Source organism: Manis pentadactyla, chromosome 8 (assembly GCF_030020395.1).
Source record: "Manis pentadactyla isolate mManPen7 chromosome 8, mManPen7.hap1, whole genome shotgun sequence".
In the NCBI taxonomy this organism is placed as follows: Eukaryota; Metazoa; Chordata; class Mammalia; order Pholidota; family Manidae; genus Manis; species Manis pentadactyla.
Window position 1 is genome coordinate 14114900 of NC_080026.1, and position 576716 is coordinate 14691615.

Sequence of the window (576716 nt, forward strand, 5' to 3'; positions counted from 1 at the left end):
TCATAGCTCATTCAGAAGAACACTTCCATGTAGTGCTTTTCAAAAATTTATTTTCTAGAATTGCTTACATTTAACTTTGTTGTCAAATTTAAATAGACTTGTGATATAACTACAGAGAATTTTGTGCTAAAATATTTTGTTTGAGAAACGCACTTGTTGGTTTGCAGATAGGCCCCCACACGGAGGTGAGGGAGAGACTGGAGAAAGCGGCTGGTCGCTCCAGATGGGCAGGTGGCAGGGAGGGAACTTACCAGGCTTGTCTTGGGCAGCCACAAGATGAGTAGATCTCCATATCCATTTGCTAGAATCTTAAAAGTTTACATATAGGGAAAGGTGAACAGAACCCACAGCCCAAGCACAGGGAAGGGAGGGAGGAGCCCCTGATTGCCCAGGTCCCCACGAGGGTCAGTCAGTGGTCATGTCCTCTCAGTGCCCGCCTCCCCCACCGCTCTCAGCAGATGTTCTGTACAGTTTGAAATACATTAATCGGATTTTTCTCAATTTAGGGGGACTGGGAATCATAACTTTGACTCTAGGTTATAAAATTGTCTTAGATGATGTCATCACATATTTCTCAGGTGCCTTTGGAAGTTGTGTTAATGATTATTTTTTTATGGGGGTAAATTTTACATATGGTGAAATGCAAAGATCATGTGCGGATATTTTGACAAGCTTTGATAAGTGTATGTACCTGTGTTAAGAGCTGCTCCAGTTAAGATACAGCACCTTTCCATCACCTCCAGAAGTTCTCAGGCAGGCAGTACCCACCTCTGGAGGAGACAATGGTTCTGATTTCTGTCACCATGGATGAGTTTTCCTGGTCTTGAAATAGAATCATCTGTTATGGTGAGTACCTCTGGCTCATTTTTTTTTATTGCTAATATGCCATTACATGAATATATTACTATTCATTTATCCATTCTCCTGTTGGAGGTCTGGGTGGTTTCCAGTTCTGGGCTATTCAGAATAATGCTGTTATAAACAATTTTTAAAAATCTGGTAAATGAACAGCAATGGCCAAGTTCACAAATATTTTTTCCTTATAATCTGGTTTGGTCATGGAAATAAAACTATCATCCAGTGGATTTCGATATGCATTCCTCCACAAGTATCTTATCATATCAAAGATACGAGGCCCCAAAGTTAAGAGGGTCACCTAGTAGCAGATTTTGTTTTAATGGACATATGTTCATAGACATGGGCTCACAAGGTTCCTTCAAGGGGAGTTCTCAGCCCAGTCTAAATGATTACATACATCAGAATGACCAGGACCAAGTTTCTTGAAGTGAGGTTCATTTAACACCAGTGGTGGTAGACAATGAATTTTGGTGGTACAAGGACACTTAATTGTTCATTTTTAAGGTTACCTTTCATTTATGGCAAGTGATGGTGTTCCTTTGGAATAGTAACAGTTTCCTTTGGCAAATTTAAGACAAGGGAAAAATTTCAGTAAATAATAGCTCTGGTGGAACTCAAACCACTGAATTTTATAAACACTGCATTGTAGTTAAGAGAGATTGTGGTATTCACTTGCCTTGCTACTGAGCACTGTGTCATCTTTAGCAAGTTACCATCCAAGTTTGCTTCAGGATCCATAAAATGGGATGTCAGTGCAGATTTCATACACTCACTGAGAGATAAATGATGATGTATGTGACACTTATAGCACATAGTGCTCGATAAAGTGAGCTATTGGTATTTCACTGCAAGAATCAGTCATCATGCACACATATTGGCCAGTGATGGATTCCTGGATTCATTAGCGGGTCTGTGAGGTCATCATTTCTGATACTCACGCAACTTCCATGGGCTTCAAAGGACATACTTTAAACAAGGGTGCATAGGCAAATGATACATACTTCGTGAAAGAGAAAAACCTCATCTCTGACATTCCAAGTTTAAAATCTCAATTATAGTACTCCAAATCTCTACCACTCCTCCAGGCCAACTCCACCCCCCACACTCGCAGGCACTGAATTTTCAGGGCAGGTAGGTAGTGATGGGAAGGGTGTGTGGGTTAAGTGGCTCTTACCTTGAGTGCCCATTACAGTCACCCAGGGAACTTTGCAGGAATCCTGATGCCTGGGCCCCAGCTCCTGTGGTTTTGATCGGTCAGATGGGCCCTCCTAGTGTGCTGGGCAGACCTGAGGGCTGGGTCCTGCATGCCACTCAGGGACGTTAGGGCAGCACTAACAAGTCAGCTTGGTTTGTGCAGAGCTTGCTCACTCCTGCACGGTGGAGGGAGAGTGGGCTCCACGTTTTGATCAGTGATGCAGTACCTTTTCCCTGGTCACAAGGGGGAGCCTTACTGGGCATCTTATCTTCTGCCCAGTTGTCACCCACCGGACTCTGTGGCCCCAATAGGAGGTATGACTGGAGGCCTAAGTGAGGACTTCTTTGCAACCCAAATTTGGATTTTCTGAAATGCTGCCTCTCAGAATCAGGAACCTGGGTCCACTAAGTTACCCCAAAGACTAAGGAGGTCACAAAAAGCAAGCCAGGTGCTGTCAGGCAATCCTCCGGTATTCCTGACTTCCTGAGGGCCTTGAACTCTGACACAGAAACATCAGGTTCAGGGAAGTCAGCGATTCAACGCTCAGAGGGCAAGCAGACATCTCACATGTCCTGCTGTGGGTTCCTCAGGGAAAGCTGGGCCCTGCTGGTGGGAGTGGCTAGGAGGTCATTTCAGAACCGGCCCACCGGCAGACTTGGGGATGTTCCTTCTCATACTTGGGTTTCCACTTCACTTAGGATCCTTCTCTGGTGCTGTGGTCCATTCGGCCAGGGGATAAAGAGCACTTTGCCCTTGGGTCTTTTCCATATACTCACAAATGTAAGTACTTGTTTTAGTAAGATTTATATCATGTTTGCAGGATATACTGGGCTAAGTCAGCACCTCTGGGGCTGACTCGCCATGTGGGCTGTTTCCTGTGGAAGATCCAGGGCTGTAACTGCAAGACTTGGGAAGGCCTCTGACTTGGGGCCTCCTGAGGCTGGTGCCTCTCGTCTCCAGATGGAGAAACGCTTGTAAGTAATGCTGCTTGGCATTATCAGGACCCCTGCCTACCGTGTATGTGGGGCTTCCCCCACCCTGCTGCTCACCCAGGAATCACTGTTGCTCATGGAATTAGCAAAATAATTACCTAGAATTTGTTTTGGTTTACCCAGTAAGTTGTTCTTACATAGTTCTTGAGTTCTTAAAAAAGATGCCAAAAGGAACCTTTGACAATAAGGGCCAGGCTGCCAGATGTAATTTCTCTTACATACATACAGCATTCTGGAAAAAAACAAAACCTGGTAAAATGGCAATGTGCACTAGATTCAAAACAGATCCCAAGAAATAAAAATAAAAATACTGTAAGATAAAGAGAAGGACGTTCATAGCCTCAATTTTTTGGTATGGTCCATCTCACAAAGTGTATTAACTGTATAAAACTAGTGAAAGTCCAAAATAGTTGGAAATATTTAAATTGTTTCCAATAAGCAATTAGATTCAGATTAGTTAAATCTGCTTTTCTGTGATTGCACATAAAAAAAAATTAAAAAAAAGAACAGGGAACAAATTTCCAAGGATGAAATTTCCACATTTATTTTTCATGTGCATAGAAAATGGCAGTGAAGTGTCCTATGAAAGAGGCATGGAACAGGCATGGCGCTGCTGAACCAGACTGGGCTTTGTGCTTCAGAGATACACTATTCATTTTGGGGGACGGGGGGAAAGGATGTTGTAATTTGTTTTTAATTGCTAACATTTCCTTGGGTTTCCCATTTGTTTGCTGTCGGTTTTTTCAAATCTCTTTTCAAATGACACACTGCATTACAAATGATGGCACTTAACCAATGTGGCATTTCCATATTTACACCAACAAAAGAAATTTACAAGACATAATAGCATACAACCTTGACATTTAGTTATAGCAATAAAACATGAAGGGCATCCATTTTATTATTTTTCTGTACAAACTATCAGAACATAACTTTATTCACATTAAAAAAATCATCTTTAATTTGATTTGACCTACACATCCCCATCTCATTTCACCCATTTCTCAAACCTCTCATCACATCACCCACACCGTCACCAGACTATAGAATCTACAATTAGATCTAACACCTAAATAGAGCTTAGAAAGTCCTCTCTCCCAAAGGATTCCTCACTTCCCTGACAATTCCTCAAAAAAGAAAAAAAAATGCTCTTCACTCATTCCTTCCATTTCACTTTCACATTTCATCAACAAATCAGCAAGATGGACTTCTCATCTCAATCCAAACAAGGTTAGAAATAAAGAGTTCTTCTACCGAGCATCTTGATGCTACACCCATGAGTCTGGGGACCCTGGGTACTGTTCTGCTCTGTAAGAAGGTCGTTTAGTGGAATAAAAGTCTACATAATTTGTGGTTGATTTCAGTCCATACTGTGTTGAATAATCAGTAGAAGCTGGAAAGTGAACTCGGTCATCAAAATAAGGATCTTCATAGCTATGAGGAGACTGCAAATACAATCTGTATGCGTCAAAGTTCTTTCTGTTGGAGTCATCTTGACTATAATACAGCTGTTGATGCTGTTGATAGAATGAAAAAGCAAATAAATCAGAGCAATTTTTGGAAATGCATGTTTAAGGAAAACTAGTGTGGGCTTGTTTGTATTTTTAAAGCAATAGTCAATTATTTATGGACTTGCAGCTCAAAGTTGTTTCTGGTGTACTTTCACTAGTGGACTGTAAGGACTTTACAGGTGGCCTGGCAGAGTTTGCTCAAGTCCTGTCCTAAGGCCTCCCAAAGTCAGCGCCACAGGAGGACCCCTGATAGCCTCTAGCTACCCCTCTCCTTACTAGAGGCCCGGTGCTAGGCTCTGCCGTGGACTTGCCTGCCACCTGGGCATGGCCTGCGAAAGGACGGCCTTGATGTTCGCTCTGGCACAGGGGAACCATTATGAGCACACGAATTCGGTTGGAAGTTGGATTTTTGGGCTTTGCGTAGTTGTACAACTGAAGAATCATGTTTTTAAACATTCACCTCAGAGATGAAGGTTGAGTCCATCCCTCAATTTTAAAAGAAATATGTAGTTTGGTGAACAAGAGTTATGCTTTGGAAACCCTGATGTACTGTTAAACTAGAAAGTAATCTAGGCAGGAAGGTAGTAACATGAGAAGAGACACATGAGCAAATGTAATTCTAAAGATGTCCCCAAGCCAGAGCTACTAAGCCCATCTGTAAGGAAGGAGGGGACGCACACACAGGCGCCCACACAGGGCACCCTGCCCCACTCCCTCTTGTGTTCTCTTATCTCTGACCTCATATTAATTTCTTCAAATATGTTTGGAGAAAAACCTTCACATCAAGGTTAAGTCTGCTTTCCTCCTGATCATACGCCCCGCCCTCCATTAGTAACATGCAACAAATTGGCCACATAGGTATCAGCATCATGTTCTGGAACAAAATGCGTTCTAACATTCTATCAGAGAGAAGTTCTTTTTAAGTTAGAGTTAAGGGTCTTGACGCTATTTTTCTTGATTAAAACACTATACTAGAATTATGAGTGATTTCAGAAGTCCTTTTCCTTCCACTTACTGGAAAAAGGTGGTGAAATGGAGGGAGGTCTTAGAGCGTCCTTACCCAAAGGACAGGATACAGGCTTGTATGGGAAACCCCAGTTATTCATGTGTTACTGGTATGTAAGGGGAGAGATCAGATGACCTGGGTGGACATGGCATCAGGGGGGACTGAAATGAACTGGAGGCCCCCACTGAAGCAGATGGTGGGATGTCACAACCATCAGTCCCCACCCTGACAGGGAGTGGGCCCCACCCAGCAGGGCTGACCGAGCCCACTCTGACTGCTGACACTAACAGCGATCTGGCCGTGGACTCAGTGTCTTCACATCGCAGAGGCTTGGATGTGGGGGGGGGGTCTTGAAGATGGAGAATAAGGTGTACAACAAAGAACTACAGGACAGGAAGATCAAGTGCGGTGACCAACTTTCCCTACCCAGAGAATGGAAGAGGTTTTAGAGGTTAACAGAAAAAAAGGTGGGAAAAGGAAATTCCTGGGCAAAGCACATGAGATAAACACTTCTCAGTTGGTTCCCATCAGCGGCCTGATGGTCTCAGCACCACTGGTCTGCATGTTCAAGCACATGAGGCTACTGAGGGGGTGATGTGCGTGAGCCCCCGAGGGGCCGAGAGCCCCAGCACGAGCTCCTTGGGGCCTGCAGTGCCGGCCCAGCTCTGGCAAGTCACCCCGCATGGCCCCCTTACTGGGTTCAACCCTGCTAATCGGCCTTCTGTAAAAATGATATTGCAAATTCACCTGTAGCCGTCTATTTTGTTCTCTTGCTGGTGAGGAATAGGAACTGATGTAAATTGGTGAAGGTTTGCTGGAGCCTGTAAGAAAATATTTTATGAAATTAAAACTAGTGCTCATTATTCCAGTCCGTTAGGCTGTGTGGGCGCCCTGACCTAGGGCTGGTGCCGACCCTGACCGGGCCTGCCTTCCGCGGGGCCAGCAGACCCCCGACAGTCAGAGCCTGGGTTCCCGGGACTAGCCTGGCTGCTGCTCACCCAGGGCTGGGAGGGGCTAATGAATATGGCAAAAATGGGCCATGTGTATGCTTCACCAAAGAGCAATGCCATTGCATAGCTGACCCAGAAGGGTTCCTTCTCAATCTCTCATCACTGTGGGGAGCTATTCACACCTGTAAAGATTTCCCTGGCTGGCTCCGAACAGGAGCACTGGGTCAGCGGGAGAAGGGAAACACCCTGGAGTGAGCTCTGTGCCTTCAGAACAGCTTTGGTTCAACATCCCAGGACCTGGAGAGCAGACCCGGACTGTCCTAAGCAGCCTAGCCACATGGAGGCCGTCTGGTGTCTCCCGTATTTAAGTGTGTTTAAAACAAGAACCTGGTAAATCATATAGTTGTCTTCAAGAGTCCACAGCAGACTCCCAGTGATGTCACTGGTTACCCTTCTATTATTGTTAAGGCTAGCAAAGAGTTTTAATCTTTCTTAATGAGGAAAATGAAACATACTCGTGGCAAATTAGTTTATTGAAGCAAGCAAAGGAGATACAGAAGGGTGTGCATGCTAAGGAGGCGATCTTCCAAATAAAGCAGAGGCGATCTTTAAAATAAGGCAGGCTGCTACAAATCTCAAGCAACCATGCCCTTTAGTTTGTGCATTTCTTTGCAAAGAGCTTGGTGTTTGAAATGTAGCATCTGCAATTGTCTGAGCTATTAATTGCCATAGTAACAACAGTCGATTAGTAAACAGTTTTGAGAAATCACAATTTCAAAGACAACAGCACAACTAAGACTGCTCCCCCAGCAGTTAAGTTGCCACCAGCTTTTCTTTCGTTCTTTTTTATAAATAGGTTTTTTTTTGAGAAAGGAGTACTCTTTTTTAGCAGCTCAGTCACATCGCCTTATTTGAAACCGCTAGAGTAGTTACAATTTGCAAGATAGTTGAGAATGGGGACAATATGAAGTCTTGGTAACCCTTCGGGCTGGCATCCTTTAAATAAATTCTATGCACAGCTTTGTGAATGGGACAGAAAAAGATTAATACTATGCAGCATTACTTTTGTTATTTCTTAAAAAATAATCATTCTGAGGAGAATCACATTATAATTTTGTTATTCATTCAAACTCTTTTCTGCAGAAATGTCAATGAAATTGATCTCCATTCTCAGGTTTGAATTTGAGACGAGCCAGCCTAGGAGATGTGGCCCTGCAAAGCGTCACAGAGCTCAGGGTTCGGACACATGGACGCACAGGGAGACAGTTCACGAGCAGGGCGGGAGGAATGAACTGCACCGCTGGGGAGCCAGAAATCAGTTCTCATTTGGATAGCGCTTTTTTTAGTTGTGGTCACTAGACCACTACCTTAGCTTGTTTTCATTAAAACAAGTGGAGAAGGCATTGGCCCCCACAGTAGGAAACAGAGAGAAGGGAACACTTGCTGCTGGGGGACCATCTCAGCGCAGGCACTGGCTACCTCCCAGGCCCCTGGCCGAGTGCCTGGGGACCCGGCTTCTGGGGATACTCTACGGCACACCCAAGCGGCGTCTTACCAGGGTATAGGCCTTTATGTGCGGCATCCCCTTGGCTACTGTAATACTGCACAGGAGGCTGGGTCCTATCGTATTCAGAGCGAGCGTCTCTGATTCCTAACAGTGCTGGTGAGGAAGAGGTGCTGCCGACTGAAGGGAGGGACACAAGGAGGAGAGAGACAGAGGAGAATGAAGAGAAATCAGGCTGTCAGTGTCTCTGGAAAACTCTCTCTGGAAAAACCAAGGTCAGTCATTACAAATGCCACACAGCTGGCATTAAAAGTCAGCTCTTAGGGGTGTGTGATCTGAAGACCGGAAGGGGAGCTGGCAGGGGGACCTGCGAGAATCAGCCCAGGCCATTCCTGCGCTCCCGGCGGGCTGCCCGGGGACAGAGGCCCCGTGCGGGAACCGGGCAGCTTTCCCCAGCAATGGGCCCAGGACTCGATTAGGCCTTGGAAACCGAGTAATTTGGTGGCCATGCAAGAGTTACATTTGCTATTTTATGATCTCAGTCCAGTTGTTTCTAAAAAAAGCCACGTATTATCCTTTATGTATCTGGCTCTTCAGCAAACAGGTGTTTTAGGGCATGTTTGGATTTCAAATTATTTCAAAAATATCGGCATCTCTAAATGCATTTGATGAAGAGTGCCCAGCCCGTACAATTTCTAATTCTTTTTGTGGTGATCAGCTGTTGGGGAAGTCATGGAAACTCAGTAAGCCTGGCTCATCAAGAGCCTCACAAAGGCCCAGAGGATTTTCTAACCCCAGTCTGAGCCAAACATTTAATAATATTGTATCTTTCCATGGATCGCCTTTGGGGCACCTTGGCACAGACAGAAAACACCGCACATCTTTTTTTCTCTTTGTCTCACTCAAAAATCATCTTGCTTGAACTGAAGTCTGTTATAAATAAAAGTGGCTGCCTACTCACTTGGTCTGCTTGAGAACAGCAGCGCCCAGCCCTGCCGCCAGTGGTTTCACACGCACGGATGCATTCGGGGGAGATGACACTGAAATACTTTCCCTCGAGTCACGTTGCCGACACAGGGCTGCCCCATGTTAAATAAGGGTGAGCGTGCCTGGGCGGGGGCAGTGTGCCCGTGCCACAAACCTTGCTCACTTTCCAGAAGGGAGGAGGACAAGGAACATGCCTGCCTGCCTCTCACAGTTACATCAGCGAGGCATCCACAAAAGTGCCCTGCTGTCCGCTGCCACACTAGGGCCACAGGGCAGATGCTCGGCCCTTAGAATGATGGGAGAAGCAAGTGTGATTTAGCATCCTACCTCTGACACAGAATCCAAAAGGTGCCTACGAACTTGGACAGGGCTCGTCAACACTGCCGTGTGTATTTAAGAGGTCCTCAAAACAAGTTCATTGCTTAGTAACTCTGTCCTAATCTGTCTGAAATTAGTCTTTGGCCTGTACATATGCCTTTTGTTAAGCAGCCAAATATCTTGCTTTCCCGGCACCCTATTCCTGAGTCCCTGAGCATTCTGAGCACTTTTATGTAAGACAGCTTCTAGCTACACCTGGGAGCTCAGAGAGGATGTCAGAAAGCAAGCATAGGTCTCTTTGAAGAAAACAACTCATATTTTTAAAACTGAGATATAAATATAAGCCATGTGCAGTAGGCGCAGATAATTTTTAAAAATCTTGGTACAAGTGGAGATACCCAATTATGTGGCAAGAACCATAGTCATTTATTAGTCTTTTTGGCCACCCCTGTCCACATGAGAAATCAGGCTGCCAGTGGTAGCACAGCTGAATAAAACAGATAATATTTATATGTCAGAATGGGAGATTTAAAGCCAAAAAAAACCTTTTACTTTTCCTGTTTTATTTTGTAAAGAATTAAATTCATAGGGACTGACTCAGTTTGTTAGTACTATTCTGCCCTTACATGTAGAAAAATTTAGTCTGAGTCTCAAAATGGTCTTTCTACCAAATTAACTACCACCAATAAGTAGGTAGCATTGCTGCCAAGATTCCCACTTATATATCAAAGGGAATTCCTGTAAACCCATTAACAGGGCCTGTTCCTATTAGTCCTGGAGGCTGGGGGTCTGGAATGCAGCCAGGGGTGAAGCTTTAACTAGTGATGAGGGGAATGCAGGGGGAGATCATGGCTCTCCCAGGCTGCGTGTGTAAAGGTTGTGTCTAAAGGCTCCTGTTTCTAAGAGTTCTCATCAAGAAAACTAAAAAATCACTTTGGAGGAGATTCCACATGTCTGGCCAGTGTGCAGGCAGGGCCGCTGTTTCCAGGCACCACCCTGTGGCTCTCTAAGTGGGCTCCTCACTGGCCCACCTGTCAAAAGCCTGTCAAAAGCAGATTTCCAGGCCCCTTCTCAAACCTACTGAGGCAAAATCTTGGGGGTGGGGATGGGACGGTGGGCCCCAGGATACTTGTATGCATTGCAGTTGGTAAACTTGCATAATGTTTTAAAATGGGAGGAGAAAAATGGGCTTGTTGTTTACAACAGCATGTAATTCCCAAAAAGACTCTTAGCTTGGAGCAAATACATGTCTCCTGTGTTTGCAGGTGACAGGCTTAAATCATCTACGTTCAGTCTTTTCTGGTTGGGAAACAATGTTCTGCTACAGAAATATCCTCGCAGAGGAGCGGAGTTCACCCACTGACCTGACTGCATGATGGGTGACATCTGTTGGTTGGTGGTAGACAAGGAAGGATGTGACTTGAATCGGTCTCGCTCCAACGTCGACACAGGTGTAATAAAATGGTTCTGATTCCAGCCATCCTGCGGAGTTAAAAAGAGAAAGAGAAACCTCTCAAAATGAATAATGACATTTTATTACAATAAATGATTACAAATGCGTGCTCTGATGACTGCTAATTATGCCAGAGCTATTCTTGTAAGTTACCTTTTTATAAATGCTCCGGAGGTCCCGATATTGCCATAATGTATTCAAGACCTGGGCTGCTGCCTTCACCACTTTCAGAGATGATCTAGGGAGAGAGCGGGGATGGCAATGAATGCGGGCGGCTCAGCCTCAGGCTCCACTTGAAGAGGTTCAGGCTGCAAACCGGTGCCCACGAGGCCGTCTCCCCCGGGACCAGAGGGCATGGGCGCCGCTGCTAGAAAACACCATCAAGCGATCGGCTGTACCTCCATGTTGGTCAAGTTGAGGGCTGGCCAGGATCCCAAGGACCACAGCGAGACTCTCAGGCTGGCGAGAAGCCGTGGTCAGGACGAGCCCGTAACCTCCTAAGCTGAGGACCTCCTCCTGTGCCTGCCCTGGGGCTGACCTGGTTGAAGTTTTGGGATTAATGCGACCACGACCACACATCCTGAGTGCCTGAGGACTGTCCCACTTAAGTTAATGTAAGTGTCCTCTCACCCCCCCCAATTTTAGGCCTTTATATAAATGCCTTCATTGCTGTCTTATAATCTATACCTCTATGTGAACAACTATACATATGGGCTCTAATGTGTGATTTGAAAATATGGTCAGTTATTAATTTCCCTCTCTCAAGGCTCTGTGTGTCACTGCATTTGCCTCCTCCACCAGTGGCTTTGCCGGTAAGGGAAGTGGAAGTGCAACTTCCTGCCTCAGCCAAGGCCTTCAGATGGCCACGCAGGGGCGGGTCAGGGCTTGGGGAGGGAGCCGTAGGGATAACTGAATACCTCTCTCTTTGGAATTCATTGTAACATTGAAAACTTGACTGCAAATGTATATACAACCAGACTGAAAAATCTGCTCTCCCCTGCTCCTTATCTTCCCAATTAAACTCTTGGGATGCGAGTGAAGCTGTAAGCACTCCGCGGCCCCTCACAACAGAATAGGGGCGCCTGATGCCCAGGGCTGCGCTCTGTTCCTGGAGGCGGGGCATTTCCGCTTCCATTTCTCACCGAAGACTTACTCCTCTCGGTGATCTCCGTGAGCCCAGGGCAGAACCAGGGAAAACCAACCCCTCAAAGCCTTTCTAAATTTGGTGTTTTCAAAATGGACCACAGAGCAAGGAGACACCGTAAAGAAACGCACAGAGCGTGCGTGGGAGTGTCAGACTCCCACGCCAGCTCGCAGGGTCTGCGCACCTCACAGCCACCCCGTTCTCAGCCAGCTCCTGACCCTGCTGACATGCTGGTCTCCCTGTCGTGGGTGCTGGGCAGCTGGGGTGGAGGCCTGCAGAGCCCACGCGGGCACCAAGGACTGCTCTGCTCTAACACTGGACAAAGCAGCAGCATGCCAGGTATACATTTTGATACGAATGCCGAGGCTGGGTATTTTGAGAGAGAAATTCTGTGAGCAGAAACCTGACTCCTGAGAAAGGGAAGGTGTCTGTGCTCGCCTTCTCAGCACAACTCCCTGAAAGAATCACATATTCTGGTCTCTAATTTGTCTCAACCCCTCTTCAGCCTATGACCTCAGTGTTTCTCAGCTGGGCAAGTCTCAACCCTGTCCAGTGTGCCTGAGAAGGAGCCCCTGACACGGGCTCACCTTCCTTCGCTTGGCTTCTGAGACACCACCACCTTCTCATGTTCTTCTGAATGTTCTGGCTACTCTTCCTTGGGCTCCTTTGCTGGCCCCTCATCCCCTGGACCTCTGAGCATGAGGGACATCAGCCCTCAAGCCTCTGCTTCTCCATCTACATTTGCTTCCTTATTGATCTCAGTCCATTTCACTTTTCTAACTATGCCATTTATGCACCGATGACTCCCACATTTCTATTTCTAGCCTGGATCTATCTCTATTCGGAGCCCAGCTCACATAGAATATACGGCTGGCCAGATGCTCCATGTGGACGTCTGGTGGACATATGCAGCGTGACATGTCCGAGACAAACGCCGGGTCTTCCCTGGGAAACCTGCGCTCCCGCAGCTCCCCCGTGTTAAGCGGCAATTCCGTCCTGCGGTCTCTTCTGCCAAAGACCATGGATGGAGTCGGTCGCCCTTGACGCTTTCCTCCTCTCACACTGCTCACCTGGTCCTTGAGCAAACTCTTAACACTACCCGTCACCCATGTCAGGACTGACTGCTTCTCGTCCCCAGACGGTGGCCACCATTAGTATCTACTTGGTGGGTGCTGGTGTTCATCCTTTTAAGGGAAGTAAGCCCGCGTCCTTCCTCTGCTGAACACTCTCTGGTGGCTCCCGATTTTACCCAGAGTAGAAGTCTAAGTCCTTAAACTGATCCACAGGGTTTGCAGCTTCCGGCGACCTTTCCCGCTCCCCCTCGCGTCCTAACTCGTTCTGTTCCAGCCCCAGGCTCCCCGCGTCCATCACACACGAGGCGCCTCTGTCTCAGGGCCCTTCCACTCGTCCCCTCTGCCGCACTGTCCTGCCCGCCCTCCTCCAGGGCTGCGCTCAGAAGGCACTCTCGCCTTGGGGTCCCCCCGACCACCCCGTCTGAGGCTGCGACAGCCCCCCTCACGCCGGCGTGCCCCACCACCTCCCCTGACTTGGCCATCCCACTGGCTAAGGCTGCTCCTCGCCAGGGAACGTGAGCTGCCTGACGCTAGGGCTGCGTGGGATCTGCTCACGCCGCAGCGCACGGCGCGCGGCCACTAAGCACCTGGTGAATGGATCCTAAGGAGGCGTAAGCGCACGTTTAGGGGATGAGTTGAGTTGTTCCAGGACTTTCAGAATCTTGTTTTGGAAAAAAGATTACACTGGGTAATAACTTAATATACACAGATTTTGGCACTGGTTCAGCATTTTTCCAGCTGCTTCTTACGCCTTTCACAAATGAAGGCCGCCTGACAAAATTTTAGGAGCACAAAAAGTGATTATGGTTACCTCTGGAGAGGGGGCGTTCGTGAAAGGGGGCCTTCGTTTTATCTGCTACATTGCATCCCTTTGAAATGAAAAGAAGTGTGTGTATTTATGACTAATGAGATACAAAGATACACAAGAAGGAAAGGATGGAACAGTAATATGGTTAAGTTGATAGATGTGATTTCTGGGGGAATATGCTTGCTACATCATTCTTATATTTTAGAAATTCCTTCAGAAGTATAAACTAAATGATCAGATAGGAAATAGTTGTAGCACTGCCACTCAGCCAATTAGTAAATATTTACTGAGCACCTAGCATGGGCCAGGCTTTGTTGTAGACGGAGAGGATAAGGTAGAGAAGGCCCGGCTAGCGGGGCATCAGCTGCAGAGAAAGCGGTTAAGTAGCCTACTGGGGGAAATCAGGGCTATGAAGGACAACAGACCAAGGGACGGGTGGAGAGAGGGGGGAGAGGTGCCATTTTACTCAGATCAGGTGGCTGTTGTGTTTCCAAGGTGCCAAGCCACCCTACTTCCCACTTCCTGGAAGGATTCTCTGATCTGATACTGAGGCAACTTTATTGTCACTGCTATAGCTCTGGGACAAAAAACCTTCTGTTTTTGTTGTCAGTCCTCTAACCCCTCCTTCCCCTGCTTCATCAGGTAGGTGTCACCCAGAAGCGAAGGGGCGTGTCTGACCCATGCCCGGGCCGGTCCTGAGGCTGGGCAGCAGGCCCTGATGCAGAGATCACTGCTTTCAGTACCTTCTGGGCAGCCGGTGGAGGAACTCAGTCCCAGGACTGAGCATTTGAGATGCTCCTGAGTAACAAGAGGCCCTGGGGCCTGGAGCAGGACCAAAGTGAAGGAGATATGGTACCCCCAGATTTTCCTCATCAGGGCATCTCTGGTTCCTCCGGGAGCCAGAGCAATCCAGTGCGGCTTTACAGACAGAAATGAATGTAGAGGTGTTATAATAAAGTAAAAACAAGAAAAGGGGCCAGATGAGCACAAACGGCTCTCCCAGCAAAACAGGTTTTAACTGCTGGTGACTGCTAAGTGTTTTGGTGTGTGAACAATGCAGAAATAAACCCCCTCCCATAGGGAACATTTTTGATAAAGGCCCTTATCACAGGATGTCTCTGGAAACCAGGGCCTCTGGCTCACGTCTCCTTGCAGCCGACTTGCCTGTCTCCTCTGCCCTTGGTTATGTTCACCAGCTTTTCTATCCCCCCTGAGTCGGCCAGGGCCTTGGCATTCTCCATGTTTTTGCTCGTGACCTCATGCAGAGCACAGCAGATGGCCGCCATGGTCTCATCGGACAGCACGCTGGGGCCAGTGCCCCCGGGAAGCCGGTTGACCAGGTCTCGCATGGCGTATTTACCTGCCAAATGCAAAAGATTTCATTCTACTTTCAGAAGGTGCTGTGTTTTTGTTATAGTTATTGGAAGATGCTGACAGTGCATAGTTTCTTAAAAATTAAACCTCAAAGACACAATCACAGGAAAAAAAGCCCACAGCAAAGAAAATGACAGATGTTATAACTGTAAGGGGAAAGCTAACATTGACTGCAACACCATTTGAAGAAATGATAGGTTTATAAAACATCACTGCAAAATACTGAAAGGAAATGTAAATCGATGTATAAAATTAGGTAAACTAATCAAGTTGCTTTAGTTCAACCACTTTCATTAACAGTGAGAAATAAAGGAATTATGATAAATTTTATTCATGATGTAATTCCTAAGCATCAAAAATACCTTGACTTCCTCTTCAAGCTTTAAAACAATTTACCTTTGAATAAGTTTTCAAGCTGGGCCATGTAAGGCTGCCAAACTTGTTTCATTAAAATTTTCTGGATCTTAATATGTGAACAGGGTACAGTTACACATTTTTATCAAGTTGTGGTGATTTATCAGCTGGTCTGACATCAACAGTGATAACAACATGTTTCATTTAAAGAAGACTCAAGTACAACTATGGTATTAGAATTATGGGCACATTATCTCCCAGGAATAGCACAACAATAATAAAGTTCTTGATGGGACAAGGCTGGGGAGGCCCCCAGCTATTGAAGCATTTCTTTAGAGTTACTCAATTTCCCCTACTCCTCTCCAAAAAGATTATCTCTAGCTTTTTCAATTTCAATTACCAACTGACAAACTGGAATAATTGCACTACAAACAAAAGAAATTAACTTAAGCTCAAGTAAATATTTTCTTAGTCTTTTTTTCTTATGCTAATAATGGAGTGTGGGTACTAAAGGGGTTTTTATCAAAGACCTATTTATACACACTGGTATGCAGCAGAAGACAGGCCCTGACTACACACTGCATAATTTACGGCATTTCAAAGGGAAGGCTGGCTTACTCACAGAGGACATTGTTATGAAGAGGGGAAAACAGTGATGACATTGTAAGTTGGAAGATAAATGTGGTGTTTAAGAACCGGTGGGAGTCAGCACTGGTGATCGTGAATACTCATGAATGGCCAAGGTCTACGCCATGTGATTCGTCATGTTGCTAAGGCACCCCTTCAAACTGCCCTCCCGGGGCCTGGGGTGAGGCAGCCTGCCCGGCTGGTGCGGGAGCCCAGTGGTCCCCGGAGCCTGCAGCTCCAGACAGCCGGGCTGCTCGGACTCGGCTGAGTGTTCAGTAACTTTTGCGAAGTGACAAAACTTTGTTTCCTTGTGAGAAATGGTTATGCAGAGGAAGCCCACGCTAGTGCTGGCGATGGGTGGGAGGAGAGAGTGCTGGGGCAGGAAGGGATGGTCCTTAGGAACAGCAGGGCTGGGTAAATTAGAGTCAAATACTGAATCTGGGAGAGGCTCAGACCTCATAGGAAGGAAGGGCTCTTCACAGGGAAACAAGAAAAACTGATTCATAAAACAGTTCACGACTGTTCCAGCTGAGTAAAAAATCCTCATAGGTGGAGAGAAAAAATGCTTCTGACAGTTTAAAAGGGGGTTTGGACATTTATGGAAAACACAGGGATGCACTGAGAGAAGGCTGCAGTGAATACCCATTCTTTCTCCCAGGGGGCTTGGCCTCGGTGGTGTCAGCCCCGGGGCCCCCCGCCCCTCCCGCCCCTGGTGGTGTGGGCCCGCACCCTCTGCACTCCGCCTGTCTCTTCCCGGTTGTGGAACGACAGGTCAGAAGAAGTGCATTGTCAACTCTACTTTTCAGCAGTAAGAACTACCAAACTATGTGCTTGTTATAATTGTAACAAAAATAACTTAAGAAATATCTCTTTAGAAGACAAGTACTGACTCTGTGGCATCTTATTACACTGATGGACAGTGACTTCAATGGGGTGTGGGGGGCACTTGATAATATGGGTGAATGTAGTAACCACAATGTTTTTCATGTGAAACCTTCATAAGTGTGTATATCAATGATTCTTTAATAAAAAAATAAAAACAAGACATTAAAAAAAAAAATCTCTTTAGGGACCTGAAGGATTTCTCTCAATTAGGCATGGAAATTAGGAGTCTCAGCCAATCTATTGGAATCGGGCACTAGCTGGACTGCGTGAACAGGGCTTGGAAGGAGCTCCTTACCTCTGGGGCAAAGCAACAGTGTGTTAAGAGCAGGTCAAGCCGGGCAATAGTTGGGAATAGCGCTTCTGCCAGGCACTGTGTGAGGGGCTTCCGTGTACACTGCCACAGTGAGTCCTCACAGCAACTCAAGGCAAACGTTACTGCCCTTGTTCTCCACGTCCCCCGCCTCGTGCCCCCGGCTCCCTCCGCAGCTCTCACCCACATCTGTCACCAGCTGTGGCACCGGCGTGCAGACAGGCGCTTCATCGGGAGCCGCTTCACCCTCTCATTTCATGCTCACAGCAAGCCCACCTGAGGACAGCTGGAAGGAAGCTCCCTTTCAGGGGTGGGGCCAAGGAGGGGTTTTCAACTTAGATGAAGGAATTGAGGCCAGTAGGCTCAGTACAGGACACCCCAGGCTACACAGCCAGTGAGAAGCAGGCCCAGGTCTGACCTGAGGTCTACTGTACCCCAGACTCTGCCTGAGATGTGGAAGCACCCTGGAGACAAGCGAGCTAAGCTGCCTGGTGGGCAAACCTGAAGAGGCACGCACTGTCAGGTTCACGCAGGGGCTGCCCCTACATCTGGACGGACCCGGGGTCTGCACCCCACGCGCCTCACTGGCCTTACCGTAGTCCTGACCCTGCCCTGGGGTGGAAGTGGCCTTGGGACAGTGGCTCTCCCTTAGGGTGAGCATTTTCCCAGATCTGTAAGGGAAAAGCTACAAATCACTCATATGATTTCCTTTTTTATTTAGAACATGATAGTGTTGGTGAATTAGCAGTTACCAGTTTCAAAGATTAGAAAGGGAGAACTAAGAAATTTTTTATTGTTCAAGACATGAATCTCTCTTGGGAAAGAGAGATACCAAATTTATCAAGCAGTGTTGTCATGTTGCAGTGTTTCTGACTGAAATGGCTAGCGTCTCTGAAACTTTACCTCCCTTGATCAGTGTTTAATTCATGAGCTTGCCTGCTGCTGAAAGGGAATGGTCACAAAGGGTGGACAGCGTGAAGGGCACCCAAATACACCAAGAAGCCAGGAAACTAGGAGTCAGCTGCTGAGCATCTTAGATGTCGTATACTTATAAATCCAAAGAAGAGTTTTATACATGTAGTTATTCTCTCTTTATAGCTCACCTTGTCACCAGAACCTACCTATGAGCTCCTTGTTGCGAACATCCAGTGCCATATTCCTCAAGGCAGTTGCCACAGAAGAAACGACTCTATCATTATCCATTCTCAGAAGTTCTACAAGGATAGGGAGCCCCTTTTCTTTGCGGACGGCTGCGCGAATGTATGCTGCAAACTAATAAGCAAAACAAGACAATAAGTAATATAAAACCAAGTTCAACTCTCAGATGATGAACTAATAGATTAAGTGTTTTGTTTGCAATTGGAGATTAAATCTGTGGTGTCAGTAAAGAGAAAACCATAGTTGGGGATAAAGATAGGCTAGGATGACTTATTTAAAAAGAAATCCCAAAGCCTGCGAATCTCAAACTACCATCTGCTAGATATTTTTGTGCAGAAAAGAGAAGGCAGTGATTGCTTTCTACCTCACATATACAAGCATGACTAAGGATGGATCTGGGTCTTCTCTGCCTTTAGCCCCATGCCAGGTCCAGAGGCTATAAATAGGAGGGCAGAGACAGTAACTGATCAGTGACATTAAAGGAGAGCCTGTCTCCATCAAGCTATTTTTTTTCCCTATATTCTCTGCAACCCTCGAGTTCAGAAACCTTTCAAAGAGATTGCTGGAAAAATCCCTTGCCTCAGAAGAAAAAGGTTTCTCCAAAACATCAAGCATAATTCATATACACTGATGCAAAAGTAAGTATGTTTGTGTGTAAAAAGTATTCTCATTCAAGATTAGCTAGCTTTCTCTTCTTTTTTAAATCCACAGTTAAGAAATTCTCTTGTGATCATGAGGAAAGTTTATACAGAGAGTCATCGTGTGCACTATGTGAATTGGAAATGAATGTTAAGTTATCAGGGAAACAACCACAAAAATAAAAAAATGTAACATTCAAAAATGGGTCTTTCTTCTTGTTTTGGGCTTTCATTGACACTTTTACCAATGCAAATTATCTTTCAAAATTTGGATTAATTGAGAAATGTCATTCATAAAACATCTAATAATTTCCTGCTGTAGTCAAGACATGAGGACAAAGATCTGTCAGCCTTTGTTTTATTTTGAACATTAAAATATGTGACTGACCATTTAGTTTCTTGAATACACAGCAGAACAGATTATTTTAATAATACAAGAAAGAGGGAAAGATGCATTTCAAAGATCCTATTACCTTCTACATATGAGATGAATACTCCTATTTTCCAAATCAAATTAAATCTACAGGAGGGACATGAAATCCATGAGTTTCCATAGGGTAAAGCACTCAGGCAGCTTTCTCAGCTCCTCCCTCTGTACCTGCTGGACAGAACTAAGGTCCGTCTCCTCTGCACACCAACCAGCTCGGCCCAGCCCTGAGTGCCTCCCTCCTGGGGTGCTACAGTCGTCACTGCTCCCCAAGCTGCTTCTGGCTGGGTAACATCTGCAGGCCCTGTCATTCTGTTTTCTTAAGGAAGGTCTGATATTTTGGTTTACTATTTTAGAGAATTTTGAAATCACTTCAATATATAATGTTTATATTTTAAATGATCTGGCCATCTATCTAACTTACATTCACGAAATGATCCCAGAACCGAAATTCTACACAACTCATATCTCATACTATTCTAATTATCGCCCTTTTTATTATCGTCAAATGATCCTTGGGTCACAAGAAGGTGAACACTGGGTCACCAAAATAAATTTTCTTTATGAATACTTATGTGCCAGGCACTATCCTAGGTCTTCCACATTATTTATTTCATTTAGTCCTCAAAGCACCTCATGAGTCAGGCATTATCTCCACTTTACAGTGAAGAAACTGAGGAGAGAATAAGGTCCTTGGCTACTAATTAGAGGTGCCAGGATTCAAAGTGAAGGGGTCTGGTCCAGAGGCAGCACTTAGAAGCTAAGCTATTATTAATTAGCACCTGAGTTAAGAACAATGGCCAGACAACCACACTGGCTTCGGGCGAGGCCCTGCTTATATGTGTATATTCATTACAGCAGCTGGCTGCACGAAACAAACATACCTAGGCCTAGCCATGCTCTTCTCTCTTGTGGTAACACAGTGGCCCACAGTTTCTTATTTTGGAAGATGGCGGAAATAGCCAAAAGCAAGTATTATAATAATTACTAAGATACACTGTCAGGGAATTTCTAGAGTTCGAAACATTTGTGACAATGAGAAGGATTCTCTGGGATGTTGCTGGACAACTTTTATAAAGTTGTGAGAACTTGCTCATAGTGGTAACAGTAGGAAAGCACCTTCAGGTGCATAGAGAAGTCATGCACTTCACGGGGAGGCGGGAACGTTCACCGCACATTGGCTCTGCAAGCGTCCGAGAGAGGAACCGTGGCCCAGCTCCCCCTTCCCTGCGGCGCCACCCACCCTCACCTCGAACTCAGGCCCTCGGCATCTCTCACTGGCTCCCGGGGGAATTCCAGCCTCTACTTCCTTGTTCTTCAAATTCCCCTTCTGCATGGCTGCAGAAGGGATCCAGCAGCGTCCCCATCTGCCGGTCTGTGTCCCTTGTCTGCTTGAACCCTTTCAGTGGCCCCTCTGGTCTGCCGTCAGGTTCCGGCTCCTGAGGCTCGGCCGCTCCCAGCCCTGCCCTTGAGGCCCCAGCCCACGGTCTCTGCCCACACTGAGCTCTCCCCACCTCAGGGCCCTTCTCCTCGCGCCCCTTTATCTGGATCACTCCCTGTCCACCCCCAACCTCAGACTCTGCTGGCTTAACCCTGCTCTTTCTTAAAGATTCCATTTGGGCAGTACCTCCCTCCAGACACCTTCCCCCCTTCCCCTCTCCTGCCAGGCTGGGTTGGATGTCCTTTCTCAGGACCCCACAGCACACATATCCTGGAGGCCGCCCTGCACTGCCTTCATCTGCCCATCCTCCCTGCTGGCCGTCCGTCTCCCCCGCGGAGGGCCATACTTACTCATCACCGCATACCAAGAGCCAACGGCTAGCTCCTCCTTTTTTCCTCCCACCCCTTCCCAAACTCTATACCACCATGTCTCTTTCACCGCCACTGCTGATGTGACTCGCGGATGGAAAGAAGTGTGGCCAAGCGGAAGACGCCCCACCTTCCAGTTTCCAGCAGACAGGTTCTGGAGAGATCCTGCAGAACCTTCCAAGGTGGCTGGGTTGGAACTTTCTGCTAGAAGAGTCAGATACGGCTTTACCACTGACGGGTGCCACAGCATCTCCACCCCTTTGGGGGACTTTGACAGTCCCGGGATAGGACCAACTCCATCCCACTACAAGACAAAGAGCACACAGTAAGCGGACGCCCCATGAACACAAGCTCCAACACTTGAAAACTTCCCTCTGCTGGATTCAGCTCTGGCTTTGTAGAAAAACTACATCCTGAGAAAACTTTTTTCTTCCCAGATATGTGATTTCTTATTCCCAGAAAAATGAAACTTTACAGTTTCATGTCAAATTAAATGCTAACTTGATCCTCTTGCGGCGTCCTCTTTTTCTTTTTCTTTTTCTTCCCCCAGCAGCTTGGCTCCGAGTCTTTGCTGGGAGACTCTTTTCCTAGTAAGTCATCCAATTCGTTCAGGCCCAGCAGCCGGGCCTGGGGGACCTCCAGTTCCAGCCGATAGGACAGGTTCCTCAGGGTGCACACGCAGTTCTCCACGGTCTGCAACCCAACACGGCGTGTAATTAAAACCATCGTAGCACATTAGTGCAAAGTGCCTCTGTACTGAACGAACACCAGTGACATTAGACCCATGTAGAGTATGAAAGGGCTGTTTACTTATGGAGCCTGAAACAACCTAAAGAATTATGATTCTAGAATTTCTGTGGGATACCTAAATGACCAGAGTGCAGAGCCATGCTCAGTACATCTAAGGATCTGAGTTCGTGCTGATGAAAATGTGCAAAGCTCTGGGTAGAAAATGCCCAGTGTTTCTGCTCTCAGGCTGCTGCTGTGGCAGAAATGCACCCAGGTTGCCAGAGCCTCACTCCTTCTGACCACTGGAATCTTCACCATGGCAATGGGGGCAATCGGCACCCCTGGGGACAGCCACCCCCAAGCCCCATCTTTGTCTACCCCCCTCCCTTTGCAGAAAGTTCTGTGAGCTCTTCCTCTGTTGATGTTTTGCCTTCTGTACATGATCTTTTGCTCCTTCAAGTCTATGTACCACACCTCTGATTGGGAAGCCAACTGTCACTTCATCAAGAGCATCTAAAACCCAGCTCAGGTTTTGCCCACCAAGCTCCCTTCCAGCTTTCTTATTCCTCTCAACTTTGTCTGCACATCTTTGGTTCAAGGAGGTTCAAATAAAAACTTGCCTGTCACCTCCTCTACCTTCTCCCTGAGCCTACCATTCACTCTTCTCTCTCTCAGACCCATACTTATGACCCCAGACCTACTTATGGCCTCTCCTTGTCCACCAAGCACCCAGGCCTCCTCGGAACTCCTTGGCACATTCAGGCCCTTCTTCCTATTTCTTCCCACCTTCCTCAGCCCCTGCTCCTGGGGCAGATTCTGGAGGGCTGTGAGGCTGGACAATGACGAGCGAAATGCCCTGTGCCAGGCAGGTTACAGAAAATGGAGGGCTCATTCTGGAAAGAGACTGACCAGCAGGGCAACAGATGGAGGGGGTGAAAGGCTAAGGCTAGGGGTGCAGAGCAGGGTGTCCAAAGTTGTGCTGGGATGGGGGTGGTGGACTACACTGGGGCAAGAAGAGCGGAGAGGTGGAGGGTCACAGTCCCTCGACCAGGAACTTTCATTCAGTTGATACTTAAATCCAGATGGATCTGTCTAGCAGTGGCAGGTACAGAACTGGAGCGGCAATCACCTTGACAGTGAGCCCAGGAGAGACACCGAGAGGGTCAGGACCCTGTTCCCCTGTGCTAGGTCCTTTGCCACAAAGAACCACTCAGTTTTCATGGTTCTAAGTTTATTTTCTTAAATTGTCATGCCCCTGTTAACCTGTAATTTTTAGAGACTCTCCCTTTAATCTGGAGTGCAGCTTAATAGGGAAGAGAGGTGCAAGACTCCAGAAAGAACCATAGCATGCAACAGCTGCAGTCACCTGTCACTGCGCCCCTTGCTCGGCCAGGCAGGCACTGACCTTGCTGTCGTAATCAGATGTGTTCACACATGTGTGGATCACGTACAGCAGCGAGTCCACCAGACCCTCACAGGACCGCATTTGCTTCCGTGCTTCCTCCCCTGCAGAGCTGAGGTTCCTAAATGGGCAGAGACAAAGGGTAGCTGCTGAGATACTCACTGAGTAACTCACTCATTAATTAGCCAGGGAGCCTCACCTTAATGATCTGAGAGAACAAAGGATGGCAGCCTTATCACATTTTGTGGCTTGCAGTTTAATGCTGCAAGAGCTCCCGAAAGCGGCGAGCTCCCCACTGTTACGTAACCAGAAGGGAGCAGGAGCATTCGACTTTGTATCTCTCTCGTGACATACCGCTTTCTCACCTCCTAAAAATATTATCTGGGGCCTATCCTCCTCAGTTTCCTCATATGCAAAAAGGAGAATAATAGTAACTGCCTCCTAAGGTCCTGTGAGGAACAGATGAGTTGTTACGTATAAACCACCCAGGAACAAGCCCGCCACACGGAAGGCACCGGATTTGTTAGCCATGGTTGTTATTTTCAGACATTCTTTACCCTCCTGCTTGGGCCACAGGCCCATGCACTCCCTGTCACCTGTTAGGATGTTTTGTATGCAGTAGGTGGTCATAAATGCTTCCTGAATGAACAGAGGAAACATTTCATTTCTTGTATAAACATTCAAGTTAAATATGGACATTTGCTTATGTTACAATTTTCTCACCTTTTCAATTATAAAAGCTCTGGAAATTGTTTTAGGTCTCATCCATGGTGACATTTTTGTTCACCTTCATGAATTCACCTGATGCCAAATTTTAACATCTATTTTATGTCTCATTAACAAGGGTTCTGGGCTAACTCTGAGATTTTGTAAAACTTAGTCTAGATGAAGGGGATTTGGAATGATTTTTCTTTTCATCTGTGTTTCTCTGGAGCCAGAGAGACTGTCCCCTGTGCCGCCTCTCAGCAGCTGCCCTCCTCCGTTCCTCCGGGAGCTGCTGGGACGCCTCCCGCCTCCCGTCTCGCTGCCTTTCCTCCCCAGCCTCTCTGCCTGTGGCTCCCGCCGGGGTGCCCACGGCTGCGTTGGTACCTTCTTGCCTTTGCGTTTCCACCCTCCTGGGCGGCCTCCTCTTCCATCTTGGCTTTACAGTCTATGGGCCCATGACTCCCAAGCGCCCCTCCTTAGCCTGTCCCCTCTCTGCAACCCCAGACCCACTTATCCAACTGCTCTCCTGACCTTACCACACGGGCAGCTAGTCAGACATCTCAGAACAGACATGCCCCACACTCGCGGTGCTCACCACTCCATCCTTTCTTCTCCCAATCTCATCAACAGTGCCTCTGTGCCCCCAGCTGATGCAGCCAAAGATCTAGATGTCCTCCTTATCTCCTTCCTTTTCCTTGCCCCTTATATCCAATCCACGAGCACCCCGTGTCACTCTCCCTCCACAGAGCACCCGTCTGCCCCCGTCTCCAGTGCCTGCTCTAGGCCACTGTCACGTCTGCCCGGATCACTTCAATGGCCGCATCTTCCCGTCTCGCCATTGCCCATATTCAGTCTTCCACATCAGGCCAGGAACAGTCTAATCACTCCCATGATTTAAACGCTCTGACAGTTTCCGATGGCTCTTGGAATAAGGTGCAAACTCCTTCTGATTTAAAAAATCTAGTACTGCTCTGTGCCTTGCCCGTTAAGCTCCTTCCTGCCCCTGAGCTTTTTTATACTACCTACTCCCTCTGCCTAGAGTGTGTGTCCTACTGACCCCTCACCCTCAAATGAGTACCTCCCTGTGCTATTTCAGATCTAGGCTTAACTTTCACCTCCTATGAGAGACCACCTACCCATCAAAACAATCACCTATTAACTGTCACATCACCTTATTTTTTTTAATGGCAACTATTATAATTTTCTTGTTTGCTTATCTGTCTTCCTCAATAGAATGTGGTTCTTCCAGTGCAGGGACCGAGTCTGTCTGGTTCATCACTGATTTCCCACGGAAGGCAGTCACCAAATTTTTACAGCCCTGAGCCAGTGGGGGCACCTAAGCGTCTCTGGCCTCTGTGCCCTCCAGAAGCCTGGCAGGCTGACTGAGGAGTGATCACAGCCTCCGTGGATCTGGGTGCAGGGGAAGGATGAGACGCTGCTTCACAAATCTTCAGTAGGTGACATGACTGCCCTCCAATGCAGGCACCTGAGTTAGAGAGTTGGTCTGTTTTCTAGGATGCTGACTCGTCACCCCTGCAGGCCTCCCCACACACTCCTGCCCAGGGTGCTGGCAGTCATCTGTCACTCATCTGTCACCACTGTGGACGGTTCCCAGCAGCAGCCCAGGCCCCTCCCTTTCTTTTCTTTCAAGTTCTCTGCTGCAGAGATGCTTAGACATCTTGGCTTAAATGTTAAATAGCCCTGGCTGGGTGTCAGATGCTACACTAAGCACTTCATACAGGCTGATTCCTCACAACTCTGAGATATGTTATTATCTTTATTCTAAAGAAGAGGAAACTGAGGCACAGTGGGACAGAAAGCCAGGATGTCCAAGCCCACCCTTGGGGTCACCCTCTGTCCCAAGGCTTCTGTTTCAAGTTCCCAGGGCACTGTAAGCCTGGGAAACTGGGTAGAAATTGGGCTGATGAGAATCAATGACAAATAATGAGCAATATTATGCATACTTAAAAGAGGCTTTATGGCTTTTACATGCTACAGATAATGACCAAAAATAGTATTTGGGCTCATTTTCATTTATTTATAAAACTCAAACCTGATGACTGTTAAACCACACACCTTTCTGTATCCTTTTAAAAGCAAAAAGGTTTTAACCATCACATTTTGAGTTTAAACAAAAACCAGAAACCAGGCTGCAAACACATTAGCAATCAGAATGTAATAATCAGAAAAATGCTGTTAAAGTGGAAAATACCGGAATTTGGGCAGTAATTTCAGAGTGAAAGGCCCTTTTTTTACTAATTCATGGAACAGTCATTTGTAAGATAATGTCTTTCAGGCTATTAGTCTATGCTCATGATGTTTTCCTCATAGGGTAACACAGTCCAGTGGCATAAATTGTGAAACAAACTTGGAATCTTAGGTAGCTGTTAATAAAGTAAATTCTCATAAAATCAACTTCCCTATGACACATATTATTTCAACACAGAATTGGAAAAAAGAAATAATTTACCTCAAGCAACCTGTCGTATTACGCAGAACGAGTGAAGTCTGAAATTTAATTTTATGATCATCATCAAATGAAGCATTATTCCACCCAGAATGTGGAACAATCACAGTGTTCGTTAAGGTCGAGAGAGCATCTCGAATGATTGTCATCTTTACAGCATCACATGAAGATAAATTCCAAAGAACTCCTAAAAAATGAGATTTCAAAAATCAAATCAATTAGAGATCCTGCAGTTTTAGGGATGAAATAAACGTATCAGTCTTAACTGATGTGAATTCAGTCTGTTCCGAACCTAATCTATGGCCTGACTTTGCAACTAGGCTGGGAACGGACCTGTAATGAATGTTGAGTAAACATATGTGGAGCTTCTTGCAGTATACCGCAAAGCAGTGATAGTCCTTCCCTTAAGTTTTAGAGCCTGTGTATCTATCGGGCAAGATGACTGTGGCTTCTGCAAAGCAAATTAGAGCTACTCTGTAAGGGTGAGGAGTGCAGTCTGACCAAGGGTCATAAATGTAGTGATCCTGTGATTGTAGTAGACCTGTTGTTTGAAGCACTGTCCCTTACGGTCAATGTTCTGTGACAAACCATTTTTGGAACTTAGTACTTGGAAAAAAATTCTTTTTCCCAAGACTGACATGTTTCTCGCCATCATCCTTTTCTTACTGTTGCTATTGGGAAGCTCAAGCTCACCGACTACGCCTACAGTGACTTTCCTGGCACAGCCGGTGCTGACATTTGCTTCGCCTCCCTTATTTAGATAAGGTTGGGACATTTCTATTTCCGTGTTAAGAGTTTTATTATCATGTGTAAATTACTGCTGTTTCTTTTGGATATAGGTGAGTAATTATGTCTAACAATAAATTGAGTCACCTACATCTTAATTCCTATCAAGATTGCTAGGACAACAGACATTAAATGTAGCTTATTAGAGTGTCATTTAACTTGTAAACGTATTAGAGGGTATTTGTTCTGTGTCAACTGTGAGGTGGGTTAAATTATTGTTACAGAAAAAATATTTTTTAATACTTCCTCTTTCAGAGATAGAGTCAATTCAAGATAATACCTACTCCAGTGTCATTCTCACATCAAGGCATTTCCTAAGTTAGAGGGAAGGAGGTCGGGGGGAGAAGGTGCAGCTGCTTTTCTCTGTACTGAGGGTCTTTAGAGCCCGGTCCTCCTGAGGCAGCCTTGGCAAGTTGCCCAAAAGTCTGTACAGTGCTTCTAGAATTATCAAGACATAAAAGTGCTGAGGCCCTGTGGGGGAGGAGCTGACGAGATCAGGCCCTGGCCATGGGACTGTGTCAGGCTCGCTGACCCTACAGACCAAGGGTGCCGGCCCACAGTCCAGATGGAGACCGGCTGCCCCAGTGTATGGTGACTCTGGAGCCAGCCTGGGGACGGCCTGCTCTGCCTCTCGGGGCCTGGTGAAACCACAGGGCCCTTTATAGAGGAGGGAGGCATGAAAGAGCTGACGGGAGCTTTTATTCTTTTTGGAGAAAGAAGAGCTGCAAGAAAAGAGGTAGAACTGAAGAGAGTAAAACAATCCCGACTAGAAGCAAGTGAGGACCATCCTTTCCCTGCGTGTCTTCCCACGCCCCATCCAAGCTGCAGGCGGAACGGTTGGCCATGTGACTGAGGCTTGGGCTCTTCCCAGAAACTGTTCTTTCTGCCCCGTGCCTGTTCCTCTTCTCTTTTGCTTGGCTTTGACTTCTGGACCTTGCTGATTGGGTCTCCTCTGTTCCCCAAGGGTTTTTACCCCTTCTTTGCTCCTACCCTTTGGGGTGGCATAGACCACCATGGACCTGCTGGGGCATAAGGCAGCCACAGGAGCAGCATGTGGCCCAGAGGCCATTGGTGGGGAAGGGTCCTTTCCTAATCTCCCGATGATACATGATTCATGATGCCATTGCAGCAAATCCCCTTTCTGTCAAAGCTTTTCAAATTCTTACTCCAGAAAATGCAACACATGGGATAGAGTTGTTTTTTTTCCAATAAGGTATGTTCAACTTTACAGGATAAATGCATTCCAGTAAATTTACTGTGAGGTAAAAAGTTTCATGGAAGGTAAAGCCTATCATATTGTAGGCTATAGGTATAAAATTAGATGTATCTCTACAGGAAATTAAACTGTGTGAGTCACAAACTTCAGGTGAAAACGTGACTAAGAAGAGTGGTTCTTTAGTACATTGGATTTTGGAATTGATGCCTGGAAGTTCTCTGATTGTTGGCAGAAAAGCTTGTTTTTCATTGCTCCTGCCTCCCTTTCTGGCAAATTCTAAGACGTACTTCTGGAAGAGGATGTTTCCCAGATTTGCACATGCCCCTGATTTTCTGTGCAGGTACTAGAATTTTGTCCTGTTCTTTCCTTTTCTCACCAGGCATTTGTAAGGACCAGTGGAGTTGTACATCAGTCTATTTCACTATTAGCCATTATATCTTCATGGGATTGGACAACATGAATCTTCATAAATCAATATAAACAATAGTAACATGACCATTAACTGTAGTTTTACTCTATGCCGGCCACTGTGTGCCTCACAGGTAATACTCTGAAGAATCAAGCTGCACAAAATGGATTAACTTTCCATTTAATCATTTTGTAGGCTTGAAATCCTACAAGAATCTATAGTTCTACAATTTAAAGGATGATGAGCATTTGTATTTCTAAATTTTAAGTTAAATTTCATTAGGCAAGTATAATGAGGAACAAAAATTCCATCATATCATCTTGCTTTAATATTCCTGCTACCCATAGGCAGGGCACATGATAAGTGCTCAAAAATATTTGTTGATGGATTCAATTTAATAATCTGTAGGTGTTTTCGAATTTCCCTTTTACTTTTTGCCTTTCAGACACAGCTCCTAACTAGTAACTCTATTTCATGTCTTTTCTTCAACTGAATATTGTGGAGTGTCTTGAAGTCTGTAACTGAGGGGAGAGGGTCAGAACAATTTATCAGCAGTTCTGCCTGCTTTTCATGTGAAGACCAAGGCATATGGCTGTTGAAACCACTCCCTTAGCTATGGGGACAGGAGAATCCCGTAGCTGCCTCGTCTCCAGAACCAGAAGATAAGAGTTACACCAACATACCAGAATCCCCATCCTTCCAACTGCAAGACAGCAAGACCAGTGTTGCACAATTATAAAATGTTAAAGTGTTTATGTATATGTAACCCTTCAGTAGACAAGCTGACTATGCTATCTTTTGGTCAACTGAGATGACTTATCATAAAACCAGTATACTATAGAAATTCAGGCTCTCATTTCTGCAACTTCAAAAGTGTTCCGAAAAATTCTTGACCAGAAAAAAAGAAAGATTCTGTTCTTGCTGAGTCTGTGGCATTCAGGGGACACTCACAAAGGCAGCTTTATCATCCTGAACTATGAGTTTTATTTTCCCTCTAATCTTTCACTTACCATGTAACACAAAGAGCTAGGATATCTGGTGTAGATTTAACTAGCCATTTTGAACATCAAAGGAAGTCTCAAAACACTGTTTTTTCTTCCCCACTTTTCTATTTCAAAAATAGGGTTATGGAAAGCCCAGACAACCAGTTTCGATCAACCAATTTTGGATGAAGAAGGTTCAATTAAACTTAAAAGCCTTAGCTATGGAATGATTAATCTGGCTTTTGTACTCAAAGTAAAAAGCACCATTCTTAAGACTAGCTAATAATACCTGTGTGCACTCTACCTCACTAAAGTAGTAATAAAACAATGTTCTCCCCACTTAGTCTGTCCAGAGCTTCATTTAATGGGTCAGGAAGAATGTTGTTCAAGTAATAAGTAATGAACAGAAAACAGACCAACTCCCAAATGTAGCAAGAATGATGGGAAAATAGAGATCTGTAGGATTAGCATTTTCCATCAACATGATAAACCTCCAGCTCTGACATCTTAATGCAAAATTTGTTTCAAACTATTTAGTAGTACACTCCGTTACCTTATGGTTTCTAAAGATAAAGTTAAAAATAAACTATAGTTTGGTTTAGATAGCTTGAGGTTTTTATTTAATTTAAAGTGATTAGCTATTTGTTGTGAGGACTAAGAATATACACATACTGACTAGTTTTGAAAACATTAGGGGATTTCATGCATATTATTATAGAAAAAAACTGCTTTTTCTCTACCACAGGACAAAGTACACATAATTATGAGTAACTAATAATCATCATGAAACATTGCCATGAAAGATGTAAGTTCACTTTCCCTGCAATGAACAAATAAAGTAATTAAAATACCACTTCACATAAATCCTATGTTATAGAAATTTGGAAGACCTTGTGCTTAAAAACTAGCTTTATAGCCATTCTAATGGCCAAATCACTTAGAAACGGAGTTTACTGATTAATTAAAATAAAATAAAGCACTATCTGAAAAACGTATTTCTTAAAGGACATTAAAAAACCAACCAAGTATTTGGAAAACGCTATTTCTCTTATAGCATAAGTACATAACAGCCTACACAACTGTTTTTCTTTGTGATATGAAAGAATTCTAAACCCATTATTTTTTATATAGCAACTTACGTTGTTTCTTAATTATAAAAAAAAACCCCACAAGTGTTCATGGACATTGCAAAAGGCAATAAAATAACCAGAAGAACTAGTGCCCTCCAAATAGCACCACAGGACTTGCCCTTCATTTTTCTCCATGAGTGAGCTTCGTTTTCAGGCCTGTTCTGGGCATTCCTGTCTCAGTCATACGCTCTTTCACCAGAAGTCCATGAGGTAAGAAAAACTTCCCAGCCTCAGGGGTATGGAGGGCATCAAGTCAGACAACAAATGATGAATCCCCACATTACCGGCACAGAGCCAGTCATGACAAGTCACTCTCATGACGGCGTCAGCTCCCAGGGTCGGGAACTCTGCCTGGTGTATGTGTTCATCCCGTCCTGGCAATTCTGCATCTACAGCCTCCTTGGGCACATCTATGGATATCAGATACACTCACCCTGCAAGCACTCTTGACAAATGGGGGGACAAATACCAGGCTGACAACGAAAACACAAAAACATCCAGGCTGCGGACTGCACAGGAAGGTCCTGGGGTGTGTGCATCTTGCAGACTCAGAGTCTGGGGCTAACAAGGCAGGAATGTGGGCCTCTGAATCCACAGCCAGTGCCAGCTCCTAGCATATGCCTCCCTGGCTATTCTGTAGACAGTCTCTGTATGAAACATGCAGGATCCGGCAAAAACACTTCTCCACGTCTTCTCAGTGCAGCTGCCCCAGAAGCTCTCTCCTAACCTCTGAGGGTTTTTTTTTAATGAACCCCTGTGGATTTTTGTTGGGAAGAGAATAATGTCAAGACATTGCAGCTACTACATCCTGTCAAATGCGGCCTCCTACATCCCTGTCCACTAAAGCTATGTAGCTCATGTAAATGTCACTGATACCCAAGCACAGTGCAGACCTGCACTGTCCAATACAGCAGCCGTCAGCCACTGCGGCGACAGAGCACCCAAAACGTGGCTAGTCCAGACTGAGATGTACAGGAAGTATCAAACACACACTGGATCACAAAGACCTGGTACAAAAAAAATGAATGTGAAACACCTCGTTAGTGATTTTTATATTGCTTATAAATTATTTTGGAACTACTGGATTAAATAAACTACATCATTAAAATAAAAATTCCTTTTTCCTTTTTAGTATGACTGCCAGGAAGTTCAGAATTACATGTGTCCTGCCTTATACATTATTGAAAAGTGCTGGTAGAGACACTTTGACACTTTGGGCCAGACTCTAAGGGGGACATGTGAGTCCTCTGCTCTCGGGAGACCGTGTCACAAATAGTTTCAACACAAGCCGGTGGGGACGAAGCATCCCAGAGAGAATCTGCCTGCGGCCGCAGAGCTCAAAGGAACAAGTCGACCTGACTCCCAAACCCACCCTCGCTCGCAGGCACCACGCTGCCTACCCCAGGCAGGACTGGAGACTATCACATCTGAGCTGGTGTGTGCAGGCAGAGGTTCCAGGTGGCCCAGAGCCCTGGGGGAGGAGCAGGGAAGGCAGGCGGCCCAGGCTAGGGCTGGCCTAGCAGGCGGGGCTGCAGGTGGGGAAGGTGTGAGCCCAGGACTGCAGTGATGTGGATGGAGCCACCAGGAGGGCCCAGCACCGGTGGCCCAGGCCGCGGTTCAGGGGGCATGTGATGAGGACCTCAAGGAGTCAGGAGTGGACAGGAAGGCGAGGAGAAAGGGGAGTGCTTGTGATGAGGATCTGCAGCCTGCCCCAAGGTGAGGGCGATGTCGAAGATGAGCCAGCAGCCTGACACATGCATGAGAATATGGAGCTGAAACAGAAAGGGGGCAATGAAGGGGCTGGTGAGATGGCAGAGATGCAACAAAGAATGCCTGCTATTTGTGGCTTCAGGCAAATCACTCTAGCTTCCCCCAGGACTGGGATTATGAACAAATTTTGAAACTGAAATGGAATTGAAATAATGGGAAAGCAATTACTGTAAGAGCAGGACAAAAGTACTGTCCTCAATCTGGATAAACTCTGAGGAAACGAGTCCCGGTGGTGTGTGAACATCCTGGGGCCTCCCAAGAGGCAGGGCCTCCTGACTTGCCCGGGGACCCCGGGGGCAGGTGAACCCGAAGCTCTGGTGCCGGCATGGTACCGGGCACAGCGCATGGCTTTGCCCTTCCTGTCCCGGCTGGCCGGCCTGCTGCACTCCTGTCTCGCTGGCACAGCTCCCCTCCTGGGCGGTGGGCAGCCCACCCACCCCGAGGGCTGGGGCCTGCAGGGGGCCTCAGCCTTGCTCGCCTGGCTGCTTTGAGACTCTCTGCACACCGTGAACGCCTCCTGTGTCGGGCATGGGAGCGCTCACTGCGGCCCAGCTGGTCCCAGGGGTGGCCACCTCGGACTTCAGCAGCAGTACAGAGTGCAGGCTTACGCTTTCTGGGAAGGAGCTGCCCAGGAGGGGGCTGCGTGGCACAGTGCCCTGGACTAGCAGCAGAGGCTGCACACAGTGGGGCCCCAGCCTACACGTTCAATCTGAAGGGGATCTCTCCTGCTGTTTACATTTTTCTCCAGCCAAAGGACATGAGTGACAGACCTTTTAGAGTCTTTAAAGACCATGAGGGTTAAGCTTGTGTTTCTGTGATTTTTCAGGTACAGAAATGGATCAGAGCTTCTTTGAAAAGATCTATGAATGCTAGAGATCTATCTATAGACTCACATTTGCATTTCAACATATTCTTTATTCTAGGTAATTTTCCAACTTCATGGTTAAGTTGAGAGGATTAATGACATAACGTAGTCATACAGTCCTACATACCCTGGAAAGGCATTTCTCTGAAAATAAAGCTGCTTGCAATTCAAAAATGCTGACTGAGAACTGACTGTAAGGCATGTCAAGGATGGTTTTTTCTGCTAAGGGGAGTTTACAAAAAAGGTCACATGAAGGGAACTCCTCCTGAGATAATCTCTGTGACGTAGAGGCGGCAGCAAGGCCGCACAGCCTCTGACACAGAATCAGGTCACTCACGCTGTTCATGGAGATTTACCTGAGAAGAGGTCACTCAAGTTGTATGTTCCACAGCTGACTTTTATGCGTTCCAGGAATGAGCTTATTCATTTGCGACCGTACTGAATCTCCGACTCTGCTGTTGGGTACCAGCAGAAGCAGCTCAGACACCAGAGTGGCCCAGTCCTAAGCCATGGGAAATCACAGAAACAGCAAAGTACTTGGGGGACCTAGGGGAGAGGGGAGTCTCTTGGGCATCTTCTTTTCAGATTTTCACCATATGCCTACGTCTTTCTCAAATTCACTGGCTATCTAGTTTACTGAGGGACTGTGTCATTTCGGGGCCTCTCTTGGGCTGAGAAATCCCACTCTGACCAGTGGCTGACCGCCTGAATTCTGTAGGGTACTGAGCCTTCCCATTTGACTGCCTCATTCTGCTTCGCATTCAGAAGCCTACACACAAAATAGAAGGTCATATTCCACTTACAAGGCTGAATCTTTTCATATTCAGCCTATAAATCTTGAAATATTCATAGGACAAAGCACACACTTCAGGTGTTCTAAGCACCCTGAAGCTTTATAATTATACCTGATCATTAGTTTGATGTGACCATGCTAGTAGTGAAGTTCAAAAATATTTCTCCCTACTCTCAGGTGAATTTCAGAGAGTAAAGGAGATATTGTGGGATCTTTTTTTCTTTCCCTTTTTAGGTGGTAATTTGAAAGAATAAGGGAAATGAAACTTGAAAATGGGCACTGACACTCCCCGATTTTGTGCCTGTCCAGCACTTCTCAGTGGCCTGGGATGGGCAAGGGTGGGCAGACGCAGAGGCCGGGAAGGCAAAGCTCCAGCCTAGTGTCAGGAACCCACCCTCAGGACCCAATCTCTCTGGATCTATTTCTCATTTGTAGTATGGGTGGAAGGGAACAATAGAATATTTCTTTAGGGACCTTTCCAGTTTGAAGTTCTGTGATTCTGAATTAAGAGTTGTCTCATTTCTAATAAATCATTGTTGTCTTGTTACTGATTAACCTTATTTTTAAAATTATTTTATTTCTTATTACTATTTTTTATGGCTGGAAATGTTCATTAAGTAAGACAGCACACATTTCTGTTGATATTATTTTTAAAATGGGCCAAGTGGTAAAGAGCCTACTGACCTGGGCTGGGAGTTGGGAGGGGATGTTTCTGGAGTCCTGAAACTACCCGCACAGCTCTAACAGCCCTCCCTGGTGGCCCACGGAAAGCAGGACAGGATGCAACAACTCCTCTCTGAACAAGTGATGGTCTGAAGGCATATTAATTAGGCCAAGGGAATATGTTTGGTAAATTATTTCATCTTGTAAGGCCACATATCAGTCTAAAAGGCTGAATACATGTCCACTAAGCTCAGCCTCTTTACAGAATGTCCTGCTGTTTGCTCACTTTAGCCTGGCCTATCTATCCTTCCTTAGCACAAGACTATTACTTTCTTACTAATTTGTTGTCTAATTAGGAGTACGGAGCTAATGATCAGGGAGGGAATATGCCTGATTTTATGTGCTGCATAGTGTCTGGAATCCATGCTGGCATTCACAATTTTTAAAATAAACAGTGTGGAAATATTTTATTTAGCCATATGGATGAATAATCACTGCTAAATTGGAAGGAATGTGAATATATAGCAGTCATTTAAACCAAGTCTATTATTACTCAAGAACAAAGGCAACTTTTTACACCAGTGGTAATGGGGGTGATAGAAGTTTTGGGACATCTGGTACATTAAAAGGTAGGCCTCCAGATTTTGGGCAATATCTTCAATTTCTATAGTTTTAAAAAATGATGCTTTCATGATGCTCAATAACTTGAAACTCGTATTTCCTAGCTTAGAAACACTATTTAATTATCTTGAACAAATGAGTTCAACATATCTTTTCTACTGACAAGATGTTCCCACTTTCCATCCGTTGGACTGTGGCTTTTAAGACAATCATTTTATAACCCAGTCGGGAACAACCATACTTCATCCAGCTTTCAAGTTTAAGCACAATAAAGGCAAAAAGTATCTTTGTAGTGAAAAAAGCTCTCCCTAAGCAAGCACATTTACCAGTAACTTCTAAAAGAAAAGCTCATTAGGTTTTAACCTGGAAAATGTTCAACACAATGCAGAAAACACCAGAATCATGTTATATATTAGAGAACTATTTTAATAAACAGTGACAGCCATACTGTCTTGGGAAAATACACCTAACAAAAAGTATTTTTCCCTGCAAATGAAGATGTGGCCAAGACCTTGGGTAGTTATTACATTTAAAGCAAGGCAAGGCAACTTTTTAAAATAATAGTTAAAATTACCTCACTTAATTTCATTAAAAATGCAAAACTGAAACAAAGGGGAGTAGAAAAATGGCTTTGGATTAATAACTAGGTTGAATTACTTAATATTAAGAATAACAGAGTACCTAGTTTCAAGGGGATAGTAATTTCTTCCAATAAAACAATATTTTGAACAGAGCAGTTCATTGTGCTTTCACATTTCATGATCCTAAGTTGACTATAATTTCCACTGAAGAACTCTTAGGCCATACCTACAGAGGCCAAGCACCGTGCAAGGGTGGCCAGGGCCACAGTACTTTGTGGGGATAGCGGCAAACACTGAATTTGGGAGGATAACATTCTATTTTCAAAAGGGGACCTTATAAGATATGGGTAGCTGATAGGGAATGCTGGGTGGCGTGGTCACATACCCTCCTCCTGCTCATGTTTGAGCAGATATGCTTTAATGAGAACAAATCTGATTGGGACACACTTTTCTGGTCAGGAAGGTCTGAGAGGCTGGACTCAGGGCTAACTGGTCTTCTCATGTAAGGCAATTCCCAGGCAAATGGAACTGCTGAGGGCTTATCCTCCTTGCTTTCTCAAGTCACACTTAATGGCTTTTTGTTGCTTTCTGGATAGCCCTGCTGCTCTGTCTTAACTCCACAAAGTAATGAGTTCCCTGCCCTGTGGGTTCAGACACATTGTGCAGGGCTACTTGGTGTGGAAGCCGACCAGGGGATCCATGCGCCGGGTGGCTGACTGGGCAAAATGAATTCTGAGGACCCCTTCAACTCTGTGATTCTATGATTTAAAGACAGCTTGTGAGTATTTGACCTGAGGAAGAGTTAAGAGCTCAAAGATCTCTTATATTGTCATACTTTAAAACATCAAGGATCAGTCATTCTTAAAATATTACTGAACATCATTTAAAGTTGGTACCATTAAATTTTGGAACTGAGAAATGTGAATAAAAAACTTTTGTTCCCATAAATCTTGGCCTACAAGTATATGTCTATGTGCAATAAATACATGTACAATTATGCTAGATTTATATTATGACTTGGTAGTTTCATATTAGCTAAATAATGTTTATATAAAAATCAAACCTAGGTTGACATTTAGCATTCTGGAACTGGAAACTCATTTCTGAAATCCTCTGGCCCAACTTCTTTATATACGTCAATTGAGTGAAGTGTTTACACACTGGGCACTCTCATCCCAAAGCTAAATGAAGAGAACATTTCACAAGCAGTCAGTCCACATATCAGTATAAATTAAAAAGGGTAACAGTATAAAGTTCTAAAGCAATTCTTAATTTGCCCCCATCATATGAGTATGGCCAAAAAGTACCCCTTAAAGCCTACAAGCTACTGGTAAGTGTTTCCAAAGAAGAAATATGAGAGGTTAGTGCTAGTTTGACACTTGCGGTGATGACAATCTATTGGGGAAGCGGCTCTTTTTGAAACAGGAAACATCTTCCTTTCCAGGTTAGGGTCCATGTCTTTACACATCTTGTGTTTTCAGCAACTAGTGCTGTACCAACAGAGAATTAACCAAATATGGAGGAAATCATCTAAATTAGCTCCCACATCCAGAGTAAATGAGTGCATGGGTGTGAGGTCTGGCGCTACTTGAAATAAATCTGATTTATTCTCAAATGAAAAAGAAATCACCCAAATTTCCTCCACTCTGTTTCTTGTTTATTGCTTAATCTTAACAAATTTCTTGAGCTCAGCTCAGGAAATGTACTGTAACAGTTTCTCCCAAGGATCAAACTTTGGGGAAAAAAATTCAGCAAAGATCTATTCTTCCTGTGACAATTATGACAGAAGGGAAAAAGCTTCAAGCTGCACATGAAGGATGTAAGGACCAAGTCATGAAAAATCTGCCTCGTTCATTAGAAGGAAACCCAGTCTGAGTAGAATCTGTGCTTCTCAATCAGGTTGTCCCTGGATCACTGCTGAACCCTCAGGGGGCTCACACACATCACTGTGCAGCCTGTGGGCCGCCCAGGTGTGTCACTGGGAGAAGAGAGCTGGACGCTAGCTTCGTACCAAGTTCAAAGTGATGGGAAACATCAAACAAGGAAAGAATACTGCAAATAACCCTGTCTCCTCTATGCTTCCCTAATAGGGAGCTGACGGTAAATTTTTGGGTGTAATCATAATGACTGTGTTGACTTGTAGAACCGTTAAGCGCACATTCTTTTTTTAAAATTCTACTTAGCTTGTTCTCATTTTCAACTTATACATACATGCAATACATATGTATGTAAGTGTAAATTTATTTTTTGGTGTGAGAGGGTTTGATGCCTCAAAAGCATTTTAGAAAGAGGGAGTACATACTAAAAAGTCAATACGTAATTTAGATGTGTTAAAAGCATTAATATTCAAACTTCATTCAGGCAGGCAGTTTATTCCAGACTGAAGATGACATATAGAGTGTATTTTACTTTTGGCATAGATATTTTGTACCAAAGAGTACAGGATGCTGTATTTCAACATTAATGTCTTCCAAGAAAGTTGATTCCCCTTAATATTAGAGTCCTGATTGTTTGCTACATTCCCAAGAGTTACAAAATTACATCTGACAGATCCTACAGCTCTGATTTTAGTGGAAGCTAGTGGAGAAGGGGATTAATTTCAAAAAAAGTTGTTCAAAGTTTCTAAATTAAGTGTTTCAAGCATGAAAAAGAGGATAGCAAATATAAAACAAATACCCATGTATTCATATTAATATTTTGGCTTACTTGTTTCAGATTTCTTTCTTTTTAAAGAAACAGCTGGATTACACCCCCCAGGGCTGCTTTCTCCTCTTGCATCTCCTAGAAGCTACCACTATCCTGAATCTACATTCTGTCATTCCAATTACAATTTTAACTTTATTGAGTGTGCATATATCAAAAAATGATTTAGAGCCTTAACCTGCACATTTAACAATTTTATACCAATAGTATCATGCTGTATTTCTCATTCTGCAAACATTCCAGAGATTTATCTACATTGCTATTGACAGTGCTAATACGCTTGTTTTCACCCTTGTATGTGGTTTAGCTGTGAACATATTACCATTTGTTTAACCATTTTTCTAACAATGAATACTCAACATTTTCTCCTAATTCTCTATTATAAATAATGCTGCCATTAATTTGCCCCCTTGCAGAATTGTTTTCTCATTCCAACCTCAAGCACTCTGGAACCCAGGTGACGGTGCATGACATCTGGTCTCTCAAAGCAACGCCTGGCTCCTCTTGGTGTCTCAGCCTCATGCGGGCCCAACATGCCCTGACCGTGCAACATTCTTGGCGTTCCCTCTTCTCCACTGCCCAACCCTTCTTTCTACGACTGATACAGTTCAGGCTGTTAACTCTAGACTAGTGGCCTCCTAGACCTCTCGGATGCCAGGCTCACCTAGTTCAGTGCAGTCCTCCACTGCGCTGCCCGCTGGAAGAATGCATTCCAAAGCCCAAACTGGCCTCGCCATGCCTCATCATCACTCCTGCTGCATGTGGGATACAGATTCCTTATAAAACTTCTCCAAGCCAGGCCTGCAATTCTCTCTGGCCTTGTCTCCTTTCAGCATCCCCCCACCGGCTGGAAGCTCTGACCCCATACCCCGTGCTGGCTCTGAGCCTCTGCTTCCAACAGGAAGTGTCCCCCATATTTGCCCAGCCAATGCCTCTTCACCCTTCAGGACAACTTTGGTTTCACACTGACTGGGGAATTTCCTTACCCATCCTCTGCGCTCCCAAAGCAACCTCTACTGAGTCCCTTACCACTGACATACACAGAGCCACTGTGTTCCTTCTGAGTTGGACAGCCACTTGAGGGCAGGGACTGAGTTTTATTCATCTTTACAGCTTCAGTACCTAGGAAAGCATCTGAGATACTAACAGGCATTCAGACACGGCCTGGACTGAAGTGGAAGGCAGCCAACCCATTAAGTATATGTTATTTTCATGATAAAGGAAAGCCAGTTGATTTAATACAGATAGATTTAGCATGGAATACATAACAAAAAATGATGTATTCAGTCCTCTAGGAACAAGACATCTGTTAGTGATACTTATGCATTAATAAGCATAATAACTGATACTAGCGGAGGTGACCCTGTAGTCCTATGAGTGCCTTTTGAATCATTAAATTATACTTAGCCTTGGTCGGAGTTGTAAGTACCAGAGCATCATCTCCTACCTAGAACCTCCAACTCCTTCACAATGCCACCATACAAGGACACAGTCTAGATGGTTTTCAACATTCCCTCCAGCACAAGATCACCTTCATCACCCACCTGTAACAAGCTCCCTTACTTCTGCATCAGTAGATTTTCTCAACAGTCGTAACAAGGCAGGTATTCCACCAACATTCTTCATTGCTATTTTATTTTCATCTGTAGACTTGCCAAAGACAAGGTTTCGCAGGGCACCACAAGCATTCTTCTGAACTTCCAGAACTCTGTGGTCTAAAAGGTCAACCAGATGTTTGATGCCCCCTAACCTACACACCTAGAACGAAAGACATTAAGTATCAGGCCTCAGTGACATGGCATTAATCAAGGGCCAAACAAAAGTCTCTAATGGTAAGATAGCGAAAAACAGGACAACTGCAGAACATTTCAAAAGGCTGCCTTTTCTAAATAACACATGTTTTATAAACTTTAAGGGCACTCTCCCAGATGAAGCTATTTTGCCTGGGTTCATGGCTTAAGAAAGGGGAGACCTAGGTGGATTAAAGTCCATATGCGGGTAGCAAGTTCTACTCCAAGCCTCTGAACACTCACACAGATTACGCTTGCACTCCGGGTACAACGGACATCTACACAAACACAACAATGCTGTGTGTAGTAGGGTCAGAGATAACACAGGAAAGGATTTTTGATGGAAATTATTTGGTTTCTAGAATTGGTTCTCTGGACTGCTCCCCCTGCATTTCTTCTATTTGTCAATTTACTAGCACATCATTTGAATATTACTGGGCTTTATTACATCCACCTTTAGGTCTGTAGCTGGTATGTTACCTTACATTTTAAATCGATGAAAAACACTTGTGTTCTATATGACACTGCAGGGGGAAAAAGACCTGAAATGTCAAAAGAATCTGTATGTTATAGGACACTAGCCAATAACCAATAACACTGTGTTCCTATAAATGACAAAAATCTTAAAAGTCTTACGTAAAATACTCATATATATTCAGTATTAGCAACAGTTATATATCCTTATCTTTACTTAATTGTGCGTTGGCACCAATCTTGACCAGAAACCTCATAAAATACATGGGTTCCCTAGTTTCATAAACTGTAATTTTTATCTAATAGATTTTTGGAAAATAATTCTAAAATGTAGGTTAAATTGATTTTTTCTTTATGTTTCAAAAAGAAACAAATGAGTGGACACAGGAGTTGAAGATGCTAAAAGCGCTCTGGGCAAATGACCCACTGTACTTACTCCTGAGCAGTAGTGAAAGGCCTAGCTAAGCAGTTAGAGGCCAGCTGGTATCAAAATACCCCTCTGCACGGGTCTCTGCATTGCACCTGGTAATTTCTGAAGGACCCAGCAAAGGATGCAAATGGCAAGGCTCCGCCTCCCCCAGGGCGTCCCAGGCACAGGGCCCCGCACCTCCGTCTTCACTTTGTTGTCCCCGAAGCACAGGTGCTGCAGGTAGGCCGCGGCGTTCGCCTGAACGGACGGGAACTGGTGCTGGAGCATGTGAATGACCTCGGGCAGCTCGGGGTCGCGCCAGGCAAACTCCCTACACGAGAGAAGCAGGGCTTCAGAAAGGGGAGGCCCGTGTTTGAACAACACACTGAACGGAGCATTCATCCTAAGATGCTCAGCTGTGACCAAAACGGGAAGTAAGTTACAAATACCTTAAAATATATGTATGTAAATAATTTCTTCCCTTGATGAACATATGTGAAGGCCCAGATGCTTATGATCTTACACAAACTATGATGCATAGAAAGAGATTCAGGGAAACAAAGGAAGTTCTTAATATGGGTGACTTTTCCATTCTTGTTTTCCTCCTCTTCATTCTAATTTTATGCCTTTCTACCTATGGAAGAAATCTGCAGGTGCGGGGCTCAAGTAAACAAGTGCATTTCGGTGAGGTGAGAAGTCACAGGAGGGAGGAAGACAGGCTGGTGAGAACAGATCTGACGTTAGCCTCAATATCACAAATGTCGGGAGCCTGAGGAATTTTAAGAAACTCAGTTATGGTTGCTCTTAATTATAAGACAGAAATGTGGAAAATCTTAATAAAAAAAAATATTTTGTCAGTAATCCTATATCCAAAGAAAATCACTGTTGACATTTCCTGCTGGCCTTTGTTACTATAAATGTGTGCTGATGTGCACGTATGGGCACAGAATTTTTTTCCCAAAAAACTGTATTATTATTAAATAGCACTTGGTATTTCGTGAGTATTATTCTGTGCCAGGCACTATACTAGGCATCTTACACATATTAATTCATTTGTCCTTAGAGTGACCTCACAGATTTGGAGGTTGAGGCAGAGAGGCCCAAAGTCCCCTGGCTAGTCAGCAGCAGAGCAACGTCTGGACTTAGGCAGTCTCTCTCCAGAGCCTGAGCCCTCAGCCACTCGGCTAGCCGACTTCTTGCATAATGAGTATACAATTATACTAAGCATATATACTTTTATACTTTGCTTTTCCAGGTACCATCACATTGTCCGGATTTTCTGATGTCAATTGACTGACCCACCATTTGGAATCCTTGTTAAATGTGAATTTATGCTTGTATCATGTAAGGCCAGCTTCTTACAAATGTTCACAATGCAACAGATTTGCAGACTTTGATTACAGGATGAAGTGAACTGTTAATCAAAAAATGAATTAATACTCAATTAACCTTAAAAAAATCTTTAAATTAATAACCCAGTGATACTTCTATTGTCCAGTTTTTAAAAGGTCTAGAGTCTCCCTTGGTCTGGGAAGGCTCCATGAATTAACTTGCTTGTCCACTACAAAGGACCAGGTCATTCCATTCCTGCACACACACATGTCCAAACTTTCCACTCAAACAAACAGCGAATCCTTACCATGCTGCAGGTGCCTAGCAGATGCTGGAGATACAAACAGTGAGTAATACATAGTACAGGTCATGTATGCCAAACTACAAAGGTTAGTCTTAATGTCAGTAACAGGAGTTATTATTTATTGAGTTTACCTGCATCAGGGGGCATTTGCACACATTATTTCATTTACTCTGTTGCCCCACAAGGCAGGCACTATTAAATAAATTTGATACAGGAACCTGGGATTAGTAATTAGAGAAACCTAGGTGTTCTATAAGGAACAGAAAGCTAATGGAGGTTCTGAAGCAGAAGGGTGAGATTACGTGACATGGTCACAGTTATTAGGAAGACAACTCCTGTTGTGAAGGAGAGAATATACTAGAATTAGAAAAAAAGGTGGTAAGGAGATAGTCCACTCTCAACACATTTGATCAAAACAAAATAGAACCATCCTTGATTTCTCTCTTTCCCTTATCCTCCTTATCCAATCCATCAGCAAGCTCTGTCAACCATCTCCAGAATATTTAATATAAACTAAACCCATCCATTCTCTCCACCTTCCCTGGACCACTAACAGCCTCCTAAAACTCTCTCTGCCTTAAGTATCACCCCTGATCCCATCCACTCTTTGCATGGCAGTCAGATGATCTCCTGAAAACTGAAGTCAAGGGTGAGGTGGAGAATTCTAGCAGTGGGGACAGACTGGATGATGACATCAATAATACACATTAAGAGTACCACAAGAGAGAGGCAGGTAACACAGCAGAGCAAGCACAGAACTGGAGCTAGATCGCCTATGTTAAAGTCTCAGGTCCTTCATTTACTATGTGATTTTGAAGTCATTTAATTATTTGGAGATTCAGTTTCCCCATCTGTGAAAAAGGAGCAATAAAACGACTGTTTCTACCTCCTTCTTAGGTTGGCTGTGAGGATTAAATTGTGATGATATATTTTAAAGTATTTTATATTCTTTGAATTATGATATACAGATGTTTTATTAATATTCATCATCCCTGAAAAATGAACTATTATAAATAGAGGCATTCTCTGTAAAAAATACATTTCCTTTTATGCACTGAAACTCTGCTGAAAATCTGTCTGAAGCCTGTTATGTAAATCTATGCTGTAATTAAGAGTGCAGGGCACTGGAGAGGAGATTCCACAAGTCTGTAGGACTGCCCCCAAGTCCTTAGTTAAGTGCTGGAATGTGATTTCATCTTTCCCTGACCACTCACAATCATTACAAATACACATTTTCATCCTCTTTAAATGGCACGGAGATAGTCAAGAATTCCCGGCATCCTTGGGTACCACGAGGACCAGACACACAAAGGGTGGGCTCTAGCTGGAGATGGGCAGTGAGGCTTGGCTGGCATCAACTCCAGCCTTGACTTTCAGCAGAAATTTATGCTGGGAAGGTCGCCATCCATTCCTGGGCAGGCCAGATGACACCAATGCCTACCAGGATTTGCTTCATTAAAACCTAAACCCAGACTTCTGTTTTCAGCCATGATGGAGTAACTGATACCGGACTTTGTTTTCCTTTCTATGAAGAACGGACTAACTGTATGAGGAAACTAACTGTTTTCAGGCCCTGGACAGCAGGTAACATGAGAATTTAATCCTTGAGAAAAGGGAACTACCCTAAGAGCCCCATATCCACCTGGTTTTCTGCCTCAGGGCACTTTCTGGACCATGGCACAGGAAGCTGAGCCCATGAAGAAGCAACGCAATGATGGACTTAGTGGGCTGAGAGGGAGAGTAGAACTTGGGGTTGCCAAAGTGGTCAGAATTTGTGGGGCAGGGTATTGGAGAGGAGGGAGTGATGCAGAGGAGATTCTACAAGGCTGTAGGACTACTCACAAGTCCTTAGTTGAGTACTAGGCTGTGCATATGCAGGGCACATATAGTGGAGTGGCTGTGCAGAACTGAGAGCTCAGCATATGCCAGGGGATGCTGGACTTCTAGCCCAGCCAGAGTGCAGACCTTAATAACAACTAACTCAAAATTTTGTCTGTACAAAGGCCATGTTTAGGAGCAAGAACTATGCCACAGAATAAGGGCCATATGCTAGGAGTAAGACAAATTGGAAATATACCCATATTAACACAGAACAAAACTAGTCTTGACAGAATCAAAAGCATCTGTTAGTAATTTAGTTGCCTGTGACAAAACTTGGAACCTAACAGGAGACAACATAATTCAGTATATAAAAGGTAGTATATAACAACGGTTAGCATATAATTTTAAATAGCTAGGCATAAGAAGAGTGACTTGCAAAGAGAGAAATTAAAAACAAAGAAACAAACAACAGAAACAGACCCAGAGAAAACACAGATATTGGAATTATGAGAGGAGGACTTGGAATGGTTTTTATAAATGTGCTCACTGACGAAAAGGAAAAGATGTAGGTAAGGAGTACACCAATGGGAATGCTATCAGAAACATGGAAACTATAAAAGTACCAAATTCAAGTATCTGAAATTAAAAAAAATTCACTGGGTGAGCAAAACAGATTGGACACTGTACAAGAAAGGACAGTAAATCTGAAGACAGCTCAATAAAAAATATGCACTCTGAAGAATAGAGAAAGAAGATTTTAATACAAGAACAGTGCTTTAGTAAGCTGTGAGATAATGCCAAGTTATCCCAGGAGAGAAGAGTGAGTTTATGGCAGAAAAAAAATATTTAAAGACACAATGGTTGAAAATGTCCCAGTTTTGGTAAAAATCATCAAGCAACACTCAAAGAATCTCAGTGAATCCCATGCCGGCTACATGTAAAGAAAACTATACCTAGGCCTGTCAAAGTAAACTGCTGAATGTCAAAAATAAAGAGAAAAATCTGAAAGGCATCCAGAGAGAAGATACACAATCAGAAGAATGATACAAATGGTATCTGATTACTCATAAGAAACAACGGAGGTCTGAAGACAATGAATACCATCTTTTAAAGTACTGAAAGAAAAAAAATCTGTACCTGTCAGTCCTGAATTTTATATCTAGCAAAAATATCCTTTAAAAAATGAGTGAAATCAAAACATTTTCTGAAAAAGCCGAGAGAATTTTTGCCAGCAGACATGCAACACAGGAGAGGCTAAAAGAAATTTTCAGGCTGAAAAGAGATGAGTCAAGGTGGAAAGTTGAATTTATAGGAAGATTGTATGAGAACTATAAATAGTAAACATGTAGGTATATATAAAGACCATCTTTTAGAATTCTCAATTTCTTTAAAGTACAATTCACTATACAGTAAAAAATAATACTATATTATGGGTTTTATTATGTATGTAGAAGTGAAATATTTAAAAATAACTAAAGGTCAAAGGGACAATAAACAGAATCACTCTGTTGAACATCACAAATTAGGTAGGACCTGCTCAAAAGGAACACTATGAATGCTGCCATTCTTAAGTCACTGTCACTTTCCACAGAAAGTATTGTGTTACTACTTTTAGGTGCATGATTTACACTATTTATAAATTTTGCTTCCAAACTAGATATTTAAAAAGCCTCAAAGATTTCTTTTTATCTAGAAAATATTAGTAACTTCTTTACTCTGATAGGGAATTTTTCAGGCTAATTATAATGTGGCATTAATGATAAAGAAAGGAGGTTGAAAAGTGAATAAAATATTAAAGCTGCCATTTTCAAAACTAAAAATTAAATGTTAGTTGTGAATTTTTTATTTTGGTTTGAATAGTCAAACTTCAAATTCATCTAGATTCCAGATGCAGCTAGAATAAACACACCTATTATTATAAGATAATCATCTTACAAAATGCATTATCAGTAAAGTCTCACATAATCAAAGCTAGCCATAACAGTTTTATGCATTAGACTATGAAACTATTATCCTATGAATAGCTGAAGTGTATTATATGAAATCCTTGTTTATATAGTGAACCGACTCATATCAGAGGTCAAAACTGAAGTCTTCAGGGATATGTATTAAACTCAAAAGCTCTAATCACACTTCAGTGCCTTTCTGGAGAAGCTGTTCTTTTCTCTGCAGGTTCAGCTGAGGTATGGTCTACATTACGTACAATTCAAAACCCTTTTGAGAATTTCTGCATCTACTGGTATATCCTAGTCTTTTGTCATTTTGAGAATTTAAGAAAATGAAATCATGTAAAAGTATTTCTGACTTAAATATACTGAATATACTATTAGAAAAATTATTTTTTTAAATCCTTAAAATCACAAAAAGGTGGCAAACAGCAGTAGCAGAACCAAATGTGTGTGTGTGTGTGTGTGTGTGTGTGTGTGTGTGTGTGTGTGTGTGTGTATATATATATATACGTACTCTGTAGGAATTTTAGGCAAAAGAGTAAATTGGTGGAGTGGTTTTAGTGAAACAGTGGGCTTCCCATTCAACTCTAAACAACTTCAGTTGTTTTTAATGGCCAAAACCTCACTCATGCTTTTAATTCACATTCACTAGAATGAGTTATTAAGTTGCTAAAAATGAATTCATAATTATAACAATTTTCCAGTGAACCAACTACGTGTGGGTGAAGAATGAATGAAATCTTGTTAATAAATGCCTTAAAGTAACACTCAAGCTGCTTAAAATTTAGTAATAATTTCACTCAAATTAAAATTCTTTTAGTTTCTTAATATTAATTAAGATATTTCTAAATATTTTAAGTGGTTTTAATTAAAGGTGAGGCCACTTTTTCAGAATCAAACCAGCACTAAATGACTCATACTTAATGAAACATGTTTTCTACATGGCCAAATAAAATTAAAAGAAGGAAGCATCTACTATTTGCCAAATGTTTTCTGCTTATGAAATAGAAGAATTCCTTGTAAATGAATTTCTCCTAAACAGTGGAAAGCTTTTCAAAGGACCTAGTTTAATTTAATAAAAGCACAACATGGCATTGACCAATACAATAAAAAAAATGTGCACAACACTGGTATTTCCTAGTTTAAAGCAACCATATGCACTTTCTGAAGCATAAATCTGAAAATTCAGCCAGGATAAAGGAAAAGGGGTAAAATTATCCTTTAAATATTTTTGTGTATTACAGACTAAGAGGCTATCCCAGGTAGCTGCCCTGGTGAAGTAATTCAATGATGAATTCTGCAGATATTCAGATGTATTTGTGCATTCTCTAACTTACTACTGCAGCACTGAAAGAAGGAATCTGTCTTTAAAATGAAATTAACCTTAATGACCTACAGTGTGGGGGAAAACAACTGTAAAGATTAGAGATAAGGAGTTACTGATATTATAATAGACTGAGCAACCTGAAAAATATTCAGAAAGAAGGAACTGGCTGTCTCATGTGGCACTGTAGCATTCCGGAGACTCATAACCGGTACTTGCCTGGGGTCTTTCTGAATGCTGTCTATTGATGGGGACCTCGTGGTGCCATCGTCAGCCGGTGCTGCGTGCTGTAGCCTGTTGTAATTGCACTCCTGGACTCGGTATTGTATTGGCCTGTAGGGCTCTGCATAGCTAGCTGTTGTGTTCAGAGCATAATTATTTCTTTGGTATGTAAGGGTACTTCGTTGGCTGGATGTCCTTTGCAGATTTCCAACACCAACTACAAAGTCAACATTTTAAAAGAGAGTAGTTTGTTCTCCATGAAGTAGTATTTTTCAAAGTAAAAACATTTTTAACTTTAAGAAGGATTACAGTTTTTAACAATTACATAAATTGCTTACTTGTATATTTTACCAATCTCGGTCACTGGTGCTAAAAAAGGCACTTATGTTTTTAATATACACAATGTTTATGTCAATTTTATTGGCAGGAAAAGCAATAAAACTATATAAATTTGCTTACATAATAGGTCTTAATATGTTTATTAAGATTCAGTAACAAAATGGCAAGAGAAACATAGGAAAAGAAACTAGTGGCAAAATTTCATTATTTCATTTTTAATAATAAAAAATAACAAGATATTTATTCAAATTTGTATATAACTGAAACCACCAAACTTTGAACTCAGGTTACTTATTTTGATGTACATTTTATTTATAGATATATTTTTTTAATATCTACAAACATGTATTTATGTATGTACATATATGTGTATTTATGATACACATTTTATTTATTTTTATTTATAGACCTGTGGATTCTGATACCATTAGAAAATTCACTTCACAGGAAAGAAGACTGACATTTCAAATTCTTCTATAGCTACTTCCTTAAATTATTTCAAGGTGCTTATGTACAATAGTATAACATACTGTATTTAACATTTCTGTCCTGATGATTGCATTAGTTATCTCTAACAACTGTATACACATTCTTCCTTCAATTCAAAGACTTTAACATTATTTATTTCTTAATCCTATTAAAGAAATTTCTCAATTTAAGGAACATAACAAGTGAACTAGTTCTGCACTAACATTTATTTAAAATTGGTACATTCTATTGGAAGAAAAATCATATGGGGGAGCAAACTGTCAGTTTTTGGCAAAGAACCAATTCAAATACAGTCTTCTCTCTCCTGGAGTTTTGGGAGGTGTGCCTCCTAGAGCTATGCCTGGGGGTAATCACTGCTACCTGGAGTTCATTTGTGGACATGTTAATAAATCTGTGGTACTTTTATTTTTGTTGTTTAAAGAAGGGGCCTTTTGAGACTCTTGTGAGCCAGACATACAGCACAATCTGGCAGCTCACAAGACCACAGGCTGCAGCTTTTCTGCTCTCTCGGCCACTACAGAGTGCCGTAAGTGTGAGGGTTGGGGTGCATAGACGTGATGTTACTGCATTCTGTCCCAGATTGAATCTATCATAAGCAACACTTATTTCACAGTCTGCATATAAGCATTCAAAGGAAACCCAGTATCTAGAAAAGAGTAGTATCAAATACATTTGGGGTACATACTAGCTAAATCAAAGATAGCCAAGTAACTCATGTAGAGATCTTCAATTTTCAAAAATTACAAAGAAATATAACAAAGCCTTTCTTTTCTGTATCTGATATGCTTTTAAGTGGAAGGGAATCAGATTTATAGCTCTACAAACTTATTTGTGAATTAACAGTACAATCACTATGTTCATTGATTAGACTGAAATAAGGTAAAAATATATCACCTAAAAATAGGTACAAATGAACTTCTGTTCTACTGTTTATTGATCTGCTGTCACAGCTGCTTATCTGATAGCCAAATGGGCAACATGAGTTCATTCTAACAGGGGAGCCAATGTCAATAAAATCTTTCTACTCCTGGGCCTGTGAAATTGGGAAACCAGCTAAACAGCGCTGACGCCCACCTGAGCCTGGGTGATACAATGCTGTCTGCGATCCTTGGAGTTCCACGTTACCATGGTTTGGGCTGCGGTACACTGGGCTGTAGTAGGTCCTTCCCTCATATATAGGAGTGATGTGCAAGTCAGGAGACACAGCTGAGCGAAGGTCCTGTCCAAGCTGGCTGTGCTGACTAGCATAGGAACTCCGTAAGCCTAGAGGCCGGAAAATCACATCAAGAGACTGAGAGAAAATTGTGGCGAGGTTGAAAACCCTAATGCAGCTCTTAACCAGTAAGATCAACCATTAAGTCTAAACACTGAACCTACTGAGTTGTACAAAAGATGGATGCCAGATAGGAAAAGGACATACATACATTTTTAGAGCAAAACCTTCTCTTGTTGGCAAGATAAAATTAAAGTTTCTAAGAAAAATAATCGGAAATTATTAAATGGTTTGATACTCTGAAATTGATTCCCCAACGGCAAGCTATTTTATCAGAGTGACCAAAAAGAGAATGCCCTCTTCTGCTATTCTACAATTTTCATTGTTAGAGACATACAAACAGTGGTCATGATGTTCTCTTTCCCTGCCCTGCAGAACTACCCCATCCTACCGAGTGGACAATCAGCTCTTTGAGGGCACGGCCCACCATGTCCCACACCTCTTTAATCCCAACATCTAAGACAATGCCCGTACAAACAGTAAAGGCTGGGGTTCAAGAACTGTTTCTGAAATATGTCTCTCAACTAATTCATCATTTTTACAAGACAACATGAAATTTTATGTTACAAAATATGAAATACTATCAGTGAGCTAATAATGTTTACAGGTATTAAAAGTACTCTTCTTCTATCTGTTATTACTCAATTTTCTCTTTTCCTTTTTTTTTAAACAGACAGTTGTTTTTACAGAAACATGAGTATCAGATTCTTGTTTACTTTCTTTCTAGTATAAAGGAAAAGTATAAAGTCAGTACATTAATATTAAATCATTTGAAATCTTTCATTCAAGTCACTAATAACTAATGTTTACACATGGGGATCATGGTAAAAAAATAGATTTCAAACTCCCCAATTTTATTTTCTTAAAAAGTGAGTTAGTATATTCTGTGTTATGATGTTTAGGAATTTGTGATTTGTCATTGTTAGGAAGTGAATCTTGTCACTTGGTAAGAATACCAACGAGGGTTACATTCCAAATATGAGCAAGAGAAGCACAAACATATCTGAAGTCAGTCAGCACATATTTGCTCTTAAAAAGATTGCAAATAATTAAGGCAGTAACTAATGACAAAAAAGTAGGATCATTCACATCCTGTTAGCTCAGTTAATCATATTGCAACTAAAAGCAAACAAGCCTGAATGTGAGCGATAATTTTATGTTGCTTTGTGAGGAGTGGCAAGGAAGTTACTACATAAAGCTTCTAAAATGAATGATTATTACCTACCCTGGACAGCAATGTGACACTAAATGTACCAAAGCAGGTTTTAGCTACTGGGTTCCTCACTTGCTAAAATGAAGATCACAGGTTTAAACAATCTTGTAATTGAGAGATTATTGAAAAAACCTCTTCATTTCAAAATTGAGGAAACTGAGAGCACAAAAGGAAATGTGATTCCTGCCCTTCAGAGAGCTACTTCCTGGTAGGGCTGAGAGGAAACCCCAGGTCAGTGTTCTGTCATTGCACACCCAGCACTGGATACGGCTGTCCCTCAAGGATCTGTGGGAAGTGGTGAGAGGCTTTTAACTGGGCAGAGCCCTCCACAAATAGAAACTTAAAGAGCAAGGTTAGCCCATCAAGGCTCATTGGAAGCTGATGTAACTCTAGATAAAGACGATTATTATGACTGTTCCTGTAAAGTTCTCATTTAAGGATTTCAGCTTTTCATTCACTGGCAGATTTCTCCTTCTTAGCAGAGTATAAGCTCCATTTCTTATGGAGTCCATGAATATCCTGAACAAAAGTGCAGGCACTCAATTTGTTAATGGTGATATAAAGCAGGCAGGTAACTGAACCTAGTCTTTGGTAATCTTATCAATACCAGGTGCTATTTTAACACCCAGGAGAGCCAACAACACTCTTGATTCATAGTGAGATGCTGAAATCACCCACACTTGGGCACAGGCAAGCCAAACAATTTTGGGTGCTTCTGAGGTCTGCTGAGTTTCTCCGGCCCCACCATCCCACGGTGATGTGAAATAGCAACACAGCATTCTGTGTCATAACAGTATGTTGTATTCTCACTGTGCAAGGATCTGGCTGGATTCTTCACTGGAATCCAGGCAACCTTAAAACTTTTGTAATCAGTTAATCTAATTTCATGGGAAAGGTAACCAAATCAGCTTACATCTTAGAACTATAAAAAGTATCCAGTAAATATTTACTTGCTATAGGATTATCAGTGAGATGAAATTAGTATATGTGACAGACTATAATGGGAAATAACTTTCTTGATATTAGAAATCTTTTAATTTGTGAAAAAGTTACTGTTACTCTTTTTGTTTACCTGCTCATGCAAGAAAACAAACAAAATTCAGTCTTGCAGATTAACATTTAAAAAACTGCAAAATTACATAGCCTCTACAGCTTAAGTAAAATTATTATTTGTAGAAAGCCCACTATAACTTAGTATCTATTAAACTGGAATATAAGTAATTATGCTTTTATAATTTATATTATAAATAATTTCCCCCACAGATCGTTTTAATAACCTTACCTCCCCCTCCGAATAATGAAAAACACTATTATTTATTAATATATCCACAATATCATTTATCTAACCAATAGTTTCTTTTTGCAATTTCACAAACATGCATTAGTTCACCTATTACAGTGATATATTCCCAGCAATTTAAAACCTTTATATTTAAGACATTGGAAACAAATATAAATTTCTTCCAAATATGGATTTTTTTGTATTCTCAAAACTTTTCTTGACATGTTATGATTACACCGAAGTGAACATTTTAGGGTGACATATTTTTGTGTTATAGTAAGTAATTACATGTACTGTATCATTTAAATTAGGATCACCAAATATCCAAGTGTCTGTCTGAATCTATTACAAAATATTGCTTCAAGCTTATCAATTAGCAGGTCATTAATCCTTTGAAATCAAGCACCATAGCAAATATAATGACACCACTTTCTGAAGAGGAATAAAAGAAAGAAATTCACAGATTAGGATCTACATACAGAGTAAGTGGACAGGTAGTTGATGGGAAACAAAGCTTCTCTACAACATTTTTAAAGAAACCCTTTGCTTCTTTTGAACACTGTAGTATTCAAGGAAACAAACAAACAAAATCTGTGACAGCCTAGGTATAATTATTTTTTTGAAACAAAAAGTCCAATTTCACCTGCACTGCCAGAGAAGCAGGTTTTCTAAGCTGAAGGGGACCATCCCTCTCAGGGTTAAGCATGGAGACCATAATTCATGTGCTCCCTTCCTTCCTAGGTTTCCACTTCACCTACTGCAAACACAGATCTCTGCACAGCTATTCCATACGTACACAGAGGGGAATACAGAAATCCTCAGAACTATTTATCTTTTAAGTTTCCTTGGGAGACAGAATTTCATAAATGATTCCTACCTCAATTTGCCGCACACTTTTCAGGAGCATGCCCGAAAATATCTAAGCCAAGTACATTCCTCTGATGGTTGAATGAAAAAGAGGTCGTTTCTCCAGTAGAAATTTCTTTGAGCTCAAAATCAAGTTCAACATTAATTCATGCAATATTATTCAATTAGAAAATCTCAAAAAGGCCTTATCTTTCCCAGAAGTCATAAGGAAAGGATAATTATATTACTATACAGAAGTACTAAAAAACTTCTGTAAGTAAGAAATACCAAAAACAAAACCAAAAGACAAATTCCAAAATGGGAAAAATACTTCACTTGAGATATATATTACAAGAGGTGAATTTATTTCAAGTACAAAAATCTTTCACAAATTATGAAGATATATTAAAGACCTGAACTTGGGGTTTGCAAATAAGAAATAAAATGGCTGATAAATGTGAAATCTTCAACATCTGTCACAACTCAATAAAGGACATTTAAAACAATGAGGTGCAGCTTTCTACTTACCACTGGGAAAGGTGAAACACAACACTCTGACAGTATGCAGTGCTAGAGAAGATGTAGGAGAACAGGCACAACTCAAGCTACTGGTGGAAATATAGATCTGTGCAACCTTCCGAGAGGACAATTTGACGGTAATTTTTTCATTTTTTTTTAAGAACAAATACACACTACTTTGATCCTGCAATTCTACTTCAAGAAATGGGTTCCACAGTTATCTTAGCATGTATGTGCAAATATGCAGATAAAACAATATACATGCATAGTTGTCTCTAATAGCTAAAATGAAAAACAACCTAAATGTCCATTAACAGGGAATTATAACACATCTATAAAAATGGAGTCCTAGGTATCTATTGAGAGAATGAATTGGGACTGTAAGACATATTAAAAAAAAGATTTATATGATAGAATCCCATAAGTATAAAAGAAGATACAATGTGTACAATTTGTATGTAATATATACAATTATATATGTAAACAAACATTCTGGAAGATACATAAACTGGTGAGTACAACTGGGTGAGTAAAAAAGAGCCTGAGACTTTTACTTCTCATTTCATACTTTCTTGTATAGGTTTAATCATTTTTACTATTATATATTACTTAAAAAATATAATTCAAAACACTAAAGATAAATTTCATTTTAATAAAAAAAAAACCCAATATCCATAAATTATGTGGGAAATCCTCAGTGACAACAGACTGAAAGAAATGGCTGTAATACCTGGGACCTGGCTGGTGTGTTCCTGATTTAATCCAAGAGGCATTTGAAGGTAATTCTTAAGAGCTTTTGTGCATTTCCCACTGGGATGCTAAAATTAAGGCAGCAGGTAAGAATATCCAGATTCTTCTAGTCTACACTATTAAAGCATTTCTTTAAAAAATTTAAATATTTAGACAGATATTCTGATACTATCTTTTAACATGACTCAGGGTCTGGGTGTGGGTAAGCCTGGCTGGTGAAAAATCTCTCATTAAAAAAAAAAGCCAACAGCTTAGAATTCCAACCAATTCTTCTACAGTGCAAAAAAGTACCTTTTATACCTTAATATTATGAGGGGGAAAATGTATTCATTTCAAAAGAGTTCTAGTGATACAAACATAAAGATATATATATAATTTCATGCATTAGGAATTACAGAGCTGAAAGTCATGTCAGCCTAAAGGGTGTAGTGTACATTTGGAGACAAAAACATGAATGCACTTTTTCCACATTATGCTGCTGTTTCATCCATGACCACACGAAGACTTCCGAATCCCTGGGTGTTACACGTCGTTGCCAGCTTGTACTCACCTGTCAGGCTGTCTGGCCGAGGTGGAACCATCCTCTCATAAATATCATACTGCTGTTGTCCGAATTGTTCCAAGTCATGAACAGTCCTCTGCAGGGGAGGTCCCAGATGCTGTGGTACGGCAGCCATCCCTGAGCGTTTGGGGGACGAGGACCCCACCTGGCCTTGGGATGGGGAAGCTACTCGAGTCTGTGCATCTGTTAGCGTCAGCGGGGACCCCACTCTGGCGGTGGTTTGGTACTGAGGGGATGGTCCGTTGGGATTGGTGGTCTGCCGGGAGGTGACTGACCCGATCCGACGCACAGCTGTCGGGGAGGAGGGTCTCTGCGTGGAGTAGGGCGAGGCTGCGCGCTGAGCAGGTAACGTGGTGGACACGTAGGCGCTGGGGTTCAGCGGTCGGGAGTCGGTCACTGATGGAGAGCCAAATCCACTACCCAGAGAAGGTCTCAGTGACCCCCTTGAAGGAGACACGCCTGTGCTGATAACATAAGAAGGAGACTGTGCTCTAGATGGAACTGAACTAACTCTTCTCATGGCCCGATTGGCTACTGACGGCTGATGAAAGGGGGGAGAAAAGAGAATGGGTTTATCCAGGGTTTTGCGTCCACTGTCATTACATTAAAAAAAAAAATGCACATAGCTCACTACAGAACGTGAATTCACTATTCAAAAAGACTAAGTTGCCCCGCCTTTTTGTGCTTTATAGCTGGATCTTAATTTTTCCTTCTTATGTTCTACATTTTTTTTTTGAGGTGGTTTAATCTCCACCTTTCCCCTGACAGAATACTAAAACCAACTGGTAAAGAGAAAACTGAAGACATTTAATACTTTATCTTTACATCTTTATGCTCTCACCTATGTATTTCTCACAACACATAAAATACTGTATCGCAAGTGTGAAGAGTACCGAGGCAATGTACTTATCTCGCTCCCTGTGAGTCAAAGTTTGACCGAGATGGTGTTTTTGTATGAAATATCAAAATTGTTTTGAATACATCAACCTAATATATCTAGAGGGCAATCAATAATGTTTAGTCTTTATGGGCTGGTCTCTTTAAACAAAAGGAATATGTCCTTTCAATGTGGAATGAATTAATGTTGGGATAGGGCCTGGGGTCTGACACTCTATGATTTACTCTCAAGGGATAGCTTGGTTGCACAGATGCTCTAGCCAAATTTCTCTCTTCTTTTAGCTCAAGTGTGGCTTCTAATGACCTCAGCCATTTCTTTCTACCTTCTTTGATTTATGTGCTCTTATCTTTAGCTGGTGGTTTTAAAGAGATGCAAATAAGGGTGCCCCCAAATCTGTCCCAGTAAGAGGAATGCTCAAAGTCTCTGGCTTAGCCAGATGGAAAGGACCACATGGGAAATGAAGAATATTCCTGCCATGGCTGGTCCTTCTATGAATCTATAAACTCCTGTGAACACTGGGTTTCAGAACTCCTTCTTGATGCTGTGCAACAGTGAAGAATGGTGGCTGGACTCGGGCACAGGACTGAGGGGAACAGGCGTGGGAAACAGACACGTAGGCACTGGGTTCCAAGCCCAGGACGGGTTGCTCTGTCTCTCTTAGTGATTGTTAGAATACAGCTGTCATCAGTAGCCTTTCACTTTGACTTGGGGCAATAAGCGAAGAAACAGTGATAAGATAAAGACTTTATAAACTCTTAGATGTCATAAGAAGATGTGTGCTTTATCTCCAGCTGTCTTAAGCAACTGGGATGCTGAAACACCTGCTCTGAGACCTCTGCTCACATTCATCAATTCTGGGAAGGCAAGAGCCACGGAGAGATGATCTGGGGAGGAAAGGGGATTGTAAATAAACAGCAAACAAAAAAAAGAGGGGGTTGAAAAATTAGTAGACAGCTGGAAAATTTAAATCTGTGCTTGGGTTTACTAATAATGCAAAAATAAGTACAGAAAATCCCCCATATGAGCTGTGAACTACCAAAATGAGATGACACTTGGCCCAGATAGCTAGAAAAGGGGTTGCCCAGACTACATACAGATTTTAAGTTTTAGAGACTCCCTCACAACCTAATTCTTCAGCTCTAGGAACAAAATTAACTGACTGTAAATTAAAAAAAAAAAAGCATGACCACTTTTAGGGAAAAAAGACAAATTCCACAGTTAAGATACTTATTATTCAAAAGTGTAATTTCAGACTAGCTGACACAGAAATTCACCTAAGTTGAAAAATTCTTGTAAGTAAGCATTTAGTCTGGTTTCTCAAACCTGTTCTTCAAAACAGCCCTCACAGCATAGGAGTAAATGTATAATTTGAGGACTAGGGGTGTAGCTTAGAGTAGCTTGCTACAGGCACAAGGTTTCCTTTTTTAGCTTAAAAATTCATGCACTATATTTGTGTTTGTTTTAATATAGAAATGTTTCTCATTACTTAAAAACTTCCCCTAAATTGCTGAGTTGAAGTGTCAAAGCTGTCTTGTGTTTCTCCTTTAGCATTTGGGGCCTGGGCCCCCTGCTGTCTTGCAGGCTTCCTGTGTGGCATGATAAGATTAGCATTTGCCTAACTATTCTGATCATCTTGCCATTTTTTGGCTCCAGAGAAACACTGGGACACTTGGACAGGCGGTCCTCCTCATTGGTTACTGCCACTCAGGACTCCTCAACTGCTTCCATTTATTGTGGCATATGCTGGTGGACTTGTGAATTAAGTGGCAATAAGTGAAAAGTTAAGGAGCTTTAATAAATACATACATGTGCACTACTATTATTATTTTTGACTATCAAGTTAGAAAACCCTAACTTAAAAGAATGGTTATGCTTCTATACAATAACTTTTTATAGGCAGTCATACCTATAATTCTAGCAAAGGAGAGAAACATATTTTCAGGGAACAATTCCAATAATGAAAGCAAAAACTCTGGTTAGACAGGGGCAATCCCATTTTCTGCAGGTGTGAGAACAGAGCTCTGCCTTCTAGAACTCTTTCTAGCATATTTAGCTTTAGTATTTTTAGGAACTCACAACCCCTGAGAGACTACAACATTCCACCCAGTTCTCTCACACAATGCCTGGGCTCCTCCCCTCATGCCAAACTTGCTGCTTCCAGAAAAATTACTCTCTTGCCAGGGATTTACCAGAATTATCCACAGGAGCTAATTAACAGAAACTAATATACCTTTAGGTTTCATGTTTAAAAACTGCTACCATCATAGACTTGTTTAGTGTAAAATGATCTTGCCACCTCATTCATTCTATATATTGAAAATTGTATGTATTGGTTTTACTCTTAATACAGAATACTTAGATATTCAATTAGGAGGCTATTTCTTTAGAAGGATCTTAATGTGTTTGGCTTACCTGAACCAGTGTTTGCCCTTCAGCTCTTGAATTCCTCACCAAATGGTTATTAGCTGGTCCTATGAGTGAATGCTGTGGTCTATTATCTGTTTTACTCAAGTTCTGGCTGTTGTGGAAACTCCCTGCTTCCTGATATCCACTGTCGGAATAAGAATTCATCTGTGTTGAACTTCTTGAGTTACCAAATGATCCTGCAGGAATAAAACCAGCAGGAAAATGTCTTTATTTTACATATCTGATGCTCATTTTCAAAAAGAAAATATTAAAAGCAAGTCCAGTACTTAAAAGATAATACAACAGACCCTCACTTTCATGGAGAGATGTCTGTTCTGGTGAATAGAGGGTTCCTTGTTCTGGCTCTGTCCTGATGAGATAGCTGTTGGGATGGACAGCGTCAGAAACTCTAGATTTGTTTACACCAGTATTTGGCACATCTGTAAGAAGATAAATTTAATCAGTTAAATCTAATGACAATATTACATAAAGACTTGCTAAAAAAAAGGTTCAGATATTTGTCAGTGACATTTTATAATCTATAGGTTAATACAGGCTGTTTCCACCTTCACCTATACATCATTTTGACTTTTCTATATGAAAGTATTCTATATACTCAGCTTATTAATATATTTTGCTAAAGTTCATGAAAGTTGTTCATTGTGCTTGCACCCCACCTTAACTTCTACACTATATGAAGTTAAAGGCTGAAAACTGACCTTGTTCCCCTCTGGAAAATTCACCTCTCCTAAGACTTCTTCTAAGAGGATTAAGAGGCCCTAAGATCAGTGGACAAGTATTTTTAAAAAAGATCATCCATATCTCAAAGTATTGAAATGAAAACTTGCATGGTGTTCATACTACGAGCTCGGTGAGGAAACCTCTGAAGGTTGACAATTTCCTGTCGTCTAAAATCAATGGGACTTTACACAGAGTTTTCCGAGTTGCAAACAATGGAAATTTTAATTTCTTATCATTTGCTTATTTCATTCTTTTAGTTTTCTCCAAATGAATACAGAGGCGCCTAACCTGGTCGTTGTTTCCTCTAACCAAACCTGTCTCTCCCTTTACCTCGTTTTACTTTCAACTGTCCATCTTGAACTTAAAAAAATAAAAAACACTTTATCTCATCCTTCCCCATTCCAAGTTGTTTTTTATGCTGTAAATTTAGGTGTAGATCATACCTGTTTCCTAATTCCCTTCAAATACGTCTTTTCTCTAGTATCTTCAACATATATTTGTCCATGTTCTTACTAACTTCACAAGTCTTTATTCCCTCATGTTGCTGACAAACATTGTTTTAGGAATGCTGCTTCACTCTCACGTCAAAAACTTAAATTAGGTCTGAGCGACATTCTTAGTTCAACACACAATCCCAGGGATTTCAATGCCTTCACTCATGTTTCCCTTCTGTTCTGTCTTCCTTCACCTATCTGTTAAGGCCTTATATAGGCCAGACCCTAGGGGTGCAGCCATGAGAAGATACGGTGTGTGCGTGCATGTGGGCGTGTGTCTGGGTAAAGGAGCTCAGGAAAAACTTGCTAAAGGAAGTACACACCTAAGCAGTGTCCACTTACCACAGGGGGCCAGCTCATCCCTTATTTATAGCACTTACAATGATCTCTCTGACTAGAATACAAGCTCACCATCAACAGGAGCTTTCGTCTGATGTGTTCACTGTTGTGTTCTCAGAGTCTAGGACAGGTGCATGGCACTTAGTAGGTGCTCAGTAAATATTTGTTGAGCAAATTCCCAGTAAGAATAGCAGCTTCTCTTTACTGAGTGCTGATTATAGCCTGGCATCGTGCTGGTGCTTTACTTTACTGCGCTCAATAAAGCTTGCCTAGGTAAAGCATAGTAAAACTTTTAGGCATTGCTGATCAAGCGATCCGGAAAGTGAATACAAGGTTTACAGGAGAACTGGGAATGCTCCTGCATTCTCAACCTTTAAATTGATGTCAAATTCAATCCAAGGTTTTGCTTCTTAGCCTCTAGACAGATTCGATGACATTCTTAATATAGGTTTTTAACAACCTGTCTCCTGATTTATCATTTGACAGTAATACTTCTGGAGTTCTGCAAAGGTTCAGAATTCTAAAGTTCGGAATTTCAGTAAAGCTTACAGATTGTATATGGTTTCCCTGGTACATGTTGAAACATGATCTAAGTCTCTATCAGGCTGGTAATACTGGAGAGCAATGTGCTTCATTTTTACATCTTTTTTACAAGTTTCCAGAGTTCTAAACATTCTCACACAACAACTCTTGAAGGAGTTTCATTAAGGACTGAGTGAAATACATAGTTTTCTTAGGCTAGAAGAATTTTTTTATGGGGCATTGGAGGGTTGGAAATAGCTATACAAGAGTTGGCCTGAGATCAGCAGCAGTCCACCTTTATTTCACCCAGGAATGGAACTCTGGAAAATCAAACATGAAACAGTAACAAACTATAGCTAAGGAAGCACCACTGTGGTAGCTTCAAAGCTTCTCATACATGGCAAGACATACTATTTTTAAAAAGAAGGCATTTAGGTAGTTCTTTGCTTCAGTTTTAGCGTAAGATAAAACCTGGGATGCCAACACATCAAAGCTTTTGTCTTGGAAACACTAGGTGGCATGCAGTGCCAGGATCTGAAAAACTATCACCATGGAAACCAAAACCCATTAGAGTTCAGTGTATGTCTTTTTTTTTTTTTTAAACTATTAGGAGTTATTATTTAAATAGGTAAAAAGAAAGAGGCACTCTAAAAATCTGTACTTCAGCAACTTTATCTCTTCACCCAGTGGAACATTTTCTCACAAACCATGTGACAAGCAATTGTGCTCATTTAAGCTCTTCCTGAAGCAAAGCTATTTAATATAAATAATCTTAAACAGAGCAAACACAAATTGTGAGACACATGATTCCATACTGGTCACCCTAATAATAAAACTTGACAGAATTAGTGTGTCAAAATACAAAAACAAAACAAAATTACCCCCAAAATATAACCATGTACATTCAAAATGTTATTATCCATTTTTCACATTTTTAAATGCACTGCCTCAGAGAACAGAAGACAAAAAATGACACTGAGATGGTAACTAGAACACTAAAATACTAAATTGCCGTGTCTGAACATCTAAATAACTGGGTTTAAAGAAAAGGGTATAGAATTTGTGCTCTATCTAAGTAAATATAAACGTTAAAGTTTAAAAAAGTTGACCAATGACATTTTTTTAATATGAATATATAAAAAAAAATTCTAATGTATGAGTAAGGTCTTCAGTCATTTGTCTACTTCTGGGTAGAGCCTAGTGATAATGTATAGCTGCAAAGACAAAAAGATACTGACATCTTTTCTGAGTCATTGTAAGGAATTTAACTTATTTTTAAGTTTTACTATTATTTGCTGTTTCTCTGAAAACTTGTAATTTACAAATTACAAGTACCCACACACACACATTTACACACACAGCCACCATATCTCAGTTAAACAGAAGACCCATTTCCTAATTACTGCATAAAGTATTCCTTATTATAGTATGGTAAGACTCATAATATTAATTATGCATTATTTATGCATATTACTTTAAAATTAATGTCTTTTAAAAAGATCTATCATGGGGACTGGAAGAAGACACTAGTCAAATATACCAGAGAAATGACAGAGACTTGTAGGACAGGGTTAATCACATCAAGGTCAATGCTGCAACCTATGATTAAGTAGTTGGCAAGTTGTGCTTTAGCACAACCAGAACATGAAGTTGAGAGACACTTTTATGAATAAAAATGGCAAACAAAATGTGAATGCTACTTCTTCCGACTTTGTACTGAAAATGTGTTACTTTAAAAAAAAAGTCATAAACATGTTTTCTGGGACACCAGGAAGATACTATGGGGCATTTTGAAACATCAAATTAGTATCTTCCATAAAAATTCCTATTTGAAAATATAGAACTTGAATAAGCTTCAAGGTAGAATGAAACAATCTCCATTTATATTTAAGACTGGGAGACTATGGGAAGCATGGTCCTTACCAGTAACATTTCATCTGAGTGCCCCAATATTACACACACACAAAACAGGCAATTAATTAGAAAAAAGAAAAGGCGGCTGCTAAAAAAATCTTAGTAGGCAATAATGTGGAGAGTGATGGAAATGTGGTATATTATCCACCCCATTAAACTCATAGTAAAAGATGAAATAAAAAGTGAATTATTTTACCTTTTCTGTGATGTATCTCCCAAATAAATACCAAGAGTGCATAAAAATATGCTCAGTAAAAAGTCTAAGGCCTTTCTAAAGAATGTGAAATTATTAAAATTCCTTTGTTCATCAGTGTGCCTTACTATTTATGCTCTATGGAATGATGGAGGTCTGTACAGTGTGTAAAATCACCATGGTAACAGGAACCTAGAGATCAGGAAGATTTTTAGAATACAACCCTGTAACTAATCTTTCACAGTCCAGCCTGCTGTAACTCTATGCTAGATTCTCCCTGTTTGTTACTGTCTGAGTTGCTGTGGTGTTTAGGGGTTTGTCTTTGTCTAAAAGGTAGTGTACTGTGAGTTCCAGGAATACTCTTGGGATGGTAAACAGCACATAGCGTTAAGGCAGACGATATTCTCTTGGAATTGAATATGTCAATTTCTTCCAACTCTGGCCTGTGAGTCAAGTTAGGCCATCATACTCAGAAGGGCAAACACTGTGAAAAATATGAGTAGAAAACTTTGTCTTATAGGGACTCAACTTCCTGTTTGGCCAGGGGACTTTTGTTTCTTCTAAGACTGTAGGCTTAGGAGGGCGTCTACTTTCCATTGAGCTGCAGAAATAGTCCAGTGCCTTCAATGGCTAAGTATAACTCTAGGCCAAATTTTAGAAGAGGACCTGGATGATGACCCCAAAAAGACTTCTTTTCACTAACTTCCCTGATGAACAAGGTTCATTTCTATAGCAGGTAACCTTATTACAGGAAGGAACGAGATCATCAGGAAATACCATTTCAGAGTGAAAATGTAAGTAGTTACGAAAACATGAACCATAAGAACATTCCTTGGTCCAAAGAAGATATAGATGGATGTTGACTGATAATTTTACAAATAGTACAGATACTTGGAGTTTTTTTACTCAAAAACAAACTACTATAGACATATAATATCCTGTAAAATTTGGATTTTAATGGAAGTAAAGATGAGACTGGGCAGAAGACCATGTTTCTTGGAACTATTTCTAGTCTGGTTCTCCTGAGGGTATCTAGGTTCTTGGATCACATGCATACTTACACCATCTTTTAAATATTAAAAAGATAATGACTTTAAATTTTTACTCATCTAGAAAATGTAGTAAGAAAAGTCTTGGGAAATAGAAACCATTAATGAAGTATCTTCTATTCACTTTAAACTTTGCCCTAAACATCAACTAGTCTCTCTTGAAATCCATTATAACAGCTATCTGCCTGGATTCCATTTTGTAGTTTAAGCAAACTGAGTATCTGCATTAAGTGTCCACTTAACTTTATTTCTACAGTGACAAATCTGAAAAGCATTTTAGTTTTGTACATCACCAGAAAGATCTCTCGTTCACAGATATTTAAAAATTCCTGAAATCTCTTCCTGAACACAAGATGGTTAAAAAGAATTTTTAGAAAAAAAAATAGGGATTTCTGCAAATAGTCACATTAAAATGAATATTTATTAAGTATTTTTCAGTCTGGGTACTAATTAAAATACAGGTGTTATATTTACCACAAAAAATTTATACTCTAAATCTGTAAAAAGAAAACTAGGAAAACAAGAAGGAGTTTAGAAATATAAAGATGAAAATATATGGATCACACATGTAACATTCCAACACTGAGTTTAACAGGTAGATGTTCAAAAAAGGCTATAGGGCTCTTGCTTCCCATAGAGAAAGCTGAAAAAAGAATAAAGAATTCGCTGTGATGTATGAAGTCAGTGGTCTACGGAAAAGAAGTGCTCAAAAATCACTCTAAAATGTTTTTTCAAAGAGGCACTTTATTTCTTTTAGGGAAAAAATGTTACCAAATACAGAACTGGGACTACTTAGATAGTGGGCGAGATTAGACAGAGTCTCTCTGTTAAAAAACAAACAAAAATACTCCCAGAAACTTGTAGGGGATGATATCCATCACCAAAGGCAATGAATGGGTCTTCTGAAACTAGGTTTTTCCATACTCTCCTCCTGGATCATCATTTTTCTGTAATTATTATCAATATAAAGCTAAAAGCAGAGTTGTGAATGAAGTGTGGAGTCAGATGCTTCCCAAAGCAGCAACGAAGAGCTGAGGGAGTGGCTCTGTGCGTCGAGGAGGCGGCGATGGAAGGGAGCAGGTTTCAGACTTGACAATTTCTATTTTATTTTAGGTAGTTAATGGAATATTTTCTCACATATCACTAAAAGCATGAGAAAACTTAAATATTTATTTGACATGTTTGTATTAAACATAAAAATGGTAAAGGCTAACACTGGATATGTGATTTTCATACAAAGTACTAACTCACTATATGTAAGCCTTTGGGGGAGGTGGTGACATAGTACGTGTAAGCAGCTTAGGAACATTCGCACACGTGTTTGCTAAGCAAAACGCTAACATTCTTGCTTGGGGGTTGCCGCCCATGCACAAACCATGCCCAGTGTTTCACTGTGAGCACCTGTGCCACAGACATCTTCACTGAAGACATTTTCACCTCATTAACTGATTGGCTGTACGGCAACATTGCTGATAAAGAAATAACTGATCGACAATTTGGTTTAACAGGCTGTTGGATTTATCAACTGGTTGGCAGTTGGGTTTCAATTCTCCATTGATGTATTACTCCCATTTTTATATTACGTAAAGTTTAGCCCTCATAATGGCCTATAAAGTGGTGCAGAGTTTTGAACCCACATTTTACCATAAGACACTAGAGAAATCTATCAACAGACATGTGACAATGCTCCAAGAACACACTACAGTGGAGAAAGCTTTCACACTGCAAAACAAAGCTCAGTTACAAATACGCATCCCTGGGTTCGGAAACTGAGACCTCTCTTAAGAATTTTAGCAAAAACAGAAAAAGTGCAATGCTGAACAAGGAGATGAATCAACAAGGAAAACAGATGCGTAATACTGTGAATGAAAGACTTTGAAGACAAAGTGGTTGGGCACAATCCACAAAATAAAATCAGTTATTTGTATAGTATTGCCATAAATCTATACATTTTGAATGTATTCAAATATTTTGATATTTTACAATAAATTTTTTAAAATTTTGTTAATCATTTTTCATGTTTTGGGATGTCCTTTTAAATGAACATTCCTGTTATTTTTTTGTGATTTTATTTTTTAAAGAAAAACTGCCTCATAGCCTATTAGTTACAGTCTGAAAACATGGCAAAGATGCTTATGGAGAAACTGCCTAGAACCTGCATCCACATATTGATAAACACAGAGTTCTAAATGAGCAGAAAGGCTGACGTCCAGCACATTACAGGTTCTTTTGCTCAATAAGGATTCATTAAACAAAATCCCAACTATGTGTAAACGCCAATAACATCCACTGGCTGAGAAACTCATGTCATCTATCTCACAGTTAGTTTCATTTATGCTAGGGCTAACCTTTGGAGAATGGCTTTAACATATGTCACTCTGATGTACTATTTTAACCCCAATATTCAAACTCTTTGTTTAGATAATTTATATTAAATTTTTTTTAGTCTTCAGACATATATAAAAGTGGAGAGAACAGCATAATTAACCACTACCCAGATTTAATAATTACAGCATTATGCCATACTTTCTACGCTCCATTATCTTTTTCCTTTCTTCTGCTACAACAGGAATTTAATTGTACAAAAGGAATTTTACAACAGATCCCTTATATCAGATCACTTAAACTCTAAACACTTTTATACGTAGCTCCATAAAATAAGGACTTCACAAAACTATAATTATTCCTAAAGCCATATAATGAGTTCATATTCAAATTTTTCTGATGCCTGACAAATGTCCTTCTTCAGTTGGCCTGTACTAGTCAGGCTGAAATAAAATTCAGTGATTGTGTTTGACTGATTATGATCGTTACCTAAGTCCTTCAAATGTAAAAGGGGGCTCCCCATCCCCCCATTTTCATTTTCTTGGCTCACCAAGGGAACCACAGCAATAAACTCAATAGGATGCTCCACATGCATGGGTTTCTCATGGTGCCTTTTATATACCCTCTAATATTTCTTGTAAGCAGAAAGAGCTGAAAGCTTTCTGGTCAAATTTTTATGATTAGAATACCATATGGATGGCGTTGTGTACTTCACATCATGTCATATCATACCTTTCACAGTTGGTAAGATCAATCAGCCAATTCAAGTGGTGGCAGCCTACCTTTCGATCTTCAAGTTCACCATCAACCTTCTCCTAATATAGTGGTTCTCAGCCTGGTTGTGCACTGCGACCACGACCATCTGGGGTGGGCGCAGATTTAGAAACTACATAGCTGACTGAGTCCCGCGCCCAGAGAGACTGATTCAATCAGCCTTAAACTGTGGTCCGAATATTAGGATTTTTAAAAACTTCCACAGTGATTCTAATGTGCAGCTGGATTGAGAATATAGAGGATTTTGTGTGCACTGACGGTCTTTGCTTCAATCATTTCATGAGGGGATGCAAATGGGTGATTTTTCTAACTTTATTGTTCCTTCTACATTTCTCAGCAGGGAACTCTTGGTGTATTTTAGAAATTTTTTAACTAATAATGGATAGGGTTATTTGGTTATCCTGAAATACAATCTGTACAGGATAGGCAGAATAAACTTCTAATTCTTATCTTTAATTTTTAGTAATTAAATTAATTATGAGTAAGGCTGTGCTTCTCAAACCGCAGAGTGGAATCACCTGGGGATCTATGCAGACTATTGATGCCTGGTTCAGGCCCCAGACTTTTAGATTTAATTGTGTATGTGGAGGCTTGGGCACCAGGATTTTAAGTATCACAGTTCTAATGTGCTGCAAAGAAAGTCTGGGAACCCCTGGAGTGAGGTGTTCATACCAGAATTACCTCCAAAAAGTGGGGGTTTTGCTTGTTTTGGTAGTGGTGGTGGTTGTTACATTTTTTGTTGACAGATCCTTTAAAGCCAGTTCCTTTTTGGTATGAAAAAAAGAAGAAAAGCTGACAGAAAACACAACTGTATTACTGAACTCCAAGATAAGGTTGATCTCCAATTTCCATAAGAAATACTCAAATAATAGAATGGTCAGTGATTATGTTGAAGTCTCCATGCAATGTTCTTATTTAATGAATATGTAATAATTACTTCTTTAAATGATTTTCTCTGTTTCATCTGCCCATACAGCTTACGATACAGGGACACTTGAAACATTTTTTAAAGCTTAATAACTTATTAAATTTTTAAATATTCATGAAGATGTATGTATACTCTCATACTCTGGCGACATAGTAAGCACAGATAGGCATAACCACTGATGTAAGAGGAATATATATTTGAAGAGACCCAATGAGACCCTGAAAGTTGGAATGAAGGTTATTTTAAAGTAAAGATATTTGAGATTCAACAGATGCAGGAAGAAGAAATAAAACTTGTTGGCACTTCCCTTACTTCACTAAAGGTAGAAATTTCTGGGAGTGAGGCTGCCATGGATTCCTTCTGGGGGTTTTACGGCATGAAGGAAAAATGGAGACAACTACTTGCACCTGAATGAACAAACATTACCACAAACTCTCTTACATCCCTCTTTTTCCCTTTGAAACCCATTTTGTTCTTCCCATAGAAGCCTTTTCTGCCTGCTTCCTCTCCCCTATTAAGTTAAGATGTAAGATCCTGACTCTAGCTAGCTACTCCTTTTTTGAGCTCCTATGCATGTGAATACTTTGGAGGTTTTGTCCCTTCTATTTACTGTGTCTTAAATTCACAGGCTCTAGTCACTGAACCTAAGAGGATGGAGGAAAAGTCTCCCCCTACTCCCACTTATTGTTAAGCATTTTTGGTAGGTAATTTGACGCTATTTACTAAAATCACAATGTGTCCACCCTTGCCCCGGTAGTTCCACATAAAAAATGTAATCGACAGAGACACTCAGACATATGTACATAGAAAACTTTTACCACCATCAAAGTAAAAAATTGGAAAAAAACAAAATGTTCTCTAATAAGGGACTTGTTACATAAATATTCTAAACCATGTAACTCGGCCATTAAGAAGGAAGCAGGTCTTCATATCTTGGCAGAAACACATGCACTGCTTTACTATTTGTTAAGGAAAAACCCTAGATCATAGAACAATATATAATATAGCCTCATTATATTAAAAACAAATACAAATGTGTGTGGATATTTCCACACACATACCATTTTGGTGTGTTTTATTCCAGATTTTCTTCTATACACTGTGTGTGGGTGTGTGTGGGAGGGCAATGCCCACAGTATGGGGAGATGTGGAAATGAAGGAAATTTTTTACCTTTTACTCCGTTCTTCTAGACTTAGTTTTTTTAAGAAATAAAGAGCACGCCTACTTTTGTAATAAGTCATTAAAAAGTTAGGAGGACCTTTACAGTGGTGCTAGGAGCTACAGCTCTGCAGAGGTGGTAAGGGGACAATCTCTGAGTCTGAGGCTAAAAAAGGCCTGAAATAATAAGGGAGGAAGAACTTGGGATTCTAAGGCTGGTTTTAACAGGAATTGTTATTCCTCTTGGTATTTAGACGAGAAACAGGGGGTAATATGTGACAAAACTTCGTCATCTCTACAATTTATAGCCATAATAAATCCTAACATCCCAAATCCTCAATAAAATACTTTACACATGATTGCTCATCTAATATTATATTTATGAACGTGTATAATGTAACTTCCTATTGTCTCTCTTTTATAAATTCAGCACATTTCTGAGGCATAAAATGTTTCTGTTTAAGTTCCCATCTTATCTCATAATGTGCGATGCTTTTCTGTTTTGTAAATTACTTGCTTCAGATGGAGGAAAAAGGAACGATAAATTGACTTAGGGTGCATCTCTCATTTATCTTTTATCTTCAGTATACATGCCTTTTTTTTTTTAAACCCACTCCAGTGGAGGAAACTTGTGTCCATACATTTTAGAAACAAAATTTAAATGTATAAGCAAAATGCAAAACCGAACTGCTACCAAGTCTTAAACTCAGTAGTATGTATTAACTGCTGTTGGTATATACCTGCAGTGATGATTTAAATGGACAGTATGTTAAAATCACAGCACCTCAGTTTGTAGACTGTCATCACTGAATGTGGTGCTGTGAAGTTAAATAATCTTACCAGTTTAAAATTTCTATTTTACCAATCTTTCTCTTTCCGTTTTCTATTTATTGTCAAACACCAAATATCCTAACTGTGTGGAATCATTAATATTTTCTCTCCTACTCACTACTTGTTGTAAAAGACCCAACCAAGCTTATTAACACCTTAATGCCTTCTGAGTAAACCAGAAATTTCCCCCACTTTAATGCTCCTGTGACCTTTGCTAACTCATTGCTTTAAGAGAGACTCCAATCTTTTGGTCTTTTAAATTTCTTAGCCATGAGTAGTAATTTCCAATTGAACACTTAACATACATTATTATCTACTGCTGCAACTATTTCTCGAACACTTCCTTCAAGTGAAGGGGAGTCTGAATCTCTGGCCTGGTGGGGACAGACGGTGCTCTCTCTCTAGCTCTTCAGGACGTTCCTTGTCCTACTCTGCAGGGAAGTGGGGAGGGAAGGACAGATTCCCAGGCTGATGTGGCTCTTCTCCCCTCACTTTACATGTAAGTACTAAAACTGGCAACTGCCTAGACTATAGCAATTTTTTTCTTTCCTGGAAGAGAAAAACTGTGAAATTGTGACTTGTGGCAAAATTCACTTTACAGGATGTGGCTGGAGGATTTAATTAACAACCAATGATCAGTTTGACAAAATGACTCAATTCATGGCTTCAAGAGCTTCCTGGTAGGTAGCATACACTGTGTATGGTATTTTTATGACTGAATTGGTGTGCTTTTTCTCAAATGAGAGGTTAAGTCCAAGGTTATTGTCTTTAAAAGATATTCTGCATAGTACCTTCCTCATGAAGTACAACTACATGTGCTCATATATGCAGTCTCACTTTCCTCAGGCCGTCACCTATTACTCTTAACGTGTTTTCTGTGATTCTAATATTTATTTTTCCATTTTATTATATGTGTTCTTAAAAGCTACCTTAAATTTTGGTGGAAAATAAGAAATCATACAAATACATAAATTGCTGAGATGAAGACATGAGCAATGGAAAAATGGCGCACTTTTAATAAAAGAGGAAACAGAAAGGAACATAAAGACAGCAACCCCTCTCCACTCCTCTGTAGCAGAAAACACATAAAATACAGGCAAAATTGCAAGGTTACAAGAAATGCAAAGCTAAGGAAAAGACAAAGCCAGAACAGAAAGTGATAATCTCTCCTCTTCATAAAACACAAAGGAATGTATGTTTTATGTTTTTAGAGACTAGATATGTAATGTTGATGCGGGTAAGCTAGAAAATACAGAACAATGAAGAGAGAAGGTAACAGAAAGGCAAGCAAGATAAGTGTAAAACACTAATGTTTTAGAACAACTTTATTAATTCTAGGAGAACCTTGAGTCTCCTTTCCAACTAGCCTGGGGACATCAAAATGTTTTGCGAGATGGAAGGTTCTTCCCCAAGCTTCGGCCAGTTAGCTCTTGAGCATCCTTCAAATTTGAGAAGCTTTGGCTTTTTGCTTTCAAACAGCCTACTATCCCTGGCACAGGTTAAAAACCAACCAACGAGAAAAAAGTAAGCCAGCTGATTCTCCTGAACACAAGTCTTAAAGAAATGGAAAGCCAGAGCTCCTCCTTAGAAAATGACTCTGTAAGGCAGCTATTTAAAAACGAAATTCAGCAGCTGGTCTGTTTCTGGCATTTCAAGAGAATGCAACATCCTGAAAACACCTGAGTCGGCAGCTCCCAGGTAGGGATCAAATCACTGCCCTGCTAACAATTCACCTTATTGTTAAAAAGCTTTTAAAGAACCAAGCTTTTCAAGTCAAATTTGTAATATTTTAAAAAAAAAGTTGCAAGTAAATGTTCAAGATATTAAAGAATACTGAGGAAGAGTAACAGATCTTTAATCCAAAATCCTTTTATGCAATCCTCTCTTATTTAGGAGACCAAGAAAATTAAATAAATGTGTTATTTTTGTCTGACCTAGCCAAAGACAAAGTAGACTGAAGAGCTTTTATGTATTTTTTACATTTAAGCCACCCCTGCCTCATTCTAAAGAAGTGCTAAATTCTAAAATGAGATGATTTTCACACTACATTCAGTATCTGCACACAAAATAAGTAAAAACAAGACAACAGACTTCACAGTAAAAGTAATGGTCCTTTTAACCCATTGTTTACTTACAATCAAGCTTCTAAAGGGCATCTATGATTACGTAGAAAAAGAACCATGAAACAAATTGGATTTTACTTTTACTCATATAATCAACATTTCAATTTTCTGCATTATAACTTATTGCCATGGTTATAACTTGACTGTCTTAAGTATGGCTGAAAAGTAGGCAGATTTAAGAAACCATACAAGTAACATTAATATAGTTAAATAATAGAAAGTGGAGTGAATACCTGTTGTGACTGCTGTATTTGAAGGTTAATGTCCTTTCCTTCCAAGGTCTGCATGTGAATGTGGGTTAAGAGCACACTCTGACAAAGGGCAGGCATGCTGCACAGTTTTAGGTATAAATTATGAATGTAGCTGTGGTGAGGACAGATGAATTACTGGAGCTGTATTTGTCTAATACTATGGTATTTGGGGGAGCTCCTTGGACTGTGTGTATATAATGAATGTGATGTGATTATTTCATCTATCTATGTTAAATGCATTTGTACTTTTTGACGATGGTGGTCAAATGAATAAAAGTACCAGAGGGGTCGGAGGTAGAAAGGATGCCAAGGAACTGATATTTCATTCTCTATTATGTTTCTTCATAATCTAAGCTCATTCTCTCTATATGTAAATCAACACAGTTATACACTGTGCCTGCCTGGACTGTGGTAGTTAAAAATCTGTGACTGCCCACTGCAGCTCAGTTCAGCCAGGGCAGACTGGTGTGCTTTATTTGGGAGACAGCCTGCACAGAGGTGCCAGGATGTTTCTCCAGCTATACATGAGGCAGCATTTCTGGCATGGCGCTCTCTCTTCCGTGGTTCCAGCCAATGCTGGAAACCTCCCCGGTCCCACCTCCCACCGGTGCTCAAAAGCCCCCTTGCCCTTGGCCCCTGCAGCCCTAGAAATGATGGTAGCCTCCCGGTATGGTTAATCTCTTGGGTGCTTCATCATGCTGTTTAATTCTCCCAAACCTTCCAACTGACCCTTATCTTAAGCATTACTTCCCTGTATCAAATCCCTCCTATTGAACTACGTGGTGTGGGCTCAGTTCTCCTGACTGGACCCTGACTGATGCGCCAGTAACCTTGGGCTACAAAGACCTCTCACCTATCAAACACTAACCCTCCTATACAAAGTGCAACATATAAGATTTAAAATATTTTGTACATAGTTAGAGAGATAAACAATGATACTAATGAGGGAATATGAGAGGATCAACCTTCTATGCCTAATGGGAGAGAGAATTAATACAATCTTTTCAGGAAAGCAACTTGATTACACATATCAAGAGCCTTAAAACTTTTTATACTTTAAATACTTTTCCTCCTAAATATCTAGCCCAAGGTAAATTAAAAGTGCAGATGTTATTTTATATATAGGAATATTTACCACAATGTTATTTATAACGGTGAAAAATTAGAAACAATTTGAATGCCAAAAAATAGTGATATGGGTAAATATGGTATATAGTTAACAGTTTTCCTTTATAGCATTTTCTCCCAATTTTTTTTTTCGTAACCACCCTGCACTTCTTTATTCTTTTTTTTGTTAAGGTATCATTGATATACAATCTTATGAAGGTTTCACATGAGCAACATTGTGGTTACTACATTCACCCATATTATCAAGTCTCCCTACCCACACCCCATTGCAGTCACTGTCCGTCAGAATAGTAAGATGTTAGAGAGTCACTACGTGTCTTCTCCATGCTCTAACTCCATGACCTACTAATATTATGTATGCTAATCATAATGCCCCTTAATTCCCTTCTCCTTCTCTCCTACCCCCTTCCCTTTGGTAACCACTAGTTCCTTATTGGAGTCTGTGAGTCTGCTGCTGTTTTTGCTTTTTCATTATACTCCACAAATGAGTGAAATCATTTGGTATTTGTCTTCCTCCGCCTGGCTTATTTCAGTGAGCATAGCCCTCTGGCTCCATCCATGTTGTTGCAAATGGTAGGATTTGTTTTCTTCTTATGGCTGAATAATATTCCATTGTGTATATGTACCACTTCTTCTTTATCCATTCATCTACTGATGGGCACTTAGGTTACTACCATATCTTGGCTATTGTAAACAGTGCTGCAATAAACACAGGCATTTCCCACCAATTTTAAGTGCACAGTTATATATATCTCCTCTGGACCTGAAACACTTAAGAGTGCAAGAATATTGACAACTATGGGCTGGACAAGTTTAAGGCACTCAAGAAATATTTCTGCAATAAATTAACAATGCATATTAAAGATGAACTTAACAGAAGAGTTTTATGTTGAATGGTAAACTTTTGCCATAGCCAAGTACCAAATGCACTACTGTGTGCTTAGTGTTTTTCTTTAGAACTTTTACATTGCTTTTTAACAGTTCCAGCTTTGCTCTTTCTTCTGAAGAATGTTTAATTCAGGTGACTTTATGTTCAAAGGATTTTCAGTGGCTCCCATGGCCTGCGGGAGAGTCCAAAGTCCCTGGTGCTCACAGAGCACTATAATCTGACCCAGTGTGGCTGTCTAGCCTTTGCTTATCTTACCATCACCCAAACAAGTTGTAAATGTTCCCCGTGATACTTCTGTTATCTCTTCTGCTGCCCAATGACAACACTGTCTCTACCCATCAAGTCCTGGGCTCCAGGCCCATCTTCTCTGCAAAGCTATCTCAGAAGTAGGTTGTCCACTTTTACATTTCCCACATAATACTTACTCAGCAGTTAACTACCTATTATTTCAGAGCGTGTCTTTCCTTATAAAAACTGCTATTTGAAGTATTATTGTTAAGTAGCTTTTTACATGTCTCTGCCTAATATATGGTTTGAGTAAATACTACATTTCTTGGGAATAGCTTCTTTATGGAACAGTAGAGTACCTTGTATGTACTATAAATCCTCATATGAAGTTCAGGTAAACTTAGGTAACAGGCCTTTGGTGATTCGAGTTTTCCTCAACTCAAGCCTTATTTAAAAATTGCCAAAGTATTAAGATATCAAGGCCTATTCTAGAATTTATACATTGTTGACATTGTCCTTTATATGATAAGCTCCATGGGTACATGTGTGTGTTGTGCCCATCACTGTCTGACCAGCAATGTGCACAGCACAAGGTGCATGACGTGGGCCCTCAATAAACACTTAATGAATCTGAGTGTGAACACATCAAATGTTTATGAAAGTGGCAGACATTCTCCTTAACACAATTCATCCTTTACCTGAGGTGAATTTGGGGTAAAAAGATAAAGAGATTACATTAGAAGCTTCTGGAACATAATAGAAGCCACCAGATACTCTATATCTGGATACATAAAGAAGTGAACATTTCAGGCAACTCTACTCTTTGAGTGTGAACACCACTGTGAAATCAAAGATCTTGATTTATGTAAATGATTAGCCAACTTTCCCAGATTACATAATAACTTTTGTGAGGGCATCCATGAGTATGATAGAAAATTCTCAGAAAGTGTGTTTAAATTAAAAACGTTCATATCCAGCACTTTAACTTTCTTTATAGATGACATATACAAATCGACTCAACCATGTTAAAAAAATTAAGCATATTAAAAACTATGTCAAAGCAAGGTAGCTCAATATTGTCCCTATTAAAGGCTATTTCACCAAGAGATAGTAAATTGAGAAAGCAGGCTAGGAAACTGCTATTTCTTGGCAAGCAAAACACAAGATTTTTTGTTTGATAAAAACTCATACCTGTTGATCTCCAAGGAAATGACTTCTCAGTTGAGCTGGAGAAAAAGGAAAAAAATTGGAACACTTACATCATCATAAAACTTGACTGTTGACCTGTTTTGCATAAAAACATTTAATTTTCACATTTAATTATATAAAAGTATAAAAACCTCAAGCAAAATTTAAAATTACTCTTCTAAATAAGTGAGTTTTTAGATGGCATTTAACTTTCTACATCAATTTGGGACAAAACTATTTCTTCTTGGAAATTAAGGCAAATTATAAAGTGACATAAGATTCTTCTTGGATAAGTCAAATAAAACAGCACAACTACATATATGATATTCAGTTATTTATATGATGTATTATAGTGATTTTGTGATAATAAATATGAAAACTACATATACACTGAAACAACACACACCCTACACAGTGTATACAACATAGACATTAAAAAGAACCAAAAAGGCTCTTAAGAACTTCATTTATTTTACTCATTTTCAAAAGAAGCCATAGATACTCAATAGACACAAAAGTTAATGGGGTCAGTTTGAATCAAATGTTACTTTGTAAGATGTAAAAATAAGATTTAAATAAACCTTCATATAAAAAATATAAGGTTTTATAAACTATGATAAATTTTAGCTGTATATTTTTCTTGGTTTACTGAGTACAAGTTCAGAACATTAGTGTACCAAAAACGCATCTGCGCCTAAACTTCAAATTATAAAATAATTTAGTCACAGGGATAGAAGCATAGCATAGGGACTATAACCCATAATATCGTAGTATGTTTGTATGGTGACAGATGGCAACTGCACTTATCATGGTGAGCATTTAGTAATGTGGTAGTTGATGCATCACTTAGTTGTTCATCAGAAACTGATACTGTACATACACTACATTTCAATAATACAAAAAAAAAAGGCCCAACAGAACAAAAGAAAAACATATATGCCTCCCTGCTTCCCCCACCTGAACCCCAAGCAAAATCAAACAAAAACAAAACAAAACAAAATCCCCCCCAAAAACCCGCAGAAAAGCATGGTGCTAAAATCACATATATTGCCTCCTTTGAATTATTTACAACAACCTTACGAATATGTATACTGTTAACTTTCTTTTACAGATAAAGAAAGTGGCCAGCGTCTTGTGCTAGTAACTTGGGGAGCTGGGATTCACACCCAAAGCCAGGGCTTCTTACCAGTGTGCTGTATGGTAGACAGCTTGTGATCCCATTTCTGCATTAAACACATAGACATACAATGTGCCTAAAAAGAAGTCCAGAAAAATAAAAACCAAAGGGCTAGCAGTTATTTTTGTGGGGTACCAACCAAAAGGATTTTTTTCTTTTCAACATTTGTCCTTCATTTTAAAATTACAAAAAAAAAACACATATTGAAGTAATTTCGAGGTGTTTATTACATTTAAGGAAATGGTGTGTGATTTTGGGCTTAAGGAAACAAACTGTAAAATAAAAGACTTGGAACAGGGGGGAACAATCCTTTCAGTGCTATAGTTCTAAGATTTTAAGTTCTTGTGAACCCCTTGGTATTTCCCCAAGTCATTAACTGGTTAATGAAACTCTTGCTAGCTAAACATTCTAGATTCAGTAAGAACTCCCTGAGCTCCAATTTTGTGTGTAATTTGCCTTTTCTTCATCAAAGCCACAGCAGTTCATATTCCAGGACCCGGAACTAGCTGCAAGCAGGGGGGCGTGCTCCCAATGAATGGAGTCAATCAGTTAACGTAAATCTTCAGCACTTTATCTGACGCACTCCTGATTTCAAAAGGGACTAATGGGAAAGAAAAAAGATGAAAATTCGGTCAAATGTGAGTCAGGGAACATTTGTCTTGCTCCTGAAGGTAGGCTAGCACATCCTTGTGACTCCAAAAGTTTTTCCATATGCTGAGTTTCACCTTCTTTGTAATCTCTTTCTGTCATAGTGCTACATTAACTACTGTTCTCTACATTAGTTTTCTAAGCACTGAGGCTATTATCCAACTGTGATCTTATCAAAATGCTCCTATTTTTTGCCAGTATTAAAACACATGATAGATTAAACTGCCATCCAAGAAAGAAACGGTTAGTATACCTCAAGTTTCTTGGGAATATCATTAAAGTCTATTATTTTCTGAGGTAATTTATATAAACTGTAATTGTGAGAAACACACTCACTGGTCCAAATTCAATTAAGTGGACACGGAAACAAAGAGAACAGCGGAGCGAGGCTTTAATGACGGTCTTGCAAGATCGGGTGTGTCTGGTCAGCGGGCACACCTGGGGGAGATTGGTACCAGTAATTTATCTCCTAGTGCGAGAGTCCCTCCCCTGGTTCCTCATTGGCTGAGTGTCACAGGGTTCACATTCTTTCCCTGACGTCGCCTAAGCCAGTTGATCTTTCCCTTACATTTGTCTCAATCTTACTGGTAGGTTTAAAAAACTCAAACAAGTATCGCCAGGCCCTTATCCATTCCCACCCGACTCAGCCCGAGCAGCTTCCGCCACGTGGCCTTTCGTTAATGCCTTACTGTTAAAAATGTTTTAAACCTCCTGGTGGGAATAAATCACATTTAGGTTTTATGCTGTTTCCAAACAGTAATGAAATACCTTCATAAGATTTTTCATTCTCGAAATGACAGATCATACAATATAATTCATGTTAATTGCTCAAACTGGGCAAGGCTTGTGGCTGTTTTGCTCACCTCTTTATCTCAAGTGCCTGGCATACTGGATGACACAGAGCAGATGCTTAATATATAAGGCTGCAACGCAAAGTGTGAAAGAGTAATACTAAGTTCTTCATTGTTCTGAAGGATCAGGTATATATAAATTATCAGTTACTACTTTGCTCAAGCAGGTCCATTTATTATCCCCCACTCTAGGAAGGGAATTCCAGGAGCCTCATTGTGTACCAATCAGGCAAAGAGCATTTTTGCTGCTCAAAAGGCCTTTTCAATAGCACAATAGGCATTCCTAGGTGAAGGCAATGGGAAGCCTCTGTTAGTATTATTATTTTCCTACTCTATTTGAGGTAAAAGATAAAAATCATTAGGAAAATACACTGAGGTTAGGATTAAAAGTAAGCAAAAAGTTCTGTGGTATTTTGAAGACTATATATTCAGCCTGATTACCTTCCCACTAAGCCAACAATTCTGTGTTATTACTAGTCATTATATGTTATTCAGAACAGTCTATTTCCTTTCGAACTGTTCACTTCAAATGAGTCTCAAATTGTTCACTATTCAGATTCAGGGATCGGACAATAAATAGTGCAACAGTTTGAAATGCTCAAATTTTAAGTCATTGAATGTAACCTGCGTTTATTAGAACAATGAGAGGCAGATCCATGTTGAAGCATAGGCTTATTTCCTCCTCCTTCCCTCTCTTTTTCCAACTATCTATTCCTAGAAACACTTATCCAACTTTTACTGAATGTCTACAATGTGTCTGCAGGCACTGTGCCCACAAGTGACGCCGTCCCATTCCCTTCCACCTCTCATCTGATGATGCCAAGTAGCTTGTGTTCTAAGAGCTTTCGCTGGAAAGAAAAGCGTATTTTCAAATACAAGAACTGACTCATCCACGATAACTTTGTTTCAGTGGGAAGATGCACTCACAATTTCCAATAACTTAATTATCAACAACTTTTGAGAATGAAATCCATTCATAAGTTTGGGATTGTTTGGTCTGACGGTGGACAACAATTAAAAGCAAGTTTATTAGTAAATTAATTTTAATGCAATTCATTTTAATGTGAATAATATTAGTTTTATCTTAAGGAAGACACCCTGCCTTCATTATATCACATGAAAATATGTAGTAAATCACTGTAAAATTGTATACACTTGTGAAATTATTTTTTCATTTATGCCAGTTTCACAGACATAAATGGAGGCAAAAATATCTTTGTTGGCGATTTATGGCTGTGCAATGTCTTTCAAACCCTCCTTATTTGGTGTTTTCCCATGAATCAGCAAACCAGCCTGCTCATGCTCTGCAGCCAGAGGGCTGGTCAACCACCCAGGGTGTCCAAGAAGCCACATGAGGGAGTGGCCAGGGCACAGTGGGAACCTCTGCAGTGGGCCTGGGTGTGGCATGAGGGAGTGGCCAGGGCACAGTGGGGACCTCTGCAGTGGGCCCGGGGGTGGCATGAGGGAGTGGCCAGGGCAGTGGGGACCTCTGCAGTGGGCCCGGGGGTGGCATGAGGGAGTGGTCAGGGCAGTGGGGACCTCTGCAGTGGGCCCGGGGTGGCATGAGGGAGTGGCCAGGGCACAGTGGGGACCTCTGCAGTGGGCCTGGGGGTGGCATGAGGGAGTGGCCAGGGCACAGTGGGGACCTCTGCAGTGGGCCCGGCGGTGGCCAGTGGCAACAAGCACTGATCTTGGATATGCTGACTCAGAATCCGGCTCTCTGGCCTTCCTCGAGATTCCGTAAGTTGACATCCAAAAGCTTTTAATGATATCCTTTTCTGCTTATACAAGCCAGAGAGGATTCTATTTGCAACCATAAGTCCTGACAGATGTTAGCATACAATTAAGTATTATGATCGAAACACATCTAACCAGACCCTCTGAAAGAGTCAAAACCTCACTCCTTAACTCTAGACCTGTATTTCCAAGCGCCAGCTTCGTATTCGACACATTGAAACTCTTTGCCCCCACGACGAACTGCATTAAATCATTACCACCTAGTCACTCAAGCTGAAGAACATGGAGGCATTTTACTGTCCCCCCCACCCAACCACCGTGGCCCCACTGAGTAAGCTCCACGGGTCTGCCTTGTCCAAGGTGAACCTCCAGAGCCTAGTATCTGGCACATGGCAGTCACTCAAAACACACCTTTATCATTCATCCCTACTACCACAGACACGGCAGGCCGTCACCCTCCAGGCCTTTGGCTTTCAGCAGCGCTCCTGACCTGCCTTCCCGGCTTTGGCATCTCATCCTTTCAGGCTCTTCCCTGCTGCTGCTACAGTGCTTTTTTCAAACACTCCAATCTGACATCATTCTCCTGATGCTAATGCACCACAGATCCATAGAGGGTAAGATGCAAACATTTTAGTATGGCACAGATTCAGACATCTTAGTTTGACACAGAAGGCCCCCCACCACCTGGTTCCTTCTGGTTTACCCTTTCCTACACAAGCCTACATCTAGGGACTTCTAATTACTTGCAGTTCCCCCCACATACCAAGCTGTTTCACACTTCTAGTGCTATTTTTGGAATAGAGCATGTAGGAACACAGTCTGGAAACTCTTCCAGAATTACACAAATTCCAGAATGGCATATGCAGGTACCAGGCAGCAATATGTATGTTACACACCCATGAAATTGAGCACTCTAATAAAGTTTACCTTCACTCTGTATCATTTAATAACAGGGATGTTTTTGAAAAATGGTCTACTTAAGTAAGTCTGTATCCAATTTCCTCCTGATTCTACTGTCTAACGTGAACCAGCCTGCTTTGGTGCAGACCAGTAACCTCAACAGTACGGGAGGGAGCAGAGGAGATTTTGATGGAGCCACATGGTAATCATGTCATTTCCCTCACCTTCTTCTTGGTCTAGTGGGACTCCTTCTATCACTACTGCATGAAGGCTACTGTTATTAACTCTCCTGTGAGACATACTGAATCGGGACAGAACCCAAGAGTTATCTCTGTTGAAACCCAAGAGTTATCTCTGGTCTTGGCCTAAGATTAGAATGTGGTCAAACTGTAAAATGTCCTACTTTGTTCTATTAAAAAAATCACTGTGTTAAGAAATTTTATACACATACATGTACATATACGTGTATATATAGAACTCTCAATAGTTCAAACAATCAAGCACAGCCAATAATGAATTGAATTGCACTTGGCATTAATAGGGAGGAATCACTGGAATGAATTATCCTAGAAGCTCTGATTTGTGAATAGAGCTGGACATGTCCCACTGTCTAGACTACATGCCCTCTACAGGGTTCTCCCAGTGACTGTCCATCATTCTCTGAGAAATAGCTCGATTAAAGCTGATCATTCCCTCCTTTGTGTCAAGAATGTGCCCAACAATTCTTCTCAATTTTTGGACTTTTCATATGTTTTTAATTGCAGTATTTACCTGGCTTTTCCACTACCAAATGATGGCTTTCTTGAGGGTAAATATTGTGTCTTAATTCCATTGGCATCTAATCAGCATTGGATGGGATGCTAAATAAATGACAATTGATCTTAACTCTTTGGGTTGTTCTTTTTAAAGGTTAATCCAATGTAATTTTAGAAATTGCTTCAATCATTTTATAAAGGAGTCTAATTCCCCCTTGTTTTTGACTCTTTCTACATCTTTTAGAAAAGATGTTTATTGTACATATAATATGAATCCATTCAACAAATACTTGATTATCACGAAATGCCAGACATTGTATAAGGTGGGATATAGCTGTGAAAAGAGACAAAAGTCCTTGCCTACCGCGGCTTCCAATTTGTCTTATAATTATTCATTACAGTGCCTGTGTGACTTCTCCAGGGAATCACATATCCCTCAGAGGCAAGAATGTGTCAAGAGGTTTTGAAAGGCTAATCTTAAAGCCAGAAACCTCTAAAAGAGGACTCTGATGGGTCCAGCAGTGTTGTAACTGAAGAAGCGTTCACATTATCTGTAACAACCCAAAGTGTGGAACATTTATCTTTCAAAACAAAAAGAAGCCCTGGGCCTCCTTCTACTCATCTATTAAGAGAAGGTTAATCCTGGGATTGCTAGGGTAGGAATTTGAATATGAAGGCTCTGGCAGGAGAGGTATTCAGCAATACGAAATGTGTTACCACATTCTAGAGTTTGCCCCAATTCCCACAGCTCAAAAAATTGTAAAGGGTTGAGGAAACAAGCCAGTTTGGAGACCACCAATATAATACTGTAGACATGCAAGTAAACCTGACATTTCTTCCCTTTGCATTACAACAATCTTTTTATATGGCTGCTTAAGTCACCCCAATTTAGTAGCATTACATGATCTACTTATTTCACTATTACAACGTATTCTTTCATGACATTTTAACAATGATTGTTAGGGGATCTTCCTTTACTGACAGAGGTAACTAACAGGTGAACACTCACTGATGCTATCTATGTTCATTAATCTTACTATAAATATTTTCAAATGCATTTTTATATTGCTGGCCTCACATTTTACTGTTGAATTTCCTATTTAGTTTTACTATTTTGAGCTCTGACTGTAAATTCAGATTCTATACCTAAGTTCTGTATTTCTTCTGCATGTTAACTCGAGTTCAATAACTACCACATTAACAGATGCAATCTTAGTAGTCTGAGTAATTTCCAAACTGCTTTTCTCTCTTTCTCTACCAATGCATTACTGTTTCATTTTCAATTTGTGGTTTGCTTATTTTAAAAATTACCTTTCAACTTTTCCACTTGGTATTGGTGGGCTTTATTATTCTACTAATTGAGGTTATTCCATTAGCAAATGCATAGGTTTTCAGTATTTTAAATCCATTGTGAAAACTTCTGGCAACTCTCTATTGGTTTGTACAAAGGTATGTTTTCCTACACATATATATATAGTGATAACAATATTACACACAGAGTAATAGTATTTAACTCCATTCAGGTTCCTGGACCTGACTGTAATGTGTGTAAGTATGTGGGAGGGGGATCTTCCCACACTAACACCAAGCAATTCTTGAACACCTACAGGGTGTTGGAGAACTCGATTCTGATTCTAATTGACTAGAGACAGCACCAGATTCCCCAGGTTAAGGGCTCCGTCCTACAAGATGGCCCTCCACCCCCGACTCCAGACGTGGGTCACAAGCCCCAGGCAGTTTCCTGTGCTTCTGACCTACTGGCTATAATTTGGAAGTTCCCACAATCTCCCCCTTACGTTCGATTAATTTGCCGGAGTGACTCACAGAACTCAGGAAAACACTAATGTTTACCAGTTTAATAAAGGATACAAGTTAACAGGTGGAGGAAGAGAGACATAGGGCCTGGTCCCAAATAAAGGAGCTTCGACCCTCACGGAGCTTGGGGCCTGGGCTTTGTGGCACATGGAGGTGTTTTGGCTTCCCAAGCATAGTGAGAAGCAGGACCCTCCAGAGCAGAAAGCGATTAGCTCTTCTCAGGGGTTTTTGTGGGGCTTCATTACATAGTCATGTAATGACTATGGGGAAGAATAATTGTACTATATAGTTTAATTTTGTCCTACTGCTCTAGTTTCTCCTGCATTACAACCGAGACAGTAAGTATCTTGTTAATGTAAAGGATTAATTTCCTAGGTAATACTTATCTGATTAAAAGTGAGAGGTGAAGTCCTTGTTCCCCAGACATAGGAAAGACAAAACGAGTTAGTTATAACCTAACAGTTACCTACTGGTAGGTGGTGCGAGTTCTTGGAACATCAGAGGATCGTGTACAGCATTAGAGAGCCCTGGATTCCATCTCGGTCTTCTGGACAGTTGCTCAGTTTCTCTTAATGCATTTGTAAAACATTTTACTGACTAAATTATTGGTCATTGGCTGATTCAACCTCCAGCCTTAAATCTCTCATCAACATGACAAGACACGCATTTCACTTTCAGGCCTCTGCAGTGTCTTTAGGAACTGTGGGTGAAGACCAAATACACCTGGGAAAAATGTATTTCTTATGACTCCTTATATGGCAGATTGTTAAAATTTCCTTTGTAATCCACTGCTCTAATATTTATGTCTACTTTTTAATTGGTTCCAAAGTCCATTTCTCAGTTGAAAAAGAGAAAATTGGTTTGTTTAATTTTTAATCTTTTTGACAATGAATTAATATTGTAACTGCTGAACACCTTGTTCTCCTCTTGGCACCACAAACAGCTTTGTAAATTAACTGCTTCAGAATCTTCTTAGATATGGACACTGGGCTCCTAGTTCCTAGGCGACTCCGTATTTCCTACTGTGCACCTAGGATTTCCTCCCCCAGGGAACTGGTAAAATTACTAATGATCCTCAAGTTCTGGTCTCTATTTAGAGTATTATGAGGCAAATTTAAAACAAACTTTCTGAGTTTGGTTAAGTAATCCATTCTATTGAACACTTAAATTTCTGTATCTTAATTATACTTATATCTTCAATTGTGATATGGACATAACATAATATACCTCCTCTTTTCTATTTCTATCTAGTATTGCTTTGACTTTCCTTTTAATTAGTACATTTACAATATTGCTCAGTTTCTCTTAATGCATTTGTAAAACATTCTACTAGTTTCCTGCGAGTTCTTAGGTAGGTCGAGCTAATTCTGTGCTTTAGATTTCTTGACAGCTCTTGAAATTATGCTGGAGAATATCACTTTTTTAACATAAAGGTTGTGGAGGTTCCAGGTCTTAAAAGCATTCATCACGTAAGCAGCTCAAATTTCTCCACCTTGACCCTCAAGAGGAATGTCCTCAAGCTCCTTTTATTCTCTTAATTGGCACGGTGAGAAGTGAAGTCCAGAAGACCGAGATGGAATCCAGGGCTCTCTAATGCTGTACACCATCTTCTGATGTTCCAAGAACTCGTACCACCTACCAAAAGGTAGCTGTTAGGTTATAACTAACTCGTTTTGTCTTTCCTATGTCTGGGGAACAAGGACTTCACCTCTCACTTTTAATCAGATAAGTATTACCTAGGAAATTAATCCTTTACATTAACAAGATACTTACTATCTCGCTTGTAATGCAGGAGAAACTAGAGCAGTAGGACAAAATTAAACACTATAGTACACTTATTCTTCCCAAGACAGGTGTGAATAGCTCTTCATTCTTCCCCTAGGCTATCCTGGTACATCAAAGACAGGAAGGCCAATATGTAGAACAGATAAGGAAGATGAACTGCTTTGTCTGGATGAAGGAGAGGAGGGGAGTCGGAAGGCAAACGGCTATCCCTCCCCACATCAGAAATCATTTGCCTACAGACATTAATGATATCCTAGCAGTAATACTCAGAAAGCAATCCTTCTTGGTATTTAAGTAGTTTTGAGAGCCTCTTCCAAATTTACTTACTGTTTAATCACAGCCAATCTCAACAAAAAATACAAAAACTCATCCTCCAAATTCATGCTTTTTCCAGGACTGAGGTGCCTTTCTCTGTTCCCTGTATTATGGTATCAGACTCTGGCCAATTCTCTGCTGGGCTGGAGACTGATCTCTTCTTCCTAAGAAAGGACCACTTGATCTCAGCAGTTAGGAAAAGTGAGACATGCTCATGATTGTAGTTTATTATTATTACTATGCGTTATGGTTTTAAATCACCCCTGAAAATGGTACATGCCTTCAATTTGAACCTAAACAAGGCACAGCAAAGAGACAGGGCAAAGGATCATCTGTTTTCATAATGATTCACATGACTTGAGGGTGATACTAAGGTTAGAGAAAAGAAAAGGCACTTGAATTAAAAATCATGGGGGACACAGCTGCTCCTGACCATCAGCAACAGGACACGAGGCTTGAGTCTCTCTGTCACTAGTGATGGTGAATTCGTGCCGGTCCATCCATGCACTCAAAACCCAATTACCTGTGTGACCAACAGAAGCAGAAAACGAGAGCGCTGTAGGAAGGCAGGCCTGGTACTCTCTGGAACCTGGGAAAGGTCTGAGGCTTTCAGTCTGACCCAGAGATTTCCTCTCGGTGACACTTTACCTGAAAAAACTTCGAATGTGCTTTTGCAATTTTAGTCTTTAACAAATCAAGAGCAACAGGGACAGCAAAGTATGGTACAAAACTACACTCTTAGATTCCATTGGCCACTAACAAGTTTAGAGTAAAATGTATAACCAGACACTGTGGTGATCATTTTTAGTCTCCTTTCTGACTCTATTTTGTTCTCACTCTTTTTCTCAATTCTTCATTCCACTTTTCCCTCATGCTACTCTACTTTATTCTTGGACTCTCACAACATCTGCCTAAAATGAATTCCAGGAAAAGGTAAGATATAAATAAATAGTATTATGACGAGTTTCCTAAAGATAAAATTATGTAATTGATACATAGCAAAAATGCTAAAAGAACAGGAAATACTAGAATATCCCTTTTAACAATTCAAGTAACTGTCACAGGTGGACACATTTTAGAAATTGTTAAATATTCTCTGACAAAACATTTTGTGTTAGTGCTTTGAGTCTATGAATAAAAGATCCAGGAGACCATATGGACGGGGAAGATCAAAAAGGATGTAGTACTAGACAAAAACGAGACAAACATTCCCTCTGGTATCCCCATAAATTATACAGGAAGCATGATTTCTGTGGAAGCCCATCCCACAACAGGTGTTCCAACCAGGAAAAGTAGAACTCCAATAGAAGGGTTTTCTAACATTTCTGTTGACATTTGAAAGAGTGAAAGCAACTGAGATGGAAATAGTAAAATGGCTAAACATAACACCAGATTCCCTTTCCTAAGCATTCTGCCATAACTTAGGCTGCTATTTCTGCAAAGGATAAGTAAACCTTGGGATAGATGGGCTACTATGAATCATGTGTCCGTGCTCTAAAAAGTGTTATTGTTCTCTCATTTTTATTCTTCCAAAGCCTTTAAGAGGTGAAGAAAGATAAAGGGAAAACCTTTTTAAATTTTAAAATAAAAAAGAAACAGCACACATATACATATTCTCTTTAAAGGTGTATTCACAATTCCAGTCTTATATTTTTAAATAAAGCTGAACCTGGTAAGAAGCAGGGAAAGGGTCTGTTTTTTCTAATTACTCTACATGAAACAGAGCAGAGTTCATATAGGACTAAGCCATAAAGCTCTTAGTAAGAGATGTGCTGGCTGGCATCTAAAACCCTTAAAATTTGTCCTTATACATAGCTTTGTTTATGATGCATACAATTTCATTTTGTACATTATTCAGGATTAGAAATGCTTTGAAAAGTTTATGTAAAAATTTACTCAAAAGGAATTTTAAGATATCATAAGCCTAAGTTTTTAATTAAACATGTACTCCCCTGATTATCCTGTTCAGACATTCAAAAACAAATGAGTTATTCACATATAATTCCTTGATACTCACATAAAAGCACTATCAAATTTGGTGTGCGTCTAAAGAATGATACTCAGTTTCTGTCCATTGACTAGCCAGAGTTAAGGATTTATTCTTAAATTTTTATGAACAGTACGGTTTCTTAAATTTCTGAGAAAACTTTTACTTCAATTATGAGTATAAAAAGAAAGAACATGATATGTTTCTTTAATTTCTTTTTGGAAAAAATTATACTTCTCACTGTAACAGCATTTTCAGCTCTTGATTCATGGACAAGCACCATAAATAGCTGTTTTAGTGCTGAAGGAGGAATGAATTCACATATGGGATAGAGTATAGACCCAGGATCATCAATAAATGGCCTGGAAAAAGAATGGTCATGGAAGAATACAGTCAACATTTGGCGGAACATATGCTCTGCATTTCTCTGTAGTAAGTTGTACGGAAGCTAGGTAAGTGGTTTTAGGATGCTTTAAACTTCTGAAAGTTCTCATGGACTTTTGAGAAATATGAGTGAAAAGACGAACAACAGTTTAAAACATATCAGAAGTGGTTGACCAGCTTTAATCTTCTTTCCCTCCTTTACTCTCTATCCCATTCATTGCCAGAATGAGCCAATGCTATTCATGGAAAGGGCATTATGAAATACATGGAGCACACTGTGTAGATTCACAATTTATTCAACTTAAGTGGTTTTCAAATAAAATAAAGAGAGCATCCATCACTCAGATTTTGAGAAATGTAATCATCTTAACTTTATAAAAGTGAAACAAATTTTAACCATAATTTCAGTCAGAAAATTGAGTCAAATCATGTAACATTTAAAAAACTTTTTGTTGGGCAACATTTCACACACAGAGGTGTATATATAAAAGAAAACAGTATAATGAACCCCTGTCTCTGTTACCCAGCTCCAATAAAAAAGGGAACGTGTGGTCAGTTATTTCATTTACACCTTTACCCAGTATTTTCTCTGCATCACTAGATTATTTTGAAGCAAGTCTCAGACATGGTATCACTTCAGTAATAAATACTTTAGGTGTATCTCCAAGCACAGATGCCTAGAGAAGGCCAAAACTATAATATTATCACACCTAAAAAATTAACAGTAAAATTCTTCATATCAACTAGTATCTATCTAGTCAGTATTCAAATTCCCTGCTTCAAGGTTTAAAAATAGATGTATTTTTTGAATCAAGACCAAGACAAGGTCCACATATTTGTATTTGGTTGAGTGTTTCTAAAATCTCTTTTGATGCTTAGTTATATCCCCCCTCCTTTTTTCTTGTTTGAAATCATTTTATTTGCCCTGCAGAATTCTGACAAACTAGATCTAATGCATCTAACCAATGCATCAGCACAGTGTCATTTAACATGTTCCTTTCTCTCCGTATGTCCTACAAACGGGTATTTGTATCTAGATGGTTGAGCAATTCTGGGGCAAGAATATGTCACAGGTGATGGACATATACTTCCTATTGCATCTTATCAGGAGGGCATAATTTCTGACTATCTCCCACTTTGGAATATTAACACAGATCAGTGGTTCAGGTGCTATCAGCTGATCCACACACTGTGAAGTTTCCCATCATCTTTTCAGATAATTATTTTAGCAGCTATTGATGATCACTGATCTAGATACACGATTTTGATAGTGGTTGCAAAATTCACCCAAGATTTTAACTCCTCAAATTATTCTTAATGTACTCCTCTGGTCAATAACACAACTTCTACCTTTGTATTTATGTTCATAAGGAATACAATACAATACTATTTCACTTTCTATTTACAAGTAGGTTTTCACTGAAAAGCATTCTGCTATTACTGCTAAGAAAATAGATAACGATCTGTGTTTTGTACTTCCTAAGCACCAGTTCTTGTATCATGGTTGATAATTTTACTCGCATTTTCCCTGTGGTTCAAAGAGCCCCACTATTGATAATGTAACTATAGCTGGGGTACATCCACCTTTCATTGACTTATTCTGAAATAGAAACTACATATCACAGATCCCAGAATAACTGTTATTTGTTCTTTTCCAATAAAAAAAAGGTTAGAAAAAGTAAACACACACATACACCCTAAAGCCAATTATTCCTTGGGTTATTATAAGCAGTCTATTCTGGCAAACCAAATATTGTATTTGAACTGGTTAAAATGTATAATTTTTAATATATGAATTTTTTAGCTGTGATAATCTGCAGCCTACAGGTTTTTCTCCTCTTCAGTTTTAGAGTATTTTTCCCTTTATTTAATTGTGGAGTAACACAACAGCAGAGTAGAAAATCTATGCAACCAACAGATTAGATTGATTTGTTATTAAATAGATTGTGAAGCCTCGGGGAGGACAGCTATAATAACAATGCGCTCCCTACAAAGTCTGGCAAATTTGTCAGATGTTGTTAGTTTTTTTCCCTTGGCAGACATGCCATGTTCATTTTTCTGGCAAGCTGATTACCTGCTGAAAATGCACTAATGGATGGCTCTCACTTTTAAGTGGATAATCATATTTTCTATTTCTTTTTCCATACCTCACTGGCTTAGAGCTGCGTATGATAGAGTTCTCTGGAAGGTTAAGGAAACATCTTACCACACAAATCAGTCTTGCTACTCTGTGTCCTTAATCTGCCAGATGGAGATAAGAATGCAAATGTGCCACCAACCTTCTTTATTTCCTCATGGAAATTAAGGTGATTAAATGAAGGACTGGTAAACTTTTCTCTCTAAGGTAATGAACTGCAGAAAGTACATTTTCAAGACTGTTTTTTTAGAATCTTTGAATTTATATGTACAATACTTCTTGTAATATGTTTATGGTCAACCAAGAATATAATACATAGCCACTCAAGTTTCCATAAAGGAGAGACAAAATAATGGTGGTGGAGATGGGGCTAGGGGCTGGTGTTTTATAATTGTCTTTGCACAATGAACATGATTCTAGACAGACTGTATCTACTTGGGGTGGCAGAGTGGAGGTAAGTAGGGTACTTAAGTCTTCTTAAACCACTTACTGACACCCCAGTGGAAAAACCAATAGAATAACACTATCTTTAGGGGAAAATAGCATCCTAATGTTAAATTTAGGTGTACAATAATAATTAAAACCAAATCGAATGAAAACACAAAAATACCAAACCTTATTGAACAATAAGAAGATAATGGGCACAAAACATCTACTAGCCCAAGCGTCTGTTATTCAATAGGTGTAATGCTTATTGTTCTCTTTCTTAAAATACAAGAAAGTATTTTCACCCAAGGACATGAGAATCAAAGACAAGGTAAAACTTCCTGGAACCAAGCCAAGACAGACAATGTAATCTGATTAACACAGTGCATTTCACAAAATAAAGATAATAAAATATAGTCATATATTTTATGCTGCTACTAAGGCACTTGGTCATATTGTTAGTTATGCACAATGGTCTCTTCTGCTGGACTGGAAATTTCCAGGTTTTGGTATCTTTGTGTCCCTATGATAAAGCGAAGGCATACATATTTATTAAGTGAATTTAGAGAAGACATAAACATTTGCAGAAAAAAACAAATGCAGAGTCACTAAAGGAAACGTGGAAATAGAAAGTAATGTCAGTATCATCTGTTTGGGTTTCACCTACTCTAAGTTGCAAATTTGGATAATTTGGTATCTATTATTATAAGTCATATGTAGAGTTTGTTTCTTCTCCATACTTGTCATAATACAAAATAAGGTCTGTATTCTAAGTAGATTAACATGGTGAAATTTGTCTGTGATGTACTAAGACCTGTATTATTTTAAGATACACATCCCAGAGTTATTTCAGCTTCAAAAAACTAATGATAGAACCAAAACGAGTAAGATATTACTCATTAGAACAATAGGCAAAGAAAATAGAAGAAACCCAGTAGGATCATAAGAATATGAAGACACCCAACCCTGCTAGTCTTTAAGAAAATGCAAAGTAAAATGATGTTAACGTTAGATTGGTAAAATTCAAAGAGCCTGTCAAATATTAAATGTTGGGGGAAAAAAAAAAGGAGAGAGACGCTGGAAGTTTCCACACCCTGCTTGAGAGGGTACAATTGTTTAGCTACTTCAGAAACCAACTCAGCAAGATCTAGAGAAATGGAAAGTGTGCCATAATTATGAGCCAAATATTCCAATTCTATTTATTCCAGAATTTTAAATATGTAAACCAGGAGATATACCAAAAATGTTCACTGGTGTATTACTTATACTATTGAAAAATGGAACTTACGTTTCTTCAATAGGGAAATGGCCAGTTTAATATACTATGAAATAAATACGTAACAGCAGTAAAAAAAGTGAATCTACATAATAACATGGATAGATCCCAAATACTGAGTAGGAAAATCAAGGTGCACAATGAAACTGAGACTACCCCTGTTGTGTAGGTTAAAAAAGCAACACAAAATACTGGCCCAGAGTGTATATGATGAATGTATATAATATGAAAGTATACAGTAAATCGGAAGATTATTTACTACTGATTAGCTATTGGGGGAATAGGGCAAAGGGGGGTTGAACTTCATGTTAATATTTTTTTAACAACAACAAAAAAGAAGCCAGTACGATGAATTATCAAGTTTTTAATTCTGTGATGTGAGTAACTGAGTTTTATGTTATTCTCTATACTTATTATTTTTAACATTTCTCAAGATAAAGAGAAAAATGTACAGATAAAACTAAAAGTGATAGCAATAAAGAAATATATGATTAAGGTTGTTGTTAATTCCTATACAGCAGTAAAGTTTTTCAGGGAGCATCCTGAGGTATACTATATGGCCTATTTATCTTACTTTATAATTTTATCATATATATATATATATATATATGATTTAAAAACCTAATGACCAAGAGTGGGGGCTAGTAATTTTTTTGTATTGATTCAATAATTCATAACTGCTACATATTTTAAGAATAGTAATTATAGGACATGAACTATGAAAAATTACAGAAAATGGAATAATGTTATTTTAATTAAAATAGCTATTTAAAATTTAATTAGATAATGGCATGGTACATATATTTTAGATACATGGGCCTCTGAATTTTAAAAGTATTTTCCTCTTCATTAATTAGGAAAATTAACACAGCCAAGTTGCCTCCATATTTAGACAAATGTATTAAAATAGTCTTAAAATAATCTGAAACTTTATAACTATAAACTTGATCTCTTTTTGTAGTTCATTCTAACCATATCATCCACTTAACATTTTTAAATACTCAGTGTAAGAAATAGGTAATTCATTTTGAAATATTTATTCACTCGATTAAAACATGTTGTTATATAATGTTTTAAGTCCAAAAAAGATTCTATTACTTATGAAAATATCTTGGCTCAAAATCCAAATTCTGCATGGTCACATTCTTAAGGTTAAAATAGGTTAGCTTAATGGAATACTGGTTAAATTGCCTTGGGCTCACATGCCCGACAGACATTTATATAAGTTTACTTTAAATGGGTTAGAGATAGTTGCTGCTTAGATTTGTGGTCCCAGATGAAATTGGCTTGTGATTGGAATGACAATGAGAAGTAGTAATTAAAATGCCTTTTGGAACTGTGCTTGAGCAAACTGCTCCAGATAAATGACTTCTGTAGAGCTGCAGGTCAGCTACAGACTCATTTGTGTCTTTCAGATGTGGTGCTCTTTACTGTGTTCACAACAGGAGTTGCATCATAAAAATGGAGTGTTACTAAATCTGCTCATAAAAGCATCCATGTAATAAATATTCATTGCAGAAATCCCCAAGAGAATTTTTGATTATTATATTCAAGTATCAAATAGCGTGTTCTTCATTCAGTCTGAATTAGAAATGAATCAGAGAGCTTTTATTTGTCTGACCATTAAGACAGTCACTAGTGACCAAATACAACAGTAAAAAAGGGAATCTGGTGAACTATATTCTGTGAGTATCACAGGACTTCCGAACAGCTTTACCTACTAGGCACTTTAACAGTAACTCTACAGAGACAATGAGCTCAGCAGTATACACTTTACCACTTTACCGGAAGGGGAAGCAAAGGAGAAAGGAGAAGGCAGCCCTTGTGAGGCAAGGAGGAGGCCGGGTGGAGAGGCTTAAGGGAATCTCAACCCCTTCCTGTACCTTCCCCCGACCCCTAAACGAAAAATGCCTGTAGTAAACCTTTGCGATATCCTCTCTTAGAACCTGAGACAGAGTAGCATTATCTACAATAGCCAAAAAGTAGAAACAACCCAAATGTCTGTTAGCTGGTAAGTAAACAGACAAAATATGGTATATCTATCAATACAATGGAATATTATTAGAAATAAAAAGGGATAAAGTACTGGCATGTGCTACAACGCTAATGAGCCTTAGAAGGTGGCAGTCACAAAGGGCCATATATTGCATGAAACCATATAAAGCAAATGTCCAGAATAGGCAAATCCACACAGAAGGAAAGTAGATTAGTACTTCCCAAGGGCTGTGGGGATGGAAGATTGGGGAAGAAGTGCTAATAGATTTCTTTTTGGGGTGATGAAAATGTTCTAAAAATAAATAGTGGTGATAGTTAAACAACTCTGTGAATATACTAAAAATACTGACATGCACACTTTGAAGTGTGAATTTTATGGTATGTGAACTGTATCTCAATAAAACTACTATTTAAAGAACTCAGGTTTTGGCTGGTGAGCGCACTGAAGGTCACAGGGACAGAAATTTATCAGGCATCTTCCTGAGGTGGTACATTAAATAGGTAATAAACTGTCAAGGCACAAACATTCAGTCTTTTCAAAGACTCTTCATTAAAAAAAAATGTATCATTTGAGGAAGTTTTATTTCACAAAGACTTTAAAATATTCGCTGAAGAAAAGACTTGAACCATGAAAAAGCCTTTTCTGCTACTGTCAGCCCTAAAACGTTTTTAGAATTTCTAATAGAATCAATGGAAGCCTGATGGGCACTAGCAGATGACCCTATAGAGTATAACAAAAAAATGTGAATGGCAGTGGGAATCAAATCTTTTCATTAAAAAATAACACAGTTCTTTTCTTAAGTGGTGATAAGACTATTTGTCAAGATTGTATGACCTTTTTGAAACTGTAAAGAATTCTATTTTCACAGGGCTTTAAACTAACTGAAAGGGAGAGATAATCCCAGCAAGACTGTGAAGTTATTTAATTTCAATATTGCCACCCACATTTCCCCTCATTCAGCCAACACGGACAGGATTTTTCTGAGTTTAGAGTAACTTCCTAACACCAGCACCAGCCAGTTAAAGGATGGACAATGTGAAGGGACCAACTGCTTCTAAGCGGGGTAATCAAATTTTAAAACAATGTACAAGAGTTAAAATGAAAATTTAAAACTGTGCTGAAGTTGCTTGACTGTCCATGTTTTCTACAATTATTAAAAGGTCCACCTTTAAGTATCTCTTTTTCACTTCAATATAAATGCAAATTTACTGCTTCATCTTAATAAGCAGATAAGCTTTGATTTACAAGATAAAATATGTGGAACCAATGTATGTGCCCCAAATGAATAAACTTTCTCTTTCACCACCTGTAACTTTCTTAGAAGTAGACAACTTTGTTTCCCAGTTTCTGGGCAATGGTAAGATTCCAAGTCTGTGATCAGGAATAGTTTTGAAATTCTGCACAATAAAATCTCGGAGTTAGTTTCCTGAATTCTGAAATGGACATATTTTCATTTACTGGTTCTTCAATTTGAACTCTATTTTCTTTTTTTCCCACAAGTTTGTTAGCTAATAAGCTGACCCACTAGTGCCATTTCTCTGCGTGCATGGAATGCACCCCAGCCCACACTTTGTACACTCGAAGGCTAAGTTTGTCTTGCACTATTTCCCTGGTCACGTCTTCCACCCAGAATGCAGCTTGCCTCCCGAAGGCTGTTGGGATCTCTAACTGCTGTCCAATTACATCCCTAGGCTGCTGCTGTTCTCTTGGGGGTTTCTTAGGCTCTTTGTTCTCTTGGGGGTTTCTTAGGCAAGTGGGAACCACTCAAAGTTAGGCCTGGTACGTTAAAGTGGACTTTAGAAACAAGATAAAAAGTTAGCCAGGGGGTAGTACCTAAAACCTAAAGAAAAAAGAATTGAAGAGAATGAAATGTAGCAAACATTTTAAAGTGGCTGCCTCTTTTATGGGGGTTAATGTCAATTGTGGTAGTTATCTATATGCCCAAACTGTCAAAAATTATACAGCTGTATACTACATAGGGTGAATTTTGCTGTAAGTAAATTACAATTCAATAAACCTGACTTAAAAATAAAGTGGTTATCTCTGAATGGTAGAATCATGGATTTTTCTCTTTATACTTCCTTGAACTTTACAACTTGTCTAAAAGTGAGCCCTATTTAACTTCAGTCAGGAAAAGACAAAACCAAAACAAACACCCTCACCCACACAAACAGTAAGAATACTGCTTTGCCCACCCCTGCACACTTTTGTGATCCCGGGAATGTAGGTGAGGGGAAATCCCAGGGTAAGGAGTTGGCCCCTCACTGTGGGCTACGGGGTCTCTTTACCCTCATCCAGTGAAATTTCAGCTAGACTACTGTTGCAAGCGATATTCCACTGATGCTGTTGTAAGGAGAGAGAGAATAAATCCCATGCTGATCAAAATTTTGATTTGAAGGTGGCTGCTTACCCCATGGGAGGCAAGAAGTTTAAAGGGCATATTTCGGTCAGAGGTGCCTGTGCTTTGAGATTCTCCTGAGATGAGCTGTACATCTTAGAAACAAGATAAAAAGTTAGCCAGGGGGTATTTCTGTTCAGTATCACTGGAGGGGACCTTTCTGTTGCTAAGCCGAGCACACCGTGCCCCTGCAGAGTGACCTGCAACATGGGACATCTCACGTCTTGGCACCCATTGCCTCTAACGGCTGCCACAGGGAGAAACAGTCATCAAGGCACACTGCCTGCTTGGAGGACCTAAAATCGATCCACCCATCTATCTGTGCTAAATATCATCCGTGAGCCAAACTACAGTGTCAGAATTGGTGTCATGGAGAATTACTTTTGCTCAGGTGCTACTCCATCCATTTATATTTCATTTAGCAATAGGAGGAAGAGCCTTATGAGCCTGACTTTGCGATTTAAAGAGAAACTAGGGGGTATGCTGTCTGCCCCATCAGATAGTGTCTCTCAGGGGAGACTCACAGGAGGAAGCACACAAGTCTCAGCCCCAGAGCAGTAGATCCTTCTGAGCAACCTGAACTGGTTTTATCTTACAGACACTTGGAGTCATGTTTCAATGATGCTCCAAATACTTTTGGAATGAAGTGAAGTATTAAATACATAGATAACGATAGTATACACAATACAAACACAGAAAAGCTGTAATTTCAGTGAAGTGATGATTCCACAGCCTATCTTCAATGAGGTGAAATATTAAATGCACAGATAACTATAGTATACTCAAAACAAAGGCAGAAAAGTGGTATCTTCTCTATTAACTGATACCATGGCCCACTATAAATAAGATGAAATATTAAATATGTAAAGAACTATACTGTGCTCAGTACAAATGGAGAAGTTACAACTTCTTTATTTACTATTTCTCTAGTCTACCATTAAGGTGAAATATTAAATACATAGATAAATAAATATTAAATGCATAGGTAAATACAGTATATTTGGCACAAATGCAGAAAGGCTGTAAATTTTCTATTAGCTAATCCCATAGCTCACCTTCAGGGCTTTTCAGAATTGCAATGATTATTTTAGGTCTGATATATTATCACTGGATACAAGCACCATCAATTCCAGATTAAGGATCATTATATATTGATAATGCTTGTGTTGTTAATGCTTTATTACACTAAATAAAACAAATGAGAAATCGTATCAGAGATGGGATTTTTATTATCTTGTTTAGAGCTAGACTTCCAAAAAGGCATGAACAGAAAAAGCAGCAATCATTTTAATCATTAAGATTTCTAAATGATTTTTTAATGTTTTTTTTTCTTTAAGTTCTTAACCAAGCATATTACAAGAAAACTGCCAGTGGTAACTGTGCAGTTCACTTTTCTGATGCTTCCTAAATAAGGACAAGCAGAGGCGCAGCTCCTTCACCTATAAAATGGGAGCAGCTCAAGACATGGGCTAGAAATTATGCAGGAACCAAACCACTCGGTTTTAGAGCCACTCCTTCGGGAGGGGGCTCCACAGTCTATTGTTTAGAACAATATGAGTCACTTATTAAATAGGACTTCATACTGCTGCTGTAATTTTTCCATAGGGTGAGACCAATAATAGCAAACACTTTGGACAACTGAAAAAGTAACTAAAAATATGCCTTTAATTTCCCTTTATGCTATTTATGTCATCTGAGGAGTAGGAAAAGTAAGAAAATCTTACAGATCACCTTACCAACTCTGATGTCAACTCTGATACCAACTCTGACATAGGAGCTAAGTCAAACAATATGAAAGATAGCTAGTTAACAAATCCCCCATTTTGCTAACTAAACTCACTTCATGTAAGAATGCCCTGAATCCAAAGGAAGTTTCCTGGCTGTAATCCCATTTTCCATTTCTTCTGGGCAAATGAAAAATAGCTGATGGGAAGAAGGGCTTGGGTCCAACAGCAAATTTCTATTTTCTGTATCTTTAGATTCTGGTTCTGAGACAGTTGGTGAGGACTGAAGACAGAGGGAAATCTCTTAAGTGACACAAAAAAAACTTAGGTATGCGCCCTTTACTAACACTGTTTCCTAATGGGCTCCTTGCCAAGGTGTAAACCTGGTGGTCACCGAGTAGAGTGACTGTGTCAACAGTCTTAAGGGCCACTGGAAAGCACACTGAAAGCTGTGAAGAGGGCAGATAAGAGAGGGCATAGAGAGAAACCCAAAGATGCCAAGTAGGTAACCTAATGGCAAAGCACCCTTACTTGATGAGCTTAAAATACACTGGGCTTCATTCATTAAGGTTCATTATTCATTCAACCAACATTTGGCTGGGGACCTGCCTGCTGAGTAACAGGCACTGTGCCAGGGCTGTGGGGTTGGGTGGACCTAACCACTTCATAGGAGAGCTAATACAGGCATAGAGGAACAGTTACAAGGGTTCCGATGAAGAGCGATGACTTCCCCAGAGAAACATGGGAAAGGCTGTAAGGAAGGGTTAGCATTTAGCTGTGGGCATCAAGAGTACATGAGAATCCAGTGAGATGTAAGACAGTCAAAGTGGACCTATGATCATTCCAACCAGAGTTCACTGAATGAAGAAAGCTGTCTTACTCATAACCCGTAAGACTCCACAATAGGCTCCTGTGCTGCTGCCTGGCCTCTCTTCATTCTCACCTATGAACTACATATGACCACGGCAAGTGCTTCCAACGACGTTCCACAGGTCTCCGTCTCCTTTATAGACGTAATGAAGGTGAAGCTTACCATCACCCTGATTCCCAGTTTCCTACGATCCAATGCCAGTGGTACCTTTCGCACCTGTAAGCCACTAGGTCCTATCAGGACGTGTCCTAGACACTATGAGCCTCTTGGTGTTCCAACACAACCTCAGGGTGGAATCACACATACCTCTGTGCTGACCCTTCTCTGGTCAGCCTGGTTCCCATTTCTGCAGGACCCATTCATTCACCCAACATTCACTGACTGAGCCCCCAGCGACACGCCAGGTACCATGCGGGGCACTGAGATTCAGTCACAGAGCACCAAAATCTACAGTAAGAATTACTCACAGTATGTCTAACAGATTTTTAACAAACCTATGGAATTAACTCATTCAACTATATCCACTTAAAATTATTTAATATTTTAAAACTTAAAGTACAGAAAGTAATCCAATGGCCATGCACGCATCAACCACCCCTTTGTTTAACAGATGTTAGTATTTTGTCATGTTTGCTCCAGATGGCAATCTAAATAAATGTCACAGATTCAGCTAGAGTGCCTCCTCTCCCTTTCCTCCCTAGACATACCATTATCTTAAAATGGTGTCATTCCAAAATATTTTTTATACTTTTATTATACATGCATACATCTATTAGCAATATAAAATATTATTTAAATGCTCTACAATACTGTTACATATATTTAAAAAGTGTTCATAATGATATCCTTTTATATCTATTTCTTTTGGAACATTTGGTTTTCACTTAGCAGTCTGTTTGGCAAAGATGCCCACATTTGATACATGTAGATTTAGTTATTTCATTTTAACTTCTCTTGAGTTTAGTTATCCAGTTTATTTATCATTTTCACTCTGATGGATAATCATGTTCTTTCTAATATTTGACTTTCACAAATAATGATAATGAGTATCCTTGCACTATTTGCTTGTGCAAACCCAGCAGACTTTATCTAGTGAAAATTCTCACTTACTGTAGAGCTTTTCCAACTTGAGTTTTATCTGATTGCGAGCTCATCTTTAGTGACATTAGTTTCCAAGCTCAGGATTCCTGAACAATGTGGAGAGTTAACATTTGGGCTTCAGAACTCACAAGTGGTGCAAGTCTGGGGTTTGCCATGAGTACAGCCCTTTGATGGTCATGGCTTAATGCAGCAATCTTAAGTTCAAATGTACCACCCTGGGCACACACAGGCCTCATTCTTTGGTGCCTGTAAGCGTATTAAACCCAAGACTCTAGTGCTTTTTCAGGGGTTTAACTGTCCCAAGACCTCCTGCAGAGGGAGCTAACATTCCCCCAGCTCTGGCTTTCAGTTCCCTTTCTATTTCTAGTACCTGGGAAATTTCCTTTCTCTTTTGTCATTTCTCTAGATATTGACTTGTATTGTTGACATAACAAGTATTTGTAGGAGCTTATCATGAGGACTTCTATGCTAGTTTAGTTAGCTAAACTGCCAAAAAAAGGTACTAACTGAATTCTTCAAATGTTGAATCAATTTTTCTATTAGTGTACAATTATATATTGTTTATCTAATTTTAAAATTTAATTTAAAATTACACATTTTATATCTGATGGTTCATTCTTTTTGGAAATATACAATACTGTATTAGTTTGTGAATTGTTTTTGATGCTAAAGACACAGATAATTTTTAAAAAATACTAAATAGAATTAAAAGTAATTTTTGACAGTTTTATCTTCCTTGATAAATTATTTCATTGAGTATTACAAAGCCAGAGTTAGAAATTCCTTATTTACAGTTTTACACCTTGCTTATAATTTCTCTTCCTATAAAAAACCCCCTGGATTATTTTAAAAACAATCACATAATTTGACATTTGTGTTTTAAAAGTTGTATTGATCTTATTGTCTATTTCATTCCTACTGAACGTTATCAATATGCATAACTGCTAAAGGTTACAGATGAGAAAATTCATGAGAACATAACTTACCAGCCTAATATTTTTAAATTCATAGCAATAATTAGCTAGAAAAGAAACTACAGACAGCATTCTATTCACTAAGGATTACTTTGCCTATGAGAAACAGAAGATATTGAGAAGTAGAACAATTATGATGTTAGAAATAACTGAGAGACAAGTTATTGTGGGCACACACTTAATTAGGAGTAAACAAGCCAAGCTTAAAATGCCAGCAACATAAGTATTTTATGGTAAGCTTTACTGGAATATGTAATTACTAGGAAGGAAGCCACTGATAGGATAAGCAGTGATTTCACCATTTGGAGCTTACAACAGTAATTTTTAGAGTAATGATGTTTTTAAACAGCATAAGAGACTAAATATAAAATAAGAATTGTGATTAAATGTGTTTTTTTTCCCAGTAACATACTGGTTTTGAATTTACTGTATCTGAGTACACTAAGTAATTCATACAGTAATTATTTTGTAGTTTTACAGAGCCCTAGAAAACTCGAGGTAAAGTGAAAATTTTAAAAAGTGAAGTAAATGTCATCATTTAGAAACATTTTTTAGTTGAACAAAAAAAATCAACGCCAGGTTTCAAAGGCAATAAACCTCACCAAGTAATTAGCAATTAATTGTGAAAACCATTCACTAACTATGTCTGCATACGAGAAATCAAATTTCTAAAGGTAGCACAGTAGCTTTTGCTAAAGAATCTTACCAGTGCCATATAACACACACGTCAGGCACAGGACTGATGGATAATCAATACCGCAAGAGGCTTCTCAAAATTAGAATACATTGACATTTTCAGTATCAAATTCAGGCAGGCAAGTTACCAGTGGCAACGCTAACAGAATCATTTGCAGCATCCAGGACAAACTAAGAGGCATGGAGTTTGAAGCCATGCAGAGAGAGCCATCCGCCTGTACCTGGTGCTGGCGATGCTGGGGGATTCTGCTCCAAGCCTACATCTTTCCAGCTGACTGGCAACAATCTGCCTCTCCACTTCCAGTTCTCGGGTGAGTCGTTGAAACTGAAGCTCCTGTGATTCAAGGAAATAAAAGGCATATAAGACGCCAAGGTTTGCTGCTCAGGCAGACATATGAATTCATGCACATCACAGGAAACATAGGAACGTACCATAACATAACACTATCATGTGGCTTTGTGGAATTAAAGTTTTGGATAGAACTTGGGGCCTAAATAACCTGCCCATTTGCAGCTTTATCAAACTTAAAGGCACTAGAATATCAGCCTTTGTTTGGCACTAGAAACATGCAGATCTCTGCTTTTTTCTGGTTTTTTGCTCTAATGGAGGTGTTTAAACAGCATTTCTGCTACACAGTATTGTGTTAACCACAGGTCTGCAGAGTCCTTACCTGGTATGTCTAAGTCAGAGGGACACCAAACAATCTAAGCTTTTCATCCTCAATTCTCACAATTAGAACTTTATCATACTTGATCTAAAACCTGTTAACTGTTTAGGGAAAAAAAAAAAACACCATTCCAATACCAGAGAAAAAGTCTTGCTTTATTTACCTGTAATATAAGCACCCCAATTTTACTATTGTCACAAACACATTCATGTGTCACTGTGTGAAGGGGAGGAAACAAACCTCTGAGCCATAATTTAGACTTTGAAATTGTGTATAAAACTGGAAGGATTGTCTAAAACATTTATATTTTTCATTCTATGTGGCATTACGAAGGCAAGCAAGTTCTATTACAGGATGAGATGCTTTAACTTTATTTGTACTTATTGCTACCTTGACAGGATTTTCATAAGGAGAAAGTATGCCATGCTATAAAACATCTATAAATCAAATCAAGTATACTCCAACAGCTTCAAGCCACACACAACATCTCCAATGCCTCCAGCTCCCCTGGGCCATGCAATCTCCTTGTAAGTCTAATCAAAGCAAACACTGACTTGTAAGTAGTTTGACTCAACCACTGCTGGTTTGAAATACCAGGCATATGAACCCTAAATCTAGAAACTTATCAGAAATAAGACAGCCTTAAATATTATTTTTGACAGTATGTAAATATTTTTTGTCATGGAAAAGTAAAAACAATTTAATTTAAGGTCTATTAACTCCTTGTGGAATCAGGCACATGTACCATTACTTAACAGCACTGGTTTTGCAAATTCTACCAGCTGCTCTTAGAACAATTTTTAAGAAGTAGTCCCTGAACTCCTTATTGTTTTCCGATATTGAAAATTCTTTTCTAATGAGCTAAAGTGGTGTGGACATTAGGGCAGGGGCTGAATGAGTAACAGTGGCTCAATAATGCTGCACAACATGATTATAATGGGAGGGCAAGCGGGACATTGCCTACCTCTGCTTGGTAATTCCTAGACCACTGGTTCTTAATAAATGTTCAGCAAAAAGACTGGATAGATAACAGTTGTGCAACATTCAGTATCAGGTTGAGATAATTGATTTTAAGGCCAAACAGTATTATGTTTACCTCACACTTAAGTCTTTTTTTGTCCTTAAGGTGAATTATATTTTTTGTGATATACTTTATTCTTTCACTTATTTTACTCTATTGTTTATTATATACCTCTTTTCCCAGAAGACTGGCTACTCGTATCCAGCTGGGCCAGGAAAGGACTGTCCATGACTCCCTGAATATTGCCTGAGCCATCACATTACCTCTGTGCTCAGAGTTCAGTGGAGTGTTTTCTTCATTTTAGGATGGCCAAAAGTTACCAGGGTAGAATTAAGATATGTTTCCAACCAGAACATTAAAAAAAACACTCCATTCATAGAGAAAAAATCAATTTATGATATTTGTATCATGTTTGTTGCTGTCTATGACCTTTTGAGCATCTTTTTAAAGGCAGTGGTTGGGAAATTTCCTGTCTGAAGGCACAAGTTGGAACTTGCTGTCCCGTAATTCCTTTCCTCAAAAGCAGAGACAGGGGACTTTGGTTCTGCCAAGAAGATGCCAGACTGTGACTCAGGTGCTGAAACCAAGACTGTGTCATCAGAAAACATGAAGCTCATTTTGTTTCTCTTCTGCCTTCTTGAGGCACTCCCTGCAATAGGTCTTCAGGTCAAGTTCTTAACATGGAAATGTTCTCACATGTGCTTGTGCTTGGTGGCAGCATCAGTAGGTTCTTTATCTGACCAATTTTGTGGCAAAGATTCATACTCTGTTCGTGGCAGCTTATTCTCCAGGCTTGTTTGCCAGTCCTTGCAAAAAATATGAGAATTCACTAATACCCACTTTATAGATGCCTTTTTCTGCATAATTAGACATGTCAATCTCTGTTTCCTGCAAATACAAAGCTTGACTGACACACCTATGGAAACAATTTACTGTTGGTGAGTTGCTAGGACAGCTATGTATCCATGATGTAGCTACATTTTTTATTTACAAGTTGGGTCATTCCTTTAGCATTCTTATGGACCGAGAAAAGTCCACATTATATCCCTACTGGCCATGGAGCCCATAATATTGAATATCACTGGCTACTTTTATCAAAACCATTCTACCCATTATTTACTCACAGTTTGCACAAGTAGGAAGTCATTAAAAACCCAAAAGCAGAGTATCAGGAATCTCCAAAGTATAGAATTTGTAAAGGTTACCTAATACCTGTGAATATTTACAAGTAAAATATATGTATGCTTTACTGCAAAATTATTATTACCCCTAGAATATAAATTAAGCACTGTTACATGAACAGCACTGAGATGGATGAGTAGGATATAAATATTTGACAATTCTGTCTCTACTGGCTTCTTAGACTGACTGATGAGGAAGTCGGTGTTACATAGTCACATGAAAACACATCTAATGATTTCCAAAATAACACTCATTAAGATGATTATGCAGAGATACCATCTATACATTTGAACATTTTCTCCTTTATCCTCTAAACTTAGATTGTGAAGGCTATTCCTTCTATCACTATCCAAAACAGGGCATCTGAATTACAAGGGGACCTCATAATTGTTCTTCTTCAGGAAAAGTAAGGAAAATAATGTTAAAAGAACTTGCCAGTGACTCAGTATATGATAGTTTCTTAAGTTCTGACAAAGACCATGAACAAACTTAAAAAGTCACGGCCACTAATTCATCACAGAAGTGGAGTCAGTTCATATGTGTTTGAATGCTTTTCTTCATGTTTATCTCATCTCTTTCAGGTAAATACATTGATAAATCTTCTGAGAGTCAAGGCAATAGAAGAACACGAAGCTTCACTTTCATGACCTCGTACGGCCTTCGAGAGCAGACAGAACTGCACTGCCCTGGCTGTCCGCTATGTCGGGGGCGGGGGTGGGGTGGGGTGGGCGGGGAGGGGCCTCGGCTGCAAATAAGTCTTGCCCAAGGACACAGCTTTCTGGGCAGTGTGCATCCAGCCTCTGATTGAAGTAGGAATACAAAGCCAGGCCCGGATTGCTCTAGAGCTCCCTGTGCACTTGGCCAGTCTACGTGGTGCTTGGACTTCTCCCCTGGCCTTGCACTGCCCAATCCTCCTTTTCCTTCCCCTCTCCGCCCCACATGTTGACCTGCAGTGAACACTCTGTCTGCAAAACTCCGTCTCAATGAGAGCCCAACCTGAGGCAGTGCTGTTTTTGGCTTCCTTTTATATCATGATAGAAATTTCCTCATTCTTAATTTTTAAATATTGTGAGACACTTCAAATGTACAGAGAAACACAGACAATAACAAAATGTGCTTTGGAGAACTTATGCCAGTTACCACATTTGCTTCAGGTTTTTTGAGAAATAAAACATTATAGATACAATACAATCTCCTGGTTTCTCTCTCCTGAATTCTATTCCTCTCTCTTCCTCCCTCCCCAGAAGAAACCATTATCCTGAATTTGGTGTTTTATTAGTCACATGAGTATTTTATATTACTACTACTCCATATTCACACACCCATAAATGATATACAGTACTGCTTTGCATGTTCATACAATTTATATCAGTGGCATACTGCACACAGTTTTCTGAAGATTGCTTTTACTTTGATTTTGAGATTTATCAATATTGGTATGTGTAGATCTAGTTCATTTATTTTCACTGTTCTATAGTATTCTATTGTGTGACTACAGCACAATGTATTTATATGTTCTCATCATGAATCTTTGGGATGGTTCCAATTTTGAGCAACTATAAGCATACTGCAACATAAGCATCCTTGTATAAATCATCTTGTGCTCATGTGCCAGACTTCTTCAGAGACTTGGAAGTGGAATTGCTGGGTTAAGATTATGCATATCTTCAACTTTACTTGATAATGATTGTCAAATTCCTTTCCAAAGTAGTTGTCCCAATTTACATTAGTCAGCATTGTATGAGAGTCCCACTTACTCCACATTCTCACTGACATCGATTGCATTGCTTAAATCTGCTCCCCTTTTAAAATATGATGGACATGGGATGCCACCCTGCACTTGTTTTCTTTTGTATTTCCTTGATTCACCATGTTTCCAAATGTTTACTGATTATTTAAGTTTCTGAATCTCAGGTATCATAAACTCTTTGGGGGAGACTTCTCCCCTACTGCCAGCAACCAGGCTTGTCCTTTCCTGTGGCACAGGTTTCTCAGCACCCTTACACTAATGGGGTGGCTTGGTAAAGGCTTAGCTTTAGGCAACGGTGTTCCCATGGACTCCCCACCTTGGGCAGCCCTCAAATGTAGGTAGCATGTAGCTCTCAAATGGCATAAGGTGCAAGCCAAGATTACTGCTTACTTCGAGTAAGATGCTAACTTTCATTTCAGTTTTGGTTTTTATTGAATTCTTTATTTTCTTTCCAGCTTAGCCTTGCTTTTAAAAAGACAATTCAAATATTTTGTTTAGCATACTTCTTTCAGAGGAACGACTGGTTAGGGTATTGAATATGCCAGAAATGGGAGTATCAACGGCTTTTTCTTATTTTTTTCTCTTAATTTCTCTAAGTTATATTTAAGGGGAATTTCTCGGTACTCCTTTCAATTCAGTTTCTCTTTGTGTTCTGTTAAGGGTTTATCTCACCTATCATACTTTTTTTTCTATGACAGTATTCCCATTTCTGAGACTTGAGTTGGTTCTCTTTCACATCCACCTGTTCCTGCTGCTTACTGAGAGTGAAATCTCTTTCTCACTTTCTACTGAGGTCTACCTCTACTTAAACTTCCAGGTACCTGTGTCCTAAGTCAGGCCTTAAGTAGTGATGCAGTGTTCCTTTCAAACAGGAATATCACAGATACTGTAGAGCTGGTCTCCAGGCTGCTGTCTCCTTCCTCCAGCTTCCAAAAGCCCCAGAAAGCCTTCAGCATTCGGTACTTCTACTCGCATTTCCTTTCATAGGCAGGAAGAGCTGCACCTCAGAACTTAGCTCAGGGACTCTGGGGTCGGCACTCTTCACCCTCCTGCTGCCTCCGCGTCTCTCTGACCCCACGTTCCATCCTCCCTGATGGCCAGGACTGATGTATCTCCTGACCTTTTCCAACTGTGCCCTGGGGAAGCCTCATCCCAGTTTGCAATTTTCTCTCTTTATAAACTCCTTATCTTTTACCATGAATATTCTCTATTTCTGTGTTACTAAGAAGACTCCACCTATAGCTTTTAATTGAAATGTAGTTCTTTCTTAAAATACTTCATTTTCTCACAACTGTCTCTGCTGAAGACTATGCATTCTTGTAGACTCAGACTCCAAGAAGGAACTAGTGGTTACCAAAGGGGAGGGTTGGGGAAGGGCAGGTGGGGAGGGAGGGAGAAGGGGACTGAGGGGGTATTACATTTAGTACACACGGTGTGGGGGGTCATGGGGAGAACAGTGTAGCGCAGAGAAGGGACATAGTGGATCTGTGGCAACTTGCTGCACTGATGGACAGTGACTGCAGTGGGGTATGGGTGGGGACTTGATAATATGGGTAAATGTAGTAACCACATTGTTTTTCCATGTGAAACCTTCATAAGTGTGTAGATCAGTCACACCTTAATAAAAAAAAAAGACTATGCATTCTTCACACCCCATACCTGAGGTGCCCAAAGAAGGGAGTTGGCAGTCACCTGGCTCTTCATTACTTCTAGTTTTTAGTGTAGAGCTGTTTTTAGTATTCCTCACTGTCCTCATGTCAGTGGGATTTGTAGTGATATTCCCTCGTACATTCTTGATACTAGTAAGTTGTGTTTCTTTTTTCCCTAACTGGTAAAGACCATTATTCTTCCAAATATATGCAAAAGCTCACTGTGCTCTGAGGCTTGTGCCATCTGACTACAGTTGCCCACTTGCATCACTACCATTTATTTACTTCAAGTTATTCTGATTCACCAGTTTAGGAGTAGGTACAGTAGCTATTACCACAATGATGATGATAATTAAGAAACAGCAGTGGGCAGTCATATCAGGCCATTAGCGATGACACCGTCAGCTTCCTGTTCCCACAGTCACAGTAATCGCCAGTTCTCGCCCAGGCTTAGTGGAGGGAGTGCCCCCTTCTTGTCTAAGGCTGGGCCCTCCAGGATCATAATTCTCCCTCCTGAAGCTCCTCTCACTTCAATGCTCAAATCTTTCTCTTCAGAAAACATATTTTATGATCCCAGGACTCCTCAAACTATTTCCTTCCCCTTTCATCTATTCTATCTTTCACCAAATATTTTTCTTTCAAATTGACTCCTTTTTAAGATATAGTATCACCCCAAGTATTAAAATAATTGAAACCCTAATTTCTAATGCTTTTATAGTTTTCCTAATAATTTTTAAAACACAGTAATTTTTAAAGATGTTCATCTGTTTACTAAAAATCATTTCACACCAGGAGTACATGTCTAACACACCAGGCAGGGGTCAACATGCATTTCCATGCCTATAAATCTTAGCAGGAAGGTACTGAGTACTGGTTGTAGGGAAAGAAGAAGACCAACAAGGCCATCATGTGATGCATTCAGTGGTTAAGTGAGAAAGCATTTTTATTTCAATCACTGTTGCTTAAAAATCTTCCAAAAAATAGCTTATTTTCTTGCCTTAGAATGCTGAATTTGATACCACCAAAAGATCAATTATCACTGAATAATATGTTAGATTTTAAAGTAGAGGATTGTGCAGGATATGGCCTCTTCTCAGGACATACTGTAACATTTTTTTCTCTCATCCACATTCAAAAGATGAGTAAATTATGATCATGATCATACCTTTGAGGCTCTTAAACCAGGCCTAGGGAACTTTATTTTTCTGAAATTTTTTTTATTAAAGTGTCATTGATAAACAATCTTACGTTGGTTTCAAATATACAACACAATGGTTCAACTGTTACCCATATTATTAATCCTCAACCAGTCTAGTGCAGTTACTACCTATCAATGTAGTAAGATGTTACAGAATCATTGACTATATTCTCCACGCTGTACTACCATCCCCGGGACCAACCTGCATTGTGACGGAGAATTACTGTGCCCCTTCATTCCCTTCACCCTCCCCTCCCGCATGGTAACCACTAGTCCCTTCTTGGTGTCTGTGAGTCTACTGCTATTTTGTTCCTTCTGTTTTGCTTTGTTTTTATACTCCACAAGTTAAGTGAAATCATATGGTATTGTCTTTCTCTGGGCCTAGGAAACTTTTAAAAAATTAACATTCAAGATCTAATAGGAAATCCACAAAAACATTCCAAATACCCTTGTTAGGTTGGTACTAAAACCTAAGCAACCATATTTTCAAAGGGTTCTTGAACTTCTCAGTGCTAAGATTCTGCCTGACTTTCTATCATTTGACAAAATACCTGACAAGTCATTGTTAGGCCCACTTGTCTCCCCTAAATCATACTTAGTTAATTATACATGTGCTAGGCATAGGATGTCAATCCCCTTTGTACTGGTTAGTTCCTTTCGTTAAAAGGAAAGCCAAAATCAAAAAGGTCTAATATTGGCTCTCTCAATCAAAGTATGTTCTGAAAATACCAGTGTCCCCCTCCCTGCCCCACAAATACGCCCTTTAGAGGAAGGGGTTCTGAGTCATGTAGGTTTGGGAAATGCTGTCTGGAAGATTCTAAATCTTGGAGATACACACTGACACTAATATATTAAAGTTTTGAGAAGTCCACCAGTAGGAAGTCAGCTTACCTTGGTGTAACTTAGCAATTCTTTGATTTAGTGAACCTAAGCACACTTTTTGTTTTCAAGGAACAACTGTTAATTATCTCAAGAAACAGTATTGTCTTACAGAATACAGCTCAGACAGTATTAAAAAAATCAAGCTCATTTAGTGTATTCAGGGATGGTTGAATTACCCTGTATCCTACATGAAAAATATGTTGCAAACATTGGAAAAAAAATTTTAATACTTTGTCCAGACTGAATATTTACAAAGAGTAGGGCACCACAAAAGGTTAACCTTCAAGTGGAAACTGCTGGCCTCACCCTCTGAAGACACGAAGGGTGCACAATATTAGGGCACCCCTCCTGGATAAGTTGACCTATGCTATGCCCACTGCATCTTACATTTAGATCTTGTTTAAGATAAAAGGAAAACACGAGACACAACTACCAGTCTGATTTTTTATTATACTAGCTAGCATTCTAACAGGAAATGAACATTAGATTATTGTTTTATCCTACTGCCAAGCCACACAGGATTACACCAGATTCGAGCTTTGGTATCTATCATTCAGTTTTAATGAAGCAGAGAGAAAAACAGCAAAGCTTACCAGATGCTCTAAATTTACATTCTAAAGCTCGGGCCCTTATCTGCAATTTTGGCACCAAAGTTCTTCACTAGGAAATCGAAATAAAGAACAGAGGTTTATATTAAGACACCCAAGGAAAGCTTCTTACATAGGATCAGATACAGATAAGAGAACCAGGGTAAACAGGTAGAAGCCCAAGCTTTTCCCACAGTACTACTGGCGGCTTTCACAAACTGTCTACTCAGTGGTACCTCACTGCCATTGGATTTTCAGTCTCTCAGGGGGCAATCTCTGACCATCCGCTAAACAAATTCACTATCCCCCCAAGACTCAAACGCAAACCTGACACTTTCAATGAGTACCAGAAAGATGAGTCATGGCCCCCATCCAGCCATTCCTCCCCCGTGCCTCCTGTGTTTTCCATTTCTCCACCGCAGTGGTTCTCAAAGTGTGGGCCCTCAACCAGCAGCACCGGCATCAACATTATTTGGAAAATCCTTTGAATCAGAAGGGGTGGTGTGCTTGACCAAGTCCTCTGAGATTCTCACACACACAAAAGATCAAGAACCACTGTCCTGATGGACTTATGAACCACTATCCTCTGTTACTGAGGCTCTAACTACAAGTGTTTTCATCTTTTCAGCACTTCTTCCCTTTCTTTTATTACCCATTCCTCGCACATTAAATGGTTTCTCAAATCCTGTCCAACACTGGTTGAATCCACTCCACTCCCTTCCTCGCCATTCTTAGCCTGACTCGGGCTCACATTAACTTCAAACTATTGCAATAACCCCTCACTAAGTCTCCCCACCACGGTGATGAGGGCCTTTGCCTCTGCTTTTCACATTTCTTCCAGGTGTACCTGTCAAAGGACACTAATCATCAATAATCTCTCTCCTTTACTGGGGGCTTCCTGGACTCCTGGCTCTCTACATGTTTTATGTACATCGCTTTATTAACTCCCCACTCGACCTGCAAGGCAGTCAGGTGACCTCATTCCATAGAGGGCTGACTGGCCTAAAGTCACGCAAAACCAGGATCTGAAGCGACATCATCCTGACTCCTAATCCCACGGTGTCCAGCAGTGCGCAGCAGACCCTTCCCACCCCACCCCAAAATCAACAACTTACTAACGCAACTCAGCCCCATGGCAGGGTGGCCCCCCAAATGCCTTTTGTGACCTCCTGCCACTGCCCTTCATGCATCTAGACTGAACTGTTCATGGCTTCCTACACACACCACGCAAAGCTTGTTCTCGTGCTGTTCCATCCTCCTGTGGTACCACCCTACAATGAACACTGAAGTCCCTTATCCAGTCCCTGGATAAAGTGCTCGCCCATTAATGTGCTCAACTGACTGGGCTGGATTCTTCTTAAAGAAGAGTGGGATCTGTATTTCACTCATCTCAGCTCCCTGTAGAAACAAAACAACGAAATCCTGCTAATACACTCAGGGTTAATTTTATACAGTGTATCATACTCAGTATAATTGATTGCATAGATTTTTTTAAACCTACTGACTCCTGAGTATTTTTATACAAGGATACTTAATGTAATATAGTCGATCCTTTTTAAGAGTCTTAAAGCATTTCAAATGTAACGATCACTATATTCTTAGAGGGTAGGTAAGGAAAATTAGAACTATCAATGGTACAAAAGACTGTTCTATGTTTATTTAAAGTCATCGGGAGATGTGGAGGCTGAGCTGGGACTACAATTTGTGTTCCCCAAAATTTTGTTGGTTGCTTTTTAAAAAAAAACCAGTTCTATCAGGAATTTCATCTTATTCATGGTGACCTGGGCAAATAAGGTTTTTTTTTTTTTTTTTAAAAATAATGTGTGCATAATTGCAGTGACATGGTGGATTACTGCTATTGATATAACTTCCTCCATGCCACTGCCCCACGCACTTGCCCCTCCCTTGCCGACTGCTTCTACCTGTTTCCATGCACAAATTCTCTGATTGCTCAGGCATATCTTGCCTCGCAGAAAATCAGGAGTTTCCCTGCAATGGTATTGGCATTTTTTAAAACCTGCCCATCAGTCTACTGACATTTTAAGCTGAACTAACATAACATATACATATGCGTTATGTGCTGGATATGTGTTGGAATGTGTGTGTGTGTGTGTGTGTGTGTGTGTAAATATAAACAAGTCTAGTTAAGCCTTCTAATAGTTGAGGTTTTACTAATTAATGTTTAAAATTCCTCATATTTGGAGAATTCCCAGTAGTCAAATAAATATTGAGGAAAAGAGCTACGACATGGAAAATAGATGCCTGGAGCCAGTGGTGGTGGCAGCTGCCAATGATAAATGTTGCTGCCATTTTTCCAACAAGGTAGTTATTTGGTAGAACTGATGCCAAAAACACAAGGAGATTTTTCTTTAAATACAATGTCTTGAAATTTGATAATGCATTACTTTAAAATTCATTAAGAAATTATGAAAAACAATAATGACTTAACATTAACAATTTATTTGGTTTTCTAGTACATAAATATTTCAAAATTAGTAAGACCAATGATGCACATCACCTAATGTTAGATGCTTATTTGGGAGTTAATTGACTGCACAGATGATAATAATGCATATAAATCATTATTTGCCAAAATGGAAAACTGAGAATAAATGACCAGTCTTCTACTTCCTCTAAGTGGGTTAGTTATTGAAAACAGAGAAAAAAATAAAAAATGATAATAGAAACAAAAACAAGGATAAATTTAATCTTTCTTCAGTAGGTTTAACAAATAGTACCAGCAAGTAAGGGCTAATTTAAAAAATGATTAATTTAAGGTTTGGTTAGTAACCTAATGAAATGTAATGGGGAAAGAAAAAAAAATACAATGTAGTGCAGGTAGATCTTTTCCTGTGATAATACTTTTTAGTCACTAGGCTCACTTCTACACTTGTTCATTCCTTCCACTATGTAGGTCTTTTAAGGCTAAAATGTGTGTATTGCTAAAATGGCTAAATGTGGAGGGGCTTAGTGAAATTAGAATGCCCATTTATTAGTTGTGCCTGGACAATTAAATGGTTCTTTGTGAAGGCTTGTTATCCAGCTTAAGAGGTATAGGAAATACTCAATATTTTTTATCATCTTAATTTAAATTTTATACTTTATCCATATGACTTCACTAACATTGTTCCTTTCTAAACCTCCAGAAACAGTCTTGGCATTTTTGAGAAATGTATTATGCTAACCGCAGGACATATATAACCTACAAGGAACACTAAACGCCTTGGCTCAGAACAGGGCATGTCGAGCTATACGGGCTGAGTGCAACCTCAGCGTGTCTGCATCCAGACTCACGCCCATTCCAGTCTGCACGTCCGCAAGTGTGCTGCTCCTTGTGGTTCCACATTCAGTGCCCCTCTGTGTTTCTCTGACTCTCCTGCTTTCTCTCCTAATATCCAGCTCCTTCTACTGGTTAGCTATATATAAAAGCAATTTTAATTTACTTTGTTACCCTTATTTAATAGCTGCTTTTTACTTGTGTTAGGTCTATATGGCTCTTAGGAGAAAAAAAAGGAAAAGAATTCTTAAAAAAAGAAGTGCCAGATTTGAATATGTTATTTTTATTGATCCAAGTAATTTACTTACATGAAAGGGTCTCTAAATTACCAGATTTAGGATTCTTTTTCTCTTGTATACAATATATTCAAGAAGAAATATATCTGCTTACATTTGGGACAGGGATAATTTGCTATCAAATATCTTACTGTCTCATTTTTGTTAAGTCATAATACTAATAATAGTAGCAGGTACTACTGAATGAACATCAACTGTTGGTTAATACTCCACATATATTTTCACTTATCCTTACAAAAGTAAAGGCCATTACTGAGTTGAGCAATCTTAGCATGGGAGAGGCAAAATAAATGACTTGCTTAAGCTCACATAATTAATCAGTGAAGAGCCGGGCATGGAATTCTAAATTCTTGCTCCTCCATTATAGGAAGCTGAAAAAATTAAGCTTGTCTTTTTCTATTCCTGAAGGTTATATTTAGAACCATAACAGACTTCACTGCTTCAAAACTTTCTTTCCAAATCAAATAAAGCCCTGGAATGTAATAAGAATTAAACAGCCAGATGCTAGTATATGTGGGAGCTCACTAATTATGACAAAGGTAGAATTTCATTCAATGGGAAAAGAACTGCTGGTATAATTAGAGAAAACAAATCTCGATTACCACCTCAAATCATACACAGATATGCACATCACACACCCACATACAAATTCTCTAACTGATGTAGAAAAAAATCCCCAGATATATAAAAAGATGACCTATGAGAATATTTTTATAACCCTAGGATGATAAAGACCTCTAACCTTAAAGACGACATGAAATCCCAAAATCAAGAGGGAAAAAACACAGCCATATTTAACTACATAAAAAAATAAAACTTAGTATGCCAAAAGATGATACAAAGTCAAGTGACAAAAATAAAAAGAGAAAAATAAATATTTGTAACATAGGCATTTAAAATCTCACATAAGCAAATTTTACAAAAACATAGCAAGATGAAATGTAAATGCTAATTATAATATCAGAAAAAAAAGTGCTCAATTTCATTCATAAAGTGAAAGAGAAAGTAACAATGTCTTTCACCATCCTACAAACATTTAAAAAGTGGTAACATTCAGGACTGGGGAGGAGCCAGGAAAAAGGGCACTTGCACATATTATTCCTGTTAGTGTGAATTGTTATAACTCTTTGGGATAACAACGTGGTAACTTTTATTAAAATTAAAAATACATATTAAAAAATGCAATTCTACTTTTGGATATCTACAGAAATAAAAGCAACTGTATATATGAAGTATTAATTGTATTGTTAGAAACACTTTGTTTACCTACATGTTAATATTTTAACTAACTGTGGAATCTCTATACTACATGTAAGGACATGTGAAAACTATTACGTAGTTACTAAAAATAATGAGTTGGATCTTTATCTGTTGCCTCAGAACGACCATTATACAGTTTAGTGAAAAAGCCAGTTGAAGAGCTGAATAAAACAGCAAAACAAGAAAATAAGAAAACTCCATATGAGTTTGAGCATAGAGAAAACTGATAGGAACATTGCAGATCAGTACGATTTGTTACCTAGGGAGGACGGGATCAAGAAAGCATCAAAAAATTATTGACATTGTTTCACTTCTTACAACTAGCATATGACTTCATTAATTAAAATCTAATTATGAAAACTAAGGAGAAAGAAAAAAATAAAAGGGCTTAAAGAAATAAAGAAATGTTTGAATACTACCAGGATAGATCCTGCTTATGAAGCCATCCAATTCCTGGAAAATGGTATTCTGATGGAGAGGAAAACTGTATTTTTGTTTTTTTGAAGCTATTAAAGAACGCTAAGGGATTTGATAATATTCTAATGACCTGTAAGGGCCCATTCTAACATGAGTAACAGCCTTCATCAGATTTAAATGAGCACAGCATTGGTAAGGGGGTGGAGAAAAGGCGCTATGGAAATGTAAACTGATGCAAACTCTTGGGAGGGCAATTTAATAGCATCTAAAAAAAAGAAAAAAAATGCACCTACACATTGGCCCGTCAGTTCTACAGTTATGACTTTGTGTATCCTTCAAAAGTACACAAAACCAACTAATCTAAATTGTAAACAATCTAACATCCATCAATGAGGAAGTGGTTAAATATACTATATATACCTACATAATAGGATTCCAGGCAATTGCTAGAAAGGATCAAAGTAACTCAAATGCATTGATGGGAATAATTTCAAAGAGCAATTATTCAGGAAAATAAAGCCAGGCAGTTACTTTAAAAAAGACTTATGTAACTTATATATGCTGGACAATGTAGAAGATTTTCTTCTTGATGTATACTCAAGAAACTTAAATTCGGGTCAAGTTCTAATGGTTGAGAAAGGGAATGCTATATTTGTAGGGTGATTTTATACTTTCTTGGTGAATATTTAATTTCTTTTACCTTGGCATTAATTTCTGTTATTAATTTTTATAAATAAAAGAGTAAGGGTTGTTCATATAAAACCATACTAAGATACTAATTTTTACTACTAATTGAATGCGCCAATTCTGACTTATTTAAAGAGAATGTTTTAAGAATCAGTTTTTGTGAAGGACATGAAATACATGACAGCACTAAAAAAATACCTTATTTGAAAATATATGCTGTATAGCAAACTAATATAATGGATTACACTACACATATTTCTCTTGAAACTTTGCTGGACTTTTTAATAAAAGAATTGCTATTCTTAGGTGCTTCTCAGCTTGCTCTATAGTTTTATTTACTTTCTTCTATAAACTGCTAATAAGGAAGAAAAAAGCAACTTATACTCAGTGTAATCATAAAACCAAATCTACATATTCTTTCTTAAAAATTCTATACATCAACATACTTTTTGGAAATAAAATATGGAAGAGATGCTATACTTGACCTCAAGTTTTAAACTGTTAGCACTGAATCACTTACTGTATACCAGATGTTAAAATTTCATTTGATAAACTAACAATATTAGTGGTTTGAAAGGGTAGTCATTTTATTATATAATTTTGAACAGTATTTGTAGTATTTTTTTTATTGTGGTAAAATATACATAACATGAAATTTACCATTTTAATATTTTAAAGTGTATAGTACAGTGGCATTAAGCACATTCACACTGTTGCCCAACCGTTGCCACCATCATCTCTAGAACTTCTTCATATTCTCAAATTGAAATGCCATACTCATATTTTATTAAATTATAATTCTTAATTCTTCCCTTCATTTAGCCTGTGACAACTACCATTTTATTTTCTGTTTCCATGAATTTGAGTACTCTAGGTACCACCCATAAGTGGAGTCATACAATATTTGTCCTTTGTGACTGGCCTATTTCACTTTGCACGTTTTCAGGGTTCATTTATGCCATCCCCTGTGTCAGAATTTCCTTCCTATTTAAGGCTGAATGATATTCCATTTTATGTATAAACCACATTTTGTTTATATACTCATCCACTGATGTGTACTTCAGTTGTTTTTGTATATATATTTAAAAAACCCAAAATTCTGGACTAAATTTAAGCCAAATTCTGAAAAAACCATCTTGAAATTCACATTTCTAATTTCTTTTCTACTGGCTTCTAGTCCTGTCAATACACTATTAACTTTCACAAAATTCAGTAGTGGAAGGCCTTAACTACATGGTTGAAATTAGTATTATGGCTTTCCTTGCTGTAATTTAAAAGACTGACTTGATTATACATTTATTCATTTGTTTAAACCTGAGTACCTACTATGGGCCAGGCACTGGGGTGGGCAGAGAGGAAGAGCTAGAGAAAGAGGGGAGGAGAGAGAGAGGCAGTGAGCCAGAGAAAGAGCACATGAGCTTCACAATCAGACTCGGGAAGTGTGTGCGGGCGGCAGGAACAGAGAGGACTTATCTGACGTGAAGTTTCTCCTCAAGAGAGTGGGGAATTGAATTAAAACATTCAAAGTGAAATGTCAAAATAAACCCACATTTTAAGATGCCAAACAAAATCAGGTACCTAGAAAGTCTGTGAACGTGCAAAGCTTCGTGGTGTTGATGGGAGTTTGGCATCCCAGTCCATGGCTGCCTGGTGCAGCAAGGCAAACCCCATCTGCCTCATGAGCTGTCGGGACCGTCAAAAGCCCTGCGGTGTGTGACAGCTTTGAGGAACTTTCAAGTTCCATAAAAAACTTCTCATCACAGATTTTGGTTGGCAAACTTTTCTACAAAGGTCTGGATAATACTATTTTAGGCTTGGTGGATGGTAAGATCCACTTTTGCCCTGGTAATGTTGAAAGTGGTCATAGTCAGTAACATGAAGGAACGAGCATGGTTGTGTTTTAAAATAAAATAAAACATTTCATTTATGGACACAGAAATTTTAATTTCATCTAATTCTCAGATGTCATGAAATATTCTTCTGAATATTTTTAACCATTAAAAAATGTAAAACCTTCTTAGCTTGCAGGCTATAAACAAAGAAACAAACAAGCAAAAACAGGTGGAAGGCCATAATTGGCTTGCGGACTTGTGTTTGCCAACCCAGGCCCTAGGGTCTGGAAGCTTCCAAGCTTCTTTAAAGGCATACAATTTGAGGTACAACAGAACAAAGACAGAAGGATTATAGGAGGTGGGGTCCAACCTGGATTTGAATCTAGGTTCTGTCATTTACTAGCTGTTTCATATCGGACAAGTCACTTTTTAACACTTGTAAACCCCAGGTTATATCATCTGTAAAATGGGGTAAGATACACATCACAGAGGAGTTGGTGTGAGAATATGAACAAGATGTTAATGCTGGGTAAACTGTCGAGCTGTTTTGAAAGAATTAGGTGCTATAAAGTACTTTATATATGAAAATAAAAAGTACTATGTTCTCCCCTGAGGTTCACTTGCCAAAAATTTTGCGATATATTTTTAATTACTAAGTAGAAGGAAAAAACACAGTATACCCTTGAACAACACAAGTTTGAACTGTGAAGGTCTACTTACATGTGCAGTTTTTTTCAATAAATATATTGGAAAATGTTTTGGAGATGTGAAAACTTGAGACATTTCTTTTTTTCTAGCTTACTTTATTACAAGATTATAGTATATAATACATACAACATACAAAATATGTGTTAATTGACTATGTTATGAGTAAGGCTTCTGGTCAACATTTAGGCTATTAGTAGTTAAATCTCCTGGTAGTCAAAAGTTATTTGTGGATTTCCGACTGTGTTGGTGGCCGGTGCCCCAAGTCCCATGCTGTTCAAGGGCCACTGTCACTTAGACCATGGAATGACGTCCTGGATTCCATTTTTACTAAGCTCTTTGGTTTATATAACAAATAACATTGTACAGTGTTATTTTATCACTCAATGAATGGTTTACTTCTTTCATCTTCTGATCATATTCTGTTCTCAGTAGCTCCACTTTATCATTTTTTGTTCTCTCCTCTTAATCCTCATATAAAGAGGACCCATTTGTTTTTTATTATCAAATGTACGTCACAGTGGTTCAACACTCCGCCTCTCTCACACATTCCCCTCCCCTTGGTAACCACTAGTCACTTCTCAGTGTCTATGAGTCTAGTACTGTTTTGTGTTTTGCTTTTTTTAATATTCCACAAATCATTTGGTATTTGTCTTTCTTCACGTGGCTTATTTCACCGAGCATAATACCCTCTAGATCCATCCATGTTGTTGCGAATGGCAGGATTTCTTTTCTTTTTATGGCCGAATAATATTCTATCATGTATATGTACCACATCTTCTTTATCCAGTCATCTATTGATGGACACTTAGGTTCCTTCCATATCTTGGCTATTGCAAGCAGTGTGGTGATAAACATAGGAGCGCATATATCTTTTGAACCATGGATTTTATTTTCTTCGGGTAAATTCCTAGGAGTAAAGTTGCTGGGTCAAATGGTGTTTCTACTTTTAGTTTTTTGAGGAACCTCCATACTGCTTTCCACAGCAGTTGCACCAATTTACATTCCCACCAACAGTGCAGGAGGGTTCCCCTTTCTCCGCATCCTCACCAGCATTTGTTTTTCTTGTCTTTTGGTTAGTGGCCATTCTAACTGGTATGAGTTGATATCTCATTATGATTTTAATTTGCATTTCCCTGATGATTAGTGATGTGCAACATATTTTCATGTGCCTGTTGGAAGAGGACCCAATTTATATATGAAATCATAAGAAGAAAACAGTGGCTGAAGCACCACTCATAACAAATGAGTAAGAGAAGAGTGGTTGCTTCTTGCCACTATTATATGCTCCATTTTTTTCTATTTATTAACTTTCAAAAAAGTTATCTCAGTAAGTTTAAGGACTCTCATGACCCTCACAAAATTAAAGTGCATGATTTTCCTTATATAGCCAGCTTGAAGATATCAAAGAATCAATGCCAAGGAACAGTATAGGGATGGTGGAGAAATACATTAAGTTCTTTAATATTCAGTTACTGAGTTAAGGCAATGTAGTCTTCACTCAGTATATCTCATCATTGTGATCTATTAAGATATTTCTTAACTAGACTTGATGTGATTATTTCACAGTATATACACACATTGAGTCATGTTGTACATCTGAAACTACTGTTATACATTAATTATATTAATTAAAGAAATTCCTTCCTTTCGGCTATTTTAAGAAAATACTGAAGAATAACTATTTTCCTCTTGTTTCCTGGAGATATTTGGCCAGTAATTTTCATGCCAACAAAGTTACATCCCCAGTTGCCAGACATGAAGTGATAGAGCTGGATTCTTTAACTGTCTTTTCTCCTAAAAGCAGGAAGTAGATGCGGTGAGAAGCCACCTCTGAACAGAATGCCTGATGCCAATAGTCAGCAGAGCATCCGGTTCAGTTAGTGTTCCTGTCCAGGGTCAGATGCTCAGGTAAGCAGAGGCCAGCATGCTGGCCTATACCTGCCTCAGAGGTGCCATCAGCCTTAGTGCCTGGGACCTGCCTGCCTGCATACGTGTGCGAGCAAGGGTGAGAAGACTGGGTCCCTCTGGAAAGAGAGGATAGCAGTTTGCCACCTTCTGAATCTATCAGCCATTTGACTAAGGGCTTTAGAAAGGATCACCGCAGGGCAGGCTATGGCTACCCCTCACTCTCCTTGAATCTAAACCTAAATTATCACTTTAGTTTCACATCTGTGAATTTATTTCTTAAAATAAACATTTATAATTGAAACCAAGCATTTTAATAGTATTGTGTAATGAATGTAAAGAATATCAAATAGTAGATAAGAATACACCATTTGGCAAATCTGTACTTTCTCAGCAGCACACACTAAGTTGGTTTACATGGCAAATACTTAGCTCCATATAATTGAAGAACAGCAATATTTTCATTGCAAAGGCTGCAGAGTCGATGACTCTAGTCTGAGCAGCCTTGCACTCTAGGACAGAGTATAGAAGGGCTTAGATATTTTCTGGCTCACTATCCCATCTCATTCACAAGACTAAAAAATTTTTTATAACAGAATACATCAAATTTAACCATTCTCTAATATTTCCTCCTTTGTGTTTAATTCCTTTAAGGAATTACAATACTAGTATTGTTTGTTAATATTTAGTAGGTGCTTACTATGAGCCAGATACTGTTCTAATGCTTCCCATGCATACCGTAAATGCTGAGTACAACCAAAACCCAGTGAATGACTTCTATGTGCTAAGCACATCTTATTTAATTTCTACAACCATTCCACAAGGTATGTATTATTGTTCCAGTTCTGAGATGTAGACCATGAGTACCTAAGGTCATGCAACTGGTAAATGGCAAAGCAAGGATATGAAGGGCTAAGGTGTGACCCAGAGTTGGTGCTCTTTGTCACTGTCTTTCAGGCTCATGCCATAACCTACAAAGTGCGGCAATGAAATTGATTTCGAGGTAGAAAGAAGAAGATAATAATCTCTTAAAAATAATACAAGCATAGGTAAGTAATCCATCAAAGGTCTCACTGCCTGGCTTGTTATTTTACTCTGATGTGATCATCTCCTTCAATTTAATAACTGTTGACTCATAAGCCTTTCTTTCACATTATCTACATTAAGATGGCACTACTAAATAGTAGCCTGATGGGTCTCAAACAACTAACACAGTTTCTAAAGGTCCAGGGGCACAGCTGTGGATGGAGAGAATCTGGTTTGCAATTTTTAGAGATTACCTTTTCCAAGGTTTCCCATCTAATAAACAGTACCTTCTATGACATCCAGCTCACTTGACAGTGAGACAGTAATGCCTTCAGTGGATATTAAGACTCTTGGGACCACAAATAAGCACTCATAAATGCAAGAAGAAAAAGAAGGAAAAGTCACATTGCTTCATTTATCTGTGTGGATGTCTCCACTCTGAATTTTCTATGAGGATTTCTGTTTTTAAGCTCATTATTGTCAATATATCTGATTGAGAAAGAAGCTAAACAAGTCCCAGGTGAGACTGCACCATAGCAACAGGCTTGCCATGAATTCTTTGGGGAGCAGAATTTCACAGAAGTATCTGATTGCCTATTCACACTCTTGATTACAACACACCGAGCTGTTAAACAAAATTGTATGCCATTAGTGTACTGCAGGAGCATTAAAAAAATACACTGCCCTACGTGAAGATATTTTTCACACATTCGTTCACACTAAGATGTGTGTAATTGTGTGTAGCCCATTTCCCCTTTATTTAGAAAACAAGAGAGACATCTTTAAACTATTTTAGAGCTGGCCTTTATCATTCATTGACCTTTATCACAAGTAAACACTGAATACTTATTCTGGTTCGTACATATTTGCTTAATCCTCCATTATGGTTATGACAGCATATAATAAAAGTAATGTTCTTGGTGAGGAGTATTAAAGTAACTTGAGTTAGAGAGTGACCAAAGTAAATAGAAAAAACCTCAGGCTCACAGTAAATTATACTTGGACATGGCCTATTGTGCAGTCGGGATAGTATATTGATAACAAACAAAAAATAGGTGACAGAGAAAAAAAAGTAGTTTATGTCTGTGGATTATCACAAACTGTCAGCCCCCCTAAAAATTATGTCATGACCAAAAGTAAGACTAGGGAAGGGTATACAGATGGCACAGGCAAAATCCATCAAACCATCAGAAAAGCAACTCAAAGCAAATCCAGAGAAGTGTGAATTATTACCATCTATCTTCATGTCCAAACACAATGCATTTAAACAAATTTTCCCACATTGGCTGTAAATGGGGCTAGAGACAGAGTGAAGCATTTTACAAATATTCAAATGAAAGGACAGAGGAGCATTCATGAGGAGTTATTTTTATACAACCAATTCTGTTATTTATGCTACTAGAGATACCCAATGGTGTGGATCTAATCCAAATTATTTACATTTGGTTTTGTAATGCATGGTATGATGTTTCTGTAGCAGATTTGCTTTTCCAATTATATTTTGCTCTAATATTAAAATCCATTTACATGTCCTTAATATACACCTGCTGTATGGAAAGGTCATGTCCCCAAAGCCTGCTGGCCAGGAGGACAGCTGGTTCACAATTTCAAGTATACCACACAGGCTCCCTAGAAGAAAGAATTGACTGAATAATCTCAAACCTTAATTATTTTATAAACACTTAAAGTTTACATAAGATTGGTATAAAGCCACTTATTTCCTTTCTTCCATTTTTGCTGATGTTATATTTGGCCTTATTTTTGGAAGATTTGGAAGCTATCTGAACTATGCAGAACAAAATTAGAAATTATCCTTTCACTAAATAAACAAGTACTTTAATTTTACATGGTTTTTAAGAGACCATTTTCTTAGAACCTATTCATACAATTATAATATTCAGGACCATTTATTTCAAGCAAGTAAATAGAAAATCATCATCACACAGTAGAAACGTGCAGTGTCTGTTTTTACCACCTAGCATCCTACCTACCTTTCTTCTAGAAGGGCCATTCTGATTTTCTTGTGGGAGATGTACCTTCCCTATCCTCAGACCATGTGAGTTTAGTATATAAAGAGAAGGGCTGTCAATGTATAGAGATAGTGACAAGTCCAATGGATAGGAATTTTTAATGACTTATTATTTCTGCATCAGTACCAAGGAAGTGAACTAAAGGACATGGGATTTTAGTCTAAGAATATAATGTTTAAAAGAAAAGGTCACTGAGAAGAGAATGCCAAAGGGAACTGGATGAGCTGTCTGTCCAGTTGGATACTGAAGTTACCTACAGCCTCATGGACGAGTGAGTTGGAGAAGTGGCCATGAACTAGGAGCTGAGTTTTCAATGAATGGGGCTGAGTAAACAGAAGCCTGTTGAAACACAGCAGTGAAGAGAAGGGGCAAGTGGGCAGTCATGTGTCCCTTGGTGTGACAGATCTCACACCCAGTGTATAGGTAGTCACAGTCTGGCATAGTTCCTGATCTACAACGTGGCCAGGTAATGTCTGCAGATTACTGGACTTTGGGGCCAAAAGAAAGCCCATCTCTTACTATTCCTACATGGCAGCCCCAGCCAGGAACTCCTTTCTGTCTCCAAGTTTCACTCACTATAACCAGGTAAAGCCTGCAGAGATTACCAAATGCATCACAACTAGAAGGCAGTGAGAAATCAAGGCAGGCAGAACTGAAGGAAGGGCATTCCATGCAAAGAGAGGGCCATGTGCAAAGTCCATGAAATGCGTCTGGCATGGGCTCACTGAGGAGACCTGTGTGGCTGAAGCAGTGAATGAGGAAGAGAGAAGAAAGACCAAGGCCGAGAGAAGCCGTGGGTCTGATCATGGAGAACTTCGGAGGCTCTTACAAGGGCACTGGCTTCTATCCTAAGAGTGGGAATTACTGGAAGATATGGGCAGAATGCCCAAATTTGACTTGCCTTCTAACAGCATCCCTCTGTTGAGACTAGACTATAAGCAGAATAGGTTAGAAGCAGGAAGAACAGCCAGGAGGCTTCTGTGAGTCCAGGCTAACATTGGACAAGGTGGTGTTTGGACTGTGGAGTGGCTGGATGGTGGAGTTAGACAGTAGCTGGATTCTGGACATATTTTGATGACAGAAGCCCATGCATCTTCTTTTAATTTAAGGAACTTTCCTACTTCAGAATAAAGGCAGCAGCAGGAAAAGTGAGGAAAAGAATACTCATTCTTTGGGTTTTAGCTTCCAAGCCATCTCTTTGAAAAAGGCCTTATCTGAACATTCATTTAAAGTAGGTGCACCTTGGTAGTCTCCTGTAACATTTATTCTTTTCCTTTACAGAACTTCTCAATATCAAATTCATATATAAAATATACTTCTTTTGAGTTTATTTGTTTAATGTATGCCTTCCCCCAACAGATTATAAGCCCAACATTGTCACCAACTATGAAGAGAGAGCTGGGAAGGAACCATCATTAAATCAGATAATGGGTTAGATTCTAATCACCAGAATTACAGAATCTGAGGTGCAAGCACTTATAAGTGCCCATGAGGGTAGGGACTATACTTTAAAAAATTTTTCTTCATCGTTGTGTTCTTTCTAATATTCTACTAAGCACATGGTTTACTTATCAATGTATTTTTAGCTTGAAAATGTTGTCTACATTGCATTTAACTACATTAATTTTAAGTCTTAACAACTTAAGTCCACATCTGATTAAGACAGTTAAGACAATTTCAATGTCTTAAAATTCTTCTTTTGTCATATATATCTGAAGTCCTCATAGGATAAATACAAGTCAAGGTGACATTGTTAACAATCCTACCCATAGAGGAAAAACAGGCAGTGAATTCCCACAAAAATGAATAAGGACTGTCAGATAAAACAATACATATGTTTCAAATCAATATGTTTCAGGCATCAGATTTTAAAAATCAATAAAGTAGATAAATTATTAAGTTCTTTATTGGCAAAAAGAAAATAATATATGCAAAAGTAGAATCAAGTATTCCTCAAAATGTTTTATGACTCCTAGCAATAACCTAGGATAAATCAAACTGAAATGGAAACTAAAGCAAACATTTAATTAAGGGCTAAATGTAAAATAATGTCATTGTATTAGTTTGTGTCTGCTGTAACAAATTACCATAAACTTTTCCAAGGTTAAGGCAAACTAGGCTTTTTCCAGCATGTGCCTCAAAAGTTTTCCAATCTCTATCCACTATCCAGTTCCAAAGCCACTTCCACATTTTTAGGTATTTGTTACATCAGCAACCCACCCCTGGGACCAAAACCTTTGGTCCAGCGCCCTGCTCCTGCTATAACAAATCACCACCAGTCTGGTGGCTTAAGAACAATAGATTTATATTCTCTTTGGGATTATATTCTCACAACTCCCAAAAATTTGAAATTAGTTTCCTGTGCTTGAACTCAAGGTTGTAAGCTGGGCTACACTCATTCTGGAGGGAAGAATGTGTTCTTTGCCTTTTACAGCTTCTGCCATACCATGACTTTGGTCTCCACCTTCACACTGCCTTCTTTTCTTTACATGTGTCAAATTCCCCTCTGCCTCTCTTTTATATGGACATCTGTGAAGGCATTTAGAGCTGGCCTGGATAATCCAGGATAATCTCCCCCTCTCAAGGCCCTTAATTTAATTATATCCATGGAGATCTCTTTTTCAAATAAAGTAACATTTACAAGCTCCAGGTATTAGAACCTCCTATCTTTGGAGAGGGGAGCATTATTCTGCCCACCACAATCACAGTATAGAAGCACAAGAAATTAATTTACTACAAGTCTGTTTACAGATACGATGTCTATAAAATATTAAAATTGGATTTGGCTCTTTCGAAGTGACCATTTGTTACTGAACATAGCAATAAAAAGCTGCAAAATTATTTTAAAGCTATTATGTTAATGTGAAATACTTATTCTGATTTTTCCATTTACAGATAAGTGTAATTAACTTTTGCAAACATAATTTAAAAGTGAGGTTGATAGCACAGCTAAGTAGAGTAAGCACTGGTAAATTAGCAAATATAAATACTTGGAAAGACTTAAATTTTTTTTTTCTGCAGGATGTCAAAAGATTTTAAGAACAGACATGCCTTTATTTTAGGAAACTACTTTTCAGGAAAATCCTTCTTTCCCTTAGGAGCTAGGGTAAATAAGTGGCTGACAACTTTTTTTTTTTTAAACTTATATTCAGTTTACACTTTCCCTCTTTGGGATAAAGAAGGGCCAAGGGTGAGCAAATACCAGCTGGGAGAAGACTGGCTGAGACGCTTTTAGTAGAGCAGCAGGCAGCTAAGTCCCTGCCAATTTGATCAGTTACCCTGGAAGGCTTCACAGCCAAAAAAACTGGCTCCCCCACTTCCATTAGCTGTTGCAGGCAACAAGGGAGGATATAGAAAAACACTGATAGTGCTAAACAAATTAGTGACTTTTCTCTAACCCAGGAGCAAACAATTTAGGGCTCTCTGTCTTGAGCTGTAATGGTCAAATAAAACCTGTCCTTGTTAATAGCTTTAATTGCTTTGGTAAAGTTGACCCAAAGGCCACAGGCCTGGTGGGAATTTTAATGGTAAGAAAGGAAATTCTTTTCCATTTAAGCCTGGCAGGCAAACCAGAATTACATGACAGAATGATCATTAATAGTGAGAAGAATAGATGACACTTATAATTGTATTTATAAAATGTTGTTCTAAAAAACAGTGACTCACACAGGTCACTTGGAATATATATTTGCATTTTTGATGCCAAAAAAAGCATAAATAAGCAGCAAAACAACGTAATCTGTTTCCTCTATTATTCACACCTTTAAAAGGCCAGGTTGCTTAGCCTGTGAATTTCTGGTAGGGAACCCCATTCATTTTCCAGAAGCTTTCTCTTAAAGTACTCATTTTGCAAATCTAATCTAACAAAGTGATACTAAAATGTTGAATACCTAAAATGTAAATGCCCAGTCCTGCATCCACAGCTATAGAACTTAAGTGGTAAGAGAAGTTCCGAACGCTGTTTATCACTGGCACACAGAGTGCCAGGAATTCTCAGACAGACCCGACAAGTCTGTCAAATTGAAAAGGTTTTATGTTGATAAGATTCCAAACTACCACCCTTGCAGACAGTGCAGCCAAAGCGGAGGACGAGAGATCACCCATCATGGAGTCACAAACACGGTGGCAAAGTGCTTGCTGCGTCACGCTGCTCATCCAAAGACTCACAGCCACCTTTTGCAAAATCCTTTCAAGAACATTTTCTGGGGTGACAGAAATGTCCTATATCTTGAGTGTGGTCACACGACTGCATTCATTTATCAAAATTCATAGAACTACTCATGGAATATTGTTACTACATGTAAATATAATGGAATTATAATATACTCATGGAATACATGTTATTATATGTAAATTATACCTCCACACACTTGCCTTAAAAACATTAACACACTTTTCCATATTTTCTTTTTATTAAGCTATGATATTTTAACCTACACGTGCCTTTCTAATAATTCTGGCAGTGCTACTATAGATTCACTCACTAGTCCACCTCAACACACTTTACAAATAAGACTTCTATGTTTCAGGCAACATTTCTCCAAGTTAGCATATTGTCTGATTTTACTTCTTGGCAGTGGAACTTTTTTTTTCTCAGATGTCAATAAATGTAACTTTGTTTGGAGCAGAGCCACAAAAGTGGCCTCAGAGAATGAGGTTTTCACCTTTCATGTGTGTTTTGACCCCTCTAGTATTTTCTTCTGTAAGATGTTGGGATAGCGTTATTACCATTAGTTACAGTGATTTGAGATAAAATACTACTTACATTAGGTTGAATCATTTTCAAGCCCTTTTTAAAACCACAACCATATATAGAAGGCACAATGTAAATACTTGCACAACTTAGATGTTTTGTTTCTATAAATTCATACAATTTTCTAAAGCAATGATTGAAATAAAAGCATCTTCAAAGTAAGCATTTGTATCTTCAATAAAATTATTATAATTAAATCAAAACAATTTAAAATTGTTAATGCATGCAAAATATGCATTGGAATATTAATAACCCTTTCCAACATGAAGGTCACCATTGCCAACATGAAGGATTGAAATACTGACTTATGTCGTTACATCAGTCTCTCCCATCTCCCTATCCTTATTAATACATAATAAGCGAGAAAAGTTACCTGTATTCAAGCCAAAATTTGTCTATTTAAAAAATGAATTTTCCAGGAGGATAAAACATGGTTCTACCCATAAAAAGCTTAAAGGTGTTTTAGCTAGTCTTTGGTGATTCTGTCAACATCTTAAATGCCAGGCTTCCCGTGGAGGGGAGATGATGATTGGCCTTCATTTTAGGAACAGGGAGTTTGCAAATGCCGACTGCAGAATCTTATGAGCACTAGGTCACTGAAAGCACTGATGTTTGCAGGTAAGTTCACCAAGGAAATGGATCAAGTGTTGGTGGTGACCAATATATCCCAGGAGACATGGAGGTCTTGCAGCATGCTACAGGCGTAGCTGCCAATTAGCCCTAACAAATCCTATGCAGTTCTGTATGGACCTCTTTGCAGCATCTTTGTTTCTTCTAAGAGCCCCATCTGGGAACTAAGAAAGTCATAGTGTTTAAAACTTTAAAACAGGTATTTGTACAGAGAGGCAAACAATTAGGCAAATGACCTAGCTAGATAACATCAAAGGTGTCTATGTTGTCAAAGTATAGAAATACACTAGTCAAGATGTGTTGAGATAGTATAGTGCATAGTATAGTCTAAAAGCAACCAAAGTTTTTGCTCCATCTTGGAAATCATGGTCCAGAGATAATCATTAGGACATTTTATACACAGAAAGGACCAGAGGGAAGAAAACTTATACCTAAATTCTAGCTTATTCAAATTCATCTATGTACGTTAAACTGAGGGGGTGGGAAGAAAGTGGGAACGACACATGTTGATTTGTCCCATGACTATTAGTTTTAATTTAGATCACCTGATTTAGATGGCCTGTGCCAGATCTTTCCACTGCAAAGCCACCTTTCTCTTTGTAATTAATAGTATCTTGAGGGGAGATACTTTGAGACTACATAAATGCCCTGTTTCTCATCATACTTATCCATTGGCTTTGTAACAGACATTGGTGATTCTTGCCTGACAATTATTATTATGGTGATTGTCAAACGTGGGCTTTCCCCTGCTATTCATGCAATCATTTTAGTATTAATTTTTCACAAGCAGCATATGAAATAATTGTGAGGAAGGCAATCTATCACCCACACCCTCAAATAATTCTGATGTGGTTTTTACAATTTGAGAGTAAGGAAGGCTGGCACAACTCCACTAAGACCCTGACCAGAAGGAAGCAGTCCCATCTGCCAACATACCAGGCCTGCTCTGTATGCATTACGCACCAACTGGTTGCCAGTATTCCACAGGAAAGTTGGAGGTAAGTGAACAGGGTGGGGTGGGGTTCATTTTCTTCTCTCTTCAAGGATACATCTACGTCTAGTTATAAGAGGTGTTGTACGTAAGAACACAATGAGGCATCCCTGGATTAACCACATCTGTTGATTCGAAGAAGCCCACAAAACCAAATGCATGAACTTGCCTTACAAGAGGGCAAAGGTAAGTCAATGAGTTATAAGGGTTAAAAAAAAAAAAAGGATGAAATACAGATGACTTCCGAAGGATGATTGGCACCTAATTACTGGTAGGCCCAGCATGTCCTAGAGTGCTGAGTGGCAGAAGGTAAGGGCAGAAGTCTAAATCTGGGGGTGTCATGGGGGGGCATATGCCACCAAAGCACTCATCCCTTTCAGGGATGCAGGTGCACACCACCACAAATTTTCTCCAAAACTCTGAAGAATATTGCAATAACATTTTAAAGGATTAAAAAGAAGAATACACTGACTCAATTTTATTTTTGAGATATGAAATATAACATGATCCTTCCCTGTAAAAGGACCCTCCGGTAATACTGAAGACTTAACATTTATGGAGTTGTATAACCTACAGCAATTTCTTCAGCATTAACACAGAGAAATCAAATGCAAGTATTAAATTTTTTCACAGGTTAGAGCTTTACTTATCCACCATTTCTGTTTCTTCATAAGCAAATAGGAATATAACTGTTTCAATCTTCAAATACTCCTGAAGCGTAAGATGTTATTTCCATAATCCTGGTCCTCAAACAGCCGAGTCAGGCTTGGTTTTTCAAAAACTACTAACACAGGCTTCCTTACATTATTTCAATAAAATCATTTGCTAAATGAAGTACTCCACAGAGAGTTAATCGTTGGAATCCCTGTGTGCCATCCAAAAGACATTATCTGTAATTCCAGCAGGGGCGAATTACAGTGAACACATTCCTTTCCAATAGAAAAATAAAGGTTAGAATGAGCAAATTTAAATAAAAAATTTAAATCAACAGATTCACCAGCCTCAGCTAGACTTGAACTCTGGCCCTTGAGCCTCTCTGGTTGAACTCCAGGGAGCTTTGTTCTTCTACTCCCAGCCTATTATGTCACCTTGCTTCTATCTTTCCTTCAGGTATTTGTTCAATAATATTTATTGGGTGTCAGTCCTGACCTGTATACTCGAGATAAAAAAGTTTCTACCAAGGAATCTGTGCTTTATTGAAGCTCAGGCTAATTTAAGCCAAGTTTAAAAAACGTTATTTTTTACTTTAAAGTGAACCTTGTTGAGGTGTAACTTACATACAATAAAGCACCCCCATATGATGGGTTTTACTAAGAGTATACAACAGTAAACCACAACTCTAATCAGATTTAGAGTCTTCCTGTCACTCTCCAAAAACTGCCTTAACTATCTGCAGTACCACCCCTTTCCCTACTCCTTGGTAATCAGATTTGCTTTCTTTTGTTACAGATGAATTTGCCTGTTCTAAAATTTTATATGAATGTAAGAATGCAGTATGTACTCTATTATGTCTCACTTTTTTAACTCAGCATATTTTTGAGATTCATCCATGTTGTATGTATCAGTGATATCTTTGATCTCGTTGAGCAGTATGAACATAATGTAATTTACTTATTCATTCACCTACTAATAGACAAGTAAGTAGTTTTAAATTTGGGGGTACTGTAAATAATGGTGCTACAAACATTCTTTCACAACATTTTGTATAGACATTTATTTCATTCATTCACTGGATATACCCATGAGAACTGCATATGGTTGACTTTATAAGAAATTGCCAAGCTGTTTACCAACATGGTTGTATCCATCTTATACTTGTACCAGCAAAAAAATATATATAAAAACTACCGTAAGCAGTTCACACACAAAAAAGGGCAATAGATCAAATACAGCTGTAGTTTGCTCTCACTTTAAAGTTTTCTACATACAAAAATCACATCTTCTATGAAAAAAAAAGACACTTTTCCTTTTCCTCTACAAATTGTTGCCTTTTATTTCTTTTTCTTGCCTTATTGCACTAGCTAAAATCCTAGAGGAAAAGCATTAGTCTTTCATCATTAAATATAATTATTAGCTTTAGGTTTTTCTATAGATATCCATTTTCTTAATTTGCTGAAAGACTGCATTATGAATGGGTATTGTGTTTTATTAAATGCATGAGTTTTCTCTTTCTTTTAATGTGTATTTTTCAAATACTAAGCCAACCTTGCATTCTTGCAATAAACCACACTTGGTCATGACAAGTCAACTTTTTATATACTGTTGGATTGTACTTGGTAATATTTTGTCAAGTATTTTTGCATTTATATTAATGAGAGATTGGTTTGTAGATTTTTTCTAATGTCTCTACTGTTTTGATATAAGGGTGTTAATATGTGTACTATTTAAAGTTAAGATGTATTTCAGGGTTTTCTTTCCTCTATTCTGCTTTTCCTCTTTAAAATACACAAAGGAATACAAAGTTTCATTTCACAAGTAGTTCTCTTGATAAAATTCTTGCAACATACTTGCTTATATAAGTTACTACCCTGATTTAATACTTACCATTTAATAATGAGTTCAAAGTTCAACTGGACTGGTCAGATTCCAAAGGTCATTCTCTGAACTGCCAAACAATACCACCCCTATCTTAACACTAACTGGAAATGCTAAGAAGTGAAGAGCCTTTTCTAAAAATCACTCAAGTGACCATTAAAACAACAACAACAAAAAAAAACCCTTTGACTTACTCTTGCCTTGTACTTTGTGATTCCAACTCATCTCTTACTTTTAATGTCTGAACCTTGGAATTTCAGCCATTTCTGCATGTGTCCCAGGCTTACTTTTGTACTGTCTCTCTATTGATAATCATACCCCACTGCTTTGTGTTCATCGTCTGTGTCCACCTCAATGCTCCCCATGCTGTGTTTCTATGCCTGTCTTCTATCCATCCCTTAGGCTTCACTGCCTAAGAGGGAATCTTTTGTCCAAAGTGAAATTAGGTTGAATTTGACACCTATCATTAGGCTGCCTACTACTTCATTTTGTGGCTCATGCCTATGCTGCTATTTGTCCCAACAAAATTTTCACTTTCCTTTCCTGGATACTGGACTCATTGAACTCCCAAATATCCTGTGACTCCTCAGAAAAGGATGAGTCCAAAAGCATCAGGTTACAGATGCAGTGCCTCCTGTGGCTGCCATCTAACCATCTTTCCCTAAACATGTCCTGGGTGCAGGTTTCCCTGGATGCAGTAATAAGAGAGACAGTTTTCATAATCTTTCAGGGAGAGTAAAGCAAAAATCAGAAGAAAAAAGTGAACAAAATGAAACTGCATGAAAAAAATAAATTAGGGAAAGAACTGTATAAGCAATCTAAAAGGACTAATATTTGCAATTTTTTCTTATCATTTTAAGACCATTTAGAGTGCATCACATTGAATTCTCTACTTAAGCGAAATTCAGTTCAAATAAATCCCAGAAGAGTGATATGAATTCAGTATATATTTAAATAATCTGACAGTCTAATGCAGAGAGTTTGATGAGTAGTACCAATGTCAAGGGGGATTCCAGGTATAAATGGTTGAAGAAATATCAACTTAACCAGAATTTACAGGTCATTTTTTCAAGATTAAATCCAGCAAGAATAATCCAGTATCTACGTCAACCAAAAATATGCTTCTAAGTTTGAAATACTATCAAGGGTACTGCATATAAATCTTTCCTGGTTAATCATATGAGAAACTATGTGCAGGAGAAATTGAGTCCTGGGAATTACATGAAAAAAGCAATAATTCTTGGCATTTATGTAGAGATTTTATCTTCAAAAGAATTTTTATAAACATTAATTAAATCATGCAATGTACCTGTGAAATTTCATCAACAGTTTACACACAGGAAAAACTACAGTACATGGTTTGAATCAAACACGACCTTAGGTGATAAATATGCATGCATACACACACACACACACACACACACACACATACATTTATGAACAGCTATAATTGTTCATGGATATGATAAGAACTACTGGAAGCAGTTTTCAATAACTGAAGATTATGAATTCAATGCAGGTATTATTAGGAAAATTCTAACTTCTGCATCTGGTTAGACCTCATAATAGTTGTGCTCTGCTACTAGAGAAAGCATTAAGACCATGAGATTTTATTAATGCTCTGCAGTGTGTAAGAAGGGTGCTTGCCCACCATCAGTTCACAATTTAACATAACAGACTTACCAATACCTCAAATTTTTAAAACTCTTTCCACCCCCTTTCTTTTAACGAACAATGGGAAAAATTGCTGCTGGTGGGGTTGTAGGAAAAGCAAAAAGGACAAAGCTATGGAAGCAGGAAGAGGAAACAGCTGCTAAAGTAAGGGAATGGAAGGCAGCAAGGAGGCCAAGAGGCCTGGTGAGGAAGCCAGGCCCACAGACGCAGAAGCCATGAGAGACTCCCGACTGAGAAAAGAGCTGATCAGAAGTGGTTCTTATCAGTCTTGTGCCCAGTAGCTCCCAAATAAATGTGGAAGTTGGACCTGCTCTCTTTCATGCTTTGGACTCAAGACCACAAGTGCTGGCTATCTGGGTGCCCAAAGGCACAGTGCATTCATTTGCACAGGAAGGAACCAGATCGAGGCCTCTGAGGACGGAAGGCTGTGGGTGGAACAGCAGAGTGTTATTAATTAAGCTTCAGTTTCCTGAAATGCCCCTTCACTGCTACCTCGTTTCCACCTACGGGTAAAGAGGGCTTTCTCCAGACAAGGTCTCTCTTGTCCGAAGTCTCAAGGGACGATGAATGTGAACTTGTCCAATGGTTGGTTATATATGGGTAACAGATGTGTATATACTGAGTCAGATGGGTGATCAGGTGGCATGTGCTGGCTTCTGGTGACATGTTCATTTCCAGACTACATTCACTAGTCAGTGCAAAAGGAATCACTGAATTCTTCATTACTCCATCTATCTTCTTTGTATAAGCAGCCTACATACCAACGGAATGAATGAACAATGAATACAGTAAAACCAGGAATTTTTCTACGGAGGTGAGGGTGGGGTGTGTGAATAAAGTGAATATTTATGGCAGGAGAACCAAGTTTAGATTTCTAACTTGAAATTGTTTGAGGCCTAAATGAATCCTTATTTTCTTATGCACAATGCTATATACTATTTCCTAAATGGGAGTAACTTTATTCTCATTTTACTGACTATAAGGGTAGCATAACAATACTTTACAACAATAATTTTTACAACTTAGATACTTTCTAAGTACTTTTATTCTCGTAAGTCTTGCAATGCCCTCATGCAGTAGGCAGTCAATGAATTACTCTTACGCCCATCAGACGACAGACAGATTGAGGCTTGGAAACACTGCACGGCTGGCCTCGAGTAGCACAGCTAGGAAGTGGTTTTGCTCCAACTGAGCATGGCTCTCCTGCACCCCGACCCCGGCAAGAGGCTCTGCGACTGGTGGCAGAAGCAGGGGGAGGGGGAGCCAAGGGGGATGATTCCTGCCAACTGCTCATGGATTGTGTGGTCATGACAGCTGCCCGGCTCATCTCCACCTCAGCTGCCTCATGTGGAAAATGAGGCGATCCTCCCAGCGCCTCGGTCACAGCGACGGGGAACTAAATGGGGCCCACACTCGCATCGCCTGCAGTTCCTGGCCCACAGTAAGCGCTCCGTGAACACTCACCCTATCGCCAAAAATTCTGTCTGGCCTTTCTGGTGAGGACAGCTAGATGGGTAGACTGGTTTAGTCTCTCCGATCTCTTCTCCCTAGTTATGACCTTTTAATGCGTTCCTTTTAAAAACTGGCTACCTGGATCCTCTGTACTATTCAAGATTTTTTCATTTCTCCATTATCTTTGAGTAAAGCTGTTCATACGATGAAAATTTCTGGATATCCAAAGCTTATCTTTCAAATGCCAATTTGTTTGCTAATTTCAAATACTCCTAAGGTAGCACACTTTTTCCTGACTTGTTAAGCAGAGTATGTAGAGCGCACTCACGCCTGCCTTTATAGCAGAGAGCATCCCCGAGAACACGCTCACAGCCGCAGGAAGGCAGCACTAAGCTCTGGGCCTGCCTTTCGGTTGCTGTCTCCTTCCCTGACTTAGGACTGTCAGCAGGCGCTCCCGCTGCTCGTGCTCTAAGTTTGATCTCCATTCTTTTTCGCTCCACGCCCACTGGTCCCTTTCCTTGCCTTGCCCCTTTCATCCTGTAGTCAAATTTGCATATCTAAAACATATTCTACAAAAAATACAAAGGTAACCACATTATGCATTTTAAACTAGAGTGAATAAGGTTGAGAGTAAGGGTCTACAGAGCAAAATATAGGATCTTTGTAGTTATTCAGCGACATTTTTGTTGTAATTTTTAGTATGCTTCTAAGGGCTGAGATTGCCAATAGCCTGACTCCCAAACACGTGGGCATGCATATGGGTGTGCATGCATGTGCACACACTATAAGTGAGTATATTGGGAATTTGGGGGGTAGTTACTATTCAAAATATTTTAAGTATTTTATTATATAATTTTGAGCATACAGATTTAAAAATGCGAAATTTTTTAAATTTAAGAAGTTAAATATGATTTAGTCAACAAATATTTGTGTACTGTACTTGGCCCATGCCAGATACTATTCTATGTATTGAGAATAAAAAGTTGATTAAGGTAGATCTTTCCTGCTCTCATGGATTAAAATGTCTGAATCAGAAAACTTGTTTTCCTAAGGGCAATGGTTGAGATTAAACTTTAAAAACTACTCATTTCCAATTATAAATTGTAAAGGAAAATGTTTTCAAGTAATAGGGGAAATGTCTGTGTTCAATATGCTTACAAATGTAACTTGAGATTCTGAGTTCTCTGGAGAGAAATCTGATTATTAAAAAAATACCAAATTAAAGACCCTGGGGTAGTACATCAATTTTTCCAAATGTAAGAACAGAGAAGTAAAGAAAAAGAAACAAAACATTTAGGATCTCAGAGCAATATTAACTATGCATACTAGGCATATTTAGCAATTTCCACTACAATTTTTCGAGACGGTAATAGCATAAAAAGTTCAATATGAGGATTTTCTTTTAAATTTAGTTTCCATTACTATTTTATAAGATGGAAATAGCATGAAATGTTCAATTTAAGGATTAACAAAAATACCAGCAATATTTACAGAATTTCAAAAACTGGCACTTTAAGGCTTAAAGGCGAGATGAAGAAGCATGTTAAAATAGAAGCTTATTGACAGCACAAGGAAATCAACTTTTATTCTGTTCTCCACAGCACTTCTTTGTTATAAATGTTAAACAGAGAAACAGACCCATCTTCCAAGAAATATAAAAATCAATTCAACGTATTGATTCTGATTTTGGTCCTTCCTGGACAAGCACGGAATATCCACACCAGCTCAGCCCCGCTTAACACTAATCAAAGGAGGGTACAGCAAAGCAGGTACAGAGAGCAGAGGAGCAACAAGACCCAGGAACCAGGGCACCCACCCTCTTCCCAAGCAAGACTGGCAGAAACTGCTGCTGCTAATAACCATCCACACTGATCTCATGGTTGCTCGGCTGCAGCCTGCATTCCCAGCGGCCAGGGCAGCTTGCTGTGAGGGGCAAGCCTCTTCCCATGCTCTCCGAAAGGAATGTGTATGCTCTGCTAGTTCTCTACCTGCTGGAGCTAACAAGAGCTGGCAGCCACCTCAGAGCCAGAGACGGCAACCAGTGGCAAAGCTGTCTTGGCTAGTTCTCAACCATTACTCTCTCTGGAATGTTTTGTGAGAGAGCAGTGTATTTCTATCTTGGTTAAGCTCTCTATGTTGATGTCTCATTGTTACAGCAGCTGAACCTGAAGCCCAGTTAACACATATTTATGACAGAGCTGATTGGTTTAGGGCCTAGCTGTCTCAACTCCTATTCTGAAGCAAGTAGATTCCAAACATCTTTATTTGGTTGTAAACATCTTCATTGGATCATGCCTCAGGAGGGCGGGGTCACATCCTCTATTTCTGTCTAATAGGGCAGGCAGAAAGAGGGGGGGGCGCAGAAAAATGAGTTAAAATGCAAGCTGTAGGCTTTAGAGTCAGGCAGCCCTCTGGAATTGAATCCTTTGTCAATCCCTGGATTCTAACCTGATAGGTGAACTGAAGCAAGTCCACTCATCCAATAATATTGACTGACTGCCTATTAGGCACCACATCACATTCTAGCAAAAAAGGCTTCTGCTATAGATTATGGTGTTTACAATCTGGTACTTAATTTCACAAACTCTCTAAGGCTCAACTTCCTCATCTGTAAAATGGGGATAATAACAGCAACGGACTTACAGGACTGCTGTGAGGATTACGTGAGGTGATACGCACAAAGTATTTAGTGTCATGCATGTTCGTACTCAGTAAGTAGTAATGAAAATTAAGAACTGCCAATAATTTGGGCTTGGTATCCAGACATTTACTAAATGCCACAGCATCAGAACACTATTCTTTAGCACCCTGTAGAAAAAGCAAGTCAGGGATTGCTGTGTCCAATCAGAGTTTGGTATTCATTTTCTTTGTAAAATCTTCTCTTATCTCTGTCATCTGTTTGATAGGAATTGTGGACATGTCTTACAAACAAGGGCTTATTGAACACAATACGTTAAAGAGCTCATGAAGCCTAACAAAAAATGAAAAGTATTGAAGACTTTCAAGAAATAATTCCTCTTTGTGAACCTTTTTAAGTCAATGAATGAGTTCTTTTCAATATGATGGCTTGGGAATCTTCTTTAAGGGGTTCAAAACAGAACACGAGCCATAACTCTCTAAGGTGGTTTCAGTACCCGGAGCATACCGACTGCTTTGGTGTATCATCCTGCCCTGTGAATCAGGACCTGCTGCTCCCACCCAGCCACATCTACAGTCTCAAAACAATTAATGCATTCTCAGATCTATAGGGAGCCTTCAGAATAATCACACTAAATTATTTCAGACTGCAGAGTGTCCAAATGCATTTCCAGGTTAGGAGGAGTCTTAAGGCATATTCTAACAGGAAAAAAGGGGATTTTTCTCAACTCACCAGAAAAACCTTGGAAGACTGGGAGTTAAAGATTTCTGGTAGATGAAGATGGTAAATATATTTAATGCTCTGCAGGGACTAAAGAGCAACAGGGTAAACAATATACTGGGTGGATGGTTTCATTTTGCAATAGCAATTTCAGGGACAATTAGATTTGAATGCCATTATTTATCACTAGAAACCCCCCAAAAGAGAAAACTCAATATTCATGAAACACCTGAAATAGCTCTGCTTCTAAATAGGAAATTGACCATCTCATAAGTACCAAGGTCTTTATCAGCATTTTAAATATATGACCTACAACCTACACATCGCTACTGTAATTTCATAGAGGAGGAAACCGGCAGCGAGAAGTGAAGGGGCTTGCCCAAAGAAATGAAGTCATTTCAGGGAGTCTTGAATCCAGGCTGCCTTGACATCAATGCTTGTATTCTTCCCACCATACGAAGATGAACTACTTAAGTCTGTAGAAGAGTGAGTGAAACTCTCTAAGAGTTCATTGATGGTGAGTCAGGATTATGAGATTATTACTATAAATAAGGAGGGCAACACTGAAAAAAGTCACTGTGGTGCAGTGATGTCCTCAGGACAAACTCAAGCTCCTGGAGCTCCACGGCCTCTCCTAGAGGGTCCCAGGGGCCGGCGGGCTGGCTGTGAGGATACCCTGGCTGATGGGCTGCTTATGATCAGCCTGCCCAGTAGCATCCTCCAGGGCATCCAGTTGAAGGGAATGGAGAGAACTGGTTTCTTGGCTCTGGTGTCCATTTGACATTTTTCTGAACCATCAAGGTGCTTGTTCGTACTGGTGAACATGGTCTCTTTGAAATGTTTAAAAGTCTACTTAGGGCAGTAAAAATATTAGCTAAAACAGCCACAGAAGAGCAAACTGGATCTTGTGCTTTGCAATATTTTGTGACCAGTGTCTATTCTATTGTGCATTTCTATTTTGCCTAGTATGAAGGACTTTGAAGCTCGAAGGCTATTTTTCGGATACAAGAACTGTATTAGAAATGGCTCCATTCCCCCCCCACCCCAACCCATAGTTCTAGTTATAAAATAAGACAGTCCTAATTACTACATGTACCTTCTTCTGTGTAGGAATATATCATAAGGGAACATCGAGAGGATACTGACGTGAGCGCTGCCAAGTCAAATAAATCGGCCGGAGTGATTACAATTGCCTTTGGATTACATCCAGGATGGAAAGCAAGAAGAGATTAGGGTGTGCCCCACTGCAGCAGAGACGAATTCTCAACTTCTTTGTAAAAGCACCAGTATTTCTTCAGGCTTAGACATGACTCACTAAGACTACACTTTCAATGAAATATTGCTGGAAGCATTTAAAAGCTAGAAAATACAATCATGTCAGTACAGATGCCTCCTCCATTAAAGATACATGACATCATTTAAAGATGTAGTCAGTCAGCTGTCACTAGGCTGCTGGGCTGAAGGGGCTGATGTCTGCACAGGCAGAAAATGCCAAAGTGTCTTGAGGTCCTAGTCAAGGCACAAGGACAGCCATGTCACTTTAGAAACAAACATAAATTCTTTAAACAAACCTCTTTTGACTATTTACTTTATTTTGTGCATAACTGATTTTTCCAATAGCAAGGAAAAAATGATTAGGGCTAAGTTATACACATGTGATGAGGAAACAACATTTTTTACTTCGGATATCCCTCTTCGGTATTTTTGCGGGGGGGCGGGGGCTTCTTACTCTATCCCTTCACCTCTCCTAAGTAATTAATGTAAGTTTGATGTGCACTAATACATCTATGTTTTCTTTCCTATTTTTCATGAACATGCAAGCATTTTCAACAAATATATAAATCTGCAAGTACTGAGAGTACTACCAGTACTGGGAGCTGATTAGTACCAGACACAATTCTAAGCTCTGAAATTTAGTGGAAAGCATCCTTAGAGTTTATATCCTGGAGTTGAGGCAATCCCAAAAATGTTTTTTTTGTTTTGTACAGTTCTCTGCCATCTTCCTCCTCTTATTTAATGACTGTAGAATTCCCTTCAAAGCAACAGGTAAAAGATACTTTTGAGGAATTCTTAATGAGATTTCTGAACATACTTCGTAAAGATTCAAAGAGTTGGATTTGCAGAATTATTCTAAGATGACACAACCCATATCTCCATGGGTCCAAACAGACACCGACCCTCCCATCAGCTTCATCAGTGTGATGAAGGACATAAAGGACCACAGTCGTGCAACCTCTGCCTTGTCTTGTCACTGGAACTCCTTCCAGGGCCAAGTCTTAGCTTGGGCCCTTGCCTTTGTGTGTCCTCAGTGTGGATCCAAGTCCTTCTTACGTGGCCTTGGGCTAGAACATGCTGCTTCCACAACTTTTCTAAATGTCACCTCAATAATAATAACTATAGTGAATGCTTATTACTTAATATTTTAGTAAGATTGGAACCATTATCCTCATCTTACAAATGAGCAACCAGGACCTCCAGCCAAGGTAACTGGCTTAATGTCACATGGCAAAGCCAGGGGTAGAAATGGGGTGGGGGGGAGGGGTAGAATCGGGGGCTCCTGCTCTTAACCACTGCACCATGAAATGCTTCTGCACCTGAAGATTGCTAGTCATGCTCAACTTTCCATTTCACCATGATTTATCTGACAAGTTTTCCACATGTTGCAACCTATGTAAACTTTTGTTTCCTTCTCTGTCAAGCTTAGTCTATGGTAACTTTTTATTATTACTGTTATGAAGGCTCCCCTCCCCTGCCAAGTTATATTATTTTGTGGCTTTAGAATTTTTATTAAGCATTGCATGCTTTTTGTTAAGAAATTTGGAAAATACGAGAGGAAAAGCATCTGAAGATACCTACTCAACATTTTGGAGTGTCTCCTGTTTTATGAATAAGTGCACATATATGTGTGTGTGTATACAGAAATAATGTATCTATAGCAAAATTAAATACATATGGTTAGATGCCTTATCTTTTCATTTCTAATGTGAAATTCCCCCACATCATTAAAAATTCATTAAAGATGTTAGTTTTTAAATGGCTGTGTTAAGTCCATCATATACATGTACTATTACATAATCATTCAACTTGTATTGGTCAGCCAAGTTGTTGCCTATTTTTAGATATTAGAAACATCACTATGTCAGGTTAACATCTGTGTTCACATTTAATATTTCTTTAGAATGAATCCCTAGAATTGGAATTACTGGACCAAAGATACAACCATTTTTAAGGCCTATATTATAGATCATTAAAGTCCTTCCCAAATGGTTGTACCAATTACTCTCACCAGTAATGCATAAAATTGCCAACACCAGTACCTTTATATTATTTTAGCTTTAACTTTTGACAATATGATAGGCAGATATATCCCCATTATTTTAATTTGTTATTTCAGTGATTACTAGTGAGGTAAGAACCTTATTTCATAGGCACATTGGTCATGTATATTCTTTCTTTTTTCAATTGTCTGTTAACATCAAATACATCCTTTTTATTAGGTAGTTGTTTTTCCTTCCTCATTTGTAATTACTCTGCACAAACAGCAGTCCTTTTATTCACTCATCCAATAGGCACCTGCTAAACTCTTGTTGTTTATATCATCCTGGACTAAGGACAACAATTCATACCCTAGGTAGTCCAGAACACCTTTGGGAATTTCCTTACAAAACTTTTTCTAAGTGAATATATATCTTATCACAACTAAGATCATATTACTAACACTGATATTTTCAACACAATTAAAACAATACTCACTAGTCAAAGAGAGATAACATGTACAGGAATTTGTTCCCTACTCAAACCACACAGTTTTTTTTTTTGTCTTTGCAAATTCAATAAGCTAACAGATCATGATTCAAGTAATTCAGCCCAGGTTTACAGGTTCCAAAACAGCATGTGTACTGGGACAGTGAAAAAATGCCACTAAATTCCTAATGAAACTGCATTGACTAGGCATTCTCCTTGTGGAGTGTCTGAAATACGTAAGCATTTTAAATACTATTACCTAAAGTGAATCAGAATAGTGAAAATAGTACCAAGACAGTTACCAAACAGAGCAATACATCCCTCTGAAATACCTGAAGACCATAAGAAGCAGGAAAACACAGGAGAACTGCAAAATCTAATTTTTTAAAAATTAATGTACATGTACATTAATTAAAGAATTAATTATACATGTAATACAAGCATGTAATACATTCTTGATTCCTGGTTTGGAACTCTAATCCAGTAAGACAAGATGTACTAGTTGTTTCATACCTTGAATTTCTCATTCTTGAATCTTAAATTTGATTACTCTCTGAAGGGAACAGATCTTCAATTATCAAAAAAAATACTAAGGTTCAAAGGTGAACATGTTTTATGAGCTGCTGAATATCTGCGGATTTTTTTTAATCCTTCACACATTATAGACAATTTAGCTGGGCATAAAACTCTTGGATCACAAGCAGATTCCCTTCAACGGTCCATAAACATTTTGCTCTATGATCTTCTGGTATCTGTTTCACCAAAGCTAGATGTCAATCTGGTTTTATCTTTTGCAGCGAACCACTTCTTTTATCTGGGTTCTTGTACATTTTTTTTTCACCTTTACCTTTGTAAGTATAAAATTTTGTTATTTATTCCTACACAGGTCTCTTTTCCATAGGTGATGTCTGGAATGTGATAACCCCTTCAAATCTGTATACTGAGGACTGTATTTTCTGCTTAGGAAAAGTTCCCACCCACCCGACCCCGCCCCAGTTTTGTTTCTGTTTAGCTGCTCTAAAATCTTCCTCGAGAATATCCACAATGCTGTGTTAGATTTATTTTCTATAGCCTCCATGTCTAGAGACATTTATCATACCTTTCTTGCTCTTTTCTCCCATATTCCAAGATAACTTCTCAAATAATCTTGTCACCATCAATGATTCAATTTTCTTCTGTATCCATTCTTCTTGTCGAATCCACTGTAGATTTTAATTGTTTAGTAAGCATATCTATAACTACCTGGATATGAATCCCAGATTTCCTACTTATTAACTGTGTAAGTTTGAGCAAGTTACCCAACTTTCTTGAGTTTCAGTTTCCCCATCGGTAAACAGGGGTAATAATAAATGTTTGCATAGTTCAGAGCCTTTAGTTATAAGCAACAGAAAACACCCTGGCTAATTTAAGGATTTAAAACAACTCACTGAAACAGTTTGCCTGTAAGCTTAAGATTATCTATTGCCCTACCACGTCTATTAAGGTGGGCAAATGCATGGAACAATGAAATTTAGATTAGATGTTCAGTGGCCCAAAAAACCTGATTTCCACAGCATTTAACTCATAAGGTTGTGGTGACTATAGGAGATCCTCCATGTAAAGCACTTAGCACAATAATAATAATGGTACATAGTAGTAATAAATGTTAGCTATTATTCTAATAGATATCTATTCCACAGAGTTCATTGATTCTTATATCTTACTGACAATGACAAAATCTTTTCTCAACTTTTCAGTTGTTTCCTGTAGCAGTAGTGGTGGGGTGGTGGTGGTGGTGGTGGCAGTAGGGAGAGAACAGCAATCTGATTGTATCAAAAAATGGCAGGCCCAGTAAAGCAATACAGGGGTCTTTGTCTTCACAAAGCAGACTTGGCATAGATGATCCACTGACCATTCTTCTCAATCCTGTTCTACAAGCCTTATAGTAAACTCTGTTCCAACTCGGACAATAGGATATCTTCTTGGTTTTTAACAGGAAATCAAAAGAAGTTTTATGAAGGATTAGGACTTTTTTAAAAAACCAACCAAATAAAATAATTTTACATCAATAAAATACATTTTCCCTATTCTGCAGTGTGGGTCAAATAAGCCAAATATAACAGCATTCTGTTCAGTACCAATAACTATACAAATATAAGTTTCATAATCTTACCTACAGTCCATCAAATTCTCTAAACAATCAGCTTAGAATAATGCCAGCAGCAGCAATTACTAAGATATATTTTCTCCCAAAGTAATTTAATAGGAACTCACTTTTTTATTATACTCTGCTAATTGAAATAAAAGAAAAATCAAGATCCTGCTGTTAACAGCTTACATTATAGAAAAAAGCAATATTCACCTTATTAAAAACAAATGAGAAAACGGTGCATGGGGAAACTCTGGTACGTTTCCTCCTTCCAACACCTACAAGTTTTAAAAGCAAGAAACAGGAAGTGACTAAAGTCATGAATGAAAAAAGGAGGTGCAAATTTACCCTGCACTTGGCGAGGGCAGACTAGTTTAAAAAAAAAAAAAAGACAGTTTATTAAAACATTTTGCAAAGGGAAGAAGTGAAGTTTATGTCAATTTTATGATGGAAATAAATTGCTAAAGGAATAACAGAATGTAGAAATGCTAAATATGGATGAAATAGTAGGAATTCATTCTGCTGAAAACAGCTTATTAGAAAGCCACATGCAATGGCTAAGGCCCTTCATCCTGATTTAGGCTTTAGAAATGACTTTAGGTAAACCTGCAAGTCAGGGATATGCCTATTAGGATAGATGATACCACATGATGAATACTTCCCTGACATCAGGCTGCTCTATAGAAATTTTTATGCAAAAGCCTACAAATTAAAACTTAAATTGTCTATACTTTGAGATGTTTTGAACTCCAGTTTTTAAAGAAAAACTAAATTTTTTTTCAAGAGCCAAAATATTTCAATTCTAAGAAAATTATCTTCCAATTTATGATGGCCATTTTTCTTATCTGAAATATAATTTATATAGAATTTAATTGTATACCATGTATTTGCCTTCAAGTATCAATAATGTGTCCTTTCAATTTGCTTGCAGACTATTTCTATTATGTGCAACCCTTATATTATTAAGGTTTGAGTGCATAACAACTAAAGATTCTGTAAACTAAGACGGATTTGTCTTTGAACTACTTGAAAAGAACGTTACATTTTAAGTGACTTTTCTTAGCTACATCCAAAACAAAACAGTCATAACCAAAATATTTTACTGAGGTATGAGCAGATCTGATCATTTTGGAAACAATACTTTTAAAATATAAGCAGTGCAGTAAGACCAAATGGACCCATTTCTATAAAAGTAACAAAATTGGCAATTTAGAATTGGTAACACTTAAACATGAAGATAGACTGTTTAGTTCTAGCTATGGAGTAACTTTAGGATTACACCTGAAGGGAAAAGTATGTTTTTGCAATATTTTTCTCTCCAGAAGTGATTCTAAAAAGAAAAATGATCATATGGCACAGTGAATTCACTGCTGAATGATCCTGTCACCCATTAAATCTTACCAGCTCAGCAGTTTCTCTTCTCAAATTTAATAGCATAAAGTTTGCATGTACAGGGGAAAAATTATTCCATATATTCATAACTTAACTCTGAACAGGAATTGTGAGCTGAGTTATTCAAATGAAAAGGAAATTATCATTTTAAACATGCAAGTCAGGGTTGGCTTTAAGTGTTAATAAAGGAAAAATATTCTATTACTTTCAAATGTAAACGGAAGGTAATGCTAATTGAATGGTAAAAATTAAAGTTAAAAATGCCTAAGCTAACAAATTTACATACAACTGACATAGCACAACACGTATCTGTACCCTGCTTAAGTAAGAAAGGAGGCAACATTATATAAGTTCTTGGATTTCTGTGGTCCCATTGATGAATATTCATACTGTGCCAATCACTGCACATAAAAGTATATAATATGGTTTGTGCCTGTGCATTCTTCTGAGGGTAGAAACTGTATGAAACAGATCATCTTTATATATCTCCTGACCATCCCTCCCCACCCTATCCTGGAAAAAGTGCTTTGCTCACAGGTTTTTTTATTTAGTTGAAGCAAGCCTAAGCTAACTACAGGGGGATAGTGAGCACTTTCACATTCTTAATTCATTGACCCAGTAAATATTTTGGGACATTTAATATGTATTCCATGTCTGCATATGTGATCTAGTTACATGTGAAAAGCCAGATGGAGCCTGTTCAAATTCCTGGGATTTAAGAGCTCTTCAAAACCCCAACTAAACCCAAACCTAAACCCAAACCCAAACCGAAACACCCTATAGTATCAAGACACCTAACAGAAGTCTCCAACGGAGTCAAATAGAAAACATATTGAGTTATTGAGAACGTACTCCTGGGACACGTAAGATTGAGAAACTTTGCTAAAGGTCCAGCTGATCATTCATTAGGCTATCACAAAATGTAGACACTTTTTTAAAGCTTACTTGGTGATGTCTTTATGTTGCTGAGGACAGCTTATTTATTTATTTATTTTGGAACACTCAAATACTGAATAAACTTATTGCACACACCCTGCTGTATCCTTTAACCAGAGATATTAAAAGTGGGGGATGTGCTCCATCATTAAACAGAGGGAAGAGAAATGTAACATTACAGACCATGGCACATGCAACTTAAGAGGGCTTTATCCCCTGAGAACAAGCCATCAGGGTTCGGAATTCTTGGACCCAAGCCAAATACTGTCACAAGAACTCTACCACTTGACTTCATTTTGAACCTCATTTCTATAATATTAAGAGGTAAAGCTCTACAATTTGATGATCCCACAGAAATCACTAAGAAAACATCCAACCTTACCTTGTGTTTGCAGTTCAGGCACTGAAGACTTCCTTATATGTTACAATTGCCAGAATAATCCAGCTACCAGTAGGAAAAACTACTAAGTTACTAATAGGAAAACTGAAGTTTTAGGTCTTTATACTTACAATACAGTCCTTTTCACTAAGCTACAAACTATGCTTGTTTGGAGCTGAAATAAAAATTGTGTGGTTGAGGTGTGTCAGCAAGACTATTTCATTGTAAATAAACTTAGGGGCCAAGTAAAAGGAAGCTGCAAAGGCAGGTGCCCAGCAGTTGAGCTGTTTCATTTCAGAGGAATAAAGTAAATAATTGTACTGGAATTTGTTCAGTTCTGGGCACTCTGCCATACAGGAAGGGTGTGTAATCACAGAAGCTAACACAGCCATGTAAAAATGAAGTAATATCAATAGGACACAGTTGGGCTCCAAATTTTCTTATTTTATCTTCAAAAATTAAGGATCTCTAATGACTCTCATTCCACTTTTTGATATTTAAATATCACTTAAGTTAACATGGATACACTGAAGGTAGGATTGTAATTTTCAGAAAAGTCAGGAAATATTACCTTCAAAGGTACTGTTCTCTTTGAGAGTCTCAAGTGAAGAACATTGCAATTTTCACTCATCAAAGATAAAAGAGGTACACACAGCATCTAATTTAGGACTTCACTAGAGTAAGAGGAGTATACACAAAATAGGCATTTCTACTAAGTCTATTCTTTGATTACCATTTCACGCTATCTGGACTGGATTCCACTGTAAATCTGGATTCCGAACTTCTTAAATCAAAAACCAAACATAAGAGAATGTGGTTTGTGGGAGAAAAATGGAAGTCAGACCACCTGAGTATAGCCAGGTTCAAATAGAGATCTCAATAACCCAAGTCACTTGATGAAAGATGAAAGAGTACAATAAATATTTTGTGCATGAATTTATGGAATGCAAATCAGCTTGTATCCTAAATAGAGCTATGAAATACGCTTGTTTACTCTATTTGTGATTGGCCATATGGTCTTTTAAAGAGTGTTTCTATAATCCAGGATCACATCCTATCAATTATAAGACTACAACATACTTTCCCAATTGATGATAATAGCCTGCACATGGCCCCTGGCTCACTGCTCCCTTGTGCCTGTGAAGTTGGCATGCTGACACAGCTCATGTAACTGCACGGAGTGGCAGCAAAGGTCTGGATGCAAACCAGAGACTTACCAAATTTCACTTCCTCTGCATCCAAAGGTGTGGTGTCCACTTCAAGTATGAGTCAATCATTTTAGACTAAGGTTGTCATAGGAGGAGCCAGGGCCCTTTGAGGGTACCACTCAAGGCTGTATTTTTCTGTATCTTATTACATGTGTAAGATATTAAGCCAGGCACTAGACCATTCTTGAATTTGCCAGATATCTGAAAATTATCAGGATACAAAAAGTTCCATGTTTCCAATATCTGTATTCATCTTGGACTCCTGGACTGTCATTAGGAGTTGAACAGTAGAACCTGCTAAGTGATCCTGATTACAGCCAACTGGTGGCTTAAGTTCAACAGACATTTCCTGTAATTTCAGATTTGAGTTCAAGGATCACACTATTATTCCCATGGAATGACTTTTTATTTCTCTTAAATCATGATCCTTAACTAAAAACATTTATTATTTAGTGGTGACCTGTATCACCCGGTATACATGATGCTGGTGGATATTTTGTGACACCACCAAGGTAACCACATCCTTTCATTTCCTATACACATTTTTCAGCTAAATTGGACAGGTGTTTGATGCAATTTATAGTGCTTGCATCATTATTTGACCTTCAATATGAAGTGAAATTTTAATTTGCTCCACACAGAGATTAGATTAATTCCTAGAACAATATGGATATATGCAATTTGAATTGTTTTAAGGACAAGAATATACAGCAGAGTAACTAGTCTCTAGGTGCTGTCTGTGAGATTCTCTTGGTTAGTAATGTTCCTGTGAATGTGGTTACAGACCCTATTAGCTTCACAAAACAGCCAGGTGCTGACAGAGTTAATCTGACAGCCAGTGTTTTTCACCTATTCCCTTCTTGAGCATAATTTATTGTAGGTCTACCATATTCAAGGGGCTAGGGGAGGAGCAGCCTATAACATGTGTGTGAAAGTGTATGAAACATGACTGTCATTAAGTGTCTGATTATATCATCCAAAGGAGCATGCAGCAAGAGTGAGAGCAGCAGTATAAAATGCTAAAGGAGGTGAGGAGAGAGATCTGACTTCAGGTTGGGGTGAACATGGCTTCATGAAGGACACTGCAGAGAAGTAGGTTCCTTCTTTCCAGCTGGCAAAAAGCGAGGAGTTTTTCTATAACTGCACAGATATGCACCTTTGTGACTGACATCAATGTGAAAGGTTATCTTATCACTTTACAAGAAAAAGGAGAATGTGAATCTTAGCATTTTGGCAAGGAATAAAAAAACAGCTCTGGCTTCTGTATCGTGAGGAAAAGTGTGGCCCAGTACAGGAAGATTCCATTGTTTTCAGGACACCCTAAGTCCAATTTCAGATATTAACAGACCTATGATTTGTTAGGAAGACTCCTTTCATGGATTCTCATTACTTACTTCTCTACGAATTACCATGAATTGTCCAGCAGGAGTACATGTGAAGTGTTTTAGTCACTCAGATATACTTTTTTTTCAAGAAGAACCCAGACTTTTTCTCTCAAAATTCAGGTGCATGTTAAAAGATATTACTTTCCAATTTTTTAACCAAATACCTTGACACTATGTTTGGGATTGCACTTATCAGTGTGTTAATAAAACTTATTTTCATATGCTCAATTTCTTATACATGTAAATCTGTCCTAATTTGTAAGGCCAGTATGATAAAGTTTTGAAAATTTAATGCCATGTAGAAGTAAAATACTGTGACAGCATAAAATGGCTCAATATTCAAATTTTTTTTTGTCTTCATGGCCATGTTGACAAGAAAGCTCACAAAATTCCCAACATACAATGTCAAAAAGAAGGTTCATCAAAGAACCTTCCTAAGAAGATCCTTTTATTCTTATATAGAAATGATGACTATAACAGTAATATTAGTCCTTTTTATGAGCACTTACTAAGGGCTAGGCACTGTTGTAAGCATTTTACATGATAATTTAATGTCCTCAATAACTATTATTATCCTCATTTTACAGATAAGAAGCTGAGGCACAGAGAGGTTAATAAATCCTCCTAAGATCACACAGTAAGTACTGGAGGCAGGATTGAAACCTAGGCCATCTACCCAGTTATAGATGTACCCTAATGGAACATCCTTTCTGAGATACAGCTGCCACCAAGCAAGGTCTATTCTTTGAGATCAGAGGAGCTGATATCATCACCCATGGAGGTGAACACTGGACAGTAGTGAAACTTTAAAAAACTATCTATCATCTATCTATCTATCTATCTATTTATCTATCTATCTATCTAATCTCCCATCCCAGAATATTGCTGTAATAACCATTCCATTTAAGTCTAACATGACTAAGAATGTCATATTCTGACTAGTATTTCTAAATTCAAATGTATAAGGTGATAGTAATTAGCTTTCTTATTCCTATCTAACTTTTCTGTGTTCTCCATCACTGGACAGATGATAGGGAGTGACATATTTCAGCAAAGTCCTAAGAAATTTTTACTCCAACTATAGAGAAATCAGAGCACCTTGCCTGGTGCCACAAAAATCCTACAGGAGCAAGAGTTAGCAATTTAAAGACAGGTGAGTATCTTGGGGCAAGAGATAAATATGGTTTCTTGGGTTGAATGATTGAAATCCTGAGTACTGAGCATTGCCAAACGATTTTAAAAGAAATTAAGAATGAAAACTGCAAATGTATATTAATGGACTCAAATTCTTAGAATAGGAACAGAAGCAAAGAGTAGAGTATATCCTCCCACTAACTTGGGAGATACAACTCTAACAACAAATATCTGCATATTTTTGATTACCTTAAGAAATCTGAACTCTTCTTGATACCTCCCACAAAATTTTCATTCAGAACTCTATTTATTGCCAAAAGATAAAATTCTGAAGCCATCTGAAGCCATCAAGGAATTCCAGTGCCAAAATCCTGATACATTTCCAATTTTCTTGAATGTGCAAGGTATTGGCCTCTAGGTACTGAACACAGTTTCTTGTTTTAAGTCAGTCTGGGCATTTTAATGAAGTCATTGTCATGTTTCACTAAAATGCAGTATAAGCTAAGAACCCCAAATAAGTAAGAGCCTTCTTATTTTACAGCTCCTTCGGTCAATTCTTGGCAACTATGAAGCATATATGAAGAATCCTTTTCTCCTTCCTAAAGGTGAGAGAAGCTTATATATATAGTCTACAGTTTGGTGGAAAATGAAAACAGTATTTATGACAATTTTCATGTGTTTGTTCAAATTCTTAGTTATTAAAAACTTCACATTTCAAGGAGGATTAGAAAATATTTTGACATCATGCTACTAGAATAAGTTATGAAATCATTTCTCTTGAAAACACAGCTCTGATGTCAGACATATAACTCTGGGGTACTCTTTCATACCACACACCTAACTTTAAGTTACAGCAAACAGTAATACATAACAAAGTATTAAATTTTCTTTTACTTTGTCATCATTAGTCATTTGATCTGCTGATACTGATTTTTTAAAGAATATTCTATCAAATATACATCTAAATTTACATCTCTTGAAAGAAAAAGACCCAGTGGTTTAATATTTTTAAAAATTTAGTATTAGGATTATTCCCAGAGAATAACCCTCACAGAAGGCATGTATTTTTTGTTTTGATTTTGAGGAAGGGGGAAGAAAAGAAAACTATCCCCACAGCTTTAAATTTACATTCACCTTATTAAGCTTTTAAATCTTAAGAAACGAATTCAGGAATTCCAATTTCTCTAAGCACAACAGTAAGGTCTAATTTAGAAGGTTACTTGGGTTTGAAGGATAAATAGTATTAAGTGCCTTAAAAAATCAGCGTCAACATAACATTGAGGCAAACTAGCACAGATTGACAAGTTTTAGAACACTAGCTCACAAAATGAATATACTTTTGATTCAGACAAACACAACAAATATAGCCTTTATCCAAAAAGTCACAGAGACAACCCTATACAATACCTACGTTAAAATGTTCACCATATCTAGGATGCTACAGGTCAAGTTGCTCGAGTCCCAACAGAAAGTCAGCAATGTGAAATATGCTTGACAAAGCTTTGCGTGCATGCACACAGTCTGCACTGTGGGAGACAGAGACACCGATCACCATCGATATTGTCCTTACTTGCAGACGCACAAGTATCCTGCATGTTCCGATTCTGACTGGCACCTGGAGCGGCTCTACATGCCAGTCATCCCAATGTACTCAGGGATGTAAACACCTTATAATTAGAAAACGTGAAGGTGTCAAGGACGTTAGACAAATTTAAAAGACATCCAAAGATTAATTTTTAAAGGCATTGAAGAAATAATTAATTGCAAATTCTAATAAAAGGATGTACCTGCTCCTTCACGGAAGCTAGAATAGTGGTGGCTGTGGTCTCGGGTTCCATGCCTGGGCCAGTGGAGACAGCTTCCTGGTGGGTCTGTGGTTGCCCCTCCTCCACCAGTGAGGCCTGCTCAGGAGCTGGCATTCCTCCTGCAATCAAGCAGGCAAAGGGTTAACACTTCACAGGGGCTGGCGATTTGCAGGTGGCTCCTAGGAAGTACTACAGACTTCTGCGTACAATGATCACAATTCCTTACAGCTATCTGATGTTTAAAAGGCAACATCTAGGGCGAAAAGTGTAACTAGTACTACCAGATACTAAAAGAAAAAGAATAAAGTGATAATGATAATAATAAATACTCAGAAAATAGTTAAACACCACCATAGTGAAAAATGATATATGAAAGGGTTGGGAGGAAAGCTCTTAATTAAAAAATATGCTAAGGACAATAAAGTTGTTAGAAGTCTGTTAAATAGCTGAATTTTCTCATCAGATAACCAATAAGTATAAATGATTATCTTACCAAACCAATAATAATAAACACTCTCAATTGCTGTAAGGGTCAGTTTTCAAACAAGTACACGCACAAGTACATCCACCTATGTGCAAATGCTTATTGGTCAGAAAAGAGGCTTATGCAACAGAAATAAAGGGTGTTTAAAACTTAAGGCTTGAAAATCAACAAAAGCCTATTGTGTTTTTTAAAAATGCAGGGCATTAGTAACTAGGAACGAGGATATCCTTGGTGGAGAACTCCAGCTAGTTTGGTTTCCTCAGGGGAATCTAGTTATCCAAAGATGACAATGGCTGCTGGTGTGGAAAAGAGAATCTATTTTTTAGGCCCATAGCCTGTGACAGAAGAATGCCTTGGCAGGAGATGGAGTGCCTCTCCTAAGGTATCACACACTGAGAGTGGTTTATTTGTCATGAGACTTACTGACCTGATACGGACTTCTTTACAAATTTGAAAAAGATCGGGAAGAGATGCCCAACTAAAACGCTGTAAATATTTTATAACCTGTTTACATTTCAGTCCTTCTGTCTCCTTGAGAGCACAGCCTATAATACCATGGGACTAACCTAGTGTCAAGCATATATAATAGGTACTTGTTTAATGTTTGCTGAATAAATGAATATATGAATGAAGGACTAACCATCTTTCTTCATTCCAGTCATTAGGCAGATCTCATCAAGTGCCGTGATGCTCATGAGACCTTACCTATTGAGTGTGTTACTGTGTATATTTGTATACAGACATCTGAGATCATAGATACTGTTCTTGACATTCTTCATAGTTTTCTCCTAAAAATTACTCTACTATTATATTTGAGTTTCTTATCAACTTTCACAATGTTCAGTTCTGTAGTATGATCTGGGAATTTTTTTCTCTATCCCCTCAAATTTTAGTATCAGCTTGCTGTTTATTTCCAAAATCATCACCTGTAAGACAGGGGATGATGGCAGACCACCCAAGCCTCCCTCCCATCTTATTCCCATACTCCCCTGACTTTCACGCCAGTGAAATGGGTTTAGGCTCCAGGTTTCTGCAAGTGGTTGCTGTATTCCTGCCATATTAATACACAGAAATGGACAATGGGTCTGATGGGTTTGTGCGTTTTCCCAATGCCAGCTCTAGCTGGTGAATTCTCTACCTGCCATTTCCATGGTGCCAGTGCTCAGGTGGACCCTCATCTATAAAGAGGATCTCCTCAAATATAAAGAGGAGGAGGATCAGTGGGTCTAATGTGCCCTTGGAATAATTACAACCTCCTTGAGCCCCTCTTTCCTCACTTCTGAAAATAGGCTTACTAATTCTTTATATAACACAATGGAATGATTTTACAGCAATCATTATTTTTTAGTACATGTGATGTGCTAAGAAATAAACATTTAAAATATCAACTGGATCAAATAACGTGCCTCTGTATTCACCAAGTGCTCATTGAAGATATGAGGTCTATGAAGAAAAAATGCCACACATAAAGATGTTATATTAGTAATTAAGGCAAGTAAAGACATGAAAGTATGCTATACCATTGAAAAACTACACATCTTAAAATAAGCAGATGGCCACAAAGAACAAAAATGTTACTATGCAACAGTGAAACAAATAACACCAAGAATCAAAAATTTTAAATGTCAAGAATATAATATCATGAAATACCAATGTGTAAGAAAAAGGGAAGCAAAAATTCAGGGAACAAAGAATGTAAGAAAAGGAGACAACAGAAACGTCACTGGGACCGTAATATTTTATTTTACGACAAATAGAAGGGGCCTCACTGAATTGAATTACTATATCATGTCACTGTGTATATACTAAATTTCACAGTACGGACTTTGATGACTGTCTAGGGGCAATGACATCAGATGGGCACCGTCTGAATGCCACTTTGCCCATGTAACGTGCAGGGCGATCAGGGGACTCAGGCCTCAGGCAGAATCACTGCCCATCAGGGGCTCCTCATCTCGCTGAAGCAGCAAAATGTGAATCAGATCAAGGCAAAGTGAAGCAGGACAGATGTGATGAATAAATAACACTAAAGCTGACAGGCAGAGGTTGTGAAGAGCTTATATATTTGTAAAAGAAACTACTCCTCAGCAGGACAGGAGCTTTTCATAAGCGGCGATGACATTTTATTTTCTGATTCCTTCAAGATGAACAGACAATGCAGGCAATCACTTGGGGGCTGAAGACTCATGACCACAGGACCCAGGCCTAAGTGGGAATGAGACACTTCCCTGCCCGCCATCTGCATGACAGTACCCACATACCACCACCACCACGAGGCTGTCCTAATACAGGAATGCCACCTTCCTGGCAGGTTATAAACCTATGAAGGTTTTCTGTCCATTTTCTTATAGTCCTTTTAACAATTTAAGGAGTTATAGGAATCCCACCAGAACTAGAGCCACAGGATGGTATGATTACTTCTTCCCAACAGCAAAGGAAACAAGCAAAGAGACTGAGAAAGGAGGCCTCGGGCTGCCCTTAATGACCTCACCTTTGCCTGATGTGGGCAACCGTATTCCACAGACGCGAGAAAACCTAGGAATAGGTTTCTGAACCATTTGGGGAGGCTCTCCGGAGAATCACAGAGAATGGAAGAGGTGCCAGAAAACCGAAAGCAGGAAAATGCCATGGCTGTTTTTGGAAAGAGGAAACACTCTCTTCATGTCACAAACTAGGGAGCTAGACATAAATCTTAGGTGAGATTCTTAAAAGGATTTTATCCAAGAGATGATGTGTGAGAACCAGAAAGGGGCACACCAAAGAACAGGCATGTTCAGCTGGTCTAATCTTTGTCTTTGGCAGCGTAACCATGGAGATGCAGTGTGCCCAGACACCAGTGAGGCAAGTGTGATGTTAGATGTTCCCATGATATTGTAATCAGCGTGAAAATGCGGCTGGCACAAGGGCAACTGCTGACTCTCATGATCTCTAAATTGCTGAACAAAACATGCCATCCTATGGAGGTTACTAATGAAATGCCAGAGAGCTCTCACTGTGACCCAGTCCTAACCAAAAACATTAGCCATAATGTAAGGGACATACAAGGCATGCTCAAATTCTTCTGTGACTAAGAATACTGAATTTACCAGGTGATAAGATGAAAATATGAAAAACACTGCTACACTGCAGTAATCAGCTGCCTTTAAGAGAGAGAAACAAATTGGGATAAATGTAGGGTCATGAATTTAAGTCAGCTCAGCAGCACACTGGGGAAAATATTTAGATACTTCAGGTTCAAGAACACAATGAAAGAACCATACAAATGAGACAAGGCTGCCCCAAACAAGATGATCTTATGCTATATTGATATCCTTATGTAAGATGAAATCAACAGGGGGACAAGTGAGTGTATGCCTTTCCTTCAGGCTCTCTGGGACATATCCACCCCCAGTTATTGGTAACACATTTAACAGGAATGGACACAGATGAGTAGGATGGGGAAGGGATTCCGCCATTATTTCTGGACACAGGAAGGGCATGAAATGAATGACAGCACCTGCTCCTTATGAGCTCAAACCTTAATGGGTGACACAGGAAGAACAACGAATGGAACAAGAAGAGAAAATTTGACCTGAGGAAGAGATGAACTACAGATAACCAGATGTCTATAAACCTCTGAAGGTCTGCCATGAACTGGCAAGGTGAGATTTTTTTAGGTTTTGTTCCCAAGAGCTCAACCAAAAACTAAGGGTTTTGTAATAAGACTATTAGCCTATATTATTACTGTCTTTATACTTTGAATCAAATTTGGCTAAGGTATGGTACTTTCAAACTGAATTAAAATCTGAAGCCACAAGAGCAAGCTCAGGAGGGTCTTTCCTTTTGGACAGTGAACTGACTGGAATTTCAAGAACTGATTGCCTCTAAAGGTGGCACATTCCTCCTCATGAGAGGTCTTTAATCACAGCTCAGATGATCAAACTGCAGGGATGGTATAAAAGGGTCCTGCACTGGATATGTATTAGAAATAGGAAACAAAGCTCTCAGTCTTGAGGCTGACACTAAGATAAGACAACTGCTACATTCTGAGTTGATGTGAGTGTTCCTCAGGAGTTTTCAGAGTGCTGTCTATCACACCACACACCTCTCTGTAAAAAGGCACCTGAACACATGATGGATACTGGAAATCATAGTGCTGCTTCTCTCTCTACTTAGCTGTACAAAGCTAAGAGATGATTTTGTGTCCAGCTCTTACAAGTGTGTGTTCATTTTATCCCAGCCTTCACTTACTCAATTTCCTCTTTGCCCAGTCTTTTTTTTTTTTTTTTTTTTTATCACTCTGTTGAACTACATTCTTTTGAGCCTTGTAAAAGCACTTTTTGGAAAGCTATGTATTTTCACTATAATCTTTATTGAAGACAAAGAAGTTTTATGAGAAACTGTTAGTATAAATGTGTGTATATTTCAATCTTACAGTGAAATATCAATTAACAGGAAAATTTTCTGCTCAAGGCTGCAGACACTCTAGTGTGACTGTTCAGTCTTGGGGCTTTGGATGTAACATATGCAGACATGGACATAAGATCAACTAGATACTAGATTTTCTTCTCTTTACTCATTTCTACCTCCTTACTGACAATTTTTGGTCAAAGTATATTAAGTATGTTTTGTTTTATTTAATCCAATGAAATAAATTGGGTTCTACATTTTTCTTTCCTCTTTGCATTAGTAATCTGGAGTATAGAACACACATCCCATGACTACTTTGTACACTCAGAAAACATCATGATGATGGATGACAACTATTTCAAAGCTGATAAGATAAACAATGATGCCTAAGAACAAATTAAGAAAAATAATACAGGACAAAAAAAAGCACAAATATTTAAATTTGATTCAAAACAAGTATTAATAATATAGGATAATAAGAGTTTGTTAGATAAGCATTAGAAGAACAAAATAGTCTATGAGTAAAATCAGCAAAGTATTCTATAGAGCAAAGCCAAGTTACTTTGCTTTACTTGTAATGAAACTGAAGCAGATATTATAGAAGAAAAGAATGAAGTACTGGGAAATTAGGAATATGCCTCAGAAGTTAAACACCTTCAGGACCATATGGAATCTCTTCTAGAATTCCAAAAGGAATACTAGATAAACTTTCACAGTTGTAATTTTAAAATATCCCAGAAATAAGAAGCATTACCAAAAGCTGCAACTGTTTAGGAAGCCTAGAGAGTCAGTTATAGGCTAAAGTTCTAATCACTTCATCCAAAAAATTTACATTTCTTGGCAAGAATTTGTTTAGAAGGGAGCTACATGTCAAACACCATAGTAATTCTAGAGAATAAACTATGCATAGCAGTTAAGTGTTTGACTTAATAAATTTATTTTTATAATCAGAAGATCACTACAAGATAACCTGATATAAAAATAAAACATGAATAGGCCTTTTGGAAAAAAGGAAATATAGATGGCTAATAATGAGAACTTCAACCTCATCAGTAATTAGAAAAATAAGAATTCATACTAGAATGAGTTATCAATTAATAACCACCAGAATAGCAAAACATTTATCAATATCAGATTTTGGTAAGGATGTAGAACAATGGTACACATCACAGGTTGCTGATGAGTGTGTAAATGGGAACCATAATTCTGGAAAACATTTTGGCATTTATCTAGTTGAACTGTGCATATATTCCATAGCCCAGTAATTCCATTACTGATAATACAGAGACATTCTTGCACATGAACACCTGGAGAAACATGTAAATATGGTCATGGCACTCTGTGAAATCCATGAACGGCAAACAACCCACATGACAATTAATCGTGGAAGGGATAAAATATATTGTGGTATCTTCATGAACATAACTCACTTGTAGCAATAAAACGAATGATAGCTCTATTCAACAAGAAGGACTCTCACAAGCATAACATTGAATAAAAGAATCAACTCACAAAAGAATGAAAGCAGTAAAATCCCATTTATGTAAAGTTTAAAAAATAAGATAAAACTGTATTTATTGTGGATGCCCATGATCTCAGAGGGGTGCGTGAAGGACTTTTGGGATGCTGGAATGGCATGAGCAGTTGTTACTGAATGCATTTGCTTTTTAATGTTTTTTTAATTGAATAAACATTTTATGCACTCATCTATAATTATTTTTCATGAAAGGGAAAGATATTAATACAGCAGGACAAACTGATTTGATAAATTCTTATTAGATGTGATTTATAAAATGAAATAATTTAAAGCATTTATAAATAGAATAGTATGGTGCTCAATAGCTTAAATACTAAAGGTAATCCATTTTTAGAGAACTGAACTACCTCTGGTTATAAAACTACACTAAATGTAAGTTTATGGCTTATAAAATGCCTTGAAGAAATTCATTTCAATAAAAAGGGGCTTACATTGCATTAGAAATGCTTTCAACCCACTGTGCCATTTAATAATGAGCTCTGAAAACACAACAAATGGTTAATACATAAAATCAGGGTCAGCACTGCTCACACCTTGAGGCAGCCATTCCCGTGTGCTCCATGTGATGGCATTCCCTGAGGTGATGCAGCATGCTAACAAGGTCCCTGCAACAATATGTAAACAACAAAAAACTGTTAATTAAAAATTAAAAATCCTATGTTGGATAAATACAGATTGCACTTTGGTATTTTCAACCTTTCAAAAAAAACCCCACCTTATTTGTTATGAGCAGCAAAGAAGGAAAAACAGAAATGTCTTTTTGGAAAGTGCTACAGGTTCACATTTCTTTCCCTAGGGTTTGGGACCCTTTATTGCATACAGATGAAGGGAAAGGAGGAGAGCCTAGAATATTAAAGGGTGTAAAAAAGATAGCATGGGGATAATCAATCAATATGGTAAGAATGCAATTAAAACTGAGGAGTGATGCCTGGATCAAGGCGCAAGATGAGCATATACTGCCGCTCTTTTCAAACTCACACCACCATGAAATAACAGAAAAGGCTCTTTTTTTTTCTTTCTTAAGATAAGAAAACTAGTTAGTCTAGTAATTTTAAAAATGCCATTAGTGTGCCGATCAGTCAGAAAAATAATGGTTGCAGACAGACCTCTGGCAAAAGAACCAGAGGAAGCCTTGACACCAAAGAGAAAAGGGCCTGCTCTGGAGCTTGCAGCAGTTGGTGGGGAAGCTGCAGGCTCCGCGTCACGGATGCCAGACTCCAGGCACTTGGTCTGGGTCAAGATCAGATGACCAAGTGGAGAGAAAGTGCAGCCAAGCGGTCAGCGCCTTTCCTGTACTTGCTGGAGCAGTTGCCTCAGGCAAAGCCGTGATCTAGCAGACAGAACAGGGTCTCCGCCAGCTACTGATGACCAAAAGGAAGCAAATTCCATAAACAGAAAAAGCAAAATGGAATAGGTAGAATTAATATCCTTCGTGTTTAAATTGAAAACTATGTGCACGAAAGAAACAGCCAGAGACCTTGAAAAAAAAAAGTTACAGGATAAAAATAAAAGTCTCCATCAATGGAATGAACAGCAGTGTTTTTTTTTTTTAAGGGTATCATAAGAGGGCTCTAAATAATTCTCTCAGGAACTAAAAAAAAGGAAAACGGGATGAAGAAGATAAAAGAGGTCTGGAGACAAGACCCAGGAGTGTTTATTTACTAACAGTACTAAGAAAGAAAAAATGAGAATAAATACCAAGAGATAAACAATGAAAACTTCTCAGGGCTGAAAACTAATGATTTGAAATGAGCCAGTAAGTGAAGAAAATGAATGAAACAAATAAATTATATCTAGACCCAAATCCATTGAAATGTCTAGGTTCCCAGAATAAAGAAAATATAATAAATGTTACTATGGAGGAAAAATAAACTGCTCTCAAAAGAATGAGAATCAGTTTCATATCAGACCTCTTATCAACTATAGTAGACATAGCAATGATTTCCAATACTGACCAAAAATTATGATTCAAATACAAAGGCAAAATAAGGGCATTTTGGGATATACCAGGACTCAAGAGAGTATGGCTTCAGCTATCTTTAAAGGAAGCTCTGCGGCCAAGTAACAAACACGATCGAGGAAGGACTCTGACACAGGAACAGTGCCATGCAAATAATTCAGGAAATTTAAGATTAGGTGTAAATAAACTCCAGATGATATCAACAGGAGAGGGACGAGGAGCTGAAGAAAGGACAGCTACACTAATGTTCTGATTCAGTTTAGCGGGGAGAAACACGTGCGGAGGAACCCCAGGTGACTGGGCTTTTGCTGCTTGTCCGGGAAGAGGAGAGCCCGCTGCTCACCCCTTCAGCATGGGGCTCCCCGGCCGCGTGCGACTCACACAATGTGGCAGATGAGATCTTGTGTAACATCTGAGGCTAAAACTTAAAAGGTTTTGCAGTGTCATCATTCGGACCTGTGAGATCACTGTGCTGTCAAAGAGCTCGGGATTAAAGATGCCACGGAGACAGAGACCCAGAGATCCCTGCCACTGCAGCCAAGACCTCAGAACATGTGAGGCGACTGTCATAGAAAGTCCTGCCCTGACCAAGCTGCCAGCCGACCGCAGCCACCTAGTGAGCCCAGGCACGACCAGCAGAAGCGCCTCCTTGCCAACCTAGAATGTGACAAATTTTAAAATCATTGCTTGGGATGAGATTTAGGATGACTTGTTACACAATATATAATAATACTCATACAACCATTAAGACAGGAAATGAGGATAAGGAAAAAAAATTAACTTACATTATTTTTAAGTATCATAAGATTAAAAAACTAATTTTAAATGCTGAATTACCTCATAAAGATATAATTTATTTACTGCATTATTGCTCTTCCCACTTGCTTTGTACCTCCCTATAAACTAGGTATTATTGAAAGTATAAAGATGAATAAAACCCTGACCTCCAATCCAATTTACAGTCTAAAAGCAAAGACAAGACAAACAACCACAATAAAATGCAGCTGGAGATAAAAGAGGCACTAAGAGTTCAAATAAAGAAGACAGGTACTCAAAGAAAGGTTTTCAATTGGCATGTTTAACTGGGGGACACTATTCCAGGTGAAGGAGAAGGACCCAGGTGGGGGAAGCCCACCTATATTGTATTAATTAATTTTAGTAAGCTTTTATATTTAAAAATTTGCTTTAATAAATAGATTTCTCAGAAACTTCTCTGGACTGTTTTGTACCATTCACAGTTAAGTATATAGTGAGCCATATCAAACCTCAAGCTGTTTAAAGAAAAGATTTGTTTTTATCATTAGTTTTTCATATCAAATGAAACAAAGCATTAACAAAGATGAAAGACTAATGAAATCACTGGCACAACACATGGGGATTTAGAAATATGGTAATTTATAAGTGAATTACTAGAGGCAATAACAATGAAGTAAAATTGTTTAATTAAGAACTTGGGCATTAAGAAATGTTTATAAGGTCTATTAAAAATATAAAGTATACAATCTAGTAACAACCTGCTATCATATGCAGTGGTTGTCTTTTTAATTCATGATTTAATTTTTCTTTTTATACTTATTACCAAAGTGATTTTTCAGTGTCTTGGGATTTACAGGCTGTCTAATGGATAATAATCTACAAGTTCTGAATTAGATTTCTATTTAAGCTATAAATTAATTCATAATTTGAACGATTCAATTTAAAATTCTCAGAGTTTGCTCCATGGGCTATTTTTAGTATGTCAAAAACAAAAACTAACCTATGGTTAGTAAGTCTGGGAAATACCGCAGAGCAAGCTTCCTCTTGAAGATTCCTGAAACCCTTGTTATTTAAAATGTGGTCTGTGGACCAGCCATCCTGGCAGCACTTCAGAGGTTGAAGAAACGTGGAATTTCAGACCCTGCACCACAGCTACTCAATCAAAATCTCCAATCGGATCTTGATCTTATGTACCACCCCCAGTGTTTTGTACACTCCTTGAAGTCGAGAAGCAGTGGTGTAGAGCATTTTAAAAACCTTGAGAAATCCTAAAGTAAATGAACCCGTTTAATCTCATCGAACTTGATTATCTCACACTTATTTGGCCCCCACTCTTTTTTGAGGGCCACCTACTAACGACATTCTGAGGACCATACTTTGGGAAGTCCTACAATTTGGTAATCATTATTATTAAGGAGCAAATGCAGCTGGAAAGAGGTTATTATTCCATTCTTTACAATTAAAATTCGGCTCTCTTCAGCTTTTCCAATGATGTCAAGGCTATTAAGAGAAAAACATTAAGTACTTTTAAGAAAATGATACAGGAAAAACTTATGCTCTTCTTAATAAAAATTCCTGCCAACAAAATTGTGTTTTGGTTGTAAGTTGGTGTGCATAAAGTGAAGGTTCCTGTGGGCAGGATTCTCACCTGGCCCTGGTTGGCTAGCCCACTACACATGTGTGGGCAACATCTCATTGACTCTATATAAAGAGCTCCACCCAGTGTGCTCTGGGCTACACAGTGGCACAGCTGCTGGAGACCAGAAATGAGACTGGAGTGGTGGCAGCACTGAGGACAGAGACTGAGATGGCTGCGGGGGTAGAGAGGCCCAGAGGCAGAGACCGGCTTGCTGCGTGCAGACTCGCTCTGAGTGGATGGGATTCTAGTGAGTGACTTGCCACTGTGGGAATAAAGTTAGGTATAACCCTTTCACCCCAAGAACATTCCATTGTCATTTCTTTGGTCTCATTGAAGCCACAGTGAACTTGCCCGGGGCTGAAACCCATTGCCAAGACAGTTGGGTATCAATTTATTGGAAAACTTAACTTGTAAATGAAGGAATAAATGATTTTCCAGAAAAAGAACCCAGCCTGCTCCAGGCCAGTGAGAATTTTAATTCTATTTTTTTATGCTTGTCTCATGAAGAACATTCATGTAGAAGTAGATGAGGTGTATGGTACATATTGTTACTTTGGTTGGGGAAATCAACTCCTCATCTGGGGTATATAATGATTTGCCTAAAACATGTCCTGGTTAGGACAGATGTGAATCTATAAGGTACTTTACTGGAAGCACATGTGAAAAAGGAAAGCTGACAGTTGTGAACTGGAGTATCATGAAAAACACTGGTTTTATATATATGCTTTAAATCACTTTTAATAATGCTAATTTAAGCAATGATGCATTGATCTCCAATTCTGTAAGTAGCTCTTTAGAGTAAAAAAGAAAACTCTAGATTTTAAAAGGCATAAAAATACAGTACAGAACATTAACAACTGCAATAACAATCCTGTCCTTCTGTCCCTGTCTTCAACAAGTCAAAGTTAGAGAAATGATGGTCATCTTTCAGTTTCTTATTCAGTTTAGATTCTGTATGTTTAATACAATATTTTGTTCCCATTTTCCCACTTAACATCTCCAAAAAGCTACACACACACCACACACACACACACACACACACACACACACACACACCATCAGCACCCCCACCCCCTTCAACTATTACAAAGCTCCTGAAGTTTTGTTGGTTACAGAGGACCATGCTGTAATTTCCTGCTCACTGTCTCTATTCGGCAACCAGACACTCTAGGTTCAGTGAAAGCAGGAACTGTTTTCTTCTGGATCACCACTGTATTCTCCGCACCAATAAAAGTACCTGAAACATAGTAGGGGTTCAACAGAGTTTGTTCAGTGGAAGAATGAAACAAACTGAGGGAAAGAATGACAATGTATCTGTGGTTTGCACTGAAACAACATTTAAACGTCAGGGAGTGTTCGGTTTCAGAACCATCCAAATGTTGAAGGAGCTCACAGTGCAGCAGGCAAGAAAGGAATAAACAGTGTGGCAAATGCAACGGTAAAGATGCGTAAAGCATACCACAGCCAGGACGGTCCTCGGGAAAGGTGAGAGTTCCTACAGAGACAGACAGGTATAAAAGAGCACAACGTATTGTGCTCAGAGGATGCCCCAACTTTTCAAACATGAGATGGGAGGAGTCAAGAGGGAGAAAATTCTGGAGATGAGAAAATGAAGAAAGCATGAGGACAGGAAAAAGAGATGGATTGTGTAATACGATGGTGAAAATTGAGGCACTGCAAGAGTCCAGTTGAGTCCAGTACCACTGGCCCGTGAAGGTGGGAACATGGCCGGGAGTTAGAGAACCCTGATGGGGAGGAGGGGAGACGGTCCAGGCTGGGGGACGTCGGCCAGGAATAGTGCTGAAGTGCTTGAACGGCCCAGTGAAGAGCCTGAGAGCAACTGTTAAGGAAAAGAACAAATTCACTTAATAAGACCTCAGAAAGAACACATCATGGAAAACCTGTAAGAGAAAACAATTCCTCTTTTCTCCTTCACATGCCGAGTCCCTAAGAATACAGCACTGACCACAGTCCTAGGAAAGCTGCTTCAAAACCCTCACAGGGTGCATCCAGATGCAACAGGATCTGCTCTGCAGACCCCACAGAAAGAGAACACAGGGCTTCCGCAGAAATTTTTTGTTTCCAAAAAATTCCATTTTAGAAAAAACTCAAAACAATAAGACTAAATGTGGTTAGAAATAAACTAAGAATCAGTAAATGTATTTCTCCTAAAGAACTTTATAAAATAATCAAGAAAAAGACTAACATCCAGACTAGAATCACACTGTGGTTACGATCCATTATGTGTAAGTACCATCAGAATTGGAGAAGGAACGAACAGTCAGTAAGAAGCAGGAAAGGACAACTTAGATTCTGGTCCTGTCTCAGGAAGTCAAAAAGTGAGATCTTCTCTGCAAGATCTCTTATTATCAGGGACAGATAATGGTCCTTAAATGAAACCTCTCTAGAAACTTTATCTTTACCTTTGATAGGATTCTAGGTTCAGCACTGTGACAGTTCCTTATGTACCCTGATGCTGGCAGGAAGAAGCCTGTTGGGCAAACACGGACGTTCTGGTAATTATGACTTATTAAATTAGCCCTCTCACCCTAGATCTGAGCACTGCAATACTGAGGAGGCTCAGGATGCTGTGACTGCAGGGCTCTGTGATGTGGTTTTGGGGAGGCCTTGTCTCTACACTAGTTGCTAACAATCTCTTATGGGATAACAATCTAGCTGAGCAGTCACTCATTCTAATTCAGAATTTTAAAAGGATTAACACAAACTCTACATAAATAAAAAGTCACTCACCATGAGCAACACACACCTATCCGTCACTCTAGGACAGAATGAAAACAGCCACAGAGAGCTGCCAATAGAGGTTTTACATGCCAACCATCGCACAAACCTGTACCACGGCTCCATGCTTGCTGTGTTTGCTCACTGCGCTGCCGCCATATACGTGGTGACTACACTCTCTTCTTTCCATATCCACTAGTTTAAACAACTTTTGCAGAACCATGCCTTAATTCGGGGATATCTCTTGTGTTTAAGAATCTGTTTAAAAATTATGCTGTAAAAAACCAGAGCATCTCATTATCTAAAGTGTACCATTTCAAAACCAAGAACCAGAATAAGATAGCTCAGTATTCTGCACATAATATCCAGAAAGCACTGTATCTCTATTTTGTGCTTTTTAAAATGAAGTCCTCACTAAAATTCACAGTAATTCATGTGTTTCTAGTCTGGTTACCCCAAAGCACAGATACCTATAAATACATATATAGTAATATAGAATTGTCTTCAAATTTGCAGTGAGCAATGAGAAATATGTCTCTTTAGACAAGGTGTATCATATTAAAAAAAATTAAGATATAATTCACACCATCTAATTTCTATTTGCTTTAATACCACCCATTTTTATGACTAAATAAGCTTTAGTCAGAATTTTTTTTTGAAGACCCAATGGGACTGATTCAGAATGGATATTTATTATGAAGCTTGTATTTACGTTATGTTCCTATTTAATGTGTAAAAATTAACTGGCATACCACAGTCAGGGGAAAGGTAAATAAATGTTTCTGCATGAAAGCTTGAACAGAAAGAAAACTGTGTAACAGAAATGTTTCACTGTGCAAATGTCTTCCTAACTGGTCTTGGTGTGTCTGTCTGTCCCTCTCATAAAAATAATTGTCACTGCTTTCTGGAAGGAAATTCAGTCAGGTGACATAGTTAACTGAGCAAATGTTATTCATCTGATAAATAATACATTGTTTTTCAAAGTTACAGCAAATTCTCCAATTTACTCATTTCTTCCAAAGGTGAGAGTATTTGTTTTGAAGTACTGTAAGTTTTAGCATTCAAGTAAAATTGTGCATTACCAAATTAACCAAAGAGTACACTTTTGATCTACATAATACAGTTTGCATGGAAAACAAAAACCATCACCCTAAAGGGTTTGAGAGAGGTTCTGTGAGGACTGGTAACACAACAGAGGGCTCTAACATGGGGTTTACGGATCTTGCATGGTCCCTCTCCCCTACATTTCTCTCAGGGCTCCTCCCTCAACTCACCCAGGCTCACACTTTTCCCTGACCATTCTGTGCTCTTCTGAAACAAGAGGAATTGAGCTGCTCCTTGAAGAATGAAGGATGAGGAATGGCAGGAGAGCAGTGGAGGTAGCCTGTTACTGCACTAGATCACTAAAGAAACCAGAAGCCAGAGTCAGGTGGAGATCTGGAAGGCAAGGGGCCTGTGTTTGCCTGTCCCCAAGCTGCAGGCATTCTTGCCAACAGCAATTGCCTCTCAACATGGCCCTTGAGTACGGTGCTATTTCCAGGCCTTCCATCAGCTGCTTGAAGTTGGGGACCTGCAATCAGTCCCCTTCCCTGCCCCAAGCTGCAGCCCTGCACCTCCTATCATTCCCACCTCTACAATTAGGCATAAAACCAAGCCCACCAAGCCCAACGGCCTCCTACATCACCAAACCACTTCTTCCTTCTACTCATACATACTCTGTAAGGGCCTCATCCTTAAGAAGGCCTTCCTCAGTGTGTTTGGAATTGCCTTTTTTTTTGAGGGGGAAGGGGGAAGGATGACTCCTTTTAGTTCAGCTAATCTAGTTGAAGTCTTAACAACACAAAATACTCATTTTTACCCCCTTGTGTCTGCTCTTTAAAAAATTTCCTCATCTATTTAGACTTAGACTTATTGAAACCAGGATACACATCTTATAGGTCTGTATTTTCTTTGGTGTCTAACACATGTGCTGGGACATTTCATACTATGCCTGCTGACAGAACTGGTTTTGCTGGAGCTGAAAACAGAAACTGGCCCTATACTGCTGCCCTTACTGAAAACTGAGTAATACATTAGATGGCTCCTGTTCAAAGGCACAAAGCCACTGAATAAGCTGCTTCCCCAAAGAAGTCTTTTGTTCCACAGTTGGCACTAAAAATGTCAGAAAGAATCAGTTTTCATTTTCAATCTTCCTAATTAGGTAACTTGTTTCTTCATAGGTGAAGGTTTTGACATTCTTAAAGGAAGAACTTAGGAAAATAACCACAAGTCAGAGAAGTAACATTCCATTAGCAGGAGATAATACAACTTACGTCACAATGTGGTCAGGCTGGTATTTCTAAATTCTCAGCTACAGATCTAGTGTACAACGGAAGTGTATTCTTAACGAGATCTTAGTAAGTCAGAGCTATGATTCCCACAATAATCTAGAAAGTTGTTATCAAAGTCTTGATTATCTCTCAATATATTGAAATGTCACCTGTTCAGATTAAATGGTCAGGAAAATGAAGAGTAGATTATTCCACGTTTTAAAGATGTTTTTTTACTGCTGCTAATAAAAATATAGGTATCTGTGCACTGACTTAATGGATCGATCAAAAGCAGCACTTACTGATTCTAAAACAGCATGGTGGAATACCTCAAACATGAACTGTTTCTATCAATTTTGTTACTTTAAAAAATTTTGCTTACTTCTTCATTTATTCAGTATGCAAAGATAACCATCAAACTGCACTAATTACAAATTCAGAATCTGAATTAATGTGACATAACCAAATCACAAAAAAATTAGTATTTTGAGTTTAAATATTATCTCTAGATATATTTTGTGTCATTTTAATTTGGGGGATGTGGAGGAGACTTGCCTCTATTAATCTGAAGATCATTAAGTGTGATTTGAAGTTCACTGACAGGTTGAAAGGGTATGGTCACATTTCTCTTAAATACTGCAGAGAACCTACCTGATGCCCTCTGAAACGTGGGGCATTCACCACCGAAGTATGGCATTACGGAGTATAAATAAGTAATGACTGATAAATATTTAGAACTCTGGCAGAGCAAATAAATAGAACACGTTAGATGACTTTCCACAGCCACCCAGAATCTCTCTACAATTAAGGTAACAGTGTGAGTACAATGTCCAATCAGCCTAAGGATTATAAAGGCTGTGTCAAAAGTACCATCTGTCCACATCGAAGTACGTAACCTCATAACTCATAAGAATTACAGCAGCATATATAATTTTAAATATCAGAGGTATCATGAAAGATAAGACATTTAATTTAACATTTGTAAAGATGGAGCAAGCTGCCGCCCTGATGGGGTAAGGAGACACTGAGGAGGCAATCTGCTCGTTTCAAAGCCTAACAATTCTCTCCTCTTTGAGTCACTACTACACCTCTGAAAGCAGCTGGATCTCTCAGTATCAATTTTCCACCTATATATCAATTAAATACTATTAAAAACCACATGCAAAAATATCAGTGGGAATTAAGAATTGCCTAGGTCATACAGGGGTTTCTAACTTCTCCCTGGAGCCTTCATTTCTGTTTTCAAGGATGTATATGAAATGTCTAAGGGTGGGAACAATGGCTGTACCCACAGGAGAAAGGCAGCAGCCACCCTGTTGTAGAGAAGCTCACCACGGGGAACACTGTGCTTACATTACCCTGCAGCCAACTGGCAACACAGATTTAGAGAGCTTTCCCTCGTAGTAGTCCACATTCAAGTTCTATGGCCCCCAAGGACCCCAACACCACTCTCCTATCAATTGCTTAATACAAATATTGCCTGTGCTCTTCTGATATCTGTGAGAGAAACAATAGTTTGCACAGCACAAGAACATCAACGTTTACTTCAGTAATCTGATGGGCAAGAAAGAACTGAAAATACTAAACTAACCAAAGAATCCAAGAGTCTGTTCCTCTGTCAAGGCCCCAAATTCCTTACTCAAAGAAAGTAGTTTTTCAAATGGAGCAAGTTAAACAGGGATTGGAGCTGGGAACGTGTCAGATGAAACCCATCTGACAGACTTAGGTGGGAGAGACTCATGTTGCCATAACTGAGTCCCAGCTTCACAGTACGCTGTTGCTCCTCACCACTGTGATATCTAAACCAGCTGGCTTCCAATTTACTTTCGACTAACAGCTGCCACGAGCAGCTACTGAAATTACATCACAGCGAAGCCACTCCATTCACAGCATAAAGTTCATCTTCATATCTTCACAGTGGTCAGCCACATAGAAAGAAATGCTGAGAAACATACAGGTTTCTCTCCTTGAATTCATGTATGCTGGTTCAGGATGTGATACCAATCATTTATGGATCAGTATGTCTGCACCCCTGCAAAATATATGGATGATAAATGTACAGAATATGAAAACACTCAAGTGATGGGCATGTCCCCTCAGTAAAAGCAAAAGGAAGAACAAAACAGTCTATGGTTGGATGGAACAGGCTTTCTGCTGCCCCAGGCAATCACTTACCCGTATGCCACCCTGACTTTCTGTAACTCCATGCTGTTGCTCGTGAGGGAAAAGCTGGGGCAGTAACTCACAAGACTGTCCTTTACAGTGAGCACAACAACCCTGAAGAATGGCCACAAACTAACTACGGTGCTTTTAGAAAACACTTAGCAGTTCTTTTATTAAGCACTTCTGATTTATCATTCCTAGTCAAAAATAAAATATTCTAACCAGAAGTTGGCTGGCCCGTCCACCCTAAAAGTATACAAGATGAAATTACATCTACAGGAACTTCTTGGCAACATTTCACAGAAGCATTTTAGTCAGAAGGAATAGGGAAAAGTTCTCCTCTCACAGTCCTTTCCTATTCTCTTCACGGTTTTACAATATTCTGATTCATAAGGTTTTAAGACATAAGAATAAATCTTGAAGAGATGACTATGTCAGTCCTTGATCATATTTCAGAACTAATCACAAAACAAACAGTATTAAATACAGTAGACACTCTATCACTAAGGAAGCCCTTGTACCAAACAAGAGTAGTCAAGAGGCACTTCTGTCTAGAAAACACATGTATCTAGATATTTTTGCGGCTAAATTATGTGGTGGCAGCATATACTTGAGGACTAATAAAAACAAGAGCTTCACAGAACTCTAGAAATGAGAACTCTGAAGACCATTTAGTTGAGTGGTTTTCCAAATTCCTTATCTTGGCCTTTTTTAACTAAATAAACTCAATAATAACACCAATATATAAAAAAGTAAAAGCAGGAGCTACTCCCTCCTGGCCCTTCTTCATCTCCTCCAGCAGAAACACAGCAGCTTCCCTGAGGGAGGAAGATCATTTAACTTCAAGAGCTGCACCACGCAGACAGGGCTGGCGGCTCTGCGGACGCAACCTGCCCATAGCCTTGCTAATGGGCCTGCTGGCTCTTCAGGGCAGAGTTCTTTCCACCCTGGCATGCAACCAAAGCAGCACGATCCTAAAAGAAACACGCATTCGCTGTCAGCCAACTCAAAAGTACTTTCTTCCTACTAAACAGCCACTTTAAAATGTATATTTCACAGTATAGGTTTGAGAAAAAAAAGTTCGGATTTACTATTTTCCAAATGTTTTACTTAATGTTTCACAATGAGGACTGTGCACACTGAGTAGAAGGAAGTGCCTCTTGATATGTCAGGTCTTCCCCACAGGAGTTCAGGCTGGCAGAGAGGGGGCCACAGCCACCTTTGGTGCCCCCTTGCCCTGCGCCTGTACGAACCGGTACTCGCCCTCTCCCTGCGCTTGCTGCCCCAGGACCTGGCATGCTCCCTTTCCAGCTCTGTGTCCCTTGCCTCCTACTGCTGAGTCACTTACCTGAGAGTCCTTTTCGACCTTGACCCCCTGACACCGGCCAACCCCTTACAGTCCCCTGTGGCCCTCATTCCTTTTCCGCTCACCCGCTCTGCTTTCTTTTCCATCTTGACACCTACCACTGCCCTATCAGTCTGTCTCACCCCTCTCATCTCAAACAGAAGCTACATGAGTACAGTAGAGACACCGTTCACCTCATTCATCGAAAGCACCAGCTAGCAGCATGGTACAGGAGGGAAGACCTGGGCCTCAGGAAGCCCTGGTCACAGGACTAGAGTCCAATTTTCTGATTGTTGACTCCTGAGCTCCAGGAATTCCTAGGTTTGTCTGTGGTTTTCCTGGTAGGTCTGCTTGTGGGTTGGGGGTGGAGGGAAGACTCTTTAGGCTTGGCTGATCACTTCTAGACTAACCACTAAAAATACGGTTCTGGAGCCCTGAGCTCAGTCTCAATTTTCATGTTTCTGCGCCATCAACAAAGTGTCCTTCCAGACAGTCAACCTGAGCATGGCTACAGCTGAATTCATCATCTTCCTAAACCCAGGTGGTTTTACAGTACCTTTTTTTTTTTTATCAGTATCTTGTTACTCAAAATAGTTATCTAATTCAGTCTTACAATATCCTCATGAGGTGAACAGAAGCAGTATAGAAATATTTCACAAGCTAGAGTTTGTGAAATCATGGCATCAGAACCAGGAGAGAAGTGGAACTTACTCTTAGTATCTACCTGCAAACACTACTCTGCTTTTCTGTCCATTTTCCCATGTGGAAGCCGCATCTGTGTGAACACAAATACGGTCAGGTAGCTTAGTGATCTACAGCCACTCAGTTTGGTATAATCAGCAAGACAGTCATCAAAAACCAAGTTAAAAGAGCACTGGAATTACCAGAAAATGTAATGCAATGTATTCAATATTCTGGGAACTATCATAATAAACCTGGTTAAGATGCAATAATAAAGAACTGGAAATTCCTGTCAATTTTCAAGAGTATAAAAATAGTATCTAACTTGCTGTACACTTATATTCTATATTACCTAATAAAGTCTTAAAAATATGTACATTTAGAAGACTGTAAGGCCACTTGGAATAATGAACCCAAATAATCTCCAAAGGAACTTTTTTAAAGCTAATATTACTTATTCTAATAAATAACTAAGTAGTACTAACAAGTAAGAAAAAAGTGAAGGCTTAATTTTATGTTTAACTTGTCTTCCGCTCTTGCTAGAATGGCTAAATTACCAGGGAGATAACTCAGAAATACCAGCATGAGAAGCAGAGATAGTAAAGACAGTAGTCAATAAACCAGATAACTCTCAGATATTGAAAACAGGATCAAATTTTCAAGAAGTAATTCCATTATTTTGGGGGAAAATGGGCTGCTTGTACATTCATTTGCTCATTTCAGCATTTCCTGAGCATCCACTATGTATCAGGCATTGGGTCATACTTTATGGAAACCTATTTATATTGAGTTTCTAATACTGATGCAAAGCTAGTAGTATAAAAGTCTTTTCAATGTTCCACTCAGCACCTCTCACATTATTAAAGAAAACTAGCAAATGTATATTTGGTCATTTATCAAGTAATACCAGTCATACTGTCAGCACTACATACATTCAAATCAACATAATGCAATATCCTGAGAACAGCAAGAAAGAGAATATGGCTAAAAAGCAACTTAAATATAACTTGTGAACCATAAAATCTATGGGACACTTTTCTTACCTTTTATGTTCTCTCGTACAATGAGTTTGAGAACTCATGATATTTGAAAATCATAACAGATCATTCCTAATCTAGACTTACTAGATTATTAATTTACTAGAATTCAGTGATTCTAAAAGTGTAATTTAGTAGAATCAGCACCATCCCAGACCTACTTCATCAAACACTCCGGGAGTGCAGCACCGCGATCTGTTTTTAGCAGTCCTTCTGGGTGATGCTGATACATGCTTAAGGCTGAGAACCATCCCCAAACAACAAATCAGGGGTAATATAAAAAAAAAAAAAACAGAGGGAAATGCATTTGGGTTTATATTTTAGAAAATTTTATAATCAAAACACTAAAAATAATAATTTCTTAACTATAGAAATACTGCTATATTTAAAAACTACCAATAATTAACTCAAAAGTAAATGAGGGGTATAGACTTTGCCCAGCTGCTAAAATTTCCAGTTAAAAAAATAAGAGGTGTTTAAAATATTTGGAATGTCCAAAATTTTAATGTAAAACTTCAGGGACAAATGTTAAGATTTCATTTTTGAAAGAACAATTAAAAAAATTACAAGTGTATCCTCACTAAAAAATATGATTTTCTAAAATATTAATTTATATGGGAGAATATCTTTTCATTTTACAAAAATATTCTTTATAAAATTACTTATGGGATTTACTTTTAGTAGCAAGTTCCCTTGTCAGCCATTGAACTATTTGTTTATAAGTCATCACAGTATTTTTGAATCCTAGAAGGAAGAATCAAGGGAATCTGCGGCTAAAGTGTTAGAGTCAACTACCAATTACATTAAATATAAAACAAATCAAAGATAAAGTATCACTGAAATTCCTTTTGACGTATCTTCTACATGAGTTGACATGCTTCTATGAAATATCAGAAGCATAGCAAGTATATAGTTAACAACTTGAATACTCCTTATATCATCTGACAAATGTCACTTCCAGGAGCATTTCCAATTGCTTCACATGTGTTATGGCTCAGTTTTAATTAGGCTGAAGAATTCCTATGAAGGGAGGTTCTAACTGGATTTCTGCAGAACAGATGTGGATAGCAAAGCCAGGAGAGGTGTAAGATAGGCCTCAAGACTTCAACACTTCTCACCAAGAATTCTCACAGCATTCTTAAATATATAAATAGAAGACCACAGAGCAGAAAGGCTCAAAGATTTGTGCCAAAACTTTATTTTAAAAGAGGGAGAGCTTACTATTATTTCCTTGCATGAATGTCTACTTTTATTCTTATGAACACCATCTCTAACACACTATAGAGGTTGTACCATACATGACCAAACATTCTGTATTACCATTAGCATGTGAGTTAACACAACTCTGTGATCACCTTTTGTGTCTTAGTGCACCTGGGTATTTCTCTAAAGGGTAGTGGTGCCTTGCAAGTGTTGTGTTTGACATGAGACTAGCCGGCTGAGGGGCTGGAGAGAAGTCTGGTGGTGGCAGCTGTGCTAGAAGTGACTGCAGTGACCCACGTGGAAGATGTGCCGCAGACTGAAGCATGCTGAAGGGAGGGGTGATGAGGAGACATTTCAACTGCAGACCAGATGGGACTTGGCGACAGGTAAGACGTCAGGGAAAGAGCAGACGCAAGAACTGAAGGTGAGGCATTCTGCCATGGAATTTTAAGGCTCAAAGGGACTTAACACACAATTCAAACTAAGGTTTCCAGCTCAGGGCACTAGCTTCTCTGAGAGATTTTTGGGAACCTCCTACACTAGGTATAGGAAGATATAAATCTCAGTAGAAAGTTGAACCAGAGTTCTTATGGACCCTACAAAGGCAGAGATTTGGGTTCTAATGGATCCGGGAACCACTAATATGTCTACTACCTTGTTTCCAAGAATCATCTTCAAGATCAGTGCTAAGCTGACATCATCAGCCAACCTGGAGTATCCCCATTCCTAAAATATGGCTGCTCTTATGTACTCGCTAACATCTTGATGTTTCACTAGCAGTCTTCTAAATCCATGTGGATGGTCAACTCTTCACCATGAGTGCAGTAAAGCAAAGTCAAATAAATGGCTTCCATTTCACTCTACTTTCCTTTGCTAGGAACTTTCATCCCTGGGAGAACCTCAGTGAGACCGTAAGTTAGCCTTTTTGGTGCAAATACTGTCCAGACCTGCCCAATGCCAACCACCATTGCTCTGAAGTACGTATTTGGGAAAGCCCCTGAGTGATTACAGATGATCCTGTAGTCTTAAAAATACTAAGGTCTGAAAAGTTAAGAGGGAAGATCAAGGTCACAACCTGCTTCAGGCAAGAAAATCTTACCTAACCGAACTTGTACACAGTGAGGCTGCACATTGTGGAGTGGACAGCATGAAAATAAATCAAAACCAACACACTTTATAGAGAGATTGAAAATAACCATTGTACCTTTCACAAAGTTCTAAAACTGAGTTCTGCTCTCATTGAAGTGTTTAAATCTGCTCTTCAACAAAACACAACATCATACGGTGAGACAGGAGTGGCAAAGTCCTGGTGCATAGCCAGTTGACTGGCACTGAAGCCACGCTCACTCCAAGTGAGTTCAGTTAGCCGGACCTGTGCTGTGGATGGGTCCCGGCAGAGCAGGCAAGCAGCTGCCACATGAGAACCTCAAGCAGGGTGGCAGTGTGGGGCAGGGAGCGAGAAGTCTGTGAAGATGGACTAAAGCACACCTCTGAGTAATGTGGCATCTGTGGAATGCTGAGAAACAGAAGCACATAAACCACCCTGGCGTGTAGCAATTAGAAATAAAATGGTTCATTTTAAGTGACATCAGTGAATACCCAGAAAGGCCAAAAAGGCAGAGTTACAAGACAACAGTAAATGTTGGTTTTTTTTTTTTGTTCTTTCATTAAGTGAGGGGTTATCATTGGTGATGTGAGCAGTTTTGGTAACACATCTCAGAAGTCAAATAGCCCAGCTGAGGCTGCAGTCCAGAAGGCAATGGGGCCTGGTGCAGCCACGCAGGGAAGCCTGCCCCAGGGAGTGGTGTTTCCAGATTGCTGCTGGGCCAGGATCCTTCCTTGGAGAGTTTCGAAGATGCTTGTGGTCCTTGCCAAGTCTAATCTAAAGCCCATCTGTGCCCAGGTCTAGCAGCCATGCTAAATTTTCCTAGGTTTCTGTGGTCTCAGTTAAAGCAGTAGCTCTACAAGATGGCTCTTGGTTGGAGGCAGCCTCAAGCAGCAGAGTGAAAGCAGGGAGGCTGGGCATTAAGATTCTAGGCCTGTCAGGGCCCTCTGGTACCCATGCTGCCCAGAACAGGGCTGCTCACCGGAATGACTACATAGCTCCATATGTAGGTGCAACTGTCATAGCTGCTCATAATACACTTTTTCACTACTCCATGCCCTCTCCCAGACACCTACCTCTCTCCAAATTCCTTTCCCTCTAATATTAGAGTCTAAAATGTTCTCTTTTATAAGAAATCTTTTCTAATTACCAGAGAAGAAGGGAAATCACTACTTACAGTAGTCAACCTTTACAACTTTACCAACAAACTCCCATGGTTAAAAATATAAAAAATGCATTTGTCTTATCTTACTAGATTGTCTTACAGATTTATACTGCCAAGTATGAAAAAGTAGGGATATCTCCACATTCTACCTCTGCTATAAGAAGTCTATCTTTCCCTGCTTAATATATAGACAATAATGTTACCAAAAAATCCTTATATATTTGGTTAAAACACAAAGGAATATAAACTTTTATTATAACTGGTCAAGGATTTCCTTTCTTAACATTACTTCCTGCACAATTTTATAAATATTAACTAATATCAATGGCATTTGTAGAGAACAGACCACAGATAAATGGGAAACCTACAAATCAAGATCTCTGGATCCATTTATTGATCTATGTGGGGGGCACCATTCCTGGTACCCTGGAGAATAGAACAGTGAATCAGCAGCTAATTCATACCTCAAAGAAATCAAGTTCAGAAGTAAAAAATTAGACGTATGGCTATAAAAACATTGTCAAAAGGTATCTGAGATAATTACAAATAAAGCAGGAAGTGGTGTGCATATGCACATGTTGTGCAGGGGGACAGAGGGTGCTAAAGGTTAGGAACACCTTTGTGGAGGAAATACTTTTAGCAGGCTCTTAAAGGATGCAAAGCTCTTTACAGTGAGTAAAAAAGGGAATAAGATTCGTGGCAGAGTGAAGCGCATGGTCGAAAAGATTGGGCAACATACTGTCAGATGTGTAGAGAGCTGAAATCACTCCAGTTTGGTCACTCTGAGTGAAGACTCAAAGGCAGGGGGACAGCCCTAAATTCTGGGAAGTGCAAGGATGGCTGGTCTTTCAGATGAGGCCAAGACTTTTGACCCTGCCTGATGGACATCAGGGCTCCAGTGGAAATATCTGAGCATGAGAGTGACATCGTCACCGTCACATTTCAGGAAGACCACTTTAGCTACCACAGGAGGCTGACTGGAAAGACGAGGAAAAGAAGGTCTGGTTGGGAGTGTATCACAACAGTTCAGGCAGGAGAGAAAAACAGAAGTGGGAATTGTGCTGAGCCTTTAGGTTTGAGAACTAGTAGAGAAATAAGTCAATCAAACAAATAATAAAACTTGATAACTGACTGGACATGGGGCCATGAGGAGACAGATCAAGGATGAGCTATGGGTTTATGTCTGGTACCATTAATAAAACTAGAGAAAACAAGAGGAAGGGCCAGTGATGCGAGTTCAGTTCAGACCTGGTAGGTCACTCTGAGTGAAGACGGCCAGCAGAAGAATAGAAATGAACCGCTTCTGGAATGACAACTTCATCAGCTACAGGCTGCTGTTGTCTGGCCCAGGCTTAAGCCCCAGAGTGGCCAACACAAGAGCAGCTGCACATCCAGGGGGGCCCTGGGCTGACAACACAGGCTCAGCCTCACGCACGCTGTCGTGGACTTCGTGGCTGAAGTAAGCCATGCACTCTTCTTGGACGTACATCCATGGAAAAAGTGGAGGCCATTACTATCTGCAGGCTTGTATTTTTCCAGAGCATTGCTGCTAAGCTAAATAAGGACTGCATTTTCTGTTGCTCACGGAAACAAAGCATCTATATAAACAGGGAAGACTTTTGTGCCTTTTCTTTATAGAACCCAGGTTTTAATAAGGATGGGTTATCTTTATTTTTTACTATTATGCATGTTTACCATAGAACAAAAACATATTTGTAAGGCAAAAAATGAAGATTTCTGCATGCTTAATAATAGACCGTGACTGGTATAATCAACAAGGTTGTCACCGCTGGCAGTTTTCGGGGTGACTGTTCTTCTCTACAGAAGCAAGTGGGCTGACGGGGCCTTCTTGCCTGCCACCGTGCTGCGGGTGCGAGCACTGGGCCGCAGTTAGGATGTTCCAACTTCTGGCAGTCGGGAAAGAAATGACGGGAGTGTGAAAAATAGACTAATTAGGAAACAAACATGCAAGACTAGACTTCCCTGATTATTCATGAATGTAAAATGTAAGACAGACAAATTTACCTTATAGATTGTCCTTAAGATTGCCAACAACTTACTACTGAGGATGATTTTCATGACTACTTTAGCATGAGTATAATAATTAAGAACTTTCTAACATTTCTGTGAGATTACCATCTCATTTTCTGAAACATGTTACTGTGCATAATAACAGAATCAGAAATTGCAAATTCAAATCTGGAGAGGTGAGACTGATCCACTCATGTATACTGCTCTCTGAATTACAACTCTCTATGCTCTTTGTGCTCCAATATCCTTCATTTTATTCAACAAAAAAAATGGGCAAGGGCACTTTTTTTTACTTGGTCCAAGTATGACCAAATTTTTCTTCCCAGAAATATCTGAGCTCATTTCTAACCAAGTGGATGAAGAAGTAGGAAGACAGGGGCATGATTTCGGACACCTGCTTGAAGGCAGGCCACTGAGCTTTCAAACTGTACTAGGGTCAGTGGTGCTCTGCCACTCACACAAATACAAATCTCCTTCAGGCCAGTGGACACATGCCTGATTATTCTTTAGGATTATCAGAACACTGACTTCTGCTATTCTAGCTTAAATGCAGGCACATGTTAAATGATATCCAGCCAAAATGGAGTGGTGTTACAGATTCTCCAGAGCTAGAGACACAACTGGGTCACAAGGAACTAACTTCCCCCAAGAACAAGCTAGGAAACTGAGCAAGATGGGTCAATGGCGTGCTTCACTGACAGAAGGTACGGGATAGGGCAAGCCGCTCAGCAGGAAGGGTTCTGAGCCTGCTCTGGTTCAGGGTGGGCGCCCCAGTGGAACAATGCCCACCTGGGTTGGTGACTGGGCACTCTCAGGCAATGTACACATCTACAGTGCTTATGTAAAAAGGACCCCTTTTTTAATAAAAAAAAAAGTTCCATGGGTCATTTAGTCGTATGCTTTTAAAATTAAGCTTCACAAACTAGCCTTCCCCCCGATTAACCTCCATAATAAGTGACTCAAACATGTAGAGACGTTAAAGTAACTGCTCTTTTGGATCCTGGAGAGCACGCCTACGGCAGCCTTCCAAGCGGAGTGTCCCACTGTTCTTACTGCACAGGCTTCCACACCCGCTTTGGATTCAGGAGCACTGAAGTGATGCACTAGCCCCATGGGCTCAATCCCTGGGTGAGGCAGGGACCTCTGCTCTGTGGCCAGGGCTGTGAAGCCATCATCACCTGCTGTGCTGCAGAAAGTCATGCCTGGTCAGGAGAGGTGGGGCATCGAGATCCCCCCAAATCTCCCACCTCTAGAGAAAAAAATACTCACAACCCTCCCACTGCTGGCACAGGGGAAATAGCATTATCTGAACAAAAGGAGCAAGAGTTACATAAGAGCAAGGCAGAGTGGAATAAATTCTAGAACAGCCTATGACTGTTTTCCTTACCAATTTTTCTCCACAATTTAACATTGCAGAATCCCCAAATACTAGAAGCACCACCTTGGGGAAGATGGCTGTAGGGCCAACATCAGCACAGTAACTAGATTCCCTGTGACACTTGCCACTCCAGGAATGCTGAAAAGAAAAATGAAGCCTGAGAAACAAATTTACTTTTCACAATGTAATTAACATTTTTTGGAACAACATGAAAAACTGGTACCATGGTAAAATTCTGAAACAAAGTACTAAAATACAGAGCCCATCAGGAGAATGTACTGAAGACTAAAAATGTTTTTATATCTGAATAGTTTTTTTTGCCCATTCAAAATACCTTATGACTTCTAATTTCATATTCACATTCATATAAAAATGTGTGAAAAGATGTACATTCTGAATTCCCCCCACTTTTGCCCATCTTTACGTGGGCTTAAGGCAGTCATCCATTCATCATTTTCATTTTTTTATTTAGTCAGGAGCTAAGACTTGTTTTTTCCACCCTTCCCCATAATCCCTTCCTCTTTCTCTTTTTACCACACATAAGTTTTATAATACTTATAACATATTTGAGCTCTACCCACGCTTCCGTTTTGTTGATTTGTTTTTTGGGATTTTTGACTGAGTAGGCTATGTTTACAGATTTTTAATGTTGACACAGTATCTGAAATAAGATCTCGTCTCCATCTCATCTTTGAAAAGTTAATGCTATCATAGCAACATCAGCAGCCATCTGTTGAATAACTGCCAATGAGTCAGATAGTGCTGAGTACTTTACAAACATTATATCACTTTATCTTCAAGGCAAAACTCAGTTACACATTATCCCTGTTTCACTGCTGAGAATACAGATGCCAGAGAAGTTAAATAACTTGCCTAAGGTCACACACCTAACAAGTGACACATTCTGGATTTAAGCCCAGTTCTACCTGACTGCTAAGCTCTTCACCACCACCCTATCAGTTCCAGGAAAACTGGGAGACCATCTTCTAAAGCCATACTTTAAAGAATTGGAAGACCTTTTTTTTAAAACAGATAACTTCTCCACATAATGTAGCAGGGGGTGGAGGGGCACAGGGAAAGCAGTATAACAGAGAACACAGGTAGTGATTCTATAGCATCTTACTACGCTGATGGACTTGATAACGGGGGGAGTCTAGTAACCATAATGTTGCTCATGGAATTGTATATTAATGATATAAAAGAAAAAACACTATTAGAAGTACTGAGGTGGTGTGGTGGGGGTGGGAGGGTGGTGAGAGGGAGGGGGTGGATGGAAGAGTTTTCACTGTGTACCTTTTTATAGCATTTTAATTTTTGAACTATGTGACTATATTGCCTATTGAAAACAATTAAATCACATCAAATTTTAAGTGTTTAAAAATAAACAAGTGATAAAATAAAAAAAAAAGAGAAGAGATAACTTCTCTTCAATCAGTATTTATTTTCCCTGTATGATTTATATCTAGCACCAGGAAAGCAAAAGCAAAGGAATAAAGATGAGTAGGAGAGCAAGCAAGAGAAAGGAACTTGGAGCTGTAAACTGGACCAAGAGCCAAGGGAAAAGGAAGGATGCTCAAAAATGTGTGAATGCAAATAAATGTAGCCCAACACAAAACAGCAAGTTGGCATATCCCTGAGGCCCTTTAAAAAATGTATGCTTAAACTAATATCCACTTACGATAATGAAAGGTTAAAAAATACATACATCCACTTTTTTTTTTTAACATATGACTATCCCTAAAGGCTACACAGAAATCTACTGTATGATGTATTAATATAGTTTTCAATACTGTAAACAACTCAGCAGAAAACAATCTGTCTACTTGAGTGATTGCTGCCTTACAGTATACTAGAAGCCATGGGCCAAATGTACTTTTGGGATTTTTTTAAGGCTATTGCTGCCTTGTGCCACCTTCCTCTCCAGCACTGACCTCATCTGCAGGAGGGCCGACCATTCTTCCCAGTCTCCGTTAGTCTGAAAGGTACCATATAGTCTTAATAGTTTTATTCTATTACTTAAAAAGCATAACTTAAAAAAAAAAGAATGGCTACTTATTTCACCTTGAGTTAAAAAATACCAAAACCTAGAGGTAGGAATTATCCTGACCTCATTGAGAAGGAAATAGTTTCAAAGCAGTTAAAATATTTGCCCAGATTTAGAAGACAAGCAAATAGGAAAACAAACTTTTATTTGGTTTTCAAAAACCATAACTGTTTACTTACAAATTAAAAGAAGTGTTAAATGTATTTTACCTAAAATGAGAATACACAGTACCTCAAAAAAGTCTTTGCAGCTGGGGTTAGAAAGGTCATACTTAAAAATCTAAATAAAAGATAATGAAATAATGAAAGCAATCTACTATCATATTTTAAAGTGTTTTTACTATCTGTGATTGCCTGGTTCAAATATTTTATTCCAAAACAAATCATCCTTAATGTTATTAATCATCACTTCAGACATATCAGGTTCATAATTTGCTCACCTACTTTCAAATAACTAAGGTATATTTTAAGTTACTTATTCATAGTATTGAAAATAACTTTCTAGTTCACAGTATATTTTTGGCATAGTTGATATTTCAACTGAACTTCAGGTAAGACTGTATAAAGGTCACATTTTGTTTTTACTACTAAGTCTTTTAAACAGAATTCATTTCCCACTCCACAATTTAAAGAAACAATTTTAGTGCTGAGGTAAAATGATTTTCAGAATGCACATAATGAAAATATATAACCTCTTGTCCTAGAGTGCTAAAAACAGAGCAAAATGCCTAAAGTAGCATAATAGATGAGTATCTTGAGTTGAAGTATAATGAGAAATATGCTAAGTGCAAACAGCTTTTCTCTCTTCATCAGTGAATCATTTAAAGTTCCTAAATTTTAAAGAAAATGATCCAATTTTTATAATGGCAAGAATCTGCCTACTTCCTGAGTCTGAAAATGTCAGTCTCATTTTAAATGAATCTTGCACCCCTGGATTCCATTCCCTTCTTCCCAAAAGACCAAAAATGTTAGCAGTGCAATCAATAATCACACAGGAGATTAAAAGATTTAGAGAAAGGAACTACATGGGGCAGAGAGAAGGGAAGGAAGAGGGGCCGACGGTCAGACCTAGACTAGGGCTCCTGAAACATCAGGGAGCAGTGTGTTGGCAAGTACGTAGGTGTGCAGATCGGAACCACTGTCACCACAAGCGCTTGACACGTACAGGCACTAGAGACTTCCTGAGACCTTCTCAAGGCCCTAAATTTGCTAATAACATCACTGAGTCACCAACTTTACCTCCTGATGTGCAGGAGTGTCAGGGATTCACTCACTGCCCGGCTGAGGGCTCTTCAGGTGCTGTGACCCTGAAGCAGGCACAGAGAGCAGCCAGTCTGGAGCGCCATGACAGAAGGCTGGGAACACAATAAAACTCACTATCTGCGAGACTGACCATCACACAGAAAACGCTACAATGGGGCTGAAGCAGGGTGTGGGAAGATACAGCTACAGGGCCAAACAAAATTAAGGAAATGGAAAGATGAGACACATATTTCCAATGGAGGGTAAATAGCTGTACAAAAAGAAAGAAGACTACTTGGCTCATGGGTGAATGATACTTACATAGTCAAAATAATGCAAACAATGGATAGTGATCTAGATTTCTTAAACTATGATTTATCAGTTTAGGAAAATGGAAACAGGAAAGGAATGTAAGGTAGAAATTTTCATTTATATAATGAAAAGTAAATAGATGTCAAATACTAATGATTCAAGAAATAGTATAACCACATTATTTAGAAGTAAGAGATAAGTATCAGAAAAATCTAAAATAATTGAAAGTGTATGCCTCTGGGAAAAAGAGTGAGGAAAAGAGATTAACAACATTTAGTATATGCCTTTCAGTATTGTTTGACTTTAACCATATGCATATTAATGTAAAATAATTTTTAAAAGTTGAAACAGTAACCAACATTTAAAAAGTTTGGTAAAATAAAAAAAATTTTTAGATAGGGAGGAAATAAAGGAATGTATAAGGACTGCACATATGGCATGATTCCATTTTTCAAAAAGAACAAAAACCGAAATGGTATTTTTAAGTGGTGAGATTTGGGATAGTCTTTTTTATTTTTTTTATTTTTTTATTCCCTATTTTCTACTAAACAGGTATAACACTTTATAAGAAAAAAAGGTTAACTTAAAAAAATAAGCAGGAGGAAAGTGGTCAGCCAGAAATGGAACTTAAGACATAGGCATCAGAAAGATAAAAGGACACACAGAAAAAATAGTATCCTACTAGGCAAGGAAGACAAGAAACTTCCCCAAGGAATGAGAAGTCAATGGGGCCAGGTCCTGCTGGGCAAGCTGAGGTACATGGTAGGAGAGCAAGGGGACCTTCCTGAGCACGGCCTGAGCAGGGGAGCGTGGGGCTGAGCAGGGCCGCAGGGGGCGGGGCAGAGGACAGTGGCGAGGAACAGGAGACAGCACCCGATACCCACGGTGAAAGGTAACATGCTGGGAGCCCAGGCCAGCCTTCAGGAGGTAAAGGCAAGCTTCTGGCCTTGTTAAAGTCTAGGGAGAGAGATGTTTGCAGAGAAGAAGCCAGTCGAGAGGAAGTAACTGCAGGTAAGGGAAAAAGATGACTTCCCAGTTAAAAAAAAAAAAAAAAGGAAAAGACAATTTAACTTTGCATAAATCAATTTTTTTAGCTTTCAATTTTTACGAACCTTTGTTCCTACTGAGTATCTGATTATATTCTGCAATTTGGTACAATGAAAACAAAGTAGCCATGATGACTCTGGCCATTCTTTATAGATTTTGACAAAATCTGAATCCTAATGGTTAAAAGAGAAGAATAGTATATTACTATCATGTTACTCAAAAGTTACCATTATTCACAAGAACACTTACTTTAAAATAATTACTCTATAATGCTAATCAAGTTGATTAACAGGGCTGGAATGCCTGAAAACATTTTCAAAATAAATGGAGTTTTAAAATTACAGTTACGTTTTAAAGCCAAAGGTAAGGTCTTAAATTTTACTTAGTAAGTACTTAGGGAAAAAGCAAGAGGCAGAACAGTATGTTTGGTATGACCGTTATAATTTTGGAAGTGTTGAAGAGTTGGTACTTCTAACGTAGGCTGCGTATTATAATTTCCTAGAGAGCTATTAAGAATACCAATGTCTGGGTCCCACCCCCAGTGATTCTGGTTTATTTGGTCTGGAACACGGCCTGGATATTGGGATTTCTGACATCACTCTCTGGCCCATCACTATGCAATGATTCTTGTATAAAGGAGAAAGATATGAGAGGTTCACAATTTTTTGTTTCTTACTTTGCACATTTCTGTATTGTCTGACTTCTGAAATAGTGCAAATGTGCTATCCTTATATTTTAAATACAATTTCTATGAAAAATTATCAAAAGGAATAATACTTCTTTCTAGACTTTAAAATGATTTAGGTAGAGAAAATACTTTTTGAATTATGTCACAATGCTCACTTTTCTGTTAGAGGGTATATTTAGAGAACATCAAATTCTGTGCACTTGGAGTATGAAGGTAAGAGGCAGTGCGGGCACATCTGAGCAGGAGGAAAGGTTTTAGACAGATCTTGAGGGGCTTCCTATGCCCCCAGAACACCCAACTCAAGTGTTCGAACTTCGCTCAATAGGCAACTTCAGCCACTTGATGACTTTTAATCAGGGCAATGACATGATGTGGACTCCTGATGAAAGAAAGCCAAACTGTGAAAAGTCTAACTATATACATGAAAGAGGAAAATGTTCGAGGACATCTTTGAAAGCAGTAGCCTACAAATCATAAGGCAAAAAAAAAATTTTTTTAATAGCACATTTAAGAGTTTCTTTTCTATGGATACAGTTCATAGGCAGATGAGAGATCACAAAATTTTTGCAATACCCTGATAATGGACTAATTAATATCCGCAATATTAGAAGGTCCCTAAAATCAACATAAGATGGGAACCTCAACAGAAAAATGGGCAAAAGGTATAAAGAAGAAATTCACATAAGAGGATATCCAAAAAGGATAACAAACGAAGAGATGATGTTCACAAGTAGTTATAAAATACCTCATTCTTATTTAGTATTTCTCTATCTGATAGATGGGGCAGACATTAGAAAGCTGTGCCATGCCACGTGTTGGTTGGGTGTGGGGATTTATACATAGATGCTGCCATTCCTGGGATCGTTAGGCAGAGTGTATGCAAATGAAATGTACTCAGAATTAATGACCAACAATTCTAATCCTAGGCATAGTTCCCAAAGAAATTATCACAAAGGTCCCAAGGGACATGCAGCCCACTTTGTGTATATCATGAAATACCCAACTACAACTGGAACCAACAAGCTAATATTCACACAGGACCCTGAACAAATCTTTAAACTGCTGCATGAAAATATTAACTGAATGAGAAAATTACTATTTTTCTAACAACTGACCTAGTACAAACTGCACATTATATAAGGGTACACACAAACAAAAAGAAACATACCAAGCACATTAGCATAAATGCCTGTGGTAGTGGGGGAGTATATATAGAGGATGGTGATAACAAGGAGCTAACACACCACTGGCATGGCTCAGACCAATGATAACAGTGTCACCAACAGAGATGTATGAACAACTCAACGCTCACTGAAGTCCAACTAAAATTCTTCTACAAAATAAAGGTTCGCAATGGGAATGACATAGAGAGAACAAGTGAGGAGAACAAATGGAGGCAATCCCACCAGTCTTGCAGGCTGCTCACTGCTGAGAAGCCAGACTCAGGCCCTCCTCCAGCCAGAGCACATGCAATGTTGGAAACCATTCCCTGCATCGACTCCGAAGGAGCACTGCTATTTATAGTTCTTCCTCCAGAAAAATGCCTCCATATCCCAACTTGCTGTTTCCCATTTCCAAACTCCAACCATCTACGACAAAACAGTTATCACCATTGAAAGCCCAACAGCAATTTTTAAAAACAGCCACTAAAAGTGGAATGTTATTTTTTTAACTCTATGAAAAAAAAACATAAACTTATGCATATTTTAGCCCCCTCAAAGTATACTAGTAAATATGTTTTTCCTTGTACATATTGCCTTTTCTTTCCCTCTGAAGATATTTTAAAAATTTGATTTGGTATGTTATGTCTGTTATCAAAGAGGTACCAGAGGCCTAGCAGGAAAGAAAGGTACCAAACTAAGATCCTTAAAGCCCCTTGCACAGCATGTTCACACTGGCACTTGCCAGCCTGCCAGCACAGCAACTGCTCATAAACTCAATTCACAGATTTGGGCTACAAGCATCCCCATTTCACCCTTCAAAAATCCAAGGTAGATGCCATCTGGTATTAAAGATTTGCATGCCCTTAAATTGACTGAAACCAGTTTAAGTAAATCCACCTGTTTGGTCTTGTATCTTTAATGTGTCTACTTGAAAACACAATTTGGGAATAAGATTTCCCCAAAGATTTATCCTTAATAATGACCAACAGCTAAAGAAAAATGATTCATAGCGTTAGTTGTTTCCTCAAAGGAGATGTAGGGCTGTGAGCCAGACCTGAGGAAGCCAGACCCCCAACACCTTCATGTACACCTACTGTATCTTATTCAAGTTTTGCTGGACATAATTATATTTTCAAACATATATACCTTAGTCTTATTTGATAAACACAGCTCTAAAAATTATTTCCGCTAATTCCAACTGGCAATCAAATTTCATAAGCAAGCCACATGAACAACAAAGGGCTTTAAATGCAATGAGGATTTAGTTTCTGATAATCTGACACTGAAAAGGAAGGGCTAATAAACCCTGGACCTGAATGGGACACAGACAGGCTACCTGCACTACATTAAGGGGTCAGGGGAACCCCACATCAATACTTTGAGTGCATTTGATACCAGGAACATTTTAGAGTTTAAAAGATAGTTTCGAGCATGCCATACCAACTCCACAGGAGGAACAAAATGCATGCAGTATAAAGAAAGGGACACATATAATTTTCCCCTGGCAAGTAATTCTTAGTTTCAAAAACTTCTTTGTCAGGACAAACTCAAAAAGATAGTTTAAGATAGTGTGACCATGTTAAAATTGCCTTCCTAACTGTAAAAAGTTTAACTTCAGGAAGTTACTGTAAACAATAACTCAAAAGAGTGAAGCCCATATTAGCTAACATCCAGTGTAATACCAGATTTAACATGGTACACAAATGTTATACCTACAACATAGGGTTTTAAAGGAAAAAATTCACTTTACCTGGATGGGCTTTTGTTCTTGTTTTAAATGAAACCTCCTTATCAAAAAGCAAAGCACTATATGTCTGGAAGTAGAGAACGTGAATCCAAGTGATTTGTCGAAATCCTCAAGTTTAACTCGGTACACTGTAGATATGAGAAAATAATGACTCAGAGAGATGTAATGACTTCTCCAAGACCACTTAGGTGGTCAACAGACAGGAAGACAAACCTCGGTTTGAAGGCACAGCTCCTCTCTGTTTCCAGACGCCTTTGGATAGCTCTTTTTAAATGGCTACAATCCTCTTCTTTTCCCTGACTTGGGCAAATTCAAAGTTCTGTCACCAAAAAAGCTATCAAGAATCATGACATTAATAACACTGCTGCTCTTGGAGGTGACATTCTATCATCCCAAGGAATATTCTGTTCATTAGAAGTGAATAATACATTCAGACCATACTTCAGGGGAAGGGATGACACAAAAGCATGAGTCCTAGGAGGTGGGGACATTGGAGGCTACCTTAAAAGCTGTCCACCATTGACTATCATATACTGGACCCCTGGGTGTAAGTGAGACAGTGAATATCTGAGCTAAGACGGGGCTGGGGAGGATTCCTTCTTTGTAAATGCTTCCTCACGTTATCTGGATGTGGTGGGACAGTATAAGTGATACAGAAAAAAATAGAAGGAACAAGCACATGGTGTATATGCCATCTCAGCAAGGCCCCGTCTCTGGGAAAGCCTCAGTAAGCAGAGTAGGAACGGATGTCTCCAGGTCACCACTGAAGGAAATGAAGAAAGTACTGAGGAGAAGGCAAAGGAATTCTAGCAGGGATAATGTGTGCCAGTGAATGCCAAAGAAGAGGATGCCCCTTGCACATAGTAGGTGCAACAAGCATTTGTTATATTAAGCTTTTACACATTTTTAAAGTTTAAGCCATATCTGCATCTTACACCTCTTCCCTCAAAAATATTTTTATAATTTGGTTCCACGAGAATGCCAAATTTGATTTGCAATGCATGTGCACAGAGATCTACTATAGGATCACACAATCAGTAGAAATAATTTAAATAATTAAACTAATAATTTCTAATCATTTAGCCAGAAATAATTTAGTAGTGACCTACTAATAACTTAGTAGGTTAGAAAGACTTTGTATTTTAATTTTGCAAGTTAAAATAATTTGTAATTATTATGACATAATTTTATGGAATTTATTAGTGATAATTCACTACTAATTTATTTAGTGAAATTATTAATAACTTTATTATTAATTGGTTATTAGCGGTAACCAACTATTAATGGCTAGTGATAATTTAAATTAAATAATTCATCATTTTAGTGATAAATTTGTGGGATAGAGGGAAAAAATTGAAAAAGTGGAGAGTCTACTTAGAAAATGATCTGATCCTATGGAATGAATTCTGAAGTGAAATCCTTAACTGAAGAAACAAATCAACATTTTCATTTATGATTAAACACATCTCAGGAGTTTTCTATTTAATTTATTTTACACATAGTATTTAATCACCATATTTATTCCCCCCCCCCAAAAAAAAAGAGCTTCTCTTACAAGAGACAAACATCTGCCAAATCTCTGCTTTTCATTCATTCATTCATTCAAATCATTGAGTTCCTATGAGCCAAGAGCGTGCTTGGCAGTAGTTTAGTACAATGTCCTTACTCAGCAATCAAAATGGTATAAAAGAAAAATGTGTGGAAGAGTCTTTGCGGAAACTATTCTAACATTCAGGTTTTTTCAGCAAAAGTCTATCAAAATTTAACTTGAGCAAGTATGTAACATTATACTCAAACAGACCAAAACTCTCAGCTTATGGGTACTTCCTACACATGACACTGCCCACACTGATGCAGAGTGGCAGAGTGGTCATATAGAGGCCTTTTCTTTCTACATCAGAAAACTAACTTTTGATTCTGATTCTATTACTTACTAGTTGCAATATCCTAGGCAAGGCATAAATTTTTCTCAGTCTGTTTCTTGGCATAAAACAGACATAATGATATTATTACATACTCCCAAAGACTACGGTGACAACTAGTGAATGAGAAAATACACAAAACTATTATTATACTGTTTATACATATGCACTTTCAAAAGCCAGTTAAAAACCATCCTCCTTATGGCCTTAGAGCTCCACTATGTTACTTGGAATTGTTTTTAACTATCATACAAAGCTGACAGGCAGATGCTGAAATCAGTACTATGGGTTGAATCACTGTGTGATAAACTCCATGCTCTGGCCACTTACTTTTCTGTGTTCTCTACACCACCCTTGTTTATAGTTACACCTCACATAAGGATGTTGATGTAACATCACATAAGAAATATAACACAGAACTGGAAACAGGTTCATGACTGTGAAGTTATATACAAATTACATGGAAGACACTTTTCTTTGTGTTTAAGATGTTACCGTGATTCTGACAATAACCATTCTTTGCAGGCATCACTATGGCTAAACTGACAAGTGCCCAAATAGCCTTATTCAGCCTACAAAGAATGTCATTGGACTTACGTTATTTTCTTGTTCATGATCCAGCCTCAAGCTGGTAGTGCTCAAGTGGGACCATACCAAGCAAAACAGAACAACTTTGAATCACTGTTACTGACAACGGTGTATTGCAGGTGATACAGAAAGGTACACCTTTCAAGTATGTTTCTAGAGTGCTTCCCAAATTCAGTTTGTCACATAGCAGGCCACTAATTAATTATGCTTTATTTAATCAACTCTCCGCCTATGGTTTGTTTAGCTGAGAAGGGCTGGATTTGGAGTATGGGCCATTTTGTTCTACAGCCCACTTGACCCTTCACACCTCTTAGTAAGCTGAAACACTGCACACAAAGCTGGATGAGGTCTATAAGTCTTATGGATCTCAGTCATTCAAAACTTTGTCCTTTAAGTCTTCAGCTTCACCTAAAACTCAGTTCTACACTGTCACTAAACTACTAACTATCAAAAACCCATTACATTTGATAAAATGGAAGATGTCATATTTTGTTTCAATTTCTTGACTTCACCATGATTTACTACTTTAATAATAACCTCAAAGGAAAAAAATATTCTACTTTTTATGACACAATATTATCTCCATATAACTCAATATAATAAAAATTTTCTTTTATCATAATCATATCTATATATACTCAAATATCAAGAAACCAGTTAAATTATAGCCTATCACAAAAGAATATAGAAATTGAGCTGCCAAGTATCTTCAAAATAATTTTACTATGATTACAAACTAAATGTCATCAAGTACAATTCTCCTTACCAAATTCTATTTCTGTAATTCTTTAAGTTTGAATGCCACTATTAAAGATTACATAGATTCAGTTAAAAATTAAAAATTCAATGTAGCCCAAATCAGAGTGTGCATTTTCTTTTTATAACAAAATAGGAATGCTGCTTAAAAGTCGTAAATAAATTAACAATTTACTATGAACATAACCTTAATTAGATTACATATGCCAATGTGTTTTAATTACTGCCATTATGGGTGCGTGTTACTGAAGATAAGCTAAATAATACTTATTCTCATATTCATGATCAAAATAAAACTACAAAAACAAATCTTTGGCCGTTATGAAGTTATACATTTTTGGATTAGAATCTAACAGGTTTTATAGAAATTTCAATATCATTCCCTGATCTTACAGATGATAATAAACTAAAGGATTAAATATTTTTGCTTATAAAAGGGCCTGGTCTCATGTTCAAGCTCGGTGATGGATCACATCAAATCACTTTCATTTATTCATTCAATAAACAATACATGTACTACCTAGTACTTGCCAAGTGCTTGTAATAAGCATTAAAAACACAAGGGTGAAGAGGGAAGGGACACAGTTCCTCTCTCACAGAACTAATAGTCTTATGGGGGAGAGGGACTTTAAATAATTCTATAAATAAAGGTTAAATTATCAACAGCAGTATTATGGGTTACACTGAGAACCTAACTCAGGCAGCATAGTCAGTGGTTATGAGCACAGGATCTGGGATTAAGTGGCCTGGACTGAAATTCCTGCCCTATTACTTCCGAGCTACATATTCCTAAATGACATATTTCCCTGTTGTATGTTTCTCTGTTTTCTTCTGTAAAATGGAGTTAATAATACCTGGCTTGTAGAGCTGCCATGACAATTAAATTAATTCACATAAAATGCTTAGAATAGTTCCTGCCATATAATAAGCACTTAATAAACAATGACTATTATTTTTAAAGAAGCTGGAAATCTGGACTTGTACACAGACCAGGCTGCCAATTTGGAACCTCTGGTTACAGAGGAAATAGGGCCACACAGACCTTGTAGGTCATGGTCAGGCTATCGGTCTTTATCACAGAGCAACGGGAACTCATGTAAGTATGGAAGTGACTAATCAAGTGGCACTTATTTTTCTTTATTAAAGATCTGATGCTTTGGGACAACTGAGTGAGGTCCACTGAGGTCAGACATGAGTAAGCTAGATCAGATGGTTTACAGTTACAATATCTTAGTATCTTCTGACAGCTTGCAGAACTTTTCCCACTGCGCTACTCCCTTCTAACAAGGCCATGTGGGGCTGTGCTAGTCCCCCACTTATTAGCAGTTTTCAATGTCTGCAGAACCAGGCAATTTTGTTTATCACACTTATCTGTAAGTACATTTCAAAGAAGAGGTTCATAGCTAATAACCCACCTGTAAGAAAGTCCATTGTAAAGGTCAATTATCACCATCTTTATCACAGGAAATACACAAAGGCCTCATTAGGTAAGGTCCTCTTTGAGAAAGCCAGGTACTGCATAGCCATCCATGGGCCAGGCAGTTTAGTCATTAAAAGTTCAGACTGCAAATGTAGGGGGAAAAAAATCTTCCTGAGAACAACATGCATATTAAGAAATGCTAACTTTGAGCCATAACCATCTCTTAATACATTTGCCAAATAGGGCTGCAATGGATACTTCGAAAAGCAGAACCTAAGTGCTTCAGTTCTCAAAGGCAAGGATAACAGATGCAGAGTTAACTCAGAATCAAAAGGCCTTGAAAAATATGCAACTCATGCTCTAATTATGCTGACTTTTTACTGTTCCTATACACAAAATAGACTCACCAGTCAGGCTGGCAATAGATGATAAAATAAAACTCAAACCAGCTGACAATGAATTTTACTGGCAGTTTCAAAAATACTTTGTATAACATGGATGAAAACCAACATTTTTCAGATTATCTATTAATTTCTCTATCTCCTAATTTACCTGCATTCACTCTTAGAGTAGAATATAATTCCAAATTCATTTGGTTTAATAAGATGTTAATAAATTCAAGAGTTAAAAACAGTAATTAATACAAATTATGCCCAACAGTATTTTTTTCTAACATTAAGTACTACCAATAAACATACAAAAAATCACCCCTCCAGAAAGTAGGTTCCTGAACACCATCTCATTGCACAAAGCATTACTTTCTTTCCAACCTGCCATATTGGCGGTCTCTACAACGTTATATTACTTTTTTTTTGTCATTAATGTCTAACTAGATTTAACTAATGTCATGAAATTTGTATGAGATGATCAGGGACCATGTACTGCAAGTCGAAGGTACAAACCTCAACAATATAAGGACCAAATGAGAGGACAATGATAAAACAAAAACACATGATAGGAAGAGCAAACTGTAAGACAGAAAGGCAAATGCAGAGAAAGAATCAAGAATTCCCATAACTCACTAAAAATTGGGGAGCTTTTCAGAAAAACATATTAAAGACTATAGGACAAGTAACCGAGGATAAAAATAACTTCTCAAAGGACACCATCAATAGAACAAAAAGGCATCCTACACTATGGGAGAATATATTCATAAATGACAGATCTGATAAAGGGTTGACATCCAAAATATATAAAGAGCTCATGCACCTCAACAAACAAAAAGCAAATAATCCAATTAAAAAATGGGCAGAGGCGGCTAAATATACAGTTCTCCAAAGAAGAAATTCAGATGGCCAACAGACACATGAAAAAATGCTCCACATCTGTAGTCAACAGAGAAATGCAAATTAAAACCACACTGAGATATCACCTCACACCAGTAGGGATCGCCACTACCCAAAAGACAAACAACAACAAACGTTGGCAAGGTTGTGGAGAAAGGGGAACCCTCCTACACTGCTGGTGGGAATGTAAATTAGTTCAACCATTGTGGAAAGCAGTATGGAGGTTCCTCAAAAAGCTCAAAATAGAAATACCATTTGACGCAGGAATTCCACTTCTGGGAATTTACCCTAAGAACATAGCAGCCCAGTTTGAAAAAGACAGATGCACCCCTATGTTTATTGCAGCACTATTTACAATAGCCAAGAAATGGAAGCAACCTAAGTGTCCATCAGTAGATGAATGGATAAAGAAGATGTGGTACATATACAGAATAGAATATTATTCAGCCATAAGAAGAAAACAAATCCTACCATTTGCAACAACATGGATGGAGCTAGAGAGTATTATGCTCAGTGAAATAAGCCAGGCAGAGAAAGACAAGTACCAAATGATTTCACTCATATGTGGATTATAAGAACAAAGAAAAACTGAAGGAACAAAACAGCAGCACAATCACAGAACCCAAGAATGGACGAACAGTTACCAAAGGGAAAGGGACTGGGAAGGATGGATGGGAAGGGAGGGATAAGGTGGGGGGGAAAGAAAGAGGGCATTATGATTAGCATGTATAATGTGTGGGGGCATGGGGAGGGCTGTGCAACACAGAGAAGTAGTGATTTTACAGCATCTTACTACGCTGATGGACAATCACTGTAATGGGGGTTGTGGGGGGGACTTGGTGAAGGGGGGAACCTAGTAAACTTAATGTTCCTCATGCAATTGTAGATTAATGATACCAAAATAAAATATAAATAAATAAATAAATAAATAACTCCTCGTGTGAATTGTCAAACAACTAAAAAACCCCAGTCATAGGTCCCTAACCCTTGTCTCAAGTTTTCAAATGACACCAACTTCCCCAGTTGATTTTTTTCTAAGGACACGATAGTGAGCAGACAGCTGTTCACTGATGTCTTAGAGACAGATCATATGATGACTTCTGATGTCTAGATTTCAGGACCTAGCCAAGAATATTTACTACTTTCACACTTGATGGGGAAAAGCTATTTTAAATAACCCATTGGTCTGTACACAGTCTAAGAGCCCCTGTAACCTGAACCTTTAGGTGTCGGTTCTCTCCCTTCACACTGTTCTCTGTAAGTGCAGTTTCAAGGAACTTCGAGAAAGGTCACAAGTTATTAAGAGAGGTCAATCTCACCCATTTGGGGAAAAATCAGGACAAAAATTTTTATACTGCAAATGACTTTAGAGATTTAAGGAGATTTTACAAATATCAAAGACACATGAAATGTGCAGGAGTGCAGGGCAATGTTAACGGGAATAGCATGGACATGGGTCCTGCCATCCAATACTATGAACTATACTTTCTTTACAGTTTCTATTTCAAGTTATAAGGTGTTCACTCAGACCAAAAAAAAAAAAAAATTAAATCCCAGTGATGTTTTCCTTAGAGGCAGAAACTTCAGAATAAAATATAGACCAGCACTGTCCAACTGAACTTTCTGTGATGAAAATGCTGTATATTTGTGCTGTCCTCTAGGCACTAGCCATTTGTAACTACTGAGTACTAGAAATTGGCTAGTGTGACTAAGGAACTGAGTTTTTATTTTGATTAATTTTAATTTAAGCTTACATAGCCAACTGTGGCTAGTGGATATGTATTAGATAGCACAGATAATTAAGGCATGACAGACCAGTTAACAGATCTGCAAACTTTATCAATATGACTCTGAGTACAATATAGTAAAATATCACTAACATTAACAGTAATGTCTTAAAATCTGACACTGATGCTATAAACTAATTTGGCACCTTTTCAATAATACATATGGGTGGGTAATGTTCATTTGTATGACCAGTTTTGCTGGTTTTATGTTATGTGGCACTCCATTCTCTACATGTACTTTACTCAAACATTATCATTCATTCCTACAAAATTTTATTTCCCTACAAGTAATCATAGTACTTATAATAAAGCCACTTGAAATAACTAAAAAATGGGCAAAAGATCTGAAAAGACATTTTCCCAGAGAAGATATACAATGGCCAATAAACACAGGAAAATATACTCAAATGCCTTTAGTCACTGGGGAAAAAACTACAATGAGTTATCACTTACACCCCCATTAGGAAAGCTGTTAATTCAAGACAAACAGTACTAAGTGTTGGTGAGAACGCAGAGGATTGTAACACTCACACTTTGCTGCTGGGAAAGTAAAACAGTGCAGCTGCTTTGGACTCAGTCTGTCAGAATCTCGAACAGTTAAACACAGAGTTATCATATGGCCTAGCAATTTCACTCCTAGGAATATACTCAGAAGAAATGAAAACATCATTTATACAAAACACTCGTGAATGTTAATCACCAAAAAAAGAAAACAATCCAAATGCCCATTAGCTGATGAATAGATAAGCAAATTGTGGTAGATCCCTAGAATAGAATACAATTCAGTCATAAACAGGAATGAACTACTGATTCATGCCAAAACATGGATGAATCTTGAAATCACTATGCTTAATAAAAGAGGTCTGACACAGAAGTCCACATATGGTATGATTATATTTATACTGAATGTCCAAAAACAGGGAAATCTATAGAGAAAGTAAATTAGTCATTTCCAGGGGCTGGGGGGGAGAGGGAAATAGGGAATAATTGCTTAAGAGGTATAGGATTTATTTGAGGGGTGAGAAAAAATTCTGGAATTAGACATTGATGATATATGTACTTTCTCAAAATACAAAAAACCACTGACTGTACACTTTAAAAGGTGAATTTTATGGTATGTGAATTTCTTCTCAATTATAAAAAGCACTTCAATTTTTGGTTTTAAAATTTGCTTAATTTCCAGTTTATAATTTTAAAAGATACCTTGGGGGGTGTTTTTTTTCTTATCTAAAGAAATATTGCCAATGTAATCTGTGGTTTTATATGAGATAATCTCAAAGATTCTATATAAAAGCAAATTTTGGAGGTTGCTAGTTACTTAAAATTAGAAGAAAGGAAATATTCAACAGAAATCAATAAACTCTCTGAGCTGGCCTCAGCTGCAGAAAAGGTCAGGTATACCCTCCTGATCTAGAGACACAGGGTAAGTCTAAATGTGGCTCTCCATGTGAAGCAGTAGCAATTCTGGCTGAAGTATGAGAAGAAACACCTGAGTCCCTCTCTCTGCCATCTTCCTCAGCTCACCAAGAAGAGGTCTGAGAGACAGAGATGTAAGCCGCATGGGCAGCCCTGGTTGACCTACAGGTGAGGCCGAACTGTGGAGCAAAGTTATACAGAAGCCCTGGATTTCAACTTATGCCAAGTAAATGTGAGAAATGGGCTAAAATTTCTCTCTTTGAAGATACAAAGAGAAATTGGGCAAAAAATAAGGCAATTAAGAAGAGGGAAGTACAAAATTTGCATAAACCTGGAAGACAAATTGTAAACGCTTTAGAAATACATTTCTATTTCATGACTTGGAAAAAGGACCACTTGTCTGGGTAATAAATAAATAATAAATAACTCAAAGAGTAATACTTATATTCTTCCAGTCTTATAAATACTGATAAACTCTTATTCAAAACTGTCATCAATGACAGAAGAGAATTGCCACCTGTTGTGGGTTAATGAAGTGTTTTTCCCTTAACACAGTTGCTATTAGCTGAATACTTTGCCAAACTGATAAATATATCAAGATTCTCATTTTAAGTACACAAATATTGAATTGCCTATGGAAGTTTAAATAGGAATATAAGAGAAAAATAAAATTTAAAAATTATGCTACATTTAAAAATTAGCTAGTATTTAACATCTAAAGCATTGGAGACCTGAAAAGACTGAGAAAAATAATGCTGCGGTAGTAACTCCTACTAATAGCAAAAGAAAAATCAAAACCGCCTGACGATGCAGGCTTGGCAGCCCAGCCTAGAAAAGGAATGGGAATGAGCTGCTTCTATCACAACACTTGGTGGAGAGAAATCAGTAACTCTAATACCCAGGAAAAAGTGACAGGAAATCTTACAACCATAACAAAGATTTCCAGCATCTAAAAGCTCCTATTTATAAAAGAAGACACACATAGTAAAAATGAAAACACAATGAAAAGGATAAGCACCAACCTCAGAAACCTTAAGCAAATTTGGCAAAACAAGATTTCTTAAATTTGAATGATAGATTTGTGGATGTTCATGATGTTATTCTCTGTGCTTTCCCGTATTTGAAACATTCCATAAAAAACCTTAAAGAAAAAGTCTCATTATCATTAGTGATCACCAGTTTCATTTACCCTAAAAATCAAAATAGTTTTTAATGGAAGTATCGACATATAACATATTAGTTTCAAATGTACAACATAATGATACAATATGTATATATTATGAAATGATCACAGTAACTTTAGTTAACATCCATCACCATAATCACAATTGTTTTTTCTTGTGATGAGAACTTTTAAGATCTACACTCTTAGCAACTTTCAAACAGGCAATACAGTATTACTATTACCACAGTGCTAACTATTACATCCCTTGACATTTATTTTATAATTGGGAACTTGTCCCTGTTGACTTCTTCATCCATTACATTTCAAATTATGTTTTTGTACAGCTACCAAAATATTATGTAGATAATTCATAATTTGTGCTTTGCCATGCTGATACAGGTTTAAGCCATTACTAATAACTTAGGATTCAACTGAAAATATTTACAAAGCTGTTAAATAAATTTTAAAAAAAGAGGTAATGCCATGGTAGAGCAGTAGCCAATAGGCAGATGACTCATGTTTGTATTTACCTTGTTTAGTACAATACTTAGTACACTTCTAAAATGTATGAATATATTTTAGTACAAATAATTTAAAGGTCACATACACTGTCGGCATAGTCCAAAGTGTTTATTAAATTTTGAGAGTCAAAATCATACACAGCAAGTCATCTTGTGAGCATGACTATGCTGAGCATCTCATCTTACAATATTCTAACTCACTGAATTGGAGAAAAAATCATCTAACAAATGTGATTAAGGTTTATAAGTAATCTTTTTGAATGCCTCCCCAGTTAAAAAAAAACACCTCAAAGTAACCTAAATAATGATTATGCCTTTATAATCTGGTATAAAGCTAAAATCCTCTTTATTCAACAACTTCACATCTTTTAGCTGTCATGAGGTTGAACTTCAGACCCCTTCAAAAACAATACTGCTAACTTAAGATCTCTAACCTTTATCAGTCTATTTAGAACACTTAAAAATGTTTTTAGCCTGAACCAGAAATTTTTCTCTAGAATGCAGCTGAGAGAATAAACTTTGTCCCTGGCTTATCAGTTACATATATGAAGCATACTATAGTTATCAACTTATTTATTGGCATATCTCAGAAGCTGGTCCCTACAGCTTAGCTGGCATGGGGCTTTAGCCATTTTTTTATATCAGGAAAATGTTACGAGGAAATTTAACCTCAGCTTCATCCCAGTTGATGAGTATGATAGCAGAATTTCAGGGGACCCAGCCATGAGACTGATACTTCACTTTTCTTTACAGGGTCCATCCCTTGCTGCTCAGCTAGCAGAGAAATCATGCTGTAATTAATACTTCATTGATAACAAGAGCTGATACTTCTGCTGCACTGAATTAGTTCACTCACTTTGGCGTGGTTTTCTTCCAGTTCCTTATTTGTAAGAAACACACCTCCAGCTGAGTTGGCCTAGATCATTCCGTTTCTAAATTTTTTTCGGGGAAGGGAGGAGATTAAAGACCTGAATTTTCTTCTAAATTAGCTAATGAGAAACATGGTACCTCGCCCAGCATGCTGCTGTGCAATCACACTGGACCTGCAGTTTTGAGAGATTCCTGTGGCCTTGAAACAGTTGGGTCCACTGGCTACAGCTGTCTACAATTTTTCTTCCTCCTCTTGGTATACATGATGGAGGCAGATCGTAGGTTAAAAGCTTACGGAAGGCACCGAGCTCCCACGTGTGTCTTCCTTATCAGGCACAGCACTGTGCATGTAGACATCTACGTGCCTGAAGCAGGTTCTGACCAAACCAAGAGGTCAGTGTCAGACTCAATACCTAAAGATCTGGCCATTGCCAGTGCTTCTAAATCTCAGACCCCTAACCAGCACTTCAGATTTCTGGAATTACCGATGATGGTTTTACTTCTTTACTTTGATTTAATTACTAATGGCTATCAACTGGTTCTACCCTGAACGTTTCTGATCACCAACAAACTCAGGATAGGAACAAGTCTGGTACTTATGAAGGGCTTTACACAATGAATACATCATATGACAAAGTGCCCCACAACAACACAAATTTGGATAATGTGAATTCATATGTAAAAAATTTGTATATGACCAAATTTGCACCCAAACTCCTGGAACCTGTGGTCAGCTGGCTTCGTAGGCACACTGACTTTGGTGAGTTTATTAACCCTGCAGTGATCTGACTTCACATTTCACAGGTCTGAATTTTTTATATCACACTAATACTGTCAGAGCAGGGTTTGATTGTGCCACCTAAGAGATTATTTTTAAATTGGCTAGCCAGGTGGCATGGACCTCCCTTCACCCCCAAATTTAATTCTTAATATTAAATAAGATGACCATAAAACATGATACTTGAAGTAACAAACGAACTATACTATGTTAATAGAAGACAAATCCTGACGCCAATTTCTTTAGCATATCACTCACTGCCACCACACCAATTTATCCTATCCTATCCTTAGGACCTAAGATTTTGTTTGATACGATCTTTAGTTTAGCTTCTTTTATTCACTTGTCAACATCACAATGCATCACCAGACCAGAGCTTCAAGTACTACGGCAGGCTATTTGACGTGAAGCGGAACGATTTTTCTGAGTTAGTCCACTTCATCAAGGAAGTAAGTCAAAGGATAGATAGGAGGTACCATTTGAACATTTTGGTGACATAGTGAGAATGAATGATTCAGGGATCAACTACTCCATTCATCGTACACGAAACATTTGAATCACTCATAAAAACTATGTATCTTGCATTTAGCTTTTAGAAAAGGTACATTTTGAATATATAAAATAGTGTGATGCCATTTTTTTCAAAGACATTTGAATGCCAAATCTGGGGCTACATCTGGATTCCATAATACTTGTGTATGTGGTTGTTTATTTAGTACTTCCTAAAATTTAAAAGCATAAAGTAGCAGTTACTCTACAAAGATAAAAAAGAACTCAAACAACCTAAAACTTAAAATCAAAATTTACCTATGAAATTAACCTGAAAACAAAATTAATCCAAGAAATGACTGAAAGAGAAGTTAACTCTCAATAAGATCAAATATCCTTTACATCCTGGCTAATAATTTTGGGATATTAACTTGGTGTCTTATTTAGGCTTCAGGCCAAAACAGGTCTCACTGTTTTTCAGCTTGAAGACTCAGACCTGCCTTGGAGACTGGATGACAAAAGGGCATCAGTAACACAGACTCCAAAGGTGCTGCACACCTGCCACTGTTTCCTGCCACTCACCCTGAAGTCAAGGCTCCCAAATAACTCCTCCACAGTGGCCTAAACAAGGGGACCACTGGCACAGCAAACTGACTACCTGAAGAAGTGAAGCAGAGACACAGCCTGCAGAGGGCAATCCAGCATCCATCAAGGGAAGGACTCTGAGAAACAGGGAGGCCCAGCCTGCACAGCCTGTTCCCACAGCGGACGACCAGGCTGTGGTTACACATGAACACAGCCAGCCGGGAAAGCACTTTCACCTCCCGATCCAGGCATGCGTATGACCCGAGTGACCAACTCTCCAGACTCAGGGTCTTGGCCAATAAAAGGAAGGCACTGCATAGGGTGATTTCCAACATCTTTCTTTTTAGTCTGAAAATCTTTGATTCTATAAGCATTAACTTTATCAACAGTGTTATCCTTAACTAAGTGTGATCACAGTATCTGTGGCTGAGCTTTGAAAAGGCATAAATCTGAAAAGGAATATGATTATTTACACCAAAATGCCATCAGTAGTAACCTCTAGATGTAGGTAAATACAGGTTGGTTTTACTTTTTCTTTTGTGCTTCTCTGCATTTAAAGTGTTTCTACAAAATTATAAATGGATTATATTTATAATTAGTTAAAAACTTAAGTGAATATTCCTATATATAAAAATAGAAATTCTCTAATCCAAGACTAACACTACTTTACTTCAATTAAAACTTCGTAAGATGAGCCCCCCATTTCAAAAGTGCTGGAAAGGGATTGCAAATGTGAAACCACAGCAAATTTCTGCTGTGCATGAGGATGATGGTGTGAACCTAACATGTGTAAACCTGAAATCATATCTTTAAAGTCCATTTCTTGAGATAAGATCACATATGTAGCTCTAATGCTCCAGTGATATCTGACTGCATCTAAAAAGATTCAGCTAGAAGTCTTAAGCTAAAAAGAAGTGGAAAAAAGAAAAAGTGAAGTTTCTTTTCCTTTATTGCAATATATCCTAACCCCATGGGGGTGGGGAGAAACAAAGAGCCATTTGGAAATCGGGGGAAGGTTATAACTACCCTTAAAAAAAAAAAACCTGCACACACTCAAGTCTCCTTCATTTTGTAGACTGTTTCTAATATATAGAACTACTTCAAATGTCTGTATATGTATGTGGATTGCAACTGTCTGTCTTGAGTTGGAATTCCCTAGAATCAGAGCCCAAAACAAGGATTTCAATGTAAATAACTGACTTGAGAGGTGGACAAGTGGGGCAGGCCAGGGAAGGAACGCAGTACAGGGTGCGTGAGCGAGCAGCATCCTGCTGTGTGTCACAGACCCATCTCACCCTGCTGGCAACTTCTGGGAGCCCGCAGAGGGCAAGCTCAGCGGCATCTAAACGAAGGAGACTGCTCCAGCTCCAGTTAGTTAGCAGTTGAGGACTACGAGGGCCCCCAGGGGTCATGACCTCCGGGTACTTCTGACCTCACCCAACACTGGTGGCAGAGCAAGCCTGCAGGCTGAAAACCCCAGTGGCCTGCAGTGGGAAGCTGCTGGGTCAGAAGACGAGGCACTGACGGGAGTGCCACGGGGCGTGCATAGGGCAGACAGAATACGCTGCCACCATTAACTACAATAAGAAAAATGCCCTTGCTTGGATTAAAATACTACAGTTACTGCGCCCCACTCTGTGCCAGGCACTATGATAGGCACTGAAAATTAAAAGGAATGAAGTCAGTTTCACGACTTCACTTAGACTTTTAGTGGGGAGATAGCTCCCAGACAGGATATCAAAAAAATAAAAACTCTAATAAAAGGATTGAAAAAGTTGAGCCAGGCGTTCTTGGCATTTCAAGCGGGACGATTAGCTTTCTCAAAGTAGCTGTTATATGTGACGTGATTTCAAGGAGAAAGGAAGAAAGCAGAGACCTCACCCTGACGACAGCTACAAAACAGCACACAATCTGCCAATTCGCAGTTTTCTCCAGCCCACCAGAGAGCTAAGACCTCACGATGAACAACTAACTTACCTCGGCAAAGAGAGGCAGCACCCCGGATGGACGTGTTCACCCAGTGCAGATGCTGCTGAATGCTGGTAAGACACAACCCGGAATTTTTAGCAAATGGTAAAGGCTGAATGTGGGCAAGCAAGAGACTATCAAACCTAGGGGGCCCCAGACAGGAGGTGAATTCACACTCAGGTTCTTCTACCGGACCTCCCCAGGTGCTAACATCGAGAACCAGCCAGAGCCCTGAAACTGCCTGCCCCTGGGTGCAAGCCTGGGGGGTCCGGGAGCGGCGCCTGCAGGAAACACGAAATCCCACCTGAGCCCTCTGATTCCAGCTCTACTGTGGGACAAAAACATTAAATTGCTGAAAGGCAAAAACCCTGTCCTCCTTAGAATATGGGTGAAAGGCCACTGCAGCTGGGAATGTCTGTCAGTATAGCTAGGTCACCCTATTTTATGAGCTGTCTCACTTAAAAACAGCTTGCATGTTATAATCGTATTTTCAAGACCCTCATCCCACTCCTCAGCCAGGCTTCTGGCCTACAGCCCCTCTCATCAAACACTAGGAAGCCATCCAGGGTACAGGAATCTTTCAGGGTCTTGGAGGTACAGGAGAGAAAATTATGGCCCAAGAGGCGGCACTGATGGCAGAAAACCTTTAAAGATGAAGACCTGAGCAGGGTCATGGATGGAGGGAGGGAAGTCCAAGAACAGGATTAGGAATAATCCGGGAGTAAGGAGGATGAATTTTCTTCTGAATGTTACATCAATGTAGTTGCTTACACATGCAGGTTTAATTTTTGTTTAAAATAAGGTAAAATCCTACATCAATAGATTCCTGGGTTAAATTTAGTATCAGGTTTAATTTTTATGGTCAAGAACAATTAAATTGTCTGCTCGAATTTTCTGGATCATGAGAGCTATTCATGCTGAAACGTCTAACATTTTGTTCATTGTCAAAAAAAAAGCCTTCAAGTGCTGACACGAAGAACTGTGCATTATTCCAAATTGTGCACATCACTGCGGGAACAGAAGCTCATCACACATACGAGAGGAGACGCACTGGAAGTAAGACTCATCTCTTCTTTAGTTGATTTGACATAAGCAGAGCATCCAATACAGGTATCAATGAGTGCCTGTTTTAATATTTTTCCAGGTCTTATTCATAGTTACAAAATCAGGAATAATTTCCCTCTTCTATTAACTGCCATTTATTGAACTAAGCATTATTTCAAAGAAGCACTAGTCATTGAAAGGTAATTCCATTTTACACACCACATTAAATTTAACAAAAGCATTTAAATGCTCCTGATTATTGAAAAATTAAACATGCTGAAATTATTCAGTCTCATTCTCCAGATAGCCAAAACTTCAACATATCTTATCAAATGGTTTCTAAAAGACAGAGTGAAAATGTATTCTTCCTTAGCTCTTTCTCTGCTCTAAAAGCTTTAAAAAGCTTTGCTCAAAACTAAAAATTAGAATGATTCCAAAAAAGGTGAATGAAAAAGTATCTTCAGACTATCTAGTTCTAATGTCTTTACAATCAAATTGAGTCAGACAGAGACCAGGAAGGAACCTGTACACTAGTGACGGCCTATACTTTCCCAATGCAGAGGGTCAATTTCCTAGTTTCTTAAAAGCAGTGGAAAAGTTAAGACCATGGCTGTAGCATAGATTCCTGTTATCTATTAAATACTAAAATAATTAATTGCACACCAGCATATTTTCTTGCTTTGAAGCTAAGTTATGGAAATTTTTAAATCAGATGAAATTTCTGTGTCTTAGAGCAGCAGTAAGTAAAAAAATAAGGGAAGGGGAAAGACTCTGCTTTAAGTTTCCCATGATTATGAAGCAAGGTGATACTCCAGATACTGAATGAATTATATTTCACATGTGGAGTGGCTTTACTCTATATACCCAAATTTCTGTGTTCCAGGTAGTTCTACATTTTAATTTTTGAAACAAAACTACAACTCAAAGATGTTCAGCACAACTGGTGTTCTTCTTTTATCCCTAAAATCATGGAGAAGTTCTAAATCAAGCTTCTTGAGGACAAGCAGTCTGCTTTTCCTTTCTTTGCTGCCCCTCCAGGTCTCCGCACACAGGTGGAATGGATGAGCATAAAAAGCTCTGGCCAACTTGAAGCTGAGGCACAAATGAAGACAATGAAGCCTTCCTGTAATCGGTAATGACATGGCTGGGGTCTCTGGGGCTCAACTGCTAGTATAACCTCACTTCTAAGAACTAATATCCTCAGAGCAGGACATAAACAAAGGAGTCAGGCCTTTTCTGCATCATTTCCACATCCCTCCCTACACCTAGCACTGGGATTCAGAAAAAGGTTACTGACTAGAATTCACTGAATTACACTGAAAATTTCAAAAGACAAGTCCAAAAGAGATTTTGTTAACTTGATGAGATTTTAAGACAGAAGTATCACATATTTGCATACATCAAATGCTTTCCATAAGTCATTAATCAAATATTTACTAACACCTGAATAACAACTTCTTTGTTTCAGTATGAAATACTGAACCACAAACTGAACATAGAACATATTTTAATACTTTTTATGAGTTACTCTTTTTATTCCTATGATTCTCTTACTTGCTTGCAAAATGAAGGGAACATATCACCTATTTTACAGACTTATTAGAAGGATTAAATGAATGTTAATATAAATGCTTTGGAAACTGTAAAGATGTTATCTTGCTTTTTATTCTAAAAGCATCTATAATTTTATCATTTTATTCATAACTGGTTCCAACTACTCTCTATACCAATTCCAACAGAATTTCCTGCAGTGGCAGAAATGTTCTGCATCTGCCTATTACTGTAGCCACTTGCCATAAGTGATATTTAGCACTTAAAATGTGGCTAGTGAGGAACACAAGTTGAATTTTTAATTTTAAAATTTAAATAGCCCATGTGGTCAGTGGCTACCATAGTGGACATTACAATTCTGTAGCTTCAGAAACATACAATCACTTCATCATTAAAACAAAACTTTTCAGAGATAGATTTGGTTTTCTCAGTTTTCACTCTTTAATATGGGACAGTAGTACAAAAAAATAAAAGACAATAACTTAGGAAAGCAAAACCCCACTTCATACAGCTTATTTGGCAAATGCGGTCTTTAAAAACAAACCAACAAAACTTCTTTTTTGATGTAGCTAACTTGGCAGCTGAGGTCTCCAAAATACCTAAATGGAGTAGACCAAAGACTAGCACATACTAGGTGCTTCACAAATAAGTATTAATGAAAGGACAACTAAGAGACTGCCTTTATGTGTATACCTCAGTATGCCTAAATTAGATGTTGACCTCACCTTCCAACATCCCCAACAGACAACCTTAAGTTAAAATGTGTCACTTGGGAAAGCAAAGAACAAGGCAAGGACCCTTTCTTCAAGCAACTTGGAGGAAAGACACTGGAACAAAGTTAACCTGTAGAAATGAACAGTCCAATACAATAGAAAAACCACCATGGGGAGTTTATCATTACAAGCAGACATGTGAAGGAGAGATGACTGCCAGCCAGAGTGCGCAAGTTACACACACAAGAAGGGATTTGCCTAGGTCTTGGAAGACTGCAAAGATTTAAATGTAGAGTGCAGGGAGGTCTCAGAGAACAGGAAGTAGAGACTAGTTTGCTGATGGCAAAGGTTCCGGAAGGGCAGTAATTGATTGTAAAGGGCCTTACATGGTAGTCAGGCTAAGAGTTTGAAGCGATCCTGCAGGGCAAACAATGGGAGCCATTGCAGGTTAGAGAAGGACCAATAAGGTTATAAACAAAGTATTTACTTATTCATTCACCCAAAGCAGGCATCTGGTGCTTCAGACTGCTAGGTGAAGAGTTACAATGATGGCTGTGACCCAGTCCCTACCTGGGATGGACTCACAACATAGCCAGGAACACAGACACAGAAATAATTCAAACACAATGTGACACATGTTCATAGCAGAGCTACATGTGAAGCATTAAGAAGCACAGGTAGGGAGTTTTTCTCTACAGAGAAGGGCCAAGGAAAAGGAAGGCTTTGCTAAGGAAGGGTCACTGAATTAGACCTTGAAGAAAAAAAACCATGGGCTCAAAAAGCATACTAAGGGCATACTAGTTACCTACAGAAAAGCCTTCAGGAAATATACAAATTGTTAGGAAAATCATATTTTCCTGAAATTAAAGACATGCTGAGGTTATGTCATTCAAATATAGAGAAAGGATCAAATCCTTAAAAGCACAGTGTTAAAGAAGAATGTTACTATATAAGCTATATTTTAGGATTGATTGTAGTAATCAATTGTCTTCTCAACTATGATTTCAGAAGACTATGAAAGCTAAAAGTATTGATAAAATATTAGAATAAAAAATAAGCAATACAGAATAACATATAAAACTAAATGATCTGGTGGTATTTTAAAGTATGAAAAGAAACACACTGAATATTCAACATAGAGAGAACATTTAAAAAATCAGATTATCAATAGTGAAGGCCAGACACAATTTCTCTAGCAGAAATTGTATACAATTATGCAAAAAGCGGGTGGAAAATGAGAGAACTGTGCTTTAGAAAATGTCTTCTCTTCTAGGAAAGAAAGGAAGAGTCCTTGCCTTTAAAGGTATCAGGTATGTTTGTTGGCTTCCACAAACATACTGGATCAATTCCAATCATGTACAAGGATACAGCGTCACTTTACTTCCCCAGTTTGCCTGTTAGCACGGTACACAATAAACATTTTTTGCAAGAATATTATCCATGGTTGTTTACATATGAATGTGAAATTCTGACAGAGCTAACATTAACAATTACATTTTAAAATGCAGTATTGTTACTGGAATTTAAATATGCCTGTTGTCCAAAACAAAATGAAAGTTAACAGAGACAAGCAAACAGTGAAGTCAAGCAACAAAGCAACTCCATGATTTCCACTTAAAATCAATGATAGGGTTTTGTTAAAAATAAGGTAAACTCACAGGAGGTTGTATTTGTAAAACAGTAACAAAAGATAAAAGACTTGATTTCCTAGACAAGTTTTTGTAACTTAACAGAGCTATACATCTAACTTTAAATTACCAAGGCTTCATGTAATTCAGTGTATATAATAAAAAGAAAGCTTTAAAAATTATAATTTTAACCCAGCAGTTGCATTTCTGGGCATTTCCCCCAGAGAAACGTAAACTTATGATAACAAAAATCTGTACACAGACATTTATAGCAGTTCTATTTGTAAGTGGAAAATTACTATAAATTGAAAATAACCCAGATGTCATTCTACAGGTGAATGGTTTAAACAAACTGTGGCATATCCCTATTAATGTATTACCACTCAGCAATTAAACAGAAAAGAATATTGATACATGTTTAACAACCAGGATTAACCTCTAAAGAATTATGCTGAGTGAAAAAAAGAAAACTCCAAAATTACATACTATAATTCCATTTACATAACATTCTTAAAATGACAAAATTATAGAAATGGAGGACAATTAGTGGTTCCTAGGGATTAAGGAGGGGGTAAGGGTGGGAGAGAAGTGGGGGTGTGGCTGTAAAAGAGCACCACGAAGGAGGCCTGCAGTGATGGAATGTTCTGTAAATTGATCATATCAGTATCAATATCCTGGTGGTGATACTGTAGTTCTGCAAGATGTCACCAATGGCGGAAGCTGGATAAAGGGTACTAGATCTCTGTATTATTTATTTGTTAAAACTGCATGTGAATTCATAAATATCTCACAATTAAAAGTTTAATTTTTTTAAAGTGTAAGTTGCTCAAATTTGATCACAGTGATGATGTGAGGTTGGGGGAGGGACCACCAAAATGTTAAAGAGGATTTCTAACTACACTGTGAAAGCAAAGAAAGGTTTGCTGCTCCATCAGGTCAAAACAAGTCCTGAAATTTCCTGGTTTGTTACTTTTAATGTTTACGTAAATACCTGTATCATACATTTGAGTAACATTTTTCCTTTGAAAAACATCATGTGCTTAAGTTACATTTACTTTTGAATTCGGTTCATCAACTGAGAATACCAAAAAAAAGTATGACTAAATTCACAAAGAGCAAGGACACAAAAAGTTTCCTCAATGTCGTACTGCCCACGCCTGACCAAGCAGGTCTTGGTGCTTGACGACTGCATATAAATAGTTTCAGAAAGAGCACTATGTAAACTTATCTCACCATAGTTACAATCCAGGCAGTTAAGGTTAAAATGAATATGAATCAATTTGTTTAAAATCTTCTAATTAATGTTTTTTGTAAGGAACTTGATATGAATTACTTATCTAGCAAGCTGTATTACAAAGGTAATTTTTAAAATAAGGCAAAAGCAGTTTTTCCATGGAAAAATGCATGATAAGTAATTATGGGGGTCTAAAACCAAAGTGTTTACAAAAGGAAAGAGGGCTAGTATGAGTCAGAGAGAAGTTTATCCAAAAGTAGTAGGTGAAGGTAATCCAAGATTAGAATTCAAAACTCATTCATTCACTTAAGGTATCTAGAAAGACTAGGGGCCAAGAGTAAGTTTTACAAAACAAAGTCCTTGCTATTGAGTAGCTCAGGGATGGAGAATCATAGCAACACAAAACCAATACACTTCAGATACATCTTAGGATGGTGGTTTATGGATTTGTTTCTATGGAAAATTGTATTCAGAGCTCCAAGCAAGTCATTCACAAACAATATTCTGGAAGACTGACACCTTCAATATTTTGTCCAAAGATTTCCGACTGACATATATTTTCATCTGCCAACAGTCTGAGTTATACATTTAACAGCTGAGTTTTTATCATAGGTCTCAAAATGAGAGCAGCTCTTGTGCAAGTCCAGTTGGGTTTTCTGATTTCTTTTTCTGTGCTTCTTAAACACGGACTGTGATGCTTATTCAGTCATTGACAAATTGACAATAAATGGAAAATTCCCATCAGTGCATCAGTCTGTGACTCAAGGTAAGATTCAATGAGACAATTTATTCTAGCAGATGTCACAAGAGAGTTTCAAAACATTTTTGTTTATTTATAACAATGGAAGTGAGTATTTTCAATAATAGTTAGGTTTGGATTTATAAAGGCACATAAATTGAAAAGAAGAATAAAGAAAAACACAAAATACAATAAACCAAAGTACTGCTGTATGGAAATGAAAATAAGAACCTACTTAAAATGGTAAAATCGTGAGGCATAAATTACAGTTCTTCATAAATAATACATTTTCATGGTGATCAGTTATTTTACTTAGGCTATGTGATAAAGTATTCCAAGAAATAAAACTAAAACGATCAAGTTCATGATTAAAACCTTTTCTGAAATCACTATCTCATTATTGGTAGGGAGCACTTCGCAGATGCAGGTTTTCTCCAAAAGAAGTCACTGACAGTAGCAAACACAGCAGCTATCTATCTAGATTCTGGTAATGGATCAAGTGGTGCACACTTAAAAAGGTTTAACTAAAATCTAGTTAATACAAAGTAATTTTATAGCTCATCCTTAACACTTACAGAACAATTTTGCATGTTTATTTATATACCAGTTTTCTAGGACAATTTTTTTCCAGTTCACGTGTCTATCTTTCTCAACTAGATTGTAAAATTAATCATAAAGATGGAGACTCTCAAGAGAGAATCCAACATGGACTGTTAAACTCCCTGGGGGGTATTGTTTTTGGCCATGAGTCAGAGCACAGAGTCTGATACAGAGCAGGAGACTAATTAATGTTGACTGAATGGAACTAATATGAATTGTTTTAAAGAAGAGGTATCCAAAATTTAACACAATACTGACAAACATTAGGACTCCAGTAAATTAGCCCTATCTGGGCTCAGTTCCCTCACTTGGACCCCTGATGAGTACTCAATAAGAAATTAATTTGAACTAGATTAGTCCTTCTTTCCCATTCAATCCAGGGAACAGGTATCAGAAAATATGATGCCCTTCACTGCAAAATGGTTGTTACTGGTCTCCATTTTACAAATGAGTGTCAGAATTCTTGTGAAGGTATGGAAACTGCAGAGCCTGTTCAAGTGTTTACTTCAATCATGTCACTGAGAGTTCACTTAATATTGCATACATGAGTAGTATAATTGATTCTTTTTTTATTTGAAAATAATGTATTTATTGCATTAGCAAAAGGAAACAGCCAGTCTCAATGTTTTAAAACTACTACTTATGGATGTATGCATAAGTAAATTCTACAGAGATTGTTTCTTCCACTGTGTGGAGGGACAGCAGAATCCAGGAGAAACTCTTTTCACTGGATATTTTAACTGCTTTTTTTTTTAAGCCACAAATCCAAGTAAATATCATCCTGTTGAAATCCACAATTTCTGAACACTGGTAGGTTGTCTATATAGAAATAGTAGAGTTCAATGAAAAGTACCTATATTCTATTATGAGATATTGACCAGTAAGTTCCTAGGAATATAAAGTATTCATGGAAAAGCAACAAGTTTTCAGAAGAACAAACTCCGTCTCAGCAGTTTAACTTCTTTAAGGACAAATCAACCTTTGAGGACAAATCAAACCAAAGGAAATGATACATGGGGTCTTTCTCATTTTAACAAGACTAGTCTGCTCTACCCACCACCTAAATTCCCCTTCTGTTTCTACTCAATTCCTTGAAAATTCAGTCTCATTCAGGGGTTAAGCCTCAAATGTTCACAGCAGACTGGCTTTTAACAAATGAATCTAAACTGGCAGGCACTAACTCAGTCAGTATGGAGGCGAATGTTTGTCTGGCTACAACACTTAGTTTTAGGAGCTAAGTAATTCAGATACACAACTTCAATTTTCTCCCCTCATCCCAGAGGGTAAACTGTAATAAATTCTTGAGAAGACAGTCTGCATTCTTGCTGACAAAAAATGTAATAGAATGAGAACGCTTCAAGTTCTAAAAGTACTAGAATGGACTCCATAGTGCATCTAGTCCAACTCCCTCATTTTATAGATGAGAAGAACTGGAACCCAGTGGAGTTGAATGACTCGCTCACGGGACACCCTCCTGCTTAGCAGCACAGCCACATAGCCAAGGCTAGAACTGCAAACACTTGATATCCACTAAACCACCGTCTGTTAGGTGACAGCAGGTGTCTTCCAAACTTCTAGTCTTCGCTTTGACGGTTTCCTGCCAATTTCAAGTGTGATTAATTTGGGACAGAAAAGGCAATTTAAGGATTTAATTTACAAGCTGCATTTTTGTCCATAAATTATTAATACTTTCTTCATGCACTGACTAGCAAAGACATGGTATAAAACATCTACTACCTGGAATTACCAGTGCAACAGTTACACACGTATTTAGGCATGCTTCACATTTTGTGTTTCCACTCTGGCTCCCACAATATAGAAGTTTTTATTTTTTAAACATAACAGTTTATTAAGATGTGTTTACCCAAACCTCCTACACATGATGGTTAGTGGTATTTACATGCCTCTAAGTAGTGCCTATCTCAAGAAGCTATAACTTGCTTATTTTAAACAGGCCTTTATTTATTTTTCCGGATTCTCTTTCTTACAGCTTTTGAATACTACCACGCTCATAATAATGATGTTTCCTTAGTAGTTTATTTCTTCCCTGGAAAATCCTGTTTAGATTTATAATCATATTAACTAAGATCACAGAAAGCAAGCCAATTACTTGCATATAGTAGATGCTACAGAAAGCATCATTAAGTACCACAATGTAAGAATAAAAATAGCGGCTTAAATTTATTAAGTGCTGGCCTGGGGCCAGACCCTGTTACAATTAACCTCTATCAAGTCATGTAGCCCTCAGAACAACCACACAAGGTGGATACACCGATCACTCTGTTTTGCAGATGAGCAAAATGATATCCAGAGATTATAAATACCAAGTTACACACCTACAAACAGAAGCGACAGAACTGAACTATGACAGCCTGGCTGCTGACCACGACACTTTATTACCTTAACGACATGTTTTCAGGGGCTTCCCTCAATGTGAAGTTGAAATGCAAACTACTTTCCCTGGCCTAAAACTACATGATGAATCTTGGATGGGGAGATGAGGTAGACAGCTAAGACCCTGAAAACATCATATACTTTAATCCCAACTCCTCACATCCCAAAATGATACTGTTTAGAGCAATTTTTTTTTTTTTTAACAGATGAACATGAAGGAGATTCAAAAGTCTCAAAGGGAACTTAACTTCCCTGTTACTCTGATTTGGGGTAGGAGAGGGACCAGGATGAATCATTTATATGAATGCTGAGGGAACCTTTTTTTTCTTAAAAAAAAGGCAATGAGAATTTTGGGAACCTTGAGCTGCAATGTAAGAATCCAAACCCTGCATTTTGAAAAGGAGAAAGCTATCACCCGCATGCCAAATGGCCTGCTGAGGTCATAAGGCTTAGTGGCAGATCTCCTCATTTCTGACTTATGGTACTTTTCATCTCCCTCTCATGTTTGCAATTTAAGAGAGAACTTAGAGTTGACCAGAATTTCAGACACCATCTACCCATTATTTAAAAAACCTATATGTAAATGGATTGTGGGTATCTATGAAAAACTGTATTCCAACTTTCAAGACAGGCTCCCAAAGCCTGCACAGTTCTTTGAAAGCCCCCTTTCCAGCTACACATTTCACCTAACTTTCAATCATGAAATCATTTTTATGACAAAACCTGGTATTTACTCTAAATTCAACCTGGAATGCTAGGAATCAACTTCTATGTTCTATGAAGGTGGCCTCTGAAAAGGGGTTTTCTCTGCCTCTCTAAGCAGATGGATGCACGAGTGTGTGTGGGTGTGTGTGATTGGGGGACAGAAGGCAGGAGAGGGGATCCAGATTAGAAAAAAGCAGGATAAACACCTTGGATATTTTCAACTCACTAAATTTATATTTAATACAGACAATAACTGTAGAAGTCAAACATGTCTTGGCTATTGAAGAGAGGGTTACTGGTTCCCATGACCCTTCCCTCCCCACCCTTCATTTGTGAGTTCTGGACTTTGTGAGGGCTGCATGATATAGTACCTGCCTAAAGGGACTGGCATCTACCCAATCAACAGGCATTATTCAATTCAAGAAAAATGCTTCATGACTTAAAAATAATTCAGATGCTTCCGTATTAAAAACTTACAATATAATCTAATGACATTTGATCAAAGGGTATCATTATGTATGAACATAATAAACTATAATATTATCATGCTATGAATAATAAAATGATGGGCAATGTAGCCAACATTTGTTAGTGTATCAAATAAAAGTAGATCTAAATTATGAAAAGATAAAACAACTTAGACCAATGACAAACGGAATGTTTGTAGCACTTCAGTTGAATTGAAGAGCACCATCATGTAATATCCCCAATTTAGTTATGGAAACATAGCCCCCAAAAGATGAAGATAATTCCAGAGTCATTAAAATGACAATGTGAGCAACATCTGAATGTTATACAACTTCTCAACTGAAACAACAAGCACATGAATTATTGCTCTTTTGTGACTTAGGGTCTGATCCCCTTAGCCTAAAACAGGCCTGTTTTTTCTTACTGCTAGGCATCAAATTGATCTGCAGGTTGCTATCATCACTTACTGGCAGTAGATGAAGCCTTATATCCAGGTATGCTTAAAGTTTTACTACTCACCCCACCCCCACCCCCGCCACCCCTAGCCCCCGCCATCCCTAGCCCCCACCATCTGTCTGTAGTTACAGTTTGGGCATGAAATGGTTACTTAATTTTCCAGACATATCCAGTCCACTGGTGTTATGTATTAGATTTTTCTTCCGCCTTCAGCACAGGAAAGACACTACAAAACCACTTAACACATTTAAGGAGTAATTATCTCCCAGTACACTGAAGGCGTGAAGGCAACTTCCCAAAGTGACATACAATTCCATGGATGTTTATGCCCTAAAATAACCTTTACTTCATCTTCCAGTTCAGAATGAAGGTATGATATCTATTTTAGAATTAAACAAATTAGGGATTTACCTCTTGAGTGAATTACAAAAAACAAGATTATAAAGCACTCTCAAAATACTTTAATATTTCAAAGCAGTAAGATGAGGGACTGGACTTCACAAATGACTGGCATCATTTACGGTATGAAAATTCTCTATTTAAATCAACAAGAAAATAATTCAGTTTTAAAATTGGCAATAACTGGATTTTCTAAAAGTCAGTGAATTAAAAAATTTTAAAGGTACTTTTCCAATTATTATAGAAAAGACAGAAAATTGCAATTCTGATTTCATACACACTTAATCCAAATACTCAAGGTCATACAATTGCTGAAGCTTTTTAAAACTGAGATTGGTTGTAGTTTCTTTAAATTCGAATTATATCAGAACTACTCACAGAATTAGATTTGGTTGAAGCTTATTAATGCAGCAATAACATTTTTTTTCTTGGATGAATGCCAGCTGCTACTTTTTGCTTACATTCTCTTTTGCTTTTCATCACTACTTGGCTCTCCTATCTCCCCCCAAAAACAGGATAGGTAAGAATTAAGATACCTGGACACTTGGTTCCCGACTTTGGAATCTTCAGTATAACATATAAAACATGAAATGCAGAACCTTCTCCTTACATAATGGGGGTTGGAGAGAGAATGTACTTTGGTCAAAACACAGTTTATGGTATTTTTGACTGTGAAAGATTACCAGTTTTAAAACTTTCTTCAAATATATGTATCAAATATATTTCTAACTGAAAGCCTACCTGTACTTAAAGCAGGTAAAACTATTTGCATACCCAATCATGTATATATATTTTCTATATACTTGAAAGGGGTTATTTGAATTTCTAATGTAGCAGAGAAACTAGATATGTTTTTGCTTTCTAATTTTCACATCAAATCAAATAAGCAAGTGTTAAGCTCTGCTGTAATATGATATTGTTATATAATAAGTTTCCTCCTGGCATCTACAAACATTTCCCAATAACCTACACAGTGTTACTAACTCTAATTTACAGTTAAATCTCTAAATTAGAAGGTCCATTGATTATGGATATAGGTGAAAAACAATGTAGCAGCCAAAAGACAACCTTTCCCAATGCAAAGCTTTTTCTTTTTTTTTCCTTTCCTTTTCCGTTTTTCTTTTCTGTTGAGTCCTTAGCTAAAAGGCTCTCATACTCTTCAATGCCTTTATCCACACAAAGTAGGTGCTGGGAGACAGCTGGACATCAACTATCTTCCTGAATCTGACACAAATAACCAAGTGTAGAGAGGCTTATAGTATACTCAACCTCCAAAGAAAACTGTCAAATAAAAGCATACATAGTATGCTTTTCAACATCCAGAAACACTTATTTTGGACACCAGTTGTTCTCATTTGCATGTTCCCATTTTCAGTAACTGTTTCACAGGGACCAGAAATGAAGATACCTCTACAGCAATATACTGCATTCAAAAAATGAAACAGTTTTCTACTTTCCTTTTTAAAAAAGAAGAATCTAAGTCCAATTCTAGAAAAGCAATTTCTGTCTAAAATGTGCTTTTCTGCATTAAGGAAAATAAAATTTGATCAAAAATTTGTATCAGTCATTATTGATTTTATACATAACTACTATTCTTTAAAAGTTGTAGGACTGTATTTTTTTTCAAACTCAGTAACAAAAAGAGAAAGAACTGAGACCTCAACTAATAAATTGCATCTTGAAGTATACATGATTTGTGTTGTCCCTGTTACTTCCATTGGTAACTGGCACGCCCCGAATTTAACTGTACCAGACAGTTCTATCTGCCCCATCGCTGACCAAACACTGCCTCTCTGTTTCTATTCACTATTATAAGAGGTCTAAACACAGTCCAGTATGACGAGCAAAAATTACAATTCTTATGACAGCAAAGTGATGCATTCAAGTTGTCTCTTGCAGTACACTCCCATCCAAACATGAGAATTAACAGACATTTTTGAAGAGCTAAAATATGTTGGCTGCAAGCTAATTACACTAAGAACCTTCGACACCCTTTCCTGCAGGTTCTCAGACAACCCTCGTAAGAACCAAGCACTATTAAAACCTTGCAAAGCAAACTTCCCAAGAACCTTGTGCAACGATCAATAACCTTGGCTACACCGCCATCGGCTCCAAATTCACGGTCCCGGAGACCAATGCAGCAAAACCCAGTAGAAAAGCTAGCTAAAGCTCAACAGAACTGCCGCGCTTCCCTTCAGCCGCCCTCTCTGCCGCATGGAGAGAGGCAAGGGGAGGAGAGGGAGGCTCACCCGGCTCCGAAGATGCTCCGGTGACCTCTGGCTGCTGGGAGAGAACTGGGCCGGGTAGGCGCTAGTGCAGCCGCGGCCGGCCGTGTGGACTATGCCCCTGGTGCATTCCTCGCATTCCTGCACAATCTGTCGCCGGCCGAGGAGCCCGCGGCGCGCGTCCCCCCCGGACAGGCACACCTGCCTATTGCTGCGCCCCAAGCTGCCACGGCCGCCACGGCGCCTCCACTGCCAGCGCTCGCTGTTTGTCGCACTCAGCCAACACGCAGCCAAATCCCGGCCCCGCCGCTCATCCCCTTGCTTCCCCGAGAAAGGGGAAAAAGGGAGAGGGCCGGGCAGCCCCAACGACTGGGAGGGACACCCGATCCGTCAGAGGGTGCCGCAGCTCCGCTTCAACTCCTGGCAGGGAAAGAAGGAAGCGGCGGCGCAGGAGGGCAGCCGGGGAAGCTCGGGGCTGGGGAACGAGGAGGGGTGGAGCGTGAGGATACGCTGCGAGGAGAAAGGGGCGCACTGGACAGAGGAGGGTGGGCAGGACCAGCAGGAGCGCAGGACTCAGAGGGCAAACGCGAGACCCTGCAAGCAACAGGGGCACGGGGGGAAGGGGTTGGGGCCAGAACGCTGGACCTGGGGCTGGAGGGACGGAAGGCAGCCCCGAGGGCTGGGAAGGCGGGCGCCCCAGGTTGTTGGGGGCGCGGGGCGGCTTGCCAGGAGGGCAGGAACTGAGACTCCCTCCCAGAAGGGCTCCGCATGGCGCTCAAGTTAGGGGCTGGGGCTCTGGACCCGAAAAAGGCCAACGTGGGGAGGGTCGTGCACGGCGTGCGGGGAGACCGGGGAGAGTAATCGCCGGGAAAAGCAAATGGAGGGTGAAACTTGCGCGCCTGCTGGGGGGAGGGGAGCAGGCAGGCGAGTGCGGGCAGGAACACGAGGCGGGGCAGGAAAGCCGAGGCGGCCGCGAGGCGGTGGGGACTGAGTAACGGGAGGGAGGCGCTCGCCCCTCCTGCGCCCCTCGCCGGCGGGTCCCGACCGGGGCGCAAGGGGGCGAAGGCCTGGGGTCTCGTGGGCAGGAGTCTCCGCGCCCTTCCGCGAGCCCGCACACTTACTTTCCAGGTTAGGCAGCGGCTGTCGTCGCTCCGTGGATCAGGGACAGCGGCGCGGAGGGGTCGCCGCTGCGGCACCCGAAAAAATTAAAAAAGTGCCGCGGCAAAGCGGCTGCCTGCCCCTCCCTCCCCCACCCGCCCCCTTCCCCGACGCGGCTCTTCCACCACCCCCGGCGGCGGCGGTGGCCAACTTGCCCCTCTACCCAGTGCCCATGGTGCCGCCTCCGCGGCCGGCGTCGTCGAGGACTCAGCCCCGGAGCCCCCTCTACTGCCCAGAGGCCGCCGCCGCCGCCGCCGCCCGCCAGCAGCCAGTCAGCCTGCCCGGCCAGCCCAGGGCTCCCGGGAACGTCAGCACGCCGCCGTCTCCGGACCTGCTCCTCGCCAACGCCATTGGTCGGAAGGGGCAGACTGGTCCTCCCATTGGCCTGGCCCTCATATTGAACAGGCCAATGGGAACAGCGATATCAGGTCGCCATAGAGACCGATGCTGTTCAGAGCGAGAGGGCCTGAAGAAGGTGCCGAGTGAGGATGAAGGTATCTGGTTTTGGGCGCTGGAGGGGGTTGGGGAAAGAAGTACGGTGATGCTCCAGAGCACTGATTGAAATCTGGGGCAGCTTTTGCTTTGTCTTCCTGTTAACCCCAGCTGTGCAGGGTGGGGTTTATCCCTAACCTCAAAGGCAACATCAGCTGAGTCCCTATACGAATCCCTGAACGCCTAGGAGTGGGCGTTCCACTTTTCCTGCTTCTAGGAAGCCCCTGAGGCTGTGCCCTTTGACCTTTGACGTGTATGCCTCTACTGCTTCTCCAGGTGAGTTTACACCCCATCCTTTAATTTTGCTGCTTCTTCCCGGCGTCACTGATCCACCTGAATTCTACTTGTTCTTCACAACCACACCCCCTTCCCTGGAATGGATCTTGCCTCACTATTTTGTATCTGAAAGTTACAGCCTTACGGAAGGAGGCTCAGGGATTACCTTTGGATGATATTTTGATAAGGAAACAGGCTGAGGTATATAGTATAATCAATGTCATTGGGTCAAAACAAGATTTTGTGCTCCCTGCTACCCAAAGAAAACCTCTAATCTCTTCATTGAGTAATATTTATTAAACATCCACCTGTGTGTGCATTATGCACCATGAGCCTGACAGGTGCATGCCCCTGCCCCTAAGAGTTTATGGTGGGGAAACAGCTGATGGAGTCAGTCCTTCATACCTTCTCATTTCACAAGACAGTAAAGGAAATATATTACAGCTGATGGATTTTGTCTTGGGATTTCCCAGTTTATCTCTAAAAGTACAAAGGAAATGACTGAGGCATGGAATCGGTACACACAAAAATCTTGAGCTTTAATAACAAGTCCCTTGCTTTCATTTAAAGTCACTTTGTATGTTTCACAAAATCCCAATTGTTTTTTGTAAGTAATGTTCATATTTACATACTGGCTATCAGTGAGACTTAATAAAAATATTAGGTTTTTAAGCATTATATTACTCTATAGCCACTGATACTATGAGGTTCCTACTTTTGGTGATTCTGCCATTTTTATACTAATCCCTTTAGTAAGAAGACGATGTTTATGTTACTGCCCTTCAAGTTGGAGGGAACATATTGTGTGAAAAGGCTGATAGGATTTTGGAAATTACAAATATTTTGTTGAGAGAAACAAATTAATGTGTGTGCAAGCTACATATGTCTAACTACTGTCCTGAATTTTAAGTTGGGTAATATGTTTTGCAATTGGTTTTTACCGTAATTGCAGATAACAAAAGTAGATGAGACTTGTTAATATGGTCCCTTGATTAGCAAACAGCTCTTACATTTTGTAGTAAAATTTGAACAATCCTATGCAGGGTTAAACTGTGGAACAAAACAGCTGAACATGTGTGTTCCCCCTAAATATTTCCAGAGTTGCGAAGTAAACGGGCCATGGAGTGCTGTCTCAAGGCTTGCCATCATGGAAATTAGCTCATGATGCTTTTGATTTCTGGCTTTCGTGTGTTATGTGTGTGTTTGTAGAATAGAAAAAGTAAATACAAATTTTTATAAGTAAAATTCATTTTTAATGTATTAGGAAGATACCAATGATTTGGTTTTCAAAAATTTTAGTAATACTGAATGAGTGAAAGATGTGTCTAGTGGGAAGAAAACATTGCTCTTTCCTTTTTTCTTGCCTCCTGCATAAAAAGAAGAAAAGAACAAATTTTTTGTATGCAATCTTTTCCTTTCATATTTTTCTTGAGTCATGTTTGATGAGTATTTTGATATTGTTATTTCATGTTTGTAATGGTTAAAATGTTACAAAAATCACTGCGAATATAGTCCCCTCAAATGTTGTCATTTAACATCTTATTGTTGTAATTCTTCTACTCAGTTGAAAGGTTTCTTTTGAATTTGCTCCTGTACTATCAAGCATTGTGGATAAGGTTAAGAAATCACTTTGTTCCACTAAAAGTTTATGCTATCGAGATGTCTTCGGGCCCTCACTGATTTTCTAAATTCCTTTCCTCATCAGGAAGGTGATTATCCAGGACATTTATCCAGGGCACTTCTCCCAAACCTGCCCTATATCTGCTTTCCACCAGCCTCCACTAGGTCTTCTTCCAGTTCTGCATATGATCTTGCACCGAACTTGACTGAGGCATCCACCTCAATCCACCATCTACTTAACTTTCCTAAATCTTAGCCTCAGTTTTTACACTTCATCACTTCCTTCAGTTCTGGCTGAGAAAGGGTGCTACCCTTCTATTCTAAGCGCATACTTCACTTGGGCTCCTTAATGTGGGCCATCATCCCTCCTCAGGATTTTCCTCTGTTGATCATAATTTTTCTCTTAGACCATGTATTACATCCTCTCCTCCAAAATTTTTTTCCTACACCTTACAAATATCTGACCTATTGTAAAACCACCTTCCTTATAGCTCACCTCCATCTCCATCTGTTGACTGTTCTTTTCACCGAAAAACAGTCTGAAGGGAATTTCTTGAAACTTCCATTTTTACACCTCTATTTCTGGCCCTTGAATACAACCGAAATGATTCTGAAGATTGAGCTCTTTCTCTTCAAAATGCTAACTCATTTTGCCAATACAGTTCTCTCTTACAAAAGTGCCCTTTACTTGCTAATTGCTGTGCCTCAATTCCAGATTTCCAGTGAAGGGTAAAATTGTCTCTCACCCTGAGGGTCGATAGAAATGCAAATGACCTATTTGAGAAGAAGAAGCATTTAATCTGCTAACCAGACCACCTTGGTAGGTATAATTGCTAGGAAGGAGAGGTGGAAAGAGAGGCCTCTGCTCTGGCTGACAGACATTTAGGTCAGGGTTAGAAAGACTGAAGAGGTTTGGTGAGCACCAACCTCAAGAAGAAAAGTAAACAGCAGAAAGGGAACTTTTCAATTATCATCTCAGAGAGAAGTCAACATGAACCTTTCATGATTATGGAAATTTGTGTCTTTCCAATGTTTGTTGTTTTTATATTTACCCATAATGATTAGTAACAAGTTCATGAAAAAGAACAGCAGAGGCAACAAGGAAAACAGGTGAGCAGAGACAGGCCCTTTTTCTGTTCCTCCATGCCTATGGAGATGGTGGGGCAGTGAAAATAGAACTCCAAAAGTTCACCAATTGTGTTTTTGTATTTGTCTTTAAAAAAATGATGAAACAGAGGCAAATAAGGGAAAGAAATCAGCAGAATAAACTAGTCCTGCGAAGGATTGCTAGAACTTCATAATAGTTCTGATAAGGATTTCAGTATTGACTGTGTCCCATCTCCAGACTGTTCTCTGAATATGCAAATTTTCCTGTGCTCTTAGAGGCCCAATGCAGAGTCACCTGTGCAGACATTTCTGAAAATTTCCAACCCTTGTAGAGTGTAGTTTTCTGCCTTAGTATTTTATTGTGGCATTTAACACTGTACATCGTGGTGTAGTTATTTGTGTATGAGCCTTCTCTCTCAGAAGATAGGATTCATGTGAAATCATGTCTATATCCTCCACAGTGCCTTGGAATACTGAAGTGCCTCTCACACTAAGAAAAGTCAACATTCAATCATCCTTTTGTTTTTTCTTAGTCCTTGGAAGAATTGGACTTAAAGCGATGAAAAGTTGGAATCAGTAGTGTTGGGAGCTAGTTAGGAAGAGGTGGGATTAGAGGGTTAGTGTGCAAAAGTGAGGTAACACATGGCAGAGCAGAGTATAGGTTTGTGCGATGTAGCCTCCTAAGAGAGAAAAGCCTCAGATCTTAATGACACCAGGACTGATGTCTGTCCTTCTATGATGACGAGACCTATGTGAGAAGGACTGGCTGCATGTGCTTAGGCATGAAGTTATATTCAGAGCTAAGGGTATAAAATATATATTGGGGAAATCAGTTAAAACTCAGCTTTGTTAAGCAAGTTAAATAAGAGTTACCTACATTTTTTTCCGTCTGAAGTATCCAGGTTGCTTTGTTTTCTGGAACTCAGTGGAATCATGAGAATTTAACTTCATAAAAGCAGAAAGGCTTCAGACATCTGGTAAGTGTAATAGACACACTTCCAAATACCTAAATCCACAGCCCTTGAAGTAAAAACCCTGCATACGTCATGACGATGTATGTGGCTATGGTATCAATTCCAGTGGGAACTTGATTCAAATGTAGCCAGTCCCCTGGCAGACCATTGACCATGATCTGGAGCAGTACCAATCAGATTCTTCTCCTGGGAATCTGGATTTGAGAAAACAAATGAGCCAGAGAGAGCAGCTGCCTTGATCCTGATGTTTTCTGGGTTCCTAGTCTCCTCATGAAGCCAGAATATACTTAATTTCTTACTGTTCCGTGAGGTTTCTGTTTCTTATAATTACCCCTAACATTCTTTTCCTGGTTTGCTTTGAGTGATTCTTTGTTTCTATTATGCAAATATTTTACAATAAAACAAAACCTATATCATAGTCATGTTATTGGACTATGAAGAGTAACTAAAATTTCTAACAAATAAAGAATAGAAAGTGAATGCTCAGTCTAGTTCTAAATGTTGCCAATTTTAGTTGAGTTAGGTAGTTTTATTTGTGTCGTGCCTACTCTTCACCTTTCCTAACCTCACAGCTTCATTTTCCTCAAGTTCAGTTCTCCTCCTGTGAAGTTGGGAGCTAGGGAAGAACTCTGAGAAAATGAGCAATATAATTGCCCTTTCTATATAGAACCATTTTGCCACGCCACTGAAAAAGGAAGAAAATATCAGAGTTTGTATTTATTTTATATATTTATACTAATTATAAGTAGGCTAAAAAGTAAAAAGAGAAGAAAAATTATCCAAGACATCAGTAGCCCCACAACTCAGAGGAAACAGATTCTGAAGTCTAAGTATTAGAAATTTAAAAAACCTCTCAAGGAAAACCAGACTCAGTCCAAAATTGCTACAATATTTTATCTAAATGTTCAGTTTTCAATAAAAAATTTTGAGACATGCAGAAAAAAAACCCAGGAGGGCATGACCCAAATTCAGGAAAACAATTTTCCAATAGACATGGTATGTAGGACCATTTATTAGATTTAGTAGACAACTAATCTAAAACAGCTACTGTAAATATATTAGAAAACTTAAAGGAAATGACTCAACAAATAGAGACTCTCAATGCAGAAATAGAAACTATGAAAAAGAAACAAATGGAAATTCTAGACCAACAGAAACTATGCAGTCAGACGAGCAGAAAGAAAAGACAGGATTGAAGAAAAATGAGACAGAACTTCAGAATTTTATGGGATATTTGGAAGTACAAGAAGGATAGGAGAAATAGAAAGGCATCTAAAACATATCTGAAGAAGCAATGACCTAAAACTTAGTCTGACTATAAATCATAAATTGCTGAACGACAGAGATGAGAAAATTTTGAAGCAACAAAAGAATAATAACTCATCATGTACAAGGGAACCACAATAAAATTAGCAGATGAATTCTTATCAGAAACAAAGGGAACCAGAGAAATGGAAGGACAAATTCAAAGTGCTGAAAGAAAAAAACCTGTCAATCAGGAATTCTATATCATGCAAAACTATCAGTCAAAAATGAAGGTGATGGTCCCCATAAATGAACCTAATTTGGAAATGTGCTGCCTATTAACAGGATCCATATGGCTGCCAGCTTGAGTGAAAACCCAAGCAAAAGAATGCTGTCAGACAGATGCAGGGTGCATGGCAAGCCAACAATCTCCATTTGTAAAGTAACCCTTGACATAGTCCAACCCTGGAACATCAAATGATTACCACACTAAAGTGCTATTTAAAATACTAGATTTGAAATTCTTTCCCTAAAATTAATTCTTGGAAAATATGACCTCATTATTCTCATAATTCCAGAATTATCTGTCTGCTTCATCAAGGTGCCAATAAGCTGAATAGAGCAGTGAGAAAAAATAAATCACATGCAAGAGCTCTCTCCATATCCTGTCCTCTGACCATTGGCATCTAGCCCTTTGCATTCCTGGGCCCCTGTTAACTTTACCCATTAGGTCATCTAGCTGTCATCACAGGGCTTCCACATGGCTGATTATAGCTTCCGTGCATCTGTGGGATTGGATGGGGGGGAACAAATCAATAGTACCTGCTAGTCATCACCTTGTCAGGAACCGGAAGTCAAGAACTGCCATATTTTTCTGTAGTTTAGTAGATTTTTAAAAGAAAAAAATGATGAAGATAGACACAGAAAAAAGCAAATGACACTATCCAACACCCATTCATGATAAAAATGCTCAACAAACTAGCAATAGAAGGGAAATTCCTCAATGTGGTAAAGTGTACCATGAAAAACCTGCAGCTATCATCACATTTGTGGTAAAAGACAATGCTTTCCTGCTCATATTAAGAATAAATCATATCCACTCTCATCTCTTTGATTCAACATTATACTAGAGGTAATAAGGAAAGAAAAATAAAAGCATATAGATTGGAAAAAGAAATTAAAGCTATCTTTATTCACAGGTGACATGATCCTATATATAGAAACTCTTACAGAATATGCAAAAAAGAAAAAGTAATACTAGAAGTAATAAATGAATTCAGCAAGGTTGCAATGTATGAGACTAATATATAATACTCAGTTGTATTTTATGCTGAGAACTAGCAGTTTGAAAATGAACTTAAGAAAATAATTCCATTCATAATAACATGAAAAAGAATATACTTAGGAATAATTTTAGAAAAGAAGACATATAATCTATAGATTCAGTGTAATCCCTAATAAAATTCCAGCAAGCAATTTTGTAGAAATAGGCAAGCCAATCTTACATGGACATGCACAGGAACAAGAATACCAAAAACAACAAAGGAGGGATAACAATATTCAATTTCAAAACTTACTATGAAGTTACAATAATAAAATATAGTATTAACATAATAATAGCCATTTAGGTCAATGAAATCAAGTAGAAGGTACAGAAATAAGTTCTTACATTTGTGGTCAATGCATTTTCAACAAAGATGCTGAAGTAGTTTAGTGGGGAAAAGCAGTTCAGTGGATTTAGACCCCCATTTGTTAAACATTAAAGAAACACTTTGCAAGGGAAACCGATTGACATCAGGGAAGTCAGATATTTACTAGAGAAAATGATTAAACTACAGCCTTTGTAAAGCAGTTTTATAATATGATTGAAAATGTCTTTTTCAAGTAATGCTGCTGGGAAAATTGGACATCCATATGCAAAATAATGAACTTAACTCTTACCTCATACCATACAGAAAAATTAACTCAATATACATCATAGACCTAAGAACTAAAATTGTAAGATTTCTGTAAGAACTATTAGCTCTGTAAGAACTAAAATTGTAAGATTTTTGGAAGAAAACATAGTACATAATTTCGGTGACTTTGCTTTAGGGAAAGATTTCTTAGAAATGATGCCACATCATGATCCAGAAAGGAAGAAATTGATAAATTAGAACTAATACAGAAAAAAAGATTTGTCCTTCAAGAAGACATTAGTTAAGAAAATGAAAAGTTAAGCCACAGTCTGGGAAAGAATATTTGCTAGTCATAGTCTGATAAAGGAACTTACTATAAAAGAACCTCTAAATATCAAAAGTAAGAAGGCAAGCAACCCAATTTAAAAAAACATGCAATATATTTGAATAGACATTTTACCAAAAATTATGTAAATGATTAGTAATCACTTGAAAAGATGCTCAATGTGATTAATCATTAGGGAAATACATGTTAAAACCACAATGCAATGTAACTGAAAGCTACTACAATGGGTGTAAGGTAAAAAATTAATAGTGTAAGGTAAAAAATTAATAGTGAAATAGCTGGAACTCTCATAAATTGCTGATCGGTATACCCTCTTTGGAAAACCACTTGACAGTTTCCTAAAAAATATAAATATAAACGTACCATATGACCCAGCAATTCTACTTCTAAAAATCCACTTGAGAGATATAAGAACATATGTCCATACAAAGATTTTTATTTGAATAATAGCAGTATTATTCATAAAGGAGAGAACTGAAAATAATTCAAATGTCCATCAACTAATGATTATATAAAGCATGGCACAATGGAGTACTATTCAACAATAAAAATAATGAACTAATGCTACAATGTGGATAAACCTACAACATATTAAGCCAAGAGGAAAAAAGCTAGCCACAAAAGGCCACATGTTGTATAATACCATTTATGCAGCACTTCCAGAAAAGATAGGGACAGAGAGCAGATCAGTGATTACCTTGGGCTGGAATGGGAAGATTCAATACAAATGATTATGGGAGAACATTTTCAGGTGATGGAAACGTTCTAGAACTGAATAGTAGTGACAGTTGCACAATTGTACATTCATTAAAAATAATTTCATTGTATACTTATAATGTATGCACCTTTAGAGACTGTAAATTAGATCCTGATAAAGCTATTTATTATGAGTAGTTAAAAATGATGTAAATACATTATCTTAAAACTCTCATATCAACACTTAATAAATTTGGAAACAATTTTCTAATATGATTGAAAACCTTCAAAATCGCAGTTCAGTGGATTTAGACCCCATTTGTTAAACATTAAAGAAAAAAACACTATGCAAGGAAAACTGATTGACATCAGGAAAACAGATATTTACTAGAGAAAAAGATTAAACTACAACCTTTGTATAACTGGTGGATGGAATTGAAATTTGAGTATCACAGTTGAGTACCTGAGGCCAATTTTGCACGTCTTCCATGTCTTTTTGTGGTATAGCAATTATAGACATTATAACCAAGAATGGGAATAAACTGACCTTTGATTTTGAATCCTTGTGTGATAAAGTATTAAAGCAAGATTTTCAAATAATGCAACATTTTTCCTTTATATAGCTCTCACTATAATTTATTAAAATTATCACTACTATATATGGCAATACAATGTATTTTTTATTATACTTATGAATTTTTCTATATTTGCATTTTATAATGTATATAATTTTAGCATAATATACTTAAAGAATTTATAATAATTTTAGGAGCATATGCTCAAAAATGCTTAGGAATAGAGGTGTGATAGAGAATGTTTGGAGACTTTAGTTTTAGTAGAATTATCTTTGGACAAAGTGTACATTCTTTCCCTCTTGTTATGATTTGTTTGGTTTTGTGTTCTTTTAGTTTCTTCTGTCTACCCCAGGTAGTAGAAAGATGACTTTGGAAAACTACATACTAAACTTACTCTTTTGCTGTTTTCTTTGTTTTGAAGATATTTAGATCATCTACCTCCAGTCACATTTGAATCTCTAACATGATCAGGGACACTGATCATTATTGTGATTCAACTTGAGAGGCATCAATGGAGTCTCAAATGGTATTAAGAAGACTAGTTTTTTGACACATCTAAATGATTTGGAAGTGAGACATAAATAACAAAAATACAATAGAAATAAAGCCAAGGGAATTACTATAAAGTAGTGAATTTGAGAAAAGAAAGATGTCCACCTACATAGAATTAATACATTTTTATAGTAAAAAGAAAACCTGATTTCAAAATCCTAGGCCTTCAATGATTTACTGTTTGACCTTGGAAAAGCCACTTATTTTTCTACTGCCTCTGCTCCACATGGATGAAAATGAGACAATATATTTCTCCATTCTTACCACATTAATTATTTGCTTCTAAACTTAAAAAATGTAATATATGTGAACTTTTGAACTTTTAATATGAGAATGCTATTGTACCAGTACCTGACCATGAACACAGGGGTCTTTGGCATCTAAGAGTTTATCTCAGGAAAAGCCTCCTCATTTCCACTTTACATCAACCTTTTCCTTTTGCTTGCTTCCTTCTATTTGTTAACATTAGGTAAAAACTTCTGACTTAACTAACACAGTCTGAAAGACCATAAATGACATAGTCATCATTTTATCAACTCCTCCCTTTTTTGAAGCCTCTATAAACAATTTTCTTGTAGGCTTATGTTAGGTAGTATATCCTAATCTCATAGGTCAAGTACTTTTTTTAAATTAAGGAATCATTGATATACAATCTTACGAAGATTTCACATGAGCAACATTGTGGTTACTATATTCCCCCTATTATCAAGTCTCCACCACATACCCCATTACAGTCACTGTCCACCAGCATAGTAAGATACTATAGAGTCACTACTTGTCTTCTCTATGCAATACTGCCTTCCCCATGCCCCCCCATATTATGTATGCTAATCATAATACCCCTTAATTCCCTTCTCCCTCCCTTCCCACCCACCCTCTGCATCCCCTTTCCCTTTGGTAACCACTAGTCCATTCTTGGAGTCTGTGCATCTGCTGCTGTTTGTTCCTTCAGTTTTTGCTTTGTTCATATACTCCACAAATGAGTAAAATCTTTTGGTACTCATCTTTCTCCACCTGGCTTATTTCACTGAGCATAGTATCCTCTAGCTCCATCCATGTTGTGGCAAATGGTAGGATTTGTTTTCTTCTTATGGCTGAATAATATTCCATTGTGTATATGTACCATGTCTTCTTTATCCATTCATCTACTGATGGACACTTAGGTTGCTTCCAATTCTTGGCTATTGTAAATAGTGCTGCAATAAACTTTAGAGTGCATATGTCTTTTTGAATCAGGGATCTTATTTTCTTCAGGTAAAATCCTAGCAGTGGAATTCCTGTATCAGAAGGTATTTCTATTTTTAGTTTTTTGAGGAACCTCCATACTGCTTTCCATAATGGTTGAACTGATTTACATTCCCACCAGCAGTGTAGGAGGGTTCCCCTTTCTTTGTATCCTTGCCAGCATTTGTTGTTGCTTGTCTTTTGAATGTTGGCCATCCTAACTGGCGTGAGGTGATATCTCATTATGGTTTAAATTTGCATTTCTCTGTTGATTAGCGATGTGGAGCATCTTTTCATGTGCCTGTTGGCCATCTGAATTTCTTCTTTGGATAAGTGTTTGTTCTTATCCTCCATCCATTTTTTAATCAGGTTACTTGCTCTTTGCATGTTGAGGCATGTGAGCTTTTTATATATTTTGGATGTTAACCCCTTACCAGATATGTTGTTTATGAATATATTGTCCTATACTATAGAATGCCTTTTTGTTCTGATGGTGTTCTTTGCTGTACAGAAGCTTTTTAGTTTGATGTAGTCCCATTTGTTCATTTTTGCTTTTGTTTCCCTTGCCCGTGGTGATGTGTTCAGGAAAAAGTTGCTCATGTTAATGTTCAGGAGATTTTTGTCTATGTTTTCTTCTAAGAGTTTTCTGGTTTCATGACTTACATTTGGGTCTTTGATCCATTTTGAGTATACTTTTATGTTTGGAGTAATCTATGTTTGGAGACAGTAATCTAGTTTCATTCTCTTACATGTAGCTGTCCAGTTTTGCCAACACCAGGTGTTGAAGAGGCTGTCATTTCTCCATTGTATATCTGGACTCTCTATTATATTCCATTGTTCTAGGAGTCTGTTCTTCTGCCAGTTCCATATTGTCTTGATTACTGTGGCTTTGTAGTAGAGCTTGAAGTTGGGGAGCATAATCCCTCCCACTTTACTCTTCCTTCTCAGCATTGCTTTGGCTTTTCGGGGTCTTTTGTTGTCTCATATGAATGTTAGAACTATTTGTTCTAGTTCATTGAAAAATGCTGCTGGTATTTTGATAGGGATTGCATTGAATCTGTAGATTGCTTTAGGCCAGCTGGCCATTTTGACAATATTAATTCTTCCTACCCATGAACATGGGTTGTATTTCCATTTATTGGTGTCTTTCTTAATTTCTCTCGTGAGTGTCTTGTAGTTTTCAGAGTATAGGTCTTTCAACTCTTTGGTTAGGCTTATTCCTAGGTACTTTATTCTTTTAGATGCAGTTTTAAATGGAATTGTTTTCCTGATTTCTCTTTCTGCTAGTTCATTGTTAGTATATAGGAATGTAACAGATTTCTGTGTATTAATTTTGTATCCTGCCACTTTGCTGAATTCAGATATTAGATCTAGTAGTTTTGGAGTGAATTTTTTAGGGTTTTCTATGTACAATATCATGTCATCTGCCAACAGTGACAGTTTAACTTCTTCCTTGCCAGTCTAGATGCCTTTTATTTCTTTGAACTGTCTGATTGCCATGGCTAGGACCTGCAGTACTATGTTGAATTGAAGTGGGAAGAGTGGACATCCTTGTCTTGTTCCCCATCTTAGAGGAAAAGCTTTCAGTTTTTTGCTGTTAAGTATGATGTTGGCTGTGGGTTTGTCATATATGGCCTTTATTATGTTGATGTACTTGCCCTCTATACCCATTTTGTTGAGAGTTTTTATCATGAATGGATGTTGGATCTTGTCAAATGCTTTTTCATCACCTATGGAGATGATCACATGATTTTTGTCCTTCTTTTTATTGATGTGGTGGATGATGTTGATGGGTTTTTGAATATTGTACCATCCTTGCACCCTTGGGATAAATACCACTTGATCACTATGTATGATGTTTTTGATCTATTTTTGAATTTGGTTTGCTAATATTTTGCTGAATATTTTTGCATCTATGTTCATCAGGGATATTGGTCTGTAATTTTCTTTTTTTGTGGTATCTACCTGGTTTTGCTATTTGAGTGATACTGTCTTCATAGAATGATGAGTTTGGAAGTATTCCCTCCTCTTCTACTTTTTGGAAAACTTTAAGGAAGATGGGTATTAGGTCTTCTCTGAATGGCTGATAATTTTCAGCAGTGAAGCCATCTATCTGGTCTGGGAGTTTTGTGCTTGGGTAGTTTTTTGATTACCAATTCAATTTCCTTGCTGGTAATTGGTCTGTTCAGATTTTCTGTTTCTTCCTGGGTCAGTCTTGGAAGGTTATGTTTTTCTAGAAAGTTATCTTTTTCTTCCAGATTATCCAATGTGTTAACATAACTTTTTCATAGTATGCTCTAATAATTCTTTGTATTTCTGTGTGTCCATAGTGATTTTTCCTTTCTCATTTCTGATTCTGTTTATGTGTGTACACTCTGTTTTGTTCTTGCTATGTCTAGCTAGGGGTTTATCTATTTTGCTTATTTTCTCAAAGAAGAAATAGCTCTTGGTTTCATTAATTTTTTCTATTGTTTTATACTTCTCAATTTTATTTATTTCTTCTCTGATCTTAATTATGTCTCTCCTTCTACTGACTTTGGGTCTCATTTGTTCTTCTTTTTCTATTTTCATTAATTGTGAATTTAGACTGTTCATTTGGGATTGTTCTTCTTTCTTAAGATAGACCTGTATTGCTATATACTTTCCTCTTAGAACTGCCTTTGCTGCATCCCAAGGAAGTTGGGGTGTTGAGCTGTTTTCATTTGTCTCCATATAGTGCTTGATCTCTGTTTTAATTTGGTCATTGATCCATTGATTATTTAGAAGCATGTTTTTAAGCCTCCATGTGTTTGTGGGCCTTTTTGTTTTCTTTGCACAATCTATTTCTAGTTTCATACCTTTGTGATCTTAGAAACTGTTTGGTACAATTTCAATCTTTCTGTATTTTCTGAGGCTCTTTTTGTGGCCTGGTATGTGATCTATTCTGGAAAATGTTCATGTGCACTTGAGAAGAATGTGTATCCTGTTGCTTTTGGGTGTAGAGTTCTGTAAATGTCTGTTAGGTCCATCTGTTCTAATGTGTTGTTCAGTGCCTCTGTCTCCTTAGTTATTTTCTGATGGTTGATCTGTCTTTTGGAGTGAGTGGTGTGTTGAAGTGTCCTAAAATGAATGCATTGCATTCTATTTTCCCCTTTAATTCTGTTAGTATTTGTTGCACATATTTGGGTGCTTCTACATTGGGTGCATGAATATTTATAATGGTTATATCCTCTTGTTGAACTGACCCCTTTATCATTTTATAATGTCCTCCTTTGTCTCTTGTTACTTTCTTTGTTTTGAAATCTATTTTATCTGATACAAGTACTGCATCACCTGCTTTTTTTTCTCCCTATTGTTTCCATGAAATATCTTTTTCCACCCCTTCACTTTTAGTCTGTGTATATCTTTGGGTTTGAAGTGAGTCTCTTGTAGTTTGCATATAGATGGGTCTTGCTTTTTTCCCCATTCTATAACTCTAGGTCTTTTGATTGGTGCATTCAGTCCATTTACATTTAGGGTGATTATTGATAGATATGAAGTACACTTAAATTTAATATATTAAGCTAATGTTTATTTCAGTTATCAATTTTCTAAAATTGGAGAATTTCAGAACTGTAAACAATATTAGAGATTACAAACCAGCATTAAAACTGGCTGTATAATAATGCCCACCTAACATGAAAAGATGCTCCACATTGCTAATTATCAGGGAAATGCAAATTAAAACCACAATGAGATATCACCTACACCAGTTAGAATGGCCAACATCAAAAAGACTAGGAACAACAAATGCTGGTGACGATACGGATAAAGGGGAACCCTCCTACACTGCTGGTGGGAATGTAAACCAGTTCAACCATTGTGGAAAGCAATATGGAGGTTCCTCAAAAATCTAAAAATAGAAATACCATTGACCCAGGAATTCCACTCCTAGGGATTTACCCAAAAGAAAACAACTTCTCAGATTCAAAAACATATGCACCCCTATGTTTATTGCAGCATTATTTACAATAGCCAAGATACGGAAGCAACCTAAGTGTCCATCAGTAGATGAATGGATAAAGAAGAGGTGGTACATATACACAATGGAATACTATTAAGTCATAAGAAAGAAACAAATCCTACCATTTGCAACAACATGGATGTAGCTACAGGGTATTATGCTCAGTGAAATAAGTCAGACAGAGAAAGACAAATACCAAATGATTTCCCTCATTGTGGAGTATTGCAATGAAGCAATAGTGAAGGAACAAAACAGCAGCCAACTCAGACTCCAAGAAGGGACTAGTGGTTACTAAAGGGGAGGGGTGAGGGAGGGTGGGTGGGGAGAGAGGGAGAAGGGGATTGTGGGTTATCATTAGTGCACATGGTGTGTGTGGAGTCCCGGGACACACACAGAGAAGACAAATAGTGACTCTGTGGCATCTTGCAACACTGATGGACAGTGACTGCAATGGGGCATGGGGGGACTCAATAATAAGGGTGAATGTAGTAAACACACTGTTTTACTTGTGAAACCTTCGTAAGATTGTATATCAATGATACCTTAATAAAAAAAATAGAAATTCTCAGCCTAAGACTCTTTCCATCCAACCTTATCAATTTATCTAATAAAGAAGACATTAAAATGATTTAGACATTGCTCTGTGTTTGCTATATATTTGTGTATGAACTAAATTTTCCACAAATGAAATAATTTCAGTTAAAAAAAATTTTATAGGATAAGATATTAGAAGAAAAATGTTTGCAGTTATACCAAGAATTCGTTTCCCTACCATTGTAAATGTCTACTTTATTTACACTGCTCTCCTATAATACTATTTAACTATTGAGAAGATAATAACTTCAGGCATTTTGTATTTAATCTTCAATATGTATACACTGTAATTCTTTTTTATGTTCTTGAAATTTAGTCAAAACCTTTTGTCCACTACTTCCATGTTTTAAAAGTTGACAAATTATGACCCAAGAACAAAACCCCCGGGCCAGATGGATTTACCTCGGAATTTTATCAGACATACAGAGAAGACATAACACCCAATCTCCTTAAAGTTTTCCAAAAAATAGAAGAGGAGGGAATACTCCCAAACTCATTCTATGAAGCCAACATGACCCTAATACCAAAACCAGGCAAAGACCCCACCAAAAACGAAAACTACAGACCAATATCCCTGATGAATGTAGATGCAAAAATACTCAACAAAATATTAGCAAACCGAATTCAAAAATACATCAAGAGGATCATACACAATGACCAAGTGGGATTCATCCCAGGGATGCAAGGATGGTACAACATTCGAAAATCCATCAACATCATCCACCACATCAACAAAAAGAAGGACAAACACCACATGATCATCTCCATAGATGCTGAAAAAGCATTTGACAATATTCAACATCCATTCATGATAAAAACTCTTAGCAAAATGGGCATAGAGGGCAAGTACCTCAACATAATAAAGGCCGTATATGATAAACCCACAGCTAACATCATACTGAACAGTGAGAGGCTGAAAGCTTTTCCTCTGAGATCGGGAACAAGACAGGGATGCCCACTCTCCCCACTGTTATTCAACATGGTACTGGAGGTCCTAGCCATGGCAATCAGACAAAACAAAGAAATACAAGGAATCCAGATTGGTAAAGAAGAAGTCAAACTATTTGCAGATGACATGATATTGTACATAAAAAACCCTAAAGACTCCACTCCGAAACTACTAGAGCTAATATTGGAATTCAGCAAAGTTGCAGGATACAAAATTAACACACAGAAATCTGTAGCTTTCCTATACACTAACAATGAACTAATAGAAAGAGAAATAAGGAAAACAATTCCATTCACAATAGCATCAAAAAGAATAAAATACCTAGGAATAAACCTAACCAAGGAAGTGAAAGACCTATACCCTGAAAACTACAAGACACTCTTAAGACAAATTAAAGAGGTCACTAACAAATGGAAACTCATCCCATGCTCCTGGCTAGGAAGAATTAATATCATCAAAATGGCCATCCTGCCCAAAGCAATATACAGATTTGATGCAATCCCTATCAAATTACCAACAGCATCCTTCAATAAACTGGAACAAATAGTTCAAAAATTCATATGGAACCATCAAAGACCCCAAATAGCCAACACAATCCTGAGAAGGAAGAATAAAGTGGGGGGATCTCGCTCCCCAACTTCAAGCTCTACTGCAAAGCCACAGTAATCAAGACAGTTTGGTACTGGCACAAGAACAGAGCCACAGACCAGTGGAACAGAATAGAGACTCCAGACATTAACCCAAACATATATGGCCAATTAATATTTGATAAAGGAGCCATGGACATACAATGGGTAAATGACAGTCTCTTCAACAGATGGTGCTTGCAAAACTGGACAGCTACATGTAAGAGAATGAAACTGGATCACTGTCTAACCCCATACACAAAAGTAAACTCCAAATGGATCAAAGATCTGAATGTAAGTCATGAAACCATAAAACTCTTAGAAAAAAACATAGGCAAAAATCTCATGGACATAAACATGAGTGACTTCTTCATGAACATATCTTCCTGGGCAAGGGAAACAAAGGCAAAAATGAACAAGTGGGACTATATCAAGCTAAAAAGCTTCTGTACAGCAAAGGACACCATCAATAGAACAAAAAGGTATCCTACAGTATGGGAGAATATATTCATAAATGACAGATCCGATAAAGGATTGACATCCAAAATATATAAAGAGTTCACATGCCTCAACAAAAAAAAGCAAATAATCCAATTAAAAAATGGGCAGAGGAGCTGAATAGACAGTTCTCTAAAGAAGAAATTCAGATGGCCAACAGACACATGAAAAGATGCTCCACATCGCTTGTCATCAGAGAAATGCAAATTAAAACCACAATGAGATATCACCTCACACCAGTAAGGATCGCCATCATCGAAAAGACAAACACAACAAATGTTGGCGAGGTTGTGGAGAAAGGGGAACCCTCCTACACTGCTGGTGGGAATGTAAACTAATTCAACCATTGTGAAAAGCAGTATGGAGGTTCCTTAGAATGCTCAAAATAGAAATACCATTTGACCCAGGAATTCCACTTCTAGGAATTTACCCTAAGAATGCAGCACTCCAGTTTGAAAAAGACAGATGCACCCCTATGTTTATCACTGCACTGTTTACAATAGCCAAGAAATGGAAGCAACCTAAGTGTCCATCAGTAGATGAATGGATAAAGAAGATGTGGTACATATACACAATGGAATATTATGCAGCCAGAAGAAAAAACCAGATCGTACCATTCGCAACAACATGGATGGAGCTAGAGGATATTATGCTCAGTGAAATAAGCCAAGCAGAGAAGGACAAGTACCAAATGATTTCACTCATATGTGGAGTATAAGAACAAAGGAAAACTGAAGGAACAAAACAGCAGCAGAATCGCAGAACCCAAGAATGGACTAACAGTTACCAAAGGGAAAGGGACTGGGGAGGATGGGTGGGAAGGGAGGGACAAGGGCGGGGAAAAAGAAAGGGGGCATTACGATTAGCATGTACAGTGTGTGGGGGACACGGGGAGGTCTGTGCAACACAGAGAAGACAAGTAGTGATTTTACAGCATCTTACTACGCAGATGGACAGTGACTGTGAAGGGGTATGTGGGGTGACTTAGTGAAGGGGGGAGCCTAATAAACATAATGTTCTCTCTGTAATTGTAGATTAATGATACCAAAATTTAAAAAATTAAAAAAATTATTTAAAAAAAAGTTGACAAATTATGTTTGATATAGTTGATGGGAGAGCACCGAGCTCACAGTCAAGAGGTCTGGCTGCGTTCTAGCCTTGCCTATGTTCCCTGCTTCTTTGTGTCTTGGACAAAACATTTAGTTTCTCTAGCCCTGTGTTTACTGATCTGTAAAATGTGTCACACTAAAATCTTTTCTGGGCTTAGGTTAATTCATGTGTAAAATGAAATACTGTATGATCTCATTCTAAATCTTGGCTATGTTTACTTCTGAAAGAAATTTATCAAAAATGTTTATCACTTTGTGATAGTCCTCAAGTTTATTTCCGCCACTCTCTTTGTTTTCATTTTTCCATAAGCTATCTTTTAATAGACTTATTTCTTTTTCTTTGTGCTAGACCTGCCTCTCCCTTTTACTCCCTCTTATATCTTGCCTTCCTTTTTCTTCATCTACGACCTTACTCTTACTTTGAAAAGGGAGCAACTGTTTACTAAAATAGTATTACACAGGTCTACTTCTGTGTGTTGTTGAGGAGCACCATCTGGGAGTTGTCTCCCTTCCCTGGGGTGGATAGAACAGTTTGGTGCCTGGGCTCTGGAGCCACACTGCCCAGGTATACATCTGTATGGTCTCTGCCATACAGACACCCTGGTCCCTGTATGATCTTTGACCTCAGTTTCCTATTCTGCAAAATAGGAAGAACAGTGCTACCCAAAGGTGAGGGTGAAAAGAATGAAACAGATAAAGCTGTTAGGATAGTGGCTCGTCATAGAAGTTGCTCAATAAATATTGGCGATTATTGCCTCGCACAACATAGACACTCATAAAAATGGTAATCCTTTAGTATAGGCTGGAAGCAAAAAGGATAAAGCTGAGGTGGGGGAATAGTTCTGGGTGAGTGGAATGGTGTGTTACAGTTTAGGGCCTTTTGCAACAACACTATTCCCTGGCCTTTCTTTTTCCATCCTCCAGGGATATAAATGTCGGGAAAAAACATGATGAATAGCAAGACTAGTAGAATTTGTGGGTGATGTGATTTTCAGGAAATTTTTAGGAATGGCTACCTAGGACAACTTTTTCTCCAAGGAAATTATCTGTTTAGAACGTGGTATTTTTTGTTTTCTGCCATCATTCTGAACTGGTGTGCTATAATTATTATACTCTAAGGCATTAAAGAAAAAAGCCTAGGAATTGTCCTTAGGGCAGGTCTATTTGAGAACCAGCACTGGAAAAAACTGTTCTCAGCAAAGAATGTTAATTGATGAAAACATTTCTTTGCTAACAATCTAAGGGATACAATCTGTTCTTAGCTTTTTCAAAGCACAAAATAGATTTAGCTTCTCATGAACAAAAGCCATTTATTTATGTTCAACACTACCTTTTACAAGTCTTTGTTTTTGATAATGGGGCTTTTTTTTTTTCTCTCTATCAGAGCAGGTTTTTAAAATGTAACAGCTCTTTTAATGAGGAAAAGGCAGCCAAATCTAATAGCAAGATTCTGATTTGGGGGCAAATGCTTCTATTTCAATATTTAACTATATGAGTTTTTGAAGAGAAGGAGTGCTTACTATTTTGATTAAGATATCTCATTATACCTAATATTCTGTGTTGCAAGCATAATAAATATGACACATGAAAAGTTAAGCACAAGAAAATATTTTGATAAGCTAAAACTGTATAGTATTTAGAATATTATAATGCTGTACATACCTGATAAACATGGAAGATATTGAATCTGGATAAATCAATGATTTTTTTACTTTTTTTTACACTCTTCTAGGATGGAAAGAAAACATAACTAAACAATATTAATAAAAGGTTAATTAGTACATGTTATTTTCCAATCATAAGTATTGTGTTTGAAATTCAAAAAGAAATATACCAAGAAAGGTCAAAATTAAATTCTCAAGCCATAGGATGTCACATGGCAAATAATTTGCTTTTTAATAAAACATCTTCAGCATATTTTTATTTCGAGTACTAACATAAGAGAAAAAGCCATATATTGCATAATTATGTAAGCCATCAATATACAACTCAATAAAAAACAATCTAATTAAAAAATGGACAAGGGAACTGAATAGACATTCTTCCAAACACATACAAATAACTAGTTAACTGGTACATGAATCACTAGTTATCAGGGAAATGCAAATCAAAACTACAATGAACTATCACCTCACACCTGTTACGGTGGCTGTCATCAAAATGACAAGAAATAACAAGTGTTGTTGCAGATATAGAGAAAAGGGAACCCTTGTGCACTGTTGGTGGGAAGGTAAATTGGTGTAGTCATTATAGGAAACAGCATGGAGGTTCCTGAAGAAATTAAAAATAGAATTACCATATGATCCAGCAATTCCACTTCTGGGTATATACCTGAAGGAAACAAAATCACTATCTTGAAAAGATATCTCTACCTGCCATGTGCAGCATTATTTATAATAGTCAAGACATAGAAACAACATAAGTGTTGGTGAATGGATGAAGAAGTTGTGGTATTAATATACACTGGAAATATTCAGCCATAAAAAAAGAAAGAAATCTTGCCATTTGTGACTGCATGGATATATGCTAAGTGAACATATACTGGGGACATACCCTAAGTGATCAGCAGAGAAAGACAAATACTCTATGATCTCACTCATGTATCTAACCTGCAGTCATAGGCACAGATTGGTGGTTTCAGTAAAACAGGTGAAGGTGGTCAGAAGGTACAAGCTTCCAGTTACAAGATAGGTAAGTCCTAGGAATATAATATTACTCCTACTAATAAAAAGAAACTACAATTATATGTAAAAATAAAAAGAAATCAATAAACCTTTCAGGATATATAAGGCAACTAAATTTTGTGCTTATTTTGCGACCTTTTAATAAGACATTTCTGCTTTTAGAATGGAGCGATATTTGGTTTAGAGATGTTACGGTTAATATAATTAGTTATGAGAATCTCAATTTTGCTTCTTATGTATTGTGCATTTAGTTAGGTTTGGTGAATTGACAGCTCTTAGAAATGAAAATCCCATTTTTACCAAGATCCACAGGAAGAAATGTTGAAAATCTCTCTAGATTTGTCCAAATTTAGGACTCTGTACTAATCCGTCACCTCAGGATTATACTATAATTCAGATTCTGTTTCAAGTTCTTTTTCCATGAAATCATTGGTCTGTTTGCTTAGGTAGCATATAAGAGGTCATCCTCATTGTGAAGTGTGTTACATTTACTTTTTAATAGAGTATTGAATATCCATCAGATGAAAATAACTCGGGTATGAACAGCCTGGATTATTTGTAGTCATTTTGATTTGCGTGGTAATAGCTAACACATAGGACTTACTGTGTGTCTGACACAGTTATAAGCACTTCATATGTATATTTAATTTCATCTCTATAAGAACAATATGAGATAGGTATACTATAATTATCCTTATATAGTAAATTATGGCACAGATAAATTACTTAACTTGTCCAAAATTACTCAGCTACTAGATGGCAGAGCTGGGATTTGAATCCAGGTATTCTGGTTCTAAGTCATCCATTATAAGCACTGTTGTTACCTGACAGATTTAGAACCGAGTTTCCCATTTCCAGCTTATCAAGTTTCCTGATGGATCTTTATCTTTTTTTCCTGTTTCATACCTACTCTTCTCTGTCTTTCAGTATTGGACATTAGGATAGAGGTAAGGTGTATTATTTTTAAATCAACTTTATTGAGGCATGATTTACATAAAACAAAAAGTACCTATTTTAGGAGTACAGGTTGATGAGTACTGACATATCAGTCACTCACATAAGCAGCAACAAAATCATTTCCATCACTTCAAAAATTTCCCTCATTACTCCTTGCCAGACAACTATTAATCTGCTTTTTGTCAGTATAGATTAGAATTATTTTGCATAAATGGGATTATACATGTAGTCTTTTATGTCTTATTTCTTTCATCATTTTTTTGTGTGTGCATCACTAATTCATTCTCTTTTTTGCTTTCCATTATATGTATGTACTACAATTTGTTTATTCATCTGCCTCTTGATAGACAGTTGAGCTTGTTCAGTTTTTTGGTTATTAAGAGTACGGTGCTATGAACATTTATGTATAATTCTTTGTGGAGACATATCTTTTGTGTCTCTTGGAATTGCTAGGTGCTCTGGTAGGTTTATATTTAACTATTTAAGAAATTGCCACAGTTTTCCAAAGTAGCTATACCATCTTATACTCTCACCAGCAATATATCAAGTTTCAGTTGCTCCTTGTTAACACTTGTCATTTTCAGTATTTTAAATTTTAGCCATTCTAATGTGTGTGTAGTGGTATTTTATTGTGGTTTAAATTTACATTTCCCTGATAATTAAAGTTGTTAAATATCTTTTCTTGTGCTTATCAGGCATCTGTATATCATCTATTGTGAAGTCTCTGTTCAAGTAATTTGCCTTTTTTAGTTAGGTTGTTGGTCTTACTATTGAGGTATAAGTTCTTTATATATTCTGGATACAATTTCTTTGTCAGATACATGAATCACAGATATTTTCTCCTAGTATTTTGTTTGGAATTTAAGTCTCTGAACTGTCTTTTGAAGAACAAATGTTTTCATTTTTATTAAATGTACTGTATCATTTTTTTTCTTTAATGGTTTGTGCTTTGATGTCTTATCTGAGCAATCTTTTCCTACTCCGAAGAGATGGAGATTTTTCTCCACTGTTTTCTTCTAGAAGGTTATAATTCTACCTGTTATGTTAATTTTTATGTATGATATAAGGCAAGATTCGACTTTCTTCTTTTTTCCAATAGACGTCATCACCATTTGTTTAAAAGACCATCCTTCCCTCTTTGAATTGTCATCATACATTTTTCAAAATCAACTGAACATAAAATCTGAGAAATCATTTACACCCACTATGGCTGTCGTTTTTTTTTTTTTAAACCCAAACAACAAACAAACCAGAAAATAAAAGTGTTGACATAGAGGTGGAGAATTAGAACCCTTGTGCATTACTGTGGGAATTGAATAAAATCATGTAGCTGCTGTGGAGAACAGTATGTCAGTTTTCTCAAAAAATTAAAAATAGATTTACTGTGTGATCCAGCAATTGCACTTCTGGGCATATACATAAAAGAATTGAAAGCAGTGACTCAAACAGATATATGTACACCCATATTCACAGCAGCATTATTCATAATAGCCAAAGGGGGAAGCAACCCAAGTGTCCATTCATGGATGAATGGAGAAACAAAACGTGGTCTATACGGTGGACTTTTATTCAGCCATGAGAGGAGAGGAAATTCTGACATATGAAACTTGAAAACATTATTCTAAGGGAAATAAGCCAATCACAAAAGTAAAAATACTGTATGATTCCACTTATGTGAGGTACCTGGATTAATCAAATCCGGAGACAGGAAGTAGAATAGACAGATTTCTAAGTGCTTGGGGGAGAGGGCAATGGAGAGTTAGTGTTTCATGGGTGTGGTGCTACAGTCTGGGAAGATGAAAAAATCACGGAGATGGCTGGTGGTGGTTGCAAAACAATGTGAATGTACTTAATGCCACCACGAACTGTACACTTTAAAATGGTTAAAGTGGTAAATTTTATGTTATGTATGTTTTACCACAATTTGAAAAATCAATTTTTCTGTGCTCTCCTGTTTCATTAATTTATGCCTATCCTTGCACTAATACCACAATGTCTTGATAATTGAACCTTTTATAGTAAGTCTTGAAATGAGATAGTGTAAGTTCTCCAACTTTGTTCATTTTCAAAATTATTTGGCTATTCAATGTATTTTTTACTTTCTGAATATATTTTAAAATCAGCTTGTCAATTTTGATTTTTAAATAGTCAACTGGCAGGTTTATTAGGGTGGCATTGACTGTTTACATAATTATCCAGAAAGCAGACATCATCAAATTTTTGATCTATGAATATGGTATATCTCTCTTTTTATTTATATCTTCTTATGACTCAGGAATATTTTACAGGTTTTAATGTACAGGTCTTGAATGCCTATTATTATGTACTCTCAAGTATTTCATAGTTTTAATGCTATTGTAAATGGAATTTTTTTTCATTTTCTAGTTTTTCATTGCCAGCATGTAGAAATATAATTGAATGTTGTATATTGTTCTTATAGCCTGTGACTTTGCTAAACTTACATATTAGTTTCAGTAGCTTTTTTCTTTTTCTTTCTTGGTATATTCCTTAGTATTTTCTATAGGCACAGTATATTTTCTTTGAATAAAGACAGAATTAATTCTTCTTTATAATGTCTCTGCATTTTATTTCCTTTTCTTTTCCTTATTTGTACTAGCTAAGATCATAGAACTGTGTTGCCTTAGGAATTGTAAATGGACATCATTGCCTTGTCTCTGATTGTGACGGAAAGCATTCTTTTACTCTTCAGTATGATACTAATTGTAAGTTTCTTATAAATGCCCTTTATTAGGTAAAGAAGTTCCTTTGTATCAAAGTTTTTTGAAAGTTTCAATCATGAGATGATTTTAGATTTAGTCAAATGCTATTTCTGCATCCTAAGATGATCAAATGGTTTTTCTGCTTCATCTTTTAATATCCTTAATTTAATTGATATTCTAATGTTAAACCAATACTACATTCCTAGGATAAACACTACTCGGTCAAGTGTACTTTTATTTATATATATTTTTGGATTCAATATGCTATTAGGAGTTTTCTGTTTCCGTTCATGAGTGATATTGGTCTTTAGTTTTCTTTTTTCCTGCAATATCTTTTTTGGTTCTGGTATCAGGGTAATGCTAACCTTATAAAAAGATTTTGGAAATGTTCCCTTTCTCTTAATGGCAAAAGGAGTTTGTTAAGGATTGGCATTATTTATTTCTTAAAAGATGGATAGAATTTACTAGTGAAACTGTCTGGGTCTGAAATTTTGTCTTTCAGAAGATTTTTTAAACAGTTAATGTAATTATTTAATAGGTATAAGGCTATTCTTATTCTTCAGTAATTTTTGATAATTTGTGTCATTTGGAAATGTGTACATTCCATCTGTGGTGTTATATTCCTTGGCATAAAATTGTTTATATTTCCTTACCATTTCAATATGTATATGGTCCATAGCAATGGCCCTTCTTTCATTCCTGGTATTGATAATTTGTATCTTTTTCTTGTTTTTTGATCAGTGTATCTAGATATTTATGGCTTTTACTGAGCTTTTCAAAATTCTAACTTCTGGTATCATTTATTTTCTTTCTTTGCCTATTTTCTATTTTCGAAGTTGACAGCTTATAGCCTGTGGGCCAAATCCTGCCCACTGTCCATTTTTCTAAGTAAAGTTTTATTTTAACATAACTGCACTTATCCATTTACCTATTGTCTGTGGCTGCCTTCATATTTACAGTAACAGAGTTAAGTAGTTGCAATAGAGACACTAGGTCTGCAAACTCTACAACATTGACTATCTGGCCTTTAATAGAACAAGTTTGCCATCCCATTCTATTTATTTGTTTCTTTTATTTCTTTTTATTTTTCCTTTATTTTGGATTTAATTTGCTCATTTTTCTTTTCTAACTTCTTAAAGTAAAAGCTTATATAATTGACTTTTGGCCTGTCTTTTTTTTTTCTTCCTAATAAAGGAAGTTCAAACAATCACTTTTCTACTGAGCATTGTTTTAACAATATTCCCAAATTTGGATATACTGTATTTTGATTTTATTCAGTTCAAAATATTTCCTATTTTCCCTTGTAATTTCTACTTTGACCCATTTTTTTTTAATGTTCACGACCCAAACATTTATCAGCAGATGAATATATAAACAAATTGTGGTATATGCATGCTATTGAATATTAGGAAAACAAGGAAGGAATTATTGATAAGCACAACATAGATGAAAACCAGTATAATTATCCTGAATGAAAGAGCTACACACAAAATGCATACTGTAATACCGTATTTATATAAATCTCTAGAAAATGTAAACTAATCTATAGTGACAGAAAGAAGCTCTCTAATTTCTTGGGGATAGAAATGCAGAGAGGGATAGAAGGGAATGATGACAAAGGACAGAAAAGTTTTGGGGGTCATTCAGTGTCTTGATTATGTGTAGTGACAGTTCCATGGATATTTACATATATCAAGACTAATTGATTTATATACTTTAAATACATGCAATATTTGCATATCAACTATATTTGTTAAGAGTATGTTAATTTTCAAATATAGGGGGATTTTCCCAGTTGTTTATGTTATTGAATTCTAATTTAGTTCTGCTCAGTTTCATTCTATTCAGAGAACATATTCTATGATTTAAAGCCCTATACATTTCTGAGTTTTGTTTGAAGACCCAGAATATAGTCTACCTTGGTTAATATTCCATTTACACTTGTAATAAACATATCCTGCTACTGTTGGAGTGTTCTATGGATATAAATTATACCAAGTTGGTTGATAGCATTGTTGAAATCTTATATATCTTTCCTGATTTTTCCATCTACTTTCTACAATTACTGGGAAAGTTTTGAACTCTCTGGCTATTATTGTGGATTTACTTATTTATTCTTTCAATTATTCCTGTTTTTGTTTCATGTTCTATTAACCTCTGTTACTGGGTGCAAACATTTTTAGAGTTATTGTCTCATCTTGATGAGTCAACCCTTTTATCATGAAAATCTCCTCTAATCCCTCATCAAGACTGACCAGTAATATTATTCCAATATCAGTAATTGTTTCAACATCTTCCTTATCAGTCACTCCAGATTTTTTGTATTTACTTTTACATGGTATAGCTTTTGCCATCCTTGTATTTTTAATATTTTTTGGCCCATATTTTTTAAATGTATTATTTTGGACAGCATGAAGTTGGCCTTTTTTTAATAGCCAGTTTGACAGTCTCTGCCTTTTAATTATAGTATTTAGATAATTTATTTTTAATATATTTACCAATATGGTTGGATTTAAGTTTGCTATTTTGCTTTTTTTTTCATTTGTACTGTCTTTTTTTTTGTTCATTTTCTTTGCCTTTTTCTGCTTTTTGGATTGAGTAGCTTTTAAGTGTTCTTTTATTTCTACTATGAGATTGTTATGATTTTTAAGTAGTTTCTCTAGGATTCATAGCTTAACTCATCCATTCTATCTTAATAATATTTTATCAGTTTATCCATTATACATGACCCTTACCACACAATATTTTCATTTCCTTCCTCCTGTCATTTGCCATTGTTATCATTTCATTTTTATCTATATGTGATGTAAACACCACTATATATATATTCCATCTGGAATTATTTTTTTCCTCTTGGAGAACTTTATTTAACATTTCTTATGGTGCAGGTCTCCTGCCAACAAAGTCTTTTAATTTTTGTTTGTCTGAAAAATTCTTTGTTTTGCCTTCATTCTTGAAAGATAATTTCACTGAGTATGTAGAATTCTAGGTTGACGGGTTTTTCATTTTTGTTTTTGTTTTTTTTATTTAGCACTTTACAATCTTGTGTCTTTTTCTTTTGACTTGCATAGATTCTGACAAGAAGTCTGTGATCATTCTTATCTTTGTTCCTCTGTATATTGTCTTTTTTCCCTTTTGGCTGTTTTTGAGATTTTCTTTTCTGACTGGTTTTCAGTAATTCGATTGTTGTATGCCTTTGTGTGGTTTTAATTAAAGCTTGTCATGCTAGGTTTAGTGTTGGAATTCTTGAATCTGTAGTTTTATTATTTTCTTCAAATTTGGAAACATTTGACTCTTATTTCTCAGTATTTCTTTCTGTTCCTCAGTCACTTTCTTCTGGAATTCCACTTACATGTCTGTTAGTCTTCCTGGTATCTAACAAACCACTGGGTTCTGTTGATTTACTTTTTTATTTTGGTGTTTTTTCCCCTCTGTGCTTCGTTTATGATAATTTCTATTGTTATATCTTCAAGTTTAGTGATTTTTTTTCTTCAGCAGTGCCTAATCTGCTGTTAATTCCATCCAGTGGAATCATTTCACACTGTATTTTTTATATCTAGAAATTCCATTTGGTCCTTTATCTCTTTCTGTCCTCTTGTGTCTATATTTTCTTTTAAACTCTTAGGCATATTTATGGCATTTATCAGAGCTTTTTTTCAAGTCTTTTAATACTATCATCTATCTCTGTCATCTATCATCTATCTTTCTAACATCTCTGTTGTTTCTGTATCTGTTTTTGTATCATTACTGATTTTTATCCTGTTTATTGGTAAACTTTTTTCTGTGTCTTGGTATTTCTAGTGCTTTTTGAGTGGATACTGGGCACTGTGAATGTTATATTGTTGAGTGATTTTGTGTCTTACCTTAAATTAGTTTTGGGTCTTGTTTGGAAGGTAGTTATGACTTGTGGATCAGGTCAGGGCATGTTTGAAGCTTTGGTAGGGTAGGTGCTGAGTAGCTTGTACACTAAACAAAATTTTAGTCTCCCTAAGGCATAACCTCCTGGGGTCTCCACTGAATGACCAGGGTGATCAACAAGAACTTTTCACTCTGGCAGGTCAGAAGTCGAACATCTCCTATCCCTGTGTGAACTTTAGTAACTGCTTGTCTTATATCTTCCTATTCATTGTTTGCTTAGACTTGGACTGTTTTCTCCTGTGCACACGATGCTTAGCATTCGGCAAAGACTCAAGAGTAAGCATGTGCAGATTTATGGAGCTGATTTTCTGCATAACTACCTCCTTTTGCAACTCTGCATCACTTCTAGGTGTGTTAGTTTCCCTGACTGCTGTTCTCTGACACCTAAAGCCAACTAATTCATGAGCAGCCTCCTCCTGTTGCATGATCTAGAATACACCTCTAGGCTGACAGCCAGAGAAGTCAGGAGCTACTACTTTCTCCCTTCTCAGTGATCACAGAAATGTTCTGACTGTTTTCCAGTGTGTGAAATCATGGGTTTCATATATTTTGTCCAGTTTTCTAGTTGTTTACCATGGAAGGATAAGCCTGGTCATTGATACGCTGTCATAGCTAATAGCAGAAATCTGGTGTTTGTTCTTCTTAATATTGTTACTACTATTGTAATCCCTCAGAAAACCCTTTTGACAGTTTGCGCACGCGCGCGTGTATGTGTGTGTGTGTGTGTCATTTGCATATGCATTGGATTTTGTTGGCTTCTTCTTTCTTAAAAGATTCTTATCCACTGGTTTCTGGAATATGTACTAGTTGAGTTTCATTCTTCCTCTCTTGCCATTTCTTTTAAGACTCCTTTTCAGGCTCATCATTCTCTACCTAGGCATACATCTTGGAATTTTTCAAGGCTTAGTTATAGATTCCTTTTTCTTTTATCTCATATTCTTTCTCTGGGAAACCTCACCTATAACAACATTAAAGATTTCCAAAGACCTTTGAATCTATCCCCAGCCTAGACCTCTTTACATATTCTAGATCCTCCTGTCTACTTGGATGTCTCTAAGGCAACTCGAAGTCAAGTTAATAAAATTGTGGTCTTCTCACCTACCCTGACCCCTGATCCCAAAGTTGGCCCTCTTCCAGTGTTTCATTCTTCAGTGGATTATAACTCCACTCTGTCCAGTTGTGCTTATCAGAAACCAGGGTGAGGTCTTAGTTTCTTGTCCTTTATTCCTTTGTCATTCCCAGCTTGCCTCTTTGTGTATTGTCTCCATCAGCAGTTTTACCTTTAAAAATGTTTTTGACTCCATCCATTGCCAGAGAACTGGCCTATGCTAAAGATCACCTTTCCTGGGACCTACCATAACAGTCTCTTACCTGGTCTTTATATATCCCCTCTGATCATCCACCCAAATCCGTTCACAATACCTTAGCCTAAAGTGACCTTCCAAAATGCAGATCTAAGCATGTCACCTGCTTCCTTAAATCTCCTCAATGGGTTTTCATTGATTTTAAGATAAAGACCCTAATCCTAAACAAGGCCAAAACAGTTCTATATTTTTTGGCCCTTGCCTACCTCTTCTTCTTTTTGTACCATAATACCCCTCACTCTGTTTTCCAGCCATACTGGATTTCTTTCAGTTCTTAGAAGACATCACCTCCTTTTTTGCTGTAGGATCTCAGCATAAGCAAATACCTTTGTTTGGAAAGTCCTTTCCCACCTTCAAGTCACATCCTTCTCCAGGTTAATTTTTATTTATAGATTGTAGCTCATGTTACCTTTTCAAAAACGCCTTGCTTTTCCTTTAAACATGTACTTTGTGTATTAACTGTATAAAACTAATTATGTCACTGCTACTTTGTCCTCAGTGGAAATAAGGTTCATGTCTTCAGCACTAGGCACTACATAAATATTGCTGAATGAATGAATGAGTCAATAATTGCCTTTTTAGTTTTATAGAATCATAAGCAGCAAAGATCCTAAATGAAGTTTTGTTGACCACTTTATGAATTACTGCCTGATGTACATCATTTCTTATATTCTGAATGACATTTTACTTTTCACCTTTAAAAATGAGGGTCATATTTCTTTGAAAATAATAGCATAAAAGAATTTAATTTCAAGTTGACTTTCATTACTAGGACAAATTCATGTATTTTTAAATATGGTAAAAAAATTTACCTCTTGGATGCCGTTTGCCTTTTGTCCTTCAGGGGAAAAAAAAGTGGCCTACTTTCAAAATATTTTAGTAAGTTCTCAACTGTACAGATTGTGTATTTTCACAAAGGAGGTGATAAAAATTCCTGATTTCTAGTGAGGAAAATGGGCTTACAAATGTAGTGCTGACACCTCTCTCCTCTCACATACGTGCTCCTGAGAACCACAGCCTGACATTGCCAAGGCATTTTCACCATCCAGCTTAGCTACCTTTTATTACCTCATACCACGTTCAGTGCTTTAAAGTATCATGAATTTTCAAAACAAGTATTAATAATAATAATGTAAAACATGCATTTCTAATCTTATTTTACAAATTGAAAATTGAGGCCCAAAGAAATTAAGTGAACTGATTGAAGCCATAGTTAGGGCCAGAGCTAAGATTTATGAAGCTCCCAAACCTTTCTGTTACTTCTTCCTAAGCCAATTCCTGATTCATTCATGGGAAATTGAAAGGTGGCTTCAAATTTGTTCCTTCAACTTTATGCATTCAAATTCAGTTAAAGAATTATCTTGTCAAAAAAAAAAAAAGTTTTCTTTAAACTTCTATGGTCATTCTTAATATAAACTTTCTGTAGAAATTAAATTTTTATAGAACTTTTTCTTGAGTTTATTATTAGGCATTGTGATTTTCAATTCTTTGGCAAAAAATAGAATTATTTTGATACTTGCTTGTTTCCAGATATTAAAAGCTAAGTAATTTAAGCCTTTTTGCTCAGTTAGTTAGAACATGACCTTGGTATTGATCAGCATACAATTCTATTGACCTGCCACAGAAAAACCCAGCCCAAAGCTAAAACTAATGCTCCTGCTGGTTGCACTTGTGTTGTCATCTTCTCTGTCAAAACAAAACACAGAGCCAAGTTTATATTCTGCTTCTATGTGACCCTTATAAAAAATTGAATAGGAAATGATTTTTATAATTCCTTTCACCACTCTTGTAAATGTTAAAGCATATGTTTTCTCTTAGGATGCATTTATTCATTTGCTAACTCATTTATTCATGTAACAAACATTTATTGAGTGATTCCTACATACCAGGCATCATTCTAGGGAATATAATGACAAATAAGACAGACAACATGTTTGTCCTGTAAAGATTCTATTCTAGTGGGGAGAAATGGACCACCAAACAATGAAATAGTGATAACTCTGATAAGAAAATATATAGGGTATTCAGATAAAGAGGTTTGGGGGTGGTGAGCAATTATTTTGAACAGGATGGACACATTAAAGTCTTTTGGTAGAGGTGACATTTGAACCAAGATCTGAACTTTGAGAAAGAACCAGCCATTTGAAAAGCTGCAAAACTACTTTCCAATCAGTTGCAACAGACCTAGAGGCAGGAATGAGCTCAAGAGGTACCAGGAACAGAAAGAAAGTATTGCTAGAACATAATTTGTAAGGCTGGAAAGGAAGGCAATGGCCAGATCTTGAGGATTTCAAATAAACTGGAAGTTACCATCTGTTTCTTCTGAAATAACATTATTAATATTATGTTTGCCTTAGAATTAAATTTGTCTTCCCAGCACTATTTATTAATTATGCAACAGAAGGAAACATAACTATTGTAAAATTTCAAGGATTGAAAGTTTCCTTAGAAACTACCTAGTCTAACCCCATCATTTTAAAGAGAAGGCAACTTTAGCCCAGAAAGTTTAAGTGACTTGTAGGAGGGAACTCAGCAATCCCTGAAAGGCTAGAATTTGTGTTCAGGCTTCAGTATTGCCTATATTCAGTACTGCTCTTTCCAGAAACCACCTCTCTAGAAAACATTGATAAAGATGTTTTTATTTATGATATTTCTATGGCTCTCCCATTTTCTATTAGATTAAAAAAAAAATAAGTTACTGTAATTTAGCCAGTATGTAGGTATAGATTTAAATTGATTAGGTTGATTTAGATTTGGAATGTAAATTGTTTCTTAAATCATTGACCAAATTCTTATGACTGTAAGAACAGAGTAATGCAGATGTTGGCTTAGCATCTATCTTTCATTTGACTCTCATTGTACCATCTGCATTGTACCATCTTAACTTGGTATTCTTATATTCCCAGGGATCCACAAATGGGCTTCAAGTTTCTACTAACATTTGATAAGGTATATACAACATTTCACATGTCTGGAAGTATTATTTCAGGTCCTCTAAGAAACAGACATCAAGTCAGGATTAGACGAGCTTAATTTATAGGGAAATACCTGTGGAGGATAAAGGAAAGGGAGCAGGAATACATAGCAATGAGTCCACAGTGTAGGTCTGACATCTGTGAAGGGAGAAGGGGAAGGAAAGATTGGGTAGAAAGTCTTAAACTGCAGTACAGTTCCAAGAAAGCTTCAGCCAGGCTGGTGTAGAGTTTCCCAGGCAAAAGTTGCTCACTGGCCACATCTTGTGTTGGGCAGAAAGGCACTGGCACTAGTACACCTGCCATGTTCAGTTCTCAGCTCCCAGTAACCCCACGGGAAGTGTGGTTCTGCTGTGAACACTGTCATGGGTCCAGGGGGGCAACAGCTGGGGCTGTTCATCGAATGTGCTCCTGGCAGTAGTTCTCTGGGAAAAGATGTGAGGGTGCATTTCTAGGCCACACACTATGCTTATGTGTATTCTTTGGGGACAGTACCTGTGGCTTTTGTCACATTTGTAATGTGTTTGGGTCCCCCTCAAGATTTCAGGACCACTGACTGTTTGGCACCTAAGTGGTTAAAATGTGGCCCTCAGAACCTAAACATATACTACATTTATTACCAAAAGTCAATAAACAGTTATTCACCAAATCATTGACAATTGTGTTGTTATTTCCAGTATTCATTCATGAGTGGCAGAGACATTCACACTTTTCATATTTATATTTATTACATGAAAGCAAGTAGTGTCAGAATACTGATGGCAGGCTTATGTGGAAGGGTGTGAATGTGGTTATTTTTTTCTTAGGAGAAGCAATAAAGATTCAGAGCATGGATGAAGGAGCCAGAATTCTTAGCTTAATAAAATGTGATTCTTCCACTGATTAGCTGTTGACCATGGGTAAATTACTTTACTTCTCTGTGTTCAAATTCCTAACTTTTAACATGGACATAAGAATAAGGGCCTCTCTCCTTGGAGAAGATTCAGTAAGGTGATCTCCAGGAAGTTCCTCGCCCAGTGCCTGGCATGCGCTGTCCCTATGGGGACGGGCTCCTGGGCACTGAGCGCTACGGTACACGCCACTTGAGCAGATTCAGCAATCTAAAATGTGAGTTTATGGAGTGAATGAATGGATGAAGTTCTGATCCTTTAAGCAGCAGAAGGATGCTTTGAAGAATGAGCTCTTCTAACACATTTGAAAATTATGCAGAGAAAAAGTAGTGCCTGCCCCTGGGTTGGTAGTATTTGAGGAAGAGGAACTATTGTATTTTTTTTTCTTTGTGCTTATCGTATTTCTTATTTAAAAAACAATTATACATTTCAATTTTTGAAAAAAAAATGTTTTTAAAAACATTCGATTTTATGCCCAATTCTTTAACACATCTGCTTTTGAAAGCAAGCTAGAGTTATAAAGATGATTTTGCCTAGCAGTGGATTATTCTGTAATATAATATTGCTATTACTGCTGTTATTACACAAATGTTTTAAAAGCTTTCAGACTTGCTGTGTAGAGCGTGACCTTTCCTGATGAGTCAGTTTCTGTTTGGGTGGTGCTGCCTGTTGCCTCTCCTCATTTAACAGCCTCTTTGATTTCTCTCAGCCTGTTTTTTACTGTAATTTTTAAATTCCTTACCTCCTTGGTATATCTGCTTTTTACTATTTCCTGGTCTAAACATTTTTAGTAAGGGAGATAAAAGGTTAAATAAGCATTCAGAAATTATTTAGTCCAGTGGTTGGTAAACTACACCCCAGGGCCAAATCTGGTCAGCAGCTTGTCTGTGCAAATAAAGTTTTATTGGAATCATGCTTTTTAGATTATATATTGTCTATGGCTGCTTTCATGCTACTCAGTGGAACTGAATAGTTACAACAGAGACTGTATGGTCTGCAAAGCACTAACATATTTATTATCTGATCTCTTAACAGAAAATGTTTGCCAACCTCTGATTTGGTTTACCCAAAATTTTAAAAAGCAGGAGAAAATAAATTTCTAGAGAAGGATAGCTTCTTGAGGGTAAGAATTGTGTCTTAGTCATCACTTTGTAGTAGCTAGCCTAGAGCCAGGCTTATAGTAGATAGTAAACAAATATTTGTGGAATTGAATTGAGTACACCAATTAAAAAAATTAAATACTTAAAACTAAAAGAAATTTCTTCCCCAGTATGTTTTTATTAAAGTCAGCACTGTAGAGTCAACTAACTATGCTAGTCCATTAGAATGACGATTATAAATAATCTCCCTGGCATGATTTGTAATACATTAGAAAAACATTCCTTTGTGAACAAGAGCTATTAGTTTAATGGAATAATATGTTTAAGAAAGAATACTTGACCTCCTGCTGCTTCTTCTAACTTTTTGCTTTTTATGCTAAGATTCCTTTAATAATTTCTTAATACTTGGGGTAGAATAATTCATTAGTTCCTAGACTTAGATGCATGGAACTCTCCAAGTATATTCAGTAAATGCATTGTAGTACCAAGTTTGGAAAAATTGGATAGAAAAACCTTTGTGTCTGATTACTGATGAATTATAAAATTAATACTTTTTCTGTGGCTATAAAGGTAAAAATGTTCTATACTTTTAATTTATTAATCACTTCTATTCAAAATTTCACAAAGAAAGGAACCTAACTTTAAAAAGAGGATACTTTTTAGAAATTAGGGCATGTGTTTCTGGTTTTGCTCTTGTCAGTCCATTCATTTTTGTGTGATGAACAAAGACTTAATTAATAACTTGGGCAAATTTTCATAAATGCTTCCTACTAACAAGAACCATCTGAGACACTTCCTTGAAAAGAATTCTATGGGTAAGAGATGAATAGGTGGAGCACAGAAGATTTTGGGGGTAGTGAAAATTTGATGTTGTAATGGTGGTTACATGTCTTTATATGTTTGTCCAAACCCATAGAATGTGTACCAATAGTGAACTGTAACATAAACTATGAACTTGGGTGATTATGATCTATCAGTATAGTTTCATCAGTTGTAACATATGTACCACTCTGGTTGGGGATGTTGATAATGATGGAAATTTGTATATTGCATGTTTGGGAGCAGGGGGTGTATGGGAAATCTCTGTACCCTGCCTCTTAATTTGCTGTGAACCTAATACTGCTCTAAAAAAATAAAATCTTTAAAAAATAGTAATAAAAAATTCCTAGACTTTTCCCTTCTGAATTTTGACTCAATATTTGTGGTTTGGGCTCAGGACTCTTCTTTTTTAAATATAAGCACCTCAAGTGATTCAGTCAGCAGAGAAGTTTAGGAAATGCTACTTTAAGGAATACCTTCACATTTTCTTGATCATATGTGAATTCATTTGAATGGACTTGAAAAGCTTATCCGGACCTGTAATATACACCCACCAATGATGAGACCATTTTAATATTTACATATATAATTTAATATTTGCACTTAAAATAGACTAAATATTAGATAATTTTATGAATTACTTAGAGTGAGGTTTTTTGATATTTCAGTCACTGACTCTCCTTCAATATTTTAAGCTTATTTGGGTCACAGATTCCCTCTGAGAAGTTGATGAAATCTGTGTAATCTCTCCCCAGGAAAATTGACACAAAAATTTTTTGCATATAATTACGAGATTTCTACTAACCTTGATGACACATAATAATGCACTCCAACTATGGACCAGTTTAAGATCTATTCTTCAGTTGGGGGCCCACCTTATTTTTAATTTTGTTCTCTGTCTAGGTGTCTTCATCCTTAATTTTTTTTTTCTATCAGATGTCATACAGTCAAAAATGTAATACTCTGTCGGTATCCTAATTGTATGTATCCTTCTTTTCAGGCATATAGGCATATCCCTCTTTTCAGTAAATAGGGCATATACTGTCATTTGACTTCTTTTGCTTAATGTGATTTAAAAAAAACTCATGTATTTTGATACAACTGTGGATTTGGGGGTGTTATTTATGGAAATAGCAGGAAGTTGACAGTTTTTGTTGGTGGAATAATAGAGAGACAAATACCCTGAGACTGGATGACTCTTGGTAGAAATGGGATTGAAGAAAAAAGTGCCTGAGGGTGTAGCTGAGGTGAGTAGAAGCCAGAGATGAAAAACGTAGGGCAGACCGGGGTCAAAGCAGCGATTTCACAGGAAGCTGGCAGCATAGGCCCTTGATTCCTCCCTAGTTTTAGAAATGGGAATTCAGTGAGAGATGCAAGCAGCTTGGATGGCAGATGGCTTCAGAGAGAACTTTTTCAACCCAAATTTGAGCATTGTATCAAAAATTCAGGCAGAAAAAATCTTGTTTTCTTCAAGGTCTTAGAGATGAGGTCAGAGGGGGGGCAAGTGAGAGATAAATATATTGAGTGGGAAAGAGGGGAATGGGAGAGAGAGAAATAAGTGAGAAATATAGAGAGACAGAAAAGTTCAGGAAAGGAACCACACTTGTAGGAAGCTAGAAAAAAACTGGGTTCATTGATTATGCTGGGGATGTAATCTGCCTATGTGGCTATAATCTCAAGAGTGTGTACTTTAAAATGCTTCTTGAAAGTGTATATTGTAGTGTTTTATGCCTCACTGTGAGAAGAGTGTCAGACAGTACAAAAGGGCTGGTCTCTCCCCTGTAAGTCAGATTATCGCTCAGAGCTCACACTAGCCCATAGGATACTTCTGTGTGTGTTAGAAACACCAGGACATGTGGTTTAGCAAGCAGAGTGCTGTCAAGACTTCAGCCCTCATTTCTCTCTATTTCCAGACCTGCTTGTACAGTGAACTCTGCCCAACCCTATGCGTCAACCCTGTTACAACAAATTAAATTTCTGCTTCGGCTTCAGGCAGAAGAGAGGATAAGGAGTACCTTCGGATCAGTGGAAAGACTTTTCAGGTCTTTTACAAGCCAGGGCTTCTATAATTGTGATTTGTTTTTAGGATTCGAACTATCCAAGTGAATTTGCATCTGGGTAGCAAGGTCACACACAGTGTGGGTAGGTTTCCGGGAGATGGACATGGAGAGATCAAGGAGGAAGGAGGTGCTGGTCCAGCCAGCCACATCACGTAGAACCACTCTGGCAATCAACAGAGGCAGATGTTGTGGCCAGATTGCTGTCACATCCATAAACTAGTTATAATTTTTATGTTTTCACAAATAATAATAGAAATAATTTCACAGGCCACCATATTTATATGTGGTATATGTAAATATACACACACGATTCATATACATGTATTTCATTTATACATATGAATCCTAGCTATTTTTCCATATGACTGAACTATTACAATATCTAACAAATGTACTATCCAATAAATGCAATTATTATGAATAATTTCTGTTGGTCTACTACAACAACATAAAATATGTAAATAAGGAAGTCATTAACTTGCCTTGGGAATTGTTAAAACATGATTCAGTCTGACCAAACAGTTCTTTAATGTTTAACGCTAATTAACTAAACATTTAACACATTTTTTCATTTAAGTGATAAAGTTGAAAATATTTTACACATACTTCTAATATTTTCTTCAGCTTTTCTCCCGTTTCTATCTTCTTTTGCAAATTCAGTGAATATCTGAGTAATAGGATATTGATGGATTGTGTTTCTGTCTTTATTTGCATCATTTTGGATTATACTTAATTAAGACTGGACCATTTTCTTCACACTTAGACTTACTAATTATAATTTATCCTGACTAATAACATCTATAGTTGTTAAGAGGTAGGGAGGTACATTATTTTACTTTGTGTTTAAATTCCATTTAATTGTTTGTAGATTGAAGACAGTCTCTTTAGAACATTTTACTTCATTAAAACAGGTGATTTTGAAGATTTTTTTAAACATAAAATCCTTGATATGGTTCAAAAATTAAAATGATGTCAGAATGTATATAAGGTATCTTACCACCACGCTATCCTTCTTGTCCCTGTTCCTCCTGCTCTGTATGTAACCATTAGTAGTTTCTTGTTAATCTTCTGTGTTACTTAATGAAAATAGAAGAAAACACAAGTATGTATGCTTGCTTTTCTCCCTTTTTTCAAAAACAGGCAAAATTTATAAATTCTCATCATTATGCCCTTTTAATCTTGTCACTGATTCATTTGTCAGTTAATTTACCTCTTCTCTGCAAAGAGAATTAATGAAAACATCTATATACACATTCATAAGATCTCCATAAAGTTATTGAAATAAACAGGATGATTTAAAATAAACATTCATTAATTGCACTCCTACAAGTTTCAGAATGGATAGGCTAATTTTCTGAAAGCGCAGTGCTTGAATGAAGGATGTCAGAGAGGAAGCCCGGTCCTCTCTAGGGACTGGAATATTCTGTTGCACCGTCCAGGTTGCTGCCTTCCTGGTTTGATGATTTGGATAACTACTGTGCTGTTTCTCCCATAATTTTAAAATCAGTTTATATTCTAGCATAAAAGCTATGTTAAAAACACCACATGGGAAAGCATGTATAGATCTAAAAAATGATTTAGGATGTTTTATGATAAACGAAAATCTAAAAAACATTAATTTCAAAGTCTTGTAGAAGTGATGTAAAAATGTTTGATCTGTGTAAGTTCAGAATTCTGAAAAAATTTTGATGCTAACGGTCATCTCTGGTATGATCATATCATCAACTGATTACAAAGCTGGAAATGAAACTTGTAGGAGTGCACTATGTTCATTCATGGGTAGCTAGGCATCCTCATTTACTACTCTGATTTTGTAGTTCATGTTGCTTATCATGAACGTCATGCTCCTAGTTCCTGGTAGTCCGTGCTCTCAGCCTGTACTGCACCATATCGCTAATAGAGCTCCCTTTCAACCTGAAAAGTGTCCTGGGTTGGACGAAAAACTATGGTCACTGAGATTTCTCAATGTTAGTGATGGCTGACCTTTAACAGGCATTTGCTCTGAACGGGGTATGTGCTAAATTCTTTACATATATGATTTTATTTAAAACTGCATATAGGATAACTTCCATTAGGCAACTACTATTATAATACCTGTAATGAAAAGACAATAGAGGCTAAGAGGTTAAATAATTCCCCAAGGTCATGGAACTAGTGGCTGAGGAACTAGAACTTGATTTCAGGCCTTTTAGATCCACACAATAACATTTATTCTTAAGGCTGTGGTATTAGCACTGGTCTGTGGCCACCACTGCCCAAGTCGGTTTGGCAGCAGTTTAAGGAGCTGGGACCACTGAGTTTCTATTGATTGCCCTAAATGTATTCAGTCCATTCATCAGATAAATGAATAAGCTAGTTCTTTTATTTTATTTTTTTAAAAATAAATGCCAAGACAAAACAATGATTTTTTTTTGAGACAGGACCAATAATCTTGGCAGTGTGTGTTACAAAGGCTTTTTAAATTTTGGGCTAGATGCCATTTTAATTGCTTAGTTTGATGGGTGCATTAGGGACAGTGGTTCACTGTTTCACTTTGGAAAAGCTGCTCTCTGTCAGGTTTGTGAACAGCCTTTTTGTTTAGTTCACATAAAGGTCAGTAGCTCTAAAAATACACACTTTAATGGGTGATGTAAGAGATATTTTATATGTGTCGCAGGTGCTTTCCCTCAGTGGTTGAAATGAATACCTCTGTGTCTTCTGGAGCGAAGGTGTATGTATATGTGGTATGTGAATGTGTGCGTGTGTGTGTGTGTGCACACGCACATGCACATCTTGTTTGAAAGCCCTGTCTTTTAAGCTTACACGCTGGATTCTTAAATCCCTATCTTATCTCCTGTGACTCTCTTATGTATCACTGGATTTGATAGGCATTTTTTCTACATAGCTTCAAAATGCAGACTTTGGATCAGAAAAAAAGATCTGTGGTGAGTTTTGTTTGATTAAAAAAAATTGAATCAATTGGTTTGGTTCAGTTTGGCAGCCTTACAGTAACTTCAGCTTCTGTATCTTCAAACCTATCTCAGGTTTCTTCACCTAAGAGACTATTTCTTTCCTTTTGTTACTTTTCTTAGCTTGATGAAGTGTTCAGATTTGTTCATTTCAAAACAGACCATTTAAAAATGAAGAAACCAGATTGTTTAGTTCACTGGACTAGGAGCCTTAGAGACATGTTCTATTCTCAGCTTTGCCCAACTCTCTTAAAGCAAAATCACATGACCTGCAAAAAAAAAAAAAGATATTACTCTAGTTTGAGACAGTACATTTTACTTTTTAATCAGTGTTGAAAGCATAGTATTAACTGGAAAGTCCTTGGCAAAGTTCTACTATCTAAACAGGCAAGTTCCAAATCCTGGCAGACAATATTCCTTTGAGTTAACATTTTTCTTCAACTTTTTAAAGTCTCTTCTTGACTGTAATCCTTCATTCCCACTGCAATAACAAAAGATTGATCTATCCATTGGGAGGATGAAGATATCTTGGCCAAAGTTACTATGAATCCCTTATGGAATTGCTGCCACATTATAATCCCAACTCCAGTGGTCTGGGGGCTGGTGTGGTGGTAGGGAAATGGGGTTACTCTGATTTGTAGCTGAGACTGCTGGTGACCCCAGGGAAGCTGATCTCTTTAGCTATGCTGGGCCAGGCTTTGACATCTTTTCCTCGACCTTCTTCTTCTGTATTCAACCAAAGCATATCTGCATTAAATAAAAAACTTCCTTAAATAAGTAATAAGTAAGGAAAACTGTAAAAGAAGAAACAGACCATGGCAAGAAACTGCATGGCAAACAAAATGTAATTTCTGAAGATGGTGTGGTGAGCAGAGCAAAGTAATTGATTTCAGAAGAATTAAGCTTGAACAGTCTTCACCACTTACTGGTTTTGTGCCTTTAAGCAATTGACTTAATCTCTTCTCTACTATTCATCTGTAAAATAGGAAGATAGTACTTTATATAGCTAGCCTGGGATCAAATGATGTCCTTGAAAGAACTTCAAAAAGAGGGCACTAATTGTGTCGGTGAAAGTCCTGCCCTGAGGCCGTCAGGTACCTATGTGTCCAACCTACTTGTTTTTCTCTGGTTTGTGGAAGCCGTAGGGAGAAGTAATTTCGGATTCTGTGGTGTCACACAAGGTCGAATCCCCACTGTCTGCATGCTCTCCTTTCTCTCCTAGACCTGTCTTTGGCTCTCTAGCCGAAGTCTGGGCTTGTCTGCTCTGGCCAGTTTGCACTCCGTTTCCCCTTTGCAGCCAATCTGCCCTAATTCTCCCCCTTCTCCTCCCTTGCTCCGCCCCATTACCTCATTCCCAAAGAGAAAGGCTTGTGTTCCCTGGGTCATACCAGCTTGAGGTTCTCCCTTCCTCTCTGAAGTTTTCTAGCTTCCTGTCCACAGAGGTCGTATCTCCTCCTTACTCTGGGTGTATCTGTTGGGTTGTCTTATTTGAAACACTTCCTACTGGGATTTTGTGACAGATTCTGGCCTTCTTCACCTGGACCTGAGTCTGTCCTACCAGTGTCTCTCTACCACGGAGATGGAAAGCTCTCTCACTTCATTCTGCTGCCCATCTTGCGCTCACGCACAGCGGCAGAAAGAAACTGCTCTTTCCCACTTTGAAAGGCTACATGTTCCCTAGAGCTTTGCAAATGAATTTCAGTTTCCAGCTTGAGGAGCAGAAATGAGAATGAGGAAAGCCCATAAGTGGTTTTAGCTCTCTCAGATAACAGTTACTATCCTTCTCAACTAACTCAACTACGCAGCAGTGGCTGTGGTAGCCGTGGTGGTGCTGGTACTAGCAGTCACTGTGATCGCAGCAGCAGCACCGTCGCCCTCGTCGTCTGTACCGTGGTCGTCTTCGTAGTAGTTCACATTTATTGCCCCCCTTTACAGCCAGATTTGATGAGAAACTCTTTACATACATTATTATCATTTACCCCTCATAACAGCCCTGTGAGATGAGCCGGTTACTATTTCTCTTACAGAATTGAAGAAACTGATACTCTAGGTCTTACACAAACCAGAGAAAAACCTGGAGAATCAGAATTTAACTCCAGGTCGTATGACTTCAGAACCTGAATGTACTGCTGTGTATTGTGGACATTAACTGCTCTTACGGCAGAGGCCATAACTCGAATGCCCGTAGGAGCCAGGCCAGAAATGAGATCAGTAGAGAGAGCCCAGAGTTAGCAAGGCCACAGTGCAAGCTGGATGACAGATGGCGACTGACATTCCTCAGCATAAGCATATAAGGCCTGATGGGGACTGTGGCGTATGGGAGAATATACGTTCTACCTGGAGAAGCTGGCTGCTGCATACCTAGCAGTTGTTTTCATGAGAAACAAGCTTTTGAAATATGAATATTTTAAAATGTGTTGGAAATATGGTTTTTATGTCATATATTCTGATTATTAAATGTTGACAACTAACTCAAAACAACTAAACACTGACGGTTAAAATAGTTATGTCTGGGGACAGAATTGGCTTGGTTTGTGACCTCTCTTGGGAAAAATTTTGTGCCATTCTAACCATTGCAATGAATGATGACATGGTACAGTGAGAGATGTATTGCTCCCCTTGGCCAGGAGTTGTGCTGCCTTTGCCACTCCGCCCACTAGTGCTTAACAGAAGATGGGAAAGTCTCAGTTTATTAAATGTTGTCTAACCCAAAAGAAATAACATAACTAACAATAACTCCTATTCATGGGTACCTACTGTGTACCAAGCACTACATATACGCTATTTCATTTTTTTAAATCACCAAAGCAACCCTGTTTAACAGGTGAAAGAAGTCTGAGTGCTTAAGTAACAAAAGCAGTATCTTGCCAAAGGCATTCCTCTGCTAAGAGCCTTTATGGGTTTGAACCCACATGTGCTTATTCCAGAGCCCTTGTCTTGCTCTAACTACTGAGCTCTCCTACCTTTACAGTGTAACATTGCAGAGAGATTAGCATTATGCTGGAACTCAAGTAGGCGGGAACAGCTTTTCATGTTGTGATTTTCGGTTTCAGTGGGGAATATTTCCTCAAATCACACTACCTATCTCTGCGCACTACCAGAAATTCCTCCGTTTCACTTTATCACCCAGCCTGAAACTAGCCTTCAGAGATGGTTCACGTTAACAAGCATACTCCTGAGAAGGTCCCTGTTAAAGCACCCGTTCCTTCATTCACATGTGAACATGAAGTGAAGCAGATTGTAGCCTTCAAACAGCTAGCTGAGATCATAGGAATATTTTCTAAGAACAACAGGGAAGAAGGGGCCATTCTGAAGTCTGGGTCACTGGTTGGAGGGAATGGACTGTGGGACTTGGGATGGGCCCGTGGTGTCATGGCAGGCCTCGGAGCAGGAAAGTAGACACACAAATGGGTTAGCTACCTTACTTTTTTGCCCACAGTTGTCCCCTCAAACAGGTGAGGCCATATTTTTGCTTGATAATTTGTATCCTGTTTTATTTATAGTACAAAAATGCAGCATTTTTGCATTGAATAGATTTTGAACATCTTACATCCAAAATAGAAATATAATTAAAAAGTTAATGTTTTTATTGTTGTCATTGTTCAGATTAAGGGGCAGCCCCAATGAATAATGAAAGGCAGAACAAAGCTGAAGAAATAATCACGAAATGGCTGTTTGAATGTGATCGGATTATGATGGACTTTTAATGTATTGTTTGAATTTTTTCATGACTCATTTTCAAAGGAGAACAAACAAATTTTGTTATTGAAGCACAGTGAATGCAAAAATTCTTAGTCGTCATGGTGTGGTAAGAACAAAGTGGGCAAGTTTTACTCCTATGAAATAAAATCAGAAATTACCTCAAGGAGAGGGGCCCCAGTGAGGGTTCAGGGTGCATGAAAGTGGGGAGAGGAGAGGCTGACCCTCCAAGTGCTCATTGGTCTTTCTCTCCTTCCCACTCCTGAAGCCCCAAGGACTGTGGGGTTATCTCAGATTTCTTTTATCCTGCTGCAGACAGAGTAAGAAGAGTCGCAAGAATTTAGGGCAAGTCAGTGCTAAGAGTTTCCTGACATCTGCTAAACCTTAGTACTGACTGTTACTTATTAGAAGCTTGACCAAAGCGTGCCTTTAATGTGGAGTGTGCCAATCCTTGTAGAATTTACTCTTGCTTCCTTACAACATGAATTCTTTCTCTTCCAACTTTTTGGCAATCCCAGAATAGTTCTGTTTTCTTCCCCCTTTCTTTCATTTTGGAGACCAGTTATGAAAAATTTTCATTCTTTCATTGTGCTTCAGATGCAACTTGGGCCGTCCAACTCAGTTCCCTGGTTATTTGTCAGTGGTAACTGTTGCTTTGCCTAAGCTGAGGTATGTTGTCTTTCTGCAACAGTTTGGACTTTCAGGAATAGAAGAGTATTTTTTTCCTAGCTCTATTGAGGCGTGACTGATAAAACTGTAAAAGTTTTAAGATGTACAATGTGCTGACTTGATAGAAGAATACTATTTGAATGTATGCACATACTAACAGACAATAGCTAAGCTTCACTTTTTGTAAATAAACTCAAAACTGGAAGACAATGATTGTGGGTGGGACAATGTTCAATGATACGGCCTCAACTATTTGAACACACAGACCTCTCAGGGTCAGTCTCCAGAGTCCCTTAGAGGTTTTGGAGAGTAAGAGGGTTACAGAGAAGAGTATCAGAGGGTAGGAATTCAGAAAGCGCTTTGGCCATTAAAGGCAAAATGGTCATTGTATTTTTTTAATTAAATCTGTTATGTAATTATTCCACTTGTCTACCCCACAAATATCTGGTACTAAGAAAGGCTTTTATAGGTAACTGCTCTACTCTTGATGATATTCTTGGAGATAAGAACCATTTATTTAGTTTCCAAGAAAGCTACTCTACAGTAGTTTCATTTAATATGACATGTGCCTCAATGATTTCTCCTTAAAAATCTATCCACCTCTGTGATCCGCTTTCTTGTCAGCTCATCTGTTGGATTTTGACTGCCCTTTTCTCGATCGAAGCCGTGAGTGTTCTGGGTGCCAGCAGGTCCCCATCAATCCTCTTTTCACCTGTTGTTTCTCTGTCTATACCTAAGGCTGCCCACTTGTCCCCCTAACCTATAGCCACCCGATTTGCTTGCTTGTGTTCTTCCAAACATGTCCTGCTCTTGTGTCCCCTAGACCTAAATAGCTATGTCCTCTAAAGCCACCTCTCTCCCTGTACATGATGATAGCTCCCTATTATTTTTTAAGACCAATTTCCCATGAAAGACTAATTCTCACATTGCCTGCCCTACCTTTCTCCCTCAGCCTTTTGACTCAAGGAAAATGAGCTGTCTGCCTTTTGTGCTCCAGTATCTCTGATGTCAGGATCCCTGTCTCCCCTCCACAGACCAGTGTTCTAGGTGGAGTGCAGGCCGATCCTATGCAAGAAGATGCAGGAAGGCGTGTTGGATCTCCTATTTATATTTATTTCAAATCTCAGGAAATAAGGCTTTCTAATCCATTGTGGTACCTTCACTCAGTCCCCCCATTATACTGTTTGCTGTCACTCATTTGCTCATATTCAGCATATTGTGAAATGTTATCATTACTTTACTCGGTTTTTGAGAGGATTTACAGATTATGTTAACTTTTTTTTTAAGACAAGTGCCTTAAGTGTATTCCTACAAGAATCTCTGGATTCTCGGTTATACTTGTAATGTAGGTATAGCAAATGACCAGAAAAAGCCAGTGCTGACTTCTGTATCCCAGTGCGAGGGCTTCCTGAGCAGCAGGCTGGCATGTGGTTGTGTGCAGTAAAATGTAGCGCCTGCCCTGAGGCCCATTATAGGTAAACACAACAGCAATCTGATTGCATTTGATAAAAAATTTAAAATGATTAAGATTGTTTACAATATAGATTTACATCAGCTATCACTGCCTAGGAACAAAGTCCTAAGGGTTTATTTTGCCCTGAGATATTAGATGAAAGGAATGCAATAACAGTAATAATATATAATATTTATAAGAATTTACAGATAGTAAATACCCATTATTGAAAGAACATACAAAAACTTTATCTGGAGTATGTAATAAAAATGTTTAGAGGCCACTATCATGAATGTACACACCTAGCACTTAGAGCCTTTGGAGGACAGAAACTGTGTCTAATTCTTTGTAGCTCAGCTCCTAGCACAGCGACTGGGGCATAATATATGTTCAGTAAATATTGAGTGAGTAAATAAATCGATGGAAGACCAACACAGGAAGGCGGATGCTCTGTAGAGAAACCCGAGACTGTTTCTCTTTTAAGCTGGTACCTGGGGCAACCTCAAACCCGGTGAGAAACCAGGAAGAAAGCATCAGATGACTTGATGCAGGAAGTGGGTTCACGTTGATTACATGTGGTGAAATTATGACCCTGCAATATGAATAGTTTGGTGAGGTCATCACTTTCTGTTCCATGGAGAAGGAGAGACTGCCAGTTAAAGAGAGGAATTTGGGATCACTCACTATGTGATTTATCCTAAAACTGCTCCCCTTCCCCCACTCCATCTCCTTGCTCAAATCCTCAAACAGGCCTTATCCTCTCTTATTTTGCACTTGTGCCTCTGTTACTGTAGAAACTTTGAGGAACCTTGAAATGCTCACCTGAATTCCTGAATGATTTTCAGGATCTCTAATGTGGTCGCAGTCCCAGTGGTATTTTCTAATTAATGATTACAACTTTACTTATATAACCCTGCAAATCCAGGCCTCGTCCTTCAAAGGAATGGCAAAAACCTTTCAAACTCATGTCATGATACTGCACCAAAAAAATCTCACCTTAGGACTCAATTGTTTTACTATTTAAGGGTTAGTTATCCTTGGGAGTTCTGTGTTTCTAATAGTGGGATCCTTTAATCATTTCTATTCATAAATAATAAGGAAATCAATATGGGCTAGCAATTAACTTGTATTTTCAGAAGTAAAGAAAGAAACCATTTTCCCAATATTAAAGTAGCAAAACAATTTCAATACCTAGTAGTATCAAATAAAGCCTCATTACTTTGGAAACAAATGTTTAATGTATATATGTCATCTTGATTAAAAGTCCTATAAGATTTTATAGTAGTTATAAGCTGACCTAATATGTCTTAGAACTAGTAATGTAGGCACTGCACAAATAATATTGATCTCTTAATTACATGGTCATGATAAAGATTGAATATTCATTTTGAGCACTAATATTTTTCATTGCATTATTACACAAGAGTAGCAACCATCAATAACAAAGAGAGCTTGTTTCCTGTAATTCTCACCCTAAGCACACTGGGTCTTTGGGCAGTAAGTACCATGAGGGCAGGAAACATGTCTCTTTCATGCCCTGTTGTAGCCTGCTTGCCTACAGTGCCTTACACATAATAGGAATCCAATAAATATGTGTTGAATGAATGAATGAATGAATGAATGAATGAAGTATGTGTAAGTTCATCCCTACACCAGCCACATATTATAACTTTGCCACAAAGACAAATCTCAAATGATAGCTGTTATTTAGGATAGTGGCTTTCAATTTCTGATCTGGGGGGAGGGCTTGTTGCTTTATGGAGAAGCTGAGGGGTTCTGCAAACAGCTAATTACTTTCTGCCAAGTCTTTCACGTTGCCTGAGTGTATTTGTCAGGATTAAGAAGCTAGCTTAAGCAAAAGAAAAAAGGCTATTGGTTCAGGAATACCAACGAAAGTGAAACAAACGAAGCCAAGGAAATGGCAGGATTCAGCCTGCGCCTCAGAAAACTTCACCATCTCCATCCCTCAGCACGTTGGCTTCAGACACGCTTGCTGCAGATCAGGTTTTTTAGTGGGAAACATGGTTTATGGCAGCTGCTCAGCTTTGTTTCTTACAAGTTTAGTCATTGGATAGACTGACTTCAAGCTTTCTTTGGCCTTAAATTTAAAATCTTGGGAGAAGGAATTTTATTTACAAAAGAATTTGGCTATTGAAAAGGGTTTGGGAATTTTTTGCTCTGAGCAATTACTTTGCAATCCCATCAACTTTTTCCTTGCTTTCCTGGTTTTATCTCCATCTGCTTTTCCTCAGCATCCCTTCCGCCGTCATTCTGAACTTGGATCTCCCTGCCTGGTCTTTCCCTGGTGATTTGGCCCCTAGATTTCTCTTGTGCCTGATAAGCCTTTTAGTCCTCGTATCCTCTTGCTTTGAGTGGAGATCCCTTGCGTAGGGAATTGCTCTTCCAGCTTTCTGTCTGGGAGGAATTGAGCCATGTAATGTACAAGTTTTAGAGTATATAAACCATAGCTACATTAAATCTTCCTCATGCTTTTAGAAGGTTTTCACTTAAGGACAAAAGGATTATTTTACATCCACTGTACACTCACATGTAAATATGATAGAGATTCTTAAAATAACTTCTTTTGTAAAGTGGGGCACCTTTAATCGTCAGGCAACTAGAATCTTCTCTAAAACAAGTGCTAGGAAATGACCTTGATTAGTAAAAAGTTACATATATATTGAAGCATGAGAATGATCAACTCAGTCCTTCCTTTCTGTTTCTGGGCAGTCAATTAAGGCCCCTTCTCCACCAGCTATAGCAGAGCCTGAGTCGGTTTGATGATGACATTATTTCACTAAGAGCAAAGGAGGTACCAATTTCAGAGCAGGACATTCTGTCTTCACTATAATTTATAAACTTTTGTGCTGAATTTAGAAGATGTGAGAAATTTGTCCTGGAAATACATTTTAAATTTTGAGAAAGTAATTACTAATTAAGTCAGAGAGCAGGATGAATCTAAATAGGTAAGGTAGTGGTCCTACAGAGCATTCTTCACTTAGCTCTCTGGTGAAATTATTTTAAAATGAGGAAAAAATGAAGTTTTACTTTAATTAGTTGATGAAGATGTGGTTAACTGCTTTTGAGAGAGTAATGATCTAGCTCTTAAGAGAATGTGGATTGAAAGCTTTACTTGTTCTAGGATAGGCTCAATTAACTTTATCATAATTTCATATTCTATAGTCGATTAGCATGAATTCTATCCATATCAAGTTTCTCCTCTTTTTTGTCCTAGGTTGTTCTTATTTAGAGTAACTGAAGGAAGACTTGCCTGTTTAAACTAAAATCAACTTCATTAAAGGACTATTTAGTCTTTGTTTATATTATCTCAAGCTGCAGAGAGAGTAAAAATATATTATTATGTTATAAGGGTTTATTCTCACCCTGGAGATCACCAATAAATGGTAGGAGATTTATAAGTACTCTATGAGAATTTAAATATTTTATGCTTTTATTTCAAATACAATCTTTAAGGAAGAATATAAGTATATAGTCTTAAATCCTTTTATATAATTTTGGTGCCTATTTTTTTTTTTGCTTATGGATTTATGATGACATTAGTGCCAAATGATTACCTAAATTTGAGCCTATCTTTTAATATATTGTTTCTCAAATCAGGGTTTATAAACCACAGAGTATGGTGGACACATTTTCAGGCATCTATGAGTACCCTTGTAATAACATTAGTAAATGATATTTTATGATAACTTTTGATGCCATGTGCTCTTCTAAGAAATATTTACATATTTTTTGCCATAATCCTTATAAATCTAGGATGTACCACTGTTAGACCCATTTCACAGATGGGAAAGCTGAAGCATATAAAAGTTCAGGAACTTGCCAAGTGCCTCACAGCCTGGGTTTTGAACCTAATATTCTAGCTCCAGAGTTCACACTCAAGTGGTATTTCCCTTCCTGGTAGGCATAATGGGTACTGTTCCCTTCCTGTGCCATTGGTTACCCATATATGTGATCATTAAGAAGTAATGACTGTCCATAATTTAGTGAATTTAGATTCAATTTCTTAGAATAAAAAGACTTCGGAAAATGTTGGCTAGTCCCTATCTTAAGAGTCTGACTACTTATAGAATAAATTAATTTATGTATATTAACTATGTTCAGAGTTGTCAATAGAAAAACTGCTAAATTATAGTAGCAACGAAGTAAAGAATTTCTGTCAGGGTACATTATCTGTTTGGGAAGAAGACAGTGTTAGTGTTTCCTTACCCAGTTCCCTCCTCTTTCTCTCCTCCTCTACTGACAGTCAGTCCTAGAGTCATTAGTGGGACAGAACAAGGCTGATGTCTACGGTGGAAGTGGGAGGACACCATGGTGGCCCAGGTCATGGCACTGGAGCTCAATAGGGGGATGAGGAGGTATTTTTCGTAGGGCTGACCTGTGCTGGTATCTGAGGCCAATCAGGATAAACACTGCTTCTATGTAGAGGGTGGCCTGATGTGGAGACAGAATTCAAGTGAAGTACAAGGGTAGCACCTTGGAACGGGGGTGACCCAGTACAGTATGTGAGATCCCAAGCAGGGTGGGAAAAGTATACGGAGGGATAGCCTGGCATTGGGTTTTGAAACTCAACTGAAAGAGGAGGCATGTCCATTCAGTGGTGCAGAAGGCAGCATGGGGGTTCAGAGTGAGGAAGGAGTCCATTTGGAAGGGTATAGCCTGCCATGGAATCCTGGAGCTTATATGGTAGTGGTAGGGGCACTGGCTGTGAGTTGTTGGAACCCAAGTGGGGTAAGGAAGGCATTTGTGTAGTAGAAGGGTGGTATCAGAAATGGGAGATTGGTTATACATGGGGAACTGATCATATAAAAGATATAAAGGGTAATGGGGGCTGATTTTCTCATCTTGAGATCAGGAGTTACAAATCTAGTAAGGGAGAAAACTAGAGTGAACTTTATACTGTTGTATTGCAGTTGGAGATATCACTGTGTATAGGTACTCTCTGTCTCTCTCTCTCTCTCAGTCTATCTTTAAGAAATAAATGCAGGTGTGTGTGTTTCCTAGCTTTGTCCATAGGGAGGATCAAGGAACAGTGACATCCCAATTGCCATGAGCCCATCTAGTATCCAGATCTTGACTTCTAAATACCATCCTCCAAGGAATCAGAGCTACTTGGAAAAATAGCTGATTCCAGGACTTTGACAAGCAAAGCACAAGATAAGATTGGAAAAATATATTATTCCTGAAGACAAGGAAGTACTCAAAGAATGGTTTCAAAAGGACCCAGAACTCTTCATTTTTATTTCAATACGTATATTTCAATATCCCTTTTTGTTCCCTGCAAGGACACTTGTTATATAGCTCAGATATAACATTGGGTTTGAAGTGATTATCAGAAATAGATTGGAAAAAACTAGAATGGTACTGGGACATATTGTTAGGGCTAGAGATGGTTGCAATTAAAGGTGAATGAAGGTGAGTTGAATAGTCCTGAGAATACAAAGGGAAGTAGAATATGTGGGAAGGAATCAGGGAAGGATAGGGTGGGAGAGTCTTTGAAAAAGAAATGGACAATTGATGACTTCAGGGGCCTGGGCATTAACTTTTATCAAGAATTGTGTCAGAGAATAGCAAGAGATAGAAGAAACTCTTCTGAGTTTTTGGACCAATTGAAAGATGCTAGTTCTAAAAATTATGGAGTTTGGAATATGTCTCTTTGGGTTGAAATTGTTTTAGCTTGAACTTGTGGTGATATGTGAATCCCCCAGTTAAAACTGCATCTGTTAATTTGAAAGTTAAAGTCTGAGAAGCTGAAGATGAAAAAAGCTTAAGAGAAAAAAATTAATCTGTGCTGTAATCACATTGCATACAGCTAATTTGCTTTCATGTATAGGGAAGCAGTGATGTGTACTGTAGTAGCTTATAAACTAGGCTAATCATCAACATTTCTTGGGAGCTTTTAAATATATATATATTAAAAAATATATATATATATATATATGTATGTATTCTCGGAAATCACCTGGGATCACTGGTATAGTGAAAGAGTGAAGCCTATTTACACCACTCAAAACCTATTTATACCATTTCCTAAATTTGCATCCTTGAACAGCTTATTTAATCTCTGAGCCTCAGTTTTCTCACCATAAAATGGGACTAATGGTGACTTTTTTATAGTGTTATAGAGTACAGTATAGGTGCTCTTTCAATAAGTGTTAACTTCTGTTTCCCCTCCCCTCAATTAATATGTATTTTTTACTTGGAATGCCTCCCATTATGCTCATTATAGCTAAAACCAAATAAAAATCATACTCTAAAATTTCAGCTGAGAGTGTAATTTAACCAATTTAGTATAAAGGGAGGTTATACCTTAGGAATGAGAAGCCAACCACACGTTCACACTTTAAGGCCTCGGGTGAGGCAGCAACATGGAAAACCAGGGGAGATGATGTAAAGCATTCCTGTTCAGGATGCCCTTGCTGATTTGGCAAATGGGCATGACCACACAGATGGTGTCAGGAACATTCCCTCCCTTTACAAGTAACTGCATCTTGCCAAAAGGCTACCTCACCCTCTAGGAAAGATGCTGGAGCTCCCTGAGGAGTTGCCAGAAACCTTGTTGGACCTACAGCAATGTGAGGAGGCTGAGACCTACCTTGCCAAGCCATAGAAGCTTAACTATAACACAGCTCAAGAGAGAGAATGAAAAGCAGGAATCCATTTGCTGTTCGAACTAAAATTGGATTAGATTACATAGGCAATTTTGAGCCTATAATTCCTTCACTTGTAACATGCGTATGACCCCTTCTTATTCAGTATTTCTCATACCATGTATTTTTATTTGTTTTTTGTTTGTTTGTTTTCAAAGCTACATAGTATTCCATTGAACAGCTATTCCTTAGTGTTTAACCAAATCCCCAATGGGAGACTTTTTATTTCCTTTAAATTATTTAATATTATAAATATGCTATAATTAATGTCTTCTTTCACACATCTTTGTGTAATACTTCTGATGTCCTTAGTATGAATTCCCAAAGTGGAAATACTAGGCTTTCAATACACTTTGCCAAACTGATCACAAGAAGCTTCTAGAAACTTGTATTTCTTTGTACATTGAAATTACACTACACCCTTGTCATTACTGTGTCATTGCTATTTTAAGAATTTCTGTTAGATAATAATAACGGGAACTGCTGTACTTATAGTACTTATAATGTGCCAGGCACTGTTCTAGCACTTTACATATGTAGTAGGCAGAATTCTAAACCCACCTAATACTCTCTGCCCCCTAGTGTGGTATTATATATTGTATAATCCCCAGGAATATGAATATGAGCAGATATTATTCCCATGACTATTATCTTATATAGCACAGGGATTTTTTGCATTGAAAAATTGCAGATATACAATCTTATATTGGCAGTACAGTGGTTTAACAGTAACCCATATAACTAAACCTTCACCCCCACTAGTGCAGTTACTATCTGTCAACATAGGAAGATGTTATAGAATCATTGACTGTATTCTCCATGCTGTACTATTATCCCTGTGACCAATTTATATTATGATTGAGAATTTTTGTGCCCCTTTATCCCCCTCACCCTCCCTACCCATGGTTGCTATCAGTCACTTCTCAATATTTCTGAGTCTACTGCTATTTTGTTCATTTTATTTTGTTTTGTTTTTATATTCTACAAATAAGTAAACTCATATGGTATTTGTCTTTCTCCTTTTGGTTTATTTTACTTAGCATAATACTCTCTAGGTCCATCCATCTTGTTGCAAATGGCAAGATTTCTTTCTTTTTGGCTGAATAATATTCCATTGTGTTTATGTACCATATTTCTTTATCTGTTCATCTATTGATGGACACTTAGTTTGCTTCCATAACTTGGGTATTATAAATAATGTGGTGATAAACATAGGGGTGCATGTATCTTTTCATATCAGGGATTTTTTTTTCTTTGGGCAAATTCCTAGGAGTGAAATTACTGGGTCATATGGTATTCGTATTTTTAGTTTTTAAGGAACTTAAATACTGCTTCCACAGTGGCTGTACCAATTTACATTCCCACCAACAGTGTTGGAGGGCTCCCTTTCTCCACATCCTCACCAACACTTGTTATTTCTTGTCTTTTGAATAGTGGCCATTCTAATTGGTGTGAGGTAATACCTCACTATGGTTTTGGTTTACATTTCCGATATTTAGAAATGTGCAACATCTTTTCATATGCCTGTTGGCCATCTATATTTCTTCTTAGGAAAAGTGCCTCTTCAGGTCCTTTACCTATTTTTTAATTCGGTTATTTATTTTTTTGGTGTTGAGGTTTATAGGTTCCTTGTATATTTTGCATGTTAACCCCTTATCAAGTAAATATTTAAGAATATATTCTCCCATAATGTAGGTTTCCTTTTTGTTCTGCTGCTGATGTCCTCTGCTGCACAGAAGCTTTTTAGTTTGATATAGTCCCACTTGTTAATTTTTTATTTTGTTTCCCTTGCCCAAGGAGCTGTGTCCAGGAAAACATTGCTCATGCTATGTTCAAGAGATTTTTGCCTGTATTTTTTTCTAAGAGTTTTATGTTTCATGTCTTACATTTAGGCCTTTGATCCATTTCGAGTTTACTTTTGTATGTGGTGTTAGACAGTAATCCAGTTTCATTCTCTTGCAGGTAGCTGTCCAATTTTCCTAGCACCAATTATTGAAAAGACTGTCTTTTCCCCATTGTATATTCATGGCTCCTTTATCGTATAGTAATTAACCGTATATGTATGGGTTTATATCTGGGCTCTCTGTTCTGTTCCATTGATCTATGGGTCTGTTCTTGTGCCAGTACCATACTGTTTGATTACTGTAGTTTTGTACTATAGCTTAAAGTCAGGGAGCATAATCCCCCTAGCTTTGTTCTTCTTTCTCAAGATTGCTTTGGCTATTTGGGGTCTTTTGTGGTTCCATGTGAATTTTAGGATTATTTTCTCTAGTTCATTGAAAAATGCTATTGGTATTTTGCTAGGGATAGCATTGAATCTGTAAATTGTTTTGGATGGGACGGCCATTTTGACAATATTAATTCCTTCTATCCATGAGCACAGGGTAGACTTCCATTTATTTTTGACTTCTGAAAAAGAGATTTTGCAGAAGTAATTAAGGTCCCAGTCAGTTGGTCTTGTGAAAGGGAGATTACTTAGTGGGCTTGATCTTATCTCATGAGCACATTAAATCTGAGTTTCAAGGTTAGAGACAGAGGAAGTCAAATAAATTCAAAGCATGTATGAGATCTAACATGAGAATGATTATCCCCGGTGGTCTTGAAGATGGAGTGAGCCACATGGCAAGGACTGCAAGCAACTTCTTGTTTGAGAGTGACCCCTGGATGATAACAAGCAAAGAAATGGGAACCTCAGTCCTATAGCTGCAAGTAACTGAAGTCAGCCAACAATAAAAATGAGCTTGAAAGTGTATTTTCCCCAGAACCTCTGTAGAAAAATTGATAATTTGATTTTAGCCTTTTGATACTCTGAGCAAAGAATCCAGACTTCTGACCTACAGAACTGTGAGTGAATAAATGGGTGTTGGTTTTTAAAAAATGTCATACACAGAAGCCAACATGAAGAGGCCAAATTGGGGATAATTTGAGCATCAAGATATATAATTTTAATAACAGATTATAATCCATTGAATAAAATGAATCTATATGTAGACAAGCAAATATATAAATTAAATGTTAAATGAGGAATGGTACATTTAATGGCATTTCCAAGTAACCCTCCACAAAATATTTACTAATTACAAATGGAAAAATAAGTACCGTGGTGAAACTTGGCAAACATGCTACCTTAATGAAGTGTTCAAAGTGAACATCATGAGTAATGGACAAATGAAAATAAGGTGATAGGATGCAATGAGAGAAATAAATCACTTCTGTGATATTCCTGCCAAGGGTGCATAACCTGAATCTAATCATGAGGAAACATCAGACAAACCCAAATTGAGGGGCATTCTGCAAAATAACTGGCCTATTACCTTTAAAAGTATCAAGATCTTGAAAATCACAAGAAAGACTGAATAACAATTTCAGACTGAAGGAGACTGAAGACATGACAACTAAGTGCAATGTTTGATTCTGACCTGGAGTTTTTTGCTGTAAACACCAATTGGAACAACTGGCAAAACTTGGATGGGGTCTGAGGATTAGATCAGAGTTAATCTCTTGTTGTTGATAGTTGTAGAGATGTAGGAGAATATTCTTGTCTGTAGGAGAGACACCAGAAAGTATTCAGAAGTGATGGGGAATCAGGGAAGCAACTTCCCCTGAAATGGAAACTTCCAACAGAAAAATTAATTTATAGTATACTTTAGCTTTTCTGTGAGTCTGTGATTGTTTTAAATTTTAAAAAATTTCTTCAAATCAATCCTTTGCAAATCCTTGATAATCATTTGTTAAATATTCATATGCACACATGTATGTATACAGACCTATAAAATTAGAATTATTCCTATTTTGTATCTAAGATTTTTATATTTATATGTAATCTTTATTTCAGTCTCTGCAATATTAATTTTATAGTAACTTTTCTACATGTAAAATATATGTATAATCATGTGAAATGTTCAGATTTGATTTTAAAATTAGTTGAGCACCTCTCATCGAGTTTGTCAAGTCTGTCACCATGTCAAATTAACCTCAGTTAGACATTGTAAAAGATGTCTTGGAACAGTTGAGTTATTGCATACTTCAAAGGAGAACCATGTATATAACCGTTTCCCTTCCACACAACCAGGAGCATCATTTTCTTGACCTAAGAAGGCACTGGTATTTTTGAATATTTTACTACCCACTCCACTTCACAGCCCTATCACCAAAAATAAAAATCAAAGAGTAAATTTATGAAGATGCCACAATTCATTTATTCAACCACTGATAGATATTTGGGTAGTTTCTAATTTGGGCTACTAGGAATAGTGCTGCTACGAACATTCTTATACCTATCTGCTGGTGCATATATACACACATTTCTGTTGAGTGCAGGTAGGAGCAGATTGGCCGGGTATGGTAGGTGAACTGCCAATGAATTTTCTAAAGCAATTGTATAATTTACACTTCCACTTGCCTTGTATGACTGTTCTGGTTGCTCTACCTTCTTACCAACACCTTGATATTTTCTCTATTTTTCACTTTAGCTACCTGAGTGTTTATAGAGGTATTGCATCTTGGTTTAAAATTGGATTTTCCTAATGAATAAAGTTAAACACTTTTAATGTTTATCAGCCATTTGAGTATCCTTTTTTTGTGGAGTATCTATTTAGGTCTTCTGCTCCATATTCTATTGGGTTCTCTATCTTTTCCTTTTTAATTTCTAGGCACTTAAAATATATATATATACATATGTGTGTGTGTGTGTGTGTGTGTGTGTGTATTCCCAACTTACTACATTTTCCATTTATGATTAACATTTTTTGTAAACCATTTAAGAAATCTCTGCCAACTCCAGGGTCATGAATATATTTGCCTACATTTTCTTCTAAAAGTTTCATTTTTTTATCTTTCACATTTAAATCTTTAATACATCTGGAATTGATTTTTGTGAACATTGGGAGTTGAGGGGATGTTCAAGATTCATTTCTCCATATGGACATCCAACTGACCCAGGACCATTTATTGAAAACTGTTCTTTGTACACTGCACTGCAATGTGACTCACCTCTGTCATAAATCAGGTGATCACATACGTATAGATCTATTTCTTGACCCTCCGTACTGATCATTAACCTGTTTTTCCATCCTTGTGTCAATAATACACTGTCTAATTAGTATAGTTTTATAATGGATCTTGATATATGATCCTGTAAATCCTCCAGCTTTGTTTTCTTCTCCAAGATTCCCTTGGTTACTCTTTGTCCTTTGCATTTCTATACACATTTTTTAATCAGCTTGCAACTTGCACACCCACACAAAATCTTCTAGGATTTCTATTGAGATTGTATAAATCAGTTTGGAGAAGCTAACATTTTTGCAATAGTAAATCTTTTCCACCACTTAAGTATTTGCTGAGCATCTCACAGTTTATAAGTGGTAGAGTTTGAATTCAGTCTTCCATAGCCTTACTCCAAAGCCCAACACTACTCTTGTGTTAAAGTGTACCTTAGTTTTATGGATGTGCTATTTTAATTTAAATATTATTTTAAAGGAATATTTTGTTGGTTTGATATAATTTTTCTGTAGGACTATCTTTTTTAAGCCTCCCATTGCATGGATATCTCATGCATCTCATCTCATATCTGATTGCTGCTGACAAGCAGTAGTCATATGTTAATGCTATTTCATGTATTATTGACCATTGTATTTTGAACCAAAGTATTTTGATGGCATTTTTAAAGCCAAGTGGAAAATCCTGTGCAGCCAAATCCTTACTCTTTATCCTTGTGTTACATGATAATTGGTTCTTCTCACTGCCCTCTACCTCCTACCCCACATACACACTCCTAGGCAGAAAGGAGAACTCTTCCTTCCCCTTTTTTCTAATGGAGAAAACTTATTTTCTTCTGTCTCCCACAGCTTTCATTGTATATTGTTGAGATTGTCCGTACATGGACTTTCAAATCCTTGTTCAGAGAATATGGATCTCCGTGGAAGGAGAACATGATATAAAGGATAGTGGAGAATTTCCTTTTCCTTTTCTGTGTGAAGGAGTCGGTTGAAACAAAAACTGAAACAGGAAAACAGTTGGACTTCTCTCTCTATCTTCCCAGCTCAGCCCCTCCCTCACATTCACACGCTCCCATCCTCATCTGCAGAGTGGAGCTGCCCCTTCTTAGTCAGCACCTCCTGCGACTGGGAATTCCACCCAGACCCGCCTTAGGGCCCACCTCTGATGCTTCAAAACTGCCTGCTCTTCCTCCTCTGCAGTAAAACATCTAACCACCTCAGCACATCTGACCCAAATTGTGGAGTTTGCCTTTATAGGGTGTAGAAGGCCTTCTTTTTTGACCTAAACTTGAGGGAAATGGAAAGAGGAAATAGAAAGTGAGCACAATTTTCTTCTTGTTTCCTCTGATTTTCTTCCTATTGATTCTTTCTATTCCTCCCTCTAAACTTTATCTTAACCCCTTTTATGTTTCCCTTAGTTTCTTCAAGTCTTCACCTAGACATTTTTTCCTTAACTGGCAGTAACACAAAAAATATATTAATGTTTCTTACCTATTATAATTATTTCATTTGCTCAAAATGTACTAGTGCTTCTGTGTTCTAAGCAGTCATTTAACAGAATTTTATAATTTTTGTTAAGAATGGTGGATTACTATTTTTATTAAAAATTTAAAAACCAACTTTTACGTAGCATTTTAAAAGAAAATTCCTCCTTGCATAATTGATCCTTTGTGGAAAACTGTTTATTCTAGAATATTAAAAACCCACAGATACATTCTTCTATGTTATTTTTTTATGGTTGAATTACATTTCTGAGGGTTTTTTTCCTTTTCCCTTTCAGAACCACCTACACATCTTTTTACCTATCCTTTTAGCAATGTTGCAACTACAAATGAAACTATTGGCATTTGAAAATAAGAGATTTCATTAGATGTAATTGTCTCTTGCTTCTGTTAAAGGACATCGACAGTAATATTTTCTATTATTTTAACCTCTGCCTGTATTGATGGATACTTTTCTAGAAGAATTTTTATACTTCTTTATATGGAAAGGCATCACAATCCCCTGGGTGCTTCATATTTATCCCATTCTGTATCCATTGGGAATTTTCCTTGGCTGGAAGTTACAGAACCTGATTGCAGAAGCTTGGGGATTTATTTTTCTCGTAACAGCAAGTCCAGAGAGAGGTAGTCCGTGGCAGTTACAGCAGATTCTTGATAGTATCCATGTCCGAGGCTCCCTTTGGTTCTTTTCTTTGTAATACTGTCTATTCATTAATACTCACTACATAGTCAGAGTTAGCTTGTCCATGTCTAGTTTCACATCCACTTTCCAGGAAAGGAGAAAGAAGAAAGGACAGGGAAGAGGGGCCAGTGCCTACTTGAAAAAGCAAGTCTTGTCTGCAAAGTTTCCAGCAGACCTCTGCTTGTATTTCATGGGCTGGAATTGTGTCACATGGTCATGCAGATCCTCAGGTGTATAAAGGAAGGCCAATATTTTAATCCTGAGCAAAATTAGTTTCCTCTAGGAATGAGAAAAGGGAGAATATATATTGGTACCTAGCTATGTCTGCCGCAGTTTTAAACCTCATATGATATAATTTTCTGAACAGTAACAGTGAAAAACACATCAAAATTCCATTTAATTGTTGAACTCTATAGCCTTGCTTGTGACCTTGATGTTAACAGTTTTATTCTACTGAACAAGCTTGTAATCAAAAGAAAGAGCAATGCATTTGTGACTGTTAATCAAGATAAAAATGCTGTATTTTGAATAATTTTGTTAAATATCAGAAGAAATTTCTTGTACAAGACAACAAATTTGTATAAAAAATGATTTAAGTACATTTAAAAATTAAAGATAAAGTTAATTATATATTTCAGGCTGGACTTCATAGGGTTATTGCAATTTGGTAGGATCAAGGTAACCCAGAAATGGCCCAAGCATGGCAGGTTCGGAAATTGGTATGATTGTGTGATCAGGTTGTGGGGCTCTCACTGACGGAACCTACTGGATAATCACTTGTAAACTCGAATGTAATTATATTATTTCTACAATAGATAATATAATTATTTAGAGATAAGACCTTTGGGGGTAATGTTTGCTACTCTTAATTATATAAATATACATATATACATTCTCTTTGTAAAAAAGCAAAGATTCATTACAAATAAAGCTCAAGTCCCTCTTTGAAACTAACCTCCAGTTGCAGTATCCTCTCCGTTCAGTCTATTTGTACCTCCTTTAGACTTTTTTCCTTTGGTGCGGGAGAGAGAGAAAGAGAAAGAATAATGTGCATTGTATTTTATTTTGTCTGTGCCTGTTTAGATAATGGCATCATATGGTATGTGTCATGGTGCAGCTTGCTTTTTTCACTCAATAATATATGTTGGAGATAAGACCACATAATCTGTGTCTACTATGCAAAGAATGTCCTTCTTATCCTCAAGCTCCTGGTGAAGTAAGATGGTATAGATATCCCTAGATTACTAATAAAAAGAGACATTGCCTAGGTTTCTGCATGTGGACTGGCAGCTGAGTAGCTGGTCAGGGAGCACCTTCAGCTCTGGTTAACATGAACTTAGAGTCCATGCTGCCACTCACCACAGAAGCATGGGGGTGTGGCTTCTTCCTTATTTCTTGACATACACCTCAGTCTACTGCCCATTTTGCAGTGGAGTTTGTTCCTGGTAGTAATTTTCATCTTATGCAGACAAGCCTATATTTTAAAATGTTGGCAAAGAAGAGGTAAAAGGTATGTGTTTCCCTCTAATACTACCATGCCTTAGGGACAGGGCTATGATCTGCGATGCAATCACTTAATGCTTTTTTGGCAGATGTATACTGACTGTCTAATATCTGTCAGGCATTATTTTAGGCACTCTGGAGAAACACGATCAGCTAAAGTCCTTGCTTTTGCGGAATGTACATTCTAGTTGTAGAAGTGAACAATAAGCAACTAAACAAACTTATAAGTGAATAGTATAATGCTACAAAGTGAGAAGTGCTATGAAGGAAATTAATTCTCTTGAGGAGATAAAGAGTAATTGAGGGTGGAGGGGCTACTTCGGATGTGATGGTCAGGGAAGGTCTCTCTGCAGAGCCTGAATAATTCCATATCCCTTGGTCTCATATATGACAGATGTTCAATAAGCATCGAATACACGAATAACTGCATCAGCAGGGATATATACAAAGTACAACAGTAGCCCACAACAGGAGAAAAAGCATCTCTATCTGGATTAGGAGCTCTAGTAGGATGCTTGAAATAAAACTGAAAAATAAGTAGAATTTGGCCAGAGAGGCAAGTGTAGGGAATGGCATTAAGTAACAACATGTGCGATGGCAGGGAGGTGTGAAAGAGCATTGTCTGTTTCCTGTTGCTGAATGACAAATTATACAAATTTAATGGCTTAAAGAACACAAATTTATTGTTTTATAATCCTGGAGGTCAGATGTCCATAACAGGTCTCATTGGGTTAAAATCAAGTGTTGGCCGGATGACATAATTTCAGGACCTAAGAGAGAATTCATTTCTTTGCCTTTTGCAGCTTCTAGAAGTTGCCTGCATTTCTTAGGTCTGACCCCAGTCCTCCAGCTTAAAAGCCAGCAAGGTAGCATCTTTGAATCTTTCTCTCTCTGAACTCTGCTTCTCTCATCACATCTCCTTTGACTATGACCCTCTAGATGTCATTTTATAAGAACCCTTGTGATTAGAGCGGGCCCACCTGGGTAACCCTGGGCAATCTCCATAATCAGTTGATTACGGCAGCCCTATTTTTTCTTTGCTAAGTAAATTAACTTCTTCATAAGTTCTGAGGATTAAGATGTGGACACTTTGGGGAGCCATTATTCTGCCTAAACATTGTGCATTCAGGAATTTGCAAATGGTTTGGGAATTCCAGAATGTAGTGTGCGGATGGGGTAATGTGTATAGAAGGAGCTAAATGGCAAGAGCTGTTTAAAGGTCCTTGTTAACTATGCACAGTTTGAACTTTGTCTTGGAAAGTGATAGGAATCCATTTGGTTAATCAGAGATATTTGAGTTTTTGAGACCTCACTCATTCAGGCTCTCTGTGATGGTAGCTGGCACCAACAGAACACATAAAAGGATATTGCGATAATCTACACAAAAGACTGGTGACGGGGATTGTACGATACCCCTCTACTGATGGAGAAATTAGGGGTAAAAGGGGCCAGAAGGAAGCAGACAAGCCTCTTCAGGTTTGGGTATGTGGATGAGAAAGTGAATTCCCAGATCATGTCAGAAGAAGGTTGTTAATATCTTGAGTTCAAGCATGTCCAGAATAGCAAGTCAAGTTAAAGACAAGTGATAAGTCTTTTCACAAGAGGATTGCTTTTACTACTCTTCTTTCATGGGTCCCTCATTTGGAGAGAAAACTAGGGACAAACTAGTATTTCTTCATAAGTAGTTAGTTAATTTCCCCAACTTGTTTTACCAAAAGTTGAAACTGTCAGTCATGGCTTCTGGTCAGAATTTCTGAGGCTATTAATGTGAGCTGTGTGAATTCATCTATCCCTCCCCACAATGTCTAGAAAGTTATAATTCCTTTCTTTAATACTATGTACTGCTTAAACAGGGTGCATATGCATTTTCTTTTGGGCTTTTAAAGTGATTAAAACACCTTTGAGGCAGTAGCAGGAGTAAAGGCATTAGGGGTTCCATTGAAGTTACCTGCACTCTCTGTGGAACTCTGAAGTCTCTCAGAAACTTCTAGGTTCCCTTCCTGGGTTCTTTTCTTTGTACTTGATTCTACTCCCCAGACTTTTATTGGAAAATCATATTGAATAACTAGGTTTATATTTGAATCATTGTTATTAGTGAGTTAGATTTAGACTCACCTCTTCAAGCAATTATGGACATAAAAATAGGAAATTTCATAAAGGTTGACTATGTGTAGAATTTGCTTCATACACAAATTTATATGAATTGTAAAAAAGTCAGAGATTATCTGTTTTTCCTTTGTCTGATATGGATTTGTTTTGTAGTAAAAGAGCAGAATTAAAAAAAAATTTCTTAGATTTTTGTACTTGGATTTACATATCATAAATGATGAAATATCTATATATATACTTATATATGTATATACACACACATATATATGTGAGACATTTAGCAGCCATTAAAAATATGCATATACTATGCATCTATGGTTGCAAAATAGAATGTTACAAAAAGATAATCAAGTTATTAAAGAAAAAACAACTTACAGAACATAATGTACATACGTCATGATTGCATTTGTATACAAATTGGGCTGGAAATTTTAATTTTTACCTTATAATTTTCTATACACTTTGATATTATTTAATTAGTACTTTTATCATTGAAAGAATAGTTTAAATAGTTTAATATATTGACTTATTTCCCATAGAGCATTAAAATATCATAATGTATGAATATTTTAATGTTAACATTTTCAAGTTCTATAAAATTCTACAAATGTATTTAATATATCCTGTCTTTTAAAGAAAAAAATATTAGTAAGAAATAACTCAGTTCAGTATTAGTGTGGAAAATTACACTTGTATATACAAATTCACATCTTAAAGGATTATTTGTGTCATGAAATCTAGTTTCTTTTTTAAATGGTAAAATATGAAAACTGTAGTATCATTTCCTCCAATATATAGTGAAATAACTATTGTCACTGCTTAGTATTTTTAAGTTTTTATTCCCTATGTTGTGCTTTTATCTCTATTTTATAGTTTGAAGGCTGAACCTCTTTATCCCCTTCTCCCACTTCACCTACACCCCTCAGCCCTCTCCGCCATAGCAATCACCATGTGGTTTCTTCTTATAAAAAAAGAGAAATATACAAATTGTGCTCAAGTAAAAAGAAGAAAGAAAGATCAACTATAATCCTACTACCCAAATATTGCCAACATTAAATATATGGTAAACAGAATTACAGTCATTTTTCTACAACTTTTATTTCCCACAATAAACTTCTGTAGTTTTGTAGAGTATGAGTCCTACTAACTCTTTGTATAGTTTATTCCTATATATTTTGTTTTTATTTGTTTTGTTTTGGTTGCTCTTTTGAGTGAAATCTTTTCCCATTATGTTGAATTACTAGGTATTTATTATGTAACTGAGCACTTTATTTAACTATTTTTATTAGCTTTAGTAGTTTATTTTTGGTTCCATTACTTTTTCCAGTACAGTACTTTTTGCCTTATGCTAACTACAATGTACAATATTTCAAATTGTAAGCAATATGCACCATCCAGCTTATAATTTAAAAGAGAATTCTGCATATTGGAAAAACACTGCTTAAGCTAGACTCTGGCAGTGGTATTTGAACTAATGCTTAAAATGTCATGAAATTTTTCATATGAAAAAGTTATAATTTGATGCTACATCCAAGATATTTTTTCAGATTGGTATTGTTCTCACACTGTTTGGTCTAGCAAAATCCCCATCATCTTTGAAAACTGGGGTGATTGGCTAATCTACATATCTACACAGTTAAGCAGTTTAGAATGAACAAACTATCCATATGTTGTACAATTTTAAACCTAAGTACAACTGACACTTTCTTCCTTGGTGTATTAAAAGAGATTTTCTTAGGAAAGAGAAGAATATAAATTTCATTGTAAAAAGATTGCCTCATTATATAAATGATCTCTTTCTATTTTTTCCTCATTTCCAGAGAAGTCCTAATCATTCACCTGCCTGTAGAGACTAGCTGAGATTGTGTATGTTTTTTTAAAGTGTATATTCTCTATCAACTCTGTAAAAATTAACTTTGTATGAACTTTATATTGTGTTTTTTCAACCTTCTAGCTAGTGAAGCTATTATTACATTTTATATAAAAATGTTCTTCCTACACTAGAAGAAATTTCTCATAAAATATGAGTTAAAAATATTTTTAGTAATTGACTAGATCTAAAAGGTTTAACATTTTGATAACACTCATAAGCAATTTCTAAGATTACATATAAACTGCTTAACTGTGTAGATATGTAGATTAGCCAATCACCCCAGTTTTCAAAGAAACATGTTCACATATAATGAGAACATGCAATAATTCCTAAAACTAAGTGTTCTTAAATTATTTAATGTGGAAAATTCTGTTCTAGTAGCCATTACTCAACCAAAAGCATTTTAACTACAGACTGAAGTAGCCACTTTGAATTTTTCACTAGTAAGCATAAAATCAAAATGGCCTAGATATCATGTACTTCTTTGAGCATCAGGGAATTTGTGTTTTAATACAGTTTCGTGATCCCTTATCTGAAATCTGTGGGGCCAGATATATTTTGAATTTTTCAGATTTTTTAAATGTGATACAGAGCATATGCCTGTATTATTTAAAACTGGTCATGCCTGGAGAAAACCCTATAATTAACACGATGCTTTTGCACAAATGTATGAATGTTCACACTGAGTTGGATAAACTTCAGTTTGGACCAAGTTTGTCACCAAATGATTTCAGCTCAAGTTGGATTTGGCCACCATATTAATTAGGAAATAAACCTTCATTTTCACGGATTTTTGTGTTATGAATATGAGATTTTGGACATGAAGTTCTTTGTGATCCTGGTCATTTTTCTTGGCCACAATCATCTCAAATGTTAAACTGAGAAGGTAGACTAAGTAAATGATAATGTGAATTTTTCAGATTTTATGTCTAAATGTCTATTTAATATTCTGATATAAGAAACACTACAAACTAAATCAGTTTTATATGATCTCGGTTTAATAATTGCTTAGTTCAGAGGCCCTCAACATTCTCGAAAGGAGAGTAGTAATTATTTATGATTTATACATAAATTGTAAAGAATTTAGATCAAGAAATGTTTCCACTTGGTCTTCTGTACAGCTGGAGCCGAACTAAGTTTCAAGCTTACAAAGACAGATTAGTTTTTGTTTGCAAATTTGATTACCAGAATGTGTTGTAGTGTAAGATTCTTATAATTAAAATGTGAGCTATGTAGAAATGGCAAGAACCATTGTATGGGTTTCATGATTTCCCTCTGAAAACCAGGAGGGATAAGTTAGCAGGATTAGACCAGCGTAACCGAAAGGGGACCCGCAAAACCCTATTTTGTTTCACAGCCTCAATCTTGCCATCTATCCTAAGAAAAATGAGTCCTAAAGCCAACAGGGTGGGGCTCCCCATTGAGGGAAGACTGAAGCTAGTCAATTGGAGAACTAGTGGGGTCTCTCCTGGGTGGAGATGGCAACCTGGGACAGTTCAGTTACAGGAGGGAGAATGAAATGAAAGCTAGAGATGCGATGGAATATTCCAGAGCTCACAAACTGGTACTAAATGAAGTCAAAATGTGTTTGCGAGACTTTGCTTTCTCTGTCTTGTACCCATGTTAATAAAAAGAAAAAATGTATTTGATTATCTTTGGACATGAGATGCTCTTTAATTTTCCATGTTTTCTGACATTTCCTATGGTTGTGTACCTTGTCACTTTTCTCTTTTAACTTACCTGATGACTTCTGAGGGCATTTCAAGGAGCCATTCCTGTCTGTAGCTACGCTACCAAAGCAGATTTTAAAACATTGGAAGGTTAGCGTTGGGAGAGGGAAGCTATAGTATGGACTGAGGAATTGTTATTGACGTTCTGAGAAACTATGAGACATCCAGTTACTACCGTGCTACTTTTTATTCATTTCCTCAAATACTTTATTGGCATTTGCTATTTTGTGCTAGGCACTGGGGATGCAATCAGAAATAAGATAGTAGGGGAACATGTGTCTGTGGAGGGAGACAGACATCAAATCAGTAAACATGCAAATATGAAGACTGATACAAATTGTCACAGAAAAGGAAAAAATGGGGTGAGAGAGAAACAGGGAGTTCTCTCCCTCATTTAGATGGAGAAGTCAGGTTAGGTCTCTCTGAAGAGGTGCCATGTTGGTCAAGCTGAAGGCTGAGTAGGAACCAACCAGGTAAAAAGAAGAAGGAAATGTCTTTGAGGCAGAAAGCACCAGCTGGGAAGGCCTTGAGGTACAATGCACTTGATTTGAAAAATAGGTGTGTCTGGAGGGTGTGGATGAGCTGAGGGTGAAAAGATGACCAAAGGCAAGGCCGTGCAGGGCATTATCGGTTATTTTTAAAAAGTTGCAATACTTTTAAAGGGTAATAGGCAACCATTGAAGGGATTCAAGCCAAGTCAGATTACAGTTTTTAAGAGGTTACTTGGGTTGATGTGTGGAGAATGGACTGTAAGGGTACAAAGTGGTGGTGGCTTGAGGCACTGCCGGTAGACAGACTGGATATGCAGACTCTTCCAGAAAGAAGAATCTAAGATAGGATGTGGGTGAGAGTAGAAAGCAGACAATAGGAAGTCGACATTAATAAAGGCTTGAAACAAGAATGCCTTAACCAGATACCCTATAGAAATTACACACTGGAGTGTATCCCTATCCCTAAAGCTGGTGGCAGCCACCATGGTTCTTGGTAATCTGGCAGAGTTTCCAAAAGTCATGGACTTGTACCACTTTCTCTTCCATTTAAGAAAATTTTTAGCTTCCTGCAAAAGCCACCAGACAGTTCAACCTAGTGGACACGAGACAAAAATTTATGAAAAATGGGTACTGATGAGGAACCACTTGATTAGTTTGTCATCTTGGAGGTGCCCCAAAAAGATGTCAGGTCAGTTCAGGGCTGTCACACGTAGGTTTCTTGGGAAGCAGACATGAGGCAGAGTCACTAAATATTTTTTGGGGATCCAGACCCATGAAAGGAGGGAGGAAGCAGGATGGGGCAGATGGAAATGTGAAATTTAAGTGTAGGTCCAATAAAGTCTGGATCAACCATGCAGGGAGCTCTCAAGCAAATATGAGCCATAATGAGCCCAACTCTGGGTCTTCATATCCCTGCCCTGTTCAGTCACCGGGTGTAGACAGCCATTGAGGCTGAAGGAGGTGATAGGGGGGATCGAGTGCCTTCTAGAAGTGGATGGCGCATTCCCGGGTCCACCACCAAGTGCGTATTGCTTAATAGAAGTAGTGAGTCATGTGGCTAGCTGCTTTATTCTTTAATTTATATAGTTTCTTTCCTCCCAGGAAATCAAGATAAAACATACATAACTTTTAAATCACAAAATATTTACCAGTCACTGTGATAATCCAAGAGAGGAGGGGGTTTAAGAGGTAAGAAATTGGGAAGAGAGACCAAGAACAGGAAAGACACAGAGGGAAAAAAACCAATGGAAGAAAGCATCTAGGAGCAAGAAGTGGATTTTAATAAAATACAAAGAGTTATGGCACCCAGTCCTAGGTCTTATTTTAAAGAACACTAGAACTCACGTATCATTAAAAATGTTTTAAACTAACATTGTGTTGTGTAATTTTAGCTGTCTCTTGTTTTCTTGACAGATATGGAAAACATGAATAAAAGAGACTGGCCACTCATGACACTTCAGAAAAATGATAGCTCAGGTATTTTTTCTAGTTCTAAGTCTGTACTATGATTTATGGTAGATTATGCATGATATAAAATTGAAATGTTGATTTTCAAAATTTTAATAACGGGAAGTTCAGTTTTTGGTCACATTGAAGGTTTCTCTAGTCCCCTCACAGTGCGTGTTTTAATCTTCCTCAGTGGTGGTCAGGGCAACCATGCCTTCCTTCATTGTGTTTATCCTTAAATCATTTGGAGCCTTCTTATAGTCATGTGATTAATGATATACTTAATAAATCTTAATTACTTTACATGGCACAGATTGTTCACATAATTGAGGCAAAAGTACATTTTTTGCTGAATTTCTCAGGTTATACATTATGCTACTTGGCCTTAGAGTAGCTTCTACCTATGTTTTACTTTACCAAAATAGTTAATACTATACTAATCTAGGATATTTTATGTATTTGGATGGAGAATGCCTACTCAAACATTTTATATCATTTTAATCTTATTTAGCCTATTATAGTTTAGCCTATTATATTCTAGAGAGTTTCAAATATACAATGAATGTTACAATTTGCTTAAAAGTCTTGTATTTACTTAAAAATATTTAAAAATGAGACCTGCAGTCAATATATTGTCATAACTATACTTTGACTTACAATAATAATATTATTTCTTTGTCGTTTTCTATTTTTATGAAAAACAGATAAGCTGATATTCTGTATGAAAAATGGAGTGAGAAGCACCAAGTATAAACCAGTAGACTATCTACAATTGCATGCATTAACTGAAGCAAAAAAATTAGCTTCTGCTTCTATAGAGAAAAAGGTTAGAAGTGTATGTATGTATGTTTTCTAGTTTTGGAAAATTGAATTGCTAGGAAGCAAAATAACATTTGCAATGAAAACATGAAAATAAATAACATTCTAAATAGTTTTTAGAATCTTCCAATGACTCATAATAGTGAATAGTACCTACCGAACACTCTTGGACACTGTGCTACGTAGTTTACATACATTAATCATTTAATGTTCATAACAACCCAATCAGGTATGAATTCAGCTTTATTTTTAGAAAGATAGCCATTTCATTAGCTTTCAACAATTTCTAACTTAATTTGGGAAAATAGTTGCTAGTAAGTTCTAGCCATGAGTTATCATCTGATTTAAGTCTCCTCCTGGAACACCATGCATATATGCCCTCAAGTTCCTCTGCTTTCTAGAATTCCCTTTCTTGCCTTGATCTAAGAAAAGGTGAAGTCGGACTAGATTTGGAATGGGTTTATGGGCAAGTAATTGTACACAGTATTTTAGGACCACATATAACTTAGGATTGTTCATGCAATATGTTTCTCTCTTGTGCAAATAATGGAGCACATTATAAAGAGCATTTTTCTTGCTTAGTCACATTAAAAATCTGGTATGGCAAAGCAACATGTTTAATAATTTACAATTTTTATTTGTATTTAATGTTTTTGGGTTATATTAGTTTTACATGTTTTTTTATTGTTAATATCTTTTTAAAAAGATAACTGTTATGATTTCAAAGCATATTTGATACCCTTTTCTAGAGAAATTACCATGTATCTATGAGACTGTTTAAAAAGTAGGGCATTATTTGTTGGATTCAGATATAACCTTGATTTATTGTTATCAGGACATTCAAAGAATTTTATGGGAAAATCGCTTATACAACTATCATCCTAACAAAACCATTTTCATATTTCTGGCTTCTATTCTGACCCATTATCTATGTACCACATATATACATACATACATGTAAAAAAATAAATACATACTTACTTATTTTGTTTCCTCCTGTGATAAACATACACATGAAATTCTATATTCTTTTTCCCCTAACATTTTGCCACATAGTCTTTATAATATGTAATTATTATATGATATTTAATTACTCCAATAAATATATATTTATTGTGTGCCTTAAAGATAACAATGGAGAACAAAATAAAGCTCCTACTCATGGAGTATACTGTTTGCAGGAGATGGGGAGAAGGGAAGTCAGTGTTTATCAAATAAACCCTGAAATAAAATTATATTAAGTATAAACTCCAATTAAAATGTGCTGTCTGGTGTGTGATAACAGGACTAATCCTAATTGGGTGGGAAGGGTTTTCTGAGGAAGTGACATTGGAATTCGGGTATCAAGGTCAGTAAGAATTAACTAAGCAAAAACAGGATTGACAAGTACTCCAACTAGAAAATGATGCGTGTCCTATCACATCCTGATTTTTGGATATTTGGATGGTATCTAATTTTATGATACTGGAAACCATGCTTCAGGAAATGTTTTCATGTATAGATACTTTTCATGTTCTATAAGTCCACATCCCCATAAGATAAGTTCCTGTGATTGAGATGTCTGAGCCAAAAAGTATGAATGTTTTTAAGTTCTTCCCCCAAATATGTTTCTAATGAAGATGCCACCGTAAACATTTTCTCTACACCCTTGTCAGTATTAGAATGTATGCATATATATTCATATATATATATATATATACATACATACACACACACATATGCATTCCTAATATTATCTATGTATCTATTTGTCCAGCCAGCCATCATGCACCAAAAAAAAAAAATTTAGGCTCAATGTGGAATGATTATTAAAATCAGTATTTGGTCAAAGTGAATTTCTTTGATGATAGAATCACTATCAAAGAATAAGCCTATTTAAAAATCTTAATTATGAATGTAGTTTTTATAGTTTGACATTAATTTCAGGGACAATAATTTGTCAGCACTGTTGGATGCTAGATTGCTTCTCTGCTCACTGTGTTATATGTTTGTGAAGTTAAACAGATGATCACCTTCAATGAACATTTTAAATAATAACATTTTTTCATAAAACATAATTCAGGAAGGACCTTTTTAGTTACATATCTTCTAGAAATAACTTTGTACCTGGAATTTATAGTTTGGCAAATCTTAAAAACATTCCTATCTTCAACTACTGAAAATGGTTCAGTCTCTAGCAACCATTTTGACCAGTTTTTGCTTCTGTTTTTAGTCTCCATGGTTCATAACAATAAAGAATTGTCCTTTTAAAGAATTTTTGTGATATCTGTTGTCTTGACTTTTGATTAGTGAGAACAAAATGTGTCCTGGATGCCTCATCATTTTCTAACACCTTCTTCTTTTCTTTATACAGTTTTCATTTTTTTGTTGTATCTGGATTAAGGAAGATATATTAGGAATGTAGTTGCACATGATTTTTTGATTCTTCCCATCTCATTTAGTTTACAAGTAGCAAGTTGACATTTTGCTTTTAATTTATTCTTATAAAATGTGAAAATTTTTCAAAGAGGACTTTTTCTTGATAGATTCATGGCTTAAGTAGAGTTAGTAACTGGAAATTAAATACAATTCATAAAGTTTAATTTGTTTAATGTTATGAATACGAATATGCCAAATAGTCTACACCAACTGGAATTGTGATTATAACACCATCTATTTTGTTCTTTCTTACATTATAATTTAATTTTTTATAAAATATGTATTGGTTCAAGAAGAATATTTTATTCTTCCTAATGTTGCATAGTTAACACATTCTCTCTTAATATTTGTATTAATTATCAGTCTATTTCACTATTTGTTTTACCAATTAAATGTACTTTCTTTGTGCACATAAAATTAGCAGTTTTAACAATCATTGCTAATTACTCTAACACTTTACTCTGGCAATAGTAAATATTAACATACGTAAACTGAATGATAGAATGCTAACATTTGAGGCACACAAGGACATTTTTGCTTCAAGTTACATCTAGAATACTTAGCTATATTTGAAAAGAAATGAACAATAAGTTCAGAAGACTTGTCTGATTTGTATAACTAATATTTTAATGCTGATTAGATGTGATGATCATCTATATATTTACTGTGTCACTGATCTTGCATGAATTCTGGGACGCCAGATAAGACACTGATGTGGGCATTGGGTCTTCTAGTCTTTCAAAAGCTGAGATTAAACCTGAAGCCAAATAGATTGGGCTGGAAACTGAGGCCAATTTTTGGTACATTGTATGCTAACTGTCCATTCCCAATTTATATATAAAAGAGGTCTTTATAATTTTTTTTAAAATTTCTTTCCTTAGTAAGAATGAATAGTTCTTCCTGCCCAATTCAAGTATGCAATCTACTAATTCTTCTTTTAAATGTTATGTTATGGAAAATTATAAGCATTAGTAAAATTAGAGTGGATGGTACCATTGATCTCCACGTAACATTACTCAGCTTCAATTATTACTAAATCTTGGCCATTATTTCCTCTATATTCTCACCCACAGTTTACCCCTGTGCCATATTATTTTGAAGCAAATCTGAGAGATCATAGTATTTCACATAACTTTTCAGCATGTGTCTCTAAAAGATTAAAGCTAAAAAAAAAAGCTCCCAAACCCTACAGTGTCCTTAGCACTAAAATGTTAATGATTTCTTAGTAATTTCAAATATCTAGTCAGTATTAAATTTCCCTGATTGTCTCCAAATTTTTTTCTTAATGTTTATTCAAATAAATAAGATCCATATATTGCAACTGATTTTTACTCTTTAGATTTCCTCCTTCATTCTTTCATATTTTTGTAATTTATTTTTTGAAGAAATTATATTGTCTTTTATAGTTTCTTACAGTCTGGATTTTGTTGATTACATCCTGGTGGTGTCATTTAATGTTTTTCTCCTGTATTTTCAGTAAATTGGTAGTTATGTCTAATATATATTCAAATCTAAATTGACCAATTTAGTTTAGGAAGAACACTGATGAAATTTTTGTGTTCCAGTCTCTTTCTATTACACATAGTGAATAGCTTTGTTCATGTATCTTTTTATACTTTTTCCAGTATAGTTATCAAATAGATTTTTACAATTAAGATTACTAGGTCAAAGAGTAAATCCATATGAAATTTTGCTATATGTCTCTAAATTCCCTTCTTTATGGGGCTGCATTGTTTTATTCCCACTAGCAACATATGAGAGAACATTTCCCCAGAGCCACACAAGATGTTTTTTTAAACATTTGAGTTTTTGCCAGTCTGATAGATAAGAAATTACATCTTAGTGTAGTTGTTTTCTTTTTATTTGTATTGACATTTCTGCATTGAGGTATAACTTGCATGTAGTAAAGTGCATAAATCTTAAGTGCACATCTCAGTGAATTTTGACAAATACATACACACATGTAAGTAACACTTAAATTGTCCACTAGTTATTGTTTATATCTAAAGATGGATCATCTGGCCCAAAAGGCTTTCATGGCATTTCAAGATGCCTATTTAGAGTTTTGTTATCTTGGATCATCATAATAAACCACATAGGAAACCTCTAGTTTCTGATTCTTTCATGAATTTGTTATTTTTGTTATTTTTAATTAATTAGCATTCTGCTTAAATCACCCTCCACCTTAAATACTGATTTCATACGGCTTTTGCCAGCAAAATGAACTGGAATCACCTAGAAATCTCTCTATTGATAAAGGTACAACTTTAAGTCTTTTTGTTCTTTTAAGACTTCATTTTTGGCCTGAGGATAGAAGTGGAGTCAATGAACGAATTTACAAAAAATCAGGATGTTCTGCAAAATATTGGAAGTGTCTAGTGAAAAATAGTAGTTTTATTTTGACTTTTATTGTCTACTTAATTGGTCTTTCCCTGGCCCCAAAGCAGCAGCATTGATTTCTTTAAGCTATAAAAGTATGAGTTTTAATTTTTTTGTATAACATGGACCAAATATGTCAAAGAAATCTAATTTTTAAAGTCATGTCTGTTGCAACAAACTATAGAGGCTATAGATGGCAAAGAGGTAGAATGAGTTTTAGACATTTAAAGCAAACAGTAGAGTCAGATTTTAGAAGCACTATGTACTTTTATTTTTTCAGTAGGTAAAAATACATTGCTGAATGTTTTCCTGCAGTTTCCTGTTCTTATTTAAATGTACTTTGTTCCTAGATTTCATAATTGTAGCACTCTTAAGGCCTTCTGAGGAAAAGATATGACTTTGACTTTGTGGTTTTTTAAACTAATGTCTGGGTTGTTTTGTTTTCTTATACCCCTAATTTTGAATCAGTAACTAGAACAGCAGAAAGATACACTCAAGGTTAAAGTAATCAGTGAATGACAGCTAGAAATAGTATGCATTATAAAGAGTCTTTTTAGGACTTGTCTTCTGAAGATTTTATATATTCAGCATTGATCTGTTAAAGCTTTCAAGCTACTAAAAGTAGAGAAAATATAAAATTTATTTCATCAAGTTTCTGACTTGAGAGTAATACTTTTGTAGATGTTTCAAGGTATGAATATGGAATACACGAGTTGAGTTCAGCATACACATGGCTATCAGTCAGTCTAACCAGGAAACAGTCGCTACTCCTGGACTTGGAGTGGAGGGGTCTTTAATGTAGGAAAGGGTTTCACACGGGATAGATCTGAGAAGCCAAACAGAGTTGGGAAACAACCCAGGGATTAACAACAGCAGGAATCATTGCTGTGCCTAGGTCGGAGGGACTTAAAAGCAAGGCTTTTCACATCCCATGGGCTGAGGTTGCACAGAGATGTAGAACTAGCAAGGGAAGTCGGAGCAATGGAGAAGATACAGATTCTCCTGGAGACCTGCCCGAGGATGGAGAAGGCAGGATGGATAATCCTTTGGCTTCTCCTTTCCTCCCTCTTTTCAGTCTCCTACTGTCAGTGTCTCTCTTTGGCTGAACCCAACTGGAAGCCAGCTGATAGCGATGTCTGAGAAACCCAGGCTGCTCTGGGATATGGAGCAGGTCAGGGAGATGGCCAAGAATGGATCTTAAGGCAACAGGCCCAGACCTGACACAACTTGTCAACAGCAACCCACAGCAGTAATAATGTGCTACATTTTTTAAAAGTCAAAATGTAAAATGAGTTGAAAATTTGGATCTCAATGTTACATTATTTTCACTCTTTCTTTGTTAAGTACCTTCAAATAAATATTTGCCTAAAATTGAAAAACTTTAGTTACAAATTTTTACTTATAAAAATTTATTTACCAAGTTGAAAGGTTAAAATTGCATGTTCAAGGTTGTTATTTCTAGTAGGTGCTGAAGCTGGAACTAAAGCCAGGCATCTAATAACTTACCAATGACACTTTCCCATCCTATGCTGAAAAATAGGATAAAAACCAATTCAAATGCCTAGGTTCAATGTGACTTTGATGTTTATGAGCTTGATGATCTTGACCAAGTCTTATAACCTCTCTGAACTTGTGTCGTCATCTGTAAAATGGGGATAATGATGTTCATGATGCCTGGCAGGGAAGATGTATCAAAAAGGTGAGAGAACATATGGAAAGTTCTTGAAAAATTTTCTGGGACTGCATGAATTAAAGTTTTATTTATTGTATGTGTGGATTATTGCACCTTTATTTTCACAAATACTTTCAAAATAGTTTTTAATTTGATCAGTACTCCAAACCATTTTCTCTTCACCTCCCTACTTTTTGTTTAACATAGCACTGATATTAAAGTAGATTCTATGTTAGAAGGTGCACTAATAGGGTTGAAAAAGAGTTAAGTGTTTAACTTAGAGAGTACAGATTAAACATTTACATTGTGGAAAACGCTTAAAAAACATTGAAATTGCTCCTCTTTGTTCCTTTAAATCTAGATCAGAAAAGCAGTGCAGACTTCAAAGATATCTAAGGAACAAACACTAATAAAACAACACAAGCAAGTGTGGTGGCAAGAACACCAAAGGCTAAATGAAGTCAGGTAAGAATTGAGGGAAATCTCAGCCAGAACACAGAGGAATTACTAAGAGTTGTGCTTATCTAGTTAGATATTCTATAACTTTCCATGTTAATTAAACCATTGTAATCAAAATTTAAAGTTACACTTTGAATGCGAGTCAGATCAAAATCCTTTCATTTCCTCAGTTTAATTTGGAATCCAGTGAATATATTAATATAGCTTTTGCTTTCCTTAGGAAAAAAAGATAATCTTCTATATCTGCTAATCACTCTTCTGCACTCCCATTTGTATTTGCAATTTCTTATACTTAGCACGTTGGATTATAATTTTTTTTGCATGTTTGTTTTCTCTATAATGTGGTAAACAAGGGCAAACATCCCATCATACCCATCTTTTCATTGTAGGATACATAGGAGGAGATATATACATGCTTCCAGTGAGTGAATGAATCAAGGAACTACGGGTTTCAAGTTATTCAGTGATTTCTAGATGTAGCTGTGTCATGACTAACTTATTCACTTTGGATTTGGGACTTTTGTCATTATTTCCAGCAGTCACTTCAAGATGGATTAAAACAGAATAATGATTCTATACTTGATCTTAATTGTAATCTTTGAAAAGTACTTTTCTTCTCAAAGGTCAAGGCAAAAAAAAGAAGACAGATGTGTTTCCCCTCCATTTGAGGCACATACTAGTTTTAATGGTGGTGGTATTTATAAAGTATGCTTTTTAAAATGGATGTTTTTAAGCAAATGTTTTATATGAAGATAGATAATTTTTGTGGTCTTATTCTAAGTCAAATTTCCAAATACCATTAGTTTTACTTCTGATATAGGTGCTTTTCATATTAATAATTTATTATTCTATTAAGAGGTCCTTACCTGTGAAGTAAAAAGCTCATGATTGGAAATGGTTTACATCATTGTGTAACTTAAAACATAGGAAAACAAAATTACATAGGCTATCATTAGGTTGTTGCTATAAAAACAAACCAGACCTGTCTTATCCCTCAAAAAGTCACCTTTTGTGGAGAAAACACTTGAGCCCATTAGAATTTTTTTTAATTCATATAACTTGAAACATGATAAAAAGGATAGCATCAGGAAGTTTTAATGAGGGTGTTTAATGAGGGTGTTCACCGTTGCAAGCTCAAATTATAGGAAGAGACTGGTGAACGGTTTTTATCTTGTCTGTCCCACACCTTTCTTAATGTATGTATTAGGTGGCTCTTGAGCTAGATAGACGAGGCATCTACACATCATTACTGAAAATAACTTTTAGTTGATCAGGAATACACAAAGATGATAGAAGGAAGGCGCATTCAAGTAATAACATTGATGTCCTGAAACTTGTAAGGGCTGAAAATTGGGCAGAAAGAAGAATTCCAAGATAATTCTCTGTGTTATTTTAGAAAGTAGGCTAATTTCAAAATGTGTTCAGTGAAATTTAAAAAAAATAATAATAATAAAGAGGAAAGCTAGAGAAATGGCTAGATTTGTGGAGAATTTAGGGACCACCAGAAAATCAGGAGTTTAAGCTCTATCAGTGTTTCTCAGCCTTTAAAAATCGACATTCCTTTTAACAAAAGATTGAAAGTACTGTTTGAGAGTCTCAGGCCTGCAGAAGCTAGGGCCTATAATGATGTCTAACTATTGGGTAATTTAGTCTGTGCCAGGTCATATGTTAAGTACCACATATGCTTCATTTCATTCAGTGCTTACAATGACCTTACAGAATAGGTATCATTGCTCTCCCCTTTTCACAGATGACAAACTTGAGGTTCACAGTATTAAAGCTATTTGCAGAAGGTAATTCATCTAGTTTATGTGAAGATGGTATTAGAGCACTTGCCCTTAACTCCTGTGCTCCATGAACTTGGAGTTGAGCAGCTTTTTCTTTTTTTTTACAGAGTTCTATTCATATCACCTAAGATCTAATTGGTCTAGCCTTGCTGGAAATGAAAGAGTTGCCAAACTTTAATTCTTTTAAATCTATATTAAGGACACTAGACATGTAAAATTTCTAAATATAAAATTATGCTTTATAATTTAAAATAGTAAAATGCAATATTTGGAAAGGTAATCAATTTTAACTATAATTCATTTATAAAATTATATTTAGTATTTAATATGCTTTCTCAAACAATACCCCATGAAGAGCTTGATACACATTCCTGGGGCACTTGCTCCCTTGTTTCAGAATGACTGGTTTAGAGGTTAAGGAGAAAGTTATTTCTATTGGCCATATGGTAAAGAATTACAAATTTTAATAGGAATACTAAAATACTAAATACCTTTTGAATATTAGGATACTAAATACTTTTTGAATACTAAAACTTGGAGGGTTTATTTGTATACCTTACTATTTTACTATAATTCCTACAAGGAATGTTTTTATAACCAAATCTCTGTTAGAAATATTTGTAGTCTCTTGTTTATAATTTTAGTTTTACAGTACTATTTTAAAAGTATCACCTTTATACAGAGGATAGCATGGGGTTTTGCCAACAATCAAATGTTGTCTAGAAATGCATCTTTAAAGGTGAAATTGAGACCCCAGTATTCACACCATGTGTGTGACTCAGGGCGCCAGAAAACTCTCTCTGAGCCCAGCTCCTCAGCTCATACCTTAGCCAATGGCTGTGAGACTTCCTTGTCTGACCTTTGTGGTATGCTCACCTGGGACAAGCTCTTTTAAGAGTGAGAAGCAGATCAAATAGCTGAGTCTAAGTTACCAGTGGCCTGAGTGCTGAGTGAGGGTGCCCGCTGTCTGAGTGCTGAGTGAGGGTGCCCGCCATCTGAGCTGCTGAGTGAGGGTGCCCACTGTCTGAGTGCTGAGTGAGGGTGCCCATTATCTGAGCTGCTGAGTGAGGGTGCCCGCCGTCTGAGTGCTGAGTGAGGGTGCCCGCCGTCTGAGTGCTGAGTGAGGGTGCCCGCTGTCTGAGTGCTGAGTGAGGGTGCCCATTATCTGAGCTGCTGAGTGAGGGTGCCCGCCGTCTGAGTGCTGAGTGAGGGCGCCCGCCGTCTGAGTGCTGAGTGAGGGTGCCCGCCGTCTGAGTGCTGAGTGAGGGCGCCCGCCGTCTGAGTGCTGAGTGAGGGTGCCCGCCGTCTGAGTGCTGAGTGAGGGCGCCCGCCGTCTGAGTGCTGAGTGAGGGTGCCCGCTGTCTAGTGCTGAGTGAGGGCGCCCGTCATCTGAGTGCTGAGTGAGGGTGCCCGCCGTCTGAGTGCTGAGTGAGGGCGCCCGCCGTCTGAGTGCTGAGTGAGGGTGCCCGCTGTCTAGTGCTGAGTGAGGGCGCCCGCCGTCTGAGTGCTGAGTGAGGGCGCCCGCCGTCTGAGTGCTGAGTGAGGGCACCCTTTGAGCTGCTGAGCTCCTTCCTTGTTGGAGGGATGCAGCTTTGGCCTTCAGCCTTCTCTGGTGCCCTAATTTTCGGTGGCCCTCCTGGCTGTCGGTTCCGTTTGTGGAACTTTACCATGATCTCTTGCTCTGCTTTAGGCGTGCAAAGCGGTCCATGTCCCTTTGCTTGTTGTTTGCCTAAACGGCTTCTGACTCTACCACTCCCTTGCACCCTGTGTTTCACTTGTTCTGCCCAAATTGGTACCTAAGTAGTTACCCTGGAAATTTCAACAAGCTCTGGGTAGATTTTGATGTTCTGAGGGGACTGATTCTACACCGAAAACTTTGGCACCATTCTGAAAGGGTGAGGATTTGTACTGAAAGTAGACTCCTGCGAGCTCAGAAACACACTTCACAAGCTGGTTGGTCTTGCAGACGGTCAGCACTGCAGCTGAGCATATCTAGGAAGTAGGTTAATGTATCACTGAGGCAAATGGTCACACAAAAACTCAGGAGATTTTTGTGTTGTGCCATCATATGCAGTGGTACCAGGGACAAGCCAAATAGCTTTAGGAGGTACTCAGATTGGCAGGTTTGGACCCAGGAACCCCCTTGAGATGTGGAGGAGGCTGTATGCGCTGCAGAGTTCCAGCCTGGTGAGCGTCCAGGACCTAGTCCCGCATGATGAACAGGTGCCGTTCTTTTCACCAGTTACTATTTTTAATGCTCTTGAGTCCACTGCAATTTGTATCTATTGTTCCTAAATCATATTCTACAAAACAGAAGTATTCTTCAAGATAGTCCAATGAGAATAATGAATTTCATGCCCTATAAATTGGGAAAATATATTTCATCATCTCTTTGGGGAAACTAAATGCCCTTTAACATAATCAAGTTTCTGAAAACTCCTATACTATAGAAACTTGTCTGATTTTGTTTATTTCACCATTTCCTATTTTTCCCAGCATCACATTGACATTATAGAACACAATTTAAGGAAATAGTAGCCTGCATTCAGAAGTTAGTCCCAAATCCTTGTAGTTTTTCAGGACATAAAATGCCTCATGATGTTGTTGTACAATCAGGACAATTAGAGAAATGGGCTGGTCTTGTCTTAAGGTCAGTCTGTAAGCCAGGATGGAGCAGGCTGATCTCCTGTATGAGCAAAACCACTTCTCTTGTTGGTTTGTATTTCTGCTAAGGTTTCCCAGGTGCTGAAAATACAAGAGAGCTGATCTACATGGTTTTATAAGTGCTACGTTTTTGTTTGAACAAACTCATTATGGAATAACTTCTGGTTTTACTCCGCTATTATATACCCATCCTCCTTGTAACAGTTTCAAATGTGATCTCAGAAATCTAGTTTTCTGGCAATAACTATATACTAGCAAAATAGACAGTAAAGTCTCATCTTTTATACAATACAAACAAAACCTCTGTTCCATGTAAGTGAATTGGCTTGGAAGATGATGGCACATATATAAAATAGAATATTATGTAGCCATTAAAATAAATGATAGTTATGAACATTTAGAAATATCTTTAAAATATTATTTTTTAAAAACCCAATAGAAAATGGTAGCTATGACATAGTAACAACTATTTAAAATATGTATGCATTGCAGACAAGGGCTAGAAGCTTATATGCAAAAATGAAAGTCATCATTGTATTCGTGTTAAAATTGTTATTTTTTTCTTATTTTACACCATTTTTAATATTGCATTTTAATAATCGTAATAAAAAGAGACTTTTATTATTTCATTAATCTGCCATAAGCAAGGGATTTGTTACAGTATTTTTGGATGTCCATTTAGAGCTGGTTATGGTTTCAGTCTAAAAAATGACTATATCTCATAGTAAAAGATCATTAAGATTTGTTACTTTTATTCATGTCTAAAGATAAAATGTACTTTTATTCCCATTTCCCTAGTTCAGGACCTCATCATCTCTTAACTTCCAAAATAAACTCCTTGTTGGCCCAGGTTTACCTGATCCCCTCTTCATTTTCCATTTTTATTGATCGCCTCTCCTTCTAGCCCATCCTACATCTTCCTGCCTTGGGAATTTTCCTGAAACACAGATCTGCTGAGCAGGCCAGGGCAACTTGACATCCCGCAGGGGCTTTGCAATGCCCTGAGTGGTCTCCACGTGAGGCAGTGCTGGGATGTGCTACGTACTTGCCTTTGCTCATGCTGTTACTTCGGCCTGAGTGTTCACTGCCTCTTCTTTCTGTCTCAGGGTCTGGCAAGTACCCAATCCATGGTAGGAATTTAGTGTATGATCTGAATAAACAAGCAGGGAAATGAAACCGCATTAGGTTACATTTCTATTACTAGTTATTTTTCAATCCTAGATGTTTATGATTATAAAAAACTGATGGAGGTGATGTCTATTTCAGATGTAAAATGGAATCAGAAATAAAATCCCTTCTCAGTGAAGAGAACATTGGAAGTGAATGTCTTCCTCACCTTATGAATTTTGGTGAGTTTCTCTTGGTACTGTATTTAGAGGGGAGTTTTGTTTTGAAGATGAAAGTGGGCCACTTGCTTCATGTCCTTTTAATATTAACTGGTGTTTGTTTTCTTCTAAAGGAATCCAAAAATAAATCTGCACTCACATGACTTGTTCTTGAAGAAACTTAAAATAGTAATGTGTTACCTTGATTTAATTTTGTTTCACCATAGAACAAGAGTTATCAGAACAATGGGGCACATATCTTAAAAATGTGATAAATCCTATCCAGCAATTGAGAGCAGATCTAAAATACAGACAGTATCACATTTCACAGCATTCACACTCACATGTTGAGTTTAACTCAGTGCAAGTACTGGAAGAGGTCAGTATATTATTTTTATTTTAAGTAATGTCATCTCTCATTTTTGTTGCAACTGGAACAGTTTGAGATAAGAAACAAATATATGTGCCTTGTGTACTTAAATGGAAGACATAGCACATTTTGTCTATTCAATATCCTAAGCATATCCCTGAATCTGTCAAAGCATGCTCATTTCTCACCTGGCATGTTACAGTGGCCTCATAAGTGGTCTCCCTGCTTTCTTGTCGCCCCTCTTCCCAGTGCATTCTGGGATACCACCTTCAGTTCGGGTGGATCAAGTCACCCCTCCTGGCAAGTCCCCTCAGGGAGCCCACTGGCCTATAATCCCTTGCTCTCCATCCAGCCCCTCTCTGCTTCTTCAGTCTCATCTCCCACTGGACACGGCCCCTCTGCTCCTAGACCTTGTCACACCGACACAGGCAGCCCCTTCCTGTCTCAGGGCCTTTACCCTGGCTCTTTCCTCTGTTCCACTGTTGGCACTTTCCGTCACTTAAGTCTTAGGCTGGCTGGTCACCCACATGAGAGAAGCTGCAGTCATTCCCTGTTACCTCACTCTGTGTTTACATCACTTAACCTCCTCCTGACACTTCCTTATCTACTTTTTATTAGTTTATTGACTACCTCCCCTTACTAGAGCATAAGATCCATGATCATAGTTGTACTAGATGAAGGCTTTTAGGTGATTTTTTTTTTACTCTACTTTTCAATATTCTGTACTGTTGTTATATTGCTTTCATAAGTAATAATTTTTTAAAAACATTAAAAATCCCATGCCCAGCTGGGGATTAGAGGCAAGGATACAAGGGAAAGAAGTAGTGACTGAAGCAGAGACGATATGGTAAGCTCCTTGCCTTAACACAAACAAAATCCAAATGTGGGTGCCAAGTGGCTATGACACCACCGTACTTCCTAAACCCATCCTGTGGCTGTGTGTCTGGAGCCCCCTCTGATAAGCACTGCCTGGCTGTGGCATCTTTTGGCCCCTCTTCCAGAGGTCCTCAAAGGGACTTTCTCTTATCTACATTTTATAGGTTGACTTTGTGAAGAAACAATTGAAAGCTATCTTTGAAAGACTTAGCCTGGAGCAACAGAAATTAGAAAATAGTATTTCAGACTGGAGTATGAAAGTAAGTGTGCTGCAGGTTGCAATTTGTTTATCAATTTGTCATTTATGTTGTTATGTTTTATTTAAAACAAATACATAATTTTTTTTCAGATACTAGATCATTCTTCAGAAGAAAGGAGTAACCTGCTTAGTGAACTGCCCATAGAATTAGAAACTTTGGAATGCCCATACCTCGATTTGAAATCTTCAGTCCTTAATGAGTTCTGCAACTTTACAGAGAAATATCAAAAGAAACTTCAAGATTTTGATTTGCAGTTAGAAGACATATACAGGTAATAAGATAAAACTACTTGAATTATATAGGTTTTTACCACTAAATTTTTGTCTTCATTGGGGATTATCATGCTTCCGATTTACTTTTTTCAGTTACTGTGTGATTGGAATCAGTAAGTGTTTAGGTTGACTATTTGTTGAATGAGGGTTTTTTTCCTCTAAAATAATTTCCCTGAAATAATGGTTTTAAGGATTTTTATGAAGTTGAAACATGATAAAAAATATTCTTCTCCTTGAGCTCATTACTGTGCTGGTGAGAAATACTTTTCAAGCATGATTTTTCAGTAACTATGAATTTTCATTTTAAGATGTGAAGTTCCTTTTCAGTAGAAATTTACAAATCAGTGCTAATAATTTATTACAATAGAAAATGTACCCATGGAATTATGTTACTTGTAATTCTGTGTGATTTTGCCCTTTGGTGAACACAAAATATATTCGGTAAATTTTTTTTAATGTTAAATTTTTTAAGAAAATGTACTTTTGGTTATATCCCAAAAGTGACAATCCTTTTCTGAATAACAAATATAATATTAACTGACTTAGAATTCAGTTTGGCACAGTCATCTTCTCTAGCATGAATTCTGTATTACAATGCACTTAATGAGCAAACCCAGAAATATCACTGTGGGTCAGATCAATAGTTTACCTCATGTGCTGTTCTGTATATTAAGTTTCTGGGGAACATTTTGTAGGAAAACATGCTTTTTATTCTATTATATTGAGCTCAAGATTTTCTCCAAAGAATATAGATTTAAAAAGAAAACAATTGAGGGATGCATAGTAAATTAAAGAGAACTAAGGGCTCTTACTTTGAAATGGAAGAACATAAATATGACAAATATTTATATTTCTTACATTTCTTGATGAATTACCTGTAAATGAAACTCCTTTATATGATATTACTAATGTTAAGAAAAAAAGAAAGAAAGAACAACAGCAAGGAAAACCTTAAATCCTACCAAGTAAGAGTTCTTTGTTTCAGTGGCTTCTTGATCCAAACTCTTTAGTTATGGTTTCTATTTGTCTTTCCATACACTTGGAGAGGCTCCTAGGTGACATCTGAGTCTTCCCTGACTGAAAGCGGCTTTCTTACATCTCTAGGGGGATGGTCACATGTTCCTCCTGGGCAGACACCATTTGGTCTAAGAGCTCCTTCTCTCCCTGCCTCTCTGCCTTCCTTTTGTCCTTCCTACCTTGCAATAAAGTTGAGAAGAAAATTAATAATATATCATTTATATGTGTTGATTGAATAACTAATTACACTTTAACTGAAACTCAGTCATAGTGCAGTGTTAAGTCAACCACACACTTAGTTTAAGTCTCTAATAGGAAAATAAACATCCTGTCTCGCCTCCCCATCCCAACCTTGTTAAAGAGATTTTAGAACTAACCAAGTAAGAGGGAGAGTTTTTTTGGTTGGGGGAGGAGGTGGGGTAAATGTGGAGGGCTGTGCATTATAATCAGACTGACTGTGGCTGTGAAGAAGGGTAAAGCTGTCCTTTTAAAGCAGGTTGGCGGTCCCATGATCTTCCCCTCCAGATGACATCTCATCCTCCCTGGGCAAGCTGGCTGAGACTGGTGTTTCTACATTAGCAGCTCCTAAACATGGAGTTTGCCTTAGCAGCCTATAATGCCTCCCTTCCACTAAGACCTATCCTTCATAGCCCATGTTCTTACCTTCCTTTTAATCTGAACTCAATTTCTGCTCTTCCTTTGTGCAACCCTGTAGCACTCAGAAAAAGTTGAGATTCACAGCTCCATTGTCATTGCTGATGACTGAGCAGAGAATTACATGACTATATATCACATGAAAAAGATTTCAACAAGAGGGAAGAAACACTGAGGAAAAAACAGCTTAGGAAGGCTTGATGGAGGAAGTAAAATTCACTAGGGAGTTTGAAGAATGGGTAGGATGAGAATAAGGCAGAAAGGGGGTAAAGCGGACAGTCTGAGAAGGGATATAAATGGAGAGTGTAAACCCCTTGAAGACAAGGTAATTTATTAAATATTTATATCCTTAGTACCTATCACATCCTGGCACCTACCAGCCTTTAAATAAATGATTGTTCAACTGAGTTGAATTAAAGGTGAAAACATGAAGGTGAGAGTGGAAGGCATGCTGTGGGAGCACTAGGAATCGGCTTGGGAGGAATATAGGCTCATAAATTCTAATTGAATAGTTTGCTTGCCACATATAATTATCCAGAGTAAATTTTACATAATTAATGATACGTTTTACTTGATGAATATATTGGGTAATCCTTAATATAAGTGGTCTCTGCTAAATGCCTTGGGAGGGGTTTCAACAGACTACATTAGAATATGTCTTTGCCTCTGAGAATGCTTGAAATATTTTGGGGAAGCAACATATATACATGTGTCCTGACTGGATGAAAATTACATGCAAGTGTCAACTGAAAAGGCTATTTTATAAAAAAGCTGCTGGTGAATGATGAAGCATCAATAAACCAGAATGAGGTTTCAGGAGTAGTTTCATTGAGGAGAAATAGAATACGTGGGCTATTTTGAGTATATACTGAGGTGGTGGGCCTCAGCAACCTGTCGCTGGTGGTAACAAGGCATGTAAATGTGCTCTGACAGCTAGCACAATGAATTCTAAGTTCACCTGTAATATTAATTGGACTTTCAATTTGCCAGTATCTGCCTTTATTTTAATATAACCATTTCCCCTTTTAGTTCTAGATATTAGGTCTTGTGAGAATTCACATAGATCGGTACATGTATGCACACCTGTACAAGTGAGTGTGTGCATATTTTAAATAAATGTGTACTGCTATAGCATAAAAAGGTGAGCTATCTGGGAGACATCCTTAAATTATGAGCTGTTTTCATTGGGCTAAAGGCAGTGGGCACCACAGCTCATCCCAACGTGTATGTTAATTCCCCGTATTTTGTGGCAGCTTGCTGATTTGGGTCAGAATGACTCCATCTCCAGATCCAAAGGGAGACCCTGGTTGGGAACGGGTAGCAAGTGGTAACGTCACTGTCCCAGGCCACAGTGACTGGCTCAGGGGCGTCCAAATCGGTGCAAAGCTCAGAACTTTTGTTGGATACTTGTGAGGGGTCGTGCCTTTGCTTCTCTGTGGATGTACCAGGAAGTACATAGCAGAGGTTGCCGCCGGCAGCCATTGTGTGAATGAAGGAGACAGCGCCCAAGGTAAGGAAAGAGTCCAGCTAATCAGGGGGAAAGTGACCTGGTGCCCTGTTTGAACTGTGTGGGCAGCCAACTTCACCGCTGAATTTTCAAGGGCATTCAGTCCACATTAATGTCTTAAGCCAGTGTGAGTTTGGTTTTTAGTTGCTTGCAATTAAAAACATCCCAAGCTTTATACAATAGTTAATTTGATTTCAAAATATCCATGACTCATGAAATTAATCTGTCAGTTTAATACAACTGCAATTGAAGAATTGTTAAAAATTATTCCAAAAGTTATTCGGAAGATTAAGCTTGTAAAATCAGCCAAAAATTAAAAATGAATAACTCTGTGTGTGGGGGGGTGGGGGGTGGGGGGTGGGGGGAGGAGATGAAACTTGCAGAGCAAAATATAAACATATATTCATATGTATGTGGAATATGTTGCTGATCACTGGACCAAAATAGAAGTGCAGAAACAAAATTATAATAATGTAATTTGTTATTAAGGGGAAATTTCAAAACTGTGGATGAAAGATTGGCTTATTTATAAGAGAGAACTAAATAAAAGGCAATTGGAAAACAAAGTTAGGTCTCTTCCTTATTCCATATGACTCAATAAACCCCAGGTGCATTAAAATGTGAAGAAGAGAAGAGTCATAAATTAGATGAAAATAAAAGCAAATGTTAACTAATCTTGGAGTGGGGAAGGGCTTTTAAAATATGTTACCTGCAGTGAAAATCATAAATAAAAAGTTTAAATAAATGCAATAACATAAACGTTAAAATAATTTAACTGGATGGTTTTTCAGGCAAGTTAAATCTCTAAAGAATTGATAGAGACTTGCAGTTTACAGAACAAAGCGAAAGGAGCTTAGAATTTGCCACTTGGCTCTGACAAGTAAAAAGCTGAGCAAACTGAAAAATCAACAGCTCTTCTTAGATACATCAGATAAGTAAGATCACAGGGTAAGCTGGTGCCCCCCAAATTGGAGATACAGGTGATAACAGAGAATCACAACTTACCTGAGAAGAAACCTCAGTGGACGCCAGTGTTGAAGTAGGAAAACTGGACCATACTTGACAAATTGCTGGAAGCTCAATGTGGACAACTTTGAGTTAGAAACTCTATGTAACCTTAGTCACAGAGGACATCTCACACTTCTGTGAATTTTACCTCCAGAAGTTCTACCAGGTACTCACAGGTAATGTCTGAAGAAAAAGTCCTCCTCCTCTAGAGAGAGGGAAGGGAACCATTTTGAAGTATTCCAGAGTATTCTATTCTTAATAAGGGCTGACCTCAGGAGAAACTATTTTATTAGGTCCTAAATGGCTGGTGTTTCATCAGGCTGGTGTTTCATCAGAGCCTAGCTTACATGAGGTCAGGAAAATACCCAACTCCAGCCCTCTCCACCCACCCTGTCTCACATAAGGGGGAAAGAAAACTGAGGATTGGTGAAATTTTTCCCTGTTCAGGCGCAGAGGCTACCACAGACTGAGATCACCTAGTAGTCATAGGGCTATAGATGCCTCTCCTCCCCCACCAACTTCCCCCTACATTACTAAAGGCCTCCTTAACCCAGTTCCTTTTACCCAACACATGCCTACCTTTGAACAACAACAAAAATTACAAGACATACTAGAAGGCAAAAAACAACAATTTGAAGAGACTGAGCAAGCATCAAAGCCATAGTCAGTTATGGCAGGAATGTTGGAATTACCAGACCAGGAATTTTTTAAAATTATTAATATGCTAAGGGCTTTAGTGAAAAAATTAGATAACATGTAAGAACAGATGGATAATGGTAGTAAAGGGTAGGAATTCTAAGAAATAAACAAAAAGAAAAGTTAGAGGTCAAACACACTCTACCAGAAATAAAGAATGCCTTCTGTGGGTCTATCAGTAGACTGAATGAGGGAAGAGCCTCTGTGCCTTGAGTATATGACAATGGAAACTTCCAAAACTGAAAAACAAAGAGAAAAAACAAAACAAAATAATATCAAGAACTATGGGACAACTACAAAAGGTGTGACATATGTATAATAGGAAGACAAGAAGGGGGAAAGTAGAACAATAAATACATGAAGTAACAGAGACTTAAAATTTAAGCAAATTAATGTCAGACAGCAAACCACAGATCAAGTAAGCTCAGAGAACACAAGAAAGATAAATACAAAAAAAAAATACATCTAGGCAAACACATTCAGGCTTCAGCAACTGCACTCTTTGGTATTTACCCAAAGAAGTTGAAAACATATGTCCACAAAAAAACCTGCACATGAATGTTTATAGGAGCTTTAATTAATTACTACCAAAAATTAGAAGCAACCAAGGTGTCCTTCACTAAGTGTACAGACAAATAAACTGGTATATTCACACAGTGCAATATTATTCAACATTAAATAAATGAGCTCTCAAGCCCTGAAAAGCCAAGGAAGAAATTTAAATACAAATTATAAAACAGAAGAGCTAATCTGAAAAGGCTACATACTGTATGAGTTCAATTCTGTAACATTCTGGAAAAAGCAAAACTACGAAGACGGTAAAAAGATCATTGGTTGTCAGGGGTTAGAGGAGGTAGGGGTGGACAGGCAGAGCACAGGTGACTTGGAGGATGGTGTAACTGTCTGTATGATGCTATATTGGTGGATAGATGTCATGTATTTGTCCAAACCCATAGAATTTACAACACCAAGAGCGAATATAATGTAACTGTGTAATTTGGATGATGACATGTCAGTGTAGGTTCACTGATTGTAACAAATGCACCCCTCTGGGGTGGAATGTTGATAGTGCTGGGAAGTTACACATGTGTGGGGACATATGGGAACTCTGTACTTTCTGCCCAAATTTGTTGTGCACCTAAGACTACTCTAACCAATAAAGTTTGATAATTAAAAAAATAAATTAAAAAGAATAAATAATTTCATTGCTATTTAACTGTTCCAGAGTATAGAAAGAGGAAATCTTCTAAGTTATGTTTATGAAGCAGGCATAGCAGTGATAGAAAAACTTGAAAAATATTGCACAGAAATGAAAACTATAGCCCATTTTCACTTATCCCTATTGCTACAAAAGTCCTGAATGAAATATTTGCAATGAGGAGCCATCACATCCCATTACAATAATGAAACTGAGGAGATTCACTGTGGCTTATCTTCATGCATGCTAAAATGCCATCAGAATTTTCAGCATCTATTCTTTAAAAATATACGAATGTTAAACCTAACAGATGAATACTTTTTACAATTATGAAGTATAAAGAACCTTCAAAAATTACTGGGAAAACAATATAAGCACTTTTATAAGTGACAAGCATCGCAACCACCATTATTTCATGTAATTCTGTAAATACTAGACAACAAAATTAGGCAAAGGACAGGTATTATAATTATAAAACATAGAAAGAAATAGGTAAAATTTTCCTGCAGATAATGCGCTTTAATTTGGAAAATCCAAGGCATTCCCAGAAAAATCTGTACAAGTAATAAGATAATTTAGTGAGATTGGTGGGTATAAAAATATAAATAGAACCAAACTTACATTTACTCACACAGAACAGTCTCCACAGGGTAGGGTGCATACATTTAAGCAAAGAAAACAACATACAGTATGCATTGTGAAAAAAAAAGAGAGTAACAGAAGAATAGTTGGAAGACTGGGGGTTGAGCAACCAGGAAGATGGAGTGCATTACCGTCAGCTGAGATGGGGAAGACTAGCCAAGCAAGGTTTGGCTGTGGGGAAGATCAGGTCTTCATGTTTAAAGTGCTGTGTTGGAGAGGTTATTGGATATCCAAGTACAGATTTTCCGAAGGCAGTCAGTTATGTGAGTTTGGAGTTCAGGAGAGAGGTCTGAGCTGGAGATGCCTGTGAGATGACAGCATGAACTGGGTGGGACGCACCAAAAGAGAGAGCGCGGAGACAAAGAAGACAAAAGACTGATCCGTAGGGTGTGCGGCAGTGAGAAGAGGGCCAACTCACAGAAAGGCACTGAGGAAAGGTCTGGGGAATACAGAGAAAACCAAGAGAGTGTGCTGTCCTGGAAGGCAAGTGAAGGGGGAGTGGTCAGCTGTGGGAGCCGAGGAGGGGTGGCCCTCTGAAGAAAGGCTGCTAAGTCAGGTCAAATAGGACTGATAATAGACTGTGGGCTCTAAATGGAAGTCATTGGTGACCATTTTATTGAAGACGTGGGGACAGATGCCCAATTAGGTTGACTCTGAGTAAATGGGAGGAGAGAATTCAAACAGTGAGTTACAGACAGCTCTTTGAAGTTATTTTGCAAGGGGGAAGCAAGAAAGCAGGGCCAGACTTTTCTTGTTTCGTTGTTATTGTTCTGTTTTGTCATAAAATAGGAGAAATATCAGTATGTTTGATGCTGATGAGAACAATCCAGTAATGACATTTAGAACACAAGTGGAGGAATAAGTACGGATGATTATGTGCTAGAGTAACAGGTGGGGTGCAGAGCATAGGACGCACATGCTGCCGGGTGAAGAGATGCAGCGGGGACAGGATCCGTGGAACCCCAGGTGGTGATTCTAGATGCAAATGACAGATTTACAGAAACCTCTCTACTTACCAAAGCAAAGCAAATTTTAGGAACACTCAGATTTTCACCTATAAAATGGTAGAACATAAAAGAGATTTATCCAAGGTTAAAAATATAAAATAAATGGACATTTTTATTCATGATTGGTAAATGAACATTTCTGGAAGGTAACTGACAATGTCATAAAAAAATCTTTATAAATGTAAATAATCTTTGTTTCTTTAGAAATAATCTTAAAGGAAATAATTATAGAAGTGAAATAAATAGTTGGCTCCAGGGGCGGTTCAATATCAGTATGTACTTCTTTAGTGACAGCAAACTCTTCAAAATGACTGAGTAGCCAGCAAGGTTTGTCTAATATGGATTCACTTTTCTTCTTTCCCACTGTAAGTGCTACATTTATATCTATACAGCCACAGAAAAAAAGACTAGAAGGTTATCCACCCAAATAAACAGTAACAATAGTTATCCCCAGGGGTTAATTACAAATTATGTTGGTATAGGTGCTCTATTTTGTAAAGCAAAATACAGATTTTTAAAAATCTAACTTAAAATGTGAAAAGGGTAAAGAGGAGACCATTGGTACTTAATGAGTACCTATTACCTGACATGACAAGTACATGTCATTTTAATCCTCAATACACCCTATTGAAAAAGCTCTATTTTACATATGAAGAAACTGCAGCTCAGTGGAAAGTGAGCAATTTCCCCAGTTTCTGAGCTACTAGGTAGCTGAGTAAGAATGAATGCGTTTCTTCTGCCTGTCTGAATAAACAGCTTTTTCCCTTATACCACAGCACTTCAAGCATTTACGTGTGCCAGTATGTTGGTCAGTTGGGTTGACTAATAGATTAGTGTTGTTTAATAGATGTATGATACGAGCCAGATATAAAATTTAAAATTTTTAAGTAGCCATAGTAAAAAATGTTTAAAGATAAAATTTATTTGATTAATGTTTTATTTAACTCAGTAGTTCTAAAATATAATTTCAATGTATAATAAATATTTTAAAATTATTAATGAGATATATTAGTTTTTTCATACAAAATCTTTGAAATCTGGTCTGCATTTGACGCTAACAGCTCATCTTGGTTTAGACTAGCCACATTTCCAGTGCTGAACAGCCACACGGCTACTATCTTGGCCAGCACAGCTCTATGAGATGTTCTCTTTTACCAAAATGTTCTTAAAAAAAATATGACTTCAATTGAACCTATTTCTTTATTCATGAGTTTGGGAAGCTACTGAGATTCTATTTGGGCAGTGTTTCATTAGTAACATGAGGACAAGTTTAATTGTTTGTTTTAGACTCAGATGAGATTGTGGCTCTAATTTCCTAACATTTGGATGAATTAATCATATAGATTAGACGTAATTGTCTCATGCTCCATTTAGCTATGATCTTAAGCAAATAAGTGGCAAAAGCTATTGATAAAAAGTAATTTTTACTTTATTGTTTGATAGAGATATTAAATTTTAAATGTTGATTCACAATTATCCTATTTCATGAGCTCTGAATCTGAATGCTGTTTAAAATCCACAGTGTATCCCTCTGTATGTACATTGCCAAAACCCATAGTTTCATATTTTTCATCTAAATTATTTCAATTTACCCTACTTATTAGCAACTTTCAAGATAACTATATAGTAGCCTATGGATTTTTCCTTATATATATTTTTTTCTTAATACAGAAATAATTACATTTATCAGAGAAAAGTTTTTAAAAATTGAGGCAAACAAAAAGAAGAAACTAAAAGTTAACCTAAGTTCTGAACACTCAGGATATGTTCCAGTAACATTTTATATATTTCAAATGCATGTTGTTTATAAAAATGAAATAATACTTCTACACATATCCATTGTTCTTCCTATTCATGAATGAGACCCAATATTATTCATGTTTTCAATAAATATTTATGAAACGTCTTCTATGTTTTAGGTCAGTGTATTAAACAGTCTCTTACAACATTCTTTGTAATACATGCATAGTATTACAATTCATGGTTGTACCATATAAATTTAACCCATTTCCTTGTTTTGAACAGTTATTTATTACATATTTTGATATTTGCTTAAAAACCTTCAAACAAACAACTTTGTTGCTAAATTTGAGTAATCCCATGATTTTTCCCTCAAAACAAATTGTTAGAATTGGACTTGCTGAATCAAAGACCATGAAAAATCCTAGAATATTGCCATATTGCCTTCCAGAAAAATAGAAACAATTTATACTTTCACCAACAGAATTTCTGTCACCTGGTTCATCTTTTGGACTTGCTGATCAGGGCATTGAGTACTGCTGTCATGTGTGAATTTCCCCAGTGTGCTGTTTCATATTCCCTTTCTCTTTCTTTGTCAATATTTATCTGTATAGCATAGCTCTGTCACTCTCCTTATGTGAAAGTGTTGGCAACAGAATTGGCAAAAAGATGAAAAAGATAACCCTTAAAAAAGATGGGTTGCATAAAAGCCAGCATTAGAAGCCAGCACTCAAGGAACAGTGAGTGGTCTCCTGTAATTTTCATCAAAAAGCATTTGAAGAAATAAATGCTTACATGTGTGGCTATTGCTTGATGAATATAAGATAGAAGAAAGAGAGGGAAAAGAGAATATAAAGTAGCTGACATTTGCTTACCTGATGAAGTCACAAAGGAAAACACTGGAGCCTTAACTACCAGGTGGCATTTTTCTCTGAGAATATGGTCTTGAAACTTTTGGGACGTTTCAGTGACTGGGGACGTCCAGTCTCAGGTTCTATATTTCTGGTCTAGCTCATTGTAGGTCGAGGGTGGTTTATAAGGTGAAAAGTAGTGAGAAGCAGGAGCATAATTTTTTGAATGTGATGTGTATTGTCACTTAGTCACCCTGGTTGCATGAATCTCTCAAGCACCATCCTAGGACGCTGCAGTTCCCGTTTCCTCCTGGCATATTCCTGTGTGGATTGTCCAACCTGACTCAGGAATGCAGATTTTTGGGGGGAAGGAAATGGCTGTAGACTATGATTTTATATTTTGTCATGTATATTGAATAGTTTTCTCTTAAACACATCATTGAAAATACTTAATTACTTTATGACTCTTGAACTGAAAGCCACGTTTGGTGACTGCTCAATTTTAACACCTATTTTGTACGTCAACTCAATTGTTTATAACAGGTTTTTCCTACTCCTGATACCTTGAAGTCCAACTTTGGGTAAATATAATCCTTTGAGGAAACCACATCATTAGAACAGGCTATGGAAAAATCAGGAATGTAAGGCATTAAAATCACCACACTCACAGGTTCATGTTTATTTGCCATATTAGTGTCTATAAAAGAGTATAAAGTTGAACATTGCTAGTGCCTAAAAATAGCAAACTGAGAAAGAACCATCACTGTGCTAATCCATTCTTGTAATTTTTTTAATGGTTACTGGTAGTTGGTTTGAGGTGATATTATAGCATTATTATGTGGCATTTAAATTTTAGAAGCTCTCATGATGGTTAATTAAATTTTTCCTCATGTCACCCCAAAGAAGTAGGCCAGTTTTATTAATCTTACTTTTGAAACTGGAAAATCGAGTCATAGTATCTATGTAGAGTAACTTTATTCACTTCAACTTTATTGAAGTTAAAAATGTTCTTGTTCCCCCAAAGTGAAGAATGAAATGGTAACAAGAAAACAGATTTGGGCTTAATAGAAGAATTTTAAAAAATGAGAGCAAATAATGTGTTTATACATGGACTTCTCTTTACTGATTTTGTTCATTTGTGTTTGGGCTGGTTTTGTTTAGTTTTTCCTTTTCTCTTTCTTGTCTTAAAAGTGGCCCTTTCTGCTGAATACTTGTCTGTTCCCAGTCAGTTGAGGACTGTTGTAGATGCTGATCTCTGACTACATTGTGTCTGCATCTCTTTATTTTTTTTATTATTTTTTAAATTGAAGTATAGTTGATCTATAATACTATGTTGGTTTCAAGTATGCAACATAGTGCTTTGACAGTTATCTACATTATTACATGCTCACCCCAAGCATTACTGACTACATTTTCCATACTGTACTTTCATCCCTGTGACTAATTTATACTGTGATTGACACTTAGTGCTTCTTTATCCCCTTCACCTATTACATCCTCCCCAACCCCTCTGCATAGTAACCAACAGTCACTTCTATTAGTCTATTTTTGTGTTTTTTTTCATTTGTTTTGTTTTGTTTTTAGATTCCATATATAAGTGAAATCATTTTGTTGCTGGGCAGCTGCACCTGGTGAGGTCTCTCCCTGTGCACCAGGTGAAACCTCAACCTGGAAGGGGGAGGGTTCTTGACTCTGAAAGAGAAAGAATTCTCAAGCTGGTTGGACGAGTGTAGGTAAGGAAGGAATTCATTAAAGTGAGACCAGCAGGGAATGGCAGCTGCTTTGCAGGCAGCAGACAGCAAGAAAGAGCAGAGGGAGGAAAGGGAAACTCATTGAACTCCTGCTCGGCATAGGGCAAATCCCTTGCCAACTCCTAAAGCCAGGGTCACCTGGCATCCGGTGTCTGCTTGAATCTGCACATCGCGGAAACTAAGCCCCTCCCACCCCAGGATTTGGGGATGCTGCAGAGCACTGGAAGGAGTGAGATTATATTCTGAGAACTTCCCAAAGGCAAAGAAAGGGGATTTTCAGGCAGGCTACTAAAGAGCATGATCATACCGCTGCAGTCCTGTCTGGGTCACCCAGGTGATGGGAACTTGTAAGCCCAAAATCAAATATCTCAGTAGCCCCTCCTTACTTGTCTGAAGTAGGACAGAGAGTAAAGACTTGTGTGTAAGTGTAGAAAATGGAATGAAATAAAGTAACAGACACTTAACTGCTGGAAGAGTGCAGAGACAAAATGCAGTAGCAGTAAGAGGTTTTTATTTAAGGCAAAAAGTACACACTTGAAGAAAGAGGGGTGTGGGCAGCCTCAGAGAAGAGACATACTTAAGATTTTGTGGTTTGGGGTTTTATAGGGCCTTTTGGTAGGGGTCAATATAAGGCATGATGTATACAAGTGATTCATAATTCCTTTGAAGTTTTGTCTTCAAAATAGGGTTATTTAGGTGACTGTGTTGACCCAGATCTTGGCATTCTTTGTCCACATAGGTTCATTTACACTTCAGAGGTCTATCTCCTGTCCTGGTTACAAAGTTACTAAATTGAGTAGGGGACTGGAAGAAGAGGAAGAAAAGCCTATAGACTAAGTTAAAGAATAAGATGGGCCTTTTTTACAGGCTAAGCAGATTTTATAATATATATGGCTTGACCCTTGTTCCGTTTTCCTGCCCTCCCTCAATATGGTATTTGTCTTTCTCTGCCTGGCTTATTTCACTTAGCAAAATACCCTCTAGGTCCATTCATGTCGTTGTAAATGGCAAGAGTTCTTTCTTTTTTATGGCTTTCTTTCCATTGTGTATATGTACCACATCTTCTTTATCCATTCATCTGTTGATAGACACTTTTGTCAGCATCTCTTTAATCTCTACATACTTCATAGTACTTTCCTTCCAAAACATTATTAGGATGTTAGATCAAGAAAAGTCCCTTCTCTTTCATTCAGTTATCTATCATATAAGATATCTTTGGCTGTAAGTAAAAGAATCCTAACCCAAGTCAAAGTAACTTAAATAATGTGATTTCTTAACTTATTTCTTATCAAGTACAAAGGTAGAGAAGTCCAAGCACAGTGAGGTCTGCTTTTCTGCATTCTCCTGCCCTGCCTTTAGCTTAGACGACTTCCTGCCAGAAAACTGAAGCAGTTGCACACCACAACACTCAGAAGCGCAGAGATACTGTTTCTTCTTTGTGACTCACTTTAAGAGCTAGGAAACTTTTTTTTGTAATTAGTTTTATTTTGGTATCATTAATCTACAATTACATGAAGGACATTATGTTTACTAGGCTCCCCCTTCACCAAGTCCCCCCCACAACCCCATTCACAGTCACTGTCCATCAACATAGTATGATGCTGTAAAATCACTACTTGTCTTCTCTGTGTTGCGCAGCCCTCCCCGTGCCCCCCCCCACTATACATGCTAATCGTAATGCCCCCTTTTCTTTTTTCCCACCCTTATCCCTCCCTTCCCACCCATCCTCCCCAGTCCCTTTCCCTTTGGTAACTGTTAGTCCATTCTTGGGTTCTGTGCTTCTGCTGCTGTTTTGTTCCTTCAGTTTTCTTTTGTTCTTATACTCCACATATGAGTGAAATCATTTGGTACTTGTCTTTCTCTGCCTGGCTTATTTCACTGAGCATAATACCCTCTAGCTCCATCCATGTTGTTGCAAATGGTAGGATCTGTTTTTTTCTTATGAGCTAGGAAACTTTTGCCCCACAAGACTTCTCCTCACATTTCATTGGCCAGAATTGGGTCTATTGTCCATGTTTATACCAAACACTGGCCAGAAGAACAGGAAGCTAGGTGAAAGGACACTTGTGAATGGCTTTAGACCAATCAAGATTTACTCCCAGGGTTGGAGATAGGGCTCACATTTCCTGAAGTGTGGAGGAAGGTGGATCTTGAATATAATCAGGATCCTAGTGGGCAGGAGCAGGACTAGGAGGCCTGTCTGCTATAATTACCTTTCCTTACTCTTCTTATGATAAATAGGCCTATTTAAAATCTATCATAGAGTGTGGTTGAGCCACTACATTTTACTTTTAACAGGCTATTTTGACTTGATCAAATTCGCTCAAAACTTTCTGTAGCAATTACATTGCCTCTTTAAACTAGTGGTTGATGTAGGGACAAAGGAGTCTTGCTACCATCCAAGCTACTCTACCTCCAAAATACACACATCCTACGTTAAAAATTGAGCTTTCTAATACCAACTACTCTGAAAAACGGCAGCAAAAAGGAAAACAAAAAACTCAACTAAGTAAAAATAGTGGGCTTGCTATGATAATAGCAAGTATCTTCCAAATAAATCATTTAGCCTTCTTTTCTGATCAGATTCCTACCCCTAAACCCTCCCATAAGACATTCTGGAGCCGTACCCTTCAAAGCCCTTCCTTATTTTCGTGTTCTTGTCACTCCTCAGAGAGTGTGGTTTTGGATGATACAAGTTCTGGCTTTACCCCATGGCCCTTTGTTGCTGATTTTTCAATTCAGTGGATTCTGATCATGCTCCTGAGAGCCCACTTCATTCTGGCTGTCAGCTCCCACTTGAATAGCCAGACTGCGCTGAGCCGAGGGACCCTGGAGGTGAGAACTGCCAGGTGGGCGTGGATGTCCTGGGAAGACAATGTTCATTCCCACACAGAACCCAAGGAGCAGGTTCTCTTGGTTAGGAATGAGTCTGAGGTGAGGGAGTCTATAAACTAGGCTGAAAGTCAGAGAGGAGGGCATTTGGACAGGGGGCCTGGAGTGGGGTGCTGGGTGGGTGGGCAGCCATTTCGGGAAGCAGACTGATTAGATTGGTGTTCGGATGGGCCTGATGTGGAAAGATAACAGTGAAAAGTGAAGTCGAGTTGTATTTACTAGAGGGTCAGACCCAATGCAGCCACACAAGCAGATCGTGTCAGAGCTGGGATGAGCTCACTGGAGTCCTGCTTCTTAGTGGAGGAGCACTAGGTGTCCCCTGGCACTATTACACTTGAAGAGGTAGGAGTTTTTCTTTAGGCCAGATTCTCCATGGCCACTTGCCAAGCTCCAGGCAGTTGTCGGATGCTGATAACTGCAGCAGTTAGCTCCAGGAGGCACTGATCACCATTTTGCTGGAAAACACCCTTCACTCTGGAGAAAATATAAAACAATTTTCAGCCATTTTGTAAATACAAAATGTTTAGTTTCATAGACTTGTTTCTGCTATTAAAGTACCTGTTACCCTCATGCATCTTATTTGCCAAGTTCCCCCCAGACTCCCCAAGTGTATTTTGATATATCATGGCACCAGAACCCTAGGGAAGTGCTTTAAACAGGACCATGAGGAAAACTGGTATCTCAGTTAATTGTGAGTCAGTTTAGGATTTGGGAAATAATTCAGACAGGTAGACAACCGGCCTTGGTCTGGTTGGATTTCCACAGCCCTGTCATCCTTTTCTGAAGTACCTGTTTTGTCTGGCATCCTGGGAAATCATGATGAAGTGATATTAGTGGGCTTCAGTGTTTGGAGGCGGGGGATGGTGGGTGGTGACTGAATGGTGAATATCTCCAATTTCACTTCTCCAGGCCGAAATTTCCTACAGTGTTAGTTAGATATGCCCAATAAACCTGGAAATGGTAAAATCTTGGTGTGCTCCTGTACGGATGAAAATGATGAAACATTTTAAGTTAGAAAATTTTAAATGGACAAAAGGAATAAATATTGCAGAGACCTGCCAAAGATCTTTTGTCTAAAGACATATTTAAAATCATAAAAGTTTAAAATAACTTAAAAGTCTTCTTTAATTTAAAAAAAAATTATGGTCATTTTTCAAATTCTGAAAGTTGATACATGATCAGAATATATTTCAGTATCTGTGTGATTTAGCTGGTTCTGTCATCAAAATCACCAACAGAGCAGCCAAATTAAACAATAACTTCGGAAAGAAAAAGCCAACCTTTATTATTTTATACAGCTAGGCTGTTTTATGTAGATTTTTCTGTACAATGAAAAGCTGAAGGTTTGATTAGGAAAGATAAATGTCCAGATTTGAATTTAGAAATACCCGTATATACTAAATTTTTTTTTTGAGGATTTGTTATTTTATTTTAGAGGCTAAGTAGGAAATGGCTACTTTGTTATTGTGAAGATGCCATTATGTTTGAATATTCCTCCTAGATTTTTATGATCCAGAAGACTCAGTGTGTATATATATATATATATATATATATATATATGTATGTGTGTGTGTGTGTGTGTGTATAGGGGTTTTCTCCCTGACAAAATCCTCATGGAGATGTATGAGTGTGCCATTTGTATTGCTGATGAGAATATTTGACTTAAGATTTAAGCCTATGGCTCTGGAAACTTCTATAAACACTCTAAAAATAGTAACATTGTAAATGTTTATATATCACTTATTTTAAGCATTTCTTTCATTTTTATTCTACATATACTGCAATTTGCGTAATTGTGGTAACTGGAAAAAGCTGTTGAGATGTGAGGTTTCTAAAATCAATAAGAAGAGCAAAATGGATGTGATCATTGTTCCAGGCATACTTGGTTTGAAATATCTGGTTTTAATGTTATACTATCATTTCATATGTATAAGTGGTTTTAATGTCACTAAAATGCCATCTAATTAATACATTCACACAATGGGTAAATTGCACTGCATGCCACAAATTCTCCTGCTGCTATATTTACTTACAGTAATGTGCACTGCTTAATGTGTACTTTTATTTGAAAAGCATTTTGTAAATGTTTGCTATTTGTACTTTCTCTTTGAGGATAGCCACAATCTTGCACCACCATTCAGTATGAGAGATCATCAAAGCAATTAGCTTAGAAGTATTCCACTTACCAAAGGATTTGAACTATTTTTGAAAAATATGGGAAAGATTGCCTATGTCGGGTTCTGTAGAAGCAAAGCAGAGGCAAAGATTATAAGAACAGGTGATTTGTTGGGCAATGCTTTCAAGAGAATGTTGATAAGGGATGCAGGATAAGGAGGAGAGACACTCTGCAAGGAGGAGATCTCAGTGGAAAGGGGCTGCTGCAGTTTGCTCTCATAGTGAAACTCTAGAGCATGAATGGTATCCCAGAGTTGGTCCCATCTTGAGGCAAGTAGACTGGCCTTCTGTGCCCCAGTGGCAGCCAATCATTAGTTACAGTTGGCCATCAAAAGTGGTGGGAGAGTAGCCTTTTGGATGAGACAGTTGCCATTTGGCAGAAGGCAATTCTCCAGAAAAGGAAGGTGCATTGTGGATGATCAGCTTCTTGGTGAAGGGAATTCTAGCTAATGAAGGATGTCTAGCATGGCACCAACATCGGTTCTATAGATGAGTGGCTATACAAAAAACAAAAAACCTTACTCGACCTGAATTATGTCACTTCCTCTTCCCCAGCACATCTCCAGAACACACTTTGTTTGTAATTAAAGGTGAAAATTCAAGCCATATTCAAGGTGTTTTGGTTATAGAAATGGTTTAAAAGCAATAATGAGGACATGGAGTTTAGGTCTATTCTTTTTTTTGATGCTTGCATTGTAGTATGAAAGAATCTGTGTGGCTAAATCTTCTATTAAAATGCACGTATGTTATCATGAATGAAAATGAATTCTTTGAGAGAGGACCTGAGATATTGTCCATGAAGACTTGAGAGTGTTTTAAATGCCAAATACACTCAGGCAAGACTTTCTCTAGGCTTAATACCCCTATTTTAAATTCTTTATTTGCAGAAGCCTCTGACTGCCTATATATGCGTAACTGATTCAGACAAAACTGAAACATTCAGCGTGTTCACTGAATGAACTGATCTCAAATTCTTTCTCTGCATTAGATTATTCTGTTATAAGGAAGAACTGTAGAGTATGCTTCTTCCTGGTAGAACACCTCCAACCCTCTTTTTCTTCCCATTATAGAGCTGTTAGAGAAGGTTATCTTCTTTGAAAAAGAATTTTTCTCTTGCTACTTATCAGAATAACAAAATGCTTTACAGGAACTAGGTAACCTTGTATGAGGACAATGGAATTCCCATTACTATCACTGATTTAAAGGGGATTTTTATGCTGTTTTAAATTGTCAAATACTTTCAAGGGCATAGAAGACATGAAAAATTGTTTGAATTGCACAATTAACTTTAAAGTAGAAGACTATTGATATAGTAGAAATAAACAATAGCAAGTCTCCATCTTGGCTCAAAGAAATATTTGTTGCTAATAATATTCCCTCTGATTGCATCTGTATTTGATTATTCCAATTTATTAAAAAGGAATAATAATATGCAAATAAACTCATAATAAAAAGACATTAATTCAGTTTAGAGATCAAACTGATATTGCAAACTTTTCCCTCTGCATAGGGCTTTGCTAAAACTTTATATAGAACACAAGCCAAGCCAATTCTGAGTGTTCTGAAATGAAAAGGGCATTTTGGAGCATGATGGACATGTTAGTGGGAAGATGACTTGAAGGAATACTGTTGACAAAGGATTTCGTTAGTGTTCTGAAATTTAATGCCACTGGTTATCTTTTCACTAGCAATCTCTACTGTTATTCCCACAAAGCAAGAAGTTGAGAGGGCAAAGGAAAAGATAATTTTAGATTTGGTTCTAAAGTCAAACCTTAAGTAAGTGCTTTCCTCAAACCTTAATTTCCTTTGTGTACTTGTTCATTTAACTGTCTACATTTGTATTTTCCTCCAGTCTAGAAATAGGAACTTTGTTGAATCTACATAATTCCTTTTAATCTGTATGCTTAATAATTTATTTGACAATATTTTTTAATTCATTGGTTATGATTTAAAAAATATTATTATAGGCAAGATAGAATAAATATTTTTAAAATGTTATGTCTCACTGTCAAATTTCTTCATATTATGCCTGGAACTCATTAGAATAAATATTTAAAAAATATTATGTCTCCTGTCAAACTTCTTCAAATTATGCCTGCAACTCATGGCAAGGCCAAATAAAGGATTGAAAGAACCCATTGTAGAATTTTCTATAGCAGACATTTGATTTGTCTAATTTATTTTTAAAAACCAGACTTCTTTTTATGTATTCATTATTATTTTGCTAATAGCTTGAACAGTTTGAAGTCTCTCAAAATCCATGGTTGTTTAACAATATGTTGTGACATCTTTGTTGCTTCCAGAAACTTCCAGTTAAGTGAAGAAGACCACTGGATTTACCAGGTTGTTTTGGATCAGTATCCTGGAGATCTCTGTGGCAGAAGGAGTTTGTATTTGGACATGTTGCAAAGATACTTTCCTCACAAATCTAGGCATGAATTGGTGAGTGCTAGATCCTATATATACTGGCACATTCAATTGTTAGTGGTCAATAATTGCTAAACAAAATATATATTCTTAAAAATTGTTTTTTTCCTGCACTCTAGAAAATGATAGGATTATAGGTTGAAAGTCTGTTATTTTTTTCAAGTCTGTATGGTCCATAAGAAAGTGGAGGAGCGCTCTGGCAAGAATTATTCTTAGGTGCTTACTTACCCCCAAATCTCTCCTTCGGCTACCTGGGTTGCTTGTGTCTGACCTGTGGGTATCTGTACATTCACTTGCCCAAGCTCAGGGGTTCTGCCACCTCTGGGCCTTGCCTGGAACTGGGTGTCTGTTTCTCTATCCATAGAGTCTCCCGCACCTCAGTCCTCCTAGTCACAAGGAAGCCAGCATTCGCCTTGAGGACTGGTGGTTGCTTATGCCATCCCCGTCCTGACAGCTCTGCTTGGTCTCCCTATTTGGGTCTGAAACACAAATGCCCCAAATTCAGAAGTCAGAGTCATAACTGGAATTTCCCTGAGAAGGGCCTGGGGAATTATTTTTTCATCCTTCAGTCAACATGACCACAAAGACAAGGAAACAGAAGTCACCATGCCACCACCACTTAATTTCATGAGTACTTACTTTAAACATGTATGTAAACAGACATGCATAGACTCTTAACTTTTAAATGAGTCATGCTATAAAATATTATCACGTACTCTGCATTTTGTAATTGCTTTGAGTTAGATAAGCGAGTAACAACAATACTGACATGTGCATAAAATTTACCTTATGTCAGTCATGTATAAACTCCTGTAACACAGATAACAGTGGATGAGAAAAGCACTATTTCTATCCTTATTTTACAAGTGGAGAAATGGAGGCAATGGCCAACAGCTAGAATGACTATCTCCTATTCTTTCCCATCCACCTCCCCAACAATTATTTGCTTTAATTCTGATCTTTATTTTATAGCAGATGCATGTTATGTAAAAAATATGTCATATAATAACTCTAGATTTTAAAGTCTTAATTTATTAAATTAGTTCTTTCTTTTTATTCCCTGTTGATTTTCTTCTGTGAACAGCTGTCATGTATTACTTTGTAGATTTTTTGTATTTGCCTACTATGAACATGATAAAGATTTTTACATTTACTTTTTTTTTATTGAAGCAGTGTTATTACATAATCTTATATGGTTTCAAATGCAGAACACAGTGGTGAACAGTTACCCATATTATTAAATCCTCACCCCCACTAGTGCAGTAACTACCTGTCAACATAGGATGATGTTACAGAATCATTGGCTATATTCTTCATGCTGTACTACCATCCCCATGACTGACATATTATAATTGAGAATTTTTGTGACTTTTTATCTCCCTCACCCTCTCCCCTCCCATTAACCCCTCCCTCATGTTAACCACCAGTCTCTCCTTGGTGTCTATGAATCTACTGCTATTTTGTTCATTTTGTTTTTATATCCTACAAATAAGTGAAATCGTGTGCTATTTGTCTTTCTCCTCCTGGCTTATTTCACTGAAAATAATACCCTCTAGATCCATTCATGTTTTTGCAAATGGCAGGATTTCTTTCTTTTTCATGGCCAAATAATATTCCATTGTGTATATATACCACATCTTCTTTATCCATTCATCTATTGATGGGTTCTTAGGTTGCTTCCATATCTTGACTATTGTTAAGTAATGGCAGTAAACATAGGGGTACATCTATCTTTGTGTATCAGGGATTTTGTTTTCTTTGGATAAATTCCAAGAAGTTGGGTTATTGAGTCATGGCATTTCTATTTTTAGTTTTTTGAAGAACCTCCATACTACTTTCCACAGTGGCTGTACCAGTTTACATTCCCACCTTGGAGGGTTCCCTTTCTCTACATCCTCACCAACACTTGTTATTTCTTATCTTTTGGATAGTGACCATTCTAACTGGTATGAGGTAATATCTTGTTATGGTTTTGATTTGTATTTCCTTGATTATTAGTGATGTGGAGCATCTTTTCATGCGCCTGTTGACCATCTGTATTTCTTCTTTGGAAAAATCTCTGTTCAGGTCCTCTGCCTATTTTTTAATTGGGTTATTTACTTTTTGGCCATTGATTCATATAAGTCCTTTATTTTGCATGTTAACCCCTTATCAGAAAAATCATTTTGGAATATATTCCCCCATACAGTAGGTTGCCTTTTTGTTCTTCTGATAGTGTCCTTTGTGGTAGAGTGTTTTTAGTTTGATCTAATCCCACTTGTTCATTTTTTATTTTGTTTCCCTTGCCTAAGGAGATACGTTAGAGAAGAGATTCTCATACTTATGTTCAAGAGATTTTTGCCTATGTTTTCTAAGAGTTTTATGTTTCATGTTTTACATTTAGGTCTTTGATCCATTTCAAGTTTATTTTTGTGTATGGAGTTAGACAGGATTCCAGTTTCATTCTCTTGCAGGTAGCTGTCCAGTTTTCCTAGCACCAGTTATTGAAGAGACTGTCTTCATTATATATTCATGGCTCCCTTATCATATATTAATTGACCATATATGTTTTGGTTCATATCTGAACTCTCCGTTCTGTTCCCTTCATTATGATTCTGTTCTTGTGTCAATCCATATTGTTTTGATTACTGTAGCTTTGTAGTATAGCTCAAAGTCAGGGAGGTAATACCTCAGGCTTTGTTCTTCTTTCTCAGGATTGTTTTGGCTATTTGGGTCTTTTATGGTTCCATATGAATTTTAGGATTATTTGCTCTAGTTTATTGAGAAATTCTGTTGATATTTTGACTGGGCTTGTATTGAATCTGTAAATTGCTTTGGGCAAAATGGCCATTTTGACAATTCCTCTTATCCACAAGCATGGGATAGATTTCCATTTATTGGTGTCTTTAATTTCTCTCATCAGTGTCTCATAGTTTTCAGAGTTCATGTCTTTCATTCCTTGGTTAAGTTTGTTCCTAGGTATTTTATTCATTTTGATGCAGTTGTAAATTGAATTGTTTTCCTGATTTCTTTTTCTGCTAGTTTGTTGTTAGTATATAGGAATGCAATGAATTTCTGTGTGTTAATTTTGTATCCTGAAACTTTGCTGAATCCAGTTACTAGTTTTAATAGTTTTCTAGCAGAGTCTTTAGGATTTTCTATACATAATAATATATCATCTGCAAATAGTGACATTTAACTTCTTCCTTACCAATTTGGATGCTTTTTATCTCTGTATCTTATCTGATTGCCATGGCTAGGACATCCACTACTATGTTGCATAAAGTGGTGAGAGTGGACATCTTTTGTCTTGTTCCTGATCTTAGAGAGAAAGTTTTCAGCTTTCACATTAAGTATGACGTTAGCTGTGTATTTGTTGTATGTGGCCTTTATTATGTTGAGTTATGTACCCTCTATGCCCATTTTACTGACAGTTTTTATCATGAATGGACGTTGAATTTTGTCAAATGCATTTTCAGCCCCTATTGAAATGATTGTGTGGTTTTCATCCTTCTTTTTGTTCATGTGGGTATGACATTGATTGATGTATGAATATTATACCATCCTTTCATCCCTGGAATAAATTCCACTTAGTGGTGATGAATGATCCTTTTTGTGTATTTTTAATTTGGTTTGCTAATATTTTGTTGAGGATTTTTACATTTATGTTTATTAGCAATATTGGTCTAAATTTTTTTTGTAGTGTCTTTGGTTTTTATATTAATTTACTTCTTATATTAGGACAATTAATATGCATTTCTTCATGTATATGCTTCCTTTCTTAATGTTTGACAGTCTTTAAGTATAATTTTGGCTTTTTGTAACAAAGCTAAGTTTATAGAACAGATTTTCTAGTAGCTGATATTTGGTCTAAGTGAAGCCATAGCCTATTTCATCATGTACCTAATGAACCATACCTAAATTCTTATTTTAGGTGGGACCAGCCTTATCTTGCCTGCTAACTTTTTTTCTCCCACTTGGCGTTAAATAATGTATCAAATTCAAAGACTCATCTATACCAGCAAGATAAAAAATTATCTAGGTCGGTGACTCTCAACTTCAGGAGACACACCTGTATGTGAGGAGCACTTCAGAATCACCTGTGGAGGCTTTTCAAGCTACCAGGCTGTCTCGGTTCCTGTTGTGAAATCTCCCATAGTTGGGTTTCACTGCCAATGGGAACAATTGGTACTGATGTGAGAATGTCATGTCCCACAGGAGTGTGGGATGGGAAAAGCTAATGTCATTGCTATAATAATTTCATGTTTAGACATCTTAACATCTGAATGTTTTAGTAATCAAGTGTGAACTGAGTTCTTAGGATTTTTGTAGCAATTTCTTATGTTTATTTAGCATGTAGCTAACTGAAGCACTTGAAGTAATTATTAAAATACCAAAACTGATTTAATAATGGAATATTTTCAAAATTATATATAGGGGAAATAATTCTTTCTGCCTGTAGATTCAGTGTCATGTAGAAGTAGAACTTGTTTTGTGGCTGTTTAGTCTGACTCCATCCTATACAGGAAACTAAGGACTTATAAATGTTAAATGATTGGTCCTCAGTCACCAGTTAGCTGCAGGGTCAGAATTCTGGGACTGGTGCCTGGTCCTGGTTGTTGCATTTACTATTAAGATGCTTGTCCCCAATTTTTCAAAATCATTGGTTATAATTCATTTGATTAATTTTCATAACAATTAGACAAAGCACAGACTCACTTTCATAATAAATGTTTACCATCTGTTTTCTTTAGGTTGAACATGAGAAACATTGTGACCAGTATCACTTTGCTAGGGAGCAGAGAAGGATCCTGATATTGAATTGGAATAAGAATAGGAGAGACTTCATACAGAAGGCTGTGCTGACAATCGCTGAGGCCTGTGCAGCTCATGAAATGGAGGGCATGTTGGCTAAAGACAGGAAAAAGCAGCAGCAGTTGTGTGCTGCTCTAAAAGCCAAGGTGAGATGTTTTGGGTAGGGTGTTTCAGTATTTGCACAGGTATTCATTTAAGAATCTACTTTTCCTTTTGTTCATACATACCCTAAAATTCAATTTCTCTAAAACAAGCTTATTTTGAACAGACATTTAGTTCAAACCATATGAAATTGTAATTCTTTTAGTTAAAAAAAAGTCAACAACGACCAATTTCATATGGGTCTGCCTGAAGTTGCTGTAATAGGGGGATAACATGGCTGTTCTGATTGAGAGATATCCAACCCCAAGAATAAATGCCACATGCCAGGTTGAGGAGCTGGATGAAGTACAGATGTAATTATGGAGTAAATGTCTGGTGCTGGCTCAAAGATGCTTGGACCTCTCATTCACATAAAAGATGTAAAAAAAAAAAAAAACTCGGGTTATGAATAGGATAGAGCATTTGTGAAGAGGTGTGTTGGGGAGAGTGTAATGGGCTATTTCTGAGCCTGCAGCAAGGCCAGAGGGAGAGGAGATGGGTTCTCCTGCTCGGCAGACCCAGTGAGTGGCCTCCGGGAGTGTACGCAGGGTTAGTAGGTTATCCCCGTGGTTGGAGGCTTGAGGACTGGAGTCCGATGCACACAGGGAAATACAGAGGAGCTGACTCAGTGGGCAGAATTGATGACAAGAGTGGTGCTGTGCTGGGAGTAGCTGCGCCCCTCTGACTGGTCATGGGTGGAGTACTGGAGGCGCCATGTGTATATGGCCTCCCAGGAGTGTTGGCAGGGCCTTTGAAAAGAAGCGGTATTGAGGTACAGCATACATGCAGTAGAGTGCACAAATCTTGGTTTATTGACAAGTAACATGGTAGGAGGGTGATGGTGCAACAAGAAATTTGTTCTCTTGATAGAAAAAAATACTGATATTTGTTATATTGTAGCAATTAAGAACATATGAAAACACATGTCTCTACTTTAAAAGATTAGAGGAAAAGTGCCTGTTCTGCATTTTCTAAAGAAAAAAGGGATTCCTTCTGACATTGCAGACCTAAAGGGAATAGAAGCTACATCAAGCCTGATATGCCACAGGCTACTGAGCTAATTCATATTTTTTCTCTTTATGTGGCTGATAAGAAACACACAAGGGTCAGGGGCCATGGCAAGTCTTTATATACTTATAGTCTGTTTATATTCACTTTGCACACATTGTCATTCGCCCTTGAGCTATGCTGTAGGTGATACTTCCTTTTTATTGTATTGCACTGAGGTAAAAATGCATGCAGTAAAGCATGCAGAACATGTGTGCTATTGAATAAAGTTTTGGTTGTCCCATGGAAATATCCCCAAAATCAAGATACAGAATATTTCCTGCAGCTCAGAAGGCACCTTCATGACTCTTCTCAGTATATACTAGCCCCACTCATAACCACTATTCTGAATTCATCACCATAAATTATTTTGCTTATTCATGAATTTCATGTAAATGAAATAATGCAGCATATATACTCCTTGCACTTCTTTTGCTCATTGTATCTGTGAATTTATCCTTGTTGCATGTTGCAATTACTTACTGTTCTTTATTGCTGCATAGTAGTTCATTGTATTCATATACCACAATTTATTTTATATGTTCTGTTAATGGAAATTCGAATTGATTCCAGGTCTTTGCTATTACGATGATGGTGCTTTGAACATTCCTGAACATGTCTTACAGTGGACATAGGCACTCATTTCTATTGGATAACTATTTGGGAGCAGAATTGCTGAATCATAAGGCTCTGGTGTGTTTAGCTTTAGTAAATACTGCCAAATAGTTTTCTAAAGTGTTTACCTAGATTTGCAACCAGTTTCAGTTGTTCCATATCCTTACCAACATCGGTATTCCCGAGCCTAATCTTTAATTTTAGCAAATTTGGTGGTGGTAGTAGTGGTACCTCATTATGGTTTTCATTTGCGTTTAGAATAAAGATGTTAAGCAGCTTTACGTATGCATATTGGCCATTTGGATATCCTCTTTTGTGAAATGTCCACTTGAGTCTTTGCCTACTTTTCTGTTAACAGGCTTGTCTTTTCTTCTTATTCACTTGTATGTTCTTTACATCTTCTGTATGTGAGTTTTATTTTTATTCTGTGTGAGTTGCCACTTAGCTCTCTTAATGGTGTCTTGATGAACAAAACTTCTTAATTTTAATGAAATTCTGTTTAAAAAATTTTTTACATGTCTTTGAGATTATGTAATCTTAATTTTAATGAAAATCTGTTAAAAAATTTTTTTAAATGTCTTTGAGATTATTACAGTAGTCACCTGTTTTAGCATATAGTTCTATGATTTTATTTATTTGTTTGTTTTGTTATCATTAATCTACAATTACATGAAGAATATTATGTTAACGAGGATCCCCCCTTCACCAAGTCCCCCACACACACCCCATTACAGTCACTGTCCTTCAGTGTAGTAAGATGCTGTAGAATCACTACTTGTCTTCTCTGTGTTGCACAGCCCTCCCCATGCCCCCCCTACATGCTAATCGTAATACCCCCTTTCCTTTTCCCCCTTATCCCTCCCTTCCCACCCATCCTCCCCAGTCCCTTTCCCTTTGGTAACTGTTAGTCCATTCTTGGGTTCTGTGATTCTGCTGCTCTTTTGTTCCTTCAGTTTTTTCTTTTGTTCTTATACTCCACATACGAGTGAAATCATTTGGTACTTGTCTTTCTCCGCCTGGCTTATTTCACTGAGCATAATACCCTCTAGCTCCATCCATGTTGTTGTGAATGGTAGGATTTGTTTTCTTCTTGTGGCTGAATAATATTCCATTGTGTATATGTACCACATCTTCTTTATCCATTCATCTACTGATGGACACTTAGGTTGCTTCCATTTCTTGGCTATTGTAAATAGTGCTGCAATAAACATAGGGGTGCATCTGTCTTTTTCAAACTGGGCTGCTGCATTCTTAGGGTAAATTCCTAGAAGTGGGATTCCTGGGTCAAATGGTATTTCTATTTTGAACATTTTGAGGAACCTCCATACTGCTTTCCACAATGGTTGAACTAATTTACATTCCCACCAGCAGTGTAGGAGGGTTCCTCTTTCTCTACAACCTCACCAACATTTGTTGTTATTTGTCTTTTGGATGGTGGCAATCCTTACCGGTGTGAGGTGATATCTCATTGTGGTTTTAATTTGCATTTCTCTGATGATTAGCGATGTGGAGCATCTTTTCATGTGTATGTTGGCCATCTGAATTTCTTCTTTAGAGAACTGTCTATTCAGCTCTTCTGCCCATTTTCTAATTGGATTATTTGCTTTTTGTTTTGTTGAGGTGCATGAGCTCTTTATACATTTTGGATGTCAAGCCTTTATCGGATCTGTCATTTATGAATATATTCTCCCATACTGTAGGATGTCTTTTGTTCTACTGATGGTGTCCTTTGATGTACAGAAGCTTTTCAGCTTGATAATAGTCCCACTTGTTCATTTTTGCTTTTGTTTCCCTTGCCCGGGGAGATATGTTCATGAAGAAGTCGCTCATGTTTATGTCCAAGAGATTTTTGCCTGTGTTTTTTTCTAAGAGTTTTATGGTTTCATGACTTACATTCAGGTCTTTGATCCATTTTGAATTTACTTTTGTGTATGGGGTTAGACAGTGATCCAGTTTCATTCTCTTACATGTAGCTGTCCAGTTTTGCCAGCACCATCTGTTGAAGAGACTGTCATTTCGCCATTGTATGTCCATGGCTCCTTTGTTGTATATTAATTGACCATATAGGTTTGGGTTAATGTCTGGAGTCTCTAATCTGTTCCATTGGTCTGTGGCTCTGTGCTTGTGCCAGTACCAAATTGCCTTGATTACTGTAGCTCTGTAGTAGAGCTTGAAGTTGAGGAGCGAGAGTCCCCCCACTTTATTCTTCCTTCTCAAGACTGCTTTGGCTATTCGGGGTCTTTGGTGTTTCCATATGAATTTTTGAACTATTTGTTCCAGTTCGTTGAAGAATGTTGTTGGTAATTTGATAGGGATTGCATCAAATCTGTATATCGCTTTGGGTAGGATGGCCATTTAGTTCTATGAATTTTGATGAATGCATGATATGTAACCACCACAACCAAGATACAGAACTGTTCTATACCCCTCAAAAATCCTTCATGCTCCATTGTAGCCAGCCCCTTCGCTACCTCCAAACTTTGGCAACTACTGATCTCTATCCCTGCAGTTTTGCCTTTTCTAGAGTGTCATGTAAGTATAACCACACAGTATGTAGCCTTTTGAGTCTGGCTTTTTTCGCTTAGCATACTGCATTTGAGATCCAGCCATGTTGTTTAAGTATCAATAGTTTGTTCCTCTTTAGTGCTGAGCAGTATTCCACTATGGGCATTTGCTACAGTTTATCCATTTATCAGTTGTTTCCAATTTTTGGCAATTAGTGTTATTTTGCTTATGGTGGGGGGTGGGCTTTAGGCTTTCCCCGTGTGCCTGTGCCTCAGAGGGAGACTCACCACCCTCGTTCCTTCCCCTGCAGTAGATTCTTACTGGACACTTGATAGCCTGTTAGGGGAATTCTGCTTTGTGGTCCAGCCTCAGTCTCAGGCAGGGTCTCTGTGCCTGTGTCCAGGGGCTGGTACCTACTCAGCGATCCTGTTGTCCTCCCCGTGGCGGACAAACTCAGACAAGAACCTTGGTGAGCCTCACTGGGAGAGAGCTTCCTGCCCCTTCCCAAGGAGAGGAGGGTGTCTTTGTTCCCTTTGCTCCCTTGCTCCAGCTCTAAGCAGTCCTCACTTGTGTCCTGGGGGGTCTGCAAATCCTTACCCCTCCCCACCCCAGTGGCTTTTGTTCTATAGGGCCATTGCTCCTCTCTGCAGCCCGCACTGCCACAGGCAGCTTTCTCTGCTCATAATCCTGACCCATTATACATTATGAGCATTTGTTGAGGTTTGAGGAGAAAACCAATATGTGTGTTGGGAGAGAGGGGCAGATTTCCCTTGTATTTCTAGCTTCCAGGGGGTCTATACTCTCATACTCTTTCATATCAGCAAACTGTTAAAATACAACTGTCAATTCATTATGGAGTATTAGCTGAACTCTTCTGACCCCCTTCTATGGTAGGCTTGCCTATCCTCAGTGCTCTGCCTCAGGTTGCTTCTCTTCTCGGCAGCATCTGTCTTTCTTTAAATCTCAGGATAGTTTATTGCCCTGTGACCTCTGCTCTCTGAGGATTTCAAAAAAATTTTAGTGTTGTAAGCTATTGAGTTTTCTGTTGTAGTTAAAGTGGAAGTGACATTCTTTCTAGCTTTCTACATTCTAAATAAAAGCTGGAAGATCCTAATGAAATACTATTTATCAATCTTTTATGTGCCCTGTTTAAGAAATCATTGGCTAGTGGTGTGAGATCATTTTCAAATGTATCCTGCCTGAGATCTTTCTGTCCAAAAGACTCCTGCCAGAGATGAGAGGACCCCAGAAACAGTGGGATAGAACAGCAATAAACGGGAACTTGTTAAGTGGAAGAGAAGTAGCTAGTCAAAGGAAAATGTATGTGGTCCACATCAGGGGAATTTTTCCAGGAACAACCCAGCTAGCAATCAAGGCAACAGAACTGGTAAAAGGGCAACAGTAATCATTAACCACTGGCCAAGCTAACGTGGGACAGCATCCGTTACCCGTCTAATGAGAACTCTGCTGTCTTCTCCCTTACCTCTCTTCCCCTTTTCCCTCCTACCCATGGACTCTAATAGTCTAAGCATCTAGGGAATGAAAGGAGATGTCGTCCTCTGAATAAAGAGGAAAGAATTAATCTCTTGAAAATGGACAATTTAATTTTGAATCAAGACTGTATTTTGCAACTTAAAGTGACTGTGGGAACCTCTGTAACTCAAGGGTGGGCCATGGGTTCTGCTCAGTTTCCATTTAGTGACAGGAGAAACATCTGAATGTGGAACAAAAATAATGGTGTGTTTTGATTGTTTCCCACACATCATGCTGTTCAGTGGATCGGGCATGCTCTACGGAGTGCCGCCTCCCTCTCCGGCATTCAAATAGAAGCTTTATAGGCATTTCCTGATAGTAGCCTCAATGACAAATCTAAGTTAAGACATGCAGGGGTTGCTGTACAGCACCCACCCATGAAAATCAGGGGCTTGCTTCCTGGGGGCACAGCAATATGGTCCCCTCTGAGACCCATGGCCACAAGATGATGAACTAGTATCTTTGTACATTTGGAGATGAAGCCTCTAAACAGTAAATGTGAGCAGAGAATGGAGAAATTGGAATGTAAAGTAAATTAGGGTAAATGGATACTTCCCTGAGAGATGTGTTATCATTGGAGTTTGTGGCCTGATCATGGGCAGGGATCGTGCAATAAATTGCAGCTAGGACCAAAAATATATCAAATGAAAAGGGGTAACCCTAGCGATTCTATAGTCATTTGAAATATTAAATTATACTTATGATTTTTTTTTAACTGGGAAGGAGACTTGGAGATTCATCCCTATCTTTCATTTCACAAACTAGTCTGAAAGCTGCAGTCCTGAAAGGTAAACTGACTTGCCTAAGGATCATGCCACTCTTTTGGCTTGAAATTCAATGTTGCCCTGGCCCTACACAACTTTGCATAAAAGAATCTTACAAAATAATACAAGATATTTATTCTACTGTGGGTCCCAATGTGCTACAAAATAGACCTACAGAATGTGAAAAATATTACTTCATTGGATCGTAAATTTGACCTTTTTAAAAGTAACATGCTAGCTACAGTAAACATTAATTAAACATTTAACCGTAATTTTTGTTCTCAGCCTTAGAATTTAAAAGGGCTTTGGGGGATGATTTAGATGCTCTGTGTCTTTTGAGAAAAGTATTATCGGAATTTTGAAATAATGAGTTCTCTCTCTGTCTCCCTGTTTTATTTTGGTTTTCTGTCAGTAACAGTTGCTGTAGCAAGTAGAGGCTTCTGGCCTCTCACCAGAGGGGTGAGAGGAAAGTAGGGAGGTGGAGCTCTCATTCTCCTGCTCTGACAAAACCTGCTCTTTGAGCTCCTAAATTTTCCCAGACTACCAGCTGCTCCCCATCGTCCAGCTTAGACTCTGTAATCTGTCACTTGGTTTCTTAGCATCCTTGACTGTCTGTGGTGTGGCCAGGCAACCTCAGTCCCAGGTCTGTCTCACACTTGACTCTCCGCATCCATGCTGGGAGGTCAAGTGCTGCTGAGGAAATGTAGCTTCGTCTCAACTCTCAGTGCCACAGCTGAGGCCTTAGTCTTATCCTTTGTTCACCAATTCTCCCCATTCCTCTTGTGATGTTTCAGAGGGTCACTAGTCCTTAGGAGGCCCTTAGCTAAAGCCTCACCTGTACCTCCCCCACAGACTCCCGGGGTACAACCCACCTTCTACTTTGTCAGTAAAATGAAGTCAAGGAGGTAGGTGTGTGATTGCTGACAGCTTCCTCCTGCAACCTATGTCTCCCTGGGTCCTGCTAGTCCCTGGCTTTCCTCCTGACGCAGGACGTAATGCCATCTGCATGTGCATGTCCAGGTCCTTACCCCTAATGTTTGTGACTCTGACCCATCTCACCGTTTTAGAAACTAGGTTCTACTGATTATCCCCTTTCCTTAATTTTTTTTCTCTCTCACTCTATGGAGTATTTCTCTCCACCAATAAATATGGTAAGTGTTTCTTATCCAAATCAAACCTTCTCTTGACTCTAAGTCATCGTCTAGCTCCTGGGCAGTCCCTATTCTCTACCCTTGCATTTGAAATAAACCTTTTAAAAGAATAATCTGTATTATTTTCTCCAGGATTTCTGACCTCTGCACCCCACTAAAATCCTCTCTTCTCCCTAATGTCACCAGTGGTCTCCACAGTACCTAATCCAGTCAGTGTTCCAGTGGACCTTTCTCCTTCGTTTCTCACTGTTGGCCACTCACTCTTTGACATTCTTCACTCCTTCAGCTTCTAAGAAATTATTCTTTTCTACTTTGCCATATCTTAAAAGTGATTTTTAGTTGGCCATAGAAGTGATTTTAGTGTCATTGTCTGCCACTCTTAAAACCGTAGTATCTTCCAGGTTTCTATTCTTGCTTTTTCTTGCTCTTCTATTTCATTAGCTCCCAACCCCCTTTATGATTTTACCTACCTTTGTATACTAATTACTCTCATCAAACTTTTTTCCTAACTCTGAACAGCCCTCTCTTGAACCTGATTTATCCAGCTACTTACTGGCTGTATCGATTTAGAAACCTACAGATGCCTCAAACTTAGTGTCCAAAATAGAATTCTTTGGTTTCCCCTAGTCACTTTGCACTTCATTCTTGAAACTTAGCTGCTGCTTCTCCCTCACTCCCCTAGCCGTTTACCAGCTTTGGAAAAATTTTATCTCTTAATTATCTACCCCTTCCTGTCTATCACTGGGCCCTGGCCGTTGTTTCTGAATCGTTGCAGCAGCCCTCGAATGGCTGTGCTTCACATCTGGCCCTTGTGACATCTTCCCACCAACTGCAGGCAGAATGCTCTCCCTACAGTGCAGTCTGGGTCATGCCATCTCCCTTGATGACAACCCCTCGCAGACACCCTTTGCTTATAATCATGGCCACACTTCCTGGCATGGCTTTCTATGTCCTCAATAACATGGACCCCAGCCTCTTGTCTTGACATACTCCACCTCATACTTCACAATTAGAAATACCAAACTCCTTCTAATCCATTCGCCCTCTACCTTTGTAGACTGTACTGTACTGTAAGACATTTTGTTTCCTCACTCTGTGCCTTTGCTTTTGCTATCGTTGGTTTTGCCTGGAATGCCTGTCTACCTTCGTTTGTCTGGCTAAGTCTACTTAGTTTCTATCTTCAACTCAAAGGCCTGCTGCCAGAAGACGTCCTTGAGTCCCCAGCTAGATTCAATGCACTTGTGGTTCTGCAGCCCCTTGTATGTAACCCTGACTTGCCAGTGATTATGGCACACTGAAAAATCTATGTCTTCTATACAAGTACGTGCAGGAACCCCATCTTATTGATCTTGGCATAATGAACACCCAGGATGAGCCCCCTTCTGCTCACCCTGCAACTTTAACAGATTTTTCAGAGCTTTGAACATAGTAGGTGCTCAATAATTTTTGTTGAAGTGAAGTATATAATAAGCCTTAGGCATTCTTCCCCCTTATTCTCATCTCCTGCTATAGTACTTTTTTCACTACTTCTTTCTAGCTTATTTATGAGGAACCTTGCTGTAAGCAAGTTGTGGATGTGCAAAGTCATTAAGAAGTGAAGCACAAGTGTTAAATGTCAATGTTGAGTATGCTGAGATGTCAAGAGTGGTTTTACAAACAAAATCTGATAACCTATGAAACGTGTATTTCAGGCATGAACAAAGTTACCAGGCCTTAGTTTTCTTCACTGCTTCATCTAGTTTTGTGCTCCTTGTCCCCATCTCTCATATGACCTGATCAAGAAGCCATAGAAGTCGGGGAAATCAGATAGTGATGGGTTAGAAGATATTTTATTGAATAAATGTCATTTGAATGCCTTTTCCACAATTTGATAGTTTCTCATAGTATCAACTCCTTCCATAATCTCCATTCTCCACAGATTTCAGCCTCCTTTGCTATTGGAGAACAGACTTAGACTTAGGTTTTACAAATCAGTTGGTAAATGATACTTTAATTCAAAATAGAGTTTTTTGGGCTCCAATTCCAGTGAGAATTACAGATATGGTAAACAACTATAAAAAATGAACAAAATATTTTTTTTTAAAAACTGCAGGCATTGGATAACCAGTACATAGATAAGATTCTTGAAGTAAGAAAAGTTTTGAAGGTGAGCCCTGTATTCACTCCAAATTCCTTCCTGATGTTATTTTTCAATATAAAGTAGAGATAAATATAACCCAAGCAGAAAATTATGATCTTGACAGGTGAAGGAAGCAGAGATTGGAGTTTGGGCTACAAAGGCAGGTGGGATTTGGGGGATAGGGTACCAACGATGAAGGAACAGCAGGGTAAGAGCCTCCAAAATGCACACAGAAGTACCTCATGGGTCCTTTGCTGACCTGCAAGCTCTGAGTGCACAGAGTGGTCACCAGAAGGCCAAGAAAGAACAACTACTGGAAGGCTGGGCACTGAATACAGATTGCAGAGGCCACACAGTTTTGGAGAGGTATAGGTACTGGAGTTCTAGCCCAGCCAAAATGGAAAAATATTAGTGAACACTCCAGATGCTCAGTGAAACTTCAGAAGGGTCATGCCTTAGAGGCATAGGATGCACTATAGAATTATGGACAAAACTGAAACAGGCTTACCCTAAAAAAGGTAGAAATAAAACATCAGTAAAGTCCAGGAGATTTTCTGGAAACTTAACTGCTTTTGAGACTAAAGATTCAACACTGTTTAGAGAAAAATAATGTAACCTAGAGCATCTATGATGAACTCATAATGCCCAGCACATAATAAAAATTACCAAACATTCAAAGAAACAGGAAAAAGTGACTGATAATCAAGGAATAAAACAGACTCAGAAATAATCTAGGTGGTGTAGTTAAAAGAGAAGAACTGCAAAATAATTATGATTAATACATTAAAGAAAATGGAAAAGATGGACAAAATGGATAAAAATATGGAATATTTCAGTATAGAATTACAATATATAAAAAAGAATCAAGTGGACATTCCAGAAATGTAAAATATAATATGTGAAATTAAGAACTTACTGGATGAGCGTTAAGAGCAGACTAAACAAAATAGAAGACAGAATTAGTGGACTTGAAGACAGGTCAATAGAAAAAATTCAAATAAAGCATATAAAGAGGAAAAATAAAATGAAATGCAGAATAAAGAGCATATGAGAGATATAAGGCACAGTAAAAAGTTTTAATGTATATATAATTAAAGTCCCAGAAAAAAGAGAGATTGAGATAGAGGCAATATTGAAGAAATAATATCTAAGAATGTTATATGTCATATTTGATGAATGATGTCAATCTATATTTTCAAGAAGCTCAAAAAACGCCAAGATGGATAAATACAAAGAAAATAATACTGAGACACATGATATTCAAACTACGAAATGGCAAGTAGAGAGAAACAGAGTTATGTGAAAAGACAGTTTAGGGATGGAGTTCTATTTTGCAAAGGCAGCACGTTTAGGGCCAGTGGTGATTGTAGCAGTTTCCCAATTTTGCCAGAGACCAATTTTATTGGACTGGCTCTGTGATATGTAGTTCTCGATATTGTTCCTGGAAGCTTAGTCTAGAGCTTGCTTCTCTGACCCTTCCAAAGACTGTGAACTTTCTGAGATCCTATAATTAATACTTTCTTTCTTAAACTAACTAGAGTGGATTTTGTTATACACTACTAATAACTCTGACAGATGATATTTGGGTCCTGCCATACTACGAATACTATCTTGCCTGATGCTGACTGCTGGTTAAAATGAGCAGCAGTCAGAATCAATAATGACTCATCATTTAGTTGGTCAAAGCTAGATTTGATCCTGTAGGTACACAGAATCCTGTTAGGATCATCTTAAAGGGAGAGGCGATCACAAAAGCTTACCCATAAGTCACATGGCTGAGCAGGGAAAGAACGCTTTCACGACATGAAAACCATCTCTTAATGTCCGTAGTTGTTATTTACTTCTTTTGATCATGCTGGTATCATCTCAGAGGTTCTGGTAATGGGAGATACAGCAAGTTTCTTCTTGCATTAACTATCCTACATTATATTCTTCCTTGATCAGCAAAGATAGCATAATTGGAAAAGCTTAGATGTCTAGTTTGCCACAGGCACCAGCAAGGGTTCAGGAGTTCCCACCAATTTTGGGCATTTGTTCATGATGTCTTATCGTGGTCAGCTGTGCCATAGACTATCAGCATAATGAGTGTTATTGATGAATCCCTTGCCTTGCTGGCCTACCTATAGTCTCTGTAGTTGGGGACATTCAAAGAGAAGTTCTCTGTGGTTAACCGTAGCTATGATATTGGCAGAATCAAGGGAGCTCTGAGGAAGCATAGGCATCAATACTAGAGTGATTTTTGGTCACAGAGGCAGATGGTATTTCCTCTGTACAGCTATATTATACTATCTATGGCTCTTGGCAAGTAGCTAATTGAAATTCCACAGGGCTTGGGGATTTGATGAATCTGTGTATTAGTTCCAAGTCAAATATTCTAAGTGGCCCTACTCTGAAAATGTCTTTGCTTTACAAAGCGTATTTCTCTGCATTGGGTCTATTTTATAAAGTCTAAACTAGGCTCTTTTTTAAAAAATGTTCTTTTTAATGAGAGCCTTTTCTTTCAGTGGCAAGTCCTAATAGCATCTCACAGATGTTTTGCAAATGAGGATACCTGGTGTGACATGTATATTTGTATTTTACAGTGACTTTATGCAGTATAACTTCAGGCAACCATAATCTCAGGGACTGAATAATTTAAGAGAGGAAGCCACTACTTGGAGTTGGAAAGCCAATATTATTTTTAATTCTTATTAAAAGTAAATATATATCTCCTAAAAATTTTTTAAGTGTGTCTCATTTAACAGAATAGAGAATCCAGAAATAGACCCACACATCTATGGTCAGTTGGTTTTCAACAAAAATTCAAATACAATATGAACATATGATGTGGGAAACATTGAATATCCAGATACAGAAATAAATGAATCTTGATGTATACCTCATGCCCTATACAAAATTTAAATGGATCATTAACCTAAATATAAAACTGAAAACTGCAAAACATAGGGAAAGAACATAGGAGGTAATCTTTATGACCTTGGGTTGGGCAAAGATTGCTTAAACACAATACTAAATGCATTCTCCCTTAAAGAAAAAAAAATGATATATTGGACTTACTCAAAATTAACAACTTCTGTTCATTGAAAGATAACAGTGAAGACAATAAAAAGGCAGCCATCCTACTGAGAGAATATTTGCAAATCATATTTTGATGAAGGACTTGTGTCAGAATTTGCCAAGGATTCTCAAAACTTAATGAACAAACAATCCAATTAAAAAAAAAACAAAATATTTGAATAGTCTGTATATTTTTCACAAAAGAAGATATATGGCAAATAAGACATAAAAAGATGCTCAATATCATTAGTCTTTAGAGAAATGCAAATTAAAACCACAGTGGGTATCAATATACACCTATTAGGAAGTCTAAATAAAAAATCTGACCATGCCAAATATTGACAAAGATGTAGAACAAGTTGAATTTTCATACTTTGCTGGTGAGAATGCAAGATGATACAGTCACTTTGTAAGACATTTTTGCAGTTCCTTATACTATTAAACATACACTTACCACATGACTGAGCAATCCCACTCCTAGATGTTCACACATTTAAGTGTAAACCTATGTTCACCCCAAAACCTGTAAATGAACATGTATAGCAGCTTTATCCGTAGTTGCTAAAATAGGAAGCAGTGAAAATGCCCTCAACCAGGGGAGGGATAAATCAACTATGATAGTTTCTCATAAAATGGAATAAATTACTTTTTACTTACCAATAAAAAGTAATGAAATACTGGTAACTGTGATGACAGGGACAAATCTCAGAGACATTATGGTAAGTGAAAAACGCCATACCAAAAGGCTACATGTTATGATTTCATTTATGTAATCTTTTTGCTAAGACAAAATTATAGAAACTGGGGAATGATGGACTTTCCCAGTCAGTAGAAGGAAGGGAGGGAGAAGGCCACACCACTGCCCTTTATGTTTATTTTCCAGAAATTGCACACTCTGGTCCCAGTCAGACTTCCAGGAACCAGCACTTACTCATACCTGCCGTACCTGGCTGCAAGCTGAACAGTACAGTAATCTATTTTAGGTGATTGATGTCCAGCCAAAATAAAGAAGTCATTGCTATGAGAGAAGAGGAGAATAAGTAACAGAGATAACTAGCAAACACTATAGCTATGATTACCAGCAAGGAATTTGGGGGTGCCTGCTTCCCTAAGACTCCACCTCTGCTTCCGGCATTCTCACAAGGGGTCTCAGTGGTCTGTTACCTGTAAGGACAAACACAGGTCACTTTGAGCTGCCTAGTTCTCTTGGAGGGCTGCTAAGTCTATGGTATTTTTTTAGGGAAAACTTCCGGAAAAAAAGATCTGCTTAAGGAGCAACCATAGTCCTTAGCTTCTTTCAGTCCCCATTGGTGCCATCTCCTCTTCTTCCTCTTCCTTTTCTACCTGCTACGTGATGACCAAATGTTTGTGGAATAAGTAAATGAAACTTTGCTCTGAAACTCATATGTTAAAATAAAATGTCAAATTGCTGTGTTTGTAGTCCAGAAATGGCTGAATGTAAGCACTTTCATAAGGCACGATCTAGTATTTAGGTAAGTATAAGGTGTGTTGGCTCCTTTAACATTATATATAACAGTATATTAACAGTGCGAAACTCTCTGATTTTACATGTAATGCAATAGGTAATGTTCTCCTTCCTCCCCACCCCACATTGTTCTCCTTGTACTCACCTCCTATACCACATTTATTACATCTGATGTAATTGTTTGTCTATTGCTGAACTCTCAAGATATGAAGGGAAGGGCACATTTTTTATTTATCTTTGTATCACTAATGCCTAATCCCCATTATAATCCATAATAGTTGGGATCATCAATAAATACCATTATGAATTTCATATGATCTTGAATAAGTTGTATGCTGACTTTAATTTTTAAAAAGTGCTGTAAGAAGAATCTTATATACCCATTTATGTTCTCTGATAATCTACTTGTGTTTCAAATTGTTCACATCTGGCTTTGATGATCTTTATGGTTTAAAAAATAATTTGCATTTTTCATGGTGTTAACTCATCTGAGTCTGTTTGAGGCAGTCCCCACAGTTTTCATAACACAAGCTCATTCTAGTTTCTATATTAACTTTTCTCCAACTAGAAGCTCAGAGGACAGATCTAGTTTGCTCTTTTACCCTGGCACTGTGTGATTAGGGAAACTTTAGGCAGTGAATAACGGGATAATTGAGTAGAAAGATTCTAGTCCTGATTCCTTGCTTTTAGCTCCAGGTAGCACAGGAGACCTTTTGTCAAAAGAATTTCAAGTGTAGGATTTACAGGTTACAAATGGACAGGTGAGGTCATCTTTTTAATGTGTGGTGTATTTTCATAGAACTCTCTGGGCAATAACAGAGAAATTCAATATATTGGTTATTGAAGGAAATCTCTGTTTTGGTATGTATGGTATTTAATTTCATCTCTACCTAGTGGAGCATTTAGTACTCTGACCACAGTGGCCACTTGGTGCTTGCTACCAGGCTGATTCTAAGCCAGGAATTCCCATGAGAGTGTTTTTACTGCAGACTTAATTTGGAGGAAATCCCTATTTTGTAAATGTCTAAAATAATGTGTATCAAGTTTCTCCTATAATGTCTCATTGTAACAAATTCATATTGGGTTAAGGTGGCTTGCTGGAAGTGCTTTTTTGTGGGTGAGAGAGATAGACTAATAAAGGGATAAAGTTGAACAAAAAATGAGAAAAATGATGTTGGTGCCTGAGGCATTTATAATAAAGAGAATCAAATTTCTGGGCATGAAAAAGGACCATGAAAGACATGTTAAAAGTGATTCTTCTGGGCTCTGTGCCTGTTTCTTTATTTTCGCAAAAGATGGAATTTGTAAAAGACGTATGTTGAATGCCGGTGTATTTGAAAGTGACACAACTTGCTTGTTACTCATTGACTTAGTGACTATTACTTTTCCTTGTATATAGCATAACTCATTCGTTCACTTAGTCACCAAGTATTTTTTGAGCACCTGACTTGGGCTTGGCAGTGTGACTGGCCCCAGGCCTACAGAAATGAATGAGACACCCTGCAGGATCTCAGATTCCAGATGAAGAGACAGGCAGATAAGCATACAATTACTATGGAGTGGGGTAAGTGCCGCGAGCAAGCGACGTGTGACAGTTGTGAGCACATGAGGAGGGAACATGGCTGACAGGAGAAGGCAGCAGCAATAACCTCTGGGAGACGGAACCATTGGAACTAAATCCTAAAGGGTGGTTCGGGAAATGAGAAGTAGGAGGACATTTCAGATGTGAAGATGGATGAGTTGGTCTCCCACTTACCAGATACAACGTGTCCGGGTACAAAAGCAGGCTGGTTTCCTCCTCGTCACCCATGGGCCGGAGGGTAAGGAGGGGCTAGGGAGGTGGGTGTGTGGCTAGATCTTGTAGGGCTTGTGTTCAGTGTCAGGAGCTGGAGTTTTAGTGTGTGTGATGAGGAGCCGTCTAAGGGTTTTAATAGAAGGAAGACACGTCTTAAGAAGATCATCCGTCTGATAGCTGAGGAGAAGGTGATTTTATGGGGATGGAGCCAGAAGAGGGGAGGGATGTCAGGCATCTACTGTCATAGTCTTGGTGACAGATAACTGATCTAAACTAGAATGGTGGCGATAGAGATGGAGAGGAAGGGGAGGAGAGGTATTTAGAAAGTTAAATGGACCAATGGGTGGGGAAGAAGAAAGAATCAAAAGATCCCGGGTTTCTAGTTTTCCTTACTGGATAGATGGGTTTGTTCATTCATTCTTCTGTTCATTCATTCATTCAACACACATTTAGTGAGTGCTGATTAAATGCTGGCATTCTTCTAAGTACTAGGGAGTCAAACATGAAAAAGATCCCTAAATCCCAATGCTATGGTGCTTACATTCTAATGGAAGTCGGGATGCCTGACAACATGAACAGGTAAAACATGCAGTGGAAGGGAGTGATGAGTTACTAGTGAGAAAAATACGAGGCACAGGACGGAGGCAAAGGGGGTGGGTGGGAAAAGGCGGAGTTGAAAATTGAGATAGACTATTTATAGAAGGCCTTAAGGGGATGACAGTTGCGTAAAAACCTGGAAGAGATGAGAGAGCAAGCCATGTATCTGGGGGAAATGCGACAGGCAAATCCAGGCCAAGGGAACAGCAAGTGCAAAGGCCTGGAGCAGCGTGGTTGGAGTGAGCAAGGAATGACGGGATTGACTTGGACAGCTCCATGGGTTCCCTCTGACCACTGGTTTGAGAATAGACTAAAGGGGCAAGGGAAGAGGCTGGCAGACCCCTTGACCCCTTGCACTTAGCCAGGCTAGAGAGAATGCTGTGGAACGCTTACATATGACAAGCTGCGCGGCCTGGCAGAGCATGCCCTGCGCCCAGCCCCAGCCACTAGCATGTGTCTTCCCAGCTTGCTCTGGTGTCCCTGGCCCGTGCCCCCCCAGCCCGCGGCCGTGCCCCAGCCCCCCTCCTCTGCGACTCCCCTCAACGTCCCTCTGCATTTTCCATGTCCTCCCAGGTGTGCCCCCCACCATGTCATCTTTCTTTGCCCTCTCCTCCCCTGGACTTCTGCCCCACCAAGGCCCCACCCGGTGCTTCTCTCAGCCTCCTTACTTCAGCCTCTACCCACAGTGTTCCCCTGGGGCTCTAGCCTTACTCAGCCCCTCGCTGCAGCTCCACCCACACCTACCCCCAACCCCTCACCTTCACTAGAGTATAACCAGATTTTGGCAATAATTGATTCTGGGTTTTAACACTGGATTTAATCTGAACAATACAAATTAGTTTTGTCTGCCTTTGAAGTTTTGTGACTGGTATCAAATAGCATTTTAATGTATCATGGGTGCCCTCTTTTCCTCAGTGTTTTGCTGTTGTGTGTGATGTTAGTATACCCAGCTTATTGATTTATTTTGCTATCGATGACACTCGGGTTATCAATGACAAGCTAGAGTTTTTAGGAACTATGTTGCTATTAACACATGTTCCCAGAGACCACATTTCTGTGGGGTCTATACCTAGGAGTGGATTGTTGGGTTGCAGGGTATGTGTATTCACAACTTTGCAGGGTGCTACACACTTTGTCCCAAATTTATCGTTACACCAGCCATGCATACAAGCCATGCATAAAAAATTTCATTTTAACCAATCTGGTGGATGTGAAGTGGTCTTTCATTGTGGTTTTCATTTGCAGTTCTCTGATTTCTAGTGAGGTTGAGAGCCTTTTAGCATATTTAATGGCTTTTTGGCTGGCTTCTTTGTAAAATTGCCTGCTCAAATCTTTGGTCTGTTTTTATTATCAGTTTATACTAGTTCATTAAATATTCCGGATATAAGCTATTTGTGGGTTATATGTGTTTCAGATATATTTTCCCAATCTATATCTCCCATTTTCATTCTCTTAGTCATACCTTTCCATCAAGAGAAGTTTTTCAATTTTAAGTAATGAATTTATCCATCTTTCTCTTTCATAGTTAATGCTTTTGAATTTTGTGTAAGAAATTTTATACACCCAAAGTCATAAATATATTTTCCTTTTAACCTTCTAAAGGCTTTATTATTATACCTCTGATACTTAGGTCTGTCATCTTCCTGGGATTGTGTTTCTCTTAGTGCTGTGAGGAAAATGTCCAATCTTACTTTTTATTAGAAAGATCTGTTGTTCCCAGTACCTTTTATTATATGGTCTCTCCTTCCCCACTTCTTTGTAGTTCCATCTTTGTCAGACGCCAAGTGTCTGTAAACATGTGGATCTGTTTTTGGGCCCTGTATTCTGTTTCATTTGTCTACATATAATGCATAGGTCAATACTATCCTGCTTAGTTACACTGCTTTATACATAAGCCTTGATTTATGATAGAATAAGTCCTCATACTTCATACTTCTTTCTCATGAATGTCTTAGTAATTCTAGAATCTTTGCATTGCTATATATATTTTACAAACAGTTTGTCAAGTTCTAAAAAAGTATCCTGTTGAGGATTGTTTAAGATTATAATGAATATACGGATAAACTTGGAAAGAGTGGAGAACTTTACAAAATAAGGAGCATGTTGTATGTTTTAATTTACCCAAGTTGTCTTTAATTTTAATTTCACTCATAAAGTTTTATTGTTTCTTTGCAGAGATATACATCTTTAAGTAGATTTATTTCTAAGTTCTCGGTGTTTTTGATGCTACTGAAAACGGTATCTTTAAAAAAAATTGTAGGTCCTCCAATATATTATGGAATAGATGTTTTGGCAAGGGCCGTTTTTGTCTTGAGCTTGATCTCAAAGGGAAAACTTTTCATATTAAGGAAATTCTTCTTTATTCTTAGTTTGCTAGAAGTATATATATGTATGTGTATGTATATGTATATATATTTGAATTTATTATTAATTTTTTTGTTTCTATGTTGATCTTTTCCATATTTTCCATTTTATATTCTATTCTTTTTTCTGGATAGTTTCTTCTGACCTGTCTTTTGGGTTATCAGTTCTCTCTTCAGCTATTTCTTAATTTATTTTCTTAATTTAATTTAAATTTCTTAACTTAATTTCTTACATTTCTTATTTCTATCTTGTTAGCTCCTAAGAAGTTATTATTACTATTTTTTTAAAGTTTTGGCTTTTTTTTTTTTAGTTATTCAGCAGAAAGCTGGGTCTGAAATACCTAATGAAAAATTACTGCTTTTATTTTCAAATGCATTTAACGATGTTTTTAAAAAGTGAGTCAATATAAAGAAAAATATTCATAGCCACAGTTATCTGTGGACCTGGCTTATGAGGGGACATGCCAGTGACTGAAGTTTACCAAATACTCATGGAGCAGATAGGACCAGAGGTGCCAGGCAGACCGACTTGGTCTCACCCAGATCACTGATGAGTTTGCTACCCTTCAGCTGGTTACTTGGCTCCTCTAAACCTCTGTTGCCTCATTTATAAAGCAGAGAATGAAAGACCTCTCTGTGCTGCAGTGAGTATTAAATGAGGTCACATGTATGTATCACATAATGTAGTCCCTGGAATTTAGTAAACATTTCCTGTTAGTCCTTATATTCCTTATTTGTGAGTTGGAGAGAAAAATGGTAATAGTATATTTAAATCAATCACCATTCTCTTTAATTACGATAAAATATTAGCCGAGTTTGGAACATTTCTTGGTATGTGTGAACTCTGAAGTATCTAGAATGATCATCATTACTTCAAAGAAGTGTATGATGCTTTAGAGTAGCTCCCCAAACCCTCAAAAGGACTCTGTGCCTGAAATAGTCAACCATGCTGTGAACAGCTGTTGAGGTTATGCACTGCCCAGCTTTAATCTCTGCAGATGTCATTATCCCCTTAAGTCATGCTCTGCACTCACCTTGCACAGCTCCAAGCAGCAGTCCTGGAAAGATTCTTCAGTAATGACAGAGCCTTAACACATTTGTAATATTAATGTGTAAACCATAATTGGGCTTAAAAAAATTATCTTTTGTGATTAGTCCTAACAATTTTTGCTTCTGAAGAGAATTGCTTGAATTCTAGTTCCTGCCCTGGCACTATCTATGCAGTTTTGGACAAATCACTTAATATTCTCATGCCTCAATTTCGCTGTTGTCAAAGATGAGAATTGGATGAAATTATCTCCAGCTCTAAAGTTCTAGGATTTGCATGTAAAATGAAATTTTAGTATCTTTGTAGTGGATTTTCATCTTTGAGTGAATTTCTAGCATTGGCTGGATAGTTTGGAATTGGTTTTTATAAACTGATAATTAGCACAAAGCCTCGTACTTTTTCCATTTGTCATATTAACAGTGCATACATATTCTAGAACAAATGTCTGGCATTTAAAATAATGAGACTCAGTCTGACCTAAGAGAACTTTGTTCAAAGTATGTTCCAGCACCATAATTATCTGTGGATAACTAACCACTTTGGATGCCTACTTAGTTAACAGTATTTCATGTGGCTGAAAAACATCCTCATCAGTGATAATGGAAATGCCATTTTGTGTGTCTGAATGGAGTTTCCTCTCACCTAATGTAATACTTCATGTTCAATCTTAAAGTGGGCTCAGTGGCACAATTAGGCAGTTCTTAAAGCAAATCCGGTGGTGAACTTCTAGTGCTTCATCCTAGACTGATAAAACTCAAAAAACTCATGTTCTATACATAATTTACAACTAAGTATCACTATTTTGCATGTTAATTCTTTTATTTAACCAAATCAATTTACTTTCTTGGAGAAATTAGGCATTCTTTTCTTAAATAAAAAAAAAGAAAGAAAGAAAGCCTGCCAGACATCTATAGTTACAATGATAATTGTTTGATTTTTAAAGTGAATAGATGTTCAGACCATAAACTCTTTTTTACTGATAAGTACTGCTGGTGATGTACATGGGTGATTCTGTCTGGAACTTCCATTGTGGGAAAAATGCTCCCCATACTATATACCTTTTCAGAATCCATGACTACTTACACTTTTCTGAAGTAATAATTTCTCCAGAGATTTTTTTTCCAATTTAAAATTTCCTATCAAGAATCCCTTACAAAATACTTTGAATAAATATAACCAACTGCAACTCTGACTTCCAGCTGTCACGAAGGGTCCCCAAAGAATATGCTTTGATTAGAAAACTAGATTGACAGGGATTTGAGAAAAAAGGAGACTCCAAAAAGCCACAGAACTGTTAGGCCCTTTTGTTCAAATAAATTCCCTAGTATGAAGCCATTGAGAAGTGTTAATATCAAAAAGTTCTTTCTTTTTTTTTTGAGAAAAGAAAAACCTAATTACTACCTAGACACGAATGCCATGGCTCCCACTCAGGCATACAGATTGTCTGAATGGAAACCTATTATTTATTGTCGAAATCTAAACAATATAACAACCACAATTTAGTGATCTTCCTTAATTTTTCAAAATGCTTCGACTTATATTTTTCCTTCATCAAAGTGATCTTATGAGAGAGACAAATTATTATCCCTGAGCACAGATAAGGACATTGAGTCACAGAAAATTGGCCTGTCGTGAGTGACATATTTGGCATTTGATTTGGGATTAGAATTCACTCTGCAGATTCTTAGGGATGTCATTTCTCAAAGACTACAGGACCTCTTGCAGGGACATAGAAATAAAAGGGTTTTTGCTTTGCAGGCACCAGGAGCTGGCTGACAAGGAGAGCCCTGTAAGCACTGCCGACTTAGTGGTTGGGAAGTAGGGGTGGCAGATTCTTCCCGAAGTCTAAGAAGGGGTTAGTGTATCCTCTGTTAATCCCTAGAAATACTTTGAGGACCCTTTACAGTGGGCAGAACTCCCATGGGGGAGGGTGTAAGCAGGAGGAGGCAGTCAAATTTGTATACAAATGTTAATGTGACTTCATTTGCATCACAGGTTGCAGAAGTCTGGGGATATTGGAAATATAGTGTTATTTACTACTGATAATCATCAAATTCTTCTTTCCTTTGTTCTCCATATATCGCGCCTGTCACTGTGATACATACTTTTTACCATCTTCACCTCCTTTTAGTTTGATATCTTCTATATCAAGTCTGTATGACTCCCACCAAAATAATTCTTCCTGATCTTTATAAAATGCTCATTTAGGAGTCTGCCTATCTAGAATCATAGTATGTGGTGTAGAAAGCAAATCTGTCCTGGACCCATTGTTCAGAGCCAGCTATTTGCTTCTGACATTTTCCAGCCTCTTCCAAAGTCATGATCTCCAATCAGAAGAAAAATTAACCACCTTTTGTCTCCAAGGCTTTAATTTCTGAGACAAGTTTTTAAGGTCCAAGAGATTCTGGAGTTCATTGTTCCATTGTATTCCAGTGTGAGGGAGCAGAAACGTGGAGGTCAGTGTGCTTGATTCTAGGCAAGCTCTCCTGGAACCTTGACTCCAGGAAGACTGATTCCACATACCTGACTTGCATTCAGCCATGCGGTCGTCTGCAGCACGCATCACGCAGCTCTTCGAGCACAGCTCTCCCTCTCCTTGCTGGGGCCGGGCTTCTGCAGCTTCATCAGGAGGCGCTGAGTCCCCTCCGCCTGGGGGGACTTGCATGCCTGCCGGATAGTTATGGCATTACAAAGTTTCCTCTTTTTCTTACCTATGTCAAAGATAAGAATTGCCAAAGAATTTGCAGTAGTTGTGCTCTTTTTCTTTTTGACTTTCGTTCAAGGATACTTTATTCCCTCCATCCAGGAACTATATACTTCACCCTCTGTAAACCAGAGGAGTAAAGAGAAGTTACCAAAGCCTCCTCCTCCATCACGGAGACCAACTTGCCTTTAGGGTGCGTGTATTTATCTCTACCTCAAGCACATGCTCCTCTGCTTATCCTGAGATTATTCCAGTACCAGCCTTAAGTCTGAAGTCGAGGGACAGCTCTTTGTGCTTCCCCGGAAATTCCCCCTGCAAGTCTTCTTATGAAAGCTCCTCGGAATGCTGTATTTGAGCTTGTCGGGTAATTTTCTCGTCTTCTCAGAGCTCCCTTATAATTGATGCTGACATGAACCCGCTGACCTCAGCCTAGTCTCTTAAAGTTGATTAGGAAGAGGGGAAATGGAAAAGAAGAATCAAATTTAAAAAAAAAGGATGAATGTATATAACTTGATTTACTATAAGGAGGCAAAGAGGGTCTAAGATGCCTGAAATTTCCAACATGAAATGTTTAGAGGAATAGAGATAAGAGAAGAGCAATTTATTTTTGTGACAGAATCACTAAGTTTGGTTTTAAGGAATGTTCTTTGAATGATAGTTATACCTCTAAATAAAAAGTCATCAGTTTAATCTGATTTCAGTATGATAAAATAGATACAGTGCAAGCTACTCATATACTGGTGAATTATTATCTGAGAGACTTAGAAGAGTATACACATAAAACCCTCAAAGTAGCTTATTAGCTCTAAAAATCTGCATCATTAATTCTGTTAGTTGGTGAAAATGAAAGTAATGATGATTTTGCTGGAACAGAGGATAGATCAGTTTCAGGAAGGCAATATGTTGTAAAGGTTTACAATGCTTGATTATTGTAAATACTAAGCAACTATTTGTATAATTTTCTCTTATACATTTTTATCTGAAACCACATCGAACCAAATTGCTTATTTTTCCCAGGAGTTTTTGTTCCAGCATCCATCTATGGATCCTAACAAACTGTGAATGAAATTCAGGAGCCATCCTCCAGTGGAGTACACTCTGTGGCTTCTGCCTGCCAGTACGTCAGCTTTTACCTTTTGTAATGAAATGAAAACAGTAGCGATACTTTCTGTAATAGGAAAAGAACTCAGGAAGAGCGCTCAGAGACATTATCAGCACATACATGTAATGTATACGTGCCAGAAAAATCAGTGCCAAAGAGAGTTGAGTTGTACTTGTATTAGCATCAGGAGAATTGAGAAATCTATCCTTATGAACAGACTAGCTTTTCCCTGCTTGCTAACAAAAGGTGCTTTTGTATGGACAACCAGAAAAGTGGTTGTCAAAAGTGATAAGAGTAACACAAAACTTTTCAAGGTCCAAAGTTTATCTGTGAGTTTTTCTCTATACTGCCATTTCTTGGATTTAAGCTTTATCTGAGCCACTTGAGTGTAGCTATAGTGGCCAGAGTTATCAAGATAAAGAACTCTTCCTCACATAAAATTAAGTAACCCTTTTCTTTCCTATTTGCTTGTGTCCCAAATGACACAAGGATCACTGTGACTCATGTCATCTCTCCACACCTGGTGTGAGCCCTTGTACAGAGTAACACGTGCCTTCTGTAGGAGACCATGCCTAGGCAAGCCACCTCAGTTGCTTTTCATATTACTCCCATGAGGCTCTGTCACAAAATGTACATGTAAAATGAAACAATGCAAATTCGAAAATTACTTTAGTGAAGAAAATGTTAAATATTAATGTTTAGCAAGATGACATTAACATTTTGTTTTCCATAAATCTAGAATATTATTTTCACATATCTCCTTAGGATTCTAACTGAAGAGACATATATTAAAAATCCAACAGTTTAGTCGTGTAACTTTGTAATCTTGTAGCTCATGCTTGAAAACATTTCTAAAAATAGTACTTACCAATAAGAAAAAAGTGTGGTCTTGTGTCCTTTACAGAGAGTATCAGCATAGATTCTGCTTTGTTCTGTTATTTACTTTTCTTTTGAAGTATTTTCCAAAGGCGAGTTAGCCTGGATATACCCTAAAGCAGAACCCAAGACAAGAGGTTGTGGCAGGTGTTTTATGCTGGAAAGTGACCACCTCAAGGAAGAAAAGTAGGGATTTGAGTCAAACAAGGAAGGAGGGAAAGCCATCCCAGGATGTGTAATTTTGCTATCACCACTATGGGCAGCACGGTGTTCAGTCTGTGTTCATCCCCAGTGGGTATTCTGTATTAACCATGGGGAAAATGCCTTAGAACTGTTCTTCCAAGAGATGTATTCACCAACTTCCATCCCCCGTTGGTCAAGTGTTCCTCATTAGAGTGTAAATTTTCTTGCATTTCTAGGTTTATAGATGCATCAGGATGAGAAGGTTTTTGCAACTATTCCACGTGTAGAGTGGGGACGAGAAGCTGTAGGGAAGAAAGTGAGAGATACATGAAATAAGTGACTTAAACTTGAGTTGCTTTCAGGTCCTACCTGTGAACAGCTGGTTGCCACAGCAACAGCTGCAGTTCAATGCTGGCCAAGAGGGTGTAGGGTGGGACACAGAAATGTCTGATACATCAGCTAGTAAAGAAGAGGGAAGAAAAATGACTTAGAAGAGGTCAGGCAAATTGAGACCACAATATAATACTGTTATATTTCTGCTAGAATGGTTTCAACCACTCCTCCACATCAAAAAAAAACCCACCACAACAACAAAGAACAAAAAACCTAACTTCCAAAAACCTGACATCAAGTCCTGGTGAAGATGTGAAGCAACTAGAACTCTCATGTATTGTTGGTGGAAATGCACAATGGTACAGCCATTTTGGAAAAACAGCTTGTCAATTTCTTATAAAGTCAAACAGACACTATATGGCTCACTAATCCTACTGGGTATTTTTCCAAGAGTAATGAAAACTTAAGTTTATACAAAAACCTGCAGCAAATGTTTATAGCAGCTTAATTGTAATCACTAGAAAGTGTAAACAACCTAAATGTTCTGTGACTAGTGAGTGGGCAACGGAATACTCAGCAATACAAAGAAATCAACTTTTGATACGTGCATATGTGGATGAATGTCAAGTGCATTATGATAAATGAAGAAGCCAAACCTAAAAGAATGCATGGTATATAATTACTTTTATATAAATTCTGGAAAAGGCAAAACTTAGGGCCAGAAGACAGGGCTGAAACCACTGCATAATGAGTAATGAGTAAAGGTCCAACAGCCTGGGAGAAAACAGTTATAATCATGTTTCAGTTAAAGCTGAAGTTGTTTTATTTGTATGAAAGCAAAGTTAAATTCTTTCAGACATCAGTGAAGATCTCTATTTTCCTATTGTTAATACTTTGTTATAAACTGGGGAAAATGACACAGTCACTTATGCCCTATTTAGTTGTAATACTATTATGAGTCCATTAGTAGGCAATGGGATGATAATAGATATAAAATTCTTAATAAGTCCTTGTCCTAAAAAAAGCACCATGGTCTGATAGGAGAGGTAACATTAAAATAATTTCAATTTAGTGCAATTAATTCTATAATAAGTATATGTCCTAGATATGGTGGTGACAAAATAATTGTCTTATTGTGCCTGGCTTTACAGAGGGAGAGATACTTGAGCTGAGTCTAGAAAGGTGAATAACAATTTGCTATTAAAACAAGAGGTGGGTTGTGGTAGCAGGGTGTTCCAGAAGCAGGAAAGACTGTTCTGAGCTATGGGGGTAAACTAGCATGGCATGTTTGAGGAAGTGCATGTAGTTTACTAGGGGTGCAGTGTGGTGTGATTGCAGGGAGCATGAAGAAAGGAATATTTTTTGACAGCTAATGGGGCATTTGATACGTCACGCTAAGAGTTGGAATTTTATCTAGTGAATGAGAGGTTGAAAACTGAGAGCCTAAATATTAAAGTAGGGCTCTATGTGTTTGTTTTTAAAGATGTGGGTCTATTTTCAATATTAAAATTTTGGAAAATGTGCATACAAATCCAGATTTCTAGCTTCACTTGAAAAATTGCAACATCTGGTGATGCAAGGCCTGTGTTTATATGTGGCAACAACTGGTTGGAGTCAAAAGCAACTGCCTCCCTTAGGTACTTTTAGGAGCATGTGCCTATCCATCCAGTACAGTCCCAACTGCTACCTGTTGTCTCAACACTCAGTCCCCTTTACTTACTTTTGATACTGCCTGGCCCCAGCGGATTTTTGAACATGTGCCTTTGCAGGAGGAAGTGGGAAGCCATTGAAAGCTTGAGGTAGTGAAGTAACATGATCAAACTTCTCATTATGAAAGGATTAGTCAGGCATGATGTGGAAGATGGAGTGACATGGAATAAATGTGAAAGTGGGAGCCCAATTAAATAATTCTCACAGTCTAGGGAAGAGATGATGAAAGTTTAACTGAACTAAGCTTTGGGGCTGGAGTTGAGATAAAGGAGTTTAGACGTGTTATGAAGGATTTAGTGCCAGGATGTGAAGAGTATTGGAGAGAAAGGAGTCAGAGTGGCTCTTGGCTTGGGCAACTGGGTGCTTTAGGGAATACAATATCCTGAGGGAAGGACAGTGGTTCTGGTTTTGAATGTGTTGCTTTTAGAGGTTTGTGGGTTACGCAACAGGCATATATCCAACAGGCAGTTGGCTATGGATTTGGGCCCTGTGAACACATTCATGGTACTAGAGGTCCAATAGGTTGAGTGAAAAGGAATGAACCAAAAAGGACACCCTTGGAACACCAGAGAGTGTTCACAGGAGATTGGTCCAGCGACTGATGAAGACACGCGGTCTGTGTTATTAATTCTGGCATGTTACTAACTCTTTAAAATATGCTTTTATTCGGCTGTAAGTTAGAGAAGTTTTCTTATTAATTTCAGAGAATGAATCTTAAATTCAATGCCAATGACAATGTTATTCAAGGATTAGAGCCTCTCCTTATGTGATCCATGGAATATGCATAACATAGAGGAATCACGTACAAGAAACCTGGAATGCCATAACTCATCTGAATCCTATGAAAAGACAAAGTACTTTTAAATGTATAAAAAATCTCCAAGACATTTTCACATTGTGATGTATAGAATTACCAGTCTGTTACATTAGCTCTGTTGTGACAGACAGGATCTTTTGTCTAGCTGGGAGTAATTATCTGTAAGCAGGAAACTTGCAGTAGAACGTAGACTTGAAAGACTAAATTCTAAATTCTAAATCTCCTAACACAAGTGGCAATTAGATTCACACCATCATGCTTTATATGTTATATTTAATATATTTTTATGGATTAGGACAGAGTTGTCTCCTAGACTGAGTATATAGAATTTTATGTAAGGGGTCATAGCTATTCCTATTTGAGAAACATATGCAGAATAAGTAATTAAAAGACTGGGGAAGATAGGAGAAACTGTAACTGAGCTTCAGTGGGGTTGTCATTTAGAAGTAAAACTGGTTGAATATTGAACAGAAAACAAATGAATGCAAAATAATGCACATTATTCTAGGGTTTATTCTACTCAGAACATTCATTTCAGAGGTTTACTAAGATTTCATAGAAAAGAATAAGATTTTCCATTTCCTTGAACATATTGTAACATCAGTATAGCATCCTGCTCTGTTTTAGAATCTATTTCAATAAAGTTCAAGGCGATGGAATTTATAATCTTGTGAATCTCTGAGAACTGGTGTGTTTAACTCACAGTAGCATTTTGGGGGATAGCCTTGGTGAGACTCCTGTGCATGGACATAATAGCTCCTTAATTTTGCATTTTACCTTTTGTCTTTCCCGCCTTTTTTCCTATTGCTTTCCTTTTTTTTTCTAAGAAGATATGCCTTCTTTTTTCCAATATGTTCAGACTGTTCTTTCTGCCAGGAAGGCATTCAGGCAATACGCATATATCAACACACACTATATCTACTTTGAAATATTTATTGCTAAATAACATCCCAAGTGAAGGGTGTTCTGCTGATGATAATGGAAGTCACTTTCTTTTATGATTTTTCCCAGTTAATCTTTCTGTGATCTCCACTTGACTTCTCTTCTTGGCCCCCATATAGGTAAGGTATAATGAGTTTGTGTGAAGAGATTAAAAGTACTGTCAAGTTCTTTAAGTTATCTGTTGTTGATTATGTGCTATATCTAGAAAGAGCTGAGCTGATGGAAAGAAAGTATTTTCATAGAAGGCTCCCTGTTTGGGTCCTATGAGTTAGGAAATCCACAAATTGTAATCATTTTTACTATACTCTGTAATCGTTTTCCTTAATTTTTGTTCTCAGCAGTGGTCTCCGTTTCATAGCTCCAAAATTGTCTTATTCTTAAAAAAAAAGTGTCCCAGTAGTTACTGATCTATGAACATTTTTCTTTTTTTTTTTTTTTTTTAAATAATTATTTTTTATTGAAGGGTAGTTGACGCACAGTATTACATTACATTAGTTTCAAGTGTACAACACAGTGGTAGAACATTTATATACATAATTCTAGGTTCCAGCTATCACCCTACCAAGCTGTTACAATATCTTGACTATATTCCTTATGCTATACATTACATCCCAGTTACTTATTTATTTTACCATTGGAAGTCTGTCTTTTTTTTTTTTTTTTTTTGTGAGGGCATCTCTCATATTTATTGATCAAATGGTTGTTAACGACAATAAAATTCTGTATAGGGGAGTCAGTGCTCAATGCACAATCATTAATCCACCCCAAGCCTAATTTTCGTCAGTCTCCAATCTTCTGAGGCATAACAAACAAGTTCTTACATGGAGAACAAATTCTTACATAATGAATAAGTTACATAGTGAACAGTACAAGGGCAGTCATCACAGAAACTTTCGGTTTTGCTCATGCATTATGAACTATAAACAGTCAGTTCAAATATGAATACTCATTTGGTTTTTATACTTGATTTATATGTGGATACCACATTTCTCTCTTTATTATTATTATTTTTAATAAAATGCTGAAGTGGTAGGTAGATACAAGATAAAGGTAGAAAACATAGTTTAGTGTTGTAAGAGAGCAAATGTAGATGATCAGCTGTGTGCCTGTAGACTATGTGTTAATCCAAGCTAGACCAGGGCAATAAAACATCCACGTATGCAGAAGATTTCTCTCAGAAGAGGGGGGGTGAGGTTCTAAGCCTCACCTCTGTTGATCCCCAATTTCTCACCTGATGGCCCCCCTGTGACTGTGCCTGTCTTAGGTTGTTCCTCCCTTGAGGAATCTTACCCATCTCTGGCTAACCAGTCATCTTCCGGGGCCATACAGGGAAATGTGAAGTTGGTAAGTGAGAGGGAAGCCTTATTGTTTGAAAAGGTTAGCTTTTTACTTCTTTGCATATTTATGCCCTGTGGCTTCTATGCCCAGCATTTGTCTTGAGGTATCTTTACCACTTGGAGGAGTTATGATACTCGGTAAATTTGATATGAGGCACGAATTCTATTTAAGGGTTGTAATTAGGAAGGAAGAAGAAAAGCTATAGAAGTAGCAGGCGGAAGAAAACATGGGAAGATTGATTATTTCTTTGACATATCTTCCTGTAGAGTAACTTCAGCATATATAGGTTTTAAGCTACTACTTAAATTGTGCACACACATTAACATAATAGGAGTATAGTTACATAACCAAAGCATATCTGTAATTACCAGCCATCTCCAGTGAAACCAAGAAAACCATTAAGGCACCTTAGGCATTTGTGAAAACTTATCTATGATATGGTGGATATTGTCCAACTGAACTTGAACAGTCTGAGAGAAATCAGACAAATTAAAACAACCCATTCCTGGGGAATGTTCACATTCCTTATGTTCTTTTAACAGTAAATAGTCTGTAGTTGTAAGAGTTTGGAGCGCTACAATTTGCACTTCTCCAAATTCTTGGTTGAGTTCCAACAGTATAGATCCAGTCAAATTTGTTGTTTTACTGTATGCACAGGCCAGCTTAGATATCTCCTTCCTTATTCCCATGGCAAGTCCAGGAACTGGTGGGATGAGTGCATCTACAGCTGTAGCAGTGCGTGGATCTTTGTTGGGGTTTTTTGATGATCATCTTCTGGCATGAGTCTTCCCGAGAGTGCAGATGTTGGAAGTTCTTTTTCATATCGTATCTTAGTTCATTTTCGGGGTAGCCCAATTAGGCTTTGATCCTCTGTATAAACACAAACAGACCCTTTGCCTACACTTTTATATGCCCTTTATACCCTTGTGTAGAACTTGTTGGAGGTTACCACACAGGAACTGCCCTTTTTTTTTTTTTTTTTTTGCTTTGTTTTTGGTATCACTAATCTACACTTACATGACGAATATTATGTTTACTAGGCTCTCCCCTATACCAGGTCTCCCCTATAAACCCCTTTACAGTCACTGTCCATCAGCATAGCAAAATGTTGTAGAATCACTACTTGCCTTCACTGTGTTGTACAGCCCTCCCTTTTCTCCTACCCCCCCATGCATGTTAATCTTAATACCCCCCCTACTTCTCCCCCCCTTATCCCTCCCTACCCACCCATCCTCCCCAGTCCCTTTCCCTTTGGTACCTGTTAGTCCATTCTTGAGTTCTGTGATTCTGCTGCTGTTTTGTTCCTTCAGTTTTTCCTTTGTTCTTATATTCCACAGATAAGTGAAATCATTTGGTATTTCTCTTTCTCCGCTTGGCTTGTTTCACTGAGCATAATACCCTCCAGCTCCATCCATGTCTGCAAATGATTGGATTTGCCCTTTTCTTATGGCTGAGTAGTATTCCATTGTGTATATGTACCACATCTTCTTTATCCATTCATCTATTGATGGACATTTAGGTTGCTTCCAATTCTTGGCTATTGTAAATAGTGCTGCAATAAACATAGGGGCGCATCTGTCTTTCTCAAACTTGATTGCTGCGTTCTTAGGGTAAATTCCTAGGAGTGCAATTCCTGGGTCAAATGGTAAGTCTGTTTTGAGCATTTTGATATACCTCCATACTGCTTTCCACAATGGTTAAACTAACTTACATTCCCACCAGCAGTGTAGGAGGGTTCCCCTTTCTCCACAGCCTCGCCAACATTTGTTGTTGTTTGTCTTTTGGATGGCAGCCATCCTTACTGGTGTGAGGTGATACATCATTGTAGTTTTAATTTGCATTTCTCTGATAATTAGCGATGTGGAGCATCTTTTCATGTGTCTGTTGGCCATCTGTATTTCTTTTTTGGAGAACTGTCTGTTCATTTCCTCTGCCCATTTTTTAATTGGGTTATTTGTTTTTTGTTTGTTGAGGCGTGTGAGCTCCTTATATATTCTGGACGTCAAGCCTTTATCGGATGTGTCATTTTCAAATATATTCTCCCATACTGTAGGGATCCTTCTTGTTCTATTGATGGTGTCTTTTGCTGTACAGAAGCTTTTCAGCTTAATATAGTCCCACTTACTCATTTTTGCTGTTGTTTTCCTTGCCCGGGGAGATATGTTCAAGAAGAGGTCACTCATGTTTATGTCTAAGAGGTTTTCGCCTATGTTTTCTTCCAAGAGTTTAATGGTTTCATGGCTTACATTCAGGTCTTTGATCCATTTTGAGTTTACTTTTGTATATGGGGTTAGACAATGGTCCAGTTTCATTCTCCTACATGTAGCTGTCCAGTTTTGCCAGCACCACCTGTTGAAGAGACTGTCATTTCGCCATTGTATGTCCATGGCTCCTTTATCAAATATTAATTGGCCATATATGTCTGGGCTAATGTCTGGATTCTCTAGTCTGTTCCATTGGTCTGTGGCTCTGCTCTTGTGCCAGTACCAAATTGTCTTGATTACTATGGCTTTATAGTAGAGCTTGAAGTTGGGGAGTGAGATCCCCCCTACTTTATTCTTCTTTCTCAGGATTGCTTTGGCTATTCGGGGTCTTTGGTGTTTCCATATGAATTTTTGAATTATTTGTTCCAGTTCATTGAAGAATGTTGCTGGTAGTTTCATAGGGATTGCATCAAATCTGTATATTGCTTTGGGCAGGATGGCCATTTTAATGATATTAATTCTTCCTAGCCACGAGCATGGGATGAGTTTCCATCTGTTAGTGTCCCCTTTAATTTCTCTTAAGAGTGACTTGTAGTTTTCAGAGTATAAGTCTTTCACTTCTTTGGTTAGGTTTTTTCCTAGGTATTTTATTTTTTTGGATGCAATTGTGAATGGAGTTGTTTTCCTGATTTCTCTTTCTGTTGGTTCATTGTTAGTATATAGGAAAGCCACAGATTTCTGTGTGTTGATTTTGTATCCTGCAACTTTGCTGTATTCCGATATCAGTTCTAGTAGTTTTGGGGTGGAGTCCTTAGGGTTTTTTATGTACAGTATCATGTCATCTGCAAATAGTGACAGTTTAACTTCTTCTTTACCAATCTGGATTCCTTGTATTTCTTTATTTTGTCTGATTGCCGTGGCTAGGACCTCCAGTACTATGTTAAATAACAGTGGAGAGAGTGGGCATCCCTGTCTAGTTCCCGATCTCAGCGGAAATGCTTTCAGCTTCTCGCTGTTCAATATAATGTTGGCTGTGGGTTTATCATAGATGGCCTTTATTATGTTGAGGTACTTGCCCTCTATTCCCATTTTGCTGAGAGTTTTTAACATGAATGGATGTTGAACTTTGTCAAATGCTTTTTCAGCATCTATGGAGATGATCATGTGGTTTTTGTCTTTCTTTTTGTTGATGTGGTGGATGATGTTGATGGACTTTCGAATGTTGTACCATCCTTGCATCCCTGGGATGAATCCCACTTGGTCATGGTGTATGATCCTTTTGATGTATTTTTGAATTCGGTTTGCTAATATTTTGTTGAGTATTTTTGCATCTACGTTCATCAGGGATATTGGTCTGTAGTTTTCTTTTTTGGTGGGGTCTTTGCCTGGTTTTGGTATTAGGGTGATGTTAGCTTCATAGAATGAGTTTGGGAGTATCCCCTCCTCCTCTATTTTTTGGAAAACTTTAAGGAGAATGGGTATTATGTCTTCCCTGTATGTCTGATAAAATTCCGAGGTAAATCCATCTGGCCCGGGGGTTTTGTTCTTTGGTAGTTTTTGGATTACCGCTTCAATTTCGTTGCTGGTAATTGGTCTGTTTAGATTTTCTGTTTCTTCCTGGGTCAATCTTAGAAGGTTATATTTTTCTAGGAAGTTGTCCATTTCTCCAAGGTTTCCCAGCTTGTTAGCATATAGGTTTTCATAGTATTCTCCAATAATTCTTTGCATTTTCGTGGGGTCCGTCGTGATTTTTCCTTTCTCGTTTCTGATACTGTTGATTTGTGTTGACTCTCTTTTCTTCTTAATAAGTCTGGCTAGAGGCTTATCTATTTTGTTTATTTTCTCGAAGAACCAGCTCTTGGTTTCATTGATTTTTGCTATTGTTTTATTCTTCTCAATTTTATTTATTTCTTCTCTGATCTTTATTATGTCCCTCCTTCTGCTGACCTTAGGCCTCATCTGTTCTTCTTTTTCCAATTTCAATAATTGTGACATTAGACCATTCATTTGGGATTGCTCTTCCTTTTTTAAATATGCTTGGATTGCTATATACTTTCCTCTGAAGACTGCTTTTGCTGTGTCCCACAGAAGTTGGGGCTCAGTGTTGTTGTTGTCCTTTGTTTCCATATATTGCTGGATCTCCATTTTGATTTGGTCATTGATCCATTGATTATTTAGGAGTGTGTCATTAAGCCTCCATGTGTTTTTGAGCCTCTTTGCTTTCTTTGTACAGTTTATTTCTAGTTTTATGCCTTTGTGGTCTGAAAAGTTGGTTGGTAGGATTTCAATCTTTTGGAATTTTCTGAGGCTCTTTTTGTGGCCTAGTATGTGGTCTATTCTGGAGAATGTTCCATGTGCACTTGAGAAGAATGTATATCCCGCTGCTTTTGGATGTAGAGTTCTATAGATGTCTATTAGGTCCATCTGCCCTACTGTGTTGTTCAGTGCTTCCGTGTCCTTACTTATTTTCTGCCCAGTGGATCTATCCTTTGGGGTGAGTGGTGTGTTGAAGTCTCCTAGAATGAATGCATTGCAGTCTATATCCCCCTTTAGTTCTGTTAGTATTTGTTTCACATATGCTGGTGCTCCTGTGTTGGGTGCATATATATTCAGAATGGTTATATCCTCTTGTTGGACTGAGCCCTTTATCATTATGTAGTGTCCTTCTTTATCTCTTGTTACTTTCTTTGTTTTGAAGTCTATTTTGTCTGATATTAGTACTGCAACCCCTGCTTTCTTCTCACTGTTGTTTGCTTGAAATATGTTTTTCCATCCCTTGACTTTTAGTCTGTACATGTCTTTGGGTTTGAGGTGAGTTTCTTGTAAGCAGCATATAGATGGATCTTGCTTTTTTATCCATTCTGTTACTCTGTGTCTTTTGATTGGTGCATTCAACCCATTAACATTTAGGGTGACTATTGAAAGATATGTACTTATTGCCATTGCAGGCTTTAAATTCGTGGTTACCAAAGGTTCAAGGTTAGCCTCTTTAGTATCTTACTGCCTAACTTAGCTCGCTTATTGAGCTGTTATATACACTGTCTGGAGATTCTTTTCTTCTCTCCCTTCTTGTTCCTCCTCCTCGATTCTTCATATGTTGGGTGTTTTGTGCTGTGCTCTTTCTAGGAGTGCTCCCATCTAGAGCAGTCCCTGTAAGATGTTCTGTAGAGGTGGTTTGTGGGAAGCAAATTCCCTCAGCTTTTGTTTGTCTGGGAATTGTTTAATCCCACCGTCATATTTGAATGATAGTCGTGCTGGATACAGTATCCTTGGTTCAAGGCCCTTCTGTTTCATTGTATTAAAGATATCATGCCATTCTCTTCTGGCCTGTAGGGTTTCTGTTGAGAAATCTGACGTTAGCCTGATGGGTTTCCCTTTATAGGTGACCTTTTTCTCTCTAGCTGCCTTTAACACTCTTTCCTTGTCCTTGATCTTTGCCATTTTAATTATTATGTGTCTTGGTGTTGCCCTTCTTGGATCCTTTCTGTTGGGGGTTCTGTGTATTTCCGTGGTCTGTTCGATTACTTCCTCCCCCAGTGTGGGGAAGTTTTCAGCAATTATTTCTTCTAAGATACTTTCCATCTCTTTTCCTCTCTCTTCTTCTTCTGGTACCCGTATAATACGGATATTGTTCCTTTTGGATTGGTCACACAGTTCTCTTAATATTGTTTCATTCCTGGAGATCCTTTTGTCTCTCTCTATGTCAGCTTCCATGCGTTCCTGTTCTCTGATTTCAATTCCATCAATGGCCTCTTGCATTCTATCCATTCTGCTTATAAACCCTTCCAGAGTTTGTTTCATTTCTGCGATCTCCTTTCTGGCATCTGTGATCTCCTTCTGGACTTCATCCCATTTCTCTTGTGTATTTCTCTGCATCTCTGTCAGCATGTTTATGATTCTTATTTTGAATTCTTTTTCAGGGAGACTGGTTAGGTCTGTCTCCTTCTCTGGTGTTGTCTCTGTGATCTTTGTCTGCCTATAGCTTTGCCTTTTCATGGTGATAGGAATAGTCTGCAGAACTGGGACGAGTGACGGCTGGAAGGACTTCCTTTCTTGTTGGTTTGTGGCCCTCCTCTCCTGGGAGAACAGCGACCTCTAGTGGCTTGTGCTGCGCAGCTGCACGCAGACAGGGTTTCTGCTTCCTGCCCGGCTGCTATGGAGTTAATCTCCGCTGTTGCTGTGGGCGTGGCCTGGCTCGGGCAGCTACTCCAAAATGGTGGAGTCGCGTTGGAGCAGGAGCTGCTGGGAGGCTATTTATCTCTGTAAGGGGCCTGCCTGCTCCCTGCAGCCCAGGGGTTAGGGTGCCCAGAGATCCCCGGATTCCCTACCTCTGGATTAAGTGACCCGCCCTGCCCCTTTAAGACTTCCAAAAAGCACCCGCCAAAACAAAACAACGCCCACCAAAAAAAAAAGAAAAAAAAATTTTTTTAATTAAAAAAAAAAAGTTTTTAATTAAAAAAATGGTGGTCGTTCGTTTTTCTTTATTCTCCGGTGCCAGCCTCAGGCCTCTGCTCACTGGTCGGTCTTTCTGCCCTGTTTCACTAGTATTGGGGTCCCTATCCCTTTAAGACTTCCAAAAAGCGCTCGCCAAAACAAAACAGCAAAAAAGAAAAAAAAAATGGTCACGCACTTTTCTTATGTCCTCCGACACCCGGCCTCCAGTGCCCGCTCACTGTTCTTGCTGCCCTGTTTTCCCAGTATCGAGCGCCCTGCACTCTGGCCCGGATGGCTGGGGCTGGGTGTTCGGCAGCCCTGGGCTCCGTCTCCCTCCCGCTCTGCCTGCTCTTCTCCCGCCGGGAGCTGGGGGGAGGGGCGCTCGGCTCCCGCGGGGCCGGGGCTTGTATCTTACTCCCTTCGCGAGGCGCTGGGTTCTCTCAGGTGCGGATGTGGTCTGGATATTGTCGTGTGTCCTCTGGTCTTTATTCTAGGAAGGGTTGTCTTTGTTATATTTTCATAGATATATGTTGTTTTGGGAGGAGATTTCCGCTGCTCTACTCACGCCGCCATCTTCCGCCCCTCTTTATGAACATTTTTCTTAAAGTTCTGTTCATTAAAATAGTAATTCTAAGGGCAATATGAGAGCTTTGAGTTGTGTGGTTATGCTAGTATAAGCTTGTGAAGTTAAGAATAGTTTACTAATGCTTATTTACATATACAATATATATCTTCCACTTTTGCCCTCTAGACATCATACCACCCTAAATACAGGAAAGGATTCTAGATAACTCCTCTTTGTAATCTATTACACTTGTATTAATTAAGCAAATGCCTTGTTAGGCAAATCGGCTACGTATTTTACTTGTATTTTATTTTTAACCATAGCCCAAGATAAAAGGCTCAGAATTGCCGAATCAAAAATAGAGTCATTTCTGGGCTTGATAGCTTTATGGAAAATCTCTGTTACTGAAATTAAACTTAGGGCTCAGCAGAACATTCTCTCAACTTTCTTACAGGATGTTTGTAAGATAACAGATATCTTTAATAAGGAGTTTTATAAAGCACTTTCTATGAGTTTAGCATTGTAGTGGACTTTATGGATTACAAAAATTGCATAAACCTTGACCTTGGAATACAAGAAAAATATAATCCAGTTGGGAAGTGGGATATGCATAAGAAATGGTTAATATGCAAAAAATTTTTCTTCTTTTCTTCTTAAAATTGTGATATAATTGACATATAATATTGTATTCACTTTAGGTGTGCAGCATAATGATTTGAAATATATATATATATTGTGCAAAATGATTATCACACTAAGTTTAGCTGATCCATCACCATATATAATTACTATTTTTTTCTTATGAGAACTTTTAAGATTTACTATCTTTACAACTTTCAAATATACAATACAGTAATGTTAACTATAGTTACCATGCTGTACAATACATCCCCAGGACCTATGTGTCTTATAGTTGGAAGTTTGTGCCTTTTGACTCCCTTCACCCATTTAGCCCACTCCCCACCCCTCCATGTCTGTTCTTTTTATCTATGAATTCATTTTTTGTTTTTTGTTTTAGATTCTACATATAAGTGAGATCAAACAGTATTTGTCTTTCACTGTCTGACATTTCACTTAGTATGATGTCCTCAGGCATATCCATGTTTTCACAAATGGCAGAATTTCCTTTTCTTTTTTATAACCAAATAATATTCCATTGTTTATATATGTGACACGTTTTCTTCATCCATTCATTCATTCATGGACACTTATGTTATTTCCATGTCTTGACTATTATAAATGATACAGCAGTGAAGAAGGGGGGGTGCAGCATATTTTTGAATTAGTAATTTCACTTCCTTTGGTAAATACCCAGAATTACTAGATCACATGATAGTTCTAATTTACTCTTTTATACTGTTTTCCATAGTGGTAACACCAACTTACATTCCCACCAATAGTGCACAGGGTTCCCTTTTCTCCATATCTCACTGACACTGGTAATTTATTTTCTTTTTGATGACAGCCATTCTAACAGGTGTAAAACAGTATTTCATTGGGTTTTGAGTTGCATTTCCCTGATGATTAGTGATGTTGAACATCTTTTCAGAAACCTGTTGACCATTTGTATTTCTTGTTTGGAAAAGTGTCTATTCATATTCTTTGCCCATTTTAAAATCGAATTGTTTGATTTTTTTGGTGTTGGTTGTATAAATTCTTTATGTACCTTGGATATTAACACCTTATTGGGTATACGCTTTGCAAATATTTTCTGCCATTTGGTTGGTTGCCTTATCACTTTATTGATGGTTTCCTTTGCTATGCAGAAGCTTTTTAGTTTGATGTAGCCTCACTTGCTTATTTTTGCTTTTGTTGACTTTACTTTTGTGTCGAATCTAAAAAAATAATCACCAAGGCCAATGTCAAGAAGCTTACCCACTATTTTTTGTCCTAGGAGTTTTATGGTTTCGTAAACAAAACCTTTTTATCTAAAATAATAAAGTGCTCATTATGTTTATTATATAGTTAATGAACATTTACTGTGCACCAGGCACTGAGGCAGTTTCTGTGGAGATACAAAGGAGAATAAGTCAGTACCCTCTATCCACTGGGGGAGACAGATACACACATACAGAGAGAAGCCTAACCTTCCTCAAGACTTCCATTCATAGAGTGTATATCCTAAAGGAGAGTCTCAGTGTATTCTGAACGATCTGTTCTCTTACATTCTAAATCCTTCTTTCTTATGAATAGTTCATACCTAAGATCAGATCCTACCAGCTGTGTGAAACCTTAATAATTTTAGCCTATTTGTTGATAAAAGGCCAGAAGGGGAGAGGGGAAAAGGGGACAGGTAGAAGGAAGTATTGCACATATAAGGAATTGGTCAGCCTAAAGTTTCCTTTGAAATTATGGAATCCCAGAAGTGAGATGCTGTATGGTAGTCATCTGAACCCAAGGTTTAGAGACTAAACAAGTATATGATTGCTAATCTGAGTTTTAGACGCTTATTATTTACCCAAGAAATACTCATTGAACACCTACTTTGGGTGAAGCACGATTCCAGGTGTGGGGTTAGAACAGTGAATAAGGCCAAGTCCCTGCTATCATGGAGCTTAAGTCTAGTGAGAAACAGACAAGAAAAAAATTAATCAATTGATTAATAATATATATATTTTTTCCTGTTATATTGAGAAACAGTTGACATACAACATTGTACAAGTTTGAGGTGTACAGCATGATGGTTTGATTTACATATATTGTGAAATGATTACCATGATAGATTTAGTTAACATACTCTCATATAGATAAAATGAAAAGAAAAGAAAAAAAATGTTCTTCTTGTGATGACAACTTTTAGAATAATAATATAATTTTATAGAGTGATAAGTGAAATGAAAATAAAACAAGATAGATTAAAGAGTGATTAAAGGGTGGCACTTATTTTAGACACTGTTCATGGATACAGGTGAGAGATGGCATAGACAAATGTTGATTGAAACTATTAGGAATGACCTTGAAGGACAGAGGGAGAGCTTTTAGGGGGAGGCATAGACCAGAGAAAAGCATGGGCATGTAGGGGTTAAAAGCGGAGGAAGAGGCAGAGGAGGAAGAGGAAGGGCTGCCTTTTTTACTCTGGGGAGTAACAGGAAATAAGATCATATGTGTGGGTGGATGTTTACTGCCCTCGTCTAGCTCGGATTAACACATAGTCTACAGGCACATACCTGATCATCTACATTTGCTCTCTTACAACACTAAACTCTGTTTTCTACCTTTATCTCGTATCTACCTACCACTTCAGCATTTTATTAAAAATAATAATAATAGAGAAATGTGGTATCCACTTATAAATCAAGTTTAAAAATCAAATGAATAGTCATATTTGAAATGACTGTGTATAGTTCATAATGCATGAACAAAACCGAAAGCTTCTGTGATGACAGCCCTTGCACTGCTCACCAGGTAACTTATTCACTATGTAAGAATTTGTTCGTTATGCATCAGAAGATTGGAGACTGACGAAAATTAGGCTTGGGGTGGATTAATGATTGTGCATTGAGTATTGACCCCCCTATACAGAAATTTATTGTGGTTAACAACTATTTGATCAATAAATATGAGAGATGCCCTCACAAAAAAAATATATATATATATATTTAAACACACTTCCAATTGTAAAATAAATAAGTAACCGGGATGTATAGCATAAGGAATATAGTCAAAATATTGTAACAACTTGGTATGGTGATACCTGGTACCTAGAATTATCATGTATATAAATGTTGAATCACTGTGTTGTACACCTGAAACTAATGTAATGCAATACTGTTGTCAACTACCCTTCAATAAAAAAAAAAAAAAAAAAAAAAAGATCATATGTGTGGGGTCAAGCCCAAATATGACTTAAAAGTTTGAATCCTCCTTTTGAATATGGTGGTGTCCAAATAAATAAATATAAAGTGGTCATAAAGCCACTTAAAATGGTGGCCAATGTAAAGCTACTAGTATTAGAATCTTGAGCAGGGGGGCAAAAATATTTAAAAATTTATCCAATAGACAAATATATATATAGGGTGGGTTAAATCAAAGTGACACTGCAATCAGAAAAGTCAGCTGGAAAGCAATTGCAACAGCCCAAAAATATAATTACCATTTATGTAGCACTTATGCTATCTTAACTCATTTATTCATCCATTCAAACATATTTATTTATTACGTGTCAGGTGATGTCTAAGGAACTGGAGATACGATGCAATGGTGAGTCAACCAGATATGGTCCCTGTCCTCATGGAGGTCACAGCCTCATGGAGAAAAAGACATTGGTCATATAATAACAAGACTAAATGTCTAATTTCAAACTGTGATAAGGACCTTGAAGGAAATGTAAACAATGTTATGGGAGCATGCAACTGGGGGCAAGGTGGGGGCTTTGCCTTGTGTAGGAGCACGGCTTCCATGAAAGACATTGGAGCTGAAATTGGAACTGAATAAATACTGATTGATGAGGAAGAGGTGTCGGGAAGGCACAGAGGAAGGGAAAAGTATTCAAAGCAAAGGAAATAGCTTGTACAATATCCACATAGCTGGAGGAAATGTGCTCTGTTCATGGACCTGTAAGACGGCCAGTCCTCCTGCAGCACAAAGGGCGAGTCTGATTGGTGTAGGTTTATGAATTAGGGCTGCAGACACAGGCAGGGCCAAACCTTAGAGGCCTTGTAGTCCTTGCGGGGGAGTTCAGACTTTACCCCAGAAGCAGTGGAAACCACTGAAAGTATAGGCAGTGAGATGGAGATGTGGGCAGAGAATGAAATGAGTGGGTGCAGGATGCATGCTTGTAGCATTAGAATTGGGCTGTGAAGACAGAGAAAAGTGAATGGATCCAAGAGAAGCTGGAAGTACCATCCACAGGACTTGGTAATGGATGATACGTGGCATCTCAGGGATAGGCAGTATCAGGACAAGTCCTGAGTTTCTGGCTTGTGTAAATTGAAGGAGTGCGCGCAGCAGCCCTGTCAGGTGTAGGCATATTATCCCATCTAACATTAATCTGAAGTTCCAGGTGGTTAAATAATGTACCCCAGCGAGTACTGTTCATAAGTGACAGAGGTAGGACTCAGCCTGTGGTTTATGATTTCAAAACCTGGGTTCTCTCATCTATACTGTACTTCTGGGTTGATGGCAGAAGAAATGACTGTGGCTTAATAATACCAACACAATAGCTTTGGCCTTTATATTACAGGGCCATAGAATCTTAGCACTGGAAGGAATTATAGAAAAGTTCCTGCTGTGTTTTTCAAGCTACTTTGTGCCCTACAGGGAGAAATGTTTTACATTACAAAAGAACACACACACACACACACACACACACACACACACACACACAGAATGGAAACAAATTCTTTTAAACAGCATTACTATAATCAGATGACATGCACTTTGGTGTTTTCTATACTATTCTTGCCCATAACAAACACAAGTTCCATCAACGAAATTGATTTCTTTATCCACTAATGAGCTGTGATCCTCTGAAAAAGCTGATCCATTCCTCTTTATTTTTCAGAGTATCTGAGGCACAGAAATAGAAAGTGACTTCCGTAGATTTCATAGTCAGCAGGCAAATTATTTCCTGACTGTAGCCCCACTTTCTGACTTTATTATACAATTTGGCTTTGTCAGCTTCATAAATAAAATCGACTGATAGGTTTGTAAATTTTGTCCCTTAGGAACAAATATCTACTGATAGTTTTCTGCTTTTTGACATTTAGTTTGTTTCTCCCTCTACAAGTCTTGTTTTACACTAAGGTTAAGACCCTCTAGGGCCCAGTTAAATGAAGCTTTCCAAATTTTATTTGAAAAGAAAAGAACATGGAACAGTCAAGATAATAGTACATGATCTTTGATATTCTGAGAAAGAATAAAAAGCCACAGAAAATCGAAAGCAGTTTTCAAAGAGAGGTGATAAAAAATGCACTTAGAAACTCACCCAAGAAACCAAAAGACAATTTTGAAATCAAGAGAAAAATACAAATCTTTATGTTAAGCAAAAAATGCCAAGGAGGGAATAGAAAGCTCTAATAACATGTGAAATCACAAGTATTGTACCTAACGAATGAAGCTTAAACATAAATGGAACACATAAGATAAAAAGAAAGCTTAGGTAATATTGAAAACTGGTGGGACATTTGGAAAGAATGTAATGGAACTAGCAGACTGGTGAAGATTTAATAAAATGAGATTTTGAAGTTGACTCAGCTGAACTGAATTTAGAAGCTTATAGGAACATTAGGGAGAAGACAAAGACCTTTGCTTGCCACTGTTTTGCACATGTCCTTTAACGTTGCTAGAAATAGGAGTTAGTTGTCAAAAATCCTGGCAAGGTTTTCTAGATATTATCCCTGTCAGCCAAGCAGAGGTGGAGCTTAGGGAGCCCAGAAGCTGCTCGGACTGACTGGGGAAAGCAAGGATGGAGACGCCCACAATGGGACAGTCAGAAATTGGTAGCATGTCTGATGCGGGATCTTTTCTTTCTAAAGATTCATCCAGTGGGGAGAAGACAAACTATTGTCAATCTAACTTTCAAGCTTCATTTCACAGCCTTAGCTATGCATGTACCAACAAGTATTCTTGAAGCCTCATTAAATGCCAGGTGCCATGCTAGGCTCTGGAGAGAGCCTGTGAATAAGGCCAATCTGGTCCCTGTCCTCAAGAATTTTGTAGCTAAGTGGGAGGTACAGATAACTCCAAATGGTTTGAATCATGCTGTAACAGAAGAGAAGGACAAGGTGCTAAGGAAGTAGAGAAGAGGTATCTGACCTGGACATGGTGAGTTAGGGGAGGCCTCCTGAAGCAGATGATATCTAAGCTTAGACATGAATAGAGTAAGTAGAGGTTGACCAGATGAGTGTGAAGAAGATGGTTTGCTTCAAGGATTACATCACATCTTATGCTTAATGCCTTTATAAAGCATAGGCCTGGCACACAATAGTCCTCATAAATGGCAGTTTTTAATATTTTATTATTTCTGATTATAGGCACTGGTATGATGGCCCTTTTCCTATGTAAAACAACACACATGACACAATGCTTCCATAAGTATGACTGATAAAATTCAATATTGATGTTTAATTGTCTCATTTCACAGGCCTGTAAAATACTGATGTTCCTCATTGCGATCCATTTTTGCTTGCAGATGAAAACTGTATAGCATGTCATATATTGTGATTTCCCTATAAGGAAAATATAAAATAGAATCATAATAGAACTTAAACTATAGAAGTCACCTGATCTAGCCTTCCCCTCTAACATGAGAGGAAACTGGGTTAGCCATTCACTCAAAGTAGCAATGCTGTTGGCTAATGACAGAGACAAGACAAAAAGGTACCTGTTCTGACCAAAAGATCCATAGTCCTTTCCTTCATACTGCGTTGCCACAGTTTTTTTCAAAGGTCTCAACTTTGATCTAAAATTGTGTTAATATTATTACCTTGATGTTAATTGCCATTATTACCTTTCAGGTTTTCATGGGTTTCATTTTTTTCTTTTTCTAGTACTTCATTCACTCTGGGAATATGGGTGTTCATTAATTTCACTTGAACCATTTTACTTCTACATTAAGAACAAGGAAGACCTGTAACACTACTAGCCATTTTCATTTTAAACCCTTAATTTATTATTTGCAATAGATGAATGTATTTTAAACTTTATTTGTTCTCTGTCAGATTAAGGTTTCATGCAAAGACTGTACCTTTGGCAGGAATATTAAACAAAGTATTAATTGAAGACCTGGAAAAATGTCCTGTGGTTAGTAATCTAAATAACACTTTGCTTAAAACAGGCTCCTGACTGCTATTGTGGTATGTTTTTCTTGGTTATATTGTTACACAGTGATGTTCACATGCTCTGTTTAAAGCTATATAATTAGCAAAACCATTAAAATAAGCCACCACAATATTCTCCTGGTTTATTCTTTCTTTTGCTGACTCAGAAGTCTTCTAGACTTTAGCCTATTGTGCTAATATTAATTCCTTTGCCCACCTGCCACCTTACTTATTCTTGGGCATCTCAAAAATACTATAATCAGTTGTCATTCTCTCCACATGGGAGCCATCCAAATCCCTTGGCTGCCTCTGGAGATCCACTGGAAAAAAGATTTTTTCAATGGCACCTGCTCCCACTGGATTTTTCACCATATCCACTGTGCATTCTGGAAGCCCGTTTACCTTACTTCCTGGATACTGATTGCTGCAGAGTCTGTTTCTCATTGTCAAGATCTCACAGCTCTAGCTACTTGGGATATGATGCCAGCTTCAATAGCTTTTACTCTTTACCTTTTTGGGGGTATGGTTATAATTATAGATGACATAGTGAGTTACTGTACTGATTTCAAGCAAGCTCCTAAAGGTCCCTGACAATTCCCATGATTCAATGGTAAGTGGAAGCAAGTTAGTCTCCACAGGCTGATGCTGATTTGCTCGAGTTCCCCCCCACCCCCAGCATCATATGTGTTTATCTCTTGACATCTAAAACCCATTGGCTTTGTTTACTGATCTTTCGTTTGTTTCACAAAATTCTATGGTGTGTGTCCCATTTAAAAAAAATTTATAATCTTGTCTTTTCTGGAGAACAGGAGAAACATTTCGACTTGCAAATATCAAGGAAGGGTAAATTGGGTTATTTGGTGGATAAACTAGGTTACTCCAGTTTTACTGCTATGGTTGTCTTGCTATACTTGTCTTTGGAAACAGAAATGTTCTCCAGTTAGAGATATTTGCTTATGCTTTGGCTTCTTTAAATCATATGACATATCATAAGTCAAGGTCATTCAATGATAATTCCTATAAGTTAGTCTTAAATCAAAAGGTGAGAAGAGTAGTTCCAAAGTCCAAACTTGTTTCTATTAATTTATAAAAATAGTATTAGTACTCACAAAGGCTAAATATATGCTATTTTTCTTTTTATTGCTTCAATGCATTTCAAAACTTCCTTCCTGTTGCCTGAGAACCTCGAGACCACAGCATTTATTATACAGATCTCCTTGGACATAAATTTTATTTTATGGTTTATTGTTTTTACAAAAATTTTACTGTGGAAGAATTTAAACATATACAAAAGTCTATCACTCAACTTCAACAATTACCATCTCCTTAGTCAAATTTGTTCCATCTGTACACTTACATACTCTTTCATTCCCATTGGATAATAGTGAGCGAATCCCCAAACACCGTATCATTTCATCTGTCAGTATTTTAGTATATATCTCTAAAAATAAAAAGATCCTTTTTAAAATGCATAACCATACCATAATCATACCTAACAACCTTAACCATAATTCCTTAATAGCGTCAACTAATTGATACTAAATATCTCAAATTGTTTCATAATTCTTGTTACATTTGGTAACATCTGAACCCAAATATGATCCACATTTACATTTGGTTGCTATGTTTCTTAAATCCCTTTTAGTTATCCTTCCTTCTTTTTTCTTACAACTTGTTAAAGTCCTTTAATGTTTTTCAAATTTTAATTCTGCTGATTGCATGCCAATATTGTTGCTTACTGTGGTCTCCATTGGCTGATTTCCTGCAATCTGATAGATAGGGCTAGAGATTTTATCGTATCCATTTTTATTTTTTGTCAAGAGTAGTTCAGGGGAATGTTGTATAGTTCCATAATGAGACCAAAATATCTGCTTGTTGCTCTGTGATGTTAAGATTGTTCAATGTGTTCAATTGTTGCCGGCCTGATCCATCCACTGTAAAGTTTCCCATCAGCTGTTGGACATGAACTTTTTAGTAGCCACTGAAGATCATGAGCGAGGACCCATTATTTCCTTAGGTGTTGCCAAATGGTATATTCTAATACTGTCATTTCTTCTTCACTTACTAAATTTTATTTTAAAATGCTTATTTTGGTAAATTAAATAGAAAATAATTATTGAGCACCTATAATGTGCTAGCACTGTGCTGGACAGTATAAAGAGAAAACCCTGCTCTAAATGGAAATAGAAACATTATGTTCAAAACAGGGAGCAGTTATGGTGTGGTAAGTGTAATAAGAAAAGAGAGATATGCAATGTTTCATGGAAGACATGGGACATGTGCTGGGCCAGGAACCCTTTCATGAAATAGGGAGAAAAAGAGAGGTATTCTAGGTGGGGGACTAGCCTGGACCCTGACATGAAGTTAAGAACAAGAATGGTCATATCAGGAAAGCCACAGAAAAAAATTTACCTAGAAATTACACATTAGCTGGGCTAGAGTGGGCACTGGGTGGGGCTGAGAAAGCTAAATCATTAAAGGTTCTACTTGGAGAAATTGACATCACCCCAATAACTTTCTGGTATTGTTCTAAATACATTTGGCAGATATGAGGTTTTAAATTGGGAATGCTAGATTCTTAATTAGGGAATTACAGAAAAATGACCTAGGGAAATTCAATAGTTTAGAAGTAGATTTGCAAAAAATTGGTAAGTTAAAAGCTCATCTGAGCTTAATAAATATAATATTGCCCAAATTAGATGTAAAATATAAAAAATTAGTCATGTTGATAAGTGTACATAATAGTGAAAGAAAAATACAAACCCCACAGGTACTTGTGTTTCCATAGAACAAACTATTTGAAAGATAAAAAAGGTGCACAGGGCTTGGTGTGAAGCTGTGGCAAAGTTAGAGATGCTGAGTTTAATTTTGGAAACGCTGTATTTTGGACACACAGACAAACCAAAGGCTCTCAGCTTTTGTTAGGATGGGATTTCAGGTAAGAAGACAGAGCTGATACTGTACGTCTTAGAGTCAGACACACAGAAGTGACAGGTTAACTCGTACGAGAGGATGGACACACCAAATAACAGACATACACACCAAATAACAGGCTGAGGTCAAAGAGAAAGGGTAGCAGTAGAGGTGGAGATGGAGGGTGGACACAGAAAGCAAGAAGAGAGTAGTAGCCATTGGTGGAAAAGCAGGGGAGAACAACGTTATGGCTGAGGAAGGAGTTGGAAACGTGAGAAGGTGGTCAGTCAGCAGTGTCAGGTGCCACCATGAGGTCAAGGGACTGAGAACTATCCCTTGGGTGTTCAGGAGGGAGGTCCTCGATAGCACTTGATAGGACACCTGGCTTTGATGCAGTAGGTTACAGAAGGAATTGTTTGGAAGCAGGAGATCAGGACGAAAGACATAGATGATCTCCTTCTAGGAATGGGGTGCCCTAAGAAGGCAAATATGACGGCCAGGATAATAGCAGATGGGGAAGCCTAAGTGTGCTTAAAAACCAAGAGTTCTGAATTTCTTTGCTTATTTTGATAAATTGGGCAAAATTTATTTTTAGAAAACAAACTTTTAATAGTGCAAGTGTACAAAATGAAAGAGCTTAACTAGTTACTTTAATTCAGCATATTTTTAGGACATTTTATTTATTCTATTTTCATTTTCTATGTTTCCATAATGAGTCATGTTTATATCAAATATGTAAGATACGAGGTTTTAAATTGGGAATGCTAGTTTATTCGTTTCCAGAAAAGAATTCTGCACACCTCTCCATCTCACTCCTCGCTGCCTCTTTAGCTACATGTGTACATGGAAAATGTGTTTCTTTTTATTTTATTAGTTTCATTGGTTTTCTGCTTACAAAGGTAATACATGTCTATTGTAAAAATGTCACTTGGCACAGAAAGGCTTAAAGAATAAATTTTTTAAATTCCATGAAATAGTGCTATTCAGAGATAACCAATATTGTTATTTTGGTAAATCTCCTTCAAAATCTCTATGTGTAAATACATAGATGATACTTTTTATTAATGTGATCATACTATAAATGTGACTTTGAACCTGCTTTTTTGTATCTAATAATATTTTTTGGGCATTTTCTATGTCGATGAATATAGATTTATAGCATCATTTTTCAATGAGAGTTATTGTATGAAAGTATCGTAATTAGATTAAGCCATCTCTTGTTGCCAGACATTTAGGTCCTTTCCAGTTCTTTTGTTAATGTAGTGAACATTTCTGTGGGTGCATTTTTGTGTACTTATTCAGTTGATTGTCCTCTTTGAATAACTTTCTGAAAGTGGGGCTGTGGGTCAGAGGCTATGCATATTTTATATTGTGATATCTATTTACATATTGTCCAGTGTCTCTAAAAGTGCTGTGCCAATTACATTTCTACCAGCAGCACTTATCAGTAGCCAGAAAGTTCATTTTAATGTCTTAAATTCTTTTTCGTCTTCATTTGGGCTCATTTTCCTCACTTTTAAATAAAGATGAAATGTATCTATGGTTCTTAAACTTTTAGATCTTAGGACCATTTGGGAATTTTTTAAAGCTACTGAGCAGAAACTGGAAATGTTATTCCAGAAAAACCCACCTGTGCAAAAACACATTAATTTTTATACACCATTTATGATAATTCACAGATCCTTTGAAGTCACTTCATAGACTCATTAGGATTTCACTCCGTGAATTTAAGTGAAGACTCTCTGAATGAACTGATTGTAACACTGCTTTCTCCATTGAACATTAACACCCACACACCTTGCCCCCATGACATACCACACACTTTTGCACATAGAATTTTAATGTATATTTGAAAAAAGCTTGACATCTCCTTGATACAGAACCTAATGTCACTGTGATCTATAAAATCACTTGAGTGTGTATAGTTACTGGAGTGAATTTCTGTTTATTTCAGGTTCTTCAATGGCGAGCCCACCAGGATGAGGTAGCAAGACTGGAAATGGAAATCTCTGCCAGAAGAAGAGAAAAGGAAGAGGAGAGAGAGAAACTGTGGAAGAAAAAGGAATTGTTACAAAGAGAGGAGAAGAAAAAAAAAGTATAAAAATCTGCTATTACTGTGAGTGCGTGAATGAATGAATGTTTAAGTGCCTGATTGAGCTTTGACTGATCTTGGTGTTTGGCATGCAATTCTCATAGGCAGTTATTTTTGTTTATTGCAGTAAAGTTGATATAGAATATTATATTGGTTTCAAGTATACAACATAGCAATTCACCATACACAGTTCTTAGAGAGATTCATAAATTCTAATACAGTCTTGCTTCAGTTCATTGGAGCTTCAAAGATTTGGGGACATGGAGAAGAACCCACTTTATTGACTGCATGAACACAGATACAGTGATAAGAAGAAATGCTGTAGGTAAACAAAAGACAGGGTTTGTGAGTATTGTTAAATCTTGTACTAAATCTGACATGGAAAAGACCAGACGGTACTGGGATAGCATTTTGGTTGACTGCAGCACAGCAAATGGCTGTCAAAAGATGTTCTTGATAAATGCATTGTGGCGGGGTCAGTGGAATTCATGGAATACCAAGAAGTCCTAAAAGCATTTACTTCTTGATTTATTTTCTGTTAGATTTTTTGGTTTTTCATTTACTGACACAAATTAATCATTCTGCATTTGAGCAGACATTTCCCAATCTTCAAAATATTTATCAAAACACTTATTAACAGCCTTAAAATGATTGCTGATAACTGTGAAAGATAATACATACTTGAGGGGGACTTTAAAAAAAAATATGGAACCTTTATTTAGACATTTTTGTTTGCTCACACCACAGAAATTATAGAATTTGCAGTAAAATGTTGTACTTGATGATTGCATGAGATTTATTAGTCTTTTTTATTGAACTGCTGACTTCTGTGGAATAATTCATGAAAAGGCAATTTATGATCAATTCCATAGCAAAATGAAAGGAATTTTCATTAACCTATACTATACACCTATAGATCTGTGTGATGTTTTCTTTTGGGAAGCTGCCTAAATTGCTACAAATAACTGATTAATTCATACTCCTTGATGGATAAAATTTTGTTTTTGTGAACACAATCAACATTTGGGGATATTTAACCAACTAGCTTTATGAACTTCTTATCTAGAAGTTTTTCCTTCAAAATCGAACTAGTGGAGAATAAAAGCACTATCAGGTTTTTTGTGTTTTAGCTATAAGCCTGTTTTCTGCATTTTATTATACTTTGGTTGTCATTTTTCTTGCTTGTTTTGTGCTCTTATATCAGCAAATTGCTGTAGAGTCAGCATGTGTGGAAAACAATATATGTATAGAAGTTACATGATCATTTGAGGAAGTCAGCTGCTAAGATGTAAATTCACAGTTTAATTTCTAAGGAACTAAGTTGGGTAGTTTCATCAAGTCCCCAGAAAAAGAGAAACTCATCAATATCAATCATACTCAAATAATATATGTGAACTGTACATCTCTGTAGAGGAACTTACCAATAATTTACTATTATGAAACTACAATATTGGGAAAGCCTGTCTGTGTAGTTTTGTCATCTACCTGGGCCCCTTTCATAATGCTTCCTAGCTATGAATTAGTATGACCATGAAAAGTAACGTATTTATAAGCATTTGTTTGCATGTCATATCTTTTTAAGTGTCATGTAAAGAGATTTAGATTCAGTCCCGCCTTTGGGCTTACAAAGACAGTGAGAGAATACACAAATTAATAAGTTGAGTATTGTGAATTGAAATATGTGCATGTAATTGTTAAATTAGTTGTGAAGTCAGCATGGTTATACAGGGGAGAGGATGGAGGGACATTGCTAGTTGTTTTTGCAGCCTGTAATATTTCTGGAAGTGTGAGAAAGACCTTCTGAAAGATTAGAGAGAGACCTTCATCTTTAGCAGCTTTCAGGTGAGCTCTTGACATTTGGGCTGATACCAAAACAACAGCAAAATAAACAGTAATGAAGGGAACAGTTAAGCTCTAAGCCCAATTCATTGTCCGTTTCTGCAATTATATAGGACCAAGGTATATGTTTTATTTATTTTATTTTTTTAAAAATTGCTTCTGACATTCAGAAAGTGTTTTTTTAAGTACAGATTGAGATAATAAACACATTAGTACTTATCACCTAGCATTGAAGTTGTTAATATTTCTCATTCTGTTTCTGATATTTTTTCTTTTATAGATAAAGTCGAAGTCCTTTTTTGAGGATTTACTCAGTACCATTTCCCTCTTACTTTCCCAAAGGCAATCTTGATCATCAATTTTATTTTTTATTTCTATCTTTCTAGGCCATCTATTGCTTTTAACATATTTTAATATGTAGTTTGAGACTTTCACATTTTTTTCATGAATACAATCACACTGTATCATTCTGTAGCATGTACTTCATTCAACCTTACATTTTTGAGACATATCATGTTAATACATAGAGACCTAGGTCACTCCTTTTAACTACAATTCTACTCCATTGTAGAATGAGGCTACTGTTTATCCCCTCCTTGTTTTAACTGAAGTATCTTTGATACAAAATATTATATTGGTTTCAAGTATACAACACAGTACTTCAACAGTTACACACATGATTAAATCCTCACCCCAACTAGTGAGTGCAGTTACTATCTGTCAACCTAGAAAGATGTTTCAGAACCACTGGCCGTATTCTCCATGCTGCACTTCCATTCCTATGACCAACTAGTATTATGACTGAGAATTTTGTGCCCCTTTATCCCCCTCACACTTCCCACTCGCCTACCCCAACCCTTCCCCCACAGTAACCACCGGCCACTTCTCAGTGTCTCTGAATCTACTGCTGTTTTGTTCATTTTATTTTATTTTAGATTTTCAAGATTGCTTTGGCTATTTTGGGTCTTTTGTGGTTCCGTATGAATTTTAGGATCATTTGCTCTAGTTCACTGAAAAACATCATTGATATTTTGATAAGAGATTGCATTGAATCTGTAAATTGCTCGGGGCACGATGGGGGACGGGCTTGGGTCCTGACAGGCCGCTGCCCCGCCCCTTTGCCCCTCTGTGCGGGCTGCTCTTCTTCACCAGGTGTGGGTGGTTTATCCTGCTGTCTGCAGGCCTTTCTCAGGCTTAGCTGTGGTTGCTTCCTTGGTGTGTGTGAGGGAGGTGGTTTCTGCCTTGCCTTCCTGTTCTGCCGTCTTTTCCCAAGTCGCTCGGTTTATCCCTTCTCTTAGTGGTCGGCATTTAAGTTTCTAAAGTTTTGTTCCTGCCACCGTGCTCCAGCAGCCACCTTGTACATGCTGACTGGGGCATGTGTACAAGGTATTCTCTAGCGTACACCCAAGAGGGGAATTAGTACTATTTTAAAAGTTTTTTTTGACTTTATAATATATTACAAATATTCTATTTGACTTTTACCAATAGGATAAATGTGAAGGTTTTACATTGGGTTTCTCTGATCATTTGTGAGATTGAAATTCTCTCCCAATGTTTATTGGGCAGCTTTCCTCCTCAGAGAATTGCTTCTTCTTAATCTTTGTCCATTGGTCTATTTTTTCTTACTCTGTAGAAGTTCTTTATAAATTCTGCATACTATTTCTTTTGTTAGTTATATGGGTTGAAAACCTTTTTTTCCACTGACCATTTGCCTTTAAATTTTGTCTATAGTGTCTACAATTTCCTAGAAATTTTAAGTGATCAAGTACTCCAAGCTATTATTAAACTTTTCCTTTGTGAATTGTGTTGTCTTTTGTGAACTGTGCCCCATGAGCTTTATGTTTGTCTCTGCAAGGGGCGCAATGCATTCCACTGGCCGAGGACAGTTTGTACATCAGCTTTGAGGCTGGGGCCCTATGCTATCAATCTGGAGTGTGCACTGACTCAGTACCTCATGCACAGCACCAGCCTGAGACCCGCAGTTAGCCTCTTTCCTCCTCCAGTCCCAAGCAGAAAGTTAGCCCCCAGGGCACTTTCCTGCAAAGTGGTCATGGTGTATCTAGTTCCATTTTGTGTATGGACAAGTCCTGTGTGACTTCTTGCTCTGCATACGTAGCTCGGTTCCAGCTCCTGTGTGTCCAGGTCCTGCAAGTAATTAAAGGCCCAGCCACCAGCTCCTCAGGCCGATCTCGAATCCCGCTTTCCCCAAGAGTCCTTCGGCTTTTGGTTCCCCATCACTGCTCTGACTTGGAGTTCCATCTGTATTTTCAGCACTGGGGCATTGTGTACACATGTGTGTGTGTGGTTGTGTTACAGTTTGGCCAAATTTCTTTGTGTTTAAGGTGGGGACGGGGATTTACATGTCAAGTTGGACATACTGGCCAAAGTTTTGACTACCTTTGTATACACTAACTACAGATCTAGATTCTTTTTGTTTTAACTGTTTTATCTGTTGGAACCAATTTTTCATTTTTCATTGTTTAGCACCAGCCTGGCAGAACCTCTAGTGGAAGCTCCCCAGACTTGATCCTGGTTGCTTTCTCGGCTGGTGGTGCTTTTCCCCATTTCCTATCCTCCTTGCCTGGCTTGCTCATGAGACAGCAGCCATGGAGACTGATAAATGACACCATGTGTAAAATACCATCTTCAGATTTCTGAACAAGAGGTCATCTTTCTCCTAATTCTTTTTCCCAGCAATTTGTCTTTTAGGGAATAACATCATCTTTTTGCTAGAATAACAGTTTGTATCCAGTGTCAAAATTTATCCTGGTAGATGCTCAACTCCTTTCAGATGTACCTTTATTAGGTCACTTTTTTCTTCTATGCTTTAAAACTCTAGTTGAACACAATATTCAGTTTTCATAGTTTCATCTTAAGACTCAAGGAAAGTTTTGATTCATAAGCTGTTAGATAATAATGGTAATATTTCAGAAGCATCTCTCCACTTTTGAAATTATTGTCATGATAAAATCAAAAGATGATGATTTTCCATAAACTATCCCGAGGAGTTATTGTAAGAAACAATTACTGTGCAAGCCTTAAGATACCCGCTATGTAATACTGGTCCCGATATCACCCTTTCCTTGGGTGCGGCTCTTCAGGTGGCTTGAGTAACATGGAAGTTCTGTTGCTGTATGATGCCTGGAGTCCTGTGCGATCCAAGTTTCAGCCTTGCTCCCCAAATGGAAATTTCAAGCAAGGGTCACATGGAAAGGAGACATACCCCTTCCTTGGTCTAGCACGTCACAGCTCTCTCCCAATTTTGGCCAACTCCTAATCCAGCATTGAAACCACCTCCTTTGTACTGCTGAGGGGTGGGGAGAATTACCGGGAAGTCAGAATAATGCTATTGGCCATGTGACCTTCAGCCTTACCTCAGAGCTGTTTCTGGGGAGTAATCTTATCATTTTGTGATTTCTTAGCCTCAGTGACATCACCCCAGTCAATACCGACAGACCGTTTTCACTAGAATCAGGGCCCTTGGGTTTTCCCACTTGTCCTGAGGTGACCTGGCACATACTCAGAGTTACATTCATCCTACAGATAATGAGGGAAGAGGGAAAGAGTCTAAAATAAAAGGGAGCAGGCTCTCACAGACAGAGGGCAGGCTGAGGCTGGAACTGTGCTGCTTCTCGAAGAGTCCGGCTCTTCGCTTAGTGAGCAATCCAGAGTACCTTCCCAATCCAGATAAAAAAATTCCCATTCTCTCGGTGTGGGAATTTGTGGGTTCTAATGAGAGTGCATTACCATGAAATCATGAAATTCTCTTCTCCATCTTTCTTAATCTAATAATATACTGATCTAAAGAGCGTAGAGTGAGGAAAAGAAAGGGTGGACACAGAATGATAAAACATAAATTCCCAGACTTTAAACTTTGCTTCTTCAGGATTGTTGGGACTTAAAGAGGCCAGTGAATAACACCTATGATAAGCTTCTAAGATGGGCCCCAAGATTTCCTGGTACCCCTCCCCCCTGGAATACATGCCCTGTGTAATCTCCAGGACTGTAAATACCATGGATTAGATTTTATTCTATGGCATAGACAACCTTGAGAAAGGGAGAATACCTAGGTGAGTTTGGCCTTATTATATGAGCCATTTAAAAGCTGAGAATTTTTCTGGCTGGAGGGACTGCATGAAAAGCACGAATAGGATGTGACCCAGTATTACTGGCTTGAAGACTGAGGAGGTCACCTGGCAAGGAATGTGGGTGTCCTCTAGGAGCTGAAAGTGGCCTGGCTGGCAGCCAGAAGGGAAGTGGGAAACTGTAACCGATAGTTCTATAACTGTAAAGAACTGAATTCTTCCAAAAACAAGAATGAGCTTGGAAGCATGTTTTTCCTTAAAGCTTCCAGATGACAACTCTGTTTTGTCAATACCTTGATTTCAGCCTTGTGATGTCACGAGCCCAGCCACACCGTGCTTGGACTTCCAACTTACAGGATTCTGAACTAAAAAACGAGCGTTGTTTTAAGCTGCTAAATTTGCGGTAACTTGATATACAACAGTTCTTTAACACTAATACAGATTTTGGCATCCGAGAGTGACATGTTGCCATAACAAATACTAAAAATGTGGATGTGGCTTTGGAATTGGTAAGTGGGGCAAAGCTGGAAGAATTTTGAGGAGCACGACACAGAAAAGACTAGAATGCCTTGAACAGACTATTAGTAGAAACATGGATAGTAAAGATGTGGCTGGTGAGGGCTCAGAAGGAAGCCATGAACATATTATTAGAAACTGGAGAAAGCAGAATCATGGTTATGTGGTGGCAGAAAGCTTCTAGGAGTTCTGTCCTGCAGTTCCATGGAAAATATTGCTAAGTAATGAACTTCATATGTAATGAACTAAGATGATTTCCAAAGTGTGGAAGTTGCCACCTGTTGTTTGTTTTCTTTTCTTTCATTTTCTTTTTTTTTTGCTACTTATAGTAAGAGGAAGAGGTAGAAATTGAGGAAAGAACTGTTAAAAAGGAACCAGAACTTGATACTTTTGGAATTCTCAACCTACCCCAATGGCAAAAGGCTCTGGAGTTAAGAGACTGATGATAGCGTGGCATGGAAGAAAAGCTTAGTGTATGAATATATAATCCTTTGTTATAGCTCCAAAAGGATCAAAAGGTCAGAATATCCATCACATAAAAGATGCTTATAAGAGGTTAAGGGTGTTTCTATAGAGATCCTCTCAAACTAGAGCACCTCTGGGAAGTTTAAGGGCAATTTCTCTCGGCTACCTCAACAGGAAGCCAAGAGAGAGAAGGGAGTTTCTCAAAAAGTAACTGTAGGTGATCCTTTTTTCTAATGAAGTGAATCCTCACCTCATAAAATCCACAAAGGCACACTTGGTTCTTGAGAAAACTTTACCAGAAACACTGCCAGCTAGGACTGAAAGGGACGGAGAGAGTAGGGAATGAAATCCTAAAGTCCTATTGGCAGGAAGCAGGCTGATGAAACTCAGGCATCAGGCGTGCCTAATTCCAACACCATTTCATCGGGCTCCCCATCAGGCTCACTCCTTACCACCTTATACATGGAATTTTTGTGTCAGCTCCTAGTAAGACATGTTGATAGCAAAATTGTATATAGTCCCAAAGGGGTCACTAAAGGTCCAGATGAGATGATCATTTATTCATTTACTTATTCACTTATGCAATAACTATGGACCGAGTGCCTTTAATGTGACACACATTACACCCAGTCCTTCTTGCATTTGTAAAAATCCACCCCACTCAAACAGAAATTGCTCCTTTTCTGGTATCCTTTTAGAGGGTTGTGTTTACCTGCTCTACCACAAAGGTAATATGCAATTCTTGATACGGTCAGTAGAAGCTCTTACTAGTAATAGAGAAGAATCTCTTTTAGCTTCACACTTCATAAGAACAAAAGGGTTAATAGATAAAACCTAAAAATACATTATAGAATGAACTATATAGAGTTTTCAGTTAGTTAAATTAAGTATGACTACACATAGTATATGAAACCTATATGCACATGTACACAGTGAATACAAATGTGTATATTTGTGTATTTACACATATACCCCTGATGACAGTGTGAATTGCCTGCCCCTTTAAGTGGGTATTGATGAAGGTTTTAGCTTGGGGTAGTTAGGAGAGGGCCTTTGTCCTCATTCTTGCATAGAGCTCCTCTTTCCTGGTCCTGTATCATGAAACCCAACCATACTTTGGGCATCTGTGCTCACCCTGCCCCTGCTGGTCTGATTGCTTCCTAGTGTGAATGCTTTTATGCCAACAAAAGTTTTTCATTTTGCCACAGTTGATCAAAGTTCAAGCCTTAGAGTAGAAGTCTGTTGCCCTGACTGACTCCAATAGGACTTATCAACTCTCTTCCTATTAATTTTTTCTTTTTGTTTAGGCCTTTAATTGCCATTGCATATGTGTGTGCACCACAGGAACTGCAGGATATGGAACTGTCTTCTGCAATTTCCTTCAAATGCCTGTGACTGATTGCCTTTCATTTCCTTTCTGCTATTACAGAGGGAGGGTGATAGGTTGTGGGGAAAATGATCTTTAAAATAAGAGCACTATCTGAAAAACACCCCCTGGCGGACAGGCCCCTCCCGGTCCAGATCCTCTGTTTCTTTGAGGCCCTTTTCCCTCATACTGCTCCTTCTCTACCTTGAGTAAAGGAAAGATGGGTGCGTGTGTGTGAGAGAGAGAGAGAGAGAGGGAGAAAGAGAGGGAGAGAGAGAGAGGGAGGGAGGGAAACATTAACTGGATCCCACTTAGATTAAAATAATTTAAGATAAAAATATTGTCAGTTTATGTAGTATGTCACTGGGGAGCAACTGAATTCTGAACTCAAGCAGAAACACTGTGGAACACCGCTCAGTAATGCAGTGACATCCAGATGATCTAATATTGGCTAACGGCGCTTTTTTACATTTTTATAAAATGGAAATTACGGAATAGAAGAACTCTCAGACTCCTTGGACTCTAGAAACATGTCTTTGAACCTCTCTGAACACCAGCTTGACCTCTGCTCTAACATCCATCCACACAAATCTCACACCGCAAACATCCTTTTTGCAAAGGAACCACCTGCCACTAGAGCTGAAGTATCGGCATCTGGCTGAGGACAAGCCTGTTGAACTACTTCCCATCCTTGGTGCATGGTTCTCTCAGTTACTAACTCCTGGAACTGTGATCTTGCACAAAGTGTGAGGATCTGTTTTCCTTTTAAATACTGGTCTTTTTATTTGGGGATCTCATGAAATAGCCCAAACATGGAAGCTATAAAATCTAATGGCTAAATTAGGATATTATAATGCTCTAAAGAACATAGTTAATGTATAGTTTATGTAGAAGTGACTCCAAAATAAACTGGGGAGGGAGGTTCAGACTTTATTTCCTGAATATTTAATGTCAGTCTTCTAATAATATTAGATGACTGAAGAAATCAATGTTATATAGGAGTATTTATCTAAAGTAAGTAAATCAAGGATCATAAAATTGAAAAATATTCATAATGTTCCTTATTTTGTTATTAAAATTTAGAAATGATAATGAACATAAGCTTATTAACAAATTCTAACCTTCTGATATGAGACTGAACATAAAGTCAGTTCTCAGTATATGAGTTAATAGGTGACAGGTAGGATGGTCCAAGAAGCTCTTTTCTGATTTCAACTGTCTTTTAAAAGTAAAAATTTGCAGGTGTCATCAGCAAGATGGCAATACAGGTTGTTCCTGACTTTGCCCCCCTTCACAAGAACAACAACTAACATCTATTCAAAAACAAGAGACCACTCAGAGAATCCTAGAACACAGGACGAGGCTGAAGCACCCCCTGTACCTCCGAGACCAGGACGGCTGCATTAGAAGGGTGAGGAGCAGCTACACACTGACTGCATTGCCCGGCCCCCAGAACAGTGCAGCACCACACAGAAAGGTCTCCTCCTAACCTCCAGCTCCTCTAGTAGGCAAAGAGATCCCCAGAGCAACGACCAGCGTCCCCCAGCACTGCGCATCACTTTTGAGAGCCCCTACTCTGTTCTGGCGCCACAGAGATTGCAGGGGATTCTTTGGGGCCCAGCCACCAGGCATTTGACAATGACAGGGAAAAGGAGCTTGCAACAACCAGCACTGGGATCTTGGCCAACTGAGTTCATTCCTGCAGGGCCCAAGGAGTAACCCCAACCAGTGGCTTTGCTAATCTGCAGAACCAAGCCTAGGGCACACTCTAGCCAGGGAACTTGGAGGAGTGCATATTCGCCTGATTCAGATTCTCAAATGAGTTTGATAGGCCTAGAGCCCCATTTGCCCATGTCCAGGCAAGGTGCTGAGTCATAGGCCCAGCCACTCTCTCTAGAGGGCCTTTCAGCCCCAAAGGAACTGAAGAGCAGGTGACAACTCTGAAACTGAATGACCTGTTGCACTCCAGCTGAGAGGTGGGCGGTCGCAGCTGATCACCCACAGAGTAAAGCCAGTACTGGGTGTGGAGGCTTCCGTGCTATGTACAGGCAGGAGGATTAATTCATAGCCAAGGTCGAGGGTACTTTCTGGCCCCTTCCAACCAAAGAGGCTGTTTAGGAAATTGAGTGTGGCCTGGAGCAGTGACTGAGACAGAGCCCCATGTACTGTGGAGAGTGTCTCCCAGCCTCATCTGACCACAAGGCTGGAAGAACCACCTGAAAGCTATGTGACCCGGTGGTGGTCAAGCTGAGAAGGGCAGACAGGGCCTATAGTTTGCACAGCTAAGCCAGTGACCCTGTTTGGCCAGGAAACTTGGGCTATGGGTCAGCTTAGGTTGAGACAACAAAGAGCTTTACCAATTTTAGAGCTGTTTCTCCCACTGTACCTGGGCAGGGAATCTGATTCATATCCTTGCTTATCAGAATACAGCCTTCAGCTTGTCTGACCAGGGAAAACCCAAGCAGAGCACACTGCAAACTACATAGCCCATGCAGCAGTCTATGCATAATAGCACTTGAACAGAGTGTGCAGACTGTGGCTTCCCCCATCTGCAGAGCAACACCGGTAGTCTTACAAGACCGGGGAACTCAGTGAACACTGATTTGGGCCCCCAAACAATAAGCTGTATAGGCCTTGGCTCACGGCCTGCTTCCCTGCCAGGGCAGAGAATCTAACTCATAACCCCATGTACTATTGAGTAGAGTACCTAGTCCCAACCATCCCATACTCCTGACCAGAAATTTCAGGCAATCCTGGAGACCGTCCTACATGGGGAACCAAGCCAGTATACCTATCTAACTATTCTTAGCCTGTGGCACCCCCATCCCCATCCTCAGAGCTCAAACATTTGCCTCACCCAAAAATAGACTGTAATAGGACACCCCACTTGCCCAAAGACATTACCAGCAGACACACCCAGAAATCCCAACTGAACTGACTGGTGGAGAACTGTCTCTGCCAAGGCAAACCTGTAAAATCTGGAAGAGGAGCCAAATTAATCAAATGTACAGATATCAATGTAAAGAATCAGTAATAAAAATAAATCTCCCAATGAAGAAAATTCCAGGACAAGATGTCTTCACTGGTGAATTTTACCAAACATTTAAAGAAGAATTAATACCAGTCCTCAAACTCTTCCAAAAAGTGGAATAATAGGAAACACTCTCAAACTCAATTTATGAGGGCAGCATTATCTGGATATCAAAACCAAAAAAGGACACTACTAATAAAGAAAACTACAGGCCAATATTCGTAATGAATATAAATGTGAAAATTCTCAGCAAAATACTGAATTTAGTAAACTGAATTTAACAGCACATAAAAGGACCATTCACCATGATTAAGTGGGTTTGATCCCTCAGATGCAAAGATGGTTCAATATATGCAAAACCGATGAGATACACCACATTAATCGAATAAAAGAATCATATGATCATCTCAATAGATGCAAAAAAGCCATTCAACAAAATTTAATATCCACTCATGATAAAAACTCTTAACAAATTTTTCATAGAAGGAACATATCTCAACATAATAATAGTCATATATGACAAGCCCACAGCTAATATCATACTCAATGTTAAAAGAATGAAAGCTTTTCCTCTAAAATCAGGGACAAGAAAAGGGTGTCCACTCTCACCACTCCTATTCCAACATAGTACTGGAAGTTCTAGCTAGAGCATCAGGCAGGAAAAATAAATAAATGTATCATAATTGGAAAGGAAGACGTAAAATAGTCTCCATTTGCAGATGACATGATTTTATATATAGAAAATCCTAAAAACTCACCAAAAAACTGTTAAATCTAATTAATGAATTCAGTAAAGTTTCAGGTTACACAATTAACATACAAAAAATATCATTTCTGTTTAGTAATAATTAAATTTCTGAAAAAAAGATATTGACCCCATTTATAATAGCATCAGAACAATAAAACATTTAGAAATAAATTTAAGGAGGTGAAAGATCGATATGTTGAAAACTATAAAATGTTGATGAAAAATATGAAGAAGGCACAAATAAATGGAAAGTTGTCCCATGTTCATGGATTGAAAAATATTTTTAATATGTCTATACTACTGAGAGCCATTTATAGATTCAATTCAATCTCTATCAAGAATCCAGTGGCCTTTTTTACAGAAGTAGAAAAATATTCATAAAATTTATGCTGCACCACTAAAGACCCTGACTGACCAAAGAAACCATGAGAAAGAAGAACAAGAAGGAGGTTTCACATGTTCTGATTTCAAGCTATATTTCAAGCTATACTATAAAGTTATAGTCATCAAAAAGTATGACACTAGCATAAAAACAGACAAATAGACCAATGGAATAGAAACAAGGGCCCAGAAATCAATCCAAGCCTATACAGTCAACTAATATTTGACAGGGGAGCCAAGAATACTCAATGGAGAAAAGAGTTTCTTCAATAAACGGTGCTGGGGTAATTGGATATTCACAAGTAAAAAGAATGAAACTGGACCTATATCTTAATCACAGACAAAAATGAACTCAAAATGGATTAAAGGCTTAAATGTAAAACCTGAAACCATGAAATTCCTACAAGAAAACATAGGAACAAATGTCCCTGACATGGATCCTGGTAATGATTTTTTGGATATGACACCTAAAGCACCAGCAACAAAATAACAAACAAGTGGGACTACACAAAACCAAAAAGATTCTACACAACAAAATAAACCATCAACAAAGTGAAAAGACAATCATTTACAGAATGGAGAAAAATATATTTGCAAACCATATATCTCATAAGGAGTTAATACCCAAAATAGAGAGAGAACACATCCAACTCAATGGCAAAAAGCCAAACAACCCAATTGAAACATAGGCAAAGGACCTGCATAGACATTTCTCCCAAAGAGATATATGAAAGGCCAACAGGTAAATGAAAAGATTGTCAACACCACTAGTCATTAGGGATATGCAATTTCAAACTACAATGAGATATTGTGCCTGTTTGAATGACCACCATCAAAAAGACAAGAGATAATAGATGCTGGCATGAATGTGGAAAAAAGGAAACCCTTGTGTGCTGTTGGTGGGATTATAAGTTAGTACAGCCACTATGGAAACCAGTATGTGGGAGGCTCAAAAAATTAAAAGTAGAACTACCTATGACCCAACAACTCTACTTCTAGGAATATATTCAAAGGTAATGAAAACATTAACTCAAAAAGATACAGCACCCCTCTGTTCAGAGCAGCATTATTTACAATAGCTAAGACATGGAAACCACCTATGTGTACATCAGTGGATGAATGGATAAAGTAGTTGTGGTATATATATAGTGAAATATTTTTCAGCCATAAAAAGAAAAACACAAGAAAATCTCACCATTTACAAAAACATGGATGGACCTTAAATGCATTATGTAAGTGAAATAAATTAGAGGAAGACAAATACTGTGTGATCTCACTTGTCTGTAATATCTAAACCAAACTGCAGGAAAAGAGATCAGCGTGCATGCAGTTGCCAGAGGCAGGAGGTGGGTGATGGGGAATTGGAATTGGAGGAAGTGATCAAAAGGTACTTCCAGTTATAAGATAAACAAATACTAGGGATATAATGTAAAATATGATTACAGCTAACACTGCTGCGTGTGTAGAGGGAAATGGTTGAGAGGAAGTCCTAAGAGTTCTCGTCACAGGGAGAAAAAAATTTTTCCTTTTATTCTTTCTTTTCTTTTTATTCTGTGTGAGAAGATGGATGTTAGCTGAAACTTGTGGGTGCAGATCGAAGGATCATGTCGTATGCCTTAAGCTTATACAGTGATGTATGTCAGTTATTTCTCAGTAAAACTGAAAAAATGTGAGAATTTCCATTAGAACTTTCTAAAAGTGGAAAAATTGATGATGGAACCTTCCTACTCTTTGTCAGGATACAGTTTTAAGAAAAAGTCAGATGGAGGATAAAAAAGCATGGATGATCAAGATCCAGATGCATCCATTGTTCTAGAAAAGATTTCCTAATAGGCAATTTTAGAAGAGGAGTCTTAAAAATTAACTCCAGGTGTCAATTTTTGGCTGTATTTTCTGGCTAGGTCTTGATTATTCACAGTGATTTGATTTAATTAACTGACACTCATACAGTACTCGCTGTATGCAAGGCTCTGTTCTATGTTCATTTAATCTTCTTAACAACCTTAAGGGATAGGTGCTAATGAATGTGATCTTCATTTTTATAAATGAAGAAAGTGAGACACAGAGAGGCTGCATAATTTCCCCAAAGCCATATAGCCATTAAGAGGTGCAGTTAGCACTTGAACCCAGTAGGTCTAATTCCATAATTCATGCTTTTAAATACTAAGCTACGCTGCCATTCACTGTGATTGCTGTTTGCTGGTAATTTTGTGATTAATTAATTCGAGAAACCTCGGCTTTAATCTATTTGTTTTAGGTTCATTTTCACAGCTTTAGTTCTGTCCTAGTTACTCAGAATTGTTAAATAGGTAATTGATATTTTAAAAATGCTGAGGTAGTCTGCTTGCTAGGACTTTTTCTTTTGTGTTTTTACAGGTGTACACAGTTTCACTGTGTCTGTCTCCTTATTCTTAATATCCTGTTAGGATTTTTCTCTTTGGGTTAATGTACCACTATGGCTAAACACTTTATAAGGAGCCAGATGATTATAGTTTGATAACATTTGAAATGTTAAGTATAACATGTGCTATAAATGGACAAAAAGATAAAAACAACAACCTTTATTGCTTCTTTGGGCTATCCTTTTATTAAGTAGACTGCAGAAAATGTTGATGCTTTTGATGTGGCTTTTTTTAACATATCAACATCTTATTTCACAAGAAGAGAATTTTCCCAGGCTCCCAATGTCACATCTCCCACCTCTGTGCCCATTACCCATCATCTCCCTCCTTTTACACTACAGGGACTGTGTGTGCCCTTGGTGGAGGTTTGCCCCTTCATTTATGCACTGCATCCTGTCCCCTCTCTCCTACTCGAGGCCATCCTAATCTCTCTCCCACCACCACATCCTCCTTTTCTTCTAGATCTTTTCTATTAACCTACAAATATACCATTGTGACGTCTATTTTTTTTTTAAATACTCTCCCTTGACCCCATGCCCTGTCCCTTAGGAAAATCACACCATTCTATAGCCTTTAAACACTGTCTCCAACTTCTTTCTGTCCATTCTCCCTTGACCTGGAGTGAAGTTTTATCCCTTCACTCCAGCAAAGCTGTGCTTTGGTCGACATCATTGATTTCCGTGTTGCTGCCTCCAGGGATCAGCTCTCATCCTCACTTTCCTACTAAGATGGAAGTGATCACTGCCTCCTCCTTGGAAAACTTGATACTTGGGGCCTCTGGGAAGCGAGTCGCTCTGTGTTGTTTTGTCCCACTGGTTTCTCCTCCTCATTAAACTTGGGTGGTGCATCCTCATCATTCTAACTGCTCAGACTTGGAGTGTCCTGAGAACTCAGTCCTCTAAGTATGTGTACTTTCTAGGTGTCTCACTAATCCGATATAATTTTCATCCCATTTATATGCTGATATCAATTAGTATCTCTGGCCTAGACTTTTCTCTTGAACTCCGAACTCACACATCCCACTGCTTCAAATCTAATATGCCCCAAACATATTGTTTTTCTTTCCAAACCTACTCCTTTCCCAGTATTTCTTTCTCATCAAGTGGAAAACTATTCTTCCTATGTTCAGGCCAAAACCCTTGGTATTATCTTTGACCCTTATTTTCCTCCCACGTACTTCATACCCTCACCTATTGTCATGAATAGAAGGGTCTACCTTTCAAATCAGAACTATTACAATAACATCCTAATCTCCTTATTAATTGCTCTGCTTCCTCCTTTTCATTCCTACCCTCCACCTCCAGTCTATTTCCCACACAGCAGTCAGAGTAGTTACTAAAACTCATGTCAGATTAGGTCACTCCCTGAACTACACTCGGTATCTCTTGGATCTCACGTTTTACCACTCTCCCCCTCGCTCATGCTGCTCCAGCCATTCCAGCCACCTCCCTCCTTCATGGACACTCCAGCACACGTCCCCTTAGCCTGTGGCACCAGCTACTCTGTCTTCCCGGAATACTTCTCTCCCAGATGTCTGCATAACTCACTCTTTCCCTTCATTCAGAGTCCCACTCAAATGTCATTTTATGACAGAACACTTGTTAAAATATCAGCCTCCTTTCCTGTCACTCAATCCATTTACCCCACATTATTTTTTTCTTAGCATCTATCATCCCCCTGACATCTGTTTATTTATTGACTGTCTTCTCTTCCTCTCCTAGAGTGCAAGCCCCATAAGAAAATATTTTCTCTTTCTTCTTTGTCTTATCTCCAGTGCCTGGGACGGGGCACTCAGTAAACACTGGTCGTGCGAATGAATTGAATGGGCGAGCAGCACACACCTGTGCTTCGATGTTGAGCTATAGGGAAAAGCATGCCCAGCTAGGAGGCCCTGCAAAGGCGGGTGACCTTGAACAAGGTATGTAGGCTCTGTGAGGTTTTGCCTCCTCAACTGTAGGATGGGGTGTTTCGATTAAATGATTGCCAGAATCACCTCAGCTCTAAGAAGTCATGACTGTTCACTTTTCACTCTACCTGACATTTCAGACTGTGAAATTCAAATCCTCAGTATATACACTCCCTTCTTAATGAATAGTGAAAAGAGAGAAATTAAACTAGATTACAGACAAATTCATTTTAGTAATATCAACATATGACATGATCATTAGGCAATATTTCAATGTCCATACTGATAATAGGCCTTACTCCTAAAGAAGACAGGACGATTATTTTTTAATCCACCTGACATTTCAATTAAGAGGGAGATAACTAATGTGTTTACCCCAGAATACTCTCTTGGCTCATCAGGCTCTAGGGGCGTATAAGACTATATCATGGCAGAAAACAGCTATTGCCATTCTGGGTAGGCAGCTCTGCTATGGAAAAATCCTCACATAAGTGCCCAAAGTGAACACCATCTACAAGTGATTCATGTTATTTGTCTATGCACATAGACATCATCCACTTCCCAACAATTTATCATAAAAGGCATGAATACTGCTGTGCTGGCTGTCCTCCCCTTTCCATTCTGCTCTGTGTCCTAGAGAGTTGTCCTGTGTGGTTCCCTCGTCCTCTGGCTTCTGGCTGAGTTAGTCGAAGTGGACCGTAGAGATGAGGTTGCAGAGTGGGGTTGGGAGAGTTGTTCCCTTAGCTCCTTGCCCTGCAGGGTTGTGTTGACGGGTTGTATCCTCTACCAAGGGTCTTGGCTCCTGTCAGGTGGCCCTCCCCACACAGCCTCCTCTGACTGGTCCGTGATTGGTAATGCAGCCTGCCTACTGCATGATCCCCTGTGACCACCCTGCATTCCAGTCCCTTTGCCAACTGTCCCATTATTACATTCCTCTGGATTTATCCTTAGTTTGTGTGTGCCATCTGTTTCCTATTAGGGATCATTAAAATAGAAAAGTAGTAAGGGAATGAGAGACAAAAAATTAAGAGGATGGGAATACTGTTATGTCAGCAAGCCAAGACTAGAAAGGGGTGCTATAACTGAACATGGTTGAAGTCAAAAGAAAGCACTTAGCTCTTATTGGCTAATAATAGACAACATCCCAGCACATCAGGAGTTGGCACCACGTATTAAGGGGAGGAAGAGAAATCACCCAGTGGATAGAATTTTCAGTAGTTTTGCAGAAGAATCTAAATCAATCCTCATGTGGTATTGCATCAACCTTTATGCCTATGGCATAAAATTATAGTACTGTGAAACTTCTCTATAGAAAGTAAAAGTGATGCCACATACAAGGTGATTAAAAAAAAAAGTAAAAATGTTATGTATACAGTATTCTTGTCATCTGACTTGATACAGGAATAGAATTTGGAAGCTTCAGGAGTGAATATTAGTCATGTCCTGAGATGTTCCTTCTAACATTTGATTTTTCTTGGCCAGGCTTTTAGAAGACATGCTTTTGTAGTTATAAAGTACTTTATGTCCATTGTAGTTTTGAAAATATAAATAAGCACATGGAATACAATAAAAATCACCCAAAATTCTAAACCACTACCAAAAGAAAACTAACAATGGCCTTAATATTTTTCCATATATACTTGATTTTAACTGGAATCATAATACATATATTATTTTTAACCTGATTCTTTCAATTTATCAATGGATCTTGAATATGTTTCCTTGTTTTCCTACCAGATAACATTTAGTGTTTGCATAGTGTTTCATTATGTGAAATACTGCATTTAATCAAACTTCTTAATTGGGGTATAATAGTATTTCTAATTTTTCATCCTTTTAAAGATGTGATGAACATAGCTGTATATAAATCTTTGCATATGTCCCTGCTTATTCTTAAACTCTATTTCTTAATCCTTAAGGCTTTTGCTAGTTATTGTCTTATTTATTCTTCAGAAAGAGCATTATGATAAATGACTCTCGTGCCTATGGTTGATGTGCTTGCTTATCGAGTTAGAGACTGGTGGAAAAAATATTCAAGTTTAGGACACTGGTAACTAGCTGAAATACAAATAGTCTGAATTATGGGCTGAAAAAAGATCCATTAAATTTTAAAATACCAGGAAGGATGTTGATAAAATTGACTTTCTACTTTGCAAACCAAAGACCTAGCTTTAACTTCTTACCCATGCAGAGCATTTTCCCATATTCACATAATAAACGCTCTGCAAAGTAACTCATTTGGAGACAAATCGTTATTCAGAAGCTTCAGCAAGTCCCGGGTTGAAACCCACAGAGATCTCTGTAACACAGTATGGAAGAGATAATGTTGGCTGAAAGGTTTGGAGGGTAGAAGTGACTAAGTGTCCATCTTCAGCGCAGAAAACCTTTAGTCTGACTCCCATGGACAGCTTGGCTTAGAGAAGTACTTTGTTCCCATGCTCTCTGCAAGGATTAAATGTTCCTCCACACCCCTCATGACTCAGTGAATTGGCCCACGGATTGTCTTGGCCTATGGTTATTGTATTCTGGATGTTTTATTAATATGTTGGATTTAAGTGAGTTAATAAAAGAAAAGTATTCTGTGCAGTATTGCTTTTCACTGGATTCGTTTAGCAAATGTGTATCTTGCACCTCGCCTCTGAAAGGTGCGATACAAAATAAAAATAAATACTATGGTGTAAAGCATGTTCCTTACCCTCCAGAAGTTCACATAAATGTGTGAACAATATGTGATGAAATATAGATAATTTTCAAACTGATTATATAGAATGAGACTCATTCTTCAATTTGTGGTGGTTTATGTGATACAGATCTAAATGAAACAAATGGAAAAAATTTAAACCAAAAAAAATGAATAGTTTTTCGTTGAGAAGTCCTGTTATGTTTTTAAAATGCAACAACACCTATTGTATGTGGGGGTGCACATTCCAGGCCAAGAGTAGAAAACAGATCCATACGATGCAAGGAATTAGCTAAGTAAATTAGAATCTAGAAAGTTGGATCAGAATTGCTTTATCTCAGTGATTTATGAGGAATGGAACTAGATATTTGGAACTTCACATTTCATGTGTTTTGTGTACCTGGTTAAGAATCATGACCTTCTCCTGAATAAGTCATTAAAGCCTTTGAAATAGTGGCCTGGGAACAAGGTACAGAAGTCTGTTCAGATTCAACACCACACAGACTGCTTGAAATCAGAGAGCAAACTGTCTTCCTACTATAATGCTTTAGCCCTAACTTTCTGCTTTCTATATGTAAACGAGAAATTCTTATTTCATGCTGAATTATAATTCTTGGACTGAAGTAGTGAAAAAATATAATTTAATGGTTGTATAACGTTAGTCCAAGTTTTTAAGAATTAAATTCTTCTGTACTCTCATACCATAAACATCATGTTTACTGGCAGACTTTTGAATAAGAAATGAATTGTTTTGGAAGATCACAAAAATAAGTGGGATATAAAAATGATCTTCAACTCTTTGAAAAGATAGCATAGCATTCTTTTGGTTCATAAATCTATGTAGAGAATAGTTTCTTGAGTTTATTTACACTTGTACTGGCTCAACTTTAACAAAATTAGCAAAATTTGGATTATGAAAAAGGAACATCTAATACAAATCAGATATAATAAGGGGAGATGGAGGATGATAAGGAAGGGCCTGTTTTGCTTTTCAGAAAAGCAAACTTTTTCTAGAAACCTCATCTAAAAGTCAAGAGACAAGATTTAAATTCACCTGTTACCACTTGCATGAACTTTCTGATTCCCCTATCATTGGAATGTTGCAAGAATCACTCATGAAGTGTAAAGAATAGAGCATTTAACTGTCTCAACAAATGTCCCAAAGGGCTAGTTAAATATCCTTAGCTTTAAATTTAGTTTGAGCCTTACAAAGCCAATAATTCTTGACACACACTTCCTGCTCCTATTAATTGATGAAAAGTGAATGGAAATGTCTTTAGGGGAGTGCTTACTTAGTTGAAACTTTACCATCCTGCAGATAAAACTGCTGGCTTGGTTCCCATCCACAACTTTGTTATTCTCGGACCAGAGACCAGATGAAACTTCCATTCACCTAACAATGATCAGTTAATCCCTATTTTGTCTCAGACATGATTCAAGCTACTAGGGAAATAAAGATAATAATACAGATCAAAATGGAAAGTGCTATGCTAAGGATACATAAATAGTGTCTTAGAAGATACACCTAACTATGTCTGGAGGAGAGGCAGAGGGAAGAGGGATGAAAAAGCAATGCTAAAATTGAGCCTCAAAGAATGGACAGGAGGGATTTAGCAGGCACTAAGGCAGGGCATAACATGCCAGGCATGTAGTAAATACCCAAACATAACAGTAACCAGCCAGTGGCAGACCCTCATGGCAAAGAATCATGAAAGAGAATAAACCTTAATCAAGGTACCAGAAAAGGAGGTGACATTTTTTCTTGGAGGGTTTGGAGCGAGATTTAAGGAGGAGATGGCATTTGTTCTGGTCGTAAAGGTGGAGTAAGATTGACAGGTGGAGGAGGGGAATGAAGTCATTCAGCTGAGAAAACTCTGTGAAGGATAGATAAGTATGAAGGCGCATGGTCACCCTCTCTTCTGTTTACATTCTCACCCTAAGAGATTTCATCTAGTCCTGTGGCATCAAATACCATTGGAAGTGGATACCACCTTAATTTAGACCTCGAGCCATGAATCCTCTCTTGAGCCACCCATCTGTCCCTCTAGCTGTTTTCTAGAGTTCTCTAGAGCTTAAAAGTCTTAGAGTCATGTCAACTGTTTTAATGTTCAACATTGAGCTCCTGATTGTCTTTTGTTTCCAAACCTGTTAACTTCCAATCTTCCATCTCAGTTATTGTTCTCATCATACAACCAGTTACTCTAGCAGAAACCTAGGAATCATCCTTGATTTCTTTTTCCTTCAGCCTTCATAACCGACCCCTCAATGAGAACTCTGACTCCACTCAAGAACAATCTCACATGTGAGCACTTCATTTTCAGTGTCCAGGTGATCATTTTTGCCTTATTCTCCTATTTGGTCTCCTGTTTCTGCTTTGTTCCTCTGCTGTGCATTTTCACTCAGTGGCGTCTTTCAAAAATCCAAGTCAGATCATGTCACTCCTTGCTTTAAATGCTTCATTAGCTATCCCTTGTTTCTAGAACCAAATCCTTGCGTAATCATCTAGCCTCCATCTAGCTTGTCAATCTCACCTCCAGTCTTAACTCAAACCACCTGCTCTAGCTGCGCTGGCTTCTTCCCAATTCTGAACATGTGCAAGGTCTTTCTCAGGGCTATTGCACCTAACGCATCCACTTCCTGTAGCGATCCCCTCCATCTGTTTCCATGGTTGTCTCACTCTCATCTTTCAAATTTTGATTCAGATGCCATTAAAAAATGTTTTCTAATAGTTCTACCCAAATGTTCCTAAATCATTACTATACCTATTTCCGTTGTAAAACTTAACATGCAATATTCTGTTCATTTGTTCATGTGTTTATTATCCCTCTCTCTTTCTAGAAAGTCCCAGCTCAGTGAGACAGAGGCTTTCTCTTTAAGCACAGTGTCCCAAGTACATAAAACAGTATCTGGTTTAAAGCGTGTGCTCAATAAATAGTTGTTGAACAAATGAATGCCCAAGTCAGTAATGTTGTTAGACTACAGATAAGGGTTGGTATAATCAAATACACAGAGACATTCTGTAAAATGAGAACTGAAAAAGATAGTTTGGTTTGGTCACTGCAGGTCACTGGCGATTTGGAGTGAGAGGCAGAGGCAGGAATGCGATGAATGAGTAGTAAAAGGGGAGATGTGAAGTTGGAGAATATTAAGTCTTCTAAGATGCTTGACTGAAAAGGGAACAATGAAGGGTGTGGAGTTACAGTCTTGGGAATCTAAAGAAAGTCCTTTTAAATTTTTGTTCATGAGAGATTATTTGTGTGTATTTCCATGTGACAAGGAAACAGCAAAGACCAAGAGGTTGAAGGTAGGGAGGGTGGAGGGGGGCAAGGGTATATGACGGAGTAAGATTGTGGAAATGATGGAATTGGGGAATTGGATCTGGAGGCCAGGTGAGGGACAGTCTTGGACAGAAGGAAGGACACCTCTTCCTCTAGGGGCAGAACATCAGGAAAGGTGTCTTTTAGAGTTTCTATTTCCTCTTATAAAAGTGAAGAGGCAGAGGCAGGTATGGAGCTCAATGAGTACACAGGTTTGGGAATACCAACATGAGAAAGTGAGAGGTATTGACAAGGCATTCATAAAAGGTATGCTGTCAATGAAAATTCACTTGAAACTCTAAATCTGGTGCCAGTTTCCTCAGTTGTGTAATTCATTCATCAACTAAATATTTATTATGTATGTACTATATTCTAGATACTTCCGTTGCCGTTAGAAGGCCAAGATAAATAAGTCAGTTTCTGTAGTCCAGTGGGGAAAGAAAAAGTATACTAATTAGCAAAAGCATTGTGATGAGACCTATACTAGAGTAATAAAATTATATGACCAGAACACAGAGGAGGGGAAGATTCTGCTCATATAATTGATGGCTATAATTGAAGATTTCAGAATTGGAATTCTACAACATAGAATCCTAGAGGAGGCGGTAGCTCACTGCAATAGAGGAAGTCAGGAAACTGAGATTAGCAGGTTGGAGGCATATTCAGACCGATGCTTAAGTTTCCTAGGAAGTGGGGAGGAATTGTTTTGGACAGTAATTCCTGTGAGGCTGTGACTCTCATATCTGAATTCTTGATAAGTAGTTGAGAGTGACCTGGAAATCCACACATGCCAGTGATAAGGACAGGTAGGGGCTGACAGAGCCAGGTAGTGTACACATCAGAGGAAGAAAACATTGTACACGAGAGGGATCTCACAGGGCTGAAAGTAGCAGTGACCAAGGAGGGAAATGCCCAAGCCCTTCCCCAGCCTCTTGGCACATGGAGCGTCAGAAGATGAGCATTCTTCCCTCAAGAGAATTTCAGTCAAAACAGTGACATAGTATTCTGAAGTTGGAAGATACAGGGGACTTTGTGTGTGATGACAAAGGGTTCAGAGGGCCCAGCAGAAAGCACTGGGAAGGGGGAAAACTTATGCATGTAAGAGTGTGTGGAGAAGAGAGGGAGGGAAATAGAGAGAGAGAGAGAGAGAGAAGCTTATGCTGCAGCAATGGCCGAGGATACCAGAGTCAAGGATGGGAATGACTGGTTCTGGGATGCCAAAGGCCCTCAGGTGTGACGTCCTTGGTGCCTGCACAGAACAGTGCACCAAATGGTGGTGTCAGCGATCTGAGGATCCCAGCAACCTGGTGCTGGTCCACGTGTAGTCAAGGGATTGTGAGCAAAATGACCACTAACTTCCCTCCAAGGCCCGTGCTGGGAAGAAGTGGACATCACTGGCCTGTGGAACCCAGAGGAAAATGCTCTTTAATCCATTATCGGTTCTCCTTCAGTATTTAGTTTTGAAGTAGCTTTATTTTCTCTGATTATGGAAGAACTTATATTCCTTGCAAAATAATAATGTAACACAGAAAGGCATAAAGAATAAACTAAAGATCACTTATAAGCCCCAGAGGGAGACAGTATAATCATTGTTAAGATTTCCATATCTGGCATTAACAGAATGCCCTGGAACTTACCAGTTAGGACTCTGAAATGTACCTTACCAGCCAGCGTCTCCCTTCTTTCCCTCTCCGATCATCTTCGGTCTGCTCCCGTCCTGGCTGCACCTCTGCTCCCCCTGAGTTCAGATCTCAGTCATCTCTGCAGCTCATGTAGTTGTCCAGTAAGCGCTGAATGGACGTCACGGCCGTGGCTGCCGGTGTCGCAGACCCTGCTGCCAGTTTGTACGGCTGAGGCCACGCTGCTAGGACAAGTCTAGAAAATACTTAGCTTTTCATATTCGCTTCTCAAAAAGGAAAAATGCCACATTGGGGCGAGGCTGACACCTCCTCTGTAGCAGAGCCTCTGCCGGCACTCACTCCCCGTCAGTCACCATTGAGCCGCCCTGTTTTCCCAGCGGGATTTAGTCTCTTGGCCCGGGCACAGGAGGCAGGCGACAAGGCTGAACGGGCCTCCGTCAAATAAGCATGAACTTCAGCTGCAGCATCAGTAGGCGAACCCTGAGTAATGATTCCAGCCCCCTGAAAACAGCAACGTGTACTTCTGGTTTTCTCATTTCTGCCTCCATTTCCAGAGAAGGGAAGTCAACCCGGTCTAGAAAGAACAATGCTTTCACCTTTATGAGCTTGATAAATTTGTCCTTTATTTTACCACATAAGTCAGAACTGCTATGTATCACAACCCTGCTAATTTTTTCTTTTCCTTCTCCCTCCCACCTATCTCCTGCCACTTCCCCAGAAGCATAAAGCTTTCAGCATCCTGCTGTCCATTAGCATAAATAAACTCATGCTTTCAAGGTAAAAATAGGTTGAATGCTGTATTTGTTAAAGACCAAATTACCATAAGAGTATAAAAATATTCTTGAGTAACAGGTAGATCATATACTTTGGAGACAATAACATGCTTTTATTGTGGTTCCCTGAAAGTCAATTATTTTAGCCGTAGGTTAAAACCTTAGGTCTCAGCACATCACATTTCCACTCCAGAAATTGTTAAAGTATGTGGTTTCTTAGGACATGTACCTTCGTGTTTTAATTTATTTTTTCTGTTGGCAGTGTATCATAGGCAGACATAAGAAACAAAAAAAGATTGAGTGCCATTTAAATTCAATCTTAGCTCTACAAACCGATGGGTAATGGTGTTACAACATTTCTCCTTGTTTTCACATATCTGTGTTAACTCAAATTTTATGTAACATTTATACCATAGATAAGAAAATACTGGGCTAAAAAAGAACAGAGGTGGCAAGAAATGGAAATGAGAGATCTTCGGCGTCTAGAAAAATTGAAGAAATTGATGGCTGAACAGTCAGTAAAAGACAGAGAAAGGTAAAAGAAAAATTTTAAATAGTGTCGTAATGGAGGTGACGAAGGAGTCTTCTGTAATGCATTAGGATAAATGATATCAGAAGGATCATTTTTTTCTAAACTTAATATATCCTTAAAATATTTATACTCACAAATGGGCAAAATAATATTTATGATATATTCTAAACCCTCATGTTCATATATGAATCTCTAGTTTTCCATTTTGTCTCTTAGATAGCTTCCTAGTTAAAACCCTCACAGAGGATTACATAGTGTTTGATTGCCCACTGTGTGCATGAAATGATATTGGCTGCTGCTGTGACTTAATATTTTGACCCAGGAGGAGGAAACCATTATTCACATAAGAAGGGAGATCCATTTATGGCTAAGGCTAGGGAACAGAGTACATAATTATACTGTGCTATGTGGAAGTCATTCTAGTACACTTAAGATGTACCCTATATCAGAAAAAATGTGAATTTCCTAGAATAATGTAATTTTAAAGCTGAAAGGACATTTGAAATCAACTACCCCAGTCTCCTCATTTTATGAATAAGTATACTGAGAAATTAAAATTATTTTTCCAAGTTTACTGTATCAATCAGGGTCAATGAGAAGACAGAGACAGTAATTTGATTAGGGAAAGTTTAAGATAAAGAAATATTAATTCTAACAGAAAATCTCTGTTATATAAAGGGATAAAGAGAACTTTAAAGAATGCCCCAGAGCTGAGGGAGGGTTCCCATGGAAGAAACAAATTTGGAAGTGGGTCTCCTCTCTCCATGGTTGGGGTTCAGACCTCACTGTAGAATGTGGGGTTGTGGCCCACTGCATGGTGGAGAAGTTCTTGGAGGGGCTCAACCAAAACTTGTTCCCACAGTCACTGGGCAAGCAGGAAACACCCTGCTCAGCTGCAGGAGGCCAAAGCTGCAGGCCCATCACTGGGATGCTTGCAACACTCAGTGGGAATCTGACCACAGAGGTGACCATGGGGAACATGAGAATTCCCTTGGTCCAAGTGCCACTGGGTGTCACCCGCACATGCTGCTGGCAGCCACATGGAAGGAGCAGGAAGGGGTAAACACTGGAACCAGAAAGGAAAGCCACTTTCTTCTTCCATGTTCCTCCAGCACCCCTTCCTGACAGAGCTTAACATTGTGCCAGCTGCAAGGGAGAAATAGTTATACAGCCCAACTCTATTTTCATCTAGCAGACAATGAAGGGTGGACTTGGAGCTGAAACAAACTGGTAACTGGCATAGTTATCTAGTTTAGCTATCTTCTGAATAGATTTTCACAAAATAAGGCTAGGTCTTTCATCTTGTAACACAAATCGCAGTAAATTTCCTCTACAATTAGTTGTTTTTTTAAACAAATTGCCTGGAATTCTCTGTGCTTTCTGTTCAGTTTTATTGTGAACCTGAAACTGCTTTAAAAAAATAGTGTGTTTAAAAATTGCCCCTTAGACTCATACCTAACTGTGGAGGACATAACCATTTTATAAAAGGTCCTCTTGAATCTAGGAAGCTTCCTCTATGACCTGTGAACAGTTCCCTCAAACTCCAGTTACCAAGCTTGCAGAGCAATCTGGAGTTCCACATAGATGCCAGGAAATTCCTAATGATTTCCTAGATGAAATGTACATTATTTTCCAGGTATTTTAGAGTTGAGTTTACTCTATTATGGAGAAAGCCAAGGATATAGCAAAGCCAGGGCTCAAGGCCAAGAGGTGAAACAGCCAATGAGAAACCAGTTATATATTAATTCAAGATGTAAGTGGATACCCGTAGACAGGCCATGCCATGGCTCAGAGACAAACCCCCACAAACAGCTAAATACTAAAGGACCAGGCAGAGGTGGGGGGTCCCAAGACTGGCTGGATAGCCTGAAATTATGCTGGGGCAACAAAAGAGAGCCAGGAATTAAAGGGGGAGGGAAAGATAGAACATATGTGAGAATCCCAGCCTCTAGGAGACATGTTTCTAATAGAATCTCCTCTCATAGCCAAGGAGTTGCTTTGATTACAGAGCCATTTCAGTGTTTCCTGTCCCAATAATTATCAAGATTAGCTGACTCTGAATTCCAGTTGAAAAGCAAATCAGATTAATCTACATTCCATAACAGGAAAAACAGGCATGTTATAGTGAAAAAAATACTAATGACTAGGAACTAGGAGACCACGGTTTTAGTCCTAAATCTTTTAATAGTGTATGACCTGGCAAAAGTCATTCATTTAACCTCTACAGGGTTCTGTTTTGTCCTTTATAAAATTGAGCTAGATAATTTCTGAGGGCTCAGTAGGCTATCAGCTTTCAAGGCTTTACAATCTATGTGCTCAACTCATGGGAGATGTTGTAGATTTAGATAATTATGAATCCAGTGCTTGTATATCAGTGGGAAATGAGTGAAGAAGGCTATTAAAATAGCAAGATGATATGTCAGGAAATAATTATCAGAAAATTTTGGATGACATTGTAAATAAAAGCATAGGCCTCATTCTCTGATTTAGGGAGATGGAGCTCAACATGTAAAAATTGCTGGTAACTTTTGCTTCTGACAAGAACCAGAAATTGTGTTCTTTTTTAACCATCCTGACTCTAAGAAATTTTGTTGATTGGTTAAAATGCTTTCCTCTACTACTGAAATGCAATATAAAAATCTCATGTTTGATATTTAACTATAAGCACACTTTTCTTTTATCATAATAAGAAGGCTTGAAAGTTTCCAGATCTGTGTGTATTCCAAAAATACACACACACACAGAGTCTTGAGGATTTGAAACTTTTATTTCCTTCTTCTATCTTTTAATTCTAAGATCAAGTTTTTTAGAAACATTCATAAATCAGCACATATATTAGGTTGAACCATAAGAAAATTCCATTTCTTAGAGTCCAAAATGGTTAATACTGGCAATTTCATGTGACTCAACACAATAAAAAATATAACAATTCATTTCAGTTATTAATTATATATCCCTTCTCAGTTGATTACAATCTTTTTATTGAAATTGTTTTTGCCAAAGTTTTCACTAACCTTCTAATTTTTTAATGCTCTATTTTCATTCTCAAAATGCCATAGACGTTAAGAGGAAAGGTTCTACAATCAGATTGTCGGCTTTATCCTTTATAGCTGTGTGACTTTTGGATAAGTTATTTAACTTCTATGCTTCAATTTCTTCATCTGTACAATGAGGACATATGTCAACCTCATAGGATTGTTGCAAGGATTAAGTAAGATATTAAATATATACTGACTTCCTGGCACATAGTAATCACATTTAATGAATATTTACTATCAATTGCCTTTTAAAACATGAGATAACTTCTAACATATTTTTTATCAAAATGTTTAAGCATTTTGAGTATTTTTAAAAAATGCAATAATGAGGACATTCTTATGAAAAATAAAGCATTAAGATTAAAGCAAAAGTTCCTCTTGATCACCCCCCTCATGCAACCTCTTCTCTAGAGGTCCTTTATATTACTAGTTGTTTAATTCATATACATACGTACTATCTATATGTATCTACATAAAAATGAATTTAAGAACGACAACAGAAAACCAATGCATTTTGCAATGTAATACCATTGTATAAACCCCAGCTGCTGTAACAAAATACCGCAGACTGGCTGGTGGCTGAAACAACAGAAATTTATTTTCTCATGGTTCTGGAGGCTGGAAGTCCACAGGCAAGGTGCCAGCATGGCTGGTTTCTGGCAAGAACTCTCTCTGGCTAACAGACAGTGCATTCTCCTTTTGCACCCATAAGGAGGAAAGAGAAAGACAGCACACTTTTTGGTTTATCTTCTTCTAAGGGCACAATCCCATCCTGACGCCCCACTCTCATAACCTCATCTAAACCTAATTTCTTCGTAATGGCCTCATCTCCAAATACCACCACACTGGGGGCTAGGACTTCAACATACGAATTTTGGAGGGACATATTCCGTTTATCACATGATTTGTGTTAAAAAAAATCACGTATGTACAAATTACCTGTTTACTATTAATAACTATTGGTTGCTGCTAGCATGCAAGGTTTTTGTGCCCATTGGAAAAGGTGCCCCCTTCTAGTGGCAAAGTGCATAGAGCCCCCACCGGAAGTAAAATTAGGAAAAGGAAAGACCCCCTTTTTGAGTCAGGGCACACAGCCTGACAAGCAGCAGCAAAGCCTGACGTCATTCCCCGTTTATACTGCTGGTCAGGCGTCACTTTTGCAAAGCACAAATTTCAAAATGATACATGGTATCTCTGTAAATAGACCTACATAATTATTTTTAAAAACGATGCATTATCCATGTTTCTCCTAAAATTTAACCATCTGGAATTTATTTTCATGAGTGAGATGAGCTAAGTGTCTAACTTTCATTTTTTGGTCCAAATTGATAACCAACTATCCCAACACCAATTATTTAATGATTCATCCCTACCCACTGATTTGAAATGCCCACCTTTTTTATGCTTATACTTCCAATTATGCTTTTATATCCATATGGACTCAATTAGATTAGATAAAAACTAATCTATATTTAAATGTCTACATCAATACTACGCTGTTCTAATGATTCTGTTTTGCTATCTGATAGAACAAGTGCTCACGCATTGTTCTTTTTAAAAAACTCTTAATTATTCTTATGTCAAATTTAATTTTAAACATCCTGTTGATGTTTTACATGGAAATTTTGTTCAGGAGAGCTGCCATATATACCAAATTTAGTCTTCAGTCTAGAATCATACTTCGAGAATAGCTCTCCAGTTAAGTTCAAGGTTCTTTAGAAGATGTCATAGTTTTTTTATGGTGATGGACTGGGAATTATTTTGGAAAAAGTAGAAATTGGACTCAGAAGCTGATTATAAATTTTCTTTAGTAGCTATGTGAGAAAAGGTGTCTGGACTAGGAAGTGGCTGTGGGAACACAGAAGTGACAGATGTTTGTGAAGTTAGGTAAAATAAGGCTAACTCTCTTAATTGAGAATGGAGATTGAGGAAAGACATTAGAAAGAACCAAGATCCTGAATGTTATTAAGCTTTCTTTGTTCTCTTAGTTGAAAGCTTTAGTTGTTTTGTTTTTCAGCATCTTTTATTTTCTAATGAATTCATTGGCTATTTTTTTTTCTGTATATCTTTGGCCACAGTCTACAAGGTTTGAGATATGTTTTTATTAACCTAATTTCTAAACAGAATACATGTTGATTTGATCTCCTAACAGTAGATTGGTAGATATTGGAGTGCTTGCCAAATGCAAGGTTGTAGATAGTTTTCAATATGTTCTACTTCTCTACTTTCCATGTAAAATTTCATTAAAATGTGCAAAAATTCAACGTGCTTTCCAGGAAGCTACCGACGCTGCTACTTTTAATGTTTAAAAAACTTGTTTATTATTTAAAAACCTGTCCATTTATTACTTATATATTACAAATCCCCATTTTAAGTGTGCAATTAAATGATTTTTAGCAAATTAGTTGTACAACCGTAGCTATAGTCCAGTTTTAGATCCCTTACATCACCCTAGAAAGATCTGTCATGCCTATTGCATTAATCAATAATGAGATAATTTAAGTTCTTTTTTTCTTTGAAATCTGCCGTACATTTTACACTTTCAGGACATTTCAATTTGGACTTGTCACAGTTCAAGTGCAAAATAGCCTCATGTGGTTACTGGATACCATACTGGCCAGTGGAGGTGTGCAGGAAAGCTTAGTGGCCTCCTGGCAATGGAGGTTTGAGTAGCAGGTCTTCCTGCAGATTGTCTTATAGAATCGATATCATATTTTATATAGATTTTGAACTCTGCTTTTATCGTCATCTTGCATTTTTCAGGTCTTTACTACCCTTGCCAGGATGCCCCTGGTAGTTCTTGTCTCTGGGAATGGGCTCGCTGCTTATGCAGTCCACTGGACGCACTGAGCCTCAAGGTGTGGGCCAACATACGCTGCTGCCATTGCCTCTGGGCCTGAGGTCCCTCCTCCAGGTCTTGTCAGCACTGGTTTTTCCAGCAAGCAGCCGGCACTTCCAGTAAGGCCTTGTGCAAGCTCTGAGGAACAAATAGTTTGTCTTGCAGTTTCCAAACACTCCCCTTTATTCCGGTGTCATGCTTGACAGGATGCCGTATTCAATGCAGAGCTTCCCTGGGAGGCACTTTATACTGGGGAGGTGGGGAGTTAGCCCCATGTTCGTGGCTCTTCCATAGCTATCTCAGCACTGCTGCTGAGCCCAAACCATCAGTCTGATTCACCAAGGGGTAGAGAGTGATGGAGCTGGTATCCCAGAGCATCACCTTTTCTTCTTCCCATTCCAGTGGAATGGCCAAAAGGGAAACATGATTTCCAGCAGAAAAACATAGATGAAGATACTATGTTCAAAATATTGTTTTTGTATTATCTATATAAAGAAAAAGCCTAGGAAGAAATATACCCCTATGAAAACAGTATATGTCTCTGGGTAATGAAATGAGGGATAGATTTCATTTTCTTTTGTATTGTCCAAAATTTCTACAATGAGCTTATCTTTCTGACAGTAAGAAAAAACCCACAGCAGTGTTAAAAATTATAATTAGAAAAACTTCCCATTTTCCTTGACTCCTTGGCTGTGGACTTCAAATTGGCCATTACAAGCGGAAAGTAATGTGAAATATATCGAAAAGTAATCCAAGTACATTAAATAGAAGATGGCCTTTTCAGGTAACAGAGATAGCAGCCTTCAAAACACATGTAAGAACATGAACTTCTCTTGTTTTTAACCACAATGTTTAGTCCTTGTCTTACCTAGTTTCTCTAGTTCTTCTAGAGGTTGCTTCTCTAGTAATCTACCTCCTTGCCATTTGACCTCTTATGGCTTCGGCACCTCCTGCTGGGAGCTAAACTCTCTCTACTTGCATGACCCATTCTTTCTTTTCCTTTCTCCCAGAGGTGGCAAAGCACTTGTTCCCCACAGCCTTCCTGCTGGGGCCAGTGCCCCAGTGCTAGTCACTGCATCGTGTAGCTCTGTTTCTCTGCAAGCTCTGTAAGTTCTGTTTCTTTTGTTGTTGGGTAATTTTAAGAATATTTGTATTACTTCCAAAACCTTTCTTTACTTAGTATTCTCTATGTTAGATATGTTAGGTAGCAAGATAGACCCAAGCACCCAGGGAAGGGGAAGGTAAGGTTCAAGGAAAAAAAACTACCCAAACTCTGCCCGGGTAGGGGAATCCCAGTGAAGACAACAAAGGCTTTGCAGGGAGAGAACTTCTTGCCTATCTGGCCACGCCAAACCCATCCCAACCCGGTCCCAGTGCAGCAATCAAATAAAACTAAGAACTGGGCAAACCACACCTCATCATAATCTCATTAAAATAAAATTTTGTTCCCCGCTTCCATGGGCTTTTCCATGTGCATTTTGGGAAAAGACATGCACACCAAAAAGAATGGGTGTATAGAACTGTCAATCAAATGACCTTACCCTGTCAATCAAAGAAGTGCCTGCCTGCTGGCTGGGGCCTGATAAATAGACCCTCCCCTTAAAGTTCGGCCCCTTTGTCTACCTTGACTCTGGCCTGTTTCTCCCTTGGGATGTATTCAAATAAAACTTTTACTCTGCTTTCCTCTTGTGTCTCTGCCTCTCAATTCTTTGCTGTGGGGGGCAAGAACAGAGGAGAACAAAACAAACTCAGCCAGTAACATACACACAGGGAGGAGCAGAAACCAAGGGCATGTATGTAGTGGTCATATCTCAGTATTTTTTGTCTGTGGTGAGCGTCATTGTTTCCCATTACCATTGAAAGTTACAGTGTAAACAGCAATTAGATCACCTTTCTGTGCACAGGGACCTCTCTCCACTTGTTAACTTTTGTCTTTGTAAATATTTGTTAAAGTGTTCAATCTCTAACTTTTCTGAAGTTCAGCTCTCTTGCAACTAACATATATTCTTCCTCGTATTTGCCAATTTTGTTTCTACAAGGTATGATATGATTGTGGCATTTCACTTACTTATATTCATTACTGTTCCTTGTAATTTAATAAATACTCTGCTTTTTCCATTTCCTTCCTTTGTAATAATTTTAATGTATTTTTAAACATTTCTAACTATATGCTCTAGAAGGTAATTTTAAATATTTCTAAAGGCAGATTTATTTGGCTGAGCAGCTCCTGTGGATACCATTTCATAACCAGAAAACTGAATGAAGCCAGGCGCAACCAGCAAATGGGAAGTACTGGTTGTAGGAGCTTCACTGGTCAGTGGTGATGCACTGAAGCAATGGGGGTCCATTCTTTGCTACAAAAGAACCACCTAGGGAGAATTCAAAGGTCCTTCCGCCCAGGCCGAGCCAGAATCTCTAATGATAGGATTTTAGCTCCAACAACTCTTTTAAATCCTCAGGAGATTCTAAAGTGCAGTGAAGTTTGAGAACCAGGATACTAGAGTTCTTTCTATACTTTCTGAAGTGTAATCATATATTGAGTTCTTAAGTAGATCCTACTTCATTGTTTTTTAGAAGTGTTCCTATTTTCTCTTTTCCCAGTGCAATACCCTCACTGAAATAGTTCAGGGAAGTCATGTAGGTGAAACTTTATATTCACAGAGGAGTTTACCAACTGTTAGCAATCCTCTGCAATCAAAAATCTTGCATGTGTAGGGATCAAGGGCAGGCCGTCTCAGTATGTGTCACTGTGACATGCGGATTATTTTGAGCTGAAAACCGGTAGGGCCAGAAAGACTCAGAAAAAAAACTTTGACCTCCCACCCCACAACTGCATAAAAATAATTTAAATAGAAGCCTTGCTCCAGAATAAGAGCTATCCCCTTAGATAGCTATATTGTAATGTAAACTAGGTGTGGTAGACAGGTAGGATGTGGTTAAGTCTGTCAGAATTCCTTTGTGTGCCCCCCTCAATGTTTCTGGGTGGCCCAGCAAACATTTGTATACTAAATATTTACTCTTCTCCTATTCCTGTGAATTCTTCCCTTTCCTTTGAAATCTCAGACTCCTACCCCTCCTCCTCGCTCAGGATGACATACACACCTCATTCTCCCTGACTCTCTTTGGAAGCCATGTCTATGGCTTCCCCCTACCTATGTAACTAAACTTTGATATTTTCTCTTGTTAATATAGCTCATGTCAATTTGATTCTTAGGCCAGCTAGAAGAACCTCAAGGGGTAGAGAAAATTTCTTCCTCCCCAACACTTTTCTCTTCAAGCAGGTTTGCACGTGCACACGCACACAAGCTTCATGGAGAAAGCTTTGCTTTCTTTCTGTGGTAACCAAACACTAGTTTTCAGTGATTTCCAGAAGAGGAGAGTTGCCCTTTGTTGTGTGACAATACATATTTGAAGTTTAAGATGGTGACGACCAATTGGGAAGGAACAAACTCGAGCCACCTGCCCTCCTAACACTAAATGGACTTTGTTAATCTAGTGTGTGTTTTGGGGTGCTTGCCAACAGCAGGGAACTGACAATTATTGCATTTTCAAGTAGTAAAACCGTATGTTATTGCTATTTTCCACGTCTTTTCTTAACAATATGCAAAATTCAGCATGTTGTATTGGAAGACATTAAAGACATTTAAAGTGGGTTCACAGGCTAATCTCTGAGATTTTTAAACTGCATTTAGTAAAGTGATTTCAACAGAAACTTTACAAACATTTGTTATGTTTTTGCTTCTCAGCATGAGATTTCCCAAAATTAGTGGGCATGCTCTTGTTCATTAAATCTCTGTCAACCAAATCCCCATTCCAAGTGGATGAGCCAAATGATGTCAACCAAGGATCACTGTGAGCCATTAAACACATACAGCACTTAGTAAGACTGTCTCTTTGGTCTTTTAAATGATATTTGAAATGTTTCACAAAGTAGCATTAATTTAAAAAACGAAAAGGGATCGCAATGATAACCAACATGCTGTCTTCCAACCTACAGAGGTAACCTTGTCTAAAAATAATAATAACAACACTTAGAACCCACTCATCAGTAGGCATAAGTAGCTATGACGTGTGTGTGCATGTGTGTGTGTTCATATACTGGGGCATGGATATGCATATTATTCGGACACAAACGTAATAGTCCTTGAATGGATCTTAGCTGAGCAAGTGTGATTCACAGAGAGAGGTAAGAAATTTATGGACAATGTACAGTCATTTTAATGTGAAAATGAACAAGTAAGCTTGTGCCAGTGGGCAGACGGAGCACCAGCTGGGCAGAGATGGCTCAGCTGAGGGTCATTTTAAAGGTCTTGGATGACTATTTATCTCCTGAGGTATGCCAGTCCAACTTCAGACATATGGTCCTTTTCAAACTACAGGCAATTGGAGACTGCCTTTTTTTTATAGTTTGGGCTGCCTTTATTGTTTGCAACTTTGATTTTTTATTTTAGAAATCTTTGCTCACTGAAAAAGCTAGTGGATTTCTATGATATGCCAAGTTGATCTGTTTTTTGCAGTTGTTTGTAGGACATAAAATGGAATGGCAGGCAGGAATGTGTTTGGTAGAAGGCAGGCAATTTATGATACATTTATAAATTTATAATACATGTTTTTACACAAAATGAGCATTATTGCATCCCTTTCATGCCCACCATTATTTTTCTTTTATATGTATATGTCAATGAAGTGATCATAGATGCTATAATTCCAAATAGGACAGTTAAGTGCTATGGTCTTTTCAAGAATCGGTTATCTCATATTCTCTTACCCAGGAACACAGATTTTATCTTGGTTCAGAATTAATGCTGCAGATATTTGGAAGTTTCTCTTTGGGCATCGGGTTGTTTGAAACTGCTTTAACCTTTCTCCCATTCAGCATTTACACCAATATATAGAGGTAAATGAGGTTATTCAGTGTAACCATTGTAGTCCTCCTGGTGGAAATAATAGAAGTTAAAACCAACAGAGCTAGAGTCTCGGCATTGGGAACCAAATTTTGCAAATGGGTCTTTAGAGTTAATAGTGAATGAAAAGTGTCATTTCCACATAGGTGCACTTATTGGTGCACCTATGTACATACTCTGGTTGTATGGAGAAACAGCACCATATGTTGGTCACTACTTCAGAGCAACGCCACCTCCTGTAAGCACTGAGCCTCATAAAATTTAACCTCCCAACTCATGTATCTGAGTCATTAATAGGAGATACACACACACACACACACACACACACACACACACACACACACACACACATCTGTTTTATGAGGACAGCAACATTATGGGCTTCAGCCCATTGCCTTCCTTCTTTCCCAGTAAAGGGAGTCCTTAGGAAGAAGCTATGTCCTGTTGAACACTATGAGTGCACAGATGGTGCAAACAAGGTGTAGGGGGAAAGAAAATCCAAATTCTTTTTCTGCCCTTCCTTTCCCTTGATAGCATGGGTGTGATGTGATGCTGTGAGCAGCCACACTTGCTTACTCCCCTGGTGTTTTATACCCTGTCGATTTTATCATTAGCCCAGTGAACAAGTAGCAGACAGCTGGGAAAGAAGACTGAGGCACACAGAGCAGATCATCTCTTCCACGAAGTCCTTTAACATCGCCTCCATAAATTATTCCACACTCTGTACCAGTTCCATCAGGTCCATCCACATAATCTCTCTGAGTCTTCCTGTCACAATTCCTCTGATCATATTCCTTCAATATCCCTAACTAGTTGGCCACACCATTAACTACTGCCTATAAATGTTATTAATCCATCATTTTACTCATTGCTAAAAAAATATTTGAGTAGCTAATATGTGGCAGTCACTAATCCTTTATCTCAGGTAAAGTGACCATTGAGATATTCCTCTTGAAATTATATCCACATGGAATATTGTCCTTCTTTACCACTATTCTAGGACAGCTCAGAGCAGGGCTATCCACCATGGCTCCTTCCATCTGGGGCCAGTATATATAGAGAGATCTAATTATAAACTGGCTAATTTTTTCTTCTTCCCCAGCCATTCAGTAAGAATGCCCCATGGGCCATAGGTGTGGATTGAGGAAGGAATGCTCTTATGGAAGGAGTGTGAGCTACCTGTTCAAGCAAATTACCTGTTACTTTAGGTCATGCTCAAGCCCAGTCCATTTTCATTTCATTCATCCGTGCTGCTGGCTACTCCCAACTGCATGGCCAGGTGGGTCAGATAACACCCAGCTCAGTAGCTAGAGTCTCATTGTCACTTGGTGACTCTTAAGGTCAAAAGTTGATATCAACCTTCATCTATAAAATGGAGATTTAAAAAATACCTGCTTCATATGGTTGTTTTGAGAAATTAATATGACAAAATATGAAAGCACTTACTGCAATGTGTATCACACTGTACATGCTTATAAATAATAGTTATAATAATTACCTGGGTCCAATATCAAGGTAAGAACTATTTTTTTCAAAGAAGAAGCATAGTTTGCAAGAAGGCACAGTGTGCTGCTGAACTCTGAGGGTCTTTACTATCCAAACCTACAGAATTTCTGACAGGCTCCATAGACTATAGAGGTCATAGGTCATAGGTCATCTAGAACGAACACACACACACACACACACACCAGTGAACTCACAGGATCACAGGACCAAGTGGCATTGCTGTCTGCACTGTGGCTTGGAACAGCTGGACAGCTTTCTTTTAAAAACCACAGCTTTTCAGATCACCTACTAAACTCACAGGAGAGGCATTCCCAAATGCTGATTTTTCTGTTTTCAAAATCCAAAAACTAGTGCCCAGCATTGTGATTTTTGTGTGTGTGTGGAAAAGAGTACCACATATTTTTCACTTGAACATGGAGTAAGAGGATCTATAATGAAATCCCTGTCCTACCACATCCTGATTTTATGACCTTAGGTGAGTCACTTACCTCTCTGAAAACTCCCATGTAGTGGTTTTCAGAATTAAGGGAAAGAACATCTATAAAGTACCTGGATTAAAATAACAATAATATTAGCTCGTCTCCGTACTCTCCTCCTCATCTATATTCTTCAGCAGCCGTCTCCAGGCTCTGCTACGGGGATGTCTCTCCTGCACTTCACATTTTCCATGCCCCAGATGGAGCTATTCATCACCCCCTCACCCTGTTCTTCCTCCAATGTTTCCCTTCCAGTAAGTGACACCCCTCTAACCAATCAGAAGTCCAGGTGACTCCTTCTTCTCTCCCTCTCCAATCCCACAACCAAGGGCTCAGTAAATCCCACAAATTTGCCTTTTAAATATAGATCCCCGTTGCTATCCTGATCAGCCCACCATTATCTCTCATCTGAATTAGGGATACAACTTCTCACTTCTTCAGCCTTTCCTGCACTGCAAACACATCCAATCACCTCATGGTGCTACTGAAAACCCTCAGTGGTTTATTTCACACTTGTGATAACGTTCAGATGCTTTAATGTTGCTTATGAGATGAGCCATGGTCAGACTGTGCTTCATCTTTGAACCGGACTCCGGCCCATCGACCCCTCTCCGGACTGCCACACTCGGTCAGCTCCTGAAGAGCCCTGGGGTTGTTCTCACCTCCACTGGGTCTTCACACTAACTGTGTCTTCTACTAAGGCCGTACCTGTGGCAAACTCCTGCTCCTTTGTCATGTCTCTTCTCAAATGTGACCTCCTCAGAGCAGCCTTCTCTGATCTTTAGACAAGATTAAATTTTCTTGATACATGTTCTCATGGCACCTGTTGCAGTGAATTATTGCTATATTAAAAACCGCTCCATAACTTATTGACATAAAACAACAACACTATTTTGTGTAGGGATTCAGACGGTCAGGAATTTGGACACGGCCTTGAGAGGATGGCTTATCCCTGCTCAGCAATGTCTGGAGCCTCTGCCGGGAAGTCTTGAATGGCTGGGAGTGACTTGAATGGCTGAGGCTGAACTAATTCAGGGACTTATTTCATTTTAGATACTGATCCAAATAACTTCCTAAGAAATAACTTTTATTTACAATAGTTTATATCCTTTAATAATACTTCCAAACTGACCCTGGACAAGATGTGTGGTGAGTCATAAGGGCAGACTCTTTCAGCCAGTAAGGGTTTAGGAGTAGTTTTAAAAAGCACAGGAGTAGCCGGGAACTGTCAACTCCATCTGCATGGTCTCTCCGTGCAGCATGACTTCTCAAAGCACGGTGGGCTCAGGGGAGCTGGACTTCCCGCATGGTACCTGAGGGCTCCAGAAGCTCATCACCCATCAGGCAAGACAGTAGCCTCAGGATTTCATGCCCTAGACTTGGAAATCACATTGTGTCACTTCTTTTTATTTGTTGTTTGAAGAAGTTATTAGCCCATCCAGGGAATTTAGGGGCTCAAACTCTCAGTACAAGGAAGATAGAAGAATTTGTGATCATGTGTAAAGACCATCACAGTGCCTTGTATCTGCACAAGTGCAACACCCATTTTTTAAATTGTAACTGTCTGGATATTTTTTTATCTTTTTCAATGAATTGTTATTTTAAGAGTAGAATCTGTGTTTGTCTTCACCAGCACACCTTCATATTTGGCACATTGTAGGTAACCCAATGTCAATAAACAGTCATTAAATGGAAGAATGAATAAAACTAGAGTAAACCATGAGTAGGCAAATAGTAGGGCCTTGGTTCATTGTAAGTGAATGAGCCAAACCTTGTTATGGTTAAACTAGAAGAATAAGGAATTGCCCCAGTCTTTTGGATATGTAGGTTGGCCCTTTTTTTCTTAAGAAAACAATGCCATCTTAAAATTGTCAAGTCTCAGCATTGAAGATCGTAAATCCTAAAACTAATTCAATGATTTTTATTTTTAAATCTTTTCTACTACCTCTCCACTAAGTGGCCGTACATCCTGGGCCTGCACGTATCTCCTGAGGCTACACTTGCTGTCTTTCAGGACAGTCCGTTTCATCTTTGGACAGCTATTGGATTTTTTTCTTCTTCTCTTTGTATTTCTTTATTTTTTGGTTGTAAGCCTAGATCCATCCCAGTAGCTTCCACACATGAATCCTCCTTCTATTGCTTGAGACCATGTGGAACAAGTCTGAACCATCTTTCCTTTGACAGACATTTAAATATTGAGGATAGTTATGTGTTTCTCTTTCCCCATCTCTATCTGTATAAGTCCTTTCTTTTATAGACTCTCCAACTTATTTACATATAGAGGAGGGCTTAGGGGAAAACCCTTACTGGCTAAAGGAGCCCTCCATCATGATTCACCACACATCTTGTTCAGGGTCAGTATGAAGTATTATCAAAGGATATAAACTATTGTAAATAAAGGTTATTAAGAAGATAGTTGTATCAGTACCCCTGATATAGTTTATATAAGACAAATTCCCATCTAGAGGCAAACTAACTGTGATTGCACAGAGGTATGAGATCAATTTGTCATGGCAAAGAACCCAAATTACAAAGAGAGTAGGTTGGCCTTCCTTGCAGAAAGAGAGCAAATGAAATACCTCTCTGCAGTTCCAAGTGGGTCCTGGGAGGATGGACCAAGGTCCTGTTGTTATTTCCTACTTATGAGTCCTTCCAGTAACACAGATTATAAACTTGGAACAGACCTTCCTACCTAGAGGAGCTCACAGACTTTAACCTTGGAGGTCTGGGAGGAGGCTCCTACTTTCTGCTCACTGGCTTAAGAGCTGCTTTGACCTGTCTCACCAGCCAAAGGAGCCCCTTCCCTTCACTAAAGCCATGAAAGGCAGCTAAAAGGCAGCCCACACAAAGGTACAAATAAGTTTTTTCCCTTTTTTGTTTGGTTTGAGACATATCTACCCCTCCTTTTTATGTATCAACTGCAAGCTAAGAATGTTTTTTAATGGTTAGAATAAAAAAGATAAATCATGTTATGTGAAAACTATCTGAAATTAAAATTTCTGTGGCCCCAAGCAAAGTTTATTAAAATGCAACCCTGCACATTCATTTGTCTGTGGCTACTTTTATATGCAACAGTGACAAACACAGCCTGACATATACAGTGACTGTATAGCCCTAAGTGACAGGGTAACAATGACAATGTGACGCATACAGAGACTGGCCCACAAGTCTGAAATATTTATTATCTGGCCCTTCACAGAAGAAGTTTGCTGACCCAGGTCTAGTGGGACAACAGAAAGGAGCGGCATTAATACTGTTGCTCAAAAAGCAAGATATTCTTATGTAGTTGGGTTCTCTCCTTAACTAAACTCTAGGTCAACTGACCTGGAATGAAGGAAAGCTAGGAAAACGACATTCTCTTCAACCTAAGTCACCATTCTCTCCTCTGATTGCATTCCTTTTTGTCTATTCCTTTCCCAGTAAAGTACTTAGAGCTCTAGTTACGGTCTGACCCTCCTGCCAAAGCAGAGCAAAACTAAAATCTTCTTCCCAAGATAAACATGCTAATTAATTTTGTCCATGGTGATACAGTATTTGTGCATGTCCATATAGATTTTTAAAGACCATGTTGAACTAATGGTCATCTTTCTCTTTTTGTCCACCATCTTCTTCAGCTTTTAACTCTAATAAAATTTCAAGTTTAAAGAAGAGTTGAAAAATGGTACAAAGCATTTCTACGTCGATCTACTAATCTTGAGTATTTTGCTCTTTTTGCTTTATCATTTGTACTCTTGCCCTCTCTCTATACACACACACAAACACACACACAACAGTTTTGACATACTATTTAAAAGGAAGTTGCAGACATCACGACACTAAATACTTTGGTATGAATTAGCTAAGAATAAGGACAATCACTACTTAACCACAATACTATCGTGATACCTAAGAAAATGAATAATTCCATAATATTATCTAGCATCCCATCCCTACTTGTCATAAGAATGTTTTTTATAGCTTCCCCAACTAAGATAATATAACCACATAAAGAAAAAAAAAGTCTTTCAAGTAACTTTTGAAAATATTACTCTGTACATCCGTATTTGAATGTATTCTAAGAGAAAAAGTTCTGGAAAGAAATCCTAACCTTCACTAGTGGTAACATTGCTATTGTGACCTTGACAATCATGAAAGGATAAAACATACAAACAAGAAGTTTAAAGTTAACAGCACTAGAACTCAATATACAAGAAAAGATAACAGTATTAAATTTAAAAAGTTTTTAACTATAATATTAAATATAAAATGAAAATATCAATAAGAACTTGTTTTTTTTTCTTTTTTAAATAAATTTTTCTCCCTTTGGGAAGAGTCATTGAAAGGGCCTGGAAATAACACCACTTCAACAGCAACAAGCATACCTAGTACCGTTTAAATATGCACTGTCTCTCCCTTCTGCCATCCCAGTAGACCTGGGGTCAGTAAACATTTTCTGTAAAGGACCAAATAATATTTCAGGCCTGTGTGCCACACACTCTAGGTACTAAATCATATAGTCTAGTATCTGAATCCATTTAGAGATTGATTTCCAAATACCATTTCACCGAAAGGAACCAGAGCTAATTGGGAAAAAAGAAAAAAGCGGATTCCAGCTCTGGAGCAGGGAAATGACAAGGTAAGTTCAGGCTGTTTTATGGTATCAGCTTACAAATGTTGAAGAAATAATAGATTTAGAATATGACATTTTTCAATCCCTAATGTAATAATTACTTTTGGTAAAGATTATCAATGGATGTAAAACCTTTAAGATGGAAGATGTTTGAGAATTACAGTATTGACACAGAGACCAATCATTCCATGAATTACTTACTAAACGAAGGAGGGAAAACATCTACCTTTACAATGGAAAAACCCGGCTACTGGCTAGTACCACCTGAACCAAGTGTACTAATTCAGTGCCACTAAGGCAGATTGACACTGTGCCTCATGAGTTAATACAAAATGAAATACATCATTTTTGTGCCCCAAAGATTTTATCTGAGTCTAACCAGTTTTCTAGTCTAGGAATTGGCAAACATTTTTTAGAAAGAGACAGATTGTAATTATTTTAGGCTTTGTGGGCTATACGGTCTCTGTCACAACTTCCCAACCCTGCTTTTGTGGCAGAAAAGCTATAGGCAATATGCAAACAAATGGGTGTGGCTGTGTTCCAGTAAAATTTTATTTACAAAAATAAAGGGGAGATTGGATTTAACTTGTGGGTTCTAGTTTGTCAGCTTGTGTTTGACACCTAATTTATAGGAAATTCCATAGAAAGAGGAATGAAAGGAAATAATTAGATAACAAAAGGAAATACTCAGATAAAACCAAAGTGAGGGACATTCTACAAAACAACTTCATAAAATGATTCAAAAAAGTCAATGTCTTGGGAAAACAGTGATGGGACTGTTCAGACTATAATAAACTAGTGAGACAGAAGAAACCAGTTTCAGTGTGTGAACATAGATAATGACCATAATTTTGTACATGGCGCCACAAACTCTGTCTCCCCAGCCCTGTCTTGTACAGATGATTTTTGGGATGAATATGCATAATCTTTCAATTATCCTCTCCTCTCCATCAGAATGATTTGTGATCACTACCAGCATGACTAGTTTGAGAGTGTCTCAACCCTCTTGGGCTACTTTTCAAAGCCTCCTAACATAAAATCAATCCTATTTTTCTCAAAACTTTTGATTATAACCATTAAGAAAGCAAGTTTACGAAGAGAGAGACAAAGAAAGCAATGGCTATGCTTTAATCACCAATCTTTAATTATCATCAGTCACAGGCAGGGCTTGTACCATTTGGCCCTCTTATTCCCAAAGGAAAAGAAACATTTGCTTGTTCCTAGTAATAGTCTAAACAGATAACTATATATTTACTAATAATTGTAATAAAGTGACTCCCCCCTTATTCACCCATAATTTTCCTATAAGACAAAAGGAGGTAAAATCTTAATTTATTTCAGAAAAAGTCATTTAGAAGTACTTATGGTCTGTTATAGAAAAATAATTAAAATAACCCCAAAGCTGAAAACTGGTTTTAAACTAGTATCAACATATCTTTTTATTAAAACTGTTTATAAGGAAGTTGTTTTCCAAGCTTAAAGAATCACATAGAGCATACTAATAAAGCCAAGTATAATATCTTTAGACCAAGATATGTTTTTTAAAAAATTCACACCTCCCTACAATGGCATTCTTTTATTTTCTCCGTTAAAGCCTATTCACAACTTCAGAGCAGGCTTCTTTATGTTCAACTTTCTTATGTTCAACTAATCTACTAATTGGATGTAACCTGCCTCTATTTTTTCTACTCTTGTTTTAGTCTTGCCCCTTAAGAAGTCATTTATGTGAGGACAAACTGTTTCAAAATTAAGTTTGTGTGATTTCCTTCATCACAATGAAAGTTTCTCCTACTTTTGTTCTTTAGGGGAGCAGTTGTTTTTTTTCTTTATATTCAAGTGTCATTAATATACAATCTAATGTTGGTTTCAAATGTACATCACAGTGGTTCAACAGTCTCTGTTGATCAACTTATATTGTGATTGTGAATAGTTGAGTCTCTTTATCCTCCTTTTCCTTTCCCCCCACTCCACCCCCTCCCCCTTGGTAAACACTAGTCCCTTCTCAGTGTGTGTGAGTCTACTGAGTTTTGTCCTCCTACTTTGCTTTGTTCTTTTATTCTACAAATAAGTGAAATCATATGTATTTGTCTTCCTTCGCCTGGCTTATTTCACTGAGCATAATACCCTCTAGATCCATCCATGTTATTGCAAATGGCAGGATATCTTTTCTTTTTATGACTGAATAATATTCCATTGTGTAGGTAGCACATCTTCTCCATTCATCTGTTGATGGACACTTAGATTGCTTCCATATCTTGGCTATTACAAATAGTGCAGCGATAAACTTAGGGGTGCATATATCTTCTTGAATCAGGGATTTTGTTTTCCTTGGGTAAATTCCTAGGAGCAGCTGGTCTTGAACTTGATAGTGGCTTTTCAGTTCTGCTTAGCAAAGGACTGACATTTGTGCTACTAGTAACATACAAAAATAAAATAGGATAAATTTAAAGTCAGCCATTTCTGCCTTTTCTATCCTACAAGCTATGCTTACAGGGTGATAGCTCTAAATGATCCTTTCTAAACCATGAAAATAGGGCCTGAAGAGAGCAGCCAAAAAGTCCAGTGAAACTCACACACCACAGGAAAGAAAGCAAAGGCATGAGCAGGTGTGTGTATAAAATCATAAATTTGCATTTGGGGAACTGCTTGATTTCTAGTGTGATTCAGAAAATGATGAACATGATGGCTATGGAATTGGGCATTTCTCTGCAGAGGGCTGATGCTGATAGGCTGAGCCTCCAGTAGGGGAGCACGGGGTGATATTTTTTTAAATCCATTAATCTATGTAATTTATATATTTAATAATGATTACTGAGTGCCTACTCTCTTGGCAGAGTGGTGACCAAAAAAAGCCCCTATCTTCAAGGATCTGCCAGTCCATAGGAAATTCAGATATTTTGGGGGGAGGCAAACACAAAGTACTATGGGAATACAGGAGAGCAACCCCTAACCCAGGGAGGGGTGGTCGTGGGGAGTCAGGACATCTTCGCGGTGGAAAGAAACCATCTTCCAGAAATGGAAATGTCTGCCTGCCAACTATCCATGACAATTTTAAGGAGCTGAGAATTTTAGTACAGTTGAAGCATAAAATTTGTAGTAGATTGGGAAAAGGTTATGTTGAGAGAAGAGATTGAATAGATAAGTAGAAGCCAAATTATATAAATCCTTGTAGGGCTTGAATAGGATAAATTCTGTTTTAATTAATTGATTAATAATTAAACAATGAATACATTTATGGTTTATACCCATTCTATTTCAAAAAGGATTTTCATGCATGCATAGAGATTTAACAAATTCCAGGAGACTAGAAGAACATTGTATGGAAACTATATCTGCTATTCGAGAGGCAGTAAAAAATAGGGAAGTAATTACCTTGGGAGGTTGCACATACTAATACATAAATGGGTTCAAAATGGGATTAGACACAGTGACCTGGTGGGTCATTAGGGCAAGTCCTTTCTGGGAGCCCTCACGTGCCCTCTCACAAAAGGACCTCAATGACATGATCAAAAACTGAGTTTCAGAATGTTCTTTGGTCTGATTTGGTAATATGTGTCTTGGGTATCTATATCCTTATCCCTTAATAATACATACCCATCTGTTTGGGGTAACCTTGGTACATATAATCTTCAGTCAAGCTTAGAACTTTGGAGAATATTTAGAAAGCCAAAGTAAGTCCATTTTTACTGGTGGAGAAACCAGATATCCTATCTTCCATTCAGTGCATTTTTGAGTGACTTTTTAGTAATAAGACTCTCCACCTTCAAATTAAGCTTCTGTGGGATCCTTGATTAAAATGGATGATTAAAAACAACCTTAGGGGAAAAAAAACTCCTCAAGATAATTTTCTCTGACTGGGTTCTTCTAAAGTTCTTTCTATAAGTGCTGTAAATTGAATCCCTCTTGACTTATCCTGAGTGGAAACAGAACAATGACTCTGTATAAAATTCCCAAGATCACATTCAGTTTCCCATTAGTCTTATCATTGCCATATAAGTAATCTTACTTTCTTCAGATTGTCCTGAGTCTATTCCTGATCCCTTAATAATGTTTGCTACCCTCCTCCTGAATTCCCTTTTAAGAATTCAAGTATTGATTCTAAGACATTTAATGATATACCTTTCTAGTGTTTTAGTAGATATTGAACTGGGCTTAAAATTTAGTTATTTTAAATTAAAGTTAGAGAATCAGAAGTAACTATTCAGCTCATATATAGTGCACATAGATGAACACACACAGATGCCCACACATGTGCAGAGTAGGGTCTAGGAGACAATGTAGGTAAAGGAGCAAGGATTTGGAGCGGAGAAAAATTAGATATAAAATTTATTTAAAGGAATTTCTGATTCCATCTTAGAGAGGAGAGCCAATAAATAAGAACTAACTCTAAACATTATTCAGGTCAGTCATTTGAGAGAGATTATGCTGACAGAGCCTTAACTTAGGAGATGACAGACCACGGTGAAAGGGAAGTAGGTTGGAAGGAATGGGAAAGTTTTAAGTGAAGTTGGGAAATTTCACAGAACTATACTGTGCTTTTGTGCTCAGTCTTTATCTGAGAGCATTTGGAGAGTGGGAAAAGTGCTGTTATACACCTTAAATTTAGAGAATAATACAAAAATCCCCATGAACTGAAAATCACATTGACGCGCAGAGAACAAGCTGTTCCTCCTCCCTAAGTCCACGTCTGGGCATTGCTGGCCAGCAGCTGGGGAAGGAGCATCTCGCATGTTCCCAGGAGCAGTCATAGTAAATTGATCCCAAGCAAGGTGATTAGAGATTGTAGCGTGTGCAGAGCTATCAAATGAGTTTAGGAATAACCAGCAGATAATGGAACGTATATAAATATCAGGAGTCTGAGGCAAGAATCAAAAAATGTTGATGAACAGAAGGGGATGGGATGATGGTGGGGGAATAACATTACAGTCAGGAGAAGCCAAGCTTACAGGGTCATCTGAAGTAAAATGTCAATTGGGCAATGGACCAGGCGTTTGAATGCATTACAAGCACAGGGCAGAAATACGAAGGCAGAAAGCAACATCCAAGAGAATGATCACTAGGACACTTTTCTACCTTCTTGGTGCAGTGTTTTTCACTTCCCACGCAACAGGCACCAATCCCAGAAACTCTACAGAGCAAAAATGTAACTTAGTGGGTATGTGAAAACATCATTCCAGAGGCCCACTGCCAGCGACCATAGGTCGAGCTCAGGAGTCTGCATTTAAAAAATAAGCACCATTGAAAATTTCAATGCTGTTGGTTTACCAACCACTTTCTAAGAAATGCAGCAGGTAAGTAATCCAGGGGCCGTGACGGTGCAACAGGTCTGGAAACATTGCTAAACAGGCCCAGAGTTTCAGTATTCCCACCTGGTGAGCACGTGCTGACTCCTGTCGGAGACAAGCTCATGGCCCAGCTGTCACATCTTCCTGCACTTGCTTAGAAACATCTACTCCTTTTACTTAGTTTTGTATCTTTGATTTTTTTAATGTTGCTGTTTTACTTGGGCTTAATATTATATACCATTTCAAATCTTGTTTGGAAATAGGTGGGGTATAATTCCTAATTAAATGAAAAAATTAATTGCTGATGCCTTTTCTCATTTAACCAGAAGTGGAGAAAATGAGTGATGCTATTCAGTTATTAGTTGAATAATATATATTTTTTTATCCTGAATCTGTCTTGGTAATATATGTGGGACTACCTTGAGAACTAAAGTTGTATAGGTGATTTTCTAAATATTAAGACTTTATGTATACACTAAGTATGTATATCTATCTTTTGTGTTCCTAGAAAGTCTTTATATAGTCAAATGTTGTTGTGTTTGTGATTTTCAATTAATTGAAGGGGGGAAGTCCAAAAGTTTCCATCAAATACACCTAAAAAGCATACATCACTTTGACAAAATATTGTGGCTCTTTATTCTTTGTAACTCATCCAAATCCTGCTAACAGAGAGAGGATTATCAGTACTATCTGTGTGTATGTGGACCTGGAAGCTCTAAATGTTTCTAAAAGAGCAAGGCTTTTTGATGCCTTTTTAAAAAAAAAATTACTGGGAGCTTTTGGTGCAAGTTAATCCTTATGATCTGTCAAGACTATTGCTCCACAAACTATACCTTCCTGGCTTCAGTATAATGGATGTAACTGATTTTATGTTGAACCAGGCTCAGATGAGGTGTTGCTGTGGTCCATGTGTAGCAATTGGCCTATTTGCAGAAAGGCTTGTGTCCATCTGCAATTATGCCAATTTCTGCATGTAAGAATTTTTATGCATAGAAATGGAACAGTCCAGGCAGGATGTTTCTGCTTGAATTAAAGACTACATATGAGAGAAATGTTGCTGTCCCTGACTAAGGTGATAAAATTATTTTCAAAACAAAGGATCCAGGCAGAAGATAGATTTATTGATGTGACAATCTTCAGGAAAACTAGAGACATGATATCAGAAAGATGTATATTCAAAAGGAAGCCTTAGGGAATATTCTCATCTCTTGAAATAATGGGGAATCTGACAGGAGGAGTTTGGCATCTGGGAGAGGACAATAAAGATTACAATTTAGAGTCACTTGGACAGAAAATGTGAGTTGCCTTTCATATATGTGACAAAGTTGGCTGTATCTCTAAGGAATTAGAATCGTGTGGACATTCAGCCTGCAGCATTTAGACAAAATACAATAACCTTCTTTTTGCCACCCATGCCATTAAGTTGCCCTGACTTGGATCTGAGTAAATAAGCTACCTTCGAGGGGCAAGAATAACTCCCCTCCTGTCAGCTTAATTTGGACTAAGTGGATTTTCATGGGGGTTTTCTGTTTGGGGGTCATGATTAGGCCTGTGAGAGAGCCAGGTGTGTTTATTTTCTGAGCTCGAAGACTGAAGTTCTTGGGTGGGACACAACTCTTCTTCCTACTGAGCCTCTATACTTCACCCTCTGGGCAAAATGTGAAGTGACACAAGGTAAACCAGCGGCATTGGAGTTTTCAGTGCTGCTTTAAAAATCGATTCCTGATCATGAGACTCTGGAATCTATATTTTCATATACCCACTCAGTTATATTTTTGCTCTGTTAAGTTTAGAAACTACTGCTTTTCTGGGATTGGTGCCTGTTGCATGGGAAATAGGAAATCCAGCATCAAGAAGGTAGGGAATTGGTGTCCTTTGTAATAGGCTAACACTTAGTCATTGGATCTTTTATTAAAATTTCATAAAAGTGGTATAGTTTGTTTATACTACTGACATACTTAGGAAATACTTTCCTAATTCTCTTCCAGGCAATCCACCCTTACCCCAACATCTCCCCAAGTTTGGGATTTAATTATAATGCTTATATACTGTTAAAATTGTGCATTTTTTATTATACAAATTGTGCTGTTTTATTATACTTCTCTGGCTCGTGACCCTCCTCTAGGAATTTCTTCTACCTTTGAAAGGCATCCAAAGAGCAGTACTGTGGAATGGGGGTGGACATCTTTAGCTAAATGTAGTAAAGGAAAATAGAGAGTTTTTGGAGGTTTATTTCTGCCCATACCTAAATAGTGCTGTTGAGAAAATACATGTTTCCTTTAAAAAGGGAGCTGAGGGTCAGTGACCTAGGTATCATTTGTAAATGTATCTGGATATCTGCTCAGTTTATTGTTTTATTTTTTCCAGTAAAGCTGGTTTCCTATCGACTTAGCCAATAATACTATTTTTAACTTTATCTGCTCGGGCTCTGGAGAAAGCCACACATCTCCTTCTCTTGGCCTCAAGTAAAAATGACCTTCTAGCAGATCAGCTTTAGCCTCTCAGCTGAAGAAACTGCAGCTTAGGTGGCAGGTGTCAGCATGCTGGCCTCGGGGATGGACCTTCCCTCCCCCGCCCCCGCCCCCTGAGATACAAACGCCAGAGTTCACTTGGCGGGACTCTAGGGTGCAGTGTTTGTGGAGGTGTCTGTTTCAAAAGAAAAAAGGAACAAAGATTCCAGAGCTCAATCCGGAAGGCTGCATCCTGAGACAGACAGGAGACTGCTAAGAGGTGCGACTTGGCAGGAAGGCACTGGATTCGCAAGTTGAGACTTGAAGGTGGAAACTCCAACTGCAGCAGGAGAAAGCCAGCCCTGGAGGGAGCCGAGGGAAACGCACTGGGACGGTCATGCCAAATGCTGAATGTATTTATCATTTGTTTTTTAAAGAGAGCATATTTCAAAATGCCTAACCAAAAATTTTTGGTGAAGAATATTTTGTAGTGTAGAGCGGGGATTAGAAGGATTACTTAACTTGAAGAAAGAAAAAGAAAAGAGAAGGAAAACAAAACGCCCAAGGTGCTTGTGACAGCAACTCTATTGCAATACCGATTTTTTTTTAAACCTCAAATGTTAAAGAGACTGTTCGCGAAGCCTTTTGGCTGATCACATCCTAGGCTGAGAGAAAATCAGGGTTTACCTCATTGCCGTGGGCGGCTGACTCACTATCAGAATCTTTGGTCCTTTTGATGTCTGCCGCCTGCAGAGTTCTCAGACACCTGGGAAGGAAGAAAGAGAACGTGAGGGGGACTTTCAGACAGTATTAGAGGACGCAAGTTTTACCAATCTTATTCATTTAAACCATTTGTTTGAGTGGGAGGACTGCGGTTCCTTTTGTTGTCCTAACTCCATCCCATCAAGACTTCTGAAGAGAAACCAGTTCCATCATAAGGACACAGGTGTCCATCTCTGGGAAAACAGGTCCAGTTAAAATCAGAAGCGGAAAAAAGTAAAACCAGAGTGAGAGATCATGAATTGATAGCCCAGTGGTATACTTCAGTAGCATGGCTTATACAAGGTCCATACTGAATCAATGCCTCTTTCAGGACGTGGGATCCTGAAGACCCTCTTACCGAAATTACAGTCACCAGAAATTATATCTTGTAAGAATTTTTCAGAAAAAAAAAGCCAATGAAACTAATCACCCATGCTTGTTTTGGTTTTTTAAAATTATTTCTTTTTCTTTACAAACCAAAGTGGGAAAAGAAGGTAAAGAAAGCTTCAAATATTGTGAGGTAAACCCTCAGTATGAGATCATTTCCTGTATAACTGATAAAATGTTTACATGGCATCCTAGAGATTTTAAAAACACAATATGTATTAATTGTCATGTCATACTTTCTCTACTATAAACCATCTGAGTCCGAGTCACTGTGCGGACAGCCCACTTAGTGTCAAATGCAGATGCTCTTCTCTGTGAGCTTACGTGAGGGCAAGTGAGTGGCAAGCTCCTGTACGTATTAAAAAGTCCAGGGCTGGACTATGCTCCTATCTACTTGATAGGTGTTTCCAACTGCTCTGGGCTTTCCTTCTGTCATTTGATATTCATATGATTTTCACACATTCATTTATGTGGCACTTAATATAAGTATGTTGAATAAATGAATGTATGGAGGGAATTAGGCATGTAAATGCTGGCTTGCCTCGGTAGCCTTTTGAATTTCAGTTTAAATAATTCCAGCCAACATCTCATTCCTGCCTATGACACCCCTCCAAAATCACAATGCTAGAAAATCTGTGTCGCAGATTTGGTGTTTAGCATACATGGTTCCTGTTTTCTAGTGATTCAACTCTTTCAACCCCTAAATGATTAAATATGTTACCAAGACATACCCACTGATTACTTAGATGGATTTAATGTAAAAGTATATATTCAATTTTTTTCTTAAATTTTTATTTTGTTAAATCTTGTGTCCTGTTATTTACCTACAACTTAAGAAATGCAATTGAATGTTCTCTGTAACTTACAATTCATTTATTGGTGCATGCCTTCTGTTCTGGGCACCATGCTAGTTGTTGGAGGTACAAAGGCAATCAAGACATTGCCAATGGACTCAGGAAATGCAGTGTAACAGAAGCAGTGCATGAAAGCAAATAACTAATGCAAATGAATAGTGTATATGTATTTATGGCTACTAATTTGTTTAGTTGACCATCCCTTGCCTGTTCATGGAAATGCAAGTAATGTTTCCCAAACTGGGTTCTACTGAGAAAGGTTTCTATTATCAGGTAGTTTTGGGAAATTAGCACACTAGGCCCTCCATTTGGAGATTCACAGTGTATACAACCATATTATAATAAATATCCTGAGAGATCTTACTGTAAAAAATAGGCCTATTTCATTTTGTTCATCTTTTTCCCAAACTTACTTGAACATCCAACACATTTTTCATGGCGCATGTGTTAACATCCTGTTGGAATATTAACATTCTGTGGGCCATCATTGTGGAAATGAACTGATCACTATTTGGAACAGCTTGGTGTGTGCCCTCCTGTTATAGAGGATAAAGAGATAAATGTAGTTTTCATGTATAAGGGAATTCTTTTTAGTCAGGAATCCTCAGATGCGCCTGAGAGAAACCTAACTCAAACTAGCTTAGGCAGAAAAGGAGAGGATTGATTCACATGTATGGAAATCTAGGAGTGAGTTTTGTTTCAGGGTCTCCAATGGCATCTTCAGGTTCCTCTCATTCTCTTTCTATTCTTTACTCTGTACCTGTGTGTGCATGGATATGGACTTCCTCATGTGTCTGGGATTAGGGATCAGGGGACAGCATGGCTACAAGCAGCTCCAGGTTTAATTATATTCTTTTAGCTTAGGGACCTCAGAGAGAAGAGAAAGCTTTTCTTCAATACCCACATATAAATCCTCAGGGAAAGATTCTGATTGGTTCAAGTGAAGTCATGTGCTCACTGAGGGTCGATCACTGGTCATATAAATCCCTAATACTGGAGGTGGGTGGATTCTCTGATTAAAGGCTTCAACAGATCTACGTGGAACGAAAAGAGGCATTTCAAAGAGGACTGGTGTTACTAGGTTGATACTAAAGGATAAAAAAAATGACAGGTGTCTACCACAATGTGGTCTAATTATTAAAATCTAGATTTGGCCGTAATAGGCAGTTAGACCTGGTGTTCAATTACTGCCAGGAAAAAAAGGTATTAAAAAAATCAACTCTTCTAATATTATTTTTTCAAGACATTTAATTTATGCATGGCAAATGCTGTGACCTCAGTTAGTTGTTTAAGCATATAAAAGATTTTCTTGGTTCCAAGAAATTATATTGCTCAAAGTTATACATTCTATGATTTTTAAGTATCTGAAGTGACTAACTTTAATGTAAATATTTTAACCTAAAATTGTTGCAGCAATTTATAAGGTATTAAACAGCCTTATAAAGTATAAGGGAACTTAATTCTCTGCCTTTGGATTAGAGTGAACCCAAAATAATTGAGCAGGCAGAATCTTGGCCCTGTCCATGGTACCCATTGTATCATGGTGGCTCATCTCTAAGAGCATGTGGGAGGCATTCCAGACTTCTGCTTGGGAAGAAGCCTAATGACACATGCCTAAGTTTTCACAGAAGGATGTCAACTCTACACCAAGCTCAGATACCCACTAAAGCTGCAGTTCTGCATTTAACTATTGATGTAATCTAGTTACACTTGAGGAATCTGTCTGAACCTAGTCCTGAAATTACATAAAGTAAAAGATCAAAGGATTTGGAGCTTTGAAGGAGGTGGAGGCTACAGATATTCATTCCTTGATTGTAGTTGGAGACAGATTTCACCCCAAATTTTTTTTTCTAAATGTTCTCAATTTAGAGAAAAGAAGAGGATTCATGTTGGAACTTTGGACAGATGAAGAGAAACCAGTAAAAGATAAGAAGGAAGAGCAGTCAGAGAGGTAGAATGCACATTTGAAGGAGGTGGTCATCAGCACCAGGCACTGTAGACAGGTCATGTCAGAGGAGCTCTAAAAGAAGGCTCCATTTGGAGTTCCTGTGTCATTTTGGGGAGCAATGTTCATAGAGAGGAGAATACAGATGCCAGACTGCAGTGAGTTTGAGACTAAATGAGAAGTGAAGAATTAGATACAGATGGAAGCAACCTAAGTGTCCATCAGTAGATGAATGGATAAAGAAGATGTGGTACATATACACAATGGAATATTATTCAGCCGTAAGAAAACAAATCCTACCATTTGCAACAACATGGATGGAGCTAGAGGGCATTATGCTCAGTGAAATAAGCCAGGCAGAGAAAGACAAGTACCAAATGATTTCACTCATCTGTGGAGTATAAGAACAAAGCAAAAACTGAAGGAACAAAACAGCAGCAGACTCTCAGAACCCAAGAATAGACTAGCAGTTACCAAAGGGAAAGGGACTGGGGAGGATGGGTGGGAAGGGAGGGCTAAAGGGGAAAAGGGGGCATTATGATTAGCACACATAATGTAGGGGAGGGGGGCACGGGGAGGGCTGTACAACACAGAGAAGACAAGTAGTGATTCTATAGCATCTTACTACACTGATGGCAGTGACTGTAATGGGGTATGTGGTGGGGACTTGATAATGGGGGGAGTCTAGTAACCATAATGTTGCTCATGTAACTGTACATTAATGATACCAAAAAAAAATTAGATACAGAAAATATGGCTCCTTCATTGAGAAATTTTGCAGTGAAGGGAAAAGAGAAAGGGGATGGTGGCTGAGAAGGGAGTCAGAGTTGAGAGATACATTTTTCCCCCATTTGAAGGAGTTTGTATGCAGAGGAGAAAAATAATCAGAGGAGAGAGTGACTGGAGACATAGAAAAGGAAGAGTTTTATTTCTGCAGCAAGATCCTAAACACAGCTTGGTTTATGGGATTAAGAGCCCAGGTTTAAGGAGCAAAGGATGGATGAAGATGAGTCTTGACAAGACTGGAAGTGGGCAGAGCATGTGGGGGAAAAGAATGCTTGTGGCCTTTTCCTTTCAGTTAAGTAGGAGGTGAAGTTCTCTGCTGAGAGGGAGAATGTCAAACAGCTGGAGTAAACAAAATCATTCCAGAGAAGTACTGAATGCCCAGGTTCAATCTCATAAATATGCAAAATTAGGGCTTGGAGTTGGCAGGACAGATGTGTAAAAGAACAGATGTGCAAAGGATACTAGTAATAATGTCTTTGAAGAGACAGACCAGGAATTCAAAACTGGAGAGAGAACAAAATAAAGTCTGTATCTCATAGCCTGTGAGAAAAGAGGTAGAATGGCAGGGAATTTCATGAGGGGAGACACAGCCCAACGCATGACAAGTAGTATATAGTTAAAAAAAAATACCATTGACAAATGGAGAGAGCCTGATAAGCTGAAGTAGCAGGTTAAAAACGTTAAAGTTGAAAGTCATAAGCTTAAACGAGTGGGAACAGAAGGTTGGCAGGCAATCAATCCATTCCGAGCTGTGCCGTGTGTAACCGTTATCGGTGTATGTGGTGCCCCTAGAGGCTGGAGTCAGAACGCCATCTCTGTTCATGATTTTGCTAGAGAAACAGTTCTAGGTGATGCCAGGCTCCAAAGTCTGGTCTGAGGAGCGGGCTGTTGAAGCAGCAGAGAAAAAAATGCTTTTGGGGATCAAGAGGCTGTAAGAGTGGGGTTTGGAATAACCCTCAGCAATTATCAACGGTGACCTGGGCAGTCAGTAGTTGGCTCCCAGAACTCCATGAGGAAGAGGATGGTGTAATCCCAAAATTCAATGGATAAAACTTCTCTGGCATTGTTGCCAGAGAGCTAGGGAAATGCCAGCCTTCTTCCCCCACAATTTTAAAGGATGAGGGTGGAAGAAGTGTCACCTGGGTAGCACTTGTTTTTCAATTAAGGAAAACTATTGAAGGAATAACCATGAGTGGAGTAAAATGGGCTTATGTGCTCCAGTGGAAGGAGTATTTTATCACTAACTTTGTTTAGACTTGCTAACTAGTGCATGGTAATTTAAAAAAGAAAAGAGATGGATTTTTATTATTGTTTTAAATTCTCTATAGACAATGCACCTATTATCTGTACCCCACATGAAATGCTTTTGGGAAGGAGTATTCTAGGAGAAGTTGAGGATGTGTGAAGATATTGAAAGATTACTGAAAGCTAGATGAGAAGTCTTAAGAATAGTTTAAACAAAGGAGGATAAATTGTGGTAGAAATATCTTTCTGCAGTAAGCTGGGGAAGGGCCCATATATATGAAATGTCCTTTCAGTAACCTTTTCCAATGACATCTTGTCCTGTACTCAATCCCAGGTTGCAGTCCTTGTTTCTCAGCTGTTCTCACCCGAGTGAACTCAGGCAGGTAGGCTGGGGCTGGTTACAACCAACAGGAAAATGTACTTCACTTCCATTTATGGGTTTTCACTTCCAGTATGAAAACTATCCCTCCCCTTGGCGCTGCAAGAACTTTTCCCAAAGGCAGTGGCTCTTACTTTCTTCTTAAGGCTGAAATGCTTTCAGGTTTTCTCCGCCTCCTTTGATTTTACTGAATACACCCTTTTGATCTCTCCAGCAGCCTGAGGTTTTCAACTGTCATCAAGACACATCAGTGTGGTGTCCATTGGAAAGAAACAGCTATTACTGGTTCAGTAACAGCCATCATGGCAACTGCCCATCACCGATACTACCCAAGTCTGGGAGGACCATTGTCACTGAGGAATGGGGTCATGCAGAGGGGGGCAGTTTTTCTAACACAGGGAAGATTCTGCTCTTGAATGTCTGTAGCACCAATGTAGGAATTTCTAGTTTGAATCAATCCTGAGGCATTTAACTGTGATGTTTAGCTCAAGCAGACAGAAATAAGCCCTGTGTAGGTAGTTTATGTACCTGGTTTTGTCTTGATAGCAATAGTCAGGTAGAACCCCTCTAATCTGAAAATTCATCTACACTGTGGTTCTGAGAATCTGGTCCCCAGACCAGCAGAATCAGCATCACCTGGAGACTGAGAACTGCAGGTCTCAAACCCGCCTCACTACCACTGAATCAGAAAATCTGGAGGTGGCCAAGCAATCTGAGCTTTAACAAGCCCTCTAGGTGATTCTGATCTTTGCTCAAGTTAGGGAACCGCGGGCCACATGATGTTGGGTCTCAAGCCAGGCTGCACATTTATATCATCACGGGGAACTTTTAACAAAATACCAATGCTTGAGCCCCATCATCAGATTCTGATGTAACTAGTCTGGTGTGGGGCCTCGGCATCAAGAAGTTGTCGAAAGTTCCCGTGATTCTAATGATAATCAGAGTTGAGAACCAGTGTTCAACAGAAGTATAAAGAAGGGGCTCTCTATCTTAGGACTTTTGCAGTAAGTGCAAAAATAATTAAGAACAGTTTTATTTATTTTACTAGGATATTTAGGCATGCTTATATATAACAAGCCTCAAAAAATGCAAGACTGAAAAGGGTGGGGATCTTTTTGTCTGGTTGTAATTTTTTTACTATTCTGAGTACCTGGGGCAGTGCTTGACAGATAACCAACATAGAGTTATTTAAGCACCTACTAACAGAATTAATAAATTAAAGAATAGAGTTCCAATAGGGACTTGCCTTTCTACCTCACAAAGGAACCAGGAAGTGCCCTGAGCAGGAAGAATAGTCTCTGTTTGGGGCTGGCGTTTGTTCACCAATTCCCTGTCCTGCAGATTCTCTATGAATCCTCTTTGTCCTTGCCCCTCGCCTCTCTGTGCCAGCATGTCACCGCCTTGTGTCAGGATTCACATTGTATTTGCAGCGTCTGGTCTCTGCTTATGCCTGGAGCCAGAATCCCCTGTGCTCTCCTTACCGATATTGTGAGAGCAGTTATGCCCTCCGACCTGAGCTCCGGAATAGCTTGTTTTCCTTTTCTCTGAGCTAGCCTCTGTCCCTGCCCTCTCCCTGTTCGCCACCTGTTGACAGGTGCTGACGCCTAGCCCACCTGTGTTGTGCTCCACATATTCTTCCCTGTTGGAGTGCCCTATGGCTAATGGAGGGGTTCTGTCTGCTTGCTGGGAAGAACAACTTTATGAGCAGGGTTAAGTCAAAAGCGGATTTCCCAGCAGGCAGAAGCAGGTAGCCCATGCTGCCGCCTCCTCCGGCAGGTGCCTGTTTCAAGATTCTTGTTCAACACCAAGCAAGCCACATGACCTATATACTAAGTAGCAAGTTTGTTTATAAACTGCCTTTCGTTCAGTAGGCCAAATTACTTTCTTGAACCATTTTGGGCAGAGTTCAATACCAGTTAGAATACCCTAATTAACACATGTCTTCATGTTGTTTTATTTACTGCTTAAGCTTTTTTAAAAAGATGTTGAACCTGCCACTATTAGCTATTCTTCAGAAGTCCTTTTAATCCCCTTGGTTGCTGTAGCTTCTTTTCAGACTCAAGTTACATGTGGCTCTGGATAGGAGAGGAGGGAGGTCAAGACTTTGTACTTAATATTTGCCCGGCTCTTACCGGTTTCACTGAAGCAAAGGGAGACTGTTACTAAAGTTCAACGTGTTTCTGAACCATCTGCATTTGTATCCTCATCTCTTAGAGTTCAGCACACACATAAAAAGTCTCCTAAATGATACAAAAATTCTCCATTTCTACATGAAACCTTCCTGTCCCTTCAAGTATACTCAGGCCTGGAGGCTTAAACAAAATCCTTTTAGATTATTGTTAATGCCGTGCCTGATTCTGCAGCAGCTGTTGCTTTTGAACATATGATGCTTCTCCTCCCCCAGGAGAAGTAGAAAATGCCTCTTTTGCAGCACTTTCAACCTTTGTAGATTCAGGAGCATAAAACAGACTGAGAGATGAACCTGCGATTCCTATTTGGGAATTCAGTGCACAACTTAAAGACTATTGAGTTTAGCCACTTCCTGACATTGACTTTCATAGCAGCAGTTTAATATGGAGAAAACCTGCTACCTCAAATGGCTCAAGGTATTTATGTGGAAAATTTTCCAAATGATTGACTTTACTGTGTTGCTATTTTCTTTCCCAGTGAATATATGAGGATTTGGCTTTCTCCCAGGAGTTTTTCTGCATCACTTCTCTTCAGGCAAAGAAATTTTTCTATCCAGGGTGGGAGAAGAAAAAGGCAACGAGAGTTTCCCCTTTTAAAGTGAATTATTATTTGAGTTTAAACCACAGCATCTGTAGAAATGAAGGACTTGAGTGTGTCACCTGCTTTCTTAAATTTTCCCATTGCAAATCGTCAAGGCGGCTTCAGTAATCCTGATCATTCCTTTGCGGCCACTGTGATCAGCTCTAAGCTTCCCCCACACCCCCTACCTCTCTCCTCCCCGTTTTCGTCAGTCTTAGTGAAGGCTGTCCGCCCTCCCGCCCTGGCTCCCCACCGCTCTTGCCGCCATCACCAGTGACCCTGTTGTTTACTCCGAAGATCACTGTGGATTCTAACGGATCTTTCTTCAGCACTGGGCATGGTTAATCCCATTTTCCTTAGCTTCTTTGGCACCACTTTTCCTAATTTTCCTAGATAGCTTCCTCTTCTTCTGTCCCTTTCTTAAATGTTCCCTTGGAAATCAATCCTAGGCCTGCTTCTCTTCTTACCCAGATACTCTTTTCCTGACTGCTACCACCTGCCCCATGACCCCAGCTCCCTGCTATTGATAAAGATTCCCCCTCAATTTCTTCAGCCCTGATCTTGCAAAGGCAGGGTACAAATTAAATGTAATTCCTTCTTTCCGCACTTCTCTAAGTTCTCCGTTTTAATGAGGGACCCCGTCATTCACTGTGTAAGAGAGAGACCATGACCCCTTCCTCTCTATCTCCTCTCTCATAAAATAAAAAATTCCTATTCTATTTTTTATATAAAATTTAACTCCATGTCATCTCCCTACCTCCTGCCAGTATCTTTCCCTCTTCTCTGGTTTACAAAATCAGCTTAATTCTGGGTAACCGGCTCTGGTCTTGCCGCCTGAAAATCCTCCCCCGTGTCCCAGGTCCCTGTTCACCACGTCTCCCTGACCAGCGCCCTCACGCCTGCCAAGTCCCCACGCTCCTCCTCGGGCCACAGCTGTTGGCACCCCTCGCCTAGCACTGTTCATTTTTGGTCTTTCCAGGTATTTTTTTCAGTTCTTCAAAAACATCATGCTCTCCGCTACGGGCCTTCACGTACTTTTTTTTTTTTTTTCTGCCTGGAACATTCTTTCAATTCTCTCCCCCTCTGGAGAATTTCTCTTCCTTTTCAGGTCTGAAATTGAGATCCCTCCTCTTGGATGCCCTCTTGAATGCCCCAAGTGTAGCAAAGGGGCCTTTCCTAAGAATGCTACCCCATTGTCCCAACAGAGCAAGATTCACCCTAAATCATAACTGGCTGGTCTGTGTATCCCCTTCAGATGGATGGTCCTGTGAGGACAGGAGTCCATCTCCTCTGTCAAATTTATATCTCCAGTGCCTGGCATGGTGACTGATGCAGAGCAAGTGCTCAATAAATAGCTGATAAATGAATGCAGGTGATCAAAAAATAGTGGAATGAATGAATGAGCAGGTTCAAGTAAACCCTGAACCTGCCTTTTTTACACACAGGTTGAAATGCTTCACTGTCATTTGCAATTCCTTCCTCACTAGTCCACCTCCCCTAATGGGATGACCGTGACTTTCCTACAATGCAGACACAACTTTGGTGCAGACAAAGCAACCTATATATCCCAAAGGAAGGAAAACTTTTCAGAGGTTCTGAGAATTAGCATATGGTGATTGTCGAATCCCAGGGTATCTCTTAATTGAACCTTCGCAGTAGTTGACTTAGCTTGTGCTCAGTGGTTAAACTGAGTCGAACCTCGTTAGAGAGGTTATGTCATGCCTTAGTGCAAAGGGAGAGAATGAGAAATACAGCTTCCATGACCCGGAGGTACAGGAGAGAGGGGGAGCTCTGTGGGCTGTGAGGCCTCGAATCCGTGTGTCTGGGGCTACTGACTCCTGAAGTGGAGGCAAGGTGAGAAGAGCCACACCCACAAGAGGAGTTTAGGATTCTCCTGAATCCTATTCTGCGTTTTGTACTCTACAAGCATCTGCTCCCCTCCTTTCCTCTCCCTGGACGGCTGCTGCTTTGCCAGCCTCAGGAGCCATCTGGGTTAAAGTTTTCCTCCCCAGAAGCAAATCTTCCTGCGGGAACCGTTTGACTGCTGGGCTCCACTGGGTGGCTCTTTCCCTCTGGTCATTCACTTACTCTGTTCCAGCCGCCCGAGCCCTTCCCTTCCCAGGGCTCTGACCAGGGAAGGCGAGTGAGGTGCCCAGGGGCAAAATTTAAGAAGCCGCCACTCTCATGCGCCAGCCCTGCACGTGGAGGAGCCCGAGTACTTCCCTTGGTGACCCCGTCCTGCTCCTCCTGCCACGGGGGGCCTGTCCCTGTGCAGCTGTCCCGCCTTCCGGCCCCTCAAATCCCAGTCCCTGAGACCCAGCCCAGAGGCTGCTCTTGCTGAATCCTACCAGCCTGTCTCACAGCCCAGAAAACCGTCCCTTCGCCTTTCTCCCCGTTCTCCCTGGGCCTTCCTTATGCCTCTCTGACAGCACTGTCCACCCATTTAGTTCTCAGGCTTGTCTGTCTGTCTCTGTGTTAAACTACAGACTTCTGAAGGTCAGCCTTCTCGGTGTGCTCACAATAGCTAGCACAGGGTTTGGAACACAATAGCTGTTCAGAAGTCAGTGAGGTGAGTGGCATAAATAAGGCTAGATGAATGTAGAGAAAATGGGAGTTCCTTGGCAAGGATCCTCACCTGACCCTGGTCTACTTACCCACCTGTGCACGTGCGATGCTCGCAGGCACATGCTTGCACAGTTGTGGGCAATGAGCTATTGTTGACTCTATATAAAGAGCTCCACCCAGTGCTCTGGGGAAGGCTCGTAGCAAGCAGACGTCCTGAGGTGGATGGGGTTCTAATGCTTGACCTTCCGCCATGAGAATAAAGCTGTGTGTAAACACTTTTGCCCTAAGAGTGGTCCATTGTCAGTCCACACTGTACTTGTCAGGGGCTGAAACCCTCAGGCGAGACACAAGAGAAAAACCTAGTGGTTAACTGAATGAGGGTGGAGGGTGCAAGGAGATGGGTGGGCATGGACCTGGGGCCAGTCTACTGGGTTTGACCTCTGGCTCTGCTACTGTGTGTGAGAACTTGGACAAGTTACATCACCAGTTTATCCCTCCATTTCTTTATCTTTAAAATGGGATCAATAACGCCACCCCAGCATAGGTTGGTTGTGAGGCCTCAATGAGCTAAAACATCAACAGCTCTTAGCACAAGATTTGCTGCATAGTGAACACCTCAGTAAATGTCAGGATCCAGAACAAGAAGGGTCTAGTGAAGACATAGCAGGTGTGCACACCAAGGGCAAAGCCCATTTGTGACTGATGTCATAAAGAAAGCTAAATCTAAGCCATCAATAATGGAAGATAGAGGCAATGGCCTCCTAGTCTCTGGAGAAGCTGGGTGCCTGTTTTTTTTTAAAGGTAAATCTCATCTCTAGTTCAGTAGAAGGGCTTCTCGGGCAAGAAGATGGTAAAGGAAGCTGCCTAAAAAGATAGCTTTTTTAGGAGGGCCAAATGAGCATGGGGATATTCAAACAGGTGTTTAAATGTGCCCCGTTTTAATATCTGAAGATTTTGAGGATGGAAATGCAATGCCAGAGGAAAGTCATGTTTTTGCTGCCATCTACAGTCAAAGTGCAATTTTCAAAGTTTGTTCGTACAAGCACCCATTCCCCCAGAAAGGGCATTCTTGACAAAGTGAGTGAGAGTATAGTTTGGTTTAAGTTCAAGTAACTGACATCATTTGGGCATATATTATAGGACTTTATTTACTATTCTTAAAGTACTTACACTTAATCAGTAATACAGCCTTTTTAGTATCTCAAATTGTGTTAAAGCTTATCAGACTACTAGCAAACTCAATGAGACTATTATTTGTTGGGTGAGATTAACTGCAGCTGTGGCAACCAAAGAAGGAAGTAGACAGATTGCATTTTACCCCATGTTTTCCTGCCCCATGACTGGTTGTTATTAGAATTACTGCAAAATGTATTTTATACAAGCATCTTTTATTGTTTGGATATAAAAACAACCCAAACAAGTAAAAACAATGTGAGGGCTGCTTTCTGCCCCTTTGCTCCCAGCCATATAACCTCCAGTATTATTAAATTTTCCCAACTTTCCTGTGCATTGTTTTAAAGGGTTAAATATAGGCAAGAATTACTGGAAAAGCGTTTGATGGAGAAAGAAGAAGTGGCTCTTCAAGAAGCACATGAAGAAGAAAACAGACAGAGGCGGCTAGAAGCCCTTAGGAAACAGGTGTTTTTAATTTGGAAATTTTCATGGGTGGTTTTGAAGTGCTCTTAACATTTTTAAGTGCACTTAATAACGTTATTCGGGCTTAGGTCAGGACATCTGCTATATAAAATGTAACGTTTCTAAATTGGGACACTGATCTTCATTCCTGTGAGCAATTAGATTTAGGTTGAACCAGTTCCAGTTTCTAGTATATTAAAAGAATTTTATCAGCACTTTTTAAAAAGCTCTCCCAAGATTTAATACACCCAGGCTAACTCTAGTTTATTAGCTGAATAGTATCCGTTTACAGCATTGGAACTTTGCATCTAGCCAAAGGATTTTACTCCCCTCAAAAAACCTGATGGAGCTTGAGCAAAATAACCCCCCTGGGGAGGAACCTCTGTTTGGAAACATCCCATAGTCAACAAACATGTTGAAAACCAGTTTTGTGGAGAAATAAAAGCCTCCCATTGCTTTGCCTATAAAAGTAGGTAAGAGTTTCTAAAGTAGATGGTAGATAGCAAGAGCAGGAATTTAAGAACTTGGGATTTTTCAGAATTTTTAACCTGGAAGTGAAATGAGTTCAACTCATAAACTCCAGAATCTTCATTGATGCCATCGCGCAGCTGAGATGAAACGGCTGTGTGGTTTCCCTTCTATGTCAGTAGAACCTCTGGCATCCTTCAAACCTGGTACAACCTGGTTCTCTACTTACTGGTAGAGGAAACTTAGATCTTAATCTCCCTAAGGTTCATTTCCTCCTCTGAAAAATGGAAATAATAAAAGTATCTGTCTCATAGATTTATAGTAATATGCATTCACATTTTAAAATATTTACTATGTATAAAACCCTCTTCCAAATGCTCTTAGGTTTTACTTAGTCTCTACAACAACCGTATGATGTAAATATTGTTAATACTTCTATTTTATGGAAAAGGAAACTGAGGGGGCACAGAGGTTCCCCAAAGTAACACAGCTACTAAATGTCAGACTGAACTCAAACCAAGAAAGTCTAATTAAATGACATAGTTTGGATGAAGTGTAAATGCATATAACTATTATATCATATTTGATAAACTATAGAAATAAATTCAAAGCATAGGAATGTAAGTCCTTAGATTCAACAAACATTTGACTTAATCATTAGAAAATTATTATATACCTGGTATTCTGGAGACAAAACTTAATGTCACTATTAGTAAATACATTCATTTTCAAATGTTATTTTGATAACTACAGAGTCCATATGATTATAATTCTTTCCATCTGTGAACCCTTTAAAAGAGGAAATATCTGTGTCAGTTATCTGTAATCAGTGTTTAGAACTCTAAGACATTTTGGCTAGGAAACCTATAGTAATTATGTTCAACCCCTGGTTATGTCATTACAGTTTCTAAATGGCATTAAAAATGCTATTTTCCTAATGCTAATTCTTGACTTTAGGAATTAACAGGCAGGTGTTACTAATGATGCATATAATTTACAAAATTAGTGGCTTTTCATTAGGATGCAGGTTTGAATGATTTCAGTGATCATAAAGGACAAAGGCATTTGGTTGAAAATGACTTGGCAGTTTTTCAGTAGAAGGGTACCATCCCTGGACATCTAGTTGCCTGGGACAGTGCAGATCCACTCATCTTGCCCAGTACCATCAATACACTCAACATTACCCATGAATGACATACTCTAGATTCAGCTTAATCAGATTTACCCTTCTAGAAAGCTTCATGGGGTTGCTACCATAACCATACATTGCCAGTGGCTAGAAATGAATGTTTTTTTTTTTTAATTTTGGTTACTTTCAAGGTGATTGAAGATGTAGGTTTTCTATGAAGGTTTCCTGTAACTTTGTATCAGAAAAAATTTTACCCAAATTTAACTTTAACTGTAATTATCCAACCATTAGCAAACAATTACAGATCATAGTCTTAATATTATGTTTTGTTTTCAAACCTTTGACTCCTTTGTGTATCTCTAGTATTGGCCTGGATTAATAGTCTTCTCTTCCCTCTTAGGTTTTATCTCTAGTAAACGTTCTTAACTTTATCTTGTTCCAAAGGCATTAACTTTTTCTTCTTTTAGGTTGCTATTGTTGCTCAGTTTGATCCTGTTAGAATGATGTCAGATACAATGGCATGGAAAGCGAGAATGGGTATAGGAACTGAAGAATTTATTCTTCAAAAGCCACTCTTCACATTGAATACATACAATGAACAGCAGGTAATTATGGAAATTATCATGATTGATACAAAAGCCATGATGATGATAAGAATTGTGGAAGTGTATGTTTTGGGTTACACATTTTCAATATTTACATTTGAATACTATTAGCATAATTTTTTACTTCTAAATGATAGCACATAATGATTGCATAATTCTTAATATTATAAAATAGCTGATAGGTGACCATAGAACAAAGTAGCTTATCTAAAAATGTTATCTGTCAATGAAAGATATTTTTTTAATTTAAAAAATAGCTTTACAAAATCTTACTTTAAAATTAGGTTAGTATTTTTTTATGTATTTATCACATTCAGAAATTGTTTCAATTCAGAACATAAATCCTATTAAAGAAACAACTGATGATACTGATAATACAAAGCAGAGGTAAGCTTTCAGAAATTAAAATGAACAGAAGATACTACATCAGAGCTATTGATAAAACATTTTCTGTAGAAAAAGTATTATAGGGTGATTTTACCATTTCTAGGAACTTTGGATTCGTTTTAGTCTGTTCCTAAAACTGAGAAGAGATTTTTAAGTTGTTTTTTTTTTCAGCTGGATGGAAGGGAACGAGGGAGGACAGTTGGATGAATGGCTATCACTGAAATTAAGGGAGAAAATAGTTGTTAATTTTACAAATCTAAGGAGAGAAGCTAAATTCTTATTTACATAAAAAGCAGAAAACTTCGTTCACCCACTGACAAATGGAGCGTGCCTCTACCGTGTGCTACCTACTTTGCTAGGTAGTAAAGGGATGAACAATTCATAAACTGGGCAAACATTAATGGAACACATTCTTTATCTAGCACTGTGCAGGGTGCCAGGTTCCCTCCTGAACAAAATACACTTGCCCTGTGCGGAGGAAGTGGCAGGTGAACTGGGTTGGGAAGGAAAGAGCATTTATGGGAATAATGCTGTCAAGTTGAGATACCTTCACAATGGAGGTCTAAGGGCTGTTGCGGCAAGGGGCAGGACATGAGCTGTAACCCTGATGGGGACGTCAGAGAAAGTGGCAAAAGGGAACTAAGCTATGTCTTATTGGAGGATTTTTGGCAGCAGTAACAATTCATTCCAGATGATTTAAGCTAAAAATAAAACAGGTTGGAGGCAGGAGGTGTGCATAGGGAGAGGAATTAATTGTAAGGATGCAAGGTTCTCTCCAGAAGCCAGAGTGGGGAGGGCACCTGCAGCTTGTGGAGAATTGAAGTCAGAAACTGGAAAGCTCTCAGGGTACCTGGGCTGAGGAAAGAAGGCTTTCATCAAGCAGAAGAGGAGGGAAAAGAGGCCCTTATTGGTGTGTTTTCAGTGTAAAGTACATGGCAAGGTGGGTCCAGGGAGATGAGATTGGAAACATAGATTAGGGTCAGACTATGGAAAGTGTAGTAGGTCTTGCTTACTAAGACCATTTGGCCTTTATCCTGTGAGCAGAGGCATGACTTTGAAGCTGGTAAATTATAAAATCAGATTAATGTTGTAGCAACATGTTCTGAATGGCAGATGGGTGGGGGTGGCGGGTGGGGTCAGATCCTTTGTAAAACTGTGGAGCCCTCAGAAGTTGCAGAAGGGCAGGAATGGCTCTGGCTGACAGGACTGGGGATATAATGAAAGTGAGGATGATTCTAAGCTAGGCAGCGAGTGCTACTGAGAAGAGCCTGCATGTTGGACTCAAATAACATTCACTATTTACTGGTTGTGTGAACTTCTGAAAGCTATTAACATCTTTATGTCTTGTTTACTTATCTGTAAAATAATAATTTGCAAGGTTCTTATGAAGATTAGAATAATAAATGTCAATTGCCTAAAATATTGTCTGGCACCTAGTAGTAGTAATTCAGTAAATTATAATCATTACACGTTGCTGCCTTTAACCATGTAAGAACACAAGGAAAGAACAGACTTAGGGAGACAATTTGTGCATGTCTTGTTTAGGGGTGAAGATAGCTAGCACATTTCTGAGTAACTGGCTGCCTCTGGGGAGGGGAATTGAGGAAATGGAGGTCAGCATTCTAGAGAAATCTCCATTTCACTTGCTATCTGTTAAAAACTAGAATAATGAAAACATTTTAAACCTCACAACCCTGGAGCTCAGAAGAGGGGAAAATCTGGAGATAATTAAGGTGATGACAGTACACAGGTGGACCATAAGTCCTTGGAAGTGGTTGTGACCAGGGAAACCCCTGGAGGAGGAAAGGGGAAAACTAGGTCTAAGGCTCAAATATGTTGCTTCTCAGACAGAAGTCCCCATATTGTTCCTGACTTCCGCACATCAGTGCCCCTCGTCTGGGTACCTGACCAGTTGCCGAGTTCTACTGATTCTTCCCTTCATAGTGTTTGACAGTTATCTCTCCTTGCTACCAGTCAGGTTTAGGCATTTATTACTTCATGTCTAGACAATTGTGGAAGACTCCTAACCACTCTCCCTGTCTCCTTAGTTTATCCTGAACTTACAATCAGATAGAGCTTCTTATGAAGTGACAGTGAAAACAAACTTTCATGCTGAAAACAGAAACACAACCTCAGTAGCTCCCTAGACCCCTTAGCATTTAAAATCCAAGTCCCAGCCTTAGAAGTATCCTTTCTCAGTGTTTCCCAATGGTACCCGGTGGTCTCGCCAGCCACCCTGATCCCACATTGACCTGTATCACCTCTAGTTTGCATGTGCCTTCCTTTCATGCTCAGTCTCTTTTCCTCCTTGCTCTGCTTTATAATAAGTTGGGCTTTATAGTGAGACCATCTTGGTCTCACCAGCACCAGCAGATGTGCCTCTAGGTTCCTCTACTCTTTCAGCAACAGTCGCATGTTGCCACGAACAGCAGTTACCTGTGCGCATTCTTATTACGTCTATTAATTTAAGAGCTCCTTGAGGGGGAGAGACAACAGCTTTTATCCCATCCTCTAGGGGGACTTCAAGTCCATGTAAAATGTGACATTAGCTGAAATCCATATGTGGCTACCTTCTTATTGCAAATCTGTTGATATTTAATATTCACAGAAGGAGGGGAAGAGGAATAAGTTCCAATCAGCTATAAATGAAAACAGAAATGGAACTACTCACATGTTTAATCCCACTTAGAGTCAGATTGATGGAAGCATTTTCTAGTTCTGCTTGAAATGGAAATCTGGCCTTTGGAAGAAAATTATTGATTTTTTTTTTAAGTAGCAGCCAAGTGTTTAAACTTAATTTACATAATGCCCGATAATGGAGAACTTAAAATGTCTGTTTAAAGACAGATAGATGGACAAGTTTGTGGTTTAGATTTATTTTAAGGAATGATTGTATTTTAAAATTCCAAGTATCAATTAAAAATGAATCAGTAATAATACTGAAAGTAAGCTTTTTTCACCCCATCTTTTAATAATTTTAATATGTTGTATTTTGACTAACATAGTATGCAATATTCTATACATCTTATGTTGGAAGCCACTGATATACTGGAAAGTGATAATGACAAAAAGGTTTGAACATTTTTCAATAAACAACCAGAATACAGTCTCTGTATACACCAAGTTTATTATAAGCAGGTCATCTGTATGGTAGGGGCAAATTATTCAGCTTGGGGAAAAATGGAATTAAGTGATGAATTTTACTTTAGTTCAATTAATTTTGTTTCTACAGATAATTTCTGACCCTAGACTTCGTTTTGAGTTAGCACTCCGAGAAGCTGGACTTCATAAAGCATTTTATGCCAAAGAGGTATTACCAAAAATCAATCCCCTGAAACCTCCACGAAAGGACATGGAGTCTACTGTATTTAAAATCTAGAGGTCATTCTCAAATCCTATGATATGTAAACAAGATTTTTCTTTGAATACATTTATATGGATAACAAAATTACTACTTTCTAACAATTTTAAAAATATCAGACAAGAAATCATAGCACATGTTAAAACAACTTTGCCTTTCTTTTATGATTCTTGGAATTTCACACACTGTTTCCTGTATCTTTGTTATGTCTGTGAGTACTAAGTTTTCTAAGACTATGGAACTTAATTATGACATGCATGGTATATATATTATCATTTAGTAAATTGTGTTTTGGAGGTTGCATTCTACATGAAAAGAGCTCAAAATAACCATTTGTGAGAATTATTTCTGCTACCTGCTAACATACATTTCTTCTTATTTCAGAATTTGACTTTTTAATTATGGAAGCTTCATTATCATTAATACTTCTATTATTTCTTGATTATTGTAAGAAGAGGCTTAACCTTTCTCTAAATTTAGAAACCAATTTGGTATAGCATGTTTACTGCAAACCAGTCATCCAAACAATTTCATTTTGCAAATGAGCCCATAAAATAAATTAGAAATTAGAAATACATTTCAGTCATGGGTATATCGGTTTGGTCTTGGAAAAAATGTATTTGTATGGTTGTTTAGAAGAAATATTTTTAAAATTCATAATATTTAAAATACCATCAAGCATTCCAAACTGCCTATTAAATATCTAGATGGTTGTATAGAAAAGGAATGTTTCAAATAAAATGTTTCAAATAAAATTCAGGCATAAGTTGTCGACTATTCCTAAAGATTGGTTATTTAATCATAGTAGCAAGTCAGTATTGTTGAAAGTTGCCTTTATTACTGTTAAGATGACTCCCCCCATATTTGCTCTCTATTACAACTGCCTGCCGTTTCCCACCCACGTCCAGCCTAGGGATTGCAGTCTCCAAGCAGTCACTGGAATAATGTAAAGAAAAGACAAAAACTGGTGGAATATTGGTTTCATGATTGTCCCCAACATGATGGGACTAAATACATGTCCAACTCATCAGAATGGCCCTTTGCCAAAGATTCTCTGAGCAAAACCCCTTATCTAGACTCCAAAATTCAATTTGCCATGATGCCATTTCGGCAGCATCATATCATAACATGAAAGAAGGAAACTTTAACAAAACCCATGGCGTGGTGAGCACTGGGTCTCCCCTGAGGGTGGCTCCCGTGGTCACTGTGCTTTCATGGGCCGTCAGTCTGCCCTATGGGACGCCTCAGACCATAAGCCGAGACAGCCCTGCTCCGTCACAGCCCAGCGTCTGTAAGCAGCCAGACGCTAATAGTTCTCCTTCCCGGCATCAGAATCACTGCTGTCTAGGGGAGCGCACTCAGATCCCCGCTGAATAGCATCCCTGTTACATTGTTACACTTCTACAACAGTCAGGTGGCTGGTGCTGCCCAGCAGGAGGAAGCGGCCCTGTCCTGAGAACTGTACAGAGTTGTGGTGGTGAAAACGTTACTTAAGATGTGGGCAGCAGCCTAGTTGTATGCTGTGCCCACACTCAGACCCAAATAATTTTTATTTCTTTTAAAACTAGTATTATGGGTTACCCTTCACTGGGCACAAATTGTGTGCTCAGCACTGTGTACGTGTTTTACATATAATATCGTATTTGGCCATTATTTTACAGATAAGGAAATAGGTTCAGAAAAGTAAAAGAATATGCCCTGAAATCCAAATGGCTAATAAACTTAAGAAAAGATGGAAATACCAATTAAAGTCCCCAATTAAAGTCCCCAATGAAATACCAAGTATGTGCCCACCAGATTGGCCACAATACAACTACTATAACAGTACCAAATGACGGTACAGAGCGATGAGGAGCACCCACTGGTCTGGGGAATGTAAGCTGGAAAAGTGTGGACTTACCTGCTCAGGCTGAAACTGCTCGTACAGTTTGAGCCAGGAATTCTCCTAGATATGTGCCCGTGAGAAGACCCTGCATATGTGTGTAAGGAGACGGAATTCTAATCTCTCAAAGGAATACAAACCAATGTTTATCAGTGGTAAAATGGACATGAAAATTGTGGTTTATTCATATCTGGAATTGTATACAGAAGTGAAAAAAATTCAGCACGGACATAACAGTGAAAGGAGCCAGATGCAAAAGTGTACATACTGTGCTGTGTTTCAGTTATCTTAAGTGCAAAAACAGACAACTAACCTGTGTTGTTTAAGGATACATAATAGGTGGTGAAACAACAGAAGAAAACAAGAAAATGATTAACACTAAAATCAAGGTAATGATTACCTCTCAGGGATAGAGAGGCAGATGTGGGTGGGACCTTCCAACTTACTGGAAATGTTTTGCTGCTTAACGAGGGTAGTGATTATGTGTTTCTAATTATTCTTTCAAGTGTATGTATTTTATATACTGTTATATCTCAATGCTATAAATTCCCAATAAACTGGAAAATTACAAAAATTATTAAAAGTATAATTTCTTAGTATATGAATGTATCAGCAATAATCTTTCTAGCCAGTTTCTGATTAAATGTCCCAAACTTACAGGAATTCTGAGCTAGCAAGGCCAGTGTCTGCCTGGGGATCTTATTTACCCTGAAATCAGACAGGATCCCTTTGATTTTCCCTCCTACTTCCCCACCCCCAGTCCTGTGCTGTTTCACGTAGATTTGTGCCAGTCTAGTTTGTCAGGCAGGCTTAAAAAGAAAGAAAAGAGTATGTACCTAATAGGAATAAGCACTGGACCATGAAATTTGATTTCATTTATTCATGAGTGTGTATATAGTGGGTCACAACCAAAATGTATTTCTTAATGAGTAGTGATCCAAAAAAAATTGGAAACCACCATCCTCAGTCCCATGGTTAATAAATGGTACAGCCTGATTCAACTCCACATCTTTAACGGTGATGGGCTCACCCCAGACTGAATGGAAATCATCCGTGTAAGATGGGAAGTCCCTTATGTCCCCACCACCAAATGTGCAATTACACCTAAATCCACATTTACCTTTTGCTTCCTCTAACAGAGGGAGCAGCTCTCTGAAGACTGATCTTTCCATGTGTATTTTAGGTTCAAACCCTCTCAACTCAGCAAGAATTTCTTATTTTTGGTTATGCTTTTTCTTGCCTACATCTTCAGGCATATGGGCTCAAGTAAATCTCACCTTAAAAATCAATCTCCCTCAGCCCCCACATTCTCCTCCAACTACCAGGCCATTTCTCTGCTTCTCTTCTTACGTAAACTTCCTGAAAGAGTTGTCTGTAGCTATTTGATGCTGCCTGCTCTCTCTTTCCAGTTTCTGTCATTCATTCTGATTTAGCTCCGCCCTCACCCTCCACTGACAGAGCCCTTAGCAAGGCCACCAATCTTGACCAGCTTGATGACCACTTGCAGTCTACTGCCCCCTCATGGCAGCCTCTAACTCAGTTGATGACTACGCCATTAGAACATGCTCCTCTCTCAGCTCTGTGACAGCGATCTGCTAAACGTCCAGCTGCTTGAGGCGCTGCCGAATCTCCTTTGCTGACTGTTCCATCTCTACTGATCTTGAAGTGTGGTAGAGCTCTGGGCTAGACCTTTTAGCTCTTTATTGCTGAATCACCCAAGGGAAGATCCTTAAGCACCATACTTTAGCTTTAGTTTTTAAATTATGTCTTTTAATCTATGGGCCTCCCCCTGCATCCTTTTTTTTCCCCTTGAAATTATTTGTTGAAGAAACAAATTTATGTGTAGAATTTCCTATGTTGGATTTTGCTGACTGTGTTCTCTTGGTGCAGTTTAATGTTTCTCTGTTCTCTGTGTTTGCTATAAATTGGTATTTGGATTTAGAGCCTTTATCAGATATCAATTCAGGTTCTTTTCTTTTTGCTCAAGACTATTTAATTGTGCTGTGTGTTTTCTCATGAGGATACATACATTACCTGTTTGGACCTTTTAAAAAAATTTAGTTACCATTAGTTCTCAATGCCTCGATCCATTAATTAAGTATGAATTGCATGGTAGAAATACTATAATTCAATCACTTCTTCCTTTATTAGCTGGAAACCTTATACATAGAAAAAACTTCCCTCTTGTGGTATTTGGTCATATAATATAGGTAAGCTAAATGTTTCTTTTCTTATCTCAACTTACCAGTTTTCAAAATAATGAACTATTTTCTTATCCTTTAAAAGTGATCAGTTTTGTATGTTTATGAAACCATGGATTTAAATGTATTTGAAGTTTCAGTTTATTGAAGTATTCTCCTTACTGCTACCCAAACGATCCTTTCCTTGCCCAATGGAAGACTTTTTTCAGTGGCTTCAGGTTCTTCTAAGACAACCTGTTAAGCTTGATAACTTCCTTGCTATTCCAGTTACCTATTGCTTTGTAACAAAACAATGGTTCAAAGCTACAAGGTTTTACCATCTCTCATGTTCTGTGGGTTGACTGGGTTGCACTGTATGGTTCTTGCTTGGAGCCTGTATTAATTATCAATCATGGCTGTAACAAATTACCACAGATTTAGTGGTTTAAACAATACAAATTTATTATCTTATTTTTCTGAGGGTCAAAGTCAGAATTGGGTCCCCCTGGGCTAAGATCAAGATGTTGGCTAGGCTGCCTTCCCGTCTAGACACTGTAGAACATCTGTTCCCTTGCCTTTTCTAGCTTCTAAAGGCTGCCGGCATTCCTTCTCTCAGGGCCCCTTTCCTTTCTCTTCAAAACCAGCAACGGCATGTCTTGTGCCCATACCTGGCATCATTTCATATTCCTCCTCTGCCTCCCTGTTCCACTGTCAAGGGTCCTTGTGATTACGCTGGGCCTACTGCTAATCCATGATGATCTCCCTAATTCAAGGTCAGCTAATTAACAACCTTAATTCTATATGCGGCCTTACTTCCCTTTTGCCGTGTAACATAACGTGTTTGCAGGTTCTGGGGATTAGGAACATGGCCATCTTTGGGAAGCCATTTTTTTGCCTATCACAGGGTCTTTTCGATGCTTACAGTCAGATGTGAAGTGAAGTTGTAGTCCTCTGCGGGCTGGCGTGGCCTGGTGGCCGAGAGGACTCGCAAGGCTGGTAGGCGGTGCTGTTCGTCATCTGGGAGCTCATCTGAGTTATTTAACTGGACCACCTACGTGTGACTTCTCCATACAGCTTGGGTTTCTTATAGACTGGTGGCTGGGTTTCTAGATGGCACTTACTAAGAGCAAACATTTTTTAAGAGACAGAAAGTATAAGATGCCAGTTAAGATCTACTGCTGGAACTAGTGGTATTTTTTCCTCCATATTCTATTCATTGAAGTAATTAGGAGGGTTGGGAAATAAGCTCCACTTCTTGATGGAGTATGACAATGACAAGGTCACACTGTAGAAGAGTATGTGAAATGGGAGAGATTTTTTTCATCCATCTTTGGAAATCTGTCACATTTATCTCACATGACAAGATGTTCTAGGCTCATTTTAAACATTTCCTTCCCTGACCTGGAGTCAGCCTTTGCTCTAAGAAGCCCTGGTTCTTTTAGGTAGAAAACGATATTTCAAGACCAAAATTTGCTAAAGCTTCTCAATGCTACTGGGTTAGTCTCCATTTCTAAGCCCTTTTTGAGTATGGCTAAAAAAATATACACACTGTATGTCTATGTATTTATCTCTGTATATCTACACATACACACATGCACACATGTATATCCACAAACATACATATACACAAAATACATACAATATATGTGTACATATTTTATTCGTTCTGTTACTTCTAATTCAAATTTTATAGGGTTCTCCTTGATATCTTCTAGTTTACATTTGTATTTTCTTTTTTCCTCACTGAAAATCTTGGTGTTCAATGACATAAGAATGTTGCTCTGGCTAGAACTTCCAATACCATACTTTATAGAAGTGGAGAAAATGGGCATCTTTGTCTTACCCCTGATCTTAGGAGAAAAAGCTATCAGTCTTTGTCCATTGAGTATGATATTAGCTGTAGGTTTTTCCTTTACGCATTCTTAATTATGTTGGGGGAGTTTCCATCTATTCTTAGTTTGTTGAATGTTTTTATCATAAAAGGGCATTGGATTTTGTCACATCTCTTCTCTGCATCAATTCAGATGATCATATTTTTCTTCCTTCACTCTGGGAATGTGCTGTATTATATAGATTAATTTTCATATGTTGAACCAACTTTGCATTTCAGGAATAAATCCCACTTGTTAATGGTGTATAATCCTTTTAATATGATACTGAATTCAGTTTGCTAGTACTTTGTTGAAGATAACATCAATATTCTTGAAGAATACGGTCTTATTTTAGAAGTAGTGTGGCTCAAGATAGTTCTAACTTCATAGCTCTACAATTCTCTTGTTTTTATTTTACCTTTTTTCTATTAATATTAGCTTCTATTTTACTTAGGGCCTTATCTGTTGTATTTTTCATTCATTTGTTCCTTCTAGTATAGTGTGTAGTGGAATTGCTGGATGGTATGATAATTCTGTGTTTAATTTTTGAGGAGCTACCATACTGTTTTCCATAGTGGCTGTACCATTTTATATTCTCAGCAGCAATGCACAAGGATTCTAATTTCTCCACATCCTCTCTAGCACTTTTTATTTTCTGTGTGTTTTTTTAAAACAGCTATCTTAATGGGTATGGAATTTCCCTAATGATTACTGGCGTTGAATATCTTTTTATGTGCTCATTGGTCATTTGTATATCTTTTAGAGAATTGTCTATTCAAGTTCTTTGCCCATTTTTGAACTGCATTATTTGTTATTGTTGAATTGTAAATGATATTTATATATTCTAGAAAGTAATCTCTTATCAGATAAATTATTTACAAATATTTTCTTTGTAGATGATATTTTTATATTCTAGATATTAATCTCTTATCAGATAAATTATTTACAAATATTTTCTTCCATTCCATGAGTTGGTATTTCACTTTCATTTCTGAATTTTTTTTATTTATAAACTTTTATTTATATTGTCACCTAATTTCTGAGTTTTCCTAATTTTGGTTAATGTCCTTTCATACTTTGTATCATTTCATATTTTTTTAAACTTTTAGATTATAATTTTTAATCTATTTGTGTAATGTCTGTCTGGTATTCATTCCTTATCTGTAGGGATGTTATTCTGCTTCTAAATCTGTTTTTTCATGATATCATTGAGAACTGATTCTTTTTGTTGTGCATTTATATTTGAAATGAGTTTTCCTGAACTTTTAGAAGTAGTGTGGCTCAAGATAATTCTAACTTCATGGCTCTACAATTCTCTTGTTCAAAAAATATGGCAGCTTATTTTCTGGAGGTAAGTCCTCCTCTACTTTCCCTGGGCCTGTTATTTCCTTTGACTGCTGTTCCTATGCTGCTCAGTTTGGATTATTTTCGAAGTATTTTCTTGCCGTTGTGGGGCTTAATCCTAGAAGTCAGTTTTGGCTAGTCTGAGAATTCATGGGGCCCACCGTCTCTGGCCCCCTCAGACATTACTGTAAACACTTTGTACTCATTCATTAGAGAGAGTATAAAACCTTTCTAAGTTTTATCTGAAGTTGCCAGTGGGGTTTCTTTTGTTTCTTAGGATTCTCAAGCCCATCCGATGTCCCTTGCATTCCTCCGTCCTACAGTGATGTTGGTACAGTCATGTGCAGATGTCAATGGCTATTCCCTCCCAGTCATATTTTGTAGTGTGCAGAAACACCTTGTCACCTACTATTGAAGGTTATTCTCATGTATTTTTTATCTTGTTTCCTGTTTTTTCTGTTTCATTCATAGGCTGATTTGAGGAGATTAAAAAATCATTTCACTTCTTCCCAGAATTCCTCCAAACTGAACTCTTGAACCTACTGCCTTTTACATTAAACATGCTCCCGGGTCCAAGCCCACCCCATCTCAGGAATGGCACCACCACCCATCACATTATACAAACTTGAAATCTGGGAGTTATTTATGATGCCCACCCCTACCACTTGGAATATTGAATCTACTGAAATCTGTTGACTTTTTAGCTTCTACATTGCAACGATATGGCCCATGGAGTATATTTACTATGCTTTGTGGCTTCCCAGCAGCACAATTCTTGCATGTGGGGAATACTCCATCTTATGCATCCTTCTTCCAAAGCAGAAGATAGATTCTCAATTCCCCCAGTCTTTCATGGCATATTCTTTGACAATTAAATACACCTATTTGGGATTTCATTCATGAGAGAGCTCTGTGAGAAAGCCAGAATCCATTTTCCGGCAAGAGTGACAGTGGAGGCTTTCCGCTTTGGGGGATAGTGGTTGCATGGCTTTTAGTATGTAGCATTCAGGGTAGCGGGTGCAGGCAAGGTGACTGGGACTAGCAGAGCAGAATGGGGCTTCAGGGAAGCAGCCTCCTGGTGAGGGTCGAACATCTTCCCCAGTTGGGACTTGAACTCAGACTCTGGCCTTCCCAGAAGTTCTAGGAACTACCCAACACCTGTTCATAAACTGGTTCCCTTTTAAACTATCTTACGTGGGTTTGTTGTTTGTTACTATGGATTCAGTGATATGTTGGTCTTTTGTTTGTTCCTCTAAGGCACCAACCACAGCCTCAGGGCCCCTGTTGACAGCCCCTCCACCTCCGTAGTCCGTCCTCCCAATTACCATTTCTCCTCTCTTCAGAAAGCAGGAAGAGAAGAACATTTCAGGTTGTTTTTTCTAATATCAGCTGAAATGCTGAGTACTGTTTTCACAGCAATGATTTCTACTCTATGAAGGGGCCAACTAAAAATTGCTTTCTCTCTTCTCAGATTGCTCAGCCCATTTTCCCATATCTAAAGTTCTGTATAGTATTTTTAAAAAGCATGAGGAGGGTGGGGCTTCTGATACTGGTCATATATTTGTTTTATTATGGGTTTTCTTTCTCTTGGGTTTTCTTTTGCCCTCATTTAGACAGCTCCATCATCTCAGCTATGCCAGGTTTTAAGTCTAGGACACTGAGATAAAATGTGAAGTCACTTTGAAAGTAGAAGGCATTTTTTTTTTAAGGAAACTTGGGAAAATTGGAGAAAATTTTTAAGACCAAGACTTTGCCTTGGGAAATTATGAGGAGAATCTAAGATACACACTTTTTAAGAGCTCAGTCAAATCCCAGAAATGATGAAGTTTGATCTAAGGAGAAAAAAAAGATCTGAGAATTCTACTGTTTCTGACATCTGATCAATTTGTTGTGGAAAAATGGTGTATATTTGCCATGCATTTGAGGATGAACACTTACTAGATTACTGCTGGGTACTAAAGAGGACCTGAGGGAAAGCTTTCAGGAACTTAGGCATTGAGCATTTAGGAACAATGAATATTTCACTTTGAGACTCAGTGTGGGACTGAATTATAACAGAATCCACAAGCGGCATGACCTCGTACTGAATCAAATCTCAATCCCTAGGGAGGAATATAGCATCACCTCTTCCTATTTTTGTCATATTTTTAAAATTTCTGGGAAGAGGTTTTCTAACCTCTATAGCAATTTCTCTTTTTATACTTACAAGTGCTCACATTCTTTTTCTTCCCTGCCTTCAACAGTATTTGAGTCTAAGTTTTTTCATTGCTTTTCCTGATTCAGGAAAAGCATGCTTTAATGTCACTGTAGGCCTTGTTGATTTTACCAAATCCTTTTTTTCCCCTGAGAGAACGTATGATTTTGTATGTGGGAATGTAAGTGTGGAGAAAGAGTAGTCGCATTATTTTCCCTCTATTTCACATGTTTTTCCAGACGCATCAATATTACTTAGCACCACATATGCTGAAACCTCCTAATATTTATAAATCATTTCAAAAAGAAATTTGCCTACATTTCTTTAGACATTTTATAAATATTGTATTAATCTGAAATGCATACCTTCACAGTAAATTTAAAACAAAGGCTGCAAAAAATGCCTTCTTACTATTGAAATATGAACATACTTAGTTTGGGAAGATAAATAAAAGTGACATTTATTTTTGAACTTCCTAACTTAAGATAAAACATTATTTGGAAGTGAGAATAATTGACTTGCTAAAGGAAATCCAGCACAGTGCACATGAATGTATTGTCCACATGGGTTAGGGCCTGTTATCTTAAAAGATCCAGATAATGTGAAGAGACTATTTTTTCATCCCTGTTGTTATGGCTGTGTGACATAATTACTTAAAATGGGCTTAAAAGACCAGCAAAAGCCTCAGAACTTCTTTATTTGTATGTTTTTAGATAATTTGCTTCCCACCCCCACACCCCACTTTCTCAGTCCAAATGTATGGTTTAAATCAACTTAATAAATATTTGCTGAAATTATAGCATAAGATAAAGCAAAATCTCTCCAACCATTAAAAAGAATGAGGATTATGGTGGTGGCTGCAAAACTCTGTGAATATTCCAAAACCCACTGAACTATACACTTTAAATGGGTGATTTTATGGTGTGTGAATTAAATTTCAATAAAGCTACTAAAAAAAAAATAAGGACAGTTACACGGGCTGATATGAAAAAAGAATCAAGATTCATCACATAGTTGGACATGGAGCAACAACAGAAGTATGCATATTGAACGATCCTATTTATGTAAGAAAAAGAATACCCATTTCTGGAATGGTGTATAAGAAACCACGAGCAGCTGTCACTTTGGGGTAACAGGAGTGTGAAGTTAGGGGAGATGTGACCAAGGAAATTTTACTTTTCCTTATAGCCCTCTCTACTATTTTAATATTTCCATAAGCTTGTGTGATTTTTGTAATAACTTTTACAGCTGAATATTTTAAGTGGTCCTGTGTATCAGATGCTGGGGAATCTAATGGTTCCAGAACATGCATAAACCATCCTCTGTGATGGGCAACACCCAGCCAGCGTGCGGTGGGTAGGACTCTCAGGAAAGGTTTTTTTTCGCTCAATGGCTGGATGGATTGATGGATGGGTGAACTGTATGGGTTTTGTCTTTATATGGGATACTCAGCTAAGAAGTAATTATAGTAGCAACCCTGGATAAGGATAAATACACGGGGAAGAAAGATGCAGTTTAAAGTAAATCCCATCTCCTCCTCAGGCATGCTAAGAATATGGCTATGGCTGAGGAGATAAGTCATCTCATATAATTACAAAAAAATATAAGTAAAAGGCAGTAGACATGGGGGTGTCTACCATCCGTTTCCACCTTATGCATAGAGATATGAGAGAGCTAGGAAGTAAAAGGAACAGAAAAGAGAAAATAGGCCTGTCTGGATGGGTGTAAAGGCTGTGTCAAGGGATAGAAGGAGTTTTATAGTAGACTGTGCGGCGTATAGATAAAAATGATAGTCACAACTCAGGTAGTGATGACTCTGGCCTGGGTTTTTCCCCTGGATATGGAATCAAATGTACCATAACAGTGTGACTTAAGAAGTGCTGAGAAAGTCCCCTAGTAATCCCCCTATACCTCATCTCCCATTACCTGGAATAGATGCTAAATTCCTTTCAATAGTGAAGCACTTGGGGAAATGTGAATCCTCTAGGAGAGCTATTATTACCTTAAGCCATTGTTTCTAAGGTCTATCCTACAAACCTTCTTTCACAGGATCTTTTCATGTACCAGATACCTTCCCAGCTAGTGACTATAGAATAAAATCTCACTTCCTTTTTATATGTAAGTAGTTTTGCCATAAACACCATCTTGTGTTTTTACCTATTTCTCTTCTACACATGTTTCTGGAAATGCCTACATGTTACACAAATGTGTCCTGGTTGAAGCTTGTCTTGAACCAACAACCCAAAACTCAAAGATCATCTTTTGTCTTCTCATATTTGGCCTCCCCTAAGCAGTTGTGTTCTCTCTCTAAGCTTTGCTCTACACATGAAAACAGGGAATTTCCTTAACTCCACACATTAATAGCTATGACCAGCCTGTAGCAATTTATAAGATTCATTGAAGGCTTGGAGACTAAAAGGGAATTATGATCAGAGAAATAACAAATATACCAGACTGATCGTAGGCCAGCTCTCTGAGGAGCCACCATTGCCCTTGGCATTGCCTGCCATGACGTGGCGGTGGCCCGCCAGCCGGCCTGCATCCAGGAGAGAGCCCACGTGCCTCTTCTTCCTGGCCAGGCTCCGACTCTGTCAGACCCCAAGGGGTGGAGCTGTTCCCCTCCTTTAGAGTCTTCCCAGGAATACTGAGGGGGCAGCGAAGGGGAGCTTTGGGAGGTGGTTCCAGGAAAAATGAAAAATCCCTTCCTCCTGATGTGGCTCATTTGCCCTGAGTACCCATCAGAAGCTGGCAATCAGTGCCTTCTTCAAAGAACCATCCAGTTTTGAACAGCACCAAACCCAGTCTGTTATTTTTTCAATGTCTTCTCCGGCATGAAGTCAATGCTGGTCCAGCCCCGTGTTGGACCTGCCACAGTTGAGTCACTGCCCCAAATCTCCCATAACTGAATGCCTAGGCAAGAGCACACAGAGCTCTCAGGAATGAGGACCATCGTCAGGCATGGGGCAATCTATAGGTTTAGGGAAAAAGTTTAGTTCCTTTGGTTATCATTCTGCTAAAAAATAAACCCAAACACATTACTAAATGAAACAATTTATACTTCAATCTAAAACATCTGAATTTGGGTGTTTTCACTGCCTTCAAGTCTTCCAAAAACTACAGGGTGTGTGTATGTGTGTATGTATGTATATATAACATATATGTAAATCCTGCACACTGTGATATTATGCATTAAAAGTAAAAGCAAGGAAGCAAGCAACCTGGGATTAAGGACAGATCACTCCAAACATACGCAGCTTAATCACCAGAACACTAGACAATAATTATTACCTGGGGAGTTAACTTAGACCACAGAAGAGTCTAGCAGAATGAGTGAAAAAATGCACAGAAACAACAGGGAGGAAATGCTGGTGACACCTCATTTAGGACTCAGCTGGAGGGGGCTGAGAAAATGCCCATGGACGTGGACCTCTGAACCAGCGGGCTGCTTTTATAGTGGGCACAGCAGGCAGTGTGAGTCCACACAACGGCTGCCAACCTCAGAGAAACCCCCCATCTAATGCAGGGTCATGGGCCAGCAGGTTTCCTCATCCATGTCCTTTGCAAAGAATCAGATTTTCCCTCAACCCCTACTTACATAGGGAGTAGAGTCGTTCAGGCTGCAGGCCTGGGATTCTGTTCCTATGCCTCATCCTATGGCACCCTAGCAGCCCCATGAATCCCCAATGCCTCTGGGCCCCTGGCGCAGGGGGGGCAGCAAACTTTTTCTATAAAGGGGGAGATAGTAAGTATTTTCACCCCTGCAGGTCGTCTGATTTCTGCTGATACCACTCAATTCTGCAGTCATAGTGCAAAAGGAGCCACCAGAGACAATATATAAGCACCGTATCTGGCCAGGTCCCAATAAAACTTTATAAAAACAGGAGGGGGGCTGGGTTTGGCTCCCAGGCTGTAGTTTTCTGACCCCTGATCTGGAGCAGCACCAGTTTCTGTATTTGTGTTCACCTACCTCTATGGTTTGGGGTTTCCTCTATTTCCCCTAATTCCTTGTGATCTTATGAAGACATTTTTAAAGCATCATTATGTGATTTCTCCAGATCTGGGGGTTTTGGGGTGGCAGAGGCATTTGTATAATACCCAGTTCCCTGCCCTGTTGGAAATGTAAACCTGGTATGTTTTTGTCTATCTTCTACTTTCGACTTCTATGCCATCATGCTTTAGAAGTTTCCACATAAATGGAAGATGGCTGGGTTTTGTTTTCCTTCTCCATCTCCTAGCCTCCGCCTTTTAACTGATGAGTTCATTCACCTTTACTGTGGTTACTAGTACATTTCAATTTATTTCCATCACCTTATGTTCTATTCCCTGCTTACCATGCAACTCCTATTCTTTCTTTTTCTTCCCCTTTCATCATTCAACTACATTAATCAAGTTTTCCTTTCTTTTCCCCCCTCTAATTGTTTGGAAAGTCAACATTCAATTTCAATTCTTTGGATGATAGTCCTTACATTTTAATACACACAAATAATTTAATAGAGCCTAATGTCATCCCAAACCTCTACTCTCTTCCCCAGTTAAGGTGGCCCTTAGGACCCATCAGCCGGCCACTCGTCAGCTTTCTGCTTTCATGTTAGCTAGTACTGCTTTTTTAATCCCCCAAATTGATTTTTCAGTGTTTACCAGTTTCTTTGCTCACCACTGCTTCTTGCATCCTATGCGTTCTTCTGAGTTCAATTTTATTCCCCCTGAAGTACATCCTTCGATTAGTTGTTCTGTCAGCAAGAATCCAAGTATAGGAAATTCTCTTTATCATTGTTTAAAAATATGTTGTTACTTGCTTATTCTGTGATTTTTTTTTTTATCATGAACTCATTGCTGTGAGCCTGTTATTTTTGTGAGAACCCCCTGCCTACTAGGTGTGTCTCTGTTCCACAATGTGGTTTTGCATTTACCTATGGGCAGAGTACCAGAGGCATCTCTGTTTCATAACCAAATTTTCTATTTATATTTTGAAATGGGGTTTCCTGGAATATAATAAAAAAATTCTCTCCAAGCCTGAATAAGGATCAGGCATTGAGTTCGGATTTCTCAGGGAATTATATGACTTTTCCCCACTGCTTGTCTAAACAGAGAAAGAGAAGATTCACCAGGATCTTCTGTGCAGGTGGGCACATTTTGTTTTTTTCTCTTGGGTCTTATTTCCAACACTTTGTCTCACTCAAAATGAGGCTTCATGTCTACATGAGCCTTAAAGCCAAGCCTCCAGGTACCCAGGTATTCAGGTATCCACTGGGGTCACCACTCTGGCTTTAAATTCCCTCTTTGTTTTCCAGCATGTTTTGATTCTCTTCAGAAATATTTCATGCAGCTCTTGTAGATGTTTTCAGGGCCTTGGGGTATATTAGCTTTCTGTCTGGCAGAATCCCCAATAGACGTCTTCCTTCTCATAATGTTATTTCACAACTGTCTTCCTTCTGTACTAGTCTCTCTTCCCTATCAATATTTCCTTTTCTTTTTCCCTCATTATCTTCCTCCACTTCATACCATTTTTTTTTTCTTTCTCTGGTAGCATATTTCAATCCTACAGAGCCCCATATGTGCTATGTCAACCTGCAAAGATAAATAGCAGCCTTATTAATTGGTCTTTGACTGTCATTGAGGCACCAAAGCACTTATACCAAGGGCAGTATATATTGGGTTGACGCAGGAAATTTTCATTTTAAAATCCCAGCCTTGGATCCTGTAGAAATAGCCTCTGGTGTCACTCCTATTCTCTCCTGGGAATGTTACAATTAATCATGCTTTCTGATAGCTATTGATGGGTTAGTCACATTTTCTCACTGCATTTCTAACTCCGATGAACTGTGTTTGGGAAAATAACCTTGGTCGGCTACACTAACTTGAGGAAGAGTTCCCAGACTGGCTGATGCAGAGAACTGGGCCTCCTTGGCACATTTATTCCTAAATTAAACACAAGACTATTAGGCAAAACTATCTCTCTGCTGGTAGCCATTGCCATCCCCAAGCCCTTTGCTGGGATTCCTCACTCACCAGGCAACCTTCCTGGAGCCATGTGACTCCCTGTGGAACAGACAGGCCCCTGTGCAAATGCCAATCAGTGGGCATGATTCTGTCATCCCCAGAGAGTGAAGTTTCTCTCTAAAAGTTAGTACATTAGAATCTGGCATTATAAAAACCACACTATACCTCCCTGAGCCTAAACTTCTTAAAAATTGACTTAAAATATCCATAATGTTATACCATAACATTTACTATTGTAACCTTTTTTGATTGTACAATTCAGTACCATTAGGTATATTCACATTATTGTACAACCATTACCACTATCCACCTCCAGCACTCTTCCATCATCCCAAACTAGAAGTCTACCCATTAGCTCCCCCTTCGTTCCCTCAGCCCCTGGTAACCACTCTTTACTTTCCTTCTTTGTGCATTTGACTATTCTAGATTCCTTATGTAAGTGGAATCATACAATATTTGTCCTTTTGTGTCTGGCTTATCTCATTTAGTTTTTTCAAGTATCCATGTATCCATGTTGCAGGGTAAATCAGAATTTCATTCAGCCTTTACTTTTTAATGAATTGCATTTTATACATATGTCCTTTTGGGGAAAGCTCAATTTTTTCTAGCTTCAAAGTCATGCAGCATTTTATCTGCACAGACACTGAGCTTGTTGCTGACATCGCTCACTCATCAGCCCTTCATATGCTGCTCTCTCCCACAGCTACTGCTCTGACTCTGTCACGTTTGAACTTTCCTTTGCTGTTTAACAAAAGAAGGACTCTGGAAACCACGAAAAGGGAATTTTTATTCTGAAATATGTAAGCTGCTTAACTTATTAGGTGAAAATTTGAAGGCACTGACCTCCACAAGTAGGGAGGCTGATGATTCTCATGAGAACATGATGTCTTTGGTGGCCAGGACCTATCTTTAATCCATATCTGCCTTCCCCCAAACTTGTGATACTGTGAAAGGTACCCCAAATCTTGGTCATGCACACCCAGGCTCAGGTTCTTGTTCCTGGTACTTATCTCTACCTTCCTGCCCTAACTATCCCCGAATCAAGCTTCTGAAGAGTCCTGCTCTATGACTTTCAGCCACTCCCCTTTCCTAGGAATGAGTCCAATTTCCTTGACTCTGTGACCTGGTTTTTAGGACCCCCTTTAATAGAACCCCAGATTAACTTTCTAGATGCAGCCAAACAAGACTTTTCTAGTCATATGTCCTGTATTTTCCTTCTTTGTCTTATTTCATATTTTTCTTTTTGATGGCAACCCACTCCCTCAAGTCTCTTTCAAAATTACAGCCCTTAAATAAAGCTCGTCTCAAATATTCACCTTGTCCAAGAAAATTTTTCACATCCTTCCAGCTTCACATGATCATTCCTTCTGTTGACTCCTCAAAACACTTTTATTTCTACCTCTCTTTGGGAGACTATCAGATTAGCTTTGGAATTACAGCTATCTGCACATTTGTCTCAGTGTCTCAAGTTAGCAGGCTGCAAATTGTATAAAGGAAGTGACCGTGTCTTGCCCTCCCACAATATGTAGCATTGTGACTTGTCCAGAGTAGGTCCTTTATAAATATATTTCTTCCATCATTTGCTTATTTATTTATTTACCACAGCATTACAGTCCTAAATCAACCATCGAATTGATTTAGGCTCTGTAACTTGTGAGATCTCTGGAAGCCCAGTGGAAGGAAGGGGGAGGCAGGACCGTGAAGGAAGAGCAGGTCTGAGTAGTGGACTGGGGTCCTCTGCTGCCTATCTGCCCAGAGTAAGTGGGACATGGGTGACATTTTGTTGGCCTCCTCATTAGTCTTCATTGGTTGCAATGTTGGGAGGATATGTAAATGTAAAGAGCCTTAATTCAGATGAAAAAAAAAATTAAATGAGAAGCAATGGAAAGAATCCAGATTTTTAAAAAAATCTGTTCTCCCTATTCTAATAAGGGATGGGCAAATCAGATTACCAGGTGATTTCTCTAACTCTGGAATGTTCACATTGCTTTGTGATGGTAATAACTGAGCCGCTTTAGGACACTCACAGACTCCAAGGAGGGACTAGTGGTTGCCAAAAGGAGAGGGGTTGGGGTCGGTGGGGGGGAAGGGAGGGAGAAGGGGACTAAAGGGTATTATGATGAGTGTACATAATATAGGGGGGACAGGGAAGGCAGTATAGCACAGAGAAGAGTAGTGACTCTATAGCATCTGACTACACTGATGGACAGTGACCATAATGGGCTATGTGGTGGGGTCTTGATAATAGGGGGGAATGTAGTAATCACAGTGTTGTTCATGTGAAACCTGAGCATAAGATTGTATATCAATTATACCTTAATAAGAATAATAATAATAATAGAGCTGCTGTAGAGAGTAACAACTTTTCCAAAAACTTTAGGAATTTAGAAAAAAGACACAATCCTCAATTTCTACCTTTTGATAGCTGATTCTTGACAAATTCTCTACAAATGATATGGTATTTGCTTGTTGATTTCTAGGTTATTTGCTTGATGATTTTTTAAATTGTATTTATAAAAAGATTTAAGTCATGTTTAAGGTTTTAGGGGGAAATGGTTTAATGGTTGGCTTTGTTCTCAAGTGCAATTTGCTTTGCTCAGTTTTTAAGATATAAATGTGAATTGATGCTAGATTGAGTGACACCTATTTGGGAGAAGTCAAAAAGCAAATCAGAAATGGGGAAAACCACTGAGAAGTGAGTAATAAAGCCCGTCGCAAATTTACTTTTCAGCTCTTCATCTTAGGAGATATTGCATTACAGAGCCACTGGCTATTATTTTAGGATTCTTAGAAAACAGAAAAAGTTTTGGAGGACTGAGGAAAGACATATTTATGTACTTCATTAACTTTTTTAAAAAGACAAAGAGAGACCCTCTCAAAGACGGAGATGAAGATCATAGATCAAATTCTCAAAAACCCTCCTTGTGGTATAGACATCTAGAGGCACACAGGGTCCTGTACAGTGTGGCTTTATGAAGCTCAGTGTGTGTCAGACAATTTTAATTTCCTTCCATGACAGGATGATGGGACATGTAGCTTGGAGGAAGGCAATAGAGGCCATTTATCTGTCTTTTACTCAAGCTTTCAATTCTTTCCTCCATGTGATGCCCAGCAGCCAGTTAGGCTTGTGTTTCTCAAGCTGCAGGGCCTGGAGAGTTCCATGAGAATTTTTCAATGCAATAATGCATTCTTGTATAGAGGACTGTCTTTTAAAATGTATTCTACTAGTTAAAACAAAAATGCTAACTTCTGTTTTGCAGTAAAAAATTATAGCTGAAAGATCTTCATAAAGAATGACTTCAGTTTCTTAAGTTAGTGTCCTTGCAGTGGTTTTGGGTTCCCTGATGTATTTCGGTGGCTGCATTCCTAGGTCCCAGCAGTAATCAGATGGAACAATTAAACTAGGGAACCGAGAGAGCTGACTGAAAGAACTATTCACAAAGAGGGGAGTCAGGGTGTAGAAAACAACAAAAGATGGAGCTACAGCTGTTACCAGCCCTGATCTGAGGGGGCAGAAGGGAAGCAATGACAAGATCCTAGAGAGGACAGCAGTATGTCAAGGACCACTGACAGGAGCTGTGCCTGTTAGCAAGGGACATAGGTATCCTGCCAGGACCCAGCCTGAGGAAGGGTATAGACCCGGGAAATTGTATGCAGATTCAGGGGTACCCATGTGAACATGACTTCCCTTGCAGAGCAGTTCCATACATGTTATCAACAGTCTCCAAAATGAGTCCCAAATGTTAAAAGCTGTATTTTTAATAGGTGGAAATAAAATTCCAACTGACTGTATTATATTCCCAACTTGAATGTTTAATGCCCTAGTTAAGCACCCACAGAGTACAAAGCACTAAATAACATTGTGTAACTAGATAAAACAAAGTCAGGAGAACTATTTAGTGTTTTTTGGACAAAAGATTGAGTTTTACTAGGCAATTGTTTAGCGGGTCAATTATTCTAGTGTGGGTGTTTAGGAGTGAAACACGCAGCAGGAGAGCTGGTCGTGGCTCTTCTTCTCCTGTTAATGAGCTCACATGGCAAATTGCATTGAATAATGTACATGTATTACTCTGAAAGTTTGATCAAGGGATAACATTTGTATTAAATTACCCTGACAGGCAATCAGCTGTATATTTGCTTATCTACTTATTTATTTGTAGTTTTGTTTGGTTTTTGTTTATCTATAAATACACATATGTACACACTATTATGTACAAAATGTATGTAGTTGCACAATGCTTGGTATATAGAGTGAAGAAATTACATGTATAGTATATGTCAGCTGAGGCTATCACAACAAAATTTTAGGTGACTTAAACCACAGAAATTAATTGTCTGACAGTTCTAGAGGCAGGAAGCCCCAGCTGATGAGCTCTCTCTCCCTGGCTGGGAGGTGGCCTTCCCTCAGTGAGTGTGTGCACAGAGTGAAAGGGAGCTCTCTGGTGTCCTTTCTCATAAACACCCTAATCCCATCAGATCAGGGCCCCACCCTAGGACCTCATTGCTTTAATTTATTCCTTAGAGGCCCCGTCTCCAAATATAGCCACACTGAGGGTTAGAGCTTCAACATTTGAATTTGGTTGGGGCTTGGGGATGGGAAATGACACAAAAATTCAATCCATAACAGTATATAAATATATAAGTGGATTATATATTTATATAATTATATGTATAATCCACTGACTTGTACTATGTGACAGGCACTGTGCAAGTTGCTGGGTATATAAAATTATTAAGAAACTATTGTTGTTTTTCTTTTTTACCAGTATGCTTAAGATCTAGTATCTTAGCAAATTTCAAGTACACAATACAGCATTATTAACTACAGTCACCATGCTGTCCATTATACCCCCAACCTATTCATCTTATAACTGAAACTTTGTATCCTTTGATCAATTTAACCATCTGTCCATTTGCCCCACCCCCAGTCCTTGATAACCCCCATTCTCTTCTCTGCTTCCATGAGTCTGACTTTTTAAAAATATTCCACATATCAGTAATACCATATAGTATTTGTCTTTCTCTGCCTGGCTGTTCCACTTAGCACGATGCACTCCAGTTCCATCCATGTTGTCACCAATGGCAGGAATTCCTTCTTTTTATGGCTGAATCCACTGTGTATTTGTGTCACATTGCCTTTATTCCTTCATCTCTCCACAGACACTTGGGCTTCCCCCTATCTTGGTACCTGTGTGAAGGGTAGCCGTGTGAGGTGATGGCTATGTGTGTCAACTTGCTTGTAGTAATCATCTCACGATGTATCCATGTATCAGATCATCGCATTGCATACCTTAAATAAATGAAATTTTATTTGCCAATTATACCTCAATTTTAAAAAATATGTTCTGTATGTAATGTTCGGGAGTAAGAGTCAAGTAAAAAGAATTTGATCTTCATATAGCTATTCCAGTGGAGTTACTACCTGAAGACTTTTAAAGTTTAGCTGGAGGAATGCCTGCCAGATTCACATTTTCCTAAATCATTAGCTCTTGACTCAGGTTGCAAATCACCAGGGGAAATTTTTAAAACAGGGCCTCCCGGTCCCATTCCCAGAGATTCTTATTTAGCTAGTCTAAGATAGCCCCCCACCCCCATCCCCATGGTGTTTTTTAAAGGCCTTCCTGGTGATCCTAATGTGCACCAGTATTGAGAATCACATGTAAAGGCATTGACCACACACGCAAGCAGTCTGCTCCCTGGCCCACTCATCGCTACAGTACTCGGTGGCCTTCTAGAATCAGGACGAGTTGTTCTCCTGATCGCGAGTTCACACTTTATCTTAGAGACACTGTGAATGTTTTCCCTTTATGAAGCAGTGCTCACCAGCCCAGAGCCAATTCAGGGCCTGCCGTCTGCCAGTGCACAGACTCTACGGGATGCATCTCGGTAATTAATTAGATTCAGGCTTGGTGTCAGCAGTGCCTCTTCCCTTTGCTTTTCCCTGCCTTTCCCAGTTATTCTAATTTATACTATTTTGATGGACTTTTATTTATCCTTGTAAACTGTCTCTGATGCTTTGGGGAATGAAGAAGAAATACGTATTTATAATGAATGAATGAACAAAGGGAAAAGCAAAAAATGCACATAAATACCCATGCAAACAAATAACCAGAAGAGAGTTTTTGCAAGCCTGTTTCTTGAAGGGTGTTCAAGAAGGGCAAGACTGATGAGGGGAGGGGAGATGAAAAGCCAGCACCCAGACACAGGCAGGCCGAGGTGAGCGGTCAGCGAGTGCCCACAGAGGGCGAAACCGCGGCTGTCTAAGGGTTAAAGGAGACGTGGGCCTCTCAAATGAAGATGAGCCAGGCAGTCAAAACCCAAGTTTATGAGAAGCATGAGTGTTCTCAATGCAGGATATGAATGAGGACAAATCGGTATCTTCCTGGGGCGACCCTAGCTCTGAAGGATCAGGAAGGGAAGGTTTGACGGGCTGTGGGGGCAATGAAACGTGGAAACTTCCAGATCTGGGGTTTGGCTTTGACAGAGGGGAAAGGGCGTTCTAGGTATCACCACGGCTCTGCGCTGACAGAACAAGGGAATTTCCTCCCCACAGAGTAAGACGTAGTAGGAGGGGCAGCCGGGAGAACTGTGGGACTGAGAAAGGAAAGGGTGCGTCTTATAAAGATTAGTGAGTAAGGAAAAGACTCATTCTTCATTTAGCAAATATTGATTGAGCACTGAGCACATGACAGGTACTGTTTTAGGTGCTTTGGGAACGGCAGTAAATAAAACAGTCTTTGCCCTCACGAACCTTCCCACCTAGGAACGGGACATTGATTACATGATGACCAAGCCACAACCTAACGGCAAGCAGAGAGGAGAGCTGTGAGGAGGCTGCGGGCGAGGCTGGGAGGTTGGCGAGCCCGGGAGGCTTTTCATCGGTAGGAAGACTGGAGACACATTTAGGGAAATCAAATAGTAAGATCTGACAATTCATTGGATGAGAGCATGAAGGAGACAGAATCATCAAAGAGGTTTCCCAGGTTTCTGGCTTCTGCTACTGACCCTGTCAGAGGTCAAATACTGTGAGAGGAAATCCAAGTGGGGAAAACACACATACACAAATGTATGTGTGTGCACATACACACTCCTAGTCAGGAGTTGAGAAGATGATTAACTATAATTATTTCATTCTTCTCTCTCTCATAGCCTCTTTTATTTTCCTTTTTATTGAGAGAAAAAGTCTTAGAGGAGGAGACAGGTAAAGTTCAAAGTGAAGTCTTGTGGAGGGCACTCTGAAGTGAGTTTAGAGTTGGTCTAAAAAATATGAAACACAGGAAAAACCTCACTAATGACTGAAGTGTTATTCTACCGTACTTTCAGCACTGATCTTTGTATTTGGTGGCCAATGACTGGGGTACCTTAGAAATTGAAGTCTCAGCCTGTCTGTGGCCAAAAGATGTTCCCAAATGGAAGCATCTCTCAGTGGCTTATTGTCACTGATGGGAAGAGAAAACCCTTTAGACTCAACTAGCCTGGAACCTGCTGACTGCCAAAGGGGAATCCTACCTTTTGCCTCCATGCTGTCACTCATGCAGCAATGGTTTCAGGATGCAAATAATCTCTATCATGATCAGAATTAAACTTTATCTGAGTCACTACCATATAAATGTATACAACATTATACACTATACAAGGAGGTAAGCCATCTCCACCCATCTCCATCCCTGCTTCCCACTCCTAAGTGCCTCAGCCTTGGAAGAACTCCCAGGCAACATCAACTCAGAGAGAGAGCATGGTGCAGCCTCTAAATGAGCTTATGCTAGGTATGGGTGTAGGCAGGGTTTGGGAAAGACCTGTCTCAAAGTCAAAAGGATGACTTAAACATCTAGAACTCAAGCCGACATTCAGTTGTTACTAATAACTCAGCCTATTATGTAAATACTGAAATGAGATATTTTTTAAAATACAGCCTCCTCAAAACACATTTACTTAAAAAAAATGGTAGAAGACAATTTAGTATTTGTGAGTTCTGAAGAAAAATGAGGTTCTTTCTTTGCATTACCAGGAGTTTTCATTTGAAAATAAACATGATCTAGAGTTGTTACATGCCATGATTAAATCACACACATCAATGAACGTAAGCCTCTAATCCATTCCACGGTGCACTGAAATCATGCAGGGGGAAAAATAAGAAATAGAAGTCATATTTCCCAAGGGTAGCTTTTTCATATAGACCTACATTCCACTGACACTTTTTTCTGTAAATATTCTCAATGTCTGTGATCAATTTCTACCACTTGTCCAACACCTAGAAGTGCCTGACAATGTTCTAACATGAATTTATGGATTGGTTTCAGAAACAGAGACTGGTAACTGTATCTACAAGTGGCTAATCTATTTTGATGTGAGTTTAATTAATGCTGCATATGAAACTCCAAATGTCACAATCCAGGAGTTTTAAAATTTTAATTATTCGACTGACTTGTTTAACTTATTCTAAAATGAAATCTGAATTTAATGCGTAAGTATTAAATTCTTTTACAGTAAATTCATTTTTAAGAGAAAGAGGTTTTATAAAATCACTCTGTTATGATTTTAGCATGTAGATGAGAACTGCGGGAAAATGCCACAAATAATATACGACTTCAGCATTACAACTTGATCTACAGCCTTGCAGGGAAGGATTGCATAACTAGAGCTGCCCAGTTATGACATCTGGTCACAAAGTCCAAGCTGTTGTTTGATGAAGTTGGAGATTAGAGGCTGAGGCCATAGCTGGCACTCGACTGTAACATCATGATCTGGTCACGTTCAAGTCTGTTGAGAAGTAGCACAAAGACCACAGCAACTAGAAGAGGAAATAACATCACTTCTGAACAAATGGGTGTGTCTTTTATCTAGAAACATTAGCCAAACATTCCAATCTCCCTTGTAGATGTCCTTTGTGCTGTTTTCCCTGTCATGTAGATGCAACCTGTTGACCCCTGCAGCCTTCTGTATAATTCACATTTCTGTGGATTCCCACCACCACTCCATCAAAATAAGTTAATTGAAATAATTTTAAGCATTCTTCCTTTCCCTTTCCCTTACAATTGGCTGGAGTAAGGCTTAGAAAAGCTTTGTGTTCAGAAAAAAACAAGGAGAGATCTTTGCCCTCCAAGACACATAAACCTCCAGCTTTCTAGTTTTCTAGCCTATTTCCAGTTCTTAGGGAAGGCTCTTCTTCCTTGAAGATGTAAGTGGAGAGCTAGTCATTATTCCTGAAATGACATTTTACTTCTTGGTGCACTGTTTGAGTCTATCTGCTGCAGCCCTTGCTGAAGAGGAAAGTAAACAGAGTAGAGGTAATGTACGCCGACCTCAGGAAATACCAATGAAGGTGGGGACCGACCTTTATGAGATTTGAGAAGGACACTATGAAATGAAATGCTCAAGTGTAAGAATCGGCTTCATGAAGGAGCACGTTTATTAGTATTTAAAGAATGGGAATAAAATATTATGAAACATACAAAACTGGGGGAAAAGAACAAACATCTTTTTCTAAAAAAATGGAACTCATTTTTGAAAAGTCACCATGAAGTCAATGTCTTCGGTTTTTTCTGTTAAGACGAACCAGACAGAAAAAATGGGCGGGCCCACTACAAACACTTTACTGTGCATTTCAGATGAAATCTTTCATTTCAAGGGATATGGTTACCCACATTGAAATCAGTGTCAACCACTTTGCATTAATAGCAATGTAGTGACCTCTATCTCCATCTGCATTGTTTTTAAAAGGATTTTAGTGTAGATAGGATTAGATGTGGATAGTTAACAAGCTGTGAGGGATGGAGATGAAGTTGGAAGTATAATATTTATCTCTTTGACCTCTTCTATTTCAGACTTTTCTTTACGAGATCTGAATTTGGGAAGAAGAAATGAACTATAATTATAATTGATGCTATCTTTTTTGTTTGGTTTAGTTCTTGCTATAGGCCAGGTATTTATGATACCATTTAGTCCTTACAGCTGTTCTATGAACTAGCTATTATATTTATCCCCCTCTGACAGATGATGAAATGAGGGCTTAAGAAGGTCAAACAAATGGCCCGGTATGGTACAGCTAGTAAATAGCCTATCAACTCCCAGCTTCCTAAACTCCTAAGAAGAGTTCTCTACTTTCCACCCACTCGTCCTCTGAGCAGGCCCATGGTGAGCCATCAGGCAGACCTGCCCTGACCTATCGGTCAAACTGACCCTCCTGTTCAGTGAAGTGTAAAGCAATGAAAATATTCAACTTGAGCTGAGGCAAATATTTCATCACCTAGGACCCTATTTATTCAAAACTCACTCAGTTGTAAAGCAACTTGACTGAACAGGTAAACAAGCAAATGGAAGGGCTAGAAACTTCCCCAGATTTTCAAGTTAATGATCAGCAAGTCTGTGATGCTTGTCATGGGCTGGCGGTAGCAGGGAAAAGTTGAAAGTCCTCTAATCCTTCACTTGGCAGAAGGATCAAAGGAAACCCGTGCTCTGTACTTTTTCAGAGTGGGAACTGATTCGACTAAACGTCTTTTCTAGCAATTTCAAGGGTAATGCCAAAGATGGAAAAGAACAGGTCATAGCAGTCTCATGGTGTTCTCTAGGCCCTGGAGGTCCCATAAGCCAGCAGTGTATAATAATCTTGTCACCTGAAATTACTATTTCCATGAGCAATTAAAAGGGACTAATTACCCAAAACAATTTGTCAAAATTAAGCCTGAGAGCTTTGCTACCATAATCCTCAGATTGGGCAGGGAGGTGGCTGCTGTGGGGGACACTTAGTGACCTCACTGTCACCAAGGAGGTTGTCAACTAACTGACCTCAGGCTGCAGTGTGACGGCAGCACACCAGTATGAAGAGGGGGCACGGAGCATGCTCGGCTGCACTGGAGGTTCTCGATCTCTGGAGTCACTTAGAGTCCCTTTGAGCCTCTGATGACATTGTAATAGGGAACTCTTTTCACAAAAAAAGACATGCATATACACACAAAATATTTGGGTATAATTTCAGGGGGTTCAGCGTTCCTGAAGCTCAGTCATGAATCCTTAGGACCCAGGCCCCCATCTTACTCCACCTCTCTGATTCAGAATGGACTTCCGAGGAGGCGTGCCTGTGAGCCCTGGGGTAAGACGGAAAGGCAAGACAGGACTCCCCCTGTGCACAACAGAACCTCAGCTGTGCTGGGCTTCAGAAACTGGCAAAGCAGCAGAGGGTGCAATGGAGTCCCCAGCCTGGCCCTGTGACTGCTCCTCTTCCACCTCTCCCTGGTCCTTTTCATGGCCTTCTGCACTCCTCAAGGTTTGAGTTACTAAGTAGACCTCATCAGATTCCTGTAAAGCACAGGAATCTCAACAACCCCAGGGCCGTTGCATATCCTCTGTCTCCCCAGAGACATAAATCTCAGGCTGTTGGCTGCTAATCAAAAACCAAGTGGAGTAATTTATATTCAAAGGTGCTGCTCAAAGCTAAGAAGCATAGGAACAATTTATTCTTCTAGATTGGTGTTTCCTAAAACGTGGGGCTCCTTTGTGCAGGCTCCATTGGCTACCTGCATGAGAACCAGAGCTTGTTAATAATGCTGATTCTTAGGCTCCATCCTGGAGATACAAAATTAGGGGTAAGGGGTAAGTCAGGGCAGTGAATCTGCATTAAGATAAAAAAAGCAAAAAACCTTTCCAGTTAAACTGTTTACAGACTTTAAACTCTATCCTGAATCAAATTGAGTTAGAACAAATGTACATACCTAGACCCTACTCAAAAAGAAATGCTGATTAGAACCAAGATTAATCATTAACTCCATCAAGAATTGTCCCATATCTTTCATAAGAGTTATTGAAGACACTGTCCATTATAACATAACTGATCATTTTATTTAAGTCTGACATTTAGATAAAGTTTAATATTTGGATGAAGTTTTATGGCAAACATCAAATGCTTGCTTTTAATAGATAATGAGTGCTGTGTAGCTCAAAGTATTTCCATTTTCAGCTTGGCCTCCAGGAAACTCAGAACTAAATCTAAGCATTGAGATTTATGATTGCACTCCCAGGCAACCTCTTTGATTTTGAAAACTCCCCATCCACTCCCTTAAATATGTGCTTCTTATTCTCTTTACCTTTGGTTTATTTATATTACACATCTATGTTGCATTGAAAGCTGCTCCTAATGCCTTTTCAATAAAGGAGAGAGTGCAAGTAACCTGTCAGCGGGTTCATCTGTTACCCTTTTACCCCTTAGGGAATAGTGGAGAGCAGGCCACCAGGAGACAGCAGATCTCAGTTCTAGTCCATCTCTGTTTCGGTCTAGCTGTGTTTGCTTAGGCAGCTCATTTATGCTCTCCAGGCCTCATTTCCTTCTCTGAGGAAGGAGCAGGTTGGATCTCAGAGGTCTCTCCTAGATCCACACCCTTAGCTTCTGTGCTCAATCATCCTATGGGGGTGAGAACCACGCCGTCATTGCCAGGAGGTCCAGCTGCTACCTTAGAGACATGAGCTTCTGCCGGATGCTGGGTGCCCAGCCAGAGGTGCACTGGGCTGGGCAGAGGATAGAGCCCTATGTGCTGGGGGTGGGGGGCTCCAGCAGTGGGACCTCAGGAAGCCTCGCAGCAAGGAAGCGGGGTGTCACAGGTTAATGCCAACCACACAAAGGGTTGAGTCAGCGGCCCTAAGTGGTTCTCTAATCTGTGACTCTGTTGGTATGGGGGAGGGGGGAAGGGGTTGTGGGTAGGAGAGGAGAATTAAAATGAATCAAATATAACTATAAATGCTGACCTTGGTTCAAACTATGTAAAATCTAACAAAGGAAGCAGAAACTATTTTTTTTCAACCTTGTCTTTGTAAAAGTAATCATCAATGAATTGCTTGCCATTCATGCCAGATTTTCTTGGCAGATTAATGGCTATGCATCCTACTAAATAAGTATAAAGTATCAACTCAGTGCTTTATTTGATTCTACCATTAACTGTCTTTGTATATGCTTGCTGAAGTATGTCAAGTGTCTGCTCACAACTTTAAAAATAGAAAACTCTGCTTTTTTTTTTGGTTCTTCTGAACAGACACAGTGAACTCTGGGAGGCTGTTGGGAAGAAGATGGAGAGCATGGTGCGAAAGGGCCTCGACTCAAACAACTTGTTCAAATTCCAGCTTGGCTACTTATTGCCTGTGGGAACTGGGAAAATCCTTTAACCTCTCTGAGCCAGTTTCTTTTTCTCTTGTGAGGTGAAGAGAGCTGCAACTGGTTGCTTCAAACCCATATGTAATATTTCAAAGCCCCGCTTTTTCTCCATGTTAGAGTTAAACTCACCCGCTCCAGACTAAATATAATCTTTAATCCTTGTTGTAATATCTTTTTCGCTTTATCAGTGATCACCGTGCAGTTCCCAGAGCCCGATATTCATCATTTTTGGGGGCCAGCAGAAGAATATAAAGTGGAGTTAAAGTCAAGATTCTGCTCCCTTTCATTGAACTGTAATAAAGTAGTATTATAAAGACTGATTGTATCCCCAAAGTTACCAGTAGCTGTCAAAAAGAAATGACATGGAATTCTCCTTTTACCCCAAAGTTGAAACCACTGTGAGTGCTGCAAACAACTAGAGACAAAGAAGAGGATTTAAGCAGAACCCAGTCTCAGATAAATACTTGGTTTTTATATTGCCATGCAAGCAAGTGTGCGTCAGAAGGCAGCTCTGTCTTTTAAAAATGAATACACATTGAACATACTTATCACAAGGTCACAGTGTAAAAGGATTATCATCTAAAACAGAATGTCTGGGGTTTAATTAAAGCAGATTTCACTCTAAGAGAGGGACAGACGTGTGTTATTATAAAATCATCAATGCATGCATTGGGGAGGCAGTCTAAGTGGAGTTACCTTATTCTAAAGGTTTACCCTGTCAGTGTACAATAATTTTGCGAATGCTGCTTTTCACCTGAATCTTTGTTAAAGCAACATCAGATTTCCACTGTTATTTTTTAGGGTAATGCAATCAGGATAACAACAGTGACTTATGGGTATCTGTGGCCCCATTTCAAGCAATTTGTCTACCGACCAAGTATCAACAGATCCAGGGGCTACAGAGATAGGAGATAGATTGTGTGTACCTTAACAGCAAAGAGAGGCTTCACTTTAAGGCTTTGCCTCTTCCTAATTGGATAGTTGAGAGGCACTCCGAAGTCCTTTAGACAATTCCAAGCCACTGATGTGCCTGGGGAATGAATGAACCAGTTGAATTGCTATAGCCATTTTCCATGGCAAGTGAGAGTTGAGTAGTCAGTCTTTTCATTCATTTGTTCACTCATTTAGTAAATATTGATTGAATGCCCACATGGCAGATAGTCTTCTAAGTGCTGACGACATAGCAAGAAAGTGAGAAACAAGGTAACTGTTCTCACGATGCTTATACTCGAGTGGAGAGAGATGCTAAATACATACCTTCATTCATTAACATATGCCATGTAATACATGAGTTAATATATGAAGGAACCAGAAATAAAGTCTATAGTGGTAAATGTGAGGCAGAGAACTGAAGTGGAAAGAGTAAGTGAATAGAAAGAATGAGAGGGGACTTAGTTTAGGTGTTCATGCAAGGCTTCTCTGAAGAAGTGAGATTTATGGTGAGATCTGATATGAATCATAGGGTAAGAAGTGGTGGTCCGTGTGGACCCATGATTCCTCGTCCCACATGGGTGCAGAAATTTCTGAACTGCTCTAGACTCAGTTAGTGACTCTTCTGAGTTACAGCAATTGGCCTCTAGAAGACCCTTGTTTAAATAAAAAGTTGTTATTTATAAACTGAAACCATTAGCCATCATCACCTTAGTATGAAATCAGGTTGGTCATCCAGTCATTCACTATTATTAAAGGGACTGAAAGGGCCGTTTAGAGAAGGCTGCCTGGAGAGGTGGGGTGGGTGGCCACTGCTAATGTAGGGATGGCAGGGAGAGGAGGAACAGGCCTGGGAGGCCAAATGCAGCCTGGGGCCCTGAGCTCTGGGAGGCCTGGTGAAACATTTTCCTGTATTACTTATACATTGGAATAACTTCCCTGACTTCCTCTAGGTTAAAACAGCTGCTTATGGAGGCTCTTCTCAAAGCCCTTCTCAAGCTTTGCTATCTCACATGGAGCTTTTCCAGGCTCTACTGCTGTGGAGAGGATGATGTGACATGGTGGTGAAAGGTGGCAGCATGGCGGCCTCAGTGTGCACAGGGTTTTGTCTGCATTGTCGTAGTTGATCCTCCAGGGGGCGCAACAGCAGGAACTCACCTTTGAAAACAGTGGTGTCTGAGGGAGTTAAAGGGTTCTTGTTCCCATGAAGATACACACTCAAAAACTACAGAATTAAAGGGTTACAGATGCAATGCTTAGTGGGCATGTTGGCAGCCCAGAAGGGGTCTGCTCGATGAAAAGGCCGTGGCAGCGACCTGGCAGAGAGCTATAGGCAGGCTGAAATCAGCTACCCACAGCTTCAGCAGCAGCCGAGAAAGGCAAACGTGACAGAGGGCAGAAACTACAGTAAGCAAAAGCTGGGAAAAAGGTCCAGGAGGATGCCTGCAGGTGGCAGACGGAGCAAGGCCACGAGGATTTGCAGCAAGAACAGAAAATCCTTCATTAAAGGGAAACTTCTCTGAGGTTTGGTAGCATCCTTAAACAGAGAAACGTGGACCCCAAGGCTGGCAAGCCTAGAGCTCTCCCTGTCTGCTAGCTGGTACCTCTAAGGAAAGAACTGGTGATCACCGTCAAACTTAGATCTGGGCAGCACATTTATCAGTAGGCATTTCATGTGTAACTAAACTGGTTACCAAATTCTGTTTCATTTGCATATCGAGTGCAGCCATGGCTCAGTGACTTGTTTCTATACCAAAGAAATGTGAGGAGGCATTTCCCAGAGCAGAACTCTCTGCATCCGGGTGTTGCTGCAGGCGGTATGCAGACTGGACCTGGGGCTCAGGCAAGGTCAGGCTGCCCCCAGCCCTCCCAACTTGTGGGGAGGAAAGCAAATGCTATTGTTTCTCTGAAAGCGGGGAGTAATGAGGACCTTCTAGGAGGACAAGGCTGGATTCCCCTCCTTTACCCATGACAATACAAGGGTTTGTATGTGCCTGTAGGCTGAGAGGTGGGAGTAGTGAAGGAAAATGGTTCTACAATCAGTTCCTTCTTATGAACTATAACTTCTTTCTAAAACGTATTTTTAGAAATGTCACCACATACAATTTGTGTTTTTGCATATTAAAATTGGTTGACTAATAGGACAAATATTGGAATTAAAATTTCACTCATGGTGAAATGAAGCATTATCATGCTATAATTCCTTACTTCTTTGAAGGTCTCTTCTCTGAATCCCAGGACACTAGATTCTCCAGGTGTCTATTCACTGGCCACCCCTCCTTAGTCCCCTCTGGTGGATCTTTCTCGCTTCCCTTAACTTTGAACATCTAACCAAGGGCCTTTCTCACCTGTTTCTTCACTCTTTTTCTTTGTCATCTCATCTGTTGCGTGGCTTTGAGTGTTGTCGACATGTTATAAACATGTTTTACTTTTTCCATCCAGTCTTGTCACCTAACTCCAGATTCATAAATCCACCTGCTTACTTAGCCTTCATTTGGTGCCTATTACCCCCAAATCCTCACCCAATTCTCTCTGTCCCAATTATTGCAATTCCATTCTTCCAGTCATTTAAGCCAAAAACCTAGCAATCATTCTTAACTCTTGTCTTTTTCTCAAAATCCATATCAAATTGTCAACAAATCTTGTGGGATTTGCCTTCAAAATGTACCTAGACTCTGACAGCTTCTCAATATCTCCACTGCTGTCACCCTGGCCCACCAGGTCTCCCTAGACTGCTGGATTAGCCCTCTTACTCCGCTTCCTGCTTCTGTCCTTAAACCTAGTAGGCTCTTCCCAACTCAACAGCCAGTGTGGTCCTGCTAAATTGTAAGTTGGATCTGGTCACGCCTCTATTCCAAGCCCTCAGGTCGTTTCCCAACTGGCTCAGAGAGAAAGCCACAGCTCTCACAGTCTGCACCCGCTCCCTGTCCTAGCCCCCTCCAGTGGGGTCCCTCCCCTCCAGCCATGCTCATCTCCTTTTCCTCCAACACACCCTGAATGTTCCTGCCTGGCGGCCTTAGGCTCGCATTTCCCAGGCTGCTCTTCCCCAGATGTCCACATGGCATTTCCTCAAATGGCACCTGCTCAAACAGCAGGGTGGACTGTTGCTGCAGGCAGGGCACTGATTGGACCCTGCAGTTTAAAATCATGTTTTTCTTCCCTACCTCGTTCATCCCTGCCTTATTTTTCACCAGAGCTGTCTTCAGCATCTAACATATCCCATGTTCTTACACATTACTCTCTGCCGTTGGTTGTCCCCCTCACTAGACTCCAGAAGGGCAGACTCTGTCTGTGTTGTCCCCTGGGCACTCAGGCCCCTTGCTGAGGCACAGAAGAAAGTCCTTCCTTCTTAGGAAGATTATGGCTGCAATGACAAATCTGTTCAACCAAGACCTTTTTTTTTTTTTTTAAAGTTCTTCTTAAATGCCAGCAAATAAATGTAGGAGGAATGATGAAATTAGAAGATCATCATTTTGCACCCCATGCTAAAATCCTTGGGTGAAAGACAGCTGGGTTGCAGGATACTTTGCAGTGAAAAGAGGCAGTTAACACTTTAACCAAGTGATCCACCTGAAGTGACTAATAATGGGCCATTTTCACATTGACATGATGCAATGGAAAGTTTATATTACGATGAAGTGTTCTAGCCATACAGCTCAATTGAATCAAGCCGCTGACTCTATTTCCACTCACAGGAAATATACAGTGTAGATGAACAAGTGAAACCCTACAATGAAACAGGCAAATTTAGAACATGGAACATTCTACAAGATAACAGCTCTGGCTCTTCAGAAAATCTCCTACCATGGGGAAAAAGGAAAAGTAAGGGGACTCTTTAGATGTAAAAAGTACAGAGATGTAACAACCAAGGGATACAATGGATGAAGTTAATTCAGTATTTGAAGAAAAAAATCTATAAAAGATATTTTTAGGAAAATTGGGGAAATTTAAAGATGAAATGGATGCTAAGTGATATTGTGAAACTATTTTTCTTTTTCTTTTTTGGGGAGTTAATAATGGTATTGTGGTCATGAGGAGAATAACCTTCTTAGAAAATGATGCTGTGGTACAAGAGTTGAGGGATATGATATTTGCAGTTCATTTACAAATGATTTTAGGAAGAAAAAGCAAATAGATGTGTGTGTATATATAGAGAGAGAGCATGCACAGATTTTTTGAAATATTAAAAATTATTATCTTGGTGAAGAGTATTAGGCATTTATTATACTATTCTTTACATTTTTCTGTATATTTGAAATTTTTCAAAATAAAAAGTTGAGGAAAAGCAAAAATGCATGTAAATTAACTTTAAAAACCTGCTGATCCACTGATGTTCTGTCCTCTGATGGCCTATTTTAGGAATATTTTATTTGTGTCATGTCTGGATAAATTCAGTTGTAATAGGAAATAGCAGCCAAAACCAGGATGAAGAAAGTGGAACTTGCTGTCGAGTCCTGGCTACATAACCCACTAGCTGGTGACCTTGAGCAACTCTCTCCTCATCCCTGAAGCTTGGTTTGCTCATTTGCACAATGGGAATAATGTCCTGCCCACCCCTAAAACATTATGAGATAATGCATATCATAAACAATTATAAGGCAAAATAATGTATAGCAGGATTCCTTTTTCTTCCCCTCCAGAGTAAAATAACCTCATGAAAGAGGAGAATTTGACCCTAGGCATTCATGAACAGCTTACCTTTCAAGGCCACAAGCACTGTAGAGACCGTTTCAATGTTCCTGATGCTGGCTTTATATGCTTTCTTCAAGTAAACTAACTTTTCTTCTCTGGAAAATGAGCTCAGCCCTCCATCTAATCAACCCTGGCATGAAAGAGAATGGAGAACAGTTAACAACTTGATGCCCTACCATGGTGGCACCCCTGAGACACTAAATCTGACCATCTGAATCATCTCGCCTGAGGACCTGGAGCAAGGTGGCACCCGGCTCAAGAGTCTCATGCGCAGCGTGCAGTCTCCATGGTGCTGAGTGCCCCAACTCTCGGGCAAGTACCATTGAATGTGGCCCCAGCAGCCAACACTGTCCAGGGGCAGCATGAACTGGAGGGACACTAGGAGATCTGCCCTTTGAGGAAAACCTCAGCTTGCTCCCGTGCCTGGGGGATGGTCGGTCCAGGGACTAGTGCTGGCAGTGGGGCGGGGGGAGGGGGCGAGGAAGAGGCTTCAAGTCTCAGTGATGCTCATAAGATCCTGAGGACCAGGACAGTGGCTTGGACATTGCAGCTTTCCATCTGCTCATTGTGACAGTGGCAGCCATACACAGACAATCGATTGGTCCACCTTCTTCCCAGCCACGCTTCTCTCAGGTGCGTGCTGCCGTTTGGCGACCACCTTTTCCCTTCTAGGCTGCTCTCAGTGTCCGTTTATCACTTAATTTCACCAGCGTCAACTGGTGGACCAGGAGGAGGTGAAGATAGCCTGGTTCTCTTGTGCCTCCTCCACCCTGCACACACCCGGAACAGGCTTCTCCATACCCGACTCCCTAGGACAGCCTCTTGAAATCGGGAAGCCAGTAACACTGTCACCATCCACTCTTTGCACAGTCGTTATTTTTGGCTCTTTTTCTGTGTTTCCTCTATCTTTCATGTAACTTCCACCCTGGCTGTCTTTTTCTCTTGGTTCCCTCCTCTTTAGGGCTGCCTGCCACTGTTCCTAAGAGAGTTACTTAAGCCAATTCAAACTCAGACGTCCCAGAAGCCAAGCAGGTAACTTCATCAAGGTTGGCCTGGTCTGAACAGAGCACCTGAAGCGAGTGTAGTCCTGGATGATGGTCGGGCTTGCCCCAGCTGCCGTGCATTTTTTATTTTATGTATTTTCTATTATGTTATTTCAAGGATCCAGTAGTGTAAATTTTCATATGAGATCTCCAGAAATGATAAATGTTGGCAAAATAATTCACATTTCAAAAAATGTTGTGAAGGCCAAAGTAAACACTGACCCCAACAAGGTGCCATTTGTAAACTCGGGTGCAAGCCCATCGGTGACCCTCCCGGGGAAGGGTCCCGTGGCCTACAGCAGCGTGTCAGCCTGTCAGTCCCCACAGGCCTCCTATTTTATAACATATGTAGTGACACCGCCTTTACCAACCTAAGTAACATAGTGTAGGCTATCTCCATATATAATTTTAAAAAATTCATTGGAATACTTTAAGATGGACCCAAAGGGGAAAGAAAAATAATTTGAAATAATATGTAGTTTTATGAACATCCTCAAACACAACTACTCTACAAAGTTCCTAGAATGCCCTCCAAGGAATGGTACCAACCCTGGTTAGATTCTTCTGGAATGAGCAGGGTCTATCCTTGAGCATTTTTTCTTTTTCTCATGGCCCATCACCCTTTGCAGAAAGACTTGGTAGTTACTTTAAATTTGTCCCTAAACTTGATCCGGAGACCCTTTACTCATGGCCAAGAGATGCAAGAACTGCTCTGAGACTACCCTATCCCTTTGGGATGTCCTCTCCCCAAATGTTTCCTGGCTCCCACTCCTTCCTGGGTCCCCCATCCCTTTCGAGGGCCAGGTGAATATGCCTCAAAATGGCAGACACACAGAGTCAGCGTATTCAATTCCCGCCGAGTCACAAATTTAAATTAAAGGCATAAACAGAGATCAAATTTCGCTAACATCTCTAATTGTATTTTAGTATTCAATTTGTTCTTGTGGGATGAAGCCCACTTGGTATAAATTCATTATGGGTGTTTCTCTGCTGCTTCTTATGATGCCCTTACGCTCCTATGCTTTTGTACGTTAGAAGTCCGGTTCAGTTCCTTTTTTAATCCCCAACTATTAATTTTCTAAAGTGGAGATTCTAATATGAATTATGGGGCTGAATAAAAACAGTTACTGCCAATTTTCTGTTGCTTTCCCAGTTTACACATTCTTCTCACCTTCACAAAAGTCCTGGGCACATATCATATGTCCAGTGAAGGTTGGGAAGTTGGGAATTTCCTTGCGGTTGAATAATTTCTCAACCAGTTCCTTGTCAAGTTCCAGACTTTGGGTAATGATGTGGTCCAAGATTACGGTTAAACCAGGGCTGAAAAAAGGAGTCTGTAGGTGTATCTGTTATTACAACAGACCCTGGCACAATCCCTACAATGTGGGAATAAATAAATGATTACAGAAGAACATCACTTAGAGTTTACTTTTGACACGTAGTATGTAATCTATCCTGCCAACATTAATTTGTGCTAGTTGCTAATGATTGTCCCTATTTTCATCTTTTAAATCATTTTCTTTTCCAAACGCAATTAAATAATAACATTATGAACAGGCATTTACATTTGCTGTCTTTCCAGATTCACATTTACAATGTGATGGGGTTTAGATCTCAAGACAAACATGACTCTTGGACATGCAAATTAGTCAGCCTTAGGGCTCAAATTTGCATAAATTAGGTCAGGAATAAACTAAATGAGTCTGCCAACAAGTAGCTTTCATAAAATGATGTGACTGCTTGATATTTAATTTTCTCTGCTACTCCTTGATGACTCTAATTTCTCTGCATCTCTATCCTCTCTCCAGCTCTCCTTCAACCCCTTCTCTCCTCTCTGACCCCAGGTAAATTAGGCCTGTTAGCTGACCTTCCATTGCTGCAAAGAAGCTTGCTCATGGGACTTAGGGACTCAAGTCTCAGAAACTTGAGAAACCATTTCTTGACAGCCATTATTCTCCCTGCCTAGAATGCTCTCTTGTCTCTCTACACACCCCTTCATTAGACTAAAACCAACTCATTCTGCAGGTGTCATCTCAAGTCACTTTTTTCAAAAAGTCGGAATCCACGGAGGGGAAAAAAATTGAAAGCATCACAGATAGGTTACATTAAGTTTTCCGAGGCTCAGCTTTTGACCTGGTTTCTGCCCCATTCTGATTTCTGTTTAGAGCCTGGATAAGGGGTTATTTATTGATAGAGTCCTAAACTCTCTCGGTCCTAACCTAACATTCATCACTCTTTTTGTAATTACTCATTTGTTTGTCTATTCCCCTGATAAAACATAAGCTCTATAAAGTCAAGAGCAATGTCTGTTCACTGTTGTCTCCCCAGGCCTAGCAGTATGCCTATGATACTAGAGATACTCAACCAAAACTTGTTAAATGAATAAATGCTTCCATAGAGATTCTGTAGAGGAAAGACCTGCAAATACAACCGAAGGGCCAAATCCAGCCTGTCTTTATAAATAAAATTTTATTGTAACACAGTCTAATCAGCTAAGGAAGAAGTGGGGAGGGGAGGCCCTGGGAAAACCTCAGGAAGCAACACCTGGCCCTTCCCTAAAAGCCCATGCTGATCTCTTCTGGGGTGTTGATGAGGAAAAGACACAGCCAAGAAAAGGGGTGTAGTCACTGACATGAGCTCAAAGCAATGTTTTCCTAAAAGCTATGAAGTCGTCTTACTTAGCTGACAAGGCAAATCTTAGTATTTTTTTTATGTAAAAGCACTCATTTCTGCCACTTATAAGCCTCAGAATTTACTCTCTCAAAACTTACTCTTATCTTCAAAACATATTTCCTACAAATTCTTCCACTCTTGCCCTTTTGAACACCTAAGACCACCTGCACAAGAGGCAGTGGGTTGCCATGGAGAAAAAAAGAGGAAGATAAAAAGGAACTATTTATTTAAATTTCTTTAAATTTCCTCAAGCCCAGCCTCCTGACACTTCTTAGCCTGTGTGGGGTTCTGCTGGGCTCTGAGTATGTTGGTGTATTTTGGCAGCTACCCCACATGGAACAATCGCTTAGATGGAATCTTAGAAATCAACCCGTCTCACCTATTCCCTGTGATGTACCAATTCTGATAATGGTAACGTCACAGCACCAGGCATGATGCAGCAATTTGATTAGCTCCTGAAGCATAACAGAAATGCAGCAGATGCCAATGTGATGCTATTGAGAGAAAAGAGAAAGTCATTACACATCTTGCAAGCTGTACATACACAGGACACATTTTCTTCCTTCATTACAAGTTAACAGCCCTCAGATAAATTTACATAATCATTATGACTTTGCCAAAGCTGAGGAAAACGTAAGTCAGCTCTAAGTGATACCTACATGACATGCTGATGGATGTGTCCATCTGTGAGGATCAGAGAGAGACATCTTCCTGACAGTTAAACTGAGCTCAGCCTTCCTGGTCAAGAGCAGAAGGTGGGGATGGCGTGGTGGCCTGGCTGTCGCGGCAATGCCATTTCTCATCTCCCCACCAGGCTCTTTTCAGTGAGCCTTTGAAAGAGCTTCTTGCAAAATTGACTTGATTTTGAGGAAATATGAGTCTGGCTGCCAATGTAATTAGTCCTTTTCCACCATACTAAATGAAGTAGTAAATCCATTTCATTGCCCTCATGTGGCCTCATTCATTTGCTGCTAATTCTGTGTGTGCTCTGAAAGGCACGTGGGTAGAGACATGGCTTACGTCCACACTTACCTGTTTGGAGTGTTTATGGAACATGTAGGTGATGGGCAGGTGCCCTAGATCGTGACCCTGCTTTCCTCAGTGTTTGGAACAGTAGATCCAATGTCACCAGAACAGGGGTCAACACAGGTTAGAGGACTTAATGACTTCTGGTAGTTAGAATATGTTTTAAAAACTCTCCAGAAATACCCTCAATGCTGGAATTTGTGGTAGCTGGATATGAGTTTGGAATCAGTGGCTACTTCATTCCTAACATAATATCAGAGAGTCAAACGTGTTCTTCAATATATTCTCCTCTTGGGCACAAGACTGTGGAAAAGCAGCGGGGGCAGCTCAGCAATTAGGTGTTGCCTGCCACTCAGTCTCCCATTAACAAATTTGGAAAGCCATTACAATGCTGATCTTAAGATTTTCACCTGAGCCCCCTGCCTTTCACCAACAAGAACAGTAAACTATGGAAACTGAACCTCTGGGCTCCCCATTTGTAGTTCCCGTAGCACATATCCTGACTTCCAAATGTGGTGTAAGTTTCCTGAAGACATGAATCAAATCCGTGTTAATTCATATGTCCAAGATTAACAAGGCTGGGCTTTGGCACTGGCTTTGCCACTAATGAGTAGAGTCTCTAAATCTCATTTTCCTCAACTGTAAATTAAGAGAATGAACCATTATTTGATCTGTTAGGTTCTTTCTAAATCATAAGTTTGATAGGTTAATGATTATCATATATTATGGGACATGGCGATGAAACAGCAAATGGGTTTGTGTATTTTTGCTGAAGTCCCTCTCCCTCTCACACAGACACACAGACACACAGACACATCTCAGCAACTGCTGGAGAGGAAGAATTTTCAAAGAAGAGGGTCCCAAATGGAAATGAGGCCCATTTCTAATTGGCTGACCCCTCTGGGCATGATAGATATTTCAGCTTTTTCCCTGGCAGGACAGCAAGGTCAATCTACTGCTACTTTTCTATCTTAAACTCTGAAGTTTTATTGCTTGTTTATGATAGTTTCATACTTACATAAACCTTCATTTTTTTTGTCCTCTGACTGCAAAAAAGGACAGTTGTAGTCTGAAAGTCAAGCAAAATTTAGGAAGACAAAATTTACAAGAGAAGAGGGTATTCAGTGTCCTTCTAATATAGATATTCGATAATTGCTAAGCATACAAATGATAGATGAGTGGATTCTCCCATTTGAGCCCAAAGCAGGTTTCAGGCATTCCTGGCCCAGAGGGGAGATCAAATCCACCACCCCACTGACCTTGCATAGTTTTCCCTTCTTTACTCCAGGCTTGCATCGCCAGGTACTACAGAGTGACTGAAGAATGAAGGCAGCTATTCCCTCAGTGATGCAGGAGTCACACAGAATCCAGCTGCTGAGAACTGTCTTACTTGTGCAGTGGCCTCTGCCCCTGCTCCCTGGCATGCCTGCTATGCCCCTTATGAGGACAGCAGTGTCCATATTTGAGACAGGCTCAGAGCTATTGTTTCAGCATCCAGCCCCATGGCAGAGATGAACTTAGGAAGGCAAGCTAGAGACCCGTTCGTATGTGCACTCTCCTGAGTGGATGCCACCCTGAAAATCCAGGAGGGAAATGGTCTACGTGTTCCCTAAAATTACAAATTGTTCTACTTTCATTCTGTCTTAGGATACTGTATGTGTCCAGAGCGGTTAAGATGTTCTGCAGACAGGAAAGCAATTCACAAGAGCTCCACGGAAATGCATTAGCAGCTTTTCAGCGAGTTTATGATAGTGCCAAACAGCTCTGCTTTGGCAATCTTGAAAATTGGCCCCTGTGTACTAAAAGCTCAAAATTTCCAAAGCTGGATAAGGGATAGAGGAGAAAAAAATGCTGGTGGCTTGATCATTTACAAACTGAAGAGAGAAGGTGTACTTTGAGGGCTGTTCCCCCTAACTTGAATAGCTAAGTGGTAACTAATAAACTAAAGTGACACCGAATGCTATGTTGAGCCCTTAGGACTTTTTTCAGCAATGAATGTCACACCTGGATGCTTAATTATGTGAAAATGGAGAGCAGAAGGGAAAACAGAACCCTGTAGTTGGAGTTTTCCACTTTTTTCTGCTAGCTTTGATGACTCCTTAAAGAGCAACTATTGAGCACCTACGCTGCTGGAGAGCTTGGGACTGGTTCTGCACATACAGTGTCCATCTGTCCCAGCACAGATGTCCCATATGTCCTCTACACTTTTCTCCAACCTGAGCTCCTTGTGCATAAACAGGGCAAATGCTTTCATTCTGCTGGGACTCCCACCAGCACAAACTGTTAATAGAAATGAACAATTACCTGTCTTACTGACTAGGTTAAGGACCAAGGGTCAGCTTTCTACTTTACTCTTTTTATTTTATTTTTCAGTAATTTACTCAACAGTATGCATAGAGGTTATGAGTTATGTTACTGCATTAATTAATTTGCATTATTAAACTGTAAATAAGGCAATCAGATACAGATTTGGGTGTACTTGACTAGTAAAGGAAAAGATTAAAATAAAAAGTAAGGGTTGCTTCTGTTCAAGTAGGTGTTTCCCAGGGGTTTTCTTTGTTTGTTTGTTTTTTTATACTCAACCTCACCCAGCATCTTAGTTTGGTATAGACAGCCTGTGGTTGGGCATTACTGGGCTGAATGCTTTGTATGCCAATATAAAGGACATGGAATGTAAGTAACCTGAGAACAGAAGGAGAACTGTGAGTTTGAGATATGTGTTCCCATCCCACATCCCCAGTCATAAGTTTTTATTGTAGAATGTGCTATGCTATCTTAAATCTTTCAAGAAATCACATCCAAACTTCCCGACTTCTCATTCAGAAGGAATTCTCAAGAAACAAGTCTTGCCATTATAGACTGGAAATCTCACTATGGTATTTCATCAATTCCAATGACTTGTTTTTGTTTGATTCACATTTTAACATCTCTGAAATAACAATGGGTGATGCAGTCAAGGGTGGGTGTCAAATCTCAAAGTATGATGATCAAATTGCCTGATAGTGGCTTGTGCAATAGCGTATTAGGCGTATATCAGCCCCTGGGATGGAAGAGGTGGATTCCAGAGAGTGGATGGGAGTGGCCGAATAGCAGCGTGGATGAATAGCCAGCCTGGTGAGCACCAGCGGAGACAGTGAGCAGCAGTAGATGGCAGGGACCTGAGGTACAGCCCACAGAAAGGCACCAGGCGCAAAGCCATTTGGGAATCTAAGCTAAGCAGCGAGGTACGCAGTCTGAGGATCTGACTCTTAGAGGCAAGGCAGCTCAGTGGTTAAGAGCCTGTCCTTTGACATTAAATAAACCTGGCTTTGTACTCCAAACCCATCCTTGACAAGTAACATGCTAATGTTACACATGTAATCTGTGTGCCTCAGATCATCATCTCCAAAACAGAACAACACAGCCCCCTTTGGCGGGTGTTCTAAGGATAAAATGGAATTGAACACAGTGGAGGTCAGGGCTCAAAGCCGGGCACCTTCCAAGTATTCAGCAGACGGTAGCTACTGTTTTCTCCTATCACGTACTTTGAGCTTGCTTATTGCAGAATTTAGTACAAATGAAGCTGGTTCAAATCCAATTAGGAAAAGGCACCTGGTGGTGCCTGACTGATGTGGGCAGCCCCAAGTAGAGGATCCCAAGGACCGCTGGTGAGACCCCTCACAGGTATAAAGATCACCTGTCTAAGGAAATACCTAACTGAGGTTGCAGAGCAGCCACCCCAGTTGACAGATGATTTACTGGGACTCTTGGGAGGTCTGACATTCCGTCTCCATTTAGCGATAATTCCTGTGCCACACTCAGTTTCAGTTACGGGATGTAATTATCCTTTGATCCAGGCCCCTCTGCTTCTCTTCTACCATCATGATGGTCTTTTCTGTGCCTTCTTATGAGTTTCTCTGACCTAAAGTTGGTAATGAGCTGCAATGAAAGGTAGCCATAAAGGCTGGGAAGCAAAGAGGATAAGGCCATGGTCTAATGTGAGTTTTTAAATTATTATTGTTTATTCATGAAAGTTTTCCTTCTTTTGGTAGGGATGTTAAGACTTGGCTCAAGATTTAAGTACAAAGAGGTCATTTTTGTTGTTGTTTTCTTTTTACAAAATACAGTAGTTTGAAAAAAACCTCATTGTGTGGTGCCAGTGAATGTAAATTACATCTGTTCAGATTGACCATAAAACCAAAACAGATGTTAGAATAGCTTGTGGTTGGAATTCCTCTTTGAACTGTAGACACTCTTGTAATCAACAGGAATTTCTGAATGTATCTGGAGACATAAAGATGCTATGTATAGACAGAAGCATTTTCATTCTTGAAAACTTATTCCTAAATCAGTCTTACTAAATATCACCTCTAGACACAATTTTCAGTCTGGCTGCTTTAATAAGAAGTAAAATATGGCTGCAGACCACCCATCAACATTGGCCCGAAGTGATGCTTTCTGTGATTCACGTTCCAAGCCAAGTGATCATTTGTCCCAGTTTTATCAAAGATAGAAATGCATTGGGAAGGAGTCTGGAGCATTTCAAAAATACATTAAGGCTTTTGCCGAATGATTGCCGGAATGAACTCACTTCTAAATACACATAATGTCTTAAAAGACTTAACTTGGCCATGTTGGATTAACCTGGTCCTACTGCAGTATTTGTTTATTAACAAAGGAGTAGAAGCACTTTAAAATACATATTACAGAGATTATAAGGTCATTCTTTTCTATGTTACTTGAAATTTCTAAGGAGAAATTGGAGAGTCCCAGTTAACGATTTTATAAAAGGTGTATTTAAATGTTGAGTTTGCATAGATAATTTCTAAAGATCCTCCATCAGATTTTTTCAGTTGCTTAACTCATTCCAGGCAGTGTGACAAAAACTGATTAGCTGTTCACCAAAGCTCTTTCCCCTTATTTGCAGGTGTATAACTCAACTTTCCAGACCTTTTTCTAGTTAGTGGAGGCCACATATCTGAGTTGCAGCCAGAAGAATGTGAGTAAAAGTGATGGCTGCCAAGTCCACTCCTGGCCCATAGAAGTTTCCCACTCATGATCCTACAGATTCTCTTCTCCTGTCTGCTGGGTGGGTGTGGACACCCAGGGAAATTTTGTAAGCCACTCCTTGAAGGTGACAGAGCAAAGTACATGGAAGGAACCTGGACCCTGAATCACCAATTGGTGGAAAGCCATCCTTTGATCAAAAACATCCACTTTGTACTCTGTGTGAGTAATAAATTTACATCTTAGGTAAATGATATTTTTGCAGTAGAGCTAGCATACCCTTTTAAAATATAGCAAATAAAGAAATAGGAATGATGATTGGAATCTTTAAGGTTTAAATTTTATATACCTAGAGTTCTCCTTTCCTTTAAAGATAATGTTATTAATAATAGTTATCATCTCTGTGTCTGTGAAGGCAAGACTAAGTTTTCAGATATGTTGGATTGTGTCCTCTCTTGTTAGGTAGACTTGCTGCTCTGGGATTTAAGGGAGTCAAGAAACTGAACCTAGTATGTTCTCGTTCAAAGATAAGAATGTGGGTGGAAGAAGGCAAGTTTCTGAGCAAAGCAAAGCATCTGTGAATATAAATCAGATGCTACCTACTGCCTCTAGAGGATCCTGTTGTAGATTAAACAGCCAGTCTGAGTATTTGCAACTATATTACCTGCTCCCCAATCTATGTGCACACACACACACACACACACACACACACAAATTTTTGCCTCTTATTCATCAAAATGGCTCAATAAATAACGTTGCTCTCTGGTGGGACTAATCAGGTCCTGAACCACAGCATGTCTTTTTATCAGAAAGAATTTACTCAAGGGGTTCACAACCAGGTTCATAGTTTACAAAGTTGGATGGTCGTTATGAGAGACAGAGTGTGGGAGTAAGTGCTGATGAAAATCCAGTCAGGTAGAGAGGTAGAGGCCTGATTCCTAGTATTGTAACAATATGAGACAACTCTGTGTGTGTGTGTGTGTGTGTGTGTGTGTGTGTGTGAGTCCCATTATTTTCATGTCTAACACAAAGCTTTCCATTCTAATGACATCCTGGAAACTAACACTTAGAATACCAAAATGTAATGCTTTTTTATTTCAAATGGAGAAAGAGCCATTACTCTATTCATCAGAGAAACCTAAGGTTTCATCCCAGCTCTTTCACTTACCGGCAGTGTTACGCCCATTACCAGGTCCCCTAGAGCTGGGAGGGGAGGAAGCTATTTAGCACCTACTGTTAATGAGCATGGATTTATTTCTTCTTTTCTCCCTTCCTTCCTTCGTCTTCTTCCTCCCATTTTCTTCAATGCCCCTCCCACTTAACAGACTATTCTCAGAGGCCACCGAGGGCAGTGGGCAAGAACCCTGGAAACTGGACTTGGAAGGAGCTGGTCCAAGTCCCAGCTCTGCCACTGAATGGTGTAACTTGTTCACCTCCTTTGACCTCTCTGAACTCAATGACCTTGTTTTATGCAGGAAAATGAACATCTGCTAAACTCACCTAAAAGAACTAATGTGAAGATTTGGAAGATAGTGGATCTAAGAGCTTCTCTTTTATTTTTGTAATTGCTGAAGAAGTGAATAAAAATCAGATGCAAAAAACCAGACAATTCTCTGCTGGTGGGACACTGAATACATATAGGCCTTTCGGAAAACCAAAGATCTTTGCAAAGTTCATTCTCTTTGACCATTTCTGTGAATCATCCTAAGCAAATAGACGTCAATATAAAAAATCTTTAGACACAAAAACATCCATTTGAGAGCTGTTTATAACAGAAAATAGCAGAAAAGTCCATAGCAAACTATGTAATGTATGGCACAGCCATAAACAATGACATCCATAAACAATGTGTTTCAAAGAAAATTACACAATATAAGGAAATGTTAATGATATAAAGTTAAGTGAAAATTCAGCATACAAAGTTACATAATTCCAACTATTTTAAAATTTATTAAAAAGTATTAGAAACAAAATAGTTTGATATTTATATTTAGATGGTTGGTATTTTTATTTTTTATTTTTTTAATTTTTTAATTTTTTTAATTTTTTTAATTTTGGTATCATTAATCTACAATTACAGAAAGAACATTATGTTTACTAGGTTCCCCCCTTCACCAAGTCACCCCCACATACTAGATGGTTGGTATTTTTAGGTGTGTTTTTAAAAATCACTGTTCTTTATACTTTCCCAATTTTAAGTAATGAACATGAGCTGCTTTTATTATATATATATATATATATATATATATATATATATATATAATTAACATTAAATAAATAATACAGAAGTACAATTTTCCTAGCAGTGTTCCATAAACAATTTTCTTGTATTTCTTATGAAATGAAAAATATTAATAATATGAAGTATTTGATAATGGTTATTTTCAAGAAGTTGAATAAGATAGTCTTGTTTTGTTGAATTACTTTTTGACGTAATGAAATGAAAGTTAATGAGGTTCGGATCTTAATGTAAATGGCAAAGCTTGAACCGAAATCTACTGGACTCTGAACCATCCGGCAGTATTGCCAGTAAAACTGTATTTATCTCCAGGGACCAGAGCACCCGAATAATCATGTTAGTATTAGATTTAGTTGGAAAACCTTCAGGTCTTGTGGTAGAAATGCCTGTTCGTGATATACACATTCTAAATTGTTTCAGAGAAAAAGTGTGGCTTCAGTTCCTGTCCTTCTGAGGTATGCCCTGCTGAGGGGACATTGCCCTCTGTACATGTCTGCACCTCCTCATCTCCTCGGTTCTCCACAGATTATGCTCCACAGTAGAGTGGAGCATTTTCTTCTTTTAAAATTTTGTTTATTGCAATAACGTTGATATACACTATTATGTTGGTTTCATATGTATGATATTATGACTTGATAATTGTATATATTACTAGATGCTTGCCACAATAAGTATAGTTACCCCATTATCACACCAAGATATTATAATAGTATTGGTTATATTCACTATGCTGTACTTCCATTCCTATGTCTAATTTATTTCACAGTCTGCATTTTCTACCTCTTTATCCCCTTCACCTATGTCATTCATCCCCTACCCCCTTTCCTATGGTAACTGACCAGTCTGTTGTCTACATTTGTGGGTCTATTCTTTGTTTTTTAGATTCCACAGATAAGTGAAATCATATGGTATTTGTTTTGCTCTGCCTGCTTATTTCACTTAACATGATACCCTGTAGGTCCATCCGTGTTGCAAATAGCAAGAGTTCCTTCTTTTTTATGGCTTAGCAACATTCCATTGTGTATATATATGTACTACATCTTCTTTATCCATTCATCTATCAATGGGTACTTGAGTTGCTTCCATGTCTTTCTTTTGGAAATAGTGTTATAGTGCACATAGGTGTGCATGTATCTTTTTGAATAAGTGATTTTGGTTTTTGAGGGCAAATTCTCAGAAGTGGAATTGCTAGGTTGTATCTATTTCTATTTTTAGTTTTTTTGAGGACCCTCCATATCATTTTCCACAGTGGCTGCACCAATTTACACTCTCACCAACAGTTTAGGAGGGTTCCTTTTTCACTACATTCTCACCAACACTTGTTATTTCTCTTTTTGGGATACTAACCATTCTGACTGGTGAAAGGTGACACTACACTGTGGTTTTGATATGTATTTCCCTGATGACGAGCAATGTGGAGCACGTTTTCATGTATCTACTGGCCATCTGTATGTCTTCTTTGGAAAAATGTCTGTTCAGGTCCTCTGTCCATATTTTAATTGGATTATTTGGGGGTTTTTTTGGTGCTGAGTTATACAAGTTATTTATATATTTTGGATATTAGCCCCTTATTAGAGGTAACATTTGCACAGATATTCTTCCATATAGTAGGGTGCCTTTTTGTTTCATTGAGGGTAAGTGGAGCATTTTCTGAAATGCTGATATGACAGAGGCTCTAAGCAAGAATTTTCAGACAACTCTCAGGGAATCAGAGGGAACTTGAAAAAATTCTTTAAGTCTCATGAAGATTAATGCTCTGTTATGTTTTGTGAACCTGGGGCAAGAATTGGAGCTAAATTTGCAGACAGCTTTGGCAGATTTATGTCCACCTCTGAGATGAATAACATACATGGTATTTTAGAAATGAAGTCTATGTAAAGTCCATCACAAAGCATATGAAATCACTTCACAATATGCTGCAAAACAGTTAAATCTCCTCTATGCACTGGGAGGCCTCTTTCGTTATTTCTCAGATACAGCCCAGGATCTGGGAATTAAAGGCTGAACTTCAGACTGAACTTTGAAATTTGTTCACTCTTGCAGGTTGGCTAAACTTTTGCTTTCTTTTTTGTGATTTTCTTTTGCTCCACTTTATTTTTTTAATTGAGATAAAATTGGCATTTTGCCCCGCTTACTTAGATGAGCAAACAGTCTCCCACACCCAAGAACCAAGGGACTGAAAGTGTCATTGGGAAGAAAATTTGCATTATTTTGTTTTGTATTATGAGTTGTGTTCCAACCATATAATCTCAAAACTTAAGAAACTTACATAACAGCAGAGGTCCATCTTCTGAACATGTAATATGAAATCCAAAAGAACATCCATCTCATCAAAACAAATAAAAAAAACCAAAATCACTCACCTAACATATGTGTTCCTGTCAGGTTTCATGGATTTACTGGAATCAGGAAAAATCAGAGCCATACCCCATGCTATATGGATAGTCACTCTTAAGTAAAAAAATATTGTGGTTTGCTATTAAGTTATAGATCAAATCATAGTAGTTCAGCTCCCAGTTAGAATGACACCCTCCCTTAAAACTCATGTTTTCTTCTGAAATTACTAACAGAATTTTTCCTTAGCATTCAAAACTCTGTTATCAATTCAGAAGCATCCTCCCTGGCATTGCCTTCTATACCACAGCCCAGCTCTCAGAACAACATTTCTGCAAGAAGGCGGGCTCCTTGGGAAGATGTGGCATCCTATCTCTTCGATCAGATTGGTTAGCTTATTAACTGCTGACCTGTGCACCTTTCCCTCACACCTGGTCTTGATCCCAGGGTGAGTCTGGTGGAGCAGACTTACTTGCCATGGGACAACTGTATATGGGTGCAAATCCTCCATTCATTTCCATAACGACTTCATCAGGTTATCCCAAAAATGTACCCAGTACACATGAAAACCTTCAGTTCCCAAACATTTCACTTTACACCCATCCTGCCCCTCCCCAATGTGTTTGCACTCCTCATGATCACAAGCGAAGCGAACATTCAAAGTCAGGACCTCAGGACTTCATCACACAGAAGGTGCAATCATTAAGCAAAACCTGTTTCCTAGAGCCTAAACTCTAGGTGGCTTGCAATGTCCCATGAACCAGCTGTCAGAGGTCAGTCCAGGAAGAATAATCAACGACAGCCTAGTACTTTCAGAAAACAGACTGTGTCTCTTAAGAAATCCATGAATGTACTACTTTTGTTGCTGTTTCTCACTTTACACTTTGGGGATGGAAAAACTAAACTTAGGGAAACTTCATCTGGTTCCTTTTTGCCTCGGCCCTCATGCAATCAACTGAAGGTCAATGCTGGCAAGAGCTTCAAGAGCATTAGTCTTGTGGCTTTGATGAAAATCAGAGCTTAAAATGCTCATAAGTATCCAAATGGCAGCAGATACAAGGCATTTCATGATGTGCACGGATTTCTCTGTAAGAATGGCGTTAACAGTGAAGAATCAAACACTGAAACCTTAACTGGGGTCTCCATCTCAGAAGATACTACTCTTGCTGGTGAAAGTCACTCTGGACAAAGCCCCCTAATTCCACACTGGCCTCCCCCGGTCCACCTTGGCCAGCCTGCAAAGTTTACAGAATGAGAGGAAAAGAGAACAGGGACCCAATATAGTGCCTAAATTCTGCCACTGCCACCACTAAGGAGGCATGTGTAACTTTGCCCAAGGTATTCAAAAGTGCCTGAGGAAACCGTCTTCGTAAATGTAATGACACCTTTGAGGCAAATAAGCCTTAACCTGTGTTTGGCTTTTATGATCTGTTCCTGTGTGTAGCTTATAATAATACAAGTATCTCCTACCTCATGACCCACCTCAAACCGGCCTACGTGCCTCTCTTTCCCAAGGACCATGGACAGTTTTGAGACTCAACATGCCCGCTTACCACCTCTGGGGCTTTCACACTTTTATTTGGTATTCCATGCTGTATCTCTCAATTTATTTTTAGGACATAATGAGAAGGACCCACCGAATTCCAGTCTGGCATTTACCTCTGGCTCTGACAGGTGGAAGTGTTAGCTAATTAGATAAGTGTTAAATAATTAATTACTCCAGTGAATTAATTAAACTGATTAACACATCTGTTTTCAGTGCAAATTCTGTCAGCCAATGATCTTGATCACTTACAGTGCCAGTCAGGTAATGCCAGCAAAGATTTATGGACCCCGTATAACAACTCCCCAGGACAGTAAGGCAAGCTGTCATCATTTAGGTGAAGTGCAGAGTAGTTTTATAGAATCCATGAAAGCAGAGTACTAATAAATGTCTTCTGGGTAGTATTAAATTATATTCTCTACTCTCTAGTTTTCAATCTTTCCAAGACTCAATTCTACTCTTATGATAGGTTGTTCCTTGAAGATTTTTTTTTTATTGACTGCATTGCAAAAGGCCAGTCACCTGATCAGGAAGGGAAAATATTTTGTTCTTAGAAAGCATGCACACAGGACTGCATAAAGCAAACTCCAACCGTCTCTGGGCATTTCACAAACAGAGGCTGAGTGCCAGGCACAGCCCCATGACTCAGCACAGCCTTGAGGTCTGCAGGGCCTACACGCATCAGCTCTGCCACATCCATGCTCCACAGTGTCTGGCCTGAGACAACATACTTCACTTCCCACCATCTTCCTCCACAGCGACAGCATTTTCATATTCTCACTGCTTGACAAGAATTTTTTTAATCTGTCTTAATTTTGCCCTGAAACTCTAATGTTTGAAAAAAGAAGTCAGAGTCCTAGCATAAAACTGGATAGCATCTGGGTCTCTCCCCATTTGGCACACTTTCTGTTGAATATGGAAGACTTACTCATGTGCACTTAGAACCATACCCGCACCTATAGCAGGGAAGGCGTGGGGCTGGGAACACAGGGCTCCCAGAACCTGGATGCAAAGGCCGGGCACCACCTTGTGCCAGGCTGTGCCGCATTCTGAGGACGCAAACAGGATGAGCAGGGTAGTATCTGCTCTAAGGAAGTCACACTCCAGTGGGGGAGGGGGATGAATGGCACAGAATATGGCAGGTGCTGTGAAAACTCAGAGGAGAGGCCCCAGACCCAGACTGGGGAGGCAGGGACTTCCAGGAGGATGTGATGCCTGCATTGGGTCTGGGGAAAGATGAAGTCCCCCAAAATACTGCTGCGGGTGGACATGGGGTGAATATGAGAGGGCTGTGCTCCTGTCCCAGGGAACAACACAGAAAATCCACAGAGGTGACTGAAAAAGCATCGCGTTTCAAGAGCTGTTAGTAGCAGTACATGATTTTCTTCCATGTATTTGCACCAAAACTTCTCACACAGGGCCTTGGTGGCTCTCAGTTTTTGAGATTCTGGTATTTTTAAAAAGAAAGAAAGGCCAAAAAGGTAAATATTATACTAGTAGTAATATATTTTGAATGTTTACATTTAATGACTTGGCATCTTAACTCTTCATAAACAATACAATCAAATTTACTACTCACAAGACATTGCAGGGCTTCTAAGAACATTTAAATCATCACACACTGTAAGTTTACTGGAGCACAAGTTTATGCTCTTCCCCCTGATTCTCCCCTTCTTCCAGTGTAGTTGGGGACTCTATGCATATATGCACATAAAGTCTAATTTTAGACCAAATGGCCCCTGGGGCCCGTGGGGCTAGGCCTGCCTCCCTGAGGTCAGGCCTTGGGGCTCTTTTCCTTCCTCTCACACTAACCCCTTCTTCTCCAGGCCTGGAGGCTCTGCTGTTAGGATGCCTCTCTGTGAGGTACGCATTGAACTTGTATCAGTTCAGCAAGGCTGCAGCCAACACCACCATCCAGGAAGGTCACACACACATACACACACACACACACACACACACACACACACCCCAGAACCAGCCTCACAGCCTGTGGGCGATAGGGGTGGCAGTGCATGGCCCAGTCCCCATATGAACTCCCTGCTTTTTCTCTCTCTGCGGCAGGTCTCCCAGGGTGGGGACAGGTAACGCAGTGTCCCTACCTCCAGGGCACCAGATCCCCCACTCCACCATTTGGCCCTTAGCACCATCCATGGCTTGAAAGAACTTGAAAATGTCTTAAGTGATCCACTCTGATGCTAAGCAGTTTACTTTTTCATTTATTCATTCAACAAATATTTACTGAGTATTCACTATGCTCCAGCAAGTCTAAGCAGACTTGGAGATACAGGTATGACTGAGACAGCTCTTGCTTCTCTGATTTCTTCCACAAAAAGATTGACATTCATGAATGAAGAAAACACAGTTACCACATTTTTCATGCTCACCTGTGTGTTGAAACGCATACATGAAGTGTATCTTCATCCTTTTATTCTTCAGGCCTAATAACTAAAACTTATTGAATCTTTGGATCATTCCTCAAGTGTTTATTTCCCAGTACACAGATTGTGGCTGCCTCAAATCCTTTTTGGAGGAAGGGGGGCATTAAAAACCCACATTGGTTATTTTATGGTGTAGATATATTGCAGCTTACCATTTTTACACCTATGTGCAAAGACAATGTACCTTCTTTTCTATTAGCCATCCAATCTTTTCCACTAGGCCTGCCATCCCAGAAGTCGGGGCAGAAGGTGGTGACTTTAAACTTGCCAATCAATAGCGTCTTCATGCCTTTGGTTTAAAGAGTCTCATTTAGATGACACGTTCTCTTTCAGACAGCTGCTCAGTCTTTCTAGTTTCCAGCCTCTGCCCACTGCTTCTGCGGTGAGACCTACTGAATGGTGAATGGTGTGGGCAGGGCGGGCTTTACCCGATTTCTTGGCAGTGAGGAAGAGGAGGGCTCCAGTATGCAGGGGCTCGGGTCCTTGTCCTTCGGCTGCCTGAGGAGGCAGGTCAGGCCTTGTCCACTGTGTCCTTGGGAGGAATCTGTGGCTCTGAGGGTTGGTCTGTGTGTCCCTGCATGGGACCACTGAGAATCAGCTAGTCGCTCTTCGCTAATGGAACACCACGCTGGTGCCTTCCTTTGATGTCTGTGGCCTCTACTATTTGTCTCCAGCCTCAAAGCCCCCTTCCCTCGTGGCTTCCTTGCTCAGTCCCCTCGCCTCTGACAGCTCACAGGTGTCCGAGAACCTCTGTCTTTCTGATGGGAACACTCAAGAACTTTGAGGCCCCTGATGCCAGACGTAGGCTCTGGGGGACACTGATGTTGCGGTTGGCTGTCTCTCTCTCTCTCTCCTCCACTGCTACCCCTTTCCCACCCCAGGCTGGATGCGGGCCTGGGCTGAATAGGGAGATTCTCCCGGACACTTGCGACCTCTCCTGGGCTACGCTGAAAGATGCGGCCTCAGGCTCCAGTGTGCTGACGCTGACTGATGCCGAGTTGGATGTCTGTGTCTCCCCTGAATGTCATCCCCAAGGGCGGATGGCCACCAGGGACCCTTGTCTGACCTTCTTGCCTTCTCATGCATAATGAGAAGGTGAGGTCTTCTCTGTACCTCTTTCCCTGTCTATTGTGAAATACCCTCATATCATATACTGAATTCTCCCTGGTTTCTAGCAACTCCGTTTTTGAGTTCTTCAGCCCTAACTCTTATATTAATGGAAACACAAACATTTTTTAAATCCTTGTTTTAACTCATATTGCCTCACCCGAGACTCAAAATTCCCATTCAAATAATCCTAATCCCTTATTCCAACCCCCATCCCACCGTAGACAAATGGGAATGTGATCTAAAAATGGTCATATACACAGGAAGGAAAAAGCTTATTAGTAAAGGTTTCAAAAGTACTTTCTCCATCGTAATTATAAGCAATAATTGAATCCCTAGCACAAATGCTAGGAACACCAGCGTTTGTGGTGGTGGTCTTTGCAGTGCCTGTCCCTCCACAATTCTGTTAAAATGCTATACTTGGTCCATATGGGACTCTCCTAGGCAGGGCTGTGCAGTAGGGCTGCAGATGACGCCTCTGCCCCGAGCAGGGCCATTGGAAGGGTGTCTAGCGGAGGCTGACCCATGCTGAGAACCTGGGGAGCATGACAGCCTGCTGCAATCCTTGCAGAGACCAGAGCCTCCTGCTGTCAGTCCCAGGGGATGCTAGAGTCATGTTTTATGGTTATGTTTTAGAAGTTCAGTAATTGTATGTGAGATTAAAAATACAAAATAATGATATATTTTCCAGGACCCACAGAGCACTGACATTTGGAATCTTCATGAATTTGGAATTTACTTTAAGAAAATAATCCCTCTTGATTTACCAAATGTCATTGATCTGTTTTTCCTTCCAGAATTATATTTCCTAATACTTAAAGCACATATAACCACTGATTCCGCTTTGGACAATGATTAAAAATAAAATATAAAAGAAAGCACTTCAAGTTGCATGGACATTTATTTCTAGGGCTTTTTAGGGGACGGGGGGGGACTTGACTATTGTCAATCATTCTAGATAAGGTCTGTTTCTTAGTATGTTTGCGTTGCTATAACAAACCACAGATTGGGTGGCTTAAACCACAGACATTTATTTCTCACAGTTCTGGAGGCTGTGAAGTCCAAAGACAAGGTGCTAGCAGATCCCATATTGGGAAGAGACCGCGTCCTGGTTCAGAGACCACTGTCTCCTCCCTGTGTCCTCGTGTGGTGGACAGGGACAAGAGTGCTCTCTGGGGTCTCTTTTCTGAGGGCACTAAACCCATTCTTGCAGGCTCCACACTGATGGCCCTGTCACCTCCCGAGGGCCCGCCTCCTAATACCATCACCCTGGAGGTTCAGGTTTTATCACATGAATTTGGGGCAAGAGGGCGACACCCTGAGGCACACAATCTGTTTTAAGAGACTCCACATAGAAGGTGTCATATTTATCACTCAGTAAGTGATTATTAAGCCCCTACTATGCGCTAAATTTGTTCACACTTGAAGTTGCATAAAAGATATAAAAGGCAAAGAGTGGTCCTCGTGCTCAAATTAATTCTTCTGGAAACCTCCAAATGAACAGGACTTAACTTACAACTGCCTTGGCTGCTTTGGTGGCCTTTCTTGCTGGGAATATGACTCCCACAGTGTGACCAAAGCTTAAGCTCCCTGGCCCCACTGGCTGACTGTAAAACTAACATCAGTGCCTCAGTGGGCCAACAGGCCACTCTAAGGAGCCAGCAGTTCCTCAAGGGGCTCGGTCCACGGAGGCACTGAAGACTGAAACCACCAGACTTCTGAGTATCCTGATTTTCAACTTTCAGAATGTTTCTGTTCTTAATGATGTTTGAGAAAAGGAAATGTGAGGCACGGAATATCAAGCAAAAAGTCAAGAACAACTCTTTTATTGAAAAGGAAGCATATTTTGAATCAATAACAGTCAGAAATAAAATTAAAAAGCTTTTCTCTACTTTCATAATAATCACTCTCAACTCAGACTGGAAATCTGAAAGACAGGAAATAAGTAACTGAAGGAGCAAAAGGAAGCACGTCAGGCAGGGTGGTGCTGACCCCAGCCTTACACAGGCCTGTGGGCTCCCACCCAGTCCTCCCAGCAGCCTTCCACCACGGGTCTTCTTAGTACCTCCAATTCCAGATGAGAACACTGAAGCCCAACACGCTTAAACGAGGAGCCTGAGATCCTGCAACTAATAATCAGACACATGTTTGCCCAGCTACAAAACCACAGGAACTTCTTCTATTTAACCACTGTTTTTCCTTTAAAGAAAGCAAGAGTCTGGAATTTTTATCTGGGTGTGAAAGGGGAGGTGGGACTGGGATGTGAGGAGCATCTCTGTGCAAAGTCTCGCCCCACTGGTCCTAAGGGTTATTTGTGTCTCTCATTTATGGGAAAAGGTACACAGCTTAGTTATAGTGGATCATGTTAAGTGGCTGCTGCTGAAGAAAATAGTGCCTTGAAAATGATAGTCCAGTCCTAATGGTGATTTTAATGGTGATCTCATTGCCAAAATTTACACTTTCTATTGAAATGTGCCTCAAACTCACTTTAATTTATAATTTAACTCATCTCAGGCTTACTACCGCTTACCTATGATTTCACCCCAAAAGCCGGGTCCATTTGAACACCCTGCCTACAGCAAATTGTCTGCTTTCAGCGGTCCCTAGAAGGGAATTCAAAGGCTCCAGGCTGAGGGGTCCCTAACTGCTGGTAGCTCGCCTGTTTTGGTGGCTTTAGGCTTTGGAGATTAAAGAGCATGTTTGCTTTTCAGGACCAGATGAAAGCATCCCACGGGGAACATGAAGTCCATTGGGAAACCAGTCTCGCAGTTGGAAAGCAGTTCTGAGTCTGACAAACATCACGCTAAAATGAGAGGAGGGGGCTCCTTCCCCAGGAACTCAAGGAAGGTTCAGTCCAAACCTCAGACAAAAAACCAAGGTTATTACTGAGGGCTCAGATGGGAAAATAATGCTAATACATTCATGGAGGTGGTGAATTCCAGGCCCAAAAAGTCATGAAATTTCAGAGCTGACTGATTCTAATTTGGGTTTAGCTCGGTGACAGAACAGCATGTTCTCTGGTGCCGTACACCAGGTTAAACACTAATTTTTCATTAAAGAGGTAGAAAATCTTGAGGACATGACCACGGCCGCATTCACATTCCTGTTAATGCCTCACCTTAGGACCGTCATGGCTTTTTGGCAGTGTGATTGCTTTGAGCACTTCACCTTGGCTTTGAATTTCAATTCCTGTTGGGATGATCACTGCTGTTTCTCTGGGTATGTGATGTTAGCATTCTTTACATTTTTTGAATATAAATTATTTCAAACATACAGACATGTGCAGCTGTAACAGATGATGGTGTAGTTGCCACAAATATTTAACAATTGCTAACATTTGCCATACTTAATACAGACTTTTTTTTTAAAGAATCCATTAAAGCCCTTTCCACCGTCCTTCCCTTAGATTCCTTTTGCTTTTTCTCCAGAGATAACCACTACCCTGAAGTTAATGGAGATCTTTCTAAGAACATTTTAAAACTTTCACTTATAAGAATGTATTATAACTACATGTACCATATCTTCAACTTGCTCATTCTATGTATTTATGGGGAGTACTATATATATTCTTTATGACTTATTTTTTCAGGTTGCTTCCAGTTTGTCCCTATAAACATCCTCATGTATGTCCTACTAATCTCCTTGAGTATGCACATGAAAATGTCTCTAACATCTGGCCAGATGTTTGCATGTGTTCGATTTTACTGGGTATTTTTCCACTGCCCTACAAAATAGTTTTACCAAGTTACACTTGGGCCAACAGTGTATCATATGCCCCATTTTCCAATATCCTTGGCAATAAATCTGGTGTTATTAGCCATATAATTATTTGGCCAGTATGATGGTCATAAAATGGTATCTCTTTGTTTCATTTTACATTTCCCTGATTATTAGTGAGGTTAAGCCTGTTTTATCTGAGTTTAATATGTTTACAAATATTGTGATTATTCCTCACACCAGTTAGGATGGCCCCTTTCCAAAATACAAGAGAGAAAAACTGCTGGCAAGGATGCCGAGAAAAGGAATCCCTCCTACCCTGTTGGTGGGAATGTAAATTGGTTCAACTGCTGTGGAAAGCAGCATGGAGGTTCCTCAAAAAACTAAAAATAGAAATACCATTTGAACTAGTCATTCCACTTCTAGTAATTTACCCGAAGAAAAAAGAATCCCTAATTCAAAAAGACATATACATGCTATGTTTATTGCCGCACTGTTCACAATAGTCAAGATATGCAAGCAACCTAAATGTCCACCAATAGAAGAATGGATAAAGAAGGTGTGGTACATATACACAATGGAACATTATTCAGCTATAAAAATAAAGGAAATCCTGCCATTTGCAACAACATGGATGGATCTAGAAGGTATTATGCTCAGTGAAATAAGTTACACAGAGAAAGACAAGTACCAAATGATTTCACTCATTTGTGGAATATAAAAACAAAGCAAAACAGAAGGAATAAAAAAAAGCAGTAGAATCATAAATATCAAGAACGGACTAGTGGTTACCAAAGGGGAAGGGTTGGGGAGGGTGGGTGAGGAGGGAGAAGGAATGGGGCACTATATATCACAATCACAATATAGGTAGGTCACTGGGATGGTAGCACAGCATGGAGAATACAATTAATGACTCTGTAACGTCTTACTACATTGAGACAGTGACCACAGTGAAAGCGCGTTAGGGCTAGATAACATGGGTGAATGTTGAACCACTGTTTTGTGTATGTGAAACTATTATTAGATTGTATGTCGATGATACTTTAAGAAAAAAAATTTGAAAAAAGTTGTGATTACTGATATATTTTTATTCATTTCTTCCATGTTATTTTGTTTTCCTAATATTTATATCTATATCTTATCTATCTATCTATATCTAGAAATGTCTTCGTTTGGCCCTCGTTTTTGAGTGACTATTTAGTATGGTATATAATTCTGAACTGACATTTGTTTTCCTTCAACACTCATAGGTTATTAGCTCATTGCCATCTGTACCTGTTTCTACTGATGAAAAGTTTGCTTTCATTTACTTGTTGTAACTTAGTAATCTGTCTATTCTTCCTGGTGGCTTTTGGATTTTCTCTTTACAGTCTCAAGTTTTACTTAACGGTATTTAGTGTGACTTTTAAAATAAATTAAGTTCTCACAGCTCACTCTGCTTCCAAATTATGAGAAAACAAGTCTGTTAGAAATTCTAGAAAATTATATTACTTCCTTGAAGTATTGTTTTCTCTGGTCCTTTATTAGATACATGTCACGCCGTCTCAGTCTGGCCTCCTAATGTGTTAACTTTTTTACATATTCTTTTTGCTTCTCTGCTGCAAACTGAGAAATTGTCTTGGGCCTTTCTTCTTTATTCTCTATTTGGGTGTGTTTAACCAGCTTTCGTGCATCTCCAATCTGTTGCAGTAATGTCCTCAATTCTTCATGTATCCATACCCTATTTCATATGACTGTGCAGTGCAATATCCCATCACCACCAATAAGGTAACCTGCCTTTCCCTATACTGTGGGCTTGGCCATGTCCCACTTTTGATCAAGAAAATGAGGCAAGAGTGAGTGTGCCAGTTGTTGCTGCCCTTGCTACCCTACCATCGTCATAAGACCATACCCAGGTTGGTCTGCCAGAGGAGGAGAATCATATAAACAGAGCCCAGTCACCCAGTAACCCCAGCTGAGGCCATCCTAGATCAGCCAACAGCCAGATGACCCCTAAGTGAGCAAACCCAGCCAAGGGCCCCTTGCCACCTTGCCAGCACCACTAACCCCAGGCTCGGGAGTAACAAAAGTTTGTTGTGTATGCCTCTCAGGTCCTAGGCAATAGCATTATTGTGGCAATAGATAACTGATGCACCATCCACTGAGATTTCCTTCTTCAATAAGCTTTTTTTCATTTGTAGTTGTTCTGATTGTCATTTGTCAAATTTACCTTTTCTTTTTACATCATGTCCTGTTGTTTCTATATATTTCTATTCCATCTTTAGCCTACTTAATCACTTTAAGCATAATTATTTTAAAACTTCTTCTAATCTGTTTAATTATTTCAAGTTCTTGGAGGTGGGAATCTTTCTGTTTGGTCTGATGATTTTTCTCATAAGGAATTGTTTCTCCATTTTATCTATAACTTTTATTTTCGACCCCATATTTGTTTTTCTCTGTGTCTCCAATATATACTGGTTTACAAAAGTGTCCCCAGGCAGTGATTTCGTATTTGCTTTTGCCAGGAGCCCCAAGGGTACCCCCAGGCTAAGATCAGATTTACATTAATTTCCTGTTCTGAGGATTCCAGCAGCAAGTGACCAGCATGTGTTGTCACTCTATAATCACACATCTTACACTGTTTCAGTTTCTCACTAGAAATTGTTTTTCTACCCACATTTGCTGACAGAGACAGACTTCCTTCGCCTTTTAAGACCAGTCATTGAAAGGTTTAATCTTCTAACACTGAAGGTACAGAATTTCCAAGGTCCCAGCTTGATGTAGGGGTTCCAGGCCTGATTCCCACCTCCTGCAAGCCAGGACCACATGTGTGCATCCTGCAGACCCCTTGCACATTGGCATGCGGTCTAGTCCAAGATTTGATCCTCACAGGGCCACACAGGATGGCATCAGCTTGTAAGCTGACAGTCTTCATTTGAAACTTAGAGTCAGCTTTTCACTCCTTCAAGTTCACCCGTGTTAACTTTTACACCATAATCCTCTTGTTTACTTTAGGAAAGATGTCCAAGGAGCTCAGTTTTCCATGTTGCTTGCACATGCTTTATTTAATAAGCAAAGATAATACTGTAAAAATTAGGGAGGGGTATTTTGAACAGACTCAGTCCTCAGGCAAAAGAAAAACATGGTCAGTATGGAGAATATGGATCAGAGCATAAACTTTTCTTTAAAATAGCCTTGATTTTTGTTAAGGACTAAAAATAGTCTCGATCTCTGTTAAGTACTCAAGAATTGAAGTCAGCAGGTCTTGGATATATGATCATGTTTTTTCAAAATCAGTATTTTACACAATTCTGCTACATTATGTGATTTACTTTGTAAGAATGTGTCTATTCCTTTATTTTCCTGGTAATGCTGGACTCTTGTGTCTCTAAATCATCTAAGTTGTAACACTGCAAATCAACATTTAGAATATGAATAGGATAACAAAGGACAAAGGCATGGTAACATGACATTTTTTAATGCTATATTTTATTTGAAAATATTTTAAGATAAATGCTTTTAAATGAGTACTTTTTAAATGCTGAAACATGCGGTTTTCTAACAAATAACTGGACATCTTCCCTCTCTTCTCATCAGAGCCTGGCTCTTTCTCCTTTCTTGGGGTGAGGGAAGGGGCAGAGGAACAAGGACCCGAGATGTTCTACCCTGTCTAATCCTCTACTCCTTGACATTCATCCCTTCTTCATTCCCACACCTATGAGGGCATATTCTGGTGAACTAAATGCAGAGGCTAGGATTTTGGTAAAAGTTTAACAATTCTGTTGCAAAGTAGAAAAAAAATTTGCAGAGTTTGGCAAGTTTTCACTTGAGTTGAGCTAGCTAGGAAAAAGAACTATGGCTTTAATAAGCATGAAAAGAGTAGAGCATCAAGATATATAATAGACCAACAATATACCAAATGATGCATTGTCCTTGAGTATAATCAGTGTGGGGATAAATGGTAAGTCATTGTATGCAGAGAAAGGCCATATTCTTGGCTCTGGAAGCAGAAGGGAACAGTAAGCACAATCCTATCACAGTGTATGGATGCTGTTTTGTTTCAAAATGGTAAACTAAAAGAATTGCACCTACAGGCACAATATGGTGTACTGAAGAGAACATTCTTTTTCAGCCAAATGGGTCCATATATTGTTGGGCAAGCACATAATCTTTCCAAACTTCAATTTGTTTGTTCATTTGTTTCCTGTAAAGTGAAAATAATAGTAATTGCCACACAGGAGTGTTGGGAAGCTAAAATGAGAAAGTATATATTAATTACCTGGTTTATAGCATGTAATGAAGAATGGCAATTATTATTTTAATATCATTATTATCTTATTATCTTAACATACTCTTAAAAATAATTATGGAGCATGCAAATAAGGAAATATGAGATGTGTGGTTCATGGAATCTGAATCTCTTAGGCAAATTAGAAGCCTCCGAAAGGGAGATTCCAGAAGAGCTACAGGGCCCAGGCCAGACATGTTTATGTGGCTGCATGTATCTAAGCAAGACTCTGCCCCCAGAGAGTCCGACCTCAAACACAGACAGTGATTACTAATCCATGGCTTGGATGGCTCTGTGCAAACAGTGCCTGACAGACAGGGAAGTGATTCCTGTGGTACATTTCTCTGAATGCAGAGACGTTTCTACTTATTCACGCTGATTATGTGAAGGGACGATGACTCAAGCAGCTAGTAACTCATCCCTCTCTTGATGACTCTGACTTACTCTAAATCATCCGACCTTTCTGTGCTGGATGCACACTCATCATTGGGGAGCAGAAACAGGTAGGGGAGAAAATATTGGAAAAGCTTTTTCTTTCAACTCGTTTTCTTAAAAATACTCATGGAATTCTGGGTCTCTATCCAAAGGAATATATCAGGGTCTGGAAGAGCTCTCTGCACTCCCATGTTCACGGCAGCGTTATTCACAACAGCCAAGATACGGAAACAACCTAAGGGCCTGGTGACAGGTGAATAGATAAAGAAAATGTGGTACACACATGCAATGGACTATTATTCTCCCTTTGAAAAGGAAACCCTACCATTTGCATCAACATGGATTCACCTGAAGGACATTATCCTAAGTGAAATAAGCCAGGCACAGAAAGACAAAACTATAGACTCTCATTTATATGTGGAATGTAAAATAGTCAAACTCACAGAAGCACCGAGTAGAGCAATGGGCAGGGGTTGGGGGGAGGGGAAAATGGGGAGGTGTTGGTCAAGGGGTACAGAATTTCAGTTACAAGATTAATAATTTCTGGACTCAAATGTACAGCAACATGATTATAGTTAACAGTACTGTATTGCATACTTCAAATCTGCTAAGAGACTAAATCTTAAATGTTCTCACTACAAGCAAAAGGAAGAAGGAAAAAAAAGAAAGAGAAAGAAAATGGTAACTGTGTAAGGTGATGGATATGTTAATTAGTTTGATTGTGGAGATAATCTCATAATGCATATGTATAACAAATACCAAGTTGTACACTTTGAAAATATACATTTTTATTTCTCAGTTAAACCTCAATAAAGCGAGGGGGGAAGAAAAGGAACAAAGCCTTGTAAACATGTACCAAAAAGTGCCCTCCCTCTTAAAGACATATGTAGGCTCTCTAATTTTATTTTAGAATAAAACCACATAACTGTGTCAGTGTAAATAAACTCATGCTCTTTCCTTATCTTAAAACAAATAAAATAAAAATATGTATGGGAGAAATGTGCAAGTGGGTAAAAGAGCTGAGTGAAATGGAATGGATTCAGCATGATTTAACTGCCTTTTTTTGTCTGGTTTCGCTACATGTGTAAATATAGAAATAGCACCTGGAAGGATCAGCCAGTGCCCTTGGGGCTGAGATGGAGCATTCAAGATAGAGCCCTTCCACCCCAACCTGAGATCTAGACCTTTTCAGAGATGCAGCTGTGCCTCACAGAATGGCAGAGAAGTCATGGTAGAGCTGTGCCAGTAGAACTTGCTGGAAATGCTCCTTCAAGGGTGTCAGGAAAAGCTGTTCACAGGGAGGTGTCCTGCCGAAGGTATTCTGCTACAAAAGTGCCAGAGTCTTCCCGGGGTACCTGCTGACTGCAGTGCGCTGCAGGAGTCAGCCGCCAGAGAGGTTGCGTGCGTGCCCGAAGATAGATGCTTAAGGAGTCACCCACACTGTAGGGTCTGGTTGCTGGAGAAGCTCTGCATCCTGGAGGAACTGCCTACTGGAGAAGCCACCCTACTGTGGGAGCCAGAAGCTCGAGAAATCACCCTCCGTGCAGAACTAGGCTCTGAGGAAGCCACTGCAGTGCACTAGCTGGCACTAGAGAGGCTGCATGCAGTGCAGGGGCCAAACGCTGGGGCAATCAGGTGCCGCACTGCAGGAGCCCGGCGCTGGAGAAGCCCTCCCCACTGTAGGAGGCACCAAGGAGCTCCCTGGAGTCAGGAAGCAGACTTCCTTCTCTGCCAGTGTTCCTCCAGCACCACCTACTGACATAGCTTAACCTTGTACCAGCTGGTATAGGAAAACCATGTAAAGGGCCCATCTCTATATTCAGAGAAGAAGCAAAAAGGGTAAATTTGGAGCTGAGATGCTGTAACAACTTGTACAAGTGGACATCAAAAGCAGTTTCCTACAAGAAAAGATATGGATTTATGGAATATGACTTGTACCTTAGCAATCAGTCACTCCAGAGGCAGCTAGCCATAGGCCTGCTGGCCAAACCCAGGCCCCATGGACAGCAAAGAATTTTAAAATTTTGAATGTGAATGCTTTAATGAGGGCCATGCATGTTTTAATTTGCCACAGTTCTCAATAGGTCCCTACTGTCTAAACCTCAGCAGGTGGGTGCCACTCAAATACAAGCCAGGAGTTCATGGTCCTTGACTATCTAACTCCTTCATTTTACAGATGAGAAAATTGAGGCTCAGAGAAATGAAATAACATGCTTCAATTAGCTGCTGCTGCCCCTGCTCCCATCTCTGTCATCTTCCAACAAAATGCAGAACGTTGGTAATAAATAACTTATCTCAAATGTTGATTTGTCTCAAACATTTGCACTAGATTTGGGCTGTTTCTGTTGCACAGACTTTGCTCATATACATAGTCAGTAGATTGTTGGAAGAAATGTGTTCAGGTAATTCTCTGTGACCAGAAAATACCCAAGAGCTTGTTAAGACCTGTTTCTCCTTGGGTTAACTACCTTGATATTAAGTACGCCTTCATGTAAAATCCCATTCAAAATCTCTGAAAGCCAAATCAGTACTTCAGAATCTGTAATTATTACTACAAAAAGCAATTCCGACTCCCCCTTTATCCCTTTTCCTATATTTTCAAAGCCATTGTTTTCTATCTGATGAGGTTGTAGAGATTCTTATCACTTCACCAGAATGGGAAATCTATGCTATTTTCATTAAGTCACTAAATGTTAGGTGATTTCCCAATCTTAAGTGATTTCATACTTTGCAAGATGAGAAAAACTTCATTTCAAAGTTTTCTCAGGATTGCCGATAATGATGATAGTAGCAATGCCTTACTAATGCAGAATACTTCATGGTTTGCAATATGCTATTTTTTATTAAAGTATCATTGATATACCATCTCACGTTGATTTTAAATGTACAACATAGTGGTTCAGCAGTTACCCATGTTATTAAATCCTCACCCCCTCTAGTAGTTACTATCTATCAACAGAGAAAGATGTTATACAGAATCATTGACTATGTTCTCCATGCTGTACTACCGTCCCTGTGACCATCTTATATGCAACATGCTTTTACATACATTGTTTCACTTGAAATAAATCTTCAAAAATGTTATTTACTAGTGCCATTTTATTTTCTAGAAATAAACTTAAGATACCTTTCAGCTTAAAGATACTAAGCTGAAATATATTTAAGAAAAAATTCCAGTTAATTTCAAATAGAAACTTAAGTAATTTCTACAACATAATTACTTAATTGAAAAATAAAAGACATCTCCAGAAGTTGATAACTTAGTGAAATGTTAGGTAAATAAATGAGTTTCAGAAATTAATCTGGGTTGCAGTATTCAACATCAAGTAAACAACGGATGAAAACTTGAAATTTGGGAAACAGGGCATGTGGCTGTATGATCTACTCTGTCAGCAATGGGTCAGCATTTAACTTCTCAAAGTTTTGGTTTTCAATCCACAGTGTTGTCTGGGGTTTCATGTTCACTGACAACCTTTGCCCATCAACTATTCCCACAAAGGCAGTACAGAGGGATTCGTGATAGCCTTCTCTCTCTTCACCGTCAGTAGGGAAGGAGTTTTGTTTGTTTTTAAACATTAAGGTCATTCTATGAGGTATAATCCTGATGTGTTTATGCGTTCAAAAATACTTGACTACTGACCTTCCGTCAGGCACTATTCTGTGTACTAAGAATGCAACAGTGAACCAGAGAATTCCTGCTTTCACGTAGCCTATATTCTAAAGGAGAGACAGAAAATTAGAGAACTAGATAATCATGGAGTTTGACGGGTGATAGGTGCCATGGAGAACAGGGACGCAGAGGAAAGGATAGGGGTCCTGGCGCAGGCGGGTGCGTGGTGTGGTTCTGAGTGAGGTGACCAAGAAAGGCCTGGGAGAGGAGGCAATAGTTCAGAAAAATGTCAACTATTCAAGAAAAAGACTTATATTGCAAATATTTCCTCTAAAACTGCTGAAGCAGAGTCACTATGGTGAAACTCTATTTGTCAGCTTGGAGGTAGGGGAGAGGAAAAGAAAAGGGAGAGAAGCAGGCTGGATCCTTTCGAGCAATGGGTTGAGGGCTGGAAACAGTAGGTACTCAACAAATGTGTGTGGCGCCTACACAGTCAAGCTTGTGATTTATACAAACCAAGGTAATGTAGCAATCACCTCAATGAATGGGCATGGCCATGTTTCAGTCAAACTTTATTTATGAAAAAGGTGTTGGCTGGGGGCCCCTGGTCTAGAGGATCCAAAAGCTCCCTCCTGCCGCAGGGTAGGGACAGGAGCCACTGAAAGATTCCAAGGATAGTGGAGCCCTAAGATAGCACCAAATTGCCCCATCTTGCACCAGCAGGTGATGAAGGTCCTGGTGCAAATCAGCAGACGCTGGCCAGTGAGCAGCCTTAGCACCTCAGGACAGCACACAGGCTTGTGTACACAGCGTCAAGGCCATCTTGAGAGGGAAGAAACATGAAAAAAAGCCAACCTCAAAAGAGCCAAATGATCTAAAAGAGACTTTTTAAGAGGGCGAGACAATGATGTTGTTGGCAAATATTGGCGTCACCACCACAGTCCCAGGCCCACCACTCCCTGTACCCTCACCTCCTACACTGAGGGTTAGGGTACAACTCAGGAAGAGGTTTAGATCCATTGTAGAAAACAAATGTCATAGTATTTTTTTTCACATTTTCTTCTTTTATTGAAGTATAGTTGATATACAATACTATGTTGGTTTCAGGCAAGCCATCGTTTCTTGGACCTCTAAACTATAGTGCAAATAAAAGGTTAACACTCTTGTACAATGTTTTCTCATGTGCATATGGAGTTTAGGAAGGGAAACGTTTGCACTCTTTCTAGGAGCTCTGGTTGAAGCTGATGAATCTCTACAGCCCCACCAGGCCCTGTGACTGATGGTGTGACGTGAGGCATTGCGCGATGAGAACATGGGCTTCAGGGGGAGAGAACCTGGGCTCCAGCTGGGGGGCTTCTGCTAAACCACTCCAGGCCCCAGGGACCACCTCCCACATCGGAAGTTAAATCAAACGACTCCGAAGTTCTTATCCAGCTCAGATAAAAATGTTATGGTTCATCTAAAAGACATCTGGTGGGGTTTTAGCCTATAACCGTAATTAACATAGTGAACCAGATCACATGCCAATGAATAAAGTCTCAGCTTTATTAGTAAGTTTCAACAGTTCACTGAAAAGTTCAAACATTTTACACTTGGATGGTTATAAGATTATTTTATCACTTAAGCTGCTTTAGTCTGCCTGGGTTCTGCCATAACAAAATGCCACAGACTGGGTGGCTTGAAACAACAGACATTTATTTTCTCACAATTCTGGAGGCAAGAAGTCTGAGACCCGGAGGGCAGCATGCTGGGTTCCTGATGAGAACCCTCCTCCTGGGCGCAGATGGCCATCTTCTGGGTGTGTCTTCATGTGGCAGAGAGCTAACGAGCGAGAGCTCCCTGTATTTCTTCTTCTAAGAGCACGTATGCCACAGGGGGCCACTCCCATCTCCCCCTCTAAACCTAATCACCCAAAAAGGCCTCCTGTCCAAATACCATCGCGTTGTAGGTTAGAGCTTCAGCTTATGAATTTGGGGCAGGGGAGGGACACAGTTCAGTCCAGAGCACAAATCTCACAGTTACTTTATACTTAGCTGTTAAGTTCTTTGAAGTTTGCTCTCTGGTCATGACCAAAACTAAAGGAGATGCCATTCTCACCAGTAGGAAACTTTTTTCTGAGATTCTGAGCATTCAGAATTCATGAATTCTGAGATTCAAAGCAGAGGTGGGATGGGAGCATGACTACCTTGATGATCAACTATCAGGATAACTAACACTTACTGGGCAACTTGCTTAGCACCAGATACTCTTCAAAGTGCATTATATGAATCATCTCATTTGTCCCTACAACAACCTTATTGACCTAAGTAGAGATGAAGGCCTAAGTAACTTGTATAAGGTCACATAGCTAATATGTGCCTGAGTCCGAATGTGAAACCCTGCAGACTAATTCCAGAGCCTGCAGCCTGCCCTCCTAATTCCCATGCTCTATGCACACACACACCCCAGAGATGTGGTTGGACAAAATGACAGGTAGTAATATAATAGTAATGTAATAATTGATGTATTAATGCCTATAACGTATTTATACTTCACAATGGACTTCTTTAACCAGCTTATCAAATGCTTTTTCTTAACATCTGGCTGAGAGATTTTCAGGGAATGGAAACTTTGATGAGTGGTGAAGAGCAAGAATGTCTTTTGGTTTGGGGCACTTGAGGGACAAGAGGCCTGGACAGAAGGCTGAATTTAGCAGTCATGAGCAATTAGGGTATGAGACAAAGGTTTATGTGTTCAAAGGAAGGAGAAGGCTGGGGAAGAAAGAGGAAGCCACAGTGGGGAGAGGCGTGCACAAAGCAGGCGGCACCCTTCCCAGAGCTCTGTGGGCCATACTCTGTCCTGAGGACGTCACAGATGTATTCTCTCATGTCCCCCCACGACAATCTTTTGAAGTAGGTTTTATTACCTTTATTTTGTAGCTAATGAACCCTGGATATATTAAAAACATACCAAAAGTTACTTACCTAGTAAATAACCAACATTTGAATGAAAAAAATCTGTATTCTGTATATAGCCTCCCTAGGACAAGGTTTATTTATATTTGCCTTTTTGCACCACATAGCCAAAGCCAGTCCCTAAAACCTGTCTTTGTGTCAGCCAGGTGCTCAAGGTTGGCCATGCCTTGCCATCGAGATAAGATACATGGTTTATGTTCAGATATGACTTCACATGGGACAACACTCAGAAGAAGCTCAAGGAGTTCCATGATCGAGTTCGATGACAGAGTGGATGGACAGCCAGTCATTCTAACCATCAATTCGAAGAGCCTCATAATTGAAATGCTGATAGGCATTTGTGTCCAATATGAAACTGGCTGACAATGGCAGCTTGGTTACCCGATGGTCACATTCACTAAATGGTTAGAGCTCGGCAACAAAACCCACAAGTGCAGTGGTTTCCTACCTGTTGTTTCTCTTCATGGCCTTTTTGAATGGATCTATGATCTCATAAGACCCTGAAGTTAGAACTAACTAGATGGTTGTTTTCTGGGAGTGGAGCAGGAATGGAGCATTGCTGTAGTTAGTTATTGAAGATCTTCGATGACTGATCAGCAGCAGCTTGACTAATAACAGTCATTTGCTTTGAAACCTCTCACCTGACTTTGGGGCTCACTGTTCTTGTCCTTTTTATTTACATCCCTCCACTCACCTCTCTCCTTCTTAACCTCTCTGGCCCCTAATTAGGAAATCTGTGCTCGGCCTGGACAATTCCTTTCCTACCTTTTTCATGGAAATTGTACCTAGAAATCTCTTCTTCCCCTCGGCTGCCTGAGCTATTCATTTTCCTTATCCAAATGCTTTCATTGCCCAAATCTTGGTTTCTCATTCCATTCTCCAATAAAGGGAACTGGAGCTCCTTGGAGAAATGGCTGATACTGGAGCAGGAAATACACAGGATGAGACTGGAGCATCTTGTAGTTCCAGAAAATAAAGAAGAACTTTAAAAAGTAGGATTATGTCACAGGAACACAGGAGCCAACTGAAAGAGTTTCTGCTAGCACAGCTGAAACAATTTTAAGCAAAAATAAAGTAGTATTGGATTATGAACTAAAGCAGAAAATAAACATCCATGAGTTAATACTAATATAAATAAATGATTGAATAAATTAATAAAGGGGGAGAAGAAACAAATCTCCCATGCAGATGAATTTCAAATAATTTATGTAGCTATTCCACACCAGAGATGCCAGAGCATAACTCCTCAGTCCTTAGGAGTGGACTGTGCATAGGGACTTCCTTTCCAAAATGGACAGTATGGAAAGGTGGGGAGAAAAGCTACTCTGTGGTGGAGAAGCCTGAGAAACACTACTTCAGTCAGCCGATCAAGATCAACGACAGTGATAAATCAGGTTGGACAACATGTACCCTTGCTTTGATGTGATGACAATGTCACTTTACCTCTGTGGTCTTCCTCCAGAAACACAAAACTCTAATCTTATCATGGGAAAAACATTAGACAAATTCCAAATGTGAGACATGCCACAAAATATCTGACCAGTACACCACAAATTCTCAAGGTCATCAAAAACAAGGAAAGTCTGAGAAACTCCCACCGCAAAGAGGAGTCGAAGGAGACAGGACAAACACAATGTGGTATCTTGGATGAGACCTGGATGGACTGAATTGTGTCCCCCAAAAAAGGAATGTTGAAGTCCTAATCCCCAGCATCTCAGAAGGTGGCCTTATTTGGAAATAGAATAATTACAATGTAACTGGCTAAGACAAACTCATAAGGGAGTAGGGTAGGTCCTTAAGCCAATGCTGCTGTCATAAGAAGATGGCCAAGTGAAGACAGAGGCAGGAGAAAGCCATCTGGTGACAAAGGCAGGGATTGGAGGAATGTAGGGGAAGCCAAGAACACCAAAGATTGCCAGCCAACCACGAGAGGTATAGGAGGAAGCATAAAGGATTGCCCTGTACATTTTAGAGGGATTGTGGCCCTACCGACACCCTGATTTCAGACTTCTGGCCTCTAGAACTAGGAGATGATACATTTTTATTGTATGCTACCCAGTTCGTGGAAATTTTTAATGGCAGCCTTAGGAAACTAATACAAGAATTTGTCTCCAGGGAAGGAGACAGACATTAGAAACCTAATCACACAAATTAATGTCAAATCATCCTGTAAACTTTTAAATTGGGGCCACTGGCTGTGAGGACAATGTAATGTTTGCCATGAGCAGACAGCTTAGCTGAGAAAGAAGCCAACACAGGGAACAGCAGAGGAAAGGTCCCGGGGCATTGTTAGAGCCTCTGGAGTCAATTATGCCTGAACTAACCACTCTCCTTTGACTTAATAATTATATAGCTATTATATACCCATTTCTAGCTTCAAATTGCGGCTTTTCTAAGTTCTATAAAAGACAAGTGCTTAGTCCAACAAGAGCACGTTGACAGAGATATCACTGACTCATGGGAGTCAAGGACGACAGCACGGAGAGTGTAAAACCTGAGCTGAGCTACGAAGCACGTGTGTTTACTAGACAAAGAATGCAGGGGAGGAGATCCCACGCAGAGGGGACAGGACGCACAGAGCCCTCGTGGTGGGAGGGAACACGCGCAGTGTAAGGGACTGAACTGTCAGCGTGCGTGATGTGGCACAGGTGAGAGAGCGAGACGGGCCCCACAGGACCTTGAAGCCAGGACAAGGATTTTGTTTTTCTGTAATGACAACAGGAAACTATTAGAGATATTACAAGTTTGTGAGGAGAAAGGAGGGACATCATCATCAGGTCTGGATTTTTAGAAAACCACTCTGGCTACAGTGTGGAGAACGGATTGACAGGAAAGTGGGTCTGATATACTAATTGGATGGCCATTGCAGCAGTCCGGGTGGAGGCTGATGGTAGCACAGACCAGGGGGGTGGCAGGGTGGGTGGAGAAAGAGATGGGGAGTAGACAGACTAGAGGGATAGCGAAGGTAAAATGAGATAGGTAATGACGTGTAAGATAAGGAAAGGGAAGTTAAGGATGGACTTCTAGATTTCTGACTTGACCAACTAGCTGGATTGTGGTATCACTCTATTCTTCCCTCCAGATTGTAAGGATTTCCTTCTTCCAGACAACAAAACAAACACAACTGTGAAAAAGTAAACCAAGACCTTATTAATCATTTGCAAACCTGCATTTTTCCCTTTTGTTTACTTTCCTAAATATACAGATATTGACTCAACACAGCTACCAATATTTTGCTGTAAGGTACAGTCAAACTGCAAATACTTGTGGGAGATACACCATCCTGTCAAATCTAATAAGCAAAATTGTTTTTGTTTGGAATAACATACCATTTTTTTCTTCACTACCTATTCCCGCCTCTGTTTAAGAAGACCTGTAATCTGTCTATTCCCAACTCTCCACATTTAAACTATAGAAGCTAAATCCCTCAGCCTTCAACTAAAGAATGGTAATGAGTTCAACAACCTAGGGATAACGTACTTCAAATTCCTTGGAAAAACTGTGATCTATAGCTTCTTAAGATTGCCCATTAATATGTAAACAATTCTATTGAAGGGCAAATATGTACTGTATGGATAATTCTTTATCTTAAAAAAAGTATTTATTCATTCTTTCATTCATTGATATACTTGCTATTTACAAATGGAAATAGAATGGTACTGAACCAGGCCCCATCTGAAGCATTGCTGTATGGTAAAGTAGGTGCTTGAGTCAGAATGTCTGAATTTGAACTCTAACTTGGGATCATGTGAGTCTTACCAAATCTGTTTCCTCATCTGCAAAGTAGTTTCCTCAGCTTTGAGAGTTAGGGCATAAAAATGCTTATCACAGTGGCCAGTACACAATACACACCTAATATATGTTAGATATTATAAAATATGTAAAATCCAACCCCTGCCCTCAGGTTCTGCTAGAGAGTCGACATGTTTTTTACTTATTCCTCCAGGTCAGAGCTTTTCAAAAGGCAGGTACACTGGTAGAAAACATTTACAAAAGACACATCTGATAAAGGACTGTTATCCAAAATACACAAAGAACTCTTACAACAATAAGATAACAGACAACCTAATTTAAAAAATGGGCCAAAAATCTTAACAGACACCTCAACAAAGAAGAGATACAGATGGCAATTAAGCATGTGAAAGATGCTTCATATCACATATCATCAGGGAAATGCAAAATAAAACAAGGAAATACCAGTATACACCTCTTAGAATGGCCAAAATCTGGAACACTAACAACACCACATGTTGATGAGGCTGTGGAGCAACAGGAACTCACATTAATTGCTGGTGAGAATGCAAAATAGTACAGCCACCTTGGAAGACGGTTTGGTGGTTTCTTGTAAAACCAAACATACTCTTACCAAACAATCCAGCAATCATGCTCCTTTGTATTTACCCAAAGGAGATGAAAACTTATGTCCACACAAACACCTACACATGGATGTTTATAGCAGCTTTGTTCATAATTGCCAAAACTTGGAAGCAACCCAAATGTCCTTTGGTAGGTGCATGGATAAATAAACTGTGGTATATCCAGACAGTGCAATATTACTCAACACTAAAAAGAAATGAGCTATTAAGCCATGTGAAGACATGGAGGAAATTTAAATGCATGTTACTGAGAGAAAGAAGCCAGTCTGAAAAGGCTACATACTGTAAGATTTTGATGGCATGACATTCTGGAAAAGACAAAACTATGGAAACAGTAAAAGATCAGTGGTTGCCAGAAGTTGGCAGGGAGGGGCAGGATGAATAGGTGGGCACAGAGGATTTTTAGGATGGCAAAAACACTCTGTATGGTACCATAATGATAGATACATGTCCTACAGTTGTTCAAACCCATCAAATGTACAATGCCAAGAGTGAACTGTAATATAAACTGTGATTATGATATTATGATGTATCAATGTAGATTCATCCCTTGTAACGAATGTACCACTCTGGCGGGGGATGCTGGTAATGGGGAGGTGCAGGAGGTATATGGGAAATCTCTTCCTCTCAATTTTTCTGTGAATGTAAAACTGCTCCAAAACAATAAAATCTTATTTAAAAAGAAAAGCGGTTGCCATTCACCACACACAGTTGATGCCCTGTCAGAAATAAATTCCTGCTTATCCACCAGTCCCTGAAGAGCCTCTTTCCTTCTTGCCCCAGGATGATGAGATTTGGAAAGAGATTGAGGAGACCTACTTTAAGTCAGGAATCGGCATGCTGCAGGCCACAGGCAAATCTGATCCAATGCTTGTTTCCGTGAATGAAGTTATCCTGGAACACAGCCCCAGCCGTTCCTGTCTGTATGGTTCGTGTGCTCTCTCGCTACAATGGCAGAGTTGAGTAGTTGCACTAGAGGCATTACAGCCCATCAAACCTAAAATATTTATTATCTGGGCCTTTTTAGGAAATGCTTACCAATTCCTACTCTAGATTATGATGATAAAGATGATGGCTGTGATGGTGCTAGTGGGGTTGGAGAAGAAAATAAGTCATTTCTGCCATTTATGGAGTAAAATAACTCTTAGAGTGATATCAACTCTGTTATACAAATGAAGACATTGAAACCCAAAGACATTATGTAACTTAATCAAAGTGATAGCGACAAAGTGTGGCAGCTAATATCATTCCCAAGTTCAGCCACTCAGTACCTATAGAATGAGCGGTTACTGTTTGGGTCCGAGGCTTTAGCCGTTAGGGGTGTAATGGTGAGCCTTAGTCAGGTAATAGCATCTGAATCCATTCTAGATAATAGTAACTCTTAATTCCACCATTGTTTCTAGAACATTTGCCATAGTATACGTGCCCACATCCTGGTTTCTCTGCATCACACTTTCTCCTACAGCTTCACGTGAAAATAGAGTAAATACAGTGCATCTTTTTTCTCTTATGAAGATTCCTCACTGCTCACTGGACCCTACATTCATTGTTGGGTCCCAGTATCTTACCTGCTTTTTCCTTCAGGTTCCCCACTTTTAGCAATAATCCCCCACCTGAGGTTGCCAGATAAAATACAGGACACCAGTTAAGTTTGAATTTAGATAAACAGTGAATCATTTTTTGTGTAAATATGTCCCATACTATATTTGGAACATATACAGTATGTCCTATATATTTGTTTTTATTACATCTGGCAGCCTTAATTTTGTGTACCTAGAAGGTGAATTACCCACTGCAGAGTGGCCGGGCATTTTCCTGCAAGGCCTTTCCCAATAGGTTAGGAAAAGAGCACGATTATGACCATAGAAGATGCGTGTACCAACACAGCTGGGCGACTCACCTGCACGTCACCTCCATGAAATGGAAATAACAGTATCCTACTAGCTGGGTTTGGGGAAGACTCAATGGAATGTTTTATGTGAATAGCACTGTGCCTGGTAAAGAGTAGTAATTGCTGCCTTCTCTCTAAGTAACATTTGTTAATTCATTTTAGTTACTCCCCCTGATGGTTTGGTTCTGAACACAGCTATGCCTCAATAGGCCCTCAGCCCAGCACAGTGAGTTCTGTCCCCATAACTCCTCCCTTCCCAGAATCGGATTGAGGAATTTCAATTATTACTAAAGTTGATTTAATCGTGAAGTTTACAAAATCCTCCCCTGGTTTATCAATTCCATAGGAAAATCAAATTTTAATTGAACAAATCAGGTTGCTATAAAATGAAGGATATGTCAATGCATGTATGCCTTAGGGTGTCCCACAATGACTTTTAGTAGCTCATGGCCACTTATATTATCTGCTTCTGAGTGCCACCCGGTTTCACGTCCCATGTTCCCATCCTTTAATAGTAGAGTTTCTGTCTTCTCTGTTCACTAAGTGCCAGATCCTTCTTATTGTAAGGTCTTTTTTTAAAAAGAGACTGGAATTTTACAGTTGTACAGTTTTCATCTCTTACCTTATTGAGGAACAAGGACAAAATTAAGGATTTCATGAAAAAAAAGAAAAGAAAAAGAAGAAAACTGAGCCACGTAGTCCATTTAAACAAACTGGAGACAAACTGTTTACTTCACTGCTTCAGAGCCTTTGCCTCTGTGCTTTTAGCAGGTAGTTAGTTGTTAACGACTCTCACAGGTTCTTTAAATTACAGAATAGAGAAAATAATATGTAACCTGTCTCCAGGAGATGGTCTTTGTCGGAAGATGCTCACGGAGAGAGTTCGCCCATAAAGGTGTTTATTTATTCCTCATGAATCTCTTTAGCTTCACTCTCTGCTAGTTTATCAGGAATAAAGCATAAAACCCTCTGCTCTCCATTGCTGCTCATTATTCTTAATACTTCCATTGCTCCACTCAGGAAAAAAAAGAAAAGAAAAATAAAATTGAGGAAAGCAAGGAGACCGACTATTGGATATTAAAAAAAAAAAATGAATCACTGCCATGAAGGAAATACCCTAGAGCCAAGGGGATTCTTATTTCAAATTACAATAGGCTTGTTGGCCCAAATTATTATCACATAAGAGTCATTTTGCTCAAGCCTCTTCCAAGAGAAAACTATCCACAGGATTTAACCATAAACAAACACGCTTAAATTCTAATGTCTGAACTTAAAACACTAATGGAAAACATTGAAACTTCTCTCCAGGTAATATTCCGCAGCTCACTTTAGAATCCCCGTGAAAGCTAAAGGCTCTTCTATTACAGACCATGGTCTCTGAAATGTTCTTAGATCCCAAATGCGTGAGGCAGTTAAAGTGCCAGGGCGCCTGCTTGCCACAGAGGACATGAAATTCCGATCATGACAGCCTGTCTCCTCAGCCACACGATTTCCACCTGTTTTGTTGTTCACCGCAGGGAGAAGACTCCATACTGTATCACCCCTAAAATTAAGAGGCTGTAAATCTTCCTCTGCTCCTAATAAATGCTTGGCCACAGACAGAGGAGGAAGTTTAAAAAGGCAAATGGGGAAAAGAACATACAAGACCTGGTGTCCTCTGGCTCATGCTGCACCAGTGAGACTAAAAGAATGGAGAAAGGTGTGGCAGGAAAGGAGAAGTTTTTCTCCACACGCCCAGGTGCTGTGTTTTGCAAGTGCCGTGGCCACACGCACTGACCCCCACACATTACTCTCTATCTGCCCCAGAGCCTACCGTGACAGAGGCGTGTCTTGAAATAAAGCTCGCTCTCTCTCTCAGGCTTTTCTTTTAACTCCTAAGTCTTTCTACAAGGAAAAAGTCAGTCATGGATCCATAATCAACCATTATTTTAGAATACGGCACTTAAGTAAAAGTCACCTAGAAAAGCCTAAAGGGGATCAAACACATAATATGTGATCAGGGTGGGCAAGCAGAATGTCTGCAGCCACACTGGGGCTTGTGTCCCAGCAAAGAGCCTGGCATATAGTAAATGTTCATTAAATATTTGCCCAATAAAAACAGCAACCATGCCTGGAGGGGGGAAGGTGCTGCAATGGAAAAGGAGAGATGGCCAAGGTCACATTCTCTCACATCCCCATCTTTAAAGAGCCTGCTCTGCTCAGCAGCAGGAGGGGCAGGGGTGGGAAGTGGAGGCGGGTTCAGCTCTATTTCCAAACATCCCTCAGGGCTTCATGCAGCTTTCTGATTTCCTCCTTCTCAAGCCACTCAAACGGCAGGTGCTAGAGCAACTAGAAGAATCAGGTTAAACACGGAATCAGAAATCATGGGTAGGTAACAATTTGAAACTCTTTCAACCGCTATTCCTTCAATATTTGTCTGACTTAGAGGAGAGACTGCATGCTGCATCAGGGGAAACTGAGAAGCTAAATATGTGGGGAGCCCTCAGTTTCTAGTACTTACCTGAGCAGCTCAGCTCTGGCTACGACCGCCTGAAGGAACAGCAAAACAAAAACACACTTCAACTTCCGCTGTTACCAGCGCCTGACCAACTGCGTCTCACAAGGCCCTGCCCAGCCCACCCTTCTTGTCCAAGTATTCCTTCCAACCACATAGAGTGCAAGCTGTGAGAAGAGTCCTTGCAAAGACCTGTGCTCTTTCTTATTCCACGTCCAGCAGGGTTTAGTGCCCCTTCTCAATTAGGTGCCTGGGGGGAGAGTTCTGGCAGCCCACCGAACAGCTGGCTAAGGATTCTCAGAGGCCCGCACCCTTTCACCAGCCCTCGACTGAATGCTGCTCAAGACTGTTCACCCTACATACTTCTCCTCTCTTCAGATTTTGACCTGTCCTGGGAGTAATCCCACAAAAACTAGCAAATATCCTGATACATCAGGGCTGAGAAGGAAGAAAAGCTAGCGAAAAAGGCTTGTGTCCTAGCAAAGAGCCTGGCATATAGTAAATGTTCATTAAATACTTGCCAAACAAAAATAAATTAATGGTGAGCCCCAGGGGCATGGGATAGGGATGATAGGCTGTCTCTTAGGTGGAAAGACAGACTGGAGCAGCCAGGTAAGGGGAAGATAAGGTTCAAAGGGAAAAACTGCCCAAACCCTGCCCAGGTAGGGAGTCCCTCATGAAGACAACAACGGCTTCCCAGGAGATAACTTCCTTGCCTATGGGGACCAGGCCAAACCGGTTCCAACCAGATCCCAAAGCAGGTGCAGTCAAACAACTAAGAACTTCCCAAACCACACCCTATCATAATCTCATTAAAATAAACTTTACATGCAGTTTTGCTCCCCACACCCTGGCACCATGGGTTTTTCTGTGTGCATTCTGGGAAAGGACAGGGGCTCTGAGAGGTATGGCTGTATAAATGGGCCTGTCAATCAAATAGCCTCACCTTTTCACTCAAAGAGGCACCTCCCAGCCAGAATGCAAAGTGAGGCTCCTGCCTGACAGATCAGGGCCTTTGTCTACCTTGACCCTGGCCCGCTCCTCCCTTGGAGTATATGCAAATGAAACGTCCACTCGGCTTCTGTTTTGGGCCTCTGCCTCCCAGTTCTTTGTGTCGGTGGGGACCAGAACCAAGGAGAACAAACGCTACCCATAATATGTCCCCTACCTACAAGTATAACTGAAGGCACATCCATTGATAATTTGGATCTATCTCAATCTATTTTTCAACAATTACAGCTGCTATTGAAATTAGTGTTATTTTCATATATGACCCTAAGGAGCAGCACTGACTTAGAAAACAAGAGACTTCCTGTGCATTCCCATTTCCATCGGCCTCTTGGTTTGGCCTTGGGCAAACCCACACGATTCCTCAGAGTAGACAGGAACATGCAGGTTTAAAACTGGTGTCAGCTACCAAATATACCAAATGGTCATATTCCTCTTGCCACGGACACAAAAACTTGTTAAAGACAGGTTTAACTTTATGCTGATGTTAGACAAATGAGTAAACCAGGTGCCACCTATATTTCCAAACACCCACCAGTCATTACGCAGCTTTCCTATTGGCTCACCAGGCCCGTATTCACCCTGAGGCGTGGCTCACCCTGAATGGGCTTTACAATTGGTTCCCCTTAAATGAAACTCCACACACCTGCTGTGTGAACGTGTAGGGTTCCTGACAAAGATATTCATGAGGTAGGAAATTCACTGCAGGATACCTCTGGGTTGCTTTTGGATGGAATGAAACTTGGAATAAATGCAAGATGAGATAGAATTATAAACTGATTTAGGCTATTAACCAAAACTCTCTCAGATGCACATATAAAGAACAATGATAACTGATATTCATAAATGTTACTCAGAGAGACTGCTAAATACTGAACTACTAAGTCTTCAAACATGACTAGTGTGTAGTGTGATCTCAGTTTATCTGTTTTAGTGTATTTGTATCCTTTGAAAAAAATCATAGTCTGCTTACATAATGGCAAAATTTTATCAACTGCAGTATCTGAGTAACTATATATTTAAATAAGATTCTGCACGAAAAGAACTGACTGATTCCCCATATGGGAAAAGGAGGTGAACTGCACAGAGCCCTCTAAGCTTATGTTCTATAGCAGGAAAACTTAATTACAATTATGTAAGTTTGTTGGAGAGATGCAGAGGAGAGAATGTGTTGTCAAGATAGAACATTTTTATGTTTTTATAGGGCACTTTTCCCAGTTTTCCTTTTGTCATAACTTTAAGCATAGTGGAGTAAATAGAAAAGAATTGACTATTCTATTAATTTAACTACTTCAGAAACTTTCCTGCCCCGTGTATGGCTCCATCTCTTATTTCCTAACTCAGAGGTCAGGCCTCAATCCATAAAACCCAGCTCACAAAGATGATCTGGTCCAAGCAGATTCTCTGAGTGCGGAGTCCTTAAACTAACTGTGTAAATTAGATACCTTACAATGAGAAATGAAATTGTCAATAACGACTTAAAGAGCAATTGGGAAGTTGGCTGGGAAGCCATGCTGGGCTATATTCGAGGGAGGTTTGGAGGGAATGGAAACTATGAGCAAGCAGGCTCTCCGGTGGAGTTACACATTTGTTGAAACTACAATCCCACTGTGCAGGGAAAACACACACTTGATTTATAGCTCCTTGAAGCTTCTTCGTGAGCCCCCATCCACTGGGTAGCAAAAGGAACAAAGCACAATAAAACAGAACACCATAGTCCCAGTTCTTAGTGTGAAATAATAATTTGGACATTTCTTTAAGTATTGCTCATATTTTTACACTTTTACTTCTTTCCCTTTTTTATTTCAATATAGCATCTGGGTCTCTGGGGCAAATGGGGGTAAGTGATGTTGTGGCCGTGAAGGGTAAGAGGCCTAAAAGTGGTACAGTATTCCTTGGTTTCGTCTCGTCCCCACCGCCGTGAGCGCCTGCTCGCAGCCGGCCCTGCCGGCACTCCTAGCTACCCGTCGGCAGGTGGTATCCCTTGTGATCCAGTCGCCTGCAGCTTAGCCCGTGGCTGGTGGCCCTCCCTGGCTCACATGACCTCACCCTGCTCTTGCCGATGCTAAAGGGCTCTGACTCCTGTTCATCTGCTGCAGCATCATACGCTCACCGAGAAACAGAGCCCCGCCAGCTCTGTTTCCTCTGTGCTGAATGCATGTCATTGCAGCACCAGAGGTGGAACAAAAGCAGTAAACTATCAGGAAGTTCGTCTCTTCTGTCACCTGGCACCCCTGGGTTCACTTTGTTGAGGCTGTCCCAGAGAGCTGCAGCGGGCAGCACAGTAAGTGACTGCCTTCCCGAGTCCCAGGTGTGAAGTGGAGCCCGATCCTCAACGCTGTGTAACGCTCCAGGTTACCTAGGCATTTCTAAAGCCACCCACTGCCGTGAAGTTTGGCCTTGAGATGGTGGTAGGAGGTAAGAGGAAGAGAAAAATACATATCTAGTGCCTTCTTTCCTCCATCTCTTCCTCTCTCCTTTCTCCCACAGTATTTCAGGTGAGAGAAGGAGGGGTTCTCCTTCACTTCAACTGCATCACCGCATCCCTTCAGAACTACCCGTCAAGCCTGGAGACGTGGCTAGATTAGATGGAAAAGAAATCATCTCCGTTTTCATTCTCTGGGAGGAATTCTATGATCTGACCCATCCAAGTCAGTTCCTGCAATTCTAAAGAGATTTAGAAAATCCTCTCTCTCATCTAAGCCTAGTTTATCAAGCCCTTTATTTTATCTTAGGACAAGGAATTTCATGGCTGAGCCTCAGAGGTGGAAAGCTACAAAGAATGTGATTTCAGAGGGAAAATAAAACATAGTTGTTCAATCTTTTGCAAATAGCATCCCCATTACACTATAGAGAATAGAAAATCTGTTTACAAAAGGTGCGGGAGTTGGTTGGAAGCGACAGAACCAACACGCAGACATGTGGAACAAGTTAAGTCTGTTGTTGGTAGAGGCTGAAATGAAACGCGCCTGCGTCTTCCTAGGACCTTTGGGTTAGAGAGGACTCCAGCTGGGCTCCTCCTGCGGCTTCCTTTTGTTGGTTTGTTCGCTGAGCTTTTCCCGAGTCCCCTTGCCTGAGTACAATTCCTTAATTACGCTATTTAACTTGAGTGCATTTGTCTGCTCCTTAAAGCCAGAATACCTGAGTGAACATAAGCTTCCCCTTAAGGCTCTCATATTCCACAAGGTATGCATTGTGCATGCGAGGGTCACCAAGTCTTGTTTCACGTTTCCTGCGAAGATCTTTCTAACCATCTCTCCACCCCGCCCCAGATCCATTTGTCACACCCCCACATCTCCAGCACGTTCCCCTAGCTGCTGGCCTGACTCCAGACTCTTGACTCCCTATTATTCTGCAATTCTTGCCCCTTTGTTCTTCCTGAAATTCCACCTCCACCGCATCCTGTCCTGTTCGGAGACCTACACGTTAACTTCTCCCTCCTCCCTCTCGCAGCAAGTTGGATTTGCCGCAGTCCAGTTTTCAGGCTCCCCCCTTGCACAGGAATCCAAATTCCCCTCTGTGCTCACCATTTCCCCATTTCTCTAGGAGACTAGGAAGGGGACTGATGGCCAAACTGGTCCTGAGTAGGAACACACTGCTGCCTGTCCCTTGTCTCACATTTTTGGCATGTCCTGAAATGATTTTGTCCCGCTCCGCTGCTAACTTAAATCCAACCTATTTTTCCAAGCCCCCTCAAATGCACCTTATCTTCGATTTCCCTGAACTGTTAGTTACCCCAGGCCATAGCACAGTACTTTAGAGCCTGGTTCTACCCCATCATTGACTAACGCTTACTATCAATAGTACTTATTGGGCACTTCACAGGCTAAGTGCTCACAGCATAGCTCATTTAATTTCATGCTATTGTGAGTTGGGCGCTATGATGTGTACATTTGAAGATAAGCAAACTGAACCTCCTGGTAATTCAGAAGCTTTCCTAGGGTAATAGAGCTGGTAAGTTGATGGAAGCAGGATCCTTGCCAACACATCTGACTCTGGGGGCTAAACTTTGAGTTCCGTGGCCTATTACCCCAGACAATTGCTCCTTCTGACTTCAAGCATCCTCCTGTTATCCCCCCAACTAGACTAGGAGCACCTACACGGTGGATCAGGACCCCATGCTCTCTGGGTGCTCCTAAGCAAGCACATAACAGACCTTTTAAGGTCTTACCTCTTCCTGACTGGCCTTTCCCAGTGAATCATAATTTTTCAGATGTAGAGAAACATGACCTGTACATTCAAGGTTTGCTCAGACTCTGCTGAGATTATATGCTGTGTTTCTTCCCTTTCTTCCCACGAGTGCTCTGCGAGCCCCTGCATGGCCAAGATGCCAGCCACCTATGGTAGGAGGCATCTGTTGTCCTGGTGCAGGTCCCACCTCTCTCTCTCTCTGCCCATCAGCCAGACATGACTTCTGAGGTCCCAGGACCCTCGTCACCACCTAATGTCCTTTTGCAATGCCAGGATTGCACAATATTCCTAACTCCACCTTGCAGACACACCAGTCCCAAAGGATTTTACATCCAGGATTGTAGCCTGCAAGAGGCAGGCTCACGCCAGTTCCCCTGAGGCTGGGCTTTTTGAGCAGTGTTTAAAGAAGACCCTAAAGATCTCATTAAAATGCTCAGTGGCTCTGTGATTCATTTGGAAAGAAACTAGTTGCCCTAGTAAGAGAATGAAGAAATGTGTGCTTTGCTAACAGATTTTAAACATGAGAGTTTAGGACTTCAAAGGGGATCTTCCCAAGGAGATTTCTCTTCCCTCTCCTGAATGAGAAGCCATAAGCTTTAAGATGTAGTGAAGTGAGGCTTTAAGACGGTCAGCATTTGGCTTGGGTCTTCGTAGATGGAGTGTGGGAGCTTAGGCCCAGGCCCGGCAGGAAGACATCTAGGAGCGGCCACTTTGTTGTGAGAGGACCTTTGTGGGGGTGGGTCGGGGTGGAAATCCCTCATGTCCTCACGAGGCCTCCTCCCCGCAAACAGTATGGTGCCTCCCTGCATCTCCAGCCGGCATAGAGCCTGCCTCTCTCTTTCTGCTTCCCCTTACCACCTGCTGTCCTGTCCTCCTTGGAAGGAAGAAGACACAAAGGACATTCAGGAGGACCTTCCCAATCCCTCGAGTGCAGGCATCTTGTCGTACCAAGGTCAGACCGTGGAAACTCGGAACAACACAATGATAACACAAGACCTTTTCAAGATCCCCTTAAAAGGCCTGTTGTTTATTTAAATCTTTGCGCACAGCTGCCTGTTTAGGAAGTCTAACAAAAGCACCGTGAAATCCTGTTTGATCTCAGCTATAGTCACTGTTAATCCCACAGGATAGGAAAGTGGAGTTTAGTTCAAGATGGGGGGAGGGTAGCTTGTGTGATCGTGACAAACATCAGACACTTCCCCTTGCAGACAAGTCAGGGGATGTTATGGGTAATAGGTGGTGCTCAGGAAAAGATAGGGTTGTTCTTTCCTGGCCTACTTACGTCTTTAATCATCAACTCTTCTTGCCTACAGGGGACTGTGAGGGAAGATTTCCACAGGCTTATCTCTGGCCTCAGGGGAAAGGGGGAGGTATTCCACATAGCAATTCACTCCTCCCTGCAAGTAAAGAACTTATTTCTATGCCTGCCCAGCGTGTACCTGCTTCATAATGGCCTTGGACCTGGCCGCTTGCTGGCAGAGAAAAGTGAGGCAACATCACGTGACCCTCAAGTCACTGAGGAAATGTAGGTGGACCCTGCTCTAAGAAAAGGTTTCATAAATCCTGGAAATCCAGATTTATGAAAGGAAGATTAAGTCAGGGATTGGGGAGGTTTTTCATTTTATTTGAGAAACATCAAAGAATGCCTTAAAATAGTATTTCCATCTGAGGGCATTTGAAATACAATCTGATTCTTGATCATTTGAGCCCAGATCAAATTCTTGGGCCCTGGATCATACACCGTTTTAATGGGAGTTGTGGGACTCATTAACTACATATTCAGTTCCAAGAGTTGGAGGGGAAGCAAAAATTCTCAGGACATTCACTAATTAATTGACCACTTCTATAATTTGTTCCCATTTAATCACAACTCTACATTATACTGATGTCTACCCTCACATGTGGCATCAAGATCTTTGTTGGGCACTCCCATGTGGTCAGTAATACAATGCAAATCAAATGCAAATTGTTTGCAACAAAGTGAAATTGCATATCCTGCAAAAGATGCAGGCTTTCATCCAACATGGATGAGAATACCATTTGAGCTTCAAAAGAGAGTGATTTAAATATCAGAGAATTAAAAGAGACCCTTGAGAGAAGGGGTGAAGTCCTTCATATTTTTGCAAAAAACTGACCCTTTCAATAACTGTAGCAAAAGTCAAATGTAAAATAAAGGGGGTCTTAAAATTGTGTCAAGTCAAGCCAAAAAATAACACCTGGTTCATTTTCTGATTCTAAAAAGGGGCAAATAACTTCAATTATAAGATTCTGGTAAATATAAGAAACTAACTTTTTTAATCTTTTGTTTATAACAATAAACTTCAATCAATACTTTTTTTAAATGCCATTTATGAGGAAATTCGGGTTCTTTAAGTGATATCTCTTTTAATTTTTTAAAATATCACTTATCCTCAAGAAATGAGGACCACTTGTATTTCTTTATCTTTTTATATACTTCACATAAAAAGCCTCCTATCTGGTAGAGTGAGCAGCTATTAGTACCATTTTACAGATAAGAAAATTGAGGCTTTGGAGGGTGATTTGAACAGCACCGCAAAGTTAAAAAATATTAACTTTCATTATATAGTCAATGCAAGTACTCTTATTTTGTTAATAAAGAAATTACATCTCCAAAAGATTTAGTGATCTAACCCTTGGCTACATAGTTAATAGAGTATTAGTCATATTCAAACCCAGGTCTTCTGACTCTCAGGTCAGGCCTTATCCTACTGACCACTAGATGCCTTTACAGATGAAAATAGCAAATCATGGTATAACCAGCATTTTGAGCACTTACTATCTACTAGCTAGGATAGGAACCATCCTAGGTGTCTTCTGCGTCCTTCTCATCTAATCCCTGCAAAAATACTGCAATAAATGTACTATGCTTTATTCCTCACAAATAAGGAAACCAAGCCTCAGATAGGTTAGGCAAATTGCCCAATGACACACAGGTGGCAAATGATACCAGCTAGAATTAGAACCCCTGTGTTTGTGCTCTTTATTGACATGCTACTATGTCCCTTTTTAGGAACAGACCTATTCCACAGAATGAAGCTCAGGATCTTTGCCCTTAACAGTTACAGGGCAACTGTGAATTGTAGTAAACATTACATTTTCTGGGAGAAATTGCCTGGAACTTGCTTTCCTCAGCTGGCTTATTGGAAAGAAGAAGCCAGAAAGAATGAGGCACAAGAGAGTTAAATATTACAGAGTTGAGAGCAGTGATGGCAAATAAGCGTCCTCCATGTCAGATGGCAAACCCATTTGATGGGCAGAGGCTGCTAGAGTTAAGTTAGCACCTAATCTGAGCTCTGAGGCAAAGAATGGCCTGAGCTTTGAACAAAGCCGCCTCTGGAAGGGGGCTTGGTCCACACAGGGTCCATGTGTTTCCTATTACCCTAGGGGAGAGGGCCGAGGTGTGAGCACTTTAAGATTCAGTGGACTCATAAAGATTATATTCCCTATCATTTCATACCATGATGAGTGTACAGGCCGCCTAGTGGCAGGTGGGGGCAGGAGGTGAATTTAAAGTGTCAATATTCCGAATTCAGGAAAGAAAGACTGACTGCCCCTTCATTACAGTAACAAGTAGCCACCAGATTCAGTTTTAAACCCTTCCCTATGAACTAATGACAACCTTGAGCTGGTGACCATGCTTCTGAAAGCCAGCCAATCAGCAGCAGCCACACTTGAATAATTGCTCTCCAGGGCGGCAAGGCAGCCAATCCCTGAGCGCTTCTGCTTCTGAAAAGCCACCAATCTCTGAGCACCTTGCTTCCCCTCACCCGCCGTAAGAGCAGCCATCAGCTTTCTTCAGAGAGACTGTGTCCTGGAGCACAGTTGCCCCTTGCTTAGCAAATAATGCATTTGGCTGTTTGTTTCAGATATTGAGGAGTGTCCAGGGGAAAGCACAGAGGAGGAATAACATGGAAAAAAGCCATTGTTCTGATAATATCTGAAAAGGTGAAAAAGATACCTCTATCCAACATACATAATGGAAGCACAAAAATCCAAACACACACACACACACACACAGTCCACTAAAAATGTCCGAGGGGGACCATACTCAGGAAGCAGGGTTCTGTTGCAACCTCCTTTGTGAGGGGAGGATGATCACTGTCAAAGCATATGTTTAATTCATTTTAGAGTGAGTTAAATTGGCACTCAGTGGAAAATACAGCCGGCTATATTTTTCTTTGTCAGTGACCCATTTGCCAGAGAACCACAGTGATTAAACGCTAAGCAGTACATACATAGGTAAGATAAAAATAGTACTCAGATGTTTGAAAACCTAAACTTAGCCAGCACACTTAAGCCTAGTGCAGGCAAGGCATACACGGTGTCTGTTTTTATTAATGGATTTCTAATTCTGGCTGCTTCTTCCCTTCCTGCTCTGGTAATGCCTAGATGTATGTACAAAAATCTACATATTTATTCAGAAATTGGTACTTCACTACTGATGAGTTGATACAAACAATGTAACTAGGGCCATTATAATGTTAAGTGAGTTTTGAACAAATACAGTTAGAAATCCAATTATCTTTCCGTAGAAAGCTTTTGTGTGGAGTCATTGTTAAATAAAGGAGAGAAACCAGTAGGAGAGTTAGAACTGCAATTTCTCCTGCCTGCAGAAGGACACTGGAGAGATTCATCCTGCACATACATTAATCCATTCATGATGGCCTCCCCCCCTGCAGGCAGCATGCCAAGATCTCTCCCAGCTACTGGAAACTTCCTTTTGGAAGTGGAGCAGAGGGTCAGGAGCATATCACTTGGGTAAGAAGTTAAAAGATGAAACACCGATCCTTGTCCTGGGCAAACGGCTTAGAACTAACTCCAGGAACAGTACCCCTCTCCCAGCACCTCCAGTCAGCGCCTTCAGGGCTTACCAGACAGGACAGAAAACAGACCCCTTGCTGTGGTTCCAATGTGACTGGCAATTGATCAGCCTTACATCAGTGCCTCTCAGATCTTAATAGGCACATGAATCACCTTGGGATCTGGTCAAAAATTCAGGTTCTCATTAATAAACTTGGAGTGAGTTCTGAGATTTCAGATATCCTAAAAGACCACAGGTAATGCCCATGCTGGTAGGCCCTGGGCTTTGAGTAGCAAGAATCTAAAAAACCTAAGCCTTTTGGGACACAGAGTCTTCCACTTGTCTCTCAGCAACGACTGTTAAAATTATAGACCGGAGGGGGCTCTGGTCTTTGAAAATTGCTAGCTGTGTGACCTCAGGAAAGTGACTTACCCTTGTTTTTCATACAGAGTTGGTTATGGGGTTTAAATGAAATAATGCTTAATACCTTATATTCCCCATTTTGCTTTGTAAATTCTAACTAAAACCATCTGGCTTCATTAATCCATGTGGGTAAAATCGTAACATCCCCAGAGTATCTCACCTGGCTTTAGTGCATTTGCATATCCTCAGGGGTGGCAAGAAGTTCATCTGCATGTCAATGGGTAATTACCTGGGCAACCGAGGGCGTGTCTGAACCTGAGAGTTTAAAGGGAGGGGCTTGCTTGCTTGCTTGTTTGCTTCTTCAGGAGCAGAGGAGAGAGACAGCCCTGGACTGCAGTTTGTAAGCAATAAATGGGTTTCGAACTTTATTTCTCCCTTTGACTGCTTTCGGTTTTTAGAAGTAATTTGCCCCGGGACTTCCCCTCCCCGGATTTACAATCCATTTTGCGGATTTACAAGTAAGTCGTTCTGAGGTGATGACTCTTGCTCAATGTGTCACAGCTTGCTAGTGCGAGAGACAGAGCAGGAATGCTGCCTCCTGACTTCTAGCCACAAGCTCTTTCTGCCCTTTTGTCAGAACCCAGTGCTGATTGAGAAACCTGGCCCCAGCGTGCACTCAGCCCCCTTCCCTGCCCCAGCCTCAGACAACCGCAGAGCAACTGTGGCTTCACCCACACACCCAAATATTTTTGCTACAGCCAGTCCTGACAGCTCAAGTCTTCTGCCATTAATTATGAAGATTACCCAGATAATTGATTTAATTGGGAACAGAGAGTTTCTCAGTGTGTCCAGCCAAAATGGATTAGATCTCCTCACTGCAGAATGCAGAACCCTGTGGTTCTCAAGGGAAGGCATTTTTCCTCCTGGAGAAAATTATGGATGACCCAGTGGAGCCTGTGGTATAGACTATGCATAACACTAGTCTTGGTGATCTGGTCCCTAGGGATACAGTTAAATCCAGTCCAAGTATTGGGCACATACATTCCTCTCTTCTTCCCTACCATCTTCATAGAAACCCTCAATAGAGTTTTTAAGATTCGCACTTGACTGTTACATCTTTGGGGAGGTCAGAAAGCAGAGACAGTAACAAATTCTCTCCCAGTGTGGTTTTGCAAATGGGCATTAGCCACAGGCTGTTCCAACTCAATGGTGAAGAATAGCACAAACGCCTTCCTTTTTCTGCAATAAAAGAAATGAAATAACTTCTTTCTACAACAGTGCTGAGACATGAATAACTGAGCTGGAAAAAAATATTAGCTGTCTGTCTAGTGTTGCTGCATAATACAAAATACATCATTCCAGCATCTTCCCAGTGAAAAATTACAAACACACTAGCAAATGCGGGCTACGAAAGTGTCATCACTTCTGTTGTCCTCATTATTAGTGCAGTCAAAATGAGGTTATCTATCTAGGTCTTTGGAATCAACTGTTTTAATATCCACTTATCCTAAGGAGACACAGACCTTTTAACATACCAGCCTTACATCACTCTAACGTCTGTGGAATATTTCTCTGTTTCTACATGCATTGAAGCCATGTTGAAAATCAGGGAGGCAGAAAGCCCCAGGGAGAGAAGCCACAACAAGACACACAAAAGCTGGTGTTACTGAAACAACTCCTGAAAGATGACATGTTCCTGACTCTTCAAATTTGGGAAACTACAAATAATGGTTCAGGAAATTGGCATTGGGATATAAAGCCTTTACTTTTAGGGTGACTGTTGACATTCTGATTAGAGCTGAGATGGAGAAAGAATGTAACAGAAACATCTGTCTGTTGTGGATACCCTCTCAGATGTTGTGGTTTCTTTCAAAAGCCTATGAACCTGCCGCCACAAATCAAACCCATCTAAGAAGTTACCTTACATGCTTTGGCGACAGTCATTATTTGATGAAGTCAGATTATTTCTCATCCCCTATTATGGGTTGGGTTGTGCACCGCCCTCCCAAAAAAAATGATGTTTAAGTTCTAACCTCAGTACCTCAGGATGTGACTGTCTTTGGAAATAGGATTGTTGCAGAATGTAATTAATTAAGAGGAGATCATACTGGTGTAGAATCGGTCCTAATCCAGTATTATTGCTGTCCTTATAAAAAGACAGCCAGGGGAGGACAGACGCACACAGAAAGCACCGTGTGAAAATGGAGGCAGAGATTTTACTAGGCTGATGGACAGTGACTGCAATGGGGTGGGGGTGGGGGACTTGATAATATGGGTGAATATAGTAACCACACATTGCTCATGTGGATCCTTCATAAGATGTATATCAATGATACCTTAATTGAAAAAAGAGAATGGAGGCAGAGATTGGAGAGATGTATCTACAAGCACAGGAGGGCCAGGGATGGCCATCTGTCAATCCCTGGATATCACTAGGAGCTGGGAGAGAAGCAGTGACCACATTCTCCCTTAGAACCCTAGAGAGAACCTACCACACTGACCCCATGCTTTGGGCTTCTGGCCCTCAGAACTGTAAGAGAATAAGTTGCTATGGCTTTAAGCCACCTAGTTTGTGGGACTTTATTATAATATCTCTAGGGAACTAGTAATATCCCTGTTACAAGGATTGGTACATTTCTGTCCTCTCTGTCAAGTTAGACCATGGTTGGCCCTCTGAAATTCCAGGAAATAAATGGACTTGAAGATAGGAAACTTTCCCAGACCAATGCAGGCTTTGGACTGAGCTGGCCTTTGCCAGAAATGTGTCACTTTGTTTTAAAGGACATACAGATGACCTTGGGTCTCCTTACTATCTGTCGGGGACCTGTCAGTGGAAAGCAAAACACATCTGGAACTGTGAAATTTTGATTGCACCCCTTTCAACTGATCACTATCCTCTGATTCATTCAGTGAATATTTATCTTCTGCCCACAGGGACAGGAAACTGACGTGTTGAGTACTTAGAAGTAACTGGTCTTATCTTCATTTGCCTCTTCATAAACATTTATATGCACAGTGTCAGTGTCACAATCTCTAGTTGATTGAGTTTGAAGCTCTGTTTCTCAGAGCCTCACTGGCTTCTGAACAGATAAGAGCTAGCAAAATTTCTGCTCAGGGTCTTGACATAAACTTGCACCACAGGTAACAGCTTATGCTGGAAAATACTTTCATCTTGCATGGTACACAGTAGGCCGACACTAAGGGATTGGTAACAAATGCGAAGACTCAGACCTTTGTATTAAGGTCAATTATAAGACCACCCTTGGACTCAGGGGGCACACGGGGTTACCGCAGTGGTGAATGGCCTGAGTATTTGCCTGTTCCCCCTGCTCAGGCTCAAGTGGAAAGACTTTAGGTTAGACTCCGAAAAAACTGCAAAACACAAAATATAACTTTAATAACAGAATGTGTGATACTATGAATCTTGGAGAATGGCTTAAGAAACTCAGCAAGCACTGTTCTCACCCCATCTCTAATGATAATGAGTCTAATATTTCAGACTAAAGAAGTAAAGCAGGTATTTTGCCACCCAACGATCAGTGTTACTTGCCAGCTGTGAGCCTGGTTTCTCTCTGGGTCCCTGAGCGGGATTCTTCTCCTACTTTGAGTCTCCAAGCAACTGTCACGTCAGAGCGGTGACAGCATTTCCCAGTGCTTGGAAACTATTGGCTGATCATTGGACAATCCTTGTCCTTAGAACACATTACCCGAAGTTTAATGTGGAAAATCAACTTCCTAGACATTCTGTATTCAAGTAGCTTGTAACGATGATAGCTGCTTATCAGAGGAAAACTGGTTATAATACGTGTGTGTGAACAGCTGCATCCCATGGATCAGTCAGTACGTCCCTGGAATTTCATGCTGGTCTTCTTATATAAACAGTTTGGCAGACCAAGTGTCATCAATCTGTGGATTCGTTTTTCACTCCTTTGTCTGTAAGAAACAGAGGACAACCCTATAGTGATGCCAGCCTGGCCTCTGATAGCCAGCCTAGGTCACTGTCCCATCCCTGTGTATCAGGGTGCGGCGCTTGATGGAGAAACCTATCAGGATCCTACAAAATGGGGAGGAGTTCCTCTGACTGCAGCCAGCACAGCAGGGATGGGCCTGTGTGACCGTGATGGCGACCGCCCGAGTCCGCTTCAAGATCCGGATCCCCTTAAACCCAGGCACCCCACGTCATGTCTCTGCGGGTCCTCCACAGCTTCTCGCACTACTCTTGAAAATAGCCGCCTTCTGGTACATGCCATGCAAACAAAGAGGATGTAGTGAGGGAATTGGTGTTGCACCTCTGCCTCACTTCTTCTAGAACCTGGTCCTAATCGGGGCCCTAATCAAAGCTACAGTGTCACTAGGGCTCCCAATTTGCACAACTGTATGTGGTGGGGGGCACCGCAGGCTAGAATGGACTTGATAGGCTGCACAGGCCATGCCTGGGCTCGTCATAGTTTTCTCATTAAGGCTTCATTCAGGTTGAGCGCGACCCTAGGGCTGGTTTGAACACGCTGCCTCTAGGTGAAGCCGGAACCAGGTTCTTCCCCGTGGCAGTGACGTGGACAGAACTGCTCACCGTCTGGGCCCTGTCCATCACCATGCATTTCTCAGCCAGGGCACTAGTGCCCAGATTCCTAGGATCCTCAGACACGACCACAGTTCTGTTCTTCTCTGCAAGGCCATGGACTTCTCTTTCTCCTCTTGGCCCTCCTTTTTGGGAACTCCACTACCCAAGACCCTTTGGTCAGTCTGAGGGACTTGCATGCTAAGCTGGTTTGGAAAAGAGCACAGGTGATTGTCAAGCCAGCCTCCTGCACTTCTTAGAACTTACTGACACCTGCTGGGTGGTTTCCCTCTCCCAGGAAAGCATCTGAGCAGAGAAGCCTTTGCTCTGCCTGTGAGGGTCCCAGGACGCTGGCTTCTGGACTGGGACAGGAACGGAGAACTTTCCAGACTCTGCTGAGTGTCATGTCTGCTCAGTGGAAACATGCCTCCTCCCCACAGAGAACAGACTGGAGAATTTCTTGCCAACTTCAAAGATCAAGACCTTGATGGTAAAAATGAATGTTAAGAACACCAAGCAGAGCAGGTCAAGGGCAGAAGGGTGGAATTGGTGATCATGGTCAAACTGGATTACTGTGTTTTTCCTCCTGGAGAGACTGACCATCAGGCTGGGCTTCAGAAACATCCATTTCTCAGCTTAGAACTTTATCCTGGGCTCTGAGTCCCCAGAGCCAGATGTTGTTTGACTAGGTCTGTGTTGGCCAATGTCAAGTCCTAAAGGAAGAAAATGTGGACCTTGGTACTCCCTGCCCTCTCAGTTTAAAACATTTAGTTGTTTTTGGCTGCTTCTCCAACTCCTAATGTTTTCAGAGCAATGTACTCCTCTTATCTGGGAGGAATGAGCCAATAGACTAATTTATTGTATCCTGGTGAGGTTGCATTTTTAAAAGGACATGAGGGTGGGATTTATGCCAAAATCCAGTGAATCCATCCTAATGGCAGCATTTAAAAGCTCAGATTAGGCTAATGAACACTATTGAGGGGCTTCGGGGTGGGGGGGTGGCTGCAAATTAAAACATGTGGGGCAGCTGTCTGCAGTCAGCTCACACATAGAGCAAAGTGGTTATTGTCACTATCTTGGCCAAGGAGACTTGCTTGGAGACTGACTGCTAGCTGCCCGCCTCCCAGCTTCTCCTCTCAGGAATCAGGAGAAGCACTGGCTGGCTGGTTGGGTCCCCAGAGGCTCATCAGAAGATCCCTTCTGGAAAAGCTGCCCTTCAGCCCTCCCTGTTGGAGCCATCCCTCCTGTCTGTGGTAGCGGGTCACAGGAGCAGCCCTGAGCCTCATCTGAGCTTCCCTCCCACGGAGTCCAGATAAACACAGAAAGAGGTAGAACGGGCGAGTCTGTGCCTCTGAGGGGGTGGAGAGCGCAGGGGCAGGCTTGCAGCCAGAGCTGAGGAGAGAGCGCCTCCCTGGGCTTGAGCTGCACCCCTCCCTACAGGAGCACAGCCTGCCCATGCTAACCTCAGAAACCACATGCCTTTATTTCAGCGGGAAATACCGACCTCAAAGGCCCCCCCACCTTTGGGGCCCCCTCCCATCTCCAAAATGCTTCAGGTCAGAATTTAGGGAGAGCTCTGAAATTTGAGTTCTGATAGCTGGGTGTTGCCTACACTTGCTGTTCTAAATGACCTCTGGCCTCCTGGAGGTAATTACACAGTGGGCTGGGAGGGTTTAGGGGTGGGTAGTTAATACTAGCAAATGCCAAAAGAATGCACTGTTTCCCTTAAAAGCCTGTTAGGGCTCGAGCCTCCATTGATGAAAGAGGTCAGGAAAGTGCCATATTATTTGCTTCTTATCCTCACATTTGGCCTCTCTGAGACCCTACACAAAGCGGATACTGCCTGCCAATTTATGAAAGCAACACTATTTAGCAACTCACTCACCAGTAGAGGATTTACTACAGCAACCTAGAGTTCGAGAATTTCCAGAATCTGACCTTTACAGTGGTCTCTTATCTTCTCCATGAGCCTCTCTTCATAACTCTCCTCTCTTTCCTAGGTATACTCATTGTTCTAGCACAATCCTTTGCTCAGTGTCCCCTATAGCCCCAGCTGCACCCCTTGAATCTCCCTCACCACTTATCTGAGTCCCAGTCACATTTCTGCAGCCACCCCATAAACTGCCTCCTAATGAAACCTGCACCCACCCCTTCTCTCTCTTGCACCCCACTCCCTGCAACTGTCTATATGTTCCCTAGTCTGTGATGTGTACTTTCTACAATGTTGTTATATTTTTATTTAGGCATCCTTTCTTCTGGAAGACAGTAGGCCCAGCCAAGGTTGGCACTTCATCATATAACTATCTGTATCCCCAGATCATACACAGAGCCTTTCCCTGCAAGTCACCCTGGGAAGCGGTCCTGATATGGCATCCCCTGTTCACCCTGTCTCTCCATGAACATTTCTGGTGACTGGATGCTCATGACTTCAGCTCCGCCCATTCCAGTACCAAAGAGCTCTTAAGTTTTACTAAGTTCTTCTCTCTACAAAGCCAAAATGAGCAGAATCTGCTGCCAAATCCACATTATGGGCAGCTGCTAGCTCTCGATTTTAAGTTAGGATTCTCTTCTCCAGACTAGAGCTCCTCATTTCTTTTGCCTGTTCTTCACTGAATATAGTTTCCAGGTCCTGTACCATCCTGTCAAATCTCTCTTGGGAACTGTTTGGTTTCCCAAATCCCTTGTGAAATGGGCTGCCCAGAATTGAACAGCTGTTAAAGATGTGCAGGGGGAGGAGGCACTCGAGAAAGGCTTTTTGTTGATAATCATGAGGATCACGAAGACAACTGGATTCCCATGATCTTGGCTTAAAAAGAGGGAGGTGCCTTTTATGATAGCCAGCAAATATTTCATCCCACCAACGGGTTCCAGGTTTAAAGAAAACCAAAAGGGTAGGAATTAGAACCACCTGGATTGCTACAGACATGGAATCTATTTTCTCAGTTTCATCCCATAGCCTTCTGATAGCATAGTGGTGCTTGTGTGAGTTCTGCACAGAAGTTCACTTAACTTACTGCCCATCTCAAAGAGTTACTGACCAAGAAGGTAACTAGCGCAACTTGGAGAATGAAGGGCGTCAAAGCTGTAAGCCTCCCAAACTGACGCCGGCTGACTCCAGATCCTTACTAGAAAACGGCTGGGCCAACCACATGCCTCAGCAGCCCTGCAGGTGCTCCAGCACCCACGTCCCCATCTCTGCAATCCTCACCCATCTCTAAGCCTGCTCCTAGCACCTCAAAATCTCTGAAGTTCCTTAAAAGGGCCATAACAAGAGAGTAGAGTCATCAAATTTAAGAGGAGCCTTCCTCTTGAATGTGTCCACCAGGAACACAGGATTTCCTTTTCCCCAAACCACTCAACATACCAAACAATGCCTTATTTTAGGGTTTGGGAGGCCAGATTATTTACTCTGGTGCTCACGTGCCTTTTATGTTTCTGTATGGCCTTAAGTAAGTGGATTTCTACTCCCAAACCTATGAAACTAAAAGTCAACAGCAGTCAGTGGAGGGAAGCTTAATTTCCTTCTGTCATAAAAGCCTAAGAAAGCAGATTTTCCTAATCACTCCAGCCACACCAATCTCTTCTTTCTTTTTACTTCTGAGGTGTTCGTTTTCTATACCTCGTATGTTAATTCTTCACTATCGTTTTACTTTTATTTCATAGCTAAAAGGGATAGGAGGCTCTGGAAGGAAATCGTCTAACTGGGTTTAAGGGACTTACCTAAAGCCGCAGAGCAGGTTCATACAAGAGCCTCAACCACCCCTGGCGAGACACTCAGCTCCCAAGAGGCCAGAACAGACCAGGCCGACGCATCCTTGTCTCCAGACCCATCCAGTGGCTGACTTTTGATAAATGTTCTGCAGGTCACCTTAATGCCAAACTAGGTTAGGGCTTGGGTCTATGACCAGGCGTCTTAGAGACAAGAGATGGAAAGGAACTGTCCTGGGCCATTCACGTAGCCTTGAGAGACTTTGGTGGCAGAGCCCCTGGTAGTCATTTAAACCTTTGGATCATTTTTCCATATCTCTTACCCTATGCATGGCGGTATTTTAAAAGACGGCAGCTGGGCTTATGATAAAGAAGGCAAAACTCGTAGGCTCAATGTTTTGCTCTATCACTTGGAGTCCTGATGAATTTTCTGCCCAGACAGGAAATCAAGGTGGGGACCCCTTATTCTTATTTTCTCAGCATTAAATCCTGTTGCTACAGACCTACACAGAACAGAAATCTAGTGTTTGCAACATATGCCTGGATATCAGCTGAGCCCCAATACAAGGGGATTCCCCACAAGATCCAAAGGAAAAGTTTTGGCCACCTTGAAGAGATAAACTTCTAGGACTATGGATGAAACAAGCAAATGTCTAATCATAACATTTAATGTGTCAATCCAATTATATATATTGAAATTAAATTCATGCATTACATAAAACAGTGTTTAACTTAGAAATTTTCTACCCTCATATTCAGTCTCCATATATATTTTCCTTCAACACAATGACCAGTTTTTTTAATCTTCTATGAGTTGTCCAGAGCACATCTTCAAGATTCACTTGTTTGGCATAAAGCACTTTAAAAAATCATGCATGATGATGTTGCTGAAAATTTTTTTCCAAACCATAGGCTTACACGGCAATATGAGTTTTCATTCATCCTATAGGTTGATAGCTTAACCACATACCTTTTTGCTTTTTAAAGTGTTTGCAAAACCCAATAATTAAAATTTTTTAAGGACTACCCACAGTAATAAGTATTAAGTCTGTGTCAAATACCTATGCCTCCATTTTTAAAACTTATTTCCATTAGTGGACCGCTATAAAAAAAATGCAAAACTAACAGTGACCAAAATCATTCTGGGATGTCTTTCCTAAATATTGTTTTGTAGTTTAAAAAAATATAAGGAACTTGAAGTGACCCAGAATATGAGAAACTTCATGAGAACCTGAATAACATCTGTATTTATACCCACACCTCCCTCCTTTCTGCAAAATAACTTTGAATAAACAACCTTGTAGGTAAGGAAGTCCCAGTTTATATCTGTTTTCCTGGGGTAATCATTAATAGCGCCTCCTTGCATTCTCAAAAGCGTCCCAGTTTGGACAATAAATTACAGAGTTACTCTCCTTATTGCAAGGAGTAACTTGCAGTCTGTATTGTAATTCTGTGGCCTTGGCAAGATATTCAACATATTGACGATTCAGCACGTTTCCTGGGAGACTAATATCTCTGTGGCTGCCAGACCAAACTCAAAGGCACGGTAGTTGGAAATGAAAGCACCACAACTTAAGTGATATTAAAACGTCTAAGATTCTAGCAATTTGACTACCAGTCAACACAACATCTGCTTCCAAAGCAAACATTAGTTGTTTATGTTTTTAATAATACTTTGAAAGAAAACTAATTATAAGAACCTCCATTAGTTGAGAGGGCTGCTGGGATCCGAGGACAGTGCATCGAGTTTGTTATTAGTTTAAGCTAAATATTTAGTTTAATATTTTTAAATATTTGGATGGAAATTGTCTTTATTTCTTATTGTATGGTTTAAGTACTCATACTTACAAAGATGTCTCGCTTGAGGCAAAAATCCGCTTCCAGCAGACTGTCTTGGAGGGAGCGAGGTGTGTGTAATGCAGGCTATGGAAGGAGAGCTGCTGCTGCGAGGTCTGTGCCCCTGAGGCTCATGTCAGAATCCCAACGCCTGCACAAGGCTGGGCTTTCCTGGCTTGGGGGGCTGGGCTGACTGCCTGCGCAATGGTAAGGGTTCCACAGATACCAAAGGGGGAGAATGTGGCTAAATCTGTGCAAATCCTCTCCCACTCTTCAGAAAATCCATCTGAGCACCAGCCCTCCCTCAGCCTGGATCAGAAACTTGATCTTCAAACACGAAGTCTGCATGCAAGGCAAAAACCAACACACAAAAACTCAAAGTTTCTTCTTAAAACCAACCTCTGCATTTCTCTCCTTCCTGCCTCTGAGATTCGGCGGCCTGAGTGTGAGTAAATTAGCGCAGGTCAGCGAGAAAAGTACCCCAAAGATAAGGCATTTATCACACTGGGTATGGGACATAGTTTTCATGGAGAGGGTCATTGCATGAACTGCTTGCCTCTGTGCCACCTACCATATTTAACGTGGATCACTGTCCAGCAGTCTCATGACAGTTGGTAAGATTTGAGCTCTTTCTGTGTGTCCAGTTTGGGGCAGCCTATCTCCATAGGTCCATCGGTAATAGAAAAAGGGTCTTGCCAAGGAGATGTCTGGTAGGCATCCCCTCAGCTCAGCTGTACAAGTGTATCGTCCAGTGCCTAGCAGCACAGGGCAGGGTCCCAGGGGACACAGTCCCAGAGATACCCTCATCTGGGTGGAGAACTTCGTCCTTCCAGCCAAAGCTCGTACCTGATTCTCTCTGCAGTGAGTGGGCTGAAACAGAGAATAACCAAAGCATGGCTGTCCCTCAGAACAACCAGGACCTCGTGGCCTTTGCCCTAACCCGGCACTATGAGGATAAGAGGATGGAAGAGAAACATCCCAGGCATCTCTCCTGCACTCTTCAAATTTCTTAGAAAATGTCCCCTTCAGGACAAGACTTCCCACCTCCCACCATTTGCTATCCTGACAAGAGCATGATGGGAGAAACCAGGAGCAGGAGAGAGGGAGGCCCGGCCATGGGAACCTGTTTTCCTTACCACATTTTAAGTTCTTTGTGCCTCTGTCAGTGATCCTTGTGTCTTCCAGGGCTGCTGCTTCCAGATGAAGCTGAAATAGGGGCAGGGGTGAGGCCAACTTTCCCATGTGCCCTTGGAAAGTGAGGGTGTGATTTTTAACCCTCCACACACCTCTTCTACACATCACTTCTGCAGTCAAATGTGACAGGGACATCCTCAGTGTGAGTCTCTGGCCAGGGGGTGCTCCCACCCAGGAGGGCACAGATGTGTTCCCTAGATGACCGGTACCCCTGGCCCCTGCACTCCCCTGGCCTGAAGCCTTCACTGTCTCCTACAGCCCATCCCTGTGGCTGGTGCCTGGGCCTCACTGTCTCAGGCATCCCAGGCCCGCAGTGACCTTGCCAGTGGCCTGGTCCTCCTGTGGCCCAAGGCCGCGATGCTTGACTGGAGGTTGGGCCTTCAAGACCTCCTCTCTCGGCCTTCAGCCCATGGCCTCCTCGCCTGCTGCTCTGCCCCTCCCCGGGGCCTGCTGGAGTTGCTGGGGGAAAGCCTCAGGTCCACCCACACCAGCCAAGCTGCCACTCTATCAGTTTTGGTTCTGAACTGCCCTGTGCATCCACAGCTTTTTCTCTCTCTCTCTCTCTCTCCTTTTCGTTTTCTGATCCTGAATACAAACCAATAAAAAGGACATGTTACCAGACAATGTTTTTTTATTGAATGCACAGAATGTACCTGCTGGTTCTGAAAAACACCAACTTCTCAAAAAGCTTTTAAGGGACTTCCTTTGAGTGGCATTTTTCATTTTGCAGACAACTTCCTCAACCAGCTTTTTATCTTTTTTTCTGGGGTTCGATGTGGAAATCACACTAAACTCGTCTGTCCAAAGTGTGTCAATATTTGTTGAAATGTAAGTTTGAAGACTTGCCAGTTAAATTATTTCTCTTTGCATCCTTTTAAAATTAATGTAGTCCTTTAAAACTAGGGATGTATTTAATATGGAAAATAAGCAAAAACCTGGTAAATCGTGGAGCGTTTCAATAGGTGCAGAAGATCGCCACCTTGTGGCCACTGTGGAATCTGCCACTTAGACTTCTGGTTTCTCCTGAGGATTGGGCCCTACTACTAATTAAATTAAGGGACATCTAATGATCTTTTCCCGTGCAGTTCACATCCTGCTCCTGCTCCTGCTCTTGCTCCTTCGTAGGTCAACTTGGAGATTGCCTGGGAAGCTTGGGGGAAGGAGGCTATTTTAGGTGACCTCGGTGGTTTATTTGAAGAAAGTCCTTTTGTCCTTAAACTTGGTTTTAGTAAGGAGAAGAAATAACTCTGGGAAGCCCAGGTCTTTAGTAAAAGCTTATATATTCTTATTCCTATATTTTACAAAAATGTGCTCCAAGGGGATACATGTGTCAGCAACCTTGAGGAAGATATGAAACAGCCAGGTTTCTGGGATCTCCACCCTAAGACCCCGTAATTGGAATGTCTAGGGATGAGTTCTGGTATTTACACTTTTAACAAGTTCCTTAGATGACTTTTATGAATATTAAATTTCTAACAATGCCTCATTTTAGTCTACCAAGGGAATAAATTAGACAGGGCCTAACAGATCAAATGGGTTTGACCCTGAGGAGTAGCCCCACCCCCACCCCCAGACACCGGGCGGGAAGGGATCTGGAGCTGAAGAGACCAATTTGGTGAGTTTCAGAAGTTCCTGCCACCTTGCATGTTTGCTATTTGAACTAAAGAGACTCCATTAAAGACTGCAGTGACCTCTTGACTTCAGTTAACTGTGCTGAACAAGAAGCCATCATCGACCAAAGAGAGACCCACTTGCATGGGGCACCTCCCTCTGGCCAGCAGAGGAAGCAGCAAAAGGCAGAGGACAAAGGAGAGGCCACCACGCTGGCCGTGTCCACCCCCAGCGGAGGCTCCTTATCCTGCAGTCATGGGGTGGCATCGGGATGGTGCCCGTGGCCAGAGACCAGCTTCCAGGAGTGGCTCTCCCACTGACCATCCATGTGGGCTCAGGCAGGTCACCGCTCCCATGTCTCCATCTATTAAATGGAGGAGGTTGGTGGGCAATTACTGAATTTCTTCCCAGCTCTAATATTCTGTCATCCTGTAATTTTGAGCTTTCAGAAGAGGCTCTTCTTGAGGAGTGATTTTGGGAAATCCTGATTCATTATAAGTTCAAAACTAAGTCTTTGTTGTTTGCAGAAATTCATTCTTAGGGCATGTCACACCAGATGACCCTCTGTCAACAGGAAGATAACATATACTTGCAATGTCAACTCTCCATGGGGAAAAAAGCTGAATACTGGGCTAAGAGCCTTCCAGATTTCCTCCCAACCCCAAGACCTCATCACTTCCTGTCCCCACCTCCCACTAATCTCCAAAGACTTCAGCTCACCCTGTCATCACAGACCCCTGCCCATGCCCACTGCACCCCCCAGGCCTGTTGTCCATGGATCCACTCCTACCAAGAGCTGTCTAGGGGAGGTGTGCTGGGATGCATGCAAGAGATTGTCTAGTCAGAGATGTCATCCAGCCAACACTTCTTATCTTTCCAGCTTACTGACACCAAGCCACTCCCCTGTGACTGCCACTACCTGGGCATACCCAGCTCAGTTCTTAACACATGACATTATAATCACCTATTTATATGCCTAGAGCCCTGAACGTAAGACCTGTGTCTGCCAGACAGTAAATACATTGGTATTTCATTGTAGGAATGAAAAAAATGAGTGAATGAATAAATTAAAGAATTAAGGGGGTGGAGCCTGATTATTGTCAGAACCTCCACACCTCTTCTTCACAGAAGCTTGGATGAAGAAAGAAGGACCTGGTCCAGACTCAATAGCCCCTGGAGTATTCTAGGGGCAACCTGGGAGGGAGGGACTATGCCTGGGTTGAAGAACATGAAGACTTATTATAACATTGCTTGTCAAAGTGCAAGTCACAGCCTATTAGAGAGTTGTTAAGTCAATTCAGTGAGTGCAGACCAACATTTTAAAATGAAATAGAACAGAAACAATAAATTAGAAAACCTGTCCCTTAGGACAGTAAGAGCAAGTACTGTTTCATGGAACTATTGTTTTCATGGAACTATTGGTTTTATAAATATGTGTGTATATACATACATATATATGTAGGTATGCAAAATAAACTTCTTTTCTACACATGGTGGTCAAAAAACATAGAAGGCACTGTTTTGGGAAAGGCAATCCCTTTACACTTCATTGACTCCATTCAAAAAAAAAATAACTTACTGTCCCTATGATATGGCTTCCTTTTATTGGCATGTGGGGACCCATTTGAAAGTAAATGTATATGGATTCCATGACTCTTTTGAGAGATCAATATATCTTCTAATTATATGAAATGATAGTTATCTGACCTTATGTAATTTTAATTATGTTTAGAACAGGTAAAAATCCTTTCCAGAGCTTATTAGTGTAAGAAATTTTCATTGAAATAGGAACCTCCCCCTCTGTTTTGGCTTCGGTGACCATGTATCACCTTTCTATGCTGACAGCATGACACTAGCTGTCCCCTCTTTCCCAGCAGGGTAAAAAAATCTATCTTCTAAGAGTGAGTAGAAAGAATGAAAGGAGATGAAAAACCTTAAATTCCAAACTTTAAAAAATCTATCTAAGTAGCTCAGTGGCAAGTCACAGTAGAAGGTGGGATGCTAAAATTAAAATCACCAAGGAGGGAAAATAATGACTGACCTTGATATGACCTTGAATCCAAGCACATAAGGTACACATGTTTTGTCCTCCTCCATGGGACAAATGGCCACATGTCAGGCTCTCACTGGTTTGGCCATGACACCATCCGCAGTCTTGTCTGCTGACATCACATGGGATTGTTATCCTTCCTTCTTTACAGTCTCTTGCAATGTCTAAATGAAGGTTCAAAGTGGTGACCAGCAGCCAAACCCACCCCAGACATGTGCAAGGTAGACTGGCTCAGCGTTTTTAAAAATGTTATGTTGAAACTTGAAAATCAGAAAACTTCATGAAGAATTTGGAACTTGGCTTCTCTTAGAAAATCAAAATATTTGGCACTACAAGGCCCAAATTGCTGCACGGGACAATTGTTCTTAACCTAGGCCTATGGGATTCCTGTATTTCAACATAATCAGTTTCCTTTGTAATCTGATGTATTTCATTTCATTTAAATACATGAAGGGAGCCAGAGGCTTCACCGGACTGCCAAAGGGGCCCGTGGCCCAGGCAAGGTTCAGGGCCCCCAGCCTACCGCTGCGGAGCCATCCCCTAGGCCCACAAGGGGCCTCCGTTCTCATTGTTTACTTGCTCTGAGGCCATGCATCTGTTTCCACTTTCCACTGCACCAACTCTTTTCCTAGAGTTGTGACATAAATTTCCCTGTAATCATGTCTCTTTGAAAACTTGGAAAAAAAGAAATGAACCAAGAGGGCTTGGGAATTCTTACCCTAAGCTGCCCCACATACTGATGCTCCCTCAATGGGCTCTGCCTGCAGGTTCAACATCAGTGAACATCGGTGCAGCATGGCCGCCAACTGTAAACCCACAATCCCCACACATGTCATGGCAACTTCAGCAGCTGGGGTCTTTCCCATCCCTGCTCCAAAGGGCCTCTCCAGCTCTCCACACAGTATTCCTGCTGCATCCTCCCCTCTTCCTGGGATATCACGGTGTGTGCTTCGGAATGTCGACACTTAGAGGATCCTGGGGAGCTAAACAAAAACCAAATTGTTTGCTGTTTCTCCTTTTCGCAAAGGAACAGAGATGTCACCTTGACCCTGTTGTCCAGTCTTTGGCCTCAAGGGCACACAGAGCTGGTGCTAATAGTGTCCATATATACCTCTCTCCCTGGACCTCAACTGAGGGGATCCTCATACCAAACTTTCTGAGGAAAGCAATTAACCCCCATTTGCAAAGGAGGACCCCTGAAGTTCAAGGAAAGTGAGATGCAAAGTCAGGAGAGCCAGACCTGAACTGTAGTCTATTCGAACACCCTGAGGGAGAAAACAAATGACCCACCCCTCAAGCAAAGTGACTTGTTGGGAATTCCACAACAAGTGTTTGACAAGTATTGTTTATTTGTATGTATGCATTCACATCTTAATAGACTAGATCTAGACCTTTCAAGTAAATCCAACTTTTTCTCCACAACCACCTTGGTCAGCCTTTATGCACAATACAGAGCTACCGTGAGACAGGGGGACCTTAAATCTTATAAGGGAGCTGGGCTTTTTTTTTCCTCTTGTGGGAATAAAATGTGGTATTTTGTTTTACTTTTAACATTATAATACAGTGAAATTGACTATTTTTCTTTTGGTATAGAGTTCTATGAATTTTAACATATGTATAGATTGTGTAACCACCTTCAAAACACAGATCCATCACTCCAAAAAGCTCCTTAATGCTAGCCTTTTGAAATAGCTTTTAAAACAATTTCATTGGCATATACATAAATTGCAAGCTGAAGGGGTATTTGTAAAATAAAGTATGCATTTTGTTTGTAAGTCAGAATTTCTGTGTGTGTGTGTGTGTGTGTTAGAGGATTTGACTCCCTCTCCCTTTGGAGGTTATTAAAATTGTTGAGAAATAACCCATGAAGACCCTTGTTGAAAAGCATTTCCAATAATTTTTTAAAGCAAAATGATGGTCTATATTCAGATTGTGACAGAAGACCTAAAGGATTCTGACTCGAGAATCTAGATGACCCTGCACTGGAGGAGTCCTGTGACCCTCGTGGGGTGATGCCTGAAGGAAGTGGCCCAGGAAGGAGGCCCCTGCGTGCTCTGTGCCCTCCTCCCCTGCCTCCTGAGCCCACCCGCTCCCAGCAGCGGATCCTGGCGAGTCTCCAGCTCCTTCCTCTCTCCCTTTAATGCCTCCCTCCTATATCCTACCTACCAGCCTCTTCCTGGCCTTTCTCTGCCACTCGTCTCTCATCTTTCTATCTCCTACTCCTCTGGAGAGTATGATAGGAGTGAGGAGTGTACCGACACAAGAGAAAGATTTCCTTCTTCCTTCCCACTAAAACTTTACCTGGTACAGACTTACTGTTCACGTAATGTTACCTGGAATAAAGGGCCTCTTTCTGCACTGCCCACCTGCTTTCCAGCCTGAGAGACTAAGCAGCACGCTGCCCCCTGCGACACCTGGGAAACACCTCTACCCAAGCCGTGCAGCCTTGCAGCTGCTCTTCTGAACTCAGTTGGCCGAGTTCCCCCAGGGCTTCTCCCCTAAAAAGAAACCAAGGTCTGGAGCTAAGAAAGAAGAGAAAAGGGAGGAGCAACTGAGTACAGATAAAAAGAAGCTAACTCACCCAGTGGATTTCTACTGAGAAAAAAAGACACAGTACAGAAACAAAGGCACATTTCCTGCCCCTCATAAAAACACAGGGTGTTAGTGTAATCCAGATGGTCTTAACAAGACTCCTGATTTCTCTTAACGATTAACTGCATTCTTACTAAATATTTTTAGAAGTAGGTATTTCATGGGAGTTCATAGAAAGCAGAATTCTTAGTCAATGATTAAAGCTAGAGTCCTTTGGATAGTGCTTAATAGGGCCCCACGTGAAAGAAACTGTTTACCAAATGCTTTTCACTGATTATGATACAGTCTTGTTATTGGATATGGCTTCACTGGGAAAGAGAAGAAATAAATAGATGAATCATTGTTTTCTCAATGTTTAAAACAGTATTTTCATTACATACAAATGGGGTTGCACATACTCTGTTAAACTGAAGACTATACTATGTGTGTGTGTGCATAGATGTTCAATATTATATAATGCAATTTTAATAAATAAAATTAAATATATAGTTAATAGACTACAACTACTTTCAAAGACTGTAAACTTTGAAAGAAGAAACAAAGAAAGGTAGAAAATGAATAGTTTGTGCTTCACTGAGAAATGTACAGGAGCTTCATGTAGTCAGAGAATTGCAACTCTGACAAAACTGACAATAAATCAAAAGCCGTTGAGAATCTTAATTAGTTTTTGGACTTAAAATTAGTTCTCCATACATAGGAATGAACTCATCCTACAAGCCTAAATCAGCCGTTGTATGTCCCAAACAACCACTTTAAACCAGGTGTTGGAGATAGGAACTTTTCACAATTTAAACACTCAGGTGTATACAAATACTTGATTTTCTTCATGTTTCTACAATAAGCAGTGTCATCTTTTGAATCCTTGTTTCAACGTGATGGAGAAAGTTTAAGGTTGCCCATTTGAAGTACAACCTGGTGGCTTCCGATGTTAAAATCAGTATGTTTTGGGTAAACGGTCAATTCAAGATTCTTCCCTATTCCCATTTCCACCCAGGAGAGATGTTAAGTACCAGGAAGGCTTATGCATTGTCTAGAGAGGTGAATTTAATAGCTTAAATATGTTGTTCTATTATTCACAAAGTTCTTCTGGGTCACCTTTATGATGAAAGTGGAGAATATTTTTAAAAATAAAGTTAGGGCACACTCCATGAAAGTTTTACAGCTCATTTAAAACCATAAGAAGTGCTGTATACTTCAAGATGAAGATTTAAACTCTGATTATTTAGCAGGGTCTTGGGAGACAGGAATTGTTGTGTCAACAAATGCTGTGCTCTGTATTTCATTACCGCCTTTATGTTTTTTTAAATACCCCAAGAATAAAGTTTATTTAAAATGTCACACTTTGCCAGCAGCACATTATATCCATAGAATATACTGATACCATTGCTGTTACTCTCATTTATTACCTTAGATTAATTATGGGCCCTCTGCTATAATAGCTTAGCTTATTAACATACTGCATATAAAAAAGTATAATGACTGGCCCCATAATGAGCAGTTACAAAGTCTAGTCACTCATTCTTCCTTGGCTCTGCTTTTTTGTGCAGAGGGAAAAATTGAAGAGGACTGGACTTAGGCGTAAAACATGCACCACCTGATTCCGCTTATGAGATGAGGAGGAAGAGGACCATCTCAACACTTAATTATGGAGAAACCCTTGGGCTCCCCCCAGGCTTAGAGACGAAGGCTAGTGATCCCTGAAGTTGCCTGAGCTAATCTCAAGCTCAGATTCCACAGGAAGAGGAGACAGGCGTGGGTGATTCAGACTGAGACCCACAGCATTTGTTGTTCAAACTCAGTTTTACAAAACCGAAATGGCAGACACACACCAATAGTAGAGAACTCCACAGCACTCCCTAGGTCCACAAGAATTTGTTGTTGTTGTTGTTGACACTAATTGCATCAGCTTTGGCACAAAGTAAAGCCTCTAAGAGATAACTTCATCCCTACAAGGTACTCAATAAATACTGAGGACACTAAAAGAGGGTCTCAACTGGGAAGGACTGATAAAAATCTTTCCTCAATTGACATTTATAAAAAGGGACAGGTCATTTTTAAAAATTGTTAACTTTTTAAAATGACCATATCTGAGATAAATTAAAGGATGTTCAGAAGATGCCTTGTAGGAAAGGAATGCAGGCATTTTATTATCCACACGGCTGCTAGACCAAATTTTCTGCCTCCTACAAATAACTTGGCTAAGCATCCTGAGGTACTCTGCCACCACAGAACCCAAGGATTCTTTTGGATCATAAGCATCATTTCCAAAAGAATTTGTGACCCAAGAGTTACTTGGAAACCAAATTTCTCTAGTAAACTCGATGGTTTGAGCATTTCGTTGTGTTGGTGGGCAGGGAGATGTAGCGGAATTTGGTGCAATTCTTTTTTGCGGGGCTGCTTTTGTGTTTTGGATAATAGAGAATAACTGTACACATCAGTAGCAAATTATACACGGCACATGTCTTATGTTTCATTGCTTAGTTTTATGCTGTGAAGCAGCAATTTGCTAACCACAGTCTTGCTGAAATATAGCTGTGCTGCAAAGGGAGCATTTATTATCAGAAACACATTTCTTTGCTGACATTAAGGGTGAAAATGTCAAGATTAACTGTATTTTTAATAAGAGATGGAGTGCTAGTGGAAAACTGTTAGGGAAACTGTGGCATTAGCTTGGATTCTGGGAAGCCCATAACAAACCTTACCACCTTCCAGCTTAATACTGCAGCTGGGCCCATTCTTCAGAGCCCACCACGGCTCCAATAACTGTGTTGTTGGTGGAGTTTTCTAGCAGATGCAATCATACAGTGATAGGCTCCCCTGCTTCACTCTCCTGGTTGCTTCTACCAGACCCTCCTCCTCAACTAGCTGCTACCCCCACCCCCGCCCAACTGCTCTCTGCTCCTAATGACAGCACGTCTTCAGAGACCACTTGCCTGCTGCAGTTCAGGCTTGCCAGGCAGATGCTCATTTTCCTAAGTGGAAAGACTGGGTTAGAGACAGAACCATACTTAACAGGAGGTGGACAGCTCGTTCCTGAACAGCTCGGTTCTTCCCCAGCGGCGCCCCCGCAGAAGCATGCCCCTGCCAGCCGGGCGAGGAGGCGGCGGCACCGGAACTGCGAGGAGCAGACCAGGGCCGCAGAAGACAGTCTCCTGGGAAGCCCCTGGCTGTGATTTTCCTATGTAAACAACATAAAACAAAACCCCTGGGCTTAGTACATACAAACAGGCGGCACAGAATTTCCTTTCACATACGTCTGCTTGTTTGCTGCGGTCCCTTTAGGTTTAGAGCTGCGTGAAGCCGTTCGTGTCCAGATATGTGAAGGGGCCTAGAGACTGATAGGTGAACAGCCTTCTCCTTCTCGGGAACATGAACCAATATTACTGAGCGCCCATTGGCCATCCAGGAACTCTGCACCCACAGTCTCAACTCTTCCTCACTAAACACATCTATTCCAAGTGAGTTGCCCCAAATCACACCGCTGGTACCCAACCCAAGGTTCTGCTTGTTTCATTCTACCAGCATGAGCGAGAGGGAGTCACAAAGGGGTGGGGGGCACTGCCTGCTCCACCTTCCCTTCGCCTCTGCCCCAGGCCTTTTCACATCTGGAACTAAATATCTGATCCTTGTCAAGCAGACCCACCCCTACCATCTGTGGGGCCCAGGCAAAAGGCCAACCTGAGACTCACATGCCATGTCTAAATGTTTAAAGTTATAACATACCTTGAAACGTAGGCACCTCATATCTGCATCATACATGCACCGAGATGGGTGTATAAGAAGTACAGGATTAGTTATTAGTTAAATCAGCATACATTGGATACAATCTAAATATTCAACAATATGGCATTTTTTATTAATAATAATTAATATCCAGCCATATAATGGAATAACTATGAACCACTGAAAATTCTTAATAATATAGAAAAATGTGAATTACTATTAAGGGAATAAGGATTATTATAGTGTCTTTGTAATTACTCTTTTGTTTAAGATATATATATATATATACACATTAAAAGAAAAATAGCCAGCAAATTTGTAATAGTTACAGTGAGCTTGATATGAATTATATTTATTTTTGTTTCCGTCTAGGTATTTTTGTTTTTCAAAAGTGTTATAATGAGGGAAAATGGAATAAATTTATAATAAAAAAATGGCTGCAAAAAAGCAGTCAATCAATATATCTCACTCCCTTGGCCATTGCAATTGGTCAAAATAATCCTATTTTCAGAAATCTCTTTAAAGAAACTCAAAGATCTTGTTAAGGATCACAAGGGAATTCATAATGTTGCTTATAATAATAAAAATTATAAATAACTAAAATTCAAAGAACAGACTAATAGTTACATAGTTATGGAAAAAATGCAGTGAAATATTATGAAGACTCAAAATCATATTTTCAAAATCTAAGAAAGCAAAATGTCCAAAACAAAATATTACAGAGAAGAGCAATAGAGAACTTCAATTATTTTAGCAGCCTAAGTTGCTTCAGTATTTAAATAAAATCGAAGCAACATCGTGGGAAAGAAGTTCCTTTTAATTGTGTGCATCTTTCAATATCTTTAAAGGGGAAACAATTCAACACTTGAAAGTTACTCATGTTTGTTATTTTTTTATTATTCTATTTGGCAGGGAATACAGAGGTGCTCAGGAAAGTGGGCCCCACAGCAAAGCCAGAACTGAGAAGGAGAGAATACCCAAAGGGTAAAAAAGCCATTTGCTGAGTCAAGTAGAGAAAAAGCAGATTCCTTAGTTTAGGCAACGACAAAGGAAGAACATACAGGGCCATAACCAGGAATGGCAAAAGGCCCCAAGGTTTAATAAAAGAAGAAAACTTGTGGTTTCTTCAACTCCAGAAAATTTCCAACCTACTCTGTCCCCAACCCAGTACCACTGACACCTACGCTGGACTTTTCTACTCTGGAAAATCTTTCATTTCTCCAGCAAATATTTATTGGGTGGACAGAAGGGGGAAGGAGGGAATCTGCTTCAGGTAGATGTGTCCAGCTATTCAACTTCTCCTTTGGAGAAGCGACTTCTTCTCTCCCTCCCTGCAGATAGGTTTCCTGTCATTTCACATGATCCTACATTCTCGTCCACAGTGATTGGCTGAGCAATGGCTAACTTACCCCAACTTAGCCAATCAATATATCTCACTCCCTTGGCCATTGCAATTGGTCAAAGGGTGCTCATGTGGCACCAAACAAGCAATCGGACTTCTGTTTTTTATCTCAAAGCTTGGCAGGAAAAGAGAGTTTCTCTCCTCCAGTTAGTGAGCTATTAAGATGTGAGTCTGAACGCTGCGACAAGCCAGTTAAGAAGCAGAGAAGAAAATGGGGCAGCAAGCAAAGATGGTCGGAGACAGTATGGAGAGTGTCCTGCGGGCATTCAAATCCCTCTTTTAGATCTCCCTGAGTTAGCCATTTCCTCTGTCCCCCTAAGCTGGTTGGTTACATGAGCCATTACCTTCCTGTTCTTCTGAAGCTTGAACCAGTTGTGTTTCTGCCACGTGAGACCAGAGTCCTCCCCAGTGCAGGCGCCTGGCATTGCAAAGCCCGGGGTGAAGTGGGAAGGATGTAAGATCAATACGAAAGCATCTCAGGTTTACAAGGTCAAATGCTTTAGCAGGATAGCGAGGAAGCAGACGGTGCGCCTTCTGGAGGGACCTTATTACACTCCTTAGCTTTTAAAACAATCCCTTCACTCAACATTAATTCGACCGGTATTTACTGAATACCTACCATGTATTCCCCTCTCCAGTCTGTGGCCTTTTAAGCTGAGTTGATGCACACTCGTTTCTCCTTACTGCTTCATTTCATCTGGTCTGCAGGGAAAATTAAAAGATAGGATCCCACTTATGCCCGTAACTGTGAAAATGCAACATGTCCTTGGTGGAAAGTTTACAAATAACCACAAGATGGGGCTGTAATGCAATGCAAGTAAAATTGCATGGCGCGCAAGGAGAGGATGCAATATTCTCCAACATCCAGAATGGAATATTTAAAGCTTTCCTTACACAGACACACACAAAAAAAAAAAAAAAAAAGAAAAAAAGATTCTTTGAATGTACATGCTTCTGAACTTTTTATAAAATAAAAGCGTTGCTTATAACAAATTTAGGGAACAGTCCTTCAAAAAACCTAGGGATGCCTTTGTGGGAAGAAATGCCTGATTGCATTAGGTATTTCCCCCTCAGCGATTCTGCCCACATGGGGGATGCTTGCTTGTCGTTCTCTCCCGTCCTTTCATCTTCAGTCCTCTGTCTCTTTCAGTGAAAGGCCATAATATGAAACGGCAGTGCATTGATTTATTCTTTTGTTATAGACTTCTACGTCCTCTGTATTCAATTTCAAAAACAAATGAATGGCATTCGACATTTCTATCAACGTGCTCTTGTTTCCTGGTCTCTTCCACCTCGAGCTAAATGAAATCACTCTGACCTCACCACTTTTCCCTTCAGGTTTACGGTCTGAAGATCCAGACTACTCTTGAGTAATAACGAGAACATACAGTCTCCACTTCCTCAGAAAATCCAAAAGAAACAGAAGGAGGGAGCGCCCCAAGGAGGCCTCTGCGTTCTCAGTGAGGACACGGCTTAACGGGGCAGAGGGACCACAGCGGGCAGCCAGCTTGGGAGAGCCAGTGCGCCCGTGAGATGCACGCACGAAGCGGGGAGTCTGGGGATAGAAGCAGGAGCAGCCGCAGAGAGGAGGCATCTCTCCTCTTTCTACAGAAGGATGCAGTATGCGTGGCACCAACTCTAAACTGGGAATGTCCTGCTAAGAAATGGAAAACCTAAAAACAGGCCTGCAGAAAGTGCTTTGACCTTGACTTGAAAGTCAGCCCAATGTTATGACAAGAAAGACCTTTTCCGTGAAGATTATGTTCATAAAAGATATATTTTATCTGCATGCAGACTGACAGTAAAACCACACTCAGAAAATGTGCATTTTGGCTATCCTTCAACTGTAAAATCATTATATTTGGTTCTGGTTATTCTGTATATTAGATGTCTATGCAAGGGTTACTTTCTGAAATTCCTTGAACAAAATGCTAGAGGTTATAAACTGGATTAATAGTGACATTTAAGCAAATCTGCTATTACTGTATGTATCCAATACTTAATGATTTTTTAAAAGAATTCAAGGACAAAGCAGGAAAAATGTTGCATTCAAGTAATACAGAATGTCCATACTTTAGAATTCATTACAACAAATTAATAATTCCTCTTGGAGAAATCTATCCAGAGTACCAAGAGAATATATATCTTTTTGAGTTTCAGTAATTATATCCAAAATTACAGGGTACTATCTTATAATTTCCTACATATGTTAGAGTTATAATATTTGAAAATTTCAATATCAAAGAACTTCAGGGAACCTTAATATGTATTCCATATATATTTCAAGGATAACTCTTAACCCATGATAAAAAACAAAAGCTTTTAAACAGGGGGGAAAAACAGTTTTATATACTTGGGTAACTTTCTAAGGAACAGCTGCCACCAGTTAAACAACACGTACTTTTTAAAGACTCTTGGGGGCTTAATGTTCCTTCATTGGACTGAAAAATCTGGAAAAATGGACTTCATTAGCTACTACAAAATTATTGAAAGGATATTTGAAATGGCATTTAGTACCTGCAAAGACAGGAACAGTCAGTGGTTAAGGTTTCACTGTAAAGATTTGTAAATAACACTGATTACAGGTCTTATTCAAACAGAAAATAATGAATGTGTGATGAAAGGAGAATAATGATCCAAATTGCTCTTAATCTTGGAATTGTGCCTATTGATTGGCCTCGAAATAATAGTGCTAATCGTATGGTAAGAAAGCCAAATGCTTGAGAAAGTCATTAACTTTGGGGTAACAGGATACCTATTCATTGTACTAGTACAGTATTTTATTTGAGTAAAGCCTTCAAACAACTATGTAGTTAGGAAAAATTCTGGTGTTAACCCAAATCAACGTTCCTTTCCACTCCTCTGTAACTTGTAAAAGCTATTTAGGTACTTTTTATAATTCATCAAACATTTCCTGAACACCTACTGTATGCCTGGCACACACGGAATCAGATGGGTAATTTAGCATTCAGAGAGATAATTACCAATCTCACATTGGCTTATTTCTAATAAGCTGAAGAAGTAATGACTTTCTCAAACCAGGAAATTTACACTTTAGGCCAGCATTCCTGAAACATCCTAGCAACTTTCAGGAGCAAACAAACTTACAAGCAAGAAATCATGTTAAAGAGACACGAAGTCTTTTTAAAAATCATAATTTCTCAACTCTAGGAAAAGCCTCAAGGGGTTTTGAATTTGAAATATCCTCAGTCCTCATTAACTTTTCTCCAGGAACCATGTGTCCAATTACAAATTAAATTTGCATTCTTTTTAATACATTTTTGAGACCTGAAATGCATTCTTAGGTTGTGATCTTGACAACTGATCACTCCTTTTAATTTAAACAGTAACACAGAAAGATGTGATTAATGAAAAACAGAAGTACATGGAACGTCATGCTTCTCTCAGCAAATGTGTGCTGACCAAAAAAACTAGTGTTAAAGCTTGCCAGGTGGGGGCGGCAGAGAGCACTTTGCAAAGACGCTGGTTAGTTGAGGCCTTCAAGACCCCAGTGGTTGCCAGGGAACCCGCAGGGCGCCGGGGAACTGGGCAAGATCAGCCTGCTGTGGGGAAGTTAGCTGAATAGAGAGGCTGGTAACAGGAAACACGAGCCAGGAGAAACAAGGGGAGAGAACAAGAAAGGGCTGAATGCAAAGAGGAAAGAGCTTGGTCTTTGAAGTCACGAAAACCTGACTTCTGACACTTACCAACTGTGCCACCCCAGGCAATGTACTTTAACCTCTCAGGCTTGGTGCTTTCCGTGTGTAAAACGAGAATAACGCTTATATTACCCCCTCTCAGAATTATTACAAAGGTATAAGATGGTGTGAGTAAAGTGCTTGGCACATCGCCTACCAGTGTACAGAAAGGGCTTAACAAATGTTGAGCTATTATTATTTATTGCTTCTGCCAGAGAGGCCAGCAAAGTGGAGCTGAGTGCCAGCCTCAGAGAAGGAAATGAATGGGTACCTTATAAAAGTCCACGTTGTGGGGTTGGGGCGGGGGCAGGAAACAGGGCAAAGGGAGCCAGAAGGCTAGGACTCTTCCAACTACACTTTCGGTTCCGCTGATGGCTTTTTTGGGTGCTAAACTCTTGGATGCTTAAATCTTTTCTGAGTATATTCACCTTTCCCAACCCCTGCCTTACAGATACCTTTCGAATCTAGTCATTTGTAGTAGCTGCTCAGGAAAGCAAACCTGATGTCCCTTCTGATCAAGACCTAGGTATCTTCCAAATACATTTATTAGGTAAGGGTGGAAATGAGAATCTTGTCCCACAGACAGCCTTCCATAGGTACACACACGGTAGGTATCCAGTGGAGGCTGATTTTTAGCTTGTCTGCCAAAATGACTGCAAACCACTTTCATTTTTTATTTATGTGAATGACCTCTTTACTTACAAAATGTGAAGCAAGCACCCCTCTTGTTCTCGGAGAAAGCAGTGAAGTTTCTATACAGTTTTCAAGATGTGAAGTGCTTTGCTTCATAGTGGGAATTATGGACAATTTCAACCGAACTGTGCTCTTAAAGAATTCAAGAAATCACCTGGCCATCAAATGTGTGTAAATGGGACTATACCCCCACCTACTGTACTTTAAAACTGAAGAGCCCAGGCTTTGGGAAATGTACTTTGGGGTGTTCTGCTCATCACCAGTGTGAGTGAGGCCATCCCCCATGCAAGGGAAGATTTTTCCTGTCCTTTTACTCCTGAGTTGGGAGATGAACGTGCCTCAGGATGAAAAAGGAGAGAAACTGCTTCTGCCCTGAGGGGCCTGGTAGGTTAGGCTCAGGGTTGCTGAGGCTTGCAGATGCCTGCACAGTTTGCAGATGCAGTTTGAGCTGGTCCAACCATGCAGAGGCCTCCAGGGGGCTTGGCTGGGCCCCTGAGGTACGTTTCAGGCCAGTTATAAGCCCCAAGAGTACCCATGGGTCTCAGGAGTGTTAAGCACTCCACTTAAGATTCCTTTAGCACTTTGTAGAATTTTTATTAAATTTCCCCCACTGTTAATAAATGGCACAGCCATATAAATTTGCCCAAATGTTCAAACTGAAAATTTCCCTATTCCTTCCCACTCCTACACTGAATCCATCATCAATGACCATCAATCATGCCTCCAAACAGACTGAATCTCAAGCCGTGTCTCTCCTTCCTCTCTCTGCTCCCGTCAGCCTCTGCTGTCTCCGCCTGGGTTGCAGCACAGCCCTGCTGCCCCTGCTCCTTCTCTTGACTCTGCTACCGCATTCCTTATAGAGCAGCTTGAGGGTTCTTTCTGAAATATGAGTGAAGTCAAGCCATTCTTTTTAAAAGCCTTTCCGTTTTCTCAGTGTTCTCAGGATAGAGACCAAACATTCAGCATCTTCTGTGAGGCCACGTCTGGAGTTGGCAGGTGTGCTTTGGAAAAGTTAAGGGCAAGCCCTGGCCTCTGGGAAGAGCCCCTTGGAAAACTAATCAGAGGACAATGCAGAAAGACCGCTCAAAGCGGCTCTTCTGGGTGGGTGACGAGACTATGAGATTTCTTGGGATTCCTTCTAGAAGGCAACCCAGCAGAAGAATGGACTCCCTGTTCCTGTGAGTGAGGGGTGTGAGAGGACAGTCCAGGAAATGTGACTGATCATGCGGGAGCAGGTCAGGAGGTCTGGGGATATACCGGTGACACACCCACCCTGGGGAAGGAAACAGCTTCGCTATAAACCAGAGCAACCTTCTTTATGTTAGCCACAAAAATAAGAACCAGAAGTTGTACAACTTACATATAGTTATGGCTTCTATTTATCGAGTACCTGCAAAGGGACTGGCTTCATGCCAGGCATTTAACATATTTTTTATTATAACAACCTTATAGGGTAATTATTATCTCCATTATGGAAACCAGGGTTCAAAGGGTTACCAAAATCCAAATGAGTAGTGAGGCACAAACTTTTAAAAATTACCAAATTATCTTTCTTCATGAAGGAAAGAGACTGATCTAATGTTTAACTGATCACCAATTGATGTATCACATACACCCAGGTGTTTGTTTATTCTCGGTCTTCCCACCACTGGAATGAGAGAGCCCCATGCAAGCAGGGACTCTGTTTTGCTCCCTGCTGCCTCCCCAGCACATCAGTGTCTTAGGAGTCCTTCAATAGGGATATGTCCACAGACTGAAGAATTGAATGAAGAAGTGAATTTTGATAGCTGCTTTAATTACCCAGTGTGTTTGATTCAGAGCTTTATTAAAGTAGGAAAAATTAGTGTGATAATCCATGTGTTCATGGATTGGGTGTTGGATATGTTTTTTCTTATTCTTTCCACTAGAGAACTGCTATCAAACTACAACTATGCCTTGTTCCACCAGAGGTTTCCATTAGCAACAAGAATTAATTAAATTATGAGTCATCAGCAGATGACACACTGAGGCAGATTATCCCCCACGATTGCTGTTTTTTGTTTTTCTAATTATAAAAGTAATATAGTAAGGAACACACAACTAGATTTCTTAATTTTTAAAAACAAGGTATGTACTGTTGTGAAAAGATTTCCAAGATTTAGTTTTAGTAGAAATAACCAAGATGCAGAATAGTGCTCATGATATGCTTTTATCCCAGGGGACAACAATAACAGTTACTGAGAACTTACTCTGTACCAAGTACTGTGTTATTCTTGCTACACGAAGGATCTCATTAATGCTTTCAACAACACTTGTCAGTTCTATACCTCCATTTTAAATGTACTATTACCTCATAATTAACATTTTTTTTAAGTTTCTATCTGGAAGCAATTCCCACATTAGAGAAAGGTGGCAACATATGAAGTGCATGCAAATACACACATGTACATTTTACATCTCTACTTACTTCTGTATCTTCATATGTTGAAAACCAGATCATGCTAATATCTCTAATTCAATTCTTACATCACAGTGTTTCAGTTTTCTCTCCTTTTACATCTATTTCCCTCCTCCAATAATGAAAAGTGTGACTCCAATTGCCCTCAGTATATTTCTCATTGAATTGATGCCCCTGCATACAGCCAATCTCTTGTTGCCCCCACTGTCCGCATCCTGGAGGGGGTCTGTCTCATGCTGCCAGTGTCCAACCCTCCACATCAGCCTCTGCCGCATTCCCCCCCAGTCCCCATCATGGAACAACTTTCTCCCCCCACTCAGGCCCTGGCACCCCATCCCAGCACAGAGAACAGACCCTCCTTCCCCTGGGCCAGGCTCTCCCTCCTGCACTTGGCATGTGACACTCCCCACCAGCTCACCCCTACTTGGTGAGGACAGCTCCCTTGCCCATGTGGGGATGGCCGCAGGAAAGTAGCCTCTGGGGGTCCAATGCTGTAAAACTGGGTCAAGCATCTTTGGTCACCAAAAGCATGGATGGCCATGTAGCCCCCCATTTGCATGAGAATGAAACCGGCAAGGTGAAAGAAGAAAGAGAAAGTGTGTGTGTGTGGTGGGTGGGGGAGGGTAGGAAAAAGAAACAAATATCTGCACTGGGGGGGGGAATATTTCATGAGCTGAATCTAAAGCAGCAAAGTCACCAGCGATGTCACAACAGAGCCACCAGCTAATAATGGGCTGCTTCTTAACTGTCGGGAAATGCAAACAGCACAGCTTTAAAATGGTTCTATTTTTTCCATCCTTACTATAGCAACATGGCAACAGAGTACTGATCCCTGAAAGACAAAGGCTGTGAAAATAAACATGCACTTAAGCCAGGGGGCACTTGGGTGTGAGTTTTCTTTTGAGATATGAGGTAATATATTCAAAATACTCAAACCACCACTGGCACCATCTCTTGAGGGATCAGCCTGAAATCACCTGCCGCTCTCAAATGGCTCAGCAAAGCTCTTGCTGGGTGCAGGCCTGCCAGACATACAGACAGGATTTCTCTTCTCCCCACTTGCCGGGCTGAGTTGCTTCCAAGGTGTTCCAGAAAGGAAAAGGCTGGATTCAAAATAAAGAACAGACCTCCGGGCCAGACACGCATTTTTCCTCTATCTGCGTTCAGCAGCAGCTGGTTGGCCTCGGGCTCGTCTGGACTAAGGCCAACCCTTTCTCTCTGATTGAAGGAGGGCCCATGGTTTCTGAGTTGAAAGTTTATCTTAGTACCTCTCCCTTTCCATTCTGTTAATGCTTCCCCTATTCCCTTGACTTCACTTTTATCTGTATATTTTCCAGCAACTTTTTCCTCATTTCCCTCTCTTTTTTTGTTATTATTATCAGTTTTTATTCCCCTTGCCCCGCCACCATGGCTTCCTCTCCAAAGACTCTGAAAAATGGGATGAATTGTGTTTGGAAGATGCTGAGAGGTGGATCCTTAAAGCCAACCTTGGCCAACTCCTCCCACCTGAGTCCTTACCTCCCAGGTAAGGTAACAGCTCTCCTGGATGAAGATTCTCTGCAGTTAACTAGTCAGCAAAGCTGTCCCTTTCAAGAAATGGCTTGATTGAGTTCACAACTCGAGAACAAAATCTTCTGTTATGAGACTGTGCATTTCCAGGCACTTGCATCTGGTGTTCAACCTTCCTTAATGCCTGGCTGTAGCTAGCAACCCTTTGCCCTATTCCAGGTTACAGAAGTGCAGGATTCCCTGCCTCAGAGCCAGGGAAATCTTGAAAATACAGAGGTTTTGTGAACATGAACAGGAATAGATTGTTCTGAGATTAGGGACAACACTGTGACTCCACGGGGCTGGGAGAGCAAATAGGTATGATACACACACCCACAGGAAATCATTCAAACCAAGTCCAAGACCTAGGATATGCTGAATGTTTCCCATTTGTTTATCAAATGGACTCCTTTCCCTTTGCCACCCTTCTCCGTGCCCCAGGCAGGGAGCTGGCCTCTTGTGCTCTAACAACCAACTCCTCTGAGCTGTGTTCACCTCGGGGAAGTGCTGGAGGTCAGGAGAGGTAGAGGCCAGGGTATTTAATCACTGGCTCCCTCTCCATGGCGTCACTACAGGCTGGCTGAATAGCCCAGCCCTGTCATGTACCCTCTCTCCCTGGTCTAGTCACCATTCTGTATTTTGTCCTGTTAGGCCTTGGAGAATGACAGTACCTTTCTACTAGCTCAGGGTCCTCCACCACCCATCATGATTTCCCTATAACCTGCCAACACCTTTGCTGATAATCCCTTTCTGAAACTCTCCTCAAATTACCCAATTCTAGTGGGCCATCTGTTTCCTGCTGATAATTTGATGCAGACATAAGCTCTCTCCTTAGGCAAGGCAGAAACAGGTATATTTGAGAAATTGCAATGGGAAATCATCAGGAACCCAGTTACCTGGAAACTAAGGTCCACAGTAGGAATTTAAGTCACTCTCAACAAAGAGGGACAAAGGAGAAACTTCTTACTGAGGATTAGTGGTGTTGAAAAGTGAACAAATGTTTGATACCTGGAAGTACAAAGCTCAGATTATTAATAACACAAGAGTTATTGTGCCTTTACTGTAGACCAGGTACTGTGTTCTCAATATATTATCACATTTTAGATTCTTTTACAGGTGAGGAAACTGGGGGCATTGATCATTGCTGTTTTGTCTACCCAACATCCCTCCCTCAACATCTTACAGTAACAAAACTTCTTGCCTACCAGAAACTCAATCTAGATGTTTTAGGTAGGGCGAACTCTGTCCTTGCCAGTCAGAACAATCGACTTCCTATGCATTGTATTTGTTCCAGTGATAGATAGGTAACCTGAACAGGCCAACAATTTTTCCTGGAGATATGATATGTGGTCTTATTGAAAAAGCTAGAAGGATGATGATATAATCTACCACTACTTGGGACCACCTTTCTCTCAGTTTGGAGAAAGCCATCTCCAGTAAGGAATCACAGAATATCATGCAAAGAGAACCAAGACAAAAGGTAAATGGAGCAAGAATCAGCACAAGAGAGATGGCCTCATTTACTCTTGCATCCACTGTCTTCAAGTGGATCCTATCCCTAGATTTTTCTTATGGACCAACAAATTCCCTTTTTATTTTTTATTTACTCTAAGGTAGGTTACTGTTCTTTGTCACCAAAAGTGTCCTATTAATACACTGAGGCTTACTTAAAAGCTGAGCAGTGATCAACACATGTATGTGAAGAAATCACCCAAGGATGGAGAAAGGCCCTCAAGTAGAGCAGGTGAAACAATCTTCAGAGCTCACATAGGTCTAGAAATAGTTCTTGATCTCACAAATCAGAATTAAAAACTTTGTAATACATGGGACCCCAAGTACAGTACTCACAAATAAATTACTTGAGTAGTAGGAAAAAACATCAGTCCTAGACTTTTTAGTTCTGAATAACAAACCCAAAAGCAAGCCTTAAAAGGAGCAAACTGTTTCCAAGTAAATCAACTGTATCCTGGAACAAAGTTCAAGAATGCATATGGAAATACAAGAATCTGCAGCATCTAAAAATGTAAAGTTCACAATTGCTGGCATCCAGTCAAAAATTACCAAGCATGCAGAGAAGTAGGAAAATATGACCCATAATGATGAAGAAATGTAAATTTAAACAGAACCAGAATGACACAGATAATAGAACTAAGTAGTCAAGTGTATTATAATGATAATCCACATGTTCAAGAAAGTCTGTTAGAGAAAGAAATAGAGCATGGTATGAAAAAGACCTAAATCAGACCTCTGAAGTTGAAAAATACAATGTCTAAGGTGCAAAATATACTAGATGGCATGAAGAGCAGATTAGGCACTGAAAAATAAAGATTTAGTGAACACTAAGACAAGTCAATACAAACTATTCAAAATGAAACACAGAGAGAAAATTTTAAAAAATCAACAGAGCATCAGTGATCTGAGGAGCAACCTCAAGTAGCATACCATACATGTAATTGCAGTCCCCAAAGGAAAAGATAGGGGACACAAAAAATATTTGAGAAAATAATGGCTGAAATGTTTCCAAATTTATTGAAATGCTTAAATATCCAGATCCAAGAAACTAAATAAGCCTTAATAAAAAGAAATATGAAGACTCCATACCAAGACAGATAAAAATCAAATCAGGGGTCCCATCTCAATGACAGTTGACCTTTAAATGAGAAAAACCACAGAATGTTCCAGAGAGGAAGCTATTCCCTTCCTGATAAATTTCCCAGTGGCTTCAGGGGAGCCATCAGGTGAGAAATTGGGGATCAACAGAGGTGAGGCTTAGAACCTCACCCCTCCGTTTTGAGAGAAATCTTCTGCATCTGTGGATGTTTTATTGCCCTTGTCTAGCTTGGATTAACACTTAGTCTACAGGCACACACCTGATCATCTACATTTGCCCTCTTACAGCACTAAACTATGTTTTCTACCTTTATCTTGCATCTACCTACCACTTCAGCATTTTATTACAAATAATAATAATAATAATAATAATAATAAGGGAGAAATGTGGGATTCACATATAAATCAAGTATAAAAATCAAATGAATATTCATATTTGACCTGATTGTTTATAGTTCATAATGCGTGATCAAAACTGAAAGTTTCTGTGATACAACTGCCCTTGCACTGTTCACCATGTAAGAACTTATTCACAATGTAAGAATTCGTTCACCATGTAAGAACTTGTTTGTTATACTTTAGAAGATTGGAGACTGTTGAGAATTAGGCTTGGGGTTGATTAATGATTGTGCATTGAGTCCCCTATACAGAATTTTATTGTTGTTAACAACCATTTGATCAATAAATATGAGAGATGCCCTCAAAAAAAAAATTTCCCAGTGGCTTAATGAAGGGAGTGCATTCTGGGCCTTCCAGTGGAACATAGGGGATGGTATGTAAGTTGCACAGTCCGACATTCTTATCTCCCTAAGCCTGTGGATTCCCTCCCCCACATCATGCCAGGGAAGCTCTAGCATGTCATGTCATTAAAGGTTAAGCCACCACTGTGTCCAAGTTTTAGTCAGTCAACCAAGAAAGACATTAGAGCCACCTCCAACGCACACATTAACATATTAAATCCAGAATCTCTAGGAAGCACACCCATATCAATGATTTCAACCTCATCTACTATCATATTGTCTTTGGACAAATGCCTTTAGAATGTACCCTACAGCTGTTCTGCTGATTTGTATTAATCTATATTATTAGTCACATCTTGAAACTATTTTGGAGTGTAAATTATTTCCTCCTGGATTATAGTGTCTACCCATCCCCCAAGAACATGCTGAGATTTGACCCAATCCATAGGCCCAGTGGTAAGAGGGGGTACCCGGTTGTAGTAAATCAGAAGGGAGAATGGACATTCCCTTTCAAGGCATCTGGCCCAGGTGAGGTCATCACAGTGTTTTCCTTACAAAGGAAGTACAACTATGGACTAAGTTTCTAGAGGATTACATGGTCTTACCACAGACCCATTTCTCAGAAATGGCTGGCTACTTGAAACCTTACAGAATGGCTTACTGAAGACTCATTTATGGTGGAAATTGACAGACAACAGCCTGAAAACATGGAGTTTTATCTTACCATGTGCAGCATATACTTTGAATCAGAGTCCATTACATGATGGCATCTCCCCCATAGCCAAGACACATAGCTCTGGATATTGAGGACAGAAGTAAAGGAACAGTCTGTCCTGAAAAGGGAATTCCAAATTTTCTCTCTAGACAAGCAGGAATTTGCTAACAATTTAAAAATAGCTATTTCCAGCCCCTAGTCCTGTCTTCTCCCCATTACTACTAAGCAACAGGATTCTACAAAAAAATTTAAGTCCAATTTTAGCTACTTAAAAATGTGAGGACATTATACATGTTCAATAGTATATTATAAGATGATAACTTTATAATAAAAGAGATGAACAAAGATGCCTAAAATGAGTAGAGTGCCTGGCAGCAAAACAAAAAATATAGGACAGCCAGAAACAAAATATTATGTGGTGTCCAAAAAAAGTTTTCCTGACTCCCTGACAAGCTTTCTAGTTCATCCTCCTATTTGATCTAATAATCAAACAGAGAAGCAGTCCCCTGATGCTACAGGAAAATTACCTTTAGAGTTTAGGGCACTATTCCAAAAAAAATGTTATGAAGAAACAATAGGAAAGGATTTTTCCATGCTGCTCTTCCTGCAGCCTGCAACCTCTGCTACTACAGAGGTTTGAGGACCCATGACTGAGGTTCAAATTAAAGGTCAAGTTGATGTTATTATTCTCTTCATCCTTTAGGTGACTAAACAATGTTAGCTGAGATAGAAGCAATTAATGAAAGGATCATGATTACTTTATTACTATGACTGAATAAATGTTTCTTCAGAATGCAGTTTATCTCTCAATGCATGTCATGATGCCCTAAAGTCCTTCTCAGTTTCTGGCCAGACAGGGTTTCTTTATACAGAGGACTTCATACATGTTCAACAGTATATTATAAGATGATAATTTATTTAATAATTCCTTACTGAACTTCTCACTGATGTGGTCCCTGATCAATATGCCCCTGTAGTAAAGCAAAACTTGGTTTGTACTTGGAAAAGTGTCTGAGCCCCTATGAGTAGTAGTCTGAACTTATTCAGAAGGTTGGTTTTCAGCCATGCAAGATTTAATAGCCATGCAAATCCCCAAAGAATAGCACCCAATAATAAAGATGGCTATCAAAAATTTAGAATTAATTGGAAGAATTATTTTCTTTAGAATCAGTTCTTATTTGCAAGTCATTTTTAGAGGTTGAAATTAGGCAACAATATGCAACAATATGACTAACTCAGACTTCAGATTGGAAACTATCATTTTGTCAGTTCCACCATCAGAAACCCCCATTGATAGGGGGTAAATAAGTTCTAGGGCAGTAAGAGAATAAATTAATCATATAATCATTTAGCAAGAAAAGAGCTCAGAGAGAAAACTAGAACCTATCTTTAAAAACGAAAAGTATCTTTAAGGAATAATCATGTCTCCAAACAGAGCTATGGTAAATAAAGATAATAGCTAAAGTCATGGTAAATCACAAAAGGTTCTTCTCTTGAAAGGAGAGAATTTATTGTCTCTATAATCACATAGACATAGAAGGTATAGTGTAGTGGTCATGAATCTTTGACTTTCCTAAGTTTCACAGTATGTGCCTTGATTTGACAAGCAGTTAGAAGGAGAAAACTAGATAGATTTAGATCCAAAATTTAAAAAGAGGTTTATGCAAATTCATTCTCACAATGCACCGTGACCACATATTGGTAAAGTCAACCTGTAGGGCGGTTTAGTAATATATATCAAAGGCCTTAAAAAATGTACAGGCCCTTTGAATAGACTATTTCACTTTAGCCTAAGAAAATGATCAGATTTTTTTTACAATGGTTTTCACAGCAAAAAAGAAAAAAGAAAAAGGGAATAATTTAAATGCCCAAGAGAATTATTAAAGTGTTTTCTTCAAAAATATTGATGCTCTGTATCTTAAGTAGAAAAAAATGCCCCAGGTTACAGACTGTGTGCCCATTATTTTCCATTTTGTGACTCTGTGTGTGTGTGTACATACGCACAAAATAAGGAGGGCTTAGAATGATTTTTCTAGAGTCTTTGTGTACTTTCAAATGTTTCTCTAATTTAAAAAAATTCTTTCTTCAAAAAGATATTAAGAGAGCCAACTACCTCCGTGTTTATGAATTCATAATTAAATAAGGTGATGGAAAATTGGGACCAGCACAGTGCTGTTCACACATAACACGTTCTTCTGTAAGAATGGTCTTGCTTTTCAGTGCGTCTATAGCCTGAAAAAAGTTGCAGAATTGTGCCAATATGCATTCCATCATCCCTTAAATATGTGTGCCAACTGACGGGAGTTGAAATATGGAAAACATCAAAAAGATAATCCTAAATTAATTTGGACTTGGACTTGGAATATGACCAGACACATGTGGTCAGACATGAACATATTTACCCCCTACTAAACCTCAGACTTTTTCCTCCCCATTTCTTGGCCTGGCTCCCACTTGCAGCCCTGGGGAGGTCGCCAGGAACCAAAGAAAATCTGAGAAAGGATTGTTTGATAATGGAGATTGGGCTCTGAATTGTGGGCATTCATACATATAAAAACAAAAACATCCATATATA

At 39.1% G+C, this 576716-nt stretch overlaps 3 protein-coding genes and 2 long non-coding RNA genes across 17 annotated transcripts; 2 read left to right on the forward strand and 3 right to left on the reverse strand.

Moving 5' to 3' along the window:
- Nucleotides 1–3563: 3563 nt before the first annotated feature.
- On the reverse strand, nt 3564–221435 carry PKP4 (plakophilin 4). Of its 12 annotated transcripts, XM_057505550.1 has the most exons (24): nt 221306–221424; nt 169093–169221; nt 161258–161329; nt 154297–154433; nt 102657–102769; nt 76486–76520; nt 59715–59846; nt 59413–59603; nt 56091–56643; nt 50732–50920; nt 48823–49046; nt 42076–42204; nt 40749–40962; nt 26688–26871; nt 23516–23633; nt 21883–22074; nt 21512–21685; nt 18471–18621; nt 14964–15159; nt 10928–11012; nt 10686–10803; nt 8068–8196; nt 6310–6383; nt 3564–4562 (listed from the first exon to the last, which is right to left on the reverse strand). In XM_057505550.1, exons 4-24 carry the CDS (start codon nt 154426–154428, stop codon nt 4314–4316), a joined length of 3582 nt encoding a protein of 1193 aa, XP_057361533.1. In that variant the 5' UTR covers nt 154429–154433; nt 161258–161329; nt 169093–169221; nt 221306–221424; the 3' UTR covers nt 3564–4313. The 12 variants fall into 12 exon arrangements, with proteins under 12 accessions (XP_057361533.1, XP_057361534.1, XP_057361532.1 ...); XM_057505551.1 differs by lacking the exon at nt 161258–161329; XM_057505549.1 differs by lacking the exon at nt 169093–169221 and having other exon boundaries at nt 221306–221423.
- A 79-nt stretch (nt 221436–221514) lies between these two features.
- CCDC148 (coiled-coil domain containing 148) lies at nt 221515–453212 on the forward strand. Of its 2 annotated transcripts, none has more exons than XM_057505559.1 (15): nt 221515–221836; nt 291327–291389; nt 292064–292185; nt 299009–299112; nt 304824–304906; nt 305110–305261; nt 306293–306388; nt 306478–306659; nt 326102–326240; nt 330959–331165; nt 381076–381216; nt 406779–406897; nt 445214–445331; nt 447393–447530; nt 451150–453212. In XM_057505559.1, the coding sequence occupies exons 1-15, from the start codon at nt 221515–221517 to the stop codon at nt 451294–451296; spliced, it is 2133 nt and encodes a 710-aa protein (XP_057361542.1). In that variant the 3' UTR covers nt 451297–453212. The 2 variants fall into 2 exon arrangements, with proteins under 2 accessions (XP_057361542.1, XP_057361543.1); XM_057505560.1 differs by having other exon boundaries at nt 221722–222110.
- On the reverse strand, nt 356284–453290 carry LOC118911678 (uncharacterized). The gene is made up of 5 exons (XR_005024534.2): nt 453179–453290; nt 434909–435038; nt 432689–432767; nt 370933–371009; nt 356284–356564 (listed from the first exon to the last, which is right to left on the reverse strand). It is a non-coding gene; the product is annotated as an uncharacterized LOC118911678 (long non-coding RNA).
- A 21841-nt stretch (nt 453291–475131) lies between these two features.
- UPP2 (uridine phosphorylase 2) lies at nt 475132–499901 on the reverse strand. Its single transcript, XM_057505358.1, is given in 10 exon segments — nt 475132–475493; nt 475496–475540; nt 475846–475863; nt 485516–485639; nt 487713–487860; nt 487862–487928; nt 489605–489719; nt 492377–492531; nt 496406–496440; nt 499840–499901. Coding segments are annotated over 10 exon segments (864 nt in total). The 3' UTR covers nt 475132–475398.
- On the forward strand, nt 494054–496970 carry LOC118911762 (uncharacterized). The gene is made up of 3 exons (XR_005024577.2): nt 494054–494228; nt 495158–495459; nt 496563–496970. It is a non-coding gene; the product is annotated as an uncharacterized LOC118911762 (long non-coding RNA).
- Nucleotides 499902–576716: the final 76815 nt, after the last annotated feature.

Coding starts and splice junctions, on each gene's coding strand:
- PKP4 (XM_036883964.2), bottom strand. CDS start 154,428: ATGCCAGCTCCTGAGCAGGCCTCACTGGTGGAGGAGGGGCAACCACAG. Junction 26,872..40,748: donor AGTAAGGGAGCTTGTTACAG/GTGGGTGATGAA, acceptor CTCATTTTTTAG/GAGTTCTTTGGAATTTATCT. Junction 11,013..14,963: donor ACCAAGGGCAGAGGAGACAG/GCAAGTCGGCTG, acceptor CTCTCTCCCTAG/ATCATCTCTGAAAGTGGTGA.
- CCDC148 (XM_057505559.1), top strand. CDS start 221,515: ATGGTGCCGCCTCCGCGGCCGGCGTCGTCGAGGACTCAGCCCCGGAGC. Junction 221,837..291,326: donor GGTGCCGAGTGAGGATGAAG/GTATCTGGTTTT, acceptor TTTTCTTGACAG/ATATGGAAAACATGAATAAA. Junction 381,217..406,778: donor GAGAGGAGAAGAAAAAAAAA/GTATAAAAATCT, acceptor TTTATACCATAG/ATAAGAAAATACTGGGCTAA.